Source organism: Ictalurus punctatus, chromosome 4 (genome assembly GCF_001660625.3).
Source record: "Ictalurus punctatus breed USDA103 chromosome 4, Coco_2.0, whole genome shotgun sequence".
NCBI lineage: Eukaryota > Metazoa > Chordata > Actinopteri > Siluriformes > Ictaluridae > Ictalurus > Ictalurus punctatus.
This window is the reverse complement of record NC_071284.1, coordinates 18,916,613-19,403,401: the sequence shown is the minus strand read 5'-3', so window position 1 is coordinate 19,403,401 and position 486,789 is coordinate 18,916,613. Positions and strand designations below refer to the sequence as shown.

The window sequence follows — 486,789 nt, the reverse complement described above, 5'->3', positions numbered from 1 at the left end:
GCGCAACGCCGTCCGACGTCCCTCCAGAATTTCACGTATCAACATACAGTCCGTCTTCGTTATGGTACCGTATACAGTTTTGGGTGTTTTTATTTAAAAATTTATGCACGCTTTAAGTGCAGTTAATTATTTGTCATGCTATACGTGCTAATAGACAACTGCTTGAAGCCGTGGGTGTGGCCCAAATCGCGTAGTTACCGTCTATATGGTAGCCGAGATACATGTATTTTTCCCCACTACAGGCCTAGAGTAGGTAAGTATGCGATTTGGGACGCGGCCGAACTCTCTTGTTCACCGTAAAACTGCCGTGTGTGATCGTGTCCTGTCGCAAAATGCGGTGAAAACTCTCTCACGACGTTAATAAAGTGATTAAGGTGTTTACATGTCTGTAATACACGTCCATATGCGACTAAAACAGGAGTACTCAACCTGTCTTAATTAGATTATTGCTTACTTCGATTATGACCTTAATTAGATTAAGGTAAGTACAAATTGCTGTTTACATGGTAGTTTCTTAATTAGAGTATGGTCTTAATCGGATTAAGAGTGGATTATTGACTACGTTTACATGGACAGCATTAATCTAATTATTGACCTTAATCTGAGTAAGATAATAATGTGATTAAGGTGTTTACATGAGTCGCTTTTAGAATACTCCAGTCATGTTCCCGTTTTACATTTTATAGATCATAATTAGATTAAGAGCACACGTCATTACGTCACCGCGCCGCGCCACGCCGTCCGACTCCCTCCAGAATTTCACGTATCAACATAAAGTTCGTCTTTGTTATGGAACCGTATACAGTTTTGGGTGTTTTTATTTAATTTTTTACGAACGCTTTAAGTGCAGTTAATTATTTGTCATGCTGTACGTGCAAACAGACAACTGCTTGAAGCCAACGGGTGTGTCCCAAATCGCGTAGGTAACGTCTATATAGTAGCTGAGATACATGTATTTTTCCCCACTACAGGCCTATAGTAGGAAAGTATGCGATTTGGGACGCAGCCGAACTCTCTTGTTCGCCGTAAAACAGTTGCGCTGCCGTGTGTGATCGTGTCCTGTCGCAAAATGCAGTGAAAACTCCCACATGACGCTCATAATGTGATTAAGGTGTTTACATGTCTGTAATACACGTCCATAATGCGACTAAAACAGGAGTACTCGACATGTCTTAATTAGTTTATTGCTTACTTCGATTATGACCCCAATTAGATTAAGGTAAGTAAAAATTGCTGTTTACATGGTAGTTTCTTAATTAGAGTATGGTCTTAATCGGATTAAGAGTGGATTATTGTTGTCCATGTAAACGCAGCTATTGTTGTCCATGTAAATGCAACTACTGAAACAGCCTACTGTGCGTGTATGCTCCACCCACCGCTGGCTAAATTCCCTATACCCCAAAGGTTTTGTATTTTAAAAAATTGAATGTTCAACTGAGCGCTTTTATTACACTTGCAATAGGAACACACACAAAAAATTACTAGATTCAATGAGTCATTATTGCAATAACACTATTAATACAGTTAAAATCAAACAAGTGAAATGTTTAGGCTATACGTTCGAAAATTGTAACTAAAGAAAAATGCATCTGCCTCTGTGCGTCGCAATTGAATGTATGATCTCTTATATAGAAGAATACGCCGAAATTTTAACTTATAGTTTAATTTCAAATCCAGAAAACTTTGCCTTCAAACTGCTGTTACCAGAAAACAAACGCTAAGGTACTTATCTTGATGAATAGCTACAGTAACAGGAATAATTGTCCAGTAGGCCTACTCCATCTTCTTAGTACTCCTTCTCTCTCAACAAGCAATCTATTATCGTAACCTGATTTAAATACTAAACAGCCTACCCATAACTGCGCCCATCGTAGCACAATAAATACGTCATATGTCCAATAAAGTGAAACAGCTCTATTTGAATTGACATGAAAAAAAAAACATAATAAAACTATTTAAGAACCTGCACATTTAAATTTCCAACATATATGATTACATATCCAAAAATATGACACATCTCCCAGAGTCTCAGCCCATGACATGCAGTTGCGTGGTAACACGTTGTTTAAATTGTATTACGGGTCAAATAAAAAACACCCTCAAGACTTCAATATCTAACACAGTGGTTTTCAAAGTGGGGGCCGCCAAGGGGCCGCCCCGGGGGCCTCAACAATTTGGTGTGAAAAATAAATAAATGTATGTTTTCTCTTTCTCACTCTCAGACACGCACACACACACACACACACACACACACACACACACACACACACACACACACACAATCAACTCCTAATGTAATGTAAAGATGTAATTATTAATAAAAATAAAAAAAAGGGGGATATATTCAGAAGTCTGTATTTTTAATGTGTTTTGTGTAATGTGTTTAATCTTGCAAAAGGGGGGCCTCGGTCAAATTTTAATGCCATTTGGGGGGCCTTGCCCTGGAAAAGTTTTGGAACCACTGATCTAACACACTATAAGCTATATGCTGCTGGATTCTTTGCTTGTATGCTAGCGTATGAAAATGAAGTATACCAGAGCCTTTACAAGCATGGCGTCTTGCGTGGAGTTGCTGAATGCAGAGGAAGAATTGTTGTGTTTGCTGTTGATGATGTTTGTTTTCAGTACACTTCACAAAAACCCACAGTATGAAAAAAGAGCAAAGAATCATATAAGAATCATATAAAACCCAGTAAACCTTGAGATTATCATTTGTCACATTACAACAAAATATATAAATATGAGACCATGTATAAATTTAACAACCTATTTTTTTTATTTACTTATTTCATTAGTATTTTTATTAAACATTCACCTTTACCTTCATTAAATATACCTATTTTTTTTATTGTAGGCTCACTTTGTAAATGTTAGCAATCACTATAGATATAAGAAAAAAGTGGGTGCTTCCTACAAATGTCATTTCTCACATTTACAAAATCAGGTGATTATGTTCAGTCATCACTGCAAATGACTCTTTATGTATAGAGACAAAAGAAAGTTATTGCAGATGATCACTACGTATGGCAGCTTAACAGTGTAAATGTATCTGTGTATAAAGAAAAAAGAACAAGGTTTAATCACTATCTGATGGTGAAGAGACTGTGTTTATTTGTGAAGATACTGATGAATGAAAATATGGTGCCCCCCCCCAAAAAAAACAAAAAAAAAAACTTTAAGCTTTGGCTTTATTCTTTCAGCAGTGTGTACAAAGCAACTCGAAATAACTATTTTTAAAAACTTTCCCATGAATTTTGTGCCATCTGGCTATCTCTATGGTCCCGCATGGATGGATCATACAGATGCCTGTGTCGTGATGCACACAACAAAATTATCAGAAAAACTATTTAAAGTAACAAGAACATGTTAACACTTTTCACAGTAAGTGTTGTGTTATGTGTATTATTCCATTTTTTACTATTTAAGATTACATTTACGTTTACTTTCAAGAATTTAAATGTATCTCTGTTATATATTCATTAGCCGATTCTTTATACCATTTAAGCCCAACAGCCTATTGTTTACCTTACAGTTCACTTCAACACTTCTGATGTGGAGCTGTGTGGAAGTTTGCAAAAATGCTCTTAGCTCAATACCATGTTTAATCCATGTAAATATGATCATGTTCACTGAACTTATTAAATAAAAATTTAACACTTACCATAATCCACACTAGCCCAAGTTATGTTTTTCATACCGAAAAAATATGCGAAAAATAAAATGACAGAAATGACACAAGAAATGCTTGAAATACCAAAAGAGACACTCTTTCCCTCTTACGTTTAAATGCAATCCATCTGCACTGTACATCAAATTTCTCTTTTAAACACATACACTCTCCAGGTTCGCAAAAAAAAAACAAAAACACATTGTCATTATTCTCTACACCATTTCTCCAACAGAACATTACAATGCTTCACAGTATGTTTTGTTCGCTTATCATCAACACAACGAGGCAAAACAGAACAAATGGCAAAATACAGTTTGTGCTTAAAACAACGACGCATACAGTACTATCCAACAAAAACGCCATTTGCTTAACCACATCGTCCGCAGAATTTCCACTGGCCACATCGTTTGTTCCGATATGAACAAGCACTAAAGTATCACTGTTGATTCTCCTCAAATGATGCATATGCTGCTGTGCAGAACGCAGCAAAGTTGTCCCAGTATGAACCCAACAATGAGCAACTACAAAGTATTGTTCCATGCCTTGACACATGGAAACCGTCAGAAAACAAACGTTCAGGCCTGAAACAAATACAAACTCATTGTCACAACCATATAATAAACCTGAATTACTATATTAATATACACAAAACACTATATAAAACAATCTAAGTACATTTATCAACAAAAAAATACAAACCTTTAGGAAGTGCAAACTCCTTCAGTCCAAACCTCGACACAATTAAGTTGCTCTTGTAACCTAAACAGATAAATATATGTATATATATATATATTAGACACACATCCTTCCACTACATTTAGATAATTATACATTAACAATGCACTTCAAAACATTACTGCTCCCCACCTCTGTTCGTCATTTTGTAAGAATCAATTGTCCAGTACTCCTTCTCAGTACTACTTCTATCTCAACAAGCAATCTATAATTGTAACCTGACTTAAATACTAAACAGCCTACCCCTAACCATGCCCACCGTAGCACAATCAATACGTCATATATCAAATAATGTGCAACAGCACTATTTGAATTGACACAGAAAAACAGTTTTATTATTAAGAACCTGCACATTTAAAATACAAACATATATGTCTACATACCCAAAAATATGAGACTTTATCTCCCAAGTTATTAAACAAGTAGTTATAACTCAAGCATACAATGTTCAATCTGCACCAAACGTCATACGTTTTATAGTAATTCTGGCCTGAAGACATGTACATACCAAGATTCAATATTAGTCATAGCGCCACCTTTTAACAGGAAATTATACCTTTTACATCATGATACACTCCTAACTACATATCAGTGCTAAAAAGTCCTAAAAATATTTAATGGCATTCCCCTGCCAAAGCAATCCCAACATGCACCCAGGTGCGAGGGTCTGTTCATCACTGCTTGCAGCTTTAATTAGGGCCGAGCAGCGCTGGTGTGAAGCCATATTGGGTCTGCTCCGTTGATTATTATTAGGGCCTGAGCACCCCTGGTGTGAAGCCCAATTGGATCTGCTCCGTTTATTATTATTATTAGTGGTGCTTGAAAAGCATTACTATTGTTCTTGTGCATACTTATTATAATTATTATTATAATTATAATTATTCTTCTTCTCCCACTTTTTTTTCGGCTTGTAACTAGCCAAAAAGTATTGGCGAACTACACGGCCAGCTCTAACAGTGCTGGCGCCCTATCTGTCCGGCTCTCGAAAGTATTGGCGAACTACACGGCCATCTCTAACAGTGCTGGCGCCCTATCTGTCCGGCTCTCGAAAGTATTGGCGCCCTACACAGGCGGCTCTCGAAAGTATTGGCGCCCCATCCCAGTATCGCCACGGCAAGCACCACTCACATTTTCTTCAGGAAATGTGCCGGTCTAGTTAGTGGTGCTTGAAAAGCACTACTATTGTTCTTGTGCATACTTATTATAATTATTATTATAATTATAATTTTTCTTCTTCTCCCACTTTTTTTCGGCTCATAACTAGCCCCACACCGTTTGTCTAAAAAGTATTGGCGAACTACACGGCCAGCTCTAACAGTGCTGGCGCCCTATCTGTCCGGCTCTCGAAAGTATTGGCGCCCTACACAGGCGGCTCTTGAAAGTATTGACGCCCCATCCCAGTATCGCCACGGCAAGCACCGCTCACATTTTCTTCAGGAAATGTACAGGTCTACTTAGTGGTGCTTGAAAAGCACTACTATTGTTCTTGTGCATACTTATTGTAATAATAATAAGTATGCACAAGAACAATAGTAGTGCTTTTCAAGTGCACTAATAATAAGTATGCACAAGAACAATAGTAATGCTTTTCAAGCACCACTAACTAGACAGGTACATTTCCTGAAGAAAATGTGAGAGGTGCTTGCCATGACAAAATTCTGAACGGGCGCCAATAATGTCGAGAGCCAGATGCTAAGGGTACCAATACTATTGAGAGCCGAACGCATAGGGTGCCAATACTTTCGAGTGAGGAATGCATAGGGCACGAATACTTTCAAGAGCCGGACGCTAAGGCCGCCAATACTTTCAAGTACCGGGCGCATAGGGTGCCAATACTTTCGACAGCCGGATGCGTAGGGCGCAATACTTTTGAGAGACAGACAGATAGGGTGTCAGTACTGATAGAGCCGGCCATGTAGTGCAGACATGCGTTTTAGAGCTGGCCGTATAGAGCGCACATACTTTGGAGAGCCAGCCAGGTGGGGTGCCAATACTTTTGAGAGCCGGCAAGATAGGGCACCAATATTTTTGAGAGCCTTCCAGATAGGGCGCCAATACTTCTGAGAGCCGGACAGATCGGGCGCCAGCACTTTTTAGAGCCAGACTTTTACGGAGGCAATTCTTTTAGGTGCCAATTCTCTCGCAACCCAGTGCAAGTCTATGGGAAATTTTCCGAATTTGAGCTTCCGTACTGGGAATGCCGACATTCCGATCACTTCTGTAATACATAGCACACCTCTCCTCAATAAGCCGATCGATTTGACACCCCACCCGTCGATATCCGACAAACAGTGCGGGACTAGTTACGTGCTGAAAAAAAAGTGGAAGAAGAATAATCATTATTATAATCATTACAATAATAATAATAATAAGTATGCACAAGAACAATAGTAGTGCTTTTCAAGCGCCACTAATTACAATTATAATAATAATAATAAGTATGCCGGTTAACAATAGTTGTGCTTTTCAAGCACCACTAATAATAAGTATGCTGAATAACAATAATAGTGCTTTTTAAGCACCACTAATTATAACAAGAGCCGCCCCGTAGTGCGCCAATACTTTTCAGAGCTGACTGTCAAGGGCGCCAGTACTTTTGAGAGCTGGCCGTGCAGGGTGCCAATACTTCTGAGTGCCAGCCAGATAGGGTGCCAATACTTCTGAGAGGCGAACAGATCGGGTGCCAATACATTTTACGAATTAATGTGTATGGAGGCAATACTTTTAGAGCTTTTTCTTTAGAGGGCCAATACTTTTGCAACTCAATGCAATTCTATGGGAAATTTTCCCATAGAATTGCATGGTTTATTGGTTTATTTACATGGTTTATTGTTCAAAAAACAACATGAGATCCCCTTGTGAGACGTCCCAAAAGTGATCTGAATCTAAGCACAGATTCAATGCCCTTTTATACAGTCCTATCTGTAGGTTACGCCTACTTATCTCATTATTTTGGAATCCCAATATGCTTTATTAACGTCTTTTTCTAATTCCAGTTAAACCCAACTATCCTCAAAATGAAATACGGTTAGAATGAGTTTTTCTCGTTCTGAAATCCCCTTAAAACACATTTTCATCCATTGGATATCTCCTTATCTTCATGTTTTCTTCTTGGGTATTTAAAGCAATGTCCAAGGCCCCACTGCTATAACCACTTCCAGTAACCGAGCTGTGTGCATCTCATCGCTCGTTGTCCTGAACAATTAATTTGGATATTTTCATCACTTCCTCATTCTGGGTAAGATATATTTTTATTACTGCTTAATGTTACATGCATTTCTTCTCTAATTCTAAGTTTGTTTATGGTTTTTGGTGCTTTTTAGACATTCTGTGAGTATATGTGTGTGTGTGCGTTTCTTTTGACCATATTTGTAAATGTGTGTGTGTGCTCCTTTTGAACATTTTTGAGTGTATGGGTGTGTGTTTTTCAAAACATCGTATGAGTGTATGTTTTTCCAAACATCATATGAGTGTGTGTTTTTCATGTTTTTATCCATGACATGTATTGATACCTGTTTCTTGTGCTTGTACGTGTATTTATGTGAATATATTTTAAGTGTTACGACTACTGTTTTATCTAATTTCCTTTCTCTCTCTCTCTCTCTCTCTCTCTCTCTCTCTCTCTCTCTCTCTCTCTCTCTCTCTCTCTCTCTCTCTCTCTCTCAGCTGCTCAACCCCACAGGCCTCAGTGGCCAGAGTGAATATATATACGTCATCAGCTGGCTTATTTGGCCATCGATGTTACAGCTTTGCGGTGTAACGGGTAGCTGCACAGTGACGCAGAGGCGGAGTCCATTCCATTCTGTGTTGTTTTAATTAACGGAAGAAAAAAAAAGAGAGATGAAGAGAAGGGTGTGGTCTTCAGAAGCAATAAAAAGAACAGGCGACTAGAGGAGGAGGTGATGAGCAGGAGGCGGAAATTAGCGATACGCGGAACTGAGAGCCAGGTGGGAATGGCGGAACTGATGGTGTGCGTTTGCCAGGGACCATGCTAATGCTTTACTGTGGATTATAACCTTGTGGATATTGATTCCGGAGGCTGGCGAACACTTCGGAATATCCTGCCAAGGTGAATCAATGAGCGAGCGAAGCTTTGAGGGTTCGGAGGCACATCACAGATTTGAGATCCTTTCTTTAATACTTTTGTGGAGAACCAGTATGCTTAAATCGTTGGATGTTACTGTCTGTAAAGAACTCTGAGTGTTAAGCGGAATCTGACTGCCGGTTTCCCATGCTTTCAAGTTCACGAACTCCCGTATGCTTAAATCACCACCACTGAAGTGCTGCTTTTAAAGTGAACACCATTTTTTGTTTTGGTTAAGAATTATTTTGGGGTTAAATGTTTTTTTTGCTTTGTGTGTGCAAATTTTCTTGTATGAATAGAGGCTTGTTTCCTTATGGGTTCATCTATTAATCCCACGTATGGGAACTTTTTGGTTTTCATTATTTCGGTTTATATGACTGAAACCATCTGTATTTTATTACATTTATTGCATAAATAATAATAATCTTATTTTGTAAGAATTGAGTAGCCTACTGATGTTTTTTCTTCTGAATGATGTCCAAATTATAAATTATAAGTGACGGTTAATTTGAACCTCACCACCTGCACCTACCGGGCCTCCCTATTCTCCCGCCTATTGTATCATTCCATCGGTGACCCATGTTCACGCTTCCACTCTAACTAAAGCTCAACTGCTTCCCGTAACTTCTGTGGAGGGCCCGTTTACTATTTCCTCTGATGATGATGATGATAGTACCTTTGTTTCAAACACATCATATGACATCTCACCTACAAATTACTCACCTACAAGCCCTATTTCCTCCCCAGAATATGCGTATGATAGTGATTCTCAATAAACTACATAGTCTGTTACCCTCGTGTTTTCCTGTGTCTTAAATTTTTTCCCCACATAGCATCATCATAGCACATGTTAGCATTATCCTAGCACGTGTTAGCATCATGCTAGCACGTGTTAGCATCATTCTAGCATGTTAGCATCATGCTAGCATGTTTTAGCATCATGTTAGCATGTATTAGCATCATGCTAGTACATTCAGCATTATGCTAGCACGTTTTAGCATCATGCTAACATGTTTTAGCATGTGTTAGCATCAGGCTAACATGCATTAACATAATGCTAGCATGTTTTAGCATCATGCTATCATATTTTAGCATGTTTTAGCATTATGCTAGCATGTTTTAGCATCATGCTAGCATGTTTTAGCATGTTTTTAGCACGTTTTAGCATCATGCTAACATGTTTTAGCATCATGCTGGCATGTTGCTAGCATGTGTTAGCACTATACTGGCCGTGTAGTGTGCCAATACTTTTAAAGCTGGACAAACAGGGCGACAATGCTTTCATATGGCTTTCTTACGCGTGTAAGGCGGCAACATTTTCGAGAGCCGGACGCCTCGGGCGCCAGCATTGTTTGAGCCGGCCGTGTAGTGTGCCAATACTTTTTAGAGCCGACCGTCAAACATAAAACACGCTAAAACATGCTAGCGTGATGCTAAAACCTGCTAGCATGATGCTAAAACATGCTAGCATGATGCTACAACATGCTAAAACATGCTAGCATGATGCTAAAACATGCTAGCAATATGTTAAAACGTGCTAGCATGATGCTAAAACATGCTAAAACATTCTAAGTGTTAAAACATGTTATTATGATGCTAAAACATGCTAGCATGATGCTAAAACATGCTAGCATGATGCTAAAACATGCTAGTATGATGCTGAAACGTGTTAGCATGATGCTAAAACCCTCTAGCAACCTATCCGTCCGGTTCTCGAAAGTATTGGCGCCCTATGCTTTCGGCTCTCGAAAGTATTGGCGCCTGTCCCTGTTTCGCCACCGCAAGCGCCACTCACATTTTCTTCAGGAAATGTACCGGTCTAGTTATAATTATTCTTCTTCCACTTTTTTTCAGCGCATAACTAGTCCTGCATCTTTTGTCGGACATTAACGGGTGAGGTGTCAAATCGATCGGCTTATTGAGGAGAGGTGTGCTATGACTTTTATAAGCGATTGGAATGCCAGAATTCCCGCTACGGAAGCTCAAAGTCGGAAAATTTCTCATAGACTTGCATTGAGTTTCAAAAGTATTTGCCCTCTAAAGAGAAAGCTCTAAATGTTTTGCCTCCCTACACATTCGGCTCTAAAATGTATTGGCACACGATCTGTTCGGCTCTCAGAAGTATTGGCACCCTATCCGTCCGGCGCTCAAAAGTATTGGCACCCCACATGGCTAGCTCTCAAAAGTACTGGCGCCTTTGACGGTCGGCTCTAAAAAGTATCGGTGCACACTGCACGCTCCTGTTAAGTAACGAGACCTGAACGGAAGCAAGTGCAGATTAAAGTCTTTATTCACTCAAAAATCAGGTCAATAAACATGAAACGAGATACGCAGTCTGAAGCATGAAATGAAAGACGATCCATCCGTCTCTGCACGCATCTCTGCTTGCCTTTCGGACATCTCGGTCTGGATGAAGGAAAACCATCTTAAGCTTAACCTGGCAAAATCTGAGCTTCTCGTGATTCCAGCCTGTCCCTCAATCAACCACAACCTCACTGTACAACTCGGCTCACTCACACTCATGCCAACCAGGACGTCCAGGAACCTTGGGGTGATTCTTGATGACGGCTTGACCTTTACAGACCATATCTCAGCAACTGCAAGGTCCTGTAGGTTCATCCTTTACAACATCAAGAAAATCTGACCCTACATCACCAAACAGGCTACACAGATACTAGTCCAGGCTCTTGTTATGTCTAAACTGGACTGCTGCAACTCACTGCTTTCAGGCCTCCCAGCCAGCTCCATCAAACCCCTTGAGATGATTCAGAATGCTGCAGCGCGCCTCGTCTTCAACCAGTCCAAGAGAACCCATGTCACACCCCTCTTCATCTACCTCCACTGGCTTCCTGTAGCTGCCCGCATCAAGTTCAAGGCCTTGATGCTCACCTACAAGACCTTGTCAGGAACAGCACCCTCCTACCTCAACTCTCTCCTGAAGGCCATACGTTCCCTCTCGTAATCTGCGATCGATTAGCGACCGACGTTTAGCAGTTCCAACTCAGCGTGGCGCAAGGTCCCTTTCCAGAACCGTCACACTAACTGTTCCTCAGTGGTGGAATACACTTCCCATCTCAATCCGGACCGCAGAATCTCTCACCATCTTCAAAAAACAGCTAAAGACCCACCTCTTCCATGAACACCTAACCAACTCATAATAATTTTTTTTAAAAATAAATAAATAAATAAATTTTAAAAATGCACTTACACCTCTACTCTGCACTTTGCTTCTTCTGAAATTCAATTAATAGATCTTGTATGGTAGCACTTCTTGTATTGTTCTCTGCTTGATATATCGCTTTGCTTGTATCTTTCTCATTTGTAAGTCGCTTTGGATAAAAGCGTCTGCTAAGTGAATAAATGTAAATGTAAATGTAATACTGCACGAAGTGCACAGCAACATGAGGAGTTTAAATCACAAACGTAATCTAGCTTGAACACATACAGCTTGAAACAATCATGACAGAACAAAAACCAAAACAAAGGTACAGTGAGGGAAAAAAGTATTTGATCCCCTGCTGATTTTGTACGTTTGCCCACTGACAAAGAAATGATCAGTCTATAATTTTAATGGTAGATTTATTTGAACAATGAGGGACAGAATAACAACAAAAAAATCCAGAAAAACGCATGTCAGAAATGTTATAAATTGATTTGCATTTTAATGAGGGAAATAAGTATTTGACCCCTCTGCAAAACATGACTTAGTACTTGGTTTAAAAACCCTTGTTGGCAATCACAGAGGTCAGACGTTTCTTGTAGTTGGCCACCAGGTTTGCAAACATCTCAGGAGGGATTTTGTCCCACTCCTCTTTGCAGATCTTCTCCAAATCATTAAGGTTTTGAGGCTGACGTTTGGCAACTCGAACCTTCAGCTCCCTCCACAGATTTTCTATGGGATTAAGGTCTGGAGACTGCCTAGGTCACTCCAGGACCTTAATGTGCTTCTTCTTGAGCCACTCCTTTGTTGCCTTGGCCGTGTGTTTTGGGTCATTGTCATGCTGGAATACCCATCCACGACCCATTTTCAATGCCCTGTCTGAGGGAAGGAGGTTTTCACCCAAGATTTGACGGTACATGGCCCCGTCCATCGTCCCTTTGATGCGGTGAAGTTGTCCTGTCCCCTTAGCAGAAAAAAAACCCTAAAGCATAATGTTTCCACCTCCATGTTTGACGGTGGGGATGGTGTTCCAGGGGTCATAGGCAGCATTCCTCCTCCAAACACAGCGAATTGAGTTGATGCCAAAGAACTCCATTTTGGTCTCATCTGACCTCAACACTTTCACCCAGTTGTCCTCTGAATCATTCAGATGTTCATTGGCAAACTTCAGACGGGCATGTATATGTGCTTTCTTGAGCAGCGGACCTTGCGCGCGCTGCAGGATTTCAGTACTTCACGGCATAGTGTGTTACCAATTGTTTTCTTGGTGACTATGGTCCCAGCTGCCTTGAGATCATTGACAAGATCCTCCCGTGTAGTTCTGGGCTGATTCCTCACTGTTCTCATGATCAATGCAACTCCACGAGGTGAGATCTTGCATGGAGCCCCAGGACGAGGGAGATTGACAGTTCATTTGTGCTTCTTCCATTTGCGAATAATCGCACCAACTGTTGTCCCCTTCTCACCAAGCTGCTTGGCAATGGTCTTGTAGCCCATTCCAGACTTGTGTAGGTCTACAGTCTTGTCCCTGACATCCTTGGAGAGCTCTTTGGTCTTGGCCATGGTGGAGAGTTTGGAATCTGATTTATTGATTGCTTCTGTGGACAGGTGTCTTTTATACAGGTAACAAACTGATATTAGGAGCACTCCCTTTAAGAGTGTGCTCCTAATCTCAGCTCGTTACCTGTATAAAAGACACCTGGGAGCCAGAAATCTTTCTGATTGAGAGGGGGTCAAATACTTATCTCCCTCATTAAAATGCAAATTAATTTATAAAATTTTTGACATGCGTTTTTCTGGATTTTTTTGTTGTTATTCTGTCTCTCACTGTTCAAATACAACTACCATTAAAATTATAGACTGATCATTTCTTTGTCAGTGGGCAAACGTACAAAATCAGCAGGGGATCAAATACTTTTTTCCCTCACTGTATGTGTCCATAGTAAACAGTCACAGTCCTTCCTACACAATCGAAGAGCGTTCGCTCGCTGAGTGCTCAAGCACTCTGGCTCGGGCACACGCGCGCCCTCCGGCCTTCAGTGCATGTCGCACGGCGCAGCGCCATCTACAGGGGAGATCGCGACAGAACCCACCCCCCAAAGGCGTCAGAAAACACTCCTCTCCATTGGCTGTCTTGGCCCCCTGGGCATAATGCCCCCAGCTGAACCAGGAGACGGAGCGGTGTTCTCAGCGGAGCAAGAAAACAAAGCAACTTCCTTAACAGAACAGAAAAGCGGGACAACATCCTCAGAAGAACAGAGAAGCAGGTCGACGTCCTCAGCGGCACAGGAAAGAAGTGTGACGTCTGTAGCAGAACAGGAAAATGGGGCGACGTCCTCAGCGATGCAGGAAAATGGGGTGACGTCCTCAGTGACGCAGGAAAGTGGGGCGACATCCTCAGCAATGCAGGAAAGCGTTGCGACGTCTTCAGCTATTTTGGGCAGGAGCTTAGCATGAGAGGCCGTCTCTTTGACCCTGGGCAGAAACTTAGCATGAGAGGCCGTCTCTTCGACCCTGGCCAAGAAAATGACTTGGGAGGTCACCTCATTGACCTCTGACAAGAACTCTGGAGCTGAGACCTCCTCATGGGTCTCAGGCCGAAACTCTGGGGTTGAGGTTGTCACGTTGACCTCTGGCTGGAGCTCTGAGATCATCACATAGACTTCTAGCTGGATCTCTGAGGTCGCCACGTTGACCTCTGGCTGGAGCTCTGAGGTCTCCACATATAACACTGAAACTCTGGGGTGGAGGTCGCCATGTTGACCTCGGGCTGGAGCTCTGAGGTTGCTACGTTGACCTCTGGCTGGTGCTCTGAGGTTGCTACATTGACCTCTGGCGGGAGCTCTGAGGTCGCTACGTTGACCTCTGGCTGGAGCACTGGAGCTGAGACCTCCTCCTGGGTCTCAAGCTGAAACTCTGGGGCTAAGGTCACCATGTGGACCTCTGGATGGAGCTCTGGAGCTGAGATCTCCTCATGGGTCTCAGGCTGAAACTCTAGGACATATTTCACAGCATCACGTGTGTCCTGCTTAATGTTCATGAGTTCCTGTCCCGTTTCCCATTTGTCAGGAGAGTGATCAAAGGTATGCCGGAAACGTGTGATGAACTCCTCTAGCTAGCGATAATGCCTCCCTCCTGCTCCCACACAGCGGTGGCCCACAACAATGCATGTCCAGTTAAGAGCCGCAGGAAGTGTGCGATCTTACGAGCCTCTGGCATGTCCGGGTGGCTGGAGAAGAAAAGAGAGCACTGCAGCAGGAAACCTTTACATCTCTCTGGCTCTCCAGCATACCTCTCCGGCATTGACAGCGGGGGAAACTGCGCGGGGGGCGACATGACGCGTAGCACGGCTTGAGATAGCTGAGCCATTTGCTCCGTTAAGCGAGAGATCGGATCTTGGTGAACGTTTATCGCTAACAAAAACCAAAACAAAGGTATGTGTCCATAGTAAACACCCACAGTCCTTCCTACACAATCGAGGAGCATGCACGCGCCCTCCGACCTTCAGTGCACGTCGCACGCCGCTGCACCGTCTGTAGGTCAGATCGTGACAGCTCCTTAGTTGACAGTTATACTATGATGACTTTGAGACAGCCAATCCATTGGGAGTAAAGAAGCCGTATTCATAAATTTGGTATAATATATTTTACATTGAGAACAGTTTAATTAATCTTTAGTAAGCATACATTTATGTGCACTTTTCCCCCCACACAGTACATCAAAATGTACAGGTTTGAAGCAATATTAGAGCCTCTTGTATCTGACTTAAAAGTCTTTGAGACCAAGGGTATAAAAGTGCTTAGTGGTTCTGTACAGGCAGAAATGATCATGTAACAGGTGATAATCTTGGGTTACATAGACTGTTAGGATTTGTTGGATCCTTTAATGCTTGGATTTGCTGTAAGTTTTGCCTGAATAGGGGAATTTTCAGACTGTTCTGTGAAGATGATCCAAAAGTGGCATTGGGAACAAGCTTCATACAGTTAAAACACTATGAATCTATACAGTCAAACACAATACTACCTCATGTTTATGGTGTGAAATGTGCATGCCTACTCAGCCCCTTGCAGTACATCAGATAATTTTTCTGTTGACATAATGCATGGCAATTTGGAAGGAGTTGCAGTATTTGAATGAAAACTTCTGTTGCATTATAGAGTGCTGATTTCTTCTATTTTGTGTACAGTACTGTGCAGTAGTCTTAGGCACACAAAAAGAAATGCTATACAGCAAAGATGCCTTAAAACTTAATGAAATTAAATGTTTCTACATTTTAAAAAAATATTATAGAGAGCAGTAAACAAATAAATGAAACAAATTCGATATTTGGTGTGATGCCCATTTCTTTTAAAAAAACAATTAGTAGTAGTCTCAGGTACAATTTGTTCAGTTTTATAAGGAAATTAGCTGGTAAGTTTTACTAAGCATCATTTTTAGTTGCATCTTGGGGTCAGAAATTCTCCAAAAGTACAATCCGAGGTCACGTACATCACCACAAGTTGTTAGGAAGGGTTTCAAGAAAAAATCCTCTACTCTCATCCAAAAACAAACTCAAGTGTCTTTTGTTTGCCAGAAATTACTGGAACTTCAAATGGGATTGGAGTCTATGGTCAGATGAAACCAAAATAGATCTTTTTGGCAATAAACACCAGAGGTGGTTTTGACACATATAGAAAGGTAGCCATATGCAAAAGTACTTCATGCCCATGGTTAAATATGATGGTGGTTCTTTAATGTTTTGTGGCTGTTTTTCTGCCAGAGGACCTGGACATTTTGTTACAGTAGGATATATGGCATCACAGACTTTATCAAATATCCACAGATATTAAATGAAAACCTGACTGGCCATGACAGAAAGCTTATAATGGGCCATGGTTGGACCTTCCAGCAGGACAATGATCCAAAAAATACATCAAAATCAACACAAAAATGGTTTACTGACCACAAAATCAAGGTCCTGCCATGGCCATCCCAGTCCCCTAACTTGAACCCCATAGAAAACCTGTGGGGTGAACTGAAGAGGAGAGTCCACCATTGTGAACCTCAAAATTTGAAGGATCTGGAGATTCTGTATGGAGGAATGGTCTCAGATCCCTTGCCATGTATTCTCCAACTTTATTAGGGCATTATAAGACTCAAAGCAAGCACAAAGGGAGGTAGCACAAAGTATTGACTAAAAGGGTGCCAATATTTGTTGCACCCATATATTTATGTTTATCTTGTTTGATATCCTTGAGAGCAGAGTATTTTTGTGATTTTAAACAAAAGATCAAAAGGTTAAACAATCAAGACCACTTTTTATAGCCTTCTTTGCTCATATTAGTGGAGGGAACTGTATCTGGACAAGCAAACATTTGATCCTCTTTGAAACAGTGCCTATTAATAAAGGCTATACACTCAAATGACACATAAAATGTACATTTTGAAGTAATTTTTGCAATTTAAATTGACAAAAAAAGAACAGATCAGGAAAAAGTAATAATTCCCCTTCATTTATCACACCTTCAACCCCATAAAATTAGAATTGGCTGTTCAAGATTTGGGAGTGCAGGTGGAACCTGTCTTATTTAAACCCCTCTCATATCTAGTACTGGTGTTCCCTTTGTCATTGAGGTGTGTGGTGTCATTATGCCAAGATCTAAAGAGTTTTGTAAGGCCTTCAGCAAAAAGTCTGTGGATGCCTATGAGTCTGGCAAGGGATTTAAAATAGATCTCCAATTTATTTGAAATACATAATTTCACTGTAAGGAAAATAATTTAAAATGACTGCCAATTTGTCCAGAACTGGCTGTCCCAGCAAACTCAACCCAAGAGCAGACTGTCTGATACAAAAAGAAGTCTCCAAGAACCCCAGTTTTTCATCAGAGGATCTGCTAGTAAGTCTTGCAACTATTGGTGTCAAAGTGCATGCCTTTACAATCAGAAAGAGACTGCACAGATTTGACCTGAATGGAAAGCATGCCAGGAAAAAGCCTGTTGTCTAAAAAGAACATCAGAGCAAGACTACAGTTTATCAGTGAGCATGTGGGCAAAAACTAGGCCTTCTGTCCAGTGCTCTGGACAGATGGATCAAAGATAGAGTTGTTTGGCCACAGTGACAGCAGACATGTTTGGCACAGACCAAAGACAGCTTTGATTCTATGGATTATGAATTTTGCATCATATCAAAGTGTACTTGAAGATAATGTGAGGCCATCTGCCCAAAAGTTGAAGTTGAACCAAAAGTGGACCTTTCAACAGGATAATTATCCTAAGCACACTAGTAAATCCACCATAGAATGCCTCAAAAAGAAGAAATAGAGGATTATGGAATGGCCTGGTCAAAGCCTGGATTTGAATCCTATTAAAATGTTGTGGAGGATGTGAAACTGGCAGTACATGCAAGAAAACCCTCACCCATCTTGCAACTGAATGAATATTGTATGGAAGAGTGGTCAAAAATTCCATCAAGCTGATGTCAGAGACTGGTGGACAATTATTCAAAAGCTTACAATAGGTTATTTCTGCTAAAGGGGGCAATACTAGCTTCTAAGGCCAAGGGTGTACTTACTTTTTCCGCAGAAGAATATCACATTTGTTGATATTTCTGTTGAATAAATGGTTGAAAAAGCTAATTTTCCTTGTAGTTTTGTTCAGGTAAATCAACTTTATTAATAGGCACTGTTTCAAAGGCGATCAAATTTTTCCTTGTCCAAATATGTCAAAAAAGCCAACATTTTCCATCGGGTGTACTTATTTTTTCACATGAAAGATTATAAATACAATCCTTTTAAATGATGCGGTCTATGATGCCTCTCTGTAGTACATCAGTTTCAAATACTAGGTGTCATGAAGGGATATAGAGACAGCAAATGCAGCCAAAGTTTTATTAGAAGGGAGGCAGGCAGACAAATCCAAATTGTATGGCAATCTCAAGGTCAAAACAGGCGAGGAGTCAGGTGATCAGCAAACGGGCATGAACAGAGCTTAAACAAGAATCAGAAAACACAAGGATATAACAGGCTCAGAAACCATGACATAAGAACAATAAACAAAGCTTGGTAAAGCCCTGGCAGCAAAACACAGAAACGATATTTCGCCCTGAACAAAGACACAAGGGGGTTTTAAATACTAAACGTAATCAAGGGGATAACACAAAACAGCTGACACATTAGGAAATAACCAATAACATAACAAGGGCAGAGACAGGACAGGAACCCAAAAGACCCCCCCCAGTGGTCCTGTCCCTCCGGGCTTAATGTACACATAGCCCCCCAGGTCCCAAGGCAGGCATTGTCCATAGTATAGCTGGTTCCCTGAGGAGCAGACATGAGGCTGGAACAGGCTTGCCAGGGTCGTGAGAGGGGAACAAGGCTTGGGAGGTCATGTTGTCAGCCTCAGGTGTGTGTTGGTCTTGGGAGGCTTTGCCATCGGCCTCAGACAGGACCATGACTTCATAGGTCATCCTGTTGGCCTCAGGCTTGAGCAGAGCTTGGTGGGCTGCCTCGTCAGCCTCTGACTGGAACTGAACCTGGGAAGTCGCCTTGTTGAACTTTATCAAGATCATGGCTCGCTAGACCACTTCATTGGTCTCACACTGGGGCTCAGGAAATGAGGTTGCCAAATTGACCTCTGGCTGGAGCTCTGCAGAGGAGACCTCCTTATGGGTCTCACACCAGTGCTCTGGAGATGAAGTCGTTACGTTGACCTCTGGCTGTCTGCCTGCTCATAGTAGATGGTGAATGGTGGGACAGGTTTATCAGACAGGCTACTCTCTAAAAAAAACAAATATACATATAAATATTTTCCAGGTCAGATTTGAATTCAGAGTTCGATGGAGTAGGACGCGAAGTTGGAGGCTCCTGCTGATTTTGATTAAAATTGTAATTAATTAGAGCTTTTCGGTCATACAATAGATTTTGACTTATTCTACTCCGTTTTCTTGTTTGCACTTTTAACTTTGTGGTACGTTAAAATGTCTGGAAAGAACATGAAAACCCGTGGTAGCATTCAGACACGACAGCAGCAAGCAAGTCCCCTTCTTCCCCTGAATCCACGTCGCCGAGTGGTGACTCTGACTTCGCCGCACTCAGGCTCGAGCTGCTGGCTTTACTGAGGAAGGACATCGCCGATATTTTTGAAAAGGAGCTCCAGGAGACTTTCAGGGTTGCGCTGTCTGGTTTTCAGCTTGACCTGCAGGCCGTGAAAACACAGCTGGCTAGTGATAAAGTTGCTACCGAGGCTACCATATCAACACTGAAAGGTACTGTTGGGGAAATGGCGCACGCTCTCTCCAGTTGCACTGATGACATAGCTCAAATGAAGACTACTATCGAGTCTCTCACTGTGACCGTGACTCAATTAGAGAATAAATGTGAGAATTTGGAGTCGAACAACCACGAGCTATTGTGTGCAGATTCCGCTATCGTAGTGACTGTGTCGACATTTTACGCCATGCGAGAGAGCTCCAGCGGATTAAAGTGAGGGATTTGATCATCTCTGTTTTCCCTGACTACACAGCCAAGATAGCCCGGGCCCGAGCTGCATTTAACGAGGTTCAGCGTCAACTTCGTGATATTGAGGGCGCTCGCTATGAAATACTTCACCCAGCTCAGCTTCACATTACATATAACGGTGATCAGAAGGACTTTATTTCAGCGGAGGAAGCAGGAGACTATGTTAAACTCTTGATATCAGGGTGAACTGCATCACCTATACAGCTTCGTCTTTTTCGCTCTTCTTTTATTTTTATTTTTTGCACTCGGCTTTCCAGCTCTACAGTATTTGGATTTTTATTGAAGATATCGTCGTTGCATTACTTCACCTAGATTTTGTGGACTCACTCCCCTTAAATCTACTTCGGTATTAATGTGGTTCTCTTTTTTGAGGCTCTGACTGGGTTAGAGTTTCTGTTTATTTAATTTTATTAGTGTTTTTTCCTCGGCTTTACGTGCTACACTGTTATATTATTTGTTACAAGTCTTTAAAAGTTAAGGACATTATATTTGTTATTGTGCGCAGACTGTTTATCAGACTTGAAGTCGGTAGGGGCTTTTTCTCTTACTGGAACTTTTTGTCTTGGTAAATTTTTTTGGTTAGTTCAGCTTACTCTCCGGGTTGTTTTCACATTGTGGACAACTTTTGGTTATTGTTGGAAACACTGCTGTCTCATTTTTTTTATGGAGACTTTGGGTGTGTGTGTGTTTGGGGGATTGTGAGAGTAACAAAACATGCCAGTGCTTTGAAGGATGCGAACTGGAATGGAGTAATGTTAGTCAATTGCGAATCTGTTTTTAGAGGATTTAAACCTAACATGGTGAACAAATTATATTATAGAATTCAGGCAATTTTACTGGGGTTATCTCATACAGTGTGGCAAGTAATAATCTGGAAAGACCTTTGTAATATCACAGTCTAAAACTGGATTTAAAGAGAAGCAAATCAGTAAATGAATCACATGAATATGAATCACATGTAAATGAATCACATGTAAATGAATCATATGAAAATGAATAAATACATTTAAATATTTAATTTAATATTTAATATTTAATAAAATATTTTCCAGGTCAGATTTGCATTGTGGACTCCCGAATACAATCAGAAATAGTCCCACAAACTGAGTAACTTTATTAAGTCCACTGGATCCCGTGGCCACTAGACACTCTGCCCACTGGGCCAAAGAGCCAAGACAGCATGAACCCCAGCCACTGCTTCTGGTCTGGCCTGGGGTCCTCCAGGCTGGCAAAATACACCTGGCAGTCCGTGAGAAAGTACTCAGGATAACCAAAAAACCGATCCTACGGGTCTGGGAGATCTACGACAGTCCACTGGGGGAACTGGATCGAGTCAGAAGTTGGCATGTTTTTCTTAGTTACCCTGGCATGATGTCTCCTCTTCTTTCCTGCTGTATCCATAGTATAGGCAAAGCAATCTGTCATATAATGGATAGAGACGGATTCAAATTCAGTTAAACCTTTATTAGAAGAGAGGCAGGCAAACAAATCTAAATTGTATGGCAGTCTCAAGGTCAAAACAGGCGAGGGGTCAGGCGTTCGGCATACGGGCATGAACAGGGCTTAAATGAGACTCAGAAAACACGAGGACAAAAAAAGATCAAAAACCATGATATGAGAACATTACGGGCTGTTGAGGGGACATCCATGACACTGGGCCATCAGGCTGGAGAGAAACTTGAGAGGATCTGGGAAGAGACTGCAGGAAGAAAAGAAGACTGTGTTGTATTAAAGTGTGGTGAGATTTAGTATAAAAAGTTTCAAATGTTTATGGATTTACAAATGGTGGGGATTTTGATTCATTACTTTGATTTTGTTCATCCATTTATCTAGTGACAATTTCTAGAGATTACATCTTTACATTAATAGGTGGTGGGACAAATGACTGTCTTTCATGTTGCGAGCAAGTCACTGAATCATCAACTCAAGCTGATTTAGTTAAAACACTGAATCATTCATGACTGAAGCAATGAATGATAACAAGAACACTTTGTTCACTTATTGTACCATGGGCTCACTGGTCACGACTGTGATACAATCATAAGTTATCCAACAATAGAACACTACACTACTGGCAAGAAAAACATTTATACACAGTTTTAATAAAAATATTTGCTTTACCTCTCAACTTATTGTAGATAGTACTTCTGTTCGCACACAACATCAAAGCCAAGCATCTCAGATGTGCTCAAGAGACAAAATGGATAGTACCTACTTCAAATTCAAAATGATGTTGTTCTTTTATAACACTAATCTAGAATGTCAAGCAAATAATGTAATAATGTTTAAAGAAAGGCAATAAACAGGTTATTGTGCCAATATTACTCAAATCTAATCTGAAAACCATCTACAACATCCAAACAGTCCAAACTTTTTTTTTTTTTATACCATTAAAGGGTCATGAAACTGCCCTTTTTCTGCACTAGTTAGTTCTATTCAAAGTTTTGAAAAATGCTAGATAAGTAGGTGTGGTAAACTGCAGATTGGAGGGGAAAGAGGGGAGACAACACAACAGCTTCTGATCCAGTCAGTTTTATTTCACTTTCTTGAATTAAAGTAATCAACGGTCCCACAAAATGAACTACACAAAATATGCTACACATGGTTCTAAAAGTTCACAGTACATTAGACAAATATACACATATCCTGTGATAGCACAAATAAATGCACAGCCATTTGCATTTGTACTCTGTATTAAAAATATATAAGAACATGCTATTGCATTTTAAATTTCTTTTTAAGACTGTTATTTTGCGGTGTTTACTCACAAATATAAGCCGTTTGATCGGTTATACGCAAGTAGCTCTACCTGTTACAGTCATGGTATGGAAGAATTGCGTTTGTTTCAAAGACTTGTGTCTATGAAAGAGAATTTATACCATGCAGAAATGCAATCACTAAACTCTGTGAAATCCTGTATGGACTGCATGTTTCTTCAAAGACTAATGTGCTCTCACTGAAATGGGTGAAATATCAAAGTACTGATATTACCTGACCTGGTAATTTGTAGATAATTTTGGCAACATTGCACTTGATTTGCCAGTGTTTTACCAAATCAAAACTATTGTTGTTAAAGATAAATGCATATGATTTTCAAAGTTGACCAAAGACAAAGAGATTCTTTTAAGGTTTTCAATATCTGTGAATTAACTTATTATAAATCATTTGATTTGCAGATTTCTCAAACTTTTTTTGTTCATTATACCATACTGTAATTTGATTCATATCTTGGAATGAATTTTGCTTTTCGTGCACCACATTTCTTGTGCACTGCCTTTTAAGATGTATTTGCTATTGTCAGAATGCTGGAACTGTGCATGCTTATGTACAGTAGTTTATTGGACTGTATTATTTGGGACATGTCTGTTAAAGTAGCCACATTTAAATTGCCCTTATTTATTTATTTATTTATTTATTTATATGAGGAAATGTTTCTTTGACTCACTGTAAATTTTTGCCATAAAAATTAACTAAACAGTGTAAGCAGAATCATTTAATGGATTAAAATTAATTTAACACTGACAAAAGTATTTTTAAATGACACTATTGAGACTTGCCTTAAGCAATAAAATATCAGTGTGGGTGTTAAATACCCCCAGTGTTCATGATGATCAACACTAATGAGTATAACGTTTCCACTGCAAGTGTTCTTTTTTCTTTTTTCCTTTTTTTTAAACACTACACAGTGTCATTAACACTGACATTTTAACAGTGTAGACAGGGTACAACGAGTGTTAAAATTAACACTAGATGATAATGCAACACCGCTGATTTTACTGTGTATAACAAAATTTTAATAACATGGCACAATTAAAGGACCTTAGTGAAAGAACAATTCAAAGAACTGTTATTGCTTATTTGCCGTGCAATATGGTTTGGAGGGGGCACTGGGCTGCTTTTGTCACGCAGACCAGGCAAGCCTGAGTGGGTCGTTATAAATTCTACCCTGTTGAAACAATGATGAAGCCCCTTCGAGATGAGACTTTTTTAGAATTATAATTACGAGAGTCCAGTTGCCTTTTCTTGATGCTAGTCATCAACCAGTCAAACACCCTTACTAACAGAAAATCTTCATAGATTTGAATTAGAGCACAATTGCGATTTTTCTTCATTCGAAGGTTCTGAAACGCAGGGAATCACGTGACACTTTCGTCAATCTCCAGTTATCGTTCGGGCGCGCAGTGCTTTCTGGAGAATTTCACGTTAGAGCACCACTAACGTTTCTTTAATCAACCGCCTGACTCTAACGCTAACGTGGAGGTTGCACGCGCCTTCGCGTCTGTTCAAACGGCGCTCACGGCTAGGATGCTAATACATTTAGGTTTCTTGTATTTCGCCGCGCTTTATCCCTGCGTGACGCCAGAAAACAAACTGCGGCTTATCGCTTATTAATCGTGGTGTTCTCTCTCTCGAAGAAGAAGGAAATGTAAGGAACCCACCAAGCTCTGGTATTTCGTGCGCGAAAATGCAGAAGGCAATGCGACTCAATGATGGCCACATCACCTACCTAGGTCTTTTGGCAAAAAAGGACGGCACGAGGCGGGGCTGCCTAAGTAAGAAGAGCTCAGACAACACGAAATGGCACACGAAGTGGTTTACGCTGCTCCAAAACATGCTGTTTTATTTCGAGAGTGAGTCGAGCTCGCGGCCCTCGGGATTGTACCTGTTGGAGGGCTGCGTGTGCGACCGGTCGCCATCGCCTAAGCCATCGCTCTCCGCCAAGGAGTGCTTAGAAAAACAGGTAGGACTGAAAAGAAGACAATTTGCTCTGCTGTGTTTCAATCACTTTGCCATAAACAGTTATAGTTTCATAGTGGATCAGGCAAAAAGCGCTAAAATGGCAATCTGATTTCTAAACGACCCCTTTTAGAAACGGTTTTTATCGCAGCAAGTGTACATAAATGAAATGAAAAGCATGATTAGCAGCTAGGACTGCTGTCTCATGTATGCAGTTTATTCAAATGCCACGTCTGGTTTTGTGACAGCTCCCTTAAAATGGGGGTGGGAGGGGGGACTGGGGACTATATTGCATTGTACTATATAATAGGTTGGTTACATAATATGTAGCATACACTGACTTACATGTTAATTATCCACGCCTAAAATGATCAAAAGCTCATTAAGATTAAAAAAAAAAAAAAATGGATAGGGCAACACTTGATTTATTTCGTAAGAGTTTATATATATATATATATATATATATATATATATATATATATATATATATATGTATATGTGTGTGTGTATTTATGTGTGTGTGTGTGTGTGTATGTGTGTATATATATATATATATATATATATATATATATATACACACATATATAACGTGTGTATATATATGATTGTATTGGATTAATTATCGATACATTTCTTCATCCTGACCAAAACGTCCAAGTGTAGGCTTGATGCTCTTTTTTTTCCCAAGAGAAAGAATGATGCTAAGGAAGGCACTTCATGAATCAGAGTCGCCATCATGCGGAAAAGTGGCGTTTGACGGGGTAATTTTATTCCGGCACTGTTATTAATAGCAGCATTCCTTGGCAACCGTATCTTCCAAATGATGTTGGGTTTTAAGACACACTGTTGGTCAGCATTCTTTCTTTCGCTTTCTCGCTAACGTTTTGTTTTCTTTCAGATAATTTATTCCTCAGATGAACATTCAGACATTTAATGACTTGGACGGGGTGTTCAGCTCAGTCATTACTGCAATTTTGTCAGCCTCTGAGCTCTGAAGTGTTCAGTTGTGAGACAGACCTTATAAAACCCCTTTGAAAAACATTTTTATTTGATATTCAATTTAATTTTTATATATATATATAGTGCTTTTAACAATGAATTTAGATTTAGATCTGTAACAGTGGTTATATAATGGCTTTTCCATATGGGCAGAGGGCCAGCCCCATCATTTATATTAGCCATTCAGCAAATATTAAATACCTACTAATTCATAACTCCATACATTTTAAATTCCATTGAAATGCTAATTACCTATTTTGAGTCACCAACGATGAAAAAAAATGTTATTTGACAGATTTAAGCCTATATGCCATTGATTTGCCCACATTTCAAAGCATGAGCCTGCCTCACTTAACTTCCATAGTCATTATTTGACCTAGTGGTCAAAATGGGAACTGTAACACGTGCTAATACGTATAATAGATAGCCCATATATATAGATATATATTGGCAGATTTTTTTCTGCCTTACGTTGTAAACTCTCATTTGCATATTACAGGGTTACTACCAAAACTCAGTAGTGCTCTATAGTGTAAGTCAAGTGTGATAGGCTCTCCTCATGATATAGTTTGCAGACATCCCACGTCCTCCAGAAGTTCCGGGAGTCTCCAGCATATTGATAGCGGCCCCCTGATGCCCACAAATTATATACAATAGCCCGGAAATCGATTTTTTTTTCGAGCACGAGAGAGACCGTAGAATTTCTAATAGTAAACAGGCTCTGGAGAGACAGAAAGTGAGTGACAAGACGTAACGAGAGAATGACAGAGATTATATCCTGATAGGCCTAGTTAGCAGAAAGAGAGACCAATCAGTTTTCTCTGTGGGCGGATTTTACAGTTGATTTCTCTCTCTCTTCAGTTCGTTCATCAGATTAGGGTACCACTATAGTTCATTAACGCTGTAGTGTCGTGCAGTGCCATGGCAAAATGTACAAAAAAAAAAGAAAAGGAAAAAAAAAACGTACTTCACCCCAGACTACACTAAAGTGTACCTCTGCTTAATAGGGCTCAAAATTAATGACAAGTGACTTTTCGATTTCCCATGGTGGGTTAAATAATTGCAAAAGACATGTTGAGGTGATATTAACAGGCATCATTTGTTCATTAGCATAGCTGATGTTATTTAAACTAGCTGGCACCAAACTCCCTGTAGACGTTCTTAAAGTTGTAATTGAATAAAAAAAAAATAGCTCCATGAGTTGAATAATATAAAAATGTTACATAAATGTCTTCTTACATGTCAACAATTAAACACATTTTTTAATCTGTTTATTTGGAGGGATCACTGTAGGAGTCCCTGTGTGTGTAAGTAGTTCCAACATGTAATCAATTATTAACATATATTAGAGCTGCAACAACTAATCGATAAAATTGTTGTCAACGAATCTCATTATCGATTAGTTGGTCTGCGTGCGACACAGGGGGGATTTACTCATTACGTTACTTCTGTTCTGAAAACATGCTTCGGAGAGTAAATGCTAAAGTTGTGTCCCAAATGAAGTACTATACACTTACACTATGCACTCTACACTACCATCTAGTGTGTGGATTTTAGAAAGGTAATATCATCTCAAATATAACACTAGCGTTTTTTTTAATAACTGGAAGTATAAACCGCTTCCTAGGAGACGGCGCATGACGTCATACACACACTAGCATTAGCAGACACCCAGAGTCACCGACAATGACTTTCTTCAGTTTACTTTCTGTCAGCGTTATCTTTTATTCCCAACATGACCTCAGTCACCAACAGACGGAGGCGAAATCTTCAGGTGACTGAGGAAGAAACTGTGTAACCTCCAAGTCCTCAAAGGCAGTTTTAAACACAGTGGAAATCAAACTGATCCACGAGGACAAACTTATGTTTATATCCAAAATGCTCCACTGTGTGCAAGGGGCTGGGGAAACTGGTGCAAGCTGCTTAAAAGGTTTAATTTAATTTAAGTTTATTGTCATTATATGCTGTATTTGCGCACTTGCAGTGTAAATTCTGTTGTTTATTATAACGGAAGTGATCTGTTAATAACGAGGCCGTGTTGCTGAACACGCGCGGTGTAGAGGCGCTGACACAGAGTGGGAGCGCGAGTAAGATCTGTAATGTCAAATTAAAACATTAAAAGTAAAATAATATGGCTAAAGGCAGCGAGTAACAGGAACCACAATGTGCAGTGAAAGTGAGTTTTTATTAATAATTTAGGACTGTAGTTTAATTCGGTGCTTTTTGTGCATTCATAAATATAATGCATAAATACTATAAAATACATTTTATATATAAACCGAATTAAACTACAGTACTAAATTTGTGTGTGTGTATTGGATTCTTTTCTGTTTTGGACAAACAGTTGTGTCAAGTTTTAGTCTGAAATTTATATTTGTAACACTCAGTTTGTGGATTTTATTTTTAATAAACCAAAAAAAAATGGTGCTGAAAGTTTGCCCTGCCCCATCAGATCAGTTGTTTAATCAAAAAAAAAAAAAAAAAAAATCAACTAATCGATTATGAAAATAATCGTTCGTTGCAGCCCTTATATGTATGTGTGTGTGTGTGTGTGTGTGTGTGTGTGTATATCCATCCATCCAGCTTCTATACCGCTTTATCCTTTTCAGGGTCACGGGGAACCTGGAGCCTATCCTAGGGAGCATCGGGCACAAGGCGGGGTACACCCTGGACAGGGTGCCAATTTTTTATACATATTACACACACACAGTATCTCACAAAAGTGATTACACCCCTCACATTTTTGTAAATATTTGATTATATCTTTTACTGTGACAACACTGAAGAAATGACACTTTGCTACAATGTAAAGTAGTGAGTGTACAGATTGTATAACAGTGTATATTTGCTGTCCCCTCAAAATAACTCAACACACAGCCATTAATGTCTAAACCGCTGGCAACAAAAGTGAATACACCCATAAGTGAAAATGTCCAAATTGGGCCCAAAGTATCAATATTTTGTGTGGCCACCATTATTTTCCAGCACTGCCTTAACCCTCTTGGGCATGGAGTTCACCAGAGCTTGACAGGTTGGCATTGGAGTCCTCATCCACTCGTCCATGATGACATCACGGAGCTGGTGGATGTTAGAGACCTTGTGCTCCTCCACCTTCCGTTTGAGGATGCCCCACACATGCTCAACAAAGTTTAGTCCATCACCTTCACCCTCAGCTTCTTTAGCATGCAGTGGTCATCTTGGAGGTGTGTTTGGGGTCGTTATCATGCTGGAATACTGCCCTGCGGCCCAATCTCCGAAGGGAGGGGATCATGCTCTGCTTCATTATGTCACAGTACATGTTGGCATTCATGGTTCCCTCAAAGAACTGTAGCTCCCTAGTGCTGGCAGCACTAATGCAGCCCCAGACCATGACACTGTCACCACCATGCTTCACTGTAGGCAAGACACACTTGTCTTTGTACTCCTCACCTGGTTGCCGCCACACATGCTTGACACCATCTGAACCAAATAAATTTATCTTGGTTGAGTTATTTTGAGGTGACAGCAAATTTACACTGTTATACAAACTGTACACTCACTACTTTACATTGTAGCAAAGTTTCATTTCTTCAGTGTTGTCACATGAAAAGATATAATCAAATATTTACAAAAACATGAGGGGTGTACTCACTTTTGTGAGATACTGTGATACTGTGTGTGTGTGTGTGTGTGTGTGTGTGTGTATGTATGTGTGTGTGTGTGTGTGTGTGTGTGTGTATATATATATATATATATATATATATATATATATATATATATATATATATAATATAAATGTATATGTGTATATATTTATTTCAAGATGGCGTTGTGGGGGTGGTGGAGCTACCTCCCTGAAATGAGTTTTTGCAGGGTGGGATATCTACGTTTGAGGCATTACCATTATTCATGTTGGCCTGCCTCATCAAATTCCCTGACCATGAGCCTCTGCTGCTAATGAGCAAGGCGAAGGCAACAGTAGTAAGGGAAAAAATCACACGAGGAAGACACCTTGAGAGAAGCCAGGAACCCATCCTCTTTTGGGTGACATCGGATAGTTCAATTACTCGTCACAACTGTATACTATAATGTCAAACAGTACTGAGTGTGTTGAAAGGATTCTCAGTATGTTCAGTAGAGTCATTTTTTAAATTTTGCTTTAAGTTTCCAGCAGGTGAAGTACTGACTAATGAATGATCCTTGAGCATAGATTGTCTTTAGTAAATGCAATCTAGGCTGGCCTACACAGCAATCTTTAGGGTATCTGTGTGGCACTATCCACAGCTATCTCATGGAAAGATTAAGGTAATCCATGAGCCATCCTCAGCAGCAGTGAGTGAGTTCCAGGTGAGGGAAGCTCCAAGCATTGCCTAGCATATGTATGATTATGCAGTTGATTAGGATTGTAGCTCAGCCAAACTTAATGTAACTCAATATCAGAATCACTAACCAGAAAGAGTATGGTATCATGCAGAAAGAGAATAGCTGCAAATAAGAAAGGTGTCTCATATATCCAGTAAATAACCTACAGTGAACTAGTAAAATACAGAACAGTCAGTTGTTTTTTAGGGGTGGTATTAAAATGGACAAGTTTTATTTAGGCTTTATATAATGTTTTCTCTGCAATTGACTGGCCTTCCATGGTGTATTCTTGCCTCACACCCACTGGTCCAGGGATTGGCTCCGGATTCACTACAACCCTGACCATAGTCAAGTGGTTACTGAAGATGATTGAATGAATTAGAGCTGCAACAATTGGTCAGCATAATCGATTTAGATAATGAAAAATGATCAAAGTGGATTTGTACATTTTTTGCATCATTTACTTAACCAATAACAGAAACATATAACATGAGTGCATATTCCTGGTAGAACGTAATACGAGAGAGGACGTTGGTGATATCGGAAGCTACGTTGGCAGCAGAAGTAGTAAAGTGAAACTATTTCACCACACCGATATAAAGCCAATATAACAAATTTAATTACAGTAAATGAGACCTACAGAAAATTGTAGAAAATTGAAGCTAAAGGAACATTTCTTTTGCATAATATTTATGTAATATTCTCTGAAGAACTTAAAAAATTCACTTAAGAAATTAATATAAATAAAAATGTTTTAGTGCAGCTTCTCCTTGTGTCTTGCTGTCCGTGCCAACCATATAGCAGAGTAAAAAAGAAAATGCATTTTAGTTAAAAACTTATGTATAATTTGATTTTCCAACCACATAAAAGAAGTATAGCTGCAAGCAGCAATTTTTGGGGGTGAGCACTTTTAAGGACATTCACTTTTAAGTGCCTAAATTAGAGAAAAAGCAAGATAATTTTAAGAAATATATGGTCATTTACCTTAAAGAAATAGCATTTTATATATACACACACAACACACGTAAACAAAATATATAATATAAAAAGCACTGACTTAAACTACAGTCCTAAATTAATAATAAAAACTCACTTTCACTGCAGTTTGTGGTTTCTGTTACTCACTGCCTTTAGACATATTATTTTAATTCTGTTTACTTTTGATCATAGTGTTTTAATTAGACATTACAGATCTTACTCATGCCCCCACTCTGCCTCACCGTGTCTACACCACTTGTGAGGAGTAATGCGGCCTTGAAACAGATCAGTTCCATTATAATAAACAACAGTTACACTGATACAGCATATAATGACCAACTTAAATGAAACTAAACCTTTTAAGCAACTCGTGACAGCATCACTGTCATGCTTCCGTGCTACACAAACACCGCTTTATAAAGTTTGATCTTCTCCGTGGTGTTTAATATAAAATGCTTCCCTGCCTTAAAGGACTTGGAGGTCGCACACTTTCTTCCTCAGTCACTTGATGATTTCAGTCACTTGATGATGGTGACTGAGGTCATGTTTGGAATAAAAGGTAACGGTGACATAAACAGTAAAGTGAAGAAAGTTATTGTCAGTGAATCTGGGTATTAGGCTAAAGCTAGCGGTGTCGCATTACGTGCATATGACATCATGCGCAACTGACTAGGAAGCAGCTTCTATTTCCGGTTAGTAAAAAAAACGCTAGTGTTTTATTTGAGATGATATTACCTTTCTAAAATTCACGCAGTAGACAGTGCATAGTGCAAGTGTATAGTACATCATTTGGGACACAACTTTAGTTTATACTCTCTGAAGCGTGTTTTCTGAAGAGAAGTAACATAGCGAGTAAACGTGCCCTGTGCCGCACGCAGACCAACTAATTGAACTAATTCGTTGACAACGATTTTCATAATCGATTATTATCGATTTTATCGATTAGTTGTTGCAGCTCTAACAGAGTGTGGATCAAACTTTTAGTCCCAACTGTTAATGCCTGTACATAATGACATTCTACCCAAATTTCCTAATTCTCATCCTTCAGGAAATCACTCACCAAACACACAAATACCAAACATATGTTGACATAGGCTGGTGGCTGTTAATACACTGCAAATGATCAGTCACACTAGTAATACCATAATAATGCATTCTGATTAATTCAAACAAATAGTGGTTATAAACATGGTAATTACTGGATAACACATGGAAGAAAATTTCAGTTGTTAAGGTATTATTCTTGCGGTCCTTTGTCCTGTAGGATCTATGGAATGTTCTGATGCCATCTGTGGAATGTGTGAATAGGAAAAGAACAGGGGGGACTTATCAACTAGAAAGATCAGAAGCTCTCACTTCAAAGGGGTGCTTCGCCTTTCTTCCTGAAGTTATCAGCTCATCCTGTTGGATGAGCCATCTGGTCTTGTCCCATGTCTTAAATCAATGAGCTTGTTAGAGGTTTCTGTGGAAAACTAAGTTAAGTTCTTTTGTTCTCAGGATAGTTGGTATTAGGCAGACACAAACAAACAGTGATTTAAGTCGGCTTCTCAGTGTCTGCTGAGTGAGGGTCCAGTGTTTTGTGGTTCTATTTTCTGGGTCTTTTGTCTGCCTGTTCACTTAGAATCCTTACGTATCCTACAGGCATCAACCTGGGCTCCAGGAGTTCTGCATGCTTGAAGCCGATGGCGTGCCGATAGGGGCAACATCAGCATCCCTTTCTGTTTTCCATGGCTGTGCTGTATTTAGTGCTGGGAGTGTTGGCTGTGTTAGGCGTGTCTTCCTCAAGCTCAGGTCCTCTACCAGAAGCCTGGTAGTTTGAGGGTTCTGTGCAGTATCTTGGCTGTTCCTAGCTCTGCACTCTTCGGACATAAACTTCAGATGTTCTACCCGGAATCTGCTGGAGCCACTCTCCCAGTTTGGCGGTCACAGCCCCTAATGCTCTTATTACCACTGGGACCACTTTAGACTTCAGCTTCCACATTTGTTCCAGTTGTTTCTTCAGCCCCTGGTACTTCTCTATCTTCTCATGCTTCTTCTTACTGTCAGCTGAGATTACCACATCTGTCACAACTGCTGTTTTCTGCTCTTTCTCATCAACCACTATGCTGTGTTAATTAGCCAGCAGTTGCTTCTCAGTCTGAAACTCGGATCTTAGCTCTTCTGTTCTTAACCACTTTCTGTGTTGTGTCCCATTGGGACTTGGGAACTTCTAATCCATACTCAGCACAGATGTTTCTATACACTATTCCAACCACTTGGTTATGCCTCTCAGTGTATGTTGTCCAAGCTTGCATCTTACACACTCTACTACAACCCCAATTCCAAAAAAGTTGGGAGGCTGTATAAAATGTAAATAAAAACAAAATGCAATGATTTGCAAATCTCATAAACCCATATTTTATTCACAACAGAACATAGAAAACATATCAAATGTTTAAACTGAGTAAATGTACCATTTTAAGAAAAAATAAGGTAATTTTGAATTTCATGGCCGCAACACGTTTAAAAAAAGTTGGGATGGGCGCAACAAAAGGCTGGAAAAGTAAGTGTTACTAAAAGAAACAGCTGGAGGAAAAATTTGCAACTAATTAGGGTAATTGGCAGTAGGTCATTAACATTGGGTATAATAAGAATATCTTAGAGAGGCAGAGTCTCTCAGAAGTAAAGATAGGATGGAATCTGGATAGAAGCATATGTTTCTCTAAAACCTGTATATACCTTTCAGCATTGATTGTGCCTTTTCAGATGTTCAAGCTGCCCATTCCATTGGCACTAATGCACCCCCATACCATCAGAGATGCAGGCTTTTGAACTGAACGCTGATAAAAAGCCTGATGGTACCTTTCGTCTTTAATTTAGAGGATGCGGCATCCATGTTTTCCAAAAATAATTTCAAATTTCGATTCGTCTGACCACAGAGCAGTTTTCCACTTTGCCTCAGTCCATTTTAAATGAGCTTTGGCCCAGATAAGATGGTGTCGTTTCTGGATCATGTTCACATATGGTTTCTTCTCTGCATGATAGAGCTTTAACCTGCATTTGTGGATGGCACGGCGAACTGTGTTCACAGACAGTGAGTTCTGGAGGTGTTTCTGAGCCAGTACAGTGATTTCCATTACAGAATCATGCCTGTTTTTAATGCAGTGTCACCTGAGGGCCCGAAGATAACGGGCATGCAATATTGATTTTCACCCTTGTCCCTTGCACCCAGAGATTTCTCCAGATTCTCTGAATCATTTGATATTATGTACTGTAGATGACGAGATATTCATAGTCTTCACAATTTTATGTTCAGGAACATTATTCTGAAATTTTTCCACAAATTGTAGATGCAGTTTTTATCAGATTGGTGAACCTCTGCCCATCTTTACTTCTGAAAGACTCTGCCTCTCTCAAATACTATTTTTATACCCAATCAAGTTACTGACCTGTTGCCAATTAATCTAATTAGTTGCAAAATGTTCCTCCAGTTGTTTCTTTTTAGTAACACTTACTTTTCCAGCCTTTTGTTGCCCCCATCCCAACTTTTTTGAGATGTGTTGCAGCTATGAAATTCAAAATTACATTTACTCAGTTTAAACGTTTATGTTTTCTATGTTCTATTATGAATAATGTATGGGTTTAGTTGACTTGCAAATCATTGCATTCTGTTTTTATTTAGATTTTTTTTTTTAACATTTTACACAGTGTCCCAACTTTTTTGGAATTGGGGTTGTATATGTTGTACTGTTTCACGGGTGTCTCCACAGTCAGCACCTTGGGTCTTGTTGCTTGTGATAGACCTCTGTCCCTATGGAATTGGTGCTGTTCGTGGGCTACCATGATCATAACCTCTGTGCTATCCTTCAGGCCGGCCTTTTCTAGCCACTGGTAGGATTTCTTGATGTCAGCCACTTCCTCTATCTGCTGATGATGCATCCCATGGAGAGACTTAATCTTTCATGATCTCTTCTCTTCCCCCTCAACACCCTCTGTCTTCTGCTGCGTGAGGCACTCTCTTATGAGTTCATCCCAAGGGGCCATCTTCTTGATGTATTCATGGATGCTCCTTGTTTTATCCTGGATGGTGGTTCTGACACTCACTAATCCTCACCCTCGCTCTTTTTGTGGCTCATAGAGTCTCAGGGTACTGGACTTTGGGTGGAACCCTCCATGCATTGTGAGGAGTTTCCATGTCTTGACATCAGTGGCATTTATTTGGATATTATTATAGGGGCGGCTGTGGCTCAGTTGGTAGAGCGGGTTGTCCACTAATTGTAGGGTTGGCGGTTCGATTCCTGGCCCGGGTGACTCCACATGTCGAAGTGTCCTTGGGCAAGACACTGTACCCCAAGTTGCTCCCGATGGTAAGCTAGCGCCTTGCATGGCAGCTCCTGCTACCACTGGTGCGTGAGTGTGTGTGTGAAGGTGAATGAAACACAGTGTAAAGCGCTTTGGATAAAAGCGCTATATAAGTACGCCATTTATTATTCCTACCATTAAGCTGGCTTCTCAGCACCTGTCTTACACTCTGGAGGTATTTGGCTGTAGCTGATCTCCTTGCATACTCATCGTGTCTCCCATTAGCCTGTGACATACGAAAATACTTGTAGCTTGTAGCATAACCCTGTATGCTTTCTGGTAACTCCACCCCTTCAGTCCTGATCACCTTCCCTCTCTTTGCCACCATGCGGATATAGGAGGTGGCTGATGGTCATTCCACTGATAACCTTCATACAATGCCCTTCTGACCTTTGCTCGTGTGCTGACTCATGTGCCTGCTCAACTTAACTGCTATGATGCCTGAGAGGAGTTTCAATGTTGTGGAGAGACAGGTTATTATTCAGTAGTTCGAAGTTGGCTGTACTTTTGTGGGGATCCTTCATGATCAGAATTGTCCTGCCCTGTATTAGCCAGTCTGGATGAGTGCCTGTTGTTAGCAGGGACTCATTTGTTCTTCCAGGTGACCATGGAGCACAGTTAGCTTCTTCAGCCAGTAGGTGTGGATCATTTCAGGTCATGGTGCTAACTAGCACTTCATGCCTGAGGTTAATGTTCATTTGGCATTCTTTGCAAACTGCCACCCCTGGCAATGACTGTGTGAAGTCCATATTTCACTTTGGTTTTTCCTCCTTTTAATCATCTTAAAAACGAAAAACGTGTTGAAAGTTAGCAGTCTTTCATGTTAAATTTCATCTTCATATTACAGCAATAAAAACATTTTTACTTATAAAACATCAGCAGCAACACTAATATTAACAATGGGCAAGAATAAGTTAGAAAGCTTAATGTTTTCAAATTGAGAACATGAATAAATGACTAATAATAAATCAACTTTGCATAAATTCATTTTAAACTACAGTTTTAAAAGGTCTATGTGCTGTTTAGGCTAAAGAGTAAAGACAACTGCTTTGCTGGAATAAGTATACATTGTTAGGAAAGTAACAAACAAAACAGCGTATACATCGTTGCAATTATACAGTCCTTCTCAACTGGTATGTTATCAGAATTATTAATAATGTTTTTGTTGGTCTAGATCAGCATTTCGCAACCTTTTATCAGTCATGGCACCCTTTTGAAAATTTTACAAATTTGTGGCACCCTACACAAACACTAATGCTAGACAGCGTTAAGCCTGGTTTATACTCGATGCGTCCATAATAGTGTGCGGCAAAAATTATGTCATTGCGGAGTGAGTAGTCGAACGCTTTGAGTGCGTGAGACCTCATTACGCATGGCGGTTTGCACAGCATTTTTGTAACTTTCCGCACTGCACTGCATCTGAACATGAATGAATTCAAGACGACTCTCGCCGAAAGGTACGATTGTACAGGTATCTCTATGATCCATCCATGCGGGATCTTAGAGATAACCAGATGGCACTATATTCATGGAAAGATTTTTAAAAAAGAGTTATTTCGATTTGCTTTGTACTAGGGATGTCACGATACCAAAAATCTAGTAGTCAGTACTGATACCACCGAAATTACACGATACTCGATACCAAAGTTGATACCACGGTGTGGTATGAAAATAAAATTTTAAAAATTAAATAAAAAAAAAACTCTCCTGGAGGACATCCTCCTCTGGCTGATACTGGCAAAGAGAGAGAGAGAAAGAGAGGTGGGGAGAGGGGGGAGGGTATTTTAGTTATCAAACACTGTCTGACAATGAGTCTCCGGAGTTGCACTCCTAAACCGCGCACACATGTGCACACACACACACACACACACACACACACACACACACACACACACACACACACACACACACACACACCCCCACCTTATACTCTGAATGCAAGCATTAGTTTAAATTCACTGATATGGTGGCAGGCCAAAACGATTTATTAAAAGCATAAACATTTGAATAATTATTAGTGACATTAGGCTACATTTAGCTGACAGGACACGGGCTGAATGGCGATGCATGGAGGCCCATTCGGAGGTAGGTTATAACATTGCAGTGCGTTAGCGTCTTTAACAAATAACTGGCTATCGCAAACCTTACATGGAGCATAACCTTAGCTGGTTTCATGCCTACAATGCCAGCTTCCTCAAACAAATAGAAAATAGGACCATCTTTCAGGTGCTTTGCCAAATTCCAGGTGTTTCCTTGCTTTGTTTGAAATGAACGATAGCATCAGTTGCATTCCGGAAACCGATACTAGCTTTCCTCTCTTTTTCTCTCAAGTCGGGGCGGAGCTAAACTTGTTAAGCTAAGCTAAACTTTTGTAGTTTTTCCCATGTGCTTGTAGGCGTTTCTCCTCTTCTTCACCACTTGTGGACCGACTAAATACTTGTGTGTATTTGCTGCCCCCTTCAGGTCTGGAAGAATCGCAACCTCAGTACTTTCGTTACAAACAGCGCAAACGCTACTGCAGAAAAACAAGTACCGTCACGTTTTAAGAATGTTGGTACCGACTTAGTACCGAAGTATCGGTTCTCGTGACATCCCTACTTTGTACATACTTTTGAAAGAATAAATCCAAACCTGAAAGTTTTTTTGGGGGTGTAGCATGTTTTCATTCATCATTATCTTCACAAATAAACACAATCACTACACCACTCTATACATAGAGACGTTTACATTGATGGGTGAACATACAGAGTAATCATTCTGTAATAACATTCTTTTGTCTCTTTGTCTCAGACATTTGCATTGATGGGCGAACAATCACCTGATTTTGTAAATGTGAGAAATGACGTTTGCAGGAAGCACCTATTTTTTGCTTATGTCTACAGTAATTGCTAACATTTACAAAATGAGCCTACAATAAATAAGTCTATTTAATTAAAGCAAAGGTCCATGTTTAATAAAAATCTTAATGATATGAATAAAATAAAAAATGAGGTTGTTCAACTTATACATGTTCTCATTTATAGCTATATTTTGTTGTAATGTGACAAGTGATAATCTCAAGGTTTACTGGGTTTTGTATGATCCTTATATGATTCTTTGCTCTTTTTTCATACTGTGGGTTTTAGTGAAGTGTACTGAAAACAAACATCGTCAGCAACAAACACAACAATTCCTCCTCAACATTAAGCAACTACACGCAAGACCCCTGGTTTGTAAGCGTTGCTATGGTTTTTCCGACAAACAACTATTTCTCTTAGCTACATCTTGTTGGTTTGTTGAATGGTTACTCTGAGTCACCCCCTTTCATTTCAAAGAATATTACAACGGCGTGCGTGTCCAGTATAAACGCCTCGTCTGTTTGAGGACGTGTGCGCGCAGTCAGCGGAAGCTCACGCTGGGGAGCCAGGCAGAAGTATAAACAAGGCTTTAGCTATATGAGGATAAAGTTGATGGTCCAGAAGCATCTGAAGCTTTTCTTTTAAGAAACCTGTCCATAATCTTTTGCACTACACACGCATCGTCACACGCTAATAATTAGGATAAAACACACGCATATGTTACGTATACTGTTGTTGACGTGCTGCTGATAGGTCAGCTAGGGGTGTCAAAGGGGAGGGAATTATTATTTTTTCTATATAATTTTTTATTATGCGTGTGTGTGTCTGTCTTATTATTTCTGTGTCTGTGTTATTATTTCAGTCATCAGATATTTCTCATATATATTAAATGTTTTATGCACATACTCTCACCAGACGGCACACCAGGGTGCTGCAGCACCCCGGTTGGGAAACACTGCTCTAGATTATGAAATACTTGCTGACAGAGCGGTGTTTTTTATCTATGCATTTACGCAGAACTATACTCAAACTGGAATCGCTCGTGGAGATAATGTATAATTAATTTCCACAGAGCTGTAATTATTTAGCTGTTTATTGGTGAAATAAAGGCTATACAGTAAATTATAATATAATTTAGGGAGTTCAAATGAGGTGGATCTTGTTAAAAAAGACAATTAAATTAAGTGGTTTTATTTCCAACATGCACTCATTCAAGGCTGTTTTATTTAATTCATGTAAAGTTACTTTGGGACATGATTTGACAGATTATATGACTCTGAGTTCGTCTCAGTTTCTTAGCGCCAAGCTGCTTAAACTACATATCAAGCATTTTCGTAACGCATCTTATTTGTGCTTTAATGGCTATGTTAAATAAAGTTTATTAATTAAATCAAAGCAAGTATACCTTACCTGTGCACACCGTTGTTGACTTGTCTCCCTTCAGCTGCAGTGGCACTGGAATGGTAGTCCTGTCTGCAATTGTCAAAATGCCCACAAGATGTCTCCATTTACCGGTAAAACTGATATTTAAAAAACGATCTGATTTTGGAAAAATGCTTAAATATCAGGAACAATACCGATAAAACCGATTATTGGCCGATCTCTAGTTGTGTGATGCCGGTTTCTCCCATATGTCCTTCCAGTATCATTCAGTCTCAGCTCTGGGTGGGTCTGTCCTTGTGCTGTTGTTCCCATTTAGCTGGGACATCCTGGTTGGGTCTATGGAGAACAGGCCATTTATTCTCTTGGCCTCTGCTTTTTGTCTTTGTTTGGCAGTCTCTAATGCCTCACTTAGGCTGACTACACACTTGAAGACTTTAAGCCAGATTTGCACCCTCTCCAACAATCTGAGATGTGTGGCACGATTCGAGGCTTGTCACTACTGACTTTTGTCCAAAAAATCCTCAATTGTGTGGTGTCTTTACAATTATTTTACTTCTCTGGGTCGAGTTGGAGCCTCCCCAATCCCAAATCTTGATCGACTCTTGATCGGGCTGCCGGAGGCGGGATACCTGCAATAGTCAATGAGAGCGAGCAAGCGTCACCAATCAGGTGTTGCGTGTTTTTATAGTGGGAACATGGGAGCCACAAACATGCCACGAAAGTGTAGTATGTTCTGCAACAGAGACAATCGAAGAATTTTTTTTTATAGTATGTTGAGCCTGGGACACTACACGGTCTGGTTCTTGAGAGAGAGAGAGCGAGAGAAAGAGAGAGAGGGAGAGAGATTATATTTGCGGCTAATAAACAAAATGAAGTGTGAGTGATATTGTCTTCTGAAGTCACGTTTGATAAAGCACGAGTTTCTGTGAGATCTCGTGTCTGTGACATCGTTATTAACAGGTTTGTGGTTTCGTGGTCTGGCCGAAACACCTGGTGTGTGTTCAGAGGATTATAATGTTAAAAATCGGTTGAAACTGTCCTTATGTTTGTGGTCTCCTACGGTTTTAAAATCAGTTAAGATAAAGATTTTTTTTCTTTTGCACTCTTGCAGTTTCTCAAAGATGCTTAGAAATAAACCGCCAATTTCCTTATAAAAAGTGTGTGCATGTGCTCCTCAAATCAGACGAAGTGTTCCCGTCATTCACATCTTCAAAGAGTGCAGCTACAACTTCTTGAATGGATAAAACCTCCTACTGGAAGCCATGGTGGTAAAACACTATTTTTTAAAAACTTTGATGAAATATCCAAATTCAGAATGTACTCTTGGCTGTTCGTCTCTGTGTCCTACTCTTTATGATGAACTCAGTATCAAGCCTCAGCAATGTGTTATTAAATGTCATTTGTCAAGAGGATGAGCTGACGAATATGATTGGTCAAGGGACTCATTTATTGATATGTCATTCGTAGTTCATATGTAGCAGATGTTTTCTTTTTTCCACTTGTTTTTATGTCAAAACATGAAGATTGGCGCCCTTAGCGTCCGGCTCTGAAAAGTACTGCCACCCTACGCCGTCGGCTCTCAAAAGTATTGGCGCCCTACGCCATTGGCACCCTGCGCGTCCTGCTCTCGGAAGTATTGGTGCCACGGCAAGCACCACTCACATTTTCTTCAGGAAATGTACCGGTCTAGTTAGTGGTGCTTGAAAAGCACTACTATTGTTATTCGGTATACTTATTAGTGGTGCTTGAAAAGCACTACTATTGTTATTCGGTATACTTATTAGTGGTGCTTGAAAAGCACTACTATTGTTATTCGGTATACTTATTAGTGGTGCTTGAAAAGCACTACTATTGTTATTCAGCATACTTATTATTATAATTATTATTAGTGGTGCTTGAAAAGCACTACTGTTGTTCTCTTGCATACTTTATTATAATTATAATTATTCTTCTTCCACTTTTTTCGGCGCGTAACTAGTCCCGCACCGTTTGTCGGAGATTGACAGGTGAGATGTGAAATCGATCGGCGTATTGAGGTGAGGTGTGCTATGACTTTTGGAAGCGATCAGAATGTCTGCATTCACAGTACGGAAGCTCAAATTCGGAAAATTTCCCATAGACTTGCATCGAGTTGCGAAAGTATTGGCCCTCTAAACAGAAAGCTGTAAAAGTATTGCCTCGGTAGACATTCGGCTGTAAAATGTATTGGCACCCGATCTGTTCGGCTCTCAGAAGTATTGGCACCCTATCTGGTCGGCGCTCAAAAGTATTGGCACCCCACACGGTAAGCTCGAACAATGCGGGCGCTCTATCTGTCCGGCTCTCGAAAGTATTGGCGCTCTATCCGAATTTTGCCTCGTAAGCACCACTCACATTTTCTTCAGGAAATGTACCAGTCTAGTAGGGCTGGACGATATGGCCAAAATGTATATCACGATATATTTCTTAATTTCAGTCGATACGATATAATTCCAATATCGATATGAACAATATAAATCCTCAGAAAAACTGCCAAGGATGCCCACAACAGATGTCTGTACCTTCAAACTTCTGTAAACTTCTCCTCCTATAAAACTATATAATAATTTAGAAATGAAAATGGCATAAATAAATGAACGTTCACCTTTTATTTGAATTTAACTTTCATACAAACAAGAAATGTGAAATCACCGTCAAATAAACATAAAACACTCACCTTTGTCAATATTAATATCTTTCACTTTAAACTACAACATAGGCTGATTATTTTATTCTTATAGACCGAAATTAAAGTGCTTCAGCCAGGATAAAAAAAAAAAAAAGAAAAATGCTCAGAGTTGCTGAAGAAAACAGCAAGTGTGAGCAATAACAACTGCACGTGGCTGGGGCCGGGACATTGTTGGGGGTTGATGACACCCTATGACAGGCTCTAGAGGTTTCTGTCCACTCGCTTGTCTTGGTGAACTATCTCTGTACACAGAGAGAGAGAAAAAAATATTGCAATATATAGTTCTCATTTGTATTTTAACTACAAAATTTGATTTATTTATATTATTATTACAGCAAAATCACAATTCTTCTGCTTATGTACATTTTGTTGTTTTTATTTCACACCTGATTTGGCGAAGTAAACATCTGTTTCCATGCCAGTAAAACACCTTTGAATCTTATTAATATAACTGCTGTATGTATAAATCCATACAAATATGTATGTCTTAATTAAAGAATAAATGAATAGCCTATTCAGTCACTTAAACTGGGGGAATGAAATCACATGAAATCATAGCCTACACAACACAGAGCACCTCAACTCAAGTGTTTTAATTATCAAATCAAATGCACATTATAACACATGCTCAATGAACTTCTTATGACATGGCATGCAAAAACCACATAGCAAGCATAAAATTGTGTGAATATAAACATACTATAAACAAATATAGAGAATATAAAAATAGCTATCAAAAACATACAAGCACTGATAAGCTACATTTAGGTTAGGCCTATTTTGTGTTAAGCATATCGCCTATTTGTTACTGCAATGATTGTAGTAATATATCCTCATGCCATAAGCAAAATAACTTAACATAATACTCAAATGTATATTAACTGTGTATAACTTCCAATAGCGGAGTTCAGTCAGTGCCCGAAGCATTGTAGCCTTGTCCATCTGTTCAACTCAGCGGCTTTGATGATATTGGTCCCGCTATCTGTGGTGATGCAGACCTGGCGCTCCTAGCGCGTCCGTAGGTCCGGCTGCAATTGCTTCACCCGTGTGATCCTCGGGAAAGTAAACCGTCTGGAGGCATAAGCTGACAAGCTTCCAATCTTGGTCAATAAAGTGGACCGTCAGGCTCAAGTATGGTTCCGAGGTTCGGCTTGACCACAGGTCAGCTGTGGTCGCAAAATATGACCCTGACTTCAGTTGCTCCTGCACCCTTTCCCTAACTTCACCGTAAAGTGTAGGTATAGCTGTGCGGGAAAAATATTTCCGGCCAGGGAGCTCGTATCTGGGGTCGATGACGGGCATCATGTCCTTAGCCAAAAAGTTTGTGACAGCTTTAGTAATGTCTTTATATCGTTTAGACTGTTTGTCATGAGGCATGAATGAAGCGATCCGCGTTTGCTGCATCGGTTTCTCTTTTGACACAGCTGGTGATGGGGATGTGGGTCGCGGTGATATTTCAGAGACAGGTTGGCTTAAACCTTTATGATGCCTCATCTTTTGACTCTCAGAATATTCTATCGGGTGGAACTGCTTCAGATGGTGGAACAGATTTGATGTGTTCCCGCTGCTAGTCGGCACCACTCTCCGACACATTTTGCAGCGCACTGAAACCTGAAGTTTATCAGAGCTTAGATAGCCAAACCACTTCCATACCACTGAATTAGTCTTTCCTCTCTTATCGACTATTTCGTCTGCTTTCTCCTCACTTGTGGAAGCTCGCTCAGTCGCATTTGTATTGCGGTCGGGGTACTCATTTTATAGCTAAAACTTGCCGTGTTGGAGCTTAGCTTAACACTGCCGAGCACTGGCTGCATGCCTGTGGTTTACGTCATCACGCACGTAGCTAATTGTGTTCTGCTAATTGTGTTTCGAAAGTATTGGTCCTCTAAACAGAAAGCTCTAAAAGTTTTGCCTCCGTACACGTTCGGATCTAAAATGTATTGGCACATGATCTGTTTGGCTCTCAGATGTATTAGCACCCTTTCCGGCCGGCGCTAAAAAGTATTGGCACACCGCACGGCTAGCTCTGAAAAATACTGGCGCACTACATGGCCAGCTCTAACAGTGCTGGCGCCATATCTGTCCGGCTCTCGAAAGTATCGCCTGCAGCATGCAAAAGTATTGGTGCCCTACACAGGCAGCTCTCAAAAGTATTGGCGCCCGATAGGAATTTTGCCACAGCAAGCACCACTCACATTTTCTTCAGGAACTGTCCTGGTCTAGTTATTATTCTTCTTTCACTTTTTTTGGTGTATAACTAGTCCCTACATGGCCAGCTCTAACAGTGCTGGTGCCCTGTCTGTCCGGCTCTCGAAAGTATTGGCGCCCTACGCGAGTGGCTCTCAAAAGTATTGGCACCCAGCACGGCCAGTTCTCAAAAGTACTGGCGCCCTTGAAGGTCGGCTCAAAAAAGTATTGGCCCACTACACAGCCAGGTCTAACAGTGTTGGCACCCTATTTGTCCGGCTCTCGAAAATATTGGCGCTGTACATGGGCAGCTCGGAAAAAGTATTGGCGCTGTATGCGGCCGGCTCTTGAAAGTATTGGCACCCTACACGGCCAGCATTGTATTAGAATTAACCTGTCATCCAGGTAGTTTAGTACACAGGTGCCCTGGAGTCACAATGGAGCCAGAATGACATCCATGCACTTTGAAGGTGTGAGGGGATAAAGCTAGCGATATTTCTATGGGGAAATGTGCACCTTTTAGATCTATTGTCACAAACCATTCTCAAACTGAATACATGTAACGATAAGTTTGGGCATCAGCATCTTGAACCTGTATGTCTGAAGAGTACTTTACAGATGACACAGATCTAAAATTGGTTGCATACTCTTATTTTTTGCGGACCAGGAAATAATGGCTATCAAAACCTCCCTTCTTCAGGGAACCGCGTACTGTTCTATGGTCCCTTTGTCCAAGAGGGATCTTACTATCTGTGCTAACGTTGGGCTCTGGTCTGTGCTGACTACTGTGGTGAGCACATCTCTGAACTGCCCCCCAGTTAGTCGAGCTCTAAACTGAACCCGGTAACCCTTTTCTATGGTAGACAGAACCCATGAAGACACATTTGGCAGTAGTTTCCATGCTGCCAGACGGTCTTTTACTGACGTTAACTATTCCACATTCTGTTGGAGGGAAAGCATCAGATTTTCATTGCCCTGTGACAGCTCGCTGACCAGAGAACACTGAAAACTTGGGACAGCCTTGGCTAGGGGAGGCCCTACAGTAGCACTGGGGGCTAACTGCCCTAACAACCTCATGTCCCCTGTTACGTCCCTCCATGGCCCCTCAGGTCCGCTCATTTTTGTGTGCTTGACATTTATGACCATTCGCAGATCAGGCCTAGTAGCAGGTAGCAACATACTCACCTTTTGTGTCTCCCTCGCTCTAGTGCTGGCTCGGGCTCCGCTCGTGGATGCCCGGGTGAATTTGACACAGCAGGGAAGGAACTGGCTGAATGCCGCCATATGTCGAGCTCACTCAGCAGGTCTGCTTGGTAGGCCTGCAACACTGTCATTGTCTGCAGTGACCCACAAGCAAGACTGCTACTGTATAGGCCTTGCCCACCAATGCCACAATTGCTTGGATGGCAAAGCCGGCCCCTCTAAATTTCCTGCCGTTGATGGAGAAAAGTAGCTCGCAAAAGCCTCTTCCACCTTCAGCATAGCTAAATAGCCATGCCGTTCATTCCGCGCAATGGCTGAGTAATCCAGCATCGTGGGGTTATAAATATGGCTTATGCATGGTTTTACCCTAGAAACCTGACATTTTGTCATGCACTTCTGGAAGAAAGGGCAGTTTTCTGCAGTGTGACGGATTTACTTTCACTGGGGGAACAAAGCTCATCCAGCCTTAGTAATCACTTCAAGCAGCTCTTTATATGCTTCTCTTAGTTTTTAGTACACCATTCTGGCTCCTCGGAGGCAGAGAGGAATTATTACTATTATTTTTGGGGGGTTTTTCCTTTTGGCTTTCCACAGTGGAAGGAGGAGTCGCGACGCGAGCTCCAAAATCCAGCGGAGAGCTGGACCTGGAAGACAGAGCAAGAGATATAGCGGTGCTCGTCTCCAGCTCCTCTTCCGGATCCATAAGAGATCCCCCGGACCTGAGACGGCTAGCTGCCTTGGCAGTGGCCGGCCCAGATCCGCGAGGCTCTGAAACCCAACTCGCTTCGGCTTCCAAGAAGAGAGGACCTGCCTAATGTAAGGCGTTAGAATGCCCCTAGACACTTCACACGGAAAGTGTGCACTCCTCTCCTGTGATGAAACGGGAGCAAGACTTAACATGCTTCCTGAATTCTCTCACTCATGTTTTTCTTTCTAGCTCATTCCTTTTTTTCTTCTCTTTTTTTAAATAAAAATATTTATATCATGCAACGCGCTTGATATGGCACCTGATCATGGCAGGCCTATGAATAGGCCTGATTTTACACAAGCTTCAGATGCTGATTGCGCGCAAGGGGCGCTCCCCATAGTGTTATGCTAAACACAATGTGGAGTTCCCTTTTAAAAGGAACACAGGAAATATGTTCATTATTTTAATAATCTTCAATATTTAATACATATATTGACCTACAGAGGCCGCCATTACGTGCCGCAATGCACTCTGAGTTGATGACGTAAAATGGTTGCACTTGAGCACTCAAAAGAATTAGCTACTAGCCCCAGGAAAAGAATGCCACAGTGAGCTGCTTTTGGCTGTAATTTTATAGTTCTTATGTGCTGTGTTACAGGGGATATCTGTAAATATAATCAAACCCATAAGCCAATGTTTTTTCTGCAAATCCTCACAACTTAAAGCTCCTGTAAAATTAGCCTCAAACGCTAGCCAAGGCATACCCAAAGTAAAATTAAAGCTGTTCTTTAACCATTTGTGTTTTCGGTTGGCATAGACATGCACTTGCTGCACAGACATCATCGACTTTGCTCCACTCCCACCTCCTCACCTCTCTGATCATCTTCATTTCCAAAACATTTTCCATTTACCTTTGCAGAGTGAGTGAGCTATGAGTGTCAAGAATTAATGAGATTGAAGAAGGTGGTTATCTTCCAGGGAAGTATCTGTTAATATCAGACAGTTCAAAACACCTGCGCAAAACATTTCAGATTCACGTCAGCTGTCTCAACAGCCGTTTTATTGGGGAGACTACGTCCACACTTTTGGTGTGTTTTTGAGTGACAACTCATTATCTTTGCTGATTTCCCCCACAAGACTGTGTTTGGGAGTCTCCCCTTTTCGTGGGACATTCCATGTATGGAGTGTACTAAATGTTTTGCCACTCTGTGGGTAATTTTAATATTTTTTCCTTCTTCACTAAGCTGCCGCTGCTGGGCCCCTGAGCAAGGCCCTTAACCATCAGCTGCTCAGTTGTATAAATGTGATAAATGTAAGTTGCCCTGGATAAGGGCGTCTGCCAAATGCCATAAATGATGATCAGTGTTGCTAAATCGGTGACATTTATTTCCGTCTTGGTGTACTCCATTGTGAAAATTGTGTAAAAGTGCGCAATCTGTAACGATTCGAAAGAAAGAAGCTTTGCAAGTGTTACCTTAATCTATATTGCCTGTGTAGTGGAAAAATCCTTCCAACCAAAGTATAAAAACTTCCAGAGACCAAGGGTTATGGATGTCAAAAGAAATGAAACTGAACGGGCTGAATGGCGATGCATGGTGGCCCATTCGGAGGTAGTTTATAACATTGCAATGTGTTAGCATCATTAACAAATAACAGGCTATCGCAAACATTACATGGAGCATAACGTTAGATCTTTCACGGCAACAATGCCAGCTGCCTCAAACAAACATAATATAGGACCGTCTTTCAGGTGCTTTGCCAAATTCCAGGTGTTTCCTCGCTTTGTTTGAAATGAACGATAGCATTGGTTGCACCCCGGAAACCGATACTAGCTTTCCTCTCTTTTCCTCTCAATGAGTCTGGGCGGAGCTAAACTTGTTAAGCTAAGCTAATCTTCTGTAGTTTTTCCCGTGTGCTTGTAGGCATTCTTCTTCACCACTTGTGGACTGACTAAAACACTTGCGCATATTTGCTGTCCCCATCAGGTCCGGAAGAATCACAACCTCAGTACCTCCATAAGAATTGGTTCCAATGCTAGTGCAGAAAAACAAGTACCGTCACGTTTTAAGAATGTTGGTACCGGACTATCGGTTCTCTTGACATCCCTTGTAAAGATAGAAAATGTGCTTAGTTATAAATAATTTAATATAAAAATAGATATTATGATAACGTCATAAAATATAAATAAAATGAGAAATGAAATAACGTTTAATTACTATGGGTTGAATTTAACAGGAATTTGACGTTAAGCTTAGTTCGCTATTTCCTTAGAAGGCTATTAGCCTTTTTCCTAATATGGATTATTTTTGTGTTAGTCTACTTTTAATTAGGACTCTTTATTGTTTAAGATGTTTAAAAATAAATATTTTATTCTTGTTTATATATCAATTAACCAACAGTATTCCTCATTGCTATTATTTCAATTCAATTTACAGTGACCATGAGCAGAGAGCTTACATTTAACTGTTTATGACAGACCTCCTGATTAAAGCTTAAACAAAAAAACAAAAACAAAAGAAGATTGGTTTCGGTCGTATAAATCCTGATCGGTGCAACCCTAATGAACACTGTTAAACTAAAGCGCTTTGCATCTGACCGGTAAATGAACTCACCCAATCATATCCTATATGAGATTATTCAGATATATACACAATATACGCAGAGCGGTTCAAGAACTGACTCCAAGCCAGAACCATGACAGTGGAAAATGTCTAATAGTGTAGCTTTAAATATATTTAAGAGGGGCAGACTTCAAAGACTGAACATTGAGGTTTATTGTATTTGTTTACAAGGTGGAAAAGGTTAACCACTGTTGTTTTTTGTATACAGTCTGTAAAATTAACTGAAAATGTTACATTTAGTTTAGCAGAAGGTAAATTAATTTGTCTTGGCTCAGACTATGGTCCTAAATTCTGTCATAATTGACAAGCTCAAATTTTCTCATGCCTACTTGTGTTATATTGTGGCACATTAACATTACCATCTCTAAAATAAAAAATAAATAAATAAAAAACTTCAACTATGCTCCAGAATTTTTGACTGTGCTCCTAAATTTTTGTAATTAGGAGCACAAGTGCTCCCAAAACAAATTGTTACCGTGGAGCCCTGAAACTGGTTCAGATATGCTGTGCACAATTCCCCCCCAAAAAACATGGTAAATCCATATTATGGAAAATGTTTTTGAATGAAGTTTGGAAAAGTTGTCGGAAGCTTGGTGACGTTGACGTTGAAGTCAAGCGACCATGGTGTAGTTCGTTTATAGCTTAAAGCGTAAGCAGAACCTGGTTGGTTGTGACGTTGGTTTCAGGCATGAGGAAAACTTGGTTGGTTGTGTCAACAGACTCTGGTGTGAGCATAACTTGGTTGGTCATGACGTCAGATTCAAGCGTGAGCAGATACTGGTTGTCTGTATCAGCAGACTCCGATGTCATCAGAACTTGGTTGTTCGTGACATCAACTTCAGGCATGAGCAGAACCTGGTTGGTCAGGCTTCGACCTGGGACAGGAACTTGGCATGAGCAGAGCTTAGGTTGGCCATCTCTTCGACCTGGGACAGGAACTTGGCATGAGCAAGGCTTGGGTTGGCCGTCTCTTCGACCTGGGACAGGAACTTGGCACGAGCAGAGCTTGGGTTTGCTGTCTCTTTGACCTGGGATATGAAAATGACTCTAGCAGGAACTTGACTTTATGCTGGAGCTCTGGAGCTGAGACCTCCTTATGGGTCTCAGGCTGAAACTCTGGGGCTGAGGTCGCCACGTTGACCTCTGGCTGGAGCTCAGCAGTTGAGACCTCCTCGTGGGTCTCAAGCTGGAGCTCTGAGGTCGCCACGTTGACCTCTGGCTGGAGCTCAGCAGGTGAGACCTCCTCGTGGGTCTCAAGCTGGAGCTCTGAGGTCGCCACGTTGACCTCTGGCTGGAGCTCAGCAGGTGAGACCTCCTCGTCGGTCTCAAGCTGGAACTCTAGGGCTGAGGTCGCCAGGTTGACCTCTGGCTGGAGCTCAGCAGGTGAGACCTCCTTGTGGGTCTCAAGCTGGAGCTCTAGGGCTGAGGTCGCCAGGTTGACCTCTGGCTGGAGCTCAGCAGGTGAGACCTCCTCGTGGATCTCAAGCTGGAGCTCTGGGGCTGAGGTCGCCACGTTGACCTCTGGCTGGAGCTCAGCAGGTGAGACCTCTTCGTGGGTCTCAAGCTGGAGCTCTGGGGTCACCACATTGAACTCAGGCTGTAGTTTCGCAGGGGCTTTCTTGTGTAGTAGTTTGTAATAATGATGATTGTGTTTTTGACTCAGAAGATTGTTTAGCAACATACACTGTGGGATGGCAGGTTTAAACAGATCCGATTACACAGTAGCTTACTGTAGCACACGCAGGTACTGCTGGTGTCGTACAGCATTCTGTACATCGTGCATCTTATTTTGATCACAATGACGGTTAAATGAAGTAGCATTCAAAGATCTGCTTCTGTCTCTGCTTAAAAAACACTGCTTGAACCAGCGCCGATCTCAGACCCCCCTAAAAGGACCCAAAAGCAAACCGTACTCAGACCACCTCAGGAGGTGGTCTGAGTGCGGTTCATTTGTGAGTCTGTTTGTGGTTCGATTTCTTTGTGATATGTGAAAGCAATGAGGTCCCGGTTCGCTTTGCTCATTTTGACATGTGTACCTGGGGGGTTGCCATACCTGCAGCCATGTTCCGTCACTCCTGAAAACACCACAAAACTTTTCACCATGTCCGGGTTGTGTGGTCTTAGGACCAGCTGTGCACTGCTTGAAATTTGGAAAGAGGATTGCATTAAATGCCAACTATCCTCAACACATAACATAAGTGTTTCTTTTGTTTTCTCAAAAAATGAAGGAAAGAGGCTATAACAGAACAGCACTACAGTGCTGTGTAAAAGTAAAAAAATTGACAGAAGTACATGAGCACCCTTGATAAAATGCGTTGAAGTGGAGAGTTCGCTGAAATGAAGGATTCCTGTCCCTTCTATGATGACTTGGATGAAATTTTGGGTGCAAGCTGGGATCTGAGTTCTTAGGAAGTTGTGGTGTGAACAAGAAAGGGTCTGAGATCACTTCATTGCTGAAGAGGGCAAAAAAAAAGAACTGGGTTCTCTTTTGAGTCCGCTATATAGTGAACTCAAAGGACTGAGGTCACTTTCGGCTGGTTCCGTTTCTGGTTCACAATGGGTTTGGTTCTTTTAAAACGAACTATATGTGAAAACACCCATAGACAAAAAGATTAAAATTTGGTATTCAACATTGCTTTTTAAAAATACAACAACCGTTCATTTTTTGTTTTTCATTTATGGGTTAAAAAAGGAAACATGAATGGACGCAAAAATACATGGATCTGCTTGTTAACTAATATTGATTATTAGATTATTCTTCTAAGTAATAGTTCTAAATGTTAGTTATACACATTGATTACACTTTACCAATATATTCTATATCTGCCTGTTGCAGCCTCAATTTAGCACAAATTGTGTTACACATGTATGTTAATATAAAAACTGTAAATATTGGTGTGGAAAGATTACAGAAATGCATTTCCCACAGAAGAAACAACCTAAAAAATGGTTTTGTTTATGTATAAACATCGGACCAATAATTATTCATCCTCTTGATAGGTGTCCTGTCAGCATTCACTTTCTGTTGTTTATACAGATCATTGAGCCTGTTCTACCCTTCATTTATTCCATCCATCTATCTTCTGTACCACTTAATCACAGTCAGGGTCTCGGGGAAACCTGGAGGCTATCCCAGGGAGCATCGGGCACGAGGCGGGTACACCCTGAACAGGGTGCCAATCCATCGCAGGGCACAATCACATACACATTCACACACCCATTCATACACTACGGACACTTTGGACATGCCGATCAGCCTACCATGCATGTCTTTGGACTGGTGGAGGAAACCGGAGTACCTGGAGGAAACCCCTGCAACACGGGGAGAACGTGCATACTCTGCACACACAGGGCCACAGTGGGAATCGAACCCCTGGAGGTGTGAGGCGAACGTGCTAAACACTAAGCAACCGTGCGCCCCCTTCATTTATTGTCCCACTTTGTTATTATCCTTATTTGAGCCTGTGGTTCCTATGGCAACACCTATTTGCAAAAGAGAAAGAGAGCCAGTGTGATACAAATTTAGCAGTAACTTTTTATTTTATATATATATATATATATATATATATATATGAAATATCCGCTTCAGATGAAGAGCTATTTGCATGCATCGGAGTGTCTCACTAACTGCTCTAACACAGTTCTCTGTTAAAAACAGTCTAAGGTGCCTATAGAATCATGTTCTAGATGTTGGCACATATATTATTGACAGCATGAAATGAATATCAGTTTGAATTACCTTTGCCAGTTAGTCACATTATAGTATTTGGAAATGCACTGTGTGACTGCATTGGAGTGCACTGGTTTCTGTGTGTGTTTGCGCAATGTTGACTTACAGGTGTGGCCATTAAAAATGCGTGATCCTACGATTTCCTGCTGTATCACGCAGAATCACGTGCATGCTGTGGGCACAGGAAATACAAGACCAGTAGGGGCCAGTCATGTTTAATTTGAATAAACACTGCTTACTAGTGGATACAGTATTTCTGCCTGGACATATACTGTATGCACCCATATCCTTTTACCGACCAAACGGTGCTGTTTCTTGTACTGAAGTCCATGACCTGCTTGTGCTTGGCCTGCGGATCTGTGAACCTCTCAGAATTGTTTTGCAACAAGCAGCAGAGCTCATTAAACATTGTTGAGCGTGAAAAAAATGGAATGTGTGGTCGGTTAGATTTAAGAAAAAATATTACATATGGTGTACATAAAACATATTACATTTCTCATCACCACTTATGATAAACCTAATTTAAACAAGTTTCTAATTGGAATATATACCTCCATACAAATTCTATCCCATGTTTACTTCTAAGAGACACTGCCTCTCTAAGATACTCCTTTTATACCCAGTCATGTTACAGACGAATTGCCAATTAAACTAATTGGTTGCAAAATGTTCCTCCAGCTGTTTCTTTTTAGTAACACTTACTTTTCCAGCCTTTTGTTGCCCCCTCCCAACTTTTTTGAGATATGTTGCTAAAGTAAATAAAAAGGTAAATTCAAAATGACCTTATTTTTCCTTTAAAATAGAACATTTCATCCATGGTCTCTTTTGAACAAACCTTCCTCAAGATCAAGGAAATAGCACAGCATGAGTCCCGTTTATGCCTGTTTGCCAATCGCCCGACCCTTTGACTGTCTTGATCATGTTTTGGATTACGATTTAGATTTGTCTGCCTTTGTCTCTTTTAATAAATACGTCTTTTCCAGCACCTGCTTCCGTACTCAACTCCCTTACGTTTCGTGACATGACACGTGCTAATTACCTTTTTCCATAAGTGATCATACTCAAAAGCACAATTGAAAGTAAAAATCTAGAACACTTTGGATGAGAGAAGCAAAAATCCAATTTATTGTTCACAAAACATGAGATCCAATCAGTGAGATGTCCCAAAGTTATCTGAATCCATGCACAGACTCAATGCCCTATTTATACAGTCTTATCTTTAGGTTACACCCAATTATTTTATTATTTTGAAATCCCAATATGCCTTAATGTCTTTTTAATCTCCCCTTAAACTCTTTTTTTTTTTTTTTTTTTTTTTTTATTTAAAATACCATTAGAATAAACTTTTCTCACTTTGGAATCCCCTTAAAACCAATTTTCAGCCATTGGATATCTCCTTATCTCCATGTTTTTCTTTCTGGTATTTAAAAATTTTTCCAAGTCCCTCACTGACATACCTACGTGTGGTAACCGATATTGCAGACTAGCATCTCACTGCACCGTTGTCCTGGACAGTTTGGATATTTTACCACTTCATTATGGGTGAGATATATTTTTATTATTGCTTACTGTTACACATATTTTCTCTCTAATCCTAAGCTATATGTTTAATATGTTTTTGGTGCTTCTTAAACATCACGTGAGTATGTGTTTTCAACTTTTTATGCTCTTTCCATGCAGTGTATTGATACCTGTTTCCTACATTCTTTGCATGTGCTTGTACATGTATATATGTGGATATATTTTAAGTGTTACCCCTACGGTTTTATCTAATTTTTGTGCTTTCTCTCTGATCTCTGTCCAGCTGACCTACACCCTCATTCAGCTGGACCTTCTCTCTCTCTCAGCTGCTTAGTCTCAGGCCTGGGTGAATATCTACATCATCAGCTGGCACATTTGGCAGTGGATGTTACAGTTCTGCTGGAATGTCTCTGCCTTCACCTGTACCCCCAGGGTTTCCTCATCCTCCCGCTTATCATATCATTCCATCAGTAAACTATGCTCATGCTTCTACTCAAACTGAGGCTCAACTGTATCCCATAACCTCTGTGGAGGGCCTGTTTATTCTTTCCTCTGATGATGATGATGATGATGGTAGCTTTGCTACATACACACCACCATATTACCCATCACCTACTGATTATTCTCAGACAAGTCCTGTTCCCTCCCCAGTGTATGATGTGTACGATAGTGATTCTCACTAAATTACATACTCTGTTACCCTTGTGTTTTCCTGTGTATTAAATTTATTACCACAATAAGCATTATGTCATTGAATCACAAGTGTGTTTTATTTTGATGGTCAGAAGCTGTACTAAATGACGAATAACCTAAAAATCACAAACATCCATCTTCTACCGCTTACTCCTTAAAATCACAAACATGACACTTGTAAATAAAGTAATTTTATATAAGCAAATTATTAGATTATTAAAATAAAAAGACAGCTAAATAATGAAAAAAAAACATAATTGTTGGAATTTATAAAAACGAATGACTGAATGACAATAACTTGCTAATAGTCCATCACCTGAATCTTTGGCATTGCCCCCCAGTCAGTGTTCATGCCCCCAATGGCCACCTATGTCTGCATGGATAAATATTGATGATCCGTCTGTAAAGGCAACTCAAAATGACCAAGATCAGCAAATTGCATTTGCAAGACATCAGGACAGTGATGGCTGCGGGAAGATCTACCTGAGAAATCACTAAGTTCCCTTGGCGTACAGGATGCATTGAGTACAATCAGAAGACAAAGCACGAAGACCATGTATGCGTAAGCCTCACAAGATAAATACACAAGTTATATCTTAGCAGCTTCATACAATATGATGGAATTAAAATAAAATAAAGCAGTGGTGTTATAATGTTGATAAAAATAATTTTTTTTTTCCAATTGGTATTTAGTGACTTTATTATAGCCATTCGTTACATCACCAGCCAGAATGATTGACTGAGTTCAGCTTCTGTGAAAAAACAGCTATGGTATGACAGTGGAGTAGAAATCAGTGAGTGATCCATTCGGAGGAACAGGCAAAGAATGGTTTGGAAGTATATGAAAACCCAACACTGTCCCATGATCGGAGACAAAAACAGAGAGATACGACTCCAGTAAGTGCAAAAATGGATCAATGTGAAGGAGATGTTTCACAACGTCATCTTCACCAATGAAACAACAGTGGCTTTGGAGCAATTTGCCACCATGTTGTTCTGTAAGACAGGGAGATATTTCTCCAAACCAAAGCCAAAACACCCACTGAACGTTCATGTGTGGGGAGCAATATCGAGACTAGGACCGGGACCTATTGCAATCTTCAAAGGGATAATGGATCATCAGCCCCATTTATTAGGGATAACAAATTCCGATTTGAGGAACTGACAGAAACGGCATGCAATAATTATATCAACAGACTGTTTAAAGTTTTTCTAGCCGTGGTTGAGCGTCAGGGTGTACACACTGGCATGTAGCAGATCATTTCCAATCTTTCAATAACTTTACCTTGTTTAGATTTGCTAAAAAAACAAAAACAAACGTGACTTAACAATAATTTGGGATTGTAGTTCATTCCTGCATTAAAGATTAAGTACACAGACTTGACCCATTTGTGTTATTTCATATAGTAGCTTTGCTGATCGTGTAGTTATTCTAAAATGTGAAAAAGAAAATTTTTTTAAATAAGCAAGAAAAACCTTTTGACAGGTAGTGTACTTAAACAACTTGATTTAGCTTTACCTTTATTAAATAATTGTTTCTTTTGAACAATGCAGAAATGCATGTTAAAAAAAAAAAAACCTTTTAATTTTAATAAAATAAAATTGTGGGATTCGAATTCGGAATTCGATGGAGTAGGACGAGAAGTTGGAGGCTCCTGCTGGTTTCGATTAAAATTGTAATTAATTAGCGTTTTTCGGTCATACAGTAGATTTTGGCTTATTCTACACCGTTTCCTTGTTTGCACTTTTAACTTTGTGGTACATTAAAATGTCTGGAAAGAACACGAAAACCCGTGGTAGCATTCAGACATGACTGAGGCCAAGTGCCACTCAGGCTTGAGCTGTTGGCTTTACTGAGGAAGGACATCGCCGATATTTTTTGAAAAGGAGCTCCAGGAGATTTTCAGGGTTGCGCTGTCTGCTGTTCAGCTTGACCTGCAGGCCATGAAAACACAGCTGGCTAGTGATAAAGTTGCTACCAAGGCTACCATATCAACACTGAAAGGTACTGTTGGGGAAATGGAGCACGCTCTCTCCGGTTGCACCGATGACATAGCTCAAATGAAGACTACTATCGATTCTCTCACTGCGACATGACTCAATTAGAGAATAAATGTGAGGATTTGCAGTCGAGGTCACGGCGCAATAACGTTAGGATAGTCGGAGTTCCAGAGGGCGCTGACACATGTAAAACTGCTGCTGTAGCGGCCTTGTTAAAAGAGGCGTTTGGTCTGGAGAAGGAGCCGGTTTTGGACCGGTCCCACCGGACCCTTCAGCTGAAGCCTGAGCCTGGTGAACGACCACAAGCTATTGTGTGCAGATTCCACTATCACAGTGATTGTGTTGACATTTTACGCCGTGCGAGAGAGATCCAGCGGATTAAAGTGAGGGATTCGACCATCTCCGTTTTCCCTGACTACACAGCCAAGACAGCCCGGGCCCGAGCCGCGTTTAACGAGGTTCGGCGTCAACTTCGTGGTATTGAGGGCGCTCACTATGGAATACTTCACCCAGCTCGGCTTCGCATTACATATAACGGTGTTCAGAAGGAATTTATTTCAGCGGAGGAAGCAGGAGACTATGTTAAACTCTTGATATCGGGGTGAACTGCATCACCTACACTGCGGCGTCTTTTTCGCTCTTCTTTTATTATTATTTTTTGCACTCAGCCTTCCAGCTCTACAGTATTTGGATTTTTATTGAAGATATCGTCGTTGCATTACTTCACCTAGATTTTGTGGACTCACTCCTCTTAAATCTACTTCTGTATTAATGTGTTTCTCTGTTTTGAGGCTTTGATTGGGTTAGAGTTTCTGTTTATTTAATTTTATTAGTGTTTTTTCCTCGGCTTTACGTCCTACACTGTTATATTATTTGTTACAAGTCTTTAAAAGTTAAGAACATTATTTGTTATTGTGCGCAGACTGTTTATCAGACTTTAAGTCAGTAGGGGCTTTTTCTCTTACTGGAACTTTTTGTCTTGGTAATTATGTTGGTTAGTTCCGCTTACTCTCCGAGTTGTTTCACATTGTGGACAACTTTTGGTTATTGTGGGGAACACTGCTGTCTCATTTTTTTCTTTTTTTTAATGGAGACTTTGGGTGTGTGTGTGTGTTTGGGGGATTGTGAGAGCAAACAAAACATGCCAATGCTTTGAAGGATGCAGACTGGAACGGAGTAATGTTAGTCAATTGCGAATCTGTTTTTAGAGGATTTAAACCTAATATGCTGAACAAATTATATTATAGAATTCAGGCAATTTTTCTGGGGTTATCTCATACAGTGTGGCAAGTAATAATCTGGAATGACCTTTGTAATAGTCTAAAACTGGATTTAAAGAGAAGCAAATCAGCAAATGAATCACATGAAAATGTATCACATGTAAATGAATCACATGAATATAAATCACATGTAAATGTATCATATGAAAATGAATAAATAAATTAAAAGGAAAAATAAAATTGTGGTGCAGTGAACTCTCACTCCTATGAAGCACTAAGAATGACGTAATTGAATCAGTGTTCCTACACTCTCAAACTACTTAAATATTATATACCTTAATATTTTGCAATAAACATAAAATATATGATCAAATTATGTTTGATGTACGGAAACAAATTATGTTAATGTAACTCAATTCAGTCACGTGGAACCTAGGTACGAATTTGAATTAAGTAAATTCACTGGGCTTTTTTTTGCAGTGTGTAGATTTCCGTGTTCACTTTAAACCAATTTTTTTAAAATAATAAATCTAGGAAAAGAATAGTAAACTAACCTAAGAAAAGAACAAAAGTTTCCATTGTCAAGAAAGGAGAAGATTGAATTAATTCAATGTTACCTTGAGAAACTTTCTACAGTTAAAAAAATGCTCATTTAAAAAACACTAAATTGAAGCTTGAACTCCGGTCACTGGCATACGAACCCTGCATGTTACCACTGCACCATCTTAGCGCACATGTAGTAATTTAATTAATTACTATAGTTATTGTACCTGTACTATGAGACTTGATCACACTCACTTTATATACTTAAAGCTTGTAATTAGAAACTTGTTTAAATTAGGTTTATCAAAAGTTTTGGTGAGAAAGGTAATATTTTTATGGGAACCATTTGACCACACATTCCATTTTTATTGTACTGTGTTCAGTTACAGTATGTTGTTCCATGCACGACCTGGTGGTTATTGTGTGAAGCACAACAGATTAATTTAAATTCGTAGAACTGTGCCTGCAGTGTACTGCGTGATCACACGTGACTAAACATGTGAAACCAAGTGAAAAAACGTGCATTCTTAAAGACCATATCTGTACACTAGCAAATTGGCATCTAAATGGCTATATTAGAAAAAAATAATCTAGGTGTTGGAATGGCCAAGTCAAAGGACAGAACTTGAGATGCTGCAGCTGGATCTTTAAAAGTGCTGTGCATAGAAGAATGCCCTCAAACAGCAATGAATTTAAGCAATGTTGTAAAGAAGAGTGAGCCACAATTTTTCCAAAACAATATGAGACTCTTACAGAAAACTTCATTATAACTTCAAGTTATTGTTGCTGAAGGTGGTTCTATATGTTGCTGAATTATAAGGTGCACTTATTTTTCCCCACCTTGTTTTTGAATGTTGGCTTACTTTTGGGAAAAATGACTACATATTGGAATATGTTGTGGTTTTGTTTTTGTTATTCCCTGAGATTATTTATAGAAGTTGGTGAGGATGATACAATTGATATTTAGGCCTTTATAATATGAATTCATTAAATCAGTGTCAATATGTCACCAACCTTGAGACGGTACGGAAGCAGGAGCGGGAGGCGGGTGAACAGAGTAGGATCGGGAAGTTCAGGAAGCGTAGTCGTAGAGTCAGCAAGGGTCAAGCGATCGGGCGAACAATACAAATGGGGATATCCAGAAAGCGTAGTCGAGACAGGAAGCGAAGGTCGAGGATTATAAGAAACAACGAACTAGATCGGCTTGGTAACGCAGCAAACTAGGCTACTGAGCGTATACTTCGCGCCGATTCTCGGTGGCTGTCTTCTCTAAGTACTAGTGTGTGATTGGTGCCAGGTGTGTCTGATCAGAACTCCGGGGATGGGGAGCGCATGCGTGCCTGGGAAGTGAGTATTGCATCCTGGGAATTTGAGTTATGATCAGACCGAGCTGTGACACAATAGTTCAACAGTCTAATATAATATCTCCTTTTTAGGGCCCGAGCACTGCTGCTGCAAGGCCCTATTGGATCTGCACCATTTATTTTTTATTATTATTATTATTAATATTATTGTTATTATTAGGGCCCGAGCACTGAAGGTGCTGCACCTCCAGTGGACACCATAGGGGCAAATGCACCGGAGGTGCAGGGCCCTATTGTTTTCCCGGTGTTTATTATTATTATTATTATTATTTATTTTTGTATATATATATATATATATATATATATATATATATATATATATATATATATATATAATTTTTTTTTTCATGCATTTGTGTGATTTTAAGGGCCTAAACATATGCGGAAACTCATGAAACTTGCCGTAGGGCATGGGCGTGGTCGAGGAGCTCCATAGCGCCTCTGAATGTAGGCAATGGTCGGGATGAAGTTGCTCCGATGTGTACAAGATTTACCATAGTCATTGCTGTCATCAAGTGTGACAAAGATCACATGGTCTTATATGACTCTGCCCAACAGGAAGTTGGCCATGTTGGATGAAATGTTGGATTTTCAAAGTTTCTCGCAGTGTTTTGAGAGACTTAACATGGCTGAAAATCCATGAAACTTTACATAGTAATTTGTCTTATGACATTAATTATTGTGATGTTGCATTTTATAATAGTTGTGCCTCATCAGCTACATAGCACCCCCTAGGTTTTAAATGCACATTTGACACCTTTGGATTGCTTGAAAACTCAGGATATTTGGCACAATTATTAAAGGATGGAAAACCTACACATTTATTTGGTCATTTAACTTAGGCGTGGCAAATTGGCTCGATAGCGTCATCTAGAAAATTTCACCGATGTGTGCTTAGCGCTACGTTTCACCTACGTGTACAAAATTAGGGAAACCTATGTAATCTTCCAATATGTACAAAAAGTCTTTTGAACTCATGCCCTAAAATCAACAAGAAGTCAGCCATTTTGATTTATCTCTAAAATTTTTGCTCTGATTTTTCCATTTCCATGCCTCATACTTTAACGTACTCCTAGAGATTTCATCAGATCGGCATCACATTCGGTCAGTGTCATCTAAAGGCATTAATGATGTTAAATTGTGAAGGTTTTGAGTTTTTGCTGCACGGCGTGGGTGTGGCACTCTCACAAATTTCGATGTTTCGCCATGAAAAAGGAAGTTGTTATAACTCAAACATAGAATGTCCAATCTGCTCCAAACTTTACATGTTTGATAAATGTCCCGGCCTGAAGACACCTACATGCCAATATTCAGTAATAGTCATAGCGCCACCTGCTGGCAACAGGAAATGCTGCATTTTACATTGTGACACACTCCTAACAACATGTAAGTTTTATACTAATTCTGGCCTGAAGACATCTACATGCCAATATTCAGTTATAGTCATAGCGCCACCTGCTGGCAACAGGAAATCACATGTTTTACATCATGATACAGTCCTAACAACATATGAATGCGAAAAATTACAAAAAAAAAATGGAACGGAGTACCCCTGGCAAAGCAGACCCAACGTACATCTGGGTGTGAGGGCTCTTTCATTACTGCTTGCAGCTTTAATTATTATTATTATTAGGGCCCGAGCACTGCTGGTGCGAAGACCTATTGGATCTGCTCCGTTTATTATTATTATTAGGGCCCGAGCATCGCTGGTGCGAAGCCCTATTGGATCTGTTCCGTTTATTATTATTAGGGCCCGAGCACCAAAGGTGCTGCGCCTCTGGTGCAAACCGGAGGGCACATGCACCAGAGGTGCAGGGCCCTATTATTTTTGGCATGAATATTATTATTATTATTATTATTATTATTATTATTATTCATGCATTTGTGTGATTTTAAGGGCCTAAACATACCCGAAAACACAAAACTTGGCAGACGCTTCAGAACCGGTGAAAATTTTATAGTTACGTTGGACATGGGCATGGGCGTGTTCGAGGAGCTCCATAGCTCCTCCGAATGCAGGCAATGGTCGAGATGAAGTTGATCCGATGTGCACGAGATTTACCGTAGTGATTGCTCTCATCAAGTGTGACAAAGTTCACATGGTCTTATCTGACTTCGCCCAACAGGAAGTCGGCCATGTTGGATGAAATGTTGGATTTTCAAAGTTTCCCACTGTGTTCCGAGAGACAACATGACTGAAAATCCATGAAACTTTGCATATGCATTTGTCTTACGACATTAATTGATGTGATGTTGCATTTTATCATAGTTGTGCCTCATAGGCTCCATAGCACCCCCTACGTTTTAAATGCACATTTGACACCATTGGAATGCTCGAAAACTCAGGATATTTGGCACACAGATTAAAGCATGGCAAAATGATACATTTATTTGGTCATTTAACTTAGGTGTGGCAAAATGGCTCGAAAGCACCACCTACAAAATTTCACCGATGTGTACCTCATGCTACGTTTCACCTACGTGTACGAAATTCGGGAAACATGTGTAAGATGCGAATACATACAAAAACTTCTCTTGAACATATGCCCTAAACACAACGGGAAGTCAGCCATTTTGATTTTTCTCTTAAATTTTTACTCCGTTTTTTGCCATTTCCAGGCCTTGTACTTTAACAAACTCCTCCTAGAGATTTCATCAGATCAGCATCATATTTGGTCAGTCTCATCTAAAGGTATCAACGATACTAAATTGCGAAGCCTTTGAGTTTTCATTGCACGGCCTGGGCATGGCGGTCTCACACATTTCTATGTTTCGCCATGAAAAAGGAAGTTGTTATAACTCAAACATAGAATGTCCAATCTGCTCCAACAACCTTCACATGTTTGATAAAAGTCACGGCCTGAAGACATTTACATGCCAAGATTCAGTAATAGGCATAGTGCCACCTGCTGGCAACAGGAAATGGTACATTTTACATCATGATGCACTCCTAACAACATGTAAGTGCTAAAAAGTGCTAAAAAAATGGAATGGCATTCCCCTGGCAGAGCAGCCCCAATGTGCACCTGGGTGTGAAGGCCTGATCATCACTGCTTGAAGCTTTAATTCTTCTTCTTCTTCTTCTTCTTCTTCTTCTTCTTCTTCTTTTCCGAAATGAATCGCATTTTAGATGGCCTAAACATACCGGGAAACTCACGAATCTTTGCAGACGCATCAGAAATGGTGAAAATTTACATCTGATAGGGGTTCCAGAATTGAGTGAGGAAAAATGGTTCGATAGCGCCACCTACAAAATTTCACCTATGTGCGCATCGCGCTACGTTTCACCTACATGTTCAAAATTCAGTAAACATGTGAAATGTGCCAATACATACAAAAACTCTGGCCTGATGACATCTACATGCCAATATTAATTTACATTCATACCGCCACCTGCTGGCAACATTAACTGACATGTTTTACACTAACTCAAACATACAGTGTTCAATCTGCACCAAACTTCACATATGTGATACAAATCCTGCCATGAAGACATCTAGATGCCAATATTCAGCTATAGTCATAGCACCACCTACACCCAACAAGGAATAAAAAAAATTACATGGTGATACACTCCTAACAAACTTTACATATTTGATACGAATCCTGGCCTGAGGACATAGACGTGCCAACATTCAGTTATAGTCATAGTGCCACCTACTGGTAATAGGAAAATGTCAAAAACAACTATATAAAGTCTAAAAAATGGAATTGCTTTCCCCTGGCTGAGCAGCCCCAACATGCACCTTGGTGCCAGGGTCCGTTCCTTTCTGTTTGTGGATTTAATTGGAAATTAAAATCAACCTTTAAATAAAACAAAATGATCAAAAGCTCAATTTTAGTGTAGAACAATAATAGTCAGCAACTTGGTTTCTGAAGGCTTAGTTCTGATACTGCTTCTTGCAGTATCAAAGTAATAACCACAACACGACAATAGGATGTTCAAGGATATAGCATTTATTGCAGTAGAAAAGAATAAACACCGATTAACTATGAACCTAATTCTAAAATGGGGAGAGATTGTGATGAACTGGCCATGGTATTAGGATCCATGTGCAGAACGTTTATTGAAACACACAAACAAACAAACCAAACTGGCAGGCAGCAAGACATAGTCGAGGTGCAGGCAGATAATTTATGTGTAATTATGTGTAAATGTGTTGAGGTTATCTGAGGAAATTTCACCACATGCTTCATGAAGCACCTCCCACAAGTTGTATTGGCTTGATGGACACCTTTTATGAACTATAAGCCACACCCACAACAGCTAATTAGGGTTGAGATCTGGTGACTGCCCAGGCCAGTCCCTTACAGATACCAGAATACCAGATGACTGATTGTTCTCTAAATACTGCTTGCATAGTTTGGAGCTGTGCTTTGAGTCGCTGTCCTGTTGTAGGAGGGACTTGGCTCTAATCAGTTCCCAATCCACAGGGTATGGCATGGCATTGCAAAATGGAGTGATGCCCTTCCTTGTTCAAGACCCCTTTTATCATGTATAAATCTCCCACTTTATCACCACCAAAGATCCCCCAGACCATCACCTTTCTTCCACCATGCTTGACAGATGGCGTCAAGCACTCCTCCGCATCCGTTCTTTTTTGTCTGTCTCAAAACTGTTCATCTTTGTGTTCCAAACACCTCAAGCTTAGATTTGTCTGTCCATAACACTTTTACCCAGTCTTCCTTTGTCCAATGCCTATGTTCTTTAGCTCATTTTAATCTCTTCCTTTTATTGGCCAGTCTAAGATAGGGCTTTTTCTTTGCAACTCTGCCTAGAGGGCCAACTTCCTGAAGTCGCCTTTTGACTGTTGATGTTGAAACAGGTGTTTTGCAGGTACCATTCAGTGAACTTGCCAGTTGAGGACCTGTGATCCATGTGTTTCTCAAACTAGAGACTCTGATGTACTTGTCCTCTTGCTCAGTTGTGCACCAGTGCACTTTACTTTTTATAGTAGTTAGAGCTTTGTGCTGTTCTTTGAATAGAGTAATACATCATTGTATGAAATCTTCAATTGCTTAGCAATTTGTTGCATGGAATAGCTTTCCTTTCTTAGAACAAGAATAGATTGACGACTTTCAGAAGAGTTGTTTATTTCTGGCCATTTTAAGTCTATAATTGAACCCACAAATGATGAGGCTGCAGATACTGAATTAGCCTAATGAAGGCCACTTTTATTAATTATTTAATCAGCACAATGGATTTCAGCTGCGCTAACACAATTGCAGAAGGGTTTTCTAATGATGAGTTAAACTTTTAACTTGATAAACCTGGATTAGCTATCACAATGTGCTATTGGAACACAGGAGTGATGGTTGCTGAAAATAATCCTCTTTACGCCTATGTTGATATTCCACTAAAAATCAGTTTCAACGTTAACAATATCTAGACTGTATTTCTGATCAATTTAATGTAATGTTAATTGACAAAAGTGTGCTTTTCTTTAAAACACAGGGAATTTTGTGACTTTAAGGGAGTTTAAGTGACCCCAAACTTTTGACTGGTAGTATCATGTGTGAGGGAAAGAGAGAGCATGTGCGTTTGTGTGTGTGGACGCATGTGCTGCTTTAGAGTTTGCATGTCCATGTGCATCTTTGCGCTGAGCTAATAAAAAATTAATTACTATGAACCATGTGAGATGTGGCCACTCCTCCTGGTATGTGAAAAAGGAGAACATATCTAGGGAATAGAAATATGGCAGACACTTATTTGTAAGTGAGCGCGGATGTGGGCAGGATAATCCCCGACTTTAAAAATAATGTCTAGTCTAGTCTAGACTAGATGCAGTGTCTCATGCTTACCATTCAAGTGTAACATAAGTGTAATGTTTTTATTTCACTGTGAACCAGAACATTGTGCTAAACAAGGTTTTTTTTGTTTTTTTGTTTGTTTTTTTTGCAAGAAAATTGTTAATTGTGGGTGTTGGCAGGTTTTTAGCACAGACACTTCAAATGCTATTTAGGACTTGATATACATACTACTAGGTATATATTCTTATAAATTAGCATGTTCTTGTTTCCTGTGAAACTCAAACCATTATAGAAAGTTCATGGGATTTTTTTCATGAAGTTTGCACATTGCACACAAGGAATCCACAGGGTGTGGCAACACACTGTGGTATATATAACTTTATAATCAATTAGAGATAATCATAAGTCAGCTAAAGCACAGACTACTTCTAATATTCTGTTGCCTCCACACAGCTTGAAATTATGTGGCTATGGGATCTGCTCCCATTCCTCAGCTGACTATAGTCAGAGTGAAGTACAGAAGTGGCAACAACTATGTTGTACAAGGTAGTACAACTGCTCACCTGATATGAATGACACAGGGTGTGACCGCATGCTGTGGTGTATACGATTACATAATGAACTAAATTAATTACAGCTAGTCAAAGCATAGAATAACTCCAATATATTAATGCCTCTGCATTGAATGTCTACTATCAAGTGTGGAAGGATCTTCTGGGTGATTACCGAGCATTAATGGAGACTGAAAGATCATCTTATTTCTCTCAGGCTGTTGTAAACAAACGAAGAAATCCCAGACACTTGTTCTAAACCATAAACAGATTGCTTCAAGTTAATGCTGTTACCACCTTGCCTGGTTCTCAGCAGCTATGTAATTCTTTTCTTCAGTTTTTTAATTCTAAGTTAATGTTCACAAACAAATTTCTGTTACACCTGACTTTGCCACTTCACTCCTTCGTCCATCTGGGTTCACTGGTGTTTCTTTCACTCATTTCTCATTGCTTGATTCTGAGGCTCTTACAAGGGAGGTATCTAGCATGAAATCAACCACTTGCTTACTTGATCCAATTCCCACAAGCCTATTTAAATCGTGCTTCAATTTTTGGTGCCCTACTATCCTCGATATTATAAATGAATTATTGGAGACTGGGGTTGTTCCAGCAGTACTAAAGACTGCTGCTGTTACACCTGTGCCAAAGAAAGAAAATGCTGCTGTTGATGATTTTAACAATTTTCGTCACATCTCAAATCTGCCGTTTTTGACAAAAATACTTGAACGTGTTGTTGCCTCTCAATTGTGTAATCATCTTACAATTAATAACCTATTTGAACCCCTTCAGTCAGGTTTTCATAAATTTCACAGTAGTGAAACAGTGTTGGTCAAAGTTACCAATGACTTGTTGGTGGCCTCTGATTCTGGAGCTACTTCCTTTCTGATTCTTCTTGATCTTAGAGCCACCTTCGATACTGTTGATCATGGTCTTTTACTTACCCGCCATGAAAGTGTTTTTGGTGTGTCGGGGACAGTTTTAAACTGGTTTGAATCCTATTTTACTGACTGTTTCCAGTTTATTTCTATGGGTGGTTACAGGTCTGACATTAGCTCTGTGCTCACTGGTGTTCCTCAAGGATCAGTTTTAGGCCCTTTACTTTTCAATATTTATTTATCTCCACTCAAAGTCTGAATATCCACTCAAAGTCAAAATATTCACTCAAAATCTGGTGATGTTTTTTTCTTTATTTCTGACATAAAAACATGGATGAATAATAATTTTGAACAGTGGTAAAACTGAAGTTATGCTTATAGGTTCCCGTCAGCAAATTCTCAAAGCTGGTCCATCATCTTTATTTGTTGATGGCTCTGTTCTAGCAACTCGAAGTAAGATGAGGGACCTTGGAGTAATTTTTGAATCCAGCCTTAGATTTGATTCCTATGTTCAGACACTGTTAAAGCATCCTTTTTTCACCTCAGAAATATAGCAAGACTGCGCCCTATACTAAACCTCTCTGTAGCTGAAAAACTGATTAACTCATTTGTTGTCACTCAGCAAGATTACTGTAATGCCAGAGTGTCTAAATCCACAATCAATAAACTGCAATATGTACAAAACTCTGCTGCCAGGATCTTGACTCAATCATATTACTCGTGTTTTGGAGTCTTTGCACTGGCTCCTGGTCAGGTTCCTTGTCAATTTTAAAATTATGATGCTGAAATACAAAGCATTACTTAGCTTGGCTTGGCTCCTGGGTGACAGGGCTTTTTCTGTCTATGCTCCTTCCCTTTGGAACTCTCTTCCTCTTGAACTTAGGGAAGCTCAGACCTTTGGGATTTTTAAAGCTCAACTCAAGACATACTTTTTGAAACTTGCATTTGAGTGTTGATGTTTACTTTTATTATTATTATTATTATTATTGTTGTTGTTGTTGTTGTTGTTATTCTTATTAACTTATATATATATATTTTTCTGTGTACTGCTTTTGTTGTGTACAGTGCTTTGAGAAGCTGCTTTTAAAGGCGCTCTATAAAATAAAGCTTTTTATTATTATTATTATCTGCAAAACTTCAGGCTAGGTGGGTAGGGGAACTAGTGTTAATTATAAAGGTAAATTAAGCATAGAATAATGCCAGTATCCTCATGCCTCCACAAAGCTTCAGGCTAAGTGGGTAGGGTCATCTCATCTGGATCCTATTTACCATAACAACACACAGGTTATGGTGACTCGCTGTGGTTTAAATTGTATAATTAACCAGTGTTAATTATAAAGGTAAAATAAAGCATAGAATAACTACAATATTGTTATGCCTCCACAAAGCTTCAGGCTAGGTGGGTAGGGAAACCAGTGTTACTTATAAAAGGTTACTATAAAACCATAGAATAAATCCAGTATTCTAATGCCTATACAAAGCTTCAGGCTAGGTGAGTTGAGGGTCTCCTCTGGATCCTACGTTTGCATTAACAACACACAGGGTACCATGACACAGTTGTTTTACAACCCTGTGTAATTAACTATATTAATTACAACTAGTCAAAGCATGGAATAGCCACAATATTCTAATGCTTCTGCTAAGCTTTGGGTTATGTGAGTAAAGTGTACTAAACTACCTGGATGACTGGTTAATTCTAGCGCGACCCAGGGAGTTGGCGATTCAACATCGAGATGTTGTTCTTGCCCACATGAGGAGCTTGAGGCTCAGGTTGAACCCCAAGAAAAGCATGCTTTCTCTTGTGAAGAGGATGACTTTTCGAGGGTTTATATGGGATTCTACTACTGTGAGGGCGTATCTATCCTCAACAGGGTTAGGGGATAGGGTCAATCCTATCAACATTGAGCAAGATAAAGCTGGGTCTGGGCATCCCCTGCAGTCTCTATGAGAGAATGTTGTGGCTTATGGCAGCAGCAGCTAATGTCATTCCATTGGGCTGGTTGCAATTGAGACCATTTCAGTGGAGGCTGAAAAGTCGGGGGTTTCTTCCGAGGACAAAACCCCTGAGAGTAATCAGTGTCACGCGGTGATTCCTGCGTGCTCTGAGAATTTGGAGGTGCCCCCAGTTTCTAGCCTTGGCTCACACTTTAGGGGCATCTCCTTATCACAAAACTGTAATGACAGACCTCTCCCTCATGAGCTGGGGCACTGTCTTAGATGGCTGTCCAGTTCAAGGTCTCTGGAGCGGCCCTTAGCCAGAGTGGCATATAAATTGCCTAGAAAAGTGAGCCATATTCCTAGCACTGAAATTCTTTCTTCCTCAGTTGAGAGGTCACCATGTGCTAGGTGTGCCAGACAATACAACGGTGGTCTCATATATCAACCACCATGGAGGGTCACATTTGCACCCCCTGTATATATATATATATATATATATATATATATATATATATATATATATATATATATATATATATATATAGGTAGTAAGTGTACAGTGTGTAACAGTGTAAATTTGCTGTCCCCTCAAAATAACTCAACCCACAGCCATTAATGTCTAAACTGCTGGCAACAAAAGTGAGTACACCCCTAAGTGAAAATGTCCAAATTGGGCCAAATATTTTGTGTCAATATTTTGTGTGGCCATCATTATTTTCCAGCACTGCCTTAACCCTCTTGGGCATGGAGTTCACCAGAGCTTCACAGGTTGCCACTGGAGTCCTCTTCCACTCCTCCATGACGACATCACGGAGCTGGTGGATGTTAGAGACCTTTTGCTCCTCCACCTTCCGTTTGAGGATGCCCCACAGATGCTCAATAGGTTTTAGTCCATCACCTTCACCCTCAGCTTCTTTAGCAAGGCAGTGGTCGTCTTGGAGGTGTGTTTGAGGTCGTTATCATGCTGGAATACTGCCCTGTGGCCCAGTCTCTGCTTCAGTATGTCACAGTACGTGTTGGCATTCATGATTCCCTCAATGAACTGTAGCTCCCCAGTGCCGGCAGCACTCATGCAGCCCCAGACCATGACACTCCCACCACCATGCTTGACTGTAGGCAAGACACACTTGTCTTTGTACTCCTTACCTGGTTGTCGCCACACACGTTTGACACCATCTGAACCAGATAAGTTTATCTTGGTTTCATCAGACCACAGCACATGGTTCCAATAATCCATGTCCTTAGTCTTCTTGTCTTCAGCAAACTGTTTGCGGGCTTTCTTGTGCATCATCTTTAGAATAGGTTTCCTTCTGGGACGACAGCCATGTAGACCAATTTGATGCAGTGTGCGGCGTATGATCTGAGCACTGACAGGCTGACCCCCCCACCCCTTCAACCTCTGCAGCAATGCTAGTAGCACTCATACATCTATTTCCCAAAGACAACCTCTGGATATGAGGACGTACACTCAACTTCTTTGGTCGACCATGGCGAGGCCTGTTCTGAGTGGAACCTGTCCTGTTAAACCACTGTATGGTCTTGGCCACCGTGCTGTAGCTCAGTGTCAGGGTCTTGGCAGTCTACTTATAGCCTAGGCCATCTTTATATAGAGCAACAATTCTTTTTTTCAGATCCTCAGATAGTTCTTTGCCATGAGGTGCCATGTTGAACTTCCAGTATGAGGGAGTGTGAGATCGATGACACAAATTTAACACACCTGCTCCCCATTCACACCTGAGACCTTGTAACACTAAGAAGTGACATGACACCAGGGAGGGAAAATGGCTAATTGGGCCCAATTTGGACATTTTCACTTAGGGGTGTACTCACTTTTGTTGGCAGCAGTTTACACATTAATGGCTGTGTGTTGAGTTATTTTGAGGGGACAGCAAATTTACACTCACTACTTTACATTATAGCAAAGTGTCATTTCTTCAGTGTTGTCACATGAAAAGATATAATCAAATATTTACAAAAATGTGAGGGGTGTACTCACTTTTGCCAGATACTGTGTGTATATATATATATATATATATATATATATATATATATATATACACACAGTGTGTGTATATATACACACACACACACACACACACACACACACACACATATATATATATATATATATATATATATATATATATATATACTGTATATATATATATATATATATGAATGAAGCAGAAGAAGCTTTTTATTTTGTCACATTACAACACAGTGAAATTCTTTTCTTCACATATCCCAGCTTGTTTGGAAGCTGGGGTCAGAGCACAGGGTCAGCCATGATATAGCGCCCCTGGAGCAGAGAGGGTTAAGGGCTTTGCTCACATGACAGCTTGGCAGTGCTGGTGCTTGAACCCCGATTTTCTTATCAGTAACCCAGAGCCTTAATAATTCACTAACGAACTTTCTCATATCTCACAGTTTTGATCGAGGCATATCGAGATGCTTGTTGAGACCTTTTAGCTTAATTCACATCGCTGGAAAGGTTCTATTCAAATGATGTTGAGATTCAAGATGATCTAGTCAGGAAGTCCCAGCAAAATATTCCAGCGGTTCAAACTGAGGGCTCCAAAAAATATTGCACCAAAATTGATCAAAATATAGAAATGACCATAGTTCTGTGATTGGGCTTGTTCATTTGAATTATAATGTCGCTTAGATGTGTACGTGGATGTCACTGTCATAATATCACCAGTCTTGGTCATTAGACAGAGGTAATTGAGTAATACTATTTAGATGGCTGCCCATGCTTGCCCTTTTCTTTGTTTAGACCCAATAGATCTGTACACACTTAATTTGAATAGCATTATCTCTAGTCAGAGGTCATGATCACTGCTGTAAGAACAAGTCTGTCAATTTTACTTTTCTATAATAGTAACTTTGCATAATCAGGCCATGTACATGTTTCCCATGTACACTTAAATAGAACATTATTACAATAATCAGAGGTTAAGGCTCACCCTATTTAGATTGGTCAGTCAACACTATGTTGTTCTAAATGGAACATCCTTTTAGCCTTTACAGTCTAAGTACACTTAACTAAAGCCAAGTTGTTAGCCTGGACTCTAAAATCTCAGTTGGCATGCCCCAATGCTCCACCTAAACCTGGATTTTGTAGAATGTACAAGAACAATAGTGAGCTGTGATCTTCCAGTCTCCACTCAAGATGCTAATTCTGTGGGAGAGAGTTCAAATGTTAATTTTCGTTAAAGAGTCTTTTGTCTTCAGATAGCAGTTCTTTCCAGGTTCAGACATCTTGGCACCAGCTGTACACACGTAATTGAGGTTTATTAACCTAAATTGCAAAAAGGAGTGTAAATCTTGTGGGTGGCCTAAAAAGTGTAATGCAACAGTAAAAATATTTTTAAAATGTAATAATTTTTAAGCAGCCTGGCCTATTTTTACAATGTACACCAAAGATGGAAGACTGCCTGGAACATAAGGGTTAACGTGAAAGAACAAAGAATCCATGTTTAGGTCTAGTATATTACCATATATTAGAATATTACCATAAATTGTAAAAAATAAAAAATAAAAATAATAATAATAATAATAATAATAATTCATACTGAAAATAGGACTTTTACCAGACTGATGAGCTGCTAAAACTTGCTTTTTCTTTTTATACATTTCAGTATTATTTCACAATCAGCTTCAACCATGAAAATCAGAAAGCTCTTGAGCTTCGCACTGAAGATGTGAAGGACTGCGATGAATGGGTAGCAGCAATAACACATGCCAGGTAGGCTAATTCCACAATACTTTAACTCTGTTCCTGGAAATCTGTGCTTTAGTTTAGATCTTACAGAATCTGGATTGAAGATTCAAATTCTCCTGAGGACTACAATGCCTGGGCCAAGTGTGTGTAAATATGTCTGAAGTAGCATTCTCTAATTAACATTATTTGACTTCAAAGTCCAGAAATTGTCTCATAAAGATCTGTAACTAGTAATCTATGGATGTTTTTATTAGTTTGGCTAAATTTTTAAAAACTAACTTTTAATAACTCTTTAAGGATAACTTAGGGATCTATGTGTTCATCATGCACTAATCAAATCACAGCATTGTCTTAAGGACAAAATGATTTTGGGTTTAGTGGGAATATCTATAATTTCAGTTCAGTATTATTTTTAGTGCCTGGCTTATTATGGTTATGCTGATATATTCATCACTGGGAGGTTAGCTCAGCAATGCATAATGCACAAATCACAGTTCAGATAATGCACTTTGTGTGGCCATGCTTAATCATTGCTTAATATTTCATGAATAATAGGACATTGCAATGAATCTTCAATTTCTATTAGATAATAAGGGCTATGTATACAATGTTATTTCATATGTTATTCTTTGCATTCTTAAGACAAAATCTGTGGTATTTTGTAATAAATCTGTATGTGTAACATAAGTATAGGTACCAGCAATTATGTTGGATTGTTTTAATTTAATTGTTTTCTGTAATGTTTCCTCTGCATGTATTTTAGATTTCATATGGGAACAACCCACAAGTCATTACTTGCATGCACTTCCTGCAGCGCTGGTTGATATCTTATGATTTTTTCAAACAGCTTTTTTAAGGTTTCCATACCTTTGCGAGATTTTCATCAACTGTATACAATGTACAATGTATGCAAGGTGTACAGTGGCAAGAAAAAGTATGTGAACCTTTTGGAATTTCATGGTTTTCTGAATAAATTGGTCATAAAATGTGATCTGAGCTTCATCTAAGTTAAGGGTATTGACAAATATAATGTGTCTAAAATAATAACACACAAAAAATTCTGATCCCTTATGTCTTTATTGAAAACAACCAAAAAAAACTCATAGTGTTTGTGGAAAAAGTATGTGAACCCTTGAGTTAATGACCTCAAAAAAGCTAATTGGAGTCTCGTTAAGAAAATGAGTTTGGAGGTGTGGACTACAGTTACTTTGACTGATAAAAACCCCTCAAATTTTTGGAGTTTGCTCTGCACAAGAAGCTCATACTTATGTGAGCCTTGCCTCACCAAAAAGAGCTTTCAGAGGATCTATGATCAAGAATTGGTGATTTACATAAAGCTGGCAAGGGTTACAAAGTGATTTCAAAGACTTTAGAAATTCACCAGTCTACAGTTAGGCAAACATTCTACAAATGGAGACACTTTGGGACTGTTGCTACTCTACCAAGAAGTAGGCGCTCACTCAAAATGACACCAAGAGCACAACGAAGACTCATCAATGAGGTAAAGAAACAACCTGGAATAACAGCCAAAGATTTGAAGGCATCATTGGAACTGGCTAACATCTCTGTTCATGAGTCTACAATACGTAAAACATTGAACAAGCAGGGTATCTATGGCAGGACACCACGAAGGAAGCCACTGCTTACTAAAAAGAACATTGCTACATGCCTGAAGTTTGCAAAAGAGCACATTGACACCCCACAGCGGTATTGGCAAAATGTTTTGTGGACTGATGAAACTAAGATTGAACTATTTGGAAAAACCACACAGCACTACATCTGGCGTAGACAGGTCATGGCATATCATCATGAAAACATCATCCCAACCATAAAGTATGGTGGAGGAAACATCATGATTTGGGCCTGTCCAGCTTGCAGTCATTGAGGGGAAGATGAAATCCCAAGTATATCAGACAATTCTTCAGGATAATGTGAGAATGCCTGTACATCAGCTGAAACTGTGTAGAAGTTGGGTGATGTGACAGGACAGTCACCCAAAACACCAGATCCTTTTGTTCAGAAAAACAAAATCCACCTTTTGAAATGGCCAAGTCAGTGCCCAGACCTCATCCCAATAGAGATGCTATGGAATGACTTGAAGAAAGCCATACACATAAGATTTCAAAGAATATGACAGAGCTAAAGCAGTTCTGCCAGGAAGAATGGGCTAAAATTCCTCCTGAACAATGTGCAGGTCTGATCCACAGCTACAGGAAGCGCCTGGTAGAGACTATTGCTGCCAAGTCGGGGTCAACCAGTTATTAATTGTAAGGGTTCACTTACTTTTTCCACTGCCATTTTGAATGTTGAATGAGTGTGTTCAATAAACATGAGGGATCAGAATTTATTTTGTGTTATTATTTTAAGCACATTATATTTGTCAATACCCTTGACTTAGATGAAGATCAGATCACATTTTATGACAAATTTATTCAGAAAACCATGAAATTCCAAAAGGTTCACATACTTTTTCTTGCCACTGTACAACGATTCATGCGTTTTGTGCTGTGTCTTAGTCTTAGTTTAGTTTGAATTAAAAATATTTTGTTGTGATTGGTTTCTTTTCTCATATTTTTTGATTGAGTGATTGATTGATTGAAAAAAAAATCTGTGTTTAACTATTATGATGCTTGCTGCAAGTGTTAATATTGCAGCTGACCAGCCCATTGAATAATGGTAGTTAAGTAGGTACTACAACCCCAGGCAAAAATTATGAATCACCACATTTGGAGGATGCTCACACAGATTTTTTACTTTGTAGCAAATAAACAAATCACAGATATGATACAAAACAATTTTTGTTTAATATCTGAACAATCTGGCTTCATGAAACATACCTCACACAAATTAAATTAAATTATTTTAATTAATACCATATTGTTTTCCAGATTAAAACGAGGAAAAAATTATGGAATCATAAAAAAAAAAAAATCATCACAATGATCCATCAAGCTGGTTCTGACATTCTTGAATAGCATTGTTATGGACCATTTTTTTTTTTATATTTCCACCATAAATTTTCAGGCGGATTGAGATCGGACTGTAATTTAACTTGTTTGAGGTATGTTTCACGAAGCCAGAATGTTCAGCTATTAAACAAAAATTGTTTTGTGTCATATATGTAATTTGTTTATTTGCTACAAAGTAAAAAGGCCAGGTGAACATCCTCCAAGTGTCTTACTTCATGGTTTAGTGTCTTACTTCATGGCAGTGTGATGCACTGATTCTGTACTGATTGCATGTCTTGTCCACTTGATGTATAGTAATTGTTTTCTTCCAAATATGCAAAGCTTCTTTAAATGCAGGAGCAGTGTGTATAGAATGGTTGCAGGGTTGTTCTGAGACCTACACAGGCTTCATTCTCGAATATAAACTAGAAAAATACTTATACAGATTATTTCTAGAGTAACACATGGCAGTTTCACAGGATGCTGGGTGCTGAGGAAAAAAACATTGTCGCAACATTTCTGATAAATTGTGAAAATAGTGAATTCACAGTATGTCCAGACAACCTGTGTAGTGTTATGATTATGTGTAATGATGGACCCATAATGTGATAGTTTATATTATGATACTGTTTGTTTGCACATTCAGCTACAGAAACCTGGCCACAGAGCATGAGACTTTAATGCAGAAGTATCTCCATCTGCTTCAAATCGTGGAGACAGAGAAAACAGTTGCAAAGCAACTTCGACAACAGATAGAAGATGGGGAGATTGAAATTGAGCGCTTAAAATCTGAGGTAAGGTTAATTTGAAGTGCAATAACAGGTAATGGACATACAGTGGTAAACAAATAAAAAATCCCTTCACATGACACAACTAAATTTTCCATATTTCTCAAAAGCAACATATTTCACTGATATTCTTAGTAACTGAGTGGATCTTTTTTTTAGATAAAGAAACGTTTGCATCATTTTGCAACTTCATAAAAGCATTTGCATCTTAGAACCATCCAGTCAAATTCCTCTTTTCTTGTAAAAATAATAATAATAATAATCCCTTTAATAGATCTGTGGTCTTTATTGTGTTCCTTGTCAACCAGATCAAATAAATACTTCACTTTTAAGGGCAAATGTGGTGCTCTGCATGGGATGGTTTGCCAGCTCTTGTGTATGTTGCATCTCTGTACAGAAACATGATGATAAATGCTTTCAGTTGATCAGTATATGAGAACACTCAGACTAATTTTAGCATGGAGGTGGGAAGGTGTTTTACAATGGGGTTGCTGGCATTTTAAACAACACACATGATTGATAGTCAAATCATTTTTCTTTTAACTGAGTTTTGAGAATGTGTGTTGATTACATTCTCAAAACTCAGTTAAAAGAAAAATGATTTGACTAAGGGTTGTATTTGAAACATGTTCCAGCATGACAGTCCATAAAGACATGGTTTGCTGAGGTTGGTGTGGAAGAACTCGAGTGGCCTATACAAAGCTTTGAACTCAACCACACTAAACTCCTATGGGATGAACTCGAATGCCAACTGCTCCCCAGGCCTCCTGTCCTGGCATCATTGCCACATTTCAAAATCTAGTGGAAAGCCTTCCCAGAAGAATGGAGGTTATTATAACAGAAAAGGTGGGAAGGAAATCTCGAATGGGATATTCAGAAAGCTCCTATGGGTGTGATGGTCAGGTGTCCACAACCCTCCGGCTTACTTTGGCATCACTTACAGTATGTTATAGCAGCTACAGTGTTGTGAAAAAGTATTTTCCGCCATCCTGATTTCTTCTGTTTTTGTATACATCTCATATTAAATAGTTATAGATCTTCAAAGGAAATACAACATAAAACAAAGGCAACCTGAGTAAACACACTATACAGTTTTTATTTGCTTATTCATTGAAACAACGACAACAAAAAAAATCCAACACCTATCACGCATATAAAAAACTAATTGTCCCCTTAAGTTTAAAATCTGTTTGTGCCAACTTTAGCAGCAATAACTGCAATCAAAAGCTTCCATTAACTGGAGATCAGTTCCACTTTCAACTCATCAGTCCACATTCTCCCAAAAGGTTTAAGGATCATCAAGGTGTGTTTTAGCAAAATTCAGATGAACTTTTATGTTCTTCTCTGTTAGCAGTGGTTTTTGCCTCTCCGTGCTTCCATGGATGCCATTTTTCCCCAGTGTCTTTCTGATAGTGGAGTCATGAACAGTGACCTTTATTGATGCAAGAAAGGCATGTAATTCCTTTGATGTTCTCTTTGGCTTTTTTTTTTTACTTCCTGGATGAGTCGTTGCTGTGCTCTTGGAGGAATTCTGTAAGGTCGGCCACTTCTGTGAAGGTTCACTACTGTTTTTCCATGCCGAGTTTTTCCATTTTTCCCAGAGCCTTTGAAATAGATTTGTAACCCTTCCCAGACTAATGTATTTCAATCAACTTGTTCCTTATAATTTCTGGAACTTCTTTCAACTTTGGCATAGTGTGCGACTGTGTAAGACCTTTTAACCAACTTCATGCTGTTGAAAAAGTTCTATTTAAGTGTTTATTTGATTGAACAGAGTTTGCAGTAATCAGACCTGGTTGCGTCTAGTCTAGCTGTACCCCATTATGAATGCAGTTTCATAGTGTCACATAATGCAGACAGGTTGAGATGGATGCAATTGCAGTAAAAAGCTTTATTTAAACTTTTGGTTCATCTCTCTACATAATGATACTTTACTTATTTTACTTTCATTGGGTTCTCTGTCATAGATGTGAGAGTCTTCAAAATGCATCTTATACTTTTTACTTATTTACCTATTTTCTTGTTTTGTTTGTAGTACATGTTCATGCTTTGTTCTTAGCTATGCAGGATGCCAGTTCTTACAGCACTATGGAAATAATCTGATATTTTGTTTATGGATGAACTACATGTGGAGAATACTTTCTTGTGATTTATTTTATTTTAAAGGGAGAGTTGATTTTTGTAACATTTGTAACGAGGTATTAGAAAGTATCTACAGATATGCAAAATAGTTTATATATGAAGGTATGCGACTGGAATCTTAAAGGGATAAATAATGTGATTAAAAGAAAGAAAATCTTACATACAGTATCTCACAAAAATGAGTACACCCCTCACATTTTTGTAAATATTTGATTATATCTTTTCATGTGACAACACTGAAGAAATTAAACTTTGCTACATTGTAAAGTAGTGAGTGTACAGCTTGTGTAACAGTATAAATTTGCTGTCCCCTCAAAATAACTCAACAAACAGCCATTAATGTCTAAACCGATGGCAGCAAAAGCGAGTACACCCCTAAGTGAAAATGTCCAAATTGGGCCCAATTAGCCATTTTCCCTCCCCGGTGTCATGTCACTTCTTAGTGTTACAAGATCTCAGGTGTGAATGGAGAGCAGGTGTGTTAAATTTGGTGTCATCGCTCTCACACTCCCTCATACTGGTCACTGGAAGTTCAACATGGCACCTCATGGCAAAGAACTCTCTAAGGATCTGAAAAAAAGAATTGTTGCTCTACATAAAGATGGCCTAGGCTATAAGAAGATTGCCAAGACCCTGACACTGAGCTGCAGCACGGTGGCCAAGACCATACAGCGGTTTAACAGGACAGGTTCCACTCAGAACAGGCCATGGTCGACCAAAAAAGTTGAGTGTACGTGCTCAGCGTCATATCCAGAGGTTGTCTTTGGGAAATAGACGTATGAGTCCTGCCAGCATTGCTGCGGAGGTTGAAGGGGTGGGTGGGTCAGCCTGTCAGTGCTCAGACCATATGCAGCACACTGCATCAAATTGGTCTGCATGGCTGTCATCCCAGAAGGAAGCCTCTTCTAAAGATGATGCACAAGAAAGCCCGCAAACAGTTTGCTGAAGACAAGCAGACTAAGGGCATGGATTACTGTAACCATGTCCTGTGGTCTGATGAGACCAAGATAAACTTATTTGGTTCAGATGGTGTCAAGCGTGTGTGGCGGCAACCAGGTGAGGAGTACAAAGACAAGTGTGTCTTGCCTACAGTCAAGCATGGTGGTGGGAGTGTCATGGTATAGGGCTGTATGAGTGCTGCCGGCACTGGGGAGCTACAGTTCATTGAGGGAACCATGAATGCCAACATGTACTGGGACATAGTGAAGCAAAGTATGCAGTATTCCAGCATGATAACGACCCCAAACACACCTCCAAGATGACCACTGCCTTGCGAAAGAAGCTGAGGGTGAAGGTGAGGCACTGGCCAAGCATGTCTCCACACCTAAATCCTATTGAGCATCTGTGGGGCATCCTCAAACGGAAGGTGGAGGAGCAAAAGGTCTCTAACATGCACCAGCTCTGTGATGTTGTCATGGAGGAGTGGAAGAGGACTCCAGTGGCAACCTGTGAAGCTCTGGTGACCTCCATGCCCAAGAGGGTTAAGGCAGAGCTGGAAAATAATGGTGGCCACACAAAATATTGACACTTTTGGCCCAATTTGGACATTTTCACTTAGGGGTGTACTCACTTTTGTTGCCAGCAGTTTAGACATTAATGGCTGTTTGTTGAGTTATTCTGAGGGGACAGCAAATTTACACTGTTACACAAGCTGTACACTCACTACTTTACATTGTAGCAAAGTGTCATTTCTTCAGTGTTGTCACATTAAAAGATATAATCAAATATTTACAAAAATGTGAGGGGTGTACTCACTTTTGTGAGATACTGTATATTAGGCCTGGACAATAATTCAATATCAATATATATCGCGATATAAATTTTTTCAATAACGGTGATATGATTTTTAAACACATTTCCGATATTTCGATATACATTAAAACATTTGTCACTGACTGACGTTCAGGGCGCAGGAGTCAGTTTGTTGTATTCAAGCCGAGGAGAATGAGCAGAACACAATTAGCTACGTGCGCGATGACGTAAACCACAGGCACGCAGCCAGTGCTCGGCAGTGTTAAGCTAAGCTCCAACACGGTAAGTTTTAGCTATAAAATGAGTACCCCGACCGCAATACAAATGCGACTGAGTGAGCTTCTACAAGTGAAGAGAAAGCAGACGAAATAGTCGATAAGAGAGGAAAGACTAATTCAGTGGTATGGAAGTGGTTTGGCTATCTAAGCTCTGATAAACTTCAGGTTTCAGTGCGCTGCAAAATGTGTCGGAGAGTGGTGCCGACTAGCAGCGGGAACACATCAAATCTATTCCACCATCTGAAGCAGTTCCACCCGATAGAATATTCTGAGAGTCAGAAGATGAGGCATCATAAAGGTTTAAGCCAACCTGTCTCTGAAATATCACCGCGACCCACATCCCCATCACCAGCTGTGTCAAAAGAGAAACCGATGCAGCAAACGCGGATCGCTGCATTCATGACTCATGACAAAGAGTCTAAACGTTATAAAGACATTACTAAGGCTGTCACAAACTTTTTGGCTAAGGACATGATGCCGTTTAGTACGGTAGAAAATGTGGGCTTCAGGAAAATGATGTCCGTCATCGACCCCAGATACGAGCTCCCTGGCCGGAAATATTTTTCCCGCACAGCTATACCTACACTTTACGGTGAAGTTAGGGAAAGGGTGCAGGAGCAACTGAAGTCAGGGTCATATTTTGTGACCACAGCTGACCTGTGGTCAAGCTGAACCTCGGAACCATACTTGAGCCTGACGGTCCACTTTATTGACCAAGATTGGAAGCTTGTCAGCTTATGCCTCCAGACGGTTTACTTTCCCGAGGATCACACGGGCGAAGCAATTGCAGCCGGACTTACAGACGCGCTCGCCTCCTGGGGACTCGGCGAGGAGCGCCAGGTCTGCATCACCACAGATAGCGGGACCAATATCATCAAAGCCACTGAGTTGAACAGATGGACAAGGCTACAATGCTTCGGGCACCGACTGAACTCCGCTATTGGTAAGTTATACACAGTTAATATACATTTGAGTATTATGTTAAGTTATTTTGCTTATGGCATGAGGATATATTACTACAATCATTGCAGTAACAAATAGGCGATATGCTTAACACAAAATAGGCCTAACCTAAATGTAGCTTATCAGTGCTTGTATGTTTTTGATAGCTATTTTTATATTCTCTATATTTGTTTATAGTATGTTTGTGTTCACACAATTTTATGCTTGCTATGTGGTTTTTGCATGCCATGTCATAAGAAGTTCATTGAGCATGTGTTATAATGTGCATTTGATTTGATAATTAAAACACTTGAGTTGAGGTGCTCTGTGTTGTGTAGGCTATGATTTCATGTGATTTCATTCCCCCAGTTTAAGTGACTGAATAGGCTATTCATTTATTCTTTAAGTAAGACATACATATTTGTATGGATTTATACGTACAGCAGTTATATTAATAAGATTCAAAGGTGTTTTACTGGCATGGAAACAGATGTTTACTTCGCCAAATCAGGTGTGAAATAAAAACAACAAAATGTACATAAGCAGAAGAATTGTGATTTTGCTGTAAGAATAATATAAATAAATCAAATTTTGTAGTTAAAATACAAATGAGAACTATATATTGCAATATTTTTTTCTCTCTCTGTGTACAGAGAAAGTTCACCAAGACAAGCGAGTGGACAGAGCAGTTGGGGTCTGTAAAAAGGTGGTGGCTGCCTTCTCCTACTCCTGGAAGAAGAAACGGGACCTTGCAGCTGCTCAGGAGGAGTATCACTTGCCACAGCACAAGCTCATCAGTGAAACTCCAACAAGATGGGGCTCCCATCAACAAATGGTGAGGCGGGTTCTGGAGCAGAAAAGGGCCATCACAGAGGTCCTCTCAAAAGACAAGAAGACCAGGTCGCTAGTTCCTACTTGGCAAGATGTGGACGTTTTAGAGTCTATAGATGCCGCTCTAAGCCCGCTCCTTGAATTCACCGATGCCTTGTCCGGTGAGTCCTATGTCAGTGTGTCATTCCTAAAACCAGTGATGCATCTCTTCAACACCTCCATCTTGAAGGAAGCAGAGGATGACACAGACCTCACCAGGACCATAAAGACAACAGTGATGGGATACCTGAATGAAAAGTATGATGACCCAGCCACGGATGATCTACTTGACATGGCATGCCTCGTTGACCCAAGATTCAAGCTTCAGTACACTCAGGAGGAGAAGAGAGAATACATCAAAGAGAAAGTTGTGTTGGAGATGCTGAAGGGAGAGAGAGCTGTTGTGGTAAGGGAAGAGGAGTCCAGAGAAGAAGCCATGGGAGAAGCTTCTGCAGCAGTGACACCAGCCGGTCACAAAGCGGTCTCTGGCTAGCTTTTTTTCAAACAGGTCCACCAGTACCAACACAGAAGGCTTGAGTGTACAGCAGGCAGTTGAGAGGGAGCTCAGCAACTACCTTCTGTCTCCAGATGCTGACAATGACTCAAATCCTCTGGATTGGTGGAACGTCTCTCATAAGAACTTCCCCAGAGTAAGCCAACTGGCAAAACATTACTTGTGTATTCAAGCCACAAGCTCCCACTCTGAGAGGGTTTTTAGTACAGGTGGCAATATTGTCACATGTAAAAGGGCATCTTTGAAGCCAGATAATGTAGACCAGCTTGTATTTCTTGCCAGAAACCTCTAGAGCCTGTCATAGGGTGTCATCAACCCCCAACAATGTCCCTGCCCCAGCAACATGTGTAGTTGTTATTGCTCACACTTTCTGTTTTCTTCAGCAACTCTGAGCATTTCTCATATTTTTTTTTATCCTGGCTGAAGCACTTTAATTTCAGTCTATAAGAATAAAATAATCAGCCTATGTTGTAGTTTAAAGTGAAAGATATTAATATTGACAAAGGTGAGCGTTTTATGTTTATTTGATGGTGATTTCACATTTCTTGTTTGTATGAAGGTTAAATTCAAATAAAAGGTGAACGTTCATTTATTTATGCCATTTTTATTTCTAAATTATTATATAGTTTTATAGGAGGAGAAGTTTACAGAAGTTTGAAGGTACAGACATCTGTTGTGGGCGTCCTTGGCAGTTTTTCTGAGGATTTATATTGTTCATATCGATATCGCAATTATATCATATCGACTGAAATTAAGAAATATATCGTGATATACATTTTGGCCATATCGTGCAGCCCTACTGTATATTGAAGAGGGATAAGATTCAAATTTCCTTGTTACAAGAGACTCACCTAAATAATAAGAACATCAAAAGCTCTGCAGCGACTGGGTTGGGCAAATCTATTCTTTTTTTCAACAAAAAGATGTGTTGTCTGTATATTATTAAATTTAAAAACCTCCTGTTTACATTAATTACACAATATTCTGATGAAAAAGGTCGAGTTATCTTAATAAAGGGTCTATTCTATGGTAAAGAAATTGTTATTGGATGTATATATGGCCCGAATAATCATAATGAGAATTTTTTTTGTACAAGTATTTAGTAGATTGGCAAGCTTAGATTGTAATAATGTCATTTTGGGTAGTGATTTGAATTGCTTTCTTAACCCTACTATGGATAAATCTCCTTCAGTTATTCTTGCCCCACAAGTTTCTAGTTTAATATGTAAGGATTGTCATGAACAGAATCTTTTTGATATATGGAGATTTTACAACCCAACCTCTAAAGAGTTTACTTTTTCACATCCCCATCAGACCACTTCCTGTATTTATTATATATTTATTTCATGTTATATGGCTCATTTGGTCAGACAAGCAAACGTTGGTCCCATTACCATCTCTGACCATGCCCGGTCACTATCTCTATACGCCTCGCGGATAGCTCAAAGGCCTGTCGATTTTTGAAATCGAATCCTTATTATATGACGGATGAGCAGTTTGTTGAATGTCTGAGAGAGCAAACAGACAGTTATTTTCTTTCTAATGATTTAGAAGAGACAGATTCTATTGTGCTATGGGATGCCTACAAAGCATATATCATAGACATGATAAATGAAAAAAAGAACAAGGAAAAAATAGCTAAACAATTTGAATTAGAGAAGCAAATATCTAATTTACAAAGGCAGTATTATATCCTGAAATCAGAAGATATACTGACTCAATTAAAGTATTTTAGAACATTATTAAATAACCTAATGACACCACAGGCTGAGAGATATGTTCTTTTTGCTAGATAGCGCTTGTTTGCGTTGGAAAATAAACCAAATTGTTTGTTGGAAAAACTTAAAGAATAGACCAGGCAAAAAAAATATTTCAGCTGTTAGAGATATAGAGGGGAGAAGATGTATTGATGATAAAGAAATGAACAATATTTTTTAGACAGTTCTATCTTGCACTGTATTTTTTTGAAGATAAACCACATAGTCTAAAATTTAACAATCCCAAGTATAACTACCAGACAACATGATTTATTAGAAGCGCCTCTCTCTTTGCTAGAAGTTAAGTCAGCTATTTCCTCTTTACAGCTGGGGAAATCCCCGGGTACTGATGGTTATCCAGTTGAATGTTTTCAGATATTTCAGGATAAGTTTAACGGTTATATTTTGAAGGCCTTAACTAAAGCATGTGAGGAATCTTCTGTTTCTGATGTTATGAATACAGCAGTAATTTCACTTATTTTTAAAAAGTGAAAAGACCTGAACAATGTGGATCATACAGGCCTATAAGCTTATTAAATGTTGATAAAAAATATTGGCAAAAATTTTAGCAAAACAATTAGAACCAGTTATTCCCAGTATAATTTATGCTGAATTTAGGCTTCATTAAAGGTCGTCAGTCTTACTATAATACTCTCTGTCTATTTCATATTATGAACTATCTTGAAAAGACTTTAGACTGAGGGCTTCTAGTATCAATCGATGCAGAGAAAGCATTCGATAGGGTGGAGTGGGGTTACCTATTTGAGGTCATGAAAAAATGTGGCTTTGGAAATAACTTCTCTAAGTGGATCAGTTTGTTGTATACTAATCCTAAAGCCTCTATAATAACTAATGACATTTGTGCCTCATTTGATCTTCACCGTGGAACATGTCAAGGTTGCCCACTCTCACCTCTATTGTTTGCAATTGCAATAGAGCCCCTAGCAATACATGTATGACAGAATGAAAAAAAATCATGGTGTACATTTGGGGGGGTAAAACAGTAAAAAATAATGTTTTATGCAGATGATGTTATTCTCACTATTAGACAGCCTGAAATTGCTTTGTCAGAAATTATTAAATGTATTGAACAGTTTGGGTCAGTCTCTGGCTATAAAGTAAATTTTCATGAATCTGAAATCATGTCAATGGGGACACATAGTAAATCCAAGCCTTTTTATATAGACCATTTTAGATGGGTACCCCAAGGCCTAACATACATGGGCATACGTATACCACCCAGGCTTTCATTATTATATTCATTAAATATAAAACCATTGATAGCACAGGTTAAGAATGACTCGATATGTTGGTCTGCTCTCCCTGTCTCTTTTTAGGAAGGATAAATTTAATTAAAAATGCTTAGTGGTTAGCATGTTCGCCTCACACCTCCAGGGTCGGGGGTTTAATTCCCACCGTGGCCCTGTGTGTGCAGAGTTTGCATGTTCTCCCTGCGGTTTCCTCCCCCAGTCCAAAGACATGCATGGTAGGCTGATTGGCATGTCTAAAGTGTCCATAGTGTATGAATGGGTGTGTGGGTCTGTATGTGATTGTGCCCTGCGATGGATTGGCACCCTGTCCAGGGTGTACCCCGCTGGATACTCCATGGGATAGGCTCCAGGTTCCCCGTGACCCTGAAAAGGATAAGCGGTATAGAGGATGGATGGATTAATCTACCTAGAATTTGATACCTTCTTTGTATGTCCTTTCTTCAACTGTCTTCAAATGATCTTAAAGTAATAAATGAATTTATATCCAGATTTATATGGGCAGGTAGGAAGCCTAAGATTAAGTTGGATGTTTTACGGCAACCAACAGGTAAGGGTGGATGGGCATTGTCTAATTTTAATTTTTTTCCTGGGCAATACAAGCAAGAATAATTATGGGCTGGATTCATAAACCGCCAGATTCTTTTTGGGTTGAAATAGAAATGGAATTATGTAGAACCTCTGAATTAGTTAATTTTTTAGATGGAAAGTCTTCAATTCCTTTTGAATTGAAGAATTTTTTCTCTTATGGTTTCAACAAGTTTGGTCTGCTATTAAAAGGTTTTTTAATTTTAAACAACCCTTATCTATTCTTTCCTCTTTGGTAGATAATCCTGGTTTGTGTACTAAAGTGGGATCATATTGTTTTTCATGGCAACAAGCCGGTAAAACATATATATGATCTCTTTTACAAAGGTGAATTCATGACTTTGAATAAGCTTAAATCCCATTTCCATATCGTGCAAAAATATTTAAATAAATATTTACAAGTTAGACACTATGTTAGTAATTAAAATGGTGGACTCTTCATTGGAAATTATGACTAATTTTTCCTTTGTATTACAGACACCCAAAAGTTTATATCTAAATTCTACTCAATGTTATATGACTATAAGCAGAATAAGTTTACTGATCTTCAAAAATCTTTTAGAAAAAACATTGGGTTTGATATTGACGCTGGTTCATGGGGAAACATTATTAAACTTCAAGCTACTATTTCTGTCTGCAATAAATTTAGAGAAATGCAGTTTAAAATAATACATCAGGCATGTCACCATATACATGTAACAAATTTAACAAACAGGTTTCACCTAAATGTATGAAGTGCAAAGATTCCCTTGGTACCCTTTTCCACTGTCTGTGGGTATGTAATGAGAGAGAACGTTTTTGGTTTTCAATCTGCAAAGCCCTCTCAGACATTTGTTACTTGACATAACAGTTCAAGCCTCACCCTCTATGTGGCTACTTGGCATTTTGCCTCCTCCTCTTGAGGAACATAAAGATATTGTGCATCCTTTGCTGATGTTGGCAAGGAAGGCCGTTATGAACAAATGGGTTAGCAATAACCCTCCATTATATAGGGATTGGCTAACTATTATAAAGGATCTTATATCTTTAGAAAAACTTAGATTCTATATTATGGGCAAACTCATGTCATTTAATAAAAGAACCATTGAAGTCTCTTGGCATAAGTTCTAAGATTCCAGCACAATGGAACAATTGTAGTATAAATTTATGTACCCCTGTTTATTTGGTTATGTTATGTATGTGTATATTATGTTTATGCATATTGGATGTTTGCTTGTTCCTTTTTGTTTTTCCTCCATTGTGTTATTATGAAAATGCTGCATATGTATCTCCTTTTTTCTTTTATTTTCTTTTTTGTCCTCAATAATAATATGTTTGATTTTGTTTTGTTCATGGCTTGTGTGCAACAGACTGGTTGTTTTTGATTGATGTGGACATTGTTAAAATATTAATGAAGTATATAAAAATAAGTTTTATTAAAGAGACAGGCAGACAAATCCAAAAATCGAGAGGCAAGTTCAGATTAAAAAATAGGCAATGGTTAGGTGAGTGCTAACAGACTTAACATGGTAAGGCAAAACAAGTGAATAAAAAAACAGGCTGTGAGTTTAAAACCGGAACAACGAACAAAGGAACGAGGCTTGTTATGACAGAGACCACAATTGAGCATATACTTCAGGATGAGACAAAGAAACATGGGGGTATAAATATATTAACTATTCAGAAGGGGTAACAGGGAACAGCTGATGACAATGATGACATATAAGGAAAACAACCAAACACAAGACAAGGGCAGAGACAGAACATAAACCAAAACAAAACATGCGTGGCAAAGAAAACAAAAGCATGACAACCCAGAAGTACATGCTTCCCACCCTTGGGGGGATCTGTCATGGATATCCCCTTGTGCTGAATGCTGAAGCTTAATGGAATATCCATGACAGATCCCCCTCCGAAGCGCCTACCAAAGCTCAACCATGTCGAGGATGTCGTGGGAGGCCATCTCGTCTGCCTCAGGCATGAGCAGAGCTTGGTAGGTAGTCTCGTTGTCCTCTGGCTTGAGCATGTTGTGGAAAGCAATGACATTAGTCTCTGGCATGAGCATGGCTTTGGAGGTCACGTCATCGACCATCAGACTGGATCATGGCATGTGAGGCCATTTTGTAGGCTTCAGATGTGAGCAGGGCTTGGTATGCCATCTTGTCAGCCTCTGGCATGAGCATTGCATGGGAAGCTGTGTCATTGGCCTCTGGCAGGAACAGAACTTGGGAGGCCATGCCATCTGCCTCTAGTAGGACCACAACTTGGGAGGAACGCGGCTTGGGAGGCTACCCCGTCAGCCTCTGGCAGGAAAGCGGCTTGGGAGGCTGCCCCATCACATTCTGCTGTAAAAATTGTGTGTTTGAGATTGAAGGTGAACTCTGCAGGACAGTGGACCTTGAGGGCCAGATTTGAAGAACCAGCCTGATCTATCATGTTGGTACAGGTGTACAGTTGATATGCATCAATAGATTTTATCCAAATATGGAAGTACAGTGTTCAGTTGGGTATTTTACAGATGAGCAGTGTCAAACAGAGCTGTGTTGTTTCTCCTGTGATAAAAGCCTGTGACTACAGCTCAGAAGTTACTTACTGCTTTTCTTCACAGGAAAAACAACACCACAACAAACTGTCATGCAACCTACATTGCACCACTGTAGATGGAATGACCCTTAAATTAATGGTCATTCTAAGCTTGATGCCTTCTTAGCAAGCAAACGCACCTTAGGCACATTTAATCTGTATTATATATATATATATATATATATATATATCTATATATATATATATATATCTATCTATATATATATATATATATATATATCTATCTATATATATATATATATATATATATATATATATATATATATATATATATATATATATATATATCTCATGTTTTCTCAACCAAAGCAAATGGTGAAAATCCACTGAAACATATTTTCTTACATTTTCTTGGCATAGAGAAGGTATTAAGGTACACGTTATTTGGCAACATGCTTGATGTAGTAACCTGTGTTATCTATCATAATGTAACGATGTTTAAGTGGTATTTGGTGGTTTTTGCTTGAAACACCAAACTCATTGTTCAAATCAGTTTTACAGGAGATCATTTATTGCAAAGAATATTATCATGAGGAAGACCCACACCAACACTTATTCAGCCAAAAAATTTGTTTGCCACTTTTGGTTCAACTTCAACTTTCATACAGATGGCCTCATCTTATCCTCAAGCACTCTTTGATATGATGCAGAATTTATAGTTAAATGAATACAAGCTGTCCAGTCCCATCAGAATGGTAAAAAGTGCGATCTCTGTAACTTTGTTCGTGGCATGGATGTTCATACCAGAAGGGCTGGTTTGAGTATCATAAACTGCTGGTCTCTTGGGAATTTCACACACAGCAGTCTCTAGAGTTGACACACGAAGGTGCAGAAAACAAAAACATTGAGGGAGTGACAGTTGATAAGAGAGGTCAAAGGAAGATGCCAGATTGGTTTGAGCTGCCAAGAAGGATATATTAACTTAAAAATAAACACTCTTTACAACTATCGTGAGCAGAAAAGCATTGCACAAAACATCGAAAAATGAGGTAGATTGGCTACAACAACAGAAGACCACATTGGGTTCTACTCCTGTCAGCCAAGAACAGGAACCTGAGGCTATCATGGGCACAGGCTAACCCAAACCTGAAAGTTGAAGATTAGAAAAAAAAATCTAAACAAAAAATGGTTAGAAATGTTAACATTTCTACTCTTGTCTGTTTTCACTTCTAAGACTGCCATAATGATGTTGTTTTTTCCCCTTCTTTTCACTGTTACATGTCTACCACATCTGAAAGTTTGTAAGAATTTTTTTAAATTGGGATGTCAATGGTTTGAATTGTTGAAGGGCTACAAATCCACGTTGTCAAGAAACTCATTTTTTTCCCATAATATTTTTTATTGAGAAAGAAAACATACTTCCTGTCACATAGCAACAATACCATTCTCATTTTTTGTTATACTTACTTATACACACATACATACATACATAATGTAGAAAAGAAAAAATAAAATCAAATGGTACAACCAACCAAACAACCATATATATATATATATATATATATATATATATATATATATATATATATATATATATATATATACACAGCGGGGGAAAAAAGTATTTGATCCCCTGCTGATTTTGTACGTTTGCCCACTGACAAAGAAATGATCAGTCTATAATTTTAATGGTAGATTTATTTGAACAGTGAGAGACAGAAGAATAACAACAAAAAAATCCAGAAAAACGCATGTCAAAAATGTTATAAATTGATTTGCATTTTAATGAGGGAAATAAGTATTTGACCCCTCTGCAAAACATGACTTAGTACTTGGTTTAAAAACCCTTGTTGGCAATCACAGAGGTCAGACGTTTCTTGTAGTTGGCCACCAGGTTTGCACACATCTCAGGAGGGATTTTGTCCCACTCCTCTTTGCAGATCTTCTCCAAATCATTAAGGTGTCGAGGCTGACGTTTGGCAACTCGAACCTTCAGCTCTCTCCACAGATTTTCTATGGGATTTAGGTCTGGAGACTGCCTAGGTCACTCCAGGACCTTAATGTGCTTCTTCTTGAGCCACTCCTTTGTTGACTTGGCCGTGCGTTTTGGGTCATTGTCATGCTGGAATACCCATCCACGACTCATTTTCAATGCCCTGTCTGAGGGAAGGAGGTTTTCACCCAAGATTTGACGGTACATGGCCCCGTCCATCGTCCCTTTGATGCGGTGAAGTTGTCCTGTCCCCTTAGCAGAAAAAAAACCCCAAAGCATAATGTTTCCACCTCCATGTTTGACGGTGGGGATGGTGTTCCAGGGGTCATAGGCAGCATTCCTCCTCCTCCAAACACGGCGAGTTGAGTTGATGCCAAAGAGCTCCATTTTGGTCTCATCTGACCTCAACACTTTCACCCAGTTATCCGCTGAATCATTCAGATGTTCACTGGCAAACTTCAGACGGGCATGTATATGTGCTTTCTTGAGCAGCGGACCTTGCGCGCGCTGCAGGATTTCAGTCCTTCACGGCGTAGTGTGTTACCAATTGTTTTCTTGGTGACTATGGTTCCAGCTGCCTTGAGATCATTGACAAGATCCTCCCGTGTAGTTCTGGGCTGATTCCTCACTGTTCTCATGATCAATGCAACTCCACGAGGTGAGATCTTGCATGGAGCCCCAGGCCGAGGGAGATTGACAGTTCTTTTGTGCTTCTTCCATTTGCGAATAATCGCACCAACTGTTGTCCCCTTCTCACCAAGCTGCTTGGCAATGGTCTTGTAGCCCATTCCAGACTTGTGTAGGTCTACAGTCTTGTCCCTGACATCCTTGGAGAGCTCTTTGGTCTTGGCCATGGTGGAGAGTTTGGAATCTGATTGATTGATTGCTTCTGTGGACAGGTGTCTTTTATACAGGTAACAAACTGATATTAGGAGCACTCCCTTTAAGAGTGTGCTCCTAATCTCAGCTCGTTACCTGTATAAAAGACACCTGGGAGCCAGAAATCTTTCTGATTGAGAGGGGGTCAAATACTTTTTTCCCCTCATTAAAATGCAAATTAATTTATAAAATTTTTGACATGCATTTTTCTGGATTTTTTTGTTGTTATTCTGTCTCTCACTGTTCAAATAAACTTACCATTAAAATTATAGACTGATCATTTCTTTGTCAGTGGGCAAACGTACAAAATCAGCAGGGGATCAAATACTTTTTTCCCTCACTGTATATATATGGTTATGTATATATTATAAAACCCAGCAACAGGCACAATAATTCAAGTGGAAAGTATCTGTAACTCCATAAAATATGAAAGGTTGCCATTTGTATATATACATTTACACACACACACACACACACATATATATATATATACATATATATATATATACATATACATATACATATACATATATATATATATATATATATATATATATATATATATATATATATATATATATATATATATATATATATATATATATATATAAATAACTTGTCAGTACATCCCCTCATAGTATACTTTATTTTCTCAAGTTTTAAAAAAACATCATGTCCTTTAGCCACTGGGAGATGGATGGATATTTAGCAGACTTCCAATGCAACAGTAGGGAACATCTTGCTATTAGGGATGTGAAAGCGATAATATCTTTTTGTACAGAGCTTAATGGAACTGAGGCATCAGGAATCCCAAATATAGCAATCAATGGGGCAAGGTTTTAAATCTACTCTGAGAATAGTGGACATGATAGTAAAGAAACCAGTCCAAAAACCATAGAGATCAGGGCAAAAAAACCCACATATGGCCAAAATGACAGGGAGAACCATGGCATTTATCACACTTGTCCTCTACTTTTGGATATACTACAGAAAGTCTCAACTTAGACAAATGGCCGTATGTAAATCTTTGAATTGGATTAGCCCAAGACGACCACAAGAAGATGTAGACTGTATCCTACTTAAAGCATGTTCCCAACACTCTTCACTTATTTGTACTCCTAACTCCATTCCCAATGCATTCTTAATTTTGGGACTTGATTGACTACCTAACACCAGAATAAAATCATATATCCTAGAAATCATTCATGTCTGATGTGGATTGTTTGAAAACAAGCTTTCCCAAGGCTGTTCAGGAGGCGCAGAGGGGGAATTAGGTAAACATCTAGAAACAAAATTTAGAATTTGAAAATAACGAAACAGAAGTGTCACAGGGAAGTCATAAGTAGATGACAGATTGGCAAAGCTATCAAAGACACCATTGGCATACAGATTTTTTAATTGTCTAATGCCCTTTCATGTAGAGTGTAGAGTCCAAACACGATGGAGGAAATAAGTGGTTGTTGCTTAAAGGACCCAAAGAGGATGCACCTACAAATTTAAAGCGCCGTCTAAATTTATACCAAATTTTAAGTGTGTTAAGGACAACTTGATTATCATTGTATAGAGAGAGTTTTGTAGGTAGGGAGGAAAAAAGTAAAGCAGGTATAGAGGATTCCCTACAAGATGATAGTTCCAATTTACATCAAGAAGATCCAGGAGATTTAACCCAGTAGCAAAGATTATGGATGTGCGCAGCCCAGTAATAGAATTGAAAATTGGGTAATGCAAGTCCTCCACTAAGTCTACATTTCTGCAATAAAGTTTTACGAACCCTTGGTGACTTCCCACCCCAAATAAAATAAGTAATTATTTTATCCACCGAATCAAAAAATTTTGGCAGAAAAAGAGGAACTAGCTGAAATAAAAGAAACTTCGGTAAAATATTCATTTTGACAAAATTGATCCTGCCAATTAGAGAAAGGGGGAGGTTACCCCAACTTTGAATGTTGAATTTAACCTTTGAAATAAGGGGAGTGAAAATAGCTGATACAAGATTAGATAAAGAACGTGTCACGTTGATACCTAGGTATTTAAACCCTGACTATATTGAAAAGGTAGATCTGACTGTTAGAGAGAAAATGCTGCGTATTGACAGGAAAACAGTCGCTTTTCTCCAAATTTAACTTATAACCTGAGACAAAACTAAAGGTTTCCAGAACACCCAAGACAGCAGGCATAAAGGCAATAGGATCGGTTACATAGAATAACAAATCATCAGCATATAGCGACAATTTGTATTCTACACCTTATCAGAATATTCTTTTAAACAAGTGGGAAGATCTTAATACTATAGACAGAGGCTCGATAACGACAGCAAAAAGCATAGGGGCTAAAGGACAGCCTTGGCGACACCCTTATCCGAGAGCAAAATAATCCGAATAAATATCATACGTATGAGCGCTGGCTTTAGGGGATGAGTAAAGGAGGCGAATCCAAATTTCCTCAAAACTGCAAATATTCCCACTCAACCCTATCAAATGCTTTTTCAGCATCTAAAGAAATTACAACCGCAGGAAGCTCAGCCAAATGCTTTGAATAAATTATATTAAAGAGTGTACGGGTCTTGAAAAACAACAGACGTCCCTTCATAAAAACCATTTTGCTCTTCAGATATGATATAAGGAAGCACATTCTCCAAGCGAGATGCAAATACTTTTGCCAACACCTTTACATCTGCATTAAGCAGGGACAGCGGTCTATAAGAACCACAGGAAGTTGGATCCCTACCCTCCTTAAGAAGTAGAGCTATCGTGGCTTGTGTCAGAGTTGGCGGCAAAGACCCACATTCCAAGGATTTGTTGAATACAGATAAAAGCATTAGTGCTGATTTTCCAATAAACTGAAAAAATTCAATTGGAAATCTGTCCGGGCCAGGGGCTTTGTTAGATTGCATAGTTTTAACTGAATTTAAAATTTCTTCAAGACAGAGTGGGGAGCCCAGTTGCTTTGCAGTTTTAGAATCAATAACGGGCTTACAAAGGTTTTGAAGAAATGCATTCAATTTAGTATTGTCTGCTTAATTCAGATTTATAATGTGAAGAGTAAAATGATTTAAAAGTAGCATTCATTTCCATGGGCTCTGAAGTCACAATATTATAAGAGTTTTTAATACTGGGTATGAGATGGGAAATGCCCTGTCGCTGTAGCTGGTGTGCCAGTAAACGACTTGGCTTGTCGGCATGTTCATAGTATGTGTCACGTTACAAAGTTGGATACGGAAGCAAGCGCAGATCTTCATCCAGTTTAATAAACAAATAAACAACAAAACAAAGACACTAAGACAACTCAGCAAAATACTGTGGCTAAGGCTAAACATAATCTATGAAAAAAAAACATGGTACAGGGACACAGGTCTAGATAGACAATACGTAAGATGAGGAAGCAGTACAAACTGGCTATATATAGGAGTGCTCATTAAACAGAAACATGCTACAGGTGCAGGTGGTCATGCGACAATGATGTAGTATGGTGCAGTGGCTGCTGGGAAATGAAGTCCAGAGTTACCTCCTTGATATATGACAGATCCCCAAAGCCCCCCCCCAAAGGGCACTTCTCCCGGGGTGCCGAAAATGCACTCCCTCCCTCTGGCGGTCCTGGCCCCCTGGGCAAAATGTCTCCAGCTGAACCAGGAGACTGAGCGGCGTCCTCAGCAGAGCGAGAAAGCAACGCAACGTCCTCAGCGGAACAGGTAAGCAGAGCGACGTCCTCAGAAGGGCTGTAGCTCAGAGCAACGTCCTCAGTGGGGCTGGAGGTCAGAGCGATGTCCTCTGCAGGGCAGCGTAGCGGGACAATTTCCTCAGCAGGACAGGAGAGAGGAGTGATGTTCTCCGCAAGGCCCGAGGGAAGCTCCAAGATGTCCGCGAGGCCATAGAGGAGAGCGAGGTTATCCGCGAGGCCAGAGAGGGGAGCGAGGTTCTCTGCAAGGCCAAAGGGAGGAACAATGCTCTCCGCGGAGCATGAGAGGGAAACGATGCCCTCCGTGGAGCAGGAAAGCGGAGTGACATACAGCGCACAGCAAAGAAGAGGAACGACATCTTCAGCGGAACATGGAGGCAGAGCGACGTCCTCAGCGAAGCAGGATGGCAGAGCGATGACCTCAGCCGAGCAGGAAGGCGGAGCGACGTCCTCAGCCGAGCAGGAAAGCGGAGCGACGTCCTCAGCCGAGCAGGAAAGCGGAGTGACGTCCTCAGCCGAGCAGGAAAGCGGAGTGACGTCCTCAGCCGAGCAGGAAAGCGGAGTGACGTCCTCAGCCGAGCAGGAAAGCGGAGTGACGTCCTCAGCTGGGCAGAAAAGCGGAGTGACTTCTTCAGCAGAGCGGTAAAGCTGATCGATGCCCTCAGTGGTGCAGAAAAGCAGGGCGAGTTCCTCAGCGGAGCAGGCAAGCACAGCGGCGTTGTGCGCAGGGTTGGCGGACAGAGGGGAGCATTTGGGTATGTCAGGAGACGGAGCAACGTCTTCAGCCAACCAGGGCGACTGAGCGACGTCCTCAGCTGATCCAAAAGGCTGAGCGGCATCCTCAGACAAGCAGGGAGGCTGACTTACATTCTCCTCTGACCCTGTTTGCTGGACTAGATCCATAATAGGGCAGGGAGGGTGGAAGATGGTACTAGCCCAATTAACAGGCTCCCACTTGTACCCAGACTCCTCCATGTCCTCCTGCTCCTTACATGGTGCAGCTTGGTACTCCTCCTCCTGTTGGCATGGCGTGGCATAGTTCTCCACGAACATAGGTGGCAGAGTGAAGCCCAGGTATCTCATGATGATCCGCTGCTTCCGTTGTAGGTCTTACGTTCTGTCACGTTACAAAGATGGATGACGGGAGCAAGCACAGATCTTCATCCAGTTTAATAAACAAACAACAAAACAAAGACACTAAGAGAACACCGCAAAAAACTGTGGCTAAGGCGAAACATAAACTATGAAACAAAACATGATACAGGGACACAGGTCAATATAGACAATACGTAAGACGAGGAAGCAGTACAAACAGTGGCTATATATAGGAGTGCTCGTTAAACAGAAACATGCTACAGGTGCAGGTGGTCATGTGACAGTGATGTAGTATGGTGCAGTGGCTGCTGTGAAATGAAGTCTAGAGTTACCTCCTTGATATATGACAGTATGAACGATGAGTAAGTAGCAGCAAGCATTCTGCCTCTTTAGTCGAAATAAGATTAAATTCTGCTTTTAAGTTGAGATGCTGTTTAAGACGTTCTGGAGAAGGGTTCAATGCATATCTTTGATTAAGGTTACTGATCGCAGATGTGAGTTCATTAAGCCTAGCAGTGCGCTTTTTATTAGAGAGCGCGGAATAAGAAATAATCTGCCCACTGATATAGGATTCAAGTGTCTCCCATAACAATGAATAAGAGGTGGAGTCATTCTGATTGAAGAAAAGAAAGTCATCGATAGAAGTTGAAATGAACCCACAGAATTCACTGTCTGACAAAAGAAGAGAGTTAAATCTCCGAGGTGGTGGGCTACTTTTATAAATATAAAGTTTAATATCTAATTGTAGAGGCGCATGGTCAGAAATTACAATACCCAAATAGTCAGAAGAAACTACACAAGAATTAAGAGTACTGTCTATAAAAAAATAATCAATCCTCGAATAGGAATGATGCACCTGGGATGCAAATCTTTTTAAGAGAGGGGTTACGTGATCTCCATGGATCAACGAGACCATTCTGACAATCGGAAAATGTTTTAGACATAGCAGATTGATTCGGAGTACGAGGATTAGACGGATCCAAGTTTGGGTCAAAAACACAGTTTGAAACCCCTCTGAAAATCAACAGGTGAGTATTTAAAAAGGGGAGGTTGCTCAACAACCTATTAGCAAATTCCACATCAAAGTTTGGAGCATATACATTTACCAACAAAACCTGTCTTTGCATTAGGGTACCAGCAACTATAATATATCTGCCATTCACATCAGCAATAATGTTAGTGGACGAAAACTGTGACCTTTTGCCAATTAAAATAGTGACCCCTCTTGCCTTCGAATTAAAGTTTGAGTGGAAGACTTGATTCACCAAAGGGTAGTGTAACCTATGATGATCTTTAATATGTAGGTGAGTCTCTTGTGAAAATACTATATCAGAGTTTAAATGTTTCAAATATGTAAAAACCTTAGATCACTTGACAGGATTACCCATAGCTCTGACGTTCCAACTAATAAATCTCAGAGGTGTGCCTGTCCCAGCTATGCTGGGATCAATATTACTATTAACCATTTAAATAAAGTAAACCACAGGGATACACATAGCCAATTAGAGCCAAACTGGGACCTCCTCCCCCAACAAACCCCTAAACATACACACACACACACACACACACACACACACACACACACACACAAAGTCTCCATATAACAAAAGAACAAAGGAGACAGTAGTGTTTCCCACAGTAACCGAAAGTTGTCCACAATGTGAAAACAACTTGGAGAATAAGCTGAACTAACCAAAAAATATTACCCAGAAAAAAAAGTATCAGTAAGAGAAAAGGCCCCTACTGGCTTAAAGTCTGAAAAACAGTCTGCAAGTGTCGTGGATAAATCAACCTTTTTTAGCCTAAGTCAAAAACTTCAGAGACAGAGAGTTTAGTACATGTCAAAAAGTAAATAAACTTTATTGAAAATCAATAAAGTGTGACAGTCTGCAGAAAGTCCGAATTATACATACACAAACATGTCTTTATATACTTTTTGGAAACAGTAAAATTATCCCTAGGTGTGGCATTCACCGTTTCTTTCTAGGAACAAACCAATTTCTATTGCCTTAATTAATTATTCATGTCTGTGTGTTATCTTAAATTTGTGGAGCATGCGCAGCTAGTGGTTTTTCTCATGTTATGAGGTCTTGGTTTCTTCCTTTTTACAAAAAAAGTTTTCACTCAGGCTTGTGTCCTTGATCCACACTCCCTTCTTTGTCCTGTCCTTGATCCCTGAGGCCCTCTTCCAACTCCCTAAACGGCACCTGGCTTCAAAGTCATCCACCCACAAAAGCGAATATCTAATGCCAATTTATTGCTGTGCAGAAAAGTGCCAGCTGATACAGAAGAACATTTTTTTTTACACTTAAGACATCTAACTCAAACCACACTCAGAATTTAGCTTGATCAAACATTGGGTTTAGATGATGTTTCTAACTATATATATATATATATATATATATATATATATATATATATATATATATATATATATATATATATATATATATATATATATATATATACACACACAGTGAGGGGAAAAAAGTATTTGATCCCCTGCTGATTTTGTACGTTTGCCCACTGACAAAGAAATGATCATTCACCTGGGAGCCAGAAATCTTTCTGATTGAGAGGGGGTCAAATACTTTTTTCCCTCATTAAAATGCAAATTAATTTATAAAATTTTTGACGTGCGTTTTTCTGGATTTTTTTGTTGTTATTCTGTCTCTCACTGTTCAAATACAACTACCATTAAAATTATAGACTGATCATTTCCTTGTCAGTGGGCAAACGTACAAAATCAGCAGGGGATCAAATACTTTTTTCCCTCACTGTATATTAGTCTGCTTTTTAACCAGTATTGATTATGCTTAAGTCCATCCATCCATCCAAGCTTACTCCTTCTTCAGGGTCACGGGGGAACCTGGAGCCAATCCCAGGGAGCATCGGGCACAAGGGGGGGTACACCCTGGACAGGGTGCCAATCCATCGCAGGGCACAATCACATACACACACACCCATTCATACACTACGGACACTTTAGACACACCAATCAGCCTACCATGCATGTCTTTGGGCTGGGGGAGGAAACCCCTGCAGCACGGGGAGAACATGCAAACTCCGCACACACATGGCCCCGGCGGGAATCGAACCCTGGACCTGTGAGGCGAACGTGCTAACCACTAAGCCACCGTGCACCCCTGATTATGCTTCATTAACATATCCAAATGTTATTTACACATATTGATTACGCTTCATATATATTTTCTATGCGCGCAATAACAAATATAATATATTATCTTTTAAAGACTTGTTACAAATTAGATGAAATACTGATAATGTAACAGTGTAGCACGTAAGGCTGAGGAAAAAATACTAATAAATTTAAACAAACAGAAACTCTAACCTAGTCAGCGCATCAAAACAGAGAACCACATTATTACAGAGGTAGATTTGAGAGGAGGGAGTCTAGGGAGTCACAAAATCTAGGAGAAGTAATGCAACGACAATATTTTAATTGAAATCGGAATACTGTAGAGCTGGAAGCCCGAGTGAAAAAAAAAGGAGAGTGAAATAGACTCCGCTGTCGTAGGTGATGCAGCTCACACAGATGTCAAGAATTTGACATAGTCCACTGCTTCCTCCGCTGAAACAGAGTCTTTCTGAGCACCGTTATAGGTAATGCGAAACCATGCCGGTGAAGTATTTCATAGCGAGCGCCCTCAATGCCACGAAGTTGATGCCTAACCGCGTTAAACACGGCCCGAGGCTGGGCTATCTTGGTTGTGTGGTCCGGGAAGACTGAAATGGTCAAATCCCTCACATTAATCCGTTGGAGCGTAAAATGTCACAGTCACTGTGATAGTGGAATCTGCACACAACAGCTCTTGGTCGTTCACCAGGCTTGGACTTGGGCTTAAGTCCAAAACCGGCTCCTTCTCCAGACCAAACGCTTCCTTCAGCAAGGCCGCTACAACAGCAGTTGTTCAGGTGTCAGGGCCCTGTGGAACTCCCACTATCCTATGGTATTTCACCGTGACCTAGACTCCAAGTCCTCACATTTATTCTCCAACTTGGTTACGGTAGCAGTTAGAGACTCGATAGTAGTCTTCATCTGAGCTATGTCATCGGTACAACCAGGAGAGAGCATTCTCCATTTCCACAACAGTACCTTTCAGTGTTGATATCGTAGCATTGGTAGCAACTTTATCACTAACCAGCTGTGTCTTCATGGCTTGCAGGTCAAGCTTGATAGTAGACAAAGCATCCCAGAGAGTCTCCTGGAACTCCTTTTTAAAAATATCCGCAATGTCTTTCCTCAGCGAATCCAGCAACTCAAGCCTGAGGGTGGCAAAGTCAGGGTCAACGCGCAGCGAGGCGGATTCAGGAGAAGAAGGCAATTCACTCACAGCTGTGGTCGTGGCACGTACACTAGGCCTCAGTTGTGTCTGAATAGTACCATGAGCTTTCCTGTTTTTTCCAGACTTTTTTTTTTTTGATCAAGGTTTATTTATTAGCATTCTCGAATTAAACATAACGACACCAACAGAACAAATAGAACAACCCCCCCACACCCAGTACCAGACATAGGACATACATATTACATATTATAAAGCCAGACCACCATAGAAAAGAAGAGAGCAAAAGAAATAAAATAATAAATAATGGTTATATAACAATACTGTCAGCATCCATGTCTTCCACAAAGATCAGAACAAGGTTGCCAGATTCTGTAAAATTTCTTAGCTACTCCCCTGACAGTGTATCTAATCTTTTCCAATTTAAGATGTCAGATGACTTCCCTGACCCAATGATTATACATTGGTGGAGCAGGATCTTTCCATTTAAACAATATTAATCTCCTGGCCAGGAGAGTGCAGAAGGACATGCTGATTTCACACCATCTAAAAGGGTATTCTCCGGGGTCACCCCACACAGCGCAATAAGAGGGGAAGGCTCTATCACTCTTCCCAATATCTTAATGATGCTCTCAAATATAGATTGCCAAAATGCGTACAGCTTTGGGCATGTCCAAAACATATGCAACAGAGTAGCTGGAGCCTGTCTGCATCGATCACATATGGGATCTATGTCGGAATTGATCTTAGAGAGTCTAGCTTTGGACCAATGCAGACGGTGAACAATTTTAAATTGTTTAAATTGTTTATATTTTAAATTGTAAAAGTCTGTCTCCCATTTATTCTTTAGGAGATCTAAGGACATCAAATCATGCATGCTGAGTAAGTCATAGATAACCCTTATTGTCTGCTTCGTGACCAGTTTACATTTAAAAATTGCATTCAACAGAGAATTGGAAGGGCATAATGGGAAGGTGTCTGAATTTAAGGCTACAAAGTTTCTAAGCTGCAAATATTTAGAAAAATATGATCTGGGAATGTAATATTTCTGCATTAGCTGCTTGAATGAAACAAAAACACCATCAACATAGAGATCAGACAGTAAGACAGTCCCCTTTCTAGACTAAATATCGAAAGTCTTGTCCATCAAAGATGGAATAAACAGATGATTATTTGCAATTGGCCTTGTGAGTGACAAGTCCCCAAGAGAGAAAGATCCTCCAAACCGATTCCAAATTTTGATTGAGTGTACAACAACTGGATTAGAGGTAAAGCTAGACAGAGGTTGTGCGAAGGGTAATTTAGCACACAGTAGGGCTGCTAGAGAGGTGGACGCAATGGACACCCCTCCATAATTGTCCATCCAGGGGCTGTAGCACTTTCCCTCATCCAGTACAGCAGCGATCTTATGTTAGCTGCCCAGTAGCAGTACATGAAATTTGGGAGTGCCTTCCCTCCCTTCGCTCGAGGTCTCTGTAATATATGCCTTTTGATCCGTGGTGGCTTTTTGTTCCAGATTAAGGCTGATATCTGATTATTCAGTTTTGAAAAAAAGGATTTTGTAAGAAACACTGGGAGACACAGGAAAGCATATAAAAATTTAGGCAGCACATTCATCTTTATAGTATTGATTCTGCCCCCCAGGGAGAGAGGCAGAGGGTCCCACAGCCCAATATCTTGCTTCAGATTAGATAACAGGGGCTGATAGTTAGCTAGGTATAGATCTTTATAACTATGTGTAACCCACACCCCAGAATACTTGAAATTCTTTGGACTAATTTTAAAAGGGGTAGTCTAGGGGTACCTGGCCTGCCCCCTCACCAACAGGCATCAATTCACTTTTCTGAATATTGACCTTACAGCCCGATATTCTGCCAAAAACTTAGAGTAAGACCATTAGTTTAGGGAAACTCAGAAGGGGCTGTGAAATGAATAATAGCATATCATCCGCATAAAGAGAAACTTTATGCTCTATCCCTGCACACTGGATCCCCCTGATGTCAGCATTCTGTCTTAGCGCCACAGCAAGTGGTACCATTACAATGGCAAATAGCAGTGGCGACAGAGGACATCCCTGTCTTGTACCCTGCTGGAGCTCAAAGTAGGTGGACAGAATATTATTAGTACGAACAGCAGTGATCGGAGATGTATATAAAAGTTTGACCCATGATATGAACCTGGGACCAAATCCAAACCTCTCCAGCACACTGAAAATATAACCCACTCCATCCGGTCAAATGCCTTTTCAGCGTCAAGTGAGAGCATTATTTCTTGGGTACCAGGTGGAGAGGGGCTATAGAGGATATTAAAAAGGTGTCTGATGTTGAAAAAGGAGTAACAATTCCTAATAAAAACATGTTTGGTCTGGTGATATGATGGATGGAAGAACCCCCTCCAAGCGACGTGCCAAAGTTTTAGCAAGGATTTTAACATCTGTATTTAGTAAAGAAATTGGACGGTAAGAGCTGCACTCAAGCGGGCTCTTGTCTTTCTTAAGGAGTAAGGAGATAACTGCCTCACACATAGTAGATGGTAGGGCTTTCAAGGTGAGCAACTCCTTGAAAACCGACAGTAACAAAGGGGAGAGTTGTCTTGAAAACTTTTTATAGAAATCGGTTGGATAACCATCTGGTCCTGGGGACCTGCCGCTTTGCATAGAGCCAATTGCTGATGCTATCTCCCTGACCGAGAGGTCCTCCTCCAGCCCTGCGGCCTCCTTTGGATCTAAGGACGGAATATGCAGGGTCTTAAAAAAGTCTTCCAATACAGAAGGGTCTACAGATGGGCTGGAGCTGTATAGTGACATATAAAAAGTTTGAAAATTGGAGTTAATTTTAAGGCTATCAGTACATTTTGAGCCCTGCTCGTCATATATTTCAGGGATGGTCTGATTAGCAGTTCTCTGTCTCAGTTGGTGAGTGAGAATCTGTCCAGCCTTTTCCTCGTGCTCATAAGACCCGTATCGTGATTTTGAGATAAGATACTCAGCCTGTTTTATTGATAAAAGGTCAAACTGTGTCCACAGTGACAAATGCCTTTTCATAGAATCTGCAGAAGGTAGTTGGCTATGTGTCTTATCTAGCTCAAGAATCTCTTCCACCAGTTATTTAAGTCGAGCAGTGCTCACTTTCCTCTGGTTAGCACAGTATGAGTTGACCTGACCTCGTAAATATGCCTTCAGTGACTCCCAAATAGTCAAGGAAGACATTCCAGGTGTTTGATTAATATCTAAAAACAACAAAATTTCAGATGCAATAAAACTAGTAAAAGCATCATCCGACAGGAGCAGAGGGTTGAGTCTCCAAGGGCGATAATTGGATTGCGTATCTGGGATGCGCATTCTCATAGCTAAGGGGCAGTGATCTGAAATAACTATGGGTCCATAATCACATCTGGTTATGAGGGGAAGTAGTCTTTTGTCCAAAAAGAAATAGTCTATATGGGAGTATGTGTTATGAACTGAGGAGAAAAAGGAGTAACTCCTGGAAGAAGGGTTGCAAAAGTGCCACATGTCTACCAATCTGTACGATTCAAGGAAAAGCTGGATAGAGTGCGCCGACCCAGACAGGGACGATGATCTGGGTAAGCTACGATCTAACACAGGGGAAAGCGTACAGTTCATGTAACCGCCGTGGATAAGGTAATGCGATGTCATATTTGGTAGGTGGGAAAAAAAAATTTGTGAAGAATATTGAGTCATCCCAGTTTGGTGCATAAACATTGGCCAAGATGACTGGAAATGTATAAATTTGCCCTATGACAACATAGCGCCTAGCGGGGTCAGCTTCCACACTTGTCATCATAAATGGTGTATTTCTATTAATTAATATAGCTGCCCCCGTAGCTTTTGAATGGACATTAGAATGAAATATCTGTCCTGACCACTCCCTTCTCAGTCTACAATGGTCTGTTGTCTGTAGATGTGTCTCCTGAAGAAATGCAATATTTATATTAAGCTAATTATATTAAGTTTCAGATTTGTAAATACCTTTTTTAGCGTTAAAGGACGATTAAGTGCCTTGACATTCCAGCTCACGAAGTTAACCATACTACCATCCGACCCTCTGGGAATATGGATGTCGGTCATAATGGGAGAAAAAAGGTTGGATATCTGAGCCCTACAGGGAACCTAGAATGACAGCAGATGGGCCATAAAACAGATGTCTGGCAAGTTAAGCACAATAAACGACAAAGTCTGGTACACCCTCCCCATAACCCCGCCCCCATCCCCCTTCAGCACCTACAAGAACAGGGTGCTCACCGTACCCTTCCAAAACAAATCTGCACATTTAGTGCTTGTGTGGAGGAACTCTATAGAGTCTACTGCTCAAGCTCCCACTGAACCCCTGGTATGAAAAGTAAATTCAAAAAAGTGCATCCTATCACACTGTAGTATCATACACCCTGAAACCATGATGTTCAGGTAAATACTGTACAACCCAAGTTAAGTCCAAGACTGTGCCAGGGCCTTATAGCCCTATAAACGAAAAACAATAACTGACCTACTCCATTGCCTGCTCGACAGTGCCCCCCTTTTCCAGACATTTTAACGTATTGCAAATTTAAATGTGCAAACAAAAGAAACGAGTAGAATGAGTCAAAATCTACTGTATGACCGAAAAGCGCAGTTTAATTACAATTTTAATCGAAATTAGCAGGAGCCTCCAACTTCGCGTCTTACTCCATTGGCAGCTCAGCAGCGCCCCCCCCCCGCCAAGAAACTCATTTATGTCCTGCAGACCATAAAACAATTCTTAGGAGATGGATAGGCCAGATCTTTTATTCAGAATTTGTAAGCAAATCCAGGGGTGCTGACAGGGAGGCAGACCCTCATGGGAGATGTATAATACCTTTTGCTCACCTCTATAATAAACTGATGGCTTTAGTTAACATTTATGCCCCAAATTAGGATGACCTCGGGTTTATCAACAGAATTATTACACGTCTTCTAGACCTCAACACTTATTTAATTAAATTAATTGTGCTCTTAATCCTATCATAGATCATTCCTCTACTAAGCATAGTTCTAGCTGTCTTTCTGGGCAAGATTTTTTTTAACCTTATCTGGCCAAGTAGATGTCTGGTGCTTCTTCAACCCAGATAAAAACAATATTCTTTTTTTCTCTAGTCCACTCTATTCATACTCCCAGATTGATTACTTTTTTTTCTAGAAAAATACTGCTCACCCAGGTTAAGTCCCCTGCTTATATGGTAGTATTGTCATCCCTGATCCTGCACCACTATACATGGCACTTCCATTTCCAGTGAAGCTCCTCACTCCCAAACTCTGCTGTTTGAACTCTCTCCTCCCTTCTGGCAGTGCTTTTACAACTCTATTGCCATAAAAATATCACCATAATATTTTTAGACATTAATTAAAGAAAAGAGATCCCCCCCACATTGTCTGCATTATTGCTCACCTATAACTTATATATATAAATATATAAATCCATAATGAACTTTTTCACACTAACTGTTGTTACCCAGATGAGGATGGGTTCCCTTCTGAGTCGGGTTCCTCTCAAGGTTTCTTCCTCTTAAAACATCTTAGGGAGTTTTTCCTTGCCACCGTCGCCACTCAGTGGCTTGCTCAGTTGGGATAAAGTCGCACCTTTAATATCTGTATACCATGTTGATATTTCTGTAAAGCTGCTTTGAGACAATGTCTATTGTAAAAAGCGCTATACAAATAAAATTGAATTGAATTGAATTGAATTGAATTGAACTTAAAAAACAGTGCAGAGCAAAATGATCAGATTTATGTTCTATTTCCACAACTTGATACTCTTTGCATCTCACCTGACCCTGAGATATTCCAAAAAAGAATAACTCCAATCTGAGTTTAAAGTTTACAACCCAAGCAGAACAATTACTTGGTGACAAATTCAGTAAAGTCATGGCCCTTAAACAATTAAAATCATGCATAATATTATTTTGCAGATTAGTTTATCAACTGGTTTCATTAGCACACATTCTGTGGAGATCAAGAATTGCTTTAAAGATTTTTTTTTTTTTTTCACAGGTCCTTATATTAATCAGACTGTACTCTTAATATTTCTCAATTAGAGAATTAGGAAACGACCTTGGCCATATATACAGTGGTGTTATTTTTTCCGACCTAGTTTCTGAATGTTGGTTTACTTTTTGGGAAAATAATGACTACATATTAAAATGTGTTGTGTTTTGTTTTTATCAGCTGAGCCTAATTGTTTCTTTATGCAGTAGAAATTGGTGAGGACCACACAATTGTTATTTAGGCCATGTTAAATAAAAAAATAGAATTGTTGGAGGGTGTACTTTCTTTTTTTTCCCCATGACTGTACATTTATGTGTAAACATGAGTATTCAATCAAAATCAAGGTTATATTTTATTAACTACTGTATGTGTTATAATAAAATCTAATCATGATTATATATTATCAACTGAGCCTACGTAGCCATAGAACTTAGTATAGAATTTAGTATAGAAATTAGTATAGAATTTCCCCTTCAGGGGGATCAATAAATGTACATCTTATCCATCATAAATCAGCATCAAGATATCATTTTAAACAAATACTTCAGAATCTGACTCCCATGGGCATAATAGGTGATGTTGCTGATCGGCATGTAGCAAGCGAAGGTGGTGTCACTGAAACAACAAGGTACAAAGGCCACAGAGGGCTGGGGACATGATACCGCTGCTAATTTTGATGCACAGGGAGCATTGACAGGTAACGATATTGAGTGTCAGTAAAGTTACAGCAGGAGCAATACTTCCCTTATTTAATAGTATTGGACTAAACATTAGACACCGAACACCGCTGTCATGTCAGTGCCAGAAACGGCGTCCAAATACAAATCCCAACACACAACGCGGCCTACAGAAATGGCCTCTAAGGACTACAACACCCAGACCCATTCACATTCACCTAATTACTGACTACTAATAACACACCTGGACTCAATCTCATTCCAGCACACTCACAGTATATAAGGACATTCCGTTCACTCACTTGGCATGAAGTATGCGCTCTGTGTCTTTCTGTACCAGTTGTTATGAAGCCATTGTTTATTGTGTAGTAATCTGGTTTTGACCCTATTCTGTTTATAGCTCTTGATTTTGCCTAACCCTCTTTACTCTGTTTGTATATCACCTGACCTCTGCCTGTATTTTGACCATGTCTTTGAATCACTTTTTTTTTTTCAGACTCATGCAGAGTCTGCCCATCATTTGAGCATTTATGATTAGACAGAAATTTTCAGCTATTGAACAGAATGGTTTAACAGAATGTCTCAGAGATGAATCAGCAAATGTATTACTAGGAACTAACAGACCCAATTTTGCACCAAAACTGTAATGTCAATGAAAATATCGTCTTGATTAAGTAAACCTTTGCAACGATAGTTCAACTTTATTTGAAATGTCTACAAAGACTCACAAATAACCATTTTCATAAAAAGGGAGAGGACTGAAATGGCATTAAAATTAAGTTTTAGAGCCAATAAAAAAGACAGTTTACTTTAGAATTTCCACATAAGTAGAACGCATATAATGTAATACAAGTAAGAGCCATACATTGTCTATCAGGGATGAATGCAAACCACGTAGTGTTGCACTTCCTAATTACCAGTACTAGTCAATTAGTTATTTTGTTCAAATCATCTGCAGATGTTGCACTGGCAACATGGTTATGCACTTGTGAGATTTGGGGTCCTTTGAAATGACTCCTTCTTGGGAAAGGCTACATTGAGGCCACCATCAATGCCTTTGCCAGACAAATGAGATTCATGGTGAACAACTGAAGTTAAACTTGAAGTTAAATGTGAGGTTTGATCTTATCATCTTCCATTATCAAGATATCAAGATCAAGGTAATTAGTGGCATTCATATCACCAGTATTGCTATTGCATAAGACAACCAGAGGGTCCCAACATGTTGATATGGGGGAAATTGGACTAGAATGATGACTAAGAAGCAAACAATATATTAAGCTGCCATTGGCCAGGATATTTCCCAGATTCAATATGATTACAGTCAGACAAAGCATTCAAGCAGTTTCTCAGTTTTCCTGATGCATGATGAACAAAGTGGGTTCATCATGATTAATGTCAGCCTGGACCTGCAAAAAAAGTATGAACCACCTAAGAGGGGTTTAAATTGGAATTTATTCCTCCATTGAACACTATCAAGAGTACAGAGACATGAAGCATGTGATGTAATATAAATTACCCTAAACAGGCCTTCCCATTTAGGTTGCAACATTTTGGAGGTAAGATAACGTACAATGATCAGTGATCCAATTTCACTGTTACCTAAATCTGTTTCTTGATTTGTGGTGTCTGCTTTGCTCTCCAAATTCTCCCACATATAATGCTCTTTGTCCTGTATCAAATCACTTAAAACCTGCAAGTACCTTCTCAATTCCTCATAACATAACCTAGTACACCCTTTCCCTACATAACAGTGGGCAGTGGTGGCTTGACGGTTAAGGCTCTGGGTTACTGCTCGGAAGGCTTCCTGACATGTTGGGGTATGCAAAGAAAAGAATTTCACTGTGCATATGTATATGTGAACAATAAAGACTCATTATATTATAACTCGAATCCTTTGATATTGACAGGATTCCGTGTCATCAGTTCAAATGGTGTGAGACAATTGGATTTGTGGGGCCAATCTTAAGACTCATCAGGACTGCTGGCAACAGTGCCAGCCAGCTGTGTTTCCATTTTTCCTATTTCAGGCCACCTGTAGTTCTTGGAGATGTTTCTTAGTGTAGCAGCAGTGCCTCCATGTTCAAGTTCCTAAACTGAGACTTCATACACTGAGTAGGGAACTTATAAACCATCACAATTCCTTGACAGGTTCTATTTCTTCCATCAGCACCAGTTCAGCAACTCATCCAGGAAAATCTTCCTCTTGGCTGATTCTTGTCATACAGCATGATTGGCAGCTGCACCTGCATAGAAATGACCCCTTGTGTCATAATAGTTGTTTAATGGGCAGCCATTTGTTAATGATGGCTAAGCTCCTGGGTGAGCATTTTATGTTTGATTGCCATGCCTGCAAGTGTGATAACCATTTCTTTCCCACAGTGATAGGTGATAATGGATCAGGTTGTAGACACTCTGTGTAAATGTTCACATTCAGCCACCTGCGCTCCACTATTGGATATTTGACTGCACGGGGTCCTTTGGTCTCTTTATGCCCATATCCTTTGGTGATTACAGCCCATCATGTATAACACTTGCCATTGTGGCATTGGCTTGAACCATCACATGGGCATCTCCCATGGCTCAGCAGAGGGTTAAAACTTTTCTAAATGTCCAGTCTTGGACAGAATGGGGGTCTCCTTCATGTACCATGAATTCAACAGGATTGTTTCTGTGGTCTGTGACTAGTTTAATGTGTGGGGCCAACAATTTTAACTCTATCCTCTCCTCCTCATGGAAGAAACTGTCCTCAACCCTGCTTATGCCAGCAGGCTCAGAAGGAAATGGCTGCTATGAATGAAGATTTCCTGTAGGCCTTACATGTTCTTGGAGGCTTCCATGGCAGTTCAAGGAATCCCAGCATTGGATAACAATGGCACTGTACCTCATCACCCACAGAATACCACATATGAAAAGGTTTCTAATAATCTGGTAGAGATAGGGCAAGGGGCTTCTGATTGTGCTGTCTGTAGGAGTTCAAAACTCTTCTCCACCTCAGGAGTCTATTCCAAGGCCTGACTTTCACACTGTCACTTCTCTACTGAAAGTTGAGATGGAATTTAGCCACAATACAAGCCTTCAAGGATCTTTCAAGAAGGTTCATATCAACTCCTATACTCAAGCACCTTGACCTACCACTTCCATACAGTGTGGTGGTGGATGCATCATAGCTTTTCTATCACGATGACAAGGTAGCCCTTCCAAACTCCCATGTGACTTTTACTCACATAAACTATCTCTGCAGAAAGATACTATGCTGTTGGCATTCAGCTATACACTGGAGGAGTTGAGAGACTGGCTGTAGAGAGCTCTGTATCCATTTCTTGTATTAACTGACAGCCACAACTTTGAATATATTCACGTGTCTCCAGTTTCCAGACTCATACATCCTCGCTCTCATGATCATGGAAATTAATGAGCAGACAGGATACCCACAAGACACTGACCTCACACCCAACACTGTTACATATGTACAAAATAAACTACGCATGTGGGCAGTCACACTAGACACCCAGGTATTTTTCACAACCCCCAAATACTGCAACAACAACATTGGTGGTCCACACTGATTCAGGACATAGCACAATATGTCAACATGCAGCACATATGCCTCAGCTAAGTCTCCTCAATCTCTAGTATGGAAGATTATAATAGTACCCATACAGCTTTGGCCACCCTTAGCAGTGGAATTTTGTAAGTGACTTCCCACCATCATACAGATGTAACCCCAGTATATTGACTGTCAATAGATTTTCTAAAGTATGTAGATTGAGCTTTCTCAAGTCACTCCCTACTGCCTTACTGGGGGAGAAGGGATTGTTCAAACAGCTCTTTTTACCCTTATGGGATTCCAGAGGGTATTATGACTGACTGAGGTCCACAGTTCACCTGCCATGTGTGGAAAGCCTTCATAGATATTTGGGTATAATGGTAAGCCTTACTTCAGGTACTACTTTATGTAGTCTAAAGAATTATCTTGCTATAGGATTATTACAGTTGAGCAATAAACCTAGGACTATTTTACAAAAGTAGGTTTCTGAAATAATCTAAAATATTTAACCAACAATTTGATTGACAGCAGTGGAACTAGAGGCAAAGTTGTTCAGAATCAGAAGCTCTAATGTATGAGACAAAGAATGTGTATTTCTGAAACATTGAATGATATTCATTTACACACCATTTATACAGACATTTAATTGTTTTTTTTACTATTATAGTGCTAAGTGGCCAAACTCCTCCATTTTTGAAGTGTGCCCTCACACCGAGACCTTACATAAGTCAACCAAGTTTGGTGAAAATTTCTCATTCCGTTCAAGAGTTATAGCCATTTAAGTAAAAGTGGCCATTTCAAACATTTTAATGTGTTCTTGTGAGGGTAAATCAAAAGTTAACCTTTTTTTTTTTTGATAACTATTGATCTAACACGTCCAAAGTATTATTGTGCAATAGTTTTTATTTCAAAAGTGTCACACCTACTTCCTGTGTTTTCACAATACCATATCGATCTCAAGTCGAAAGTTCAAACTTTTTTTGATAACTTTTGATAATGACAATCCATAAATTCATTTGGCTGTAGCTTGATTCCAATCGGATGAAAAACCTAGGACTAGTTCACAAAAGTAGGTTTTACAAAAAATCCAAGATAGTGGAAATTTTTTTCAGGCAGAAATGAAATTGGATATTATATATATAATATATATAAGTTTTGTTTGGCTGGTCTCAAGGATTCTAGAGACATAAGACACTTGAGTCTGTGACAAACTGTTCAAAAGTTATGGCCATTTTTCTAAACATGCTCACTATAGCGCCACCATCTTGCCGATCAGGCCAAAACATTGTGACGCTGTAGTACTCTCGGATACTACTGTCCCTCAAAGTTTCAGCTCTGTAGGCCTTATAGTTTGGTCTGCACGAGAAGTTTTATGGCAGAATAATATTAATGAATAAATAAATAAATAAAAATCCTTACAATTAAAATAGGGGTTCAGCCCTTTGGGCTTGAGCCTCTAAAACATTCTTACAATTACAATAGGGTTTCAGCCCTTTGGGCTTGATCCTGTAAATATACAGAATAAGCAGGTCATTGGACAGGTGGAGAGGATCGAACATGAGTTTGGAAGGTTTATTAGAAGGTTGAAAGGTTTACTAGAGTGTGGGGAGCTGCAACTGAACAAGAGACTGCATTTGTTCTCTGAACAATCCACCTATATTGCGTGGAGTCATCTTCTGGGACTCCATATAGAGGGGCAGGTCCATGGCAGAAAACCAGACCCATTGTCTAGGCCAGTAGGAGGGCCTGAGTCTCTGATCATCATCCCATTTCTGGGTAACCGAGGTGGCGTGGAGGGCATTTGGGACTTTTTGCCATGCCAGATGGCAGTGCTACTCAATGAGTTCTGCCATCGGGACCCATACGTCAGTCTTCTGAGAATATGGGGGGAGTATACCCAAACTGACTCCAAAAAAGGGGACATATACAGTGACAAGTGCCACAAGGTGTTGTGAGCATACTCCACACAGATAAGCTGCTCAGCCCAGGCGGATGGGTTGGAGGAGGCCAGCCTTCATATAATCTGTTCAAGGTCTTGGTTTACTCTATTTTTCTGGCCATTTGACAGGGGTGGAAGACTGATGACAGACTGACCAACACCCATAGAAGCTGGCAAAAAGCCTCTAAAACCGACTGGAAAACCTGGGGCCTAGGTTGGATACCTTAGCGAGTCTTGTCCTGACTCCTTTGGAGCGCAAACCTAGCAGGCTGCTATATAGGTCATATACACTATATAGCAATTGGAGAACTCTTAAGACATGAACTATGTGTTTGTCCATCGACTGACTGTAGTTGAGAATGTCATCTAGATAGACAAACACATAGTGGTAAGGCATCCCTTAAGACCTCATTGATTTAATGCTGTAAGACAGCTGGTGTTGCCTCCTGAATGTCCATCATGGCCTTATGCATGGAGCCTGATAGGAATAAAACTCTTAACTAGGGAGAACTACTGCCAGGGAGATGGTCAAAGGCAATTTTACAGATGATGGACTGGCAGAAGCTGGGCTTTCTGTTTAGTAAAGACCTCTTGGAGCTCCCAATACTCGGAGGGGACCTAAGACAGAGCTGCCCTCAGAGGGGAGGGATCCCTGGCATGGGTGTTGGGATTCTCGACAGGTACCCTGACAAGGGTAAGTGTTCTACCCAGGGCAGCATCAATAAAATGTCATGCAGCTCTTTTTCTGGCATCAGAGTGTGTAGCGAGGCACACATCACCAGAAACCTAAACACTCTTGACTGACTTGACTGAAGTAGCACTAGGTAGCTTCAATAGGTAGCTGGTATTAAACACAAATATCAGTATTAAAGACACTATTAAACACCTGTAGATTAAGTAAGAGTCCATGTAACCCTCTGGTGACAATGAGCTTCAATGTTCTGACCTTACTGTCGCTTGTAGGGAAGGATTTCATGACCACAGCCATGGGCCACTGATTTCTTTTAACCTGGGTATCATGAAAAAGCACTATGTCTCCTTCCTTAATGTTGGGCTGGCTCTTCTGCCACTTGGAACATCTTTGGAGTCTAAAGAGATGCTCAGGCCTTCACCTCTCCCAAAAGTGCTGGACTCTTCTCAATTGCTGGCGGTGTACATCTGCATCAATGAAGCACCTTGGAGGAGGACGAGGACTGCATACTTTATGAATAATGATCATGTTTGGAGTAAGAAGGGGTGAAGCATTTGCATGCATTGAGATGGTTGTCAGAGGTCCAGCATTGATTATGTTGGACACCTCTTCCATAAGAGTAGACAGAACCTTGTGGGTAAGATGAGATGGTTGAATCTGGGACAGCATGGAATCCGGAATCCTCCTGGAGACCCCAATCATCCTATCCCACACACCCGTGTAGGGGTAGATTGAAGACCCATGTACAGTCCTCTTCATTGAGGAACCTGGAGATGTTGGTCATCTTGTAGGAGTATTTTCAGCTTTTTGCAGGCTCCCTTGAAATTCATGCCAGTTATAGCTGATCAGCTTCATGGGACCCAGGATCAGGAATCAACAAAGAGTGTTTATGAAGCTTGATGTGTCCATGGCCGTGATGAGCTCTATGTGAACAGCATGCATGCTGAGGCTGGTGAAGATCACTCCCAGCTTATTGTTGTTGTCAGCACCTCCATGGGTGCATTCACTAGAGTAATTGCAAGGGCCAAGCATATTAATATCTATGTTGGTGAAGGGCAGCTCATTGCTTAGCTAATCAGATAGAAGGTAAGCCATCTTTTGCTCAGCTGTCTCATCTTGGAGCTTGTTACATATCACACACTTTGTAGATGTCTTGCGATGCAACACTTGGCTCCAACAATCGAGTTCCCATCTGAGTGTATAGCTTCTTCTGTGAAGACCCAGAACTGGTGCTTGACCCTCTTGTGGTAGTAGTTGATTAGAAGAGCCCTGATGTGGCTGCAACCAGAAATGATTAAAGGGTGTTTTCCCTCTTTTTTTTTTTTTTTCTTTTGCTGTTCCAGTACTTTCTGAGGGTACTGGACACAGACCCGCATCCAGTATTTGACAACCTTATCCATAGGGTCATTGTTCTTGAAGAATCAGAGGAAGTTCCTGTGATCTGGAACATCTGTTTGATGTCAGATGGGACCTGTTTACATAGAAAATGCACCAGAGCTCCCAGCAAACCTTTGTTAAACTTTGGTTTGGTCAGCAACACATCATTGAGGGGCACTCCAAGATGTTTGGGGTTGGAGTGAAACACGACTCAGTTTTGACCTTGCTTGTGGGGGTGATGCACTATGAATGTAGGGAGGAAACAGCACTCTTCTCCCTCTCCCAATAGCTGAGCCAGCCCTGTATGATCTTGGTTGAAGATCCATTGCATGAAGGTGATGAAGTGTTGCTTCATCTTAGCCTTTCTGTCAAAACTATGCAGAGTTAAAACGACTCAGAGCTTGCTCTCTGTTGTTAGGCAGACATGATCTTGAAATTGTTGTAGAAAATCAATTCACCCTAAGTCAGAAACATAGAGACAAGCGTTTATGGATGTCAAAAGATCAAACTTTATTTAAGTCAAAATAAAGCTGAGACCGCTGAAAAATGTCTGAATCATACAATCATGACATTGGCTTGTCTTGCAACAGTGAGCTCAACTAGGCAAGTTGTTGTACTCCTTTTTTGGAACGACCTGTCTTTTCACCACCATTAACCCTTTCTAGTCATATACTGTTTACAAGTGTGGCGCAAGTCCAATCAATTAATTTTTTAAAAAGGTTTTATTCTTACAAAGTTTACTCTTTCAACATAATCATATGTCCAAATGTAGTCTTTGGCTACCACACTGTCCTGTTTTAACATCCTTAGCCCTTTACATTGTTATCATTAACCTTTCCACCTCAGGTTGGCCTGAGGGCCCAGTCACAAGGACAAACACTCCCTATTATGGCTCCCCTATAAGCATTGCTATGACATAATGTAGGAGTTGACTAAGATATTGTATGTAGTCAAACATTTCCTTACATAAGCATGCACTTACCATGTCTTTAGTTGCTATGGTTAAATTCGGTTAAATATTCCTCTACTAGAAGATACAGGACTCACATACTTATCATTTTCCAACTCAATACATACTCATATGATTTACTTGATTAGAAAATACTCTATATATTACAGAAGAGGAATGGGGCTACCCAGCTGTTCTTGAGAATATGAGTGCAGAACACACTTGAATCTTTGGGTTTGTGAGTTGTGTCTAGACAGACTTCAATGATGATGACCCAGCCGAGATCCAACCATTGGGCATATGGCACATTATTAGGTCTGTTGCACTGGTCTCTCACCTTGTGGACCTACAGGAGATCATGTGCAACTATATGTAGGATCTGAACCTTTGGGTCAAGTGGAAGAATGTGCTTAGCAATGGAATTGAGGTGAGCATGAATCTTTGCCACGTCTGGAGTAGGTATCTCTGACCTGTCCTCAGGGATGTAGTTGCATTCTTCATAGTAGGAGATGGCTCACCATTCTCTGACTCAGGGGTCCAGCTAGTCCATGGAGATGGTCCAGTGTGAAGAACTGCTGTGTGCCCATCACTGGTGCACTCTTTACACTGGACTGCAATTTTACAATTTTTGGCAAGATGTTTACTTGAAGAACAACATCAAAAACATATCCCAGCTTTGAGAAATTCCTTGCATTCTTCTATTTTGTTTTCAGTTTTTGTTCTGTTTTTGCCATTTTCAGGCCTCGTACTTTAACAAACTCCTCCTAGAGATTTCACTGGATTGACATCATACTCAGTCAGTCTAATCTAAAGGCCTTAGTGATGTTAAATTGCAAAGCTATTGAGTTTTTTTGACAGCGTGGGCATGGCTGTCTTACAAATTTCTATGTTTCGCCATGCAACAGGATATTGTTATAACTCGTACCTAGAATGTCCAGTCTGCCCCAAACTTCACATGTTTAATAACAGTCCGGGCCTGAAGACATCTACATGCCAATAATCAGTTGTAGTCATAGCACCACCTACTGGCAACAGCAATTTCTCGTATTTTAACTAACTCCTCCTAGAGATTTGAGTTTTTGCTACACAGCGTGGGCGTGGCTGTCTTACAAATTTCTATGTTTCGCCATGCAACAGGATATTGTTATAACTTGTACCTACAATGTCCAGTCTGCCCCAAACTTCACATGTTTAATAACAGTCCGGGCCTGAATACATCTACATGCCAATAATCAGTTGTAGTCATAGCACCACCTGCTGGCAACAGCAATTTCTCGTATTTTAACTAACTCCTCCTAGAGATTTGAGTTTTTGCTACACAGCGTGGGCGTGGCTGTCTTACAAATTTCTATGTTTCGCCATGCAACAGGATATTGTTATAACTTGTACCTACAATGTCCAGTCTGCCCCAAACTTCACATGTTTAATAACAGTCCGGGCCTGAATACATCTACATGCCAATAATCAGTTGTAGTCATAGCACCACCTGCTGGCAACAGCAATTTCTCGTATTTTAACTAACTCCTCCTAGAGATTTCATCCGATCAACATCATATTCAGTCATTCTAATCTAAATGCCTTGATGATGGAAAGTTGCAAGGCTTTTGAGTTTTTGATGAAGGGTGTGTCCAAGGTGGCCTTAAAGTCAACAGGAAGGCAGCCACTTTGATTTTCCACTTACATTTCTGCTCAGATTTTGCCATTTCCAGGCCTTGTAGTTTAACAAACTCCTTCTAGAGATTTAATCGGATTGACCTCACATTCTGTCTCATCGAAAGGCCTTGACGATTTTAAATTGCTAATCTTTTGTGTTTTTGCTGAACGGCATGGGCGTGGCGGTCTCACAAAATTTTAAGGTTCAACCTGTACCAAATTTTAGATGTTTTGTACAAACCCTGTCCTGAGGCTATCTACATGCCAATATTCAGTTACAGTCATAGTGTCATGATTCCCCCTTGAAGCAGCGTGCTCTAAGTACGAATGCGCAAGCACCTGCTTTTCCATCGTTGACAGTAGTGACATCTGGACACGTGTGTTTTGTTTATGTTTCTGTCATGTCTCCTCCCTGTTCTGTCATTGGCTGGGATTTCACGTGTGTCTGTATTGCCCTCAGCTGCTAGCAGTTTAGATGCTGATCATGTCCACATATATACCGCACGCCTCCCAGCACACAACGCGGAAGATTATCGTAGAGTTAGATTAGTTTGTTTAGTAGTCATAGTCACGTTCCATGTTTAGAGTTAGTTCACGCTGGATTATTCGCTCCCAGTTCCTCGTCATAGTTCATGTTTCTCATTTTGTTTATCGACCCTGTTTTCTGTGACCACAACCTTGATTCATGTTTAACCCTGTGTATGCCTGTTTGCCGATCGCCTGACCTTCGCCTGTTGTGGATTACGTTTATGGATTATGTTTTGGATTTACTGCACTTGGGTGAAAACTTGGCACACATCAGACCTGTGTAAAATCAAAATTTTATAGTGTGTAGTTTTGGGTGTGGTCGAGCAGCTCTACAGCGCCACCAAACTCGGTCAATGTTTGGTTTTATCGGACTCTACCCAACAACACACAGCCATGTTGGATGGATTGTAGGATTTTGACATTTTCTTGCGGTGTTTTGAGGGGCTTATGATGGCTGAAAACTTAAAGTTTACACATTCATTTGTCTTAGTATATCCTTTGATATGTTATCACAATTTGGCAATTTGGCATAGTTCTTCATCGGCTGCACAGCATCCCCTAGTATGCACATGCATATTTTATGCCTTTGAAATACTCAAAAACTCCTGAAACTTGGTAGACCCATCAAAGATTTGCAATATTCTATAATTATTTTGTCATTTGTCTTGGTTGTGCCCCCTAACATATCTGAAGGAGTTTATCACTGTGGTTGCCACACAGTTTATCTGATTGTCACACGTTTTGGTGGCGACATTGTTCTCACCATTACACACATTTTCCCCTTTGGCCTGTATTAGCTCCGCCCAACAGGAAGTCTTCCATTTTGGTTTGTTTGAAAAAAAAAACGGATGCTCTGGATTTCAAAATACTCTTCCTAGATGATACTCTTCCTAAGTGACAGGCACCAAACCTGGCCAACATCATGCCAAGACATTGAAGATGCTAAAGTGTGAACGGATTTTTGATATATGGAACGGTTTTGCCATGGTGTGGCGATAAACTTATGGCATATAAAAGAGATATAGGAAGAGCTCATATCTTTTGTTTGCATTGTGTGATTTAGGTCAAAATTGAGATTTATATTTGGTATTGGGGGCTGAACACATGGATTTGACTAATGTTGGTCATGGTCATAGCGCCACCAACTGGCAGTAAGAAGTGTGGCAGAAGTGTTAATAACGTTACTGTGCATTGTGTGATTTAGTCAAAATTTAGATTTCTATTTGTTATTGTGGACTGATCACATGGATGTCATTATTGCTGGGCATAGTCATAGCACTACAAACTGGCAGCAGGAAGTGTAGACAAGTGTGGGGGGGGGGGGGGGGGGGTCTTGGTCATGCTTTGTTTCATCAGCTTCAAATTGTGCATGGCTACCAATGGGCCATTCCTGATTGCACCAACATGGAAATTATAAGTCATAATTGTAGCACCATGTATACTGAAACTTACGCTACACTCTGAAGTAGCGTTTATATGGATGTCTTCAAGGTTTATCTGGGGTACCAGAGAGTTTATGTGCTTTACCTGAAATGTAGTCACCAAACTCTACAAATTAACATGCCATATTAATCTGAATATGGTCTGTTGATGGGTCATTAAGGTGTTGCTATGGCAATGAATGATGGCATGCCAAATATGAAGTGATACTTTAATGACACAATCAAATGGGCTTTATTTTGCCCCTTTAAAATATGCATTTTTGGTATGCCCCTTTTTTAGCTACAGTCAGCAAACGCTGTACATGTATATATAGTGAGTATAACTTGGTCATGCTTGATCTGACCAGCTTCAAATTGTGCATTGTTACCAATTGGCCATTTTTGATTACACCAACATGTACTGGAAAACATTATATAGGATGAGCTAAATTACTGTTGTAAGTTTTACATAAATTTTATTGTAGTTTGAAATACACAAGCCTAATAATCACTTACTCATCTGTCTGCACAAATCAATATTAGTACTTTGCTTTGAAACTGATCATGTTTACCATTGCCAGACACTGCTAAAATACAGAAATCATGCAACAACCAACCTGCATGATGATCTGCTGGAGAAGCTACATGGTCTCGGCTTGCTGCGGAGACCAGGCCTCCAGTCCTCAGCGTCACCTGATGCCAGTGGCCGGGGGAGGGGTTGTCGAAAGCGGTGTGCGAATAGGGCGGGGGTCCATGCTAGACTAAAAGCAAACCCTAACCGGCTGGCTCTCCTGTCCATCCTGCTCTCTAATGTCTGGACAATAAACTGGATTACATCCGACTCCAGCAGTCAACGTGGCGTGAGTTTAGAGACTGCTGCGTCTTTGTTTTCACTGAGACGTGGCTCAGCGACTGAGTTCCGGACGTCGCCATTCAGCTAAATGGGCTTGCCTCGTTTCGTGCCGACAGAAATGAAGCTCTGTGCGGTAAGACTCACGGTGGTGGCTTGTGTGTTTACATCAACAGGGAATGGTGCAAGAACTCGGTGCTAGTTTCTAGTTACTGCTCATCGCTGTTGGAGTTTGTGACTGTTAGATGCAGACCATTATATTTGCTGCGGGAATTCATTACTATTCTGATAATCGGAGTATACATTCCCCGCAGCGCTAATGCTAAGGAGGCGCTCTGTGAACTGTATGGAGCTATTAGCGAACTGCAGAACACACACCGTGATGGACTGTTTATTATCACTGGCGATTTCAACCATGCGAATCTCAAGTCAGTGCTCCCTGAATTTCATCAACATGTTGACTTTGCAACGAGGGGGGCGAACACACTGGATCTTGTTTACACAAACATCCCCGGCACGTACAGGGCATAGCCCTGCCCCCACCTTGGATACTCAGACGAGATCTCTGTTATGCTAATCCCAGCATTCAGACCGCTCGTCAGACGCTCCAAACTGGTTTTGGAGCAGGTGAAAACCTGACCAGCAGGAGCCATCTCTGCTCTTAAGGACTGTTTTGAGCACACTGACTGGGACATGTTCAGAGAGGCTGCAACTGACAGCAACTCCACCAACTTGGAGGAATACACAGTGTCAGTGACCAGCTACATCAGCAAGTGCACTGATGATGTCAGCGTCTCCAAGACCATCACCACATGCTCCAACCAGAAGTCGTGGATGACTGCAGAGGTGTGAGCACTACTGAGGTCCGCCTTCAGGGTAGGTGACAAAGCGGCCCTAAGAACAGCGAGGGCCAAACTGTCCTGGGCCATCAGCGCACACACGCCCAGAAAATCCACAGTCACTTCACAGATAGCGGCGACACACGGCGCATGTGGCAGGGCATTCAGGCAATCAGCAACTACAGGACAACATCATCTGCCTGTGACAGTGATGCCTCCCTTCCAGATGTGCTGAACAACTTCTACGCTCGGTTCGAGGCACAGAATGACGTGGCAGTGAAGAAGACCACCCCTCCTCCCAACGACCAGGTGCTGTGTCTAACCATTACTGATGTGAGGATAACTCTACGCAGAATCAACCCACGAAAGGCAGCTGGACCAGACAACATTCCTGGCAGAGTGCTCAGTGGATGTGCAGATCAGCTAGCAGATGTTTTTACTGACATCTTCAACATCTATAGAGCAGCGCCATTGTTCCAACCTGCTTCAAGGCTACCATCATCATCCCCGTGCTCCAAAGTTGTCTCCAATGTCCTGCCTCAATGACTACCGTCCCGTTGCACTCACATCCATCATCATGAAGTGCTTCGAGAGGCTTATCATGAGGCAAGACCCTGCTGCCGACCTCATTGGACCTGCTGCAGTTCGCGTATCGCACCAACCGCTCAACAGATGATGCCATCGCCAACACCCTACATCTGGCCCTCACCCACCTGGACAAAAATTACACCTACATTCGAATGCTGTTCATAGACTTCAGTTCAGCATTCAACACTATCATTCCTCAGCACTTTATTGGAAAGCTGAACCTATTGGGCCTGAACACCTCCATCTGCAACTGGATCCTGGACTTCTTGACTGGGAGACCTCAATCAGTCCGAATCAGGAACAACATCTCCAGCACCACCACGCTTAGCACAGGCGCCCCTCCATTGCTGCTGTTCACTCTGTTGATTCACGACTGTGCAGCAATGCACGGCTCCAATCACATCATCAAGTTCGCCGATGACACGACTGTGGTGGGTCTCATCAGCAAGAATGACGAGTCAGCATACAGAGAGGAGCAGAGTGAAGAGGTGCAGCAGCTAATGGACTGGTGCAGAACCAACAACCTGTCTCTGCATGTGGACAAAACAAAAGAGATGGTTGTGGAGTGACCACTCTCCACTGAACATCGATGGCTCCTCCGTGGAGATTGTCAACAGCATCAAATTCCATGGTGTTCACCTGATGGAGAACCTCACCCGGTCCCTCAACACCAGCTCCATATCCAAGAAGGCCCAGCAGCATCTCTACTTTCTGTGAAGGCTTAAGAAAGCCCATCTCCCACCTCCCATCCTCACCACATTCTACAGAGGAACTATTGAGAGCATCTTGAGCAGCTGCATAACTGTCTGGTTTGTAAATTGCACCTCATCGGATCGCAAGACCCTGCAGTGGATAGTGAAGACAGCTGAGAAGATCATCGGGGTCCCTGTCCCCCCCTCATCACAGACATTTACGCCACATGCTGCATCCACAAAGCCACCAACATTGTAGATGACCCCGCACACTTCTCACACACACTCTTCACCCTAGTGCCATCTGGAAAAATGTACCGAAGCATTCGGACCCTCACAACCAGACTGTGTAACAGCTTCTTCCCCCAAGCCATCAGACTCCTCAATACTCAGAGACTGGACTGATATACGCACACACACACACATACACATGCACACACATGCACACACACACACACACTCTGAACTGAACACCATCCAACTCTCATTTAAATATTTGCACATTCCTGCATTGACACTGTTGTATTTTTTGCAGCTACTGTATTATAAAAATATAGTATCTAATTTATTGTCACTATATATACACTTTATATACACTTTACCTGGCTGCTACCACTATAACTGCTATGTTCATATTTGGTATAAGCTAATTTGCTATATACTCAGTCATAGCATGTTATGTTTACATTTATACCATTTTTACATTATATTGTTACTCCCTGGCATAATCTTTTGCATTACCTGTATATCAGACACTTCCACACCAAAACTGTGTACTGTTCAGCACTACACTGTCACTTATTGTGCCTATTGTCCTGTCTTAGTAGTACTGTACTGTCCTGTGTTGTTAGCACATGTCTGCCCGTGCACTTTATGTAGAATGTTTGTGGATCTTATTAGTTCTGTGTCTCATATGGTTAGTGTGTTTTATGTAGCACCATGGTCCTAGGGGAACATTGTTTTGTTTCACTTTGTACTGTACCAATTGTATATGGCTGAAATGACAATAAAACCACTTGAACTTGAACATGATACCTGGAAGCAGTGGATTTTTGCAGCATCTCTGTGTGTTGTGGAGTCACACTTCCTTATGGAGTCAAGTTACCACCAGAGTTGGGATCCTGAAAGAGATACTGACTGACCAGGGCAGGTCTTTCATGTCATGCACCATTCACGAGCTGTATGAATTGCTAGGACTTACACAGATTTACACCAGTGCTTACAATCTGCAGATGGATGGGTACAGCTTAATCAAACCCTTTGAAATATGATTTGTAAGTGTGTTTAACAGTGGACATTGTCACAAAGCAGCTTTACAGAAATATGTAAATTCAGGATATAAATGTTACATTCATAAACTTACCCCTAATGAGCAAGCCAGAGGTGGCAGTGGCAAAATTCCCTGAGATGATATGAGTAAGAAACCTTGAGAGGAACCAGGCTCAAAAGGGAACCCATCCTCATGTGGGTGACACTGGATAGTGCAATTAAAAATCATTCCTTTCTACCACTGTGCACTACATGTTCAAAAAGTGCAATTGTGTAATATGGAAATTTATTACACTTTTCACATGAAACACAGACATTAGGGCACCCTGGGACATAAACCGACCATCAACAAACCTGAGTGAACACAAGAGAGTTGGGGGTGACAGCATCCAAACATCCCTGTTCACCACAAAACTCTTATGTTCACGAACCCTCTACATCTGCTTCTTTACCTAAGAAAAAAATTATTCTCAAAAGGCTTGACTAAACAAATATGTTTCCAGTCTAGACTTAGACACTGACACAGTGTCTGAGTCCTGAACACTAATTGGAATTCTGTTCCATAACTGTGGGACTTTGTAAGAGAAACCTCTGCTCAGGTACTCTGGCATGAGACCATTCAGTGCTTTATAGGTGTCATGTAATGGAGGCTGAGATGGAAGCAAATGCAGGTATGGCAGCTTCAATGAGTAAACCACAACCCAAAACGTGAGCAAAGATCAAAACGTTAGACAGGCAAAGTTCAGGTGATCATGCAAACAGACTGGAACAGGGTATGCAGATAATCAGAGTTGAAGGCAAAAACAGAACCAAAATCAGAGACGCAACAACAGAGACAAAGGTAACTCAGGGTATACTTCGCAAAGTGTGTATGGAGGAACAGTCTCTTTTAAAAGGTGGTGTGTGTGTGTATGATTGGTAACAGGTGTGTCTGATTAGTATTCTGGAGAAGGTGGATGTGTCTATGTGTTGGTGTGGGAGTTGTAGTTTGCGGTGGCCATGTTTGTAGGCTGAGGTGTATCATGGGAAACAGAGTTGCTGGTTTGCTGTGACATGACAATAGGTGAATAGTTGTATTTTATAATCAATGCAAATTTGATTGGGAGCCAATACAGGGTGCATAAAATAGGGGTGATGTGATCATATCTTCTGGTTCAAGTAAGGACTCTTGCTGCTCTATTCTGTACTATCTGGAGCTTATTTATGTACCTACTGGAACATCCAGACAGTAAGGCATTAGAATAATCCAGGGGTGTCCAATCTTATCTGGAAAAGGCCGGTGTGGGTATAGGTTTTCATTCCAACCAAGCAGGAGCCACACCTGATTCTATCTGTTTAATCAGTTGAACTTGGCTTTCAATAGACTCAGGTGTGGCTTCTGCTTGTTGGAATGAAAACCTGCACCCACACCGGCCCTTTCCGGATAAGATTGGACACCCCTGCAATAATGCAACCTAGAGGTAACAAAATCATGAACTAGTTTTTCTGCATCATGTAGTGGCATGATATTTCTTACCAATGTTTTTGAGATGAAAGAAGGCTATCCTAGTAATTATCTACATGAGCTTCAATTGAAAGACTGAAGTCAGCAATCACACCAAGGTCTTTTACTGCTGCACAAAGAAAGGCCATCCATAAATAATATGTAATCAGAATGCTTACTTCTATCTGCACATGGTCCTAGTACTTCTGTCATATCAGAATTAAGCAGAATGATGTTAATAAACATCCTGTGTCTAATGTCCTTTACACATTCCTCTACTTTATTAAGCTGATGTCACTCATGTGGCTTTGTGTCATCAGTATAACAGTGGAAGCTAATACCATGTTTACAAGTATTTTTAAACAGAGGTAGCATATATGAGAAAAAAGCAGTGGGTCTAAATCAAAACTTTACCTTAGAATGCATAGAGAAGTTACCTTTTACATCTACAAATTGATAATGATCAGTCAGGCCACTCCTCTAACTCCAAAAACATCACGGTGAATAGTATACCAAATGGTGTCAAATGCTGCACTAAGGTCAAGCAACCCAAGCAAGGAAACAACCCTTTTCAGAGACCAGGAGTAGGTCATTTACCACTTTAACCAGTGCTGTCTCTGTGCTATGATGAGGCCTAAATCCGGACTACATTTCATGAATGTTATTCCTTTGTAGGTATGAGCATAACTGCTGTGCTGCAAACCTTCTAGGATCTTGAAGATAAAGGGAAGGTTTTATATTGGCCTATAGTTGGACAGTTGACAGGGGTTGAGGTCAGGTTATTTAATTAGGGGTTTGAAAACTGTTAGTTTAAAAGATTTATGTACATAGCCAGTGCTGAGGGAAGAACTGATTATTTTAGAAGAGGTTCGATTGCATCTGGAACTATCTGTTTGAAGAAGCATGTAAATGAGGGATCTAAGGGATATGGTTATAGTATTACATACATGGTTAGTTATCAAATCATTTATTGCCTGAATTATTTTGCCTCATATTTTAAATTTTGCTATTGAAACAATTCATGAATTGATCACCACTACATATTGTGATGGTGTGCATGTTTCTGTGGTGGTCTTATTTCTTGTTCATTTTTCTACAGTATTAAATAAGAATCTAGGATTTTTTATGTTCTATTTGGGTGTAGAGATATTTTTATCTAGCAGTACTAAGAGGTTTTAGCACTAAGACATCTATGGTCCAGGAGGCTCTCCATCCATCCTGTTTGAAATATTACCAATTTAGTCTGATGCCTTTTATGTTATAATCTTTGTTCTAATCTAAGTGGTCTATTTTAAGGGTACTTCCTGATTTTGCAGAGTGAGATGTGTTCCTGGGTCAACAATGGAGGTAAAATTGCTCAACCAATCAGAGTAATCACCTGACATCTGGTTTGTGTCCCAGTTTTTGAGTTTCAGCGTTCAAGTCACATCTCAACAAAGTCCCTCTGATCTCATTTGTTTTGTAAGGTCATTTGTGTAAAATATTGCATTTTAGATTTGACCCTGTTCAAATATAATTTATTGATTTAAATTTCACAATGGAATAATTACTAATGCTAACATTAGCTAAACTGCTAATTTATGGTGACAAACTTATGGGGGAAGGGGGACGCCCTTGACCATTTCTCAGTCGGACCCGTGATTTTGTCACCGGATCTTTTTGCCTGTTCATTTTTATAACTTCTCATATCTCACATTTGCATCTTTTTTCATTTATTCATTTAGCAGATGCTTTTATCTAAATCAACTTACAAAAGGGAAACAAAGCACTCATTACTGCATGTCTTATATTAGGTTAGCTATAAGGCTTTCTGACACACTTAATTGTTTAGTGATTCTAATTGAAAATTACAGTGACTAGGTCAGTGTAAAGGAATGAAGTCCCTGGGTCAACATAAACATTTCATTATTGTTATTATTATTATCCTTATTATTGTTGTTGTTGTTGGATGGCAAAATGGAGCGATATACAGCAAGCCACATCCCAGTCCATCCATGAAAGTATTGAGTGCTTTGTTTCTATTTTGTGTGTCTGATCAATGATTTTAGTGATATAACTGTGATATAAATATGAGATATGAGAAGTGATATAAATCAACGGGTGAACAGATCCAGTGACACAATCAAGGGGGAAACACCTCCGTGGTGAACTTTGATGAGATGTGATTGGTTGAGAAATTTTACCTTGTTGACCTCCCTTGTTGACCCAGGAATGCATCTCACTCTGCAAAATCAGGACATGCATTTTAAGATGCACATGAGGTCGTTATATCAGGGTGCTAGTTTTCTCTTTTTAATTTATTATTTTAAGTGGAGCTACACTATCTAGCATGTAGCAGACTCTAAGCATTCAGTTGCACGATCAAGTGTGATCAGATGGTGATCAAGTCATTGATGATATCTCTGAGAAATTATTGATAAAAGTATGTGCACTAGCTGAGGTGAATGTACGATTGACATGGTAGGATTTTAAATGAGATGAGATAATGATCTGAGATAGCTTCAGCCTGTGGAAATGTGACCTATATTTTCTATATTTAATCTGAATGTTAGTATTAGATTCAGTGTGTGACCACCATTATGATTGTGTCCTATTATATTTTGATTAACCCACTGAATCTGGTTTGAGTGAAATTTACACACATTGTAGTTGACAAAGTCTGGTCATATTAGTCTTATCTCAGTCAAAGAAAATTGACTGGGGTTGTGTGACAAATCTAATTGGGGAGATTTTTTTTTCTTTGTTTGTTTAATTGAAATATGTGTAAATATAATATAAATATAAACATAAATATAAATACCTCTAGAATTTATAATATGACACTTATTTCATGTCTCCTACAAACAGTATGCTTTCTTGAGTATCAAGACAGGAAGACAGTATTGTGTGGCACAAAACAAATACTGATTCATCCTTATCTTCTATATCATGACTCTCTACCCTCTCACGCTTAGCTTTTTTGCCAAGTGAACCAAAGTAATCTTTTTTTATCCTGCCTAACTGACTCTCTCCCCCTCTCCCTCTCTCCTTCAAACTCTTCTCTCTCTTTCTTGCCTTTTTTTGACTATCAGCAAAAATAAGAGTGACAAAAAAATTTAAGTCGTACAGTTAGCCCATAGTGGCTTGAGAATCTGCATAAATGTCAACTAAACACTTTGCAAATATTTCATATCTCTCTGTAACTATTGACCAAGTTTCTATTTCTAATGAACATATAGACTAACATAACTGTGGATATCATACTTAGCAAGCTATGATAGTGAAAATAAATTGAGATGAATAAGAGAGTTCATAATAGATTAAACCTGGATCATTTCAGGTATGTGCATGCAGCTTTATCCACATCAAAGTTTCTACTATCGGGACTGTTTCTGTTAGGATTTTCAGCTCCATTAAGACTCCATTAACCTACCTGAGGTGGTCTGATTGATCCTGTGAAAACGTACACTAATAGAGAAGCATTGCCATTGGCTGCAGTCTGTAGGTATTGATATGGCCAATCACGAAAGTTAATATTGTGCAAACACACGTGTAATATCCCCGCTATGCTTATGTGTGGAACTTGCATTTATGGGCATAAGTCTATAATATTTTCTCTTCTTTTTTGTCTATGAAAATACAGAGATTTTGGGTTTTATTTTTTAAACTACGTTTTAGGCTCGTCTTTTTTCATCAGCAATATTGCATGTTAATATAGTCACAGTTAGTGTGTAATGATGTTGGTGTTGTCTTGTCTCATCTTGGTCATGGAAAAAAAAGGTTGTAGACAAACATTTTCTGCCATAGCTTTCGTTAAGAAAATTAACACTAGACTGGGCTGAGGTATAATAGCTGTATCCAGGAGGGCTAGCTTCATTTAATGCTAAATACTCATTTGGTTTAGTCCATGTTTCTATTAAGCACAATACATTAAACTCCTGATCAGTAATATTTTCATTAACAATAAGCACTTTAGATGTTAGGGATCTAATATTTAACAGTCCTATGTTCAGATCAAAGGTGCTGGCGGTGCATTCAGTATGGTCTAATTTTTATGTTAATTAGATTACTAAAAAACTTAATTTCTGTGGAGTATTTCCACATTTTTGTTGATGTATAACTCTGGGAACAGACACAGTTTCAACATAGTGGAACCTGAGTGATGACTCAGTGCAGCTAGCAGACGGTTGGTTTAGTCTGCTTGTCTGCTCTTTGGCCTTTTCTCTGGATTGTCACCGATTAACTAGGCCTGTTCTGAGACTAAGTGCTATGCTGCAAGAAACGAGAGCAGCACCTTCTTGAGTGGGATGGATACTGTCCTTCCCTAAGAGGCCAGCCTTGTCCTCAAACTACTATCATTATCTATAAAGACCACAATGTTTTCGGAACACTTCCTGGACATCCAGCAGTTTAGTGACCATAACCTGCTGTAAACTACATTGCCACAAGGCACTGGGATATTACTAGACCATATAAGAGCATATTACTGCATCAGACAGTGCCTTCACTAATTGACACACCTCTACAATGTTACTATTAGTAACCCCTGACAGACAAAGGCATCTTTTAGCTCTGACTAACTAGCTGATGGCCCTGAACTGTGGATTCGGGCCTCCCATGGAATTCTGCTTATTGATCTGTCTCTGCACAGCATTTATTAAATCATCATCGCCTGATTTGCTCTGAGGTCCTATATGCCAGATGTTTCCTTAACTCTATATTAGAAAAATGAATATTCAAAATCTTGATTGATCGTGATTGGAGATCTTTAAAATGCTTGGTGAAGTCACATTGTGAACAAATCGACAGCAGAACTCATAGCCATCTTTAATAGTTAAATTAAGAGCATTTCCACATGCACAATGCAATGAAAACTTACAGGATTAGGACTAAAACAGCTGTATGGCCTAATAAGTGTGAGGCTAATCAGATAAAAATAAGTTCAGTTTGATAGAGAAAATAAAGATTGGACTGTGGAGCAATGTAAATAGGTAATGTTATCTCATGAGTGCAGATTTAGCCTATTCCAAAGGAATGAGTGCATCAGGGTAAGAAGGGAAGCACATGAAGCAATGCACCTAATTCTAATGCATCATGTATAGTGCCTACTATACAAGCCTCTGGAGGCAGTGTTATCATCTAGGGCAGGGGTGTCCAATCTTATCCGGAAAGGGCCGATGTGGGTGCAGGTTTTTATTCCAACCAAGCAGAAGCCACACCTGAATCAATTGAAAGCCAAGGTCAACTGATTAAACAGGTGGAATCAGGTGTGGCACCTGCACCCACACCGGCCCTTTCCAGATAAGATTGGACACCCCTAATCTTGGGTTTCTTCAATTGGTCAGGTCTAGGCTTAGCAACATTATGCTGCAATAATATGAAGTCAGCTGAGTACCTGAATGTACTGAATGACTGGGTTATCCTATCAATGGATTTTTTTCTTCCCTGATGGCACATGCATATTCCAGGATGACAATGCCAAGATTCATCAGGCTCAACTTGTGAAAGAGTGGTTCAGGGATGATGGATTGTGAAGTAATTTTCTGTTTTCTTATTAATAAAGATGCAAGCACTCACGAAACTTGGAGAAAAGGAAAAGTTTGTTGAAGCTTCATGTACCAAACAGGTGTTGTCCCTTCTAGGCACTGTCCAACTCTCCCACACATACAAAAGCCCTTTTTTAAAACATTGTGCCAGGCTGCTCACTGTTCATTATGAGGAGGTCTTTTTAACACATGAATCTTGTGAAATAATTAAAAGATTAAATGATTGACATGCTCCAGTAAGTCTAAAGATTACATACCATACCATGCTGAACCATGTTGCAAACATGGACAGTGGGAAGAACTATAATGAGTTGTTAAAATGAACAATACAGAAAACTGTAAGAAAAGAAATGAAGAAAAAAAAAAACGTCTGGCTTACACATGTAACCCTGTTCCCTGAGAACGGAACAAGAAGTTGCATTAGCTGAACCTGCTGTGATCAGGTGACGAGGCAATTAAGCGCGTCGCGTGATATATAAACGACACCTATGAACCGTGCTGTCAGCCTCTATTATCTGAAGCGAAGACGCAATTCACAGGCACGCCCCAGTATGACAAAGCTGCGCAATGTTTCGTTCCCTTCTCAGGGAACAGGGTTACATGCTTAACCCAGACATTCCCTTTCAAAGGGAACTTCACGTTGTGTTAGCTGAGCGCAGTGGGAACGAAATACCCACTCTGTCATACTGTGGGTACGGCCTGTTCAAAAAGATCCAAGCCCAAGGGTCACTGCAAGACACTCGAGCCTGGGCCGGAATGTATATACAGGCTGTAAAATTGAATGAATGTGTGTGGCATAGACCACCCTGCCATAGCACACACATCCTGTAAGGGTACCCCTTTGGACAAAGCCTTTGAGGCGGCGACCCCCCCTAGTGGAATGAGCCCTTATGCCCAGAGGCGTAGCGAGGCCTCATAAGCAATAGAGATAGCTTCCTCTATACAATTAGAGATGCGCTGCTCCAACACAGCATCACCTCTGCTGTTGCCACCAAAGCCGACCAGCAGCTGCTCTGACTTAAGCCACTGGCCGGAGTGGTGGACGTAAGTACAGAGAGCCCTTACTAGACACAACCAGTGCAATTTCCCTTGTTCCAGTATGAGGAACAGAGGAGGACAGAAAGCCTGCAAAACTACTGGCTGGCCAGCAGATGTAGGCACTTTAGGAATATAATCCAGCCTAGGATACAGGAAGGCCTTGGCTAGTCCAGGGGTAAAGTCAAGGCAGGAAGGGGCCATTTCTTTTCGCTTGTGAAATATCAGGGCCAGCAGAAGAGCTGCCTTTAGAGTCAGAAGCTTCTCAGAGGCTGACTGTGCTCAAATGTGGTACCTGACAGACATTCCAGGACCACAGAAAGGTCCCAAGAAGGTATGCGTGGTCTGCAGATGTGGCTCAGCTACCTGACACCACACATATCCCTCGAAGTTAGAGGATGTTGCCCCACAGTGGTTCCATCAATAGGGGCTTGCTGGCCGAAATGGTGGCCATGTAGACCCTGATTGTAGGAGGAGCCAACCCCACTGAGAAACGTCCCAGTAAGAACTCCAGGACTGTAGCTATTGCACAGTTCACTGGGTCTAGCTGACGTTACTCACCCCATGAGACAAATAGTTGCCACTTGAGCACATACAATTTCGTCATGGATGGCGTTGTAGCATTCTACATGGTCTCTACAACCTCAGTTGTGAGACCAGAATCTATGAGCTGGTGCCCCTCAGGGGCCAGACCCACAGTTTCCATGGTTCTGGGGTGATAAATCAGCTCTCCGGCTGGAGACAGTAGATCCCTTTCGATGGGAATCTCTGAAGGAGTGCCCTCTAGCAGGGATATTGCCTCTGAGAACCATATTTGAACTGGCCAAAAAGGTGCTACTAGCAGCAGATGTAGACAGTCTTGGCGAACTCTAACTAGAACTTGTGGGAGCAGAACGATCGAGGGAAAAGCATATAGATGTGACCTCGACCACATGTGCACCATGGTGTCCAGCTCTAATGGTGCAGGATGAGCGAGGGCAAACCACAGCGGGCAATGTGTTGTCTCGTCGGAGGTGAACACATCCACTCCCACTTGGCCAAACCTCTGTCATATGGACTCCACCACATGTGGATGGGTCCACCAATCCCTGGGCCTCAACCCCCAGGCTCAACAGGATGTCTGCTCCCACATTCCAGTTGCCCAGAATGTACATTGCACTCACTGACTAAATTTTCCCTGTGCCCAGAGAAGAATTTGTTGCACCTGCCTGAACAGGGGGCGTGAACATAATCCTCCCTGGTGGTCGAAATATAAGACCACTGCTGTTTTGTCTGTCAACACATGGTGACCTCTCAAATAAGGAAGAAATTATTTCAGTGCTAGAAATATGGCCCACATTTCTAGGAAATTTACATGCCACTCCACATGAGGGCCGCTCCAGAGACCATGAGCTGGACAGCCCTCTAAGACCATGCCCTAGCTTGTGAGGCACGTGTCTGTCATTATGATCTTGTGATAAGGAGACAACCCCAGAGTGTGACCCATGGCTAGAAACCGGGGACACTTTCAAATTCTCAGAGCACGTAGGCATCGCTGCGTGACACTGATTACTCTCAGAGGTTTTGTCCTCGGACAAAACCCCCAACTTCTCAGCCACCACTGAAAGGTCTCCTGTGCAATAGGCCCAACGGTGTGACATTGGCTGCTGCTGCCATAAGCTCCAGCAGTCTCTCAGAGACTGGAGGGGATCCCAAGATCCATCTTAATATTGCTTAATGTTGATAGAATTGACTGTACGCATGTTGGGGATAGAAACGCCCTCATCATAGTAGAATCCTTATAACCCCTAGAAAAGTTGTCCGCTGCACTGGAGAAAGCATACTTTTCTAAGGTTCAACCTGAGCCCCAAGCTCTTCATGTGGGTGAGATCAACATCTCGATGTTGAACTGCCAGTTCCCTGGATTGAGCTAGAATTAACTAGTCCTCCAGGTAGTTTAGTACACGGATGCCCTGGAGTCACAATGGAGCCAGAATGACATCCATGCACTTTGTGAAGGTGTGAGGGGATAAAGCTAGCACAAAGGGAAGAACCTGATCTTGGTATGCGTTGTCTCCAACGCAAACCCCAGGAACTTCCTGTGACTGGGCAATTTTTCTATGTGGAATTATGCACCTTTTTAGATCTATCGTTACAAACCCGTCCTCAAACTGAATTTGTGGAACGATAAGTTTGGGCATCAGCATCTTTAACCTGTATGAGTACAGTTCAGATGACGCAGATCTAAAATTGGCCGCATACTCCTCAGGAAATAATGGCTGTAAAAACCTCCCTCCCTCAGGGAAGGGGGTACATGTCCTGTGGCCCCTTTGTCCAAGAGGGATCTTACTTCCTGCGCTAACGTCAGGCTCTGGTCTGTGGTGAACACACCTCTGAACCGGGGGGGGGTTGAGCTCTGAACTGGACCCAGTATCCCTTTTCTATGGTAGACAGAACCCATGGAAACACAATTGGCAGTAGTTTCCATGCTTCCAGATGGTCTTTTAGTGACATTAACTTTTCCACATTCTATTGGAGGGAAGCATCAGATTTCCGTTGCCCTGTGACAGCTCGCTGACCAGAGAACACTGAACATTTGGCACAGCCTTGGCTAGGGGAAGCCCTACAGTAGTACTGAGGGCTAACTGCCCTAACAACCTCATGTCCCCTGATACGTCCCTCCACGGGGGCTTAATAATACTTATGTAAATGTGCTTTTTTTGTTTTTTATTTTTAATAAATTTGCAAAGATTTCAAACAAACTTCTTTCATGTTGTCATTATGGGGTATTGTTTGTAGAATTTTGAGGAAAATAATGAATTTAATCCATTTTGGAATAAGGCTGTAACATAAGAAAATGTGGGAAAAGTGAAGTGCTGTGAATACTTTCCGGATGCACTGTATAACACTCCTTAACAATGATGGCAAAAGTACCTCCCTTTTCTACGACTTTTAATTAAATGTATAATTTATCTTACCGTTTATAGTTTCTTCAAAAGCTCTCACCACTCTCAACGATATCAGTGTACAACCACACTCCTTCTATTTTTGTATCTGTTTAAACTCAGAGTACACAATTAATAACATAATATTCATGAATCAAAAGAAATACTCAAATAAACACAACAAATATAAGGCTATGTGATATAATGGATTAACATAATATCTAAGACTTCAGGAATAACATGCATTAAATCTTGTGATAGTGTTACTCAGTTTCTAGAAATACTTTGAATTCATAGGCCAATCGGGGAGTGGTCACCAGTACTTCTCCTGACTAACTTGCTGTCTCCTTCTTTTCAGCTGGTTCATCGACCAATTTCACGTGTGGCGTGAATCCACCATTGTTTTCCTTTCACCTTCACAGCTGCGTCAGTGACAAGGATTATCTGATACGGTCCCTCAAACTTTGGCTCTAATGGTGTTTGCAAGTGTTGTGGTTTGGACACAAGGACCCACTGTCCTAGAACTAAACTGTGACCACCAGGTCCTGTTGAAGCCCATGCACCAATGAACTTGAGTCTTGAGTCTGTAAGTTGAGAACAGTACTTTAGCAATGCATCACTAGTCAAATGGACGTCAGCAGTATGCAATGACACTGGTCTGCCTGTGATGACTTTGTATAGGCTAAGCCTGGTGTCTTTGTTCTGGGGGGCTCTTATATTGCATAACATGATGGGAAGAGCTTCCGGCCATGAGAGCCCTTCCTGATGCATGTTGGACAGTCTCTCTTTGATGGTTCGGTTCATTCTATCCACCATTCCTGATGACTGGGGATGGTGGGGACAGTGGAGTTTCCATTCCAAACATCTGGCACACTTCCTTCAACTCCAGAATTGCTGTCCGTCACATCCACAGTGCAGCAGTAACTTGTGTGACTTGAGTCATTGTCATCATTATGTGTACAGCATGTGGGCACTTCACTGTGAACCTTTGATCCATTACGATTGCCAAAGCCTACTCCTCAGCCAGACATGTGGCCTGAATGACTCTTAGGCATAGTCCCCATCCTTGACACTTCATCCAACTTTGCTGAATAATATGAGACTGGTCTGTTCTTGGGTCAAGACAGTTGTCATGTACTTGTCACGCTCGTGAGCATGTAGGATGAAAGGTCGGTTGGTGTCTGTAATTCCCAGGGCTGGTACATGGCACAGGGCTTGCTTGAGGTTCTTGAATGTGTCCATTGGCACACTGTTCAACTGTAATTTTTCTTTGGAGTCTTTTCTTCCCTTTAACATGTCATTCAATGGTTGGGCCATCATTGTATATGAATCAACCCATGTTCTGTTGAGATGAGTCCAAGTCCAAGGAATGATCAAAGTTCATGGTTTGGCTTCACAAATTGGCTTTGTGTGATCAACAGTCATTTCTTGTTTCCCTTGTGAGATTTTCTATCCCAGGTAGATCACTTATTTCTGATAAGTTGAGCCTTGTGTCCCTTTTCTGCCAGGAAGTCCAGGATTGTCATCATGTCCTTGTCGTGTTGTTCCTCTCTCTCAGAAGCCACCAATACATCGTTGATGTAGTTTATGATGACAGGTTGCAGCTCTGGAGCCTCTTGGGGATGATGGCGGAGTGCCATGTGATACACTGTTGGACTGTTGTCTTCCTATTTCTCTGACTTCTCAGAATCCTTCTTCTTTGATGTACAGTGTTTAGAGATGTGACCCAATTTCCCATAATTAAAACACATAACATCTTTTTTCTTGATGGTGTTTTCTTGGGCATCAGATGTTTCCTTAACTGCATCAATTTCTCTCACCTTTGGCTTTGATGGCTCAATGTCTCGTTCACAGCAGACCAGACCACCGACCAGATCACCATATGCTCCCACTATTTCCTATTGAGGATTTGTGAGCTTGTAGGCATTTGTCAGATCAGTTCGAGCCGCATTCAAAAGAGCTTGTTTCAATGCTCCATGATTGCTGTTTTCCATATTGTCACTTCTGATGTTGCCAATGCCTGAATGGAATACCAGACTTCTCTGAAGTATGTTTCTTATAAAATGAATGGTTCATCTGCACCCTGAACACAGCTGATGATTTTTCCTTAGGAGACATGTGCATGTGATTGATTGCGAATCCATTCCTGGATTGGATTGCAGCCCATGCAGCATCAATATTTAGTTTGTCACTGCCAATGGCTTTGTCCAAAGCGTACCTTTTCTTGGGTGGTCAAAAGAACATTTAAAACCATCACTCCGTCATACTGATGGAGTAGATTGTAAATGTCTTTAAGCCAATGACGCTTATGCCATGTTTTCATCCCTTCTTCACTAGGGTGTTTCAATTCTCTACTCCACTTATCAATATCAGCAGGAGCAGGCACTTGATGTTGGTGCACCATCACTTCACCTCAGATTCTTGATTTTAAAGGTCTTCATTGGTTCACTTCTTCCTTTGATTCAGTAGAGGTGTCACTCTCATCCATTGTTGGTTCAGGACAATATGCCATTCTGGGCAGCAGGTGGCAGCCTTGTTCTATTTTCCCCTTTTCTCCAAGATAACTGTAATTCGCCAGGTTTGTCTCTTGATGGCGATTCTGGTCTGAATTCACCTCAGAGTTAGGAGGGGCACTGGCACTGCATAAGGAGGGGCACTCGGGAGAGCAGAGAGGCTCACTGACACAACACCAGTGTTTTTCAACTTTTTCTTTGTTTTTTGGAATGTTTCTGCTTCGCCTTAGCCACTCTATTCTTGAACCACAAAAGCTGTTGATCTCAACTCACTTTCACCTAAAGCGGTTGTTGCAGTAGTTCCAAAATTGCTTCACATTGAAGTTATAAATGGCCCCTCTTGGTTCTCTGTTAAAAATTAAGGCCTTCGTCTGTATTACTCCTGACTTTTTCTCGTGAGATAAGACTCTTCCCCACCTCCAAGTATATTATGAGTAATTTTTCACATTTTTCTGTACTTCTGGTTTATAATTTCCTTTCATATTTGCTCTACATTTCTGTTCATATATAATATATATATATATATATATATATATATATATATATATATATATATATATATAAATATATGGTTATACTGCTTGCAAGTGGTTTACTGTACTCCCTACTTCATAATATCATTATATTATCCTTATAATATCTTAATACTCCTTTTATTATTCTTATAATGTTCTGTTTTCTTTCTGTATGTGCGTGCGTGGTGGCATAGGCCTGTGTGTATGTGTGTGTGTGTCTCTTAGTTGACCGTCCACCTACGCTCTGAGGCCTGCCGCACTAATCAAATACATGTATGGTTTGCGCCTTGCTTATCTGTGTGTTGTGTCTTAGGTAAACATCCGTTCATACAGTCCACAAGCCCAGTGAATTCTCAATAAGATTACAAATTACTCATACTAGGTCTCCCTCGTGTTTATTTCATGTATATTTTATATGCAACATCTTCTACTTGAGATTCCAGACTTGCTTTTGACTCGAGTTTTGCATTTAATTCAAACTGTTGATGTAATTGTTTGAAGTTTGCATTCAACTCGATGTCTGCATAAACAGCCTTTGCAGTACCTTCTCACATGTTCCGCACATTGCTGGCATTACTCAAAGCAGACAAGAGACTTTCATAATCTTTCAATCTTCTGTTCATTTTAGATTTTGTCTTGATGTCTTTGTACCTGCAGATATTTGATAAAACCCCCAGGGCTCTCTTGAGCCGTTTCTGCTTGTTATTAGTGGCTTTTGTTCTCTTGTGTGCATTCTTAATTTCCTAAATATTCCACAATGATTTGCAAGCTATGCTGCATTTCTGAGATAACTCCTCTTCAACTCGCAGCAGCTCAGTTGCACCCTCGGTAATGTCATGGGGTTAATTCACCATATGAGCCTCGTTGATCGTGCTGTTAGGCTTAACATTAGGATTTTATTCTGCCATGACTCTGTCACTTAATCAATTCACAGTGTTTCACAATTCACACTTTAGATGACGTCATTCACACACAGTTAAAACAGTCATGTTTAAAAAATTTTACACCCCATGGAAGTTGTTGGCTTTTTTGACATATTTGGACAAGCAAACATTTGATCCTCTTTGAAACTGTGCCTATTAATAAAGGTGATACATAAAATTTACATTTTCACATTTCAAACTAACAAACAAAAACAGCTGGGTTACCCTATTCCCTGAGAAGGGAATGAGATGTTACGTGAGCTTCATGCTGTGGGAACCAGTATACCCATGCCTTCATACTGAGGTTATGTCCTGTTACAGAGGCTCCATCAATAGGGGCATGGTGACCGAAGTGGTGGCCTAATGGAAGAGCGAGCCAAGATTGCTAAGAAAGGTTCCTGTAAGAGCTCCAGGACTGTAGCCACTGCACAGTTTACTGGGTGTCACTGACATTCCTAGCATTTCACATAGTCTCTACAACCTCGGTTGAGAGACCGGAATCTATGAGCTGGTGCCTCTCATGGGCCAGACTCACAGTTTCCATGGTTCTGGCTGAGGGTGATAAATCAACCCTGTGGTTTGAGACAATAGTTCCCTGTGAACAGGAATCTCCTAGGGAGTCCCATCCAGCAGAGATATTATCTTAGAGAATCTTATGTGAGCTGGCCCATAAGGCAAAACTGTAATACCGAATGAATGTGTAGACCACCTCACCACAACACACACATCCCTTAAGGGTACTCCTTAGATAATGCCCTTGAAGAGGCGACCCCCCTAGTGGAATGAGCCCCTATGCCCAGAGGCATAGTGAGACCTCATAAGAAATAGAGATTGTTTCCACTATCCAAATAGAGATGCGCTACTTTGATGCTGCATCACCTCTACTGTCACTGCCAAGCAACCGCTCAGACTTACGCCACTGTCTGGAATGGTGGATGTAAGTATAAAGAGCCCTCACTGGACACAGTAGGTGCAGTCTTCTCCATTCTGGAGAAAGGAATGGAGGAGGGAAGTAAGTCTGCAACACTACTGGCTGGGCAGCAGATGTAGGTTCTTAGGAATAATCTGGCATAGTATATAGGGAGGCCTTAGCTAATCCAGGGGTAAAGTCAGGCCAGGAAGGAGCAACAGAGATGTCAGGGCCCACAAAAAGAGCTCCCTTTAGAGTCCTTATCTGAAGCTGACTTTAAGGGCTCAAATGGGGTGCCTGACAGACCTTCCCGGACCATAGAAGGTCCAAGGAAGATATACGTGGTCTGCAGATGGGCCTCAGCCATCTGACACCACGCATACACCTTGAAGTTAGAGGATGTTGCTCCACAGAGGCTCCATCAATAGGAGCATGACTGGACAAAATGGCAGCCACATAGAGCCTAATTGTAGAAGGAGCCAAGCCTACTGAGAAATATTACTGTAAGAACTCCAGGATTGTAGCTATTGCTCAGTTACTGCATCTCGCTAGTGTTCCTCACACCACCATAAAAAAGGTGCTACTTGAATGCATACAGTTTTCTCATGGATGATGCTCTAGCATTTAACGTGGTCTCTACAACCTCAGTTAAGAGACCGGAAACTATTAACTAGTGCCGCTCAGGGGCCAGACTTCTGTAGTTCCGGCCAAGGGTGATAAATAAACCCTCTGGCTTGAGACAATAGATCCCTGTGAAATGGAATCTCCCCAGGAGTGCTGTCCAACAGAGATATTGTCTCTGAGAACCAACATTCGAGCTAGCAATCCGGTGCTACTAGCAGCAGACATAGAACAATCTTGGCAAACTCTTGCTAGAGCATGTGGGAGCAGAGTGATCGGGGGAAAGTTATACATATGTGACCTTGGCCACGTGTTCCATAGCGTCCAGCCCTGACCTTTGTTTTTTGGGGGTGTGGGAAGAGTGAGGGCAAACCACAGGGGCAGCATGTTGTCACCTCTGAGGTAAGCACATCCACTTCTGCTCGGCCGAACCTCTGCTGTATGGACTCGCCCACTTGTGGATGGATCCTACAATCACTGGGCCTCGACAGGATGCCTGCCCCCACATTCCAATTGCTCAGAATATACCTTGCACTCACTGACAAAACTTCCCCTCAGTCAGAGAAGAATTAGTTGAGCCTGCCTGAACAGGGAGCATGAACATAAGCTTCCGTGGTGGTTGATATGTGAGACCACGGGTGTATTGTTTAACAGATGGTGACATCTCAACTGAGGAGTTCAGGAATTCAGGAATTAAATGCTAGGAGTATGACCCACACTTACAGGGGATTTATATGCCACGCTAGTTGAAGGCCGCTCCAGAGACTGTGAGGGAGGCGTCTGACATTACTGTCTCGCGATAAGAGACACCCCTAGAGGGTGACCCGAGGCTATAAACTGGGGATACCTCAGAGTTCTCAGAGCATGTAGGAATCGTTGCGTGACATTGATTACTTTCAAGGTTTTTGTCCTCAGATGACTCCCCTGACTTTCAGCCACCACTTAACGGTCTCATGTGCAACAGTCTCCATGGAGACTGGAGGGGATGCCCAGACCTATCCTTATCTTCCTTTTCTGATTAAGATTGTTTAAGATTATAGAGCCTGTGCCAGATGCAGCCATGCAAGCCCAAGCCATAACACTACCTCCACCATGTTTCACAGATGAGCTTGTATGTTTTGGATCATGAATAGATCCTTTCATTCACCACACTTTGGCCTTTCCATCGCTTTGGTAGAGATTAATCTTTGTTCCAGATCTTTTGTGGCTCATCTCTGTATTTCTTTGCGAATTCCAATCTGACTTTCTGATTCTTACTGCTGATGAGTGGTTTGCAGTGGTTTGATGAGTGGTATGGCCTCTATATTTCAAAATTTTCTTCTAACGGTGGATTGTGATACCTTCACCCCTGCACTGTGGAGGTTGTTGATGATGTCACTGACTGTTTTGGGGTTTTTCTTCACAGCTCTCACAATGTTTGTCATAAGCTGTTATTGTTTTCCTTGGCTGACCCATTAGTGTGTGTTGCTCAGTACACCAGTGGTTTTTTTCTTCTTCAGAGCTTTCCAAATTGTTGTATTGGCTATGCCCAATGTTTATGCAATGTTTCCCAGAGACAGATTTCTTATCTTCATTTTGGCTCATCCTTTTTAACAACAAATGCAATCTTCAATGGTGAAACTGACATCTAAAACCAAGAGTAGATGTTCTGTGCTATTTATTATAATATCAGTCAGTTTAACAGGACACACCTGCGTAACAAGAAACACCTGTCACATGTTCCAATATTTTTGCTCGCCTACAAATTTGGTGGTCTGATACAAAAAGTGCTATGTTCTATGTCATTTAACACATCTACATATTAATACCAGGAAATAGCTGAAATTCTAAACTCTTCTCATGTTCATCCTTTGATCTCAAACCCAAATGTCTTCAGTCTACAGCAAAAATAACAATTGAATTAACCTTGCCATTTCAATAGTATGGAAGGGAACTATACGTGCTACTGCTCTTTTAAGGTTTGTTAGCCATCATCAAGGATGACACCTAATTCTTCTACTGTTCCTGGTTAAAGAGACTGAGAGTTGGAGAGGTCAAGGCTGTTTATCCACGTTTTAATCTAAAATAAAAACTTTTTTTTAGATTTTATAATGTGTAACGCTGCATCCACTGGATTCAGCTTAGAACTTACAGTGCCCTCCACTAATATTGACACCCTTGATAAATATAAGAAAGGCGGCTGTGAAACTTTGTCTTTATTGTTTAACCTTTTGATCTTTTGTTAAAAAATTTTATAAAAGTACTCTGCACTCATGGATATTGTTATGTCACAGCAAACCGTTTTTTTTTTTTTTTTACTACATCCTGCACTGCAGCCTACAAACAGGGCCGCCATGGGACTATACCCCCCCCACACACGTGTTCCCTTTCAAAGGGAACTTCGACGTTGCATTTAGCATAACGGTATGGGAACGCCTTGAGCGCCTGACCGGTATCTGAAGCTTGTGTAAAATCATGCCTCTACTTATAGGCCTGCCATGATCAGGTGACGTGGCAATTAAGCGCGTCACATGATACTGTGTATATATATGGCACCTGTGAACCATGCCGCCAGCCTTATTATCTTCAGTGAGACTGCATGTCTGTTGTTTGTGTGACAAAAACACTTAATTTCTACTCGATATTTTCTCAAAATCTCTAAACTTTTCTATCCCTTTTTTAGAGGAAAAGAAAAGAAAAGAGAGGGAAGTAATGAGCGAGCAAGAATTCAGGAAGTGTATTACGGCTTGCTCCCGTTTCATCACGGGGAAAAGTGCACACTTTCTGGGTGAAGTGTTTAGGAGTGTAGCATGCGATGACGGCCTCGAGAGGCTGCGCAAGGTAATGCCTACATTAAGCGCTTGGCTCGCGACTCGCACTCTTCCCGGAAGCCGAAGTGAGTTGGGTTTCAGAGCCTCACGGATCTGGGCTGGCCGCTGCCGAGGCAGCTAGCCGTCTCAGGTTCAGAGGATCTCTTATGGATCCGGAAGAGGAGCCGGAGATGAGCACTGCTCTATCTCCTGCTCCGTCTTCCGGGTTTGGCTCTCCGTTGGATTTTGGAGCTCGCGTCGCGACTCCTCCTTCCGCTATGGAAAGCCAAAAGGGGAAGAAAAAAAAAAACACACACAAAAATAATAGTAATAATTTCTCTCTGACTCCGAGGAGACAGAAAGATGTGCTAAATACTGAGAGCAGCATATAAAGAACTGCTTGAAGTGATTACTAAGGCTGTATCCAGACCACCGTATAAGGCCACTGAGGCATGGGTGGGCAAGCCTGTGCAGTAGTAGTCTTGCTTGTGGCTCACTGCAGACATTGACAGTGTTGCAGGTCTACCAATCAGACCTGCTGAGTGAGCTCGACATATGGGAGCATTCAAAAAAGCCAGTTCCTTCCCTGTTGTCTCGAGCTCACCCGGGCATCCACGCGTGGAGCCCGGGCCAGCACTAGTGCGAGGGAGACCCAGAAGGCGAGTATGGCAGCCCGCCAATCACCGCAGACAGCCAGGGGAACCAGGCGGCCACAGTCGCGATCTGCTACTAGGCCTGATCTGCGAATGGTCATAAAGGCCAAGCAGGCAAAGAAGAGCGGTCCTGAGCGGCCGTGGAGGGACGTATCAAGGGACATGAGGTTGTTAGAGCAGGTAGCCCCCAGTGCTACTGTAGGGCCCTAGCCAAGGCGGTCCCCAAGTTTTCAGTGTTCTCTGGTCAGCGAACTGTCACAGGGCAACGAAAATGTGATGCTTTCCCTCCAATAGAATGTGGTGATGATCAGTGATGATGATCAGTGTAAATTGTTATTTTGTTTAAAGCTCTTTTTTTCCATTTAGTACTGCCCTTCAGACGCTATATAATATGTCTCCCAGAAGACAAAATACTGATACACCTTATTTTGTTAACAGTATTAAGATTTAGCAGATTCTGCAAGTGGTATGCAAACTTTTGGAACTAACTGTATGTTTTGGATGATTGTCCTTCTGGAAGATCCAACGGCCCAATTTAAGTTTTCTGGAAGAGGCAGTCAGGTTTTCATTTAATATCTGTTTATATTTGATACATTCCATGATGCCATGTGTCCTAACAAATTGTCCAGGTCCTCTGGCAGAAAAACAGCCCCAAAATATTAAAGAGGCACCAGCATATTTAACTGTAGGCATGAGGTACTTTTCTATATGACTACCTCTCTGTGTGCACCAAAAACCACCTCTGGTGTTTATTCCTATAAGCTCTAATTTGATTTCATCTGACCATAGAACCCGATCCAATTTTTCAATTGTAGTTTTGGAGACTTTCTGACCCCAAGACGCAACTAACTTCTGCAGTTATTTGGCTGTGATCTGTGGAGATTTTTGGCCACTTGAACCATCCTCTTCACAGTGTGTTGATACAATATAGAGATCCGTCCTCTTACCGGTTGATTCATAAGATTTCCAGTTGACTGGAACTTCTTAATTATTGCCCTGATTGTGGAAATGGGCATTTTCAATGCTTTTACTATTTTCTTATATCAACTTCCCATTTTGTGAAGCTCTATAACCTTTTGCCGCACATCACAGCTATATCCTAGGTCTTGCCCATTGCTTTGAATCACTAAGGGAATTTGGCTTACGTGTTACCTCATATTTATACCCCTGTGAAACAGGAAGTCTTGGTTGAACAATTTCCTGTTCCTAGTCACCCAGGTATACTAAAAAATTGTAAAATATCAATGGGAATATACTTTAAATATATTTTTCTCATATGGATTCATAGGGGTGCCAATAATTGTTGCACACATACATTTAACATTTTTTTTTATAAACCTGTGTTTTGTTTGTAATTGTTTTATATCCATGAGAGCAGAGTATTTTTGTGAATTTTTTAACAAAAGATCTTTTTTTAACAAAAGATCAAAAAGTTAAACAATAAAGACAAATTTTAATAGCCTTCTTTGCTTCAAGGAATTACTTCAAGGAGAGAGCAATCTTTGGAAATTTACTTGTTAAGTCTAAAACCTTCTCTCGCACACACTTCTGTAAGCTGTACATAGAAAGATGTAGCCTGCTTCATATTGCTGATCATCAACGTAAACATTCTGCCTGTTTGTGCTCATGACATTCTCTGGATAATCATTCTTATTGTCATCAACTGTCTTTAACAAAGCAAATGTAGCACAACTTGGCAATGTTGAGCTCCAAATATGTGTACAACCATTGTCTGTCACTAGGTTTTTTGGTGCTGTCACCATTAGACCACCAGAGTAATCACAGGAAGTTCACATCCTTCGATATTCTCACATGATGGAAAATACCTTGAAGAAATCTTAGTACTATACCAGACAGTGTATTGGTCAAGTCAGGACCTTGCAAGAGCTCTTTGTTCAGAGAAGTTTCATCATAAACTGATGTGAAATCGAAAACCACACATAAAATCCTCTTGTGTGGGTTATAGACTCCATGGTGTAATAAGTTGGTTTTGAGCAAGATCGTCTGCATTTCCCTTTGCAAGTACATCCTTCATGAAATCTTTTATTCATTAAAGAATGGTTGCTTTTTTAACTGTTTCAACAGGTCATGTGGTCTTTGTTAAACTATGTGCTTATTATTTGGCATGGTCACATTAGCATGGCAAAATGATGAATAATAACTGCCATCTATAAGCTCAGCAGAGCTTGAAATAATGTCCATAACCTGCCAAACTTCCACAATTCTTTCATCAAATTGATGTTCCACTTAAATAACATTAATTCTGTAGGGGAACCACATGTTGGTCCAACGATGGTATCCAACAGAGTGGCAGAAGGCTTCCTATGTGTTATTGTCTTTCCTTTATGTGATATAACATTAACATTTGAATGAAGAATTTGTCAACAAAAATATAATCTTTTTACTTATCTGACTCCATTTATAAACAATTCTAAAAGAGATATTAGAATTCCAGTCTATCATAAAATTTAGCTCAACATTTGATGATCCTGTTTAATCCTTTCCTTAAATTGTGCGCATTCATTCACATTCCAGTGTCGCTTAGAGTCTCACGCCGGCTGTGTATGTGGATCTCACTGTCACAAACTCGCCAGTCTTGGTCATTAGACATCTGTCATCTGTCATTAGACAAAGCTAATTGATTAATACTATTCAGAGGGCTGCCCATACTTGCCCCTTTCTAAAAAGTACTTTGTTTAGTCCCCACAGATCTGTACACACTTAACTGGAATAATATTATGTCTAGTCAGAGGTCATGATCACTATGATCAGATCAAGTTGACCAAATTTACTTTTCTGCAATAGTAACTTAGTATAATAATGCCATGGTTTCACATGTACACTTAACTAGAATAATATTACCATAATCATAGTTTAAGGTTGACGCTATTTAGATTGATCCATCAACAGTATGTTGTTCTAAATGGAAATTCCTTTTAGACTTTACAGTCGAAGTACATTTAACTAAAGCCAAGATGTTAGCCTGGACTCTAAAATCTTAGTTGGCATGCCCCAATGCTCCACCTAAACCTGGATTTTAGTCTGTACTAACCTTGTCGCAGATTTGTGGTAACACTTAACATAATCCAATAGAGCCAATAATTTTAGGGTAGGTCAGAATAAATTCAAACGTAACAATTTATTATCCAGGAAATTCCAATAATAATTCTTAATCCAATTCAAAAGATAACAGGCAGTGATCAATAATATAAAACATCACATAAAACACAAACAAGAGAATTAGAGATGTTTACCATCCAATGAAATTACACACAATAACTGTGTGGGAGATCTGTCTACAGATTCCCTGAATCTTTAGCCAACTCTCCCTAAATTCCCAGATACTCTGTAGGTCAACCATATGGTATTTGTTATTATAATTGCAATGTGGGCCCAGTATTCATGGGGTCAGTTGTCATTTGTGATTGAATGGGTCTTCAATGTCTGTTGAAGGATGTACCTCATTTAAATAAAGGAGGTGATTTGTATGAGGGAGAGTACTTTCAAAGGCATGCAATATTTTTCTACATTGTCAAGACATTTCAAGCATATACAGCTGGTACAGTACACAGTGAAATGAAACAACGTTCCTCCAGGACCATGGTGCTACATAAAACAACCTTAACCACATGAGATGACATAGCACTAAATAAGACCTACACATTTTTACATAAAGTGCAAGTGCAAACGTATGCAAACAGCACAAGACAGTACAGTAACTACTAAAAGAGGACAAAAGGCACAGAAAGGACAGTGTAGGGCTGACCAGTACACAGTTCTAGTATGGAAGTGTCTGATATAACAGGTAGTGCAAAAGAGTAACAATATAATAAATTTAAAATGCTGTGAATGTAAGGATAACATGCTATGACTTAGTATTCAACAGATAAGCTTATATCAAATATGGACATAGCAATACATTACATTACATTACAGCATTTGGCAGATGCCCTTATCCAGAGCGACTTACAATTATCTCATTTATACAACTGAGTAGTTGAGGGCCTTGCTCAAGGGACCAACAGTGGCAGCTTGGCAGGGCTGGGATTTGAACTCACATCCTTCCGATCAGAAGTCCAACATCTTAACTGCTGAGGTACCCCTGAGCTACCATTTCTATAGCAGTTATTGCTGTAGCAGCCAGGTAAAGTTTATAATAGTGACCAGAAATTAAATACAATATTTTTTTATTAATACAGTAGCAGCAAAAACAATGCAATACAGTCAATGCGAGAATGTGCAATTATTTTAATGGGAGTGGGATGTTGTTCAGTTCAGACTGTGTGTGTGCGTGTGTGTCAGTCCAGTGTCTGAGTGTTGAGGAGTCTGATGACTTGGGGGAAGAAACTTTTATACAGTGTGGCCATGAGGGCCTGAATGCTTTGGAACCTTTTTCCAGACAGCAGAAGGTTGAAGTGTTTGTGGGAGGGGTGTGTGGGGACATCCACAATGCTGGTGGCTTTGTGGACACAGCATGTGGTGTCAATGTCTATGATGGAGGGAAGAGGGACCCCAATGATCTTCTCAGCTGTCCTCACTATTGGCTGCAGGGTCTTGCGATCCAATATGGTGCGATTTCCAAAACAGACAATGATGCATCTGCTCAGTATGCTCTCAATGGTTCCTCTGTACTGTAGAATGTGGTGAGGATGAGGGGTGGAAGATGGGCTTTTTTCAGCCTTCACAGAAAGTAGAGATGTTGTGGGGCTTTCTTGGCTATGGAGATGGTGTTGAGGAACCAGGTGAGGTTGTCCATCAGATGAACACCAAGGAACTTGGTGCTCTCGACAAACTCCATGAAGGTACCATTGATCTTTAGCAGAGAGTGGTCGCTCTGTGCTCTCCTGAAGTCAACAACCATCTCTTTCATTTTGCCCACATTCAGAGACAGGTTTTTGTCTCTGCATCAGTCCGCTAGCCACTGCACCTCCTCTCTGTAGACTGACTCATCATTATTGCTGATGAGACCCACCACGGTCATGTCAGTGGAAAACTTGATGATGTGATTTGAGCTATGTGTCGCTGCACAGCCGTGAGTCCGCAGAGTGAACAGTAGTGGACTGAGCACACATCCCTGAGGGGCCCCTGTGCTCGGTGTGGTGGTGCTGGAGATGCTGTTCCCAATCCAGACTGACTGAGTTCTCCCAGTCAGGAAATCCAGGAGCCAGTTGCAGATGGAGGTGTTCAGTCCCAGTAGGTTCAGCTGTGCAATCAGGTGCTGAGGAATGATTGTGTTGAATGCTGAACTAAAGTCTATGAACAGAATTAAAATGTAGGTGTCCTTTTGTCCAGGTGGGTGAGGGCCAGATGTAGGGTGGTGGCAATGGAATCATCCACTGAGCGGTTGTTGCAAACACGAACAGCAGCGGGTCCAGTGAGGGGGGTAGCAGGGTCTTGATGAGCCTCATGACAAGCCTCTTGAAGCACTTCAAGTGCTTGAAGATAGGTGTGAGTGCAACAGGACGGTAGTCATTGAGGAAGGACAGTGAAGACTTCTTTGGTACAGGGACAATGGTGATGGCCTTGAAGCACGTTGAAATGACTGCTCTGCTCAGGGAGATATTGATGACATCAGTGAGAACATCTTCCTGCTAGTCTGCACATCCTCTGAGCACTCTGAGCAGCCTTCCATGGGTTGACTCTGTGTAGAGTTTTCCTCACATCAGCCGTGGTTAGACACAGCACCTGGTCGTTGGGAGTAGGGGTGGTCTTTGTTGCCACCACAACATTCATGTGTTCTGCAGTTCAGTAATACCCCCATACAGTTCACAGAGCACTTCTGTAACAGTAGAGCTGGGGGGATGTACACTCCAAATATAAGGACAGTGGTGAATTCCCGTGGTAAATAAATTGGTCTGCATCTAACAGTCACAAATTCCACCAGCGATGAGCAGTAACTGGAGTTCTTGCACCATTCCGTGTTGATGTAAACATACAAGCCATCACCGTCTTACCCCACAGAGCTGCATTTCTGTAAGCACAAAACAAGACAAGCCCATCTAGCTGAATGGCGGCATCTGCAAATCGGTCGCTGAGCCACAAAGACGCAGCAGTATCTAAACTCACACCGTGTTGCCTGCTGGAGTCAGATGTAGTCCAGTTTATTGTCCAGGGAGCATACACTGGAGAGCCGGCTGGCTAAGGTTTGTTTTTAATCTAGCATGGACCCCCACCCTTTTGCTGCACTTCTGCTTCCTCGCACACTACTTAAGACGTCCTCTCCCCTGGCCACCAGCATCAGGCAATGCCAAAGACTAGAGGCCTGGTCTCTGCAACAAGCAGAGATCGCGTAGCTTCTCCAGCACCTCATCAAACAGGTTGGTTGTTGCATGATTTCTGTATTTCAGCAGTGTCTGGTGATGGTAGACACAAACACCAGTTGCTCTGATGTCCCTGTGCTGTAAAAAAAAAAAAATCAGGCTACTAAATAAAATAGCAACATTTTGGAGCTAGAGAGGCCGCTGCCTGCTACTATCAAGCTGCCATCTTGGATCAAGTGCACTGTGATTCTAAATTCCTCTATAGGTGCATTCAAATTGCCATCTGGCCACCAAAGAAATCAAAACAAAACTGCATCCTCTTCGGGAACCTTCACTTGATAAAACATTGACTATATGTCTGCCATCATGGCTATTGGTTCTTCTCTAAATTTGGTAAGCACACTAATAAATGTGTTTATAAGGTTTGGCACTTGGAGCAATTGGCTATTCAAAGAAATGCCTAAAAACAAAGCAGTACAGTCTACCCAAATTATGCTTTTCTTTGGGTGGAACACCCGTGTTGAGGTATGTACTACACTCTGTTGTCGTTGTGATCAAGCTGTTCTGTGGGAACATGATCTGCGTATTTTTTCTTTACTATGTTTTTGAAGCCATTGTAGTCTTCAAGAAAACTTAAGTTCCTTTGAAACTTTATTTTTAGGTTATCTACATGCAGTTCAGCAACATCTTGATTGTTATGCATCTCAACTGCTTGATTTCTCAATGGTAGTTTCACTTAGTAAAGTCCATTCTCAAACTTTGTTGTTCTTTGCAACTAACTGCATTAATTGTCCTCCAATGACATTTCCTCTTTCTCTTCATAGTAATGTTCTGGAAAATCTGAAAAGCAGTGTTCTCTTTCTTAATGGGTCCACTCCCAGTCCCATCCCAGTGCAGTTTTCATAAGGTCCACCTTGCTTGCTGTTTATGATGTGCCATTCCATTGTCTTTGAATTATTGGCTCCAATTAGAAGACCCACATTTGCTTTAATGTGAGGTATGCCTGCTTCACTTAAATATGACCATTTTCCACTGTCTTCTTGTTTAGGAATGTTCTCAGTAACAGGAATACTGCTGTGTATGAAGACTATAGGTAGCTCGATGTACCTTGTGTCTTCTAGCCCACACACAAGTGTAAGAGGATAAAACTAGCTTTTACAAGCTTTTGCTCTCCAGGCTTATCTTGACACATCAGTAGGATCTGAGTTGGTTTTCCTTTCAAGTTCAATTTCTTTCGCAGCTCCTCAGTACAAAATGTAGCTGTACTTCCTGCATCCAGGAAGGCATACATTTCTACATGTGTATTTTTTTGTTTACTTGACAGTGCACAGTTATTTCCTCCAGACTCTGAAAAATCACTTGATTAGTAATTAAGGGAATCCTGGGCAAGGTGGCCATCCTCACCGCCACATCATTCTCCATCTCAAACCAAGCGTAGAAGTTGTTCAGCCCATCTGGAAGGAAGGAATCACTGTCACAGGTGGGTGGTGATGTCCTGTAGTTGCTGATGGCCTGGATGTCCTGCCATATGCGCCGTGTGTCACCACTGGAAGTGAAGTGAAGTGGATGTGGATTTTCTGTGTGTGTGCATGCTTTGCATCTGGCCCAGGGCAGTGTGCCCCTCGCTGTTCTTAGGAATGCCCTGTCACTTGCGCTGAAGGGAGTCTTGAGTCCTCAGCAGTGCACGCACCTCCGCAGTTACCCGTGGCTTCTGGTTGGAGCGTTTAGTGATTGTCTTGGAGACAGTGACATCATCAATGCACTTGAGATGTAGTTGGTCAATGATGCCATGTATTCCTCCAAGTTGGTTGAGATGCTGTTGGCTGCAGCCTCCCTGAATATGTGCCAGTCAGTGTGTTCAAAACAGTCTGGAAGAGAAGAGATGTCTCCTGCTGGCCTGGTTTTCACCCACTTCAGAACAAGTCTGGAACATCTAATGTGTGGTCTGTGTGCTGGGTTTAGCATAACAGAGAGCATAACAAAGCATAACAAATCCAAAACGGTAATCCAAAGCATGTTCTATTAACAGGCAAAAGGTCAGGCGATATGCAAACAGGCATAAATAGAGTAAGGCTAGAATCAGAGTCGAGAAACGAGGTCAATAACACGAATCAAAACGAGAAATGAGAAACGAAGAACAATTGCTTGGTAATGAGATGAACTCAATACTACAAAAAGTGCACAGAGACACGAGGGGTTTAAATGACAAATGTAATCATGGGTTATACACGGACAGTTGAAAACAATGATGACACATTCGGAAAACAACCGATGACTAAACAGGGGTGGAGACAGTACATAACCATAACAAAAGCATATGTCCAACGTAAACAAAGTCACTGTTATTGAAGACCGAAAAGCATGCGTTCGCTAAGCGCTCACGCATATGGCTTGTGCACGAGCGTGCGCTTCGGTTTTATGAGCACACTACAATACTGCAGCGCTGACTCAAGGGGAAATTGTGACATTCAGCATTTAGGTCAGTGTTTATTTTATTTGTTAGCTTAGATAAATTCACTAATTTTCCTAGCCTAACAAATACACTAATAGTAAATTCATGCATTTACTCAGGATTACGTGTTTGTGTTTATATAATGACCCATTTTCAATTCAATATCATGTGAATATTTAATTTTGCAGTTTTTATGCATAGGCATTGCATTTGCTAAAATATTTTCCATTATAATTATTAGAGATGCACCGAAGTATGGGCCGATAATTGGTATTGGCCAATAAAGGCTATTTTCAAGCTATCGGTTGATAGTTTAAAAACATCTGGTGATCAGGGCCAATTATATCCTGTCAATCAAATAAGGGTGGGAAAACACATCGATTTCATCCTGTGTGTAAAGATGATGTCTCTTTTGTGGAATTATGACAAACCTGCAGTTTATAAGCTCTGTAAGCTCTGCACTTCTAAAATATTTCACCGGAAGTGAGCAGCAGTGAAGCGTCACTGTCTAATTTTTTTTTGCCGCACCGTTTGATCTGAGTTAAAGGGCCAGTACACCGTTGAAAGATTTAAATGAAGATGAATTGACAAAAAAGTATATATTGCAAAGAAAAATATATTTGTAGAGTATTGTATTTCATATGCAGTTAATGTTAATATATAAAAAAGTTTATATTATATATTACCAGTTTGATGTCAGTGATGATGTAGAAATGCTTTTGTTTGTGGTGAGTGAATGTGAAGCCTAACAGTAGGTTTTTAGAATTCAGTCAATGTTAATATGAATGAATAACATTCAATAAGTTAAGAAATCTTAGTTTAACCTTCAGAATTTAATGTTAATTTGAGTAATGTGTTTTCTGTTAATGAGTCCAGCTGTATAACATCTTGTTGAAATGGAGAGAATGAAGTTTTGATTTGCATTTCCTTTAGAATTGTGGAATTTAAAAGAATTTAAAAGAATTTACATTTACATTTATTCACTTAGCAGACACTTTTATCCAAAGCAACTTACAAATGAGAAAGAATTTAAAAGAAGGCATAAAAGGCAGAACTATCGGTATCAGTTATCGGTATTGACTGAGAAATTTAGTATTGGTGCATCTCTAATGAATATTTATTGTCATGTAAGTAGGGTGAAGACGGATGCAAATGCAGTAAAATGTTTTATTAAAGAGAGGCAGGCAGAAAAATCCAATATGAAAGGCAATTAAAAAGTCAAAAAACAGGCAGGGGTCAGGCAATGAGCAAAAGGAACAAACTATGCAAAACAAACAACAGAAACAAGAAATGGGCAAGAAGTCAAACAACCGGAATGAGAAACACTAGACAAATGGCTTAGTAACGACAAGGCAGCGAACACTGAAACAATACATTGCGCCATACAAAGACACACGATGAGTTTAAATACACAAACTAATCAAAGAGGTAATAGAACAGCTGATAACAATGTTGACACATGGGATGACAACCATTAACAATACAGGAGTGGAGTCATGACATGAAAACAAAAACACAAATGGTAATGTAAACAAAGTCTGAAGAATGAAGTGTGCCAAGTGAAGCAAGCACTATGCATTGGGATGAGGGGGAAATCTCTGACAGATCCCCCCACCAAGGGCACTCCCAAGAAGCACCTAAAAAAAAAAACCTCCCTGAGCTGATGGTTCTTGCCCTCTGGGATAAATGTCCCCAAGGTCCCAAGACAGGCATTGTCTCTCACCTGGGCTTCTACTAGAGGAACTGGGAAGCTAACATGGGGCATACTGGCAGGGAACAGGCAATGGGTCAGCGACAGGCTTGTCAGGATCTGGTGGCAGGGCTGAGACAGGCTCGCTAGGGTCAGATGACGAAGCTGGGACAGGTTCGCTGGGGTTACTGGGCAGGCACCAAGATTGGGAGGCTGCGACATTGGCCTCAGCTGTGAGCTGGTCAAGAGAGGCCCCGTCATCAGCCTCAGGCAGGAGCATGGCATGTGAGGTAGTCTCGTCGGCCTCAAACATGAGCAGGTTTTGGGAGGCTATCTTGTCAGTCTCTGGCATGAGCATGTCTTGGGAGGCCGTCTTCCAACAAGACCGTCTTAGAGAGGAGCAGGGCGTGTGAGGCCATCTCGTCAGCCTCGGGCAGGAGCAGAACTTGGTAGGCTGTGCCGTTAACCTCTAACTGAAGCTGAACTTGGGAGGCTGTGCCATCATTGGTCTCAAACTGAAGCTCTGGAGATGGGTTTGCCACGTTGACCTTGGGATGGAGCTCAGCAGGGCAGACCACCTCTTTGGTCTCAGGCTGGAGCTCTGGAGATGAAGTCGCCACGTTGACCTATGGTTGCAGCTTGGCAGGGGAGACCATCTCATTTATCTCAGGTTGGAGCTCTGGGGTTGAGGTCACCACATTGACCTCTGAGTGAGCTGGACCAGTGAGTCAGGACACCATCAACCCCAGCCACTGCTTCTCTTCAGGCGTAGGGTCCGCCAGGCTCAGTGAAGATGGTTGCAAATGCAGTAAAAGTCTTTATAAAGAGAGGCAGACAGACAAATGAAAAATGAAAGGCAATATCAAAGGCAAAAAACAGACCTGGGTCAGGCCATGAGCAAAAGGTACAAACTAGGCAAAACAAGCACGAGAAACAAGAAACGGGGCAAGAAGTAAAAAATTGGAATTAGAAACACTAGACAAAATCTTGGTAAAGATCAGGTGGCAAACACTGAAAAAATATTAGTATTAATTACATTATTATGCAAAATAAATATGTATTACACCATTCAGAATTTGACCAAGTATACCATTAAAGGGACACTCTGGCCAAAATCTAAAATTGAACAATTGATACAGCAATGTATTTGGTTTGTAAGTAAATTATTGCAATGGAGTAAATGGATTAGTCAAGCAACAGAAATCACTCACTGGATGAGGATTTTTTTTAGGTACAGTGACATCCATCCATACACGCAAAAAAAGAATATACATTTTGTATGCCGATGGTGTGTTTGATAGCTTTGCCAATCTGGCATCCACTAATGACCTCTCTGTGACACATTTTTTTTCAGTATTTTCAAATTTGGAATTTCGTTTCTAAATTTTTTCCTGATTTCCCCTCTGCACCTCCTGAACAGGCTTGGGAAAGCTTGTTTTCAAACAATCCACATCAGAGAGGAATGATCTCTAGGATTTATGATTTTATTCTGGCGCTAGGTAGTGAGTCGAGTAACAAAATGAGGAATGCGTGGGAAACAGAGTTAGGAGTACAGATAAGTGAGGAGTGTTGGGAACATGCTATAGGGAGGGTACAGTCTACCACTTCTTGTGCTCGTCTTGGACTTATACAGTTCAAAGTTTTAAACAGAGTCCATCTGTCCAAGTCGAGACTGTCTGTGATGTATCCTGACGTAGAGGACAAGTGTGATAAATGCCATGGCTCTCCCTGCCATCTTGGCCATATGTTTTTCTTCTGCCCTGATCTCCATGGTTTTTGGTCTGGTTTTTTACCATCATGTCCACTCTTCTTAGGGTAGATTTAAAGCCTTGCCCATTGATTGCTGTATTTGGGATTCCTGATGACTCAGTTTCATTGAGCTCGATACAAATAGATGTTATTGCTTTCACATTCCTTATAGCAAGACGTTCCCTACTGTTGCATTGGAAGTCTGCTAAATACCCATCTATCTCCCAGTGGCTAAGGGACGTGATGTTTTTTTCTAAAACTCGAGAAAATAAGGTATACGATGAAGGGTTGTACGGACAAGTTTTTTTTTTATAAATGGCATCCCTTTATCGTATACTTTATGGAGTTACAGACTTCCCACTTAAATTTTTGTGCCTGTTGTTGGGTCTTACAATATCTATATAACCAGCGATAGTTATTGGGTAGCCATGATGAGCCGGGGGGGGGGGGGGGGGGGGGGGGTTACTTTTAATTTTGTTTTCCTTTGTTAGTATAAAAGGAAAAAAAAACCTGTGAATGTTTACTGCTGTGTGTTGGTCAATTTGTTTTTTTTTTGTTTGTTTTTTTTTTCTTCTCAATGGAATATTTGGGAAAGGGAGGGGAGGAGAGAAGAAAAAAGGTGATGTCCAGCAGAAATGTTCAGCAGAAATGTTTAGACCAGCAGAAATGTCCAGCAGAAATATTCAGCAGAAATGTTTAGCAGAAATGTCCAGCACAAATGTCCAGCAGAGATGTTTAGTCCAGCAGAAATGTTCAGCAGAAATATTTAGTTCAGCAGAAATGTTTAGCAGAAATATTTAGTCCAGCAGAAATGTCCAGCAGAAATGTCCAGCAGAAATGTTCAACAGATATGTTCAGCAGAAATGTTTAGTTCAGCAGAAATGTTCAGCAGAAATGTTTAGTTCAGCAGAAATTTCCAGCAGAAATGTTCAATAAAAATGAAACTGGAGAAAAATATATATATACAGGAAAAAGAACTATGCCAGCAAGAAGAGATACAAGAAGCAAGCAGAGGGCAACTATAGGTGTTTCAAAATTACACTGACCCAAATAACTGAAGTTTATAATATATACATAATGATGAATATATGAACACAATATATAGTTGTCTTGAATATCTCTGCAGCTCATCAAAGATATAAATGGGGCGTCCATCAACTGAAAGCATGCTGTCAGAGTTTAACTTTAAGTAGCATTTTTGTATTTACTTACTTCTGTTTCTGAATAAATAAGTGTTATGTCATCAAATCATAAGTCTGTTTTGATTTGATGGTCAGAAGCTGCAGTAAATGACGAATAACCTAAAAATCACAAACATGACACTTAATAAAATAATTTTCTATATGCAATTTATTAGATCCTTAAAATAAAAAGACAGCTAAATAGTAAAAAAAATATAATAATTGTTGGAATTATACGAATGAATGACAATATCTTGCTAATAGTTCAGGAACTTGGTTGTCCGTGTCAGCAGACTCGGGCCTGATCAGAACTTGGTTGTCCGTGTCATCAGACTCGGGCGTTATCAGAACTTGGTTGTCCATGTCAACAGACTTGGGTGTGATCAGAACCTGGTTGGTCGTGACGTCGGCTTCAGGCGTGAGCAGAACCTGGTTGGTCGCAACGTTGGATTCAGACGTAAGCAGAACCTGGTTGGTCGTGACGTCAGCTTCAGGCGTGAGCAGAACCTGGTTGGTCGTGACGTCGGCTTCAGGCGTGAGCAGAACTTGGTTGGTTGTGACGTCGGCTTCAGGTGTGAGCAGAACCTGGTTGGTCCTGACGTCGGCTTCAGGTGTGATCAGAACTTGATGTCCGTGTCAGCAGACTCAGGCGTGAGCATAACTTGATTGTCTGTGTCCGCGACCTTGGACTGGAAATTGGCGTGGAAGGTCACATTGTTGATCTCAGACTGGAACTTGGCGTGGAAGGTCACATCATCGATCTCTAGCTTGGCTCTCTTGGCTTGGGAGGACGTCTCTTCACCCTCGGACAGGAACTTAACGTTATGCTGGAGCTGAGACTACCTCGTGCGTCTCAGGCTGGAGCTCTGGAGATGAGACTACTTCATGGGTCTTGTGCTGGAGCTCTGCAGATGAGACCACCTCATGGATCTCATGCTGGAGCTCTGGGGAGAAGGTTGCCACGCTGACCTCTGTCTGGAGCTTGGTAGGTGAGACCACCTTATGGTGCTCAGGTTCAAGCTCTGGAGATGAGGTCGCCACGTTGACCTCCGGCTGGAGCTCTGCAGGTGCTGTCTTGTGGAGCCATTTGTGGGCACACCAGCTGCTCTTGAAACATTTCTGAGAGCAGAAGTATGATCCATGGATCCCAAGTTTCCTGTGTGTAGGACACTGTAGGGTGGCCTCTTTACGGCAGCCCTCCGTCTTGCAGGTTGGTGTTACCGCCATCACTGGAGTGTCGACCTGGGTCTGAGCTATGGAGACCCTCCTGTCAGCCAGCTTCCTCTCGTAATAAGAGGTGAAAGTCGGAGAGGGTTCATCTGTTAGGCTGGGCCTTCCTAACATTTTCTCCAGGTCAGGTTTGAACCCTGGATGTCTGAACACCTGAAATAAAAGTTTCACCAGCTGGCTTAATTGGCTAAGTTCGCGGCCCCCACAGTAATCAGGAACTCGGCCCAACTTCGGGCTGGGCCAGTGAGTAGTGACAGCATGAATCCCAGCCACTGCCTTTCTGTGGGCTTGGGGTACTCCAGGCTGGTGAAATAAAACTGGAATTGTAGCATATACCTTTCCGGAGATACCTCAAAGCTATCAAAGGAAACTGGAACTTCCATGGGGAACCACTGGGGAAACACACGGAATCAAAGGCTAGTATACAAATATCAGCATTATGTTCTCCTTGCTCTCCTGCTGCTTCCATGTTGAGGCAAAGTATTCTGTCACATATTCCATGTAATGAAGGTTAGGACAGATGCAAGTGCAGATAAGAGCTTTTAATAAAGAGAGGCAAGCAGACAAATCCAAATCATGAGACAATAGCATGGTCAAAAAACAGGCAATGGGTCAGGTGAACTGCAAACAGGCATAAACTAGGCAACGCAAGAAACAAGATCAATGACCATGAAACAAAATGAGGAGCAGGGTACAAACGCTTGCTATGGTGATAACACTCAATACTTCGCAAAGACTGAATGCCTCGAAAGTCCTTTTAAACTTTGGTGTGATTGTGTTTGAGATTGGATACAGGTGTGCATGATTAGAATGAATGAGTGTTCTGGGAATTGTGGGCCATGGCGGCCATGTTTGTAGGCCACAGTGCAGGATGAGAAATGTAGTCACTGGTTTGCTGTGATATGACACTTGCCTTACCTTGCCTTGGAGAACTGCTTTTTCTTCACATGTTCAATACTTTGTGCCTGTGTCATTCCACTTTATTACACATAACTTTATTTATGGACTTTAATGTGGTGAATACTTTATATTTCTGGATATGATTTTAAAATACTTATGCTCACCTATAAGACACTGCATGGTCTGACCCCTCAGTATCTGTCTGCACTTTTAACTTTATATACTCCCGAGCTTCATTTGTGCTCATCTCAAACTGGTCTACTGGCTGTCCCACAGACACGATTGCAATCTGTAAGGGACAGGGCTTTCTCGTCCTATGCTCCTGGACTCTGGAATGCACTTCCTGCTCATATTAGAGAACTTTTGTTTTTATCTTTGTATTTTTTTTATTTTCCGGGTATTTTCTTATTGTGTAAAGTGCCTTGAGAAGCTGCTTTAAAGGAGCTACAGTGAGGGAAAAAAGTATTTGATCCCCTGCTGATTTTGTACGTTTACCCACTGACAAAGAAATGATCAGTCTATAATTTTAATGGTAGTTGTATTTGAACAGTGAGAGACAGAATAACAAAAAAAAAATCCAGAAAAACGCATGTCAAAAATTTTATAAATTAAATTGCATTTAATGGAAAAAAGTATTTGACCCCCTCTCAATCAGAAAGATTTCTGGCTCCCAGTTGTCTTTTATACAGGTAACGAGCTGAGATTAGGAGCACACTCTTAAAGGGAGTGCTCCTAATATCAGTTTGTTACCTGTATAAAAGACACCTGTCCACAGAAGCAATCAATCAATCAGATTCCAAACTCTCCACCATGGCCAAGACCAAAGAGCTCTCCAAGGATGTCAGGGACAAGACTGTAGACCTACACAAGTCTGGAATGGGCTACAAGACCATTGCCAAGCAGCTTGGTGAGAAGGGGACAAGAGTTGGTGCGATTATTCGCAAATGGAAGAAGCACAAAAGAACTGTCAATCTCCCTCGGCCTGGGGCTCCATGCAAGATCTCACCTCGTGGAGTTGCATTGATCATGAGAACAGTGAGGAATCAGCCCAGAACTACACGGGAGGATCTTATCAATGATCTCAAGGCAGCTGGGACCATAGTCACCAAGAAAACAATTGGTAACACACTACGCCGTGAAGGACTGAAATCCTGCAGCGCGCGCAAGGTCCGCTGCTCAAGAAAGCACATATATATGCCCGTCTGAAATTTGCCAATGAACATCTGAATGATTCAGAGGACAACTGGGTGAAAGTGTTGAGGTCAGATGAGACCAAAATGGAGCTCTTTGGCATCAACTCAACTCGCCGTGTTTGGAGGAGGAGGAATGCTGCCTATGACCCCTGGAACACCATCCCCACTGTCAAACATGGAGGTGGAAACATTATGCTTTGGGGTTTTTTTTCTGCTAAGGGGACAGGACAACTTCACCGCATCAAAGGGACGATGGACGGGGCCATGTACCGTCAAATCTTGGGTGAAAACCTCCTTCCCTCAGACAGGGCATTGAAAATGGGTCGTGGATGGATATTCCAGCATGACAATGACCCAAAACACACGGCCAAGGCAACAAAGGAGTGGCTCAAGAAGAAGCACATTAAGGTCCTGGAGTGACCTAGGCAGTCTCCAGACCTAAATCCCATAGAAAATCTGTGGAGAGAGCTGAAGGTTCGAGTTGCCAAACGTCAGCCTCGAAACCTTAATGATTTGGAGAAGATCTGCAAAGAGGAGTGGGACAAAATCCCTCCTGAGATGTGTGCAAACCTGGTGGCCAACTACAAGAAACGTCTGACCTCTGTGATTGCCAACAAGGGTTTTTAAACCAAGTACTAAGTCATGTTTTGCAGAGGGGTCAAATACATATTTCCCTCATTAAAATGCAAATCAATTTACAACATTTTTGACATGCGTTTTTCTGGATTTTTTTGTTGTTATTCTGTCTCTCACTGTTCAAATAAATCTACCATTAAAGTTATAGACTGATCATTTCTTTGTCAGTGGGCAAACGTACAAAATCAGCAGGGGATCAAATACTTTTTTCCCTCACTGTATATAAAGATAAAGTTTATTAAAGTAAATTAAAGAAAACAGAAAATTAGATGGCTGCGGTTAGTGATAAAGTTCAAAAATAGTGATGCTGACATGGAGGATGAAGTTACTCCTCATGACCGTGCCTCACAAGTATCTGTGAACAAAAGTGAGTGTGGATCAGTCTCCTCCTCAGCACCATCTGTATGTGCCCAGGAAGAATCAAAACATTCAGCTCTGCATCTCTAAAGAAAAACAACAACAGCTTGAAAGAGAAAAGATATAGCTCAGATCAAAAATGGAGTAACTTGAAATATAAACAGCACTTGCAAAAAGCAATGCTAAATTAAAGGTGCTAAAAGAGTATGAATGATCAGAGGATAGCAGAAGCAGTATTCAATCTAAGCAAAAAAATGGGGATTCCATCAGGATGAAAATAGAGCAGAGAGATGGTTCATCTTTTCATTCCACTGAGATGAAAAATAAAACAAAGTCCATCTCAAATCCAATGTCGCTTACAGCACCACAATTTGAAGCACCAAGAGTCACAGGCCACATTGATAATTGTCAAGCAGATAACAGCATTATTCAAGTTATGCAGAAAGAGAATAACTTGCTTGAATTACTTGACATAACAAAGACAAGTTCAGCTTCCCAGTAAAGACATTCAGGTATTTACTGGTGATCCATTAACCTATAGTTTTTCAAGTAAACAGGCCAATCTGTCCAAGGTGGTGAATGCCTTTGAGAAACCATATATGTCTTGTTCAAAAGGTCATGCTCTTGGATCATGCAGTGAGATCAAAGAGCACCCACATAAGGCATGTGTGGAGTTTTTGAAGTCTAACAGTTTATGTTTTGGATGCTTAACTCAAGGTCATCTTAGCAAGATGTCTAGAAAGAGAATGGAATGTAATGAATGTTCAAAGACACACAGATATTCTGCACATTAAGGAAGACCATGCTGGCTCAAATTTAGCCTATTACCCCAAAACACTTAAAATTCAACATAGAAGCCAATACTCACATCTACCTCTGAACCCAGTTGGAGATAGAAAAAAAGACACCAGCCGTGAGTGAGAAGAAGCAAGGGTCCAGATTTATTGTTCCGTTCCACCACACGACATCCACACTGATGAGAATTCTCAGAAGTGATCTGATACCCTGAGCTTAAGCTCCAGTATTTATACTGTATTTACACAGTAAATAACCCATATGTTTCAAGAAGACTATTTCAATACCAATAGGGTTAAAAAAGAGCTCATCTACCTGACTATTATGTTCTAAAAAAGGACTATTCCACTTACCATTAGCTCAAAAAACAGGGCTTTTCAACTTACACACAGAATCAAAACCAAGGCTTTTCAACTTACACATAGAATCAAAACCAGGGCTTTTCAAATTACCCATAGAATCAAAACCAGGGCTTTTCAAATTACACATAGAATCAGAAGTGGAGAGACAAAACAATCTAGAGTGACCTTGGTCTTACTATTATCTCGCGGGGGCGCAGCTTGACTCAGCTACCCTTATAAATGGCTCCTCATGGTTTTCTCTTAAAATTAAGGCCTTCCTTGCGAGACAAGAATCTTCACCATCTGAATTATGAGTAAGTTACATTTTTCTGTATTTCTAGTTTATAATTTATTTTCATATTTGCTCTATATCTCTATATTATATATAGTTATACTGCTTGAAAAACTGTTTACTGTACTTCCTACTTCATAATATCTTTAGTTCTACTGTCCTACATATCCTACTATTCTGTTTTTTATAAAGAGTATATATATTATTATTATGAGATATTACCCTTATAATATCTTAATATTCCTTTTTATTATTCTTATAAAGTTATAGTAGTATGTGTGAGAGAGAGAGAGAGAGAGAGAGAGAGTGTGTGTGTGTGTGTTATGTCTACTTGCCTGCCCTTGACTGTACGAGAGTGTGTGTGTGTGTATGTGTTAGCACGCCTCAGCTCGTATACTTCTTTTTGACTTTTTGACTAATAAACCATAGTGTATTACTCTTAAAGATCTAAGATCTTTAAAGTGTGACTCCAATTCAATATTCAATATCAGTCAATATCCGCCTCACACCGCTTCTGTGTGTCCTGGTGCCCGTCTTTTCTTCTTCTCCCCTTTACTGGATACTAGGTCTCCCTCATGTTTATTTTATGACATTTTTTATCCACAACATTTCCGCCCTCTGAGGCTATAAAGCCTCATACACTACCTTAATTAAGCGGGTATCTGTGGAGGAACTGGTTCTGCCGCACCCCATGGCCGTCCCCCGCTAGCTGTCGGAGGATTACTCTAACGAAGCCATAATCCCTGCGCCCGTTCCCGTAATCAAATGGGTCCCTTACATTAACCACTTCTACGCAACATTGATCAGAATAGGAGCTGAGGAGGTTTTGTAGACCTGGTGGGAGACATGCTAGCGTTGTGCGCCCCGGGGTCTCATAGTAGATTGGCAGCTGGAGAATGGGCCTTAGGACCCCCCTACGTCCACTTTGCGCCGGACATATGTAGATGTACCTAGCCATAACTCTTAACCCTTAACTTACTTCTCCTTTCAACTATATATATATCTTATTTCGAATCTAACTACCTTGATTATACGTTTGTTTGCCTACATCGATTATAAGTGTGATTAACTGAGTTCCCTAATCATTCATTACTACTACTACTGCCGTCGCCAGTTTACGTATGAGTGGCCACTACAGTAACTATTTGATTGGATCTACACGTCCCTATCTTTCTCAACTAGGCCTGTCAGCCCACAGTTTTGTATTTGTCGGGACCTGCAAAGTCTTGCTTCCCCCCAAAAAACAAACCCCAATCCTTCGCAGTCAGGGGTGGGCGAAAAGACCTCCTATGAGGAAAAATTCCCACCCTGCCAGCACTATGTGCTCGACAGCACCATTATACTTTTCTCGTGCCTGAGTGCATCATATCACAAACATTTTATAACAATACAACTTGACAGTCTCTGTTGGTAGTATCTCTCTGTATGCTGGTTGTCTTCAGCTCAAGCACTTTACGTACTGTAGAGAGCCACCCTTTGGGGAGAGGTTAGGCTAGCACTTACACCCAGGGTATGGATCATCACATCTTCTTCTCACCCCTCAGGGTTCAGTAGATCTGCAACACAGATGAACACACAGAAAACACCAATAGGCGTTTTTCTACGTTTTTCTCGGATAGGCCCAGTTGGCCACTACCTTGTACAAACGGGTCCTTGCGCCCCCTTGCGCTATCCTCATCAGTCCTGGCTCATGTCCCGTCTCATTTTCTCGTAGACCCCCCCGTTCTCGCTGGTGTCGCTGCTGTCGCTGCTGTCGCTGCTCATTGTCTCCCGTCTGTTGCTGCTGTCGCTGCTCATTGTCTCCCGTCTGTTCCTGCTGTCGCTCATTGTCTCCCGTCGCATAGTCTTGATCACCACCCCCCGTTGAAGCGGTAACGCCTCATCCTTAACAATGTACTGGCCAGAAAAGCAGGCAGAGGACATCATCATCCGCCGTGCGCAGGGGATCACACAGCAGGCCACCAGAGCCACAAGGAGAAGGAGGATGAACAGGGACACTCCCAAGCGGGTCAGGGCAGCAGTCCAATCTCCAGAAAGAAACCAGGAGAGCCACGGCGGGAGGCGGAGACTAGACCCAAAGCCGGAGTTAGCCTCTTGCTCCGCTTGGAGGGCCTGTAGTTGACCCAGGACCTTGGAGAGAGCACCCTCAGAACCAGTGTGCAAAGGGATTGCAGCACAGCACTCGGGACCAATCATTGCACAGACACCCTCTTCTGGGGCCCGCATCTGGTCCAGGACAAAACGGTTCTGAGCAGCCATGAGGGAAGTGGCATGGAGCTGATCACGGACCAGTCCGAGAGCACTCACCGAGTAGTTAATGAAGCGTTGCTCGTTGTACCACATGTAATTAATCCATGCCACGTTGCGGTTGATCTGCACGGCCGGGAGCAAAATAGACGCTACACCACTGCCAACGGCCTCCATGGCTCTGTAGCGAGCAGGAACGCCAACGGGGGTGCCCCCAAAGTCAAGATGGATGGTCTCATCAGCAGCCCAGTCAGAATAGTTCGCTGCACCAGCGTCACGGACATACTGAGTCCACAGGGCCACGTCGTGGCGTGAATGGGACCGGCTGGATGACGGTTGGTCAGCCACCAACAAAACACGGGTCTTACCGTCCAACCTAACCGGGGCGCAGCATCCCTGCCATTCCGCAGGCAAAGTCTGCCGTACACGGTGGCCCCCACAAAACCAGAAAACATACGCAAGGGGAACAGTACCAACACTAAGATCAGGTAGGGGAATTGTCACACTGGGGGTGCATGGGGATGAATCACAGACAGAGAGGGTCTCAATTTGCAAATCATTAGCGAACAGGGAGACATTACGTTAGGCAGACACATTTCCCACAGGATATGCGCCAACAGAGGAGCAGAGGCAGATGGGAAAGAACAAGGGCAGAGACGGTTGGACGCGGACAAAAGTCGACACTTGAGTGGATACAGGGTGAAACAGGCATGAGGAGCTTGCATTTTACATCCACGATGGGCCAAAGTCAGCAGAAAGGGCCCCAAGGAGGCACACAGTAGGACACAAAAAATCAACAGAATAGGGGGTGGTGAGGCATTCCGTGAGGTTCCCCATAGGCAGCATAAAATGGGGGGTGAGGCTACGATCATGACATACGAGACATGAGCGATCTGTCACAGATCGAGCAGTATGGACCATCCATGCCAGATACATGTTACTCTGCTCCTCCATCAGCGAGGTGTTATCGGTGGAGATTGAATAGTATTGTAATTTCATTAATTTATGTGCGATCGGAGTTGACATCGGGACAATAAGGAGGGGGTGGAGAGCCCGGGATGCGAAAGGTGACCCTGTACTATCATGGTAAGAACACGCCGTAGCTGAGCAAAGGAACGGTAGCCACAGGGGGCCAATAGTGGGCAGCTCAAAGGAGCACCTACTCGTCCGTGCTCTACCAGTAATTCTAAGATGTCCTACGCGAATCTCCACAGATTGAGCTTGGGAGAAAGTGAATGAGGCCAAATAAGGACTTCTGCCAATCAGGGACTCTTCATGGGAGAGTCTAAGGAGAGCTAACGCGCACATCGAGCTACGTGAACCTACAGTTGAGCTAGGGGCCGTCCAGGATCGAACATGCCTAAAACGGGGATAGGGGGCTGTGCAGGAAGTAGCAGCCACTTGTGGGTGTAACGTGTGATAGGAATCCAGGGTATTATTGAAGGTATGAATAGTCCTTCTGAACATTGGGTCGTAGAAAAAGAAGAGTGCTATTAGCCCTGCTGCAAAAATCACCCTACCCCCATATGTGCTACTATTCTGTGGAGCTCGTCCCACCGGTCCCCTCTGGAACCGGTGGTAGGGGAGTGCGCAAGGATTCATGCGGAGACTGAAGTTCAAGAGTAAGCTAAGGTAAGTTCAACTGTGCTTCTAGGGACTGTAGCGTATCCGAGTCGATTAGGCTCAGAGGCAAAGCGGGGTCGTCAAGGTCCTGACAGAGAGTGGCAAGCGTAGACAGAAAATCCTCCTCCGTTGGGGTTACAAATTCCTGTGGGCTGGTAACTACGACACCCGTCACTTCTACTCGGGGCGAGGGGAGTTCGGGACGGGAGTTCGTTATCACAAAGGTCTGACTCGTCAGGAGCGCATGCAGTGCATGGGTCGTATATAATGTAACTGGGTGCCCCATGGTGATTGAGGACGCTTTCTGATATGCAAATGCAGCCGCTGCCAAAGACCGATAACAGGGTGGCATCCCTTTTTCTACGTTATCGAGAGCCGTGCTGTAATAGGCGATGGCCTGCTTTCCCATCCCCTGTTGCTGCTGAGTTAGGACAGCCGATGCGTACCCCTTTCTTTTGGATACATAGAGGTGAAACGGCTTGCTATAGTCTGGGTTAGCCAATGCAGGAGCGGTCATTGAGGCCATTTTAATATCTGTGAGTGCGGCTAGAGCTTCAGGAGTCCAGACGAGGGGGGCATTTGGCTGTGATTGGTCTGCTGACTTAATCATGTCCCGTAATGGTTGAACCCTTAGCGCGAACTCACATATCCATGGGCGACTGAACCCCGCCATTCCTAGAAACGCCAACATCTGTCGCACGGTGGTTGGCTGTGGGGCCTTGCGTATGGCCTCTACATGCAATGGCGCTATAGTACGGCTTTCTCCCTCTAACACACGACCTAGGTATTCCACTTTTTGTCTACAAAATTGCAACTTTTCTTTACTTACTTTGTGGCCATTTTCGGCCAACATTCTTAGAACCTTTAGTGAGTCGTGCTGGCATTGTTCTTTGGACACACTACAAATCAAAAGATCGTCGACATATTGCAAGATGGTGCTACGGCACTCCAGGGCTGAGAGGTCTTGAGCCAGTACCTGATTAAATATGGATGGGCTTTCACAGTATCCCTGCGGAAGTCTAGTGTATGTGTACTGCTGCCCTTCATACATGAAAGCAAGCAAATGCTGTGAGTCTGGGTGCAGTGGCACGCTAAAAAATGCTGAGCATAAGTCTATGACAGTATACCATTTGGTCCCTTCTGGAATGTTCGACAATAGGGTGTGTGGGTCTGGCACTACCGGTGTTTCAGGTATCACGATTTGGTTAATAGCACACAAATCATGTACTAGCCTCCACTTCTCTGAGTCAGGTTTTCTAACTGGAAAAATGGGGGTATGGCACTGACTTCGCGTGGAAATTAGCACTCCGGCCTCTACCAATCCGTGTATTGTGGGCCGTATGCCTTCTCTAGCTTGCGCTGACAACGGATACTGTTTCTGGTAGGGAAACCTTGCATTCTCTTTTACCTTAATCTTACCTTAATTATTTACTTATTGTCCTGATCTTGTGCTGCCTTAACTGCCATTTGCAAACCACTTCGGTCCGTGCTCGTGCATATGCAGACACTAGTGGCCACGGCGGTGTCAACTGCTGTTATTGAGATTCGCACAAACTTTCCATCAGGCAACCCTCATATGATATATGTAATCCATCTGGGCGGGGTGCGGCATAGTAGTTATGTGTGGGACTTGCGGTTGTGGGTGGGCCTGGTATCCACTGGCCAGCAGCAAAGGGTCAGCCAGTGCTGGGGCTGCCGCTTGTGGATGGGGCACCATTACCGCCGCTTGTTTAATGCGTTCCTTCCTCCGTTCCTTCTCTTCCTGTTTAGTCCTGGTCAGTTCGCCGAGCTGTGCCTTACAGAGTTGGCTCATTAGGGTTTCGGTGGCATCTTTAGCTTCTTTTTTCAGCTTTCTGTGTTGCTCCACGTGATGGGTCACATGTGCCAGAAATGAAGCCCATTCCATTGCGTTGAGCCCCACCACTTCCTCTAACTTCTGCTGTACCTCCCCAGGGAGAGCCTTCTTCAACAGCAGTTTGAACAGTCCCACACTTGCCACCGAATCGTCCCATTTGGCACCCGTTTCATCCCTCCATTTGTCTTGAAACTCTTGTATGAAGGTTATCACGTTTTCTTCGTCTTTCAGTTTTATATTTTCGAGCTTCCCAGGGTCCATCTTAGCCGGAAACATACTCCTCACAGCGTCCCATATTTCTTGTCGGTACAGGCCAAACGGGATGGTGTCAGCCTATCAAATGGGGTCGTCTATCAAATCCCTGTGTTCTGCCCCATCAAAAATTTCTTCAGCCCGTCCCTTGCCCACTGTTTGGCAGAGAATGGCTTTGATATCGCCAATCGCCAGGTGCTGTCCTGATGTTTTTTCCTCAAACTATGTAATCCATTTCTGCCCCCCTTCACACATGTTGGGTAGTCGTTGGATCAGGCCAGTTAGGTCCATGAAACTCCAGGGTGCATAATGTAGGGCTTTTCCTTTAACCATGAGGGGCATCATCTGACCTGGGGGTGACCACCCAACCTGATTAAGGCTGGGCTCCGACTGGGAGCGGGCATGCGCTGAGTACGCTGTGATACCAGGTTTGAATCTCACTGGGGGCTTCAGGCTTGCCCTGCTCCATAGTGATCTAGCTTCTCTAGGCTCTGATTCCTCTTCTTCACTGATGTCTCCTTTGTTGTCTGTTTCATTCCCCTCGCTCTCAGTCCCCCCTTGTTCGTCCAGATCCATGTCTGAACTCACTTGCTTCTTCTTCTGCTGGTGGTATATTAGGACCTTTGAGGCCTTACTCAGGCTCTTCACATGTTTTCCTGCTGACTGGCTCAGTGCTCTTCTCGACCTCTGTGATTTTGATTTTCCCAAACGGGGCTTGTGCGCATATTTATTTTTCACAGCCGTCGCCATTTGGACTGCTTGACCTGCGATATTTTTCAATTCATCCATGTTACCCACGCCGTATGATATCCCATCCTCCAATTCCTTATCCTCCTCATATGGGGAGAGCCCCACATCCCCCTCTATATGGACCATCATTGTCTCTCGGCTCCCCTTTTTCTCTTCCTCTGGTATGTGGAGCCCCTCGTGCTCCGTTTTCAACCTCGTGCCCTCTCTCACTCCTACAACCTTCTTGATTGTCACTGGTATTATGCTCCTCCTGCTCCGGTATTTCCTCCAGTTTCTTGTCTCTTTGCTTGTGCACCATCGGCCGTGACCCTGGCCTCGGGGTGCTAGTGCTGGTGGGAATCTCCCCGTGCTCCGGCCACCCCGGAGTGTGGGTCCAGTTTTTCATATACTCCTGTAGTTCCCTGTCCCTCTCTTTGTTGCCTACCTGTGGGAGGTCCAGCCGTGGGCTTTCGCCCTCGATCGGGGTTCTATCCTCGTATCCGGCAGCTCCTTCTTCCATTTTGGTAGGTTCTCCATTCTCCCACATGCGATGCCTCATTCTTTGGTATCCGGTGAATGTTCCCCGTATGTCCACCTCGGTTTCCTTTCATTCATCTTCTCTGTCCTCCAGGTCTTGCATCATGTAAAGCCCGGCAGGTGGGGCACTTCCGACAGGTCTCACTGGAGGGTGGTACTGAGGGTTATATGAGGGCGGGGCCTCGGCCCATTCCTTCTGAATGGCCTCTTTTATCTTTTTTCCTAGGCTTGCTTCCCTTTCTTCTTTCTTCCGTACCACCGCCTCTACTCGTTCTCTCTGCCGTCTATCCTTCTCCTTCTCCTCTTTCCCTACCTTCACAAACCAGTCCACTATCTTCTCTGTCTTCACACATTTCTCCCTCACTCTCAAGCCCTTTTTCTGTTCATTCCATACAGCTAATCTCTCTTTCATTATCTGGCATAGCTGTTTATCAAGAGTACCTTCCTCGGGCCATTTCAACTCACCACTAGTCTTCTCACTCCATTTTTTACAATAATGCCTAATGTCCTTCTCATCTGTACAGTGTTTGCTTATCACCCTCTCTATCGGGCTCATCTTTTTCTTACATTCAGCCATAACTCTGGTCGTGTCTCACACATCTCAGCCCTTAGAGTCTTTTGTACATGCCCCCTAAATCCCCTAAGTTATCCCTCACAGCCAAATGTTTTCCTCCTACCTTGTCCTGCTGTTCCGGCCTGCTTAGCCTATCTCGTACCGATTTATGCCTGCTTTTCCCTTCCGTCCATACTCGGTCCAGCCAGCCTCCCTAGGGACTCACATACACTCAGAGTACATACATTCAATTTAATTAAGACGATTAATTAATTAAGTAAGATGATTCAATTAATCTTATGAATCTTAAGTTTAACATTAGGTAATTCACACAGCCTCACACAACGGCCAATCCTGCAATTCTTACATGTTTACAATGTTCTTAGACATAATATTTACTATTATGTAAATATTACCTATTCAATATTCCCCAATTTTGGGGCCTGTACTTTTTCACTTCAAACACTTCATAAGTGTTTTCGGGAAGGAATACAACAGGGGAAAAATTATTTTAAATTAAATTATATTATTATTATTTGTCATTTAACCGAACAACACCTTCATAATTTATGGAATATAAATGAAAGGTCCCAATGGACTGACACACTGATTTCTCAACAATTTTGTTATATATTACAGGTCTAGAAGTTCTTATTCACACAATGGGCAGTCTGACAGATGTCTAAAATATTTACAATGTTCGTGCATGCTCCCCAATTTTTAAAACACTCATACAGCAGTTATTGATACCAAATTAATTATACTGCACACAGTCTCGCCCGACTCACAGAAAGTCTGTACAAGATTCAAAACATTAAAAAAAAAAAAAAAATCTCACACTGTTCTGTGTTACTCAGCTCAATCTGAAGTGCACACACACACACATTTTTCTTCTTTTCCTTTTTTTTTTCCTTTCCACACAGACGGCAGGCCTGCTTGCGCAGATAAGAACAGATAGGAACACACACACACACCTCCTTTTTATAAACAACGCCCGCAAGCTCACATACACATATTATATCACACACTATTACACATATTTAGTTATTACATACACACAATTGTGGTCTCAGAGTATAAAGCGCCTTCACACCAGCTCCGTATGTATGAAGCTTACAGTCACATAAATTAAATGCAACTTTCTCCAAATTTTTTTTTTTTTTTTTTTAAAGCTTATCCAACACACCTATCTCTTTATGTATGGAGCTCCTGTTCAGAGCACTAATAAATACATTTTTCCCTGTCTCCAAAACTTACACGCTCTCACACTGCACTCATATTATAAGCACATATATTACAAGCACACACATTTGTTATTACACATTCCATTCATACACCGGGCACGCTGTATTGCGCGACCCGGACCTGGGGCCAGGATTTATTCCCCTCTCTATCTCAGACCTGGAATCTTTTCCCAGCGGTATTAGGGGTCCCCACTAAAGCAGTCGCCACACCTTTAGTAGCTGGTATCTCGGGTTTGAGGCCTCATATCCACCTGCCTCTATCTCAGACCTGGAATCTTTCACCAGCGGTATTGCAGGACTTTCACTCACACAACACATATGCAATTTCATTACACAGTCTTATGAACCTTATTCACAGCCCTTATACAATTACAAAATTACAATCTTCTACAATCTACACTTCTCTTACCTCTTCTCACTCACTCAAGGTTCTTTTGGAGACCAACTTAGTCTTTCTTCCCACCCCGGGGGCTTCCCAATCGTAACAACAGACCACTAAAACAGAGCTTTGAAATAACAGGCGTCTGCAATGCCTTCTTCCTACACGGCCTATCTGTTGCTTAGAGAGCAAAGTCCCACGGGAGAGATTCCAGACATATAGATCTTAGCCCAGTCCCATCTGGGTCGCCAAATGCTGGCTCAAATTTAGCCTATTACCCAAAAACACTTAAAATTCAACATAGAAGCCAATACTCACATCTACCTCTGAACCCAGTTGGAGATAGAAAAAAAGACACCAGCCGTGAGTGAGAAGAAGCAAGGGTCCAATTTGAAGTCAGTAGGGGACTTTTCTCTTACTGGAATTTTTTTTTGTTTAGGTAATTTAGTTGATTAGTTCGGCTTACTCTATGAGTTGTTTTCACATTGTGGACAACTCTTGGTGGGAAACACTGCTGTCTCCCTTTGTTTTATGGAGACTTTGGCTCACTCTGGCTGGGACAGGCACGCCTTTAAGATTTATTTGTTACAACGTCAGAGGTAATCCTATCAAGAGATCTAAGGTTTTTACATATTTGAAACGTCTTCCACTCGAACTTTAATTTGAAAGTAGGAGGGGTCGCTATTTTAATTGCATTAAAATAATTGCATTAAAAAATTGCATTTATTTTAATTGTTACAGTTTTCGTCCACTAACGTTATCGCTGATGCGAACGGTAGATATATTATAGTTGCTGGTACTCTAATGCAAAGACAGGTATTGTATATGCTCCTAACTTAGATGATATGTTTGTTTATTTATTTATTTATTTATTTTATTTTATTTTATTTATTTATGCATGTATATATATTTCTCTTTTTTTTTTCTTTCTTCTTCTCAATGAAATATTTGGGAAAGGGAAGGGGGGAGATAAGAGAAAAGGTAAATGAATCACATGAAAATGAACCACATGTAAATGAATCACATGAATATGAATCACATGAATTGAGTGAAGGATATTCGGGATTTGTGTGCTGAAGGAGATTTCTGCTTAACAAAGTTAGTGAGCAATAATAGAAAAGTATTGTCGTCTGGTACATGGTACAAATTTTGTTGGCTCAGAAAGAGAAGTGCTTCATGCAACAAGAAACCTGCAAATAAGGAACTCCTTGGACCAGATTTATTCCTCCAAATTGCCTGTAAAAGCAACCACCTTCTGTTGGAAAGGTGTCTGGTTTGATAGTATGCACAAAGCAACATTTTAGAAAACAAATTCTCGCTTGCATTTAAAAATTTTCCTTTTTCCATAAGTGATCATACTCAAAAGCACAATTGAAAGTAAAAATCTAGAACACATTGGATGAGAGAAGCAAAAATCCAGTATATTTTTCAAAAAACAACATGAAGTCCAATCAGTGAGAAGTCCCAAAGTGATCTGAATCTATACACAGACTCAATGCCCTATTTATACAGTCTTATCTTTAGGTTACGGCCAATTATCTCATCTTTTTGAAATCCCAATATGCTTTAATAATGTCTTTTTTGATTTCCCCTTAAACTATACTTGTCTAATTTTTAAATACCATTAGAATGAACTTTTCTCACTTTGCAACCACTTTTAAACCCATTGTCAGCCATTGGATATCCCCTTATCTTCATGTTTCTCTTTCTGGTATTTAAATATTTTTCCAAGTCCCTCACTGGCATACCTACTTCCGGTAACCGAGCTGTGCGCATCTCACTGCACCATTGTCCTGGACACTGGACACTTCACTCCTTCATTATGGGTGAGATATATTTTTATTATTGCCTATTGTTACACATATTTCTTCTCTAATCCTAAGCTTGTTATACGTTTTTGGTGCTTCTTAAACATCTTGTGAGTGTGTGTGTTTTCAGCTTTATGCTCTTTCAATGCAGTGTATTGATACCTATTTCCTACATTATTTGCATGTGCTTGTACATGTGTGTGTGTGTGTGTGTATATATATATATATATATATATATATATATATATATATATATATATATATATATATATATATATATTTTATCTCATTTTTGTTCTTTCTCTCTGATCTCTGTCCAGCTGACCTACGCCCTCATTCAGCTGGACCTTCTCTCTCTCGGCTGCTTAATCTCTAAGGCCTGGGTGAATATCTACATCTTCAGCTGGCATGTTTGGCAGTGGATGTTACAGCTCTGCTGGAACGTCTCTGTGCTACACCTGTACCCCCAGGGTTTCCTTATCCTTCCACTTATTGCATCATTCCATCAGTGACCTACAGTGCATCCGGAAAGTATTCACAGCACTTCGCTTTTTCCACTTTTTTCACTTTTTTTTTGTTATGTTACAGCCTTATTCCAAAATGGAATAAATTCATTATTTTCCTCAAAATTCTACAAACAATACCCCACGATGACAACGTGAGAGAAGTTTGTTTGAAATCTATGCAAATGTATGAAAAATAAAGAACAAAAAAAGTAACTGTACATAAGTATTCACAGCCTTTGCCATGACACTCAAAATTGAGCTCAGGTGCATCCTGTTTCCACTGATCTTCCTTGAGATGTTTCTACAACTTGATTGGAGTCCCTTAGTCAGGGATGTGACCAAAAACCTGATGGTCAATCTGACAGAGCTCCAGCGTGTCTCTGTGGAGAGAGTACAACCTTCCAGAAGAACAACCATCTCTACAGCACTCCACCAATCAGGCCTGTATGGTAGAGTGGCCAGACGGAAGCCACTCCTCAGTAAAAGGCACATGACAGCCCGCCTGGAGTTTGCCAGAAGGCACCTGAAGGACTCTCAGACCATGATGAAACAAAGATTAAACTCTTTGGCCTGAATGGCAAGCGTCATGTCTGGAGGAAACCAGGCACCAGTCATCACCTGGCCAATACCATCCCTACAGTGAAGCATGGTAGTGGCAGCATCATGCTGTGGGGATGTTTTTCAGCGGTAGGAACTGGGAGACTAGTCAGGATCAAGGGAAAGATGAATGCAGCAATGTACAGAGACCCCCTTGATGAAAACCTGCTCCAGAGCGCTCTGGACCTCAGACTGGGGCGAAGGTTCATCTTCCAACAGGACAACGACCCTAAGCACACAGCCAAGATAACAAAGGAGTGGCTACAGGACAACTCTGTGAATGTCCTTGAGTGGCCTAGCCAGAGCCCAGACTTGAACCCGATTGAACATCTCTGGAGAGATCTGAAAATGGCTGTGCACCGACACTCCCCATCCAACCTGATGGAGCTTGAGAGGTCCTGCAAAGAAGAATGGGAGAAACTGCCCCAGAATAGGTGTGCCAAGCTTATAGCATCATACTCAAAAAGACTTGAGGCTGTAATTGGTGCCAAAGGTACTTCAACAAATTATTGAGCAAAGCCTGTGAATACTTAGGTACATGTGCTTTTTTAGTTTTTTATTTTTAATAAATTTGCAAAGATTTCTTTTCTCAAAAACTTATTTTACGTTGTCATTATGGGGTATTGTTTGTAGAATTTTGAGGAAAATAACGAATATAATCCATTTTGGAATAAAGCTGTAACATAACAAAATGTGAAGAAAGTGAAGCGCTGTGAATACTTTCCGGATGCACTGTATATTGTCAACATCTCATATGTAATTTATTCATGAGGATACGCGTGCAATTTCCCTTTTTGGTCATGAAAGCACAGTAATGTTGTTATGTGTCGTTAGTCAACTGGAATACACAAGTCTTACCTTCCAGGCGTACTGGGCTGCAGCACCCCAGCCAATCCATAGGAAGGGTCTGGTATACCCTGTTTCTGCCACAATACCAAAAAATGTCCGCCAAGGGCAACGTGCCATCTACTAAATCAGCCAACTGTATACGAACCATCGATGCGTCTATACACGTATAATCTGTATTGTTGTTGGGTGTGTGTAAACACCATCTGGGCAAGGGCTGGCTTAATGTGAGTACAGTCACTAGATATGTTGCCTTCAAAATCAAGGCCTTCCTCAGAGCAAACACAGCAAGGAAAGGTGAACGGGAAGCCAATATATATTATGTTCCACTCTACGTACACTGGGCGGAAATCACAGCTATGGCTAACGTTGCTCATCCAACCTGGGCCATAGCTGAATGAAGTGCTGAATGGTGTGCTCATAGGGATGTCTCTGTCACTTGCTGCCTATTGGCATGCTCTGTGCGCTTCCCTTCTCCTAACTTGTCCACGTGTTCCGTGGGACAGACCTGCCTGGGGGTTGTCCAGATCGCTGTTGCTTGCGATGTGTAGGTCTTCTTGATCATCTACAGAGAGCGTGCCGTCTGCTTCTCTGGCGGGATGCAGGAGTCTACCTTTACCTCCTTGATTAGGATGCTGGAGCCTACCTTCCCTGTCCTCAGTTGGGTGCAAAAGTCTGCCTTTTCCCAACCCGCAGCTGCAGTGGTTTAGGTGTTACCAGTGATCTTTACCATCAATCTTTTGGCAGTTGGAATTGCTACAACCACCTTGAATGTTCATTCTCTTCAAGGGTCATTAAAGTGCTTCCTTTTGTACATGCGTATGTACACATAGTCCCCTGGTTCCACCAGTCTTTCTGGTGTGGCGACGTCTTCATTTTGGATTGCCTCATGAACCTGCGAATACAAATGGCTGTGGATTTGGGTTAGGTGGTGCATTTTGCCCTCTATTTGTTCAAGAGGTGGGCCCTTCTAGGGACCCTGAGTAAAAGCCATAGGCATAGGGTAGCCCATCAAAATTCCGTGTGGGGTTAGATGAGTAGTATGGTTAATCTGGGACCACATTTTTATTATGGTTAGTGGTAATGCTTGATTCCAGTTAAGCCACGAGCTTTCACAGATCTTTCAAACTTCTTTGCAAGCATAAGAAAGACATGGTGGACTGCATCCTCCACCTGGTACCAATTTTTCAGGTTTCTGGCAGTTGTACCATGGCTGCTATCCCTTGGGGGCCACTTATTAGATCCAAAGTCTTCAATGCTACTTTACATTCTTCAAGTTCTTCCCACAACTAGGCAAACTCCTCGTCCTGTCCTCCTTTGTCATTCTTGATTGTACAGTGTAACAGAGTTTGTGTTTCACGGCAGTCCGGGCACATATGCTTCAACCAGAGATTCCATTCTTTAAACTTCTCCAATAATAATTCAGATTTTCCATGTCCTCCACTTCCAACCAGTACTCTTTGTCGGTTACTGGGGGAGTCGTGTTTTGTTCTTGGAAGAGCAAGTACCAGGTAGCTATAGTCTTTAGAAAGGTAACCCACAGCCCAGTCGGGTCACATTGTATCTTTGCTCCTAGTTTACACAGGGTGTCTTGGCCTAGTAAGTTGACTGGTGCCCCTGGAGAATATAGCAGGTGTGTTTGTATAGTAACGCCATTGAGGGTGAGTTCCTGAGGCTCTGTAAAGTGTAAAGTCCGTATTTTCCCCGGAAAAGCCCATAGTTTGAATCGCTTTACGTGTGGGGGAGCTGTGAGCCTTCTTTTCCGATGCTTGAATAAGTAGCCCCAGTATCATGAAGGGTGCCTTTAATCCCTTCCCGACCGACACTGGGACTGTTGGTTCTTGTTCTGGGTGCAGTGTAGTGATGTACTGCATAAGCTCCCCCGTTTGACTTCTCTGGGCCTCTTCAACTCTGGTGTGGGTTTGGCCCCCCATTAGGGCCAAACATTCGGCCCTCAAGGAGACACTGGATGGCCTATAGCCCTAGTGCCTGGCCTCTCCTCTCAGCCCTGTTCACATGACTTGTGCTTGTGTTGGTGCTGCCACTGGAATGGGGGCCACAATTGGCTGTTCTTGAGGTGCAGTGGCCTCTGTTGTCACCATCAGCGCAGCTTGTTTGGCGCTCTCTTTCTTCTTTTCCTTCTCTTCCTGCTTTGCTCTTACTATCTCTCCCAGCTGTGCCTTGTAAAGTTGGGTCATCAATGACTCAGCTGCTTCTTTAGTTTCTATTTTCTTTTTCCTGTAGCGATCTACGTGATGCATTACATGTACCATGAATGAGTTCCATTCCATTGTATTCAGTTCCACTATGCCTTCTACTTTTTCTTGCACTTCCTCGGGTAGGGCCTTCTTTAGCATCATCCTAAAGAGTCCTGCACTGGCAGGCCATTTGCCTCCTGTCTCGTCTCTCCATATGTCCTGAAACTCTTGCACGAATTTGTTATATTTTCTTCCTCTTTCAGTTCGATAGTTTCTAGTTGCCCTGGATCTAACTTTGTGGGGTACATTTTTCATATTGCTCCCCATACCACATTGTGCCTCAGGTCAAATGGCATCGGATCACACCTGGGGCCATCCATCTCTTTCTCCAAGTCGGCCATCTCCATACTTTCTTCGGTTTGATCTTTGCCCACAGTCTGGCACAATATGGCTTTTATGTCCCCAATGGCCAACAGTTGCCTTGGTGTTTTCTCGTCAAACTTGGTTGTCCACCTTTGACCTCCATCACACAAATTTGGAAGTTTCTTTACCAATCCCGTTAAGTCCATAAAGGTCCATGGTACATATTACACTGTCTTGCCCTTCATCGTCAATGGGTACATGGAGGCAGGGTTCCTCCGGCTTTATTCTTTTTCTCATCCCGCACGGGTTCTGTAGCGGATGTCTTGCCAGTGCCCTCATTTCTATATCGACTTGGAGCTTGGAGCGACTTTCGGTCGTGTAATTCCATCTTCTCATGTTGGCCAGAACCACTTTTCTCGTTATGTGGGACATTCATGTTAGTAAAGTCCATCTCACCTTCCCCTTCTTCCTCCCCTTCATCTTCCTCCTCCAGCCTCTTCTAGTTTTTGTAACCTTCTTCTAGTTAGCTCCAATAATCCCTTCTGATCTTCTGTGGAGTGGTTCATCTATTAATTTTATACTTTCTATTTGTGCATGACCTGCATTATGGATTTCTTCAGTGGCTTTGCACGCTCTTTTGGCCAATTCCCACACTTGGTGGAATTCTCTTCCTTTTTCTTGTACAAAACCCTCCTGATTCCCAAGTCTCTCCTTCAACTGCTCCCTTTCCTCAGTGGAGTTATTGTCACGTCTCCTTCCATGTGAACGATCTGGCCTTTGCTGGCTTGTGAGTCCAATTGTGCCGTTTGCATGTCTGTGTCATTAGTTCTTACAAATACAATCTGCTCTTGTGGTCCTTGTTCTCCAACTTGTTAAACATCTTGTGAATGTGTGTTTCTTAAACATTTTGTGAGTGTGTGTGTGTTTTCAACTTTATGCTCTTTCCATGCAGTGTATTGATACCTGTTTCCTACATTCTTTGCATGTGCTTGTACATGTATATATGTGGATATATTTTAAGTGTTACCACTATTGTTTTATATAATTTTTGTTCTTTCTCTCTGATCACTGTCCAGCTGACCAGCACCCTCATTCAGCTGGACCTTCTCTCTCTTGGCTGCCTAATCTCTCAGGCTTCAGTGAATATCTACATCATCAGCTGGCATGTTTGGCAGTGGATGTTACAGCTCTGCTGGAACGTCTCTGCGCTACACCTGTACCCCCATGGTTTCCTTATCCTCCCACTTAACGTATCATTCCATCAGTGACCTATGCTCATGCTTCTACTCAAACCGAGGCTCAACTGTTTCCCATAACCTCTGTGGAGGGCCTGTTTACTCTTTCCTCTGATGATGATAGTAGCTTTGTTGCACACACACTACCATATTACAAATCACCTACTGATTATTCTCTGACAATTCCTGTTCCCTCTCCAGTGTATGATGTGTATGATAGTGATTCTCAATAAACTACATACTCTGTTACCCTTGTTTTTTCCTGTGTCTTAAATTTATTACCATATGTTTTCTTCCTGGAATGGCAGCACATGAGACATCAGAGTCATTTGTCTCATTCAGCAGTCTGGACTGGTTGATCAAACAAGGATCCCAATGCCTGAATTATGTATCGGTGTATTGCATTCTGGGCATTGTACCATTTGGGTGCAAATAGAAAAACATAAAATAATAATAATAATAATAATAATAATAATGAATTTAGAATTTTGCTAAATGGTGTACAGTTAGCAATACAGTCCACTGCGACAGATCACTCCATACCATGGCAAATGATATATTAAATTCTAGATTTTATGCCAGAACTCCCCTTTAATGACCCACTCAATGAGAGATTTTACAGTGTGTGTTCCACTACCTTTGCTGTTGGTTATTATATATATATAGAGAGAGAGAGATGTGTGTGTGTGTGTGTGTGTGTGTGTGTGTGTGTGTGTGTATGTATATATATATATATATATATATATATATATATATATATATATATATATATATATATATATATATATATATATATATATATATATATGAGAGAGAGAGAGAGAGATGTCCATAAAATTCTTTTGTTCTGGCACAACCCCCCAGTATGCAAGGAAACTAAAACACTTGACACTGAAGGACCATTTGATTCAGTTTTTCCCTTGTGTTCATCTAAATTATTGTAGGGTGCCATGCACTTTTGCCACTTCTTGCTTATGTACCCACTTTTTAAACATCCAAAGCACAATTCTTTGTCCTGTAGTAAGCCCATATTTTCTTTGTTTCATTGTGAACATATCACATACCTCTATTGTGTGGTCTAAACCACAAAAGATGCACACATTTTAAGTTGCCTGTTATAAATTTCATGTTGCCTTGGTCTGGAATTGTTGTGATTGTGTTGTGATTGTTGTTAGGCTTTGGAGATGGTTTCTTTGATCTGGTAATCGGGGAGCATGGAGATTTAGTGGTTAGCAAGTTTGTATGGCACATTGGGGGTTCAAATCCTGCCTCTATATGCACAGAGTTTGCATGTTTTCCCTGTGCTTTGGGGTTTCCTCCAGGTACTCCAGTTTCCTCCCCCAGTCCAAAGACGTGTTGTAGGTTGATTGGCATTTCCAAATTCTCTGTAGAATGTGTGAGCATGCCCTGCGATGGGTTGGCACCTTGTGCCCCAAGTTACCTGGGATAGGCTCCAGACGCTGTGTAGGATAAGTGGTATGGAAAATGAATGGATCTGGTAATCATTTTATTGCTTGGGACTTGTATTTCATCAAAGATGGAGTCCATTACAGTTTTTCTTTGAGTTTCAATTAACATTACTCTCTGATTATGAATTTCTTGTATGTTCAAAGTAAAATTTCCCCATTTGTCATGGAATTTAAAAGGTAGTTTATATACAATCATTTTTAAGTTAGTTGAATTTTCTAGGGAGACACAGTGGTTTAGTGGTTAGCAGGTTTGCCTCACCCCTCCAGGGGTGAGGGTTTGATTCCCACCACAGCCCTGTGTGTGTGCAGTTTGTATGTTCTCTCCATGCTTCGGGGGTTTCCTCTAGGTACCCTGTTTTCCTCCTCCAGTCCATAGACATGCATTGTAGGTTGATTGGCATGTCCAAAAAGTGTCCATAATGTATGTTAGTAGTTATATCATGCACTTTCTGTCAAACTGTCAATCAAAGTAGTGTGTGGGGATTTATGGCCCCTGTCCTTCTCAGGCCGACATTTCTGCAGGTAAGTTAATTTATGACCAAGGGTGGGGGTAACCTGTATCAGTGGGTCAAACTGGCTCCTGTGTGTCTGGGCAGTGGTGGAGAGGTGTGTGTGGGGGAGTAGCCCCCCTCCCAACAAAGGTGTTTATGTTAATGAGTCTGTTTTTTTGGGGGGTGAAATACGTCTGAAAAACATGTCAATGGGTAATATTGGGTATGCGTTTGTGTTACTGTGTGGGGTTATTTCGTTTTGTGTAAACATTGTTAGAAAAGCATGATGTTTGAAAGTGTACATATATGAGTAGAATATTTGTTTTGTGAAATAAATGAAAACAAATGTTGATTACATTTTTAGGGAGCCCGGTTTGCCTTTGAATAAAAAGCTTAGGCGGTAAAGCGTTTTTTTATTTTTATTTTTTTATTTTTTTAAAAATCTGTTTAAAAGAATCGCACGTATTACATACTTCTAAACCTTTAGGAGGTAAAAAAAAAGATAAAGAGCTGTTTAAAAAGAAATCTGTATTACTTGGCTTCCAAAAAAACCTACATAAAACCTTTAGGATGTAAAAATGGTTAAAAGAGCTGTTTAAAAAGAATAGCGTGTATTATATGACTTCTAAACAAAGATCCTTATGAGGTAAAAATATTAAAGTGCTGGCTAAAAGAATCGCCGTATTGTTTAAACTAGGAGATAAGTTTTTCCCGAGATGTCTTCCATTCATTGGGTTAAAGCAGTAATGATATGAAAACCGAATCACATCTCTCTCTAAACCCCGCCCATACATATGTGTTTCAGACACACCTCTCTCTCTCGCTCTCTAAACCCATGCCCATACACGTGTTTCATCAGTAGACAGCGCTTTCTGCCAAAATGTCAATCGAAGTAGTGTGCTAATTTATGATATTTGTGTTTTTCTTGAATGACAGTTGTAGGCACAACTAATTTATGGCCCTTTGTGTTTTTCCTGACCAAGAGTTTTATGACCGGGGGGTCGTGGTGTAATCCTATCAGTTTGTTTATGATAATGAGTTAGTGTCTGGGGTGTCAATGGCTTTTAAATACCATCTTAAGACTTTACGGTTAAAACACAGAAGACAGTCTGTAACTAACTGATACAATGGCTACTCTGAGAACTCCTAATATCTCTAGAAGACTGTCCTGCATCACACCTATAAGAGACTCTGATGAAAAGCGTGAGGAGTTAACTTTTGCTCCAAGAAAAAAACAATAATGTGTTAGTTTGTCAAAAATTCTTCGTGGGGATGACATTGTAAAGGAACTGATGTTTAACCCTGAGCAGGGCGTTACCAACTCCGGAGAACCTCTCTTAAGACCATCCTCAGGCAGCGATGATTAAAACGGGGTGGCCTGTGTTACAGTGAACACATTACAAAGATGTCTCAAGATTCTGCATATGCCTGCTACAGCAACAACCCGTGGCTAGATAATTTCTGCAAGGAATTGGGAAATCACAACCTAAGTTTAATCACAACTCTGTATGGAATCAGTGGCTCTTTAACTGGCACCTCTGCCTACATCGGTATTGATGACACAGACGGCTGTATTCGAACTGACGAATTCAAGATTACAAAAGCGACAGTCGTGGTCCTTCTGGAACATCTTATCAACAAAAAGCTGAAAGAACTCTCTTTGGGGTGCAAAGTGGATCATCTGAGTCAGATTAGACACTCGTGTCTGTTCGAACCTGACACGTATTTCTTTGACAAATACTTTGAGGAACTATTGCGTGATCTGGTCAAACCCGGACTTAAACATTCCATCGCTCAAGCATTGAGTTGGTGTGGTTTGCGGGTTAACCCCCAGAGAATTCAAGGATCGGTGGATGCCGTTCTGCACGAGCTACAGGACGAAGTGTACATCGTGCTAAGGCTTCACGAGGTCAGAGAGAAACTTGTCAGCAGCAAGCAGATCGTCTATGACGCCGTGGACAGCTGGAAGGGGGTCGCACCTGTCGTTTGAGATGGGTAGATGTGTAGCACTACAGGATTAGCAAAGAGTCTGCTTAAACAACGTATTAGGTGTGAGATGTCCAGTCTATTGTACAATTGCCTTACGGACTCTGCTGTAAACGGATGCGATGTTGACCCGAGACGTCTAACAAATCTCGTGAATCAGATGTGTCTTGTGCAAGGTACGGTGTACGATTGGACTGCTTTGTTACATATGTGTATTAATGCATGCGATCCGATTTGGGCTTCTATCACAAAAATACCAGATCTTGTGACTGAATGTGGCAGATGTGTTAGAACTGTAGACATTTTATGTATGTGTACATATGTGCATAATTTGTGTGTAATCCTTCTGTCGAGAAATGAGCAGACTGTTGTCTGTGAAATAATCAACACAGTTATCGCATATATGGTTGAGAAAAACACTGTGATGGGTATAAAATTTCTACACTCCCTCGATGGTGATGTATGATAACATTTGTGTTCTTTTACTGAAATAAATACCATGACATTTAAGACCATCTGAGTTATTCTTTTGTGGATGCTAATGTGTCTATGTTGGAAGAAATGAAAAAAGTGTATTACACCTTCAAATGCGGGGTCTTTTTCTGGTAAAAAAACATTTAAGAGACGGCGTTTTAAAAGAAACAGGGGTTCGTTTAACAGATACAGTGAGGGGAAAAAAAGTATTTGATCCCCTGCTGATTTTGTACGTTTGCCCACTGACAAAGAAATTATCAGTCTATAATTTTAATGGTAGATTTATTTGAACAGTGAGAGACAGTATAACAACAAAAAAAAAATCCAGAAAAACACATGTCAAAAATGTTAGAAATTGATTTGCATTTTAATGAGGGAAATATGTATTTGACCCCTCTGCAAAATATGACTTAGTACTTGGCAAAACCCTTGTTGGCAATCACAGAGTTCAGACGTTTCTTGTAGTTGGCCACTAGGTTTGCACACATCTCAGGAGGGATTTTGTCCCACTCCTCTTTGCAGATCTTCTCCAAGTCATTAAGGTTTCGAGGCTGACGTTTGGCAACTCGAACCTTCAGCTCCCACCACAGATTTTCTATGGGATTTAGGTCTGGAGACTGCCTAGGTCACTCCAGGACCTTAATGTGCTTCTTCTTGAGCCACTCCTTTGTTGCCTTGGCCATGTGTTTTGGGTCATTGTCATGCTGGAATACCCATCCATGACCCATTTTCAATGCCCTGGCTGAGGGAAGGAGGTTCTCACCCAAGATTTGACGGTACATGGCCCCGTCCATCGTCCCTTTGATGCGGTGAAGTTGTCCTGTCCCCTTAGCAGAAAAACACCCCCAAAGCATAATGTTTCCACCTCCATATTTGACGGTGGGGGTGGTGTTCTTGGGGTCATAGGCAACATTCCTCCTCCTCCAAACACGGCGAGTTGAGTTGATGCCAAAGAGCTCCATTTTGGTCTCATCTGACCACAACACTTTCACCCAGTTGTCCTCTGAATCATTCAGATGTTCATTGGCAAACTTCAAACAGGCATGTATATGTGCTTTCTTGAGCAGGGGGACCTTGCGGGCGCTGCAGGATTTCAGTCCTTCACGGCGTAATGTGTTACCCATTGTTTTCTTGGTGACTATGGTCCCAGCTGCCTTGAGATCATTGACAAGATCCTCCCGTCTAGTTCTGGGCTGATTCCTCACTGTTCTCATGATCATTGCAACTCCACGAGGTGAGATCTTGCATGGAGCCCCAGGCCGAGGGAGATTGACAGTTCATTTGTGTTTCTTCCATTTGCAAATAATCGCACCAACTGTTGTCACCTTCTCACCAAGCTGCTTGGCAATGGTCTTGTAGCCCATTCCAGACTTGCGTAGGTGTACAATCTTGTCCCTGACATCCTTGGAGAGCTCTTTGGTTTTGGCCATGGTGGAGAGTTTTTCTTGTTCAACATTTTCTTGTTGTTATTCTGTCTCTCACTGTTCAAATAAATCTACCATTAAAATTATAGACTGATCATTTCTTTGTCAGTGGGCAAACATACAAAATCAGCAGGGGATCAAATACTTTTTTCCCTCACTGTAAACAAGTTTCAGAGTGGCTCGCCGGCGAGGTTGCTTACATGTTGCACAGAACTGCACTGTTAAAATACAAAAGAAATCATGTTTTTGTTTATGGTATTGATATGCAGTTTCAAGCCGATCTGGTCGATATGTCTGCATATGCCAAGGAAAACGACAACGTTCATTTTCTGTTGATGTACATAGACATGTTTAGTAAATATGCGTGGACTCGGGTTTTAAAAAATAAATCTGGCGTCGAGGTGTCTAAAGCTTTCCAGTCTATACTGGATGAGGGCAGGGTGCCCCGTAAACTACAGACAGATAATGGGAAAGAATTTTTTAATAAACATTTTCAGAGCATGACAAAAAAGTACAACATACGACATTTTGCAACAGAAACCGATTTAAAATCATGCATCGTCAAACTGTCACAGCTCGGTCCGATCAGAATTCAAATTCCCAAGATGCAACACTCACTTCTCATGCACGCATGCGCTCACCATCCCCGGAGTTCTGATCAGACACACCTGGCACCAATCACAAACACTCACCGCTAGTATTTAGGGAAGTCATTCACCCAGTTTATACGCGAAGTATACACTCAGTAGCTCGTTTCTCTGCGTTACCAAGCCGTTCTAGTTTGTTTGTTTCTCGTGATCCTCGACCCTTGTTTTCGGTTTCGACTACGCTCTCTGTCTGACCCCGTTTGTATTGTTCGCCCGATCGCTTGACCCTTGCCTGTCCTACGACTACGTTTCTTGAACTTCCCGTTTCTACGCTCTACACCCGCCGCCCGCTCCTGCTTCCGTGTCGTTTTGAGGTTTGTGACAGAATACTTCGCCTTCCAATGGAAGCAGCGGGAGATCGTTAGCCGCAAGCCATCGAGTTACATGGCCGGATGATTAGTGACCATGATCACTGTCTCGCCCACCTGACTAAGCAGGTAGCTCGGCTAAACCAAGCCGCGCAGCTTTCTACGGCGCCGACCCCACGCTTACCTCCCACTCCAGCGCCGGAGAAGTATGATGGAGATCCGGCACGCTGTCGAGGTTTTTTACTCCAGTGCTCCCTGTTTTTTTCCACGTACCCAGACATGATGGAGAATCGGAAGATAATCCATTTCATGGAACTTTTAAACGGGAGAGCTCTCCTCTGGGCTACCGCGGAATGGGAACAGGAAGGGAACGGTATCAGCACGTATGAGCAGCTGATATCACGCTTCCGCACTGTATTCGATCACTCTCCAGACAACCGGGAGACTGGGGAGGACTTATTGTCCTTGGTGCAGGGATCACTTTGTGTGGCGAATTACGGTCTTGAATTTCGTACTGTGGCCGCTAGGAGCGGATGGAATCAACCCGCTCTAAAGGCTATGTTTCGCCGGGGATTAAATGCCGACATCGTAACGGAGCTGGCGTGCCGCGATGATCAGCTGACCCTCGACTCACTCATCAACGTAGCTATACGCCTGGATCGTCTACTACGGAGCCGCCGCTCCATACGCAGCGAGGCGGAAGCACCGGCATCTGAGAGCCCTAGCAAACCCATGCAGCTGGGACAGACTCAGGTGAGCATGTAGGAGAGAGAACGACGGTGCCGTGAACATTGTTGTTTCTACTGCGGTGAGAGGGGCCACTTCGTGCAACAATGCCCTCTCAAACAGTGCTCTACCCGAGGGGAAACCAAAACTGCCAGACAACCTCAGCCAGGGGTGAGTTTAGAACCCGTTGCCCAGTACTCAGTTCAGTCTGCATTCGTATTACCCATTATATTGGGTTACTCAAGCGTTTCCTGTATTTTAGAGGCGCTGATCGACTCTGGAGCGGCGGGGAACTTCATTGACCAAGAGACCATACTCCAATATAACATCCCCGTTCGTCCTCTCAGCACCCCCCGCCGTGTCCAAGCCATTGATGGGGCCCCCATTGGAGATGGCTTAATCACCCACTGTACCGAACCTATTAAACTCCGCACCAGCGCTCTTCATCAGGAGAAGATTACGTTCCATGTCATTGTGATGGCCCGACATCCAGTGGTTCTCGGTCTTCCTTGGCTCGAACATCACAATCCACAAATTTCATGGAATCAAAGGGACATCACTCGCTGGTCAGCTCACTGCATCAATCACTGTCTCCAGGTCCCTGTGATCTCCGTAGCATCCACATCCATTGAGAGCCCGGACAAGGCAGACAACGTTCTGATGCCCAGTGTTTACCACGACCTCATAGAAGTATTCAGTAAGAAGAAGGCTAGCGGACTACCTCCTCATCGAGATTACGACTGCGCAATCGATTTGCTCCCAGGCACTACACCACCACGAGGGAGAGTCTATCCGTTAACGTTAACTGAGCAAAAAGCCATGGAAGAGTACATTCAGGAAGCGTTGCACCAAGGGTATATACGACCATCTACTTCTCCAGCATCCGCAGGGTTTTTCTTCATGGAGAAGAAGGGAGGAGGTTTATGACCATGCATCGACTACCGAGGACTAAACCAGTGTTGCGTCAAGTACCGTTACCCACTACCACTAGTACCAGCCGCTCTGGAACAATTACGCATTGCCACCATCTTCACGAAACTGGACTTACGCAGTGCATACAACTTGGTCCAGATTCGAGAGCGAGATGAATGGAAGACTGGGTTCAGCACAACTTCAGGCCACTATGAGTATCAGGTCATGCCGTATGGGCTTTCTAACGCTCCCTCGGTCTTCCAATGTCTAATTAACGACGTGTTACGTGACATGCTGGGACGCCATGTGATCGCCTACATCAACAACATTCTGATATATTCTGACTCCTGGGAGGAACATGTTCACCACGTCCGCCAAGTTCTACAACGACTGCTCCATCACCAGTTATATGTTAAAGCTGAGAAATGCGAATTCCATAGAACCACCATTGCGTTTCTGGGATACGTCATCAGCCCCAAGGGGATCTCCATGGACCAAGAAAAGGTCCAGGCAGTAGTAAACTGGCCCACACCCACGACGATCAAGGAACTACAGAGGTTTCTGGGATTTGCGAACTTCTACAGATGGTTTATCAGAAATTTCATTGCCATCGCCAACCCCCTCACGTCCCTTCTAAAGGGGAAACCCAAACGTCTGTCATGGAATTCAACTGCCCAATCCGCCTTCGACAAGCTCAAGAAAGCCTTCACTACTGCACCCATCATCAAACATCCGGACCCATCCAGACCGTTTATAGTGGAGGTGGATGCGTCAGAGACCGGGGTAGGAGCCATTCTATCCCAACGGTTTGGAGAGAAGCCAAAGCTCCATCCGGTGGCATTCTTCTCGCGAAAGCTTTCCCCCGCTGAGAGAAACTATGTCTGAAATCATGAACTCTTGGCAATTAAGTTAGCGCTGGAGGAGTGGAGACACTGGTTAGAGGGGGCTACACATCCATTTGTCATCTTCACAGACCATAAGATCCTGGAGTACCTTCGCACTGCAAAGCGACTCACACCCCGCCAGGCCCGATGGGCCCTATTCTTCACCAGGTTTCACTTCACGTTATCCTACAGACCCGGGTCCAAGAACACAAAAGCTGATGCTCTGTCTCGTCTCGACTACACAGAACGTGTCAACGAGCATGAAGAGTACATCATTCATCCTTCATGTGTTATCAATGCGCTAGCGTGGGATCTGGACCAGGAGCTAGAGCAGTTTCAAGTACCCGTAAAGTGTCCTCCGAACAAACTATTTGTACCCGAAGAGTACCGCCAAGAACTCATCATCTGGGCACACACGGTACTCGGCACAGGGCATCCAGGGACACAGCGCACACACCATCTCCTAGAAGAGAAGTACTGGTGGCCCAATATGGAGGGAGATATACACAAGGTGGTGACGTCCTGTTCATCTTGCGCACGGAATAAGGTACCTCGGACCCTCCCAGCTGGGAGGCTCAAGCCCTTACCCATACCCTAACACCCATGGCCACACATATCCGTAGACTTCATAACAGACCTGCCTAGATCCCACGGAAATACCACAGTTCTAGTCACAGTGGACCGGTTCTCCAAGTCCGTAGATTTCATTCCATTACCCGCTCTCCCCACCGCATTCGTGACAGCCGAACTTCTATTCCAGCATGTGTTCAGATATTTCGGCATTCCGGAGGAGATTGTCAGTGACAGGGGCCCGCAGTTTACTTCCAGAGTGTGGTCCAGTTTCATGACCAAGATGGGAGTGACAGTGAATCTCACCTCCGGATATCACCCACAAGCCAATGTACAAGTTGAACGAATCAATCAGGAACTGGGGCGATTCCTCCGTACTTTCTGTGCCAATAACCCAGAGGATTGGAGCAAGTTTTTGCCATGGGCCGAGTACGCCCAGAACTCACTACGTCATTCAGCTACCAATCTCACCCCTTTCCAGTGCGTGCTAGGTTACCAACCTCCACTGTTCCCGTGGAACGCAACTCCTACCGCAGCTCCTGCCGTTAACCACTGTTTCGAACGTAGCGAGCGTGTCTGGGCTGACACCCACCGACGCCTGAGAGAGACCACAGACATGTACAAGCGCAAAGCAGATCGCCGCCGCAAAGAACACCCCAATTACCAACCAGGCGATTGGGTGTGCTTGTCCACAAAGGACTTAAGACAAGCTCATAGCTGTAAAAAACTAACGCCAAGATACACTGGACCATTCAAGATCCTCAAGCGAGTCAGTGAAGTCACCTACCGTCTGGAACTGCCACGACACAGCCGCATCTCCCCCTCATTCCACGTATCACGTCTCAAACCTGTTGTCAACGGTCCACTAGCCACCGAAGTACCAGCTGAAACTCCTCCGACCCCTCTGGAAATTGATGGACAACCGGCTTACCGTGTCAAGAACATCCTCAAATCTAGACACAGGAGGGGCAAGCTGGAGTATTTGGTTGAGTGGGAGGGTTATGGACCTGAGGAACAGTGCTGGGTTCCCAAGCAGGATATACTGGATCCACAGCTTACTAAAGACTTTCATGCAACTCATCCGCATCTCCCTGGTCCACGACCCCGGGGGAGGCCAAGAAAGAACTCTGCTCCCGGAGTGAGCCCTTTGGGGGGGGGGGTTCTGTCACAGTTCGGTCCGATCAGAACTCAAATTCCCAAGATGCAACACTCACTTCTCATGCACGCATGCGCTCACCATCCCCGGAGTTCTGATCAGACACACCTGGCACCAATCACACACACTCACCGCTAGTATTTAGGGAGGTCATTCACCCAGTTTATACGCGAAGTATACGCTCAGTAGCTCGTTTCTCTGCGTTACCAAGCCGTTCTAGTTTGTTTGTTTCTCGTGATCCTCGACCCTTGTTTTCGGTTTCGACTACGCTCTCTGCCTGACCCCGTTTGTATTGTTCGCCCGATTGCTTGACCCTTGCCTGTCCTACGACTACGTTTCTTGAACTTCCCGTTTCTACACTCTACACTCGCCGCCCGCTCCTGCTTCCGTGTCGTTTCGAGGTTCGTGACACGAACGGTTTAATAGAACCTTAAAAGGGCGGATGTGGAGATATTTAATTGCTTCAAACTCCAAACGCTATATCGATATTACGGATGGATACAATGCCAGCTATCACAGGAGCATTAAGATGAGACCTATTGATGTGAACAAAGAAAATGAATCTGCGGTGTATAAAAACCTATATGGTACTAAAGACGGGCCCACCGTAACCCCTAAATTTAAATATAAAGCTGACGACATTGTTAGAATTTCTAAAGTAAGAGGTCCATTCACAAAAGGTTACAAAGAAAACTATATGTACGAGTTTTTCACTATGATATGATAACAGAATGCATATCACGCGAACATCCCGTCTATAGATTGTGTGATTATGACGGCGATGTCATCGATGGTGTTTTTTATGTAGAGGAATTACAAAAAATATTTGTGGACAAAAACAAAACATTTAAAGTGGAAAAAATTGTAGACAAGAAGAAACAAGGCCAAAAAACAATGGTTTTGGTTAGATGGCTTGGATGGCCCTCAAAATTCACATCATGGATTGACCAGAAAGAATTGGTCGATGTACAGATCCCATAAAACAAACGAAACCTCGTAGATAGCACACATTCATGTAAAAATTTTACCATGACTGAGGGTGGACTTATGTAACGCTTCCCTGTAATGCCTCTGGAAAATCGTATCTCGTGTTATACAACTTCATTATTGAAAACTATCAATCTAAAAGGAGAATGGCAAGTTGGGTTAATTGAATTTGAATATCCGCCGTTGTGGTACACATTTAATTAGGAAGATGCTACGTTCATTTTCAACTATGGTGAAACAACGAAGACAGAGAATCGGGTCACCAAATATAATATTGAAGGCAGTATATCAAACGCATCTTATAGGTAAAAGACTGGATATTATGACGACGTCGTTTTTTTGATCAGGGTGATCCACGTGTCCCTGACACAACATGCGAGTCTCGGCTATAATCATGTTAAAAATAAGGTGTTTCTGAAAGGCCCTCCGAAGACATCGCTAACATTTTATGGAAAGGTGGCCAATATTTTAGGATTAAAACCGAGGGTTGCTATTGAAACTATGGACCATACTCTTGAAAGGTCCGATATCCTAGAATACGACACCCGTGGGTGATTTCTACGTACCGCTGCTAAGATGTGTACATATAGAGGGGGAGAATCACAAGATTGTTAGTGTTAGATACGACAACCCACACTAGGTATTGGTTAATAAATTGTCCATCAGTGAGATAACCATACAAGTGAAACATGATCAAAATCGAGACGTGTGCTTCAGTTACGGGAAGGTGTGTGCCAAGCTGCATTTTAGGCCTGTGAAACAATTTGATTTAAAAAAATAATAATAATGTCATATTTCAACAATCACCACACAGACCCTCTGTATTATGTCATGTATTACCAGAATCAAGCAGGGAACGGGCTCCCTGGCTATGCAGGGGCTGGGGTTATGTATGGAGCCAGGTTAGGGGGTATGTTTAGAGGTCTGTTTAGAATGGCGATTCCGTTGCTAAAACGTGATTTTAGTATAGCCAAGCCGCATCTTAAATCAGCTGCAAAAAACATACTAAGCGATGTTGTTAGCAATACATTATCGCATACACTTAATAATAACAACAATGATAACACTCAAGACTGGTCCGGACTTGTGGTGATGGCTCGCAGAAGAGCATCTAGACCGCCAGGGGTTCGGAGGTGTGGCCAAACGATAAAGAAAAGAAAACATAACACCAAGAAATCGTCAGTTGTAAAATGCAAGCACAAGAAGACACCAACCAGCTCTACAGCAAAAAGACCAAAGACCTGCGTTAAAACAATATTTTATACCATGTCTTTACTACACAATATGTCAGAAGCATGCTTAAAAACCGAGCTGGACCTATTCGCAGTACCGTTAACTCAAACCGTTATTGAAAAAAATACATATATAGAAGTACCTCCGTTGTCAGCAATATCAGAAACATCGCCTCTGGAATTTTTTTATAGTGGGGACTGGAGAGGATTATGTGGACCTAAAACCCTTGTTTTTTTTTACGTCTGAAAATCACTAATGCAGACGGTACAGACATAGCAGACGGAGCCCCCGTGGGGTTTATTAATATGCTGGATCTACAATATTTTCACAAGTGGACGTGTCACTTGGAGACCGTCTCATATCACAAAGTTCCAACACATATCCTTATCATTGCATAATAGAGTGTCTAACCAATTATGGTAAAGACGCTCTTGAAACGCTATTCTCAGCGGGGCTCTTTTACAAAGACACGGCCAGTAACATGGGCGTTACAGACCCCGCTGGTGGTAATGGAGGTTTGACCAAACGAGCTGCATTTACCAACGCCAGCAATGTTGTTGAACTACTGGCCCCCATTCACAGTGACATATTCTTCAAGAAAAACTAATGCTTAACGGTGTGGACATTAAAATTCGCATGACGCGAGCAAAAGATGTCACTTTTCATTTTGTGAAGCTCAACAACCTTTTGCCACACATCACAGCTATACTCTTTGGTCTTACCCATTGTTATGAATGACTAAGGGAATTTGGCCTATTCATCACCATATATATATATATATATATATATATATATATATATATATATATATATATATATATATATATATATGAAGGCACCAATGATAAAACGATCAGAGTCACATTTTGCGTGAATTCCAGAATTTGAATTTAAAAGTTCAGAGCCTTCTTATGTCATAATAGTTGAGAACAGAGAAAATCTTGATATGTTCACTAGACCCATTCATAGTCTTTATGAAGACACCAAAAGTGATCAGCCATTATTGTTTACACTGTGTTAATTGATTTATGAGATCATTCTTCAATGCTCAATCAACAGCCGTGGATGCACAACTCCAAAAAGTACAGTTCTGTGACTCTGATAATTTTTTCATTGTGGTCTTCATATTATATATAAATATACATATGTGTGTGTGTGTGTGTGTGTGTGTGTGTGCGTGTGTGTGTGTATATATATATATATATATATATATATATATATATATATATATATATATATATATATATATATATGTGTGTGTGTGTGTGTATGTATGTACATATATATACACATATGTACAGTATCTCACAAAAGTGAGTACACCCCTCACATTTTTATAAATGTTTGATAATATCTTTTCATGTGACAACACTGAAGAAATGACACTTTGCTACAATGTAAAGTAGTGAGTGTACAGCTACACACAGCCATTAATGTCTAAACCGCTGGCAACAAAAGTGAGTACACCCCTAAGTGAAAATGGCTAATTGGGCCCAATTAGCCATTTTCCCTCCCCGGTGTCATGTGACTTGTTAGTGTTACAAGGTCTCAGGTGTGAATGGGGAGCAGGTGTGTTAAATTTGGTGTCATTGCTCTCACACTCCCTCATACTGGTCACTGGAAGTTCAACATGGCACCTCATGGCAAAGTGCTCATATGCCTCACACTGCATCAAATTGGTCTGCATGGCTGTCGTCCCAGAAGGAAGCCTCTTCTAAAGACGATGCACAAGAAAGCCCGCAAACAGTTTGCTGAAGACAAGCAGACTAAGGATATGGATTACTGGAACCATGTACTGTGGTCTGATGAGACCAAGATAAACATATTCATTCAGATGGTGTCAAGCGTGTGTGGCGACAACCAGGTGAGGAGTACAAAGACAAGTGTGTCTTGCCTACAGTCGAGCATGGTGGTGGGAGTGTCATGGTCTGGGGCTGCATTAGTGCACTGGAGAGCTACAGTTCATTGAGGGAAACATGAATGCCAACATGTACTGTGACACACCGAAGCAGAGCATGATCCCCTCCCTTCGGAGACTGGGCCGCAGAGCAGTATTCCAGCATGACAATGACCCCAAACACACCTCCAAGAGGACCACTGCCTTGCTAAAGAAGCTGAGGGTGAAGGTGATGGACTAAACCCTATTGAGCATCTGTGGGGCATCCTCAAAGGGAAGGTGGAGGAGCACAAGGTCTCTAACATCTACCAGCTCTGTGATGTCATCATGGAGGAGTGGAAGAGGACTCCAGTGGCAACTTGTGAAGCTCTGGTGAACTCCATGCCCAAGAGGGTTAAGCCAGTGCTGGAAAATAATAGTGGCCACACAAAATATTGACACTTTGGGCCCAACTTGGACATTTTCACTTAGGGGTGTACTCACTTTTGTTGCCAGCGGTTTAGACATTAATGGCTGTGTTGAGTTATTTTGGGGGACAGCAAATTTACACTGTTACACAAGCTGTATACTCACTACTTTACATTGTGGCAAAGTGTCATTTGTTCAGTGTTGTTACATGAAAAGATATAATCAAATATTTACAAAAATGTGAGGGGTGTACTCACTTTTGTGAGATACTGTATGTATGTATGTATGTATGTATGTATGTACGTACATACTCATTCCCAACCCAGGAGAAGTGTGACAGTGACAGTTGTTCAATTCTTCCAAAATACAATTACCCCTACTGAGACCAAGTAAACATGAACTCATCATAAATGTCCATCTGCTCTTTCGATCCAGTGCCAGGTCTAAAAGTCTGTCTCCCAGTTCTTGCTACTCCTATCTCTTACATTATAAATTGCAGTCTTCTGGTGCGGTGCCTCTTCCAATGAACACTGCCACTGTAAATTCCATTCTTAAAAAGCCTACTTTATATAGTACTGATCTTGGTAAATATAGGCATATTTCCAGCCTTCCTTTTCTTTTGAAAGTTCTAGAAAAGGTAGTGACCTTCCAGTTCCAAGCAGACATGTGCATGTATATTTGTGGCCAAAAGTTTACACCTAAGCTAAATAGAAAATTTCTCTTCACATTTCATGTTACCATACATTTCCTATCTTAAGTCACTTATGGTATGTGATTTACTTCCATACGAGGTTATTTCAGCTAATAGCTAATAAACTTAAGAGATTTATTTCAGATTTTATTTACTATTTCAGATTTTCAGTGAACGAGAAATGTACATACACTTGGTTACTGTTTGATGGCACTGCCTTTTAATTGCTTTAAATTGAATGAAACCATTGGGGTAGCCTTCCACAAGCTTAACACTTTGCAAAAAAATTAATAAATAAATTGCCCATTACACCTGACAGAACTGGTTTCAGACAGGTTTGTGGGCCTTTTCAGTTCAATATTTAATATTTACCCTTTCCAAGATACTGAGCATTCTGCAACACCAGATAAACTCCAGGTCACTCCAGCTCAGTGTACCCCATGTTTGCATCTATGTGTGCATCTAAGACCAGTTTTTCCTATCTTCTACTGTCCACATTTGATTAGCCTTTGCCCACTGTAGCCTCAGAAACCTGTTTTTGGGTGACAGGAGTAGAACCTGAAGTGGTCTGCTATTGTAGCCTATCCACCTCAAGGCTCAACATGTTGTATTCTGAGATGCATATCATGGTCATAAAGAGTGTTTTTTTGAGTTACCATACCCTTCCTGTCAGCTGTCATTGTATGCATTTTTATTTTTGCACCATTCTCTGCACCATCTCTGTCACCGTTTTAGAGACCAGTATGCACAAAAATCCCAGGAAATTGGCAGTTTCTTAAATACTTAACCCAGCGCAACTGGCACCAACAACCATGCCACAGTCCCTCTTTTCACATTTTTCCACATTCTAATATTTGATGTGAGCATTATCTGAAGCTCTTGACTTATTTGATTTAATGTACTCGGCTTTTGTCACATTATTTTATGATTGGATAATTGCATGGATTTGCAGGTGTACAGGTGTTCCTAATAAAGTGGATGGTGTGTATATATAAAACTGTTTAAAAAAAAAGTATTTACCACTGTGTTAAAACATGTGACTCACATACCAATATATAAGTGCAATTAGCCATTTAGGAGGAGTTTAAAAGTAATGTTTATGAGTGCATGGTTACTATTAGTCATTTACTTTGGCAGATTGCTGGACTGCTTAAAGACAACGAGAAGATCCAGTCAAACCCCACCATTGCCCCCAGTGAAGATGACTCTGAAATTAAGAAAATCAAGAAGGTAAGGTTTTTTTTTTTACCATGTATGACAGACAGTTTTTTTTCAGAGGAAAATTTAAGACACAGAGACATGGTCATATACATTATAATGTGAGGTGATAACTCTTTGCAGTTTGTATTGCTATATTACATTGTTCAGAATTTTAAAAACAGTGATAACATTTGGTTGAAAATGTATGGAAGTTTGGTGAGCACCAGACAACTCTTCTGCACATGCATACACATGCTGAGACCTTCAACAATGTCACAAATTACCATATGACTTAGTCTTTCATATGGCTATCATTCCCTGGAACCTTCTCATCATGTTCCAGTTGGGTCCATGCTGTTTCTATAACTGAAGAACCATGTCAGTTATCAAGTGTTCATAGAGCAACAGTTACACACACAATTACCACTCTGTTTCAACCTTCCTAAATGCCATAGGTGGTAAAAATCACCTGGATAACCTATGCCACAATGTCATTGAGAACCACTGGAAAAGTGTGGAGATGACACACCACTGAGATGATAACCTTGGGATGATGGTCACCTTGAAGAAGGTGGAGAAGGTCACAGTGATGCCCAGGTAGCAGCAGCATAGTTTCTTTAGCAACATTACTCTATGTAATGTACATATAGTCAAGATGTTCCTTGAAGAGTGGTACAGTAGGGCTGAGTGCATGGTTTGACTGTAGGCCATGGTGATGTCCACCTTCCAGTGAGCCACTCTCTGTTTTGACATTTTAGCTTGCCCCATGACAGACAGTTGACCGTTTAGGCCCTGAAATCAAGGTCTAAAAGTGTCAGCTGGGTGTGCTGTCTCACTCTACAGTGAACACATCCAAATCAGAGACTGCTAGTCCTTAGTGGTGTTTCCAACTCCCACAGAGTTTATATTTTGGTTGCGCAATCATGAATCCAGCAGCAATGGTCATTATTCACAAAAGGTTAAATCTCTGTAGTGGAAAACAGCTAACTTGGTAGCTAATCATAAGAAGTACTCAATATGGTGGGGGAAAAACCTGTGAGAATGAATTCAAAGGTGCACTAGTCTTTAGATGTTGGGGGATGGAAGCTGATGAATGGATTGCTGGGGGAGGGAAAACAGGCAGCAGAGAGAAAGGGTGTGTTGTTAACAGTTCCTTTTCAAAGGGAACTCAACTTTGCGTGAGTGACATGGTGACATGGCATTTCGCGCATTGCGTGACTATAAAATGGCACCTGTAAACCATGTCATCAGTTTTATTATATTAAGCAAAGACCGCATGATAGTTGTCCGTGTGAACATTCCAAAAAACTCTTCAGTTCTCTTTATTTTTTCAGTGTATATATATATATATATATATATATATATATATAATTATTATTATTATTATTATTATTATTTATTTTCTGACGCTAACCTGTTTAAAGAGAATGAGCCGAAGAGAGTTTAGGAAGTGTGTTACTCCCTACTCCTGTTTCACACCGCAGAAAACATCCCTTTTTCCCCCCAGAAGTGCCATACGAAATATCGCGCTTCTGGGGAAAACCATACACCAGCCGTGTTTATAACCCCACGATGTCAGATCGGCCATCGTGGCCATCGTCAGATGTCAGATCGGCCATCGTGGCCATTGTCAGATGTCAGATCGGCCACGGTACATGTACCCCTTTCTTTGAGGGAGGGAGGTTTTTACAGCCATTATTTTCTGGTTCGCAAAAATGATGGGAGTACGTGACCAATTTTACATCTGCATCATCTGAACTGTACTCTTCTGACATACAGGTTCAAGATGTCAACGCTCAAACTTATCATTCCACAGATTCACTTCTAGGATTGGTTTGTGATGATAGATCTAAAAGATGCATATTTTCATATATACATATTGCCCAATCACTGGAAGTTCCTGAGGGTCGCGTTTGGAGTCAACGAGTACCAATATCGGGTTTGCGATTCAACATCGAGATGTTGTTCATGCGCACATAAGGAGCGTGGAGCTCAGGTTGAACCCCAAGAAAAGTATGCTTTCTCCAGTGCAGAGGACAACTTTTCTAGGGGTTATAAGGGTTTTCTACTATGTTGAGAGCTTATTTATCCTCAACACACGTAGGGTCAATCCTAACATTGATCAAGATAAAGTTGGATCTAGGCATCCCCTCCAGTCTCTACAAGAGACTGTTGGGGCTTATGGCACCAGCAGCCAACATACCATTGGGCCTATTGCACATGAGACTGTTTCAGTGGTGGCTGAAATGAGTAATCAGTGTCATACGGGAGGTGTCCCCGGTTTTTAGCCTTGGGTCACACTCTAGGGGCGTCTCCTTATCGCAAGACGGTAATGATAGACACATCCCTCACAGGCTGGGGTGCAGTCTTAGACAGCCATCCAGCTCACAGTCTGTCTCTGGAGCAGCCCTCATATAGAGTGGCATATAAATCACATCTAGGTCATGGACTTAACCCTGTTCCCTGAGAAGGGAACGAGACATTGCATAGCTTTGTCATATTGGGGTGTTTCTGTGAATCGCATCTTCGCTTCAGATAATAGAAGCTGATGAGATGGTTTACAGGTGCAAAATGCCATGTCACCTGACCATGGCAGGCCTGTAAATAGGCGCAATTTCAGATACTGGTCACTTGCAAGGACGCTTCCCACAACATGAAGCTCACGCAATGTCCTGTTCCCTTCTTAGAGAACAGGGTTACATGTGTAACGCAGACTTTTGGCAATAGACTAGATGAAAAGAATCTCAACTTGCCAATAAATCTTAGACACAGGTAATCTGTTCAGCTAGATAGCAAGGAGTGAAGACACCTCAGAAAAATGCTCCACTCCTCTAAAAAAATGGGGAAATGGAGAGAGGCTCCAGTTTGTGTTTTAGTGGTATACAGCTAATCTTGCAAGTGATATAGATTACAGTAAGGCTCAACCATGCTAGTAGCACCTACAGTGCATCCGGAAAGTATTCACTGCACTTCACTTTTTCCACATTTTGTTATGTTACAGCCTTATTACAAAATGGATTAAATTAATTATTTTCCTCAAAATTCTACAAACAATACCCCATAATGACAACGTGAAAGAAGTTTGTTTGAATTCTTTGCAAATTTATTAAAAATAAAAAACAAAAAAGCACATGTACATAAGTATTCACAGCCTTTGCTCAATACTTTGTTGAAGCACCTTTGGCAACAATTACAGCCTCAAGTCTTTTTGAGTATGATGCTACAAGCTTGGCACACCTATTTTTGGGCAGTTTCTCCCATTCTTCTTTGCAGGACCTCTCAAACTCCATCAGGTTGGATGGGGAGTGTGGGGAAAATGGCACAGCCATTTTCAGATCTCTTCAGAGATGTTAAATCGGGTTCAAGTCTGGTCTCTGGCTGGGCCACTCAAGGACATTCACAGAGTTGTCCATGGTCCGAGAGTCCTTCAGGTGCTTTTTGGCAAACTCCAGGCCGGCGGTCATGTGCCTTTTACTGAGTGGCTTCCGTCTGGCCACTCTACCTTACAGGCCTGATTGGTGGAGTGCTGCAGAGATGGTTGTTCTCACAGAGACACACCGGAGACACACTGTCAGAGTGACCATCAGGTTTTTGGTCACCTCCTTGACTAAGGCCCTTCTCCCCTGATCGTTCAGTTTGGCCATGTGGCCAGGTCTAGGAAGAGTCCTGGTGGTTCCAAATTAACCTTCCATTTACGGATGATGGAGGCCACTGTGCTCATTGGGACCTTCAAGGCTGCAGAAATGTTCCTGTACACTTCCCCAGATCTGTGCCTCGATATAATCCTGTCTTGGAGGTCTATGAACAATTCCTTGGACTTCATTGCTTGGTTTGTGCTCTGACATGCATTGTTAACTGTGGGACTTTCCAAATCATGTCCAATCAACTGAATTTACCACAGGTGGACTCCAATCAAATTGTATAAATATCTCAAGGATGATCAGTGGAAACAGGATGCACCTGAGCTCAATTTTGAGTGTCATGGCAAAGGCTGTGAATACTTATGTACATGTGCTTTTTTTTGTTGTTTTATTTTTAATAAATTTGCACATTTTTCAACCAAACATCTTTCACATTGTCATTATGGAGTATTATTTGTAGAATTTTGAGGAAAATAATTAATTTAATCCATTTTGGAATAAGGCTCTAACATAACAAAATGTGGAAAAAGTGAAGCGCTGTGAATACTTTCCGGATGCAATTACAGACAGCAGGTGATGTGAAAAACTCAGAGCAGTAAGGGAAGATACACCTGGCCAGGGACCTAAAGGTGAGTTCTACCATTGTTCTGCTGGGCAGCAGAACAACAGTTTGTAGCAAACACATACTGCATGGACATTATAGTTATACAACAAGTCTAGCAAGTGAACAAGAGGACTAAACTCAAGATGGTAATTAATGGATCCAAAAACATACAAAATGCACACACCATAGCCATGAAGAGATGAAAGATGATGGAGATGTTGGAAGTCTGTTGCCAACTTTGGGGGACAAGTCTTCTGGAGCTCCCATAGTCGCAAGCTATTATGCAGATACTGCCATGGTGCATATGAGGTCTGATTTGTATGAAGTTTGAATAAGAAAAAACAGTGACCTTATGACAGTTGTATTTATATCAAACAATAATGTCATACAATCGCTTTGTGACTTTATTGAAGGTCTTATCTCATACATACAAGAAAATTAACACATGATTGTCATTGCTCCTAGTGGAGAACATATAGATCAGAATTATTTAATTGACTCACATAAGACAATAGCTCAGTGTGGTAGTATATTCTAAACTCTACTGATGTTAGACTGCCTTAAAAACCTGTTCAGGTACAGAGTTTCTTGCGTGGTTGGATGTGTCGGAGGAAATGGAAGACCATTATCCAGGATTACATTCGCTCACCGCATGCCGAAAGCATGAGGAAGCGAAACCAGGTGGTATTTAGCATGCTGGAAGCCGAGGCTGAGTATGTCCAACAGCTCCACATCCTTGTGAACAATTTCCTTCGACCACTCCGTATGGCTGCCAGTTCCAAGAAGCCACCCATCACTCATGATGACGTCAGCAGCATTTTTCTCAACAGGTACTTGAATGGAGAACTTGCATTGGGATGTTCTATGTATAAGCTTGTTTATCTTATATTAATTTCTTTGCTTTCAGATTTTTTTTATATTGCAGTATTAAATTCCCTTTTCTCACATTGCATAAGTGAATCCTTATCAACTTATAGTTCTTGTTTTCAAATCTGTAGTCTTTAGGTTCTTGCTACACTTCTTCAAGGGTCCACATTTTTTACTATTAAGAATATCTGCTTTTTTTATATAGCTTTCTATATCCTTTTATACAACTGCTGTATTTTCTTTCCTTTTTTTCCTTACCACATTTTTTTTTAAAGAATGTTTTTTTTCTTGTATTAACAAGGCAGACAGAGACTATTCACGTTAGATTTGATCAAAATCCTTATCAGATGACAAATGTAAGTAATGTCTTACATGGACAATGTGTTGAAACATTGAAGATGTGTTGTGTGACGGATGCTCTTCTTTCATTATTAGCAATAGTTTTATTTCTGAGAAATGTAGACTAGTCTGCACTCTGATGGAGAGATTGTAGAATTAGAGGAGTGCATATATGAGAGAGACTAGCAATAGACAGAGCAGTCATGTCTTAGTATCACTAAGCCTTAGGCAGTGGTTAGTGCACCCCTAACTCAAGTGCCCTTTAAAAGTTTTGGAATGGCAAGGCTAGTTCTTTTGTTTTTGCTATACACATTTTTGTTTGAGATCAAAAGATGAATATGAGACGATAGATCAGAATTTCAGCTTCTTATATCCTGATATTTGCATCAAGATTTGTTAACGTAGAACATGACAACTCTTGTGGCAGACCCCCCAATTTTTAAATGAGCAAAAGTATAGAAACAGACAGTGTTAAAGTAAATGAAAGTAAACACTTAATATTTGGTTGGATATCCCCTTGACTTGTGTGCTTACGGTCATTGTCTTGCTGCATGACCCACTTTCTCTTGAGATTCAGTTCTCGGACAGATTTCCTGACATTTTCCTTTAGAATTCACTGGTATAATTCAGAATAAATTGTTCCATCAATGATGGCAAGCAGTTCTGGCCCAGATGCAGCAAAATAGGCCCTAACAATAATACTACCAGCTGCATGTTTCACAGATAGGATAAGGTTCTTATGCTGGAATGCAGTGTTTTCCTCTCTCCAAACATAGTGCTTCTCATTTAAACAAAAAATGACTAGAACTAGTGCACGGTGGCTTAGTGGTAGGCACGTTTGCCTCACACCTCCAGGGTCCGGGGTTTGATTCTCGCCGGGGCCATGTGTGTGCGGAGTTTACATGTTCTCCCTGTGCTGCGGGAGTTTCCTCCAGGTGCTCCGGTTTCCTCCCCCAGTCCAAAGACATGCATGGTAGGCTGATTGGTGTGTCTAAAGTGTCCATAGTGTATGAATGGATGTGTGAGTGTGTATGTGATTGTGCCCTGCGATAGAGTGGCACTCTGTCCAGGGTGTACCCTGCCTTGTGCCCGATGCTTCCTGGGATAGGCTCCAGGTTCCCCCGCGACCCTGAAAAGGAGTAAGCGGTTGAAGATGGATGGATGGATGACTAGAACTAAGATATGATTAGTGATTTTTACTGAAAGCACTGACAGGGGCGGACTGGGACCAAAAAGTGGTCTTGGACTTTCTTGCCCAGAGCGGACCACCACACTTGGCCCACAACACACCACATCATAACACACTGGCTCACTGATGGTTAGACCAATTTTTAACACCACTTACTAACATAAAAAAATAACAGAAAAATAAATACTATTTAAAAATACTTATTTGAAGTAGCACTGAACAGAACTGAACTGTTTGCTCAGTTGCAACAAAAAGTGAGTGTGATTCATTATTATTATTTTGTTTCAAATGCGCTAAAGCCATAAGATAAACTAAGCTAATTCACGCTTGCGCTTTTGCTGCAGATAGATGGCCACAATGGAAAAGAGCACACGATGCTTCTCCTTCATCTTGTAGGATATGATGCATATATACACTGGTCCCTCCAGAATGTTAAATTTTAGCAGTAAGAAAACTGGTTTGTTGTCAAAAGTGGAATGTTAGTTGCGCCACCCATTATTAAAAATGTCCACCTGCAACTTCATAGTACTGAGACTGGCAACTTACAACGATAAAATTGCTGTATGTGTGAACGTAACATTAGCTAGTAAGGCGGCATCACCTGGGTGCAGTGTAGGAGAGCTGCCTCACTCAGCTGTACAACTGTACAATTCCTGAATCAGGACTGAAACTTTATTTCAATGGCACACCATCATGTGACATTAAACTCAGCTACAGTGAGGGAAAAAAGTGTTTGATCCCCTGCTGATTTTGTACATTTGCCCACTGACAAAGAAATGATCATTCTATAATTTTAATGGTAGATTTATTTGAACAGTGAGAGACAGAATAACAACAAAAAAATCCAGAAAAAACGCATGTCAAAAATGTTATAAATTGATTTGCATTTTAATGAGGGAAATAAGTATTTGACCCCCTCTCAATCAGAAAGATTTCTGGCTCCCAGGTGTCTTTTATACAGGTAACGAGCTGAGATTAGGAGCACACTCTTAAAGGGAGTGCTCCTAATCTCACCTTGTTGCCTGTATAAAAGACACCTGTCCACAGAAGCAATCAATCAGATGATCATGTCTGCATAGTTCCGAGTTTCTCTTGGGAGTAGGTCAGCAGAGCTTTAGGAAGGAATGAGGAAGAGGAGAAGAGGAGTGTATACATATGAGTGTGTGTGTATGTGGATGAGAAAGTGTATATTTGAGAGAGTGTATATGAGAGAGAGAATCAACTGTAATGCTAGAATAATCTGTAATGCTAACTGTCAGCGCCTGCAGAAAGGCAACTTGCCTTTATGCCAAAGGCAAAATCTGTCAATTTAAAACATTTCACAGCATCTGCCTCTAATGCCTTAATTTTTTTTGCAGAGGTTTTCAGCTCCACCTTATGTTTTCTTCCCTTCCCTTTTTCATCCATGGAAATCAGTCTCACTTTCTGTGTAAATTAGAGGTGAAAGGAGGTGTGCTTCAACATGCACAATGGAGCAGACGAAACAAATTTTTGAGAGGGGGAGGGGGCAATAGGTAAGAAGGTGGGCCACGCAACTGTGACTCACCCACGCCAAAGGAAAGGAGATGCAATATTTTTGTTACTATCATTAGCGGCTCACCGGGAAAACTCCCAGTGCTCCAGATGGCCAGTCCGCCCCTGGGCACCGATGACGTGGTGCGTTTTGGTCACACGTCACATAAGGTGGGTGTATGAATGTGTCAGATGACCGCTCCCTCCTTTTACATTGGGGCACCAGCTAAGGAATTTCACCTTAACAGTATGAGAACAATCTAAAAGGACTGTTCAATAAATTAGAATTAATGTGAACTGGAGAAAGGTTGCCAACTGATTATCTGAAGGATTCTTGAGATTCTGGATAATTAGTAGAGCCTCTGATCATCAACTCAAGGAAGACACAGTTGTAATAAAATATTATTAACACCAGACATGCAAGAGTAAATATCACAACTACTAAAAGATAATGATAACTACTAATAAATTAATATGCACTGCTAATGAATAATAAACTAATAATTAAACAAAACATGCCAAATTAACACATGAAAAACAAAGCATGAGGTGAACACGGAATGGATAAATGCAATGCTGTTGAGTTGAATGTAGCAATGGAAGAGAATTATATGGCAGCAAACATCTTATGGGGAAACCACTTAAAGGCAAATGATGATTAATAAATGCTTACTTATCATTAAACAAATAATTTAACTAATATATTTTTTTTAGCTAACCCCAGATAAATGCTATCTAAGCAATTTAGACAAACATATACTGCAATTATAAACTAATTCCAAGGTCTCTGTAAAGAGGATTGGTAAGCTTATATTTATGTTCCAGAGGGTCCGGGTGTGTCAGGCAATATCTGCCAATGGAGGGATCTTTACAGACTCAAATACGCAGCTGAAAGAGTTATCAGGGTTGGGTGTTGACTGCAGACACAAAAGGTCCTTAAAGTCTGGAACACGCAGCTTAATGTACCTTGAAGGGAAGGTAAGCTTAACCGTAATCATACTGCCGCCTCTTTCATTGTCAGGACAGAGATTCAGGATGTTGTTTCTGTTAATGTCTTCTACCTCACAGGCCAAATACTCAAAATGTGGTGTTTCTGTTAATGTCTCTTTCATTGTCTCTTTCCTATTGATGCCAGAAGTGGCCACAATGTAGCTCACCTAGTGTGGAACTCATTAGCATAGTGTAAAGTACACAGTTTGAGAAGTGTCTTTAAAGTTTAGCTACGCATTATTTCTTTTCCGAACCTCTTTCAAAGTATTATATGCATGGTGCTGAACACAAAGTCCAAAGCTGATAAGAAATGGTTGAACTATCACCCATGCATTCATTTATGTGTTAATAGGTCAGCTCATATAAACTGTTGTCAACAATCATTTTCCATTAACCTGAACTGTTCTTTACATGAATATGAAGTGGATGTGTCAGCCACTTCACTGCTACTTCTGCTAAATCCAGAGTTCCTAAGGATTTTTATGGCAGTGCTGATGTAAACCCTCAGCAATGAGATTGGTGGTTAGGGTCAACCTGTGGTCCAGTGAAAAGTCCTTCCTCATGTGGATGTAGGTGAAGGGGATCTCCCTTTCTGTCCTGTAAGAGTTATCTGGCAGTTGTCTGCTTATCTGATGTTTTCAGTCATTTGTTTATGTTAATTCACTAAGATCCAATCACAATGCAGCAAACCTTTCTCCATTCTCTTAGTTAGAGAGGGGCCCAATTCACTATATGTGTTAAAATCTGATTATGATTTAAATCATATATATGCAGATATATAGAAAATTCTAAAGGGTTCATAAACTTCCAAGCACCACTTGTACATACGACCACAAAAACTTGAGCAGGTTGAGCTAAATGGTTGTTGAGGCATCTTAGAATTTATTGATTTATGATGGCCATATTGTTTACAAATGTCAACATATTTTTTTATAATTATTGAGTTTCACACTGTGCTGAGTAGTTTGTCACCACAAATGTAAAGATTGGCCAAAAATCTTAGGACTAAATCGCAAGTTCACTAGGTTTTGCATATTGTGCTGTTTATCATAAATTTGAGTGGGTGGAGGTAAATGTTTCTTGAGGCTTTTTTTGTTTGTTTTGAAGATCCTAAGGAATTAATAATAATAATAAAAAAAATTATTTTGCAAAACTTACAGTTCATGAATATGAACCACAATATACATCCTTGTGCTTTTGTGCCACCATCAGGCCTATGTGGATAACTTAATGTGCCTAAGTAACGGGGACATACAGCACCTTTTACCCCAAATTTTGGGTTTCTATGACATATGATCTTTGCTCTCCATTCAATTTAGCAGATAATAATAATAATAATAATAATAATAATAATAATAATAATAATAATAATAATAATAACTATCATTATTATTATTGCTGTTGTTGTTGTTGTTGTTATTATTATTATTATTATTATTATTATTATTATTATTATTATTATATTAATAGCTGCAAGCAGTAATCTCAGGGTCCAAGCACTCCTTGCTAATAATGCCCCCAGTGGCCAGTTCTTGCTAAGTGTCAGGGTTGGAGGCAACGACAAATGCAAGTGCAGATTAATACAAACTCACCAAAACAGGATCTATAGAACTTGCGGCAAAAGCACTAAGACTAAGAATAAACATAAAACCAACATCATAATCACAACAGAAATAATAGCAAAGAAAGACAATCAAAGCAAGACAAGGCAAGGCAGTGCAAACTGTGACTGTATATATACACACACACACAAGTGCTCTTTAACATGAATGTGAAGCAGGTGGGCATGTGTCAGGGATGCAGTGGCTGTTGGGAACTGTGGTCCCAGGTTCCTTCTGGCATATCCATGACACTAAGATACATAGAACAAATAAGAGCCCATAGATGAACTATCAAGTTTTGTTATGATAGCTCATGTTTTTTAAGTAATTCAATGATGAATAAAAATCCAGATACAGATTAGCCGTTCAATACAGCACACCAAATTTCTGCACGCTATTGATAACCACACCCCAATCATTGTACACATCTTTGGATACTTGTACTGAACATGTTTTTCAAGTTTGGTTCAAATCCATATCACCAATTATGAATTACAGCTATTTGAGTAATCCAGCACTGCCTTAGAATTTATTGATGTATGGTAGTCATATTTTTACAAATGTCAACATGTTTTTGATTATTATTATTGAGCTTCACACTCTTCTGAGTAGTTTGGCACCAAAAATCCTATGAATAGTTTGCAATAGTAGGTTTTGCATATTATGCAAATTATGACAAATTTAAGTGGGTGGTGTCCAAAAAAATTTTTTATACTGTGAGCAAACACATTAACCTAACGTATTTTAAAATAATAAAAAAGTATTTTCACTGTACACCTTATTGGCTAATGGCAGCCATGTTTTTCAAGCAATTAAGTCTATGTCAAAAAGCCACTTTAGCACATAGATGCATCATACCAAATTTAAGCTCAAATGGACTTACAGTTCCTGAGAAACAACTATCTGACCTCAGCTCTGACCCCTTTGTATCTCCATGGCCCAAACTTTTCATATTATCTCATATCTCAAGTCCTGTACATGTGCAAAAGCCTATAACCAATCATGAGTTATAGCTGTTTTAGTAAATTAGGCTCTGCCTCATTAGAATTGATTGATGTGTGGTGGCCATATTGTCAACAAGTTTTTGATAATTATTGAGTGTCACAATCTGCTGAACAGTTTGGCACCAAGTTTGTGAAGGTAGGCCAAAAATCGTAGGACTAGTTTGCAAAAGTTGGGTTTGCAAATAATGCAAATTAGGAAAAACTTAGTGGGCAGGTTGTAAACAAGCTATAGAGCCACCAAGAGGTGCAATTTAATAATTTCATTTTGCTGAGTAGCAGCTGACATACTGCATCTGCCTATCAAGATATACTGGAAGCTCCTTGTCAGTGTGGTTATTAGAGAGGAGTTTAGCTGCCTGTCAACTTAAGCAAGTTGCTTGAGTTTGAGGACAGAGCAGTAAAATGACACCTGTTTAGAGTGAAACCTCACGGCGAGGAGCTTGTGATTCTACAGTTATGCTAACCTCTTCAAACAAATGCAATGTCAGATTTAAGCTCTAATCTCCTAAAGATTAGATCCAGCTCATCATGCTCCTCCAGACAGACTCGCAGATTATCAGCATCCATATCTGCTTCACTTCCTCATGCTGAAGCTCAAGCAGCCGAAGCTGAAGCTGCATTTGCTGAAAGAGAGAACCAGCTTAAGGTGAAGCAAGCCCTAGAATAGTGGAAAAGGCACACTTGGAATCATCATTGGATAAAATATATCTCAAGAAGAGAGCAGTAGCTGCATTAGCCAAAGCAGAAGGCTTAGAAGCTGCAGCAGAGCAAGAAAATGAGGATGTCCTCAGCAAAATAGAACTACCACATGATGATCCAAATGCACTTACAAAGACACACTATAGAAGCAGCTCAGTTATATAATGTACAGTAGACCAGAGAAGCCAGTTTGAGTCTTGGTATGGTCAGTGTTTTTGACCTCTTCAATGTTACAGGGTACAGGTCTTCATACTCCCTCAAGACATGTGCTGGAACATTAAAACAGAAGGTAGACCAGTATGTTACTTTCAGATTGAATCAATTGATTATAGATGGCATTGCTCTCTGATATCTGATTGCCAAAACTGTTTGAATGCAATGAGATTCCAAACAGTTTTACCAACAAACAATTACAGGCTGTAGAATGCCTCCTTCAGGAAGAAGCCTGATATGAAGGTTCAGTTCTTTGAGTTCACAGATAAAATATTCCAGAGTGGTCATGTTGAAAGGGTCCCACTACTGAAATCTGGGGAACAGTGCTGGTATTTCCTTGTTTTAGAGTGTACCATCCAAAGAACCATCTCAGATCTGAGTTGTCTTTGACTTAAGTGCTCAACATATATGTCTGTGATTGAACCAAATCCTTCTAACTGGACCAGATCTTAACAGCCTCATTGGAGTCCTTCGTTTCTGAAGAGATGTCATTGCTTTTGCTGTGGACATTGTCGCGGAACTTAGATAACACTCGCAGACTCGTCCTCTGGGGTAAAAAAAAAGGTTTATTACAGAAAGATGGTTAATACATGATAGAAGAAAGCAGGATAAAATAATGAGAGCGCTCTAAAGCGCTTGTGCTGAACCACTACTATATATATGAAACGCAGAGCATGACACACTTCTGTGTACCAATAAGAAGCGGTTTCGGGCAGTTCAAACAGGCTTTGTTTCAGAGTCTTACAGAACTCTGCATGCAGATAAACATTCTGTACTAATCTAAATGACATGACATGGCCTTCTTAGGCGTTCTCCTCAGATGAACATGAATAGAACAAGAACAAAACTATTACAAAGTAAAAATTAATAATTTCCCTCACAAGTGTAAAAACAAGAATGATTAAATGCTTTTTATCTTGGAACTTAAATGATGTGAGCAAGGTTTACATTTTTATGCATAAATTTTCAAACAGGCAATCAAAGATTTTAGTGACATCAACATTTTCCTTTCTAAGTCATTTTTAAACCCACATAGTGAATAATTTCCCTCACAACATACAAGAAAATTTCCACTGGATTCCAAGGAATAATTTACTTGCTCTAACCTCAAGCTACATAAACTAGCCCCGAACAGCAGAGGTCATGAAGGCATTCCTGCCTAATGATCATATCAGTGACCTTAAATACCTAGACATAGATTCTGAAACCATTCCATTGTAAACATTTTTTTATTTATTTAGACTGATTAATTTTTTGTGCAAGCAGGAAAAAAGTCACTTAGAAGGCTCAGAGGATCAGAAGAAGCACACTCCCAGAACTGTTATGTGCATGCAGAGTATAATCCTGCATACAGTAGCTGCGTTTATGAATGTCGTGTGGGAGTTTTCACCGCATTTTGCGACAGGACACGATCACACACGGCAGTTTTACGTTTTACGGCGAACAAGAGAGTTTGGCCGCGTCCCAAACCGCATACTTTCCTACTCTAGGCCTGTAGTGGGGAAAAATACATGTACCTCGGCTACTATATAGACGGTAATTACGTGGTTTGAGACGCAGCCCATGGCTTCAAGCAGTTGTCTATTAGCACGTATAGCATGACAAATAATTAACTGCACTTAAAGTGTCCGTAAAATTTTTTTTATAAAAACACCCCAAACTGTATACGGTACCATAATGAAGACGAACTGTATGTTGATACGTGAAATTCTGGAGGGACGTCGGATGGCGTGGCGTGGTGAAGTAATGACGCAAGCTGTTAATCTAATTATGTTCTGTAAAACGGGAACATGACTGGAGTATTCTAAAAGTGACTCATGTAAAAACCTTAATCACATTATTATCTTAATCAGAGTAAGGTCAATAATTAGATTACTGATGTCCATGTAAACGTAGTCACTATCTGGTTCACCAGTCCAAAGTTTCTGTCTCAGCCAGAATATAAGCCTTTGGTTAAGGAGATGTTTAAACTTGTGGAACCAGCACAAGATTCAGGGATTCAGCCACAGGTGACCACATTGTCCAATGTGGTCTCTGTGCATGTGGGATCTCAGTGCTTTAAACATTTCTTGAGCTGGAGGTCTGTCACTAGAGCTGTTGTAAGTTTGATCCATATCATTCTGTGTTTCAAGAAAACTCAAAATTACATCTCAGAGGGATCACACCACTGCAGTTCACTCCTGGCTATAGATGTGCTTACTCAGAGTAAAAAAGTTATTATCCACACAGTCTAGCAGGAAGTCTATGCTGATGACATTGGGTTCCTCAGGTTCAATAACAGACTGTCCAAGAGCAGATCATTTATGAACTCCTGGATCATTAAAAATCCTGGATTTATGCTCCAGCAAATGGGATCTCCCAAGCTCACTCATGAGGTACTTACTACCTTCCTGGCCAAAGTCACTGCAATTGTCAACAACAGTCCACTAGTGCCTGTGTCAACGAATGGCTCCCTAGTTTCAACACCGGATTCTGTTCTTACATCTTGACCTGAATGAACTATCAACACTTAATTCAGTTTTTGCTTCATTTAGAAGGGCTTTATTAATTACACCAGCTTTGACTAGGATCTGGAGGTACTGTACTTGCATTTATGTTGCTCTAGATGGGGATTCCCTCGTTACATCATTGTGTAGAAGGCATTCTGGTGATAGGGTTTCGTCAGTGGTCTGGTTGCTATTGAGATGCAATCAACTCTTGCAGATGTTTATTACAGAGAACTAGAATGGATACAAACTCTTGCTGTTGCTGTTAGTTGTTGAGGAATCCCAGAAGATGTTGATTGGGGAGAACTCTCTGAAGGTGTTGGTTGAAGAGAACTCATTGTTTCCATGGTGTTCAAGGGTTTTAACTCTTCCTAGCTGGGCGGAGCCTGAATCAGCATGAAGTTAGGGCCGGTTATACCTACATTCTTTGCCCATGACTTTACTCAGTCCATTGTTTTTGTGGTCAAACAAATTGTTTCTGACGTCTCCTTTCTTCCACTATAGAGTGTGAATCAAACATTTAGACCCAACTGTTAGTACCTATACATAACAACATTCTACCTGCCTTTCCTTACTCTCATCTTTCAGGAAATCACTCAATGAACACACACATACCAAACAAGACACATGTTGGCTGCTGCTAACACACTACTAGTAATCAATCACACACCTATACTCATAATCAATCATACTCATGCATGATAAACAATAAAAAGTCTAATGGCAACTTTGTGGTTATAAGCATGATAATTATAGGATAACACATGGAAGAAAACAGGCAATTTCAGTTGTTAATGTATTATTCTTGCAGTCACTGGCACTATAGAATATTTGAAGTGTCCTGATGCAGACAGTGTGATAAGGACAGGGTGAACTGGGTGAGAGAATAAAGTGCCTTGCCTGTGTTGATTGTTCTTGGGGCTTGTCTGGGTGACTCACCCCCCCATTTCCCAAAGTTATCAGCTGAGGGAATATATACCAATGTACAATACTCTGGAATCCATGAATAGGTGTGTCACAGCAAACATAAATTTGATAAGAAAATTATACAAATTATATGGCACAGAAATGCCCCAATTACATTTCAGTTACAGACGCTAACAAATGTAAAACTGAAAATACATCACCCCATGATGACATCACCCCATGATGTATACTATGGTGAAAACCAGAGTTCTTCAAATAGTTTGTTACATTGTGATCCGTACACAACTCTGAAGCCAAATTGATCTGATGCGATCAACCAGCTGAATGAAAGTTTAATTTCGTCACACCAGTTTGTTAGTCAGAACCCTAATCAGAGTCCCAATTACAATGTAACAAATACACCGGCGAGTCAATACTATTTGTTCTACGAACTCAACAAATTTCTGTGAAGATTACGATATAGCACAAATGAACATTCTGTACAAATAAACCCTGATTTAATCGAAGCAGTCAACAAGCTCAATAAAAATTTCATGATGTAAATTTGATCAAAATTTTATCTCCCAAACAAAATTTAAATATAATCTCAACTCCAGAACTCGCTCAGGAACATACACTATTTTCTCCTAATGGTCTGTTATACAAAATTTCACTAAGTCTTATGAGGTTAAATGACAGTCTAGTTTACTAATTAAAACGCCCTGCCAATATTCCAAAAAAATTGGGAAATGACAGTGAGTATGTCCCTCCAGTGGAAAACATGTCATTACCTAATATCCATCCATCCATCTTCTATACCGTTTAATCCTTTTCAGGGTCACGGGGAAACCTGGAGCCTATCCAAGGGAGCATCGGGCACAAGGCAGGGTACACCCTGGACAGGGTGCCAATCCATCGCAGGGCACACAATCACACACACATTCACACACCCATTCATACACTATGGACACCTTGGACATGCCAGTCAGCCTACCACACATGTCTTTGGACTGGGGGAAGAAACCGAAGTACCTGAAGGAAACCCCCGCAGCATGGGGAGTACATGCAAACTCCGCACACACGAGGCCACAGTGGGAATCGAACCCCAAACCCTGGAGGTGTGAGGCGAACGTGCCACCATGCACCCCACCTAATATCCATGATTTGCAAATGGAAAACATGCCATCACCTAATATCCACAATTTGCAAATGGAAAATATGCCATCACCTAATAGGCACGATTTGCAAATAGAAAACATGCCATCCCCTAATATCCACGATTCACAAATGGAAAACATGCAATCAGCTAATATCCATGATTTGCAAATGAAAAACATGCCATCATCTAATATCAAAGATGGTAAGGGGATAGATCCTAATATTAGAATAATTAATCGTGACAGATTCAACAACACCGAGATTAGGAGAAGAGTGAATTTATTTTGATGTCAACAGCTTAGTGGAATTTTATCATTTTGTTTTAGAGATTTTAAACAGTGTGGTTGAAATCACTAATAATTTAATTTCCACTGAGGACACTGAATGGTGCCATTGATTTATATTCTATTCTGACCATGCTCAAAAATGCCATTCAATGTAAACATGAAATATTTACGCATAATACCCTTGAAATAATCATCCAAATTGTCCGACTGCCTCGCAGTGGTGCATCTAGAAGGAAAATAGGTAATATGTTCCATTCAGAAACCATTCAGGAAAAAAAGAGACATTTATACATTTTTCACAACCGAGACAACATGTGTTCCCTTTCAACGGGAACTCCATATTGCATTTAGCATAACACTATGGGAGTGCCCTTGCGTGTGACCAGCATCTGAAGCTTGTGTAAAATCATGCCTATTTATAGGCCTGCCGTGATCAGGTGACGTGGCAATTAAGCTCGTGGCATGATATGTACAATATCTCACAAAATGAGATGTTTAGACAGAATAATGTCTAAACCACTGGCAACAAAAGTGAGTACACCCCTAAGTGAAAATGTCCAAATTGGGCTCAATTTGCCATTTTCCCTCCCCGGTGTCATGTGACTTGTTAGTGTTACAAGGTCTCAGGTTTGAATGGGGAGCAGGTGTGTTAAATTTGGTGTCATCGCTCTCCCACTCCCTCATAATAGTCAGTGGAAGTTCAACATGGCACCTCATGGCAAAGAACTCTCTGAGGATCTGACAAAAAGAATTGTTGCTCTACATAAAGATGGTCTAGGCTATAAGAAGATTGCGAAGACTCTGACACTGAGCTGCAGAATGGTGGCCAAGACCATACAGTGGTTTAACAGGACAGGTTCCACTCAGAACAGGCCTCGCCATGGTTGACCAAAGAAGCTGAGTGCACGAGCTCAGCGTCACACAGGTTGTCTTTGTGAAATAGACGTATGAGTGCTGCCAGCATTGCTGCAGAGTTTGAAGGGGTGGGGGTTCAGTCTGTCAGTGGTCAGACCATTGGTCTGCATGGCTGTCGTCCCAGCAGGAAGCCTCTTCTAAAGATGATGCACAAGAAAGCCCACAAACAGTTTGCTGAAGACAAGCAGACTAAGGCCATGGATTACTGGAGCCAATGTCCTGTGGTCTGATGAGACCAAGATAAATTTATTTGGTTCAGATGGTGTCAAATGTGTGTTGCGGCAACCAGGTGAGGAGTACAAAGACAAGTGTGTCTTGCCTACAGTCAAGCATGGTGGTGGGAGTGTCATGGTCTGGGGCTGCATGAGTGCTGCCGGCACTGGGGAGCTACAGTTCATTGAGGGAACCATGAATGCCAACATGTACTGTGACATACTGAAGCAGAGCATGATCAGTATGCAGTATTCCAGCATGATAACGACCCCAAACACACCTCCAAGACGACCACTGCCTTGCTACATAAGCTGAGGGTGAAGGTGATGGACTGGCCAAGTATGTCTCCAGACCTAAACCCTATTGAGCATCTGTGGGGCATCCTCAAACGGAAGGTGGAGGAGCACAAGGTCTATAACATCCACCAGCTCCGTGATGTCATCATGGAGGAGTGGAGGGGGACTCCAGTGGCAACCTGTGAAGCTCTGGTGAACTCCATGCCCAAGAGGGTTAAGGCGGTGCTGGAAAATAATGGTGGCCACACAAAATATTGACACTTTGGGCCCAATTTGGACATTTTCACTTAGGGGTGTACTCACTTTTGTTGCCAGCGGTTTAGACATTAATGGCTGTGTGTTGAGTTATTTTGAGGAGACAGAAAATTTACACTGTTACACAAGCTGTACACTCAGTACTTTAGATTGTAGCAAAGTGTCATTTCTTCAGTATTGTCACATTAAAAAATATAATCAAGTATTTACGAAAATGTGAGGGCTGTACTCACTTTTGTGAGATACTGTATATGGAACCTGTGAACCACGCCATCAGCCTTATTATCTTCAGTGAGACTGCATGTTGGTTGTTTGTGTAAAGAAACAAAGACTTACAAAGAAACCTCTGGACTTTTCTATCCCTTTAAAAAAAAAGACAAGAAAAAAAGGAACGCGCGAGAAAGAAAAATATAAGTGAGAGAATTCAGGAAGTGTGTTACACTTTGCTCCGGTTTCATCACAGGAAATAGTGTAAACTTTCTGTGTGAAGTGTCTAGGAATGGAGCATGCGACGGCAGCCCTCGAGAGGTGTTTGACTGTGCACTGTAACGCCTACATTAGGCAGCTCCGCTCGCAACTCGCTCTCATTTTGGAAGCCGAAAATTATATTTCAGAGCCTCGCGGATCTGGGCCGGCCGCTGCCAAGGCAGCTAACTGTCTCAGGTCCGGGGGATCTCTTAAGGATCCGGAAGAGGAGCCAGAGAGAAGCTCTGCTCTATCTCTTGCTCTGTCTTCCGGGTCCGGCTCTTCACTGGATTTTGGAGCTTGCGTCGTGACTCCCCCTTCCATTATGGAAAGCCAAAAAATAAATAAATAATAAATAAAAAATAAACACACACACACACGCACAAAAATAATAGTAATAATTCCTCTCTGACTCCCACTAGCCAGAAGGGTGTACTAAAAACTGAAAGCAGCATATAAAGAGCTGCTTGAAGTGATTACTAAGGCTGGATGAGCTTTTTTCTCCCCAGTAAAAGTAAATCCCTCACACTGGTTTACAGGCGCAAAATGCCATGTCACCTGACCATGGCAGGCCTGTAAATAGGCGCAATTTCAGATACTGGTCACTTGCAAGGACGCTTCCCACAACATGAAGCTCACGCAATGTCCTGTTCCCTTCTCAGAGAACAGGGTTACATGTGTAACGCAGACTTTTGGCAATAGACTAGATGAAAAGAATCTCAACTTGCCAGTAAATCTTAGACACAGGTAATCTGTTCAGCTAGATAGCAAGGAGTGAAGACACCTCAGAAAAATGCTCCACTCCTCTAAAAAATGGGGAAATGGAGAGAGGCTCCAGTTTGTGTTTTAGTGGTATACAGCTAATCTTACAAGTGATATAGATTACAGTAAGGCTCAACCATGCTAGTAGCACCTACAGTGCATCCGGAAAGTATTCACAGCGCTTCACTTTTTCCACATTTTGTTATGTTACAGCCTTATTACAAAATGGATTAAATTAATTATTTTCCTCAAAATTCTACAAACAATACCCCATAATGACAACGTGAAAGAAGTTTGTTTGAAATCTTTGCAAATGTATTAAAAAAAAAAAAAAAAAAAAAAAAAGCACATGTATATAAGTATTCACAGCCATTGCTCAATACTTTGTTGAAGCACCTTTGGCACCAATTACAGCCTCAAGTCTTTTTGAGTATGATGCTACAAGCTTGGCACACCTATTTTTGGGCAGTTTCTCCCATTCTTCTTTGCAGGACCTTTCAAGCTCCAACAGGTTGGATGGGGAGCGTTGGTGCACAGCCATTTTCAGATCTCTCCAGAGAGAGATCAATCGGGTTCAAGTCCGGGCTCTGGCTGGGCCACTCAAGGACATTCACAGAGTTGTCCTGTAGCCACTCATTTGTTATCTTGGCTGTGTGCTTAGGGTAGTTGTGCTGTTGGAAGATGAACCTTTGCCCCAGTCTGAAGTCCAGAGCGCTCTGGAGCAGGTTTTCATCAAGGATGTCTCTGTACATTGCTGCATTCATCATTCCCTCAATCCTGACTAGTCTTCCAGTTCCTACAGCTGAAAAACATCCCCACAGCATGATGCTGCCACCACCATGCTTCACTGTAGGGATGATATTGGCCAGGTGATGTGGCTGGTTTCCTCCAGATATGACGCTTGCCATTCAGGCCAAAGAGTTCAATCTTTGTTTCATCAGACCAGAGAATTTTGTTTAATCATGGTCTGAGAGTCCTTCAGGTGCCTTTTGGCAAACTCCAGGTGGGCTGTCATGTGCCTTTTACTGAGAAGTGGTTTCCATCTGGCCACTCTGCCATACAGGCCTGATTGGTGGAGTGCTGCAGAGATGGTTGTTCTTCTAGAAGGTTCTCCTCTCTCCACAGAGACACACTGGAGCTCTGTCAGAATGACCATCAGGTTTTTGTTCACCTCCCTAACTAAGGCCCTTCTCCCCTGATCGCTCAGTTTGGCCGGTCGGCCAGCTCTAGGAAGAGTCCTGGTGGTTCCAAACTACTTTCATTTATGGATGATGGAGGCCACTGTGCTCACTGGCACCTTCAATGCTGCAGAAATGTTTCTGTACCCTTCCCAAGATCTGTGCCTCGATACAATCCTGTCTGAGGTGTACAAACAATTTCTTGGACTTCATGGCTTGGTTTGTGCTCTGACATGCATTGTTAACTGTGGGACCTTATATAGACAGGTGTGTGCCTTTCCAAATCATGTCCAATCAACGGAATTTACCACAGGTGGACTCCAATCAAGTTGTAGAAACATCTCAAGGATGATCAGTGGAAACAGGATGCACCTGAGCTCAATTTTGAGTGTCACGGCAAAGTGAATACTTATTAACGTGCTTTTTTTTTGTTTTTTATTTTTTAATAAATTTGCAAAGATTTCAAACAAACTTCTTTCATGTTGTCATTATGGGGTATTGTTTGTAGAATTTTGAGGAAAATAATTAATTTAATCCATTTTGGAATATAGCCGTAATATAACAAAATGTGGAAAAAGTGAACCACTGTGAATACTTTCCAGAAGCACTGTATATATATCACACGACGTGCTTAATTGCCACATCACCTGATCACAGCAGGCCTATAAATAGGCATGATTTTCCACAAGCTTCAGATGCCGGTCGCGTGCAAGGGTGCTCCCATAGTGTTATGCTAAACGCAACATCTCGTTCCCTTCTCAGGGAACAGGGTTACATGCGTAACCCAGACGTTTTGCTTTGTGTGTAACCCAACCCTTGAATTGAAAATAAAAATTGAGCTTTGCTGATGTATCAAGATTTGAGAGACATTTGAACTGTAAAATCATAATCATATACTGTTTTGACAGCAAAGCCAGATAAGTTTTCTTTCAAACTAGCAAGACTTCCCATGAAATAACTATTTACTTGTTCTTGCATGACAACCAATATTATTGGGTTAAAAGTATTACCAGTCTTTTAGGATCAAGTTTTGTTTGTCATTTCTATCACTTAGGGTTTGAAGTTTCATGGAAATTTAAATGTGAATATGTCTGAAACGTTTGTCGCGATTTTGATGTCACAAATGCTCTAAGAGTGTGTCTAGATGTCCAGAGTGTTGGAGATTGTGTAGATCACAATACTGTTTTGATATGCATAAAGCAATGCTTCAATTGAGTGAAGGTGAATATTCTGCATGTTTGACAGCTTTCTAGATAGATAGATAGATAGATAGATAGATAGATGAAATTTGTTTCCACCATGGGTGTGTACAAAAACATAAACACAACAACACCATACATATAAACCATCATAAACAATCATAGGCATAGTGGGGAGAAGGGAACAAAAACAAAAACATCAGGATCATACAACAAATGCCCATGCATAAGATGGCATCACAATGGCTGATTACCTATGTAATCATTTCTACTGCAGTAAATGTAATTGTGTGATAACAGAGAAACCTTTTCACTGTAAAGGATAGGAGTGCTCTAAATACAAATGCAAGCTCTGTGGTGAAAAAGTCGATGCAGATATTGAGCATAGATGTTTTATACAACCAGTAAAGAAAAAAAGTGCACATGAGAAATATGCATTTTATTATTTTGTGACTAGACAGGAAACAGGAACTCATATAGCTAATTTCTCATGCTGTATTGATTTTGAGGGAGGGGGTGGGTGGCTGAAGGGGATGGATGTGTCTGTGCCTTTTTTTAAAAGAAGTTTTCTTGTAATAAATACAATGGTTATAAGTTTATCACACATAATGCACATTTAGTGAAAGAAGGATTCATGCCTGAAATCATAGCACAAGGCAGTAAAATTTTGTGTTTCATTGATTCTACATTTTGCCAGTGATCCATTGATAGCCTATCATTCTTAGCCATGAAGCTGAGCAGCATACCAGAAGCCATGGGATTTTCAGAACAAAAGAAAGGGTATTTTCCCCATTTCTGGAACACCATAGAACATCAGGACTACACAGGACTGTATCCTGAGCTTATGTTTTATGGTGCAGATAGCATGATGCCTTAAAAAAGAGAAGAATTTTCAAGTGGTACAAAATGGTTTGTGACGAAGTCTTTGATTTCAAGACAGAGATGGCCAAATATTGTGTGAATGATCTGGACATTTTGAAAAGGGGCTGTTTAGCTTTCAGAGATGAAATTCTGAAAAGTACAAAGGTCGATCCTTTTAAATGCATAACAATCGCATCTGTCTGCATGAAAATCTTTATAACCAAGTTCTTTCCTAAAAACACTTTAGCTATGCCACCGCTTGATAATTACATCGGCAGACAGAAATCTCTCTCATTGCCTTTCACAAAATGGCTGGAATATGTTCCTACCACACAAAACCCACCCATTCGACATGCTCGTCCAAAGCTACTTTCGGAGATGTCTGTCAAAAAGCTTTGGAAAATATTAAGAATATGCAAGAGACTCATAATTTGCAAGTCACAGTGATGTGGGAACATGAGTAAAATGAAATGAAGAAAAGCAACAACCGCATGATAAACTTTCTAAAAGACTTTGACTTTTCCCACAAGAAGCTCTTTTCAGTGGTTGAACAAATGCATTGCATTTGCATTATGTAGCTCAGCCTGGTGAGAGAATCGATTATTTAGATTTTACCTCTCTTTACTCTTATGTAATTAAGACAGATGTACCCGATCAATCACCCGATCATCATTTATCGTGACCTTAATACTCTGGAAAATTACTTTGGTATTGTCAGAGCAAAAGTATGACCACCTAGGGGTCTGTGTGCAACTGTTCTTCCATTTCGTGTAAAAAGCAAACTGCTCTTTCCTCTATGTAGAACATGCTCTGAGCAACAACAAAAGCAAAGTGACCATTCAGATCAGGAGAGAGCTCTTACAGGAACATGGGCTTTTGTCAAAATTGTGAAAGTTGTCAAAAAAGGTTACAAAATTCTAAAAGTGTTTGAAGTGTGGTACTTTCCTAATAGGTCTGATAAGCTTTTTACCAAATATATTAAAATGTTTCTAAGGACCAAACAGGAAAGTTCAGGATATCCACCCTGGGTCATTGATGAAGCCTCTAAGCATGAGTACATTTGCAAATATAAGGAGAATGGAGGAATTAAGTTGGATTCAAACAATATTGCTGTTAATCCTGCCGAAAGATCTAAACTTGCACTAAATTCGACCAGACAGATCAAACATGAGCTTAATCCGCAATCCTTCTACATTATTAAATTTCATGTTCTCTCATATTTATAATGTTAACCAGTTCTCTTTTTTTCAGTGATAAGGTTGCATTGGTGCAGTGGTGGCACGCAGACAAGAGACTGATTGAACTGCTGAATGTTAATGTATTCATAGGCATTTTCACTACAGCAAATTTTACAATTTGATGGATCGACTGCAACAGTGTTGTTTGTACATGGACAGCGACAGTGTCATTTGTAAAAGTAAGGAAGGTGATTGGATGTCACCCTTAAGCAATTACTTGGGTGGTCTTACCAGTGAACTAGATGATGATCAAATCATAGAATTCGTAAATGCAGGCCCTAAAACCTATAGTTACAAAACTGTAAAAAGAAAAATAACTATGAAAGCTAAAGGCATTACTTTAAATTATACCAATTATGAAGTTGTCAATTTGAAATCACTGACAGAGCTGGTGGACAGGCAAGTGAAAAATCTGGATCAACCAGTGAACTTTTCACCTCACCAAATTGTGCGAGATAAAAAGGAATTTCATTTGAGAAACAAATCACAGTTAAAAAGATTCAGGGTTGTGTATGATAAGCGTGTTTTGTTATATAATTTCACAATTCTCCCTTACTGTTGTTAAGACCTTTTATGTATATATGTAATTCTGTTGATGTGTTTTGAACATATGAATGTGCCTGCTTTTGATGCCAGGAAGCAATTGCCTTTTTTCTGTATGGTGTGTGGAGTAATAGCAGTAAATCATATTTTAATGTTGTTGGATAACTGTAAAAAGACAATGTCAGTAGTTCCCGAAAGATTTGTCTGGTGTTATATGTGTTGGCAACCTCTATATGATGAAATGATGACCAGAATAAATATAAATTTTCTTCAAGGAATCCCTGATTCTTTGTGTGATGACAAACTATTTCCCCCCAGCGAAAAAAACTTATTGGTAATCAATGACTTGAATCTGCCATGATGAATGGAATCTGCCAGTAAAAACAATGTAGTAAAGGCTTTTATAAAAAGACTTTGTACACCCACCACAGAAATCTGAACATCATCTGTCTTGTTCAAAACTTGTTAGAGTAGTAGAACAATCAACCTGAACATCTAGGTTACGCATGTAACCTTGTACCCTGAGAAGGGAACTCCACATTGCATTAGCTGAACACTGTGGGAATTGCCCTTGCGTGTGACCGGTATCTGAAACTTGTGTAACATCATGCCTATTTATAGGCCTGCCTTGATCAAGTGACGTGGCAATTAAGGGCATCGCGTGATATATAAATTACATGTGTGAACTGCGCTATCAGACTCTATTATCTAAAGCGAAGATGGAATTCACAGGCATGCCCCAGTATGACAAAGCTACACAAGGTCTCATTCCCTTCTCAGGGAACAGGGTTATATGCGTGACCCAGATGTTCCCTTTAAAATGGAATGCCACGTTGCATTAGCTGAATGTTGTGGGAGCGAGAATACCCGCTCCGTCATACTGAAGACACGAACCTGAGGATCACTGCAAGGCACTTGTGCCCAGGCCAGAATGTATATCTAGGCTGTAAAATCGAATTAATGTGTGCGGCGTAGATCACCCCGCCACAGCACACACATCCTGTAAGGATACCCCTTTGGACAAAGCCTTCGACCCCCCTAGTGGAATGAGCCCTTATGCCCAGCGGTGGACATAAGTACAGAGAAGCCTTACTGGACACAGTCAGTGCAATTAATCTTTTTCCAGTGTGAGGAACAGAGGAGGGCAGAAAGCCTGCAACACTACTGGCTGGGCAGCAGATGTAGGCACTTTAGGAATATCATCCGGCCTAGGATACAGGAAGCCCTTGTCTAATCTAGGGGTAAAGTCAAGGCAGGAAGGGGCAACAGAGAGCTTGTAGCTCTCCTTCTCGCTTGAGAGATGTCAGGGCCAGCAGAAGAGCTACCTTTAGAGTCAGAAGTCTCTCAGAGGCTGACTCTAAGGGCTCAAATGTGGCACTTGACAGACCTTCCAGGACCACAGAAAGGTCCCAGGAAAGTATGCGTGGTCTGCAGATGTGCCTCAGCCGACTGACACCATGGGTAACCCTCGAAGTTAGAGGATGTTGCGCCACAGAGTCTCCATCAATAGGGGTGTAGCTGGCCAAAATGGCAGCCACATAGATCCTGATTGTAGAAGGAGCCAACCCCGGTGAGAAATGTCCTTGTAAGAACTCCAAGACTGTAGCTATTGCACAGTTTTCTGGGTCTAGCTGATGTTCCTCATACCACAAGACAAAAAAGTGCCACTTGAGCGCATACAATTTCGTCATGGATGGGATTCTAGATGGCGGATGGATGAAGAACCATATTCAAGCTGGCCAATAAGGTGCTACTAGCAGCAGACCTAGACAGTCTTGGAGGGAGCAGAGCGATCAGGGGGAAAAGCATATAGATGTGACCTCAGCCACATGTGCACCATGGCGTCCAGCCCTAATGGTGCAGGAGGAGTGAGGGTGAATCACAGAGTGCAGTGTATTGTCGCGTCGGAGGTGAACACATCCACTTCTGCTTGGCCAAATGTCTGCCATATGGACTCCACCACTTGTAGATGGAGCCACCAATCCCTAGGCCTCAGCCCCTGCCTCAACAGGATGTCTGCCCCCACATGCCAGTTGCCCAGACTGTACATTGTACTCACTGACAAAAACTTTCCCTCTGCCCAGAGAAGAATTAGTTGTGCCTGCCTGACCAGGGGGCGTGGACATAATCCTCCCTGGTGGTCGATATATGAGACCACCGCTGTGTTGTCTGTCAACACATGATGACCTCTCAATTGAAGAAGAAAGAATTTCAGTGCTCGAAGTATGGCCCGCATTTCTAGGCAATTTATGTGCCACTCCAGATGAGGGCCACTCCATAGACTGTGAGCTGGACAGCCATCTAAGACCGCACCCCAGCCCGTGAGGGAGGTGTCTGTCATTACCGTCTTGTGATAAGGAGACACCCCTAGAGTATGAGCCAGGGCTAGAAACCAAATTAGACACTTCCAAATTATCAGAGGATACAGGCATCGCTGCGTGACACTGATTACTCTCAGGGGTATTATAAATACAGCTTATGCAAGGTTTTCCCCCAGATGCGTGATATTTTTTTCATGCACTTCTGGAAAAAAGGGGAGCTTTCTGCAGTGTGAGGGATTTATTTTCACTGGGGAGAACACTAGTATTAGTAATCACTACAAGCAGTAGCATATCATTTTTTTTTTTTGGCTTTCCATAGTGGAAGGAGGAGTCGCAACACAAGCTCCAAAATCCAGTGGAGAGCCAGACCTGGAAGACAGAGCAAGAGATAAAGCAGTGCTCGTGTCCGGCTCCTCTTCCAGATCCATGAGATACCCTGGACCTGAGACAGCTAGCTGCCTCGGCAGTGGCTGGCCCAGATCTGGGGGGCTCTAAAACCCAACTCGCTTCATCTTCCGAGAAGAGAGCGAGTCGCGAGCGGAGTTACCTAATTGTAAGCCATTCACAATGCACACAGTCAGACCTCTCACAGGCTTCCAACCCTAGACACTCCACACAGAAAGTCCTCCCTGTGTAAAGGCTGTTTTGTGGTCAAGCAGTCTCATTTAGGATGAAATGAGAGTTGTCATGGTCAAATGAATATTTACAATAGGTGTGAAATGGATGTCAATGAGTTGTCATCGTCAGTGTCACTGGGAGGATCTGATACCCAGTTAGGTTTAGGATACAAGTCAGGTTGGTCATCATAGAGATAGTAATAAGTCTTTGTCAACATCAGCATTTGGTCATTAGTGATTTCAACATGCGTGAGAGACTGCTCCGAATGAGATAAACAATACAAGGCAAAATGAGCAAGACAAGAAGAATTATTACATCTATAGGTAGACAGACTGTTAATATCAACGAGCCCCATCCCCCGAGTACTGAGTTTAGCCAATCAAAACCCCGTCTCACTAGTCTGCGGAGGGTTGCGTATGGCAGACCACATGTGTTCAATGATAGAATAACCATTATGTGTCTGCGTGACGAGGGGACGTGTTACATTGTGTGGGTTGCACTGTTGGCAATGAATCTTATGACCAAAGGTGATATAGAACGATTTACAGAGGCAGCCAATATCTTGGCATATGGGCTTTTAACTACTACTACTGTCGTCCAATCTGCAGCAATAGTCTACTAAAGAACTTTGCGGGCTTATTTGGGACCTATAGAAATCACGTCGCCTTAGGCACTTAGTTCCGTCACCACAATCAGCTAAATACCAAATTTGGGTAAAAGTGTGTGCTTCATGCACTCTTTCTGCCGCAACGATGTGATTAACATGATTGATCAATAAGTCTTCCACCCAATAAACTTCAATATTGCGCTTTGGTTTACCTTTCCAGCTTAAGGGTCTACCCCCCGGACACCCAGCGTTGTCCGGAATGGTCCCAGTGATTTGTGAGTTTATTTCTGTGACAGGGCTTACTAACAGATACCACCTACACCAGCAGAAGGGTGCACAATTAGGAATAGGTTTGTATGTGTGAGTGGATGTGCAGGTTGACATCTAATGATTTGTGTCTAGTTTGCAACTAAGTAGTCTGTGGTCAGGAAGCTTTGGGGCATAAGAGGTGATGTAGCAAAGTCACATCAGCTAACCTCTGTCCTGGTCACATGGCTATATAGTACGCACTAATGAAGTTCAGTCCTCCTAAGCGTACAGTTTCCGTGTTGTCAACATTTTCTCCAAAAACTGTGTGTCCGTGATTTCACAGGCTACTAGATATCACTTGGTGTCTTGTGTTGTGTAACCACAAGGAACTGGTGTGAGAATGTGTGTTTGAGTGCAGTGTGTCATGTGTGTGGGTGTGTATATGCAGGTCGTTGCTAGTGGGCATCGGTCCTCCTAGAGGCCCCTTGTTAGAGAATCACTTTCTAGTCCTCCTGTCGAAGTCCCGTCATCATCACATGTTGCTGCATCGGGAAGAGGAGCTGTCACAGGTCCAACACCTGTGTGTGGAGGTCTCCCAAACAGTATCCCAAAGGTGCTAAGCCCATACTAAGCCTGTTTAAGAACAGCATTTGCTCAGTCTGTTTTTTTAGTGTTCCATTTTCTCTCTCTACTGCCCCAACACTATCTGGATGATATGCACAGTGCTGCTGTAAGTCAATACCCAAATATTCACCAACCTGCTTAAGGGCATGGCTCACAAAAGGTGTGCCATTATCACTGGAGATTTTTGTGGGAGTTCCCCATCTAGGAATTACTTCTTTAAGCACAGCCTTTGCTACCACGTCTGAGTCCTGTTTGGACGTAGGAACATGGCCTTCTCCACGTTCAAACCTCAACCCATGTTATGAGTTGTGCAAACAGCGTAAACAACACTTTTAAAAAGTAATTAGAGAAACCAACGCTTTATCACAGCTACGATTCCCCCTTTTGAAGCATGGTCCCTGCCATGCGACAACTTTGAAAATAAGGCCAGCCCAGGGGGCACCACCAAACTCTGTCAACAACCGTGCAGCCTGCTTTGTGCCACACAGCCTTTTCCTCTACTGTAGCCCATGCTTGGAGGTTTGGAAGCTGTGAAGAAGGAGTGATTAATTTGTCAGAGGATAGTGCACTAAGTTTGGGTGTTAGGGGCGTCGTTGTCACTGCTTGCTTTTGTTTCACTGCATGGTACGCTCGGGTATTACCTAGGAAGACAGGATCTGATTTGTTAGTGTGTGCATCACATTTGCGTACTGCAATAGTTCTGGGGAGCAGGGCTGCATCCAGCAGCTCAGAGACAAGTTTTTGGTGGGCTGTGTGTGTACCTGAACTCATCAGGAAGTTTCTCTGTTTCCAAATTGTCCATAAAACATGCACTACCCCAAAGGCATATCTACTGTCTGTGTAGATAGTTACTGACTGTCCCTCAGCATGTCTTCATGCCTCTATGAGGGCATACATTTCAGCTGCTTGTGCTGACAGGTTTGAGGGGAGACTTCCTGACACGACCATCTTGTGTGTGGTTACTACTACATAGCTAACTCGATTTTTATATGTCTCTGGCTCACGTGACGCTGATCCATGCACAAAGAGAATCAGATCTGGGTTTTGCAATGGAACATCCTACAGGTCAACTTTAGGGGAGCAGAGTTCGTTATTAGTGCAACACAGTCATGTGGTTCCCTGTTTCCCTCTGTTGGAAGAAGAGTAGCAGGGTTAAGGAGCAGTACATCATTTTATAGTGACATTTGGCATATCTAGTAGTATAGTGTTATAGCGCAGCCACTGTTGGGTGGACAGGTGGGAAGTCTTTTGTTCAAGTGGGAGTAACAACACCTCATGTGGAGCCAAGAGGTTCAATTCTGAGTAACCTACAAGGTCTCTGGATGCCACCACAGATTTCTCAGCTGCTGCTACTGCACATACACATGGGGGAAATTCTGCAGTGACTGGATCCAACTTAGCTGAGAATGAGCTGTCCAACCTGTCACATATCTCTCTGAGCAGTGCTTCTAGAATGGAATAGATTAGAATGAAAGTTCTGCGATATGAACACATACCTAGGATAGAGAGAACTTATTTCTTCGTCAGAGGCATGGGAATCTTCTGGATCGCAGATATTCTTTCAGCGGACAGTTTCTTTCCCTTTGCAGAAATGTCATGACCCAAGAACTTCACTTCTTGCTGCACAAACTATAATTTTGAGAGACTGGCTTTGTGTCCCTCCTTAGCGAGATGTTGCAACAATTTAATGGTGTCAATTTCACACTGTGCACTGGATAAAGTGTTAGAGGTGCTAAGCATATGGTTGTATATCATTGATGACTCATAATACCCTTAACACAAGCGAGTGAGAGTGTAAGGACGTATGCACGCTTTGCAAACGAAAACTCACCGTCTTTATCAAAAGGTATACTGAACAATGCATTAGGTCAATTTACAACTGAAAAACATTCCGTAATTGCTGGAACCTGGCTTAATATACTGTAAGAATTTGGCACATCTGGAGCTCTCTGTTTTACCGCTGCATTGACCGCTTGCAAATCTTGTACAAATGTCCATTCATCAGGTTGTGGGAGTTTTCTTGCTTTCTTTACTGGAAATATTGGGGTGCGCACCGGGGCAGGGGACAATGACCCCGGCCTTCAATAATGAATTGAAAACTGGTCCAATGCCCTCAGTGGCTTCAGATTTAACAGGGTATCGATCACGACTGGTGGTGCACTTTCAATCAGGCCTATGTCATGTTTCCCTTGGGCCCACAGCCCGAGAAGCACCTTCTTCAATTGTGGTTGTATCTCTAGGGTTGTGGGGATTGTCCCATGGTTAAGAAACATTCCCTTGTCATGACATATTACATCCCGGTTAACCTTGTACATTTCCTGAAAAAAAGTTTATTACCATATGTTGGAGGTGGGTTTCTGTTCCCAATTTGTAATTTTCCCACTCTCACATAATCTGACCCCTCGGTCCAACATCTTTTCACTGTTTGTTCTTTATTTTGGCTAATGAGACATGAGGTGCTGATTCTGGGACCAAAAATACAAGCAACTGTGTGTCACTTAATTTGACTGAACATGCACAAAATTTGTTACACCAATCTAGTGCCTTTAGGTACAACTCTTTGCTTTCTGGGATATCCATAAACCATTCTTTCTCAAAATTAAAGTCTCTTCCTTCATGCACTTGCGCTGTGCAATGGAGGATAGAGGGCAGCATAAAATCAACATAGCTGTCCTTCATCTTATCATGTGCCAACGTCAGCAAATGAGCACAGGCTCTAGGCTTGTTATGCATGGAGCATTGGTAAACACAGAGCTCTGTTTCTTGAACAAACAGAGTTCCCAAAGATGAGTAATCAGTTATTGTTACTCCCTGAGGTGAGGACATCAAATTTAAGTGTAAAATACACATTAAGTCCCTGCCCAGTAGATTGACTGGACATGAAGATGAAATTAGTAATTGGTGGGTTACTCTTTTCCCATTTTCACATTCACAAACTAACGGTTCAGAGAAACGTTCTAATACTGAATGTCACCCCCATGGAGTGCAGTGACTGTGAACTCATTTTTGGGGATTCTCTTAGTTCACTGTGCTTTATTACTGACTATGTTCTCACGGAATCTACCAAAAATGTGAGAGTTTCTCCATTAACTACAAGAGGTATGCATGGTACCGGTGTGAAAGGTGTTATATTTGAAAAGATAGAGGGCTATGACTGGTTCAGACATTTGTGAATTGTCAGTCTGACTAATGTTGGATGTGGGTGTGTGCATATATTGCTGTTCTTTGTGAGCTAACTGATAGTTTGGGTATCTGATATCACCTCTTCTGTTCCCAGGTGCCTCACCCTTCCTTTCCTCCTCCCCCCAGTCGGCATCCTCTTGGTTCTTCTCTGGACAGTCTCTTGCAAAATGTCCAAATTTTCCGCAGATAAAACATGTGAAGTTGTATCTATGGGGGTTGCCACCTGTCCTTCCTCGTCCACATCCTTTTGGTTTTCCTCTCCACCCTGGGCCTCTTCCTCTGTCTTCCTCTGCCTTCCATTTGCTGTGGTTGTGTACTGATGGCTTGCATCATGGTGAGAGAGGCTGTGTCTCTTCCTGTCTTCTCCATCTTTCTTTCCTTTGCCTCTCGTAGGAATTTCTCCGTGTGGATTGCATATCGTTCTACCTGAGTCAGGTTTCCAGTGTCCCAGGTAATGCGTTAATGTTTTATGAGAGCAGCAATCTCTGGTTTCATACCATTCATGAAGCTGTTTCTGAGATGTGCTTCCCATACCGTGACTTCGGCTGCTTTTCCATCTGCCAGTGCTACTGTATTTTGGATGAACATTTCCCCATAAGGCCCTGCCACCTCCATCATAGGGGCTGTTATTAACTCATGTACAGATCCCTGTGCATTTGGGGAGGTGTGGGCATTTGCTTCAGACAGTTGTTTTGTCCCCCTGAACTTGAGTCCTGATCTTGTGCCCAGTGTTGAGAAGTCCTGCGTTGCATTTTCTGAGTAATCCGGCAGAGTGCAGTGAGGTCTGGATAGAAATGTGGATCTGATGATGGTGCTGAGGGACCCACTTCTGCTGCTGATTGTGTTTGCCATGGTGGTGCGGAGTCCAGGTCAGAATCGGCTTTCTGTAACTTAGCACACAGAGAAACAGATGAGGGCCATCCCTGACATTTTTTCTTTCTTTTATCTTCAATTCAATTCAATTCAATTTTATTTGTATAGCGCTTTTTACAATAGACATTGTCTCAAAGCAGCTTTACAGAAATATCAACACGGTATACAGATATTAAAGGTGTGAATTTATCCCAACTGAGCAAGCCACTGAGTGGCGACGGTGGCAAGGAAAAACTCCCTAAGATGTTTAAGAGGAAGAAACCTTGAGAGGAACCCGACTCAGAAGGGAACCCATCCTCATCTGGGTAACAACAGATATTGTGAAAAAGTTCATTATGGATTTATATGAAGTCTGTATGGCGTTAAGAGCAGCCGTAGTCCCAGCAGTCTGGAATTAAAGAAGATTTGAGCTCCATCCAGAGGCAGAAAGGATCTGGATCTCTAGTATCTCCATAAATTCGTGTGGGGCTCGGCGAAAGGAGAGAGGGAGAAAGTAGAACAGAATCTAGTCAGGGTAGGCTTGAGTAAACAAATACGTTTTAAGCTTAGACTTAAACACTGAGACTGTGTCTGAGTCCCGAACACTAATAGGAAGACTGTTCCATAACTGTGGGGCCCTATAAGAGAAAGCTCTTCCCCCTGCTGTAGCCTTCACTATTCGAGGTACCGTCAGATAGCCTGCATCTTTTGATCTAAGTAGGCGTGGCGGATCATATAAAACCAAAAGGTCGCTTAGATATTGTGGCGTGAGACCATTTAGTGCTTTATAGGTTAATAAGAGTATTTTATAATTAATGCGAGATTTTACTGGGAGCCAATGCAGTATTGATAATACCGGTGTGATATGGTCGTATCTTCTAGTTCTAGTTAGGACTCTAGCAGCTGCATTCTGGACTAATTGGAGCTTATTTATATTCCTACTGGAACATCCAGACAGTATGGCATTACAATAATCTAATCTAGAGGTGACGAATGCATGAACTAGTATTTCCGCATCATGTAGTGACAATATGTTTCTTATTTTAGAAATATTTCTGAGATGAAAGAAGGCTATCCTAGTAATATTATCTACATTAGCATCAAATGATAGGCTGGAGTCAATAATCACTCCAAGGTCTTTAACTGCTGCACATGATGAAACAGAAAGACCATCCAGAGTAACCATGTGATCAGAAAGAATACTTCTAGCTACATGTGGGCCTAATAAAAGTATTTCTGTTTTATCAGAATTAAGCAGAAGGAAGTTAATTAACATCCAATGTCTAATGTCCTTTACACAATCCTCAACTTTACTAAGCTTCTGTCTGTCCTCTGGCTTCGCTGAAACATACAACTGTGTATCATCAGCATAACAGTGGAAGCTAATTCCATGTTTACGAATAATTTGACCTAGGGGTAGCATATATAAAGTAAAGAGCAGTGGGCCTAAAACAGAACCCTGTGGAACTCCAAAAGTAACCTCAGTACGCATGGAGAATTCACCATTTACATCTACGAACTGATAACGATCGGTGAGATAAGACCTGAGCCAGGAGAGGACTGTTCCCTTAATACCAACAACATTTTCTAATCTATCAAGGAGAATAGTGTGATCTATAGTATCAAAAGCTGCACTAAGGTCGAGTAACACAAGCAGCGAGACACAACCCTGATCGTAAGTCAGTAGAAGGTCATTTACTACTTTAACTAACGCTGTCTCTGTGCTATGATGAGGTCTAAATCCTGACTGATATATTTCATGAATGTTATTCCTATCTAAGTACGAGCATAACTGCTTTGCTACAACCTTTTCTAAAATCTTAGAGATGAAGGGGAGATTTGATATTGGTCTATAGTTGGACAATTGAGACGGGTCAAGATCAGGTTTTTTAATCAAGGGTTTAATAACTGCTAATTTAAGTGATTTAGGTACATAGCCACTGCTTAGGGAAGAATTGATTATATTTAGAAGTGGCTCAATTACTACTGGACCAATCTGTTTAAACAAACATGTAGGTACGGGATCTAGTATGCAAGTTGATGAATTGGCTGAAGAGATTAATGTAGCGAGTTCGGTCTCTCTAAGCGGAGCAAAACACTCTAAACATTGATCTGATATTGCTACATTGTCATGTAATGGGTTTATTACAGTACTGTCCAGTTTTAATTTAATGGCCTGTATTTCACGTCTAATATTTTCAACCTTATCATTGAAAAATTTCATGAAATCTTCACTGCTATGTAATGATTGAGTGTTTCTCTCTGTAGTGGTTTTATTCCTAGTTAATTTTGCTACTGTGTTGAAAAGGAATCTAGAATTGTTTTTGTTGTCTCCTATTAAGGTGGAGAAATAGATTTTTCTAGCATCGCCAAGAGATTTCCTATATTTCAGTAGGCTCTCCTTCCATGCTGTTTGAAATATCACCAGTTTGGTTTGACGCCATTTACGTTCTAATTGTCGAGTTGTCTGTTTTAAGGTTCGTGTTTGATCGTTATACCAGGGTGCTAATTTTTTTTCTCTAATTATTTTCCTTTTGAGTGGAGCCACTCTATCTAGCGTGTAGCGGAGTGTTGACTCCAAGCTTTCAGTCGCCTGATCGAGTTCTGTGTGATCTGACGGTGATCCAAATCTAATTGATGTTTCTGCGAGGTTATTTATGAAGCTCTGTGCAGTAGCTGATGTGTAGGTACGTTTTACGCGGTAGCGAGACGAGGTGGAAATATTATGATCAATACGTATTATGAACGAGATAAGATAATGGTCTGAGACAACTTCAGACTGCGGAAAAATGATAATATTTTCTATACTTAGTCCGTATGTTAGTATGAGGTCAAGAGTGTGACCACCATTATGAGTAGGCCCGATTACGTTCTGATTAATCCCTACTGAATCTAAGATGGACACAACCGCTATTCTTAGAGGGTCTTCCAGGTTATCAAAATGAATATTAAAGTCTCCGACGATTAATGCTTTGTCTACAGACACAGCCAGGTTTGAGACAAAGTCTGCAAATTCACTAAGAAATTCAGTATATGGCCCTGGGGGTCTGTAAATAATAATTAGAGGAATTGACTTATTTTTTGTGGCTACATAACTTATACTGGTATAAAGAATTTCAAAAGAATTAAATTTATGCTTAGGTTTTTGTGTGACGACTAGATTTTGACTATGGATGAGTCCAACACCTCCTCCTCTACCAGTTGAACGAGGCTGATGTACATAACTGTATCCAGGAGGACTGGCTTCATTTAATGCTGTGTACTCGTTTGGTTTAATCCAAGTTTCCGTTAAACACATTAAATTACATTCCTGATCAGTAATGATGTCGTTAACAATAAGAGCCTTAGACGCAAGAGATCTAATGTTTAATAGTCCTAGCCTCAGATCAAAAGTGCTGGCTGTGCATTCAATATGATTTAATTTTATGTTAATTAGGTTACGAAGATCGACTTTCCGAGATTTTCTATATATTTGAATAGCTCGGGGAACAGACACAGTCTCTATAGTATGTATTACCCTTGCCGGATTTTTAGTTGAACATTGATTATACTGAATGTTATTATTGGAAGATGTACTTACGGTAGGCAGTCACTTGGAGTGTAGCGCCTTGGAAATGTTGTCTGAAAGCAGTTCCGCTCCAAGGCTGCTGGGGTGCAGGCCATCAGGACGAAACAACCTAGGACGCTCCCAGAACAGATTCCAGTTATTGACAAACACCAGATTCTGCTCATTACACCAAGAGACTAACCAATCATTTAATGCTAGAAGTCTACTGAACTTTTCTGCTCCACGTCTGTATGTGGGAAGAGGTCCAGAGACGATGATCTTCGCGGTAGGTGATCTGCCTCGTACCGTCTCGATCAGGCTGGAGAAGTCCCTCTTCAGAACCTCCGTCTGCCACAGCCTGGTGTCGTTCGTCCCCGCGTGCAGCACAACCGCTCCAATGCGCTCGTCCTTCTTCAGGATCCCGGATACCTGCGCAGCGACATCAAGGACACAAGCACCAGAAAAACAGTGTGTGCGCACCTTACCTTTAGATGAGGCTACACGGACGTTCCGCACAATGGAGTCCCCGACGATCACAGTGTTGGGTCTGGTCTGGCGGAGAGGGGCGAAGCGGTTCCTGGTTGGAATCTCGAACACCGGAGGTGGAGAAGGTCCAGCCCGCGCCTTTCGCCGCTGGTTCACCCAAGGCCCGAGGTGTGTTGGCGCTGGCGTGACGGAGACCACGGCTGGGAAAGTCCTAGGTGCACGGTCCCTGCACAGAGAAACACACGGCGTAGAGGGGCTGGGAGTGGAAATACCACGCTGTGTGCTTACCTTGGATATGTGAGCAGAGGCACAAGATGTTTCCAGCGCAGTTTGTCGCTCCAGCAGCTGGGCCTGCTTGTCGAGTAGGCCGCGGATCTGCTTCTCCACATCCTCCAGTTCCAGCCGCACCATGTGAAGCTCAAGCGAGTCTTCATCTGCACTCAAAACCGGAGAGACAGCAGACATATTTGTTTGTTTGTTTGTTTTTTAAAAACAGAACAGCGGTAAGTGAGAAATGTGAAACGTAAACAAGGCTAGCGGTAGGTGATGCTAGCGGGCTACAGGCTACAAGCTAGTCGCGGATGTTTTGTAAAAAACAAAACAGAATACAGATCAAATTTGCGACAGCGCAACGTTACGATTGTTTTATTTAACGTGGTGTCAGTTATATTTGTATAACGTAAGGTAAATAATTTTAAAGTATAGAGTTTAGAAGAAATTAATGTAAATTAATGTAATAGCGTTAGCTCGAAGGGTGCTGCTTCCTCAGTGACACTTCAGGTTGCCAGATCCCCAAATGATCTGCCTCGCTCTGCCATTCAGCAAATGCCTTCCAGTCTGCTAAAAACTGTGCTCGCTCTTTGTTTTAGGGGTCTCTCTCTCCTTTGTCTCCAAATTAAGTTTCAGTTGTTCTAACTGTCTGAGACTAAAACTACCTTTTTCTGGGAAAGCACATTCTTTAAACTGTACATCATATTGGTTCAAATATCCTTCCCCATAGTTCACTCACATAAATGTAATATTTGGACCCATGTATGAGCACCCTGTACAGACCATAGCATGTGTCACAGGATGTGCTTTGCTACATGTTTTTCACATATTTTTTTTTCTTTTACAGCTTCTATAACTTTAAGTTTTAATCAATTTAACGTTCCATGAAAATCAAGTGAATATGCATTCTCGTGCACAGACAGAAAAGGTTCAAAATGTGTGCCAAATCTCTAGACATTCAATTAATCATATAACCTAAGGTTCAATAGAGCAAACCTTAAGAATGTAAGAGTTTACCTGTGAGGGCAAGTCCACATACAACAATTTGGTAGGACCTACAGTTTTCTCTTCCCCTCTTTTTTTTTTTTTTTATCTCAGCAAAATTTACTTGTGCATTAAATTTGCCAAATGTGTCATTCCATCATATCAGCAGTACATGAGTCAGTGGGGCATGCCACTTGATAATAACCCATCGCAAAAATACTGCGCCTTTTGCGCTTCTAATAAGTACTCTCTTTACTTATTGATTACTCGAAAGGGACTCTCCATTAGCAAATATTTTTACCGTTATTATCTCTCTCGATTTATATATACCCGTCTGTATATGTCTTAGTTTTGAAGCTGTTATCTAAGAAACACCAATATCTCTGCCGTTGCAGAGGTGAAGTTCCTGGAACTTCTTATAAGAAATCACTCCATGTTATATTTCTCTCATTGTAATACACACATTTCTTATTTCATTGACTCCCTTCCACACAGACAGAAATACACAATGACTTTATAAAATTCTAATTTACCTTAATGCTGGTTCTTGATGATTCCTACCAGTCAGTGGTAAGGCTGCAATGGTCTTTCGCTCTGCACAAAACCGCCTGTGTCAACACAGACTTCAGGGTGAAACTTTTTCACGAGCGTCCTCCGGTTTGCTTGTTGTCCAGAAAAGCTGAAAGACTCACGCAGCCCAGCCAGAAGACGTCAAATGTTGTGGAAATTAGACAACACTCGTCGTTGACGCAGACTCCTCCTCTGAGGTGAAAAAGGTTTATTACAGAAAGATGGTTAATACATGATAGAAGAAAGCAGAATAGAATAATAAGAGTGTTCTGAGCTGCTTGTGCTGAACAACTACTATATATATGAAATGCAGAGCATGATACACTTCTGTGTACCAGTAAGAAGCAGTTTGAGGCAGTTCAAACAAGCTTTGTTTCAGGGTCTTAGAAGATGTGCAGACAAACCTTGAACAGAAAAAACATGTTTGTGTCTCTGCATGCAGAAAAACATTCTGTACTAATCTAAGTGGCCTTCTTAGGCATTACCTTCGGTTCTAAGGCACTACCAGATGGTTCGTTCATACCTCACTTCACAGTTCTCTTTGTTATCAGATGTGCATTCACCGGTAATAACAGCAACACAGTGGTGTGAAACCTGGTTCCATTTACGTCACACTCATCAAAAGTTATGGTCACAGTAGCATTACTCTAATGGATGTGACCTGGTACAAAGAACTTAAAAAGCATAATGGCTCCTTTTTCTACAAAGACCTTGTTAGAAAACAATCTATTTATACTGCGGCGTGAGGGTGTGAAATTGGATGCAGGTGTGCGTGATGAGAATGAATGAGTTTTCTGGGAATTGCAGTCCATGGCGACCATGTTTGTAGGCCTCAGTGCAGGATGGGAACTGTAGTCACTGGTTTGCTGTGATATGACAGAACCCCCCCAGGGCACTTCTCCTGAAGCACTAAAATACACTCCCTCCCCGGCGGTCCTGGCCCCCTGGGCAAAATGTCTTCACATGAACTGGTATCCTCAGTAGAGCAGGAAAGCGGAGTGTCATCCTTATTTGACTCTGTAGGCTGAACTTGGTTGGCTGTGTCAGCAGACTCAGGCATGAGCATAACTTGGTTGTCCGTGTTAGCAGACTTGGCCTTGATCAGAACTTGGTTGTCTGTGTCAGCAGACTCAGGCGAGATCAGAACTTGGTCCTGGTTGGTCCTGACGTTGGCTTCAGGCGTGAGCAGAACCTGGTTGGTCATGACATTGGCTTCAGGCATGAGCAGAACCTGGTTGGTCGTGACGTCGGTTTCAGGCATGAGGAGATCTTGGTTAGTCGTGACGTCAGTTTCGACCTGGGACAGGAACTTGGTGTGAGCAGAGCTTGGGTTGGCCGTCTCTTCTACCTGGGACAGGAACTCTGAGACAGGAACTTGGTGTGAGCAAAGCTTAGGTTGGCGGTCTCTTCAACTGTGACAGAAACTTGGCTTGAGAGGTCGTCTCTTCGACCTCGGACAGGAACTTGGCTTGAGAGATCATCTCTTCGACCTCAGACTAGAACTTGGCTGGAGATGTTGCCTCTTCGACCTTGGACAGGACCTTGGCTTGGGAAGCTGTTTCTTTGACCTCCGACAAGAACTTGGCTTGAAAGGTCACCTCTTCGACCTCAGATATGAACTTGGCTTGGGAGGCTGTCTCTTCGACCTCAGACAGGAACTTGGATTGAGCAGTCATCCCTTTGACCTTTGACAGGAACTTGCATTGAGAGGTCGTCTCCTCGAACTCGGAACGGAACTTGGCTTGAGAGGTCATCTCTTCGACCTCGTACAAAAATGTGTCTTGGGAGGTTGCATTGTCCACCTCAGACGTGAATAGGGCATGGGAGGTCACCTCTTCGACCTCGGACAGAAACTTGGCTTGAGAGGTCGTCTCTTCGTCCTCGGACAGGAACATGGCATGGGAGGTCACCTCATTGACCTCATACAAGAACGTGTCTTGGGAAGTCGCATTGTCCACCTCAGACGTTAATATGGCATGGGAGGTCGCCTCTTCGATCTCGGATGTGAACATGTCTTGGGAGGTCATCTCGTTGACCTCTAGCAGGAACTTGACTTCATGCTGGAGCTCTGGAGTTGAGGCAACCTTGTGGGTCTCAAGTTGAAACTCTGGGGATGAGACCGCCACATTGACTTCAGGCTGGAGCTCGGTAGGTGAGACCTCCTTCTGAGTCTCAGGTTGGAGTCCTTGAGATGAGGTCGCCTTGTTGACCTCCTTCTGGAGCCCGGCAGGTGAGACCACCTCGTAGGTCTCGAGCTGGAGCTCTGGAACCGAGGTCACCACATTGACCTCTGGCTGGAGCCCTGCAGGTGAGACCACCTCGTAGGTCTCAGGTTCGTGCTCTGGAGATGAGGTCACCACGTTGACCTCCTGCTGGAGCTCGGCAGGTGAGACCACTTCGCGGGTATCAGGTTGGAGCTCTGTGGAGGAGGTCACCACATTGACCTCCGGCTGAAGCTCTGCAGGTGATACCACCTCATGGGTCTCAGGTTGGAACTCTGGGAATGAGGTCGCCATGTTGACCTCTGGCTGGAGCTCGGCAGGTGAGACCACTTCATGAGTCTCAGGTTGGAGCTCTGCTCTGCTTTCTTGCTGAGCTAGTGGCAGGCAAGCCATCTGCCCTATAAACATTCCTGAGAGCAGTAAAATGTTCCGGATCTCCCCAGCTTATCACAGTTTAGACATTGTAGCTGCATCGGGTAGTCACACATTCCATGTACTCTGGCATGACACTTTCCTTGGTCTCCTGCTGCTTCCATTGTTGGCAAAGTATTCTGTCACGATATTTACATAATGGAGGTGAGGACGGATGCAAGTGCAGATAAGAGCTTTTAATAAAGAGATGCAGGCAGACAAATCCAAATCCTGGGACAATAGCGTAGTGAAGAAACAGGCAATAGGTCATGTGATCTGTAAACAGACATGAACTAGGCAAGGCAAGAATCATCAACGAGGAACAAGAAGCAAGATCAATGACCATAAAACAAAACGAGGAAACGGGTACAAACGCTTGGTACAGTGGTAACACTAATACTTCGCAAAGACCTTGTTAGAAAACAGTCTTTTTATACTGTGGAGTGAGTGTGTGAAATTGGATGCAGGTGTGCATGATTAGAATGAATGACTGTTCTCGGAATTTCAGTCCATGGTGGCCATGTTTGTAGGCCGCAGTGAAGGATGGGAAATGTAGTCACTGGTTTGCTGTGATGTGACACAAGGAATCAGAGGAAAAACTAATTTTGTTTCTAGCCCTTATGGCTCAAAAGTTATTAGCATAAACATGAGTGCAAATTTGGACAGTTGGTGGTGCTAGACGGTTTGAGTAAGAGACTCCAAATTTGTAATAACAGTACAGACTGTCCAAATTTCATAACTTTCCCCCAATCAGTTCTGCCATAGTATCAAGAGCGGAGGAAGAAGAAGAAGAAGCAGAAGAAAATTAATAGATACAATAGGTGCATACGCACCTTCTGCGCTTGGCCCCTAATAATAATAATAATAATAATAATAATAATAGTAATAATTCATAATGAAAGCATTAGCATTCCCAAAACTATATGCTTGAGCCCTTAAATATCCTAATGAAAACTACAGGGTTCTAAGTACTATGTGCTTGGCCTGTAATAAGAAGAACAATTCTAACAAAAACAGTATGTTTCTGAGCACTATGTGCTTTACCACCTAATAAGAAAAAATAAATTAAAAAACGGACTTGGAGGCGGAAAGCAAGTGCAGATGAAGGGCTTTATTTCTCGAACAAAAGGTCAAACATAAAACAAGGTTTAAACATTAAACTGGAATCGTGGCATGAAACGAGAACAGGACATGGAAACTTAACCGTATCGACATCTATACACTCCATTACAGCTTTACTTATTAACACATTTAATACTGCGCGAAGTGGCAGCAACACAAGGGGCTTAAGTAACACACATAATCAAACCAGAACATAAACAGCTGAAAGTAATGAAAATACACCCTCGCACATCCGCCAATAACGACACAGGGCGGAGACAGAACAAAAATCAAAACAAGTGCACGTGTCCATTGCAAACAAAGTCCCTATCGTCCATGCTCGTCCTCCGACTCTCCTTGCACATCGCGCACCACAGCGCCATCTTCAGGGGAGATCATGACAGATACAAGCACTTTGTTCTTGCTTCCTGCTTGGATCCCTACTAATAAAAAGAAGAATAAAAAATTCCTAACCATTCCAGTAGCATTAAAAAACAGGACACCTAAAAATAGTTGCAAGCGGCAATCTGCAGTGCCCTCCACTTATATTGGCACCCTTGACAAATATGAGCAAAGAAGGCTGTGAAAATTTGTGTATTGATTAACCTTTTGTTCTTTTGTTACAAAAATGAACAAAAATACTCTGCTCTCATGGATATCAAACAATTGCGAAGATAACAGTTCTGAGTATTCTGCTGTAATGACTGAGGTTGGAGAATACATGACAAGGGATCTGAGACTATTCCTTCATACAGAATCTCTCCAGATCCTTCAAATTTTAAGATCCACGCTGGTGGACTCTCCTCTTCAGTTCACCCCACAGGTTTTCTATGGCTTTCAAGTCAGGGGACTGGGATGGCCATGGCAGGACCTTGATTATGTGGTCAGTAAACCATTTTTGATTTTGATGTATGTTTTGGATCATTGTCCTGCTGGAAGATCCAACCACGGCCCATTTTAAGCTTTCTGGCAGAGGCAGTCAGGTTTTCATTTAATAGCTGTTGATATTTGATAGAATCCATGATGCCATGTATCCTAACAAAATGTCCAGGTCCTCTGGCAGAAAAGCAGCCCCAAAACATTAAAGAGCCACCACCATATTTAACCGTGGGCATGAGGTACTTTTCTATATGGCTACCTCTCTGTGTACGCCAAAACCACCTCTGGTGTTTATTGCCAAAAAGCTCTATTTTGGTTTCATCTGACTATAGAACCCAATCCCATTTGACGTTCCAGTAGTGTCTGGCAAACTGAAGATGCTTGAGTTTGTTTTTGGATGAGAGTAGAGGCTTTTTTCTTGAAACCCTTCCAAGCAACTTGGGGTGATGTAGCCGCTTTAATTCTAAATAGTGATGAATGCTGTTACCTGTGGTCATTTCATTTCCTCACCTCAGAAAGGTAGGTCATAAAGATCATAAAATCGTGTGTGGCTCGACAGAAGGAGAGAGGGAGAAAAAAGATTGTTAGGACTGTGCTTAGCGTAACAGAAAGTTTAGTCATGGTAGGCTTGAGTACACAAATGCGTTTTAAGCCTAGACATAAACACTGAAACTGTGTCTAAGTCCCGAACACTAATTGGAAGACTGTGTTCCATAACTGTGGGGCTCTATAAGAGAAAGCTCTTCCCCCTGATGTAGCCTTCGCTATTTGAGGTACCGTCAGATAGCCTGCATCTTTTGATCTAAGTAGGCGTGGTGGATCATAGAAAACCAAAAGGTCGCTTAGATACTGTGGTGTGAGACTGTCTAGTGCTTTATAAGTTAATAATAGTATTTTATAATCAATGCGAGATTTCACTGGGAGCTAATGCAGTGTTGATAATATCGGGATGATGTGGTCATATCTTCTGGTTCTAGTTAGGACTCTAGCAGCTACATTCTGGACTAACTGGAGTTTGTTTATGCACCTACTGGAACATCCAGACAGTAAGGCATTTGTTACACTACGGCCAGCAGAGGGCACAGTGGCTCGGCTCCTGACGAGTCATGTGACAGTATTTTGGTTCGCTCGCTTCCTGCTCAGCATTTTGTGAAGTGACTTTAATTTGCCCCAGGTGTCCATGTTTTGGCGTGATTACATTTTCTATTTAAACGCCTTGGTTGCTGAGCACTTCGCTTAGTATTATTGTTTGTATAGTTAGTATTGTTTGTATCGTTTGTTTCCATGCCTTGACTGATCTCGTTATATGCCATGATTCCAGTTTCTCATTTTCCTTGGTTGTGAGTTACATGGTTAATAAAGACTTTGATCTGCACCTGCATCCGCCGGAAGCAGCAGATCAACAAAATGAGTGCGGAGTTGAACCGAGTGTTCTGGGAGAGGAACAGACTAATGGACAAAGCACTGGCGCGGATTACTCACCAGATCGCACAACAAAAGCTGCTGCAGCAAGACAGTCCATGCGCCACGCCACCATCCTCATCGTTCCGGGAGCTCAACCAACAGCTCAGCGAGGAACTTGCTCGGCTCAAGCGCATGGTAGCAGAACAGAGACAGCTGCAAGCTGAGCTACGCGCCACGTCGCCCCCCGCGCCCTTGACCCTGTCCCCACCACCGGAGAACCACGCCGTGCAACGCAGCCAGCAAAGCGGTCGGAACATCTGGGGCTTCCCACTGCAGGGGAACTGTACAGCGCCACGCAGCCAGCAGAGTGACCTGAGCATCTGGGGCTTCCCACTGCAGAGGAACTGTACAGCGCCATGCAGCCAGCAGAGTGACCTGAGCATCTGGGGCTTCCCACTGCAGGGGAATTGCACCATGCCGCGCAGTCCAGAGGTTAAGGCTGGCCCAGAAATTTTTTTGGGGGGGCAACGAAGACAGCAGAGCTCCAGCCTGAGGCCTACGGGGAGGCCTCAGCTGTGGAGCTCCTGCCTGAGGGTAACATGATGACCTCAGAGCTGCAGCTTGAGGCCTACGGGGAGGTCTCTCCCGACAGCCGGGGAAGCTATCCCGCTGTCCAGCCCGGCCAAGGAGGCCGTCCTGCTGCCCTGCACAGCCGAGGAAGCTGTCCTACTGTCCAGCCCGGCCGAGAAGGCCGTCCCGCTGCCCGGCAAAGCCGAGGAAGCTGTCCAGCTGTCCAGCCCGGCCGAGGAGGCCGTCCCACTGCCCTGCCCAGCCGAGGACGCCGTCCCGCCCTCCAGTCCCGCTGGGGACGCCGCCCAGCCCTCCAGTCCCGCTGGGGACGCCGCCCAGCCTCCAGTCCCGCTGGGGACGCTGCCCAGCCCTCCAGTCCCGCTGGGGACACCGCCCAGTCTTCCACTTCCAGAGCCGTTGGGGGCAGTGCCCAGCATTCTCATGCCGCACATCTGCTGCCCGAGGGAGGCTGCCTCGTTTCCCGTGGCAGCGAGAGACAGCTCGCACAGGGCCCAGGACCCCTGTTGGAGGGGGGTTCTTGGTGCTCTGGGAGGATCACCCTTTGGTGGGGGGTTCTGTTACGCTATGGCCAGCAGAGGGCACAGGGGCTCGGCTCCTGAAAAGTCATGTGACAGTATTTTGGTTTGCTCGCTTCCTGCTGAGCATTTTGTGAAGTGACTTTAATTTGCCCCAGGTGTCCATGTTTTGGCGTGATTAGATTTTCTATTTAAACGCCTTGGTTACTGAGCACTTCGCTTAGTATTATCGTTTGTATAGTTTGTATAATTAGTATTGTTTGTATCGTTTGTTTCCATGCCTTGAATGATCTCGTTATATGCCACGATTCCAGTTTCTTGTTTTCCTTGGTTGTGAGTTACGTGGTTAATAAAGACTTTGATCTGCACCTGCATCCGCCTCCAGTCCCGATCCGTTACAGCATTACAGTAATCTAGTCTAGAGTTGACGAAAGCATGAAGTAATATTTCTACATCATGTAGTGACAATATATTTCTTATCTTAGAAATATTTCTGAGATGATAGAAGGCTATAATAGTAATTTTATCTACATGAGCATCAAATGATAGACTGGAGTCAATAATTACTCCAAGGTCTTTTACTGCTGCACATGATGAAACAAAGTCCATCCAGAGTTACTATGAGATCAGAAAGCTTACTTCTAGCTACATGTGGTCCTAGTACAAGTACTTCCGTCTTATCTGAATTAAGTAAAAGGAAGTTAGTTAGCATCCAACGTCTAATGTCCTTTACACATTCCTCAACTTTATTAAGCTGCTGTATGTCCTCTGGCTTTGCTGAAACATACAACTGTTTATCATCAGCATAACAGTGGAAGCTAATTCCATATTTACAAATAATTTGACCTAGAGGTAGCATATATAAAGTAAAAAGCAGGGGGCCTAAAACAGAACCTTGTGGAACACCAAATGTAACCTCGGTATGCGTGGAGAAGTCTCCATTTACATCTACGACTGATAACTATCGGTCAAATAAGACCCAGGAGAGGACCGTTCCCTTAACGCCAACAACATTTTCTAATATATCAAGGAGAATAGTATGATCTATAGTATCAAAAGCTGCACTAAGGTCAAGTAACACAAACAGCGAGACACAACCCTGATCAGAGGCCAGTAGTAGGTCATTTACTACTTTAACTAAAAGTTAAAGTAGTTGTCTCTGTGCTATGATGAGGTCTAAATCCTGTCTGTTACATTTCATGAATGTTATTCCTATGCAAGTATGAGCATAGCTGCTGTGCTACAACCTTTTCTAAGATCTTGGAGATGAAGGGGAAATTTGATATAGGTCTATAGCTGGACATTTGAGAGGGGTCAAGGTCAGGTTTTTTAATCAGGGGTTTAATAACTGCTAATTTAAGTGATTTAGGTACATAGCCAGTGCTAAGGGAAGAATTGATTATATTTAAAAGCGGTTCAATTACTCCAGGACAAATCTGTTTAAAGAATGATGTAGGTACAGGATCTAGTATGCAAGTTGATGAATTCACTGAAGAGATTAATGTAGCTAGTTCGGTCTCTCTAAGGGGAGTAAAACATTCTAAACCTTGATCTGATATTGCTATATTATCTGTCTGGTTTAAATTTAATAGCCTGAATTTCACATCTAATATTTTCAATCTTACCAATGAAAAATGTCATGAAATCTTCGCTGCTATGTAATGATTGAGTGTTTCTTTCTGTAGTGCTTTTATTCCTAGTTAATTTTGCTACTGTGTTGAATAGAAATGTCAAATTGTTTTTGTTATCTCCTATTAAGGTGGAGAGATAGACTTTTCTAGCATCACTAAGAGATTTTCTATAGTTCAGTAGGCTCTCCTTCCATGCTGTTTGAAATACTACCAATTTGGTTTGACGCCACTTACGTTCTAATTTTTGAGTGGTAAGGTATTTGTTTAAGGTATGTGTTTTATCGTTATACCAGGGTGCTAGCCTTTTCTCTCTAATTAAATTTCTTTTGAGTGAAGCCAATCTATCTAGCGTGTATCCGTCTGCCGCAGCCTGATGTCGTTTGCCCCTGCGTGCAGCACGACCGCTCCAATGCTCTCGTCCTTCTTCAGGATCCCAGGTACCTGCGTAGTGACATCAAGGACACGAGCACCAGAAAAACAACGTGTGTGCACCTTACCCTTTGTTGAAGCGACGCAGACGTTTCGCACAATGGAGTCCCCAATGATCACAGCGTTTGGTCTGGTCTGACGGGGAGGGGTGAAGTGGTTCCTGGTCAGGATCTCGAACATTGAAGGTGGAGAGGTCCTCGCCTGGGGTATGGCTCTCCCCTTTCGCTGCTGGTGCACCCAAGGTCCGTGGTGAGTCGGTGCCAGTGTGACAGAGACCTCGGCTGGAAAATCTTGGGTGCACAGTTCCTGCACAGAGAAACACATGGCGTAGAGGGGCTGGGAGTGGTAATACCATGCTGCATGCTTAAGCAGAAGATGTTTCCAGTGCGTTTCTTCGATCCAGCAGCTGGGCCTGCTAGTCGAGTAGGCCGCGAATCTGTTTCTCCACATCCTCCAGTTCAGGCAGCACCATGCAGCTCGAGCGAGTCCTCATCTGCACTCAAAAGTGGAGAAACAACTGACATATTTGCTTTAAAAAAACAGCGGTAAATGAGATAAATGTGAAATGTAAACAAGGCTAGCGGTAAGGTGATACTAGTGGGCTACAAGCTAGTCGCGGATGTTTCTAAGAACCAATAAAACTTAGCAACAGCACAACGTTACGATTGTTTTTTATCTAAAATAGTATCAGTGATATTTGTAAAACGTTATAAAGGTAAAAAAAAATAACGTAAGGTAAAAAAAGTATAATTTTAAAGTATAGAGATTAGAAGAAAATAGCTTCCGCTCGAGGGACACTGCTTCCTGCTTCTTTACATCTGCCACATTCATCTCAAACAAAAAGTCCTTTGATGGTACAATAATGTATTTATTGTTCATTAATTAATTGTTGAATAACCCAGACATCTCACATACTATCAGTGCATTTTGCTTTATTAAGAATGTTGTTATTAACCAAGCTCCAACAACATAATGGCACATTAAAAAAAGCATAACTGTAGATCCCTGAAGCACAGTGAGGTAATCCATCTGAGCACAGTCATCATTAATTGATGTCACTTTTAAGTGACGCTTGAGAGAGCGAGGATATTCGATTTGACTTGCTTCGGTTCCTCTCTCCTTGCATCTCATCCTTGTATCTTTCTCTCACATCCTAAGGGGGTGCAGCTAAGATGCAAGGAAAGGAAATGAGGATGCACAAATAAGAAATGAGAAGCACCCTCTGATTTCATAAATGCAACCAGGAACAGTATGAGTCTGTCACTATGTTTGTTGCAGCATTATGCAAGTTAGCTGAACACTGAATTGAACACTTTGAAGTCTAAACAGATTTTTAATGTTTTATCAAATATTCTGATTTGCTGTATTAACAATGAGAAACAAGAAATGCAAGGGAACTATTTACAAGTAAAACAGATCAATCACAGGCATTTTTTTAGTTTGTGCAGTCCTCCAATGTCAGTGTCCTTTTAGCTGTGCCATTTTTCAAAGCAGTTCATGTCCACAATGAGGCACAGTGCCACATCACAGGCCTTGCGGATCATAGCTGTACAGACATAATAATAGAAATAAATAAATAAACAAAGAAATAAATACACATCAAGCACATACACATGCTGGCTGTCAGTTGGTCTAAAATAGTGAATTGTTTGTGATTGTTCACACGTGCGCGCACACACACACACAGTCTGACAGCCAACACTTTTTCTGTCTCTTGCACTGTGGCAGTTTCTAGAAATGCTTAGAAATAAACTTTCCTTATAAAAGTGATGCACATGGAGACTCCCTCTCCAGGATGATTTTCCAAATCAATCCTCATCTTTAAAAAGCGCAGCTAAAACTTCCTGAGTCACTAAAAACCTCTTACAGAAATCAACACTTCTTTTTGGCAAAAGTTTTTTTCTTTTTTTGCTTGTTTTTTATGTCAAAATATGTTGAAGATATGCATATATGCATTGCTAAATTTATATAATCTCTGCTTACATACATTAACAAGGTATCATGAGAAAGCTTGACCTCTGCTCTTTCATGCATTAGTCTGTTTGTTTCTATCTTTCCGAGTTATTTTGAGGAAACATCATGATGTCATGTGATTTGAACGTGGGAGGACGCAGAAGAAATTACTCACAAGGTGACTTGATGCTTGAAAAATCCATTAATATTGGTGTAACAATGGAAATGGCATCAAAAGAAGCCCCGCAGCTAAATGCAAAAGGGAGAGTGCACAAATTCAGCAGTGGTAAACCAAACATACAAGGCCCATGTTTTCACTGTGGTAAATCTGGACACCTTGCATCTGCATGCTGGGGTAAAGATCTGTATGTGGAAAAAAGGCCATGTAGAACATGCATGCAGAAATTAAAAAAGAAAGACAACATCTCAAAGACTTAAAATAAAAGAGACACTGTAAAACACAAAAATAAACGATTACACAGTTAACCATGGTTAAGAGAAAACTAGTGATTCTTCAGAGGAAGAACCTGCTGCAGTCAATACTGTGTAGATAATGAATGTAGATGAGAACTCAGAAGGCCAATGTTTGAGGGACATTCTGTGAAAATAAGGGTACAAAATTAGCACCTGCCACCTGCCAAATACAGGTGAATTGTCAGCAGTGGCATGTACAATTGTCTGGTCATCTGCCACTTTGGCGAGTACATTTCTCGCACAAGTAGGGCTTATAAAAAATATATATATAAATTTGTGTAATTTAGTTATACCCATTCTTCCCTCAGTGTTCGTGATTACCATTGGCTGTACAAACATTAAAAGTCACTTTAAAAGTGGAAGCGAAGAAAATGCAAAAACCCGGAAGTGTGAGAATTGTTTGTTGCATTCATTAAATAACTGTTTTCACAAGCTGTTAGAAGTGAGTTATTATATATTTGAGTGTTTTAAACTTAAATTTAATGAATGCATGTGTGCAGATGAGTGTAACACTTCCCAGGTTCGTGTAGGGAATGAGGATGCTTGAGGCAGGCTTGGAACAACTCAAAAGGCACTTTATTCATTATCTTTTACTTTCACAATCCAGCTGTTTTGATTTCTACACGGTAAGAAACGTATTGTGAAATTCACAGTAATTAACTGGCAGCAATTTACAAGTAACTCACAGTAAATAAAAAAAAAATAATAATTTTTTATAATTAATTGGTAACAACTCTCATGTAACTAACCCTGGAACAATTTATTTTTAAACAATTTTACAGTGTTTTTATTTACTGTAGCAACCATGTAACTGCAAAATAAAACACTGTAATTTCCAAGTAGTATATTTTTGGTTACAGTGTTTTAACTTTAAAATGTAGTCATTTTTGACTGTTAAATAGAAACTTTAAAACTTTATTTTTAAGTTACAGTATCAGTAATGTAACTTAAATAAAATAATTTACAGATTACCAGTATTGTACTGTTAAAATAAAGTTTTACTGCATTTTAAAATTCTTTACACATTTAAGCTTCAATAACTGCAAAAAGACAGCAAACGATACATTTAACTATTTATTCTTAATTGTTGAACAGTAAGAAGTATAAACATTTTTGTTGTGCTTAATGGTTGTGCATACCATGGCTACCACACACATACTCTATTTATAAGTTTGTCTTCCATAGCAATTATCTTCCATGTCTTCTAAACTGTGTATAAACATGAGGACTGCATATTTAAAACCAGTGGTGATAACAAATCAGCATAAAAAATATAAGCCATTTCTTTTGCCAAGGCATTTTACAGATGTTCTGCAGTTGAAAAGGCACTGTTTGGCAAATACATTGTCTCTATTCTTACATAAAATACAATATTTAAAAACACTTTGAATTCAAACAACCAAATGCAAAAATAGTGGCAAACAATTGAAACAAAGTCCACTCAAACACTGGGAATGTGGTGGAATTGCCATAGTAAGAAGGTGCCGATAAAGTGCTGTGATAGAGCTGACATGTATTCTATAGGAAATGAATACTTTATTTGTGGTAGACAGCTTAAAAAGTAAATCTACCTGTGTCTCATCAAGTTTTCAGTCTTTTGTGTGTTTACACAGGAAAATGTCCAAATTAAATATCAGACAAAATTTAGTATTACATCTTTAGAAAAGCCTCAATGCTAACTGCAAACATGGTATACTATAAAGATTAGTGCATATAGTCCATATTTAAAAGTTTACATGTAATTTGGACCAAGCATCTGCATCCTTAACAGTCCTATTTAAAACGTATTTAACCTATATAACTTATTTTAAAACTTCATTACTTCAACATCTTCATAATAGTGTTTTCCCCTTACAGACAAATCCACATGCACAGAGAGTCCACCCTATTCTACAGTTAGCTGAAAAAGTGACTTAGCTAAACAAAATGGTCTATGGTTCCTTGCCACTTAGGTGAAAGTTCAAGTGGTTTTATTGTCAGGTCGTTGGCTCTGCACCAGTTTGTTAGCTGCTGCACCTCCTGTCTGTATGCTGACTCTTCGTTCTTGCTGATGAGACCCACCACGTTCGTGTCATTGGTGAACTTGATGATGTGATTGGAGCCATGCATTGCTGCACAGTCGTGAGTCAGCAGAGTGAACAACAGTGGACTGAGCACACAGCCCAGCTGGGCCCCCATGCTCAGTGTGGTGGTGCTGGAGATGCTGTTCCCGATCTGGACTGACTGAGGTCTCTCAGTCAGGAAGTCCAGGATCCAGTTGCAGAGGGAGGTGTTCAGGCCCGGTAGGTTCAGCTTTACAATCAGGTGCTGAGGAATGGTTGTTTTGAATGCTGAACTGAAGTCTATGAACAGAATTCGAACGTAGGTATCCTTCTTGTCCAGGTAGATGAGGGCCAGATGTAGGGTGGTGGCAATGGTATCATCTGTTGAGCAGATGGTGCAATATGTGAATTGCAGCGGGTCCAATGAGGTGAGCAACATGGTCTTGATGTGCCTCATGACAAGCCTCTCGAAGCATTTCATGATGATGGATGTGAGTGCAATGGGACGGTAGTCATTGAGGCAGGACACTGAAGACTTCTTTGGCATGGGGACAATGGTGGTAACCTTGAAGCACATTGGAACAATGACATTACTCAGGAAGATCATGAAGATGTCAGTGAAAACATCTGCTAGCTGATCTGCATATCCTCTGAGCACCCTGCCAGGAATGTTGTCTGGTCCAGCAGCCTTTCGTGGATTGACTTTGTGTAGCGTTTTCTTCATATCAGCCGTGGTTAGACACTGCACCTGGTTGTTGGGAGGTGGGGTAGTTTTCCTCGCTGTCACGTCATTCTGCACCTCAAACTCAGTGAAGTAGTTGTTCAGTGCATCTGGAAGGTAGGCATCACTGTCACAGGCGGGTGATGTTGTCCTGTAGTTGCTGATGGCCTGAGTGCCACATGTGCCACTATCCGTGAAGTGCACGCTTTACCTTTGGGCGTGTGCACGCTTTGCCTCTCTGATGGCCCGGGACAGTTTGGCCCTCGCTGTTCTTAGGGCCGCCTTGTCACCTGCCCTGAAGGCAGAGTCTCGGGTCCTCAGCAGTGCATACACCTCCGCAGTCATCCATGGCTTCTGGTTGGAGCGTGATGTGATGGTCTTGGAGACGGTGACGTCATCAATGCATTTGCTGACGTAGCTGGTCACTGATGCCTTGTATTCCTCCAAGTTGATGGAGTTGCTGTCAGTTACAGCTTCCCTGAACATGTCCCAGGCAGTGTGCTCAAAACAGTCCTGAAGAGCAGAGATGGCTCCTGCTGGCCAGGTTTTCACCTGCTTCGAAACTGGTTTGGAGCGTCTGACGAGCGTATGTATGCTGGGAGTAGCATAACAGTGATGTGTTCTGAGTAGCCGATGTGGGGGCGGGGCTCTGCCCTGTACGTGCCAGGGATGTTTGTGTAAACAAGATCCAGCGTGTTTGCCCTTCTCATTGCAAAGTCCACTTGTTGATGAAATTTAGAGAGCACTGTTTTGAGATTTGCATAGTTGAAATCTCCGCCGATGATAAACAGTCCATTGGGGTGTGTGTTCTGCAGTTCGCTAATAGCCCCAAAAGTTCACAGAGCACCTCCTTAGCATTAGCGCTGGGGGGAATGTATACTCCGATTTTCAGAACAGTGGTGAATTCCCATGCTAAATAAAATGGTCTGTATCTAACAATCACAAACTCCACCAGGGATGAGCAGTAACTAGAAACTAGCATCGAGTTCTTGCACCATTCCGTGTTGATGTAAACACACAAGCCACCATCGCGAGCCTTACCACACAGAGCTGCATTTCTGTCAGCACGAAACGAGGTGAGCCCATCTAACTGAATGGCAGTGTCCGGAACTCAGTCGCTGAGCCACGTCTCTGTGAAAACAAAGACGCTGCAGTCTCTAAACTCATGCTGCGTTGCCTGCTGGAGTTGAATGTAGTCCAGTTTATTGTCCATGGAGCAGACATTAAATAGCAGTATGGATTGGAGAGCCAGCCGGCTAGGGTTTGCTTTTAGTCCAGCATGGACCCCCGCCCTATTTGCACGCTTCCGCTTCCTCGCACACCATTTTCGACGTCCCCTCTCCCGGCCTCCGGCATCAGGCGACACCAAGGACCGGAGGCCTGGTCTCTGTAGCAAGCCGAGATCTTGTAGCTTCTCCAGCAGATCATCATGAAGGTTGGTTGTTGCATGATTTCTGTATTTTAACAGTGTCTGGTGATGGTAAACATGAACTCCGGTTTCTCTGATGTACATGTGCTGTAGCGCATGGTGGCTTAGTGGTTAGCACATTTGCCTCACGGGGGTTCAATTCCCACCATGGCCCTGTGTGTGCGCAGAGTATGCATGTTCTCCCCGTGCTGCGGGGGTTTCCTCCGGGTACTCCGGTTTCCTCCCCCAGTCCAAAGACATGAATGGTAGGCTGATTGGCATGTCCAAAGTGTCCGTAGTGTATGAATGGGTGTGTGAATGTGTATGTGAGTGTGCCCTGCGATGGATTGGCACCCTATCCAGGGTGTACCCCGCCTTGTGCCCGATGCTCCCTGGGATGGGCTCCAGGTTTCCCCGTGACCCTGAAGGAAGGATAAGCGGTATAGAAGATGGATGGATGGACATGTGCTGTAATAAAATGGGCTACAAGATAAAAATAGCACCACTTTGTATCTTCAGACGCCGGATCTTGGATCATCTTGGCACTTAGTGATTCCATCACTATTCAGTCTATCAGTTCCTCAGTGCTGTTCCACAGCAAAAAGAATAACAGATCCCTGAAAAATAGACAATCATAGTAAATAAGTTTAAAATATACATTAACTTAAAAAAAAACCTCACACTCCTCTAGTGCCATCCTAGTATGCAGTATAGTGTTATTGTACACAGTAGTGAAAATTTGTCTGTAGCCATGCCAATAGTTAGAATTTTAATTGTCTAGGTTCTGAATATCGATCTCTGAGATTTCTGTCTCTAGACCAATCCAATAAAGATCAACAGAATTTAATTTGTGCTGCTTATTTATTTATTTATAATTTGACACCATATCAGCATCAATGGCTATATTCATGGCATAGTCAACAGTGTTTCAATTTAAACATTGTTTACAATACTTTAACAATTTTGTTTTACAAACAATCAATAGAAAAAAAAATATATGTGTAGCAAGACAAACAATGGTAATAATAACAATTATGTAGAATTTTATATATGATAGAAATTCTAAAATTATTCCAGGAGAACCCTTTTTAAGAATGTCCATTAATATGTTTTCTAAGTAAAACATTGTCTAATATAATTTAAGAATGGACATTATATTAGAATATAAAATTCTTACAATTCTTACATAGATTTCTCTTCCCCTTTCAGTAAATATGAATGAGTGAGTCTTGAGTGACCAATTTGACATCTCATATATATGACCTGGTCATATCTATTTTCAAAATAATAATGATAATTAACTCCTTGATTAAGTATTGGGTTCACCTCATATAATTTGTTATATATGCATTCATTCCATTACATTTACTAATGTACAGATTCAATATGGGTTTAACTTCAGATGCTGATATATTATATTCTGTCTTTTCCAACTGAAGTACTTCCTTCATTGTCAGCCAATCCCATATGGCCTGGTATCCAACAAAAAACAATACTAAAATCAGTTCACTTTTCCTATTACAGTGGAGGAAATAAGTATTAAATGCATCAACATTTCTTTCAGTAAATATATTTCCAATGAGACTATTCACATGGAATTTTCATGAGACATTGGTATTAACTCAAGAAATCCACACATATAAAGAAATCCAAACATTAAACTCTATAAATGAAGTTATGTGCAATAAAGAGGAATGACACAAGAAAATGTATTGAACATGCTAACTGAAATTGATTTAATACTCAGTGGAGAATCCTTTGTTTGTAATGACAGCTTCAAGATGCTTCCTGTATGAAGAAATTAATTGGCTGCAGTATTCAGGTGTGATTTTGGCCCATTCTTCTAAGCTGTTGGAAGGTCCACCCACATCTCATCTTCATCCTCCTGGAGGATGGCAGCAGATTCTTCTCAAGAATCTCCTGGTAAAGGGCTCCATTCATTGTTCCTTAAATTATATGAAGTCTGCCAGTACCATGCAATGAAAAACAACCCCACACCATGATACTTCCACCTCCAAACTATACTGTTGGTATGGTGTTTGTAGGGTGATGTGCAGTGCCATTTCTTCTCCAAACATGGTGTGTAGAGCCAAGGACCACTCTTTATGAGTGGTCCTTGGCTCTTGGACTACTCTTTTGACTATTCTTCTTACTCCCTGGTCAGAAATCTTGTGAGGATCTCCTCTGCATGGCCGGTTGATATTGCTTGCAATTGCAGATAATGGCCCCAGTGGTGTTTACTGGAAGAGTCAGAAGTTTTGAAATACGTCTGTAATACAACCGATTCCATCAATATGTTTCTCAACAATAAGGTTGCAAAGGTCTTGGGAGAGCTCTTTGCTTTTACCCATCATGAGATGTTTCTTGTCTGACACCTTGGTAATGAAAAGCCTTTTTATAGACCATCAATTTACTAACCCAGCTGATATTAATGTGCACAGATAGGAGATATAATTACTTTCTAACTACTTACAGATTTCAGCTGGTTCGTTGCCTTATCTTGCCTGCTTTTTCTTAGCGCGTTCAATACTTTTTTCCTTTGTTATTCCATTATATTACACATCACTTTATTTATGGATGTTAAGGTTGTGAATTATTTATATTTCTGGATTTCTTCAGTTAATACTGATGTCTGGTGAAAATTTCATGTGAATATCCTCATTGAAAATATATTTACTGAAAAAAATGTTGACACGTTCAATACTTATTATAATATACTGATATGCTAATAATTGTAGGATGTTCGGTTTTCAGAGATTCTAGTGCTTGCAGACAGGTGTAACGAACTGAGTCTTAGGGTGGATGCAAATGCAGTTTAGAGTTTTATTTAGAATAGACAATCCAATGGGCAAGGCAAAAAATCATAAACAAAGACAGACAAGGGTCAGGCGATTGGCAAACTGGCATAAGGCATTCAAGAGAAAGTACACAAAGAGAAACAAGATACAGGATCAAAAATCAAAAATGAGAACACGGGACAAAGGCTTAGTAAGGAGAAAAACACTCACGATACGTAGCCCCGAACATAAGGAGACATGAGGGAGACATCCAATAATATAACAGGGGTCGAGACAGGACATAAACCATAACAGATACACGTGTAGCATTTAAACAATGTTAAATGCAAACCTAGAAGTGTGACTTTGCACTTTGGGCTTCAGAGCTTGCTGCGTACTCCAGCGCTTTGCGTGAGGGGAAATCCTAGAAGTACTAGAAGTAATGCACAAGCTTCACCTGTGAAAATTGAACTCTGTCCAGGGATACACTTGCTAAAACATTTTGGACCAGTCACTACTGCTGCAGATACATGACTGTCTGACTTTGATCCATCTGTGTTCACTGGTACATGGGATGGTAAGCTGTATCTTATGTCCAGAAATTTCTTCTGATAGACATCTGGATGATTTATCTTGTTCTTATACTGAGTCAGATAGTTGTTTTTTTAATATCCCAGGGTGGTATAGGGCACTATAGGGTACATATGTGTTGAGGACTGATGCACATAGGTCTGGCTTCATACATGTGTGAATGTTGAGGATGAAACACTGAAGAAAATGCTGGGTTACTCTCGCTAGCTTTTAGCTTAACTGCATAGATGAGAGCCACTTTCAGCCTTCTGTTATATAGTGAGGATTCTCTTGCTTCTGTATACAAGCTTTGAATTGGGGAGGTCCTAAATGTTCCTAGAGCAAGTCTCAATCCTGTATGATGCATTGTATCCAGCATTTTAATGTATGACTTCCTGGCAGATTCATAATCTATGCTCCAATCCGATTTGTACTGGCCAGTAATACATTTTATTTATACATATTTGTATTTGTCTCTCAATTATGTTCATATTTTTGCTTTTATAACAAATACACACATCATCTCCATATAGGCTATGGAATATGTTAGACCTCTTAACACTTACAATGCTATTAATCTTAATGCTAAAAAGAGACTGAAAGTATACTTCCTTGGGGCACTCCTGATTCTTGTACATGCAAGTCAGATAACATATTTCTTACTCTAACATGAAAAACTCTATTGGATAAAAAAAAAAAAATGGAAATAAAAATGGGTAAATATCCCCTAAAAACCCATACCATATAAATCTTTTAAGATGCCATGCCTCCGCATGGTATCATAAGCTTTTTCTAAATGAAAAAAAAATACTGCTACTATATCCTATTCTAATCTGATCAGATGATCAAGATTACTTTTCCCCTCGTCTAAATCCACACTGATATTTGCTGATCTTTTGGTCTTTTTCATGGCATTCAGAAGTTCCTCCATTGTAAATGGCTGATTGTATGGTTCAGTGTTATCTGAGGAGAAATTAATTGTTTACTGTTCCTGTTTTATTAGTATTTCCTTAAATCTCGGGAGACCAATTTCTAATGATGCATTTCTCTCAAAAGTCTCTGCCAAATTTGTTAGCAATATCCTGTTTCATTGTTAAAATATCCAGATTTTTTACATGGTGTATTTGTATCCTTCCTTTTTTTCATCTTTCGGATCATGTCCCATACTTTCTTTGTTGGTGTCTGTGATGTTAAGCGTGATACATATTTTTTCCAACTCTGCCTCTTTGTTTAATTTATGATTCTTTGTGCATGTGTTCTACAGATTTTCAGTCTGATGAGGTTTTCTGTTGTTGGATGTTTATTAAAGTTTCTTTCTGTCTTCTTCCGATCAGCAATAGCCTTTTTACAGTCTTCATTGAACCATGGGTTTCTCTGATTGCATGACTTTGTTGATGTTTTAGGCACAGATTTTTCTGCTATTTCAATCAGTATGTCAGTGAATTTCTTCATTGAATCTTGATAAAGATCATCTTGATGCTCTTGCCAGTCTATGTTGAACTTCTCATAACAGTTTTTGAAAAATATACCACATAGCTTTTTTTTTTTTTTTTTTAAATTGCCATCATGAAGTGTCTTGTTGAATGTCTTCTTCAGTAGATGTTATAATCAATGGATAATGATCACTCCCACAGAGATCCTTTCATACTTGCCATGAGAAATCAATTACAATTTCAGGTTCACACAAGGTTACATCAATAGCAGAATACGTTCCTTATCCTGGATGCAGATATGTGTTTGAACCATCATTTAATAAGCACAAGTCATTATTATATACTCAGAAAAAAAAAAGAAATGTAAATTTTTCAGGAGACTGCATTTTACAGATAATTTTGTAAGATCCAAATAAGCTTTACATATGTTTATTGGAAAGGGTTTAAACTGTTTAAAATGTTAAACTTTAAAATGTTTTTCATGCTTATTCACTGAACCATAAACAATTATTGCACATGCACCTGTGATACAGTCCTTAAAACACTAACAGTTAGGTAATTAAGGTCACAGTTACAATAACTTAGGACACTAAAGAGACCTTTCTACTGACTCTGAAAAACACCAGAAGATAGATGCCTAGGGTGCCTGCTCACCTGTTTGAACATACCATAGGCCTGCTGCAGGGGGGCATGAAGAATGCAGATGTGGCCAGAGCGATAAACTGCAATGTCTGTAATGTAAGATGCCTAAGACAGTGCTACAGGGAGACAGGAAGGACAGCTGATTGTCCTTGCAGTGGAACATTACATGTAACCATATCCCCCTAGACGTGATTGACAACTTGCAAATAGAAGAGTGGGGTAACATCTCACAGCAAGAACTGACAAATCTGGTGCAGTCGATGAGGATGAAATGCACTGTAGTAATTAAAGTAGCTGGTGACCACACCAGATACTGACTGTTACATTTGATATTGACCCCCCTCTGTTGAGGGACTCATTATTCCATTTCTGTTCATCAAATGAATAGTGAAACTTGTTTAATCAAAGTGAAACTTGTTCAGTTTATGTCTCAGTTGTTGAATCTTTTTATGTTAATACAAATATTTACATGTTAAGAAATTTGCTGGAAATAAAAGCAGTTGTATGTGATAGGACGTTTCTTTTTTTCTGAGTATATATGAATTCTTTTATTCTTCTGCTTTTGGTGTTTATGTTTCCTCCCCATAATGTGCTGTGGCTATTAAAATCACCCATTAATATGTATATTCATGGTAACTGTTCTACCATTTTGTTCAGTTATTGTATTGTCACTGAGGAACTGGGGGGGGGGTGGTGGTGGGGGGTCTAAATAGAGCACATAGTTATGCTTTTGTGTAGTTAGGTGTGCACAGCTGCCGCCTGCAGGTTTCTATTTATTGATATGTGGCTATGGATTATGTCATGTCCTAATGATCTGGCTCATACATCAGATGGACATCGTACATTTTGACTAAAAGTGTTATAGATTTTGTACTTTTTCAATGTCATTTGATTATTTATTGTTAAATGGGTTTCCTGGAGACAGAAGGCAATGGGATTCAAAATAGTTGCTAGTTGCTACAGCTCTGAAAAGTTTGCCTTAAATTCTTGACAATTCCAATGAATTATGATTCCTCATTTTCAAGTAGGTAAGACAAGTAGGTAAATCTGCCATTTACCTTTGCATTTTGGAGACAAGTTCCGACTTCAGGTACTTGTAGTCTCTGTCATTTCGAAATCATTATTCTTTGATCATTCAGCCTTTTGTGTTTTCCTTTCTTGATTTGGTTTTACTGACTGTGTTTTTATACGTTGTTGTATCTGGGGTAGCTGTGGCTCAGGTGGTAGAGCAGGTTGTCTGCTAATCATAGGGTTGGTGGTTTGATTCCCAGCCAACATGACTCCACATGCTGAAGTGTTTACCATTTACAACAAGTGTTAGACCATTTACCATCTTTTTCACTCTTAAGGACTAGTTGTGCTCATCTGATGGTCTTTCATCTTTCTTGGTTTGGATTTGATTTGTCATTATTTGACTTTGTGTTCCTCAAGTCTTCTTTTTTATTCAAACAGAATTTCTGTTACTGACATTTTGTGTTTTCTCACTGTTCACCCAGGTCAAATCAGTCTGACAGTCAGTAGTGCTCATGGTTGGTTTCATTACAGAAGCATATGTTTTCCTCAGATTAAAGGAAGGGGACTCGTCAACCATTTTACATGCTTCAACATAGCCAATCCTTTCAACACACTTTTTGAATTTCTTTTTCCTTTATCCCAATTGGCCATTCTTTTGTTGAAGCTGGGTGATTAGCTGAACAGTTGCTGCATTTTGATGATCTTGAACATCCTGGTTCATGTGCTTCTTCTCCACTGTTGCAAAGGATTGCTTTTCTTTTACAGAAAGCAGAGTTGTGGCCAAATTTCTGACAGTTGTAGCATGTCAGTGGGTGTGGAATAAAGATATTGACCGGTACACTCATATATCCAATCTGAATCCTCTCTGGGGGTTGGGGTTTATTAAAGTCATAATGTATGTGTAATGTAAGTCTGTTTATCTTTTTTTAATCTTGATCCTCTTTACATTCGTTACGCCTTGTTGAGTTAATAATGATCTCATCCATGTCATGTAGCTCTCTCTCTAGTGCATATAACTCCTTTGCTGCTGTTCAATGATGGGTGATAAAATGCCTTTATCGGTATATTTGCCAGCATATTTGCATGCATGATGTTTTCAGCATGGCTTTTCTTGGAGCATTATACTAGGATATGTCCAGATCTTAGTATTTTAATGTGTTTAACTGTTCCTGCTATGCCTGTAATGCAAAAATAAAGTTCTTAACAAAAGAACAAAACCATTTTTAAGTTGTCCATTTAGGTCTGTATTTTACTGCATTAATGTGCTATAATAGAAATTTTTAAGGAAATTGCCATGTTTATCCACCACATATGAAGTGTGCACCAATACTAGTGACATTTTCAACCAGCCATATTTCATGTTTTCAAAAGAGGGTTCAAGAGGGTTTTTTTTAATTATTATTTATTTATTTATTTATTTTACTTTATATTAGCAGTAAGCATTTTGGAGAAAGATGGACAAATGTCTGAGAAAAAATACACTCACTTTGTCATAACAGAGATACCTTTTGAATTTAAGGGCTATATTTAGGAAGTCACAACGCTTCAATGCTGTGTCACGTCCTTAACGTTTTCAAGATTAAGTTTATATCATATAATAATTACTAATACAACTAACAAAACTTTCTGTACAAAGCAAAATTACGTCCATGCTAATTATGATCAACAACTCATCTCCCTTCTTTGCTCTGAACAACCATAATAATATGTTACAGACATGACTGTTATGGACGCTTCAAATTAAATCATATGCATATCACCGGCGATTTGTTTACTATGATGTTGCTGTTAGATGACTGACTTATATTACTGTGATCTGTTTCTGGCTTATTGTATATCGGATCATTTTAGTAATTTAATTCATTTATTTATTCTTGTAATATAAATGTATTGTTGTCATATCACAGCAAACCAGTGACTATATTTCCCATACTGCACTGCAGCCTACAAACATGGTCGCCATGGACTGCAATTCCCAGAATACTCTCACACACACACACAGAACACTCACATTCATTCTAATCATGCACACCTGCATCCAATTCGCAGCGCTCACAACCACGCTATATAAGAGACTTTTCGACCACTATGACTTTGTGAAGTGTTATGCTCAGTTGCTTAGTCTCTGTCTTATTTCTAAGCCTTGTCTTGTGGTTGCTTTTCTGGTTATGGACTTTGTTTACCCTGTTGACCTCGAATCTCTGTTCTGCCTAGTTTTGCCTTTTTCACTGATCGTTTGACCCTAACCTGCCTTGGATTTTATTTTCTACTTGATCCTTTGTACTTAGTATTGTTTTATTAAACTGCCATATCAGCACTTGCTTCCGTCTCAGCCTCCATTACATGACAATTGTGAGCAATACCTCTAAACAAACTCCAGAGTTGTGGCTGCTTCAACCTGATATTCAATATTAAACACATGGAAACTGGCGAACAATACAACTAAGGCAGTTGTAAAATCTGGCATGGGAGGTGAATGTGGGATTACAACACAGCTTTCTATGGACAGCATCCACTTGTTCACAGACCACACAGGGTCTCCTGCAATAATCAAACATAAAACAACAATTCAGCTGCAATATAGTTATTTCGGCAGACCCTCATCACTTTTGTCCTGTGGGAAATAGAAAAGGGATCCCATGACATCTTTGAAATGGTACTTTATTTGTAAAGCAGTGATGCCACAAGAATTGCCTGATTATATTTGCTATGTCCACTTAATTGTATTTTTCTTCAAAAGACAACTTTTACTTGATTTACCTAGCACAATTAGCCTTGGGGTAATGGGAAGGGAGAACTGGGCCTCAGCATCAGCCGGAGTTGTAGTCCGCTATCAATATTAGAATTTAGATGAACAAAGGCTTAGAAAAAAAAAAAAAAAAAAAAAAAATTATGTGGTGCCTACTCTACCAGTGGGAGTTCTAGAAGACAGATCGAGACAAAAAAACTTACATCAGCAAGGAGAAAAAGGGTATCCTCTGCCTCTTTGAAATGTGTCATCATGACCGGCATCGCTGCAAGACCATTGGTGCCCTCTCAGTCCTCCTTCAAGGCTACTTTCAAAACAGCTTTAACTTACTTACTTCACTTCATCAGCTGACATCTGAAGAACTCCAGGAGCCTTTTCCCATTTTTATCCAAGTATTCATTCAGTCAGGAGTACAGTTCAACACCAGTTAGTGTGGTGAACTGGGACAGTAAGAACTTCTAAGACCGGAGAAATGGCCACATCTTACTTATGTACAGAATGCTGGGTGGGTCTGCATTTATGTTGTCTCGCTGGACATAAATAAAGCTGTTTTGTGTATGTGATTGTCATTAGCTACTTACCCTCCCTCTCTCAGCTGCCCTTAGCCCCTCTTAAATGAATATATCCAACATCTCTTTCCTCTTATCTTCAAGTGATGCTTCTGTTTCCCCCTCTGGGTACTCCTGTGGTTGCCAACTAATACACCCATAACTGTCAATTCTAGCACTTCTGGCAGCTGATGGCTGGTCATCATTACTTGTCTGAGAGCATCTGGGCTTCCTCAGACTGGAGAGTGTGTTGTCTCTATTGACATCCTCAATTCTGGTCTTGAGCTGATTTAGTAAACTAAGGTATCCACATCTAATTATTTCTCCCTCCTCAGATTTGTCTAAAAAGCTCCCTGGATACTTCTGGGTTATAGCTTTAGCTACTGCTGTGCAGTCTTGTTCAAGGGGTGTTCGTTCATGGAATTGGCAATGACTTTTACCATGTGTCGGCACTCTTCTGCCTCTGGCCTCTTACCAGCCTCAATGGCTCTTTTGACAATGGGCCTTATTCTGTCCCATGGCACCTGGAACCTGTCCAACCAACTGCTGTTCTCACATGGAATGGTTATTTTATTGGGATAAAATACAGTGCTGGATGAAGTAACAGTTTCTGAGTCAGGTGTAGAGGTGGCTGATTGGGGACTGCTTGAATCTGCATACAAATCAATATAAGTACAGATCAAAAAGTATAGTTAATATGTTAATAGGGAGAAAATATTTTGACCACAGTTTGCAGTGTTAATGGAATCATCATCATGATGTAACACATTCAACATTTACATACACAGCAAATGAAACAAGATGCTAAAAATACAGTTATACAGAAATTCTTACCACTTTTGAAGGAATGAAGAATGTTTCTGCACTGAATGGGTTTGAGCAGATGTCTAACATCTTTTTCTTCAATGAACTGTAAATCATCTGGCCCTTCCACACCTAACTTGGACACCACCTCTCTAACCACTGTTTCCCTTTTCTCTATATCTAGCTGCGGTACCACAGTCTATATGACACTCTCTATGGAGTCCATTATTTAGTCTTTTACCTGTGACACAATCAAGTGTTCAATCAAATGGAGACCAAACTAATTATATGCAGGCAATGGATAGTAATCTGCAAAAGTCTTCATGGTCAAACACTCATAAAGAGCATCATTTGTGCTTTGTAGACAGTGCACACCAATATCCATAACAGGCACTGACTGATACTGATCAACAACAAAATGCACACATGACTGATTGATCAGTATGAGCAAAATTTTTCCAAACTTGTAGCCCATTTCATTTTGATGACCTACAACAGCCATGCCTCTTTTGTACAGTGTCCCTCTGAGTGTGACAGATAGTGTTTCAAGAGTGTCCTCCAATCTGCCAATCTAGTATAGTTGGTCATCAAACTTTGCTGCTTCCCCTATTTGAAGCATGGGATGAAATAAGCTGCCAGCATGTAAATATGCTGTTATATAAATATGCTAGAGTACTGCAGAGGTTTTGAAAGTTATGTAGTGTTGTTGCTTAAAATAGCTTTGCTTGCTTTCAAAGTGCAATGTCCACAATCGAATAAGTGGACCTAAATGGAGGAAGAGCTCTGGGTAGTGGACAAGGTAATGGTGTTTTCCTGGGAATAAAGTGCCTCTTAGTCGGAGGTACTCCTCAATAAGATATGCTACTTGGTTGGTATGGACTTGGGTGCACATATCAGATCAACAACCTCCCTTAGCTTAAGACACAACTGCCAAACATCGTCTTTAAGTGGAGCTTTGAGCCTGTCCCCAAACTTTACAGGAAGGAGATGCAAGAGCCACCAGTTTTGAGCAGCATACCTACCAAATTTTTCCCCATCCTGTCTTACCTTACATGGTTTGTTGTTAGTGTCACTGCCTTTTTATGGGAAGTTTGATATTATCCTGTTTAGCTGGCAATAAGTGATTTTTTTTCATGTTCATCACCAAGTTCTTTATGTACAAAGCAAGATCAACAGCAACAATCCCTTCAAACAGGTCATGACCCAAACAGGGAGGGAGGCCAGGCTGGCAAACATGATAATACTTCAGCTGATTGAAAACTGAGTCAAACTTTACTCCATTGACAATTTCCTGCTGTAATGATGCTTGTGCCACACAGTTGTTATAAGTCTCTACTGATCTACCAGGACCTGATTTTGTGGGTGTTTGCTGGAAGGATTCCCTGTCTATGAGGCAATTCCTACAAAAATGTCTGCCTTTACTGAAGTTTTCTGTAAAAGCTTCGAGGCAGTGTGACCCTAGACTGTCCCCAGTTATAGCGATCACACTACCCCTCACAGTGTTCCCACCAGGACCATGAATTCCAGTTTCTTCCACTTTCAAGTCACCAACTGCATCACAAAAAATCTGGGTTATGCATGTAACCCTGTTCCCTGAGAAGGGAATGAGACATTGCATGAGCTTCACAGTGTGGGAAGCACCCTTGCATGTGGCCGGTATCTGAAGTCTGTGTAAAATCACACCTATTTATATGCCTGCCGTGGTCAGGTGATGTGGCATAATGTGCATTGCATGATTATAAAACGGCGCTTGTAAACCACGTCCTCAGCTTCTCTCTGTCTATATGCAGATGCAATTTCCAGGCATACCCCAGTATGACAAAGCTACACAACATCTCGTTCCCTTCTTAGAGAACAAGGTTACATGAATAACCCAGATGTTCCCTTTCAAGGGGAACTCAACGTTGCATAAGCTTTATGCTGTGGAAACGAGTATACCCACTCCGTCATACTGGGGGTATGGCCTGTCACAGAGGCTCCATCAATAGGGGTGTGGCTGGCCAAAATGGTGGCCACATAGACCCTAATTGTATAACGAGCCAACCTTACAGAGTAATGTTCCTGTAAGAACTCCAGGACTGTAGCCATTGCGCAGTTTACTGACGTTCTCACTCACTGACATTCCTAGCATTAAACATGGTCTCTACAACCTATTTGAGGGATCAGAATTTATGAGCTGGTGCCTCTCAGGGGCCAGACCCACAATTTCCATAGTTTCGGCCGAGGGTGATAAATCAACCCTATGGCTTGAGACAATAAATCCCTGCGAATGGGAATCTCCCAGAGAGTGCCATCCAGCAGAGATATTATCTCCAAAAACCGTGTACGAGCTGGCCAGTAAGGCCAAACTGTAATACTGAATTAATATATGCAGCATAGACCACTACAGTATACACATCCTGTAAGGGTACCCCTTATATAAAGCCTTTGAGGAGGCGACCACCCCAGTGGAATGAGCCCCTATGCCCAGAGGCGTAGCGAGACTGTGCGCCTCATAGGCAATGGAGATTGCTTCCACTATCCAAATAGAGATGTGCTGCTTTGACACAGCATCACCAATACTGTCACTGCCAAGCAGACCAGCAACTGCTCGAACTTACACCACTGGCGAGAGCGGTGAACGTAAGTACAAGGAGCCCTCACTGGACACAGTAGGTGCAATGCTCCCCGTTCTAGTATAAGGAACAGAGGAGGGGAGAAAGCCTGCAACACTACCAGCTGGGCAGCAGACATAGGCACTTAGGAATTATCCAGCCTTGGATATAGGGAGGCCTTGGATAATCCAGTAATCCATTGGCAAAGTCAAGGCAGGAAGGGGAAACAGACATGTCAGGACCAGCCAAAAGTACTACCTTTAAACTGTCATGAAACACTAAACTACATTTTCTGATATTTTAACAGTGGTGTTCGTGTCACACATAATGATAGTATTAACCAGTTTTCTCGTAATTAAAATTATCGGATGCTAAGGTTGTCTTTTATGATGTGTGACACGAACGCCACTGTTAAAATATCAGAAAATGTAGTTTAGTGTTTCATGACAGTTTAAAAAAAGACAACCTTAGCATCCGATAATTTTAATTATAGGAGAAAACTGGTTAATTTTGAGCTTTTATAGCTATTTTCGTCTTCCAGGTTTAAATCACATTGTGTCACACATCACAGGCAGTGACGTGGCAATGTACTATGGCAGGGGTTCCCAAACTTTTCCAGGGCAAGGCCCCCCAAATGGCATTAACATTTGACCGAGGCCCCCCTTTTGCAAGATGTCTTTAAAACATTAAAAATACAAAATCTTACATCTTTACATTACATTACATTAGGAATTGATTGTGTGTGTGTGTGTGTGTGTGTGTGTGTGTGTGTGTGTGTGTATGTGTGTGTGTGTGTGTGGTTGTCTGAGAGTGAGAAAGAGAAAATCATGTATTTATCTATTTTTCACACCAAATTGTTGAGGCCCCCTGGGCCCCTGGCCCCACTTTGAAAACCACTGTACTATGGTACATCGATGACGTGTTGGTGTCTCATTATTATTCATGAGACTGCATGTTCTTATCCTATGAGAAGACGCTGTCTCTTAAAATAATTAATGACAGCACGTGATGCTTTGCTACAGACGTAGTAGATGAGAGAGGCATGCAGATGGGTCACTATTGTATCAAATTAGGTCCACTAACTGAATATAGTTATGATTAACAAAAATGTAGCATAGAAACAGATACTCACATCTACCAGACTGTTGCATGAAGAAAGCAAGACCCCGAACCAGTGAGTGAGAAGAAGCAAGGGTCCAAGTTTATTGTTCCAATTCACATGAGATCCACACAGGTAAGACATCCCAAGGGTGATCTAAAAACCCAGAGCTGAGGCTCTCCTATTTCTTTGGTTCAGATTTCCCACCCTCAGTAACTTTTTTCCAATACCAATATGTTCTGAGTTAACTGATACTGAAAACCCTTATGTTTGCTAAACGTTGTTTTTCAGCAACTCTTACATTTGCAAAACGTGTTCCCTTTCAAAGGGAACTTTGACGTTGCATTTATCATAACAGTATGGGAGCGCCTTGCGCACATGACTGGTATCTGAAGCTTGTGTAAAATCATGCCTCTATTTATAGGCCTGCCATGATCAGGTGACGTGGCAATTAAGCCCGTCGCATGATATATATATGGCACCTGTGAACCATGTCGCCAGCCTTATTAGAAACGCTTAGAAAAAGAAACGCTTCATTACTACTCTATATTTCTCAATATCTCTCAACTTTTCTATCCCTTTTTAGAAAAAAAAGAAAAGAAAGTGAACAGCCACAGCCTGCTAAGAGGCCTGATCTAAGAATGATCATAAAAGCAAAGCAGACAAGGAAGGAACGGTCCTGAAGGGCCATGAAGGGACGTATCAGGGGACATGAGGCTGCTAGGGCAACCAGCCCGCAGTGCTACTGTAGGGCCTGCCCTAGCCAAGGTCATCCCACGTTTTCGGTCTTCTCTGGTCAGTGAGCTGTCACAGGGTGACAGAAATCTGATGCTTTCCCCCCAACAAAATGTGGAAAAGCTAACATCACTGAAAGACCATTTGGCAGCGTGGAAACTATTGCCAAATGTGTCCCCATGGGTTCTCTCTACCATAGAAAAGGGTTCAGTGCTCGACCCCCCTGGGTCAGAGGTGTGCTCACCACAGTTGTCAGCACAGAGCAGAGCCCAATGTTAGCACAGGAAATAAGTTCCCTTTTGGACAAAGGGGCAATAGAACATGTACCCTGTTCCCTAAGGGAGGGTGGTTTTTACAGCCGTTATTTCCGCAAAAAAGATGGGAGTATGCGGCCAATTTTAGATCTGCGTCATCTGAACCGTACTCTTCAGACATACAGGTTCAAGAAGCTGACGCTCAAACTTATCGTGCCACAGATTCAGTCCAAGGACTGGTTTGTGACAATAGATCTGAAAGATGCATATTTCCACATAGGAATAAGGCCCAGTCACAGGAAGTTCCTGAGGTTTGCGTTTGGAGAAAACACATACCAATCTCGGGTTCTTCCCTTTGTGCAAGCTTTACCCCCTCGCACCTTCACAAAGTGCATGGATGCTACTCTGGCTCCCTTGCGACTCTGGGGCATCCGTGTAGTGAACTACCTGGACGAATGGTTAATTCTAGCATGATCCAGGGAACAGGCGGTTCAACATTGAGCTTGGGGCTCAGGTTGAACCTCAAGAAAAGTATGCTTTCTCCAGTGCAGAGGACAACTTTTCTAGGGGTTATATGGGATTCTACTACGATGAGGGTGTTTCTATCCCCAACACGTGGACAATCGATCCTATCAACTTTGAGCAAGATAAAGCTAGGTCTGGGCATCCTCTCCAGCCTTTACGAGAGGCTGTTGGGCCTTATGGCAGCAGCAGCCAACGTCATACTGTTGGGCCTATTGCACATGACACCGTTTCAGTGGTGGCTGAAAAGTCGGGGGTTTCATCCGAGGATGAAACCTCTGAGAGTAATCAGTGTCACGCGGCGATGCCTCTCTGAGTATTTGGAGGTGCCCGCAGTTCCTAGCCTCGGGTCACACTTTAGGGGCTTCCCCTTACCGCAAGACGGTAATGACAGACGTGTCCCTCACGGGCTGGAGTGCAGTCTTAAATGGCTGTCCAGCTCATGGTCTTTGGAGCGGCCCTCATCTGGAGTGGCATATAAATCCCCTAGAGATGCGGGCCGTATTCCTAGCACTGAAGTTCTTTCTTCCTCAGTTGAGAGGTCACAATGTGCTAGTTGTGTCAGACAACACAGCTGTGGTCTCATATATCAACCACCAGGGAGGGTTACGTTCATGCCCCCTCTTTAGGCAGGCACAACTAATCCTTCTCTGGGCAGAGGGAAAGTTCTTGTCAGTGAGTGCAATGTACATTCCGGGCAGCCGGAATGTAGGGGCAGACATCCTGTCGAGGCAGGGGCTGAGGCCCGGGGATTGGAGGCTCCATCCACAAGTGGTGGAGTCCATATGGCAGAGGTTCAGACAAGCGGAAGTGGATGCATTCGCCTCCAAGGAGACAACACACTGCCCGCTGTGGTTCGCCCTCACTCCTCCTGCACCATTGGTGTTGGACGCCATGGTGCACACATGGCTGAGGTCACGTCTATATGCCTTCCCCCGATCGCTCTGCTCCCACAAGTTCTAGTGAGTGGCCGCCATTTCGGCTAGCCACACCCCTGTTGATGGAGCCTCTGTGGGGCAACATTCTCTAACTTCGAGGTATATGCGTGGTGTCAGACGGCTGAGGCCCATCTGCAGGCCGCGAATACCTTCCTGGGACCTTTCTGTGGTCCTTCTCTAAGGGCCCCATTTGAGCCCTTAGAGTCAGCCTCTGAGAAGCTTCTGACTCTAAAGGTAGTTCTTCTACTGGCCCTGACATCTCTCAAGCGAGTGGGAGATCTACAAGCTCTCTCTGTTGCCCCTTCCTGCCTTTAATTTGCCCCTGGATTAACCAAGGCCTTCCTGTATCCTAGGCCGGATTATATTCCTAAAGTGCCTACATCGGCTGCCCACCCTGTGGTGTTGCAGGCCTTCTGCCCTCCTCCGTTCCTCACACCGGAACAAGAGAGGATGCACCTGCTGTGTCCAGTAAGGGCTCTCTGTACTTACGCCCACCGCTCAGTGGCGTAAGTCGGAGCAGCTGCTGGTCTGCTTTGGTGGTGACAGTAAAGGTGATGCTGTGTCAAAGCAGCACATCTCTAAATGGATAGTGGAACAATCTCTATGGCTTACAAGGCGTGCGGTCTCGCCACACCTCTGGGCATAAGAGCTCATTCCACTAGGGCAGTCGCCTCCTCGAAGGCTTTGTCCAAAGGGGTATCCTTGCAGGATGTGTGTGCGGCTGCAGGGTGGTCTATGCCACACACATTCATTCGTTATTACAGCCTGGATATTCATTCCACCCCGGGCTCGAGTGTCTTGCAGTGACCCTCGGGCTTGGGTATTTTTGAACAGGCCGTACCCTCAGTATGACGGAGTGGGTATTCCCGTTCCCATACTGTTATGTTAAATGCAGTGTCGAAGTTCCATTTGAAAGGGAACGTCGGGGTTACGCATGTAACCCTGTTCCCTGAGAAGGGAACGAGACGTTGCATAGCATTGTCATACCAGGGCAGGCCTGTGAATTGCGTCTTCACTTCAGATAATAGAGGCTGGCGGCATGGTTCACAGGTGCCATATATATATCATGCGATGTGCTTAATTGCCACGTCACCTGATCATGGCAGGCCTATAAGTAGAGGCATGATTTTACACAAGCTTCAGATACCAGTCACGCGCGCAAGGCACTCCCATACTGTTATGCTAAATGCAACGTCTCGTTCCCTTCTCAGGGAACAGGGTTACATGCGTAACCCCAACGTTTTCCAGCAACTCTTATCATGCAGAATTCGCTTACTTCATTGCTCCTTATCTTTCGGGTTTAGCTTGGTTTCATTCCTGTTATGTTTGGCCTGTCTGGTTTCACTTTTTTAAAACTGACTTCCACGTACTGTGTCACTCCTGACTGGATTTTCATTGAGAAAGGATCTCCGTAACCTTGCACAAGCCATCTCCAAATTATGGGTAAGTTATATTCTTTTTCCCACATTTCTCTTTTAGTGCTTGCACGTCCCTATATATATATATATATATATATATATATATATATATATATATATATATATATATATATATATATATATATATATATATATATATATATATAATGTGTGTGTGTGTGTGTGTGTGTATTCTAAATACCTGACAATTACTCTGTGTGTGTATTTGTAATGTAACTCTCAGTTGACCATCTGCTCCTACGTATATGTGTGTGCATGCGTGCAGATGTAATCCGACTGGGCCATCAGGCATGCCTCACTATTTGAGTACATGTGGTGTTTTTCCTCCTGAGTATTGCTTACTTTATGTTTTTCTGTGTGTCTAGGCGAACGTCAGCTCTTCTTATCTCCTCTACTGGAGGGGTTGGACTTGGATCTGAATACTCGCTATCAGCTTGCGCATCTCACTGCTGACATAACCATGCTGATTGAGGTTCTCCGCACCTCGTCTGCTGACTTAGGTTTTCCACCGCAGCTTAGGTACAGGATTTGTCCCACTAATGCGTGTGTGGATGCTGCCACTCAGACTGACCCGCTGCCGGCTGTTCCACCCATTCACCCCTCCAACTATCAGATCGATGATGACATGGTCTTCTCTGACCCGGGCTCTGACCTTTCTCTTCCTTTTTCACCTGCCAGTCCTGACTATTCTCCTCCATACACCTCAGCGGGCTATCGTTCCTCCCCTGGACGCACACCTTTTTACCAGCCTTTTTCTCCCTATCATTCATCTTCACCCACAGACTACAGTCCCACCAGCCCAGTGAATTCTCAATAAAAATTACATGCTACTCATGCTTGGTCTCCCTCATGTTTTATTTCATATCTATTTACATACATCTCAAGTGTTTGTTTCAGTTGTGTAAGAGTTCAAGTGTGTTTTCTCGGGAGAGCTAGGAGAATTGGAGAAAGGTGGACTTCGGACTTGCTTATCAAAGCAATTTGCGTCTACACAATAATTTGGTAATAAGTTGTGAGGACTTTTCCATCCCGTCAAATGAGGTTTGTGTCTAATTTTTAACCATGACAGTTTTACTTGCCTTTTGAGTTAAAAAAGAGTTTGTGTTGACGGGAACATCATTCCACTTTTATTCTTGAAAAGCTCGAGCCTGTTAGCTAGCTACCATTCTGACACTTCTCCCATTTGTGCTGCCTCTGGTTTGAGGATAACAATATAATAAAATATATTATGAAAACTGTACATACTTTATATACACATTATCTCACAAAAGTGAGTACACCCCTCACATTTTTGTAAATATTTGATTATATCTTTTCATGAGACAACACTGTGCTAAATGAAGAAATGACACTGTGCTAAAATGTAAAGTAGTGAATGTACAGCTTGTATAACAATGTAAATTTGCTGTCCCCTCAAAATAACTCAACACACAGCCATTAATGGTCTTTGGTTTTGCAAAAAAAATCCATAATAGTTCACCATCCCTAGAAACGCTCTCAGCTCCTTTACACATGTGGGTGCTGGTGCCTGCTTGATTGCTGTAACTTTGTTTGGACATGGATGAAGGCTTTAGCTGTCTAGCACATATCCCAGATATTCAATCTGTCTTTTCTCAAACTCACATTTTGACTGTTTCACTCTTAAGCCGTTCTCTTGCTATTTCCGCAGCACTTCCTGCAATTTCTGCAAATGCTTTTTTTCTATTCTCCCAGTCACCGGCAGGTCATCCAAGTACACTACAATATCAAGATCTTTCATGATGTTTTCCATAATTATCTGGAATATAAAGGGTGCTGCACTGACACCAAAAGGCAATCTACTATAACCAAATAACCCTCTGACTGTTAATAGTTACTAGCTGTTTTGACTCATCATCCAGCAGGACCTGTTGGTATGCTGAATCCAGATCAATTTTAGAGAACATGGTTCCTCCACACAGGGTCGCCATCAATTCCTCAATCCGCGGTAGTGGATAAGTCTCAGTAGCAGCTGCTTGATTTACAGTCAATTTGTAATCTCCACATAGTCTTATGGTTTTGTCCTTCTTCACTAAAGGTACTATGGATGCTGCCCATTCACTGTCTTTCATTGGAGTTATTATTTGGGCCTTTTCTAAACAGTCCAGTTCCACACAACCTGTGCCTTCATGGCAAAAGGTAATGGATGACTCTTACAGAAATGTGGAGCAACTTTAGGGTTCACCAGTCTTTGCTTTGACCCCACGGTGCGTGCCCAATTCATCTTTAAACACCTCAGAGCATGAGTCCAGCACCTCTCCAAGGGAGTTTGCTTGACACACTTGACTGATGTTTTATTTTTCCTCAATTTAATGTGAGCTTTTGCAGCCAATTCCTGCCATACAAAGCTGGCCTCACCCCTTTAACTACAACCAAGGGTAGCTGTTTGTTCTGGTTTTCATAATTAACAGTAGTTTGAAACTGTCCTAAAACAGAAATTAGCTCTTCTGTGCACATTTTAAGCATGATGCCTGTGACTCTACTAGTGGCTCTACTGAGAATGCATTTTGAAACAGTTTTTCAGATATGATGCTCACTGCAGCACCAGTATCAATTCCCATCAGAATATTTTTGCCATTTAGTGGATGACTTTTGCCTGTCTTCATTAGTTACAGTGAGGGAAAAAAGTATTTGATCCCCTGCTGATTTTGTACGTTTGCCCACTGACAAAGAAATGATCATTCTATAATTTTAATGGTAGATTTATTTGAACAGTGAGAGACAGAATAACAACAAAAAAATCAAGAAAAACACATGTCAAAAATGTTATAAATTGATTTGCATTTTAATGAGGGAAATAAGTATTTGACCCCTCTGCAAAACATGACTTAGTACTTGGTGGCAAAACCCTTGTTGGCAATCACAGAGGTCAGACGTTTCTTGTAGCTGGCCACCAGGTTTGCACATATCTCAGGAGGGATTTTGTCCCACTCCTCTTTGCAGAGCTTCTCCAAGTCATTAAGGTTTCGAGGCTGACGTTTGGCAACTCAAACCTTCAGCTCCCTCCAGAGATTTTCTATGGGATTAAGGTCTGGAGACTGGCTAGGCCACTCCAGGACCTTAATGTGCTTCTTCTTGAGCCACTGCTTTGTTGCCTTGGCCGTGCGTTTTGGGTCATTGTCATGCTGGAATACCCATCCACGACCCATTTTCAATACCCTGGCTGAGGGAAGGAGGTTCTCACCCAAGATTTGACGGTACATGGCCCCGTCCATCGTCCCTTTGATGCGGTGAAGTTGTCCTGTCCCCTTAGAAGAAAATCACCCCCAAAGCATAATGTTTCCACCTCCATGTTTGATGGTGAGGATGGTGTTCTTGGGGTCATAGGCAGTATTCCTCCTTCTCCAAACACGGTGAGTTGAGTTGATGCCAAAGAGCTCCATTTTGGTCTCATCTGACAACAACACTTTCACCCAGTTGTCCTCTGAATCATTCAGATGTTCATTGGCAAACTTCAGACGGGCATGTATATGTGCTTTCTTGAGCAGGGGGACCTTTGCGGGCGCTGCAGGATTTCAGTCCTTCACGGAGTAGTGTGTTACCAATTGTTTTCTTGGTGACTATGGTCCCAGCTGCCTTGAGATCATTGACAAGATCCTCCCGTGTAGTTCTGGGTTGATTCCTCACTGTTCTCATGATCATTGCAACTCCATGAGGTGAGATCTTGCATGGAGCCCCAGGCCGAGGGAGATTGACAGTTCTTTTGTGTTTCTTCCATTTGCGAATAATCGCACCAACTGTTGTCACCTTCTCACCAAGCTGCTTGGCAATGGTCTTGTAGCCCATTCCAGACTTGTGTAGGTCTACAATCTTGTCCCTGACATCCTTGGAGAGCTCTTTGGTCTTGGCCATGGTGGAGAGTTTGGAATCTGATTGATTGATTGCTTTTGTGGACAGGTATCTTTTATACAGGTAACAAGCTGAGATTAGGAGCACTCCCTTTAAGAGTGTGCTCCTAATCTCAGCTCGTTACCTGTATAAAAGACACCTGGGAGCCATAAATCTTTCTGATTGAGAGGGGGTCAAATACTTATTTTCCTCATTAAAATGCAAATCAATTTATAATTTATTTATGACATGCTTTTTTCTGGATTTTCTTGTTGTTATTCTGTCTCTCACTGTTCAAATAAATCTACCATTAAAATTATAGACTGATCATTTCTTTGTCAGTGGGCAATCGTACAAAATCAGCAGGGGATCAAATACTTTTTTCCCCTCACTGTAAGCAGTGAAAACATGGTTAACGCCATTTTTGCTTCCATTTTTGCTCTACATGCTCTTTTGATATGGCCCGTCTTTCCACAGCTATGGCACGTGGCATCTCTAAAGTTGCATACCTGTGGGCTGTTTTTTTTCTTTGACATCTATAGTGTATTTTCCCTCTTTTTTCAACATGTTGAACCTCCACTTTATGCACAATTCCCGAGCATGAGTCATGCCCTCTCAACTTCTACGTATCTTTCTCCGCAGTCTCCATGCCCAATGCAATCTCAAACGCACGTACATGAGTAAATTAGACTCCGACAATAGTTGTCATTATCAGGCTTTGTTGCAGATTCCACATAAAAAACAGTCATGTAGTGCCTCATCCAATGTAGCCCCAAACTCATGGCTCACAGCAAACTGTTTCAGCTCTGCTGCATATTCCATCACCAACTTATCAGCTTTTTTATTACAATGATTTAAATGGAATCTCTCCACAATCGGTAGTGATTTAGGCTCAAAATGACTCTTTATAATGACCACAGTGTTGTTGTATGACTTATCTTTTGGTTTCTTTGGTTGTATCAAATTTCTCAGTAACCCATAGGTAATTGCTCCCATTACACTCAGGCCCCTGTCACAAAATGCCTTTCCTTCTTTGTCATTTGCCAAAAAGACTTGTTCCAGCCATTCAATGTAAGCTGACCAAGACTCTCCTATACTTCCTATAAGAGCCATATTTTTGCACCTTTATCCTCATCAGCAATTATTTTACTGTGATTTACTAACTCAAAGAATACACAGGGGACGTCTTGTATTAACTTCAATGCCACGTTTCTTTTTACTATATCACTTCCTGACAACATTTACCAGCATGAAGCAACACACTACAACAATGGAATCTCTAAGGTCCCAAAAATCTATAAGCACCATCATTGTGATACATTACAGAAAGGGAGTCAAGTTAGCCACTGTACCCCATAGCTCAGACCTGTGAAAGAATGTTGTCAGATGCAGAGAGTGACCAGTACATGCAGAGACCAGAGGTTTCTTCGCAGCCTCCCTGATAAACTTTGTTTATGTCTATTCATCAATTTTGGAGGGACGTCCTGTTGACATCACTTGTTGATAATAGCCTTCACAGTGTTCCATGGTACATTTAATATTTTACAAATTATTTTGTAGCCTCTCCTGATCAATACCATTTGACAATGAGAGCCCATGCTTTGTAAGCTCTTTGTGGACCATGGCTTCAACAGGTAGATGTAAAAAAAATCCTACAGAAAATCAGATAATCAGAATAATTTAATTGATGCCAACTGTATGATAATTACATTTCTACTGATTTTGAATTATTCTGAGCACAGCCATATGCACAACTATAAAAGGGTGTGCATACTTGTGTAACCAGGTTATTCTTTACAGAAGTTTGTTCTTTTTCCCTTAAAACATTTCTATTTGTTTTTCACTTGAATTGAGTTGGGTGCTATACCATATTAAAGATGGGAAAAGATCTGACTTGAATTATCTTGGTTTTATTTTTTAGATCACAAATACTTCGAGAGGTTTGTAGACTTTTTATATCCAGGCTACGTTCTGCCAGTTTCTAATAGTATAGTAACAAAAGGGCACTCCCCTATCTGTGGATGAATGGTGTCACGTTTCGTGACGTAACGGAGATATGACGGATGCAAATGCAGTTTGAACAGGTTTTATTGAGAGACACAGGTAGGTTAATCCAAAACATGCAAGAGGTCAGGCGATCGGCAAACAGGCATAAACGGGGCAAGGCAGGAAACTATGTCGTGGTCACGGAAAACAGAGTCGAGATAGAAAACATAAAACATAAGCTATGACTATGAACTGGGAGCGGAGAAACCAGCGTGAACTAAACAGACGAATCTAAACATGAACCATGAAACATGACATGAACTATGACTGTGACTATGGTTATCTATCGTAAGGAATCTAAAGTAATCTACTATACTACATCGAATCGAATCTAATCTAACATTCCGCACCGTGTGCTGGGAGGCGCGCGGTATATATACACAAACAATCAGCATTGTAATGGCTGACGGCTGAGGGCAATTCAGACACATGTGAAACAACAACCAATGACAGAATGGGGAGGAGACATAACAAACATAAACAAATGCATGTGTCAAAATGTCACGATTGACAACAAGGGAAAAGCAGGTGCTCGCGCACCTGCTCGTTCATGCACGCTCACATGCTGAACAATATGCTGCTTAAAGGGGAAATCGTGACAGACCCCCCCCAAGGGCACTCCTCCCAGAGTGCCATGAAACATCCATCTCCATTGGCAGCCCCGGCCCTCTGGGCAAAATGTCCCAAGCAGAACTAGAGAGACGTCCTCCGGGGAACAGGAAAACGGTTGGACGTCCCCGGCTGAACAGGAAATCGGAGCGACATCCTCGTCGGAGCATAAAAGCGGAGCGACGTTCACAGCAGAGCAGGAAGGCGGAGCGATGTCCTCGGCTGAACGGGAAGGCGGAGTGACATCCTCAGTGGAGCAGGGAAACAGAGTGACGTACACAGCAGTGCAGGGATACAGAGCGACGTACACAGCCGTGCAGAGAAACAGAGGGACGTCTGCAGTGGAACAGGAAAGCGGAGCGAAGTTCCTGGCAGAACAGGAAAGCAGAGTGATGTTCTTGGCTGAGCAGGAAAGCAGAGTGACATCCTTGGTGTTGCAGGAAAGCAGAGTGACGTCCTCGGCTGAGCAGGAAAGCAGAGTGGAGGAAGTATGATGCTCTGGGCAATGTTCTGCTGGGAAATTTGGGTCCTGGCATTCAAATGGATGTTACTTTGACATGTATGACTTACCTAAACACTGGTGCAGACCGAGTACACCCCTTCATGGCAATTAGTATTCCCTAATTACAGTGGCCTCTTTCAGCAAGATAATGCACCCTTCCACAGTGTAAAAATTGTTCAGGAATGGTTTGAGGAACATGAAAAAAAGTTTAAGGTGTTAACTTGGCCTTCTCTTTCCCTAGCTCTCAACCCAATCACGCTTTGTCCGGCACATCATGTGGGATGTGCTGGACATACAAGTCCGATTCATGGAGGCCTCAACTCACAACTTGCTGTGGCTTGAACAGAACTTGGTCGGCCGGGTCAGTGGACTTGGGCTTGAACAGAACTTGGTCGGCTGTATCAGTAGACTTGGGCCTGAGCAGGGCTTGGTCGGTCATGTCTGCTGAATTGGACGTATGCAGGGCTTGATTGGTCATGTTGGCTGACTTGGACGTGAGCAGGAGTTGGCTGTAAATGTTAGTAGACTCGGGCTTGAGCAGAACATGGTCGGCCGTGTCGGTAGACTCGGGCTTGAGCAGAACGTGGTCGGCCGTGTTGGGAGACTTGGGCTTGAGCAGAACGTGGTTGGCCGTGTCGGCAGACTCGGGCTGAGCAGAACATGGTCGGCCGTGTCGGCTGACTTAGACGTGAGCAGGACTTGGCTGTACGTGTTAACAGACACTTGGGACAGTAACTGGGCTTTACAGTGGATCTGTGGAGCTGAGACCCCCTCCTGAACCTCAGGCTGGAGCTCTGGTGCTGGTGCCTCCATGTTGACCTCCGGCTGGAGCTCGGCGGGTGAGACCTCCTCGTGGGTCTCGGGTTCGAGCTCTGAGGTCGCCAGGTTAACCTCAGGCTGAGGCTCTGGAGCTGAGACCTCCCCGTACGTCTCATGCTGGAGCTCTGAGGCAGCCATGTGGTCCTCTGACAGGAGCTCGGCGGGTGAGGCCTGCTCGTGGGTCTCAGGTTCGAGCTCTGGTTTGAGGTCGCTACGTTGACTTCTGGCTGTAGTGTCATAGGGGCTTTTCTGTGTAGACGCTTGTGCTGAGGCCAGCTGCTCTTGAAGCATTCCTTGGAGCAGAAAAATGCTTCCTGGAGACCCAGCTTCTTGCAGGACATTGGAGCCGAGTTACTTTCCCGCAGCCCTCAGTCATACATCTCAGAGAAACCTTCCCCACGTTGGCCAGAACCTGAAGCGGATAGGTGGAGACTGCCCTGTCCATCCCCTCATAATAGAGGTTGTATGGTGGGTCAGCCTGGCGCAGTCCATTGACTCTCCACCCCAGTAAATCCAGACCATGAAGCTGTCCTGGCTGCTTCCTCCATAAAAAGTTCTGAAAACTGAGTGACATCATGGAGGGCAGAGGACCCAGTACTCACAAGCTGCTCTGCCCAGTCACGGGCTGGACCGCAAAAACTGGACACCAAGAACCCGATCCACTGTCTCTTAGTAGGCTTGGGATACACCAGGCTGCAGAAATATTCCTGGCAGCTGAAGAGAAACTCCCCTATCCCGCTGTCTCTGGCGGAAGTTCGACGTCGTACCTTTGAGGGAACTGCACGGACGAAAAATGCAGCCAGTAATCCGAGCATTTCCCGATGAGGTACTGTCCAGCTGCTTCCCTGGTTTCTGTAGCGTGATGTCTCTCTTGTCCTCGTGTTGCATCCATGGTGCGGCAGAATATTCTGTCACGTTTCATGTCGTAACGGAGATATGACGGATGCAAACGCAGTTTGAACAGGTCTTACTGAGAGACACAGGCAGGTTAATCCAAAACATGCAAGAGGTCAGGCGATCGGCAAACAGGCATAAACGGGGCAAGGCAGGAAACTATGTCGTGGTCACGGAAAACAGAGTCAAGATACAAAACATGAAACATGAGTTATGACTATGAACTGGGAGCGGAGAAACCAGCGTGAACTAAACAGACGAATCTAAACATGAACCATGAACCATGACATGAACTATGACTATGGTTATCTATCGTAAGGAATCTAAACAATCTACTATACTATACTATATCATATAGAATCGAATCTAATATTCCGCGCCGTGTGCTGGGAGGTGCGCGGTATATATACTGTAGGGGAATTAGCCTGGGGGAGGGCGGAGCACAGATCCACAAGAGACAGGTTGCAGTCAAAATGGGTGCTTTATTTGACCGTGTGTGAATTGTCTGTCGTGAGGAGGTGAGGGCGTGTGAGTGCGAGGGGTTTCGTGGGGGTGTGGCTGGCGTTGTGACCTTCTCGAGGGCGTGTCGGGGTTCCCGAGACGTGCGCGTGGGTCTCCCGTGCCGTCATCTGTTGAACGCGATCTCCCCACCCGGCGGTCTCGTCCGCGCTCGCACCTTCGGGGAGAGAAGGAGAGAGAGAGAAAGGAATTAGAGATTTGAGAGAGGATACCGTCGTGCTCAATGTTGGCGTGCCTATATGCCGCTGAAGAGCACGCACGGAGTCTGTCTCTTCGCCGTTCTCCTCGCGCGGCCGGAAGCGCGTCCTTTTATCCTCCTCCGCCGTCGCCTGAGTGGTGGAATTTCCCCGGCCGGTGTAGCGTCAACGGTTCCGCCCCACCGTGACGGTCCTTCCGGCTGACGGTGTGTTTGGCACGAGGCTGTCTGCTTCGTGCCGGTGCGGCAGTTTGGGAAGGAGTGACTTTCTTAATATGTGCGCCGGCTGTCGGTCCGTCGCGACAATACAAACATAATCAGCGTTGTAATGGCTGATGGCTGAGGGCAATTCAGACACACGTGAAACAACAACCAATGACAGAAAGGGGAGGAGACATAACTTAAAGAAATGCACGTGTCGAAATGTCACGATTGTCAACAAGGGAAAAGCAGGTGCTCGCGCACCTGCTCGTGCATGTGCGCTCACATGCTCCACAGCGCGCCGCTTAAAGGGGAAATCGTGACCAATGGTACATACATGTTTAAGAACAACAAAAAAAGATGAATAATGCACATACAACTTAATACATTTATAAGTAATTAAAGGACTACTGCAAGTTTACATTAATAAAAGTGGTTTGTCCCAACCTTCATAATTCAGCACTTCATGTTTCTGTAGCAAACGAAAGTAAAAAAAAAAATCTCTCTACACACATATACATATGGCAGGTGGTTGTAATGTTGTGGCTGATCAATTTATGTGTGTTACACATAAACTGATCAGCCATAAGATTAAAATCACCTGCCTAATGTTGTGTAGGTTCCCCTCCCCTTGTGCTGCCAAGACAGCTCTGACTCATCAAAGCATGGACTCCACAAGATCTCTGAAAGTGTGCTGTGGTATATGGCACCAAGATGTTAGCAGCAGATCCTTTAAGTCCTGTAAGTTGTGAGTTGGGGCCTCCATGAATTGGACTTGTTTGTCCAGCGCATCCCATATGATGTACTGGACAAAGCGTGATTGCATTGAGAGCTAGGGAAAGAGAAGGCCAAGTCAACACCTTAAACTTTTTTTCATGTTCCTCAAACCATTCCTGAACAATTTTTGCACAGTGGAAGGGTGCATTATCTTGCTGAAAGAGGCCACTGTCATTAGGGAATACTATTGCCATGAAGGGGTGTACTCAGTCTGCACCAGTGTTTTGGTAGGTCGTACATGTCAAAGTAACGTCCACTTGAATGCCAGAACCCAAATTTCCCAGCAGAACATTGCCCAGAGCATCATACTTCCTCCACCGGCTTGTCTTCTTTGCATCCAGGTGCCATCGCTTCCCCACGTTAGCAGGTGCCACCGTTTCCCCACGTTAGGACGGGGTGGAAAGCATGGGCACTCTGACCAGTCTATGGCTATGCAGCCCAATGTTTGTACTGACACATTTCTATCATAGTCAGCATTAACTTTTTTAGCAATCTGTGGGATTTTAACAGATGGATTAGCGTTTGCTCCCCAGGCACATCAAGGCACCCATGACACTTGGGCACCCATGACACTGTCATCAGTTCACTGGTTGTCTTTCTTTAGGTAGGTTCTAACCACTGCACATCGGGAATACCCCACAAGACCTGCTGTTTTGGAGATGCTCTAACCCAGTCATCTAGCCATCACAAGTCACTCAGATCCTTACACTTACCCATTTTGTATTGCTTCCAACACATGACTTGCTTACTCCTTCTTCAGGGTCGCGGGGGAACCTGGAGCCAATCCCAGGGAGCATCAGGCACAAGGCGGGATACACCCTGGATACACCGTGCCAGTCCATCGCAGGGCACAATCACACACCCATTCATACACTTCGGACACTTTAGCCTACCATGCATGTCTTTTGGACATGGGCAGAAACTGGAGTACTCGGAGGAAACCCCCGCACTCCGGGGAGAACATGCAAACTCCGCACACACATGGCCCCAGCGGGAATCGAACCCCGGACACTGGAGGTGTGAGGCGAACATGCTAACCACTAAGCCACCGTGCACCACCTTTATTACCATCCAATGTATCAATAGAAGCCCACCAAACTTCTGTTGCTGCTGTTGTCCAAAAGTGATGCGGTAATGAACTTGCTCCAATCATACTCCTTCAGAAGTCATACAGAAAGAAGGCACTATAGCAAGGATACAAATCCAGGTCCATAGGCCACCTCACAGCACCAGAGACGCCATAACTGATGGATGTTTCCCATCATCAAGTAACCCCCTGAGCATAGGGACACTGCTGTGTTAAACATAGGGGGACATGCTCAACAGGGGGACATGTTCAACATGTTATCTTTGTCTAAGTGACACACTACCCAGAGGCCATGGACCCAAGTTAAGCCATATCTAAGGCCTGTAGAAATGTTTTTATCTTTACTATAAGTGATGGTTTAACAAACAGTTTCTTACAGATCAGGAAACTCTTCTTAGGTCCCATGTTGGCTGATCTGTGTAAACTTCTACAGAAAAGATACCTATACATCTGTAACAAAAGACTGACAGAAAGGATGCTTTAGCAGTTTATTTAACAAAACATGCAATTATAAATCAACAACAGAAAGGAAAACATGATAAATAAACCAAGGTGGGAGTTTAAACCATTAATCTGCACAACTTGCAAGTTGAAAACATAGTGAACCTGGAAGGAAGCCACCAACAGAAACTACAAGAAAAAACAGGATACCTGGACATAAAGCGAGCTAGCTGAACAACACTCATATTAATTGAATACAATTAATGAACAGCAAGTGACACAGGCAAATGAAAAACTTGACAGAATGAGAGCACATGGGCAAGTGTGCAGTGATGCACAGGGAACTTATGGAATGGTGATCCTTTTATGTAACGGCTGATAAACAGGAAACAATGTTCAGGTGTTAATACTCTGGGGAACCAGGGTGCTGGGTTCGCACTGCTGAGGGTGTGGTGTTGTGAGTTGTTGGCTGGACTGGGCATGTTACAAACATCTGTTTTTTATATTCAAATTGAGAGCAATTTAACCAAACTAGGTAGGCTTCAGAGTGTGGTAGGTGAGGATGCACACAACTGGGACCTGCTGTGGCATTGTGTTGTTTGCTGTTTGGAAGATTGCTCAAAGCTTCTCCCCATTTACAGTCAAGTCCAGAAGTATTTGGACAGTAACACAATTTTCAGAATTTTGCCTCTGTACACCACCACAATGGATTTGCAATGAAGCAATTAAGATGTTATGGAAGTGTAGACTTTCAGCTTTAATTCAAGGGGTTTCACACAAATATTGCATTAACCGTTTTCTTCTAACATAACTCACATGTGCTTGAGCATCAGAACATGGACAGATTACTGAACATTCTTCTTCAATATTTTCTGGTAGAGAGCAAAATTCATGGTTCTGTTAATTATGGCAAGTTGCCTAGGCCCTGAAGCAGACAGATGCAGAATTAAACTGCAGTGACTGACATGGTAGTAGAGAGCATGAGAGTGCGTATGTGCATCTGTCACGAAAGTGTGTGCGGGTAATGGCGTCTGATGTGTAGAGATGTGCATTGTAAAAGCGGGAGAGGGAGAAACTGAGGATTGTATGACTTTGTAAAACACTCCATAATTATAAGGGCTGTAAGATGCCCCATAATCAGAATGATTGTCTTAACATCACTCATGCACAAATAATGGACCCAAAAGAAGAGTTTAGTTAGTCAAAGCGAGTGAAGTAAGGGTTGTGGTTAGTGGCAATAGAACCCGGTTCTCAAAGTTGAAACAGAATGTACTCTTACACACTGAGCCACCAGGCTGAATTGACTCAGAAATAACTAGAGAGAGAAGTTTTCTTTTCTTTCTTCTTCTTTATTTTTGCAGGAAAACCTCTGCAACCATAGAACAAGAACATATACCGTTTACTGACCTCATCTTATCAGACCCACGCACTTACATGGGTAGTCCCAGGTGCAACCAGTTGCAGTAATGAATGAACTGAAATGTAGTTCCAACTGATAGTAGATGTAGTTCTCATGAGACTACACTATTAGTGGAAGGTCTATGCCTCTCTCTGGCAGCATGCATGAGTGTTATGTGACAGAGTTTACATAGTTCCTATTATCTATAGATGAGATCAGGGGAGGCAAGGGCAATATTGAAGAGGAGGAGGTGTGAGAGGGGGCTGTTGTCAAACCATGTAAAGCATTGATTGAGGTAATTGACCATTCACAGCTGCCCTGAGCTAACTTGGAGCCGTGCATTTCCTTTAGGCCTTTCCACAGTTGGTGTGAGTTTTTCAGCCCCAATTTCTTCTCCCACTTATAGTCATCGTTGGCCTCTATGATCCTTACTTTAAGCTCTCTCTGGACCCATGTCATTTCCTCTCTGCCCCCAGTTCTGAATGCACTCTTCTTCGGTTGAGGAGATATTTAATCTCTGATAATCATCTATAAATCAAACATCTCATATTCATCATCTCATCTTTCGTTCTCAAACCCAAAGGTCTTCAGTTTATAGTGAAAACAAAAGAATTGGCCTTGCCATTCCAATAATACAAATACATACAATCACAGAACTACTGTAACAGGCAGTCATTTGGAGTGATGCCAGAAGAAGGACATCTATAACTATTATAACTAGAATTTTTTACACTTTTCCTACCAGAGTATACCAGTATACTCTTCCACCTCTACACACCCCAAACTTAAAATAACTAAATAAATTTTGTGGTCTTGTGTTCGCAGTGAAACCATCATGTTTTTACACCAGATATTCTATCAAGGCCTGAAAGCACGTATAGCAAGCTGGCCAACATTAGTCTTGGGTGAGTGTTTCTCAAGTATAAGGTCAACCAAATGATTAATAAGTTGCATTTGCTAGTAAAATTCTGACTAAATTTTAACCAGAGATTATCTGTTATTTCATTATCTTTGGCCACCAGCTGACCTCTTTGACATTCTCCTGCCCATGCTGAACATCTACCAGGAGTTTGTTCGTAATCACCAGTACAGCCTGCAGATCCTGGCACACTGCAAACAGAACCGTGATTTTGACAAGCTGCTGAAGCAGTATGAGTCCAAGCCTGACTGTGAGGAGCGCACTCTGGAGACCTTTCTCACATATCCTATGTTCCAGGTGACCATTCTATTTCTTAACAGTCCCATTACTCTCCCTTTCTCTTTCATTATAAACTCAAAGTTGTAACCATTCAGATAAAATTTAAATATGTATTATTAATATTAATTATTATTATTGTTATTATTATTATTATTATTATTATTATTATTATTAGTAGTAGTAGTAGTAGTAGTAGTAGTAGGAGGAGGAGGAGTATGTTTACTTTCCTGCATAAGTAATATACTCACTATCCACTTTAATGGCTGTGAAAAATTGCCTTTATTGTTCAACCTTTTGAACTTTTTTTTAAAAAATCACAAAAATACTATAAATGCAAAAATTGCTCTCATGGACGTCAAACACAGGTTTATATATATGTATATATGTATAAAATATTTGTTAAATATAGATGTGCAACAATTATTGGCACCCATATGAATTCATATGAAAACAATACATTTGAAGTATATTCCCATTGATATAAAATATATACGTATATGTATATACATTGCAATTATATACAAATACATATACATGACCAGGGTTAAATATCCTGGTGGCTCTTTAATATTTTGGGTTTGTTTTTCTGCCAGGGGACCTGGACATTTTGTTAGGATACATGGCATCATGGACTCTCTGCCAGAAAGCTTAAAATGGGCCATGGTCAGATTGTCCGGCAGGACAATGATCCAAAGCATACATTAAAATCAGCACAAACATGGTTTACTCACCACAAAATCAAGGTCCTGCCATGGCCATCCCAGTCCCCTGACTTGAAACCCATAGAAAACCTGTGGGGTGAACTTAAGAGAAAATTTGAAGGATCTGATTCTGTTTGGAGGAATGGTCTCAGATCCCTTGCCATGCACTCTCCAACTGCATTTTGGATAAACCTGTGTTTTGTTTGCAATTGTTTGATATCAATGAGAGCAATCATTTGATATCCATAAAATGGTTTTATTTATTTATTTTTTATTTTTTAACAACAGCTCAAAAGGTTAAACAATGAACAATAAATAATAAACAACATAATTAAAGATAATATAAATAAATATTTAATATATTTATTATAATAATACTATAATTATATAAATTAGTCATATAATTATATAAAATAAACTATATAGATTATTATAAAAATGTTATTTAATTATATAATCTTTAATTATATTGTTTATTATTTATTGTTTATTGTTTAATCTTTTGATATGTTAAAAAAATTCACAAAAAATTGTATTCACAATATACAATATCTCACAAAAGTGAGTACACCCCTCACATTTCTGTAAATATTTGATTATATCTTTTCATGTGACAACACTGAAGAAATGTAATTTTGCTACAATGTAAAGTAGTGAGTGTACAGCTTGTATAACAGTGTAAATTTGTTGTCCCCTCAAAATAACTCAACACATAGCCATTAATGTCTAAACTGCTGGCAACAAAAGTGAGTACACCCCTAAGTGAAAATGCCAAAATTGGGCCCAATTTGCCATTTTCCCTCCCCGGTGTCATGTGACTTGTTAGTGTTACAAGGTCTGAGGTGTGAATGGGGAGCAGGTGTGTTAAATTTGGTGTCATTGCTCTCACACTCCCTCATACTGGTCACTGGAAGTTCAACATGGCACCTCATGGCAAAAAACTCTCTGAGGATCTGAAAAAAATTATTGTTGCTCTACATAAAGATGGTCTAGGCTATAAGAAGATTGCGAAGACCCTGACACTGAGCTGCAGCACGGTGGCCAAGACCATACAGCAGTTTAACAGGACAGGTTCCGCTCAGAACGGGTCTCACCATGGTCGACCGGAGAAGTTGAGTGCACATGCTCAGCGTCATATCCAGAGGTTGTCTTTGGGAAATAGACGTATGAGTGCTGCCAGCATTGCTGCAGAGGTTGAAGGGCTGGCGGGTCAGCCTGTCAGTGCTCAGACCATACGCCGCACACTGCATCAAATTGGTCTGCATGGCTGTCGTCCGAGAAGGAAGCCTCTTCTAAAGATGATGCACAAGCCCGCAAACAGTTAGCTAAAGACAAGCAGACTAAGGACATGGATTACTGGAACCATGTCCTGTGGTATGAGGAGACCAAGATAAACATGGTTTGTTCAGATGGTGTCAAGCATGTGTGGTGGCAACCATGTGAGGAGTACAAAGACAAGTGTGTCTTGCCTACAGTCAAGCATGGTGGTGGAAGTGTCATGGTCTGGGGCTGCATGGGTGCTGCCGGGACTGGGGAGCTACAGTTCATTGAGGGAACCCTGAATACTAACATGTACTATGACATAGTGAAGCAGAGCATGATCCCCTCCTTTCGGAGACTGGGCCACAGGGCAATATTCCAGCATGATAATGACCCTAAACATACCTCCAAGATGACCACTGAATTGCTAAAGAAGCTGAGGGTGAAGGTGATGGACTAAATCCTATTGAGTATCTGTGGGGCATCCTCAAATGGAAAGTGGAGGAGCACAAGGTCTCTAACCTCCACCAGCTCTATGATGTCATGGAGAAGTTTAAGAGGACTCCAGTGGCAACCTGTGAAGCTCTGGTGAACTCCATGCCCAAAAGGGTTAAGGCAGTACTGGAAAATAATGGTGGCCAAAAAATGGTGCCAGTTAAAACAAAATATTGACACTTTGGGCCCAATTTGGACATTTTCACTTAGGGGTTTACTCACTTGTTGCCAGTGGTTTAGACATTAATGGCTGTGTGTTGAGTTATTTTGAGGGGACAGCAAATTTACACTGCTATACAAGCTGTACACTCAGTACATTACATTGTAGCAAAGTGTCATTTCTTCAGTGTTGTCACATGAAAAGATATAATCGGATATTTACAAAAATGTAAGGGGTGTACTCACTTTTGTGAGATACTGTATGTATATATATATGTGTGTGTGTGTGTGTGTGTGTGTGTGTGTGTATATATATATATATATATATATATATATATATATATATATATATATATATATATATATATATATATATATATATATATATATATATATATTTTTTTTTTTTGATCACATATTGATACTATTTACACACACAGGGACTCCTACAGCTAACCCTCCACATAAGCAGAATTAAAAATGTGTTTAATTGCTGACATGTAAGGAGACATTTATGTAACATTTTTATATTATATACTATTACATTATGTTATGTTATTCAACTTATATTATTATTAAATTTTAAGCAAGTCTACAGGGAGTTTGGTGCCAGCTAGTTTAACTATGCTATTGAATGAATGACACCTGTTAGACTCACCTCAACATGTCTTTTACAATCATTTAACCCACAACAATGGACAATCAAAAAGTTGCTGTTAAAAAGAGTTCATTGAGAAAAACTGTCATTATTTTTGACCCTTGTTAAGCAGGGGCACACATTAGTGTAGTCTGGGGTGAAGTGTGTTTTGTATTATTTTTTTTGGACACTCTGCCACTACAGTGTAACTGAACTACAGTGGTACACTGAACTGATGGTTGAACTGAGAAGAGAGAGAGGTCAACAGTAAAGCCTGCCCACAGAGAAACCTTATAAGTCTAGTTAGCAGAAAGAGAGACCAATCAGGATACACTCTCTGTCACTCTCTCACTATGTCCTGTCACACAAGCTCTTTGTCTTTCCAGATCCTGTCTACTATTATAAATTCTCTAGTGTCTCTCTCACTCGCTTGCTCTCAAAAAAATTAATTTCCAGATATTGTACATAATTTGCAGGCATCAGGGAGCTGCTGTCAATATGCAGGAGACTCCCAGAACTTCCATGAGAGGTGGGATGTCTGTGTTATCCAGTCAGTCAATCATGGGGCAGCAGAAAATGTATAAAACCATGCAAATACCGGTCAAGAGCTTCAGCTAATGTTCATATCAAACATCAGAATGAAGGAAAAGTGTGATCTCTGTGACTTTAACCATGAAATGATTGTGGGTTCCAAATTGGCTGCTTGGAATATCTCTGCTGATCTCCTGGGATTTTCACACACAACAGTCTCTAGGGAAAAACAAAAAACACAGTGAATGAGAGGTCTATGGGTGGAAAGAACTTGTTGATAAGAGAGGTCAGAGGGAAATGTTAGATTGGTTCGAGCTGCCAGGAGGGATATAGTAACTCATATAATCACTCTTAACAACCGTGGTCACCAGAAAAGCATCTCAGTATGCACAAAACATTAAAACTTGAAGTGGATGGACTATAACAACAGAAGAACACACTGAGTTCCACTCTTGGCAGCCAAGAACAGGAATCAGAGGCTATCATGGGCAGAGGCTCACCCAAACTGGACAGTTGAAGATTAGTTACCTGGTCTTTTTCCAGTCTTCAACTGTCCAGTTTTGGTGAGTCTGACAGATAGCCTCAGATTCTTGTTCTTGGCAGTGTTGTGCATTTTGAGATGCTTTTCTTCTCACCATGGTTGTAAAGAGTGATTATATGAGTTACTATATCCTTCATGGCAGCTTGAACCAATCTGGCCATTTTCCTCTAACTTCTATCAACAAGGTTTTTCCACCAACAGAACTGTTGCTCACTCAATGTTTTTTTTTTTTTCCAAGACCATTCTATGTAAACCCTAGAGACTGCTGTGTTTAAAAATCCCAGGAGATCAGCCGTTTCTGAAATATTTAAACCAACTCTTATGGTATCAACATCCATGCCACAGTTAAAGTCAAAGAGATCACACTTTTTCCCCATTCTGATGTTTGATGTGAACATTAACTGAATCTCTTTACCTGTATCTGCATGATTTTATGCATTGTGCAGCTACAACATTATTGGCTGATTTGGATAACTGCATACATGGGCAGGTGTACAGGTGTTCCTATTAAAGTGGATGGTAAGTGTACATTTGTGCTGATATGTTTGGATGTTTATAGTTATCTCTCTCTATTTCTCAGTGTGTGTGTCTTCATCCTCTCCTCTCTACTCCCTCATTTCTACTCACGGTTTACTGAAAACGTATGCATAAAAATGACCTTGTTAGTGATATTGTCATAGCAATTGATTGTGATGGCTGATCTGGCTAGCGATGTTACAAGTAGCTTGCGTTTTACAAGCTGCCAATGGACTGCTTAAACTCAGACAATCATAATATAGCTATGTCAGGTGTTACAATAACATGTATGATGCGTAACTCTCAACAAGAAGTTAAAGTCTGATAGTGTCTCATGAGAGCTAAACATAATGGATGATTAAATCTGTGGGCAAACCTAAAGTGTCCTTCTAAGCTGGCTGCTGTGTTGATTTGAGAACCAGCCATCACTACATTCTGTAACCATAATATCAAGACATTGCTGTTTCCATATTGAATTTGATAACAAGGAAAGTTTTTAAAAAATCCAAAACTGTTGTGGTCATGACAGTGTCCTCATAGTTACAGTGGTGCTTGAAAGTTTGTGAACCCTTTAGAATGTTCTATATTTCTGCATTAATGTGACCTAAAGCAACATCAGATTTTCACAGTCCTAACAGAAAGTCCTAGCAGTAGATAAAGAGAACCCAGTTAAACAATTGAGACAAAACAATACTTGGTCATTTATTTATTGAGAAAAATGATGCAATATTTCATATCTGTGAGCGGCAAAAGTATGTGGACCTTTGCTTTCAGTATCTGGTATAACCCCTTTGTGCAGGAATAACTGCAACTAAGTGTTTCCAGTAACTGTTGATCAGCTCTGCACATAAGCTGGGAGGTATTTTAGTCCATTCCTCATTTCAGAAAAGCTTCAATTCTGGGATGTTGGTGGGTTTCCTCACATGAACTGCTTGCTTCAGGTCCTTCCACAACATTTATAGTGGGGGAAATAAGTATTGAACGCATCAACATTTTTTTCAGTAAATATATTTCCACTGAGGCTATTCACATTAAATTTTCACCAGACTTTGGTATTAACTCAAGAAATCCACATATATAAAGAATTCACAATATTAAAGTCTGTAAATAAAGTTATGTGTAATAAAGTGGAATGACACAATAAAAAAGTATTGAACACACTAAGAAAAAGCAGTTCTCCAAGGCAAGGTAAGGCAAGGAACTAGCTGAAATCCATAAGTAGTTAGAAAGTAATTATACCTCCTATCTGTGCAAATTAATATCAGCTGGGTTAGTAAATTGATGGTCTATAAAAAGGTTTTCCATTACCAAGGTGTCACACAAGAAACATCTCATGATGAGAAGATTGCCCCTTTTCCAATTACACTCTGCCTTTTTACACTCTTGTCTAAGATTGCAGGTGATATCATTTAGTCAAGGTTGGGAGGCACCCTTAGCTCTCCTTGGCTTAAGCGGTGCAACATTATCAAGAGTAATGGAGCAAGATTTATTAAAACCTTCAACTAAATGTTCGGTATAAATTTTGTTAGAAAAATCATTAGTAAAATGTGATAATATTCAGAAAATAAGTTGGCAGTGAAGGAATGAATAGGCTGAGAAAACATGGGTAAGTTGCATGGGCAAAAAAACACAACTGAATAATGATTGGAAATACCAGCGTCAGAAACCTCCAAATTTGAAACAGAAAAACCATAGGACAGCACAAGCTCTATTGTATGGCACAAGTTATGGGTTGGGCCATAGACAATCCAAAGAAAACAAAAATGCATAAAAAGCAGTTCTTAGAACTTCATGAGAGGTCACTTCAAACAAAAAGCATACAATTTCCTTAAAGTCAACATTTAAGAAACCGTGGAGCAGTGGCAGTCAGACACATCAGCATTCACTGAAATTGGACATTTCTCCAATAGCCTTCTGGCTTGTCAACCATTCCTGGGGAGGGTAACAATGGGTAACATTAACATTAGCCAAGGTGAGAGAGGCCTTTAGTTGCTTAGAGGTTGCCCTGGGTTTCTTTGTGACCTTATGAAATATTGCATGTCTTGTTTCATGAGTGATCTTTGTTGGTCAACGTTGAATTTTGTCCTTTTGTACACAATCTGTCTGACTGTGGATTGGTGGAGTACTATTTAAATATGGTTTTTAAACCCTTTCCAGACTGATGAGTATCAAAACTCTTTATGTAATCCGCAGACATCTCCATTGTTCATGCCATGATACACTTCCACAAACATGATGTGAAGATAGATCCTGGCTCTTTAAATAAAACAGGGTGCTCACTTGCACCTGTCATCCTATTGATTCAAAATATCTGACTATAATTTCACCTTCAAATTTACTGCTAATTCTAGAGGTTCACATGCTTTTGCCACTCACAGATATGTAATATTGGATAATTTTCCTTAATGAATAAATGACCAGGTATAATATTTTTGTCTGATTTGTTTTATTGGGTTCTCTTTGTCTACCTTTAAGATTTGTGTGAAAATCTGATGATGTTTTTGGTCATATTTATGCAGATATATAAAGGGATCACAGACTTTCAAGCACCACTGTAGTTATAGCCTCTGCCCTAAGCACATGTGCTCCATTCCACTTTATGGTGCTTTTTCCTAACAGATACCCCGCTACATTTTGACTCTCCATGAGCTGTTGGCACACACGCCTCATGAACATGTGGAGAGGAATAGTTTGGAATATGCTAAGTCCAAGCTGGAGGAGCTTTCCAGGTACAAAGCATGTGTACCACTCATTGGCGACTAAATATGATATTCACACACTGCAGTCAATCCATTCCATTAAATTCATTTGATTCAATTCAGTTCAATTAATTAAATTTTACAATTATGTCATTATATTACTACAGTGTAACTAAGAGGTTCTGCATTAGATTCTCAGGGGCAACAGAAAAGGTACACAGTTTAAAGGGGTGACACATAAATAATATATCATAATTAAATAATAACATATTAATAAATAATAATATAATTTCCCAAAAAGAAAGCTGCCACCTAAGGACCCAGCAGGAAGTCCAAAAGAATGTCCTTTAAAACTGCAAATGGTAAAAACTGAAACACTTCTAAATATCAGTTTAAAGAACGAGATAGCTGATCACTTAGTAGGCCACAGGCTATAAAATTTGGAAGGTTGCAATCTGTACCCATGTGTGCACACATCAATGCATAAACCTTTCCAATCATTAAGAGCAAGATATAGTAACTGTTTTACAGAACAGATGGATAATTATTATTAATAATTAATTATTAATATGGATTATTAATAAATCAATAAAACAAACAAGCAAACACGGGAACGCGGTCTATATGGAGTTAGCGAGAAAACATGGGACTAGAGTCGAGGCAGAAAACAGGACATGAAAACAAAGACCGCTTTGCATGCTAAACTTAGACGCTACACCGTTAAGACTGATGCTTCTCACACAGGTATCTCAACTACAAATAATATCGCGCGACGTGCACATAGACCCGAGGGGTTTAAATACCCAACATAATTAATCTAAACCAAAGACACCTGGGTTAAATCAAGAACATCCTCAAACAGAAACTAGAACTTGGGCAGAAAGCGAATGAAAACAAAACAAAGTCATGTGACCAGTCCAGAGCCGTGCCACAGTGCCCTCTGCTGGCCGTGGTGTAACAGAACCCCCCTCCAAAGGGTGCTCCTCCCGGAGCACCAAGAACCCCCCTCCAACGGGGGTCCCGGGCCCCTGTGCGAGCTGTCTCTCGCTGCCACGGAAAGCGAGACAGTGCCCTCTGCTGGCCGTGGTGTAACAAACTGGATAAAGATTTAACAGCATATCACCAGTTTTGTTCAAAACAACAGTGAATATACCAGATATCCTTGCATATTTTCTGATCAGCTTCAGGAAAAGTTCTTTTTTTTTTTTTTTTTTTTTAAATGTTCTGACTTTTGCTATTGTTTAAAATTATTTGATCTCTATTTTGCCCCCATTTCGGCTTTACTGGACGTATGGGTTTGACATTATTTCTTGTATTGGTGATTCTGTGTTTGTCTATCTTTTTTTGTACCATTGATCTCATATATTCCACATTAAAATACAGATTCCTTTCTATCACTTGGCAACTGCTGTTTCCCTTAGCTCTTCCTGAGAAATGTGATAGTGATCCCTTTTATTGTCACAGGTTTTTTTTTTTGGTAGAGTGTTTATACAGTGCTGTGAAAAAGTATCTGCCGGATTTCGTCTGCTTTTGTGTATATCATACTAAATTGTTTCAGAAATTAAAACAAAATCTAAGATAAGACAAAGGTAACACGAGTAAACACAATACACAGTTTTAAAAATGATAATGTTATTTATTGAAGAAAAAAAGTTCCAATACCAACTGGGTCTCTGTGTAAATGTATTTGCCCCCGTAGGTACTAATTTCCCAAATCTATGAAACTGCATTCATAATGGGGTTCAGTTGGACTAGCTATAACCAGGCCTGATCTCTGCCAGCCCTGTTCAATCAAATCCACACTTAAATAGAATATTCTAAACAGCATGAAGTTGGTTAAAAGGTACATAACACACTATGCCAAAGTAACTCCAAAAATGATGAGGAAGAAGGTGATTGAAATACATCAGTCTGGGAAGGGTTTCAATAATAATGTGTTTTATTTATATAGCACCTTTCCCAAGCTCAAGGACACTTTTTCTTCATATACATTTCAACACAAGTTATAATCTCAATTACAAAACAGGAAATAAAACAATCAGTAATAGACAGATAGTGTGCTGAGAAAAGATGTGTTTTAAGTGGAGTTTTAAAAATAGAAATAGAGGAGATTTCTCAGAGGCTCTGATGTAATGAGTTTCACAGTTTAGGTGCAACTACACTGAAGGATCTCCCACCAAAAGTAGATAAACGAAATCTAGGGACAGACAACAATTTGGAATCTGAAGAACGAAGAGTGGTTACTGATGTATATAGATGCAACAGATCACATATATAGTGCCCTTCAATAATATTGGCACCATTGGTAAATATGAGCAAAGAAGGTTGTGAAAAATTGTCTTTGTTGTTTATCCTTTTGATATTTTGTTAAAAATTCACAAAAATGCTATGCTCTCATGGATATCAAACAATTGCAAATACAAAACAGGTTTATCAAAAAAATCTGTTAAATATAGGTGTTAAACCATTATTGATACCTCGATGCATTCTGTAAGGGAATTAGCCCGGGGAAGGGTGGAGCACAGACCACAAGAGACAGGTTTTAGTCAATAGGGGGGTTTTATTTGTCTGTGTGGGAGCTGTCTGTAGTGAGGAGGCGAGTGTGTGTGAGTGTGAGGGGTTTTGTGGGGGTGTGGCTGGTGTTATGACGTTCTCGAGGGCGTGTCGGGGTTCCCAAGAGGTGTGTGTGGGTTTCCCATGCCGTCATCCACCGTCGAACGCGATCTCACCGTCCGGCGGTCTCGTCCGCACTCGAACGTAGTCTGTCTCTTCTCCTCGCACGGGCGGAAGAGCATCTTTTTATCCTCTTCCGCCGATGCCTGAGTGGTGGAATTTTCCTGACGGACTCCCCAATCGCCAGCCGGTGTAGCGTCGACGGTCCCACCCCACTGTGATGGTCCTTCTGGCTGATGGTGTGCTTGGCACGGGGCTGTCCGCTTCGTGCCGGCACGGCAGTCGAGGAAGGAGCGACTTTCTTATTATCTTGAGGTCAGAAAGTCTCCAAACCTACAATCCGAAGTTACCTACATCACCACAACTTGTTTGGAAGGGTTTCAAGAAAAAACCTCTACTCTCATCCAAAAACAAACTCATGCATGTTCAGTTTGCCAGACACTACTGGAAACCAAAATAGAGCTTGTTGGCAATAAACATTAGAGGTGGTTTTGGCACACACAGAGAGATAGCCATATGGAAAACTACTCATGCCCACAGTTAAATATGGTGGTGGATCTTTAATGTTTTGGGGCTGTTTTTCTGTCAGAGGACCTGGACATTTTGTTAGGATACAGGGCATCATGGACTCAAATATCAACAGATATTAAATGAAAACTTGATGGCCTCTGCCTGAAAGCTTAAAATGGGCCATAGTTGGATCTTCCAGCAGGACAATGATCCAAAACATACATCAAAGTCAACACAAAAAATGGTTTACTGGCCACAAAATCAAGGTCCTGCCATGGTCATCCCAGTCTCCTGACTTGAAAGCCATAGAAAACCTGTGAGGTAAACTGATGAGGAGAGTCCACCAGTGTGGACCTCAAAATTTGAACGATCTGGAGAGTTTCTGTATGGAGGAATGGTCTCAGATCCCTTGCCATGTATTCTCCAACCTCATCAGGCATTATCGGAGAAGACTCAGAGCTTTTTCAAAAATGGCGCAGATGCGAGTGGCAGCTGGTTACAACAGTTCCTGCAGCTTTTAACTTTAACTTCTTTTTTTCACCTCTTTCTGATGTTCTATCGTTCTGGTTTTACACCAGACTTTTTATTTCACCTTATTGTCTATATTTGTGCCTGACTGTCATTTTAAACGTTTTTCTTGACGTATTTTTGGACCCACCAAGACTACTTGGACAATGCTTGTTTATTCAAGGGAGTAGCTTCTGATGTATCAGATTAGAGTGGCGACCTTGCCGACGGACATACAAGCGGAGCTACGGAGGCACAGGCATGGTACGAGAGCAGGTGTGAAGGTTAGAGAGAAGCAGGAGAGAAAAGGAAGACTCAAACCTTGCCTTCCATCCTTTGTTATGGGGAATGTAAGCTCACTGACCAACAAGTCAGACGAGATTGCAGCACTGACGAGTAGCCAGAGCGAGTACAGGGAGGCCAGTTTGTTGTGCTTCACGGAGACATGGCTAACAGGGAACATTCCTGAGTCTTTGGTTGAGATAGCTGGCTTCACACTAGTGCGAGCTAACAGAGGAAAACAGAGCGGTAAGAATGGAGGAGGTATAGCTGTCTTTGTTGGTTTAATTTACACTTTTATACAAGCTGTACACTCACTACTTTACATTGTAGCAAAGTGTAATTTCTTCAGTGTTGTTACACGAAAAGATATAATCAAATATTTACAAAAATGTGAGGGGTGTACTCACTTTTGTGAGATTATATATATATATATATATATATATATATATATATATATATATATATATATATATATATATATATATATATATATATATATATATATATATATATATATATATATATATATAATGTAAATAGAGTTTGTGCTTCTATACATATTTATACATCCTTATATACTCTTTATATATCCCTGTATTTTTCTCCTTACTATCTCTTTTAAAACTTCTTTCTTTTCTTTGGCTGCTGTTGTGACACCCTAATTTCTCCATCTGGGGATTAATAAAGTATTATCTTATCTTATCTTTTATTGTAGCAAAAGGGAGGTAGCACAAAGTATTGACTAAAAGGGTGCCAATAATTGTTGCACACGTATATTTAACAAAGATATATTTTTTGGAAAACCTGAGTTTTGTTTGCAATTGTTTGATATCCATGAGAGTATATTTTTGTGAATGTTTTGAACAGAAGGTTAAACAATAAAGACAATTTTTCACAGCCTTCTTTGCTTATATTTACCAAGTGCCAATATCAGTGGAGGGCACTGTATAACGAGGTGCCAGATCATTGAGAACTTGCTATGTCAGGAGAAGAATTTTAAACTTAATATGGCATGAGACAGGCAGCGAGTGAAGATTTAACGATGGGAGTAATGTGTGCAGAACGCTTGGTGTAAGTGATAACTCTAGCCGCATAGGTTTGGATGTATTGTAATGGTGCAATAATTTTAGCTGGTAGGCCAGTAAAGAGAGAGTTACAGTAGTTCGGATGTTAGTGCACTAGTGCATGCACTAGTGATTCTGCATCCTTCAAACTGAGAATGGGGTGAAGCCGTGCAATGTGACATAGATGGAAGAAAGCAATTTTAGTGATGGTTCTAATGTATGGCTTCAAAAGTAAGAGATGGCTCTTACTGATTCCCATATTCTTGATGGTTTTAGAGGGTTTTGTCAGATTTACATCAATATTGACACAAATGTCAATATTTCTTATAAGTGTTTGTTGCCCAGAAATCACAATCACAGTTTTGTCAGCATTGAATATAAGGAAATTACTGTTTAACCAAATTTTTACATCATTGATACAGGGAGTTAATGAGCTGATGGCATGTGTTTCCTCAAAACATGCAGATGTATAAATCTGGGTGTCATCAGCATAGCAATGATAATGGAGACCATGATGATGGATGATCTGACCTAATGAGAGACTGTAAATTATGAACAGTAGTGAACCTAGCTCAGAACCCTGGGGGATACTCTGAGTGAGAGGAGCAGTAGGGGATTTGTTTTTCTTAACTGAAATGAAATATTGTCTGTTAGTGAGGTAGGAAGAAAACCACGATAGAGCAGTACCAGTAATACCAATATCTGAAAGTCTGGAAAGGAGTGTTTTGTGGCATACACTGTCAAAAGCAGACCTCAGGTAAAGCAAGATAAGAATACTGAAAAATCCAGAGTCAGCAGAGAGGAGGAGATTATTAATAACTGTCAAGAGAGCAGTTTCAGTGCTGTGGAATAGGCAAAAACCAGATTCAAAACGGTCATAGAGATTATTAGCTGCAAGATATGACTGCAAGTGGTAGACTACAACTTTTTCCAGATGTTTAGACATTAAAGGCATGTTAGAAATAGGATGATAGTTGCAGAAGGAAGATGGATCTAAGTTGGGACCTTTAAGGACTGGTGTAACAGTCCTTAAAGGTCATAGCAATTTTAAGATCAGTTGGAACAATGGCAGATTCAAGAGATGTGTTTATCATTTATGAAATAGGTGCCAAAATGACTGACTCACAGTGTTTAGAAAGGGAGGTTGAGGCAGGGTACAACTACAGGATGACGAGTTAGAATATAAAATCACTGACTAGGAGTGGGAGTGAAGGTGGAGAAAGGGTGGACAGGATGTTCAGACATTCGTGCAGAGGATCTTCAGAAATGGTTGATGTGAATGTTTTCAAAGCTATTTCAAAGACTCTGGGACTCCAAAGAACCATAGTGAGAGCCATTATCTAAGAATGGTAAAACTCAGAATAGTAGTGAACTTTCCCAGAAGTGCCTGACCTTCCAAAATTCTTCCAAGAGCACAGCAATTACTCATCCAGGAAATCACAAAAGAGCCAAGGACCAAATGAAATGAACTACAGGCCTCTCTTGAATCAATAAAAGCCACTGTTCATGACTCCACTATCAGAAAGACACTAGGAAAAATGGTATCCATGGAAGAGTGGTGAGGTGAAAACCACTGCTAACCCATAAGAACGTTAAGCCTTTTCTGAATTTTGCCAAAACACACCTTGCTGATCCTCAGACCTTTTGGGAGAACGTTCTGTGAATTGATGAGTCAAAAGTAATTAAAAAAAGTGGGATGAGTCAAAAATTTGGAAAACATGGGTACCGTTACAGAATTCCATGAAACAAACATCATGCCTATGGTCAAACATGGTGGTGGAAGTGTGAGGGTGTGGGAATGCTTTGCTGCTCCAGGTCTTGGGCAACGTAAAATAATTAAGGGAAACATGAAGTCTGTTCTCTACCAGAAAATCCTAAAGGAGGATAGCCAGGCTTAAGTATGTAAGTTGAAACTCAAGTGCAAATGGATTATGCAGCAAGACAGTGATCCAAGCATTGGAGTAAATCCACGTCTGAATGACTCAAAAATGCAAACTTAAAGTTGGAGTGGAGTGACCTAGTCAAAGTCCTAACTTGAACCAATTGAGATGCAGTGCCAGGACCTTGAATGAGCAGTTCATGCTTGAAAACCCTCCAATATTGCTTAACTAAAGCAGTTCTGAAAAGAAAAGTGGGCCAAAATTCCACCACAGCTCTGTGAAAGACTGATGTCCTGTTATCGGATGTGTTTGATTGCAGTTATTGCTGCTAAAGGTGGCAGAACCAGATTTTAAGTTTAAGGGGGAAATTAGTTTTTTTACATGAGTGAAAAAAATAGAAAAAAAAACTATATTGTGTGTATACTCAGGTTGCTTTTGTTTTATGTTGTATTTCATTTGATGATCTAAAGCGATTTAGTATGAGATATACACAAAAACAGAAGAAAAGTCTTGGAGTTCTGACTCACATTGCTTTTTTTATTTAAATTTTGGTGGGCAAGGCAATTGATTGGGCAGATGCTTTTTGGTGCAGAAGCAGGGAAGCAAGAATTTTGAACTGTTCTGTAAAGAATGGGGATTGGAGGCGGATGCAGGTACAGATCAAAGTCTTTATTAACCACCTAACTCACAACCAAGGAAAATGAGAAACTGGACTCATAGCATATAACGAGATCATTCAAGGCATGGCTACAAACTATAATACTGAGCGAAGTGCTCAGTAACCAAGGCGTTTAAATAGAAAACCTAATCACCCCAAAACATGGACACCTGGGGCAAATTAAAATCACTTCACAGGATGCTGAGCAGGAAGCGAGCGAACCAAAATAATGTCACGTGACTCGTCAGGAGCCAAGCCACTGTGCCCTCTGCTGGCCGTAGCGTAATAGTTCTCAGGACTTTTTCTGACCACCTTCAAGAAGGGAGCTCAAATTTGGTGTTGTTACTTTGCTTTGTCAAGGCTCACACCAAATATAGCCAATATTAGTGGAGGGCACGGTATATATACTCAGCAACAAAATAAATGTCCTCTCACATTCAACTGCTTTTATTTTCAGCAAATCTCTTAACATTTGTAAATATTAAAATTTTTATAACATAAAAACATTCAACAACTGGGATATAAACTGAATAAGTTTCATAATTTGATGAATTTGATGAATGGAATTATGAGTTCCTGAACAAAGGGGAGTGTGGAGGGGTAAATATCAAAAGTAACAGTCAATATCTGGTGTGGCCACCAGCTGCTTTAAGTACTACAGTGCATTTCATCCTCATGGACTGTGCCAGATTTGTCATTTCTTGCTGTGAGATTTCTTCCACCAAGGCATTTGCAAGTTCTTGATCATTTCTGGGGGGACATGTAATTTTCCACTGTTCTTCCTGTCTCCCTGTAGCACTGTCTTAGGCGTTTTACATTACAGACATTTCAGTGTATCGCTCTGACCACATTGCAGTCCTCATGCCTCCCTACAGCAGTGAATGTGCAAAAATTGTTTATGGTTATACATACATACATACGTACATACATACGTACGTACATACATACACACAGTGGGGGAAATAAGTATTGAACGAATCAACATTTTCTTCAGTAAATTTATTTCCATTGAGGCTATTCACAACATTAAAGTCCATAAATAAAATTATGTGTAATAAAGTGGAATGACACAGGAAAAAAGTATTGAACATGCTAAGAAAAAGCAGTTCTCCAGGGCAAGTTAAGGCAAGGAACCAGCTGAAATCCATAAGTAATTATGCCTCATATCTGGGCAAATTACTATCAACTGGGTTAGTAAATTGAAGGTCTATAAAAGGGCTTTTCATTACTAAGGTGTCACACAAGCAACATCTCATGATGGGTAAAAGCAAAGAACTCTCCCAAGACCTTTGCAACTTTATTGTATCAAAACATATTGATGGAATCGGATACAGACGTATTTCAAAACTTCTGAATCCTCCAGTATGCACCATTGGGGCCATTATCTGCAAGTGGAAGCAACATAACTCCATAATCACCCGAATAGTCAGAAGAGTAGCCCAAGAGCCAATGACCACTCAGAAAGATCTCCAGAAACACTTGGAGGCAGCAGGTGCCATCATCACAGAGGAAAACAATAGGCAATGCACTCCGCTGCTCACGCTAAACTGGCAAGACTCAATTACTAAAGAAAAGGCATGTCAAAGATCGTTTAAAATTTGCTATAACTCATTTGGACAAGCCTATGAAATACTTGGAGAGTGTAGTCTGGTCAGACAAGAGCAAAATTAAACTTTTTGGCTGTCAAACTACACACCATGTCTGGAGAAGAAATGGCATTGCACATCGCCCTAAAAACACCATACCAGCAGTGAAGTTTGGACGTGGAAGTATCATGGTGTGGGGCTGTTTTTCCTCACATGGTACTGGCAGATTTCATATAATTGAAAGAATGATGAATGGAACACTTCACCGGAAGATTCTTAAGAAGAATCTGCTGCCATCTACCAAGATGATGAAGATGAGATGTGGGTGGACCTTCCAGCAGGACAACAATATAAAGCATACAGCAAAGGAAACTCTCAGTTGGTTTCAGAGATAAAAAAAAAATCAAGGTGTCAGAATGGCCCAGTCAATCACCTGACTTGAATCCAATTGAACTAGATTTAAAGACAATATGTTTAGAATAATGGGCCAAAATCACACCTTAATACCGCGGTCGATTAATTTCTTCATACAAAAGCATCTGGAAGCTGTCATTACAAACAAAGGCTTCTCCACTAAGCATTAAACAAATTTCAGTTAGTGTATTCAATATGCTAACTTTTTTCCTGTGTCATTCCTCTTTATTATGCATAACTTCATTTATGGACTTTAATGTTTGGATTTCTTGAGTTAGTATCAAAGTCTGGCGAAAATTTAATGTGAATAGCCCACTTGGAAATATATTTACTGAAAAAAATATTGACATGTTGTCATATTGTACTGTGGGGAGCACGGAAACAGAAGCGGGTGGCAGATCAGTACGTAAGTCCAAGAGTGTTCAAAGTTTGTGGTCGTAAGGCTGGCAGAGGTCAGGCAATCGGGTGAACAAAACAATAGGGGGAAAAGCAAAATGCGTGGTTGGGAACGTGAGCAAATGTCAAGGAAACTAAGCGAACAAACACTAGAAACAACGGCTTGGAATGTCGACAGAGAACAAGTCTACTGAACATATACTTCGCAAAGTGAGATGCGTTCAAGGTCTCTAAATAGCTGTGGTGTGAGAGTTACGTGAGTGGCTGCAGGTGTGTGTGATTAGAACTCCGGGGAAGGCGAGTGCATGCATGTGTGGGGTGTTTGTGTTGCTTCTTGGGAAACTGAGTCGTGGCTGGACTGGGATATGACAGAACCCCCCCCCCCCAAAGGGCTCACTCTGGGAACAGTTCTTTCTGGGTCTCCCCTGGGGTTGTGGACCCGGAAGATCAGGGTGAGTGCGATGGAAGTCCATACTGAGGTGCGGATCCAATATGTCTTGTTTTGGAATCCAGCACTGTTCTTCTGGTCTGTAGCCCTCCCACTCAACTAAATATTCAAGCCTGCCTCTCCTGCGCCTCGAGTTGATGATATTCTTAATTAAGTAAGCTGGTTGTCCATCAATCTCCAGTGGAACCGGCAGGGTTTCGGAGGGCACATCAGTGGCTAGAGGTCCGGTGACAACTGGCTTAAGAAGGAGGGGAACACGTGGAAGGAGGGGGCGATGCGGCTGTGTCGTGGTAGTTCCAGACGGTAGGTAACCTCATTGATTTGTTTAAGGATCTTGAAGGGCCCAGTGTATCTCGGGGTGAGTTTCTTGCAGCCATGTGGTTGTCTTAGGTCTTTGGTGGATAACCATACCCTATCACTGGGTTGGTAACAGTGATACTCACTGCGGTGGCGATCAGCTTTGCGTTTGTATGTGTGCGGTCCGTCTCAGGCGCTGGTGTGTGTCTGCCCAGACTTGCTCACTACGTTGGAACCATTGGTCTACTGCAGGTGCTTCTGTGGGAGTCGCATTCCAAGGAAACAGTGGAGGTTGGTGTCCAAGTACGCACTGGAAAAGGGTGATATTTGTGGCAGAGTGTTGGAGAGAATTTTGGGTGTATTCGGCCCATGGCAGAAATTTGCTCCAATCTTCGGGGTTAGAGGCACAGAAAGTTCGGAGGAATTGGCCTAATTCTTGGTTGACCCGTTCCACTTGGCCATTAGCTTGTGGATGATAACCTGATGTAAGATTTACTGTGATTCCCATCTTTTCCATAAAACTAGACCATACCCTGGAGGTGAATTGAGGGCCCCTATCACAGACTACCTCCTCCGGAATGCCAAAATACCTGAAGACATTTTGAAATAGTAGCTCGGCTGTCATAAAGGCAGTGGGCATGGCGTGTAGTGGAATGAAGCGCACTGACGTTGAGAATCGGTCCACCGTGACCAGAATGGTTGTGTTTCCTTGGGACTTTGGTAGATCGGTTACAAAATCCACAGATATATGAGACCATGGGCGTTCTGGTAAGGGTAAGGGCTTGAGTATGCCAGCAGGAAGTGTCCATGGTACTGCGTAGATCCAACTTGGTGAAGATGGTAGCAGTGCGCAGCTGTTCCAGAGTGACGGGTACTAACGGCCGTAGATGGCGATACTTGACGCAGCATTGGTTTAAGCCCCGATAGTCTATGCATGGTTGTAACCCTCCTCCCTTTTTCTCCACAAAGAAAATTCCGGCGGATGCTGGGGATGTAGAGGGTCGTATGTAACCCTGGAGTAATGCCTCTTGAATGTATTCCTCCATAGCCCTCTGCTCAGTCTGCGTTAGTGGGTAAACTCTTCCTCGCGGTGGTGTAGTGCCTGGAAGCAGATCGATGGCGCAGTTGTAGGGCCGATGAGGTGGTAATCCACTAGCCTTTTCTTTACTAAACGCTTCGCTGAGGTCCTGGTATTCAATGGGAATATGGACGGTGGTAATATTGTTAGAGCTCTCTATGGACTTGGTTGCTAACATGGTCACAGTTGTCTGAGTGTCTGAAGATAATGTTTGATGCAATGAGGGGACCAGTGTATGATCTCCCTTTGAGTCCAAGAAATACTCGGGGTTACGGTGTTCTAGCCAGGGCAGGCCTAGCCCACTGGATGTCGGGCAGACACAGTGACGTGGAAAATCATACTCTCCTGATGGAGTGTGCTGGTACGGAGGTTGACTGGTTCAGTGTAGTGTGTAATGAACCCCCTCCCAATGGGGGTTCCATCAAAAGCTTGAATCCGGCGTGGTGTGATTAGTGGGCGGACGGGGATGTTGTGCTGCTGTATGGTGGTTTGGTCGATGAAATTCCCCGCCGCTCCCGAGTCAATCAGCGCTTCTAAAATACAAGACAACCCTGAGTACATTAATATGACCGGCATTAAAAATGTAGATTGAAACGAGCTCTGGGCTGCTGAACCCAAACTCACCCCTGGCTGATGCTGCTTAGTGGCTGCGTTCTCTCCTGAGGTACGGCGTCGCTTGAGAGGGCATTGTTGATTGAAGTGCCTTTCCTCGCCGCAGTAAAAACAGCGATGTTCGCGGCGGCGTCGTTCTCTCTCCTCCATGCTAACCCGTGTCCGACCCAGCTTCATTGGTTCAACGCGAGGACCTTGCACTGCAACATCCACCTCGCTGCGTACGGGGTGGCGGCTTTGTAGCAGACGGTCAAGGCAAATCGCCAGGCTAATAAGTGAGTCGAGTGTTAGTTGGTCATCTCGACATGCCAGTTCGGTCACGTTGTCAGGATTTAATTCCTGGCGAAACATAGTTTTGAGGGCGGGTTGGTTCCATTCGCTCCTCGCTGCTGCAGTGCAAAACTCAAGAGCATAATCTGCCACGCAGCGTGATCCTTGTTTCAGGGTTAACAATTCCTCCCCAGTCTCCCTGTTGTCTGGAGAGTGATCAAAGACAGTCCGGAATCGCTCCTTCAGTTGATCATACATGGTTATGGTGCTATCTCCCTGCTCCCACTCCGCTGTGGCCCAGAGCAGAGCTCTCCCGGTCAAAAGTTCCATAAAATGGATGATCTTCTCCGTCATGCGGGGGTAGGTAGAAAAGAACAGGGAGCATTGTAGGAGGAAACCCCGGCAGCGTGCCGGATCCCCGTTGTATTTCTCTGGCGCCGGTGTGGGAGGTAAACGCGTAGTCGCCGCTGTAGCAAATGGCATGGCTTGATTTAGCCTAGCTACCTGCTCAGTCAGGTTGGCTAGCTGTTGGTCATGGTCGCTGATAAGCCGGCCGTGGCCGTCGATGGCTTGCCACCAACGCGAATCACCCACTGCTTCCATAGGAAGGCGAAGTATTCTGTCACGTACTGTGGGGAGCACGGAAGCGAAGCGGGCGGCAGGATCAGTACGTAAGTCCAAGGGTTTTCAAAGTTCGTGGTCATAAGGCGGGCAGAGGTCAGGCTATCGGGCGAACAAAACAATAGGGGGCAAAGCAGAATGCATGGTCGGGAACGTCAGCAAAGGTCAAGGAAACTAAGCGAACAAACACTAGAAACAACGGCTTGGAATATCGACAGAGAACAAGTCTACTGAACGTATACTTCACAAAGTGAGATGCATTCAAGGTTTCTAAATAGCTGTGGTGTGAGAGTGACGTGAGTGGCTGCAGGTGTGTGTGATTAGAACTCCGGGGAAGGTGAGCGCATGCATGTGTGGGGGGTGTGTGTTGCTTCTTGGGAAAGTGAGTTGTGGCTGGACTGGGATATGACACATGTTCAATACTTATTTCCTCCACTGTATACATTGTACACTTACATCTGTTCTGCAGCAATGGAAGTAAAATTAAGCTTGAAAGTTGATGCTAAAAATTCCTACATGTGTCCCAATTTTTGTTGATTACTTACAAACTCCCTGTCTGTATAATAGCAGTGTTAGAACAGACTGTGTTACTACACCATCTTAAGCATTATTTGGACAGTATTGTATTGCAGGAAGTAGTATATTGCTCTCATAATGGGGAGAAAAAGCCAACTAACCAAGGAAGACAGACCATTATATCAGTTAAAGCTGTAGGTCTTTCCTTTAGAGAAATTGCAAAGAAAGCCAAGGTGTCAGTGAGTACAGTTTCCTACACCTTCAAAAGGCACTTGGAAACTGGAGGAAATTTTGACAGGAAGAGGTCTGGCAGACCCAAAGCCACAGTAGAATCAGAAGACAAGTTTCTGAGAGTCAACAGCTTGCATCAGAGGAAGCACACAGTACAACACCTTCAAGCACAGCTTAACACTGGTTTAAGTAAGCAAGTCTCAGTTTCAGTTGTGAAGTGAAGACTATGAGCTGCAGGTTTGACAGGTCATGTGGCAGTAAGGAAGCCAATGCTAAGATGGCAAAATAAGAAAAAGAGGCTTGCCTGGGCCATGAAGCACTGCCAGTGGACTACTGAAGACTGGAAGAAGGTTTTACGGACCAATTAAATCTTCAGTTCATCATGCAGGGTTATTGTATGCCGTTGAGTCAGCAAAAGGATGGTTCCTCGGTGTGAGACACCAACTGTCAAACATGGAGGAGTAAGCGTGATTGTCTGGGGCTTTTTTGCTCGATTCAAAGCAGGTGACTTGCACAGAGTGAGTGACACCCTGAACCAAAACTGCTACCACAGCATTTTGTAGTGCCATGCGGTACCCTCTGTTATATGCCTATTTGGTCAGGGGTTCATCCTATAGGAAGATAATGACCCAAAACATACCTCCAGGTTATGTCAGAACTACCTTAAAAGAAAAGGAAAGATGGTAAGCTTCATATCATGGAATGGCCAGCACAGTCTCCAGACTTAAATCCCATCAAGCTGCTTTGGGATGAACTGAACAGAAGGGTGAAAGCAAAGCAACAGTATTGGGAAGAACTTTCTGAACAATGTTTGATTTCCAGTGTAGAAAGAATGCCATGACTGTGTTCAGCTATTATATCTGCAAAAAGTGGTTACGTTGATGAGAAAAAAAATTGAAAAATTGAGGTGTTCTAAAACTTTTGACTGGTAACGTGTGTGTGTGTGTGTGTGTGTGTATATATATATATATATATATATATATATATATATATATATATATATATATATATATATATATATTTTATAGTGCCCTCCACTAAAACTTTTTGCTAAAAAAATTGCTAAAAATGTATCCTTACTTGATCTAGCATTTTCATGTGCTATTTGATTTTTTTGTAAATAAAATTAACTTACTTCTGTTAAGAAAGTTTCTGTCATGTTAGTAAAATCTGCTACCTACTGTACATATTCATCACAAAAAGTCTTAATATGCATACTGCAAAATAAATAAATAAATAAATAAAATGGCACATTAGCCAGTGAAAAGATTTTGAAAATAGTCAAATATATCTATTACAAGATGGTTTAAACTTATTCCTAGACATTTTGAATAAATTCTAGCTTTAAATCTTCTTATTCCATTGGCAGATAATTTTGCTTCTTTCTAGAAGTAAATGCTTAAAATTTGAAAAAAAATATATGGCAAAAGAGAAAATCTATTTCAAGATTGGAATTAATAAAAAATGTCTCGAAATAGGTTTAATAATGTTATGGTTGGGTTATTGTAAACTTACAATAGGAAATACTAAATAAATTTGATTTGATATTCAAGATATTTTCACTTATAAGATGTAATTTTTGCAGTGCATGACCTGCAATTGCATATTGGAATCTGAAATTAATGTGGTGCAGTAGCATAGCATAGTTGGGTTTCTTTAAAAATGCATCAAAGCAACTAAACTGTCAATTTTTGTTTACGTTGCATACTCAATGAATTTCCCAAATACGGAATAATAAAAATGTATTTTATAAACTGTAGTATTGTAATAGATACAACTCTCTGTAATAGACAGTTTATTGTATCTACAGGTGTTAAAATCATAGGCCTCACAATTTTCAAGTACATTGTGGAATGCTGTCATTTAAACAATGTCATGATTTGGATGACATATTTTCATCATTCTTATATCATGATGTGAATGTGCTAAATGTATACTTATTTTAAGAATCATGCACGATGAAGTAAGTGAAACAGAGAACATCAGGAAGAACCTGGCCATTGAGCGTATGATCGTGGAGGGCTGTGAGATTCTCCTGGATACTAGCCAGACTTTTGTCAGACAAGGTAAATCTACCCCTACCCAAAATACACATACATGAACAGAACTCTGGAAAGGGACCTCCAATGACAGATAACAGCTTCACAACTGCATTCAGATTCTTCTATAGTCTTGTCACCCACATTGTCACAAACCTCCCCTTCTCAGGAGAACAATGTACTGGAAGGACAGACAGAGCAACATTCTTATTTTTTAAAAACGTAATCACATCTTTACAGGTCAATCAGCTGAGAAGCCTGGTCTTGGACAAGTCACATATTAACCAGAGAAAACCCACATTCTGACAAAAAAGGAAATTATGTTGAAATGAATGTGTACTATGCTATCCTATTGCTTTCAAAACTGTAATATGAAGGGCCTATGTTTTATTTTTTACATTTTTATCTGATACCAGCTAAAAATGAAAATTGGAAAATAATTTTATCCTTCTTTCCATTGCACCATCCTACACTGCTCAATTCCAAGGATCACTTATCCAGGTACCCATGAGTGAGAAAGGGAAGATCACCCGTGGCCGTTTGGGCTCCTTGTCTCTGAAGAAAGAGGGTGAGAGACAGTGTTTTCTTTTCTCTAAACACCTCATCATCTGTACAAGAGGCTCTGGGGGGAAGCTGCACCTTACCAAGGTAAGATCTAATTTTACATGGATCAAACCTTCCAAGAGATAGAACTTCTCCAAACACAGCTTTTTGACTAATTTCAGTGAAGATAGTCTCCACTACAAAAATATAGATAAGGAATAAATGAAAAGCTTTCTAATATTTATGATTATGAGGTTATTGTATAACAAATTATAAAATTGTAATGCTTATTTCTATACTCAATAATTTCAAGTTTAGGCTTGTTCTATTCTTTCTAGAAATAAATGCTTGAAATTAGCCAAATTATCTGCCAATACCAATGAGACTTGAAATGAGTAAACATATCTTGAAATAGGTTTAATAACTTTATGTTGTTAAAAAAGGGTAATAAACAGAAGTATTACATGAATTTGCCTACATTCATGATAATTTTATTCACCAAGATATTTTTCCACTGTAGCTCGTCTTTCTTCCTCTGAGATTCATATAGTCAGGCGGTATTTGTGTGTGAAGTGGAGCATAAAACCAGTTTTATCCCAGGGTCATTCATCTCAAGGGGTCCATTAATTACAAAGTTTGTTGCTTGACCGTTTAAAATTTTTCAAAATTTTTTTGGAGTGCTTACCACTGGCATTGGTGATTATATATTATTGGCATTGCAAAACTATCTTTTTTTTCCTTTTAAAATTTTACTTGGTTTAACTATGATGACCATCTTTGTGTCATGCCACACAACAAATTTTGTTTATAAATCTGTTTACAGAAACCTTAATATCTCGGGTCAGGATGGGCCTAGCTCCTTGTAACTGATCTCTAGAGCTCATTACAAGGTACATTAACATATATAAATGTTTTGCACATTCTTGTTTTTAAGGCCCGACACTACCATTGTTATTCAGCATACTTATTATTATTATAATAATTAGTGGTGCTTGAAAAGCACTTCTATTGTTCTTGTGCATACTTACTAGTGGTGCTTGAAAAGCACTACTACTGTTCTTGTGCATACTTATTATTAGTGGTGCTCGAAAAGCACTACTATTGTTATTCTGCATACTTTTTATTATTATTGTCACAAATCGTGACGGAGCAGAGATAAGGCGGATGCAAGTGCAGGATAACAGTTGTTTATTTGTAGAGACAGGCAGGCAGACAAACCCAAAACGTGATCCAAAACGTAATCCATAAACATGCAAGAGGTCAGGCGATTGGCAAACAGAGATACACGGGGCTAGGCAGGGATCTAGGTCGATAACCAAAACAAGACACGAACTAGAACGAGGGACTGGAAGCAGAGAATCCAGCACGAACTAACTTTAAACATTGACTGTGACTCTCAACTCAACTCAACTCAACTCAACTCAACTCAACTCAACTCAACTCAACTCTAACCATTTACTTACTACTTACGACTTCTTAATCTTCCGCGCCGTGTGCTGGGAGGCACGCGCTATATATGCCGACATGATCAGCGTCTCAACTGCTATCAGCTGAGAGCAATTCAGACCCACGTGAATTCCCAGCCAATGACGGAACAGGGAGGAGACATGACAGACATAAACAAAACACACGTGTCCCAATGTCACTACGGTCAACAGCAGAAAAGCAGGTGCTCGCGCATTCGCGCTTAGAGCACACTGCTTCAAGGGGGAATCGTGAAAATTATTATAATTATAATTAGTGGTGCTTGAAAAGCACTACCATTGTTCTCTTGCATACTTATTATTATTATAATTAGTGGTGGTTGAAAAGCAATACTATTGTTCTCTTGCATATTTATTATTATTATTATTATTATTATTATTATTATTAGTGGTGGTTGAAAAGCACTACTACCTAGTCCCGCACCGTTTGTCGGAGATCAACGGTAAGATGTCAAATCGATCGGCTTATTGAGGAGAGGTGTGCTATGACTTTTATAAGCGATCAGAATGCCGGAATTCCCGCTACGGAAGCTCAAAGTCGGAAAATTTCCCATAGACTTGAATTGAGTTGCGAAAGTATTGGCCCTCTAAACAGAAAGCTCTAAAAGTATTGCCCCCTTACACATTCGGCTCTAAAATGTATTGGCACATGATCTGTTCAGCTCTCAGAAGTATTGGCAAACTATCTGGCCGGCTCTCAAAAGTATCGGCACTCCGCACGGCCAGCTGTCAAAAGTACCAGCGCCCTTGACGGTCGGTTCTAAAAAGTATTAGCGCACTACACTGCCAGCTCTAACAGTGCTGGTGCCCTATCTGTCTGGCTCTCGAAAGTACTGGCACCCTACACGGGGGCTCTTGAAAGTATTGGCGCCACGGTAAGCACCATAAGCTTTTGAGTTTTCGCTGCACGGCGTTAGCGTGGCGGTCTCATAAATTTTGATGTTTCGCCATGAAAAAGGAAGTTGTTATAACTCAAACATAGAATGTCCAATCTGCTCCAAACTTCACAAGTTTGATAAAAGTCCCGGCCTGAAGACATCTATATGCAAAGATTCAGTAATAGTCATAGCGCTAACTGCTGGCAACAGGAAATGATACATTTTACATCGTGATACACTCCTAACAACATGTAAGTGTTAAAAAGTGATAAAAAATTATTATTATTATTATTTTATGCATTCGTTTCATTTTTATGAATGAATGCCTTTTTATTGTCACTATACACATGTACAATGAAATTAAGAGCCACTCCTTTTTGTTCCGTGCCAACATGTACATAAAATAAACAAGAAGAATAAACAAGACAAATAAGGTAAATAAACAGATAAATAAATGATAAATAAACAAGATATTGGGGTGGAGGGGGGAGGTACTATGAAATGCACAGTTTTGAGACACTATATACATGTACTGTGAAATCAGTACATGTATGTGTTTAGAATGGTAATAGTTTATGGGAAAAAACTATTCTTAAATCTGTTAGTCCTTGTTTTGATGCACCTGTAACATCTCCCTGAGGGCAACAGATTGAACAGATCAGAGCCAGCGTGAGAGCTGTCCTTAATGATGATTTTTCCTCTGCTGAGGCAACGGGAGGTGTAAATATCCATCAGGGAGGGGAGAGGGCAGCCAATGATCTTCTGTGCTGCTCTTATTACTCTCTGAAGCCTCTCCCTGTCTGCCGCGGTGCAGCTACCATACCACACCGTGATACAGTATGTCAGCAGGCTCTCGACAGACAAGCGGTAGAAGATCAGCAGCAGATTGGGGTCCAGATTGTACTTCCTGAGAACCCTCAGGAAGTGTAGCCACGTTTGAGCCTTCTTAATAACCGCTGTGATGTTGTCCGTCCAGGAGATGTCTACAGAGATAAGGACGCCAAGAAACCGGAAGGTGTGGACCCTCTCCACACACTCACCATTGATGAAAAGGGGGGCTAGCTCAGTGTTGTGCTTCCTGAAGTCTACAATGAGCTCCTTGGTTTTCTTGGTGTTTAGAGCCAGATTGTTCTTTGAACACCAGGCTGCCAAGTTCAGGACTTCCTCTCTGTAGGCTACCTCATCTCCTTTTGAGATGAGTCCGACCACTGTGGTGTCGTCAGCAAACTTGACGATAAGATTATTATTGTGGACTGGACTACAGTCGTATGTGTAGAGACAGTACAGGAGGGGGTAGCATCCTCTGTGGATCTGTTTGCGCGATATGCAAACTGATAAGGATCGAAGTCTGGGGGGAGGTAGTCCTTGATGTGCTGAAGAACCAATCTCTCGAAGCACTTCATGATAACTGGAGTGAGGGCCACAGGACGATAATCATTTAGGCTAGTGCTTCTTTGGCACTGGAATGATTGTGGCTGATTTTAGGCAGGATGGGATGACTGCTTTGGCCAGGGAGAGACTGAAGATTCTGGTAAAGATGTGGGCAAGCTGGTGGGCACACGATCTGAGCACCTTACCTGGTACTCCGTCTGGGCCAGCAGATTTCCTGTGGTTCACTGCCAGAAACATCTGTTTAACATCGTGTTCCCTCACAGTAAGTAGAGTGGTGCAGGATCCAGGAGGGGATGGAGGCAGGGCTGGACTGGTACGGGAGCCAGATGAGGGTGGAGGTGAGGCTGGAGTAGGATGAGTGCTGTTATTGTGATGTTTCAAAGCGAGCAAAGAAGCAATTTAGATCTTCTGCAAGCATCGCACTCTGGTCTCCTGTTGTCACATCACGGCCTCTGTAGTTCGTGATGTTTTGTATGCCCTGCCACACCTCCCGTTTACTTTTGCTGGACAGGTGGGACTCTATGCTCCTCTTATAGACCGCCTTAGCTTCCTTAATACCACCTTTCAGGTTGGCACGAGCGGCTCTGTACAGAGCTCTATTACGAGATCTGAAGGCAGCGTCGCAGGCTTTGAGGAGTGTGCGGACCTGTTTGGTCATCCAAGGTTTCTGGTTTTGGAAAACCCGAATGTTTTTGTCTACAGTCACATTTCCGATACAGAACTTGATATAGTCCAGTACCGTTCCTGTTAATGTTTCTAGCTCTTGATGTTCAAATAAATCCCAGTCTGTCTGTTCGAAGCAGTCCTGTAGTTTGCAGAATGCATCGTCAGGCCAGGTGGTAACAATCTTTGTAGTGGTCTTGACACTGCGTCTGAGAGGGGTGTAGGCAGGGGAGAGCAGGAGGGAGAGATGGTCTGATTGGCCGAGGTGGGGGAGAGGTATGGCTCTGTACGCATGCTTAATGTTGGAGTAAACATGATCCAGAGTGTTCGCCCCTCTAGTAAAACACTTAACATGTTGATAAAATTTCGGGAGTACAGTCTTCAAGTTCGCCTTATTAAAATCTCCTGCAATTATGTGAACACCGTCGGGGTAAGCCCGCTGCTGTTCATTTATGGTGTTCAACAGGAGAGAGAGCGCCGTGTTCACATTGGCGTCGGGTGGAATATACACAGCCGTGATAATCACTACTGTTAGCTCACTCGGTAGGAAAAAGGGCCGACATCTTACAGACATGTACTCGAGGTCAGGGGAACGATGTTTATCTATCATTGTTCCGTTATTACACCAATTCTCATGCACATACATACAGAACACCCCCCCCCCCCCCCCCCCGCTCTTACTGGAGTCCTCAGTCCTGTCCCAGCAGAGCATAGTACGACCTGCTAGCTGCATGCTAGCATCGGGTATCCTCGGATGAAGCCATGTTTCAGTAATAATCAAAACACAACAATCACGAACGTAGCGATTTCCAGCTAGTTGTCAACTTGCATACTAGATCCCGTACCTACATGTTTGTTTAAACAGATTGGTCCAGTAGTAATTGAGCCACTTCTAAATATAATCAATTCTTCCCTAAGCAGTGGCTATGTACCTAAATCACTTAAATTAGCAGTTATTAAACCCTTGATTAAAAAACCTGATCTTGACCCGTCTCAATTGTCCAACTATAGACCAATATCAAATCTCCCCTTCATCTCTAAGATTTTAGAAAAGGTTGTAGCAAAGCAGTTATGCTCGTACTTAGATAGGAATAACATTCATGAAATATATCAGTCAGGATTTAGACCTCATCATAGCACAGAGACAGCGTTAGTTAAAGTAGTAAATGACCTTCTACTGACTTACGATCAGGGTTGTGTCTCGCTGCTTGTGTTACTCGACCTTAGTGCAGCTTTTGATACTATAGATCACACTATTCTCCTTGATAGATTAGAAAATGTTGTTGGTATTAAGGGAACAGTCCTCTCCTGGCTCAGGTCTTATCTCACCGATCGTTATCAGTTCGTAGATGTAAATGGTGAATTCTCCATGCGTACTGAGGTTACTTTTGGAGTTCCACAGGGTTCTGTTTTAGGCCCACTGCTCTTTACTTTATATATGCTACCCCTAGGTCAAATTATTCGTAAACATGGAATTAGCTTCCACTGTTATGCTGATGATACACAGTTGTATGTTTCAGCGAAGCCAGAGGACAGACAGAAGCTTAGTAAAGTTGAGGATTGTGTAAAGGACATTAGACATTGGATGTTAATTAACTTCCTTCTGCTTAATTCTGATAAAACAGAAATACTTTTATTAGGCCCACGTGTAGCTAGAAGTATTCTTTCTGATCACATGGTTACTCTGGATGGTCTTTCTGTTTCATCATGTGCAGCAGTTAAAGACCTTGGAGTGATTATTGACTCCAGCCTATCATTTGATGCTCATGTAGATAATATTACTAGGATAGCCTTCTTTCATCTCAGAAATATTTCTAAAATAAGAAACATATTGTCACTACATGATGCGGAAGTACTAGTTCATGCATTCGTCACCTCTAGATTAGATTATTGTAATGCCATACTGTCTGGATGTTCCAGTAGGAATATAAATAAGCTCCAATTAGTCCAGAATGCAGCTGCTAGAGTCCTAACTAGAACTAGAAGATACGACCATATCACACCGGTATTATCAATACTGCATTGGCTCCCAGTAAAATCTCGCATTAATTATAAAATACTCTTATTAACCTATAAAGCACTAAATGGTCTCGCGCCACAATATCTAAGCGACCTTTTGGTTTTATATGATCCGCCACGCCTACTTAGATCAAAAGATGCAGGCTATCTGACGGTACCTCGAATAGTGAAGGCTACAGCAGGGGGAAGAGCTTTCTCTTATAGGGCCCCACAGTTATGGAACAGTCTTCCTATTAGTGTTCGGGACTCAGACACAGTCTCAGTGTTTAAGTCTAAGCTTAAAACGTATTTGTTTACTCAAGCCTACCCTGACTAGATTCTGTTCTACTTTCTCCCTCTCTCCTTTCGCCGAGCCCCACACGAATTTATGGAGATACTAGAGATCCAGATCCTTTCTGCCTCTGGATGGAGCTCAAATCTTCTTTAATTCCAGACTGCTGGGACTACGGCTGCTCTTAACGCCATACAGACTTCATATAAATCCATAATGAACTTTTTCACAATATCTGTTGTTACCCAGATGAGGATGGGTTCCCTTCTGAGTCGGGTTCCTCTCAAGGTTTCTTCCTCTTAAAACATCTTAGGGAGTTTTTCCTTGCCACCGTCGCCACTCAGTGGCTTACTCAGTTGGGATAAATTCACACCTTTAATATCTGTATACCGTGTTGATATTTCTGTAAAGCTGCTTTGAGACAATGTCTATTGTAAAAAGCGCTATACAAATAAAATTGAATTGAATTGAATTGAAGTTGTAATTCCAAATTGTCGCTTTTATGCACTAGGGATCTGGCATTGGAGAGAAACAGGCTCGGTAAAGGTGGCTTGTGTGGTTGTTTTCTTAGCCTTAACATAACACCGGACCTGCATCCCCGCTTTTGCTTCCTCTCCCTCCTCCGTCTGCGTCGCCTTCTGGACCCGACAACAATCCACGGAGAGCCCGGCAATCTCGCTATGTCATCTGGGATGTTGTGCGTGTGATGAAAGACTCTCGAAATAGGTATTCGGTGTTGGTCCCCAATATCCATAAGGTTCTGACTTGTATAGCGAATGTTCATAGAACCGATAATGCACAAACAAGTAATAAAGAAATAATACAAAAACAACAAAAAAAGAGGGCCTAAACATACCCAAAAACTCACGAAACTTGGCAGAACCGGTGAAAATTTTATATTTTCATAGGGCATGGGCGTGGTCGAGGAGCTCCATAGTGCCCCCAAACGCAGTCAATGGTCGGGATGAAGTTGCTCTGATGTGCACGAGATTTACCAGAGTCATTGCTCTCATCAAGTGCGACAAAGTTCACATGGATGTACCTGACTCCTCCCGACAGGAAGTCGGCCATGTTGGATGAAATGTTGGATTTTCAAAGTTTCCTGTAGTGTTTTGAGAGACTTAGCATGGCTGAAAATCCATGAAAATTTGCATATGCATTTGTCTTATGACATTAATTGATGTGATGTTGCATTTTGTCATAGTTGTGCCTCATAGGCTTCATAGTGCCCACTAGGTTTTAAATGCACATTTGACACCTTTCGAATGCCCAGAAACTCAGGATATTTGGCAAACTTTTAAAAGTGTAGCAAAATGGTACATTTATTTGGTCATTTAACTTGGCTTAATGGCTGAATAGCAACACCTACAAAATTTCACCAATGTGCCCTCGCGCTACGTTTCACCTACACATACAAAATTCGGTAAACATGTGTAAGTTAAAAAAGTACAAAAAGGTCTCTTGAACCCATGCCCTAAACTGGCAGCCATTTTGATTTTTCTCTTTAATTTTTGCTCCGTTTTTAGACATTTCCAGGCCTCATACTTTATCAAACTACTCCTATAGATTTCCTCAGATCAGCATCATGTTTGGTCAGTCTCATCTAAAGGCACTGATGATGCTAAATTGTGAAGCTTTTGTGTTTTCACTGCACAGCGTTGGCATGGCGGGCTCACAAATTTTTATGTTTTGCCATGAAAAAGGAAGTTGTTATAATTCAAACATACAATGTCCACTCTGCTCCAAAATTTGTTTGATAAAAGTCATATATGTGCTAAAAAGTGCTAACAAAAATGGAATGGCACTCCCCTGGCAGGGCAGCCCCAACGTGCATGCAGGTTCGAGGGCCCATTCATTGCTGTTTGCAGCTTTAATCTAGACTTAGAACTTAAGTCCAAATGTACTGCTCAAGATTGTTCACATTTCCACTTTTAGGATCAAGTCATAATGGCATGGGTTCAAGTCTTAATTTTTTTAGGGGTTACCTAGGAAAGTATAATGTGCATACAGAATTTTTCAGGTTTGAGTCTTCTCTTATTTTGGTATGAAGAACACAGGGATGAGGGGCTCCAAGATTAAACAGGATTTATTAAAGGACATGAGGCTGTGTGAGAAAAGTGAATTGAAACAGGGTGGTCGAGGTCAGGATTCAAACTTGGGTCCATAGCTTGAAGTTCGAATATCAGCCAATGCGCCACAGGGTGCAGAGCTGGTGGCCGCAAGGGAGGCAAGATGTGGCTGGGCATAGCAGAAAGTGAGCTGAGAGTGAGCAGTGGACCTTGAACATGAAAAACACACAGTGAGCACAGGATAACATGAGGGAAAATGCTAAACAATATCACAAAGTAAACATGAGTAGAGGCAGAATAGTACCAGACTGGTGGCTGAAGTGGCTGAAGAACTGGGATTTATATACACTATTGATTGCTGAGCTGATGAGTAGCACGCAAGTCCAATGAGTCAATCTGCAACCCTGAGAAGTGGACCACTATTCCCACACACACACACACACACACACACACACACACACACACACACACACAGAAACAAGAGGGAGAGAAAACACTGGAAACACAGGGAAATACATGGGCTCCTGGATGGATAATGACATTATCCCCTCTCAACGGGAGCTTCCAGGTGACCTGCTAGGCTTGTCAGTGTGGGCCTGGTGGAATTCTTGGATGAGAGGGGGTCCAGGATAAAGGATTGATGTAGCCAGGTCTGCTCTTCTGGTCTGTAGCCCTCCCAGTACACCAGATATTGCAGGCCCCACCCCCTACAGCGCATATCCAGCAGTATCCTGACATTCTAGGCTAGGTGATTGTCTATGACCCAGGTGGATGGAGGGGGCTCAGACCGAGGGCTCAGGGGGCTGACATGAACAGGTTTGAGCTGGGAGACATGAAATTTAGGGTGGATGTGCAGGGACCTGGGGAGCTTGAGGTACCAATAAATAGCCTACACCTTTTGATCCAAGTAGGCATGGTGGATCATAGAAGACCAAAAGTTTACTTAGGTACTGTGGCGCAAGACCGTTTAGTGCTTTGTAGGTCATTAGTAGTATTTTATGATCAATGCAAAATTTTACTGGGAGCCAGTGCAGTGTGGATAAGATCGGGGTGATGTGTCACTACTTTCTAGTTCTAGTAAGAACTCTTGCAACTGCATTCTGGACTAACTGGAGTTTGTTCATGCACCTACTAGAACATCCAGACAGTAAGGCATTGCAATAATCTAGCCTAGAGAAACAGAAACAGAAAGGGCATCCAGAGCAACTGTGTAATCAGAGAGCTTACTTCTAGCTACATGTGGTCCTAGTAAAAGTACTTCTGTGTTGTAAGAATTAAGTAAAAGGAAGTTAATAAGCATCCAATGTCTGTCATATGGTTTTGCTGAAACATACAACTGTGTATCATCAGCATAACAGTGGAAGCTAATTCCATGTTTACGAATAATTTGACCTAGAGGTAGCATATATAAAGTAAAAAGCAGTGGGCCTAAAACAGAACCTTGTGGAACACCAAATTTAACCTCAGTATCAGTGGAGAATTACCATTTACATCTACGAACTGATAGCAATCGGTCAAATAAGACCTGAGCCAGGAGAGGGCTGTTCCTTTAATGCCAACAACATTTTCTAGTCTATCAAGGAGAATAGTATGATCTATAATATCAAAAGCTGCACTAAGGTCAAGTAACACAAGCAAGGAGACACAACCCTTATCAGAGGCCAATAGTGGGTCATTTACTACTTTAACCAGTGCTGTCTCTGTACTATAATGAGGCCTAAATCCTGACTGATACATTTCATGAATGATATTCTTATGTAGGTATGAGCATAGCTGCTGTGCTACAACCTTTTCAAGGATCTTGGCGATAAAGGGGAGATTTGATATTGGCCTATAGCTGGACAATTCACAGGGGTCTATGTCAGGTTTTTTAATCAGGGGCTTGATAACTGCTAGTTTAAATGATTTAGGTACATAGCTAAAGGTAATAATTGATCCTAGTAAAAGTACTTATGTCTTGTCAGAATTAAGTAAAAGGAAGTTAATAAGCATCCAATGTCTAATGTTCCTTACACATTCCTCAACTTTATGCTTTTTTTTTTTTTACAAATGAACAGTGTCATAAACAGAGCTGTGGTGTTGTTTGTCCCTGTGCTAAAGAAGTCACTCAGTAAGTGACTTCTGTGATAAAAGATATAAGTGATTACAGCTCAGATCAGAGTATATATGTACTCTGATCTGATTATAACATCCGTATAACCAAAATTTTTGTGTGCCATGACACAAAGATGGCCATCGTAGTTAAACCAAGTAAAATAAAAAAAGAAAGAAAACTGGTGGTTTTGCAATGCCAATAAATAGAGGTAATCACTCAAAAAACAAACAAACAAACAAAAAGATTAAAAATGGTCGAGCAACTTGCATTGGACCGCATGAGATGAAATGACCCCATACTCACTGGTCATGTAGCATCATGCACTGGCAGCATACCTTCACTGATAAATAGCTAAATACAAATATAAATACAAATAGATGGATAAATAGCTTCATACAAAAAGCATAATAAAATAAAATATCTTATACATTACATAGCCAAAACTATGTGGACATCTGACCATCACACCCATATGTGGGGCTTCCCCAAACTGTTGCCAGTAAGTTGTAAGCACAGATTTGTTTAGAATGTATTTGTATGCTGCAGCATTAAGATTTACCTTCACTGGAATTACAGGGCCCAAACCAGTTTCACATGCACAAAGCAAGGTCCATGAAGAGATGGTTTGCCAAGGCAGATGTTGAAGAACTCAAGTGGCCTGAGCCCTGAACACCTTTGTGATAAATGCTCTTGTGAATGAAGGAGCAGAGATCCCCACAGCCACATTCTAAAATCTAGTGAAAAGCTTTCCCAGAAAAGTGGAGGCTGTTTAATATTTGTTTAATATTTAGCTATAGTCTGGCAAATGTAAAAGCTTAAAAGTATTTTTTCTATAATGTTTTTCTAGAATATTATTGTAAAAGTTATGTATATCTTATTTATGCCTCTATGTAATCTGAAAAGTTACAAATAACTAAATGCAGATTAAGATTAAAATGCAGGTTTTACCAATTAAAATAGCACTGAGTTTGTAACTTAAATTTCTTAAAAAAAAAAAAAAAAAAAAAAAAAGGACCAATAATCCTTGTTAATTCAATGCAATATGTTTGTTATGCCAAGGGAAAATGCTGTTAACTGTTTGTCAACTGGTTGGGAAATTCAGGCAAAGTAATATTTTTGGTAATGGCTGCTTAGTGTTATCTGAATTGATATTTGATACACTGTATGGCCAAAGGTTTGTGTACACCTGACCATCACACTCATATGTGGGCTTCCCCAAACTGTTGCTTCAAAGTTGGAAGCACACAATTGTGTTCTGTGCATTAAGGTTTCCGTTCACTAGAACTAAGATTCCTAGCCCCAAGATGTTTGAGCATGATAATGTCCCTTTGCAGAAAGCGAGGTCCATGATGACATGGTTTCCCAAGTTGGAGTGGAAGAACTCAAGTAGCGTGCACAAAGCCTTTACCTCAACCCCACTAAACACCTTTGAGATGAACTGTGCCCCAGGTCCCAACATCAGTGCCTGACCTCACTAATGCCTTTGTGGCTGAATGTGAAAATCCCCACAAACATGCTCCAAAGTCTAGTGGAAAGTCTTCCAAGAAGAGTGATGGTTAGAATAACAGCAAACTGGGGACTAAATCTGGAATTGGATGTTCAAAAATCACATGTGTGGGATGCTTAGGTGTCCACAAACTTTTGGCCATATAATGTATCAAATAATTACTAAGCAGTCATTACCAAGAAGATTCTTTGCCTGAATTTCCCAGGGTAGCAGCTGATTCATCTCTGTATCTGTGGCCAACAGAATGGAGTAATTTCGCTTATTGACTGCACATTATTCGAGGACCCAGAAAGCACGGATGATGAGCGTAAGTATTAGAGCTTTGAGTTTCATCTACCCTTACAGGAAATATGACATCTGTTACCCAACAATGGACTGAAAGCCATTATTATACTGAGTGAAGCACCAGGGAATTTAAAGCTGTCTTGGCAAAAAAAAAAGTCATAATTCTCCATTTCTAGTACATCTGCCCAAGGGAGTGACTGGGCTAATCCACAATGTACCTATTTTGTGCACACTCAAGAACACTGAGGGACATGAAAGGGCATGCGTATTGGCTTAAGTGACAGATGCCTAACTAATGGTACAGGCTGCTTAAATTTGCCCATACATTAATGCAGCAAACAGACTAAATATAAAAGATATAACCTGCGGGTTGGCAAACGTGTGATACTCTGGCAAGTGTAAATTGTATTGATGATACTGTGACACAACTGCTTTTAAGCATTAATGAGATACTACAGTCAGTACTCCAAGCTGGCTGGAGCCACTGGGTACACTGGGGTGTGGTAAACATTGTGGGGGCCTGAACTGGGTCTTCAGTGGTCCTGAAACACCACAGCAGGATATCGCATATATATTAAATGCGTCATACATAGGGTACACTTGCCTATTACAGCACTAGGATAAGCATATAACACGATATTCACATAATAAAGACAAAGATGAACTTACAGTCATTTATGCACATTCACTTTGTCGGAAATAGCTGAAAAATGTAGCGGAATTAACTAGGAATTAACTCCATGACTCGTCCTACCAGCCATAGAGCTCAGGGCAATTACGGGTCAACTATCATCACTACCGCATTCTTGGACAAGTCCTGAGTTTCTCGCTGCCATCTTTGGTGGGACTGAAGGTCAGATAGGTAATGTAGGGTGTAATGGGACCAGAATTGATCAACAATGGTCTAAGCATGATGCCATCATCTTTGGTCAGTGGCTCCGGAGTGTAGATCATTTGAGGAAGAGACGCGTCTTGCTACACCATCAAGACCATGTTACGGGTGACTGGATTGGAGTCTGCTACATCAGACAAGAAGTACTCTGGAGGCTTGCTATGCAGAATTACCTCCACTTCTACCAACACAGTATGTAAGACGATCTCAGGAATTATCTGACTTCTCACAACAACTTGCAGAGTGGCTTTGATCTTACATTCCCAATCACCACCAAAGTGTGGTGCAGCAGGGGGTTCATTCTGAATACAGTCTGGTAGTCAGCCAGCTGCTCTCATAACTGAGGCTCCATTTCCTGGAAAGCCTCTCATAACTCTGTCTTAGCACCATGGAAATTGATTCCCTAGTCCTAGAATATTTCAGAGGGGGTTCCTTGCCAGGCAATGAAATGTATAAAGGCAAGCAGAAAGGCATCTGTGTCGATGCTGTTGAGGACCTCAAGGTGTGTATAATGGGTGGTCAAACATTTGAAATAATGCCTCATCGCTTTTCTGAACGATGGCCAACTTTCACTGTGAAGGGCCTGAAACAGTTGACTCCCGTCAAGTAGAATCGTGGGTGGAATAGTCGTAGTAGGGTAGAGCTAACATAAGTAGTATTATCAGCTTGGCTCTCCACTTCTGGCATTGTACACATTCCCTCTGGTGTTGCTTCTTATTATTTATTGAGGAAAATAATCTAAAATTGCATATCTGTGAGTAGCAAATGTTTGGGTGTGAATGACCACCCTGTTTTATTTAAAGAACAGGTACCTATCAGAGTCTGATCTTCATAACACATGTCTATGGAAGTGTAATATGGCACCAAAAAGGAGATTTCTGATCACATCATAAAGAGTTGTTGAGGCTCACCAGGCTGGAAAAGTTTACAAGACCATCTCTAAAGAGTTTGGGATTCCACCAATCCACAGTCAGACAGATTGTGTACAAATGGAGAAAATTCAAGGTTGACCAACAAAGATCACTCATAAAGCAAATTTTGGACCAAAATTTCATAAGGTCACAAAGAAACCCAGGGCAACCTCTAAGGACCTAAAGGCCTCTCTCACCTTGGCTAATGTCAATGTTCATGAGTCCACCATCAGGAGAACACTGAGCAACAAGTGTGTGCATGGCAGGGCTGCAAGGAGAAACCACTGCTCTCCAAAAAACCTGACTGCAGTTTGCTAAAGCTTTTGGAAAAGCCAGAAGGGTATTGGAAAAATATTTTGTTTATGGATGAGATGAAAATATAACTTTTTAGATTGAATGAGAAGTATTATATTTGGAGAAAGGAAAACACTGCATTCCAGCATAAGGACCTTATCCCATTTGTGAAACATGGTGGTGGTAGTATCATGGTTTGGGCCGGTTTTGCTGTATCTGGGTCAGTATCACTTGCCATTATTGATGGACCAATGAATTCTGTATACCAGTGAATTCTAAAGGAAAATGTCAAGACTGTTCATGAACTGAATCTCAAGAGAAAGTGGGTCATGCAGCACACATGTTTTTCTACCAAAGAATGGTTAAAGAAGAATAAAGTTAATGTTTTGGAATGGCCAAGTCAAAGTCCTGACCTTAATCCAATAGGAATATTGTGGAAGGACATGAAGCAAGCAGTTCATTGAGGAAACCCACCACTGAGTTGAAGCTGTTCTGTACTGAGGGGTGAGCTAAAATTACCCCAAGCTGATGTGCAGATCTGATCACCAGTTATTGGAAACATTGAGTTACACACCAGATACCGAAAGCAAAGGTTTACATACTTTTGCCACTCACAGAAATGTAATATTGGTTAATATTCCTGAATAAGTAAATGACCAGGTATAAGATTTTTGTCTCATTTGTTTAATTGGGTTCTCTTTATCTACTTTTATGACTTGTGTGAAAATCTGATGTTCCCAAACCATGATACTACCACAACCATGTTTCACAAATGGGATAAGGTTCTTATGCTGGAATGCAGTGTTTTCCTTTCTCCAAATATAATACTTCTCATTTAAACCAAAAAGTTCTATTTTCATTTCATCCATCCACAAAATATTTTTACAGGTCATATTTATGCAGGTCATACTTATGCAGAAATGTAGAACATTCTAAAGGGCTCACAAACTTTCAAACACCACTGTATCTGACCCTTGGTGGAGGAGATGCTCGTTGACATCTGCAGTGAGGAGCTTAGAAACTACTTGGGGAGGGTTTAGCACTACTGGTTGGATCTCTGTCTGACTCGCACTTTCAAACTTCCAGAGCTGTCCTCCCACTCAGATAAGGCCTAATGTCTGATCAATCTCTGGCAGAAGCAAGACCAGACGGCTGGAGGGGGACACAACTTCCAGAGCTGTCCTCCCACTCAAATAAGGCCTAATGTCTGATCAATCTCTGGCAGAAGCAAGACCAGACGGCTGGGGGGGGACACTAATTTCCCTACCTGCAAGGACTTGAACTTGTCTGGAAAGGACTCCATTTGGGACTGACTCAGTACGAGTGCCTCCACACCTCGGTAGTCAGGCTGACTGTGTCTTGAATGGCCGTCCCATGAAGAGACTTGTAAGTAGCATTCACTAATGCTTTCCAGGATTTATACTGAGATATATCAGGAACGTGTGAACCCTTGTAATCAATAGTCAGACAACAGAAGACTGGTTTCCTTGTCTCTGCTATGTTGCCTGGCACTGCCACTGTGGGAGTAGCTGGATGCTGGTCTGGTGGACACAGAAGAAAAGGAGGACCTTGACTCCATCTACTGGACCATGCCAGTTCGATGAGTGTCTTTCCCCTGGTAATGTCATCAGCAAGGTTACTGGCAGAATCCACGTATCTCAAGAATGTGGCTCAGTTAATTCTTGGATCTCCACAACTCTTGGATCAACAAAGACCTTGTACCTGCATGACTCTAAGTATATCCAGGTCAGAACTGTAGTGGAATCTGACCAGAATGTGGTAGTCTCTATTCTGATAGTCAACTCTTGTAGGAGAAGCTTACCAACCTGAGCACCCGAAAAAAGCTGTGCAGAGTTCCAATTGTGGCTTCGTTAATTGACGCATAGGGGCAACTCAGGATCGGGCCATGACGAATGAGGTATGGATCTTGCCATGCTGCCTGATGACCACATAGGCCACTGATCTGTAGACCATCTCAGACATGTCACAGAATACATGAAAACTGAATTTTGATGTCTTTTCCTGGAAATCGAAGGGTATGTAACATCGAAGTAACTCAACCTTGGTGAGATCAGGCAGTTCACTCTCCACAGAACTTTCCACTTCTCGAGGAGGTCAGCTGGAAGATCTGAACTTCTAGGGTTCTATGGTAGAACTAGAAGTTAACTGGCTGTTCCTCAAGCTGTGCAACATTGTAATGAATGGTACGAAGGGCCATGGTTTCTTTCCTTCCCTTTATTCCTAGCTGCCGAACTGCTGCTGGAAGGATAATGCTCCGTTGGGCGCCATTGTCCAGTATAGCATAGGTCAGTACAGACTTTCTGCTGTACCTCAGTAATAGTGGGGTGACATTCAGGAAGACAGGTCCTGTAGGACTGGTTTGTGTCAGATATATGCGGCTATGCGGTGTTGTGACTTGCATGATGCTGGAACCCTGCTGGGCGATGCAATGCAGAACTCTGAGGTGTATGTCGCCACATTCTTCACAGGGCTTCTTGAGTGTGCACTCATCACACTTGGGGCTAGTGCATCTGCATTTCCAGCATCTATAGCTATCCCTTATTCACTGCTCTGGATCCATCTGCTCTGGTATGCACTACTGATCACACTGCACTGTGACCAGAAGTGCTCCTGGCTGCAGCAAAAGAGGCACAAAAGTTTAGTCCTCTTAACCATTCGTGGAGCTATTGGAGCCTCTGCAGTAGTAGTCTGCACATCTTTAGAGACTGTGGGCTGATCACCACCACTGTAGACAGCTGTGGGCTGGGTTTGAGGCTTGGTTACAGGTTCATACTCTTTATGCAGAGTTGGGGCTTTCTCCACCTGGTACATTTGGACCATCTTGGAGACAGGAGCTTCAGCTTTGACCTTTAACCACCCAGCAAGGTCATGTAGATTATATGAATTGAGGCAGTCAGTATGCAGTTTGCAACTCAATTGAACATGTTCTATAAAACTCTATGACTCTGTAATATTTGGCCAGTTAACTGAGGAGCTGATCACTATGACCTTTCTGTGTGAGTTCTCTCCCTGAATTGGGCTTGAGAGTTTGCCTCTTCAACCTTGGACAGGAACTTGACTTCAAGCTGGAGCCCAGCAGGTGAGACCACCTCGAGCTGGAGCTCTGAGGTCATCACCACGTTGACCTCCGGCTGGAGCTTGGCAGGTGAGACAACCTCATGGATCTCAGGTTTGAATTCTGGTGCCAAGGTCGCTACGTTGACTCTGGCTTGAGCTCAGCAGGTGAGACCACCTCGTAGGTTTCGATCTGGAACTCTGAGGTCGCCACATTGACCTCCGGCTGGAGCTCGGCAGGTGAGACCACCTAATGGGTCTCAGGTTCGAGCTCTGGACATGAGGTCGCCATGTTGGAGCTCAGCAGGTGAGACCACCTCATAGGTCTCAAGCTAGAGCTCTGAGGTCACCTCGTTGACCTCTGGCTGAAGCTCGGCAGTTGAGACTACTTTGTGAGTCTCATGTTGCAGCTCTGAGTAGGAGGTCACCTAGTTAGCCTGCTCATAATATGTATTAAACGGCACATCAGGTTCATCTCTGAGGCATGGCTCCCCCACAAGATCCTCAAAGACTGCCCAGGATTCTATATGGCTGAACATCCTCACGACTAGTCCCACAAACTGATTGACATTCTCCAGTCCCCTGGATCCCATGGCTGCTAAACGCTGTGCCCACTACCGTGCTGGGCCACATAACCAGGACAACAGGAACTCTAGCCATTGCTTATCGTCAGGCTAGAAAAGTATATCTGGCAGTCCCCCCAAAAAAATTCAGGATCATCTGACAAACCATCAAATAGCTCCGGGAGCTCGGTTCCTCTCCACTGCGGAAACTGGATCAAATCCACAGCTGGGACGGTTTGCTTGGTTTTCCTTGTGTGACGTCTTCTCCGTCTTCCTGCTGCATCCATGTTAAGGCACAGTATTCTGTAACATTCCGGGACCTAATGGAGTTGAGTACAGATGCAAATGCAGATAAAGACGTTTATTTAGGCAGGCAGACAAATCCAAAACATAATACAGAGAGGTGGTCAGAACATCATCAAAACAAGCGCATGTGTCCACATGAAACAAAGTCACAGTCATAAAAAAATGAAAAGCATGCGTTCGCTGAGTGTTCGCACACCTCTCTCGTGTATACGCATGCCTCGGCTTTCCGAGCATACCGCAAACTGCAGTGCTGTCTCAATGGGAAATCATGACAAAAAGTCACTGTTCATGACTCCACTATTATAACGACACTGAGAAAAAGATGGCATCCATGGCAAACCACTGCTAACCCAGAAGAATATTAAGCCTCATCTGAATTTTGCCAAAACACACTTTGATAATCATCAAACCTTTTGGGAGAATGTTCTGTGGACTGAGGAGTCAAAAGGGGAACTGTTTGGAATACAGGTGTCCCGTTACATCTGAATTAAACCAAACACAGAATTCCACAAAAAGAGCATCATACCTACAGTCAAGCATGGTGGTAGCAGTGTTATGGTGTGTGTAGGTTTTGCTACTTTAGTGCCTGGGCAATCTGCAATAATTGAGGGAATCATGAATTCTGCTCTCTACCAGAGAGAGATAGTTTGTATATTTCATATCACTAATTGGTTTTGACAGGTCTAGGTCAAAGGTCATCATCAATAATAATGATCTTGGTCATCACCAACCGTCATTTTCTTGGCATCATCTTCAATCCTAATCATGTTGAGAGTTGTTTATCAAAGATAATGTTATATACATTCTGCACTTATGGTCTGAACTTATCTTCATCTTCAATCCTAATTATGTTGAGAGTTGTTTATGAAAGATAATGTTACCTACATTCTGCACTTATGGTCTGCACTTAGATCAAGCAATCATATTATGTTGAGAGAATCACGCCAAAGATAATATTGCATATGGTCTACACTTATGTCATTATCTTAACAGTTGTCGTTAAAGGTTATTAGCAATAACCATTGTCATCATCTTAACAGTTGTAGGTCATCACCAACCGTCATTTTCTTAACAGGTGAAGGTTAAAAATGGATAATGGTTTATATAATAAAGGTTTGTTGTGATCTGTTGCATTCCCACACACACATATATACACACACACATACACATGCATGCACGGACACACACACACACTCACAGAGAAGATACCCCCTGACCAATAATAATAAATTAAAATGCTACATCCAGTAGGTGGTGGTATATACACACCATAAGTTTATAGAAGAAGAAGAGGAAGAAAAAGAAGAAAAAGAACATACCCACCCTCTTGATTTTAAAGTACTCTGTACTTACAACACAATGTGTATGAGCTTTCAACATGACTAGCCCTAATGCACCGAAAAAAGTTCACTCTTTTTTGGGAAGATTAGAAAAAAATTTATAGCATGAAAAGATTCAATATTGGGTAATGTCAACCGGTTGTACAGCCGGATTTTTTTACAGACATTGTGCTTTTGAAGTTCTCGGTCCCGGGTCACATCCACTGGAGCCGTGCTACAGAGACCATAATTTTTGGCAAGGGTGACTGGAAAAAGTTCAGAAAATGGAATTTTCTGACTACATTGTTAGAATGGACTTCTTTTCCCTGGATGCGTACAGGTGTAAATGGAGCAGTACATCTCTGCAATGTAAATACCACATCAATGCAACAAATTTCTCCAAGAACCAGGTTTCACTGCACTGTCTTGCTGCATTAACCAGTGACGACACACCTGATAACAAAGAGAACTGTGAAGTGAGGTACAGTATGAACAAACCAGCTGGCACGATCTACAACGCTACTTCCAACAAATCAATGAACTATTGCAAAAATTTGGAAGAAACAAAGAAACAGCGAAAATAAAAGGCTAGAATATCTCTTCTGAGATCATCAATATACTACTCTTGAGCAGAAACACCACCTTCCCCAAGACTCCTCCCACATGATATATGAAATGAGTCTGACTACATATCGAGTCAAAGCCTTCTGAGAACCAACAAACGATATGGCTCGTGAACTGAGTCCCATTTTTATAACTCTGATGCTACCCTGGATGATGATGTGACCAGTTTGGGTTTTGAAGACGGCAAAAACCTAGAAAAAAGAAATCTGACCTTTCTAACAATGAACGATGAAACCGACGGGTGTATAATCAACATTGTGCTAGTCATCATACGTGCGGTTATGGGAGAACTGTTGGACAGAATTATCCAACAAGATCTGAAGGACAACTGCCACAGGTGCACGATCAATCATCTGAGTCAACTCCAACACTCTTGTTTGTTCGATCCTGATGAGTAATATCTGCACCTAAACACCTACAGATTGCTGAGAAAACTATTTAAACCGTGGTTCAAATACATGTTGGCAAGAGGTCAGAAATTCTGTGGTATCAATCACACTCCATCCCTGGAAAAAATTCAAGGTATTGCTGAAGCCATCGTGTGTGAATGGCGAGACAAGCCTCACACCAAAACCGTGCTGAACGAGGTCAAAGAGAAAACCAAAGACATTTTCAACGACCAGATGTACGAAGACATTGTGGACTACTGGACCTTTCACTCATCTCTGGAACCCGCTGACCAGCCACATACATGTGGCTTCAAAACATGCCACGTCTATTCTGATTGCGAGAAAAGCCTGAAGCGAAACAAAACAAAATGCTGAAGATGTTCGTAAATAACTTGTGTCCTTTACACACTTTTGTGTATCAAGCTTTATCGTACATGTTTTGCTCAAACGTTTGAATGTAAAACTAATCATGTGTCTAAACCTGTGTGTGATTTAAAATTATTTAGAAAGGAAAATGTTACTTTGATTGAATACGTAAGACCATGTTCAGGTGTACTGAGATAAAATGCTTAATTTACACTTGCGTTTGATCATTCGGGTCTGAAAAGACCCGAAATCAGACAAAAGTTTGCCTGGTGAAATGGATGGGGTGGCCCGATACATTTAATTCCTGGGTTCTGGTCGAAGACGTAGTTAACATAACAGAAGTATCATCATGAACAAAACTGAAATGATGGATAGGGGCTATGTTCATCTGCAGTCCTACTTGGATTATTATGTCCACCAGGCTGGAAATGGCCTTCCAGGATTTCAAGGCGCCCCCACCGTTTCAGCCTGTTTTTCAGTCTGGTAATGTGGTCTGTGAATTCCATTCTTTAATTTTAGCATCAGGAAAGCAGCTGAAAGATCAGGCTTTGGCAATAAACAGAGAAGTGTACCTAAACGGATATACTTTATTCACATTCAACCTAAATTCTGACGACGATTGTGGGCAAAATTTGTCATTACTAAAGTCGGGAAATATGCGATTGGAACGCAGATTTCGACAACCGTCAAAGCACAGTGAATCCAGTCGTGTACACCAGTTTCGACAGTATTCTAGAAATAAACAATCGTTGAAACATGCTCATCGATTAACAGTAAAGCATGGATACCAGAGAATTAACAAAGGTTATGAGAAGTTGTCCTGAAATAGATAAAATATTTCACGGCATGATGGCCTGTGACGAGCTACCTACGAGTACACTGAGAAATTTTCCTGCTTTGTTCATTGTAAACACACATCCGAGACACATGCTGGGTGAGCACTGGCTAGCTCAGAAAATGTTTAATGACGGAACCACCGGAGAATTTTTTGACTCATACGGAAACCCTCCAGACTAAGAACTCTTTCCTTGATCGATTAATTATTTTTTGACAAAGAACTTTTGCAAAATAAAATATAAACCTGTACAAGTTCAAAACTTTACTTCAGTTTGCTGCGGGCAACACTGTGTGTTTTTTCTGTGTCACAAAGCTAAAGGTTATTCGTTTAACCCTATTATGTCTGTGTAAAGCAAAGATTTAAATAGAAATATACATAAATTTAAATAATGCTGTTGTGTCTTTTGTTAAAAAATGTACCCTGGAGTAAATAAAAAGCATTCATTTACTTGTGTACAATCTGTTAACTCTCTAGATATGTTTCATTTGCATGTGAATATTAAATGACGATGCTTCACAAGAAAATTGTTGATGCAAAGTTATAGGGTAACAAAATATAACCTACGTTGTCCCTCGTCATTTCAAAAACCAAACCAATCAGAATGGTTAAAAACGGGAGATTTGAAAACTGGCTCAGAATCATAGTCTTTGCTTTTAGGTGGGGAAACAAGATGAGAGGTATCTTTAGATATTTTTATGATAGATATTTTATGTCCTATCACCTATTCCTGAAAAGGGTATATTTAGGTTGGCTAATGTCTGTAAGAACTCTTTCCAGCCTAAAGGCCTCCGATCTTCGGATACTCGATGAGGGGCCATGAGATTTTTAAGCAAATCCACCATTTGAGATCCTTTGATAGTGTTTCCTTTAAAAATAAGTTACCTGCCATTGATGGAGAGAGGTGGCTCGCAAGTGCCTCCTCCACCTTCGGCATCGCTAAATAGCCGTGCTGCTCACTCACCATGACGGCTGAGTAATCAGACGAAGTTCCCTTTGAAAGGGAACACTTTTCACACCCGTGATAAAAACATCCAAGAAACTCAAAAACCTTATGGTTTTCCCCATCTTCACAGTATCCATCTACATAATAGTTACCAAACCTGACTATACCTTTGTCCAACACGTGTCGAATGGGTAGGTTTTGCATCTTAGAAAAGTATTCGAGCCATTGTATGGAAGGTGTTGAGAAAGATTTTTGTCTGGTGATGTAATTATCAAGTGGCGAATAGCTGAAGTGCCTTTATGTAGAAATTTGGTTCTAAAGATTTTCATGCACACAGATGCGATTGTTATGCATTTAAAAGGATCGACCTTTGTACTTTTCAGAATTTCCTCTCTAAAAGCTAAACAGCCCTTTCTCAAAATGTCTGTGTCGTTCACACAGTATTTGGCCATCTCTTTCTTGAAATGAAAGACTTTGTCAGAGACCATTCTGTACCTGTTAAAGAATTCTTCTCTATCCTTAGGCATCATGCCATCTACACCGTAAAACTTAGGGTCAGGATATGGTACTACATAATCCTGATGTTCTACGTTGTTCCAGAAATGTGGAAAATAGCCTTTCTTGCTTTCCAAAAAACCATGGCTTTCGGGATGCTGCTCAACTTCATGGGTAAGAATGATAGACAATCAATGTAGGACTGGCGAAACGCAGTATTGATGAAACACAAAATTTTACTGCCTTGCACTATGATTTTGGCCGTGATTCCTTCATTCACTAAATGGTTTAACAAAAGTTATGAATTGAACCCTCTAGCATTATGTGCGATAAACATATGTTTAACTGATGCGATCAACCGGCTGACTGAAAGTTTAATTCCGTCACACCGGAATTGTGAGTCCAAATTACAACATATCAAACACACCGGTGACACCATGCGGCATATTTTCTGAATTAATTCAGTGTCTGTTAGAGTTACAAAATAACCTAAATGAACAAAGACAATCTATGCAGATAAATCCTTGTTTAATAGATGCGGTGAATCAACTCAATGAAAATATGGCATTATCTCCTGATCACAATATCGTCTCTACTCCAGAAATCGCTCAGGAACCTAGACCATTATCTTCTCATGATATGTTATATGAACTTAATCAAAGTCTTATGAGGATAAATGACAGTCTGTTCAACTTAATCCAAACCACTGCCAATATTCCACAAAATTCGGGAAGCACTGATGAGTACAACTGTCCAATGGAAAACATGCAATCGCCCGATATCCGAGAATCTCAGATGGAAAACATGCAATCGCCCGATATCCAAGAATCTCAAATGGAAAACATGCAATCGCCCAATATCCAAGATGAGCAAGATGGGTATGGGTTAGATCTTAATATACAAGATGAACAAGATGGTGATGGGTTAGATCCTAATATTAGAATAATTAAACGTGACAGATTCAACAACACTAAGATTAGGAGGAGAGTGATTTTTTTCTTCGATCGCTAATGTCGACAGCTTTGCAGATTTTTATAATGATGTTTTAGAGATTTTAAACAGTGTGATTGAAATGACTAACAATTTAATTTCTGCTGAGGATGTCATCACCGTTGAAATCAGAGGTGATACGATCAATGTTTAATCACGTGTTCAATTAGTCCAGTGGTTTTCAAAGTGGGGGCCGCCAGGGGGCGCCCGGGGGGCCTCAACAATTTGGTGTGAAAAATAAATTCTCACTCTCAGACAACCAAACACACACACACCTATTTCCAATAAAGTTTTATTGAGAAGAAAAACAAACCGACTGGAACACAGCAACAATCATTCACAGTTTTTTTTCTTTTTATACTAACAAAGGAAAACAAGATTAAAAAGTACAAACACCGAAAACAAACCCACCCCCCACCCCGGCTCATCATGGCTAACCAATAACCATCGCTAGTTATATAGATATTGTAAAACCCAACAACAGGCACAAAAATTTAAGTGGGAAGTGTCTGTAACTCCATAAAATATGCAATAAAGGGTTGCCATTTATATATATAAAAAAACTTCTCAGTACAACCCCTCATAGTATACCTTATTTTCTCGAGTTTAAAAAAAACAGCACGTCCTTTAGCCACTGGGAGATAGACGGATATTTAGCAGACTTCCAATGCAACAGTAGGGAACGTCTTGCTATAAGGGATGTGAAAGTGATAACATCCTTTTGTATTGAGCTCAATGGAACTGAGGCATCAGGAATCCCAAATACAGCAATCAAAGGGCAAGGTTTTAAATCTACCCTGAGAATAGTGGACATGACGGTAAAGAAACCAGACCCAAAACCATGGAGATCAGGGCAGGAGAAAAACATATGGCCAAGATGACAAGGAGAGCCATGACACTTGTCCTCTACGTCCGGCTATATTACAGAAAGTCTCGACTTGGACAGATGGACTCTGTGTAAAACTTTGAACTGGATAAGTCTAAGACAAGCACAAGAAGTGGTAGACTGTACCCTCCCTATAGCATGTTCCCAACACTCTTCACTTATCTAAGTACTCCTAACTCCGTTTCCCATGCATTCTTAATTTTGGTGCTCGCCTCACTACCTAGCGCCAGAATAAAATCATAAATCCTAGAAATTATTCCTCTTTGATGTGGATTGTTTGAAAACAAGCTTTCCCAAGCCTGTTCAGGAGGCGCAGAGGGGAAATTAGGAAACATCTAGAAACGAAATTCCGAATTTGAAAATAACGAAAGAGATGAGTCACAGGGAGGTCATAAGTAGATGAAAGATTGGCAAAGCCGACATCATCGGCATACAGATTTCTAACTTGTTTAATGCCCTTGTCATACCACACTGAAAATGTAGAGTCCAAAGACAATGGAGGAAATAGGTGGTTGTTGTCCAAAGGACCCAAAGAGGATGCACCTACAAATCCAAAGTGCCATCTAAATTGATACCAAGTCTGAAGTGTGTTGATGACAACTTGATTATCAGCACATAGGGAGAGCTCTGTAGGTAGAGAGGAACAAAGCAAAGCAGGCAAAGAGGATTCCCCACAAGAAGACAGTTCCAATCCTCACCAAGAAGATCCAGGAGATTCAACCCAGTGTCAAAGTCTATGGATGTGCGCAGCCCAGTAATAGAATTGAAAATTGGGTCATGCAAGTCCTCCACTAAGTCTACATTTCTGCAATAAAGATTTACGAACCCTTGGTGGCTTCCCACCCCAAACAAAAGTACCAACCATCCTATCCAATGAATCGAAGAATGATTTTGGCAGAAAAAGAGGAACTTGCTGGAACAAGAAAAGAAACTTCGGTAATATATTCATTTTGACGACACTGATCCTGCCAATTAGAGAAAGAACTCTGAATGTTGGATTTAACCTTTGAGATAAGGGGAGTGAAATTAGCTGATAAAAGATTAGATAAAGAACGTGTCACGTTGATACCTAGGTATTTAAACCCTGACTGACTAAATCAAAAACGTAGATCTGGGACTGTTGGAGAGAAAATACTGCAGTATTGATGGGAAAACAGTCGCTTTTGTCCAAATTTAATTTATAACCAGAGACAACACCGAAGGTCTCCAGAACACCCAAGACAGCAGGCATAGAGGCAATAGGATCAGTTACATACAATAACAAATCATCAGCATATAGCGACAATTTGTATTCTACACTGTATCGAACTATTCCTTTAAACAAGGGAGAAGATCTTAATACGATAGACAGAGTCTCGATAGCAACAGCAAAAAGCAGAGGTGATAAAGGACAGCCTTGTCCGAGAGCAAAATAATCCGAATAAATATTGTTTGTCTGAACCCTGGCTTTAGGGGATGAGTTAAGGAGGCTAATCCAAGATATAAACTTATCCCTGAATCCGAACTTCCTCAAGACTGCAAACAAATACTCCCGCTCAACCCTATCAAATGCTTTTTCAACATCTAAAGAAATCACAATATCAGGAAGCTCAGCCGAATGCTTTGAATAAATTATATTAAAGACTGTACGGGTATTGAAAAACAATTGACATCCCTTTATATTGGAGTGGAGTAAGAAATAATCTGCCCTCTGATATAGGATTTAAGTGTCTCCCATAACAATGAATAAGAGGTGGAGTCATTCTGATAGAAGAAAAGAAAGCCATCAATAGAAGTAGAAATTAACTCACAGAATTCACTGTCTGCCAAAAGAAGAGAATTAAATCTCCAAAGCAGTGGGCTACGTTTATAAGTAGAAAGATGAATATGTAATTGTAGAGGCGCGTGATCAGAAATTACAATAGATAGTCAGAAGAAACTACACAAGAATCAAGAGTGCGGTCTATAAAAAATAATCAGTCCTCGAATAGGAATGATGCACCTGGGAGGAGAAAGAAAACTTTTTAAGAGAGTGGTTACAGGATCTCCAGGGATCAACGAGACTGTTCTGACACATAAAATCGGAAAATGTTTTAGACATAGCAGATTGATTCAGAGTACGGGGATTAGACTGATCCAAGTTTGGGTCAAAAACACAGTTTAAATCTTCCCCCGAAAATCAACAGGTGAGTATGTAAGAAAGGGAGATTGCTCAACAATCTATTAGCAGATTCCATGTCATCAAAGTTTGGAGTGTACAAATTTACCCACAACACCTGTCTTTGCATTAGAGTACCTGCAACTATAATATATCTACCGTTCACATCAGCAATAACGTTAGTGGAGGAAAACTGTGACCTTTTGTCAATTAAAATAGCAACCCCTCTTGCCTTCGAATTAAAGTTCGAGTGGAAGACTTGACTCACCCAAGGGCAGTGTAATCTATGATGATCTTTAATACGTAGGTGAGTCTCCTGTAAAAATACTATATCGGAGTTTAAGCGTTTCAAATGTGTAAAAACCTTAGATCTCTTGACAGGATTACCCATACCTCTGACGTTCCAACTAATAAATCTTAAAGGCGTGCCTATCCCAGCTATGCTGGGATCCATATTACTACTAACCATTTAAATAAAAATGAAATGAAATTAAAAAAATGATTTACTTGTTTTTGTATGACAACCACTATTATGTGATTATATCTGCAATGTTTGTCGTGACCCCAATTGCCACAAACACTCTAAGAATGTAACTAAGTGTCAGAGATTATGTAAATCACAATACTGTTTCGACAGGCATAAAGCAAAGATTCAGTCGAGCGAAGGCGAATATTCTATGTGTGAAACGGGATTCTATGGCGATAAATGTAAATGTGTGATACAGGATAAACCTTCTAAACGTAAGGAACACGTCTGCGCCGATTCCAAATGCATACTCTGTGGCCAAAAACTTGACGATGATATCGAGCATAGATGTTTTATACAACCGGCTAAGAAAGAACGCGCCAATGAGAATTGTGTTTTATGATTTAGAGACTAGACAGGAAACAGGAACTCATGTAGCTAATTTATTATGCTGTATTGATTTTGAGGGAGAGGAGTGGGTGGCCGAAAGGGATGATTTCATCAGTGCCTTCTTTAAGAGGTTTCGATGTAATACATACAATAGTTATGGGTTCAGGGTTGTGTACGGATCATGATGTAACAGACCATTTCAAGAACTCTGGTTTCCATCATACCAGAAATCATAAGGTCATGGAGTATTTTCGGTTCTCATTTTTTTAGTCTCTGTATCCAGACTGCATTTCAGACATTTCTGCGCCATATCTATTATACAATTTTCTAACCAACTTTATGTTCACCGTGAGGCATCTATTAAAATTTTCAAGTATGTTGTACAGTAAAAGGATAAATTCTGTACCTTGATCAGATTCAAATGCATTATCAAGCTGTCCAAAGTTTTCCAATAAAGCAGTCTTTACTCGGAAGAATTCATGCCATGCTGTGCAGATCTCCTGTAATTCGAGGTCAAGTTGAATGTCGGCTTCCGAGTTGATTTCCTCTTGTTCTTCTATAGCACCACCATTTCCGAAATCAATCATATCTATAAGTCATAGAACATGTGAGAGTGTTTTATTTTTATTTTTTTTGTGCTGGGGGCAAAAGAAGGTAAAATATACATCAACTCACCTGAATTTTCACTATCATCACCACTGATAGTCACAATGTCCTCACCTTCTGAATATGACACAAACAAAAATATAAATGCGCATGAAAGACTTTACAGTATGAAACATTCATAATTTTATGTTATGACTTTCGAGTAGAGCTCGGACTCAAGCCCTTGAGTGGTTGTCTCAGGACACTCGTCATCAGAAATAATCACAAAGCTGTTGTCTAAAAACAGTAAAGCAAATAAAATATACTTTTAGTAACTTAACAATTCCCTTTTAGCTCACTACACAGATCTAAGAGACAAATTTTAATTACCCAGTAGACGAGCATTCGTTTGATACGTTATCCTAGACACTAGAATCAGATGAGCTCAGTTCGGTCTTGCTCTATAATATAAGTGTATTGAAGATTCAATTTTAGAAATAGTCTTATACCAGATTACATAATGACTGGATAAGATTAATGATTGCTGTACTCAGAAAGGTTAGGGTTATATCAATATCAATTGGATAATTACATAAAGCTTCTATTTTAATTGTTTAAAATACATTTTCTTACCTGCTGAGAAATCCATGGTGTCTGGAAGTTTTGAAGGGTAGAGTCTGGAAATTCTTTTGATGCTTTGCATAAAACTTTATTTATCACTGATTTTTTTTTTATAGGGCTAGTCGTTGGACTCAGCAACTTTATCATTAATTAATTAATTTATTTATTAGACCCGCCATACTCAGCGGTTTATCAGATTAATGAAGCTATAGTCATCGCATACGTTTATAACGGATGTTATGGGTGTCTCAAAGAGGAAAATAGATATAACTCACTCGAAGGACAAAACCACAAGTTAGCATTTCATCCGGTGAAAGGACCTAGAAAAGCACAAGATCTCCTTTTTCTGCATTGAAAAAAAAAAAATCTGGCTGTACAACCGTTTAACATTACCCAATATTGAATCTTTACATGCTCTAAAATTTTTTCTAATCTTCCCAAAAAAGAGTGAACTTTTTCGGTGCATTAGGGCAAGCCATATTGAAAGATTATACACGTTGTGTTGTAAGTACAGAGTATTTTAAAATCAAGAGGGTGGGTGTGGTCTTCTTCTTCTTCTTCTTCTATAAACTTATGGTGTATATACAGCCACCTACTGGATGTAGCATTTTAATTTCTTTTGTTCTGATTGGTCAGGGGGTATCTTCTCTGTGAGTGTGTGTGTGTGTGTGTGTGTGTGTGTGTGTGTGCGCGCGCGCATGTGCGTGTGTATGTGTGTATATATGTGTATGCGTGTGTGTATGGGAACACAACAGATTACAACAAACCTTTATTATATAAACCATTATCCATTCTTAACCTCCTGTTAAGAAAATGACGGTTGGTGATGACCTACATCTGTTAAGATAATGAGAGTTGCTAATAACCTTTAAAGACAACTGTTAAGATAATGACATAAGTGTAGACCATATGTAATATTATCTTTGCCGTGATTTTCTCAACATAATATGATTGCTTGATCTAAGTGCAGACCATAAGTGCAGAATGTATGTAACATTGTCTCTGATATACAACTCACAACATAAATAGGATTGAAGATGATGACCTTTAACCTGCCAAGAAAATGACGGTTGGTGATGACCGTTAATGACAACTGTTAAGAAAATGATGGTTGGTGATGACCTTTGACCTGCCAAGATCATTATTATTGATGATGACCTTTGACCTAGACCTGTCAAAACCAAATAACCAATTAGTGATATGAAATATACAAACTATCTCTCTCTCTTCTACCAGAAAATCATAAAGGAGAATGTCTGGTCTTCTGTCTGTATGTTGAAACTCATGCGCAACTGGATTATGCAGCAAGACAATGATCCAAAGCATAGGAGTAAGTCCTAGTGCTAGAATAAAGTGAAAGACTGATCTCCAGTTATTGGAAGCATTTGGTTGCAGTTATTGCTGAAAAAGGTGGCCCAAACAGATTTTAATTTTAAGGGGACAATTAGTTTTTCACATGGGTAATAGGTGTTGGATAACCTATAACCTTTTTTTGCTTTAATAACAAAACAACAACAACAACAAAAAAAAACAATAGAAACTGTTTACTCAGGTTGCGTTTGTTTTCTGTTTTATTTCATTTGAAGATCTAAAAACTATTTAGTATGAGACGTATACAAAAACAGAAGAAATCAGGATGGGGCAAATAATTTTTCACAGCACTGTGTGCATTTCCCTTCAGTAAAAATAAATATAATTGTGGCAGTGACCTCACTCTCCACCCCATGTTATCCAAATCAGCACCACTTGTTTGTGCTCGATTTGTACTGGTTTGTGCCATTAAAAGAAACCCTGTAATAGCTGGGGTGGCTCATCAGGAGAATTCTCTGTGAGCTGCTCATAAATTGGGCCTGCAGACTCACCCACTTTCTCTTCGTACTTCACACACACCAGAGGCATCGCTAGATCCTTTTTACTTGGGCATGAGCCCCAGTAAAATGTTGCTGTGCCCCAGTAAAATTTTCCTGATAAATCATTGTCTAATGAGGTAGATTACAGTAGATATGTCTGAAAATCATCTTTCCTATTTATTGAACATTATCATTTGCATAATTTGAACTATTTAAAACATGAATGCTGCCCCCTCACTTTGCTCCTCCCTTACACACCATGAGAAACCTTTATTTGCAGTTAGACCATGATTCGTAATAAGACATTGTAGTTGAGGAAAGGTAAATACCAGTCTAGTGCTTATCACTGTGTTCATGAGTATTATGTGCATTTGTATTTAGTTGAAGGAGGACATCCGTTTTTCCAGCTTTAATTTACTTGGCACAGATTTTAATGGATAACAGTAGCTTGTTATCTGATAAAAGAATGCTTGCTTATATCTTCTAATTTGGCTTTCTGTCACAAACTATGTGATTTAGTCATCATCAGTGAAAGCTTTTTGAAATGATTTGTTTATTCATGGGGCTAATTATTTAGTTTACTCACAACCACACTATCAAACACACCTGCTTGTCATTTTCCTGAATATTTTCAAGTAATCCTGAAGACTTTGGTTAGTGTTTTCAGGAGTGTTTAATTAGGGATGGAGCTAATCTCTGCAGGACAGTGCACTGGCCCTCAGGACCAGAATTGCCCTGGTTTAGAAGCTAATTTTATAGTTTCAGTGGCCCCTTCCAGTATATTGTCTGTTATTTGTGTAAACAAAACATAATGTATTGGTTTTTTGGGGCTTTCATGGACTAGAACTGGAGAGGGTGGATTTTAAATATAATGAAAATGTTTATGTATTTATTGTTGTATATACAGGTTATTTCAAAAATCACTTCTGTACATTTGTATGTCAAAAATAATTCATTCTCTTGTCTTTTTGAACGGAGTGTATCACGTTTTTGTTTAACGAGCACCCATATATATATATAGCCACTGTTTGCACTGCTTCTTTGTCTCACGTAAATGTCTTCTTGACCTGTGTCCCTGTACCATGCTTGGTTTGATAGTTTATATTTAGCCTTAGCCACAGCATTTTGCCGAGTTGTCTTCGTGTCTTTATTTTGTTGTTTGTTTGTTCATTAAATTGTTTGGAAATATGCAATTGCTTCCATAACCATCTTTGAAATGTGACAGTATATACCCATGTGTATTTATTTCAGGAATTTTAATAGAAATTAGGTATGTTTAAGTATCAAATAAAATATAAATTTGCACTGAAGAAGTTAACGTTGTTAGTAATTGCTTAAAAATGAACATGGTAAACCAGAGCTCCAAGGTATAAAAACATTACGTTTGTCATCAACCAAACTGCTGATGACAAACAGTTTTACAGTTTTAATACCTAAAAAAAAAGGTTACATCGGCAATTTTACCAAAGCCTTTTACATTTAAATGTAAAATTGAACTAATGGAATGATCTGCAGCACATACTAACATTAATGTTTGTTACTCAATATGATTAAGGAAAATAAATAAACACCACCAAAGTCACCAGAATTGAATGCTTCTGCGTTGAAGTCTCCATGCACTTCCCAGCTGTCACTTATATGGGATGCCGCATTAGTTTTATTAACAACAATTAATGACTGTGTCTACGTGGCATGACCAAACCTTTTAGGTTTTATGTGTGAGCTGCTATATTTTACTTCCCTCAACTGTGTAACTATAAACTAATGTGTGAAACCTTAGCCAGCTAGCTAGCTACCATCCAACATTGCTTAGCCTAGGTAACTAGCTAATAAACTAACTAGTGTGTTGTAGCTAACTAGCTTCCTAACGTTAGACAAAGAGAACGTTAGACAATAGATCAGAAATGATTAACTGGACAGGGTCACTTCAAGGGCAAATCAGATTTTAACTGGGGCTGGCCAGTGGCCCACTGGCCCCACCCCTGGATCTGCCACTGCTTGAAGGAAATGTCAGTTCTCTAATTTGACCTAAAAATGACAATTAGAAAACATTCCTTATAGGTTCTGTTTAGGTCGTCAAAAAAAAAAAAAAAAAAAAAAAAACATCCCTGCAACGTTCTGGGAAGGTTAGGTTTTGGTTACAAAATAAAACCTAAAAATAACCATTAGAGAATGTTCTGTATAGGTTCTCTTTAGGTTGTTACAAAAAAAAAAAAAAAAAAAAAACCCCAGTGCAACATTTTGGGAAGGTTAGTTTTTGATTACAAAAAGTTTTTGATTACAAAAAATAAAATAAAAAAATTACAAAAAAGAACCTACAGAGACCATACCTAGAATGTTAATATTTGGTCCCCCCCCAAAAAAAAAAATAACCAAACAGGAACCCTATGCTAACATTAGGGGAACGTTCTGTGTTTTCTGGGTAGTTACAGTGTTTGTTTTAATGGCACAAACTGAGCACAAATGAATGGTGACGATTTGGAGAGCTCTGAGTGACATAAGGTGGAGAGTGACATCATACAGCCCAAAAAAATAATGTTTAATAGTGCAAACACCAAATGAGTACAAACATTAATTTTTGCTGAAGAAATCAGCACAAACATAGCAGAAACAAATGGCATAATTTTGGTGATTATTTAATTTCATGGGGTGCCAACTTAATGGAGATAAAACAGTCCACTGCACCTCATATATGAAGTTAAAGAACTTTGTGTAATACAATTTGATAGTATCTGCTAAATAAAGTTACCTAATTTGTTGATGTTTCCCGAAATTGTTCTCTATTGAAGTGTTTTGCGGACAATTTTCAAAAGCAATTGCAAACTGTATTTGTAATTGCTTTCACGTGTAACTGGTAATGATGATAATGGTCATTCTGGTATATAGATGGACAATATACATATTACGGGCGGCTGTGGCTCAGGTGGTAGAGCGGGTTGTCCACTAATTGTAGAGTTCCCGGTTCGATTCATGTCCTTGGGCAAGACACTGAACCCCAAGTTGCTCCCGATGTCAAGCTGCGCCTTGCATGGCAGCTCTTCTACCATTGGTGTGTGAGTGTGTATGTGAATGGGTGAATGAGACACAATGTAAAGCGCTTTTGGATAAAAGCGCTATATAAGTGTGCCATTTACAATATGGTGCCATTCTGCAGTTCTGAAGCCTAAATTCAGTCAGAAAGAAAGGCGCCATCTTGACTGATGTTGCACAATAGGTCAGTTGGAGCCAGAGCATTGGGCATTGCTGATCAGACAGTAGTGGTATCGCCTGGTGGCAATTGCAGGTTAGAATACTTAGAATATTTATATTATAAAACTGTGAAACAAATCAAAAGCAAAGTGAAGCAAAGTGATAGTCAACAAACAGGAAAAAGTATACAGATATTAAATCAGGTAAAGCATGAGTTAAAAACTAAGGGTGTGTTAAAAACTGAGAACAGTATATTAAGAGATGCTTGAACTATTTACTAAGGCTGGATGAGCTTTTTTCTCCCGAGTGAAATAAATCCCTCACACTGCAGAAAACTTCCCTTTTTGCAGGACAAAATATCAGGCTTCTGGGGGAAAACCATGCATAAACCGTATTTCTAACCCTGCGATGTCGGATTATTCGGCCATCGTGGGAAATGAATGGCATAGCTTCTAAGCTATGCAGAAGGTGGAGGAGGCACTTGCGAGCTACCTCTCTCCATCGACAGCATTTAATTTAGGGGGCCGGCTTTGCCATCCAAGCCATGTAAGGCCACCGTGGCGTTGGTGGGCAAGGCCTTTGCAGTATTGGGTCTTGCTTGAGGGTCACTGCAAACAATGACAGTGTTGCAGAGCTACCAAGCAGACCTCCTGAGTGAGCCCGACATATGGCGGCATTCAGCCAGTTCCTTCCCTGTCATGTCGAGTTCACCCGCGCATCTACCAGTGGAGCCCGGGCCAGCACTATTGCAAGGGAGGCACAGAAGGTGAGTACGGTAGCCTGCCAACCCCCACAGACAGCCAGGGGAACCAGGCGGCCACAGTTGCGGAATGCTACTGGGGCTGATCTGAGAATGGTTATAAAAGCCAAGCAGAAAAAAGAGGAGTGGTCCTGAGGGGCCCTGGAGGGACATATCAGGGGACATGAGGTTGTTAGGGAAGTTAGCCCCCAGTGCTACTGTAGGGCCTCCCCTAGCCAAGGCTTTCCCAAGTTTTCAGTGTTCTCTGGTCAGCGAGCTGTCACAGGGCAACGGAAATCTGATGCTTTCCCTCCAATAGACTGTAAATGGTCTGCACTTATATAGCACTTTTATCCAAAGCACTTTACACTGTTTCTAATTCACCCATTCACACACGAATTGTAGCAGAGCTGCCATGCAAGTCATTAACTTGCCATGGGGAGCAACTTGGGATTCAGTGTCTTGCCCAAGGACACTTTGGTATGTGGAGTCATGTGGGCTAGGAATTGAACTGCCAACCCTATGATTAGTGAACAACCTGCTCTACCACGTGAGCCACAGCCACCCAGGAATGTGTACGTTAGTGACATTAACTTTTCCAGAATGTGGAAAAGTTACCGTCACTAAAAGACTGTCTGGCAGCGTGGAAACTACTGCCAAATGTGTCTCCATGGGTTCTGTCTACTGTAGAAAAGGGTTACTGGGTCCAGTTCAGGACTCGACCCCCCGGTTCAGAGGTGTGCTCACCACAGCAGTCAGCACAGACCAGAGCCCTACGTTAATGCAGGAAGTAAGATCCCTCTTGGACAAAGGGGCCATAGAACATGTACCCCGTTCCCTGAGGGAGGGAAATTTTGACAGCCGTTATTTCCTGGTCCGCAAAAAATAGAGGAGTATGCGGCCAATTTTAAATCTGTGTCATCTGAACTGTACTCTTCGGACATACAGGTTCAAGATGCTCACGCCAAAACTTATCGTTCCACAGATTCAGTTTGAGGACTGGTTTGTGACGATAGATCTAAAAGGTGCATATTTCCACATAGAAATATCGCTAGCTTTATCCACTTGCACCTTCACAAAGTGCATGGATGCCATTCTGGCTCCATTGTGACTCCATGGCATCTGTGTACTAAACTACATGGATGACTGGTTAATTCTAGCATGATCCAGGGAACTGATGGTTCAACATCGAAATGTTGTTCTCACCCACATGAAGAGCTTTGGGCTCAGGCTGAATCTCAAAAAAGTATGCTTTCTCGAGTGCAGTGGACAACTTTTCTAGGGGTTATAAGGATTTTACTATGATGAGGGTGTTTCTATCCCCAACATGTGTAGGGTCAATCCTATCAATACTGAGCAAGATAAAGCTGGATCTTGGGAGACTATTGGCACTTATGGGCCTATTGCACAGGAGACCGTTCAGTGGTGACTGAGAAGTTGGGGGTTTCGTCTGAGGATGAAACTTCTGAGAGTAATCAGTGTCATGCGGTGATGCCTACGTGCTCTGAGAATTTGAAAGTGTCCCCAGTTTCTAGCCTTGGGTCACAGTCTAGGGGTATATCCTTAGTGCAAGATGGTAATGACAGACACCTCCCTCACGGGCTGGGCTGTGGTCTTAGACGACTGTCCAGCTCACGGTCTCTGGAGCTGTCCTCATCTGGAGTGGCATATAAATTGCCTAGAAATGTGGGCCATATTTCTAGCACTGAAATTCTTTCTTCCTCAATTGAGAGATCACCATGTGTTTACAGACAACACAGCAGTGGTCTCATATTTTGACCACCAGGGAGGAAAAGTTTTGTCAGTGAGTACAATGTACATTCTGGGCAACTGGAATGTGGGGGCAGATATCCTGTTGAAGCAGGGGCTGAGGCCCAGGGATTGGTGGCTCCATCCACAAGTGGTGGAGTTCATATGGCGGAGGTTTGGCGAAGTGGCAGTGGATGTGTTCACCTCCGAGGAGTCAAAACGCTGCTTGCTGCAGTTCGCCCTTCTCCTCCCGCACCATTAGGGCTGGATGCCATGGTGCACATGTGGCCAAGGTCACATCTATATGCTTTTCCCCCGATTGCTCTGCTCCCACAAGTTCTAGCGAGAGTTCGCCAAGACGGTCTACATCTGCTTCTATTAGCACCTTATTAGCCAGCTCGAATATGGTTCTCAAAGACAATATCCCTGCTAGATGGCACTCCTTGGGAGATTCCCATCCACAGGAATGTACTGTCTCATGCCGGAGGGCTGATTTATCACCCTCTGCCGGAAGTATGGAATCTGTGGGTCTGCCCCTGAGGGGCACCAGTATATAGATACTGGTCTCACAACTGAGGTTGCAGAGACCATGTAGAATGCTAGAACGCCATCCATGACAAAATTGTATGAGCTCAAGTGGCAACTTTTTTCTCGTAGTGTGAGGAACATAAGCTAGACCCAGTGAACTGTAATAGCTACAGTTCTAGAGTTCTTACAAGGATGTTTCTCAATGAGGTTGGCTCCTCCTACAATCAGGGTCTACGTGGCCACCATTTCGGCCAGCCACGCCCTTATTGATGGAGCCTCTGTGGGGCAACATCCTCTAACTTCAAGGGATATGCATGTTGTCAGGTGGCTGAGGCACATCTGCAGACCACACGTACCTTCCTGGGACCTTTCTGGAAGGTCTGTCACATGCCACATTTGAGCCCTTACTGTCAGCCTCTGAGGAGCTTCTGACCCTAAAGGTTGCTCTTTTGCTGGCCCTGACATCTCTCAAGCGAGTAGGAGATCTAAAAGCTCTCTGTTTAACCTTCCTGCCGTGACTTTACCCCTGGATTAGCCAAGGCCTTCCTGTATTCTAGGCCGGATTATATTCCTAAAGTGCCTACATCTGCTGCCCAGCCAGTAGTGATGCAGGCTTTGTGCCCTCCCCTGTTCCTCATACCGGAACAAGAGAAATTGCATCCACTGTGTCCAGTAAGGGCCCTCTGTACTTACATCCACCGTTCCAGCCAGAGGTGTAAGTCAGAGCAGCTGCTGGTCGGCTTTGGTGGTGACAACAGTGGTGATGCTGTGTTGAAACAGCACATCTCTAATTGGATAGTGGAAGCTATCTCTATTACTTGTGAGGCGCGTGGTTTCGCTTTGCCTCTGGGCATAAGGGCTCATTCCACTAGGGGGGTCGCCTCCTTGAAGGCTTTGTCCAAAGGGGTATCCTTACAGGATGTGTGTGCTGTGGCGGTGTAGTCTATGCCACATACATTCATTTAGTTTTACAGCCTGTATATACTGTATCTCACAAAACTGAGTACACCCCTCACATTTTTGTAAATATTTGATTATATCTTTTAATTTGACAACACTGAAGAAATGACACTTGTAAAGCTACAATGTAAAGTAGTGAGTGTACAGCTTGTGTAACAGTGTAAATTTGCTGTCCCCTCAAAATAACTCAACACACAGCCATTAATGTCTAAACCACTGGCAACAAAAGTGAGTACACCCCTAAGTGAAAATGCCCAAATTGGGCCCAATTAGCCATTTTCCCTCCCTGGTGTCATGTGACTTGTTAGTGTTACAAGGTCTCAGGTGTGAATGGGGAGCAGGTGTGTTAAATTTGGTGTCATCACTCTCACACTAGCTCATACTGGTGACTGGAAGTTCAACATGGCACCTTATGGCAAAGAACTCCCTGAGGATCTGAAAAAAAAAAAGAATTGTTGCTCTAAATAAAGATGGTCTAGGCTATGAGAAGATTGCCAAGACCCTGATACTGAGCTGCAGCACGGTGGCCAAGACCATACAGCGGTTTAACAGGACAGGTTCCACTCAGAACAGGCCCCGCAATGGTCGACCAAAGAAGTTGAGTGCACGTGCTCAACGTCATATCCAGAGGTTGTCTTTGGGAAATAGACATATGAGTGCTGCCAGCATTGCTGCAGACGTTGAAGGTGTGGGGGGGTCAGCATGTCAGTGCTCAGACCATATGCCACACACTGCATCAAATTGGTCTGCATGGCTGTCGTCCCAGAAGGAAGCCTCTTCTAAAGATGATGCACAAGAAAGCCTGCAAACAGTTTGCTGTAGACAAGCAGACTAAGGGCATGGATTACTGGAACCATGTCCTGTGGTCTGATGAGACCAAGATAAACTTAATTGGTTCAGACGGTGCCAAGCGTGTGTTGGGCCAACCATGTGAGGAGTACAAAGACAAGTGTGTCTGGCCTACAGTCAAGCATAGTGGTGGGAGTGTCATGGTCTGGGGCTGCATGAGTGCTGCCAGCACTGGGGAGCTACAGTTCATTGAGGAAACCATGAATGCCAACATGTACTGTGACATACTGAAGCAGATCATGATCAGTATGCAGTATTCCAGCATGATAACGTCCCCAAACACACCTCCAAGATGACCACTGCCTTGCTAAAGAAGCTGAGGGTGAAGGTGATGGACTGGCCAAGCATGTCTCCAGACCTAAACCCTATTGAGTACCTGTGGGGCATCCTCAAATGGAAGGTGGAGGAGCACAAGGTCTTTAACATCCACCAGCTCCGTGATGTCATCATGGGGGATTCCAGTGGCAATCTGTGAAGCTCTGGTGAACTCCATGTCCAAGAGGGTTAAGGCAGTGCTGGAAAATAATAGTGGCCACCCAAAATATTGACACTTTGGGCCCAATTTGGACATTTTCACTTAGGGGTGTACTCACTTTTGTTGCCAGCAGTTTAGACATTAATGGCTGTGTGTTGAGTTATTTTGAGAGGGCAGCAAATTTACACTGTTACCCAAGCTGTACACTCACTACTTTACATTGTAGCAAAGTGTCATTTCTTCAGTGTTGTCACATGAAAAGATATAATCAAATATTTACAAAAATGTGAGGGGTGTACTCACTTTTGTGAGATACTGTACATTCCGGCCCAGGCTCAAGTGTCTTGCAGTGACACTTTGCGAAACTTTGTCATACTGCGGCATGCCTGTGAATTGCGTCTTCACTTCATATAATAGAGGGTGACGGCACGGTTCACTGTTGTCGTTTACATATCACACGACACGCTTACTTGCCATGTCACCTGATCACAGCAGGCCTATAAATAGACATAATGTTACACAAGTTTCAGATACCGATCACGTACGAGGGCGCTTCCCACAGCATTCAGCTAATGCAACGTGAAGTTCCCATCTCAGGGAACAAGGTTACATGAATAACCCAGACGCTTTCTCCGTCTACTCTGGTTTTCTCCCCCAGTCCAGAGACTTGCATGGTAGACTGATTGGCATGTCCAAAGTGTCCATAGTGTAAGAAAGGGTATGTGAATGTGTATGTGACTGTGCCCTGCGATGGATTGGCACCCTGTCCTGCGTGTACCCTGCCTTGTGCCTGATGCTCCCTGGGATAGGCTCTAGCTTCCCCGTGACCCTGGATGATAAGCGGTATAGGATGAAGGATGGATCTTTTCATATTACTGGTGTTTCATTATTTAGGCATTAATCATAAAAATGGCCCATTCAGCACGCTCCATAGCTTAAACCCCCACAGAACTCTTGATATTTGGAACAGATGTGCAAAAATTGTCAGGTTTTTATGATTAAAAAGTCTATTTTGCTTTATTTAAAATTTAAGTAATTTCTGAGACCAAGTAAGAACTCTAATGATAAAGGAAACATAACGCAACAAGGTGTTTCACCTCAAAGAACACACACACACACACACATTCTGCTGGCATGGTTTGGGTTTACCTGTAGAGGGAAAGTTCACTGTAAATCAATACAAATGTATTCTGACTGATTGCCATTATGCTACAATGGAACATTCCTATCCTGATGGGAGTAGACCCCATCCAATTGCTTGAGAGGTCTTTGAATAGTTTGATTATTATGAAAATGAAAATCATATGCTTTTGCATTAACCAGATGTCAATTCACTTGAGAGATCATGGACTGACTATGGCTCTCCACCACGATCATCAAAACAGTGATCAGGGTAATATCTTTTCAAAGAATGATATTCGATTTCCCGAAAGTTAAATAATCTATACCATTTCACCCTGAAGTTGTTCTGGTGGCTTTTGGTGGCCCTACACCTTCTTAAGGCACTACATGTTTCCTTTAATTAGTCCATAGTCACGCATTTGTGGAAAAAAAAATCATCTGTCTCTTCTCCAGCAAAATCAGACAAGAATAGCCAAGATATGGAGCACCTGGACTTTAAAATAGTGGTGGAGCCTAAAGACAGCCAGGCCTTCACCATCATCCTAGTTGCCTCCTCAAGGCAAGAGAAGTCAGCCTGGACCAGTGACATAAGCCAGGCATGTCCACCTACATTTACTCCTGTTTATTCAGCCACACAGCTTCTCGATATTATCTCATCATCTTTCATCCCCTGTGGTTTAAAATCTGCCTCTCTCTCTTTCCCACAGTGCATTGACAACATTCGTTGCAATGGCCTTATGATGAATGCTTTTGAGGACAACTCAAAAGTCACTGTGCCACAGATGATCAAGTATGAGTCCCACTGCAATATATTCATAAGAAAATTCAGGGCTTAGTGAAAATAATTTTAATGCTTTGAAATCACTATAAATATTTCTAATGATTAAAAAATTGTTTCCATGTGACTTTATCGAACAAATATTTGATACTTGAAACAAAAATAATTATTCATAATTTTATGAATAATTGCTCATGTGAAAGAGCAAAACAAGCTACATCTTGAAAAGCAGGGAGGTGGCAGATTGATAAAACTGGACTTGGACTTTTTCTAGAAAATTAAGTAACTTCTGTATGTCGGTAAGTGCACTGTGGCATTGTTCAACTGCCAGTAAAAAATGGTGTTCTATTTTATTTCATTTTGTGATCAGAAATATGTGAGTACTGGTGAGTTATACAGCATTTTACAAGTATTTTAGTCACTAATTTCTGTCACTATTTTTGTGGTGGCCTAGGAAAACTCGTCAGATGTTGCTATGACTGAATTATGGGAAACAGCAAAGACCAATTTTGTACCCTTTCAAAGGGAACGAGACGTTGCGTTTAGCATAACACTATGGGAGCGCCTCTCGTGCGCGACCAGCATCTGAAGCTTGTGTAAAATCATGCCTATTTATAGGCCTGCCATGATCATGTGACATAGCAATTAAGCATGTCGCGTGATATAAATATGGCAGCCTTTATTATATTCAGCAAAAGACTGCAGTTTTCAGTTGTTTTCGTAAAGAAACAAAAAGATGCTTAATTTCCTCACTATCTTTTCTCAATATCTCAGAACTTTTCTATCCCTTTAAAAACAAAAGAGAGAAAAAAAGGAATGAGCAAGAGAGAAAAACATGAGTGAGAGAATTCAGGAAGTGTGTTACGGCTTGCTCCCGTTTCATCACGGGGAATAGTGCACACTTTCTGGGTGAAGTGTCTAGGGTTGTAGCATGCGATGGCAGCCTTGAGAGGTTTGGGGGATCTCTTATGGATCCGGAAAGGGAGCCGGAGACGAGCGCTGCTCTATCTCTTGCTCTGTCTTCCGGGTTCGGCTTTCCGCAGGATTTTGGAGCTCGCATCACGACTCCTCCTTCCGGTATGGAAAGCCAAAACGAAACAAACACACACACACACACACACACACACACACACACACACACAAATAATAGTAATAATTCCTCTCTGACTCCGAGAAGCCAGAAGGGTGTATTAATAACTGAGAGCAGCATATAAAGAGCTGCTTGAAATGATTACTAAGGCTGGATGAGCCTTTTTCTCCCCAGAGAAAGTAAATCCCTCACACTGCAGAAACTCCCCTTTCTTCCAGAAGTGCATGACAAAATATCAGGCCTCTGGGGGAAAACCATGCATAAGCAGTATTTATAACCCCACGATGTTGGATTATTTGGCCATTGTGGGGAATGAACGGCATGGCTATTTAGCTATGCTGAAGGTGGAGGAGGCACTTGCAAGCTACCTCTCTCCATTGACGGCAGGTAATTGGGGGGCCGGCTTTGCCGTCCAAGCCACTGTGTAAGGCAACTGTGGCATTGGTGGGCAAGGCCTATGCGGTAGTAGTCTTGCTTGTGGGTCACTGTAGCCAATGACAGTGTTGCAGTCCTACCAAGCAGACCTGCTGAGTGAGCTTGACATATGGTAGCATTCAGTCAGTTTCTTCCCTGTTGTCTCAAGGTATCCACAAGTGGAGCCGGGGCCAGCACTAGTGCAAGGGAGACCCAGAAGGCAAGTATGGCAGACCGCGAACTCCCGCGGACAGCCAGGGGAACCAGGCGGCCATAGTCGCGGCCTGCTACTAGGCCTGATCTGAGAATGGTCATAAAGGCCAAGCAGGCAAAGAAGAGTGGTCCTGAGGGGCCATGGAGGGACGTATCAGGGGACATGAGGTTGTTAGGGCAGTTAGCCCCCAGTGCTACTGTAGGCCTCCCCTAGCCGAGGCAGTCCCAAGTTTTCAGTGTTCTCTGGTCAGTGAGCTGTCACAGGGCAATGAAAATCTGATGCTTTCCCTCCAATAGAATGTGGAATAGTTAATGTCACCAAAGAACCATCTGGCAGCATGGAAACTACTGCCAAATGTGTCTCCATGGGTTCTGTCTACTGTAGAAAAGGGTTTATAGTCTGACCCCCCAGGTCAGAGGTATAGTCAGCACCGACCAGAGCCCGACGTTAGTGCAATAAGTAAGATCCCTCTTGGACAAAGGGGCCATAGAACATTTACCCCGTTCCCTGAGGAATGGAGGTTTTTACAGCCGTTATTTCCTGGTCCACAAAAAAACAGGAGTAGGCGGCCAATTTTAGATGTGCGTCATCTGAACTGTACTCTTCGGACATGCAGGTTCAAGATGCTCACGCCCAAACTTATTGTTCCACAAACTCAGTTTGAGGACTGGTTTGTGACGATAGATCTAAACGGTACATATTTCCACATAGAAATATCGCTAGCTTTATCCCCTTGCACCTTCACAAAGTGCATGGATGTCATTCTGGCTCCATTGTGACTCCAGGGCATCCGTGTACTAAACAACCTGGATGACTGGTTAATTCTAGCACGATCCAGGGAACTCGCAGTTCAACATCGAGATGCTTTTCTCACCCACATGAAGAGCTTGGGGCTCAGGTTGAACCCCAGAAGAGTATGCTTTCCCCAGTGCAGTTGACAACTTTTCTAGGGGTCATAAGGATTCTACTACGATGAGGGCATTTCTATCACCAACATGCGTAGGGTCAATCCTATCAACACTGAGCAAGATAAAGCTGGATCTTGGGAGACTATTGGCGCTTATGGGCCTATTGCACAGGAGACCATTCAGTGGTGGCTGAGAAGTTGGGGGATTCGTCCAAGGACGAAACCTCTGAGAATAAACAGTGTCACGTGGCAATGCCTATGTGCTCTGAGAATTTGAACGTGTCCCCGGTTTCTAGCCTTGGGTCACACTCTAGGGGTGTCTCCTTAGTGCAAGACGGTAATGACAGAGACCTCCCCCATGGGCTGGAACATGGTGTTAGACAGCTGTCCAGCTCACGGTCTCTGGTGCAGCCTTCATCTGGAGCAGCATATAAATTGCCTAGAAATGTGGGCCATATTTCTAGCAATGAAATTTCTTCTTCTACAATTGAGAGGTCACCATGTGTTTACAGACAACACACCGGTGGTCTCATATATTGACCACCAGGGAGGATTATGTCCATGCCCCCTGTTCAGGCAGGAACAACTAATTTTTCTCTGAGCAGAAGGAAAGTTTGTCAGTGAGTGCAATGTACATTCTGGGAATATGGGGGCAGACATCCTGTTGAGGCAGGAGAATTGGTGGCTCCATCCACAAGGGGTGGCGTCCATATGACGAGGTTTGGCCAAGCGGGACTGCATGTGTTCGCCTATGAGGAGACAACACAGTCTGCTGTGGTTTGCCCTCGCTCCTCCCTCACAGTTAGGGCTGGACGTCATGGTGCTCATGTGGCCAAGATCACATCTGTACGCTTTCCCCCCATCATTCTGCTCCCACAAGTTCTAGCCCTGTTAGATGGCACTCCTTGGGAGATTCCCATCCGTAGGGATCCACTGTAGACCCAGTGAACTGCGCAATAGCTACAGTCCTAGAATTCTTACAAGAACATTTCTCAGCGGGGTGGGCTCCTTCTGCAATCAGGGTTTACGTGGTCGCCATTTCGGCCAGCCATGCCCCTGTTGATGGAGCCTCTGTGGGGAAACATCCTCTAACTTCGAGGTTTACACGTGGTGTCAGTCGGCTGAGGTCCATCTGCAGGCCACGCATACCTTCCTTGGACCTTTCTGTGGTCTTGGAAGGTCTGTCAGGGGCCCCATTTGAGCCCTTAGAGTCAGCCTCTGTGAAGCTTCTGACTCTAAAGGTAGCTCTTCTGCTGGCCCTGACATCTCTCAAGCGAGAAGGAGATCTACAAGCTGTCTGTTTCCCCTTCCTGCCTTGACTTTGCCCCTGGATTGGCCAAGGCCTTCCTGTATCCTATTCCGGATTATATTCCTAAGGTGCCTACATCAGCTGCCCACCCTGTGGTGCTGCAGGTTGCGGTCGCCTCTGTGAAGACTTTGTCCAAAGGGGTATCCTTACAAGATGTGTGTGCTGCTGCAGGGTGGTCTACACCACACACGTTCATTCATTAATAGAGACTGAATGTTAATTCCACCTCGGGCTTGGGTCTTTTTGAACAGGCCGTACCTTCATTCCCATAGTGTTATGCTAAACGCAACGTCGAAGTTCCCTTTGAAAGGGAATGTCTGGGTTATGCATGTACATTGCGTAACTGTCATACCAAGGTAGGCCTGTGAATTGCGTCCTCACTTCAGATAATAGAGGCTGATGGCGCGGTTCACAGGTGCCATATTTATATCATGCGACGCGCTTAATTGCCACATCACCTGATCATGGCAGACCTATAAATAGGCATGATTTTACACAAGTTTCAGATGGTGCTCCCATAGTGTTATGCTAAACGCAACTTCTCGTTCCCTTCTCAGGGAACAGGGTTACATGCGTAACCCAGACGTTTTGCCTATAACATACTTTAACACCTCAGCTTTAAGAAACCGTAAATACAGTGGTGCTTGAAAGTTTGTGAAAGTTTGTTAGAATTTTATATATTTGCATGAATATGACCTAAAACAACGTCAGATTTTCACACAAACCCTAAAAGTAGACAAAGTAAACACAAATAAACTAATGAGGCAAAAATATTATATTTGGTTAATTATTTATTAAGGAAAATGATCCAGTATTACCTATCTGTGAATGGAAAATGTATGTGAACCTCTAGCATTAGCAGTTAAATTGAAGGTGAAATTAGCGTCAGGTGATTTCAATCAATGGGATCAGGTGTGATTTGTTTTATTTAAAGAACATAAATCTATCAGAATCTGATCTTTACAACACATTTTTGTGGACGTGTAGTGTGTCATCAACAAAGGAGATTCTTGAGGACCTCAGAAAGACAGTTGTTGGTGCTTTTTTGATCAGGCTATAAAAGGTTACAAAACTACTTCTGAAGAGTTTGGAATCCAACAATCCACAGTCAGACAGATGGAGGAAATGCACAAATGGAGGAAATTCAAGACCATTGTTACTCTCCCCAGGAGTGTTGGATCAACAAAGATCTCTCCAAGAACAAGACGTGTAATAGTCTGTGAAGTCAGAAAATTATTTAGAGTAACTTCTAAGCAACTAAAGGCCTCTCTCACATTGGCTAATGTTCCAAAATGAACAATTTTGCCCTTCTGCAGTTTGCTAAAGATCACATGGATAAGCCAGAAGGCTATTGGATAAAATGTTTTGTGGACTTATGAGACCAAAATAGAATTTTTGGTTTAAATGAGAAGCGTTCTGTTTAAAGAAAGTAAAACATTGCATTCCAGCATGAGAAACTTATCCCATTTGTGAAACATGGTAGTGGTAATATAATAGTTTGGGCCTGTTTTGCTGCATCTGGGCCTGGACAACTTGCCATCAAATTCTAAAGGAAAATATCAGGACATCAAGAGAACGTGGGGCGTGCGGCCACACAATGACCCTAAGCACATAAGTCATTCTACCAAAGAATGGTTAAAGAAGAATAAAGTTAATGTTTTGGAACAGCCAAGTCAAAGTCCTGAGCTTAATGCAATAGAAATGTTGTGGAAGAACCTGAAGCAAGCAGTTCATGTGAGGAAACGTCTGGGTTACACATGTACACTGGGTAACCCTGTTCCCTGAGAATGGAACAAGACATTGCGTTTAGCATAACACTATGGGAGTGCCTCTCGCGTGCGAGCAGCATCTGAAGCTTGTGTAAAATCATGCCTCTTTATAGGCTTGCCATGATCAGGTGACGTGGCAATTAAACGCGTTGCGTGATGTAAATATGGCACCTGTGAACCACGCAATCAGCCTCTATTATCTGAAGTGAGGATGCAATTCACAGGCCTGCTCTGGTATGACAAAGCTATGCAATGTCTCGTTCCCTTCTCAGGGAACACGGTTACATGCATAAAACAAGATGTTCCCTTTCAAAGGGAACTTTGATGTTGCGTTTAGCATAACACCATGGTAACGAGAATACCCACTCCATCATATCGAGGGTACGGCCTGTTCAAAAAGACCCAAGCCTAAGGGTCACTGCAAGACACTAAAGCCCAGGGTGGAATGAATATCCAGGGCTATAACAATGAATGAATGTGTGTGGTGTAGACCACCCTGCAGCAGCACACACATTCTGTAAGGATACCCCTTTGGACAAAGCCTTCGAGGAGGCGACCACCCTTGTGGAATGAGCCCTTATGCCCAGTGGCATAGCAAGACCACACGCCTCATAAGCAATACAGATTGCTTCTGCTATCCAATTAGAGGTGCGCTGCGTTGACACAGCATCACCTCTACTGTCGCTACCAAAGCAGACCAACAGCTGCTCTGACTTACGCCACTGGCCAGAGCAGTGGACGTAAGTACAGAGAACCATTACTGGACACAGTAGGTGCATCCTCTCTTGTTTCGGTGTGAGGAATGGAGGAGGGCAGAAAGCCTGCAACACCACAGGGTGGGCAGCCGATGTAGGCACTTTTGGAATATAATCCGGCCTAGGACGCTGGAAGGCCTTGGCTAATCCAGGGGCAAAGTGAAGGCAGAAAGGGGCAACAGAGAGAGCTTGTAGATCTCCTACTTGCTTGAGAGATGTCAGGGCCAGCAGAAGAGCTACCTTTAGCGTCAGAAGCTTCTCAGAGGCTGACTCTAAGGGCTCAAATAGGGCACCTGACAGACCTTCCAGGACCACAGAAAGGTCCCAGGAAGGTATGCCTGGCCTGCAGATGGGCCTCAGCCACCTGACACCATGCATAAACCTCAAAGCTAGAGGATGTTGCACCATAGAGGCTCCATCAACACGGGCGTGGCTGGCCGAAATGGTGGCCACGTAAACCCTGATTGTAGAAGGAGCTCACCCCGCTGAGACATGTTCTTTTAAGAACTCCAGGATTGCAGCTTTTGCGCAGTTCACTGGGTCTACAGTGGATTCCTTGCAGATGGGAATCTCCCAAGGAGTGCCATCTAGCAGCGATATTATCTCTGAGAATGATATTTGAGCTGGCCAATAAGGTGCTACTAGCAGCAGACATAGACTGTCTTGGCAAACTCTCTCTAGAACTTGTGGGAGCAGAGCGATCGGATGAAAAGTGTACAGATGCGACCTCAGCCACATGTGCACCATGGCGTCCAGCCCTAATTGTGTGGGAGGAGTGAGGGCGAATCACACTGTGTTGTCTCCTCGGAGGCAAATACATGCAGTCCTGCTTGGCCAAACCTCACCATATGGACTCCACCACTTGTGGATGGAGCTACCAATTCCCCTGCCTCAACAGGATGTCTGCCCCCATATTCCCAGGATGTACATTGCACTCACTGACAAACATTCCTTCTGCCCAGAGAAGAATTAGTTGCACCTGCCTGAACAGGGGGGCGCGGACATAATCCTCCCTGGTGGTCAAAATATGAGACCACCGCTGGGTTGTCTGTAAACACATGGTGACCTCTCAATTGTAGAAGAAGGTATTTCAGTGCTAGAAATATGGACCACATTTCTAGGCAATTTTTATCCAGATAAGGGCCACTCCAGAGAGCATGAGCTGGACAGCTGTCTAATACCATGCTCCAGCCCATGAGGGAGGTGTCTGTCATTACTATCTTGCGCTAGGGAGACACACCTAGAGTGTGACCCCAGGCTAGAAACCAGGGACACTCAAATTCTCAGAGCACGTAGGCATCGCCGCGTGACACTGATTATTCTCAGAGCTTTCGTCCTTGGATGAAACCCCCAACTTCTCAGCCACCACTGAATGGTCTCCTGTGCAATAGGCCCATAAGCTCCAATAGTCTTCCAAGATGCAGCATTATCTTGCTCAGTGTTGATAGGATTGACCCTACGCATTTTGGTGATAGAAACACCCTCATCATAGTAGAATCCTTATAACCCCTAGAAAAGTTGTCCACTGCACTGGGGGAAAGCATACTTTTCTGAGGTTCAACCTGAGCCCTAAGCTCTTCATGTGGGTGAGAATGTGAGCCAGAGTGACATCCATGCACTTTGTGAAGGTGCAAGTGGATAAAGCTAGCGATATTTCTATGTGGAAATATGCACCCTTTAGATCTATCGTCACAAACCAGTGCTCAAACTGAATCTGTGGAACGATAAGTTTGGGGGTCAGCATCTGAACCTGTATGTCCGAAGAGTACAGCTTAGATGACACAGATCTAAAATTGGCCGCATACTCCTCCATTTTTGCGGACCAGGAAATAATGGCTGTAAAACCTCCCTCCCTCAGGGAACGGGGTACATGTTCTATGGCCCCTTTGTCCAAGAGGGATCTTACTAGCTGCATTAACATTGGGCTCTGATCTGTGCTGACTATTGTGGTGAGCACACCTCTGAACTGGGTGGGTCGAGCTCTAAACTGGACCTGGTACCCCTTTTCTACAGTAGACAGAACCCATGGAGACACATTTGGCAGTAGTTTCCACGCTGCCAGATGGTTTTTTAGTGACATTAACTATTCCACATTCTATTGGAGGGAAAGCATCAGATTTTCATTGCCCTATGACAGGTCACTGCCAGTGAACACTGAAAACTTGGGACAGCCTTGACTAGGGGAGGCCCTACAGTAGTACTGGGGGCTAACTGCCCTAAAAACCTTATGTCCCCTGATATGTCCCTCCATGGCCCCTCAGGACCTCTCTTCTTTGTCTGCTTGGCCTTTGTGACCATTCTCAGATCAGGTCCAGTAGCAGGCCACGACTGTGGCCCCCTGGTTCCCCTGGCTGTCTGCGGGGGTTGGTAGGCTGCCATACTCACCTTCTGGGTCTCCCTCGCACTAGTGCTGGCCCAGGCTCCACTTGTGGATGGCCGGGTGAACTCGATACAACAGGGAAGGAACTGGCTGAATGCGGCCATAATTCGAGCTCACTCAGCAGGTCTGCTTGGTAGGCCTGCAACACTGTCATTGTCTACAGTGACCCACAGCAAGACTACTATTGCATAGGCCTTGCCCACCAATGCCACCGTGGCTTGGATGGCAAAGCCATCCCCCCTAATTACCTGCCGTTGATGGACAAAGGTAGCTCGCAAGTGCCTCCTCCACCTTCAGCATAGCTAAATAGCCATGCCGTTCATTCCCCACAATGGCCGAATAACCCAACATCGTGGTTATAAATACGGCTTATGCATGGTTTTACCCCAGAAGCCTGATATTTTGTCATGCACTTCTGGAAGAAAGGGGAGTTTTCTGCAATGTGAGGGATTTACTTTCACTGGGGAGAAAAAAGGCTCATCCAGCCTTATTAATCACTTCAAGCAGCTCTTTGTATGCTGCTCTCAGTTTTTAGCACATCCGACTGGCTCCTCGGAGTCAGAGAGGAATTATTATTATTATTGTGTGTGTGTGTGTGTGTGTGTGTGTGTTTTCCCGTTTTGGCTTTCCATAGCGGAAGGAGTCGTGAAGCGAGATCCAAAATCTAGCAGAGAGCTGGACCCGGAAGACAGAGCAAGAGATAGAGCAGCGCTTGTCTCCGACTCTTCTTCCGGATCCATAAAAGATCCCCCGGACCTGAGACGGCTAGCTGCGTCGGCAGCAGCCGGCACAGATCCGTGAGGCTCTGAAGCCCAACTCGATTCTGCTTCCGAGAAGAGCGCGAGTCGCGTCCTAATGTAGGCATTACCATGCACAGCCTCTCGAGGCTGCCATCGCATGCTACATCCCTAGACACTTCACCCAGAAAGTGTGCACTATTCCCCGTGATGAAACAGGACCAAGCTGTAACACACTTCCTGAATTCTCTCACTCATATTTTTCTCTCTCGCTCATTGCTTTTTTTCCCTTCTCTTTTTTTAAAGGGATAGACACGTTCTGAGATTTTGAGGAAAGATAGAGAGGAAATGAAGCGTCTTTTTGTTTGTTTACGCAAACAACTGACATGCAGTCTTTCGCTGAAGATAATAGAGGCTGATGGCGTGGTTCACAGATGCCATATTTATATCACACGATGCGCTTAATTGCCATGTCACCTGATCATGGCAGGCTTATAAATAGGCATGATTTTACACAAGCTTCAGATGCTGGTCGTGCGAGAGGCGCTCCCATAGTGTTATGCTAAACGCAACGTCTCGTTCCCTTTGAAAGGGAACTGACCAACATCCTAGAGGTGAAGCTGTTCTGTACTGAGGAATGGGCTAAATTTCCTCCAAGATGATGTGCAGGACTTATCAACACTTACCGGAAATGTTATTTGCAGTTATTGCTGCACGAGGGGGTTATACCAGATACTGAATGCAAAGGTTCACATACTTTTGCCACTCACAGATATTGGATAGTTTTCTTCAATAAATAAGTTACCAAGTAACTTTTGTACAACATTTGTATAATTGAATTTTCTTTATCTACTTTTAGGACTTGCATGAAAATCTGATGATATTTTAGGTTGTATTTATGCAAAAATATAGAGAATTCTAAAGGGTTCACAAACTTTAAAGCACCACTGTATGTTTCACCAAAATTATTTTTTAACATACTTTTTCCTTTACTTAACTTGCCTATCTGCTTTCAACAATCATGTTGGGTAAGGAGTTGGGTAATCACACAAATATAGTAAAACTTTTCTGTTAATATGGATAACAAAAGTAGAGATAGTTATGCATCACAGAGTAGAAATATCATTTGAAGTGGAGGACATTTCCCCCATCAGAATGGCTGAGGAAGCACATAAAGCTTCAGTGAATAGTACAAACCATGTGTTGTTCTTAGCTTAGTTGTTTATATAGTAATAAAAGTATCAGTCCACTAATAGCGGTTTGTAGTATTTATTACATTGTTTATAAAATTTGTCACAAGTTCCCAAAGATTAAATGTTAAGAGTACTAGCATAGATTGCTATGTCTTTTTGGTCATTACTTTCTCCCTTTTATTTTTTTGGGGTCACTGAATTTTAAAATGCTTTGATTGAGAGGCAAAAGAGAAACACAATCAGGAACATAATCAAGTACAGGAAAGCCTGTAGTTTTCAGAAGTATATATAGTAGAAAATGTGTATTTCACCATGAGAAGGATTTTCTTAGGCCACCACACAGTTATCATTGATACTTTTACTACTTACTTTACAATTGCTTTACACACACACACACAGACACAGACACACATGTTCCATACATATAATTCTATCAAAAAACTCTTTTCACATGTGCTTATTCTGGGTTTAGATCTGATGCCAGTCTTTACTGCGATGATGTGGACATCCGCTTCAGTAAGATGATGAACTCATGCAAAGTGTTGCAGATCCGCTATGCCAGTGTGGAGCGGTTATTGGAGCGGCTGACTGACCTGCGCTTCCTGTCTATTGACTTTCTCAACACCTTTTTGCACTCATACCGCGTCTTTACCACTGCAGATGTTGTACTCGACAAGCTCATTGCCATCTACAAGAGGCCCATCAGTGCCATCCCAGCTCGGTGGGTCTCACATGTGACTTTCTATTGCTATAATGTGGCAGCTCATGAGCTGTCTAAAAAGAAATATATTTGAAAATGAAACTTTACATGCAGCAATGCTGTTAACAAAAGCTAATTTTAAAGAGTAAAGCTCTAATGTATGATCAGTAATGAGCAGCCTGTCATATGAGGCCATATATAAATGCTCAAATTTAGGTCAGGTGAGGTCAAAAATTTTGTTTTACTCTGTTATAGTTGTCTACGTTCCTCCTTTTGCATCTTTAAATAATTTTTTCAACACACATTCTATGCATTTTGTTCTAATACACCTGTTAGCTGTATCTTATATGACTCCGCTCACCAATCAAAAGCATCATACATGGCTTTGTTTCACCAGTCAAGCAGAGTCATATGCATACTGTAAAGCATAGGTTCCCAACCTTGGTTCAGGAGTATGCTATCTCCTGCATATTTTTGAAGTGGGTATGTTAGAGCTGGGAAAGCTAAAATTTGCAGCACAGGGGTTCTCCAGGACCAAGGAATGTGTGCTGTAATGGTAGCATAGTCATTAACAGTGGTGCAGAAGTAGTACCACTGATTTCCCTGCATAGAATTACAACAGTGGATGATGCTGTGGAAGTAGATCACCACTGGCCTCATATTGAGGCAGTGCTTTCTGTGCAGACTGCTAAACCCAACAGTTATATAATTATTACTTTCTCTGTCAGCCTAAAAAATAAGGACATTTCAGCATTCAAGAACTCAGCATCCAATTTGAGAAAACATGTTGAGGTAAATTGTTTTGGCTAGTGGAGTGTGATGGAGCTAGATAACATGGGAGGTAACTGGCAAGCAAAGAATACTAATAGTGAAGACTGAATATTATAATTTAATAGTTTGTGATGTTCAGTTGTTGAGCTAGGTTTGCCAATGCATTGTCTAGCTGGCTAAGGTTTGTGGTGTACCCCTAATTATTAAATATGATCCAGTGAAGTAAATCACTGCTTAGTACCTAAATAATTTTTACTGGATACTTTATTACTTTTACTGGAGTCATAATTTAAATGGTTACTTTTACTAATGCTTGAGTAATAATATTTTTAATGTACCAATACTTTTACTTGACCACAGTTTTTTTTTCTTTACCTCTGGGATCAGTGATGTGCAGATTATTTCTTTGGGATGCTTGTGGCTACAAACATAGACCACATGGAAGGATTAGGTGAACAGATTTGAGCTTCTGCTTCTGTGAAAGTGACTGTGCAGGCCAAAGAAAATGTAGAGTTTAATATCAGTTCACAAAGCCAAAGAGAGTTAAAAATGACAGTGAAACTCCAAACAGAAGATGAATAAGCAAAGAAATACAAAGGGGCAGAAGCCATAGTCATATCCATAAGAATAAAGGTCAAAATATGTCAGCTAACAATTGTCACAGTGGCAACATCACTTTTAAGTATTCTTTGCTGATTACATGAATCGGGAAAAAGGTGATATTAATTATCAATGAACATGAGAGGGATTGTTCATAACAATTTGCTAAGTGATAACCAATGGTCCGCAGTTTGCCATGATTTAGCTGGGAAGTGTGACCGTGAAAGTGGAGGCATGAGAAGTGAGAGGTTGGTATTCAAAATAAAATTTAATACCCTGTGATGTGTGTGAGAGGGTGATTCATTGGCACAGCAGGTAATGTTGCCCAGGTCTCAGGTTCAATCCTGAGCTCAGGTTACTTTTTATGCAGTTTCTTCTGGGTTTTCCGGTTCTCCCACACCATCTAAAATGTGCTGTTAGGAGTGATGGCCATGTTAAAATGCCCCTAAATGTAAATATTAAATAAAGTTGACTTATTTTTAAGATATTTTATGCAGTGTAGTATCTATGTTTGCGGTTCTATGGGGCTCTGTCTACGTTAGCAAATGGCCCTAGGTTATAGCATTTGGTAGCATATAGGGGAACTTTCATGTCACATTAAGGAATTTGAAGTCATGCGTGAATTGTTACTTTACTCAGTGTTACTTTATTTATTGTAATGGAGACAAGCATTTCTGGTGAAATATCTGATATGTGCTTAAGGGGTTATGGGGACATTCATTCATTCATTCATCTTCAGTAACTGCTTTATCCTAGTCAGGGACATGGTGTATCCATTCCCAGCCAATATGGTGGAGCCAATCCTAGTAAGACTGGGCACAAGATTAGGAGAATTCACCCCACATCAGATGCCAGTTCATCATAGAGCACCATGCACACACTCATTGAGTAGTGTAACCTTCTCACCCAGCTGCATGTTTTTGGAAGGTGGGAGGAAATCAGAAAATCCAGAGGAAACACATGGAGAACATGCTATGGAGAACTTTGTACAAACAGTAAACCAAGCTCACAATCAAAACCAGAACCTTGGAGCTGTGAAACGCCAATGCTACCCACTGCGCCACTTTCTACCCACACACCAAATTCTTTCAGTAAGGTGATGTAATATAACTCCAATTCCCAAAAAGTTGGGACAATGTGTAAAATGTACATAAAAACAGACTTCAGTGATTTGCAAATATCACAAACCCATATGTTATTCACATTAGAACATAGAAAACATATCAAATGTTTAAATTGAGCAAATGTACCATTTTAAGAAAAAAATAAGCTAATTTTGAATTTGATATTTGCAACATGTCTCAAAAAAGGGGATGGGGCAACAAAAGGCTGGAAAAGTAAGCGTTACTAAAAAATACAGCAGGAGGAACATATTCTAACTAATTAGGTTAATTGGCAACAGGTCAATAACATGATTGGATATAAAAAAAAAAAAAAGAGTATCTTAGAGCGATAGAGTCTCTCAGAAGTAAAGATAGCATGGAATCTAGATGGAAACATATGTTGCTATAAAACATGTATATACCTTTCAGCATTGATGGTGCCTTTCCAGATGTGCAAGCAGTCCATTCTATAGGCACTAATGCACCCCCATACCATCAGAGATGCAGGCTTTTGAATGGGGCACTGATAAAAAGGCGGATGGTCTCTCTCCTCTTTAGTCCTCTTTAGTTTAGAGGACGCAACATCCATGATTTCCAAAAAGAATTTCAAATTTCGATTCATCTGACCACAGAACAGTTTTCCATTTCCCTCAGTCTATTTTAAATGAGCTTTGGCCCACAGAAGATGGTGGCATTTCTGGATCACGTTCACATATGGCTTCTTCTTTTCATGTTAGATCTTTAACCAGCATTTGTGGATGGCACAGTGTTCACAGATAATGAGTTCTGGAGGTGTTTCTGAGCCCATGCAGTGATTTCCATTACAGAATCATGGCTGTTTTTATTGGTGTGCCGCCTGAGGGCCCTTGCGCACAGAGATTTCTGCAGAGTCTCTGAATCTTTTGATGATATGTACTGTAGGTGATGAGATATTTATAGTGTTTGCAATTTTACATTGAGGAACATTATTCTGAAATTGTTCCACAAATTGTAGATGCAGTTTTTTGCAGAGTGGTGGAGCTCTGCCCATTTTTACTTTTGAAAGACTCTGCCGCTCTAAGATACTCTTTTTATATCCAATAATATTAATGACCTGTTGCCAATTAACCTAATTAGTTGCAAAAATGTTCCTCCAGCTGTTTCTTTTTAGTAACATTCACTTTTCCAGCCTTTTGTTGCCCCGTCCCAACTTTTTTGAGATGTGTTGCCACCCTCAAATTCAAAATTACCTTATTTTTTCCCCGTAAATTGTACATTTCCTCAGTTTAGACATTTTATGCTTTCTTTGTTCTATTGTGAATAACATATGGATTTATGAGATTAGCAAATCATTGCATTCTGTTTTTATTTATATTTATTCTCATTTTACACAGCATCCCAACTCTTTTGGAATTGGGGTTGTAATATAAATGCTATACATTTGTGTATTCTAATTGTCTGCAATAGCCATAGTGAGTTTGAATCGTAAATTTGACTGAAATTTAAGTCAAATGCAGATGAATAGAATAATAAAAAAATGAATTCATGAATGACAAAACCCTATTTAGACCCAGTTCATAAATTCAGTTTGTCAGATGCACAAGTGCAGGTTGACAGGATTTTAATAATCTTGGCAATCAAAACAAGAATGAGATTAAAAAACAGAGTCAAGGTGTAGCCAATTTCAGTTGATCAGTAAACAGTATAGACCAAAGCAAGTTGAGAAACCCGAAACAAGATCAAACCAGGATTCCAAACAGTAAGCAACTGCTTGGTATCAAATGTTGAGCAACAACACAGAGCATATACTTTGCAAGGTGAGTGTAAACTACGAGTTTTTATATACTGTGAGCATGGTAATTATTGTAACCGTGTCCAGGTGTGTGCAGTTAGTAATCTGGTGACCCTGAACATGTTTGGGATGGTGGTGTGTTGTACTCCTTGGCCTGTAGTTCAGCACTGATTCCAGCATAGACACTGAATTCTATTCAATTAAATACAATTTCATTTATATAGTGCTTTTAACAGTGAACATTGACACAAAGCAGTGTTACATAAATTAGGATTTAAATTTTTTATTAAAATTTCTCAAGTTGGCAAGTCAGAGGCGATGGTGTCAAGAAAAAACTCCCTGAGAGGACAAGAGGAAAAAACCTTGAGAGGAACCAGACTCAACACAGAGCTAGACAGAGAGATATATATATATAGAGAGAAAGGGAGACCAGGGGGCTGAGACCGAGATGGGCGACAGTATCCAAACATCCCTATTTACAAAAACACTCTAAACCCATGAACACTCAAGATACAATTTTTAAATGATAATGTTATTTATTGAAGCAAAAAAGATATCCACTACCAACTGGGCCTGAGCGAAAATGTATTTGACCCTGTTGTTATTAATTCCACAAATCTTTGAAATTGCACACATAATCAGGTTCAGATGGACTACACGCAACCAGGCCTGATTACTGCAAACCCTGTTCAATCAAATCAATATTTAAATAGAACTTTTTGACCAGCATGAAGTTGGTTAAAAGGTCTTACCCAGTAACACGCAATGCCAAAATGAAAGAAATTGCATAAATGATGAGGAAGAATGTGATTGAAATTCATAAGTCTGGGAAGGGTTACAAAGCTATTTCAAAGGCTCTGGGATTCCAAAGGACTACAGTAAGAGCCATTCTCTCCAAATGGAAAAACTTGGCAGTAGTAGTGAACCTTCCCTGATGTGGCTGACTTCCCACAATTCCTCCAAGAGCACAGCAACTACTTATCCAGCAAATCACAAAAGAGCCAAGGACAACATCAAATGAACTACAGGCCCCTCTTAGATCAATAAAGGTCACTGTTCATGACTCCACTATCATAAAGACACTGGGCAAAAATGGCATCCATGGAAGCATGGCCAAGGCAAAAAACACTGCTAACCCAGAAGAACATTAAGGCTCATCTGAATTAAAACACACCTCCTCAAACCGTTTGGAAGAAAGGGGTCCCATTACATCTGGCATAAACCAAACACAGAATTCCACAAAAAGAACATCTTATATATGGTCAAGCATGGTGGTGGGGCTGTGATGGTGTGGGTACGCTTTTCTACTTCAGGGCCTGGGCAACTTGCAATAATTGAGGGAAACATGAATTCTGCTCTCTACCAGAAAATCCTAAAGAATGTACGGTCTTCAGTCCGCCAGTTGAAACTCAAATGCAACTGGATTATGCATGAAAATGATAAAAAACATAGAACTAAGTCCTAGTCCTAGAAGTAAGTGAAAGACTGAACTCCAGTTATCAGAAGTGTTTGGTTGCAGTTTGGTTGCTGCTAAAGATGGCACAACCAGATTTTAATTTTAAGGGGACAATTAGTTTTTCACATGGGTGATAGGTGTTAGATAACTTTTGTTGCTTCAATAATTTATTTATTTATTTATTTATTTATTTATTTTTAAATAAATAATAACTAATGTGTGTTTACTCAGGTTGCCTTTGTTTTATGTTGTATTTTGTTTGAAGATCTAAAATTATTTAGTACAAAAACAGAAGAAAGTGCTGCCCCCTGCTTTGATCTTCATTATTTGAGGGGTCATCAAAAAGCCTCCACATTTTTTAGTGAAGCAGGCATGTCGGATCATAAAAGACCAGATGTTTGCTCAGATACTGTGGATGGAGACCTTTAATGCTTTATAGGTCAATAGTAGTACTTTTATAATCAATGCAAAATTTTATTGGGTGGATAAGATAGGGGTGATGTGGTCCTATCTTCTGGTACTTGTAAGGACTTTCACTGCTGCATTCTGGACTCACTGAAGCTTGTTTATGCACCTACTGGAAAATCCAGACATCAAGGCATTACAATAATTCAACTTAGAGGTAACAAACACATTAAGTAGTTTTTCTGTATAATGTAGTGACATTATAATTCTTATCTTAGCAATATTTCTGAAAGATAAAAGAAGGGTATCCTAGTCATATTATATAAATGAACTTCAAATGAGAGACTGGAGTCAATAATCACACCAATGACTTTTTTTTGCTGCAGATGAAACAGAAAGGCCACCCAGAGATACTGTGTAATCAGAAAGCTTACTTCTAGCTGCAGGTAGTCCTAGTACTGTTACGGAACGAGACTGGAGCCGGATGCAGGTGCAGGTCACGGTCTTTATTATTTAAACAAGAAACAAACAAACAGATAAGCAAACACAGGGAGCGCGGTCTCTACGGACTATACTCACTCTGGTCCCCTAGCTACGACCGCTAGCATGCTACACATTAGCACATACCCAGATACTTCCCTCACTTGACGAACTCAACCAACTTTAATACTGCACGATGTGCGCAGTCACACGGGGGGGGGGGGGGGGGGGTTTAACTAACAAACCTAATTAACTCAAAACATGGGCACCTGTGGCAAATCAGAGACATAAACTTAACTCGGTGTCCAAGCGGGAAGTGAACGAAAACAAAAGAGTCACGTGACCAGTCAGCGGCCGTACCGCAGTGCCCTCTGCTGGCCGTGGCGTAACAGAACCCCCCTCCAACGGGGGTCCCCGGCCCCTGTGCGAACTGTCTTTCGCTGCGACAGAAAGCGAAGCAGCCTCCGTCGGGCAGCAGAGAAGCAGAGCAGCATCCCCACCGGGGTTGAAAGTCAGAGCACCGCCCCTGGCGGCGCTAGGACGCAGGACACCGCCCCTGGGATGCTGGGCACCACCCCCGGCAGCTCTGGAACTCTGGGTGCCACCCTCGGCGGCACTGGAGGGCTGGGCGGCCTCCTCGGCCGGTCGGGGCAGCGGGACGGCCTCCTCGGCCGTGCAGGACAGCCGGACGGCCTCCTCGGCCAGGCTGGGTAGCCGGATGGCCTCCTCGGCCATGCAGGGCAGCGGGACGGCCTCCTCGGCCATGCAGGGCAGCGGGACGGCCTCCTCGGCTGGGCTGGACAGCGGGACGGCCTCCTCGGCCGTGCAGGGCAGCGGGACGGCCTCCTCAGCTGGACTGGGCAGCTGGACTGGGCAGCAGGACAGCTTCCTCAGCCGTGCAGGGTAGTGGGACGGCCTCCTCAGCTGGGCTGGACAGCAGGACAGCTTCCTCGGCCGTGCAGGGCAGCGGGGCGGCCTCCTCAGCTGGGCTGGGCAGCAGGACAGCTTCCTCGGCCGTGCAGGGTAGCGGGACGGCCTCCTCAGCTGGGCTGGGCGGCAGGGCGGCCTCCTCGGCCGTGCAGGGCAGCGGGACAGGCTCCTCGGCTGGGCTGGACAGCAGGACAGCTTCCTCTGCCTGTCCTTCTGAGGTCGCCATGTTGACCTCAGGTGGGAGCTCCACAGCTGAGACCTCCCCGTAGGCCTCAGGCTGGAGCTCTGCTGTCCTCATTGCCCCCCCCAAAAAAATTTCTGGGCCAGCCTTCACCTCTGGACTGCGCAGCAAGGTGTACCTCCCCTGCAGTGGAAAGCCCCAGATGCTCAGGCTACTTTGTTGGCTGTGTTGCAAGACGTCGCTCCTTGGTGGCAGGGACGGGGTATATGGCGCAAGGGACGACGCGGCGCGCAGCTCGGCTTTGCACTGAGCCATTTCCTCTTCGAGCTGTTTGCTCATCTCCAGGGACGAACGGAGGAGCGCCCAAATCCTGGCCTCTTCGGCGGCGCTCATGGCGACCTGCTGCTTCCGCATTTTGGGCGCAGTATTCTGTTACGGAACAAGACTGGAGGCGGATGCAGGTGCAGGTCACCGTCTTTATTATTTAAACAAGAAACAAACAAACAAACAAACAAACAAACAGATAAGCAAACACAGGGAGCGCGGTCTCTACGGACTATACTCACTCTGGCCCCTAGCTACGACCGCTAGCATGCTACACATTAGCACATACCCGGATACTTCCCTCACTTGACGAACTCAACCTTAACACTTAACTAACAAACCTAATTAACTCAAAACATGGGCACCTGTGGCAAATCAGAGACATAAACTTAACTCAGTGTCCAAGCGGGAAGTGAACGAAAACAAAAGAGTCACGTGACCAGTCAGCGGCCGTACCGCAGTGCCCTCTGCTGGACGTGGCGTAACAAGTACAAGTATGTCTGACTTGTAAGAATTGAGTAGATGGAGGTTAATAAGCACCCAGTGTCTACACATCCCTCCCTGCCTTTACACATCCCTCAACATTATTAAGCTGGTGTATCTCATCTGGCTTTTCTGAAACATACATTGCATGTCATCAGCATATCAGTTGAAGCTAATACCATGTTTACGAATAATTGTACCCACAGGTAGCATATATAGAGAAAAGTCACCATTTACAATTACAAACTGATAATGATCAGTCAAGTAAGACCTGTGCCAGGACAGAGCCATTCCCTTAACTCCATTTACACTTTCTAGTCTATCGAAGAGAATAATATGATCAGTGGTATCAAATCTGCATTAAGTTGAAGCAAGACAAGGTGAAAAGTTGCACTAAGGTGAAGCAAGCAGACAGAGGCCTGTAGTAGGACCTATAATATGGGGCTGGGTGTAGCAGGAAGAGAGTGGACAGGAAGCGTGTGCAGTCAACCTGGAACATGAGGAGTAAGAAAGCAGAATGAGCACAGGATAACACGACAAGGAAAACACCAAACAACATGAAATAAATTGCAAGGATGGAAGCCGGATCAATCTGGTGATGAGTGGCTGAAGAACTGAGATTTATATACACTGTTGATTGGCAAGTTGATGAAGAGCATCCAATGATTCAGTCCCAAAGCCTGAGAAGTGGAGTGCTACACTCTGACACATACACACACTCAAACAGAAAAACGAGGGAGAGAAAACACTGGAAGCATGGGGAAGAGAAAAACAGGGAAATATGGGGAAATACACGGGCTCCTGGCCAGACCACAGCAGTACCCCCCTCTCAACAATGGAGGTGAGCCTGGTGAGGGGTGCTGCTACCAGGCTGTAGTCCCTGAAAAAGTGGTGGTAAAATTTGGCGACCCCTAGGAAACACTGGAGCTGCTTCAGGGTGGTGGGTCTGGAACACTCTTCTCCTGGTCAGCCTTGATCCATCCGCTTTCAATGACATACCCCAGGAAGGTGACTGTGGGGACACAAAACACATTTCTCTACTTTAACAAACAGGTGGTTCTCTAGGAGTCACTGTATGACTTAATGGACATGGCAAATATGCTCTGTGGGAGTCCTGGAGAAAATCAGGATGTGATCAAGGTACACAAAGATGAAGTGTTTCAGGAAGCACTTGGAAAAATGCTGGGGCATTGGTAAGGCCAAACGGCATAACCAAGTATTTGAAGTGACCCAGGGGGGTGTTGAACACAGTCTTCCATTTGTCCCCTCTCTCTGATCCTAACCAGATGATACACGCTCCACAGGTCCAATTTAGTGAAATTGGTGGCCCCATGCAAGAGTTCAAATGCCGAATTAAGGAGGGGCAGGGGTACCTGCCTCTCCCAGATTATGGTACTCAACAGACAGGGCCGAGAGATTGGGTGGGGATAAGGCTGATGGGGAATCAGGGCTCTCAGTGGGAGGAAGGGCTAATAGCAGGCAGGAGGAATGGCAGAAGGAGCTCCAATTGCTGATTTTCTCAGCTGACCTATCTATATGGAAATTATGCTTCTGTAGCCAGGAGAGTACATGGGGAGAAAATTAGTTTAATTTGGATCTGCTCCCAGTGATTGCCAGAGAGAACAAGGAGCAATGGGGCTGTATGATGGATAATGCAGGCCAGAAATCTACCATCTAAGGCATTAACTGTGATGGGGGAATCCAGTTGTTTGACCAGGAACCCCGCTTGAGGGGCCAGTGGCCAGGCAACCAGTGAGCTGGTTGAGACACAGGGTGGCTTGAACTTGGAAGCGGAGTACAGGGACATATGAACTGGATATCTGGCTCCCCAGTAGCCGCTTCTTTACTGCTGAGCCCCTCCTTTTTGCAAGAGAGGGTTGCCAAAAGTGGGCCCATTCCCCACAGTAGATACATTTGCCTGCCTTGAATCTTCAGTCATGCTTGGCAGGGGTGAGCTAGGCCTGGCCCAGCTGCATGGGTTCTTCTCTGGGCAAAGGAGAGTGGGTAGGAACTCAGGGGCCAGACTGAGCTCTGGCTCTCTCCCTGTGCCATTCCATGTTCCATGTGGTTATCCAACCTGATGGCAAGAGAGATGAGTGTGTCAATAAAGTCTGACTCATCCTTCAGGGTTAGTTTGTCCTTCACTTGTTAGTTGAGGCCACTCTACAACACACCCTGGAGCGCCTCCTCATTACACCCAGACTCGGCAGCCAGGACATGGGACTCCACAGAGTACTTTGCAACACTCTGGGGGCCTTGGTAGAGGGAGATCAGGATAACACGATGAATAATCAGGAAAACACTAAATAACAATGTAAGATAAATTGTGAGGATGGCCGGAAGTGTACCGCACTGGAAACCAAAACAATCTGGCAATGAGTGGCTGAAGAACTTGGGTTTATATACACTGTTGATTGGCGAGCTGATGAGGAGCAGGTGAGTCCAAAGATTCAAGCGGAAAGCTTGAGAAGTGGAGCGCTAGTCCCCCAATAAGAAATATGTGGGAATAAAAACACTAGAAACATCGGGAAGGGAAAAACAGGGAAAGACTCTTGCTTGTAACTGGACCATGTACTTCCTATGTACTGTAGGTATGAGCATTACTTCTGTGCTGCACTGCTACTTTAAAGGACTAGGGTATATAGCCAGTGCAAATAAGCTACTATTTGTAATACAGGTTTGATTGTTTCTGGTAGAATCTGTTTTAAGAAATAGTTTTTAAGGGATCTAGTACACAAGTTGATGATGTGAGTAAAGTGAGTAAAGTGAGTAAAGCATTCTATTCACTGATCTGATGTGGTTATATTTTCATCTACATGGTTACTTATCAAATTGTGTGGCTTTAATTGATAGTCTTTTTTTTCCCTTTTTGCTTAATATTTTCAATTTTGTTATTGGTGTTATGTCTGCCACTCATAAAATATTACAAATGTGGTATAGGTCAGTCATACACACACCAAACAAGGTGTCTTCTTCAATACTTACTTAGCTTTTATTAACATGTCATCGACATATATATGTTTATGTATACATAACTACATACTCAACAATGCCCCCTATAGACATACTCCGACAATAGATCCTTATATAACATTTCCCCCACCCTTATTACGATAAACATCATAATAACATATATAAAATAAATTTTAACAACATGCATTTAAATTTATTTTTCAGTAACAACAAAATCTACAACTAGAGTGAAGGGGTAGACTACACCTATCCTCAAGCTAGTTCAGGGAATTATTCTGCCCCATAATGAAACAGACTATAATTTAAGCATAAGATGTAATCTCTTGCAATCTGACAGCATCATCTAATCAGGTGGTTTAATCACTCTAGAAGGATAATGTATTCCCCCTTTCACTGAAGGGGAAATGGCTGGTAACTTATGAAATGTCTGGAGTAACCAGAGATTGTTGTCCTGATGAAGATGGAATAACATCAGTAACATCCGACGTAGTCTGAACAACACTTTCAGATTCACTTGACTTTTGAGAATCAAGTGGTCTTTGATGTGATGTCAGTTGGTCAGCATGCCTTTTCCAGTGACCAGTGTTTCCCATGCCTACTGTATAAGACATTGGAAATATATATACCGGTACTATCGACATATATACCGGCACTGTTTGGGAAGCCACCACTCCTGGTGTATATCCTTCACCCCTGGGAAATCATGACCCAAGCCAATACAGAATCTCCCACTTCAGACTGCCTGTGATTGGATCATACATTTCTTTACTGTATTTGAAGACTCTGGTTGTATTTTACCACAGATGCTACATCAGGTTTTAGAGCATCTAAGTGAGTTCTCAACTGACGACCCATGAAGAGTATAGATGGAGACTATTTTGTTGTAAAATGCGAGGTGTTGCGATAAGTGAGTAGGAATATTTTTGTTCTTTCCTGGATAACCCCATTTCCTTTAGAACAGTTATGTGTATGTTTTAAAGACTGCACAAATCTCTCAGCTTGGCTCAGTTTTGTTGATGGTTGGTGGATTCCATTATCTGCACTTCAGGCCACTTGGAATGTGCATTGATCACTACAAGATACATAGGATCTTCATATGTATGATCTTTATATCCTGCAAAATCGATATGAATTTGTTGGATGGCTGGCTTGTCCAGATCGATGGATGTGTTTCTTGAAGCAGTTGACAAGATTGACAATGCTTTGTTTGTTGCTCAATATCAACAGCCAGACTGGGCCACCATACATAACTGTGTGCAATAGCCTTAATTTGCACCACACCAGGATAACCAGTGTGCAATTCTTGTAGCACTCTTGACTGTAGCTTATGGGGAATAATCATCCACATACCCCACATTAAGCCCCCTTGCTACACCGTTAGTTATTTTAACTTAGTCAGAAAAGGTGCAAACTCATGATTTTGATTTAATTCTGATGTGCCGTTTCCTCTCATGACCAAGTCAAATACTACGGATAAGGTAGGATCAACCTTTATCTCTCGATGATCATTAGCAGTGCTTACAGGCTGTGGCTCTAATTGCTTTAGGTAAAACACATCAATGGTGTCTACATTTTTTTTAGGTTGCACAGGCAAAGGAAGTCTTGAAAGACCATCCGCATTGGCATGGCGCAAAGCTTTTCTGTACTGTACCACATAATTGTGTGCAGAAAGAAGTCCATCCTTGCATTCTTGGAGCAGCCATGAATGAAATTGCATTTTGAGAACCAAAAATGGTGGTTAAAGGATGATGATCAGAGAGGAGTATAAATTTCTGTCCATACAAATACTGGTGAAATTTCCTTACTCTGAACACAGTCATTAATGCTTCATGTTCTATTTGGGCATAATTTTTTTCAGCCTTGTTTGTGAGGCAAAAGCTATGGGCCTTTCTTCCCCAATGGTTAGGACATGTGAAATAACAGCATTCACTCCATAGGGTGATGCATCACATGTCAACTGAATACGGTGTCATGGGTCATAGTGGATCAATACTTTATAAGACACCAGTTCCCCTTTTGCCTTCCTAAAGACTACTTCACATTCTGCTAACCACAACCATGGTTTTCCCTTCCCCAACAAGTCATTCAATGGATTCAAAACAGACGACAGATTAGGTATAAATCGTCCATAATAATTAATCAAACCAAGGAATGATCTTTTATTTGAGTGAGGATAGTAAGAGTCAGGGCCTAATGGTTTTCATGTTCTCTGGTGATTTGTGCAGCCCAGTAGAATCAATGATGTATCCCAGATACTCTAGAGACTTTTTAAAGAAGTCCTTCTCAACTTGTAATCCAAACTCTTTCAATTGTCCAAAGACTGCATCTAGATGTTCCAGACGTTTAACATCAGTTCTGCGGTCACTGGGATACCATCAAGGTAACAGTATACATTAGGTAGTCCTTGCAGCACTTGGTCCATTGCTCTCTGAAAAATAGCTGGAGCTGAAGCTATTCCAAATGGAAGGTGATTGTAAGAAAATAATCCCTTTTGTATGTTTATGGTGAGTAGTTTTGTGATGTTTCATCCACTTGCATTTGCAAATAAGCATTGGACAAATCCAGTTGGCTGAAATGTTATCCTCCAGCCAATGTTGCAAAAAAGATCTTCGATAAGTTGTATCGGATAACGTTCAATGCATAATACAGTTTAAAATGTCAGTTTAAAATCTCCACAGAATCGCACTGCACCATTTTTATTTACCACCGGATCAATTGGAGTAGCCCATTCAGAATATTGGACTGGTGACAATGCCCCACTCTGTGTTTTAATTCATCATCAACTTTTTGCCGAAGTGTGACGGACAGCTCTTGAATAAAAGAATTTTTGGTTTATGCTCAGGTATCGCTTCAGTGCCTGTCATCACTCCTAATTCTTTAGGAAAAAAACTTCAGCAGGTTTCTTCAACACAGATCCCAGTGTTGGTTGTTTTATATACTTAATTTCTTTCCAGTTCAGCTGGATTTTGTGCGATCACTCTTTTCCCAACAATGGTGGGTCCCTTTACCACATGCAAACACATACTCTCATTTGCTTGTTCATTTTCGCTCGAAAGTTTATGACTCCTTGAGGACACAAAACCTCCCCTGTATAGGTTCTCAGTACAATGTCAGTGGAATGGAGAGGTAAGTGGTTAAACATTGCACAATATGTCTATGATATAAAAAAGACTGCTGCACCAGTATCTAATTCATTTTTTAAAGAAATTCCTTTGATTTCAGGCTTTACAGTGAAATTACATTTCTAGAATTTCTAGAAAAAAATTCATAGTCATAGCTAGGAAATGTTGATAGTAAATAAGAATCTAGGATTATTTTTTATTAACTTCTATTAGTAAACAGTATATTAAAGTCCTGACAGTACAATATACAATTTAGATGTAAGAGATCTAATACAGAACCTTCCAAGCTTCAGATCAAAGGTGCTGGCTGTGCATTCGGTATGATCTAATTTTATGCTAAATATGTTACTAAAACAAATGAGTATTTCCACATTATTGTTTAACTTTGGGAATAGACAAAGTCTAGCTGTTACGATACAGGACTCAAGACAGGAAGTAAGCGCAGGAGTACAGTCTTTATTTGCAACTTAAGTCAACACATGAGGAGGTGGGAAACAAGGTGTAAACAGAAAACTCGAACTCAAGCAAAGAACAGGAAACTTAAACAGGGTGTGGGAACTCTACCACATTTAACTAACTAAAACATTTCTCCTTTAACTAGAAATGATGCGGGAAGCACCAAACTCAGAACCAGACCTTGACATGAAACACTCAGTTAACTCTGGCAGGAAACACTCCTCTAACTATGGCAGGAAACACTCATCTAACTACGGCATGAACACATCATTTCACTAGAGCATGAACACTCCTTTAACTTAGGCAAGAATACTCATCAAGCAAAAGACAGAAACACTCGACTATGGCGAGGCATAAACACTCTTAACAAGGTATTGCAAAAAACACTTTACTATGGCATGGTATAACCACTCTCAACTAGGCATGGCATAACCACTCTCAACTAGGCATGGCATAAACACTCTTAACAAGGCATAAGCTAAGGAACAGGAAAACAGACAGAGCATGGCAACATCACAACCTGGCACCATTTTATACATTCCGTCTTCTTCTCTGTTTGTCCTTTCTCTACTTTGCTTTAATGCCGCACAACGTGCGCAGCAACATGAGGGGTTTAAATAATCAGTCAGCATTCTCTTAATGACAGTTTTAGCATCCATGTGCACTTCAAGCATGTGCACGTGCGCGCTCTGAAGCCGCTCATGCACGTTGTCACCACAGCGCCATCTGCCGGGGAGATCATGACAGAACCCCCCCTCCAACGGGGGTCCTGGGCCCCTGTGTAATCTGTCTCTTGATGCATTGGAAAACAGGGTGCCTCCACCGGGCAGCAGACAGGCGGTGCACCACCCCCAGTTGGACTGAAGCTTTGGTGCCTTTCTCAGCAGACTGGAATGCTGGGTGACGTCCTCAGCGGGACTGGAACACCGGGTGAAGTCCTCTGCGGGGCCGGAGCTCGGAGGGATGAGCTCTCCGGGGCTGGAGCTCGGAGGGACGTCCTATGTGGGGCCGGACAGTGGGACAGCCTCCTCGGTGGGGCCGGACAGTGGGACAGCCTCCTCTGCGGGACAGGACAGCCTCCTCGGCGGGACAGGACAACGGGGCAGCTTTCTCGGTGGCAGAGACCTCCCCGTAGAGCTCTGGCTGGAGCTCCGAGGTCGCCAAGTTGACCTTGGGCTGGAGCTCCGAGATCACCAAGTTGACCTCAGGCTGGAGCTCTGGAGCTGAGACCTCCCCGCAGGTCAGAAGCTAGGGCCCAGAGGTCACCAGGTTGACCTTGGGCTGGAGCTGTGGAGCTGAGACCACCCCATAGGTCTCAAGCTGGGGCTCTGAGGTCGCCAGGTTAACCTCAGACGGGGGCCCAGAGGTCGTCAGGTTGACCTCGGTCTTGAGTTCTGCACGGGCTTTCTGGTGTAGGCATTTATGCTCCCATCAGCTGCTCTTGATGCATTCCTTTGAACAGTAGAATGCTTCTTGGAGACCCAGTTGCTTGCATGTGGGGTATTGTAACTGAGTCTCCCTCCCGCAGCCCTCAGACATGCATCTCAGTGTCCTCTCCACCACGTTGACTGGAACCTGATGCGAAGCTGCGGATTCAGGCATGTTCACCCACTTGGGAGCTGCGGAGTCTAGCATGTCCACCAACTTGTAGAAAGGGTGGAAGGGCGGGTCAGCCTGGGGCTTTCCATCGACCCACCACCCCAGCAGATCCAGACCACGAAGATGTCCAGGCCGGTAGAACTCTTCGACAAACAGTTCCGCAAACTGGGTGACATCCTGGAGAGCGGGGGACCCAGCACTCACCAGTTCCTCCGCCCAGTCCCTGGCCGGTTCGCAAAACCGGGACACCAAGGACCCGATCCACTGGCTCTTGGTAGGCTTGGGATATGCCAGGCTGCAGAAATAAACCTGGCAACTGCAGAGGAATTCCAGCGGGTAACTCCCCAATCCCGCTGTCACCGGTGGGAGTCCAGCAGTGAACCTCTGTGGGAACTGCATGGACTGGAAATGCGGCCAGTAGTCTGAATGCCTCCCAATATGGTGACTTCCTGCTACTTCCATGGTTTGGCGTGGCATTCTGTTACGACACAGGACTCTTTATTTGCCACTTAAGTCAACACACGAGGAGGCAGGAAACAAGGTCTAAACAGAAAACTCGAACTCAAGCAAAGAACAGGAAACTTAAACAGGGTGTGGGAATTCTACCACGTTTAACTAACTTAAACATTTCTCCTTTAACTAGAAATGAGGCGGGGAGCACCAAACTTAGAACCAGACCTTAACATGAAACACTCAATTAACTCAGGCATGAAACACTCCTCTAACTATGGCAGGAAACACTCACCTAACTATGGCATGAAAACATCATTTCACTAGAGCATGAACACATCATTTAACTAGAACAAGAACACTCCTTTAACTTGGGCATGAATACTCATTAAACAAAGAAACACTCTTAACTATGGTAAGGCATAAACACTCTCAACTAGGCATATTATAAACACTCTTAACTCTGGCATGGCATAAACACTCTTAACAAAGCATAAGCTAAGGTACAGGAAAACAGACAGAGCATGGCAACATCACAACCTGGCACCATTATACATTCCGTCTTCTTCTTCTCAACAGGAGGGGTTTAAATAACCAGTCAGCGTTCTCTTAATTGCCGACAGCTGGCAACACTTGACACAGTTTAGCGTCCATGCACACTTCAAGCACGTGCACATGCGCGCTCTGAAGCCGCTTGTGCACGTTGTCGCCACAGCACCATCTGCCAGCAAGATCGTGACACTAGTAGATGGTTAGTTGGCATTGGCTTGGCTTGTCATCAATTAACTAGGCCTGTTCTAAGATTATGAGCCATGGTGCAAGAAATGAGAGCAGCACCTTCCTGACCATCCCATCCTAACAGTCTAGTCTTGCCCTCAAAACTACTCCAATTATCAATAAAGCTCACATTGTTTTCAGTGCACCACTTGGACATCCAGCTGCGACCATAACCTGCTCTAAGCTCTAATCATCACTATTTGCCCCACTGTGACGGCTCTAATGCCAGAGTTGGGGGTTCGTGATCTTCACCAAAGGCATCCAGACTTTCTCCTTCCCAAAACAATGATACTCTCGCTCTTGCTAACCTTCTCTAGTGTCTGAATGTGCACCTCTAATGCTGCAATCTTCTCCATCAGAGTGCTAACTAATATATACGTATCACAAATAAAGCTACTACTAATAATGGAGGAAGAATAACTACACATCCTTCGCTCAACACGCTGAACAAGTTGAATGTCATGTTAAAAGTATTTTAGTCAAAGCTTTGTTGAGATTATTTTAGGCAGATCGGATATGGATGGCCTCTACTTTAGACAAAAAAACAAAACAAGCAAAAGCATTCTTTGAGAAAATGAAAATGTGCTAGAAGGGGAGAGTGAAAAATATGACAATATTTTTTGTTATTGATGAAAAAGAAAAAAAACAAAGCATAACTTAAACAGCAAAATAGGTAGGAAACTCCCTGCAAATGAGTGATAAATCAGCATGCTAAACTGTTAGAGTAAAATTAGTTAGAGTAGCACATACAAAGAATAAGATAATAAAACACTGTGATCACATCTTTGAGTGCTACTTTAGTAAAATAATTATTATATATTCATACTGTATTTTTTCAGTGAAGAATGCAATCTTCTGCAAACCATATGATTTGCCTTTGTCACTGCTTTCCAAGAAAATCAAACTCAGTATTTCTGTAAATGCTCTTTTTATGGCAATGTAGAGATGTGACAAATTAAAGGAACAGTGGGTGGTTCTGTTATGCTGTGAGGACATTTTGTTGCCATGGTTTGGGTCAACTTGTCCCCAGTTGAAAGAGTCACTACAAATCCATCCAAATTTATCACTGACTAATCTTCTTTATAATATGCTGAAACTTGTCTATCCCAATGGGAGTGGACTCTCCTAGGATGACCCTGTCCTCATCCACAGTGCACAAGGGTTCACTGATGAAAGGTCTGATGAAAATTACATAAATTGGGGCTAGAGAACAGAAACATGTTGACCATATCACCAGCAAATTGTAAATCCCAACTATGCCATAGCCATCAGTGGCTGGGAGTCCTGAAGAGCAAAATTGTTCTCTGGGTGGGAGGTATGGCATTACTCATTCCTCTGTCAGTCAGAGCCACATTAAATAATGGTGGGCCTCTGTGAGTTCATGTATGTGGAAGAGGGCAGATTCCCACAGATTGTGTTACATTGGCCTGTGATCGGTTTAAAAAGATACAGTAGCTCTCTTCACATGTTTCCAAGTGTTATGCTCCGCCCCTTTTATGTGTGTGTGTGTGTTTGTGTCTGTGTTCAGTGTTTTGTTCTCTGTCCAGGTGCTGCTGTCTTACTTCTGGGTTCCGGCTAAGTCACCCCCACCATCTGCAGGTGTTATTACGCCATCGTTGTGACAGTATAAGGGCACCAGTGGGCAGAACGCCAGCAGTCTAGTGCACATTTGCTATAATTTGCTTGTGTGATTTCCTCGTTGTAATTGTCTTTTGTTGTATGACCCTTTTGCTTGTATGTGACCTTTGAGATTAGTCTGACCCCTTTATTTTTTGTCTCTTTTCTGTATATAATTTATATAATTTTTGTGTACATTTTGTAATTTTACAGTGCAATGTGTGCAGGTACATCTCAAAAAATTTGAATATTGTAGAAAAGTTAATTTTTTTCCGTAATTTAATTCAAAAAGTGGAACTTTCATATATTCTAGATTCATTATACATAACGTGAAATATTTCAAGCCTTTTTTTTGTTTTAATCTTGATTACGGCTTACAGCTCATGGAAATCAAAAATTCAGAATCTCAGAATTGTAGAATAAAGAACTTATAATACAAAAATGTTGATCTGATAAGAACTTTAATCAGCTAATTAACTCAAAACACCTGCAAAGGTTTCCCGAGCCTTTAATCTCTCAGCCTGGTTCAGTACACACAACCACAATCATGGGGAAGATGGAAGTACATTTTGCATTTCATTTGGAAATCAAGGTCCCAGAGTCTGGAGGAAGAGTGGAGAGGCACAGAATCCAAGCTGCTTGAAGTCCAGTGTGAAGTTTCCACAGTCAGTCATGATTTGGGGTCCAATGTCATCTGCTGGTGTTCATCCACTGTGTTTTCTCAAGTCGAGAGTCAATGTAAAAAATCTACTAGGAGATTTTAGAGCACTTACCATTTACCATTACCATTTACCACTTCATGCTTCCACCTGCTGACAAACTTTTTGAAGATGCTGATTTCCTTTTCCAGCAGTACTTGGCACCTGCCCACAGTGCCAGGCACCTGCCCACAGTGCCAACCAGTAACTGGTTTGTTCACCATGGTATTACTGTGCTTGATTGCCCAGCCAAATTGCCTAACCTGAACCCCATAGAGAATCTATGAGAGACACCAGAGCCAACAGTACAGATGAGATGAAGGCCGCTATCAAAGCAATCTGGGCTTCCATAAAACCTCAGCAGTGCGACAGGGTCATTGCCTCCATGCCACACTGCATTGATGCAGTAATTAGTGCAAAAGGTTCCTGTCCAAGTATTGAGTGCATAAATTATACTTTTCAGAAGGCTAACATTTCTCTATTATATATTCTTTATTCTAATATTTTGAGATACTGGATTTTTTATTTCCATGAGCTGAAAGCTGTAATCATCAAGATTAAAACAAAAAAAAGGCTTGAAATATTTCTGTTTATGTGTAATGAATCTAGAGTATATGAAAGTTTGACTTTTTGAATTAAATTACAGAAAAAAAATACTTTTACATGTTATTCAAATTTTTTAAGATGCAGCTGTACACCATTAGGACATACTGCTTGGAGCTAGGAAAATATTGGGATGAGGGAGTGCAGTTTGTTTCACTTTGCGGTGCTGTACAGTAATGCACTTATTTTAGTCCTTCTGAGCATGTCTTTGGACACTCCATTTTTTTGCCATTAAAAGCATTGCAGGAGCAGTGGTTATTGCCTGCTCCACCGTCTGTTAGATTATGTCAGTTTGCTCAGGGAGCATTTGAGTCTTGCACACAGCACAACCAAACAAGCTTTGGACGTTTTCATCACAGGAAGGGATGAAAAGACATTATGATCGGAAGGCTTTGGAGTGTTAATTTTCTGTTGGAGACTAGGTTCTAGCATTATTGTGGTCGTGGGGTACTCACTCCAAGGCAGGTTCACTGGTCCTTATGAGATTAAGGAAAAACTCTGTCCTACTATTTAAATCTTTAACACTCCGGATCAAAAACATAAACTTGTCACATTAATCTTTAGAAGAAGTACCATACTTGCACCCCTCCCTGAGTCAGCGTCTCCCTCGGCTGTTTTGTCTGCAGGTGTTTCTAATGTTCTGGCTTCCAATAACTCACCTGATTTTGATGGTCTTCATTTAGGAAGAAATTGTCTTCTTTGCATACACCTCACAAATTCTGAATAGCTAAGCCAGTTACATGAAAAGCTTTTGCCCTCAACAATTAGCGAGATATTACAGTTTTAATTATAAGAATTCCCTTGCTTTTTTCAGATGTTCCCTCTCACATTGTGTTAATTGAGCATGATGGTGAGGTAGGTGAATATTCTCCTATTTGACAACATCCATATTGTATAAATGGCCATGAGCATGTGATAATGAAAGAGGAGACTGGTTATTTAATGAACATGCTCTGACTGTTCCTAGCCAGAATGTACAGTTCTTTTTTTGTTAGTGCCGAAGCCCAATTCGTCATGCTCAAAAGTTTGTGAACCCTTTAGAATTTTCTATATTGGATCATTTTCCTCAATAAATAAATGACCAAGTATAATATCTTTTAATATCTTTTGTCTCATTTGTTTAATTGGGTTCTCTTTATATAATTTTAGGACTTCCGAATCTGATGATGTTTTAGGTCATATTTAGGAAGATATATAAAAAATTCTAAAGGTTTCACACACTGTCAAGCACCACTATATAGGTAAGTTAATGTAGCCACTAAGGCTGACTTGTTTCCCCTTCCCTGTATTGACACATGTGTAGACTGTGTAGGCTCTGCAAACTTTGTAGCTAAACTGTATCTGCTTACAAAATACTGGCAAGTTCCAGTTACCCCACTTGCCTCTGACTTCTACTTTTGCTTCTTTTATACTCAGCTCTACTAATCCCTTGTTTGGTCACCTGAATGCCAGTCAGACTTCGAATCCATAAAAGTATTGGTATGCAGCTTCCCAGCTCTTGCCACACCTGACTTTGGTCACCTGATAAGCCTTTTGAATTAGAGGTGGATGGGAGCAGAACAAGGCAGGTTCCGTTCTCCTTCAGAGGGATGGTCAGGGGATTGATCCTCCCATTAGTTATTTGTCTATGAAATTTGGGGGCCACCAACTTAATTACAGCACAGTTCAGAAAGAGGCACTTGCTTTACATTTAGCACTACAGCAATTTGAAGTCTACCTGGGTAGGAGTCTTTTGCCCATTATCATTTTTACAGACAACAGCCCCTTTGTGTGTTAATGCCAGATGTGTAATGCTAACCAGCAGTTTATGCATTGGTCCCTCATTGTACAAGATTTCAATTTATCTATTGTACACAAAAAGGGTCCAGAATACATCATGGCTGATGCCCTTTAGAGGAGTTACTTGGGGTATGGAGATTAGAGTGGTGAAGCCCATGCACAAGCTTCACATTTGTGGGTCAGGGTGTTATGCTCAGCCCCTTTTCTGTGTGTGTGCCTGTGTTCCGTGTTTTGTCCTCTGTCCAGGTGCTGCCGTGTTACTTCCGTGTTCCAGCTATGTCACCCCCCACTGCCTGCAGGTGTGCTTACATCATTGATGCGCCAGTATAAGGGCACCACTGGACAGAACACTGACAGCCTAGTGTTCATTTGCTATGATTTGCTTGTGTGATTTCCTTGTTGTTGTTGACCTTTGGTGTATGACCCATTTGCTTTGGTGTGAACTTTCAGATAAGTCTCTGCCCTTTATCTTTCATGTCTGTTCTGTATATAATCATTTGTGTTTTTTTTTGTTGTTGTTAGATTTTGCAAACATTTTATATATACAGTACATTCCAAGTCCACTACTCAACCAGGGAACCTGATTTCTGGTGACTGTAATTATCCACCTTGCATTTATATATATATATATATATATATATATATATATATATATATATATATATAAATGCAAGGTGGATAATTACAGTATATATATACACATATACTCACACTTTACAATTCCTGAACCAAAATATTCTTGCCAGTGTACATTTTCCATTCACCTTTTTTTCCCCAATCATAATTTGTTCTGTTATTGTCCCTAACTGTAGACTGGGGCATACCACAAGGAAGAAAGTGTTTGGCCTAACCCTCCCTGGTTGGTAGCTGTTGTGTGGGAGATGGGAGAGCTAGCTAATGAGTGGGAATTGGCAGATAACCAACTATAAGAGAAAATGGGGACCACGATCATCCAAAAAAAACGTATAGGGAATATCTTTTGGTGTTGCATCCCTCCAGTATATTTCCAGAGACTTAAAGATTCTATGCTGAAGAACACTGGAGCTGTTTGGACAGCTTGTGGTGGCCCAAAATCATATTGACCACTTTTTGGTGTTCCTTCCTTTAATTTGTCAGACATCTAAGTTCCATAATGACTTATGCATAATATAAAGTTGTTTCAATTTGAACAGCTGAACAGCTCCCCACTACAACTTTGTGTGTTTTCTGTATGCTTGGCACTTTTCATAAAAATTTTCATAAATGTTTACTGAGAATTTTTATATCAGCCACCCCATCTCTCTCTCTTTCTCTCTCTCTCTCTCTCTCTCTCTGATTGCACAGCTCTTTAGAACTGTTCTTCGCCAGCAGCCAGAATACTAAGCTGATATATGGTGAACCACCCAAGTCACCCCGTGCCAGCCGTAAGTTCTCCTCACCTCCTCCACTGGCCCTTGGCAAGACTTCTTCTCCAAACAGGCGCCGCAAGCTCTCACTCAACATTCCCATCATCACAGGTGGCAAGGCACTGGACCTTGCTGCACTTACTTGTTCCTCCAATGGATATGCCAGCATGTACTCAGCCATTACACCTTTCAGCAAGACCACACTGGATATCAACAAGCTCTATGTGTCCAGCCCTATCACCAGCAAGATCAGTGATGAGGCTGAGGGCAGATCTGAGCGTGCAGAGGAGCAACAGGGTGAGTGTGTGTGCCAGGGCAAATTTCACTGGCTCTTTACTTAATGATTAGTTACCTATTGTGTCCTCTCTATTTATTATTTATGATAATCCACAACATTCAACAAACAAGGGTCATACGATCAGGCAAACATGTAAAAACAGGCAAGGCAAAGGGGGGGGGGGGGGGGGGGGGGTATTAGTCTAGTCCTCTTCGGCCATGTTTGTAGTTGGTGGTGCATTCTGGAAAATGGAGTCCCTGGTTTGCTGTGATATGACACACTGGCTTTGGCCTTGCCTCAGACAGCTTAGGACAGAAGTATTGAAGGTACTTGAAGGCTGCTGACATCTTAACTAGAGCTGTGACAAAGTCACATATTTATTGGTCACTTATTTATTGGGGAAAATGATCCAGTATTTATCCAAGACTATTGTTACCCTCATCAGGAGTGATCAACCAAGAGCAAAATATGTAATAGTCCACGAGGTCACAAAGGAACACACAATAGCTTCTAAGCAACTAAAGGCCTCTCTCACACTGGCTAATGTTAATGTGAGTCCACCATCAGGAGAACACTGTACAATGTTGTTTCTTTTTTTTTTGTCTTTCCAAATGTTAAACACTAATAAGTCAAGTACTTACATTAGATCAGCTTGTGGATGAAGAAAAACACAAAGAACCATGAGTGAGAAAAGAAAGGGTCCAATTTATTGTCCACCAGACAAGATCCACACAGTGAGATGTCCCAAAGTGATCTAAAAAAAAAAAAAAAACGTAACGGGGCTCCCTTTCAAACAATGGAAACACCCCTGGTTTGCCTAAATACCAATACACTTGATTTCTGGGTGATTTCCACACCCAGAATATATATATATATATATATATATATATATATATATATATATTTATATATATATATATATATATATATATATATATATATATAATTACTTTTAAGGTAACCCTTTTTCTAGTTCCTCTTTTTTAAAAAAAAAAAAAAAAAACTACTTCTGCTTATTATGCCATTTTGATCTGACCATCATTGAGCAAGGACCTTTGTCCAACAACAACAATGGAAGGAGAAAGCCACAATTCTCCAAAAAGAACATTGCTGCCTGGCTATAGTTCAAAGATCATGTAGACAAGCTAGAAAGCTATTGGAAAAAATGTTTTCTGGAGAGATGAGACCAAATTAGAACTTTTTGTTTTAAATGAAAAGTGTTATGTTTGGAGAAAGGAAAACAATACATTCCAGCATAAGAACCTTATCCCATCTGTGTAACATGGGATGGTAGTATCATGGTTTGGGCCTGTTTTGCTGCATCTGGGCTGGGACAGCTTGCCATCATTGATGGATTAATGAATTCTGAATTATATCAGCAAACCCTGAAGGAAAATGTCAAGACATCTGTCCGTGAACTGAATCTCAAGAGAAAATGGATCATACAGCAAGTCAATTACCCTAAGCACACAAGTCATTCTACCAAAAATGGTTAAAGAAGAATAAAGTTAATGTTTTGGAATTACCAAGCCAGTGTCCTGACCTTAATGCAATAGAAATGTTGTGGAAGGACCTGAAGCAAGCAGTTAATGTGAGGAAACCCAGAAACATTTTTTGAAGTTATTGCTGCAGAAGGGGGTCAAACCAGATGCTGAAAGCAAAGGTTCACATGCTTTTGCTACTCAAGGATATGTAGTGGTAGGTCATATTTATGCAGAAATGTAGAAAATTCTGAAGCGTTCACAAACTTTCAAGTACCACTGTACCTGTTGAGTTCCCCCACTCTCTGTGCAAAACCTCATAATTGACTTCTTCCACTCTCCTTGTTGCTTGCAAATAATTTTGAGCTAGAGGTGAGAACAAAACTTAAGACTTTATCTGCCAGTGCAAACTGTCTTAGTTGGGAGTGTCTATTAGAGAGTCATTGGTGGCTCTCCTGAGCCTGAAGTAAATTCTCCCCCTATGAGTGGCCCACTGTGTGGAAATTCACAGATCTAAGATGTACTGAACTTAATTTTTACTGCACTTTGGACCATTCTCTCAGTTTTCTTAAATCACATCCAACACCCCTCTGGGCTTCTGCCTGTGTTATCATTTAAATAGGGAAAACCCTATTGAGACATGGGGAACTTTAGAAGAGCAAATGATGTGGTTTCTCTTTATCCCAATTTTCAAAGGAACCATGACTATGAAGACCTGTAAGCCTTAACACGCAATAATTGCTCTCTCCTACTAAAATACGTTGTTAGAAACACATGAAACATGTTAATTACTTTAAAATTCCTTAATATTTAATACATATTTTAACCTACAGAGGCCGCCATTACGTGACATGCATAATGCAGTGAGACGATGATGTAAAATAGTTGCACTTGAGCACTCAACATAATTACCACTAGCCCCACAACAGGAAAAGAATGCCACATTGTGCTGCTTTTGGCTGTAATTTTCTAGTTCTTGTGTGCTGTGATACAGGGGATATCTGTAAATATAATCAAACCTGTAAGCATCTTGCTAGAGCATTTTTCTGTATATTCTCATATTGTAAAGCTCTAGTAAAATTAGCCTAAAATGCTTAGCCAAGGCATACCCAAAGTAAAATTAAAGCTGTTCTTGGGCCATTTGGAGTACATGCATGGTTTTGGTCTCTTTTGAAAGATGGACTATATATTTTATATAATTGGATTGGTCAGACCTTTACCAGTGTAAGAAAATTGTTTTTGTCAGGATTTTATTGATCAGTGGATTTCTATGAGGCTTCATATGAGGTGAGTTGCCTCCATTTCGTAAGTGTTTGTTTGTATATCGGTGGTCTGTCAGAGACATTGATTGCAGCTGCTGTTGTGATTGTGATTGTGATTGTGATTGCTGTTGTGATTGTGATGTATCTCAAAACGGTTTCTATCAATTGAATCACAAGAATCTTAGCTTTCCAAAGATAGGAGTACCTTTGTATACACAGAGGCTGTGTAGATAGCATAGATTTGCTCATTACATAGTGACAGCGCACGGGCAGGCCATTTGAATTTTAACAAGATACAGTATACAGGATGACTGTGTTCCCGTTGGACTCTGGGAGGTCCGGGATGAAATCCATGCCCAGGTAGGACCAAGGCCATTGTAGCAATGGCAAAGACGTGAGCTTACCGGCCAGCAAGGCTTGAGGGACCTTGGATTGTGCACAGGCAGTGCAGAAGGAGATGAAACGTTGCATGTCATTTAGCATGTTGGGCCACCAGTACTTCTTATAGCAAGTGTTATGTTCTGTGGGCCCCTGGGTGTCCTGTGGCTATGACATTGTGCACCCATGTGATGAGTTTCTCATAGGGCAGGGGGCACAAATGACTTGTTGGGAGGGCTCAAACTAGGAACCTGCTGTGGAGAAGTGTGTGCTATTTCTTGATTGATATCTCAGGTTACTGCCCTTAAGAAACATGAAGGGGGAAGGATTTGTTCCTCACTGTCATCCTTGGGGCTCACAGCATGTAAACATGAGAGGGAGTGCGTGTGTTCTTGGAGCCAGGCCTGCATGACTGGGTGAACTGAAATATTGCAAAGAATAGGGCCCATCAGACTTGGTGAGGGTTTAAACACTTGGCTGACTTGAGGTAATCCAGATTCCTATGATCAGACCAGCTTAACTGTAGTTCCCTGTTCCCTATGTCATAGTTCCATTACATAAGGGATAGCTTCCTGGAAATGTATGCCACAGGGGAGAGTTTGGGTTTGTCACCAGATCTTTGTGAGTACACGGCTCACACACCCATCTTGGAGGCATCTACGTCAACCATGAAGGATTGTGAAGGATCTGGATGTTTCGGGATTGGGGCTGTGGTGAAGTTGGTCATAAGCCTGCTGAATGCCTCTTAGGCTGCATCATTCCAGGCCAAAGATTTGTCCCCTTTCCTGAGGATAGATTGGTAGGGGATGGTCTTCTGAGCTGAACCCTGGATGAACCATCTGTAAAAAAAAAACTCCTTCACTGATTTGGGTGTGGACCACTCAGCAACAGCAAACACCTTACCCACTCAACGCTGTTGGAGAGTACATCAAAATATTGTCAATTTAAGCTATGATATTATTTTCCCAGTATGCCCCATAGGACGTTGTTGAGGAGACATTGGAACACTGAGGGGGCACAAGAAAGCCAATACAGCATTACATAATATGAATGGGCGTGTGAGAGTTATGTGATTGTGCCCTGCGATGGATTGGTACCCTGTCCAGGGTGTACCCCGCCTTGTGCCCGATGCTTCCTGGGATAGGCTCCAGGTTCCCCGGGACCCTGAAAAAGGAGTAAGCGGTAGAAGATGGATGGATGGACAACTTTGCGAGGGCTAAGGGGACCAGTGCGTATCTGTATTTGACTGTACTTGCTTAAGGCCCCAATAAACAATACAGGGTCTGAGACCTCCCCGTTTCTTCTTCACAAAAAAGAAGCCAGCTGAGGCCAGAGGTGTGGAGGGTCTAATGTACACCTGTTGTAATGCTTCCTGAATATAGTCCTCTATAACCTGTTGTTTGGTGATCAAAGCAGGTAAATCCAGTTACATTTGGGTATGACTCCTGGCGGGAGCTCAATGGCACAGTCATAAGGTTGATGCAGAGGCATACTGCTATCCTTGTATTTACTGAAGACTTCATGAAGATCATGATATTCTGGTGGGATATAGAGTGGTGCATGATTCTATGCATGATTGCATACTGTTACAATGCAATCATGAATTGAGGTAGCTGGAGACAGTGGTTGTGGCAGTAGGATGATCAGTGAATGATTTTCACATCAGTCCATGATATTTGTGGCTCATATAGTTGCATCCATGGAAACCCCAGAATGATGGTGTTCTTAGTGGTATGGGTGACCTGAAAGGAAATGAGTTCCTGATGCAGTGCACTGCCTTGGAGGAAATGGGGCTGTGTATTGTGAGTGATGGTGGCATTGCTGAAAGGTCCTCCATCAATGGCTTGGATACTGAGGGGGTGTTGCAGAGCTAGTGTGAGGATATGGAGCATGTTCAGTTTCTTGGTCAACGAATTTGCCTGCGTACCCAGAGTTGAACAATGCTGCCAAAACAGACACCATTTGAGAATTGTATTCTCGCTTGCAGTATGAATGATATATTTAGTATATATATATATATATACACACACACACACACACACACACACACACACACACACACACACACATATATATATTTGTCCACCAATAAGTTGAACTTAATGTATCTTTGGTGGAAATGGAAATTACTTCCATTTCCACCAGTAGTAAGGTCTTGATGTTAAACACAAATTATGATAACAGTAACAAGATTGGGCAGCTTAAGACAGTAAATCATAAATATAGACACCAGATAGTTGCCATTAAAATCAGAATGAATGGCTCCCTAGTTTCAACACTGTATGCTGTTCTTAGACCTCGACCTGAACAAGCCATCAGCAATTAATTTGATCTTTGCTTCCTTTTGAAGGACTCTATTAAATACACCGGCTTGACTAGGATATGGAGGTACTCTACTTGCTTTTAAGTTGCTCTAGATGGGGATTCAGTCATTACATCGTTGTCTCGGGGGTGCCCCATGATTTATCAGTGGTCTGGTTGCTTTTGAGTTCCATCTCCGTAAACCAATCAGGATGATTGGTTGAAAATGGAGTGAAACTCATGCCAGTGGAGTTTTGTAGATGGATTGCAGCAGCACAGCTGATTAGCAGAGGGGTGGTCCTTGACACTTTCATGACTAGAGTCAGGAAGTTTAGCAGGAGCAGACTGTTGCAGGCTCAGCTGAGGCTCAGGTTTGGCAGAAGAGAGAGAGAGAACTTTATGGTCTTGAAGGATGGGCTCTCTCTTGATGGGTGCCAATGTTTCCTTAGTTTCCTGAGTTCCTGAGAACTCTTGAAGTTGTTAATGGATGAGGACTCTCCGAAGATGTTGATTGGCAAGAACTCACTGTTTCCATGGTGTCCAATGGTTTTAACCCTTTATAGTTGGGCTGACCCTGGAGTATTTGCTTTAATCAGAATAATGTTAAGGCAGGGTGTATCTACTGGGGATGTACCAAAAATCTAGTAGTTGGTACCGATACCACCAAAAGTACAAGATACTCGATACCAAAGTCGATACCACAGTGTGGTATTAAAATAAAAAAATAAAAAAAATAAATTAAAAACTCTCCTCGAGGACATCCTCCTCTGGCTGATACTGGCAAAGAGAGAGAGAGAGAGAGAGAGAGAGAGCGGGGGGGGGTATTCTAGTTATCAAACACTGTCTGACAATGAGTGGAGGTGCACTCCTAAATGCGTGCGCACTCACACACACAGACGCACACGTATTTAGGAGTGCACCTCCACTCATTGTCACACATGCACACTCACAGACACACGCGCGCACGCGCACTCACAGACATGCGTGTGCACACACAGACAGACACACACACCTTATAATCTGTATGCAAGCATTAGTTTAAATTCACTGATATGGTGGCAGTCCAAAAAGATTTATTAAAAACATGAACATTTGAATAATTATTTGTGACCTTAGGCAATATTTTGCTGACAGGACACGGGCTGAATGACGATGAATGGTGGCCCATTCGGAGGTAGTTTATAACATTGCAATGTATTAGCGTTGTTAACAAATTACAGGCTATCGCAAACATTACATGGAGCATAACGTTAGCTGGTTTCATGGCAACAATGCTAGCTGCCTCAAACAAACATAATATACGACCGTCTTTCAGGTGCTTCGCCAAATTCCAGGTGTTTCCTCGCTTTGTTTGAAATGAACAATAGCATCGGTTGCACACTGGAAACCGATACTAGCTTTCCTCTCTTTTGCTCTCAACGAGTCGGGGCAGAGCTAAACTTGTTAAGCTAAGCTAATCTTTTGTAATTTTTCCTGTGTGCTTGTAGGCGTTCCTCTTCTTCTTCATCACTTGTGGACCGACTAAAACAGCATCAGCATCTGCCCCCTAACCTCCAGACCTTCTCGCTCATCACCCTCTAGCCCTTGGCTCTCAGAAGCTCTGCGTAAAAAACAGGCCAAACTAAGAGCATCTGAAAGGAAATGGCGCAAATCTAACAACCCAACTTACCTAAACAATTACCAGACACTTCTCTCCTCTTTTTCCAATAGCATATCCATTGCTAAAGCCACATACTACCAAGAGAAGATTGGTAGTTCTCCCAACACCCGCACTCTCTTCAAAATCTTTTCCTCTCTTCTCTGTCCCCCTCCTCCCCCTTCCTCTACCTCTCTCACTGCAGATGACTTTCTTTTCCAACAAGGTTACATCAATCAGGAACCAGTTCTCAAGCCCAGACATGCATAGACTGGCTCCTCCTCCATGTAACTCCCAACTGATTTCCTTCTTTCCCCTCTCAGAGACTGATGTCTCTAAACTCCTCCTCTCTAGCTGTCCCACAACCTGTCCTCTTGACCCTATCCCTTCTCACCTTCTTCAGTCCATCTCTCCCACACTATTACCTACACTCACACATATCTTTAACACATCCCTCTCTACTGGCACATACCCTACCTCATTTAAGCAGGCCCGGGTTACCCCACTGCTTAAAAAACCATCACTTAACCCTGACAACTACAGACCTGTTTCCCTCCTCCCTTTTCTTTCCAAAACTCTTGAAAGAGCCGTTTTTCATTAACTCTCCAATTTTCTCACACAGAACAACCTCCTGGACACCAAGCAGTCTGGCTTTAAGAGCAATCACTCCACGGATACTGCTCTGCTTTCCGTCACTGAAGCCTTATGACTAGCAAGAGCAACCTCTAGATTATCTGTCCTCATCCTACTTGACCACTCTGCTGCTTTCGACACTGTGAATCATCAGATCCTCCTGTCAACTCTCTCCAGCCTGGGCATCACTGGAATGGTTCTGCGCTGGGTGGAATCCTATCTCTCTGACAGATCCTTCAAGGTATCATGGAGAGGAGGTATTTCTAAAACTCAGCAACTCACAACTGGTGTTCCACAGGGGCAGTTCTGGGTCCACTCCTCTTTTCTATCTGCACTACATCTCTAGGGCAGGTGATTGAGTCTCATGGCTTCTCATATCATTGCTATGCTGATGACACCCAGCTCTATTTGTCCTTCCAGCCTGACGATCCATCCGTCTCTGCCCGCATCTCTGCTTGCCTGTTGGACATCTCGGTCTGGATGAGGGAACACCATCTTAAGCTTAACCTGGCAAAATCTGAGCTTCTCGTCATCCCAGCCTGTCCCTCAATCAACCACAACCTTACTGTACAGTTCGGCTCAACCACACTCAAGCCAACCAGGACAGCCAGGAACTTTGGAGTGATTCTTGATGAAAGCTTGACATTTACAGACCACATCTCAACAACTGCATGGTCCTGTAGGTTCATCCTGGACTACTGCAACTCACTACTTTCGGGCCTCCCAGCCAGCTCCATCAAACCCCTTCAGATGATTCAGAATGCTGCAGCATGCCTTGTCTTCAACCAGCCCAGGAGAACCCATGTCACACCCCTCTTCATCTCCCTCCACTGGCTTCCTGTAGCTGCCCACATCAAATTCAAGGCCTTGATGCTCACCTACAAGACCTTGTCTGGTACAGCACCCTCCTACCTCAACTCTCTCCTGAAGGCTTACGTTCCCTCACGCAATCTGAGATCGATTAGCGACTGACGTTTAGTAGTTCCCACTCAGTGTGGCACAAGGTCCCTTTCCAGAACCTTCACACTAACTGTTCCTCAGTGGTGGAATGAACTTCCAACCTCAGTCTGGACCACAGAATCTCTCACCATCTTCAAAAAATAGCTAAAGACCCACCTCTTCCGTGAACACCTAAACAAACAAAAAAAAATTGGCACTTACACCTCTACTCTGTGCACTTTCCTTTTCTGGAACTCAATTAATGAATCTTATATGGTAGCACTACTTGTATTGTTCTCTGCTTGATACATCGCTTTGCTTGTATTTTTCTCATTTGTAAGTCGCTTTGGATAAAAGCGTCTGCTAAGTGAATAAATGTAAATGTAAAACACTTGCGCATATTTGCTGCCCCCATCAGGTCCGGAAGAATTGCAACCTTGGTACCTCCATTAGAATCGGTTCTAAAGCTAGTGCAGAAAAACAAGTGCCGTCACGTTTTAAGAATGTTGGTACCGACCTGGTACCGAAGTATCGGTTCTCGTGACATACCCAGTATCTACATTCTCCACCAATAATTGTACTCAGTGCATTGTCTTTGTGGTCACATAATTTCATGCCTTTTCTTTCTTCTTTTATATAGTGTGGATTTTTAGACCCAACCGATTTTTAGTCCCAAATATTAATACATACACATAATGACATTCTACCCAAATTTCTTTACTCTCATCTTTCAGAAAATCACTCAACATGCATACTGAGATTTGTTGGCCACTGTTAACACATTACTAATAATCAATCACAGCAACTATGTTCATAATCAGTCATAATCATGCATGTTAAACAATCAAATGACTAATGGCAACTTGGTGGCTATAAGCCTGATAAGTACAGCATAAAACATGTAAGAAAATAAGTGAATGCAATTGTTAATGTATCATTTTTTCACAGACATTATTCCTGGAGGCTATATGGAGTGTTCTGAAGCAGTCTGTAGAATGTGTGAATTGTGATAAGAACAGGGTGAGCTTTGTGTTCATGGGTGAGAGAACAAATGGTCGTGTTTTGTGAGACACGTGATGTTTGTTCTTGGGGCCTCTCTGTGTGGGTCATCCCCTTTTCCTGAAGTTACCAGTTTTATGGCTAATGGGCAGGATTTTTATCCTGTAAGCCAGCCATCTACTCTCAGCAACTGTCCTAAATCAATGAGTTTGACAGAGGCTTGCGAATCTTCATCCTTACATCAAATCTTTCCTATCACTTGCTGATTGTTCACAGGACATTTAAAATCCAGCAGTCAGCAAACAAGCTGTAATTAACTTGGCTCCTCAATGTCTGAGTATGGGCTCCTGGTTTTATGGTTCCTGTGATGTTTGTTATTTGTACTGCTTTGTGCAACTCGGAATCCTACACATCCCGCCTTCAATTAGCAATGTTTAAGGTGAAGACATCGGTGAGCACTGGGAAACTTCAAGCCCAGCAGACACAACATACAAACAACAAGATAACAAATCTATTATGGTGAAATACTGGTTCAGGGCTGTAATAAGTTCAGGGGACAATGGGAAGCTTAATGATACTCTATATCATTATAGTGATTGATTAATTAAATTATTTAAATTATTATTACTTTATTATTCCATTATTCTTGGGAGTCTGTGAAGCTTTAAACAGGGAAATGGCCTCTTTTTCATATTCTCTTTGATGTACTAGGGAAAGAAAAAGGTAAATGAGAGAGAAAGAGAAGAGAGGAATGACATTGACAGTAGCCACTGTCAAAGAAAGCCAGAGCAACACAATGTCAAAGGAATAAAATTCTACTTAATGGTAGGTTTTGCATATTTTGAAGTCAGGCTACTATATATACCTGGTCAGTTTTAAATGTGTTGCATGCTCATCTAAGCTGTGAGTTTTATTCCACAAGAAGATAGCTGAATGTGCTATGCTAGTTGTTTAAACTGTGTGTAAGTATGGTGTAGGGTATTGATGGTTTGAGCCATGTCAACCTGTCCCCCCCCCCTTCTAGTTAATTGGAACCCTAGTGCCTCTTAATCTGATTCTGGTGGACCCATTTGAGGATTGGCTCCTCGCTCCCTCAGCTGACCTTGATCCTGTAGACAATGGGTGAGAGCTTATATATTATCTCATGGGGTCTGGTCCAGTAAGGCAGAAACTTTTTTCACAAGTGATGGAAAGCCATTTGACAGACTGGTGCAAAGCTGTAGTACCAGACTTTATCCCAGATGTCCACTGGTTTGGTCATTGTAGTCCTTGTCTTGCCCTGGTTGTCATGAGTGGCCACAGACATTTTTCCAATATACTAGCATGCCATTTTCTATGACAATAGCATTGCACACTTGGAATAGATTGTGGTGTTTTACTGGTCTGTTGTTGGATGTTTTTAAAAACCCATTTCGCTTCTATCCTGGTAGATGTCATGTGAAGCTGAGTCAGTCATAGTTTGAGTCAATACAGATGAGTAGTTCTTTGATGTTATAAGCCATGGAGGGTGATGAGGATAGCCATCGTATTGCGATGAACTTGAGCCCAATTTGAAGTGTAGAGGTTGGGAGAGGCTACAGTTCAGACAGACTGCCTGCTCCAACCATTAAGTTGCCCTGATGATTGTATGAGCAACCATCAACATAGCATGTTTTGCCAAACATTCTCCTCAATGTATTTTCAGTTCTGTGGATTCTGATGTCACAAAAATGGGCTGTCTTTCTTGAGGAGAGAGGTCAGTGGTCATGCAAAGTCAGAGTAGTTCTCACTGAATTTCCGTCAGTATTTACACACCCCTAGGAAACTGTGCAGTTCAGAGGCACATTGGTGGGCCTCTTTATGTTTTGGATCACTTGGGTGTGATTGGAATTGGGGTTTGAAGCCATGCAGTCCAATGAGCAGCCATCTGTAGGCAACCTTGGTTTTTGCACCACTGACATTTGTGTAGAGCGATTTTGGCACTGGTGGCTGATTGTTGATTTAAGACAAATCTCTTTCAAATGATTAGCAACATTGGTAGTATTCATTCATGCATATGAGGTTGCCTGTGGCTCCGGAGTCTGGGCGTCTCCTTTGTTTAGAAAGATGTTAAATTCTGCTGGCAATTTGGCATAGACGAAGGGACACCAGTTGAAGGTGTATTGTCAGCTTCCAAAGGTGAAGGCCAACTTGTGTTGGTCATCAGGGTGTACAGGGAAAGTCCAAAATCTTTATGCAATGTCTAGGGTTGAGCACCCGTAATTTGGGGAATTTTCTGATCAAGCTGTGACATGGGGCACCCTGACAAGGGCACCTGTTGATTCAGCTTGGTTCTGTGGGGTGCTGTGAACACTGTGTCATCCAAACTTCCTTCTGGCTGTAGCTGTTATTGTATGGGGCCTATGATGGGTATGGTGAGTTTGAAGTCATGGAAGGTGTGGCTTATCGGCCATCCCCGGGGACTTGCTTTGGGTACCTTGATATCAGTGGCCATACAGTTGTTTAACAGCATGTATACAGTGCGTGATGAGATTTCGATGAGGGTCATGGCCTTCAAGGTAAATCCCAGGTCCAGGCATTTTGTGGAAGGCTGGAGAAAGCCTAGCATTTGGTTGAAGGTTTGGCCAGGCCAGAAGTTAAGGCATATGCTAATGCTTCTTGTATAGACTGTTACTGTGCTTGCTACTTTGTGCTCGTTGGCCATTGCACACATTTCTGGTATGGTTTGGACTGACTGGAGGTTCTTGGGATAGACTGGGATGATTTAGGGGTAGTGTGACCATGGGGCCGACACTGCTTCTGAGACTAAGCATTTAGTCTCACCTGGATGTCTGCTCTGATGTAGACTTTGTGAGGTAGGTCTGGGATGATGAGGAAGTAATGGTTCAGGATGTCTGTTATTCCACTGCATGTCCAGGGCACAGACGTGCTTGGAAATCATTATGGTTGGTGAGCCAGGCCCCAGTGGGAATTGGCTGTGTTTGGAGATGTGAGATACAATTACATTTATTCATTTAGCAGATGCTGTTATCGAAAGTGACTTACAAATGATAAAATACAATCAAAATGATATATCAAGCTGGGAACAATAAAAGTAGTGCTGCCATACAAGATTCTTAATTAAGTTCTAGAGAAGCAAAGTGCATAGATTAGAGGTGTAAGAGCCAGTGTAAGTGCAGAAATTTTACTTTAAAATTTATATATATATATAATATAGGGCGAACGGTGGCTTAGTGGTTAGCACGTTCGCCTCATACCTCCAGGGTCGTATTCACAGCCTTTGCTCAATGCTTTGTTAAAGACCTTTGGCACCAATTACAGCCTCAAGTCTTTTTGAGTATGACGCTACAAGCTTGGAACACCTATTTTTGGGCAGCTTCTCCCATTCTTCTTTGCAGGACCTCTCAAGTTCCATCAGGTTGGATGGGGAGTGTCGGTGCACAGCCATTTTCAGATCTCTCCAGAGATGTTCAATCGGGTTCAAGTCTGGGCTCTGGCTGGGCCCCTCAAGGACATTCACAGAGTTGTCCTGTAGCCACTCCTTTGTTATGTTGGCTGTGTGCTTAGGGTCGTTGTCCTGTTGGAAGATGAACCTTCGGCCCAGTCTGAGGTCCAGAGTGCTCTGGAGCAGGTTTTCATCAAGGATGTCTTTGTACATTGCTGCATTCATCTTTTCCTCAATCCTGACTAGTCTCCCAGTTCCTGCCGCTGAAAAACATCCCCACAGCATGATGCTTCCACCACCATGCTTCACTGTAGGGATGGTATTGGCCAGGTGATGACTGGTGCCTGGTTTCCTCCAGACATGACGCTTGCCATTCAGGCCAAAGTGTTCAATCTTTGTTTCATCATGGTCTGAGAGTCCTTCAGGTGCCTTTTGACAAACTCCAGGTGGGCTGTTATGTGCCTTTTACTGAGGAGTGGCTTCCGTCTGGCCACTCTACCATACAGGCCTAATTGGTGGAGTGCTGCAGAGATGGTTGTTCTTCTGGAAGGTTCTCCTCTCTCTACAGAGACACCCTGGAGCTCAGTCAGAGTGACCATCGGGTTTTTGGTCACCTCCCTAACTAAGGCCCTTCCTCCCGATTGCTCAGTTTGGCTTGGTGGCCAGCTCTAGGAAGAGTCCTGGTGGTTCCAAACTTCTTCCATTTACGGATGATGGAGGCCACTGTGCTCATTGGGACCTTCAATGTTGCAGAATTGTTTCTGTACCCTTCCCAAGATCAGTGCCTCGATACAATCCTGTCTCGGAAGTCTACAGACAATTCCTTGGACTTCATTATTAACTGTGGGACCTTATATAGACAGGTGTGTGCCTTTCCAAATCATGTCTAGTAAACTGAATTTACCACAGGTAGACTCCAATCAAGTTGTAGAAACAAGGATGTTTCAAGGATGATCAGTGGAAACAAGATGCACCTGAGCTAAATTTTCAGTGTCATGGTAAAGGCTGTGAATACTTATGTACATGTGCTTTTTTTTGTTTTTTTATTTTTAATAAATTTGCAAAGATTTCAAACAAACTTCTTTCAAGTTGTCATTATGGGGTATTGTTTGTAGAATTTTGAGGAAAATAATGAATTTAATCCATTTTGGAATAATGCTGTAACATAACAAAATGTGGAAAAAGTGAAGCACTGTGAATACTTTCTGGATGCACTGATATATATATATATATATATATATATATATATATATATATATATATATATATATATATATATATATATATATATATATATATATATATAATGTGTGTAAAATTAATATATTTATATATGTATTCATGGAAGAAGTGGGTCTTCAGATTTTGCTGTCTGGATTGAGGTTGGATGTTCATTCCACCACTGAGGGATAATCAGTTTGAAGGTTCTGGAAAGGGACCACCTGTCTGGCTGAATAGGCACTACCAAGCGTCAGTCATAAACCAGTCTCAGGTTGTGTGAGGGAACATAAACCTCAAGAAGAGTGTTGAGGTACGGGGGAGCTATTCCAGACAATGTCTTGTATGTAAGTCATCTGCAGTGAGAGAGGTAGGGGAATGGGGAGGAGGGGGATAGAGAAGAGAGGAAAAGGTTGTGAAGAGGGTACAGGTGTTGGGAGAGCTGCCAAACTTGTCCTGGTAGTACAGATGTGGCCTTAAATATGTGCGTTATTTCATGCAGCATCAGGAGCCTATTACACAGAAACCTGCAGGGTTAGTCAGACTAGTTTCTTAGAATAAAATATATTTGTTACACTTCCCAGAATATCCACCAGCCGGCGCATGGGCTCAAGTGCTCCCGCTAGTACCAAACTGAATCTCACGTAAGGAGTGCTCCCTCTCTTATGTGCCTGTAATTAATTATCCTAAACATCATCATCTGTTTTACTGGATGCCTAAAATATCATTGTTTATTCTGCTAATTCCATGGTTTATTTAACAAACATGTTCTGCATCAGTCAAAAGAAAAAAGTTTATTTAATGAAGATGATTTTTTTTTTTAAATACTACAAACAAAAGTTTTTAAATACTTGTTCATTCTTTATCATCAAATAATATAATAATAAACTGTCCCTCTACATGATGTTGGTATTATTGCAAAGATGAAAGATCTGTGCAAAGATCAGTGGTCTGATTACACTAATTCAGTCAAAAAAAGCCTGTATAAAATTTCCCATTGTGACGAGAATCAAACTTGTCATGCATTAAAAAGGTGATTATGAACCACGTTATCAAGATATGTGATTGTGTGAATTTTCACTGACCCACTAGTTATAACTGTGAAAGTATCACTAACTTTTTAAAAGCTTTTTTTTTTTTAAAGAAAAGGAATGTAATTTGTTTCATAGGGCACTCCAGGGAGTAAAATTCATATGCTCACTTACTATAGCTTGAATAGCTTATGAGTAGCTTTGGATTCACATGCAAAATTTAATTTATCCCGGAGAGGTGATAATGGGGTGGTTGGGAGAATCATGCGTCAATAATTAACTGATGAAAACGTAGCATAATTCATCCTCTTCAAAAACACAAAGAATTTCTTTGTTGCTGAACCCAATTCTACTGAAGCCCTAAGTGTCCATGCATTATTTTATTTGATGTTTTCTCATAATCACAAATTTTTTCATGATCTTGACATAACCAAAAGCTGTTTTCTCATGACATAATTTTATTCCAAGAAAATCTCACACTTTGTGATTGGGACTGGTGTTACATGCGCATTGACATCTTCTGCATCATAAATGTAATAATTGCCTGCTGTATAGAGAGATTATTAAGAGGGAGGGCTGTCCCCTTTTCAAGTGTCGAACATTAATGTGGAATTTGTCAATACTGCAGGGATGACGTATTTTTGTAGGCTATCCCAGAAGTTAACATCACCCTGGTTCCCTCCACAAAAAAGCAATAGGATTTTTCCATTGGTTTTTGGATTATTGCAGAAAATAAGACCAACAAAAGTTTATTATTCTTACATGTTTTGTCCATCAAGATGATCTTCACAAATGAACTTTTATGAATTTTGAAATCAAAATTTGTAATTTTAAACCATTTTTGTGTTGATTTTAATGTATGTTTTGGATCATTGTCCTGGAAGATCTGACCACAGCCCATTTTAAGCTTTCTGGCCACTACCATATTTAACTGTGGGCATGAGGTACTTTTCCATATGGCTATCTCTCTGTGGGTGCCAAATCCATCTCTGGTGTTTATTGCCAAAAAGCTTTATTTTGGTTTCATCTGACAATAGAACCTGATCCAATTTGAATTTCCAGTAGTGTCAAACTGAAGAAGCTTGAGTTTGTTTTTGGATGAGAGTAGAGGCTTTTTTCTTGAAACCTATCCAAGCAACTTGTGGTGATGTAGATGTAGGATGTAGGATTGTAGTTTTGGAAACTTTCTGACCCCAAGACTCACCTAACTCCTGCAATTATCCAACTGTGATCCTTAGAGATTTTTTGGCCACTCGAACCATCCTATTCACAGTGCGTTGAGACAGTATAGACACACATCCAATTCCAGGTTGATTCATAACATTTCCAGTTGACTGGAATGTCTTAATTATTGCCCTGATGTTGGAAAAGGGCATTTTAAATACTTTTGCTATATTCATATAGCCACTTCCCATTTTGTGAAGCTCAACAACCTTTTGCTACACATCACAGCTATATTCCTTGATCTTACCCATAGTTATAAATGTTATGAAGGGCATTTGGCCTATGTGTTACCTCATATTTATACCCTTGTGAAACAGGAAGTCATGCTTGAGCAACTTCCTGTTCCTAGTCACCAAGGTGTACTAAAAATGTCAAATATCAATAGGAATATACTTCAAATATATTTTTCTCATATAAATTCATAGGGGTGCCAATAATTGTTGCACACCTATATCATGTTGTGTTTTGCAGTTGTTTGATATCAATGAGATCAGGGTATTTTTGTGATTTTTTTAAACTAAAGTTCAAAGGGTTATACAATTTTTTGTTCTTGTTGACAGCAGATTGGCAGTTCCCTAGCCTGTTTGAGAATGAGGAGTCTGCTGAAGCCATGTGCAGATACCGTAGTTTATCTAAATTGCATATTTTTCTAGGATTTTGCCATGGTAAATAACCAGGGTAAACTGATGAAACATGTTAGTGTGTAAACAGATAAAATAGTGGGGGGAAAATGCTGTGGTGGGCATGTTTCACAGCTGAGCACACCTCTTTAATGAGCAAAACAAAGTCTAATAGCATGAACGAGCAACTCCCGACTGAAACTGAATACAAGTACCTGAGTAAACAGCTTGAAGTGAAAAGGAAGTGAAATTACAGCTTCTATCTGACAGTTGATGTTAAAACTAGTTTAAACTAAAAATCAAGAAAGAACCACTTACCAGCTACTGTTCAACCTGAGAGACTAATCACTTTTGCTCTGGGGTGTTCCACTGTAATAGGTTGAAGAGCTTATGGCTAATAGCTGAGTTGTCTGCCCAAAACGCCAGTACTGCACTGGTCACTGTTGTGCTTTGGATATATATCTGTTGGATTAATCGTGGACAGTATGAGTTTGGGCTCACCATTGTTTGTAGGGCACACATGAGTGATGTTTTGGTCCTGTTCAAACTTGAGCTTGAGTCATTGCTTGGTGGACTGTGGACATCATCTGCCACTTGACAATGTACTTCCAGAGAGTTTACATGCTGGAAGGGCAGAGGCTCTCAGAATTGGGCCCAAATTTTTTGTTGTTTGATATCTATCAATGGTTTGAAATAGTCCAGGAGGTATTTTCCAATTAGAAGGGAGAATGTCTCCAGGGGTGAGATGTATACTGGGTTCACCAGGCTCTTTGGGCCAACAATCAGGTGTATTGGTGCTAACAGCTACAGCCCAGTTTTGGAGTATTCTTGGATGGTCAGTGTACATCTTTGGAGTTGAAGGGTCCTGCTGGTTCTCTTGGTACTTTCCTGGACTTCCTTGAAGAGCTGGTTTGACATCATAGTTATGTCAGCTCCAGTGTGTATTGGGGCCTCTAGTCTTACTTGATGCTCTAGACTGATGCACAGATCAAATTTCCTGGCTACCTCTTTCTCAATCACATTGCCTAGTAGCTGGGGAACCGGGGTCTGGGTCGTGACTGGTAGGACATCACTGTCCATGCATTGATGAATGACAATCAATTTCAGACAATCAATTTCTCTTGTTCAAGTGTGAGGAATGGAGGAGGGCAGAAAGACTGCAACACTACTGGCTGGGCAGCAGATGTAGGCACTTTAGGAATATAATATTTCCTAGGATATAGCCTTGGCTAATCCAGGGGCAAAGTCAAGGCAGGAAGGGGCAACAGAGAGACCTTGTAGATCTCCTACTTGCTTGAGAGGTGCCAGTGCCAGCAGAAGAGCTACCTTTAGAGTCAGAAGCTTCTCTGAGGCTCATTCTAAGGGCTCAAATGGGACACCTGACAGACCTTCCAGGACCACAGAAAGGTCCCAGAAAGGTAAACCTCAAAGTTAGAGGATGTTGCCCCACAAATGCTCCAACAATAGCTGCGTGCCTGGCCGAAATGGTGGCCACATAGACCCTGATTGTAAAAGGAGCCAACCCTGCTGAGAAACATTCTCATAAGAACTCCAGGACTGTAGTTATTGCACAGTACACTAGGCCTAGCTGATGTTCCACACACCACAAGACAAAAAGTTGCCATTGAGTACATACAATTTCCTTATGGATGGTGCTCTAGCATTCAACATGGTCTGTACAACCTTTGTTGAGAGATCAGAATCTATGAGCTGGTGCCCCTCAGGGGCCAAAACCACAGTTTCCATAGTTCCAGCCAAGGGTGATAAATCAGCCCTCTGGCTTGAGAAAGGAGATCCCTGCAGATGGGAATCTCCCAAGGAGTGCCGTCCAGCAGGGATATTAACTCTAAGAACCATATTTAAGCTGGCCAATAAGGTACTACTAGCAGCAGACATAGGTGGTCTTGGCGAACTCTCGCTAAAACTTCTGGGAGCAGAGCGATTGTGGAAAAAGCATACAGATGTGACCTCAGCCAGATGTGCACCATGGTGTTCAGCCCCAATGGTGCAGGAGGAGTGAGGGGGAACCACAGCGTGCAGTGTGTTGTCTCCTCGGAGGCGAACACATCCACTTCTGCTTGGCTGAACCTCTGCCATACAGACTCCACCACTTGAGGATGGAGCCTCCAATCCCTGGGCCTCAGCCCCTGCCTCAACTGGATGTCTCCCCCCACATTCCAGTTGCCCAGAATGTACATTGCACTAATTGACAAGAACTTCCCCTTTGCCAACTTCAGTACACTGAGAACCACATTTATAAAAGGAGAAAAAAGTTACAGAGATTAATTTGTATATCTCAGTGAATCAACAAATCGGGAGCCAAACTTGTTTTTTGTACAGATTAGAACACACATTCATACATTCGTACATACCCGATAAAAACAAAAAGAAAATAATAATAAAAATAAAAATAAATAACTAAATAAAAATGAAAATAAATGAATAAACTAAATAAAATTTAAATAAATAAAATGGGGGGTTCCCTCAATCAGAAGGCAAAAATGGCAGAGATTTGAAGAAGGTTAAGAAAGGCTGCCACTTCCTGTAAAACTTATCAGAGTTGGCACTCAGAGAGTACCTAATCTTTTCCAATTTTAGAAAAGACATTACATCCCTGAGCCACTGAGTGTTGGAGGGAGGCTTTGTGAATTTCCAATGGAAAAGAAGGCGCCATCTTGCCAACAAGGAAGTGAACGGAGAATGGAGAATTAATGGAGAATCAAGATCTTTAGCAACATCTGGGTTAATGGTAGGGAAGTTGAGACTGCTTAAAAAAGCATTCATATCAGAAGTCCCAGATGGAAATTCAGACGTATACAGAGAGGAATTGAATGAGCAGAAGACTAAGCTAATGGTATTAGGGTCTTAGCTAGGGTATTAGGGTTTAAGTAAAGCAGAAGAGGGGCCAGTGACCAATTGTCTATCTATATCGTCAATTTTACTTGATAGCTCTTGCAGTTTGGCCGTACGTGTTTTGTTTAAATGTGCGGAGTAGGAAATTATTTGGCCCCGCAAGTATGCTTTCGTCGATGAAAAAATAATCAATTCTAGAGAAGGACTTATGCACCTGTGAAAAGAAAGAATATTCCTTGATACTGGGATTATGGAATCTCCAAGGATCAATGCAACCATTCTTGGACATGAAATCAGAAAGCGTACTTGACATTAGTGAGGGTGTCATGGTCTTGGGAATAAAGCGATCCAACCTAGGATCAACAACGCAATTCATATCTCCTCCAAATATAAGGAGAGTATTATGTAATGAAGGGAGACGCTCAAAGAGCTTATTCATAAAGTGTGGGTCATCAGAATTTGGGGCGTAAATATTAACTAATAATACAGGGACATGCAACAATTTACCTGAAATTATTAAGTATCTGCCATTTTCATCTGATATTACTTTCTAAGATGAAAAGTGAATTGACTTACCAATTAAAATGGCAACTCCCCTAGCCTTAGAGTTGAAATTAGAGTGAAACACCTCAGAAATCCATGGACATTTAAGCCAAACCTGGTCTGTGGTGCGCATATGAGTTTCTTGAAGAAACACTATGTCCGCATTGAGCCGTTTCAGATGAGCAAATACCCTAGATCTCTTTATAGGGCTCCCCATACCTTTAATGTTCCAGCTCACAAAGTTCACCTGTGAGCCAGAATTTCCAGTATTAGTGGACATCTATCAAGTGTTTACGGCAGGAAGAGAATGAAAATAAAGCATCGCCTCTGAGAGAAGGAAAAGGGGAGAGGAAACGGGGGGGGATACGGAGACGAAGACGCGGAGACGTGCCGGATAAAGCAGAACAAACCGTATTCCCGGTATCTCACGGAGCTGGCGGCAGCAGTCACTGAAGGCAGCACGAGCACGGGCTATCTTCGTGGTATGATTGGGAAAGATAGAGTTAACCATGTCACCAACCTTCATCCGTTGTTGGGCTCTGGCCCGTCGAAGGATGTCTACACAGTCCGCATGATAATGGATTCGAGCGATTATAGGATGGGGCACTCGCCGGGTTTGGGCTTCGGCTGCAGAATGCGATGAGCACGGTTCAGAAGTGGCTCTTTGTCCAGCTTAAAAGCGTCTTTAAGCAGAGTGGAAACAGCTGCCGGTGTGGACGCGCTGGTCGAGTCTTCAGGGACACCTACGATTCTCAGATTGTTGCACCGTGATCTAGCCTCGAGATCCTCACACTTATTTTCCACCCTCCCCAGGTTGGCAGAAAGGTGCTCCACTTTAGCCTGTAGCGTAGCGATGCCATCGCAGCAGTCGGAGAGCGAAGTTTCCATTTCACCCACGGTATTTTTCAATGTGCTTACCTCCGACTGGATAAACGTAATACTGACTGTTAATTCCGCCTTTACAGTCTGTAGCTCTTCCTTAATAGAGGCCAAGTTTTCGCCCAAGGCCGCCTGGAGCTCGCTTTTAAAAATGGCCGCCATTTCTTGTCGGAGTGAAGCGAGAAGCTCCTCCTTGAAACCGGGGGGGGGGGGGGCAGCGGGCATAACAACACCTTTGCAGGGGGCGGAGGGATCACTATGCATTGATGATGCAGCGTGTGGAGCAGGCCGTTGAAGTGGAGTAGACGAAATGTTCCCGCCTTTGGCTTTTGCTGGCATTTTGGACATCAAAAGTTAATATTAAGGTGTTGGACACGACTTACATCAAAAACACTCCACAAAAAAGTGCCTATAATATAATATTAAAGGTTGTTGCAGGAGCTCCGAAAGTTGCGTCTTACTCCATCTATCGCTCAGCTGGAAATCCAACATCTCAATGTTGAATTGCCAGTTCCCTGGATCATGCTAGATTTAACCAGTCATCCAGGTAGTTTAGTACACAGATGCCCTGGAGTCGCAATGGAGCCAGAATGGCATCCATGCACTTTGTGAAGGTACGAGGTTATAAAGCTAGCCCAAAGGGAAGAACCCGATATTGATATGCGTTGCCTCCAAACGCAGACTTCAGGAACTTCATGTGACTGGGAAATATTTCTATCATCACAAACCAGTAATCAAACTGAGTCTGTTGAACAATAAGTTTGCACGTCAGCATCTTGAACCTGTATGTCTAAAGAGTATGGTAACACAAATCTAAAAGTGGCCACATTCTTCCATCTTTTTTGCGAAGCTGGAATTAAGAGCTGTAAAAACCTCCCTCCCTCAGGGAAAGGGGTACATGTTCTATGGCCACTTTGCCAAAGAGGGATATTACTTCCTGCGCTAACGTTGGACTCTGCTCTGTGCTGACTACTGTGGTGAGCACACCTCTGAACCTGGGGGGTTGAGCTCTGAACTGGACCCGGTAACCCGTTTCTATGGTTGACAGAAGACATGGAGACACATTTGGCAGTAGTTTCAACTCTGCCAGATGGTCTTTTAGTGACGTTAACCTTTCCACATTCTACTGGAAGGAAAGCATCAGATTTTTGTTGCCTTGTGACAGCTCGCTGACCAGAGAACACTGAAAACTTGGGACAGCTCACTCAGCAGCTCACTCAGCAGGACTGCTTGGTAGGCCTGCAACACTGCCATTGCATGCAGTGACCCACAAGCAAGACCCACTACTCCATAAGCCTTGTCCACCAATGCCGAGGTGGCCTTACATGGCTTGGATGGCAAAGCTGGCCCCCCTAAATTACCTGCCACTGATGGAGAGAGGTAGCTCTCAAGCACCTCCTCCTCCTTCGGCAGAGCTAAATAGCCATGCCATTAATGCCCCGTGATGGCTGAATAATCTGACAAGGCAGGGTTATAAATATGGCTTATATATGATTTTCCCCAGAAGTGCATGACAAAATATCACCGAATTGACGACACTATTGTTTAAAAAAAAGTATGATCGGCAGTATTTTGAAGCTTTAGTATCACAATACTACTGTAGTACCGGTATACTGTGCAACCCTAGAATGAGATTCAGAAAAGGTATGTCCTCATGATGGGCATCCCAGGTGGACTCTGGATGTGTACATTATTTCCCCAAAATCCAATATTGAGTACAGATTAGAGCTTGTAAATTTTTACTTCTAGAACTCGTGCACCAATAATAGTGAGGTTAAGAAACTTAGATTCTTTGTGAATTCACAGAAATTGGGAAACCGCCAAGGCTGTAAGCCAAGTGCACTTGTAAAGTCTGATTTTTAAAAGACAGACTCACAAAGAACAAGGAGCCAGTGGTGGTGGCTGCAGATAACAATCCACCAGCTAAACATTTCTGAAATCTTGTACCAACCAGTTACTCTTCTGCAGCTAGGAATTATATTATACACATAAAATGTGTATGGTAACCCACTGGCCATGTTCCACCTCGTATAACAACTATGCAGCATGTTGTATTATTTTATTAGGAAGTATTTGTTAACTCACAAGGATGTTAGCACTGGTCCAATGCGGTCTACTTGGAAATTGGACCACAGAAATTTGATCCCTCTCTTCTCTATGAGGCTCTCTTTAAGGGCTGTGATGGTTTAACTGACAGCAGACCAAGCAAATCTTTACATGTTCCTCAATATCTTGGGCCATGAAAGACCAGTAAACATCCTCTCAGACGGTTTTGCAAGTAGCTTTTGAATTTCAGTGGTCACTGTATGGCTCATCATGGGCATGCTAGATTGTAACCCCCTATGGTCAGTTGGAACTACCCATTGTGGTGGATCATGATCAGGAGCATAGACCAGCAGTTCCTTACTGAGTTTTAGGTGATGGTGATGTCTCAAATTGTACGAGTTGCTCAAGTCACTAGATTCTTGCAGTGTGTTGCAGTGTATTTGCTTAGAGAGATTATAATTTTAACACTTTTCAAAGCAGTGCAACTTCTTGCAATCCAAGATAAACCCAGAGGCTAGTCAACTATTCTCACATGGATGTCACCAGAAAAGCACTTACTAAGAATGGACATATGTTTCTTTAAGAAATCAGTCTCATAGAATTACTTGAATATTGATATTTAAGGTGGTAGTTAAATAAAAATATTTAACAACAATTAAATTATTGTTAATTAATTTGACTAATATTGATGCCATAAATAAACTATTACAACTTAACTATTAATTAAGAAGAATAATAATGACAAAGTTATCTGAAGGTTCTTGTCACGTATCGTGACATAACGGAGGTAAGGTAGGATGCAAGTGCAGTATGAACAGTTTAATTGAGAGACACACAGGCAAGTAAATCCAGAACGTGATCCAAAAACGTAATCCAGTAACATACAAAGTTCAGATGATCGGCAAACAGGCATACACAGGGCTAGGCAGGAATCAAGGTCGTGGTCACAGAAAACAGGGTCAAGATACAAAACATGAAACAAAAGCTACAGCAAGGGACTGGTAGCGGAGAAACCAGCGTGAACTAAACTAATGAACCTAAACATGACTATGACTATGACTATGACTATGACGATAACTATGAATCTAAACATGAACCATGAAACATGACATGAACTATGACTATGGTTATCTATCGTAGTTTCTTTTCGATTCTACTATAATATTCTGCCTTGTGTGCTGGGAGGCGCGCGGTATATATGCGGACATGATCAGTGTCGTAAATGCTCACAGCTGAGGGCGATTCAGACACACGTGAAAATCCCAGCCAATGACAGAACAATGAGGAGACATGACAGAAACATAAACAAACACACGTGTCCAAATGTCACTACTGTCAACTACGGAAAAGCAGGTGCTCCCGCATTCGCGCTTAGAGCACGCTGCTTCAAGGGGAAATCGTGACAGTTCTGAGTTCTTTAATAATAACTTGGCTTGAATTTTAATCTGAGAGACAGCAAACATAATCAGTTCAATAATATAACGTTTATTAAACACAAGTTCTAAGCAACACAGAAGAGAAATGGTAGAGGATGTTTTGAATGAGTGGATATTTTGATGTGTGTGTGTGTGTGTGTGTGTGTGTGTGTGTGTGTGTGTGTTGGAATGTGAATAAGAAAGGGAAGTTTTTTGCATTGTGATGCGGATTTATTTTCACTTGGGAAAAAAAAGCTCATCCAGCCTTCAAACAGCTCTAATCACTTCAAGCGCTCTTTATTTGGTTGAGAGCTGCTCTGCATTTTTGGCACACCCTTCTGGCTCCTCGGAGTCAGCGAGGAATTCTTTTTTTATTTTTTAAAATTGTTTTGGCTTTCCATAGCAGAAAGAGGAGTCGCGACGCGAGCTGCAAAATCTGGCAGACAGCCGGACCTGGAAAACAGAGCAAGAGATCTCATCTCCGGCTCCTCTTCCAGATACATAAGAGATCCACAGGACCTCCAGATCCATGAGGCTCTGAATCCCAACTCCCTTTGACCATGAAGACAGCGAGCCTTGAGCGGAGCTACCTGATTGTAAGGCATACACAATGCACACAGTCAGACCTCTCAAGGGCTGCCCTGGCATGCTCCACCACTAGACACTTCATGCAGAAAATGCGTCCATCTGTCCCCATGAGGAAACGGGAGCAAAGCGTAACAAGGCAAATCTTTGCTACAATGAGATAAAACTTAGTTACAGGCACACTGCAACTAATACAGTTTACTATGATCTCAGTAAAAGGTGTTTCTTCGCTGTTGGCTACACAAATTTATTCTAACTTTACTTGATCAAGTTTAAGTGTCCCATTCAAAACACACTCATAATGGAATTCAGAACATGTGAGTGAAAAGGTGCGTGGAGTGAGCTCCTGAGCATTTTATCTTTTAATTGTACTTTTCAGGCAACCTGAATCTTTTCTAAGACATTTGGTGCACTCCTTTTCAATTACTTGGTCTACAACTATAACCAGAAAGGAATTATGGCTTCTGAAAGACTACAGAAAACTAAATCTTCACCGAGCACGATGAGTCATGGCGACAAGCTACCACTGGATTTGGAAAATCTCCACAACACTCTAATAGCAGAGCTAACATCTACCATCACAGTACAGGTGAAAGGAGCTATTGACTCAGCTCTGGCCCCAGTTGTTGTGTCTTTTGAGAGTTTTAAATCGGGCATTGAATCACAAGGACGACGTATTGACGAGCTTGACAAGCACCTGAATGATTACAGTGACCGTATTGTAGCACTGGAACAGATGGTGCTAAAGCTAACATCAACTAACAAACAACTCACCGAGAAAGTTGAGGATTTGGAGTCCCGTTCACGGCGCTGCAATCTGCGGGTTATCGGTATTCCGGAATGAGAAGAAGGGAGTGATTTTTCCAGCATGTCCTCAGCTCGGAAATCTTTCAGACCGCTCCATTGCTGGATAGAGTGCACCATATTGGCCCCGCGCCCTCTGAGGAGCAGCGAGAGAATCAGAGGTCCAGAGTGATGATTGAGAGGTTTCACACTTTCACAACAGAGAAAAAGTTGTTCGACGCGGGAATTGGAATCAACTTTTCCATCAGGGCCATAAGGGCTTCATCTTTCCTGACTTCAATTCCAGCGTCGCTAAGAGGAGGGCGGCCTTCGCTGTGGTGAGAAACAGCTTGCGTGAGGAAATGAGCGGTCTTCTCTCGGATACCCTGCTCGCCTTTGGATAGACCTCGGTGATGAGCAGCTGCAATTCAACTGTCCCCAAAAAGCATAACGATGGTTTCATATTAAACTGCCTACATGACGGTTAACCGATTTATTAATACCTGTAATGTGCATGTAAAATGCGCGGGTGTGGACAACTATATCAGTTTCCATGTAAATCTATAGGTTGCCTGAGATACATGGTAATTGTGGCACCTTTTATGCTCGGGAGTGAATTCACACAAAAAGAATAGGTATGGTTTACAAGTTCCGGATGTTCCAGTGTTGTAAGGCTCTGCCTCCATTGTTTGGGAATGTGGAGAAGTTAACTGTTGTTCAGAGGAGGGTGGGGTGGGAGGCGGGGAGGAGTGGGATGTTTTGTTGTTGTGTGGGGGGAGGGTGGGATGCTGTGTTGTTGTGTGGGTTTTTTTTGCTTTTGCCTTTTTATTTTTTATTTTATTTAATTTTTTTTATTTTTATTTAATTGATTTTATTTGTATTTATTTTTTGTTTTTTCATTCGTTGGGGTCCTCCCCCATTGATATCAACCTCTCTGTACTCCATTCTGTATTAATCTAAATTGATGGAAAATACCCGAAGCTCGTTCAGATTCCTAAGTTGGTATGTGAAAGGTCTGAACGGTCCCATTAAAAGATTTTGACACATTTAAAACTACAAAAACCTGACTTTGCATTTCTTCAGGAAACTCATCTTTGTCTCAGGGATCAACGCAGACTCCAAGCTTTCTGGACATCGCATATGTTCCACTCCAATTTTGATTACAGGTTCAGGGGAGTTTCTATCCTGATAAGTAAGCCTGTGCCCTTTTCCTTTGATAACATTATTTGTGTGTGATTGTGGAAGGGAAAATTTCACAAACGCCAGTAGTTTTGGTGAATGTATATGCCCCAAATTTTGATAATGCTCCTTTTGCTCAGAATTCAAAGTCAAAGATTCCTGCTTTGAACACACATCTCTTGATATTTGGGGGAGCTTTAAACTGTGTTATTGACCCAGTTTTGGACAAATCTAGTGCTGTTGCAAAGACTTCCTCTGCAGTGGTAAAGGTATTCTCTGATTTATGGTTCAGAATGGGTACATTGATCCATGGAAGTATTTCAACCCCACTGTGAGAAAATATTCTTTTTTTTCTCACGTACATAAATCTTTTTCTCGCATTGATAACTTTTTATTAATAATTCTCTAATTAAACTCTGAATATCTACCAATTGTTATTTCAGACCATGCTCCTCTAAGTCTTGACATTCTTCTACCTTCACATTGCGCCTTTCGCCCACCATGGAGGCTTAATTCTCTACTTTTATCCGATTCAGCATTTTGCAAGTATGTTTCTACTTCGGTAGATGATTTCCTTCTTACTAATCAAACTGATTCAATCTCTTACTCTTTACTTTGGGAAACTCAAAAGGCCTTCTTAAAGGGACAGATAATCTCTTATTCTGCTTATGCCAATAAGCAACACAAGAATAAGAAAAAAAGAGTTATCTGATAATATTCAAGCTATTGACGACCAATATGCTGTCAACCTGACCCCTGAGCTGCATAAACAAAGGCTTAATTTGCAGGCGGAGTTTGAGTTGTTATCGACTGGTGAGGCGGAGAGGCTGTTGTTACATATGTGTGGCAATTATTATGAATATGGAGATAAGGTCGGTTGGTTGTTGGCTCACCAATTGTGTATCTGAGCGGCTTTGCGCTCTATTACTCAGATTATGCAGTCCAGTAGTGCATTAACCTTGGATCCTGTAGGAATAAACTCAACTTTTAAAAGTTTTTCTCATCTTTATACACAGCAGGGGCTCCTGACAATTCAGGTAACATGAACCATTTTCTTAGAAATATTGATTTTCCCAGAGTTGACCCTTTATTGGCATCTGAACTTGACAGCCCCATCACCTTAGATGAAATCATCAACTCAATCAATTCATTGCAATCTAAGAAATCACCTGGCCTGGATGGGTTTCCTTCCGAATTTTATAAGAAATTTCATGTTGCATTAGCCCCATTACTTCTGGCTGTATTCAAGGAATAATATACTACTTTATATTACAGATCCAATTGCATCTATTCCAGAGATAATACGTGTATTAAATGACTTTGGGAAATTTTCAGGGATATAAACTGAACCTACAAAGAGTGAATGCTTACCCATAAACCAATCTGGCCAAAAGATAAAACAGACTGAAATACCTTTTCATTTGGAGGATTCAAAATTCAAATATCTCAGAGTTAATGTCACCTGTTCCTATTCTGCATTAATGGCAGTGAATTTTACACCCTTAATTTCATACATGAAGTCAACCTTTCAAAGATGGGCACCTCTACCATTATCCTCTCTTGGTAGAATAAACACGGTAAAAATGAACATTCTTCCAAAATTCCTCTACCTTTTTCAATCCATCCCTTTGTTTTTACCCAAATCTTTCTTCAAGAATATAGACCAATTAATCTCCTCTTTCATATGGGCAGGAAAAACTCCCAGGGTCTGCAAATTTTCACTTCAAAAGACTCGACTAAATGGTGGCCTCTCATTGCCCAATTTCATGTATTATTATTAGGTGGCTAATATTCAGAAACTGGTGCTCTGGGTGCAGGCCCCCTCTCTTCCATGGTGCCACTTAGAAGCAAAGTCTTGTATTTCAACCTCACTCCCTGCTATGGTGTTCTCCTCCCTTCCAATAGCCCTTTCACAACACACATCTAATCCAATAGTATGTACCTCTCTAAAAATTTTCTATCAGTTTCGCCGTCATTTTAAATCTATCTCGGCCTCAGCCATGGCACCAATATGTAATAACCACCTCTTTCCCCCCTCCTTTATAGATTCCACATTCTCTTTGTGAGAAAAGAACGGTCTGAAATGCTTTGAGGATCTTTTCATTAATAATGTGTTTGCAAACTTTTCTGAGTTGTCCTTGTCAATCAGTCTGCCTCCGTCTCACCTATTCCGTTTCTTTCAAATTAGGCATTGTGTCTCCTCCCTATTCGCTGGTTTTCCCTCCGTACCTACAAGGTCTGCATGGGAAGAGGTGTTCAAGCTAAATCCTCATAAGGGTGGCATTATCTCACGGATATATGCAACAATCTGGTCACAAGATGATTTTTACAATATCAAAACCATTAGAGCTTGGGAAGAGGAATTGGGCCTGGAACTTGAGGATGATTACTGGGGCAGAGCGTTAGATAATATACGTACCACCACATCCTGTGCTAAACTTAATTTCATACAATTTAAAGTGGTCCACAGAGCTCACCTTTCTAGGAGTAAACTGTCTAAAATATATCCCAATGTTCCTGACATGTCATATGTTTGCACTCTGTCCCAAACTGAGGAGAGGTAGACAGTAAACACTAGTCATCTTACCTTTTTGTGTGTGTGTGTGTGTGTGTGTGTGTGTGTGTGTGTGTGTGTGTGTGTTTTTTTGAATGTTTGTTTGTTATTGTCTTTTGTTTCCCCTTTTCTTTTAGTTTTGGCTGTGATTGTTTTGTTGGGTTTCTTGGGTGTGGTGTTATAATGTGTAAAATGCAAATTTCCAATAAAAATTCTGTGATCAAAAAAAAAGAAAACCACACTCTCAGTCCGTTATATGATACTTAGACTCAAAAGGGCAAGCAATAGTTAGCTACTCTAACGGTTAACCCTGGAGAGTAAAACAGCTATATGAATAGCATTGGAACACACAATGTATCAATTTAGCTATAACGTGAGGCCTAACATGAAGAAATTGAGGAACACACTCAACTCTGTCCCTTCCACACTGTAAAAAGATTTCTTTGTTCTTTGGCAACTTTAATTACTGCAGTTTCACTTTCTCACTTTTGCTCTATTCAAACAAAAGCCAGCACAAGTTACAGTGGATTTAAAAAGTCTACACACCCCTCTTAAAATGGCAGATTTTTATGATCTAAAAAATTAAACCAAGATAAATCTTGTCAGAACTTTTCCCAACCTCTATGTAAAAGTAAAATGTATAAAAATGAAGTGCAAAACAATCGGAAACATTGTAAATTAAAAAACGAAATAACCTTACAATAACCTAGTTTCATAAGTGTGTACATCAGTAAACTAAAATATTGCTGAAGCACCTTTTGATTATATTACACTACTCAGTCTATCAGTGTAGCAAATGTGAACTTGCCAATATTTTCTCACTCTTTATTCCAAAAACATTCTAAATCCATCAGATTGTAAGTGCATCTCCTGTTCCCAGTCCACTTCAGGTCACCCTACAGATTTTCCGTTGGATTCAGGTCTGGGTTCTGGCTACGTCATTCAAAAACATTGATCTTCTTTTGGTTAAGCCATTCCTTTGTTGATTTGGTTGTATGGATTGGATAATTTGACTGCTAATTACTCTCTTAATGATTGTGGAAGTAGGAAGGATGTACTTACTTTTTTCCCACCTGATTTCTGAATGTTGCTTTACACTTTGGGAAAAAATGACTACATATTGATATTGGTTGTGTTTTTTGTTGTCACCTGAGGTTATTTGGTTTTTGATAGAAAACCCTGATAAATAAAAACATAGAATTGAAAGGAGTGTGTGCTTTCTTTTTCCTATTACTATATTTGTTGATAGACTTGGTAATATTAGTTAAGATTAGTTACTTTGTATCTAAATATGGAGAAAATTGTATTGATATGTATTGCCACACTCTATATGACAGTGTGGATTTAACAATAACAGCAAAAAATAAAAATCAAAGGGTTAGAGCACTATACAGTGCATCAAAGTATTCTCTGCGCTTCACTTTTTCCACATTTTGTTATGTTACAGCCTTATTCCAAAATGGATTAAATTAATTATTTTCCTCAAAATTCTACAAACAATACCCCATTATGACAATGTGAAAGAAGTTTGTTTGAAATCTTTGCAAATTTATTTTAAAAAATAATAATAATTAAAAAAAAGCACATGTACATAAGTATTCACAGCCTTTGCTCAATACTTTGTTGAAGAACCTTTGGCACCAATTACAGCCTCAAGTCTTTTTGAGTATGATGCTACAAGCTTGGCACACCTATTTTTGGGCAGTTTCTCCCATTCTTCTTTGCAGGACCTCTCAAGCTCCATCAGGTGGGAGTGTCGGTGCACAACCATTTTCAGATCTCTCCAGAGATGTTCAATCGGGTTCAAGTGTGGGCTCTGGCTGGGCCATTCAAGGACATTCACAGAGTTGTCCTGTAGCCTCTCCTTTGTTATCTTGGCTGTGTGCTTAGGGTTGTTGTCCTGTTGGAAGATAAACCTTCGCCCCAGTCTGAGGTCCAGAGCACTCTAGAGCAGGTTTTCATCAAGGATGTCTCTCTACATTGCTGCATTAATCTTTCCCTCGATCAGGACAAGTCTTCCAGTTCCTGCTGCTGAAAAATGCTGCCACCACTACGCTTCACTTCGGGATGGTATTGGCCAGGTGATGACTGCTGCCTGGTTTCCTCCAGACAGTTCCTTGGACTTCATGGTTTGTTTTGTGCTCTGACATGCATTGTTATCTGTGCAACCTTATATAGACAGGTGTGTGCCTTTCCAAATCCTGTCCAGTCAACTGAATTTACCACAGGTGACTCCAATCAAGTTGTAGAAACATCTCAAGGATGATCAGTGGAAACAGGATGCACCTCAGCTCAATTTTGTGTGTCATGACAAAGGCTGTACATACTTATGTACGTGTTTTTTTTTTTGTTTTTTTTTTTAATAAATTTGCAAAGATTTCAAAAACCTTCTTTCACATTGTCATTATGGTGTATTGTTTGTAGAATTGTGAGGAAAATAATGAATTTAATCCATTTTGGAATAAGGCTGTAACAAAACGTGGAAAAAGTGAAGCGCTATGAATATTTTCCGGATGCACTGTACACAATGCCTTAAATCCACTTGCTCCTTGACAAGACAAGAACAGGAGAGAGGATGAGCATGACATAGCAAGGGCTTTTCATACCCTACACAAATGAGGGAACAGTCACACAGTGACAACATTGCTATTAGTACTCAGAAACAAAAAAACAATTCTGCCCTCTTGGCTGCCATCCACAGATGAGCTATGGGATCATCAGGATCTACACTTGCAATCTCCTGACCAAAAGGCAATCTCTTTTCACTTAGTGATTTTGTGCTGTATGTTTGTACTTGTGCCAAGATCACAAAAATTCTAAGAACCCTAAGAATTAATTTAACACTGAAGGCAATATACCTTCCTATATAAATTCAACATTAATTAATTATTTTTTTCTCATAGATATTTCAGTGAGGGAAGAAAGTGACAGTGAGCAGATCCAGAGTGATGAGGCAGATGCAGAGTCTTCACCCACAAAATCACCTACAACGCCAAAAACTGTCAAATGCAAAACCTCTTCAGGTAGAGTGCACTCTGTCTCTCTGTATTTTCATTACCAGCGAATTAACCAGAGCATTTGTGTCTCACACTAGTCACCTGCGCTATTCACATTATCTAAAACTGGCCCCACAGTGCCCAAAATAAATGGCTCATCACCATACCTCTTCACAGAGAAATGCACTTACATTTCTCTAATCGTATTTGATTTTTGTTGGGAATACTGCATCTATTGTGTGCTCTATAATTCACCCTTAATTATGACATTCAACATACAGTGCTGTGAAAAAAGTATTTGTCCCATTCTGATTTCCTCTGTTTTTTTGTGTATCTTATACTAAATAATTTTAGATCTTCAAATGAAACATAAAACAAAAGCAACCTGAGTAAACAGGATTTTCAGAATTTTTAGGATTTTCTGGTAGAGAGCAGAATTCATGTTTCTCTTAATCACTGCAGGTTGCCCAGGCCCACACCATCACACATTCACCACCATGCTTAACCATTGTATTATCTTCTTTTGTGGAATTCTGTGTTTGGTTTACACCACATGTAATGGGACTCCTGTCTTCCAAACAGCTCAACTTTCGACTCATCAATCCACAGAACATTCTCCAAAAAGGTTTGAGAATCATCTTGGTGTATTTGGGGAAAAAAAAAAAAAAAAAAAATCCCCAAAAATTGGACGCCATATTTACCCAGTATCTTTCTGATAGTGGAGTCATGAACAGTGACATTTATTGATGCAAGAGAGGCCTGTAGGTCCTTTGATGTTCTCCTTGGCACTTTTGTGACTTACTGGATGAGTGGTTGCTGAGCTCTTTTTGGGTTGGTCACTTCTGGTAAGGTTCACTACTGCCCTAAGTTTTCCATTTGGAGATAATGACTCTTTTTTTGGAGCCTTTGAAATAGCTTTGTAACCCTTCCCAGACTGATCTATTTAAGTTTTGATTTGATTGAACAGGGTTTGCAGTAATCAGGCTTGGTTGTGTCTAGTCCAGCTGAACCCTGTTGTGAATGCAGTTTCATAGATTTGGCTAATTAGTAACTATGGGGGCAAATATATACAAAGGCCCAACTGGTATTGGATATCTTTTTTTGCTTCAATAAATAACATTAGATTTACAAACTGTATTTAGTGTTGTCACGATCTCGCCGGCAGATGGCGCTGTGGCGAAGACGTGCACAGTCAGCTGGAAAGCACGTGCACGTGCTTGAAGTGCGCATGGACGCTAAGACTTTGTTTACAATGGACATGTGCACTTATTTTGGTTTATGTTCGGTCCCCGCCCTGTTCAGTTATTGGCGGAGGTGCGAGGTTGTGCTTTGAAGTGTTACCAGCTATCTGCAATTAAGGTAATTGTGACTGGTTATTTAAACCCCTTGCATTGCTGCACGGCAGGCGGTATTAGAGACTAATAGAGGAAAGATGGAATGAATAATGGTGCCAGGCAGTAATGTTACCGTGCTCTGTCTAGTTTCCTGTTCCTAGTTTGATGCTCTAGTTAAACGAGTGTTTCCTGCCACAGTTAAACAAGTGCGTCCTGCCACAGCTAAATGAGTGTTTCCTGCCCCAGTTAAACGAGTGTTTCCTGTCCCAGTTAAACGAGTGTTTCCTGTCTCCTGTCCCAGTTAAACGAGTGTTTCCTGTTCCAGTTAAACAAGTGTTTCCTGCCCCAGTTAAACGAGTATTTCATGCCATAGTTAAAAAGTGTTATGTCATTGTTAAACGATAGTTGCAGGCCATAGTTATATGAGAGTGTCATGTCATAGTCTTCTAAGTTTTGTGTTTCATGCCTCATTTATAGGTAAAAGAGAGAAGTTTCAGTTAGTTAAAAGTGGTAGTGTTTCCATGCCCTGTTTAAGTTCATGTTTCTTGTTTCAGCTCTAAGTTTATGTTTAGACCTTCTTTCCTGCCTCGTAGTGTTTACTCAGGTTGCCTTTTGTTTTATCTTAGATTTAGTTTTAATTTCTGCAACAATTTAGTATGCGATATATACAAAAACAGAAGAAATCAGGATGTCTTTTTCAGAGGTCTTTTTTGAATGTGTCTAACATACCGTTACTTTAATCAGAATTATTCATTAATCTCTGGACATTCATTCAACACAGTTCCTTTCAATAATAACTATTGAGTATTTTACAGATAATACAGGTACAAAGTTTATTGTAGACTACAAAATATGACTAAGAATGCAAGATTACAAGAATAAGTAAATGTGGAAACTTAAATGGAATTAATGGAAGGAGCTGTGTGGCTAGCATTGGATGCAGATTGAATTGCATGAGAGAGAGACAGATCTAGAGAGAGAGCGAGATCTAGAGAGAGAGAGATCTAGAGAGAGAGAGATCTCAATCAGATGAGTCCAAATGATAAAGGTCTTTTTCCAAAGATCATCATCTTTAGATCTTAATTTTTTTTTCTCTAACCCCCACACTGTAGTTATATTCCATGCACCTCTATGATGTTTATACTTGCATATAATGATCAGAGTATCAAATGAGACACACCATTTTACATTTTACAACAGGATGAGATTGTGGCCTGACCTAATTACCCAGTTTTTTATTGTGGCCTGTTAGCACAAGACCCCCCTGAGCTGAAGGTGTGATAAGAATCATCAGTTGACAGAAGAGTGACCTCTTGAGCAGCCCATATGGTTTTGGCATATGTGAGGATGTCACACACAGCAGAATGAGTAAGAGTAGTATTATATAATAATAGCATCATTTTGACTTACTAATTAAAATTCACACCAGCTTAATAAGTTGAAAGAACAACATAGTAAAATTGAAAAATATTTACACCAACTTAGTAAGTCGAAGTAAGAGATTATAGGATTATAAATCAAAATAATGGCATAGCAAGTCTAAATATTGATAGGTAGTCAGTTATTGACTTAATTACTGAGTCAACATAATGGCATAACAGTTGGGGAAAAAAATCACCAACTTAGTGATACCAGTGATCCTGTCTCCTTCTGCCCATTGGACTTGCCTGATTCATCCTTATGCCACACTTATGCTTGGGGCCATGCTCACCTGAAAATCACTCGCTGCTGCTGAAGATGGCCACAGATGGAAAGCCTACAGATCACCATGGATTCCCTGTGGACGGTGCCACACCCTAAATATGGCTGTGAATGTTCTTTCTTGGATAGCCAAAAGACAGCAATTGCTAAGATCATTTCACACTCAAGTCCCCATCATTGACCAGTTGATAACTTCAGTTTGATATTTATATAAGAAACTTAAAAGTAAACTGTAATGATTCTCAGGCTCAAGTTCATTTTAACACATTTATGACATTTTTATATTTCATCTCTGAAAACTCATGCACTACTGTAATAATGTCACTGCCTCTTTCCTTTTTGCTTAGGTGCAAAATGTCTTATGTGTGTCAGTAATATACATACAGGTGACAACAACTAAAGAGTGACAAGGAGTGTTATACAGTATGTGTCATAAATACCTGTAACAATTAGACATCAATGTGTGCACAGTATTGGCACTAACACAAAATAAACTTTTCACTCCCCCCTGACAATCAGATGACCAGTCTCTCCTTTTCTGGAGGCTCTTAGTTCACTGTCCATAGTTCATATGTCCTGTATGGACATAGTCCATACGGAGCGCTATCCATAGCTGAGCCGGCAGAAGACAAGACATGGTGAGGCAAAGTGACCTTCCGAGCATAACTAAGGGGTGGCACCACATCCAAGGCAGAGACTGTGATTGGCATGGTGGCCACCATGAAGCCAGTGAGGGGAGCACAGCTCAAGGTGGAACCAAAGGGGGGAGCAACGTCCACTGTGGAGCCAGATAGGTGTGCAATGTGCTCCACAAAGTAAAGAGAAGGAGAGACATCCTCAGCAGAGGAAGGGTAACCTAGTCAGGACCCCCTATTGAAAAAAAAGTTCTCAACGGTGTGCATACTTTGAGCCATACCAGTGTGTCATTGATCCATTCATTCTTATCTTGTTGCTCCCACATCAGGTGGTTCTGATGTAGGAAAGCAAGTTGTGATTCCAAGAATCCTGCTGCATCCATGGGTCAGTCTGTCTTTCTGTCAGGAATGGTAGAGAAGGAAGATGCAAGTGCAAGAAAACATTTATTTACAGTGAGATAAGTTAAACACAAAGACAATGAAACATGAACAAGAAACAATGAGGCTAGATGCCAACATAAACATGATACACATACAGTATCTCACAAAAGTGAATACACTCCTCATATTTTTGTAAATATTTGATTATATCTTTTCATGTGACAACACTGAAGAAATGATACTTTGCTACAATGTAAAGTAGTGAGTGTACAGCTTGTATAACAGTGAAAAATTTGCTGTCCCCTCAAAATAACTCAACATACAGCCATTAATGACTAAACCGCTGGCAACAAAAGTGAGAACACCCCTAAGTGAAAATGTCCAAATGGGGCCCAAAGTGTCAATATTTTGTGTGGCCACCATTATTTTCCAGCACTGCTTTAACCCTCTTGGGCATGGAGCTCACCAGAGCTTCACAGGTTGCCACTGGGGTCCTCTTCCACTCCTCCATGACGACATCACAGAGCTGGTGGATGTTAAAGAACTTGTGCTCCTCCACCTTCCATTTGAGGATGCCCCACATATGCTCAATAGGGTTTAGGAATGGAAACATGCTTGGCCAGTCCATCACCTTCACCCTCAGCTTCTTTAGCAAGGCAGTGGTTGTCTTGGAGGTGTGTTTGGGGTCGTTATCATGCTGGAATACTGCCCTGTGGCCCGGTCTCCAAAGGGAGGGGATCATGCTCTGCTTCAGTATGTCACAGTACATGTTGGCATTCATTGTTCCCTCAATGAACTGTAGCTCCGCAGTGCCAACAGCACTCATGCAGCCCCAGACCATGACACTCCCACCACCATGCTTGACTGTAGGAAAGACACACTTGTCTTTGTACTCTGCCACACACGCTTGACACCATCTAAACCAAATAAGTTTATCTTGGTCTCATCAGACCACAGGACATGGTTCCAGTAATCCATGTCCTTAGTCTGCTTGTCTTCAGCAAACTGTTTGCGGGCTTTCTTGTGCATCATCTTTAGAAGAAGCTTCCTTCTGGGACAACAGCCATGCATGTGCGGCGTATGGTCTGAGCACTGACAGGCTGACCCCTCACCCCTTCAACCTCTGCAGCAATGCTGGCAGCACTCATACGTCTATTTCCCAAAGACAACCTCTGTATATGACGCTGAGCACGTGCACTCAACTTCTTTGGTCGACAATGGTGAGGCCTGTTCTGAGTGGAACCTGTCCTGTTAAACCGCTGTATGGTCTTGGCCACTGTGCTGCAGCTCAGTGTCAGGCCATCTTTAGCGTAGGCCATCTTTATGTAGAGCAACAATTATTTTTTTCAGATCCTCAGAGAGTTCTTTGCCATGAGGTGCCATGTTGAACTTCCAGTGACCAGTATGAGGGAGTGTGAGAGCCATGACACCAAATTTAACACACCTGATCCCCATTCATACCTGAGACCTTGTAACACTAAGAAGTCACATGACACCGGGGAGGGAAAATGGCTAATTGGGCCCAATTTGGACATTTTCACTTAGTTGTGTACTCACTTTTGTTGCTAGCTGTTTAGACATTAATGGCTGTGTATTGAGTTATTTTGAGGGGACAGCAAATTTACACTGTGACCCAAGCTGTACACTCACTACTTTACATTGTAGCAAAGTGTCATTTCTTCAGTGTCGTCAAATGAAAAGATATACTCAAATATTTACAAAAATGTGAGGGGTTTACTCACTTTTGTGAGATACTGTATAGGTGGCAATGACTAAAGACTTGCAAGGAGTGCCATACAATGTGATTTAAATATTGTTTCTTGTTTCGTGCTTTACCTTGCCTGCTTTATGCCCATTTGCCATTCGCCTGACCCTTTGCCTGTTCTGACCATGCCTGTATTTCATGATTTGGATTTGTCTGCCAATATCTCCCATAATAAAGCTCTTAACAGTAATTGTATCCCATCCCAACCCTCATTATGTGACAATAAAGCCCTTTCCCCTAACCTCACCTTTTATTTTAAAAGGATGCATACAGATGCTAAGTTTTGATTACTGACGATGCATTCCCCGAGAGACGGCATCCGAGAGACCCTTGAAGGATGATACATTTTGATTTATTTTTTCTTCAGTATTAGATACTGTATCATCCTTAATAAATTAATATGTATGTTCTAAATCTGGTATTTAAAAATGTCTTTTCCCCTGTAATAAGATTAATCTCCATTAAGAGATTATTTTGCTCTACCTTTTTGTAGATTTCTCCCTGTTCTCATACAATAATGGCATGATGATGTCATCTTGCCGAGAAATAGACAACAACCGCAGTGCACTTTCGGCAGCATCTGCTTTTGCTATTGCCACAGCTGGTGCCAATGAGGGCACGCCAACGAAGGAGAAGTACCGCCGCATGTCGCTGGCTAGTACAGGTAACAATGTTATGTTCAACATCAACAACTGTTATTACCTAGCAACAATGGTATTTAATAACATGATAAAAAGGTAAACATTAGTTGCTGGGCAGATAAGAATTGTGATTGGTTACCAGGATTCCCCACAGACCAGAGGAATGGAGATAAGGAGTTTGTAATTCGCCGTGCAGCAACTAACCGAGTACTTAATGTCCTGAGGCACTGGGTGTCCAAACATTCACAGGTGAAATGTCACATGGCATGCTCTCATTTAACCTTCCGTCCATTACTTAGCAGTGTGTGTCCTATCCTTTGATTTTATTACCAATACTTTTATTGTTATCTCAAGAACTAAGAGTTGGGTGTAATTTGACTGGGACTGCAATATTGCTTTGCACTCATATTTAGAAATACCAGTGATTTTTAGCATGATTATAATAAATAAAGAAAGAAAGAAGGAAAGAAAGAAAGAAAGAAAATAATTTTTTTTCAGGATTTTTAAAATTAAATTAAGCCCTACTAAAGCCATAAACACAATGTTTGCTATTAGGAAAATCATTTAAATTAAATCATTTGCATTAAAAACATGGGTGTGACGAGGAGGGGGGATGGGGCAGGCTGTGAGGAGTCATGCCTGGCATTGAGTTGTCAAATCAGTGGGAGTGGCTGGAAATGCCAGAGGTGGGGAGAGAGATCCATGTGCGCTTTGTATTTGAGCTACGATTGTGTTTGAGTTCTGTTTATTATTAAACTTTACTTTTATGATCAGCCAATTCCCACCTCCTCCATGCCCATCTTTGAAGTTTGTTACATTGGTGCTGAAACCCGGGAAGGAGGAGGGACACACTGTCCGATGGCATTCTCCCCTTTTCGGTGGATGGCAGCAGCGGATGGCAACCGATCTTCCCATGTACAGGTGAATGGCAGCAGTTCCAGAGCAGCAATTCCTCCATCCTCCAGCAACCACTCCAGCACCACACTTCCTTGGCAACATGATCCTCCCGCAATGATGAGGGCTCTCCGACAGCACACCCCTCCTCCTTCCCAGGTTTTGGCACCAATGTAAAAGACGATGGGCAAGGAGGAGGCGGGAACCGACTGAACTCAAACATAAAGTTTAATCATACCCAGAACTCAAAAAGAACGTAAAACTCAAACATAAAACACGTGTGCAGCTCTCTGCCCACATATGGCATTTCCAACCACTCCTTTATCACTCTCTCCCACTGATTAGACAACTCAGTGCCAGGTGTGCATCTTCACAGCCTGGTCCCTCCCTCCTCCACGTCACAATGCAGATTAGAAATGTTGGATAGTTGTTAGTACTTGCTGCTGTTGAAAATTAACTATGCTTTCCATCCCTTTCTCACTCCTCCTACCCCCATGCATGTCCAGGACTTTGAGACCAACACAGAATTAAAAATGAATGTGATCTGCTTCTTGGAGGAAGTTATGCATGACCCTGAGCTGCTGACTCAGGAAAGAAAAGCAGCAGCCAACATCATAAGGTCATCATCACTACAGCACACTCGAATATCCAGAATAATTCACACATCAGCTGCAACACCCATTCTGTTCCATTTTATTCTTCCAATCTTCTCAATCATCAATTTTAAAATGAATATGGATTAAATAAATGTATGAATAGTGGAATTATTTTAATGTGTAGTTATACATCTAAATATGTATATGTTGTTAAAAATAGTTTTATTATAAGGTCATGCTAAAAAGGCTTGTTGAATTGAGTTTAAGTAACCTTTAATATACAACGCTCTATTTTAATCATATTTTACAATCTCTTTTGTCTACAGTGACAGTTAAAAAAATTGTATATGCTGTATAAAGAATGTTAATCATTCATCTGGTAGGACGCTTACACAGGAGGACCCTGGTGACAATCAGATTGCTCTGGAAGATGTGGTACAGATGGTGAGTGAGATGCTATTGGGTCACATTCAAAGTATCAATTATTTCACATTTTTAATTATCAAAAATTCAGTTGCTGTGTATATGTTTATGTATTTGTGTCTTTGACAGGCTGTTGGTGGGAAGGCAGAACCCTTTGAAAACCACTCAGCTTTGGAGATTGCAGAGCAGCTCACTCTGCTGGACCACCTGGTTTTCAAAGTCATCCCATATGAGTGAGTATATGTGTGGAATTTTAAGCAGTCAGTCACTTAAAATCTAGAGTAAGAACCTCTGTTAAAGTTCAGTAACTATTGAACATGGTTTATAGATAGGATACATGTAATTAGGGTTGCCTCATTATGTTCATAGCTACAGTATATAAATATCATGAAAACATGTGAGTCAATACACCAATTCTTGGACATACAGCACCATAACATATTTGCTGTGACAGCGTCTATGAAGTTTTTCTGACTCTAATTTTTCTAATACACCAAAAGTAGGTAGATGAGTCTTGTTATTAGGCCTCATCTAAGAATTATGGTTGTTGCTGTGTACAGTGCACTTGCTTTAGACACAAATATAAAGTCATTCTTCTTCTCTCTTTTTTTTTAAATTACTTTCATACAGAGTGTGTGTGTGTGATGTTACCATGTAAGGTTGACTGAGGGAGTGCAGCAATAAAAATGTAACATACACTGCATAAAATATTTCTATAATATCCAACTTATAGCTCCAATGTACCTGTCTATTATTTACACCGATCAGCCATAACATTATAACCACCTGCCAAATATAGTGTGGGTCTACTTTGTGCCACCAAAACAAGCTCTGACCCGCCAAGGCATGGACTCCACAATACCTCTGTAGGTGTGCTGTGGTATCTGACACCAAGATGTTAGCAGCAGATCCTTTAAGTATTGTAAGTTGAAAGTGGGGCCTCCATGGATCGCACTTGTTTCTACAGCACATCCCACAGATGCTTGATCGGATTGAGATCTGGGGAATTTGAAGGCCAAGTCAACACTTTGAACACTTTGTCATGTTTCTCAAACTGTTCCTGAACAATTTTTGCAGTGTGGCAGGGCACATTATCCTGCTGAAAGAGGCAACTACCATTAGGTACTAGCAATACTGTTGCCATGAAGGGGTGTACTTGGTCTGCAACATTGTCTAAAGATCAGTGAAGCCCCGTTTACACTGGAGTGTTGTCATTTTAAAACGCATACCTTTTGCTATGGTTACGTCTATCGTCTACACTACCCCGGCATTTTTGACCCTCTGCAACGGAGACTTTTGGAAATGCTGAAGATCCCGTTTCAGTTTGAAACTCCAGGCTCGCATTTCAGTGTTATGGGACCAAAACAAAGAAAACTCGTGGCTGCCCACATTCGCTCCCTGATTGGGTCTTGTGGATCATTGCATATCCTTCCCTGATTCGTCAGTCCCCTACCTTATGACCATTACGCTACCTTGTTCATATACACAACAACATGGAGACTGAACCGCAAGCTTTGCTGGCTTTGTTGTCTTTTTTAGTAGCCATTGTGCAGTTAAATTCTGCATTTTATAATACCACAGCTGCCTACATGCACAAGAGGCAAGGTCTGATTAGAGCAATCGGCAACAAATCTAGTTTAAAGTGGCATAAGCCCTACATGGAATGCTGGTTTTGGGTGAGACTGGAAAGAACTTGTGCCTGGTGGGACATGTTAGTCCCTGAAGTTGTTGTTCCTGAGGCCCTGGTCCACCTCAGCGAAAGACTACGTCCGTTTGTGGAAGGCAAGGTAGCATGCTCACAAAGGTAGCATGTACCTTGTACTACCTGAGTGATAAGGGAAGGCTCTGAAAAACTGCAAATGCATTTGGACGATCCAGATCGATAGTTTCAGTCATCATACGACAAGTGTGTAAGGCCATTTCCACCGTTCTGGTTCCCGACTACATCAAGATATCAAAAACAGAGCCAGAAGTTAATGAACTTGCTGCCAACTTCTATCAGACACAAGCTATACCACAGTGCTTGGGGGCAATTGACTGTATACATGTTCAGGTCAAAAAACCTTTGTGTAATTCCACATACTTTATTAAAAGGAAGGGTAAATAGTCTTTGATCGTACAAGCGCTGTGTGACCAGAAGTACTGTTCATGGACGTTGTCTTTAAATGGCCAGGCAGTGTACAGGATACACACATATTTGCTAATTTACAACTGAATGGTGATCTAAAAGAAGGGACTATTCCCTCCTGCCCTAAATAACTGCTGGAGGATGAGGATGCCATCCCTGTGTTTCCTCTGGGTGATCCAGCTTATCTCCTGATGCCATTCCTCATGAAAGAATACCCTAATGGCAGAGTCACACCACAGGAGCAGTACTATGGACTATCACTTTGCAAGGCATGTATGGTCATCAAATGCGCGTGTGGATGTTTGAAGGCACGGTTTGTGGCTCTGAGGAGAGCCATGGACATAAACATGAAGGACTTTCCTTTTGTTATTTATGCCTGTTTTGTACTTCACAACTATTGTGCAGTGCTCCACGAACCTATAAACCAACAATGTGTAAATGCTGCTCTCCAGTACGAAAGGGACTTTCAGCCACCTACAAGAGTTGTAGAGAGAGCAGACAATGAAACACAGGAGAAACAAGTGAGACCAGTGGTGACAGTTTCTTGACTCATAAGCCATTTGAGCAGCCCACATTAAGTGCAGCAAAAAACAGACTACAATAAGAAGAAACAATATCCCTTATTGTATTGTTTCATAAAGAGTGAATGACTACTTATGGGACCTATGCATCCATTTTTACCATGATGTATTGTTTATGTTTTCACAACAATGTGCCAATGTACTAATGCAACAAATAAAGTGAATTCTTTGAATTTGTATTGAGTTTGATTAAGTTCACACTAGATTATATGCTAGCCTCGATTATCCATATTTATAAAGAAAAAACATGACAAGATAAATAGAATGACTAGAAAGTAATAAACACAATGTTTAAAAAAATTGCATATACTCCAACAAATATGTCAAGGAAATATTAACATTGTAAACATGCATTGAGTAACACAACACAAAAGTCATAAAAATTATTTTATTTAAAATAGCATGAATACAAACAAAATATTTGAAAATATAGATTAAGTATTAATACATAAACAGATCACACCTGGAGCTATTTTAATGTGCAAATAAAAATTTAAGTAGCGCAACACTAAGGGAACCAACATTACAAATCTGCTTTTGTAGTTTGGGCTACAAATGTATGTAGTCGCTGTACAGTGAAGGTGAAGTGCTGTGCTGGTTATGTACAGTTGGATTGTACTCTCCAAGTGGTATTCTTGTGGGTGTGCATGCATAGGAATACTGGTTTTGGTGAGGGGTGTGTGGCGACAGTCGAAGCATGTAACCATGGCTCCCTGAACCCATAATATGCAACACCAGCACTTCATTGTTTGAAGTCAGACTGTCCATTGTCTGAACAAACTCTTTGTCAGATGTTTCCAGTTGAAGCCTTCTTTTAATCTCCAGGTCCTCCTGTCCAATTTCATCAGAGGAGAGTTTCCTCTTTGGCTTCTCTCTTCTGTGGTTAGTCAGGGTGGCGTCGAGTCTCTGGCATCAATTTCCCATATCTGCAGACACAGAAACCTCTTCGACTCTTTCTCCACTGGAAATGGATAACTCTGCATCTGTCTGTTCCGAGACCGGGACCTCTGGTCCTACATCACTGGTCTCTATGCGCTCAGACAATGCGAGTGTGGACGGAGATCCTCCCCAAATTGACTCGCAGAGTTCAACGAACAGCAAGACCACACGTCTGTGGCCACTTTTCTGACCAGAGTCAACCGCTTGCCGATAACGGATTCTTATGGCCTTTAGTTGGTTGGTAATGTGACCTGTGAACACAAAACACAACCCAGTTATACAAAAGCACATAAAAATACACACACATCATTTAATTATATATACATACATACACACACACAGGTCTCCAGATTAAAATTTGAGAGCAGTAGCACCGGTGCCTCTAAGTTACTACGTTGCTGAGTTGTTAGTGTTGCTACAATAAGTCCATGGTAAATGTTGGTGGTTACTGGTTGCTGGTGATTAGTGATTATGGTCCATGTTGGTGATTACGCAGGTGTGAAAACGTTTTCTGTTTAAATTTACTAATATTAGCCAGCCTTTAAACTTTTTTAAAGTCTAAACATTATAGCAACGGTAAGACCTACATACCTTTGGTGACCTCCTCCTTTGTGTGCAGATAATCCTTTCCCATTGCCATGGCTTCCTCCAGTGGTGGATTATGATTCCTATATCTTTCGAGTATGTCGCCGTATTTATTTTTGCAAGTCTCCCAGTCTACGTTTTCGACCGCCATGGCCGCCTTGTAGTCATTCATTACATTGAGTAACAATGGCACCTCATCGTCTGTCCACACGAACACGTCCTTGCTTTTCCTCGCCATCATGCTCAATGTTGTGCCTGCCGGTGAATAGCAACCAACTTCCTGTTTACACTTGTATGCGCATGCCCAGTGTGCATGAATGGTCATGTTACATGCATTTTTGGTCGTGTAGTGTGGACAGGGAATGGTTTCTGAAACACAGCAGAAACAGCAGAGTGGACAAAGATCGTTTTCATTTTAAAATGCTGTTTTAAAACGAAAACACACTAATGCAAATGGGGCCTGAGATTACTGAGGATGGTACCACTTAAAAACCATTAAGATGGCTTTGAACTGCAGCTGATATGAACAGTTTTGCTATGATGGCTTAGGACTACAATTGTTATGCTCTTTTTGACCATGCAGTACACAGTTATAAAAGGGAATTATTTATGTAATAATCTGTTGTCACCCAGATGAAGATGGGTTCCCTTTTGAATCTGATTCCTGTCAAGGTTTTTTCCTCATATTGTCTTGGCGTTTTCCTTGCCACTATCGCCTCTGGCTTGCTCATTAGGGCTAAACTTATAAATTTACAATTTATATGCTGAAATTGTATATTTCTGTAAAGCTGCTTTATGACGGTATACATTGTTAAAAGCACTATACAAATAAAATTGAATTGCCCAGAGCATAACACTGCTTGCCTTTTTCTCTTGGTGCCATCTCTTCCCAGGTAAATGACGTACATGCACCAGGCCATACACATTAAGTAAAAGAAAACGTGATTCAGCAGATGAGGCCACCTTCTTCAATTGCTCCACTGGCCAGTTCTGATGCTCACATTATAGGTGCTTTCAGCGGTAGACAGGGTATGCGCACTCTGAACAGTCTGCGGTTATGCAGCCCCATATGCAGCAAGCTGCAATGCAATTTATGCTCTGACACCTTTCGATTATAGCCAGCATTAACTTTCCTTCACAATTTGGGCTACAGTAGATTTTCTGACGAGATGAGACAGGCTAGTCTTCGCTCCCTACATGGATCAGTGAGTCTCGGGTGCCCATGACGCTGTCGTCCACTGTCGTGTTATTCACTTCACTTGTCAGTGGTTTTAAAGTTATGGCTGTATCGGTGTAGTGTTAATCAGTTTCTCCTGAGTGACTACATGCAGTTGAGGCCAAACATTTAACAACACCTAGGCCAAAAACATTCAAACATTTTTTTTTTTTACAACTCCACAGATTTTATGTTGCCATAGGTTTCCTGTGTTAAGTCAATTAGGCCATCTGCTTTATTTCCATAAGAGGTCATTTTAGTTGATTTCATTGATTTTCATTGGGCCAAAAGTTTACATAGACTTTGCTGGTATTTGGTGGCACTGCTTTTTAATTGTGTAACTTGAATCAAACTCTTTGGGTAGCTGTCCACATGCTTCACACAATACTTCAAATTACAAATCTTCTATGGGATTTAGGGGCTTTAGGGCTTAGTGATGATCACTCCAATATGTTTTGCCGTTTTTATTTATTTATTTTTTTACAACTTTGGAGGTATGCTTAGGACCATTGTCTTGCTGTCTTTCTGGCTGATATCTTGAGGTGTCACTTTCGTATTTCTAGAAAATCCTCCCTCCTCATGATGGTTTTGAAGTGCACCACTCCTACTTCCAGAAATACACCCCCACAACATGATGCTTCTGGCCCCATGCTTCACAGTTGGGATAATGTTCTTCAGATTAAAAGCTTCACTGTTTTTCCTCCATCTTTTGTTCTTGTCTTGGACTTCAGGTGAAACTTTCAGATCAAAGTTTGTTCATCCTCGGAAGTTAATTTGTTCCTCCTTCCTGAAGAATGCAGTGTCTGTGAGGTCCCACGATTTTTATATTTGCATAAATTTGCATACAATCAGATGTTTCTGTCATTACGTTAATTTCTGGAATCTTCCAGGTTGTTTAAAGAGACAGTCAATTTGGTGTATATGAACTTTTAACCCACTGGAATTCTTATATAGTGAATTAAAGCTGAAATCTATCTCTATTCAACTGTTTTTAAATGACTTCTTATATGAACAAAGTAGATGCCTGAATTGACTTACCAAAAGAAATGTATTGTAACATGAAAGTGTGGAGTTGTGAAAAGTTATGCTTGAATAGCTGGTAATATTTCAAAATGCTTTTCAACAACTCATTGGTAATTATGCAAGAATGAATGAGTAGTTCTTTAACACTTACTCCTATTAATTACTAAGAACTAATATTTATATACTCAGTATGTTAGTAGGAGTTATCCATTACCTAAGCAGTAATTACTGAGTCTTAAGCAGTAATTGCTGAGTCTTACATTTCAACTACTAGGCACTACTATAATAACTACTGATTAATTACTGACCGCATCACCATTAATTCCCTGGTAAACAGCTACTACATTTGGCACCCACACCTACACATGTGCACATGTGTGCACATGTGTATGTGCACACATACACCCCAACATATTTACAGTATATACACATAGATACTCCCAAGTGCCAGACCCCTTCCCTTCCTCTACACTTTTCCTCCATCATTCCTCCATCTTAATATATACCTTACTTCAGTGAGGAAGCTGGAGGAAGGTTTGGGATAACTCAAAAGTATGCTTTAATTTCTTTTAATCACTTTCATTTTTCAGTCAACTGATTGATGCACACACACACACACACACACACACACACACACACACACACACACACACACACACACACACACAGCTCTGTGCTGGTCGCTCTCTCATGAAAGGTTCGTCTCTCTCGGTTTTATCTCACTACAGCTCACTACAACACACAGCATTCATTACTATAATTCCCTGCAGGTGTCATCCTTACCACTAACCTTCTTCAGATCCTCCCCCATTAACAAACTGGCAATCGAGCACACCCCTGCTTCCACACTTACCATTTGTATCACCAAAATAAATCAAATAATTAAAAAAAAGTTAAATTAAATATTTGATTAATACAATGTTAATTAATTACATTAACACTACAGATAAAATATTTTAAATTGATTTAAATCCTTTATAATTGAAAAGCACCTTGATGCTCCTTTATGAGGGCTTCATCCACAAATATGCCTACAACTGGTAATACACCCTCGGTGGAGTGCCAGTCCATTGCAGGGCACCATGCACACATTTACACTGTTAACCCCTGAGGCAATTTAGGATAGGGAGGAAACCCACACATACATGGGGAGACTAATGTGAAACTCCACACAATAAGCCAAGCTCAGCACTGATTTTACTTTATTTAAGAATATTTTGTATCCATATGTTTTGTAATATTTTTTGAAAGGCAAAGTAAAGGAGGGGTGGGGATTATGGTGCAAAAAAGCTCCACAAATGTGAAAAGTGTAAAGTATGTTTTAAAAACTTCTATATTGTCATTCCCTGAAAGTAACACTGTCACTATTATTTCCAGGGAGTTCTTTGGTCAAGGCTGGATGAAGAATGACAAAAATGAAAAGACACCCTACATCATGACCACGACTAAGCACTTCAATGATGTACATATGTATCTATGGTGACTCTGTAATATACATCAGTACTAAAATTGTAGTTCACTTTCACCCCTCATAACTGCCAGGGGTGGTGCGAATCACCTGGTTGTCATACCTTTTGCACATCGTATCTCATGTGCACCACATGAGATCACAGCTATTTGCATAACAGCTTGCGACTATGTTGAGAGCTGCAGGTAACCTGCCCTCCAAAGCTGACACTAGACTCCTATCATATTTTTGACCATGGTGAGTGTATTTTTCTACATTTCTGGAGTATGCTATGGAACATTTTGGCTTGTTACTTTGAGTGGGTACCCTAATTAGCGATGTTCCCCTTGTTGTGTATTACTGACTTCTCTTTCAACAAGTCCCCTCTCAGTCTGGCAGGTCAGGTTTCCCTCAGAGTTTTTTTATACACTGCTCCACTACTGAACTTGTTGTATCACTTGGGTTGGATTTGGGTTTCCCTCCATTCTCCCCTTGAATCTTTGTGGGTCAAATTCTCCCTCTGTGCTTATGCTCACTCCCACAGCCTTCACAGTCTGTTAACTAGCAGGCCTTTGGCTAAGCATGACTAATGCAGCCAAGTGGGTCTGATTCACTGCACTGTGTGCTGTTAATCATTAAGCCTGTTCTGTTAACCAGATCCAGTAGCATGAAACACCAGGGTTTTCAGGCTGTGGCTAGTCCCCAAGTACCAGAGACAGTAATAGTCACCATGAATGCCTCCCTAATAGGCTGAGTGTGATCTTCTTTCCACCTTGCACCCCAAGAACCTAGTGTGGAAACTCCATGCTTATGAGCCCATTCAAAATGCTGATCGCAATGGTTAAGGCTCTGGGTTACTGATAAGAAGGTCTCGGGTTCAAGCCCCAGCAGTGACAAGCTGCCACTTTTGTGCTCCTGAGCAAAGCCCTTAACTCTCTCTGTTCCAGGGGTGCTGTATTATGGCTGGCCCTGCACTCTGGCCCCAAGCTGGGATATGCAATGAAAAGAATTTCACTGTTCTGTAATGAATATGTGATGAATAAAGGCTTCTTCTTAAAAAAAAAAATAGTAGGATAATGCCATGTCTTGATGATAAGCTAATGAGCATGCATTGGTGACTATATGACAGGAGAATTATGTGGTGGGTGCTTGTATGGGTTTCTGCCCAAGGTCATATCATGCAATTTTGTAGTATTCCATGAAGGTGAACCTGTAGGTCATTCTTTGTAGTACCCAGAATGTGCACCATAGTATTAGTTGGATTGAATGGTAGCTATTTGATCTTCAGGTCCACTGTTCATCAGTCACAGAGAAAAGCTCCCCTGTCTAAAAAGAGTGGGCAATTTCATGGTGGAAGTCATCATCCTTGACGTCTATGAGGGGTGACTCCTCTTCATGGGCATGACTTAAAGTTATGCCACTCCATGATGTAAGTGTCACTATGAACTGGTTGTCACCTTGTACCTTCTTCAGGCTCTACAGGGTTAACATCTTCCCTCCCAATGGTGTGAGAGTGGCTTCCTTTTCATTCAGTCATAGGGTGGGTCAGTTCCTCTGACTTGTTGGCACTCCAGGGTTATCACCAAACAAAAAGGTTTCAGGGAACGATGACTGTGTAACAGCAGTATTTATTGCAGATACTGCATCATACATCAATTAGTGACTATACTGAAATGTCTCCAACATGCAAGAAGGTATACAGGTGATTCTCACCAACTCGGACAGTTATCCCATCTTCACAGAACCTTAGGTTCTGTGGTTAACGAAAACTAGTGTTTATTATTTCCCAGTCCAGGGGTCTCATTTATCAACCATGTGAATACATAGTTTTGTACGTAAACCTTTAATACACACATACAGTGGTGCTTGAAAGTTCGTGAAACATTTAGAATTTTCTATATTACTGCCTAAATATGACTTAAAACATTGTCAGATTTCATCAGAAGTCCCAAAAGTAGACAAATAGAACCCAATTTTATCTAATTAGGCAAAATATTATATTTGGTCATTTATTTGTTTGGAAAAGTGATCCAATATTACATATCTGTGAGTAAGAAAAGTATGTGAACCTCTAAGATTATCAGTTGATTTGAAGGTGAAATTAGAGTGAGGTGTTTTCAATCCTTGAGATGACAATCAGGTGTGAGTGAGAACCCTGTTTTATTTAAAGAACAGAGATCTATCAGAGTCTGATCTTCACAACACATGTTTGTGGAAGTGTATCATAGCACAAACAAAGGAGATTTCTGAGGACCTCAGAAAAAAAAAGTTGTTAATGCTCATCAGGCTTGAAAAGGTTACAGGTTAAAGAATCCAGGTTAACTTCTAAGCAGCTAAAGGCCTCTCTCACATTGGCTTATTTTACTGTTCATGAGTTCACCATCAGGAGAACACTGAACAAAAATGGTGTGCATGGCACGGCTGCAGGGAGAAATCCACTGATCTCCAAAAAGAACATTGCTGCCCTTCAGCAGTTTACTAAAGATCACATGGACAAGCCAGAAGGCTATTGGAAAAATGTTTTGTGGACAGATGAGACCAAAATAGATTTTTGGCTTAAATAAGAAGTGTTATCTTTGGAGAAAGGAAAACACTGAATTCCAGCATAAGAACCTAATCCCATTTTTGAAACACCGTGGTGGTAGTATCGTGGTTTGGGCCTGTTTTGCTGCATCTTGACCAGGGTGGAACAATTAATTCTGAATTATACCGGCGAATTCTAAAGGAAAATGTCAGGACAAGTCATTTTACCAAAGAATGGTTAAAGAAGAATAAAGTTAATACTTTGGAATGGCCAAGTCAAAGTCATTACTTTAATTCAATTCAATAATTCAATATTGTGGAAGGATCTGAAGCAAGCAGTTCTTGTGAGGAAAAAAAGCCAACATCCCAGAGTTGAAGCTGTTCTGTACTGAGGAATGGGCTAATATTCCTTCAAGCCAATGAACAACATTTGCTGGAAATGTTTAATATCAGTTATTGCTGCATAACTGGGTCACACCAGATACTGAAAGAAAAGGTGCACATACTTTTACTACTCATAGATATGTAATATTGGATCATTTTTCTCAATAACTAAATATATAATAAATAAAAGTAATAATATAAATAAATAAATAAAATTATACTTTTTAAACATTTGTTTAATTGGGTTTTCTTTATCTACCTTTAGGAAAATCTGATGCTGTTTTAGGTCATATTTATGCAGAAATGTAGAAAATTCTTAACTTCACAAACTTTCAAGCACCACTGTGTCTATGCAAAGAATGTGATCTATCAAGTGTGTGAGGATGTGTGTACATTTACACACTCTCCTGACCATATGCGCGTGTGCGTGGATTAACTGATTACTAGCAGCTCTATTCCTACTTATTGTAGTCATGTCAGCATATTTGTCAGAGTTTCTGACTGTGCTGCAGACAGGTGACACATTAAATTTACTGGAAAAATCATATAAAAGACACATCTAAAGATATATTGAGGTGGTTGAATGCATCTTTGCGCAGAGAAGACAGTGGTCATCTGTGATGAATGCCAATTTCCTTGTACACACTGGCATTTCTTATGCAAAGAATTATTTTCTGTGCATGCTTTAATAAATCAGACCCCTGGTGCTGGGGTACTGCTCAGTGTATCACTACTCACTGCTTACCTACTCTAACACTTATTTCATAACAGGCATGTTGATTCATTATTGAATTTGTATTATATTATTATTATATTGAAGAAGTAGGATTCCGAAAGGGTATAATGTATAATGTATATTTTGGTGCAGAAATTCAATGACAAATTTATAAAGAAGATTTAATCACATTTCTCTGTATTAAGCTATAATTGATAATTATACTGCATTTATTTAGTTTAGATGAAATATACATTTATTTAATATAATATAGTTATTTTCCCTTTTAAGGTAAGCAACCTGATTGCATCGGAGATCCTGCGCTGCGAAGACGTGAACACACGGGTGGCCGTGATGGAGAAGTGGGTGGCAGTAGCTGACATCTGCCGCTGTCTCCATAACTATAACGCTGTGCTGGAGGTAACCTCATCCCTCAACCGCAGCGCCATTTTCCGCCTCAAGAAGACCTGGCTCAAAGTTTCAAAACAGGTATGCTAAACCCACTGTCCATTATGAATAAATGTGTGTTTCTTATCATGAATTTATAGGACTGGAGAGCTTTTTTTCTCTACAGCAGACAAATCTGGGAACATCTACCCAGAAATGTACAGAAACACACAAACCTTATTATTATTATTATTATTATTATTATTATTATTATTATTATTATTAATTCATTGCAATTTTATTTGTATACTGCTTTTAGCAAAAGACACTGTAATAAAGCAGCTTTACATAAAACATGGATGTAGACATTAATGAGCAAGCCTGAGGTGCTAGTATTAAGAAACATTGAGAGGAACTAAGCATGGAAGTGAACACATCCTCCACTGGGTGAAACTGGATAGTGAAACTGTAAATCATTACAGTAGACCACACATATTCAAAACATTTTTTCATTAGGTCCACTTCCTAGTTTTTTGAGAATTTGCCAACCCCCATCGCCCCATCCATGAAACTGCCGCTGCATAACAAAAACACAATTGTCAATAGGCTACTTACACGTGTATATATATATATAGATAGATAGATAGATAGATAGATAGATAGATAGATAGATAGATAGATAGATATCTCTACACAGTATCTCACAAAAGTGAGTACACCCCTCACATTTTTGTAAATATTTGATTATATCTTTTCATGTGACAACACTGAAGAAATGACCCTGTGCTGCAATGTAAAGTAGTGAATGTACAGCTTGTGTAACAGTGAAAATTTGTTGTCCCCTCAAAATAACTCAACACACAGCCATTAATGTCTAAAGCGCTGGCAACAAAAGTGAGTACACCCCTAAGTGAAAATGTCCACATTGGGCCCAGAGTGTGAATATTTTTTGTGGCCACCATTATTTTCCAGCACTGCCTTAACCTTCTTGGGCATGGAGATCACCAGAGCTTCAGAGGTTGCCAATGGAGTCCTCTTCCACTCCTCCATGATAACATCATGGAGCTGGTGGATGTTAGAGACCTTATGCTCCTCCACCTTCCGTTTGAGGATGCCCCACAGATGCTCAGTAGGGTTTAGTCCATCACCTTCACCCTCAGCTTCTTTAGCAAGGCAGTGATCATCTTGGAGGTGTGTCTGAGGTCGTTATCATGCAGGAATACTGCTCTGCGGCCCAGTCTCCGAAGGGAGGGGATCCTGCTCTGCTTCAGTATGACGCAATACATGTTGGCATTCATGGTTCCCTCAATGAACTGTAGCTCCCCAGTGCCGGCAGCACTCTTGCAGCCCCAGACCATGACATTCCCACCACCATGCTTGACTGTAGGCAAGACACACTTGTCTTTGTACGCCTCACCTGTTTGCCACCACGCACGCTTGACACCATCTGAACCAAATCAGTTTATCTTGGTCTCATCAGACCACAGGGCATGGTTCCAGTAATCCATGTCCGTAGTCTGCTTGTCTTCAGCAAACTGTTTGCGGGCTTTCTTGTGCATCATCTTTAGATAAGGCTTCCTTCTGGAATGACAGCCATTCTGACCAATTTGATGCAGTGTGCGGCATACCTCTGCAGCAATGCTGGCAGCACTCATATGTCTATTTCCCAAAGACAACCTCTGGATATGATGCTGAACACGTGCACTCAACTTCTTTGGTCGACCATGGCGAGGCCTGTTCTGGAACCTGTCCTGTTAAACCGCTGTATGGTCTTGGCCACTGTGCTGCAGCAATCTCCTTATAGCCTAGGCCATCTTTGTCTAGAGCAAAACTTCTTTTTTTTCAGATCCTCAGAGAGTTCTTTGCCATGAGGTGCCATATTGAACTTCCAGTGACCAGTATGAGGGAGTGTGAAAGCAATGACACCAAATTTAACACACCTGCTCCCCATTCACACCTGAGACCTTGTAACACTAACAAGTCACATGACACCAGGGAGGGAAAATGGCTAATTGGGCCAATTTGGACATTTTCACTTAGGGGTGTACTCACTTTTGTTGCCAGCGGTTTAGACTTTAATGGCTGTGTGTTGAGTTATTTTGAGGACACAACAAATTTACACTGTTACACAAGCTGTACACTCACTACTTTACATTGTAGCAAAGTGTCATTTCTTCAGTGTTGTCACATGAAAAGATATAATCAAATATTTACAAAAATGCGAGGGGTGTACTGACTTTTGAGAGATACTGCATATAAAATAATGTAGCTGCTCAGGGCCAGGACAGGCAGAACACAGACACTCAGGAGGCAGAGGTGTTGCAAAAAGGTGATATATTTATTTATATGCTGGTGCAGGTGAGAGGAGGTGAAGAGGTGATGAGTGTGAGGATGAAGGTCGCTGTCTTCCCAGTGTGGGGCGCGACAGATAGGCTGGAGTGGTCATGAGGCAGGACCCAGGAGGCTTGGCGGAGACCGTGGGTGCCAGAGAGAGGCACAGCACAGACAGGGAGTTTCTCCTCTGCAGTCTTCTTCTCCGTTGTCGTCATTGTCGTTGTCTGTATCTGGAAGCACAGAGAGAGACAGAGATGAGTCACTAGATGTGTGCTGCAAGAATTAACTCACCCCACCTTGTCTGCTGCACCCTTTTATAGCCGCTGCTCTTCTCTCAGACTGTGAAGAGAAGCCACTCCAATCATGTGCTGCCAGCATTGTGTGTTTCTGCCACCCCGCCTTACTGTCATGTGCACTCTTGCTGTCCAAAACAACCGAGGTGCTGAAATGGTACTGTCTGTTCAGCACCCCGGCAGCAGTTGCATGAGGAACACGATGCGCATTGTGTGTGTAGGCTGCAGGCCCGCCATCACAGTACCCCCCCAGCTCTGAGCCTACTGCCGGAGTGAGTTGGGTCAAGAGGGCGTACCTTCTTGACAGGTCGTCAGCTTTTCCATGTTGGGATCGTACCCGGTGCTGGACCTTTAACAAGATGTCCTGCAATGAGAGGAACCACCGGGTCACCCTGACGTTGGAGTCTTTGGCCTGGGCCATTCACAGCATGGGGCATGGTTGGTTACCAGGGTGAAATGTCACCCTGCCAGATAGTACCGGATTTCCTCTATGGCCCACTTCATTGCGAGGACTTCTTGCAACACGCTGGTGTACTTCCTTTTGGCTGGAATTAGTCTCCTGCTAACATACAGGACCGGGTGCTCTTCACTCTTGAAAGTTTGGGACAGGCCCCCAGCCCTGTCTCTGAAGCGTCTGTGTGTATGGTGAAAGGTAGTGAGAAGTCGGGGTTCTGTAGGATAGATGAGCTGGTGAGGGCTTGTTTGAGAGTCTCGAATGCCTGCTCTGCTTTCTCGGTCCACTGCACCCGGTCCGGTTGGCCTTTCTTGGTAAGGTCTGAGACGGGGAAGGCTAGAGAGGAGAAATTAGGAACAAATCATCTGTAGTAACCCACAAGCCCCAGCAAGGCATGTAGCTGCTTCTTTGACATGGGCCAGGGTATCCTTTCCCCGCCACCAGCTTCTTTTCCTCTGGCTTCAGCAGCACAGGCTGATGTGATATCCCAGGTACAGTGCATCCGGAAAGTATTCACAGCACTTCAATATTTCCACATTTTGTTATGTTACAGCCTTATTCCAAAATGCATTAAATTAATTATTTTCCTCAAAATTCTACGAACTTTACCCTATAATGACAACGTGAAAGAAGTTTGTTTGAAATCTTTGTAAATTTATTAAAAATAAAAAACAAAAAAAGCACATGTACATTAGTATTCACAGCCTTTGCCATGACACTCAAAATTGAACTCAGGTGCATCCTGTTTCCACTGATCATCCTTGAGATGTTTCTACAACCTGATTGGAGTCCACCAGTGGTAAATTCAATTGATTGGACATGATTTGGAAAGGCAGACACCTGTCTATATAAGGTCCCACAGTTAATAATGCATGTCAGAGCACAAACCAAGCCATGAAGTCCAAGGAATTGTCTGTAGACCTCTGAGACAGGATTGTATCGAGGCACAGAACTGGGGAAGGGTACAGAAACATTTCTGCAGCATTGACTGTCCCAATGAGCACAGTGGCTACCATCATCCGTAAATGGAAGAAGTTTGGAACCACCAGGACTCTTCCTAGAGCTGGCTGCCCAACCAAACTGAGCGATCGGGGGAAAAGGGCCTTAGTCAGGGAGAGACCAAAAACCCGATGGTCACTTTGACATAGCTCCAGCGTGTCTCTGGGGAGAGAGGAGAACCTTCCAGAAGAACAACCATCTCTGTAGCAGTCCACCAATCAGGCCTGTATGGTAGAGTGGCCAGACGGAAGCCACTCCTCAGTAAAAGGCACATGACAGCCCGCCTGGAGTTTGCCAAAAGACACCTGAAGGACTCTCAGACCATGATGAAACAAAGATTGAACGCTTTGGCCTGAATGGCAAGCGTCACGTCTGGAGGAAACCAGGCATCAGTCATCACCCGGCCAATACTATCCCTACAGTGAAGTATGGTGGTAGCAGCGTCATGCTGTGGGGATGTTTTTCAGACATCCTAGATGAAAACCTGCTCCAGAGTGATCTGGACCTCAGACTGCGAAGGTTAATCTTCCAAAAGGACAACGACCCTAAGCACACAGCCAAGATAGCAAAGGAGTGGCTACAGGACAACTCTGTGAATGTCCTTGAGTGGCCCAGCCAGAGCCCAGACTTGAACCCAATTGAACATCTCTGGAGAGCTCTGAAAATGGCTGTGCACCAACACTCCCCATCCAACCCGATGGAGCTTGAGAGGTCCTGCAAAGAAGAATGGGAGAAACTGCTCAAAAATAGATGTGCCAAGCTTGTAGCATCGTACTCAAAAAGACTTGAGGCTGTAATTGTTGCCAAAGGTTCTTTAACAAAGTATTGAGCAAAGGTTGTGAATACTTATGTACATGTGCTTTTTTGTTTTTTATTTTTAATAAATTTGCAAACATTTCAAACAAACTTCTTTCATGTTGTCATTATAGGGTATTGTTTGTAGAATTTTGAGGAAAATAATGAATTTAATCCATTTTGGAATAAGGCTATAAGATAACAAAATGTGGAAAAAGTGAAGCGCTGTGAATACTTTCCGGATGCACTGGACTGTGCTTCTGTCAGCCCTAGGTGGCATTTTTTTTGGTCAGAAGACCCGGATGTCAGCATCCATAGCGTACCAGAGGAACCGGGCCGGCAACTTGGCCAGGGTGTTGTGGGCTCCTAGGTGGCGGCGAGTGGGTGGCTGTGGGCCAAAGTTGTAGAACTCTGGAGAGAGATTGATTGATTGATTGATTGATTGATTGATTGATTGATTGATTGATTGATTGATTCATTCATTCATTCATTCATTCATTCATTCATTCATTCATTCATTCATTCATTCATTCATTCATTCCTTCCTTCTTTCTTAAGGCAGTGGTAGCTCACTGGTTTAGACATTGGATAAGTGATCAGAAGGTCATGAGTTCAAATCCCACCAAGCTGCCACTGCTGGGCATCTGTTCCCACAGATGCCCAACTTCTCCCTATCACGGTTGGATAATCTCTCAAAGGGGCAGAACCTCCTAACCAACTAGCAATCACTGAAATGGCAATGAACATGATTGACCTCATAAACTGAAATGTAGTGGCACTGGTCAGACTTGCGGAGTGCTCTGAGCTGCAATAGTGATCAGCAGCCTAATCTATCATGACCTTCTGGTGAAATGTAACTAGCTATTTTTAGAAAGCTGTTTTTAGCACAACATTGGCCCAATTTTTTAAAAGTCTTGTGATAAAACAGGAGGTCATACAAACAGATGAAATAGATAAAACAGAACACAAACATATACTTCATTAACATTCACCTGTGATTTCCCCATTTTAAAGCTGCAGTACTGAACTTTTGCCTCTCTATCACCTCTCTGTTTGAAACATAAAATTGCAAATTATTTGCTGTGTTTTGTTTTGTTGTTTTTTTTTATATGGGTTGTGCTTTTGCACTGCTCCTCTGCATGGATGAATCTGATGGTTTGAGGGGTTGTGGTTGTATGGGTTGTATATAAGCTCCATTGCTTGACAACGGAGGTGGTGGCAGATACAGTTTTCTTGGAGTAGAGGTGAATTGCTCTCTCTCACAGCTAGCAGAAAATAAATGCAATTTACCACAGTGACCATAGCAAAACAAAACAAAACAAAAAACATAGGAAACTTGATACCTAAAGTGCTGTGAAAATGTATTAGACCCCACACTGATTTCTTCTGTTTTTGTATATAGCTCATACTAAATAGTTTTATATCTTCAAACAAAATACAACATAAAACAAAGGCAGCCTGTGTAAGCACACAGTACACTTATTTATTTATTTTATATTGAAGCAAAAAAAGTTATCCAAACCTATCACCAATTTGAAAAACTAATTGCCCCCTTAAACTTAAAATGTGTTTGTTCCACCTTTAGTAACAATAACTTGCATGCTTCCACAGCAGTAACAAATAAATGCTTCAGATAACTGGAGATCAGTCTTAGGACTTATCAGTACTAGGACTTACTCCTATGCTTTGGATCATTATCTTACTGCAGAATCCAGTTGTGTTTGAGTTTCAACTCACAGACTGAAGACCAGACATTCTCCTTTAGGATTTTGTGGTAGAGAGCAGAATTCATGTTTCCCTCAATTATTGCAAGTTTCCCAGGCCCTGAAGCAGCCTCACACCATCACACTTCCACCACCATACTTGACCGTAGGTATGATGTTCTTTTTGTGGAATTCTGTGTTTGGTTTACTCCAGATGTAATGGGACCACTGTCTTCCAAACAGTTCCACTTTCGACTCAATCCACAGAGAACATTCTCCCAAAAGGTTTGAGGATCATCAGGGTGTGTTTTGACCAAATTCAGACAATCCTTAATGTTCTTCTGGGTTAGCAGTGGTTTTTGCCTCGCCACTCTTCCATGGATACCATTTTGTCCAGTGTGTTTCTGATACTGGAGTCATGAACAGTGACATTTATTGATGCAAGAAAGGGTTCCTTTGATATTTTCCTTGGCTCTTTTGTGACTTGCTGTATGACTCATTTCTGTGCTCTTGGAGGAATTTTGGAAGGTTGGCCACTTCTGGGAAGGTTCACTACTGTGCCGAGTTTTTCCATTTGGAGATAATGGCTCTTACTGTGGTCCTTTGGAGTCCTAGACACTTTGAAATAGCTTCGTAACCCTTTCCAGGCTGGTGTATTTTAATCACCTTCTTCCTAATCATTTTAGGAATTTCTTTTAACTTTGACACTTTGGCATAGTGTGTTACTGAGTAAGACCTTTTAACCAACTTCATGCTGTAGAAAAAGTTCTATTTAAGCGTTGATTTGATTGATTACGGCTGGCAGTAATTAGGTCTGGTTGCGTCTAGTCCAGCTGAACCCCATTATCAATGCAGTTTCATAGATTTGGGGAATTATTAACTATGGAGGCAAATACATTTTCACACAGGCCCAGTTGGTATTGGATAACTTTTTTTGCTTCAAAAAACAAACAAACAAACAAAAAAAAAACATATAATTTAAAAATTGTATTTTGTGTTTACTCAGGTTCCCTTTGTTTTATCTTAATTTCTGAAACAATTTAGTATGAGATATACACAAAAACAGAAGAAATACTTTTTCACCGCACTGTAGCTGAATCAAGCAAACAAGTGCAGTAATGTTAGGTAGCTACCTATTGAGCCACTGAAATGTCTTACTTGTCCAGCAGAAAAAAAAGCCAGAGTCAGTCTTCAATCCCTTCAGATCTCAGAGTTGTCACCAACTCTAAAAAGCCATGCTGATATTTATTATCCTTTTTCATGGGCTCTGTCGCATTCCCTGTGCAGGCTCTCCACAGTTCAAGGTTTCTTAGTTTTGACAACAGGTGATTCCCCAGATGTCATAGATGATTGTCGTTTAGAACTATCCAGATTTAAAAGCAACCATCTAGATGACAAGTTTAAATTTTAAGTCACTGTTGTAAGAACAAGCTACAAACAGCACCCACACAAGCTTTTCAGTACCCACATATGCGATATATTAGCCCAGTCTTCTTCTTTCTGTTTATGGACATGATACAACCACACAAAGATGAATAACGTCAAACTGACATTTCCAGCACAATCCAACCCGACAGCTCAAATAATACATGATTATTTTATGCTTTCCGTGCGAAGGTAAGGTAAGTAGACAGTTTTGAGCACTGATTTTTTATGTTATTGCTCAATAATTGATTTTTGTTCATTTTTAACCAAAGAAAGTTCTGTACTGCAGTTTTAAATAAATACCAGCTGCCACAGACACAACACCCAGTCCACATCATTTTAGTGAAGTGTTTGTCCCTATGCTGTATGAAAAAAAATAATTGGGATAAAATCAAAAAATATTTGGGAGGAGAATTAATGTAGTGCATTGAATTGATGTATCAATTCTCAGACAAAACAAAGATGGTGAAGAAATCTTTGAAATTCTTGTTCTTTATGGAGTCAAAACTAGCATAAATCAGTACGTTAATTTAACTGAACTGGATCTTATAGGATCCGATATGAATCAAATTGCAACGAATCAGCATTGAATTGAAGCATATCAAATTGTTACTTGCTAAACTGTATCTTTTTTTTGTAGCAAATGATATACTACATATGTGAGATGTGTAATGTCTTTTTGGTTTTAATTCACTCCTTAGACGAAAACAGTTATTGACAAGCTGCAGAAGTTGGTCTCATCTGAGGGAAGGTTCAAGAACCTAAGAGAAGCCTTAAAAAAGTAAACTTGATATGGCTTACTACTTTTGTCTTATTGTGTTGTTTGTAACATGAAGTTATGTGACTGTGTTCTTGAATGTGTTCCTTGGCCGAATATGTACTTTCTTTATCTAATTAAGTAATATTGTGCCTGCTAGTTGTGACCCTCCATGTGTGCCATACTTGGGGATGTACCTCACAGACCTGGCATTCATTGAGGAGGGTACACCAAACTACACAGAAGACAACCTGGTTAACTTTTCCAAGATGAGAATGGTAAACAAGTGCTGTTTTTGCTGAGTCTTCTGTTTTGTAATTTCAAGTAAGGAAATCTAGAAGTCATTTTGAAATATATTTTGGAAAGGGTTGAGAATTGTTGGTGTGTTAATAAGCAAATCAACATGACAAACCATTCAGTTTTGATTTTCTTGAAAATCATACTGGAAATAACTTGACTCGTACTACTGGTTCCATGGTTTAGATTTTGTAACCATTCACTATTCTGTTTTCATTACTATTTTCTGTTTACAATGTTGGCATTTGTTTTGAGGAGGAACACACCATAATTAATCATGTTTAACTCATGCTGATTTTTATTCTGTTCTAGATCTCCCATATCATCAGAGAAATACGTCAATTTCAGCAAACATCATACAAGATTGATCATCAGCCAAAGGTATTTAAAATCATGGACAGAGTAGAGGTGGCTGACAAATTGTGCAAAGGATCAGATGGGCTACAATTAATAACTGTATACCCACAAAGTGCGCATATATATTGGATATAATAAGTCTACTAATGCTTCTTAAAATTCCAGTTTTTGTACTGTAAAGATAAAGATAAATAATGTCAGACATGATTTTTCCATTTTTTTATTTGACTGTGAAATTAAAAAAAAAAAAAAAATTGAGTAAAACAGCAGCTCATGACCATAGATTTTGTTGGGGCAGCCCAACAAATGCTATCACTTGATTAATGTTTGAGGCTATCACACTTGATTAATGCTACAGGCTACAAGATAGTGAATTTTTAGAATAACCCTACAGGGGTAGTACACTAGGCAGTTGAGAGTCAACAACATAGTCATACAGTATAGCCGCTTGTTTTAAGCAGTTATAGACTGTTTACAGGTGTCAACAATATTTCCATCTTAACTAAACCTCAGAAAAAAAAAATCAAATTACCTGAAACTAGCCCAAAAAAAGTTTGGGAATTGGAAAAGGGAGATATTTTTTCTTAATTTTTCTCAGCCTTTACATAATAAACAAGTGCAATATTTCATGCATATTTCTGATCTACTGACATTATCCACTCCATAATCCCACTTTTCCTCTCCCAGTCTTCACAGTATACAGTATACAATAAAAATGGTCTTGTTCATAATACACACTTTGCCTGCACTTACAGTTTTCACACATTCACATACACATTCAAATTCATGTTATATACTAAATAGTATATACCTGCCATCAATTAAAGTGACTGATTACCCCCAAATAAAGTACAGCTGATCCTGCAGGATTTTCCTGACATCTTCTTGGAAACATCCAACTGGAAAAGCCATGGGCTACAAAGAGCTTACAAAGCAGGTACAGGATCTCATTGTTGAAAAATATCAACCAGGACTTTTTCAAGGCATTGGATATACCATGGAACACTGTAAAAACAATAATCAACAAGTAGAGAAAATATGGCAGAACAGTAGCACTACTAAGAACAGGACGCCCCTCTAAAATTGATGAGAAGATCAGGAGTAAACTGGTCAGGGAGGCTGCCAAGAGGCCTACAGCAACATAATAACTGCAGCAATTTCTGGCAAGTGCTGGTTGCTCCCTACATGTGACAACAATCTTCCAAATTCTTGTCTGGGCTATGGGGTAGGTTGGCAAGACGGAAGTCTTTTTTAACCAAAAAATAAATTAACAAAAATACATTAAATCTCTAAAAACCATGTGAAATAGTGTGTTATGGTCTGATGAGACCAAAATTTTTGGCCATAATACCAAAAGATATGTTTGACACACAAAAAAACAAACAAACAAACAAAAAAAAAAAACACAGCACTTAACAAAAAGAACACCATCCCTATTGGGAAGCATGGTAGTGGCAGCGTCATATTTTGTGTCAGTTTTTCTTCAGCTGGAACTGAGGCTTTAATCAGGGTGGAGGGAATAATGAATAGTTCCAAATACCAGTCAATTTTGTCGAAAACCTAAAGGCGTCTACTAAAACACTTAAGATGAAGATCACCTTTCAGCATGATGACCCAAACCAAACCTCCAGATCAACAATGGAATGGCTTCACCAAAACAAGTTCAAGGTTTTGGAAAGGCCTAGACAGGGTCCATACCTAAATCCAATCAAAAATCTGTGGGGTGACCTGAAGAGGGCTCTGCACAGGAGATGCCCATCAAATTTGACAGTTAGAATGCTTTTGCAAGGAAGAATGGCAAAATAAGTCAACATGTGCCAAACTGTTTGACTCTTACCCAAAAATATTAAATGCTGTGATAAAATTGTAAGGTGCTTCAACTAAGAAGTAACTAGTTTAGGAGTGTGCACACTTATGATACCAGGTTGTTATACATTGTTTTTTTCACACACACCCTTAAAAGTGATTCTTATTGTTGTTTCCACTTTAATTAATATGTTAATATTTCACAATAAAGGTAGAAAAGGTTCTGATATGATTTATCTTGGTTTAATATTTTTACATCTTAAAAACCTCCCATTTTAACAGGGCTGTGATTTTTTTATATCCTATGTAATTCAGACGATTTGGTATAAAACAAAGACTTGGCAGCTGTGGAAGAGAGAAATAGTTTGTATATAATGTACCCTTAGTTTTGACAGGTATAGGTCAAAGGTCAAAAAGATACACATTCTAACTCTCTATATCTAGATCAAAGGTCATGATCATAAAAATATTTATAGTTATGTTAAATCGGGACCACATCCATTCGTGACACAAACGTTACCATACATGGTACGGCCATATGTTTCCCACCTCACACAAGTTGCACACATGGTCTTTCTTTTCACATAGAATATGAAACTCTCTGAGGTAGGTCATAAAAATATATATAGTTATGTTAAATCTGGATCACATCCATTCGTGACACAAACATTACCATACCTGGTACGGCCATATGTTTTCCACCCACACACGTTGCACACATTTTCTTTCTAACACTCTGTGGTAGGTCATAAAAATATATATAGTTATGTTAAATCTGGATCACATCCATTCGTGACACAAACGTTACCATACCTGGTACGGCCATGTGTATTCCACCCACACACGTTGCACACATGGTCTTTCTAACACTGTGAGGTAGGTCATAAAAAGATATATAGTTATGTTAAATCGGGTTCCCATCTATTCCTGACACAAACGTTACTAGTTATGTTAAAATCGGGTTCCCATCCATTCCTGACACAAATGTTACTATACATGGAATGGCCATGTGTATTACACACACACACATCCAAACAAAAATATGACACACACAAACACACTTCATTTTCACATTATTTAAAAGGAATTTATGTGTTATGTACTAAATTACCATAATTATGAACACAAGTTTTTAAGTTGACAATCATTTTTAAAATTACGTTTCTCCATTTAGATTGTCTGCAGTAGAATGCAGTCTTTTAAACCAGGAAAAATGATTGCCTTTAAGTTGTATAACAATAGTAAGTCAAATCCAGTGTGATTTACATTACAAATCTCATACGTAACATCTCTGCAGGATTTATAGACGTTAAAGCACTGAATGAAATTAGCAATATAGACAAAAAATAAACACTCTGTGTCTACTACTTTTATCTCTCTCATAGAACTATCCACAGTCCAAAGGCTGTGGAGCTAGAAGGCTACGTGTGCGAATGACAAAAGATTTTAAAAAATAAAATAAAAAATGTATCATTACATGAAATTAGATTACACAATGTAGTTGAGGTTTACATGAATAAGCAGAAATGTAATTATGCTTATCTTTCCTATAGCACAAATGAAAAGCCCTCTCTAGATGAGCAGATTTGTCAAATGAAACTTTTTCCTTCTTATCCACTGCTACGGTAAACTAAAGAGTAGATATTCAAATTACACTGCTAAATATGACTAGCATTAGCTACGTGTAGTAGTGCAAAATAGTCCATCAAATGTATTAGCAGGTGTAGCCTATACACGAGTCCACTATTGGTCATATCACTATTGAGAACATGCCCTAAATTCATTGCTTTAGTAGAATTTAATTGTAAGTGAAATGATACTCACATTGTAATGTCCTTAGTATTTGTTCAGTCTACAGGTCCTCTAACACTCTGTTAAATGAATAAATGTAAATGTACTACAACGTAAATTTTGTTTAAAATCAATTAATTCAGAAATTACACACAATATTAAGTTGATGTAATTATCAACATTATTATGTCAACACAACTCATCAAAATAATGTGTACAACTTAAATATTTAATTAATTCAATAAATTAGAATTTTTTATCTTGCAACCACACATTAAATTTAGATTGTGGGGGTTTTGTTTTGTATAGCTCCGCTGTTAGAAAATACATGATGGTTGAATGTGAACATAAATGAGCAGAATGTAAGCTTGTGAAATAAAATAAACTTTATTGATTGCACTTTTGAGAAAATGGCATGACTTTGAATAAAAATTTACTGAAATAAATACTCTAAAACATTGATATACCCGAAGAAATGTAAAAAAAAAAAGAAAAAAAAAAGTTTTTACATACCTTCTAAATAGGTCCCTTTAGGAGGTAAACGTTTTAAAGACGGTGTTTTATAAGAAATGCGCGTATTACATGCCTTCTAAACCTAACCCTTTAGGATGTAAAATGTTTAAAGTGCTGCTTAAAAGAATCAAGAGTTTTGTTTAAACTAGAAGACACATTTTCCGGGGCGATGTCTTGTAGGCCTATACACACTGTCCTACACATGTGTTTTCCCGGGGTGACAGTTCTGTAGATAGTGTAAATTTTACATTTATGAGCTCTGGTGACAGTGTCTGAAGTGTGTGTGTATGTGGGTGTGCGTGCGTGTGTGTGGGTGTGTTAGAGAGAGAGAGTCATGTGTTTCTTGGGGGTTTGCTGACCAGAATGCTTACAGTGTGTTTATGTTAATGAATTAAGGGACGAGTCGTGTGTTTCAGGGTTTAACGATCCCTACCAATGTGTACATTTGTGGTTTAAGTGAATCTTTGTTTCTGAAATTACTTCTGTGGTAATTATCAGTTTGTGTAACTAATCTATCAGAAAATACTAGATCTGGTGACTGAATGTGGTAGATGTATTAGAATTTTGGACATGTTATGCATGTGTAGCTCCCTATGTGTATGATCTATGTGTAATCCTTCTGTCAAGAAATGAACAGACTGAGGTTTGTGAAATAATTGAACTATTTATTGGCTACGTTGTTGAGAAAAACACTGTGATGTGTAAAACATTTCTACAGTCCTTCAACGCTGTATGATGTCGCTGTTCTCTTTTACTGAAAGAAAGGTCAAAACCATCGGTGTTATTCGTTGTGGAGACTGAAGTGACAATATGTCTGAAGAAAATGAAAATATGTATTACGTATCCTACCTTCTAACCAGGTTATTTTAAGGGTGAAAAAACCTTTTTTAAAGACGGTGTTTTAAAAGAGTCATGCATTTTGTTTAAACTATAAACAAGATTTCAGAAAATGGTTCGTCAACGAGGATACTTACACAGAACTACCGCTAAATACATAAGCTTTTGTCTATGCTTTGACATCCCATGTCCCAGCAGTACATTTATGACCTCTGGTGACCATGTGGGTGTGTGGGGGTGGGTGTGTTAGAGAGAGAGAGACACAGGTGTTCTTTTGGGGGTTTTGCTGACCAGAATTCTTACAAATGTGTTTGTTAACGAATTAAAGGGAGTCGTGTGTCTCAGTGTTAAAATAATGGTTAAGACGTCGTAGCTAAAACACAGAAGAAACTCTGCAACTATCTGTTACAATGTCTGCTCCGAGAAATCCTAATACCCTTAGATGATTGCTGTGTATTCACCAACAAGAGGACCTGTTGAAATGAGAGAGGACCTGACTTTTGCTCCAAAAAAATAAAAAATAAAAAAACCAAGAGGTTAGTTTGACAATTTATTAATGAAGGTAATGTAAAGACGTTGTTGTTTAACCCTGAGCAGGGCGTCAACAACTCCAAAGATCGTGTCTTAAGTCCGAGGGTTTAGTTAGGAGGTAGAAAAACATTTAAAGATGATGTTTTAAAAGAAACAAGTGTTTCATCCTTAATGGTAAAAAAGAAAAATGGTTGTACTCCAATATAAAATAAAACGGCGGAGACACACTGAGTACAGTTCAGGCATATTTCCAACAGAACAGAATATTAGACATTTAGTGTAAACTAGTGTAAAAAAATAAAATAAATAAAATCTCTGAAATATTTCAGTGAAAATAGTGGTCCATATTTAATGCATTATATTAGAAATGATAGTACAGTCTTTGTTGATCAGTTACCTACTCATACTTTATAATAATTTGTTTAGGAGCATCTGAATCTGGCAGATAACTTTTATTGCATTTAGGCATACAATAAAAGTTAATAAAAAATTAGGAAGAAATGACTTGTGCACTACTGCTGCGGATATTAAGTCAAACCATTTTGATCAAACTTCAGCATGACCCATAGAGAAGCAGAAACTTATGTATTTTTTTAAAAATTTGAATATGAAAATGAATCAAGACAGATCTAAATAAACAATAAAGTTCCAATGAACAGTAAATCTACATTTTCTCCTCCTCTAACTTGTTCAGTACTCGTAATACAGATTAAATACGTGTGGGAAAGATGCTGTAAAGTATGGATCTGATCCAATGTTATTTGGGAACAAAGATCAAGCTGAATTTTCTCAACATAAACGTTATGTGTATTTTGTTATCAGATTGTCTAGACGTACATCGCACATCTGATAAATGAGATTTCCTCTCCCATGCTGTAATGATGGCTGGAAGCTAGGACTTAATGGCATATACTGTAGAAAGGTCATATAGAACATAGAGAAATCTCATTTGGAATTAAGTCACCTTTCACATTGCCTTTTATTATGATCACAATCAGACAGTTATATTGTTTCTGAGTTTAATAATAAGATTAATGTTTAGACTTTTTTTGATGCTGAAGAAGCAAAAATCTAAGTAACCCTTAACCTTCAGACTGATGAATTGCAATGTCTGAACACGATGCTTGAAAAGAAAAATGTATAACGAACTTGAAAAGGTGGCAAGGGGTTCTATGAATTAGTAAATGGGTATCTCTCTCTCTCTTTATATCGCCATTACAGCAGTGTTTAAACAGATACATAGCAGACAAATATACATATAGACAGTTTTATTTTGTACACGCATACCAACTTAATCTTCACCTATCATCGTTCCCTGTTAATGAAATCTGTCAATACCTAATAAAACAGTTTAAGTCACTAACCAAAGTAAGTATACAAACTGAAGCTATGATAAAAGAACAAAAACAGTGAACCTTTCTCAAAGAAATTCCTAAATCCTCTGACCAAGTATATGGCTGTACCATCTGTCTATTAAAGAAATGCCAGTCCTTCATGCTGAAAAAGAAGGATCCAAATATAATACCAGTAGTTTGGCACTGTGACTCAAAAAGTTGTTTTATATCTGACATCTGAAAGCTAACTACTGTCCCCAACTGCTGTACAATACTGATGATGCTCTTACAGTTAAGAGGGGCTGAACGGCAGACCTTGTTAAATAATATTTTATGTTTCTTCCTCATAATGTGTTATATTTTATAAATATATTCTTATACATCTTATATTACTTTTTGCCTTTTCTTATACGTTGAAATGGGATAAGAGGGGATCAATGCTGGTGTGAAGGTGATCCTGCACAAGGACATGTCTTTGTAACTGTAAGGGACGAGTCAACTTAATCCTTCACATGGTATTCATAAGGTGCCATAAGTTTCTGCTTCTCTATGGGTCATGCTGAAGTTTGAACAAAATGGTTTGACAATATCCGCAGCAGTAGTGCACAAGTAATTTCTTCCTAATTTTTTTATTAACTTTTATTGTATGCCTAAATGCAATAAAAGTTATTTGCCAAGGTCCAAGTCCAAGTCAAGTCTCACGTCCCTGAGATCCAAGTCAAGTCTCACGTCCCTGAGATCCAAGTCAAGCCTCCAGTCCCTGAGATCCAAGTCAAGCCTCCAGTCCCTGAGCTCCAGGTCCAGCCTCCAGTCCCTGAGCTCCAGGTCCAACCTCCAGTCCCTGAGCTCCAGGTCCAGCCTCCAGTCCCTGAGCTCCAGGTCCAGCCTCCAGTCCCTGACCTCCAGGTCCAGCCTCCAGTCAGGAAGGTCCAGGTCAAGTCTCACGTCAGGAAGGTCCAGGTCAAGTCTCACATCCCTGAGGTCCAAGCCAAGCCTCCAGGCTCTGACGCCCAAGCCAAGCCTCCAGGCTCTGATACCCAAGCTCTGCTAATATCTCAGCCTAAGGACCAAATGCTGCTCACGCCCAAGTCTACCGACCCGGTTACCCCAGTTCAACCCACTGACACGCACAGCCAAGTTCTGCTCACGCCCCAGTCCGCTGACACGCCCAGCCAAGCTCTGCTCACGCCCCCGTCTGCTGACATGCCCCGCCAAGCTCTGCCCATGCCCCAGTCTGCTGACACGCCCCGCCAAGCTCTGCTCACGCCCCAGTCTGCTGACACGCACCGCCAAGCTCTGCTTACGCCCCAGTCTGCTGACACGCACAGCCAAGTTCTGCTCACGCCACAGTCTGCTGACACGCACAGCCAAGCTCCGCTCACGCCCCAGTCCGCCGACACGGCCAGCCAAGCTCCGCCCATGCCCAAGGTTCACATAGTGACCTCAGAGCCTCAGTCTCCCTGTGCAGCTGTGGACGTTGCTCAGCCTCCCTGTGCAGCTGTGGACGTCGCTCAGCCTCCCTGCTCAGCTGAGGTCATCGCTCAGCCCGCCTGCTCAGCTGAGGTCATCGCTCAGCCCGCCTGTTCAGCTGAGGTCGTCGCTCAGCCCCCCTGCTCCATGGCAAATAGCGTTCCCCCTTTCTGCTTCGAGGAGACCCACGCTCCTCTCCCTGGCCGCACGGAGACCCACGCTACTCTCCCTGGCCTTACAGGGGACTTCGCTTTGCCTCCCAGTTCAGCTGGGGACGTCACTCCGCTTTCATGCTCCGCCGAGTACAGTGCTCTGTTTCCCTGCTCTGCCGAGTACAGTGCTCTGCCTTCCTGCTCCGCCGAGGACGTCGCTCTGCCTTCCTGCTCCGCCGAGGACGTCGCTCTCCCTTCATGTTCCGACGAGGACGTCGCCCTGCTTCCCTGCTCTGCTGAGTACAGTGCTCTGTTTCCCTGCTCCGCCGAGGTCGTCGCTCTGCCCCCCTGCCCAGCTGAGGTCGTCGCTCTGCCCCCCTGCCCAGCTGAGGTCGTCGCTCTGCCCCCCTGTCCAGCTGAGGTCGTCGCTCAGCCCCCCTGTTCAGCTGAGGTCGTCGCTCTGCTTCCCTACGCCGCCAAGAACACCGTGCAGTTTCATGTCTCCGCTCGGGACATTCAGCCCAGGGGGCCGGGGCCGCCAATGAGGTGGGATGACTCATGGCACTCCGGGAGGAGTGCCCTTGGGGGGGGGGTTCTGTCACGATTCCCCCTTGAGGCAGTGTGCTCTAAGCGCAAATGCGCGAGCACCTGCTTTTCCGCTGTCGACCGCAGTGACATTGGGACACGTGTGTTTTGTTTATGTCTGTCATGTCTCCTCCCTGTTCCGTCATTGGCTGGGAATTCACGTGGGTCTGTATTGCTCCCAGCTGATAGCAGTTTACACGCTAATCATGTCCGCATATATACCGCGCGCTTCCCAGCACACAACGCGGAAGATTGAGAAGTCGTAAATAGTAAGTAAGTAAGTAAGTGTTTAGCGTTAGTTTAGTTCGCGCCATAGCCATAGCCATAAGCGAGTTCGCGCTGGATTATCCGCTTCCAGTCTCTTGCCTTAGTTCGTGTCTTGTTTTGTTTAACGACCTAGATTCCTGCCTTGCCCCATGTATGCCTGTTTGCCAATCGTCTGACCTCTTGCATGTTTATGGATTACGTTTTGGATCACGTTTAGGATTTGTCTGCCTGCCTGTCTCTTTAAATAAACAACTGTCACGATGTGTGACACTGATCAACAAAGACTGTACTATCATTTCTAATATAATGCATTAAATATGGACCACTATTTTCACTGAAATATTTCAGAGATTTTATTTATTTTATTTTATTTTTTTACACTAGTTTACACTAAATGTCTAATATTCTGTTCTGTTGGAAATATGCCTGAACTGTTATTCCCCCCCCCGAACCCCCAGATCAGGAGTGGGTAAAGACAGACTGGTGATCTGATCTATATTATATATACGTGTACCTTAGATAATGCCTCTCTGAACGCCATGGTGGGACGTTCCCGAGTTGAAGTACTGTACAAGTCCTAAGCATTAAATCACCCCAATTACTCTTGTATACTCTTTCCATACCATCGTGATCTTTGCCTGACGAAACCATACACAAAACAAATTTGACATTTGGGACCTAATTCTAAAATCACCAGATACCAAATGCACAACCGTTTTTGTCTTGCTGCCATCACAAAATTAAAATGTTTAAACCTTAAGTAACGTAGTCACGGAGGGTGTATATATTTTTCACACTACATGAAGTTTGGGGATCCTTATAGACTGTGGAACAGAAATGTACTCAGTGTGTCTCCGCCGTTTTATTTTATATTGGAGTACAACCATTTTTCTTTTTTACCATTAAGGATGAAACACTTGTTTCTTTTAAAACATCATCTTTAAATGTTTTTCTACCTCCTAACTAAACCCCCGGACTTAAGACACGATCTTTGGAGTTGTTGACGCCCTGCTCAGGGTTAAACAACAACGTCTTTACATTACCTTCATTAATAAATTGTCAAACTAACCTCTTGGTTTTTTTATTTTTTATTTTTTTGGAGCAAAAGTCAGGTCCTCTCTCATTTCAACAGGTCCTCTTGTTGGTGAATACACAGCAATCATCTAAGGGTATTAGGATTTCTCGGAGCAGACATTGTAACAGATAGTTGCAGAGTTTCTTCTGTGTTTTAGCTACGACGTCTTAACCATTATTTTAACACTGAGACACACGACTCCCTTTAATTCGTTAACAAACACATTTGTAAGAATTCTGGTCAGCAAAACCCCCAAAAGAACACCTGTGTCTCTCTCTCTCTAACACACCCACCCCCACACACCCACATGGTCACCAGAGGTCATAAATGTACTGCTGGGACATGGGATGTCAAAGCATAGACAAAAGCTTATGTATTTAGCGGTAGTTCTGTGTAAGTATCCTCGTTGACGAACCATTTTCTGAAATCTTGTTTATAGTTTAAACAAAATGCACGACTCTTTTAAAACACCGTCTTTAAAAAAGGTTTTTTCACCCTTAAAATAACCTGGTTAGAAGGTAGGATACGTAATACATATTTTCATTTTCTTCAGACATATTGTCACTTCAGTCTCCACAACGAATAACACCGATGGTTTTGACCTTTCTTTCAGTAAAAGAGAACAGCGACATCATACAGCGTTGAAGGACTGTAGAAATGTTTTACACATCACAGTGTTTTTCTCAACAACGTAGCCAATAAATAGTTCAATTATTTCACAAACCTCAGTCTGTTCATTTCTTGACAGAAGGATTACACATAGATCATACACATAGGGAGCTACACATGCATAACATGTCCAAAATTCTAATACATCTACCACATTCAGTCACCAGATCTAGTATTTTCTGATAGATTAGTTACACAAACTGATAATTACCACAGAAGTAATTTCAGAAACAAAGATTCACTTAAACCACAAATGTACACATTGGTAGGGATCGTTAAACCCTGAAACACACGACTCGTCCCTTAATTCATTAACATAAACACACTGTAAGCATTCTGGTCAGCAAACCCCCAAGAAACACATGACTCTCTCTCTCTAACACACCCACACACACGCACGCACACCCACATACACACACACTTCAGACACTGTCACCAGAGCTCATAAATGTAAAATTTACACTATCTACAGAACTGTCACCCCGGGAAAACACATGTGTAGGACAGTGTGTATAGGCCTACAAGACATCGCCCCGGAAAATGTGTCTTCTAGTTTAAACAAAACTCTTGATTCTTTTAAGCAGCACTTTAAACATTTTACATCCTAAAGGGTTAGGTTTAGAAGGCATGTAATACGCGCATTTCTTATAAAACACCGTCTTTAAAACGTTTACCTCCTAAAGGGACCTATTTAGAAGGTATGTAAAAACTTTTTTTTTCTTTTTTTTTTTACATTTCTTCGGGTATATCAATGTTTTAGAGTATTTATTTCAGTAAATTTTTATTCAAAGTCATGCCATTTTCTCAAAAGTGCAATCAATAAAGTTTATTTTATTTCACAAGCTTACATTCTGCTCATTTATGTTCACATTCAACCATCATGTATTTTCTAACAGCGGAGCTATACAAAACAAAACCCCCACAATCTAAATTTAATGTGTGGTTGCAAGATAAAAAATTCTAATTTATTGAATTAATTAAATATTTAAGTTGTACACATTATTTTGATGAGTTGTGTTGACATAATAATGTTGATAATTACATCAACTTAATATTGTGTGTAATTTCTGAATTAATTGATTTTAAACAAAATTTACGTTGTAGTACATTTACATTTATTCATTTAACAGAGTGTTAGAGGACCTGTAGACTGAACAAATACTAAGGACATTACAATGTGAGTATCATTTCACTTGCAATTAAATTCTACTAAAGCAATGAATTTAGGGCATGTTCTCAATAGTGATATGACCAATAGTGGACTCGTGTATAGGCTACACCTGCTAATACATTTGATGGACTATTTTGCACTACTACACGTAGCTAATGCTAGTCATATTTAGCAGTGTAATTTGAATATCTACTCTTTAGTTTACCGTAGCAGTGGATAAGAAGGAAAAAGTTTCATTTGACAAATCTGCTCATCTAGAGAGGGCTTTTCATTTGTGCTATAGGAAAGATAAGCATAATTACATTTCTGCTTATTCATGTAAACCTCAACTACATTGTGTAATCTAATTTCATGTAATGATACATTTTTTATTTTATTTTTTAAAATCTTTTGTCATTCGCACACGTAGCCTTCTAGCTCCACAGCCTTTGGACTGTGGATAGTTCTATGAGAGAGATAAAAGTAGTAGACACAGAGTGTTTATTTTTTGTCTATATTGCTAATTTCATTCAGTGCTTTAACGTCTATAAATCCTGCAGAGATGTTACGTATGAGATTTGTAATGTAAATCACACTGGATTTGACTTACTATTGTTATACAACTTAAAGGCAATCATTTTTCCTGGTTTAAAAGACTGCATTCTACTGCAGACAATCTAAATGGAGAAACGTAATTTTAAAAATGATTGTCAACTTAAAAACTTGTGTTCATAATTATGGTAATTTAGTACATAACACATAAATTCCTTTTAAATAATGTGAAAATGAAGTGTGTTTGTGTGTGTCATATTTTTGTTTGGATGTGTGTGTGTGTAATACACATGGCCATTCCATGTATAGTAACATTTGTGTCAGGAATGGATGGGAACCCGATTTTAACATAACTAGTAACGTTTGTGTCAGGAATAGATGGGAACCCGATTTAACATAACTATATATCTTTTTATGACCTACGTCAGAGTGTTAGAAAGACCATGTGTGCAACGTGTGTGGGTGGAATACACATGGCCGTACCCAGTATGGTAACGTTTGTGTCACGAATGGATGTGATCCAGATTTAACATAACTATATATTTATATATATATTATATAATATTATATATTTTTATGACCTACCTCAGAGAGTTTCATATTCTATGTGAAAAGAAAGACCATGTGTGCAACTTGTGTGAGGTGGGAAACATATGGCCGTACCATGTATGGTAACGTTTGTGTCACGAATGGATGTGGTCCCGATTTAACATAACTATAAATATTTTTATGATCATGACCTTTGATCTAGATATAGAGAGTTAGAATGTGTATCTTTTTGACCTTTGACCTATACCTGTCAAAACTAAGGGTACATTATATACAAACTATTTCTCTCTTGTGGAGTATTTTTATGCTAGCCTAATCTAACAACCCTGTCAATAACTGAATGTCCGCTCTTCCCCCAGTTAAATTGTTCATAGACTGAGCATGGGACAGAGTGATTCCTGCCACTATGGGTCCCAATTAGTGGTTGATGTGGTTCCCATTTTTTGCCCATTAGGTATAATTATACCTTCATGGAAGCTAACTGCCCTGCAATTGTGCAACATCTAGAAAGGAAAGGAAATCAATGGAACATTGGTTTATGTCTTTCAAATAGCAGCATTTTCTTTACTCGTCAGCCACGCCAAAGAAGTAGTCAGTTTTTCAACAGAATTTAAAATGTACAGACTTGTGAATATATATATATATATATATATATATATATATATATATATATATATATATATGCACACACAACCCCAATTACAAAAAAATTGAGACACTGTGTAAAATGTAAATAAAAAGAGAATGCAATGGTTTGCAAATCTCATAAATCTATATGTTATTCACAGTAGAACATACAAAACATATCAAATGTTTCAACTGAGGGAATTTTAAGGAACAAATAAGGTCATTTTGAATTTGATAGCCACAACACATCTCAAAAAAGTTGGGAAGGGGGCAACATAAGGCTGGAAAAGTAAGTGTTACTAAAAAGAAACAGCTAGAGGAACATTTTGCAACTAATTAGGTTAATTGGCAACAGGTCAGTAACATGATTGGGTATAAAAAGAATATCTTAGAGAGGCAGAGTCTCTCAGAAGCAAAGATAGGATCGAATCTGGATGGAAGCATATGTTGCTCTAAAACATGTATATACCTTCCAGCATTGATGGTGCCTTTCCTGATGTGAAGCTGCCCATTCCATAGACAATAATGCACCCCCATACCATCAGAGATGCAGGCTTTTGAACTGAACACTGATAAAAAGCCAGATGGTCCCTCTCCTCTTTAGTCCTCTATAGTTTAGAGGACACGGCGTCCATGATTTCCAAAAATAATTTCAAATTTCGATTCGTCTGACCACAGAACAGTTTTCCACTTTGCCTCAGTCTATTTTAAATGAGCTTTGGCTCATTTGAAGATGGTGGCATTTCTGGATCATGTTCAAATATGGCTTCTTCTTTGCATGATGAGCTTTAACCAGCATTTGTGGATGGCACGGTGAACTGTGTTCACAGACAATGAGTTCTGGAGGTGTTTCTGAGCCCATGCAGTGATTTATATTACAGAATCATGCCTGTTTTTAATGCAGTGCCACCTCATGGTCCAAAGATCACAGGCGTGCAATATTGATTTTCACACTTGTGAAAACCTGAACCTCTGCCCATTTTTACATATGATAGACTCTGCCGCTCTAAGATACTCTTTTTATACCCAATGATGATACTAATCTTTTGCCAATTAACCTCCAGCTATTTCTTTTTAGTAATACTTATTTTCCAGGCTTTAGTTGCCCCGTCCCAACTTTTTTTGAGACGTCTTGCAGCCAATTAAAAATTACCTTATTTTTTTCTTAAAATGGTACTCAGTTACTCAGTTTAAATATTTGATATGTTTTCTATGTTCTATTGTGAATAGCATATGGGTTTATCAGATGTGCAAATCATTGCATTTTGTTTTAACTTACATCGTACACAGTGTCCCAACTTTTATGGGAATTGGTTGTGTGTGTGTGTGTGTGTGTGTGTGTGTGTGTGTGTGTGTGTGTGTGTGTGTGTGTATATACACAGTGCATCCGGAAAGTATTCACAGCGCTTCACTTTTTCCACATTTTGTTATGTTACAGTATTTTTCCAAAATAGATTAAATTCATTATTTTCCTCAAAATTCTACAAACAATACCCCATAATGACAACGTGAACGAAGTTTGTTTGAAATCTTTGCAAATTTATTTTAAAAAATAAAATAAAATAAAAAAAGCACATGTACATAAGTATTCACAGACTTTGCTCAATACTTTGTTGAAGCACCTTTGGCACCAATTACAGCCTCAAGTCTTTTTCAGTATGATGCTTCAAGCTTGGCACACCTATTTTTGGGCAGTTTCTCCCATTCTTCTTTGCAGGATCTCTCAAGTTCCATCAGCTTGGATGGGGAGCATTGGTGCACAGCCATTTCCAGATCTCTCCAGAGATGTTCAATCGGGTTCAAGTCTGGGTTCTGGCTGGGCCACTCAAGGACATTCACAGAGTTATCCTGTAGCCACTCATTTGTTATCTTGGCTGTGTGCTTAGGGTCATTGTCCTGTTGGAAGATAAATCTTCACCCCAGTCTGAGGTCCAGACCATTCTGGAGCAGGTTTTCATCAAGGATGTCTCTGTACATTGCTGCATTCATCTTTCCCTCAATCCTGACTAGTCTCTCAGTTCCTGCCACTGAAAAACATTACCACAGCATGATGCTGCTACCACCATGCTTCACTGTAGGGATTGTATTGGCCAGGTGATGAATGGTGCCTGTTTTTTTCCAGACGTTTCCTTGGACTTCATGGTTTGGTTTGTGTTCTGACATACATTGTTAACTGTGGGACCTTATATAGACAGGTGTGTGCCTTTCCAAATCATGTCCAATCAACTGAATTTACCACAGGTGGACTCCAATCAAGTTGTAGAAACATCTCAAGGATGATCAGTGGAAACAGGATGCACCTGTGCTCCATTTTGAGTGTCATGGCATATTTTATATATATATATATATATATATATATATATATATATTATTATAATGGGGGGGGGGTTGTGGCTGTGAGATACATTACATACATTAAGGTTCCAAAGGTAAGTACCATACAGCTGCTGTCAATGAAGGTGATTCTGATTAACCCCAAATAAAGATCAGCTGTTCTTAAAGGATTTCCTCAAAACCTTTTCATGGTTGCATTTATTTGAGGTAGCCATGTTCTGCAAGTAGCTGACAGAACATCTGTGGGATTTTATTGTTGGAGGGTGCTGATCAGGAAATAACTATAAAAGTATATCAAAGCCATTGGATGTATCAAAGTGATTTTACCAAGATCAGGATGACCTCCCAAAGTTGATTACAGGACAAGGACAAAACTCATCAACTCCTTGCAAGTGACAACAATCTCCCATATTCAGCACAAGTCTTTGCTGTGGGATAGGCTAGCAAGACTAAAGCCTATTCTCACAAAAATAAAAACATCCTAGCCTGTCTAAATTTTTCAAAAGAAAAACAAAAACAAAACATTTAGTGACCCTAAACCATGTGTGAAAAACTCTTATGGTCTGATGAGACAAAGGTTGATCTTTTTGGACTTAATGCTAAAAGATATATGTTTGGCAGAAAGACAACATAATTCATCATCCAAAGAACACCATAGCTACTGTGAAGGCTAGTAAGGGCTACTACTTTTATGCTTGAATAGGAGTGCCGGTCAAAATAGATGGGATAATGACTAGCTCAAAATGACATAATTTTGTGTTATTGTTATTTTCACAAAACAAGTTATTTTGACCAGTGTTGGAAAGCTGATAATGAAGACGAATTTCACCTTCCAACCTCCTTACAACAATCCATATCACACATCCAAGTCAATCAAAGAATGACTTCACAAAAGGAAGATCAATGTCTTGGAATGTGTGCAGGAGATTCCTTGGCAATCTGAAGGAACTTTTTTGCATGGATGATTGGGATGAAATTGTAAAGTACAGGTGTTGAAGTTATGTGTGGAAGTTAAAGACACTTATTCATAAAGTCTTAATGTGGTAATGAATGCAAAGGATGCTTCCCAAAGTATTACATGGGATGAATATATTTCTGTAATCTAGGTGTTTAGGTTTTTTTTTTTTTTTTCTCAATTAGTTAATTTCAGTCAGTTGCCTTATGGTTGTTTAACCAGTAAAACGAGAAGAGGCAAACTGAACAAAAAATTGTGCATTGCTTAGATTTGCCTGCTGATGTATGTATTTAAAGACACTCTAACACCAACACATGATCAATCCTTATCAAGAAGGAATGTATCAGTGTTACTTGTCCTTTTGTAAAATTGTTTTCAGCTACTTTTGCTGAGTCAACAGGAATTATTGCTCTTAATTGCCTGTTATAGCCCCCTCACAGCACAGAAACTTAAATAAGTTTTAAGAAGGTAATAAAGAAGTGAATTTAAACTGGAACTGATTCTTTGTTTTTCCTTGTTTTCTAGGCAGCCCAGTATTTGCTAGACAGTAGCAACGTGTTGGATGAAGAAAGCATGTACGAAGCCTCGCTCAGAATTGAGCCCAAAGTGCCCAACTGAGAAGACGGCTTCTGTGAAACTCAAACAGTTGTATAGACCATCATGTATTCATACGCAGTATGTCTTAGGTTATATATTATTATGTGTTATTGTTCCTGTAACTTTTTATTTCTAGAGGTTAGTAAAGCACACAACCATTATCACATTATAGAGGAGTTGCAGATATCATGGTATTTCCCTTTATAACAGCATTTTTTTCACTTCCCAGTACCAAAAAATAATGTATATTATTTGAGATCAATATATAATTAAATGTTATTTGGGGTCTCTTTACTGATTCAGGTCACACATAAAATTCTGGTCCTCCCTTTGCTGCGAGTAATTATTTGATGCATTTCATAACAAGTAGACAAGTATTTTTACTGAACATGAGATGTTATATATATATATATATATATATATATATATATATATATATATATATATATATATATATATATATATATATATATATATATATACACACCATGTAATAAAGAACATAGGTGATATTCTAAGCCAGAAATAAACTAATGTCATATTTAAGAATATAAATATACACAATACACATATGGGTATGTAATTATTACATATTGCAAATACCTGCAGCATTTGCTACCAAACTGTATGGCATGTGGCACAATTAACACTTGGACCATTTAGGCATTATTTGGTGACAAAGACATCAAAAGAACAGTTTGCCAGTAAGATTTATGCTGTTGCATACAAAATGCCATTATATAGATTTTACCTTGCAATTCAGTGAAATAGCAACTTTGATGAGAATATAGGGCTCTATGTTCATGCCAACGTGAGCATAATTTGCTGGTTAATGCTAGCATGTTGCCATTTAAAAAAAATATATTAAACTGTAAAAGAGTGAAATTATTTTTCACTGTTGGAGCTGGTTTGAAGCATTTTACCTGGATAAAACTCTCATGTACAGGACTAATTGTCCTGCAATATGTAACAATTTGTTATACACATTACATATCACTTTTTGCAAAGAAACTAATTTTTCAACATTAAAAATGTGATTGATTTGTAATTCCTATTATAAATAATTAATTGTCATACATAGTGTAGTGACCCATGAGTCTTTAGTTCCATTGATAAAAACACAATATAAGAATTTGCCATTTTTACTGTTTTGGAATGCAATAATTAAACATAGTTCATATACTCAGAAACTACATTGTAGGACTGAGTTTAAAATTGTAATACTTGATTCACTGCACCCCTAAAATCAAGGATGGAAATAGTCACAGTCAACGGTTAATTGTGTGTATTAATTTATTATTACTTAAACATCTGAATCCAAAACTTAATTAATGATCTTACTCCAGCGTTTTATTAATTCCAATATTAGTTAGCATAAGCATTTGGATTCAAAGAATGGCCTTTTATTTAAAGTATTAGAAGTGTTCATTTAAACATTTAGTATATCCAGCTGTATACTAAGCTTTTACTGGAATGTGCCATTACTTCAGCAGAGCCTTTTATGTAGCCTATTTATTATACAATTATTATGCTGTACAATTGATCTTATTTGATCAATTATTTGATCAAATTGCAAGCATAGGCCTTTTATCTTGTCAGAAGTCTGTTTTAAACATGTCTAACACCAAAACTTATATAATTTGAGAAATCTATTTCTAACAACAATTAATCATAACAAAGGACTTACTTGATATTTTAGAGATAACACAACAACAATGTTTATTATATAAAACACAAAGAAAACTACAAGATACACAGAAAGTAACAATATAGTAGACTTAAAAAAAATCAAAGGAATGAATGGATGGACCCATGTCGCTAACATAGGCTGCAGATGGAATTGCATTCTCTCTTGAGAGTAGATGAAAAATTCTTTCCTGTAAGATCGTCTCCTAGTTACATTGTATTTTGCCTATCCTATTTATACCCCCAAACTTCTTTGAACTGTATTATATTTACATTCAATGACCAATTTATCAAATTTATCAGAGAATTACAGAAGGTACTCTGAAAAGACCAGGTGTAAAATATAAATCATATAGCTATTTTTTTATTCTCTTTCCAAAATGATACAATACTGTCATATGAATACAATATTGTTTACCATGAAATTAGGATTAGATTCATATCAAAGATGCCCTGAGGAATATTTTGGTTATACACAGTGTACAAAATGACCAGGTTTATTTCACATGGTCTCTCTGACCCACATTCCTGATCATTTTTGTTGTGCTAGTTTAGAGTCAAATTACTGCCACAATTTGTACATTTACTACAATCACCCATCAGCTTAAGCAAAAATTGCACTTGATGTACCCTGCATCTGGAGAAAGTCTTTGTACTTTGAAAGACATCAGGCCTATTTACAATACCAATTTTACATTTTTCCAGCCCTTCCAATACTATCCAGGTATGATTAATGAGAAGTAAACTACAACCCCAAATTCCAAAAAAGTTGGGACAGTATGGAAAATGCCAATAAAAACAAAGAGGAGTGATTTGTAAATGTACTTTGATTTGGATTTAAACAAAAATGTATAAAGACAAGGTATATTTGATGTTTTGCCTAATCAACTGCATAGTTTTTTGAAGATAAATGTTTATTTTGAAATTGAGGCATGCAATACGTTCTAGCTGGGACAGGGGCAATTTAGGACTAATAACAATGTGGCACATTGAAATAAGAAGCTGACGTGAAACAGGTGAGGCAATCGTCTAATCACAGTATATAAGGAGCTTCCAAAACGGCCTAGTCTTTCAAGAGCAAGGATAAGTTGAGGCTCGCCAATCTGTCAACAGATGCGTCAGCGAATAATCCAACACTTTGAGAACAACATTCCCCAAAGACAAATCAGTAGGATTTTGGACATTTCACCAATATAATTAAAAGATTCAAGGAGTCCTGTAAAATCTTGGTGCATGAAGGGCAAATCTGAAAATACTTCTGAATACGCATGAACTCCGATCCCTCAGACGTCATTGTCTTAAGAACCGTCAGGAGTCTGTAATGGATATCCTGATATGGGCTCGGGAATACTTTGATAAACCTTTGTCAGCCAACACCATTTACCACTACATCCACAGATGCAACTTAAGGATTTACTATGCAAAGCAGAAATCATACATCAACACTGTCCAGAAGCATAAGCTTCTTTAGGCTCTGTCTCATCTGAGATGGACAGTAGCACAGTGAAATCATATTTTGTGCTCCAACAAGTCAAATAGTTTTTGGACAGAAGAGTCATTATTTTCTCTGGGCCAAAGAGGAAAAGGACCATCCAAGCTGTTATCAGCGTCAGGCTGTAGGAATAAACGAGGCAGCAGAGATGATGACAAGGAAAGATAAGACATTCCATTTAGACATCCCTCAACCACTCAAACCATAATTGAAAGACGCTGTGGAGACTAGTGCCACAAGTCTGGGGTGGACAGAGAAATACACCATTAATAAACACTAGCAACCTTTGTCAGAGGGGCCACCTCACCGAATGTTGCAGTAAAACCATAAATCAACCCCCCAGAATGCCACAAGTGGTTTGAGAAACAAGCCCTTTACTTGGAATCACCAAAACCAGATGGCTTACTCAACAGATAAAACCCAAGGTCCTTCAACCATAAAGTGATAACTTCAGGGCGGAAAGGGTGGGGGGGGCTCCCTTTGTTGAATCAGCACATTCCACAATCAGAGCACTCCACAGAAGCAATGACCATGAAAATTAATACATCTGTAAAACAACTGCAATCACCTATTTTCTGCCATTCTTTCCTCTGGATTTATTGTGCTTATAACCACTAAGGTGCCTCAAATTTTTTCATTTATTTAGCATGCATTAGTATAGTAGTACTAGTATGATTATTGTGTTTTACTATTAATAATGTATTTAACAACAGTTAATATATGTCTTATGTGGTATGTGTGTGTTCATTGAGTTATTTCCTGAAACATGAGATCAAGGAAATTCAGGGATAATATGTACAGCTGCAATCAAAATTATTCAACCCCCACTGCAAATCAGGTTTATTGTCTATTGACTTTCAGCTGTTTGCAATGAACAAATCAAACAAAAGCAATTGAAATAGTTCCACACAGTGAATGCTTCAAGTGGTTTTCCCAAATTCAACAGAAAATGCAAATTATAATGATTTCTCCAGTTTCAACATTATTCAAAGAGAAAAATTCGGGTGCTAGCATGGCCTGCCTGCAGTCCTGACCTGTCTCTGATCAAGAATGTGTGACTTATTATTAAGCACAAAATAAGGCAATGAAGGCCCTGTACAGTTGTGCAGCTGAAGAAATGCATAATAGATGAATGGGGGAAAATTCCACTTGCTAAATTTAACCAACTGGTGTCTTCACTGCCCAAATTATTAATAAGTGGTATTAAAAGAAAAGGTGATGTTACACAGGTGTAAACAGTCGACTGTCCCAATTTTTTTGGAGTGTGTTGCAGTCATCAGATTTAAAATGAATGTATATTTTCAAAAATAAATTCACAAAGTAAAACATCAAATAATGTCTTAATAATGTATTTTCAATATAGTACAGGGTGAATTGAATTTTCAAATTACTCTTTTTTTCATTTTCCATACTGTCCCAATTTTTTAGGAGTTGGGGTTGTAAGTGAGATGTAACTTGGTGCCCTGATAATCTCATGGATCACATGCCACAATTTGTGAGGCTGTGGAACTTTGGTTCTGAGTGAGCAGAGTTGCGGCTAGCGAGGGTAGGGCCATGTTTTCCTTATTGTTTACACTCTATACTTCAGAATTTAAATAAAATGTGGTGTCACCTACTGTACATGTATAGCAGATTTCCAATGATTCTATTATTGTTGGTTGTGTTGAGGATAGACAAGCGGCATAGTACAGTATCTTGACTGACAGCTTTGTGGAGCAGGTAGCATTGCCACCTATAGCTCCAGGGTCTCTAGTTCAAAACTTAGATCTTGTTACTTTCTACTCAGAGTTTCTCCCGGTGTTCATGTGGTTTTCCCCTGGGTTCTCTAGTTTGCTCTCACTTCTTAAAAACATGCCAGTAAGTGGACTGGTTAAATTATATCCACAATAAATCAAAATTTTGAATCAAACCATAAGAGAAGTAATGTATATTTCCTAACCAAATATATTCATAAGAGCTACTTTTTTTTTTCTTTTTTTCTAGAAAATATGTTTCCAAATTATTGACAGCCCTTTTAATTCAATTCAATTCAATTTCATTTGTATAGTGCTTTTAACAATGAACATTGTCACAAAGCAACTTTATGGAAATATATAAATTCTGCATATAAATTTAAAATTCATAAATTTTTATGTTTATACCTAATGTACATGCCAGATTTTATAGTGTCAAGGAAAAACATCCTGACATGATATAAGGAATAAACCTTGAGAGGAACCAGACTCAAAAGGGAACCCATCCTCATCTGGTTGACAACGGATAGTGCAATTATAAATAATTCCTTTCTGTGTACTACATGGTCAAAAAGAACAAGTGTATACACAGAAAATTCATTAATGTTTTCACATGAAGTCTGTTTTGTTGAAGTTATCAACTGTTCACTGATGGAGGTTTGACTGCAAAACTGTTCGTGGTATTTGCAGTCCTAAAGCTATCATAGCAGTTGCAGTCCAAAGCCATCTTCATGGATTTTAAGTGGTACCATCCTCAGTATTCTCGTTGAGCTTTAGGTTGTCCATGTGGGACCTTGCTCAGCAACAGCGAATGATTTCCAATTGATGAGAACTCCAACCAGAAGTAGGGCGTCAGGATGGATGAGGCAGGTCTGAAGAGCAGAAGAGGTCAGGATCACTCATATCTCAGAGTAGCATGTGTAGCTCGATGGGGAGAGAAAGAGAGAGAGAGAGAGAGAGAGAGATTGTTAAGTATGCTAATTTTCACACAACAGTTAAGGACAAAGTACTTTGTGTGAAGAGTGCAAGCAGGGACTCTGGCAAGAACAGCTATGACAGCATAACTTAAAGGATGAGCCAGAAGATAACACAGACATGAGGGCACCCTGGGACATAAAGTGGCCGGCCACTCCACCATCAACAAACCTGAGTGAACGTGTGACAGTGGGGGGCGACAGCATCCAAATATCCCAGTTCACCACAACAGTCTATGCCTGTGAACCCTCTAGATCTGCAGTAGTAGGTCATGTACCACTTTAACCAGAACTGTCTCTGTGTTATGATGAGGCCTAAATACTAACTGAAAGATTTCATAAATGTTATTCCTATTTATGATTTTTGTAGCTGGATAACTGACAGGGGTTGAGGTCAGTTTTTTTTAATCGGGGTTTGATAACTGCTAGTTTAAAAGATTTTGGTACATATCCAGTGCTAAGGGAAGAAGTTATTATTTTTAGTTTCTGGAATTATCTGTTTGAAGAAACATGCAGGGAAGGGATCTAGTACACAAGTTGATGATTTTTATGAGGAAATTTGTGAAATTAGTTTGGTCTCTTGAAGGAAAATAAAACATTCTAATTGATTATCTGATTGATCTGATGGTTATATTATTATCTGCATGGTGAGTTATAGAATTGTCTGGTTTTAAATTTATAGTCTGAATTTTTTTTGCCTGATATTTTCAAACATTTGATCCACTTTGAAACAGTGCCTATTAATAAATCTGATCTACTCTATCACATGACACATAAAATTGACTCTTTTTTTTAAATTAACAAAAAACAGATCAATCACAGGGAAAAAGTAAGTACATCCCTATATTTATCACACCTTCATATCCATAAAATTAGAATCAGATGTTCGAGATTGCCAGCCATTAGAACCTGCTTAGCGAGTGCGGGTGACACCTGTATTATTTAAACCTCTCATATGTAGTGACTCTTGTTCCCTTTGTTATTGAGGTGTGTGATGTCATCATGGCAAGATCTAAACAGTTCTATAAGGCCTTCAGAAAAAAAGATTGTGGTTGCCTATCAGTCTGGCAAGGAAATTAAAAAGATGTCAAAATCATTTGAAATACATCATTCCACTGTAAGGAAGATAATCTACAAATGGCTCAGATTTCAAACACCTGTCAATTTTTACAGGACAGGCCATCCCAGCAAAAGACAAACCGTCTGATGCATAGAAGAAGTCTCCAAGACATTCCCACCTCCATGCTTGACTGTAGGAAAGACACACTTGTCTTTGTACACACTTGTCGTTGCCGCCACACACGCTTGACACCATCTGAACCAAATAAGTTTATCTTGGTCTCATCAGACCACAGGACATGGTTCCAGTAATCCATGTCCGTAGTCTGCTTGTCTTCAGCAAACTGTTTGCGGGCTTTCTTGTGCATCATCTTTAGAAGAGGCTTCCTTCTTGGACATCAGCCATGCATACCAATTTGATGCAGTGTGTGGCATATGGTCTAAGCACTGACAGGCTGACCCCCCCACCCCTTCAACCTCTGCAGCAATGCTGGCAGCACTCATACGTCTATTTCCCAAAGACAACCTCTGGATATGATGCTGAGCACGTGCACTCAACTTCTTTGGTAAACCATGGTGAGGCCTGTTCTGAGTGGAACCTGTCCTGTTAAACCACTGTATGGTCTTGACCACCATGCTGCAGCTCAGTATCAGGGTCTTGGCAATCTTCTTATAGCCTAGGCCATCTTTATGTAGAGCAACAATTCTTTTTTTCAGATCCTCAGAGAGTTCTTTGCCATGAGGTGCCATGTTGAACTTCCAGTCACCAGATTGAGGGAGTGTGAGAGCGATGACACCAAATTTAACACACCTGCTCCCCATTCACACCTGAGACCTCGTAACGCTAACAAGTCACATGACACCGGGGAGGGAAAATGGCTAATTGGGCCCAATTTGGACATTTTCACTTAGGGGTGTACTCACTTTTGTTGCCAGCGGTTTAGACATTAATGGCTGTGTGTTGAGTTATTTTGAGGGGACAGCAAATTTACCCTGTTACACAAGCTGCACACTCACTACTTTACATTGTAGCAAAGTGTCATTTCTTCAGTGTTGTCACATGAAAAGATATAATCAAATATTTACAAAAATGTGAGGGGTGTACTGACTTTTGAGAGATATTGTACAATCGAAAAGAGATTGTACAAATTTGCCCTGTTTGGGAGGTGTGGCAGGAAAAAGCCTTTGCAAGACTACAGTTTGCTAATGTACATATAGGCAAAGACCAGGCCTTTTGTAATAATATGCTCTGGACAAACAAATCAAAGATAGAGTTGTTTGGCCATAGCAGTCATGTTTGGCGCAAGGTGTTTGAGGGTTTTCTTGCATGTACTGCCCATTTCAAATCGCCCCACAACACTTACATGGGATTCAAATCTGAGCTTTCAGATTTGAATCCCATTCAAATCTGAATGGGATTTGAATGGGATCCCATTCAAATTTTTGTTTGAATGGGATCTTCTTCTTTTTCTTCTTTTTGAAGAAGAAAATTTTCTTCTTTTTTCTTTTCTTCTTTTTGAGCCATTCCTTGGTCGATTTGCTAGTATACATAGAATAATTATCCTATTAAAAACTCTGCTTTTGGTTAAACTACAACTTTCAGACAGATGGCCTTGCATTATCTTCAAGCACTCTTTGATATGATGCAGAATTCATAGTTGAATCAATGAATGCAAGCTGTCCAGTCCCTGTGGCAGAGAAGCAAGTCCAAACCATAACATTTTCACCACTTTGCTTCACAGTTGGTATGAGGTGCTTCTCCTAAAAAGCTGTCTTTGGTTTGCGATTGCAGGGAAGAGTGGTCAAAAATTCCATCAAGCCTGGTGGAGAATTAGGCAAAACGCCGACAAGAAATTGTTTCTGCTAAAGGGGTAATACTAGCTTCTGAGGCCAAGGGTGTACTTACTTTTTCCATAGCAGAATATGACATCTATTGATATTTCTGTTGAATAAATGATTGAAAAACCTAATTTTTCTTGTGGTTTTGTTCAAGTATATCAACTTTATTAAAAGGCACTGTTTCAAAGAGGATAAAATATTTGCTTGAGCAAATATGTCAAAAACACCAACAATTTCCATGGGGTGTACATATTTTTTAACATGACTGTATGTTGATCTAGCAGCACTAAGAGATTTTGTATAGATCAGGAGGCTCTCTTTCCATTCTGTTTGAAATACTTCCAGTTTACGCCATTTACGTTCTAATTTTCAAGTGGTCTCTTTTAAGGTGCATGTGTGATCATTAAACCAGTTTTTTCTCTCTAATTATTATTATTATTTTTTAAATGGAGCTACATTATCTAGCATGTAGCAGAATGTTGACTCTGAGCAATCAGTTGTCTGATCAAGTTCTTTGGGATCAGACGGAGATTCAATCATAATTGATAACTGTGGGCTATTACTGATAATACTCCGTGCAGTAGCTGACATGAATGTACACATGGCAAGGTGCATGCATTATGATTAAGACACATTTTAAATGAGATGAGATAATGATCTCATTTTCTATACTTAATCTGAATATTACTTTAGAAGAAGAGTGTGACCACTATTATGAGGGGGACCTATTGCATTCTGATTAACCCCTACTGAATCCAGAATGAACACAACCACTGTTCTCAGAGGGTCTTCTGGGTTATCAAAATGAATATTAAAGTCTCCAGCAATTAATGCTTTGTCTAAAAAAAACAACAAGGTTAGAGATGAAATCCACAAATTCATAAAGGAATTCAGAATATGACCTGGGGGTCTGTAAATAATAATTAGTGGAATTGACTCAGTGGATTTATTTTTTTGTGGCTATATATGTCTGGGAACAGACACAGTCTCAATATTGTGGAACCAGAGTAATGACTCAGTGCAACAAGCAGATAGTCAGTTTAGCCTGCTTGTTTGCTCTCTGGCCTTGGCTGTAGATTGTCACAGATTAACTAGGCCTGGTCTGAGAGTATGTGCTATACTGCAAGAAATGAGAGCAGCACCTTCCCGACTAGGATGGATCCCACCCTATCAACCCAGCCGTGCTCTCAAAACTACTCAAATTGTCTGTAAAGCCAACATTGTTTTTGGAGCACCACCTGGACAAGCAGCCATTTCGCGAAAATAAATTGCTATAAGCTACATCAACATGCTGCATTGGATGGGGGCAGTGTATATATCATTAGCTCCTATGTGAAAAACTACCTATGAAAACCTATGTTTGCCTAAGACCCTTTGTTTACCTGCTATGTCTGGCACCCTGGCTCCCAGTATACACCTAACTAGTGCATCTGGTGCCTCTATAAAGGCCTAGCTAATTTCCCGTGCCTTAAGATAGAATCTCCTATAACCAGAGCTCTTTCAGGTTCTCAGCGCATGCTACACTGACGAGAGCAAACCTGTTTGACACACAGAGAGGAGTAGTACTCCCCTGGGCAGCCTTATCATTAGCTTTGGCTTTGCAATTATGCCACCAATTTGTCACCCATTCACCCTGCTATGAGGGTTGTAACGCTGGAGTTGGGGGATTGCTAACTCTGCCTAAGTCATCCAGACTTTCCCCTACAGAAAGTCCACTGCTCTCACTCTCACTAACCCTCTCTAGAGTCTGGATGCACACTTATAATGCTGCAATCTTCTCCACCAGAGAGGTAACTAATATACTTATATCACAAATAAAGCTATTACTAACAACAGAGGAAGTATGGCCAAACATCCTGCACTCAACACACTGAACAAGCTGAATGTTTGCCTTGTGGAGTGTTTAACATACCTTAGTAGAAGATATTATTTTAGACAGATCCTACATGGAATGCCTCTAATCAAGAAATCAAATGCGTTTTTCAAAAAAAAATTCAAATATGGCAGAAGAAGAAAGTGATAAATACAACAAATTAAAATGAAGGTTCTTTTTATAAAGGGACAGAAAACGAAAGAGATTTTTCTTTATTTTTTAAAAAAAAGATAAAGAGGAAATGAAGAATCTTTTTACAAGCATTACACAAATGACTGACATGCAATCTCACTGAAGATAGTAAGGCTGTTGGTGCAGTTCACAGGTGCTGTTTTTATATCACGCTACATGCTTAATTGCCACGTCACCTGATCACAGCAGGCCTATAAATAGGCATGATGTTACACAAGTTTCAGATACTGGTCACAGCGAGGGTGCTTCCCACAGCATAAAGCTCATGCAACGTTGAGTTCCCTTTGAAGGGAACTACTGTTTTACATAAATGCAAACACTTTGTAAAAAAAAACATGCTGCCTGTCCCTTACACTGTAAAAAAAAAAAAAAATAGGATTGCACATTTTAGTTAAATCTTATAACAACCTGTTTGTAAGCAGTACAAATAGAAGCTCTTACTGATAAATGCAGCACCTGAACTTCATCAAGCATCATTAAACTACAGCTGGCATTAGGTTTAGAGGTCATGAGGTTAGATGAGACCAGAAACATTTTGGGGACAATCAAACAAATTGGGATGGCATACACCTGATCCCCACTGTAAAACATGTTGGTGGATTGTTCATGCAGACTTTCATGGATCTCACTTTGGATCTCCCTGACCATTTGATGGATGTTTCTGATGGAAGTTTTCTTTTGGAATACCAATTTTATTTTGTAAATGTTTGGGGTTAATGCTGTCCCGGCTCTGTGGGCAGAGCTTCTGATATCCATGGGATCCATGGGATCCAGTGGCTATAGCAATATAGCCAGGTTTGTGGAACTTTTGTTTAAGATGTTCAGGTGTCCAGAGTTCAATCCCAGCCTTAAAAAAATCAGAGGGAGATCCAGCTTTAGGGCCAAACCTGTTTGACCATTTGTCAACTCCTATGAGAGGGATGCTGAAGAATTATCATCCTCTTTGAGCTACAGCAGGTGGCCTATACAGCAGAGCTCGAGCCAGGGGCTGACAGGGTGGCCTCTCTTGTAGAGCTCCCTCCAGAGGCTGATAGGGCAGCCTCTTTCCCTGCAGAGCTCCAGCCAGAGGCTGACAGTGTAGCGTCTCCTGCAGAGGTCTCCAGAGGCCGACAGGTCAGGCTCCTTCCCTGCTGAGCTCTAGACAGAGGCAGATAGGGTGGCCTCTCCTGCAGAGCTCCCTCCAGAGGCTTACAAGGCAGCATCCTTCCCTGCAGCACTCTTTCCTGAGATCAACATGGTGACCTCACTTCTATAGCTCAGGTTTGAGACCAATGAGGTGGTCTCACCCACCGAGCCCCAACCAGAGGTCAAAATGGTGAACTCAACTCCAGAGCTCCAGCCTGAGGTCAACAAGGTGGTCTCCCCTGCCAAGGTCCAGCCTGAGGTCAATGTTGTGAAGTTCCAGTTTGAGGCCTATAATAAGGCTGTCCAAGTCCTGCTCCTGCTAGAGGCCAATGGCGTGGCCTCTGAAATTCTATTCCTACCAGAGGCCATGGCGCGGCTTCCAAAGTTCTGTTCCTGCCAGAGGCTGACAGCATGTCCTCCCATACCATGCTCAAACCAGAGGCTGCTGAGATGGCCTACCAAGCTCTGCTCTTGCCTGAGTCTGATGAGATGGCTTCCCTTGCTATGCTCCTGCCACAAGCTGACTCCATGGCCTCCCATGCCAAGCTCAGGCCAGAGCCTGACAAGATGGCCTCAGGTGTGAGCTGGTCTTGGGAAGCCTTGCCATCGGCCTCAGACAGGAGCATTGCCTGTGAGGCTGTCTCTTCAACCTCTGGTTCGAGCTTAGCATGGGAGGCCATCTCTTCAGCCTCTGGCTTGAGCATGGCATGGGGGGCCATCTCTCTGATAAAGCAGCCTCCTATGCCATGCTCAAACCAGAGATCGAAGAGATGGCCTTACAGGCAATGCTCCTGTCTGAGGCTGACGGAAAGGCCTCCCAAGACCAGTTCACACCCGAGGTTGATGGCACAGCCTCCCAAGACTGGTTCCTGCCTCATCACCCTGGTGATTATATCCCAGCCCAGCTATCTGACCCCGGCAAACCCGTTGCTTACCCACTGCCTGCTTCCTGCAAATATGCCCATTCCAGCTCCTCTGGAAGAAGCCCACACCAAAGACAATGCCTGCCTTGGGACTTTGGATCTTGTGTGGACATTTTGCCTAGGGGCAGGCCCACTGGGGGTAGTGTTTTGGGGCTCTTTGGGGCCTTATGTTTTTGGTTCTGTCTGCCTGAACTTCTACTACAGTCTTTTACTGCACTTGAATCCACCTCACCCTACAATACATAACACTTTATGGAAGCTGTATTTACATATAAGCCTGTGTTTTGTCTGATTCTCATACTTCAATTCTCCTCCCTCTCAAAACTTTCTGTAAAAAAAATCTCCTGTCCCTGTGATCAAGATGAACTCCTAAATAATCTTCCTAAGTCCCCTAACAACCCATAGCATCTACATTCCTATTTCTAGCCACCACCCCCCCCCCAAAAAAATGAGACTCATAATAAACTAGATAGCTTCAAACATAGATGAGAAGTAATGAGAACGTAATAATTTAAAAACACCTAATATTCTATACCCCCCATTTTTGATTAATAATTAATTAATTAATTAATTAATTAACTAATAATCTAAATAAAGATAAGTTAAAACATATATATATAATAAAGTGATAATACATGTAATAAAACATAAATAATACATAATAACAACAATAAAACTTAAATGTATGGCTACACTTACTCTCCATAAAGTTCTAAAAAATATTAGAAGGCAATTGCATTGTTACAGCATTAAACAACTGATTATATAAAAAAAAAAATATTATTAAATGTGAATAAATGATTAAAGTGGGAAATGATTAAATGCTGTGTGGTTAAATATTGGGATAATAATGGAGAATAATAACATTCATTTTCAGTTACAGATCATAGATGCTGTAAACCACTTTCTTTTAGGCTGGATCAATATGTCTTCTATCCAGATTTCTACCACTCTCATAAACACGTTTCAGAAACAGTTGTAATGGACACAATTGTTCCTGTCTACCGAGATCTAATTCTTAGTACTCTAGCATGTTCATACTCATCTGCAATAACTGTAAGAGCTAACCTCTTATACACTATCTGACATACTAGTTTGGACATACAGTTAAGGTCATACGTTTATATACACCTTGCAGAATCCGCAAAATGTTAATAATTAAAAAAAGAAAATAAGAGGGATCATTAAAATTGCATTTTGTTTTTTTAATACTGCCCCGAATAAGCTATTTCACATATCAAATGTTTACACATAGTCCACAAAACACAATAACAACTGAATTTACACAAATTAACCAGTTAAAGAGTTTACATACTCTTGATTCTTAACACTGTGTGTTGTTACCTGGATGATCAATGACTGTTTTTGTGTTTTGTGATAGTTGTTCATGAGTCCCTTGTTTGCCCTGAGCAGTTAAACTGCCCACTGTTCTTCAGAAAAATCCTTCAGGTCCTACACATTCTTTGCTTTTCCAACATCTTCTGCATATTTGAACCCTTTCCAACAGTGACTATATCCTTTTGAGATCTGTCTTTTCACACTGGACAACTGAGGGACTCGTACGCAACTATTACAAAAGTTGCAAACATGGGTAGGAATGGGCAGAGGTGGGTATTAATGCGTTACATTTACTTTGTTCATTTACTTGAGTAACTTTTTGAAAAGAGATTACTTTTAAGATTAGGTATAACTGGCCATACTTATACACTTACTCAAGTTAATTTTTAATCACAGAAATGTACTTTTACTTCTCTACATTTGGTGGCTTCCTCAATTACTGTTAAATGTTAATTAACATATATAGTTTTCATAATTAGTTTATATCACATATAATGAGGTCACGAGTCTCGCAATACGCTGCAGTGGTCTGAATGCAGACGCAACAACCGCTCACTTTTCTAGTGGCTCATTTCTGGAAGATAATGACCAAAGAGGTGGAAGAAGTGAGCTCGGAAGCAGGACGCGCACATACACACACACACACACACACACACACACACACACACACACACACACACACACACACACACACGCACACACACATGCACACACACACACAAACATATTAACACACAAACACTCACTCTCTCTCTACACACACTTTCTCTTCTGTTCTGTGCTTTTGTTTGCTGTTGTCTTGTTTAAAAGCAGATTCTTACAATTATTTGTTGTTAACATGTTGTGAAAATAGTCAGTCAACCGTTGGGAAAATGTTTGCTTTTTCAGGTGTGTGAGATTTTGTGTTGAAAATTACAGGTTCTGTGTTATTTTACCCATCACAGGACTGGGATATGCTGCTTCATCTTGAACCCAGCTTTTATATCATGTAAACAGAACAGACAGACTTTCAAGGAGAAGTGTGAATTACAGTTCTCCATGTAGTCTGAGATTCATGATTTTCCCTTCATTTTAATCAAATCTGAATAACTAAATACTTGCTACTTGAGTAGTCTTCTCATTGGAAACTTTATTACTATTACTCAGGTAATTATTAACATAATTATTTTTATAAGTAGTTTTAATTGTACTTGAGTAAAATTTTTGGCTACTCTACCCATCTCTGGGAATGGGCTAAAATTTGCAGCCCAATTTGCAGGACTTACCAGAAATGTGTATTTGAAGTTATTGTTGCACAAGGGTGTCACATCAGATACTGAAAGCAATGGTTCACATACTTTTGCCGCTCACTTATATTTAATACTGGAGCATTTTCCTCCATATACAGTATCTCACAAAAGTGAGTACACCCCTCACATTTTTGTAAATATTTGATTATATCTTTTCATGTGACAACACTGAAGAAATTACATTTTGCTACAATGTAAAGTAGTGTGTACAGCTTGTATAACAGTGTAAATTTGCTGTCCCCTCAAAATAATTCAACACACAGCCATTAATGTCTAAACCTGCTGGCAACAAAAGTGAGTACACCCCTAAGTGAAAATGTCCAAATTGGGCCCAATTAGCCATTTTCCCTCCCCGGTGTCATGTGACTTGTTAGTGTTACAAGGTCTCAGGTGTGAATGGGGAGCAGGTGTGTTAAATTTGGTGTCATCGCTCTCACACTCCCTCATACTGGTCACTGGAAGTTCAACATGGCAACTCATGGCAAAGAACTCTCTGAGGATCTGAAAAAAAGAATTGTTGCTCTACATAAAGATGGCATAGGCTGTAAGAAGATTGTCCAAGACCCTGACAATGAGCTGCAGCACGGTGGCCAAGACCATGCAGTGGTTTAACAGGACAGGTTCCACTCAGAACAGGCCTTGCCATGATCGACCAAAGAAGTTGAGTGCACATGCTCACCGTCATATCCAGAGGCTGTCTTTGGGAAATAGACGTATGAGTGCTGCCATCATTGCTGCATAGGCTGAAGGGGTGGGGGGGTCAGCCTGTCAGTGATCAGACCATACACCGCACACTGCATCAAATTGGTATGCATGGCTGTCGTGCCAGAAGGAAGACTCTTCTAAAGATGATGCACAAGAAAGCCCGCAAACAGTTTGCTGAAGACAAGCAGACTAAGGACATGGATTACTGGAAGCATGTCCTGTGGTCTGATGAGACCAAGATAAACTTATTTGGTTCAGATGGTGTCAAGCGTGTGTGGCGGCAACCAGGTGAGGAGTACAAAGACAAGTGTCTCTTGCCTACAGTCAAGCATGGTGGTGGGAGTGTCATGGTCTGGGGCTGCATGAGTGCTACCGGCACTGGGGAGCTACAGTTCATTGAGGGAACCATGAATGCCAACATGTACTGTGACATACTGAAGCAGAGCATGATCCCCTCCCTTATTCCAGCATGATAATGACCCCAAACACACCTCCAAGATGACCACTGCCTATCTAAAGAAGCTGAGGGTAAAAAGTGATGGACTGGCCAAGCATGTCTCCAGACCTAAACCCTATTGAGCATCTGTGGGGCATCCTCAAACGGAAGGTGGAGGAGAACAAGGTCTCTAACATCCACCAGCTCCATGATGTCGTCATGTCGGAAGAGGACTCTAGTGGCAACCTGTGAAGCTCTGGTGAACTCCATGCCCAAGAGGGTTAAGGCAGTACTGGAAAATAATGGTGGCCACACAAAATATTGACACTTTGGGCCCAGTTTGGACATTTTCACTTAGGGGTGTACTCACTTTTGTTGCCAGTGGTTTAGACATTAATGGCTGTGTGTTGAGTTATTTTGAGGGGACAGCAAATTTACACTGTTACACAAGCTGTACACTCACTATTTTACATTGTAGCAAAGTGTCATTTCTTCAGTGTTGTCACATGAAAAGATATAGTCAAATATTTACAAAAATGTGAGGGGTGTACTCACTTTTGTGGGATACTGTATGTATGTGTATATATATATATATATATATATATATATATATATATATATATATATATATATATATATATATCCATCCAAGTGTAATATTTTGGTCTCATTTGTTTAATTGCTTAATACCTCTGCAAGGTATATGTAAACGTATGACCACAACTGTATGTATAATAGGTGATGATTTGCCAAAATTATGGGGACACCTGACCTACCACACCCATATGTTCTTATTATAGATCCCATAATAGATTTAGTCCCCTTTGCTGTTGTAATAACTGTGTGCTTCAAACTTTGTGGCATAAGTTTGGGGAATGTCCACATATGGGTGTGAAGGTCAAGTGCCCACATACTTTTGGCCATATAGTGTAACTCAAAAGAAATTAAATAATGTTATTCAGTAATGTTACTTGAAATGTTAGTGAAATTGGCTTATTTTTTCTTCTGGCCTGTTGCACCACATAGAACCAAGTATGTTTATGTCTTATCACTTGTTTTCCTCAAATGGCACTTCAACCAGTTTCATGTGTGGCATGAATCCACCTTGGTTTGCCTTGGGCCTTGGACTCTGTGACTAGCAGGATTTGGAGAGGTCCTTCAAAATTGAGTTCTAGTGGTCTTTACAGATGCTGTGGCTTAGCAAAAAGAACCCCTTTGTCGTAGAACCAGGCTATGTCCACTGTGCCAGGTATGGCCCAAGCTTCAGTCATCTGCCATTATCTGAGAACAGTACTTTAGCAGTTTATCACTAGTCAGGTGAACATCAACAATACTCAAGTCAATTGTCCCTGACATTGGTTTGCCTGTGATGATCTCATATGGGCTAAGCCTAGTGTTGTTATTGTTACTGTTGTTATCATTATTGTGGGTAGCTCTTATACTACATAGCACTACATGGAGTGCATCTGGCCATGGGAGACCCTCATGTTGCATTTTGGAATGTCTATCTTTGATGGTATGGTTTACACTCCACGCCCATCATACAGCACACTTCTTGGCAGACTGTTAGACTTGGCAGACCCATAAAATTAGTCAGAGTCCCTGGACCCTGTGACTCCCCAGTGTGGAAAAAGATCTTTCATGAGCCCCTTTGCAGAATGAGTAGCTGTAACTCTCCTTGTAGGGAATGCTTCCACCCACCTTTCTCAACCAAGACTAATATTTCTGATTAACCATGCATGGTTAGATATGGCAGCAGCTATGCAGGAACTACAAA

The 486,789-nt window shown here is 41.2% G+C and overlaps 2 protein-coding genes across 4 annotated transcripts; one reads left to right on the top strand and one right to left on the bottom strand.

Moving 5' to 3' along the window:
* Positions 1–24,057: 24,057 nt before the first annotated feature.
* On the top strand, positions 24,058–468,734 carry rasgrf1 (Ras protein specific guanine nucleotide releasing factor 1). Its single transcript, XM_017465599.3, has 27 exons — positions 24,058–24,885; positions 72,995–73,101; positions 76,672–76,819; positions 197,772–197,864; positions 202,656–202,909; positions 285,627–285,706; positions 285,824–286,017; positions 293,459–293,568; positions 309,529–309,647; positions 310,108–310,268; positions 322,785–322,848; positions 351,831–351,973; positions 352,085–352,167; positions 363,396–363,644; positions 387,525–387,883; positions 420,750–420,869; positions 427,152–427,322; positions 427,442–427,548; positions 428,700–428,812; positions 429,173–429,233; positions 429,342–429,445; positions 437,062–437,146; positions 441,045–441,242; positions 449,845–449,924; positions 450,061–450,178; positions 450,510–450,578; positions 468,277–468,734. The coding sequence occupies exons 1-27, from the start codon at positions 24,610–24,612 to the stop codon at positions 468,367–468,369; spliced, it is 3,759 nt and encodes a 1,252-aa protein (XP_017321088.3). The 5' UTR covers positions 24,058–24,609; the 3' UTR covers positions 468,370–468,734.
* Positions 278,676–340,803, bottom strand: LOC128629542 (magnetosome-associated protein MamJ). Of its 3 annotated transcripts, XR_008393889.1 has the most exons (5): positions 339,929–340,767; positions 339,386–339,433; positions 339,117–339,299; positions 319,244–319,358; positions 318,939–319,148 (listed from the first exon to the last, which is right to left on the bottom strand). XR_008393889.1 is itself a non-coding variant. In XM_053678024.1 (4 exons), the coding sequence occupies exon 4, from the start codon at positions 279,576–279,578 to the stop codon at positions 278,943–278,945; it is 636 nt and encodes a 211-aa protein (XP_053533999.1). In that variant the 5' UTR covers positions 279,579–280,857; positions 339,117–339,299; positions 339,386–339,433; positions 339,929–340,803; the 3' UTR covers positions 278,676–278,942. The 3 variants fall into 3 exon arrangements, 2 of the variants coding, with proteins under 2 accessions (XP_053533999.1, XP_053534001.1); XM_053678024.1 differs by lacking the exons at positions 318,939–319,148; positions 319,244–319,358 and adding an exon at positions 278,676–280,857 and having other exon boundaries at positions 339,929–340,803; XM_053678026.1 differs by lacking the exons at positions 318,939–319,148; positions 319,244–319,358 and adding an exon at positions 280,644–280,857 and having other exon boundaries at positions 339,929–340,781.
* Positions 468,735–486,789: the final 18,055 nt, after the last annotated feature.

Bases quoted from the DNA above. Each gene is read 5' to 3' on its own strand.
- rasgrf1 (XM_017465599.3), top strand. From the start codon at position 24,610: ATGCAGAAGGCAATGCGACTCAATGATGGCCACATCACCTACCTAGGT. The intron at 73,102-76,671 runs GTAGGCTAATTC...TTGCACATTCAG, and splicing joins GCAGCAATAACACATGCCAG to CTACAGAAACCTGGCCACAG. The intron at 441,243-449,844 runs GTATGCTAAACC...TTCACTCCTTAG, and splicing joins GGCTCAAAGTTTCAAAACAG to ACGAAAACAGTTATTGACAA.
- LOC128629542 (XM_053678024.1), bottom strand. From the start codon at position 279,578: ATGCTTCAAGAGCAGCTGGCCTCAGCACAAGCGTCTACACAGAAAAGC.